We start from the raw sequence: 576,716 nt of genomic DNA, 5'->3' as shown, positions 1-576,716 counted from the left end.
TAGACACTAGGGGGATGTATGCCAGTTAACCTGGCAGCATTCCGGGCAGAGCCCTGCTAAAAATGAATCTGTGGACAGCTTTTGTCTTTCCTCAAGGGCCCTAAGGGCAGAAGTTATTGCAGCTACCCAGCCACAGTGAAGTGTGTTTGTAATGGTAAAAAATAACCATGGCTTGAGGGGAACAGCTTTCCAGGATTGTGGCACAAGGGCAGATGTACAGAGATGCTGAGAAGCAGCAAAGGATACTGCAATATGTATTCTGAAGCATACATAGCAGTAACGGCCACCTTTATGCAAGCTGCCATTGACCCTAACCTTGTGTCTACAGTGACATTTCTGCAGTAAAACTATCATAAATTCACGGGATTATATTATGTTGCAGACATGCTATGATGAGCAGTAATTCCAGATCTCCATGGGGAAGCAGACCTTCATGAGCCTGTATGAAAAACTTACTCCACCCCCAAGCCCTAGATCAAAGGCCTGAGGTAGGTCTTCCTGGCACACAAGTAGGTTTTGTTGCTGACTGAAAGCTAGCTGCCTCCCATTGCCAGAGGTCCCTGGGTAATCAGTGTGATGTTGGCAAATCAACAGTCAAACCAGTGATAAAGACTTTTGATTCTGTTCTAAAAATTTTTCACTCATACCTGAAATAAAAGCTGACCATCAGAGAGCAGGATTTTACATTTTGCAGAGCACCTAGCAATTCAACCCATAAGCATTTCAAATTGGGTATCCAAGTTAGTGTATACTTTTGACCTAAATATCTCTGTGCCTCAGTTTCCCATCTTTTAGATGGAGATCTCATTCCTCCGAGATGAGGAGTACTGTAAAAATAAAATTAATGTTTGTAAACCACTCAGATGCTATAGGGATGTCAAAGAATTATTACATTTCTTCTTGGGCCCTTCTAACTTCATAGCAAGTTTTGAAAGATAACATATTGAATAAGAACAAAGAAGTGCTGTCCGTCCTACACACTGAACATGTTTGCTGCTATGGTACAGATGGATCAGTATTTCCATTTTCAATTGGTCTGCACAGAACAGTATGGGGAAGGGAAACAACGTAAAAATGGTACCTACTGGGCACGCCTATATGTTTATTAATGCACAGTAGTTACTACACATTTAATCTAGTACTTGCTTAATGAAGTACTAACTAAATGCATGGTAATGATGGTTACTGCACAGAACTGGTGCACATTTTTTTCTGTGATGATTACTGTGCAGTAGCATATTAGCATGGGTTTTGCCCAGCACGCTAGTTTGCTGTGTTACTAGGCTACTGCGCATTAAGCATCTTGTGTAGATGCACCCACTGTTACCAAATACATCACACAACGTCGACTCAAACCCAACAAAGCTTTGGTTTCAAACCCTGGTCTGAATAATCCAAGCAATAGGCTTTGTATATTTGCCTTCAAGATGAAAGTCTGAACCAAGTTGGTGTTTCAGGAACAGTAAGTATCTCAAAACTTATCTTTAGACTAGTGGTCCATCCCATACAACAGAGCTTCAAAACTGTGCTACAGTAGTACATTCTCTCACTTGCTTTTTTTAGACCAGTTTCTCTCTCTGGAAAATGTTTAGGTCAAACAGTACCTCACTTCCTTTTATATTTAGCTACTGTAAAAGTCTGTCTCTGTCCCTGGACTTTGGGAGAAAGAGTAAAAGAGAGAGGGAGATCTGTTTGTCTTGTCTTTTCCGTGCCATGCTCTCTGCACTTCCAAGCAGCAGGACAAAAATAGAAATTAATTACTATAATTTTTGGTACTGCTCAAATATGCCTCTTTGCCTTCCGTGAGTTTTAGCAGCCTCCATATCCAAAACTAGGATAATAATTGTTTACCTTAAGGACTGACAGCAAATAAGTGTTAGACTTAAGAGTTAACTAATTTCCTATAAGCTGCAAGTCATAGCCCACTACCTCAATCTAGTCATTCAGCTTCTCTTAGTTTTACTATCTGGTGTAGAAATATGTTGCACTTTTGCAGTATTCATCAGTGCTTTGAGATGTATAAACAATGACAAGCATTTGACAGTGGGAAGTTTGAACTACCCCATTTTGCTATAGATATGGGCACATTGTTGTTTCCTGAGTGAGACATATGCTTAATCACATCAGAAGTTTTGGCTTTGTTCCCAGTTCCCATAAGAATTTGAGCAAAATTATGTAGGTGATGATATACTTAAGGATGGGGGAGGTATGAGGAGAGGAATCAAATGATATCAAAACTCAGACCTAATGAAATGACTGTCTAAATGAATGAGAATACCGGTATAGAATAGGATGGCAATTTAGGTTACATGTGTTATGCATGTAGTGTGTATCATATGATAACCCTTATTTATTGTGGTATCCACCTTCATAGTAAATAGTCCAGTCATGTAAATGTGTTAATTAGAGTACAGTGGTACAAGTAACAGTGCTTGGAATAATGAACTAGAATATTCAATATTCTGTGTTGATTTTAAGCTTCAGATTCCCTGTGCCTCAGTGCCCATATGCAGAATGTCACCCTCACAAACGCCATATTAACGCTGATATTTATGCTATGATTAAAGCAGAAAAATGCCTACAGGTAGGCAAGGATCCTCAAAGGTTTACTGACAACATTGCTGACACTGCCTGCTCTTAAAAAGAAATACATAGGTGTTTTGTTAATGCCTGTTGACAACCTTTTAACAGGACACAGATCACAAGGTCTGCTACAAGCTATATTGATTTAATTCCATTCATTGCCTGAATGTGGCTAAAAGTAAACAGAGTGCTCTCCTGTGATCTTATTCTTTTCTCCCTAAAAACATGTCATGAACAATAAGGGTACAGACAACAGCAAGGATTATAGGAAAAACTCAACTTTGAATCTTTGGGCCTATTCTCTTCAAATTTTCCTGATTTGCATCTGGGCTTAACTTGATTGAAACCAGTGGATTAGCCTCCCAGTGCGAGTTAGATCACAAGCTGGAATCAAATGATATTTGCCACAAAAAGGAGTTTTCATGCTGGAAAACAAGATGTATTTTTGCATCCCTGGGTTATGGAACACTTCACAGGGGCCTCTACACTGCTTTTGTCTGGGGCGATTCTTCTGGAGCATCTGATTGACCGGTTTGGTACCATGTTGCTTGTCTCCTGTGACACATCATCATATAAGATCAAAATTCAGTCAGCCCTAAGCATTTTGTGTCCCTCACACAGGGTTTAAGCAGTCAAGTGAATTTAACCCATAGAGAACACAATGAAAAGAGAGAAATAGCAAAAACCAAAAAAAAAACCCAACCCAACCCACTTAAGATGAAACCAGTGTTCTCACTCTGACATCAGTAAGTGGTCAATAACCCAGAGGTGAAGTCCCCCCATAATAAAGGGCAGGGGAGAAACCCCTTTAGAAGATTTGAAGAAGAAATTCTCTTTATGAACAGGACTGCCATTAGCACTACAGGTGAAAAATCACCCTAGGACACAGTGTCCTATTAGCCAGAGAGGAAATGGTAGCCTCCATTCTGACACATGTCAGCATCAAGGTCGAGCACGAAAGCAGTTATGCGGATACCAGCATGTGTACTAGCAGCATGATTATTCTCGCCACATTTTATAGTTGGAATCAATTGACAATCACCACAAAGGGGATTTACACACTGGGCAAACTGTCATCCTGCTGATGCTGACCTGTAAAAGGAAGGAATTGTTGTTTTAAATGTTACTGTCAAGCTTCTGAGTGGATTATGGGATTCTGCTTCCCTTTAGAAACACTTGTTTGCCTGCACATTGTTACATTAGTGGAGGGAGCATGAAATACCTTATTCCTCCAAGAAATGTTCGGCACCTAGATCAAAGTCATCCAGATAGTTAGACAGGGTTTTTTCACACATACTTCTGCCCCATGATTCTAAAAATTGGCCAAACTGTTTCCCTCCCACCCATTCAGAAATTGTAACCCTTTTTCAAATCTAAGACATTTAAAAACTAAGCTCTTTTTTCCTACCGTATTGGCATTAACAATTAAGAAATTCATTTTTGCTTTCAGTAACATTTCTCTCAACTCTCTCACTCATGTGTATTTTGATGCATGTAAATTGTACATCAAAGTTATTCAGAATTAAAAAAAAAAAATCGTAAGTTTGGCAGAGTAGAAGAATCCCCACATCTACAACCCAAAAGCCTAGAAATTTGCAAGTTTCCCAAAATAATATGTATGTGCATTACATTTACCACCTGTGATGGTGACATATATGTGATTAAATCCATTTATCTTTGCTCCTTTTGCCTATTTTCAGCATCCTTGGCCACTAACCCATCTACCTCCTGGCTTACTCCCAACTTCTGAGCAGCTTCAAATAGATGTTATTTAAAAAAACAACAAAAACATAACAGTAACTGCCAGAAAAAGGATTTACTGGTGCTTTCCTACTGTAGACATGATGCTAGTAGTGAATGTAAATAAGCTATTATGTTAGGCCTTGCTTCTTCAAACCCTTATGCAGAGACAAATTCAGCATTCAGAGCAATCTAACTGAAAATTATTTAAAGGGGGATACTCATAAGAGTGAAATCAAGCATTTGCCCGAGTGTCTGTTGCATCAGGAGCTTAGGGGGTGCATCTACACAAGATGTTTACTGTGGAGCTGCTTAATTAGCTCTGCAGTAAAATCTCAGCATTTACATGTGCAGCCCTATTCAGCAGCAGGAAACTGATTAAGTCCGTCATAGGTTAATCCTACAGCATCATTATTTTGTGTGTAGCAGTGCATGTGTAGATGCTGATTGGGCTGACAGAAGCACAAAGGTACTTCAATGCAAGGGCTGCCTTCCAGCTAGCCCCACACTGGAGCACCCAGTGTCCCAGCCAGCCCCTTCACAGAACGATGAGTCGGTTGGACCAGTCCCAGCCTGACTTCCTGGGCCCCCTCCCAGCCAGGGATGCTGACCTGGCTCGACTTGCTGTGGTCCCCAGTGCATGTGTAAATGTTGTGCCCAAGAGCAATAAACTCTGCACCAGAGTTTATTGGTGTGCTAACAGCACATGTAAGTGCACCCAGTGAGTATGCATGTGTATGTGAAAGAGGAATAAAAGTTGAACTCCAGTTTATTTCTCATATTACCCTTGCTGTCCATTAGCATTGTGCTATGAAACTCTAGAAGCTAACACATTTTGAGATTTCTACAACATCCCATCACGGCAGGAGAAATTAAGGCTAAAATAGAAAACTTCACCTCAAAATGTTCTTGCTTTTGTCAGTTGAGGTTAGTATTTGAACTTTTTTAATGCATTTAACATATCCTGGGCTTGGGCTATCTTATGCCTGACTGACATTCAGAAAACAACGTGTCAGTCGTCTTTGAGAGAGAACATGCTTGCAGCATGCAACGGAGGAAATGTTAGCATACCAAAGAATGCTGTGAGCAACAGAACATGTCAAGATCCTTTTTGAGTCAGTTGAAAATGTTCTCCTGTGAGGAGAGAGATTGGATAATGCTAAGGCAGGGGGAAAACCGGATGAACTGCATGTTGCAACTAATACGAATTATCCATTATTACATTTGCAGATCATTTGCAAAATTAACTGTTAGTTCAGAAATGTTACTTAATATTTATTGGATTTTATTTGATTACAGTTCAGGCTCTAGTTCTGTTTAGACACCAGATTACACGTTCTCTATTATGTGACTGATCGCTCGAGTCATACATTGCTGATTCTGTTCCTGGACTGGGTAGCTGCAGTAGCTTTTTCAACAGGAGAAAAAAAATAGCAACTAATAAAAGCTTTTGATAAATACATTTGAAAATGTTTGATACTGGCCAAAATTTGCTATTAAGGTAATATAAATAATTGTTTCATTTTGTTTTTGTTCAGGTTGAACTGGATCGAAAACATTTTTTCTTTAATCACCCAAAGAAATCCCCAGATATTTCATTTTTCTCTATATAAAACGTGACCCAAAATAAAATGGTTCATTTCAAGCACTTGCAAGTAAAGCGGAGGTTGCAAAGGTCTAGATTTACAAAGCTACCAGCAGCAGGCTCCTTTTTTCATCAGCTCAGCTGCTAGAACACAGAGACACCCAGGTTCTCTTCTGCTTAAGGATCACCAAATCCATTTCTCCCATCTTCCACAAAAGTACCCTAATGATTAAGCTATAAGTCCTGATCTTCTGACCAGAATTTGAACAATTATATAACAATTGAAACAACATTTTTCTGGTGATTTTTTTAAAATATAAAACTGTCCTGCTTTAGCCAATAACCAGCATTTAATGACTGACATAATACTACAAATGACAATTACCATAATTGATAACCAGTTTTAAAAATGCTTACCAACTATTAAGTTAACTAGCCTCAGACTTAAATGCAGTACTAATTTAAGTCTAATATTATTATGAGAGAGATGCAAAATGCAAAGGTCAAGTCTGGATCCAAATTCCACAAAGATGACCAGACAGATGAATCTCCAGATCCAAACATTTTTCAAAGATGAGGGTGTTAAGACATGGGGTTTTGTTTTAGAATTAGCATTATTGTTTATTTTTCTCCCCCCCCAAAATAGCCAGCCTTCCTGCCCCAACTACCTAGTTTATCAGTCATCCCATTATTCTTTTTTGAGGCAAGTTGACATGGATATACAGGTTCTCTTGCATCAGAACTTTTCTCCCTCATGCCTTTTAGAGAAATGGCCATTTGAATAGGAGATATTCCACCTCAGACCTAAAGTTATTGTTCTGCAACTATTTGCCACTTTGTATTATTCCATTTCCTTTTTCTGACCTTCCCATAGCCATTCCCTTCTTCCCTCTGACAAGAGGATACATTCTCAAAGCTTAAGGATGAATTGTAATCTGTTCTGAGGATGGAACTCTGAAAACATTTTCATAGTATTGGAAGTGAATGAGGAAATCTCTTACTCATCATTGCCTTTAAATGCATTTGAAAATAAAGAATATCTTACTTGAGTAGAAACTAATGTTTATCATGCTGCAACATGTTGGCACTTGTAAAAGCTTAATTTACAATCACCTAATTTTTTTCTACTCAATGATTTGTATACAGTGCATCCATTTGAGCCCATATGATGAATTGTTAACAAGCCACAGCTGCATATGTAAAAAAATGGAAAGATTACCAACGATGGAAGTGAAGCCAACTGCTGGTCTCCCTCATCTCAGAATGAGCAGTGGCAAAACACCATGTACACTGTAAATAATCATGCATCATAAGAACTGAGATAAGGAATATGACAGGTACCTGGCTGAGGTCTAGCATCTCGTGTCTGTCTCAAAAGACAAGCAAGGAATTATAATGCAGTGTCCTTGACTCTCTTTTGCTAAGAAGTTGAGCCATTTTAGTTGTTTATGGTAGAGGTCCTTGAAGAGTTGCTAGAAACAATTTCAGATAGCAACTAAATTTTTCCTTAATTCCCAAAACAAAACTAGAAAAATCATTAAAAATCTAGCTAACTTTTCTAAGATAATGGTGTGCTTACAAAACCCAGCTACTTACAACCAAGGTATTGCTTAACAAAACCCTTATTTGAGGCAACACACATCTTATTGCGTTTACATCCTAAATGTTTGCCAGGACCCACAACTGAGGTACACTGGCACAGCTCTACTGTCTCGGTAGAGAAGTATTTATTAATTTCAGTTGAAAACCTAACCTTTTTTTATCTAGTGAACCAGATAAAGGTCTGCTACTACTATCACATATCTGCCATTAATGGTAACTTTTCGAAACCTGTGTTTCTGTTTCTTTGTGATCCCTGCTGGAAATTAGATAAGGAATGGACCAGACAAAAAGGAGAATATTTTTACCAAATCCTGAAATTTCCTTTTACTTTGAAATTGAGATCCATGGGGGTGGATGTCAGTGACAAAAATATCCTGGCACCCTTATTTTTTTTCCTCCCTCATATTCATTATGAGAACCATCTTAAAATAACTGTATCCTTTTTGTTTCATGATTTCTTCCTTTGAATACTGCCTCTTGCATGAACCAAAGTCAACATCACCATGTCTTTCACATTGTGTTGTAGTGCTATTTCGCTGGCAGGAAGAAGGGTACCCACAGACATTTTTCAAGATTTTCAAAAGGAGCTATTTTAAACTCTTAGTTTCAAATACATACTCCATTTAATCAATACTGTCAGCAACATTCTCACTAGCAGTGAAGCTTGGAGCTATATTTTTCTTTTTTAGTTGCAAGGGAGCCAAGTTACATTCAGCCTCTTTAATGAAGCCATAGTTGCAACCTGAATCTCTTTGGAGTTACCACTTTTTCAGAGGATATATTGCAACTGTAAAGCAATGTGTACTTGAAATGGCAGGAAAGAATCACACTGATCTCAGTGAAATCAGGATTGAAACAATTACTCCTGCTGAAAAAATTGGAAACAGGATTCACTCTAAAGCTAGTCTAGAAATCATAGCTATGCCTAGCTGTACTCTATTTTTTTCCATATTACTAGTACATGAGATGCTGGGATATCCTTTACTTTCAAACACATTTAAAGGCAATGACACACATCATGATAAACAATATTCTGCTTTCCAAAGGCAGACCAAGATATATTGAAATTCAAAGAAAGCTGGACGCTTTGGGATATTAGTCAGACCAGATGTAAAAATACCAGAAAACAGCCATTCAGGTGGTGAAGAATAAATTACAGGAAATATTTTCATTAGGAGAATATATTTTATAAAGCACTTGGATTGGTAATAATACTTAGCTTTTATGTAATCCTTCACACATTCAAATCACTCTATAAATATTGAGCTGAATCTTGTTTGTCTTTTTACATTTGTACTGTACTTTCCACTCTAGATAGACATGTATTAAATATATATAAATTATATGAGAAGGCATGTTGAACTTTACTCATGTAGAAAGAACCATGCCTTGGCCTACTATATATTATTTCTCACAACAGTTCTTTGAGCTAAGTACAGTAATTCTTGTCCCCATCTTACAGATGGGGAAAATGAGGCAAAAGGGATAAATAGCTTGCTCAAAGCCACAGTCACGCCATAGCAGAGCCAAGAGTAGAACTTAAGAGGTCTTAATTCCCTGTTTTATACAATTATATGCCATCCTAACCCTTCCTTTCCTTGTGCAACAAGAGATTTGAGAAAGGTTTGCTGAGCAGAACAGCCAAGACAAAAGTAATCAGTTCTAGGATGTTAAGGGATCTCTCTTAAAAGCAAAACTGTTTTACAACATGTCACAGCATGGGGTCCCAAAGGGATGGCTGGGATGACCCTAGGGCTCTGTGACCATGCCTGCTCTGCCCTGCAGGCACCTTCTAATCTCTCCTGCCATATCTTGCTGGTTGAAATAATAAGTTGGGAGGCTATCCACAAGTTTGGGTGGTCCCAGTTCTACTGATCCCCACTAGACTCTGCTGATCTTAGATCCCTTGCTGGCTCTCACTCAAAGTCAGTGCCTCTCAAGATACCCTAAGTCTTATGGGATAGATGCATGGCTCTAAAACCATCCCTTTACCACACCCTATGCTTCACAGATTGTACTTAAACACGGTCCCTTTTGATGAGGCCACAGTCTAGCTCACTTCTGGCATAGGAGGCCCTTCACCCCTTGTAACAGCACCCTCTGGCGCTGGGCTTGCTGCAGCCCCATTGTTGTGCCCTCACTGGTACTGGGCTCACTTCAGCCCGAATGAAGCCACCTCCTCCTCCTCCCCAAATAGCCTCATCCTGATTCACCAGATTCAAATAACAACATAAATACAAGCCCCTTGGCTATAACATAACAACAACAACACTGGAGGTCACATTGCTCCTTAAAGGAGGCAAGCTTCCTCCTCAACAATGTGTTCCTCCTAGCCTCAGATACTTTAGGGGCTCCTAGAGCCCATTAGTTTTACCAGCAGCAGAATAGCAACCAAGCAGCTCGGAGTAGCATTCCTGCAAGAACTCCTTCCCCCTGGCTGCTGACACAGAACTAACACCCTGCCAGCCCCAGCCCTGGGGCTTATGTGCCCAAGACCTTGTCTCCTTCCCATCAGCTGACTGGGTACAGGTGCCAGCTAATACCCTGATTAGCCTGCTGCCAAGGCAACCTGCAGCTATGGAGCCCTGCCAAGCTCTCAGGGCTCCCTAGATAAGCTGCCTCTGCTTTTGAAGGAGTAGGCATACCTTAGTGCCCTGAGACACAACAGTAAGTCTGCATCTAAGAAACAGTACACAGCTTAGGTGTCCATGTGCTAAAAAGATACAGAGGCACAAAAAGTTCAAAGAAACTCAAAAAGGTACTTAAAGAAATGGGAAAAGCTAACTTATGTCCAGTCTGAGGATAAGAAAACTGAATTTATGTAGAATTATAGCAAGATGTTTATGGTGGTAGAGGAGAAACCTGTATAAATAGTTATCAGGAAATCTGTTTTGAGAAAGAAAAATAAGTATTCCCTGCTACTCCTATAAACTTCCCATTCTCACAAACCTTCATTCATTTCTAAAACTGGATCTGATATAAACCTATTTGGACAGTATTTTATTCACTATTATTCCCTATTTTATTTATTCATTATTATCAGGCAGCTCATCACTTTTGGTTTTCATTCAGAACCTGAAAAGGCACTAAAAGGATATTCTGGTTCAAAAGGCCAGACCTGAAGCAGGAAATCCCAGAAAATCAAGTCAGAAAGCTTAAGATTTCATTGTTCCATTCTGTAGATGCACCAAGTTCAGACACTTTGGATAAACCTTAGAGAAGCAACCAAACATCTGAGTTCTCCAGATGGAACTTGCTGAAACTTCCATGTTGCTATTTTAAATAAGTACTTAACACACTGAAACAAAAAGGACTGCTTAGCTGAACATCACTCATATAGGGCCTCCATTCCCCTAGTCTTTAAACTCCCATTGACTTTTGCAGCAATTTCTCACCCAATGATCTTATATGTTTACATCCAAAGTGAAAGCATTGCTTTTAAACCAGTGTTTGTGAAGCACTTAAGTACTATGATGATGGGTGCCAAATAAGTACCCAAAGATAAATTAAATTGAAGAATGAATTGATTTATTTATCTATTAGGAATAACTTTGACCAACTGAAGAAGGAAAAATTGAGACAATTTGTTTAGTGAAGGTAGTAATTATACATGTAGATTGATCTAGCAGCTATAAAATATCTTCAAGGAAAAAGTAGAAAACAGGCTGATACCTCAAGCGTACCATTTTAAGAGCTACAAAACAGCATCAGCACATTATGTACCAGCAGTCACATATGCTCAAATCCAGCTCCTTTTCTGGTGGGTAAATAACATATGCAGCTAAATTTAGCATGTTTAGATGGACCTGCTCTGGTCACTCACAATTTGGTTTGATCATATTCCACTCGGCTAGACATGTAACTTCAGTGCATATCCCAGAAATGTTGCAAAAAAAAACAACCCATGACTAGCAAGTGTGGGACATAGAAATCATCCTCCCCTTTTAGCCCAAAAGGCTAGAGGTCAGAGCTTTTGTCTGGGAAACCCAGGTTCTAGTCTGCCACCACCAAAAGAGATCTTAAACATGCATCTCCCAGTTTTCAATGAAGTACCCTAATCACCAAGCTATGCGCTAGACATTGAGGAAAGTACATTCTACTTATAATGCTGAAAGAGGAATGGGTATGTGGGGCTAGGAAGCAAACTTGCCAGGTAGAGTGAACTGGGCACTTCCACTACAGCAGCCTTACAGATTCAAAATGCTGTACATCTTTCCAGACAGAAATCCCCACTAAATTATAGGAAGGCAGAGTTAACTTGTATTTCCCAGTAATGTATATGTATTTATACATAATTTTCTATATTTTTTTTTTCCTATTTCTATGCAATTTGAAAAAATTACAAAACAGAGACCACAGAATTTGCTATAGTGCTCAGACCACTGGACCACAAATTTGGCATCCTGCTTTGGGCAGTGGCTAATACCAGATATTACAAGATGGTTCTACTAGCAACCTCAAGCCCAGAAACACTTGACCCAAAACTGAAGGCAACAAAGAGCCCATTGTTTCTAATACAAATTGAATTAATATAAGTTAGTATTGAGCCTACTTCCAAACTGTCCACTGGTAACATTCATTAGTGGAATGGAATATTCCCTTTCAGTAATGAACAAACCCTAACCTCAAAGACTGCAATGCATTACAAAGAAGAGCTGGCTAAATGCTCCACAAAAATGCTTCAGGTCATTGTAGTTCTTGGTAAAAATAAATGAAAAACACACAAAATACAGATACTTAACGTAAAATCTACTCTGAAGGAAAGAGTCATTTTAAGAGAAATCCATAACATGAGCATTAAAACTTATGTGGTTATTGTGTGTAACTGTAAGAAGTTTTTCTGTAGGTGCAAAGGACTTAACTACAAAAGTGTCTGAATGTCTGAAGGCAAGGCTAAGAGTATGTATACTGTATAGGTACACATCTGAATAGGTCTGTGTCAGATAAGAAACCCAGAATATTGCCCAGCATTGCAGAATAATTGAATAAGTTTTGCAAAATTGTAGTAGCTTCTGGAAATTCCAGTAGTTTAATTTGTGCCTTATACTTGGTCTGGGGAAGGAAATATATTTTTAAAGTCAAGTTAATGTTTGTGCCAGATGCTTGGATTAGCAGCTTGGAAGAATGAAGTACTCCAGGCAGAACAGCATTGTCTGTCCTATATCTTGTAGTCTCATTCTGGAAGGAATGTTTTTAAGGGAAAGATAGTAATTGAATCTCTGTGGGCCTGAACTATAGGTTACAAGAATGAGAAGGAAAAAATCCCATTGACTGTCTTGGGCTGTGGATCTGGTCTTCAGTCATTTCACCTGATCCTGCAAGTTGTTTCTCCAACAAGTAATTCCGAGTAAAATTTTTCAGGATAGGTGCACTGGCTTCTGTGTTGAGAACAAAGGTGCCAGGGAGTACCATGCAATGATAAAGGTGCTTCTAGTGTAGCCACGTTGCTACTGGGGACTACAGGAAGACTCCCCAAGTCTTTTTCTTACATTCTGAACACATATATGCTTTGGATTCCATCATTTCTTCTTTGTAATTATAATCCCAACTCTTTTAACTTGCTCACCTTTTTTTTCCTCTGTTAGCCAATTACAGTACCTTCATGTTTGGAACAAGTCCAACTAGGTTAATGAAACAAAGCAATCATAGCAGGGGGGTGAAGAACTTTCACTGAAATAGATAATAGTTTTTAATATGGATCAAGAAAAAGAATCAGGCCCAAACCAGGGAGTTTTGCTATTGATATCTAGGTCCCTTCCAGCCTACTTTCCTATCCTGTAAGATTAGACTTTCCCCGGGAGCTTTTAGTTCATTCCATTTCCCCCTATTTAAATCAGCAGCATGAAGGGCAGGATTTCTAACAGAAGTACATCTCTAAGAATTAAAGAAAATCAAGGAATCTGTCCATTTACTAGAGATAATGAACACATTGGTTTATACAACATTTTACATTAGATAAATGGATCCCCCTTCCCTCTCCACCCCCAGCGCCACCAGCAAGTTCCTTAATTATTAGATCAATTTCTTAGAGGTCATAATGGCATTGTTTTTATAAGCACAGCAGAAGAACACCATAGGGTGATGTAATATGAATAACTGTAACTGTTTTCCTACCTTTATTTGCTTTTACACAAACACATAAGGCTCAGTTTAAGATTTTCACAGTATACTTAAATTTCTGATCAAGCTGATTTGAATTAAGGCCTCTGTACTAACTTTTTCAATAGTATTTTACAACACACTGTAAAAAATGTTATTTAAACAATACTCCCCATAATTGCCACTAGTAAATGATAACTTTTTTACTGTAGCTTGAACACTCTATTTACAGGTTTTGAAATTATTAAAGTAATCTGTGTCTGACTTTGTGTTACATTGCTTGTAACTATATGTTCTGGGTATCTTTGGCTTGCTTTTTAGCATTCAGAAACAGAGAGTTTAAGAAAACATTCAAAATGCTGAGAATACACGTAAGTGAAATATTTAATGTCTGTCAGTATTCATAAAAGTTACATCGTTTACATAGGGTTCATCTGTATATAATAAAAATGTCATCTTAATGAAAAGATTTTTCTGGCAAGACTTTTTATGTTAATTTGTTTAACATATGCTTTGGCTACACAGTTAAATAGGAATATAGCTTTTTTTAAAAAAAAAATCTTTCTGCAAATAGTCTTTTTTTTAAGAATTACAAAACCTTGTCACTAAAAAGAATTGATTATTGTTACACTTGCTTGTTGGCTTGTAAAAATCATCTGTGATTTGGACTGGGCAAAGATCTTCCTTAGGACAAAGTTTTCTTACTAGTTAAACGAATTTGCTCCTTGCATAGTGACTATGTAAACATCTCAGGGAACCACAAATTAGATGCTGGTATTCTAAATATCATTGATGGTTTTACATGCTGTACTGTATATGCTTATATGGAGGGAGAAGTGGGTGTTATTTAATTTTTGAGGCTGATAATATTTTTTTTAAACATGTCAACTGTATGCAGTGAATATAAACATGAAAAAATTAAAACTACAAAATAAATGTTATAGAGTGCAACAGTATTGCCACCTCCTTATGATTTCTATTTATAACATTTTGGAATTGTACTGTACTGCTTCTTTTCAAAAAGGTAAGCCTAAATTAATTTAAACAGTTAGATATGTGTTTTCATAAAGTTAACTATATTTGCATCAAATAAAATGTTTATTAATGAAAGCTATTATACAAGAAACATCAAAGAGAAATTCATCATACAGAAATGTACACTATAAGTGACAGATGGAAAAGTGCATGCAGATTTTTTTGTTTCATTAAAAAAAAAAGTCAGAAACAATAATACTAAAATTACTGGGTTTTGATCCCTATGATCTTAAATGAATGAAAAGCTTTCTTAGAATTTACAAAAATCCATTTAACAGATATGACTAATACACATTAGCAAGCAAGTGGAATGAATGCATTCGGATTTTATTTTACAAGTACTTGTGCTTGACAAATGTGACTTTTTTTTAAAGAAAAATTGCCTTCAAATATGGGCCGGGTAGATTGTTGCCAGGTTGCTCTGGTTTTATACACAGTTTCTCTAAATTTGTTTTAATACCATACAATTTTGAAGCCTTCCGTTCTGTTAATTAGACATCATAAAATAACATATGTTTTGTTAACATTCAGGAAATGACATCAAGTCTTTTTTTTGGCTCAATAGATTTTTAAATGTATGATTATCATAACCTAATATTGTCTTTGTCTTCACTGCAGTGGATTTCCGATCAAACTTTTCCCCTTCTTTTAATACTTTAGGGAATTTTCAAACGTCGGGATGTTTGGCTGTAATGCCCCAAGATTTGTTCTCCCTGAAAGAAATCATAGTGACAATTTATTAAACTACAGAGCAACCTGGCTTTTAGGGGTCTGCAATTCTAATTTGTGTTTAATATACCTAGCATTAAATCTTGATTCATTTCATCATAATTATTTAGGTTATATTTTTCATGCAATTACTTTAGCTGCTAGTTTTCTGATTTTTAGAATCCTAAGACAGGGTTGCAATATCAAATCAGTGGGGCATTACTTTTCATGTTCAAAAGCAAAATAAAGGAAAAAAGAATTTTGAAAACTAAAACCTAAGTTGCACCAGCAATCGCATGTATATTTCATATGAAGAAAGCAAAAGCCCAAAAAGAAACTGGACTTTAAAGTATTTATAAGGCTGTGTCACCATGTTTAACACCAATGATTCACACATACTGTAAAAGCAAAGAGACACACTGGTACAGGTAGACTTTAAATTAAAAAAATAATAATAACTGATGGGAAATAAAACTCTTTAGATTCAAAATGGTTTTATTCACACAAATTTAATAGGATATATCACAATTGTTTGGTCCATAAATATTTAGGGGAAATAGTTTCTATACAATGCATTTATCAATAAACAAAGAAACATGGACAATTTTGCTAGACCACTTACTGTACTATAAACACGAAGCTCAATATATAAGATTATTGAATTTATCAACTATATCTGAAAGAGTGCACAACTGCTTTCTATGACATGTTTGTCCCCTCTAACAGGATACACCATAAAAAGAGTTTCAGAAATAAGAGGTAAAACAGTACAAAACTAGTGAGGTGTCAAAAGGGCTTAAAACAGTTAATTTAACAAACAACACATATATCCTGATTTTTCACAAACTTACTCCCAAGTTATATCATAAGGCACATAGTAGAACTGAGTTTTAATTAGTCTACTTAATAAAGTAGATCTATAGTACCATATATTGTTCTGTCAAAGAACAAAATTTATAAGTATTAATATTTTTACCTGTAAAAGTGTATTAATAAAGATCTCAGCCTTACCAAGGTTGTTTGGTCTGGTTAGTGGTAAATGCCCATAAGGTAATAGAAATAGGAAAAGTCAAGATTTAATATCCATAGAAGATGATAACCATACTTGCTAAATATATAATGGCAAACACACCTTTCCTCTATTACAGTGTTAACATCTCTTCCATCATCTTTTTTTAAAAAATAAGCTACTTTTCTGTGCTAATTTTCTAAAAACCCTGAGCAAAAATTACAATAATGCACTTTAATGTGGGCAGTGAACTGTCAATATGTAACCACACATTTATACAGCCAAAAAGGACACCTTTAAAATATATTAAATAGCCACTTCGACCACCAAAAAAGAGACTTGATGGGGTCTAGAAAGTGGGATATATGTGCAAAGTTATTCTTAACAATCCACTAAAAGCAAGACATAGATCTTGACTGTTATTTTTGTTTGTTTGTGTCTGAGACTCTCCACAATCTAATTGATATTGAACTACAATAAAAGGATACAAATGAACATTCACCACTGCCCAGACCATTCAGACTTTTAGCTTAAATAAAATTAAGAAAAAGAAAAATTGCTATTGTAAACTAGGAAATGTATTCAGATCAGCATCCACCTGGCTTCTGAGTTTATCTGCTCCAAACTATCCACTGTCAATTCCCAATTTCATAAGAGTTTTCTCTACCCATTTTCTTTTATACAAAAATTAAAAAAAACCCTAAAATATATTAGAAATATTAAAGATTATTAGTCATATATTGAACAAAATGTCTGATGCAGTCTCATGAAACATCTAAAGTAAAATTCAAAATAGCAATGAAAATGTATTAAAACCAGTTTCCTTAAACATCTTAATAAATTATATTTTGCTTATTTCCATCTTCCCTGAAAAAATATTAATAAAAAATGACCTAAGTATCATTACAGGCTTTTGGAAGTTGATCCTATGCTTATGGAAGTCACTGGCCAACTCTCCCACTGGTTTTATCAGTGCAGAATCAAAGCCATGATATATATATGTAGAGAAAGAGAGAGAGAGACTTAATTGTCTTTATTTCTTTTAAAACCCAAATCAATTTGAGAGACATAAAAATTAAAATGTATGTATGTAATAATGATTATACTGAAGTATTCAGACTTAGGGCTTCATCCTGCAAATAGTCAGGCACCTTCAGTACCTTTACTCATGTTAGCAGTCACACTGATGTCAATGGGGCTCCTCACATGAGTAAAGTTTTTCTGGCTGATACTTCAATAAGGCTCCTCACATAAGTAAGGTCACTCTAGAATCTGTCTGCAGGATCAGGGCATTGGGTATGAACAAATTCACAGGCCAGTGGCCCAGCCTTCTTGTCCTTACTCATACATTATTGCCATTGGTCTAACCATTCAAATACTCCATCCACTTTCCATTGGTGCACTTTCCATTGGTGTCAGAAGACATTCTGTATAGGTGAAGGGCTTGCAGGATTGGGATTATTGACTTCAGTAGGAATGTCTGCTGCTCAAGCAGGGTCAAGCTCATAACTAATGTTTATACTATAAAAAGCATTGGGACTAAAAATGCTTCTTTATTCCAGTTACTAGCTTGATTTGTTCAGGTGTGATGAATAATACAAAATTTTAAAATGTCTTATAAAAATAAAATGGGAACCAGGACTCTGAAACACCATGAGTGCAGATACAATCACAGAGCAGCAATCTGTTAGTTTTAATTAAACTGAGCCTTAATGTAATTATCCAAGTGGGAAAATAATTTTCTGTCCTTTGTGATAAAGCTCATTTTTTTCAAGAATCTGGAAATAAGTAACATACAATTTTAAGAGGCACTTATTAGAATGATTCATAATCTTCCCTTCAATTTTCTGATGAGTTAAAAAAAATCTGAATACAATTTATAGACAAAATATGTTCATTTATAATAGAGACATGTTACTGCAAACTCATTTGCCAAGTGGCTGCAGATGCTACACACCAAGCTGTTTATTTTCCCAAATATTTTGTGGGTTTGTTTAAAAAAAAGTCTTGAAAATAATAATAATAATAATAAAGAAGAAGAGTAAGAATAAAAAAAACTCAAATGTTAGAAAAGGTTCGTTAAGGTAGTTTGTGAGGGGCTTCCGGATTCGTGGCTGTCCAAGTTAGAGGTCACTGATGTCACTACAGTGATAGTGGGATTGGTCAGGTCTGTTAAAGTGGTCGCAGTGCCGGGTGGAGTGAGAGCGCCGCTGTCTGCTGAGGGCGGTGCCGGAAGTGACGTGCCATCAGCTTTATCGACACCCCCATTCTCCTGCCGCAAAAGGTTCCTTCTGAATTTGGCTCTTGCGTTTTGGAACCAAACCTGCAAACCAATCCCAATTGATTTCTTTACCGATGTTTGTTTTTGTGTTTTTTTGTTTTTGCTTTTATGTAATTTTTGATGTTTGTTTTTGTTTGGCAAATCATCTAAGTAAACTCTACAGCTTCATCTGGTACTAGTAGGTATCGTTTCTGTCACACAAAGGCACATGTACATTAGGCCCAGCACCATCGGAGCTGGTTAGTAGAACATTGCAGCATATAATAAGGAACTTAGAGCAGTCTTGCAAAATTCTACTCACTCTTCCAAGGAGAACAAATGTTACAGTGGGTAAATAATACATCCTCAGGACTTTGATTACTTCAGTCATCTTGGTAAAGAGGAGATGAGCAGAGTTTTGCAAAGGATGGTAAATTTTCATAATCATTTTTAAAGACTAAAGATGAAAAGGGGAGAATGACACTATCCCCTGTATTGCTGATTATTATGGGTCACCTAGTCTTACTCTACCCCATAAACTTGTGGGTTCACTGAAAATATTTAAAATGATACACATCATGGACAAGCAATTGTTACTAATAGATTTTCCTTCTTGACCACTTTCCTCCCTTTGCATACTGCACACAGCAATACGTGTATCACTTGGATCTTAGTGAGCCAGCACAGATATAAAGGGATTGCCAGTGTTCTTTTTGTTTGTTGGTTTGATTTTTTAAAATATGTCATTTGCTGGGTTGTCTAAGGCAGGGAAATAATGATATACGTTTCTATGGACGTCCTGACTGATGACCTGTCTGACAGACATGAAGAAAGTAGATAGTCTGGTCTGGAGAATCACATCAGCCAAATGTTGTCATATACCAGGGAACCCAAACTGTATCTAACAAAGGGACACATAAATAACTTACTGGAACCCCCAAGGCTGTACCCAATTTGTGCAAAATGAAGTGGATTGTAGCAACCTTGGTCCTTAATATGGAGGTCACTGCATAGAGACTACAGACCCCAGGACAAACTGCTTTACTTCTGGAGCTTATAAACTCCAGAGAAAATTTCTCTCTACTGAGGATGAGGGTGATCACAAGCCATGTATTCAAATTCTGTGGGCTACTTTTGGGTGGTAAGGTATACATTGGGCACTCCTACCATGCAATACCTTATCCCTTAAGTTTTCTGTGCACCTACTAGGGACACGGCTAACAAGAAGATATATATATATATACACACATATACATATATGCATATATATACACACATAGCATTATAAATAAGGGTAATACTATTGTACTGGCAGGGGTGAGGGGAAGTTTTGTCAATTTTGTCATGGTGGCTTCTTACCTGCAGAACTCTTTTGGTGAGGCCCGTTTTCTGAGCAAGCTGCTTGAGGTCCTTGGCATCCGGGTTGTGGTTGATAGCAAAGTAGGACTTCATGGTGCGAAGCTGGTGGTGTTTAAAGGAGGTGCGCATACGCTTGGTCTTCTGGGATGGGGGATAAGGCTGCTGGTCTCTGTCCAGATGATCTGCCTCATTTTCATTACAACCTGATCAATAAACAAAATACAACATGGGGTTGGTGATCATGTGTCATCATGAAGTAAAGAAAAAAAAAATCGGGCAACTTTCCAGAATCATACTGTGTTTTGGAGAAAAAAAGAGGGGAATTGAGCTAATGTGGTATGTACAATAGCCCTAGGTAGGTACCTTCTTTGGCCTTTTCTACCACTGGATCACAATCCTTGAAACAGCTTCCTTGATTGATTATAGCCAAGACTGTTAAAGTGGTTTTGAAAGAGAAATATGTTGCAGTTTACTGCCTCATGGCCATAAGCTGTACACCAGAATTTCCATTGTTCTGGGTTCCATGGCACCATTGCTCATGGTTAGGATAGAAGTGACACTGTTACCAAGAAAAGCAACAAAACTAACCATGTTTTATAGTTTGGGCTTGAGAAATAATCGGGTTATTTTCAGGGAACTCAGTTACATAGGGGTCAAACCTGATTTTGGTCATACAAAGAATATTAAGAATGTCTCATTTAAGAAAAGGTCTAAGAACATATCATGTAAGCTAGCTCAGGATTTATTTTCATTTGACTGCTTCCCTGCAGTTGCTGGATTTTTTTACTCAGTCTATCTGACCCTGAATCTTCTAAAAAAAAAGTGTGGAAAAGTACACAGTATGCTTCTTGAATCACATCAGTCCATGGACACTGTGATTTACAGTGCTAAGAACAGAGGTAAAAGTACTCGCAATTACCAAAAAAAGAAAAAACTTATTCTCTGTCAGAGCTGTCTTCTTTACTAAATTAAAAGTCTAGTCAACATGAACATATGCTAACTGGACAGTGCATTGACAGAGGCTCACCTAGACTAGAAGAGATTCTAACAATACATAAAGTTACAGCTAGACTTTCGAAGTACATTGACAACTTTGAAACCCCCAGGAAATAGAAGTTGCCTTGGAAGTAATTTGGGACCAGGTTTCTGATGCATTTACTACTGCTAATTAACACTGTACTTTCAGTGGGACTAATCTGAACAACAGCTCCATGTAAATAATAATATCAGAATCTGACCCTAAGAAATTATTTTAGATAGTTGCGAGCTAAATAAAACATTCAAATTATAAAGTATGGAGGACAATTTGTCTTCAAGCTCTTTCAGCATGCCTTTCACTATGGTTTCACAGTGCCTATTCTTTTATTATGGCTTGTCTTCAATGGAGCAAAAGTTAATAAAATAAAATCTCCTTTGGAAAATCCCAATCTCTGGAATTATTATACTAGCCTGTGCTCCAAGTGGTTGAAATGGTATTATATGGCCTCCTAAAATTCTTAAAGTTGTCTGGAAAACTAGAAGATAGCTCAAAGCAAGGCAATATGATGGTGCACCTTTTTTACACCATTTCTTTAATGGCCAGTGCAGCGTACTTCTTATTGCCAGGATTTCTCAAAGTGCATTCAGCATAGTTATTATATATACACATAATAAAATGTCTACTTCTTAAGCAACATCTGTGTAAAACATTGTCCTAAGGAAAGAAAAATTATGTTGACTTGAAAAGTCACTCTCGCTTCTTGCTATACCCATTGGAGAATGGTTCAAAACAATCACTATTAAAATAAATTGTTTCTAACATATAGTAGCTACTACAGAAAAAGCTTTGCCTATTTTAAGTAAAATGTATGCATTGGGTTATGCAATGCATGGCACTCAATGTAGCATCTGAACAACTCACAAACATCAACGGCCTGGAACTCATAACCCTGTAAAATACTGTTGTAACTTCGTTTTAACAATATTTGAAGCTGAGAAATAGAGATTAAGGGACTCGCTTAATGTCAGGTAAGGAACTTTGACAGAGCCAGTTCTCTCATTCTTTCTCCAGTTCCAAAGCACTAAATTGCTGTTGGTCTTTGTTAAGGAAAATTAAAACAAAAATCTAAACTAGAGTAATAGAATATCGGTGGAAAATAAACTTTTTTTTCCGCCACAGCATAGTTGCATATTGTTAGCCGAATCAGAATTGGCACATTTCTTTCTGTTTTAAGCCGTTTTAATTGTTGAATAATGTCTTATCAAATGCCACGGATAAATGCCGGACTAGGACAGCATCCGGCTACATCAAGGAGAGTTTAATTCTGCTCTTTTGTGATCCTCTTAAATTGTTTATGGAGTCACTTTATAGGATAATTGGATTTTTTTCCCCTGCAGCTGTTGAACCTAGTCTTTGAAATTTGATTTGTTTTGGAACTAAATTACACAAGTTTGAGTATTACTCTTATTCTCTTCCTACCCACCCTAAGGTGGGAGAGGTTCTCTCGGGAAATTACAGTGGAGGCACGGGACAGTCTGCTCAACCCAGAAGTAATGGCCATGCTCAGGAACCCCAAAATGACCTTAAACCATTCAAATCAAACGTTTAAAGCTAATCACTAAGCGGGCTCCCGATCTGCCTCGTTCTGTAAACGAGTCACCCTCCAAATGAGCAATCAGCCTCCCTCAAATGCCACTAGGGGTCACTGCCACATTCTTTTAATCGTTCCCATAGGTTGGAGTTTGCAACGTAGGGCTAGGATTTGGACTAGCAATATTTGGAGGTGGAAAAACTTTCTGGATCTCCTTCCAGCGGGATGTCATGATATGCCACCAAGCGAGGGAGATACCGTTTGCTGCCCGGCTGCCACATGCAATAGCGGATAATATGCAGCGAGGTCTTTTTCAACCAATCCTCTGTGCCTGCCCCAAGATTTCCCCCTCGCCCTTGCTGTCCCGTTAGACAACCTATACCCGGGCTTCCAGCTAAGCCGCCAGTTCGTTAGGAAGAAAAAAAAAAAAAGAAGCAAAAAAACCAAAACACAAACCCAGGACATATTATACCTAATACCGCAAAGAGCTGGCCCCTACCCAGAGGTTGTGGGGCTCCTCCTTGCTTTAGCAAGGGGTGTAAATTCAGTGCCCCCCGCTTGGGGTTGATCCCGAGACACTGGGGCTCGTTTGGACTCGCCGGATGGAAGAAGCGGTGTCGATCCCGACTCAAACGGCGAGGGAGGGGGGGAAAAAGGAGGAGCGGGGAGATGGTGGGGGTGGAAAGGCTGGTTGCTACAGGGAGATTTGTTTTCTCCTCCTTTCAGGGAAGAATCCCCTCTATTTAAGCCCGTGACCAACAGTCTCGGGCTGGCACGAGGCAGGGGATCGCAATGACCGGAGCTAGATCTGGCTGAGCTCTCCAATACACCTCTAAGATCACGGTTTAGTGGGGGGGCTTCTAAAAAATCACGTCGGGTCTCGCCCTAGCGGAACCAGGAGGCTCCCATGGGACGGCCTGATCCCGGGGGTCGAGGATCAGAAGGGGCTTTTTGATGGACTTTGGGGCGAGCGCCGGCTTTTACCCGCGGGGATGTTGTCCATCTCCTCCTGCACCCCGCGGCCCAGCTGATGGCCCCCTGGTGCTGCCCACCCCGTCTCCTGCTGAAATCGCTGAGGCCCGGCCCGGAGCCCCGCGGCAAAACTTCCCGATCGGCCCAAAGGGGAGCGGCGCCCGGGAGCTGGGCTGGCTGCACACGGGCTCGCCTCCTCCCGAGGTGCGGGGCCTGACTGGGAACTGCTCGGGTGCCAGGGATGCCGATGTCAGCTTCAATTAGCAAAGAACAATTAATGCCCCGATTGCCCGGGCTCTGAGGCCGCGCATCAGAGGAGCTGAAGCGGCCTCCGCGCTTCCACGCGGCAGCCCCGACCCTGCACACCCCCCCGGGGGGGGGGGGCGGGAGCCCGAGGCAGACGCGGCTGACCCGGGGGGCTGGCAGGCAGGGCTCGGGGCTTTGTTACCGGCCCACCCGACTGCCCCCTGCCCCGCCACGGCCTCCCGCTCCCCTGCGCGCCCAACCCGGCTCGTCCCGCCGGCTCCAGAAACGGGCTCGCTTTCCACGGCAATGGGGCAATCGCTCTGGGCTCTTTCAACTCGTTTCGCGGACTAGCGGGACTGCCGGGGGGGGGCGTCCATGTCCCAGCTCTAGGCTACTCTCTAGGCTTGGCTGCTAAGTCTGGTTGTGGCGGTGCAGGGAGATGCTGCCTGTGGAGTTACCTGGTGTTGAACTTGCCAGCACTGTGGGAAACGGTATAAGTGTGTGTGTACGTGAGCGCGTATCAGCACTGTGGAAAACGATACAAGTGTGTGTGTACGTGTGTGTGTCAACACTGTGGGAAACGATTGAAGTATGTGTGTGTGAGAGAGAGAGAGAGAGAGAACACTGTGGGAAACGATATAAGTGTGTGTGTGTGTTCAAAAGATTTGGGCTTGAGGAATTCATCACAATAATCGCGTGTGTGCGCGCACCTCAGCACTGTGGAAAACGGGGGGGCGCCCGCGCGCACCCGCATTAAGCCAAGAGGGGCAGGAAGCCCTGCAGTGCACTAAGTCCCCGGGCTCCCTCTTTCCTTTTACGAGAGGACCAGGGTGGCTGGGCTTTGGCTGTGGATCTAAGCCAGGCAGCAGCAGCTTTTCCCGCATCCCTGCAGACAAAGGAGGCTGTTTTCCGTGTGGGGCTTGGGCTGCTGGCTGCACCCCAGGATGCTGCTACGTGTGGGCTCCTGATCGGTTTACAGGAGGGCTGCTGTCCCCCTCCCCCCTCCGCTGCTGCCCCGACCCCGCCAGGGCCGCCCGGGTGCGGGGAGGCCCCGCGTGCTGTCCCCACCTGAGTTGTAATTGACGATGTCCACTCCTAGCGCGGGGCTTTTCCGTTTCCTGGGCCTCCCTTTCTGGACCGTGCCAGTACCATTGAAGTAGGGCAGGGCCAGCCCTCCGCTCTTGGCAGCCAGCTCGGTGTAGCTCAGCTGAGGGGGGTATTCTCCTTGCAAAAGGGACTCGAAGTGGGCCCTGCAGTAAACCAGGTTGTCCTTCATGCCAAAGTGATCGCCTGTGGTCAGAGTCTTGTTGCAGGTGGTGCAGGTGAAGCAGCTCAAGTGATAAACCGACTCCCTGGCTCTCATGACCATTTCGGAGGCTGAGATCCCAAGGTGGCAGCGGGCACATCTCTGCACGGAGAACCTTCTGAAGGGGAGAGAAGAGCCGGCATCAGCTGGACGGGCAGGGGAAAGCCCTGCCTGCCCCCTCCCTCCGCATCCCGGCCGGCTGCCAGCCACAGCAGCTCCGGCGCCTTCCTCCCTAGGCCTCTGGCCCAGCTCTGGAGTCTGAATGAACCTGCCGGCTTGGGGGAGAAACGGCCCGGGGACAAGGAGCTTTCTGCCTGGGGCTGTCGCCCTGCCCTTACGGGGGAAGCGAAGACCCGGGGGGGTGGGGAACCCGATTATCCCTTTAAACGCTAGCCCGAATTACTGAGAGCTCGTGGGGGGACACTCAGCTCTGGGGGGTGTGGGACAGAGGTCCAAACAAGTAAAGCAAGCAAGGATTGCAGCTCTGCCTAGCAGGATGGACACTCAGATCTCCGGCAGGGAGGCAGATCCCACTTCGGGCCGGTTCCTTGCAGTCCCTGCTGCTGTCCCGGGCATGAGCCTTCCCTGCTGTGGGCCCCGGGGGGGGAATGAACCAGCTCCAGCCCCCAGGGGGATCCGCTCCGCCACCCCGCAGCGATCCAGCCTGTGGGGGGTTTCTTTCTCCTGCCCGTGCCGGGACCCGCTACAGCCTTGTCCCCCGGGGCCGCGTACCTGTAGTAGTCCTCCTTGCAGTAAATGCTGCCGTCCTTGGCAAAGCAGGTGAGTTCTGACTCCAGAGCCAGTTTACATTCACAGCACTTAAGACACCTGAGGTGCCATTGTTTGTCAACAGCCAGCAGGTAATAGCGGTCGGAGATCTTCCCTCCGCAGCCAGCACACAGCGCGGGCTTCTCGGGGCTCATGGGGGGCATGCTCTGCGAAAACAAGAAGCGCCCCGGCGGCGTGAGACCAGGGCAGGCCTGGGAGTCGGGTAGGGGAGAGCCCATGCTTTCCTCCAGCCCCGAGGAAGTTACGGATCGCGCTGGAAGTTTGCAGCAGTGGAAGAATTTTTTTTTTTTTTTTTTTTTTAAGGGGATGAGGGGAGGATCCCATACATCCACCGTGGACATGTGGTGGGATGCAGGAAAGAACGAGCTCAAGTCCACGCACGTGAACTTGCTCGCGAACATAAGCCAAGAGGGGAGATCGCGGCCCCGGGGCAAGGCGGGGATGGCTACCCCGTGCGCCCAGCAAGGGAATCCGGGCCGGGCCGGCCAGGCCGAACACAGCAGCCCCCGTCTCCGTGCCCCGCTGCTCCGGAGTTTGGAACTGAAGTCAGCGCCCGTCCCGGCCGCGAAGACGGGGTGAGTGGCTCGTGCGGAGCCCGCTTAGCCCGAGCTAACCGCGAGGCCGCCCTGCCTGGCCCGGCCTCCGGGCCGGAGCCAAGCTGTGCCTGGCACCCCCTTCCCCTGCCCGCATCCAGCTCCTCTCTTACCGCTTCCCGGCCGTTCATCTGCCCCGCTTTGGCCAGGCGGGACTCGGTTTTGGATCTCCTCTCCATCTCCTCCATGATCCCTTGGATGTGGCCTCCGGAGATCCCGTGGAAAAGCATGGCTGGGGGGCGGAAAGGACAAGTGTTTTCTTCTGCTCTGCACCCCACTATTTCCATATACAGCCCCCCAAGATCATCCAAAAGGGTCTAGCGAGGTGGCTTCTCTTCGCACACGCACCGGGAGAGGCTTCCTGGAGACGATGTGCAGAAAGCAAACGGAGGAGGAGGAGGGGGGATCTATATATAGATAACGAAAATGAGTATGATTATTGATAATAATTTATATAGATATATATATATATTTTAGAAAAGCCACGCGAGAGAGGCTCTGCGAGTGCTGGAGGGAGCTGCGGATCCTGGCTGCTGGGGCAGCATAAAAAGATGGGGCCGGGCAAGGCAGGAGTTTGGAAAACAAAGCGAGCAAAATTTTTAAAAAGGGAGGGAAAAAAAAGTAAAAAAAAAAAAAGTAGTGCTTTTTGCAGCAGTCCCCGGTTGCTGAAAGTTCCCAGTGCCTGTAGGTTGGAGGGGGGACTGCTGCTTGCCGCAGCTCCGGCCAATTTGTTAAGAGACTAAAGCCAGCCCATTTTTGATAATTTAGTAGGAGGAGTCCTCTCCCTCGAGCCGCCGCTGATTTTTATTCAGACAACAAAGACCTGTCATAGTACGGCCCCCCCGCCCCGTGATGGGCGAGCGGTGACAAACATCCCGGCTGGGGAGGTGGGTGGGGTGGGGTGCGGGGCTCCCCCTTGCTAAGGAAGATGCACTGCAGGAGCTCCGATCCCTCCTCCGCGCCCCAGGCCCGCAGACGGACAGGCGCGGGACACTCGAGGTGGCTGCCGGGGGAAGGGAAAAAGGGGACCCCTGGGTGCGGGGGGCTGAGATTGCGGGGCGGCTTTTCTGCACCCAGCGGGGCGGGCAGAGGCACTGGTGGGACTGGCAGGGCGGCCGGATCCAGGCTGGGGACCGCGGGGCACGCCCCGCCGCCAGCCTCGGGACCTCCTGTGCCCGGCTCCCTGCTTGCTGATCCGTCGGGCCCAGCCCCTGCGATCCCCAGCGCCCCGGGCACGGCTCGGCTCGGCTCCTCTCAGTGCCCCCAGCTCTGCTATTCGCTGCTGCTCTCAGTGCCCGGAGCATCCAACGCGATTTCACACAAAGATGAAGTCAATCAAGTGAAATAAGCCGGGGTTTCTATCCCCCGCTCTCCCCCCAAAGCTGGCACACTACAGCCCGGCCGGCGGGGCTGCTATTTACTGTAAGTAATGTCATTAGCCCTCCTGGATGGAGATCAACTTGGGGGGGGGGGGGGGCGGGGCGGGGAGAGACAAGCCGCTGAACATAAGGGAAAGGGCCCCCCCCCTGGCGAGGGGTAAGGCTGCTCCCGAACCACCCCAGACGGCACCCCCCAGTCCCAGGTGAACCAGTCAGCCCCAACCCGCTCCTGCGGGGGGTCCCGCACATGCCCAGGCCCAAGCCCCGCGGGGAGGGCAGCGCCGCGCTTGGCCCGTGGGCCGGACGCACGTGTGTCTGCGCCCCCCCCCCCCCACCTCGCGGCGCATTAGTCGCAGGCCGGGGATCGCGGCGCTTCCCCCGGCCGGGCGGCAACAAGCCCCCGTTCCAGGGTGTCCGCAGCTGCGTGGCTAGGGCGGGGCAGGAGGAGGGGGCTTTTACAATGGGGGAGACTCTGGAACCCGAGCGGCCGGGATCCCTTTGCTTTGGGTTTCCCCCTGCTCCTGTCTGTGCAGGGGCGCGGTCGGGATCTGCCCCGCTCCCAGGACAGCCCCGGGCCGGACACTGCGCGGGGATCACGCAGGGGCTCCGGCCCCTTCCCCCGCCCCCTCCCGCAGCCGCCTCGGCGGTTCGCGCGTGGCCAGGCCCGATCCCCCGCCGGCGGGCGCGGGCTGCAAGCGGAAGCCCATTGCAGCCTGAACGTCTCGGATTTAGGGCAAGAGTTGCATGCAGATTAGTAATTGACGGATCATAATTAGGAGAAGAGGGAGGGCCCTCGGGGAGGCGGGGGGGCTGGCTCTAAACACTAAGTCTGCCTCGAGTCACACTTGGCTTCCTCCAGGCTCATGGCACAGGGACAATGCGGGGGCGGGCACTGGCACCGGCACGGCCAACCTACCCCGCACCGCCTGCAGGTACCGGGACTTCCCAAATAACTTCCAGCTTAATTATTAGCAGACTATTACAACCCCCCCCCCCCCCCCAAAGCGCAGGAGCAGCAGCAGCACTGGGATCCAGCTGCCTGCAAGCCAGGTTTAGAGGGAGGTCTCATTTCAATCACAAGCCTAGTATTTGAGCTCGTGCTGGAATAAAACGCCTTTAGTAATCCATGCCCCCCCGCCCGAAAATCCACGACTGATACCAGCCCCGTAGGCACAAAGGAGGGAAAGCTGAATTGCATCACGTCTCTCTGCGGCCGCATCCCATGTAGCGGATGTTGTTTCCAGCATGTAAATGAATGGCATCGTTAAGGGGCCGATGCTGTCGTTTCAATGTCCAAGCTGGGGTCAGAAACAACATCGGCCATCACCACTGCCTTTCTCCCGGTCGGAGTCAGCTGGGATCCTTACTGCTGGCAACTTCGGGAGCATCACACCAGAGACATTGCGGAGGGAGCGGATGCATCACAACACCCCGGCCACACAAATCAGTCCCTCTCTTCCCCGGGCTGGCTGCTAGGCTGAGACCCGCCAGGGCAAGCGAGCCTGAATCCGGAGTTGAAAACCTGCGTCTGCTCCCACCTGGAAACGTAGACCTTGGGCTGCGTGTTGGTTTGCGGAAGAAGAGGGGATTTTAATTACAAACAGTGCGGCATTTCGCACGGCGATGCCCAACGCACACTGCCACAGCACAGCGCCGAGTAACCGCAAGCATATATAGTCAAGCAGCCAGGAGAGAGAGAGGCAGGTTATAGTCTGGCACTAAACTGAGTTTAGAGTGGAGCTGCTCAGCATTGTTGGCTTGTTAATTGTCTTATATTAACCCGAATATTAACCTTGTATTTGCACTCTGCTCCTAATTAAAGCGAGGACGCATTCAAGTTTCACGTGGAAGCGGTCACATTTTTTCCTGAATTTGTCAGGGATTCTCCCCAGCCCGGATTCACAAGCAGGTAAAGGACACCAGGGTCCTTAGGAAAAAAACATTAAAATAAATAAATAACCCAGCCTCTCTTTATTAAACAGAATGGCTCAATCAGGCTGCTATTTCTAGAGAGGAACCCGCTCACATGCACCAAATGCTGTCTGCCAATACACCTGGGGAAACCACCATTCTGTGTTTAAAAAAAAAAAAGCTGCAGCAAATGACATCAGTGAGGTCTAAATAGCCGGATTCTTAGCAAAGACTCATGCATGATCTTACCTTGAGACCTTAGCAGCTTCTCCCCAAATTGTGCCTCCTTAATGAGCGAGGGATGGGTTTTGGCTGGAGAAGAAACGCAGCGATCTAGCCAGTAGATGGAGGTTGTTCCTTGTTCCTAGCAGAGGATCCCTATGTTAATTAAAATAAACAAGCTGCTTGGTGGAAAGATTTCCCCCCTTCTCTCTCTCCCACTACACAGCCTCTAATATAGAATTGACGTGAATTTCTAACCTCTGACCTCTTCCTAACACACGCTCCTACCTGCCTTTTATTTTCTTTACGCTTCAAAATATTTAAAAACCCCCAAAACAAATAAATAAAAAAGAAAGGAGGAAAGGGAGGGAAAAAAACAAATCCAGAAACCCCACCTCCCGGCTTTAGCTGGTTTGTTGGGTTTTCCTGATTAGCTGTCTCAGCTCTCAGTAATCAGGTGAGGTGTTAATGGGGAGCTGGTTGTAAATAAAACTAATAAAGCAAAGCACATATTAGGAAATTAACCAAAAAAAAAAAGAAAGAAAAAAGAAAAAAGCGAGGGCTGCTAAAATAGTGTTGAGCTGCGTGTCCCCCCATCGAGTCATTTTTTCGATCTGTGCATATTCACATCTGAGCAGCAATTCCTCTGTGTTGTTGCCTTCAGTGCACATAACCCCCCCCCCCCCCCCAAAATCGTACTGAACCAGCTACGGAATGGATCAACCCTTCCCACTTTCACATAAAGCCTCTCTCCAATGGAGTCTCTAAACAGCAAACTTCAGCCTGATCTGATGTGATATGATATACGGATGTGTGGAGCAACCTCGCTTTGCCAACCCCGATGAAACTGTGAGTTGTCATACAATACTGCGCAGTCAAACCTGGGGTAATTGCAAAAGTGAATCCAATTTAACCCATTAAAATAAAATCAGATGCCAAGAGGGATTGGAATCATTGCTGCTGAGGTGACAGCACCGAGGGCAATTGATCCACTGGCTCACAACAATAAGGAAAATATGGCTTTGCGAGTCATTTTTATACTTGGAGGCATCCTTCTTGCAGGGGCAGGCACGGATCCAGCACACAGGCAGGGATCTGGGGCTTTCAATCAGGCTCTTAAGGAAGAACGGCACCAGCGTCTTTCTCACCAATTTTCCCTGAAGGGTCTCAGGGAGAGGGGGCTGCATCACGGATCTCAATACCGCCTGTTTCTGGAGCAGAAATGCTGGATGGCTTCTCTCGGGTGTGTGTGCTTCTTTCTCCTCTGACACTTTCTCTTCTTAGCGACCGGGCCAGTGACTATAAGTGGCCAGTTTAATTATGTATTCAAAAGGGGCAAGGGATGCTAATCGTCTCGCTTACATTTTGTTAGATTAAAAAAAAAATAACTGAGTCAAGATTTCTATGGTACAATTATTCTATGGCACACTAAGTGACACCAAATCTTTTAAGGGCATGCGAACAAAAAGAAAAAAAAAATCGCTCGACCCCTGTAGGGAAGGTGTCGTGCAGAAATGAACTAGATTTGATCACGCAGCTTTGGGCAGATCAGAAAGTAAGTTCCCTACTTTGCCTAGACTTGGGCAACCGCGGGAGTTGTCAACAACCAGCTGCTAGCGCAGGATGAGTTCATGCTTCAGACCCAACAATAAAATCGTGTCACTGCTGCGCTCTTCTCCACGCCACGATTTTCATCCTGGCTTTAAAAATGAGTTAGTAGCGCGATTGCAGGGCGGGCTCCGCTCAGGGCACACTTAACGCAGATCGCTCCGGTCCCTAAAAAGAGCTAGCAATAAAACGCTCTGCGAAAATCAGAGATTCAGGGGATGCCATTCAGGAAAAGGCATTCAGTTCAGCTCCCATCCTGTTTCAACAGGGATCCACAGAATACAGTAGGATCTCTCACCCAGCAGCTCACCTGAAGAAAATATTTAAGCAGGTGCCAAGGAAGGGAAGTCATGTAAACGCATCGATGCGACAAAGCGCGATGTTGGTTTTTGTTGGAGGGTTTTGGGGGGTTTTTTTGGTTGGGTTTTTTGTTTTTGTTTTTTTGCAAAACGGGGATTTTGGGTGTAGACAGGACGCAATAACTGCGCAAAGTTTGCCTTACTGATACTAATGCGCCGCAAGGCTGCTTGACTCCCAACCCAGACCAGACGATGACTTTATTTTGTAAGGTTTTCATCAAATCCACTTTCAACCGGGAAGTTCAAAGCCGATCCGGCCAATGGCAAAAGTAATCCTTACTAATGACGAATTTTAATTCTGGCATCTGCAAAGCTGAGCTGCAAACAATGTGCGCAAATCATTCAGGTGGCCTGCGCTATTTTGCATCTCTTCGGCACATCAGCCATCACTTGGGTCGCTGTTATTACGTCTGATCGTTATTAATATTACTTACTACCAAGGGCCCCTTTTTGTCCGTGCCCATACCAGCACCAGTTGCCTTTGGGAGAAGCACACAAACAGAAAAGAGGCGAAGAGACACCCACTTCCAAAGTTGGCTCCTGCATTTTAGGCTGTCGGGCGGATCACCCCTCATAAACCAAAAGCACCCACAAGAGCCCGAGATCCCTTTCCCCGCAATCCACTCGTTTCGTTTCTAATCTATGTAAAAATAAGTTAAATATTTTTTTCGCAATTACCGACGCCCTAATAGGGGTAGGAGGCAGAGAATATGCCAGGCTTATAATAAGCCACCTGCTGCGTCGTGCCTAAATAATGTCATGCTTTATTTCATTGTTGTTATTGCTGCGGAGACGACATAACTAGACCTTACACTGGAAATCCTCCAGCTTATCAGATCGCGGAGGAGAGAGGAACCCCCGATGCTGACAGCGAGGAGAACCAGTTGCTAGAGGGTCAGTTCATTACAGTAACAAGCATTTGATTCTCTGAGACACGAAGCTGCTGAGACTGGACCCTCGCCTACCTGGGAGAGCAGCAGAGCCTTATCTGGAGGTCTGGGCTGTGCATTTGCGCCTGTATTTCCCTGCCAGAACAAATCCCCCTTCGTACATGCGTGCATTAGGCTACAGAAGCACCTCTCCTGACCCCACATGGCAATTCACTGTTTGTTAGCAGAGCTAGTCCAAGGAGTTTCAGTGATTTGGACACATTCTGTGCAATGTGGCTTCAGTCTGTGTACTCGCCAGACGCGATGTTCATTTAGATCCAATGACTAAAGCGACGGAAGAGGAATTTAGCTCTAAACTCGGCTACTCTCCCATCTGAATAATATTAATGCACAAACGAAATCCATTTGGATGTTTAATGTTGCCAGAAGGCTGCGCTGACGTTCAAATGATCTAAACCTTAGCATCTGGGAGACTGCAAAAGCATCTTTCTGGGATGGCTTGTGAGCCATTTCGTTCAAACAAAGCAGAAGATGGATAAAAACGGGAACACCAAGCAACTGTTGGTAATAGCTTCCAGCCTCAATAGGGCTGGCTGCTTCGTTTGACAACACATGCACGAAAAAATGCCCTCCTACTTCTTGCAGCCACTGAGGGCATCCCATCCCCATCCTACCCTTCCCCGGGATGGAAGGTCCCTCTTTGGAGTCTGGTGTAGCATTCTGATGGCTGCATGTCCAGTCGATTCCCAGAGTTGGCACAACACGTTTCTGGGGAGATAGGTGGGAAGGAGGGACCTGAACTCAAAAAGATTCACCAGTAGGGTTGCTTGGTAGTTTGCCTGGTACTCAGCCACCCATGGACACCTTAGCCAGGCTGGGGGACATCTCATCGTAATGACACAGGGAGAGGGAAATACTCGAGTCAAGATTTCAAGAACTTTCTCGGGGAATAAAGCAGGACTTTTTTTTCCTCCTATTAATGCAGCAGAGAGAAAGCAGTTCTCGGTAAGGTGTCTTCTACCCGACAACAGAGTTAAGCACCTCCTGGGTGCTCATGAATATTTGTAGCACACTTTACATTTCATTTTATGTTTGCAAACATCATTCTCTCGCCTTTTCAAAGGCGTTTACCAACTTGGACACGAAACAGACTCGTGTTCAATCACATACAAAGAACCTAAATTATTCAGAAACTCGAGCAAATCTGTGGAGTGCTTTTCCCCCCGCCCTCCACCTCAAGTCCCCCGAAGACCTCCCCCACCCACCCACCCAGCCCCTTTTCAATTCCGGGGGCTTAATTTAGTAAGGAGGCTGTCAGGAAACCTCCTTTGATTGTACCTCAAGGTGATGGCATTGTGGGAGAGTGGGGGAAAGTTCATGCCTGTTTTGGTGCCTGCTTTGCCATTCTCAGAGCAGCTCCTGGAATGACATCTGGACCTGATCTCATTTGGGCTGACCGCTTAGTGCAGACTCCCACTTCCAGCAAGACCTCGCTGTCCCCCAGTATAGGTTGGCCAGGCCTATGTTAAAGATCGGATCGGACCCGTTTTGGCATTTGGGGGGCATTCTTTTATGCTGCACGATGCAATGCCAGTAACGCTTGTTTGTGCCCAGAATGTACAGACGTTCATAAAGAAATAAGCAGGGAGGCGTTCCAGTTTACAACCCTCAACATCTCTTGAAAGGACTGGCAGGCGTGTCCAGGAGCAAGGCTCAGGGCAGCAAAGTCAAAAAACCCAACCCCCCCAAACAAGCAAAAAACCAAAAAACTCCGCAATACATCGGATCCTCAATTGTTCAATTGAAGCGAAATTTCCTCCTGCTCCTAGTTTGCAACCTGGGAGCCACGGGACCAAAAAAAAAGGGGGGGAAAGGACAGTCGATAACGATAATGTAGCATATGAAACACGCGCACATGGGATTTAATTAGTTTTTTATTACAATTAAAATGCATTCCCCACAAGGCAGCGTCAGGGGGTCACCACTATTTGAGCAGTCCAAGCCACAAAGAGCTAACTCCGGCTCTGCTTCCTGTGGGCTCTGGAGAAGACAAAGGCATGAATGGTCAAACGTAGAAAAAGGAGTTGAACCGCTTCTTTTTGGACGGGTCTTTTACGTTAGCTTGATCGTATGGACACTGCAGAAGAAATAAAATAAGGCGTTATTGCACTGTACAGCCACCCCGATAAAAAAAAAGCCCGATTCTGCTGACAGCTAAGAATCATTAATGATGGTGTATAAATTATTTGATCTAGTGTGCCCTTCAGACTAAAAAGGAAAATAATGGCAACCCCAAGCAAATGGTCCTAATTAGCGTCCACTTCCTAAACGTGTCCTTCCAACTCCAGCGATTTGACTGTCCAAAGCAATCTTTTATTCTTAGACTTCTTTCTTATTGCAAAATGTTCTGCATAACGGAGCTCCCGAAACAACCCCTCTAAGGGGACAACCCCAGAGTGCAAAGGAGCAGGAGGGACAGTAAGATGCTATATATTTTCACTACTGTCCGGAATAACTGAATATGTCCTGATCCTGGGTTTCAAAGCCCGTTATTTATGCAGGATCTCTTTCCAGAGGACCTGGAGGAGCCCTTCGTGGAAGAATGAGTCCTTGGCATGGCTTCTTCGTCAACTTCACCTCCAAGAAAGATCTCCAGTGAACACATCTCTTCAACCGTGAAGGCAAAGCAGGACTAAGTCCGAACCTGCTTACACTGGGTTCTCCAAAGCCCTCTCTAACCTACTTGTCTAGAACTACTGCGGGGAGACAGGCGTTACCTTTCTGGGCGCTTCGGACACTTCGCCCCAGTAGGAAGGTGATCACTCAGTTTATAATTCTGGGTCTGATGCTGTCACCGTTGAAATCAATGGGACTTTAGCCATTTATTTCACTGGAGGAAGGGTGTCCCCCTTCCCCCCTAACCCTACCCAGCGAAGGGTGTAACTTCGGTTTCGAAAATGTATTCGGAAATGCTCATTTCTTTAAAAAAATCACACCGTACTCCACACCTTCAGCTGCTTCTCAGTCCGGGTGGAAAACCGATCCTTTAACAGAATTCTAGAGAGCTGAACTGCTTTTGTGGCAAGATGATTTATTTATGTTGACTCGTTGCTTTAAAAGGAAAAAGCTGGCTGGAAAGAGATTTTGACATGCTGGTTCTTCTCACAGGCATCTTGGACTTGCCCAAGAGATCATAACTCATACAAAGCGGCAACCCACTGACTCACTCCTGTGCAAGTCTCTTTCCAGCGTTTCCAGGACAATGTCAACGTCGAATGTCGCAACCTCCTATTTTAAGTTTCAGTCATTAGTGACCCTCCCTGGACCGCTGTTCTTGGCTGGTCTAAACTTCACCGTGAAGCATGCAGGAGTCGTTAGCCTCCCCTAACACCAGATAGCAAAAGGATTGAACGGGCACAAAACAGAGTGCAGGGCACGATCTAAGGCTGCGGGGCGAGGAGTGCATACTCACATGTCTGCAGGCAGAGCCGCAGCATTTACCTCTCTGCAAGTGGGCAACTTGAGTGAACACTAAATAGCCAGTGAGTGGATCCACGTAGGTGTGCCGGCCGGCCTTAAAACAGAAACAAACAGCCTCAGCGCTGTGCATTCCTCATCTGCCCGTGGTTTCACGCGGGCCGTGGATTGATCATGATCGCCTTAAAATCCAACTGCTTAAAACTGAAATCAGCTCTATTGGTGATTCGTGATTAAATGCATTCATACTACCATTATGTTCTGGCCCTCGCTGCCCTCACACCCAGCCCTGGCACCAGCCCTAGCTAGCAAGAGAACGGGAGAAGTAAGGGCTGCTTATCTACAGCACAGCCACAGATCCAGCCTTCTCCACCCGATTGCTCAGAGAGAACTTGCCTATTATCGACATTATTCCAAGCTTGTCTAAGAAGAAAAGGGACTTTCACCTCCGGGTTGTAGTTGCCTTAGTAGTTCACACATAGTGAAGTGCAAATGTCTGATGCTGAATGTGTGCTTCCAAAAAAAGGGGAAAAATGCAAATCGAAGCGTCAGCTGCTTGGGGTGGGGGGGGGAACCTCAACACTTTTCACTCTGGATGTTTTTCACTTTTGCACTTTTTACATTTTTCTCTTTCCCAGATATTCTTGATTTATACATAGACATAAATCTATATCTCGAGATAGAAATCTCTCTATATAATCTATCAATAATCTCTCTCCCTCTCACTCTATACATATACAAAGGGAATATATATTTCCAAATGTTCTTGATTCATATAAGTGTGTGTCTACATTAATATCTATAATGAGATCTTGATTCATCTCTCTCTCTCTCTCTCTCTCTCTCTATATATATATAATGTTCTTGATTCATACGAATCAAGAATATTTGGGAATATATTTTCCCTTTATATATGTTCCCTTTAGAATGTTCTTGATTATATATAATATATCTATCTATCTATCTATACATATAGGCAGAGTGATAGATAGATATCTCAAGAACATAGATCGTTTGGGAATATATATTATATACATACATACATACATACATACATACATATTTCCATATATATATATATATATATATATAACCCGTTTCAGTGCAGCAACGGGTATAAAACAGCTTCTGCTGCTTGAAGTGCTACGTGATGATCAAAAGCAACTTTCATCACTCCAGACTTGAAGCTACAAGGAACTATGGAGCGATTTGCAAACACGGCGCGGCTGTTCAACTCCTTTCCCTTAGAGGAAGGCAAACACGGGGCTAGCACCCGCCCGCGGGGCTGGACCGGAGGGGAGCGAGAGCCCCTTCTCGGCCAGCGCGTCCCTCGCGCTGTGCCGGTGCAGCTCCCCCGCCCGTGCTCCTTACACCCCCGCGGTCGGCTGGTGACAGGCGGAGACGCCGGGTGCTGCCTGTCCTCTTCCGGCCGGTCTGTCACCTGCTGGACAGAAACTCCGGAGCTTTCCGAGCGCGGGGGCAATGACCGCGGGCCCTTAGCGCAGTCCCAAGCGAATCCGCCCCTTTGCCAATACAAGCGACACTTTGCAAGAGACCCCCCGCCATGGTGCAACCCCCGGGGCAGCGGGGCGACAAGCACCCCGGGCCCCACATCCCGGGACAGCGGAGAGCCCCCCCGCCCGGCGCCGCGATGTCCCAGCCGGGGCTGCCCTGGGCCCGCCAGCAGCGCCGGGTGCGGGCGGGGCGGGGTGCCGCTGCTCCCTCCCTCTCTCCCCGGGCCGGGCTGGGCCCTCACCTGTTGCGGCGGCGGGCAGGCTGTCACCGCGCGGCCCGGAGCCGGAAGGCGACGGCTGCACCCGGGGAGGCGGGGACGGGACTCACCGCACAGGCCTGGCGGTGCAGCGCCGCGATCCGCCGCTCCAGCGCCGTGAGGCCCGGGCGCGGTCCGGGCTCGTCCTGGGCCTTGCGGCCGCCGCCGCCGCCTCTGGCCCAGCGCAGCGGTGCCGGGCGCCAGGCGAGAGGCCGCGGGGCCCTCCGCCAGCAGGCGGCCGCTGCCATGAGCCCGGGGCCGGCGGCAGCTGCGGGGCGTCTCCGGCGCTCCTCGCCGCGGCGCCACCCACTGCGGCCGGCCCGGCTCGGCCCCGGGGCAGGGCTGCCAAGCCGCCAGGCTCTGTGTGGTGCTTGAGACGGAGCGGGGAAACCCAGCCACGGGCACTGCGCCCTCCTCGTCTCTCCTCAGGCACGTGGGAGTCACAGGCGGGATACCTCAACAGCCCCCTCACCCATGTGGCACCACCACCCGCTCCTGCCTAGGGAAACTATTTCACTGCAGCACGGGCCCGGCAGCTCTTGGCCTGCTGCGCACCCGTGGCTGTCTTGGGGATAAGGGCCTTCAAAGGGAAACAAGACTAAATGCGTCTAGTTTTCCTCCTAGGCTTCTTAGGCCCCAGCTCAAGACCCTTATAGGCTGGGTGTAATCACCAAGTGCCTTGGCTGTCCAGGAAGGGCTGTGAAGGGGCAGGAAGGCAAAGTAAACCACTGCCCAAGGTCTGCAGTGGTTCCCAAACTCTGACAGGTCGCGCACCACACATCAGTGGCGACGCGGAGTGGGGGCACATGCCCCCCTGAGAGCACTGGTGTTCCCCCCACCCCCGTCAGCCAGCGTTCCCGGGCGAGGGGGGCAGCAAGAGCGCTAGTGCCCCCCCTGAGAGCACCAGCCAGGGAGTGTGCCAAGAGAAGCTGTCCCCCCACCGGCTGCCACAGACCCAGAAGTGCCAGCGGCGTGCCTGAAAGTGCCAGCAACACGCCGCTGCCAGTTGCAGGTCAGCAGGATCAGCCACAGGGGAACCCCCCACCCCCAGTCGCTGACTGTCAGGGGGGCAAGTGACTCAGGAGGCACCAGTCGCCCATGCCACCAATTTAAGATGATACAACCTCAAGTACTGCCAGAAATTTTTTCAGATCAACCTTAAGAACCACCAGCAACTTTCTGGCATATGAAGTAATTATACTAAATCGGTCACCGTGTACCACTGATAGGTTGTCTGCATATACCACTGGTGGGACCCATACCACAGTTTGGGAACCGCTGTGTTAGGGGAAAGCACCTGTGTCCCCCACTGGTCTGTCTGCCTCCACCACTATGTGCACAGAACAAAGCATCTCAAATGGTCTTAGCTTTGGTAATGGTTACCTGACTTTTTTTTTCAACCCTACCGGAGACAACATCATTTAGGCCTTTTGGTATGCTTGGTTTTAGCAACGTTGACTTTAATTTTCCTTTTTGCACTTTTATTGACAAGAAGAGGCATTGCACGTGTGTGGCTATATTTACATACCAATGTTCAGATTGCAAACTCAATATGCTCAAAAGCTAGGAAACACCAGAGTTAGGTTTGCCAGCGTGATGTTAGTACGACTGTCATGCGGCTGTGAATTACATTGTAGTCCGTTACTTTACAGATACATACTTTTTTTCCAAAGGAAACCTAGCCCTTAATAAAGGACTCCTTGTCTCAGTCCAGCTTTGTTTGTCTGTCCAATTCCAGTTTTGCCACCTCAGTGGGACCCCACTAGAACCCCAGTTCCAATCTCCTTGCCAAATAGGTCTCAGGCTCATTTCTGGAGTTTTCTCATGAGTGTAAACTCATGCACATTCAGTCCCTTTTCACCCAGTTTCAGTCTCTGTGCTCAGCCATTCCTTGTTTCCCCGCTGCCACCCTGGTTCCCTGTCCTCAGACTTTTTGACTTAACAGTCAAAGTTTTCATCTAAGCCATCTTTCTTCCCCTACCTTAGTCTTCAGTTGTCTTCTGCACTACTAGCCCATGTTCCCTATCCCCATTAACTCCCAATCCCAGACCTCTCTCTGGGATACATCTCTAATCTCTGTCCCCACTCTACTTGGCTCCCAGTGTTTTTACCCAGTCAGATCCACTTCTTCCAGTGTACCCCAGCTTTTCATCAGCTCTCCTTCCCTACTCTTTCTCCCCTGTTCCACAGGTTTCCATGGAATCCCAGTTTCTTTGTCATTTCAGTCCTGGTCTTCCCTTAGTTACAGCTGGAAGAGTACAGCTGGATGGGACCTCAAGAGATTATCTAGTCCATCTGCTCAAGCTAAGATTGTCTCTGTTTAAACCACCCGCAATAGATATCTGTCTAACCTGCACTGAAAGAGTTCCAGTGTCAGAGATTCTGCTTTAGGTAGTTTGCTTCAATATTTGACTCCTCTTCCAGTGACTGAGCTGTCAGCAGGGCCAGACACAGGCATGGGTGAACTGGGCATCCGCCTGGGGCCCAGACAGAAAGGGGACTTGAAAATGGTAGATTTTTTTTCCATTGTCCAATTATTATTATCACTGTCTTTGGCAAAGGCGGGGTCCGATACTAAAAGTTTGCCCGGGGCCACCAGGAGTCTAGGTACATCACTGACTGTCAAACATCTTCCTCCTCCATACTGCCTATTCACAGTGGGGACTGTTGAAAGCATAGAAGAAACAGACTCCATATTTTCATTTCAGGGCCTTAAACCCCATGACCTACTGCAACCAAGAGGTATAACTTCAGGGGAAATGTTGCCCACCCTTGAGCTTGAACATATCCACTGTAAATGGAATTTTTAGGGAATTTAGCTGTGAAGCTCTAGCTAGTCTACAATGAGTATGTACAAAGTCATCTTTCAAGGTATGTAACTTGACTAAATTTCAGAAGATTGTCATAGGTACAGCCAAAAACACATGCCTGGTAGAGGCCACCTTCCTGCCAATTTTTAACTCCGTGCTCTAAAGCAGAGGGTGTGAGAATATTTCAAACATCACCTGATATTTTTTTAACATAGGCAAAATATTTCTATATATTGTTCTCAGAAATGGCTGAACCTTTTGATTGAAATTTTCCAAAAATATTCAGCCTGAAGCAGACTTCCAACATGGAGATAAAAGGCTGAATGAACTGAACTGAAAAAGTTGTTTGGTTGTTGATAATGTTATTACTATTACTACTATTATCATCATCATCATCATCAGTATTATTATTATTATATTTTAATGAGAAGTGTCAGATGAACATAAAAATGGTCAGTGTTACCAAGTTCACAGGTGATAAATATATGTATGCAGTATTGTTTTATTCAGCAGGATAAGAAGTGATTCATCCAAGGTAAGGTCAGGATGTTTCTAAAAGTGCCCTAAACTGTTTAAAAACATTTGTAATAATGCATTATTTGTACAGCAATCTTCATGGTAGCTTCTAATACTAAAATATGCATACAATATTACAGTTACCATAAAAAGTTTAGAATTTACTTTCCTTAATTATATTCATGTAATGAATGCAACAGCCTGAACTGATTACATAATGATTAAAACTCACATAAAATCACAATTAATATTCATGAAGGTTATTTCCTTGCATTTTGCTGATCACATTGATAGGAATTCTCCAGCAAATATAATGATATAAACTGAGTTCATAGGTATGTCCCCCCACACATCTTGATATGCAAATTCACTCATCAGTTTTGATTCTCCTCTCAATAACACCACTTCTACACCTGTGTAATTGCTCTGCTTCAGTGTAGGTGCTCTTGATTAATAACAGTGCCAGTGAGAGCAGATTCAGGCCCTTAGACTTAGTTCCTCAGCAGTCTAACAGCATACAATTCCAATACGCATATCTGGTTCCTCACATTTGCACTGAGATATACAGCCTACATCTCTGGCCCCAGTTAAATTAAGATCTATTCCCTCTATGCAATGGTGAAGTCTACAGTATGTTATTTGTATCTGGAGAAGTATGATGTTTGGCGTTAAGGTAGGGCAGCTGAGTGTGGATGATGGAAAAGCGGTAGTGGAGGCTGGGAAAGTGTATTGATAGATGGAGCATAGATGGAGTGTTGAATGACAACTTCTTATGTGCTTTTTACAGTCTGAGTTGTTGGATTAGGCAGTTCAGCTTTCTTAACTCTAACAGTATATTTTTAGGAAATATCTGCATATCCTAAAATGTCTGTAGACTTCCATGTTTCAAAAACTCATTAGTTGTACATTTCAGCAGTGGACTGCATTAAATTGTGTTCATTTTTGCAGATGTCAGTCCCTATCCTGCAAAGCTGGTAGGATTTAATTTCAGTGGGAGTTTTGGGACTCTGACAGATAAACTGCTCTTGTAAAAACGGCTGCATTCTCAAACTTCTGCCATGAGATTCCTACCACAGGCAGCACAGTTACCTATCTTTATTTAGAGATGGTTTTGCCGACCATATGGTATAATACCTTCTGCAAATTGTCATCACAACATTTTAAAGAGACCCTGTCACGGACACACCTTGTCAGGGAACTCAGGCGTAGCCTTATAATTACTGATTTAAATGGGATCAAACTGGGAGTGTTTTTTGCTGATTAAGGGCATGCTATGTTAGAACTGGGTATACTGAAAGGTGAGTAGTATTGTCACTGCCTTTTGTGGGAACAGAATAAGACCTACTGGGCATCTGTATGAGATGTTTACTGCACAGCAGGCTAATTAGTGGCACAGTAAATGTTGCATGTCTACATGTACACCCCTATTAGGCTGGAGTAAACTAATTTACTCCACAGCAGGGTAGTACTTGTAAATACAAATACTATCCTACTGCAAAGTAAAAAACTCCACAGCAGTGCATGTGTAGATGTTGCCCCAGTTGGCTGGGGTACAAAGGTGCTTCAGTGTAGGGGCTGCCTGCCAGCTGGCTCTGCACTAAAGCATCCTCATGTCCCAGTTAGACCCTCTGCAGTACTGAGCTGGGGGGGAAAGAGCCCCGGGCTAGCAGGCTATCCCCTTGGGTCCCCTGCCATTTGGGGCTGCTCCGCCCAGGGCTCAATGTGCTGCAGTCCCATGCACATGTGATGATGCATGCCCAGGAGCAGTGAACTCTGTAGTGATAAGCTCCAGAGTTTATTTAAGCACATGAATATGCACTGTGCAGAATGTTGCACTGTTATCATTGATAACCATGGCAGTTTTTCCTCTGTTAGCTCTGTAGGGTTGGTCCCATAGAACAACCAATTTTGACATCTAGCCCACCACCAGTTAATGCAGGATTGTCCCTGATGGTACATTCCCCCAACTTTTTCTCAGACCCATTTTAAATTAGGCAGTGGGGCTTCTGTTTTCCATGGAAGGTTTTTCCACAGCCCACTAGAAAGGTTTTCCTTATTTTCACCATTGCATGATGTAGCAAGGTAAAGTGACTGCTGCTGTGGAAGAATCCTGTGTGTTGGAAGCAGTAGTAGCAGCTGAAGGCACAGAACTAATTGTGTGGATTATGAGAACATCAAGACAGTTTCTGAGGGAAGAAACATGAGGAGCTGCAGCAATAGCTGGAACTACTGAGCCTGTGATGAAAGCTAAGGGTCCCACATTGTAGGTGCTTGAGGCTTCAGGTAAGCAGTTGGTACTGACACAAGGGATAAAGAAGAATTTCTTTAAAGAACCAGAGGAGATTAGGTAATACAGGACTTGAATTAGGGTTTGCAGGTTTAATGGAAGAATCTCCTTCTGCCTCTGGGCTGATATTAGGTTCAAGCAGTTTGAATCAGTGCATATCCAAGACAGGGCATCAAAATGAAACACCTGTAAATGGAGCCTGATTTCCCCATTGCCTCTTGTGCAGACCTGTATGCCTGTAGAAGGGGCTTGTGAAATGCTACCATTCTTAATAGGTAGCATTTTGTACCTCCTTTGCATTAGGTGATGTAAGACAGCGGCAAACCAGGACTTTCATCCAGAATGAATCTTGATCATTTGTGTGGTTGGGACAGAGTAGCCACATTTAAATTGCAGCTGTGGAAATCCATTAGGTTTGTTGATGTGTGGAGTTTAAGTCTTGGTAGATACAAATGTGTGGGCTCTACACATTTGTACAGGATGCACTGTGGAGTTCACTAATATCACAGCATCTGATCTTGTGCACATAACCAAATTAAGCAGTGTTCTAAGTATAGTCTTTCTAGTGCCATAAGAAGTCATGCTCACCTTTCTTTTCTGTGAATTGATGCCTCTGCACATCCTCCAGAATAACAGTGGCATTTTTTAACCTTCAGAACCATTCTTGCAAATCAGCAATACTTCTCTGAACTTGTAGCACCAGGTACAATTTTTCAGGGGTCTGATTGCATAGGTCACACAGTCACCAGACGTGTAACTTGAAGTGATTCATATTACTTCTATGCATTCTGTGCTTGCACCTTGTAAGCTGTGGTATACGGTTCAAAACATTCTTGCTTGCTACTGGTCTGATTGCTTTTTTTCTTGTTCAGGGTCCCTTACCAGCAGAGCAGTTCCTAAATATGCTAGTAATCTCCCTGTACTTTTTCAGACTTTTAGAAGCATTTTGGCTATGAGTAACAGAAACTTTCCCTATAGATTTGCAACTCAGCAGTAGCTTGTTCCTTTTAACTGACTGGCACTAATTTTTCCTCATATTTTTTTCCCTGTATTGTATAGTGATCAATATCTTTCAAATTGCACTTCCAGACAGAGAGCCATCTGTGAGGGACATTTGGAAAGTATACTGTGTATCCTACTGAGTGTCTTTTAGCAGACTTTGCTTTCTTGGTACAGACTAACCTTTCTTTGAGTGGGAAGATTTTTTTTTTTCTGAAACACTGTTCAGTGAGGTCTCTCACATTTTCAGCTGTTTAAGCTTCAGAACACAGTCAAGTATGAGCTTAGAAATTACACGTATTTGTAGGTCCAGAAATGAAAATAGCCTTTCAGTTGCTGTTTGCTAGTATGTTACGGTGGCATTTTATGCTGTTAAATGGACAATAGCTATGCCTAGGATTTTCCTAGCCAGGCATGTTTGTTTATACAGCTTCAGCAAGTGATTTGATCCCCATAAGCATGTTTGTTATGTATGTATTAGGTTCTACTATTGAAGCAGTTGCAGAAGTGGAGTCTTTTTCTCAGTTCATTTTGCGTTCAGCAGTTCCTCTTCTTTGGGATAGCAGCTATGTCTGTTTATGCATTTGGGCAGTGTAGAGCAAGGGTTGGCAACCTATGGCCTGCAGAGTGGATGTACCTGTGGAGCCTTTTGATGTGGGCCTCCGAGGTATGGCTTCAGCAGCATTCAGCAGTAGGGAGGTCTGCCCACACCATGCCACAGCTGGGCAGGAGGGAGAAGTAGCAGAGGTGTCTGGGTCCTAGTGCCAGCTCAGCACAGATCTGAGTTGGGTCATTCTAGCCCAGGGGCTGATCTAGAGCAGGGGGCAGTAGTGTGGCTGCACCCTCCTTTCAGGTTGAGCCTTACTGTGGGAGCTTTTGAGGATTTTTTTTAAAGTCCTCAAAGTAGGTGTGAAAGCCCACCCCCTTTCCCCTTCATGCTCAAAGGCACATCTCCTGCCCTCCCATTCCCCGCTACTTTCCTCCTTGCTACTGCTGTTTTCCCTGTTGTCCTGGTCACAGGGATGCTTCCAAGCTATTCCAGCAGAGCTGTGTGGGGGCTGGGCTCAGCTTGGAACAGTGACAGGGGCAGCGGGCATTGGGGAAGGATGTTCCCCCTTCTTGGGGCACTGGGCAGGGTGAGTGAATGCACCCCCCAACTCATCCCTGTTGCTGAGTCCAGTCCCACACAGATTGGCTGGAGCAGGCAGGAATGGCTTTGAAGTTTTCCCTTGCCCCAGGGACAGTGGGGAAAGCAGTAGTTGCAGGCAGAGGAGAGGGGGAAGGGGAGGAGAGGGAATGTTCCTTTGAACATGCAGAGGAAGGGGCAAGATTCTTACCTGCTTTGGAGACTTAAAAAAAAGTTCCCAGAGGCTGCTGTGGCACAGTCTGTCTGCACTGATGATTTGAAGGGGTACAACCACCTCTGCAGCATGGGTGGCTGTTTTTGCACCCCCTTTGCCAAATCCTAGATCCGCCTCTGTTTTAGCATGCTGCTGGAAAAACTGCTGACCCTGGCTGTAAAGCATAGTGGGGAGAACAAGACTTTTGAGCACTATAACAACAATAACAATAAAAAAGCCAAGGCTCTATTATTATGACTACCATTGCCTCAGCTTTATTTAAGTGCTAGGCTTTTTATTATATTTGTTGTTATCTGATCCGGAGTTCTCTCTGCGTGTTTTTCATAATCTCACTGTATATCTATCTAGGGCTTAATTCTCATTTATACTAAGGCTGCTGTGGTCTGTTCTGATGAAACACTATAAAGCAGTGTTAGTATAAATAAAAATCAGACCTTGCATCTCATGTTTGGCATTCTGCCATGTATAGAGGTTTTCTTTTTTTCCCTCCTTAACAGGTAGAATGTACAATGTCTAAAATAAATGTTTTGGATGGGACAAGTTTCCATCTATTTGAGATTTTTCAGCAAGGAGGATTAGGAAATAGGAACATTCTGAAAAACTAATCAGATTCTAGCTGGTCTCTGGGGAGATCCACAAAACTGTCATTGTAGTGCTCAGAATCTCATTAGCAGTAACATCCATTGTGCTCTTTACACAGGGGATCAAGAGAAAGCATGGGCAGGTTGGGATACCATTTTTAAGTATGCTATCACTTCTTGTAGTTGCGTGTGTTTATGTGAGTTTCTCTCTCAGGATATTTAAATTAATATACATAGTTGTGATGGTTGACTATTAATAGGGAAAATTATTTAAAATTGGAGAGTAGCTAAAGAATATGGAACATTAGTTCGTTAGTCAGCAATTGTTGTCTTATGCTATTATGTACTGTATGTGAATCACTTCACTATTACAATGTTGTCATGGACTAAAGTTATGTATGATAGCATTTGGTGCCAATAACCAGACAGTGACCTATGCCTTTTTTCAATGCCTAGCCTTTTCTGCAGCTGTATCTGGAGATTTTTTTATAGAGCTAGTTTTCCTATTCGTTGTTCCTTCTCTAGTGTATGCAGACCTTGTCTATTCCCTCCCTCTTCTTTGCCCTGCCTTTCACTTGTCCTCTGGGCAAAGGCTTCCATACAGGATGGTTTGTGTTGTTCCCTTTCCAATGAAGGATGATATAAATATTGTGTCCCCATGTGGAATAGATTTATTCAAGTGAGATTATAAAAAAGGAAATTATTTGAGAACTGCAATTTAAAACAGTTTTAAAGGTAACTGCAATAGGAATGTGCATAGAAATATTTGTAGACCTTGCTAGAGTTACGTTGTTGCTTTAGTCCCATAAGACAAATAAATAATATTCAATGCACTTATTAATCTTTCTGAGAACTAACATGAGATGAGATCATTACTACTGCAGTTTTATCTACTTCAAATGGGAGTTTGACCTTTTGATTCTCTTGGAACAGATTTCTCTCTGCGCTGTTGTAAACATGTTGCCAATTACATTGAGCCAAAGAAACTAGGTGGGATCTCCTAATCCAGGGGTGGCCAACCTGTGGCATGTGTCCCACAAGTGGCACAGGTAGTCTTTCTGTATGACACATGGCAGTTGAGGGAGGGAACAAACAGTAGATGGGGTAGGAAGCAAAAATCAGAACAACAGATCATTTGGGGCAGACAGGAGAGCATTAAATTGGGTAGAGGAAAAGAATCAGGCCAACATGAGGCCTATAAAAGTGATCATCTAGTTGAGCAACAGTGATCATCACCTGCTGGAATTTACTATCCAGCACAGGGTGGTGAAAGCAAGCAGCAAGGCAGAGGTCCTCGACTTCAGGAGGGCTGACTTTTGTAAGCTAAGAAGGTTAGTAGGAGAGGCATTGGGGTCTCGGAGCTTCAATGAGATGGGATTCCAAGATGGGTGGTTGTTCCTCAAGGAGACGATCCTCCGAGCTCAAAGGGAGTCAGTCCCAATGTGTACCAAGGGGGGCAGAAGTGCTAAGAAGCCACCATGGCTCGGCAAAGGCTTCCAGGGATGCCTGAGGGCAAAAAAGGAGATGTACCAACAGTGGAAGCAAGGGGCTATCACCATGGAGGATTACACTTCCGTTGCTCAGGACTGCAGGGATGCTGTTAGTAAGGCCAAGGCAGAGATGGAGCTAGGGCTAGTGACCAGAATTAAAGATAATAAAAAGTCCTTTTTCAAATGCATAGGAAGTAAGAAGAAGGTACCGGGTAACGTGGGGCCCCTACAGGATAGGCTTGGCAATCTGGTGACTGCAGCAAATGAAAAAGTTGACCTCTTTAATTAATTCTTTGCTTCCATATTCCTGAGCAGGGACCAGGACATCTCCCCAACTAGAATTGTGGACAGACCCAGGGGAGGTATCGCCATGCCTAGGGTCAGGGACGACCTAGTTAGGGAACTTTTGGAGAGGCTGGACATGTTTAAATCAGTAGGTTCAGATGCTCTTCACCTGAGGGTGCTGAGGGAATTGGCGGGGGTCATAGCAGGGCCCCTGGCACAGATCTATGAGTGCTTGTGGGGCAATGGCCAGGTACCAGAGGATTGGAAAAGGGCTAATGTGGTCTCCATTTACAAAAAGGGGAGAATGGAGGACCCCGGCAACTATAAGCCAGTCAGTCTTACCTCAGTCCTTGGGAAGACCTTTGAGAAAATTATCAAGGAGCACATCTGCAAGGGCCCAGCAGGGGAGGTAATGCTCAGGGGCAACCAACATGGGTTCATTGAGGGCAGGTCCTGCCTGACTAACCTGGTTTGTTTTTATGATCAGGTCACAAAGTCCCTGGACAAGGGTGTCACGGTGAATGTCATCTTCCTGGACTCTAAGAAGGCCTTTGACATGGTTTCCCACCACATTCTCTTAAAAAAACTTGGTGACTGTGGCACTGATGCCTACACAGTCAGATGGGTGGCAAATTGGCTAGATGATTGCACCCAGAGAGTGGTGGTGGACGGGTCATTTTTGACCTGGAGGGATGCAGGCAGTGGAGTCCCCCAGGGTTCAGTCCTGGGGCCTGTACCGATCAACGTCTTTATCAGTGATCTGGATGTGGGTATGGAATGCACACTGTCCAAATTCTCTGACGACACCAAGTTGTGGGGCGAGGTGAGCATGCTGGAGGGGAGGGACAAAATCCAGCTAGATCTAGACAAATTACAGAGGTGGGTAGATGAGAATAGGATGGAATTCAACGCAGACAAGTGCAAGGTACTGCATCTAGGGAGAAGGAACCAGCAACATACCTTTAGGCTGGGGAACACCCTTCTTGTCAACACAGTGGCAGAAAGGGATCTTGGAGTTATTGTTGACTCCAGGATGAACATGAGCCGCCAATGTGAGGAAGCAGTCAGTAAGGCTAACTGCACCTTGTTGTGCATCTACAGATGCATCACAAGCAGGTATAGGGAGGTGATCCTTCCCCTCATGTGGCATTGGTCAGGCCTCAGTTAGAGTACTGCATCCAGTTCTGGGTGCTGTACTTCAAGAGGGATGTGGCTAGCATTGAGAGGGTCCAGAGGAGGGCCACTCGCATGCTCAAGGGGCAGTGGGGCAGGCCCTACGAGGACAGGCTGAAGGGCCTGAACCTATTCAGCCTTCACAAGAGAAGGCTGAGAGGGGATCTGGTGGTCATTTACAAACTCACCGGGGGGACCAGCAGGAATTGAGGGAGGCTGTGTTCCCCTGGGCACCACCCAGGGTTACTAGGAATAACGGCCACAAATAGTTAGAGAGAAGGCAGTTAGGGCTGCCAGGCTCTGGAATGGGCTCCCAAGTGAGGTGGTACTCTCTCCTACCTTGGGGGTCTTCAAGAGGAGGCTGGACAGATATTTGGCTGGGGTGATATGATCCTGGCACCCGTTCCTGCCCAGGGCAGGGGGTCAGACCTGATGATCTGTTTGGGTCCCTTCCAACCCTAAGTACTATGATACTATGAAAAGGACGGTATACCGTCTGAACTGGGACTAAAATTAGGTAAGGGCCAAAGGCCCAGAGGTGGCAGATGGCCTTTGCTTTAGCCTCAGCCAAGGATTAACATCATCACTGGTTGGCACAATGTAGGGTGTAGGGGAGGCAGAGCCCCAAGATGACGCCCTAGTCTTCCTACAAGGAGAGACTGAAGGGCCTGAACCTATTCAGCCTCCACAAGAGAAAGCTGAGAAGGGATCTGGTGGTCATTTACAAACTCACCAAGAGGGACCAGTGGGAATTGAGGGAGGCTCTGTTTCCCTGGGCACCACCCGGGGTGTGTACCCTAAAGAGGAAACCAGATGAAGATGGATTAGAGAGCTTCTTCCCAGCAATAATCCAAAATAACAAAAACGTGGCAGGAAAGAAACCCCTTTAGGAAATCTCACTGGAGGGCAAGCTGTCAACCCAAAAGGAGACAGCTGCGTCCGAGTGGCTTGAAAAGGCAAAGCATTCAAGTGAATGTCATGGGCGATTACAAATTGGTGCATTGGCCGGGAAGCACAAAAAGGGTGTGACCCTGGAGGCCAATGTAGAAATGGAAGTGAATATGGCACCCCAAGTCAACCTATAGGCCAAACATTATATGCTGTCACCAAAGTGTTAGAAGTCCAACAGCAGCAGGCCATTCAGTTAAGTACCTTTCTGTCCTTCATTGATTCCCTTTGTATACTTGATTCAGGAATTTAGGTGTGCACGCTTTGGCTTGTAAGGGGCAGTGCAGCAGTCCTGGGCTTTTACTGCTTACAAATTGCAATCTTTTTATATTATTATTATTACATTTACAGAACACATGTGTGTACCCTGAAAAATGTTAATTTGTACCATATACATCTAAAATCAATGTGGGAAGAAAATCTTTTCATTTATGCATTACTGTGCATGTAAGCACACTTTTCAGGGGGTTGCTTTGGGAACTGTGACCCACAGTTCCAATCTCATTGCAACCCGGGGATGGAATGCTCTGTTTATACACACAGAATTAAACCAACAAAGATGGCCACATTGTAACATTATCTGTTAAATGTTTCTTTGAACTATACATTGCAAAAGTGCCATTATTTAGTTTAAACAGGGTTTCAATGCAACAGCTATGGTTCAGAAGATTTTTTCCACTTTATTTCTATAAGCATTAGAAAGTTTTCATGCACCACATCTAATATACAAAGGTGTTTCAGGAAGTAACTTAAATTTGGAAATAAAACCATTTTGTCTGCATCATTTACTGGACCACATCACTTTTCTAAAGTCATAAAGTATGGGTACATTTGACAATGCCACCATCAGTGTTCCCTGCTTCTGTGTAGTTTTCTACCCATTGTACATAAAATGCTTTTATTCCAAAACTGCTGTTACCTTCTGAAACACCACTGTGTAATTAAAAAAGAGATAAAAGGAACAGACATGTGAATTAGTCACATCTGGACTTAATATCAGATGTGGGGTCAATATATTGAAACATTATTTCATGGAAACTTAAATTTAACTTTATTTTGTTACAATACAATACAAATACAATAGGATTCATGATGTAGACAATACATAATACTGTGTCAGGTAGAAAGCAAGAGTAAATTTACCCACTGGATTAGTATCACTATCCACAGAACAGAATGCTGTGGAACATGGAGATCCCTGCTTCCTTGATAACACTATCAACTGCTGTTAGTATTAAATGCATGCATATTGATTTAGAGTTTTATAAATGCCCCTTGACAAAGAGCTGGAGAACTGGAACATCTTATGATTCAAGATTGTATTCCAGTTCCTGTATGTTTAAAATGAAATAAGTGTTAATTGTTTTCTAAATACTTTATTACAGTTTCCCTTCAGCATCTTTCAAGATCAGGCCCATCATGAACTAAATGGCAAACCTGCACTGTTCCAGTACATTGCTGCATTCATATTGCCATAAAAGAACTTATAAAGTTATAAGTTACTTATAAAGGAACTCTGCTTACCATGATTTTTTTCTATATAGAAATTATGAACCATTGTAGGGACCAGTCTTTAGACCCTGATGACAAGACTAAGGAATGCTGGATTGGGAGAAAAGATTTGATTCTATGTGTGTATGTGTGTGCATATGTACAGTTTTGTATACAGTTGGAGCTGTTGAGAGGAAACAAGCCAAAGACAAGTATAAAGTGTTTGTATAAAGTGGGAAGTGGGGAGACGTAGGTATTGCTAAAATTTCTCCTGTTTCTCCATACTGAAAATGTCTCCTGTTTCTCCACAGTGAAAAATTTTAAAGAAAACTGAGCTGGTTAGGCAACTTTAAGGCACCAGAACTGTTCTGTGGGTCAGATTTAAATTTGTGTATGGGCCTGCTTCTGCAGTTCCATGTGGGGAAAAGAATTGTCTTTGGCATCTATAAGAGAACTTGTAGCCAGTAAATCATGGTGATGATGATGTTTTCCTGAGAGAGACATATCCAACTTTCTTCTAGTAAGATCACTGAATGTGGAGGGATCCATACTACATAAAAGAGAGGAGTAAAGTGGCAAATAGTATGTGTTTATGCTGGGGGTAGAGGAATAGGTATTTGTGGTTTCTGGAGGGTCTTAGAGAAACACTGGGAAAAATAAAACAGATTGTTTTTAGGTCATTTTCATAAAATCCAGGAACAAACAAGTGAGTTGAAAGCAGTCTCTGGCTCAGAAAGTACAGTTAAAATGGCAGCCAAATACTACCCAAAGGCTGCTCAGGGGTCTGTGTAAAATGAGCTGCTTGTCCTAGTTCAGTTCTTGCTCAAGAAAAATCTACATTTCAATACTGCCACAATTATCTCTTTTTTGCACAGTCTAAAACTGTCCTCTCATCTCGTAGAGGTGTCTGTTCTAGCTTAGGGTTCAGGTATGTTGCTGGATATTGTGGCATATAACAACTGTCCATGTGACAGTTTTGTGGATAAGTAGGAAGGAAGGATGATCTAATAGATAAAAGTTATGGATTGTGTTCAGTTCTACCTCTGCCATGGACTCCCCAGTGTGGTTTAATATTAGCTACTTAACATACTCTGTCTCAGTTCCCCTCTATACAATGGGGATAATACCTCTTTACTCTAGAAGGCTCTTATAAGAGAAAAAACCCATTCACAAGTCCGAGATACCCCAATAATCTTGTCCATTCTCAGTGGGGGAAGGGAATGCTATTTTTAAAGCTTTAGAAATGATGAAAGTAAATACTGCACTTTATTTTTGTCAATGCACAGTATATGCAGGAGCATTTGACTACTGTTTGATACATAGAGAGTAAAAAGAGACATAGTAAAAAAGTGCAGTATTTTTGGAGTTTTATGGTATGTCTTTGCAATGCTGTCATACTATATTGTGAAAACCATCTCCTCCATGGAATCTGAATGAACTGATTTATTAGTATGAAAACAACCACATGAACAAAATTACTGTTTTGCCTGTCTGCATGGGGAATAGTAGGAAAAGTCTAGAAAAAGGAGAGCTCTCATTGCATACAGATACATTCTTGACCAGCCTGAGAGGAGAATGCCAAAAGTTTGGTGTGTTCTTTTCTTTGGGGATCTAGATCAATTGCTAGAGTTAGCATGAAGAATAACTTAGTCTTAGGAGGTATCCTTTTTTGGGTCATGGTATTCTCTCTGCTTTTATTGGTAGTGCTGTTAATGCCTCTCCGGACCTGTCCTTGCAGACAGTATACTATAGAAACCCATATCTCTGTTCCCTGCTGGAGTTTAGCTTTATTGATCTAGACATTAGTGGGGACATTACTAAGTTCAACCCACGGTTTCTTGGCTGCTCCATAGGCTCTTCCTTCTAAATGACCAACAACTTAGATCCTCCTGTCTCCAAAGAGAAATTCTCACCTTCGTCATTGCCAAGTGGGGCAATAAGTCATCTGGCTCAGTGAATCAGTGGAATGCATTTAACTATTTCTCATCAGGAGCATCGTTTGCTAGCAGTGACCAGAGTTTCAATTATGTACCACCAAACTGATACAGAATATCTTTCTCCCTTTTTTGTCACGGGTAATGTTCTGGTATGGTGTGTAGGGATTTAAACACACATCTCCAATAAATATGAATAGATTTCCATGACTAAATCCCCATCCATCTTAAGATACCACATTGCATAAAATATTACCCGCAACTTATGTATCCGGTATAACAGGGAAATAGATTCTGTAGTAAAATATGGGCTGATCTTTTCTATCTGCTTCTTCAGCTCTGTGCTTATTATTAAATCTGTGTTTTTACCTATTCTAAAAGGTACATAAAGACTATAAGGAAGGATTTAAACTCCTCTGTATTAATGCGATGATCAATATGGAATAGTGTTTGGTTTAGGAGTTAATAATTAGTAATAACCTGAGAATTTTGTATTACTTTAGTTTATAATTATGACATAAGGTACAGGTCACTTACAATCAATTATTCACATTTTTAATCCATTTAATGGTGTAGCAGCAATAAGGTTTAAAAATCAGATGCTTAAACACTTATTTTCTTCTTTCTTCCTTCTTGAATTTTTTACCTGTTGAAAAAATAAACTTTCCATTTCTTCCCTAGCACAAATTTTGTTACCTTCTTATTATGGGCCTGATTCAGAATCTATTACAGTTAGTGACTTTTGATAAGTCATTATGTGAGAAAGAATATATTGTATTTTCTCTCATATAGCACACGTCTTTTTCTCAACTTCTGGAAATTGGAATGGACATTTTATGCAAGAAATATAGTAAGAATATATTCTGCCACTAGCCAGTCCTCAACGAGCAGAACAGTGAATAGGCTGTGCTCCCTAGCTTACTACAAGGAACAATCTTTTCTTCTTCTTTCTGCCTTTCAACATAAAAGTGCATATTATATTCCACGGTATATTGTATGCAAGAAAATACAGTAGTTGAGACCCAAGACTATGTCAGGCCAATGAAGTTTTGTGCTCGTCTTCCCCAAAGATTTTCTTTGTGTTTTTGTGTGAATCCATTAATTCTTGACTCAACTTCCTTATCTGTGGGTGCAGCTACATGTGCAATTGTTATTGGATGGGTAGCAATAAATAACACAGATCATGTTCCCATGCACAGCCATCTACACATGCAAGTGGGAACAAGATCGCACCTGGGCAGGCATCTACACGCATGTATATGTGGCATGGATGTTTGGTTCCCTGGGGACAACTAGCAGGTGTGCATCTTGTGCTGCTGCTACTTGTTCCCGGGGAACACCCATGTCAGGTGTGCTCTGGCACACAGCAAGTTACCCTGGGGGTGGTAAGGGAGGCTGGGGTCAGCACTGGGCTGGCCCCTGCAGCCTTCTTTGGTCCCGGGGGCCTTCTGGGGCTGCAGAAGCAGTGATTCTGCTGCGCGGAGCCTGTCTGGCAGCTGCAGCAGAGACCCAGGTGGCCTGGCTCTGATTTTGTGTAGTGTGTGCTGCCCACGCACGGACTGCTTCGCTTTTATACTCCATGGGTATTTTGACACCTGGATATCCAGGGTCAAAAAAACCCTCTGGAGCACAACTGAACATGCAGTATGTGGCACCACAGATTTCATAGGTTTCATAGACATTAGGGCTGGAAGGGACCTCAGAAGATCATCGTGTTCAGCCTCCTGCCCCAGGGGCAGGAAGTCAGCTGGGGTCATAGGATCCCAGCAAGATAAGCATCCAAATGTGTCTGTGGCACCACATGCCACAGGGCTGTGCTGTCTGGATGCAACCAATGGAAGCTGCTTGGAGAGGGCTCTTCCCACCCTACTCTGGTCCCTTGAAGCTGCTAGAGGGAACTCTAAGCTGGGTGCTAGCCCAGGGGCTGGCAGGGAGCATGGGGCCAGGAGACAGCTGTCTCCTGGCAGGAGCTGGAAGATTGCTCCCTGCCTCTGGGAACTGCTGGCTGGTGGCAGAGCCCTGCTGGGGGCAATGTCCTTCTGACCCAGCAGCAGGGAGCTCCCAGCCCTGGCTCCCTGATCAGGGCAGGAGGCTTGGAAAGAGCTGCAGGGGAGGGGCAGGTCCCAGCCCCATGCCCTGATCCACTGGTGGGGCAGCTAGCAGTGAGACCCCAGCTGGGCAGGGTTTCCAGGGTTTTGCTGCTAGCTGCTCCACTGGTGAATCCCTGGCCAGCAGGTGGCTCATTGCTAGCTGCCCCACCAGTGGATTGAATCAGGGGGCTGGGGCCTGCCCCTCCCCCACAGCTCTTTCCAAGTCCCATGTCTCAATTCCCCAATCAGGGCACAGAGCTGGGAAAAAGCTGCTGGGCTAGGACCTGCTCCAGACTAGGACAGTTCCCAGCCATCTCTGGGCTGCATGGAAAGTCTGGACATGCAGTGTGGAGTTGGCTGGGGAGCTCCCTGCTGCCCGGGCAGAAGGACATTGTCCCCACCCAGGCCCCAGTGGCAGATCCTGCCCCAGCATCAGGCACCTTCTGTGGGCAGGAAGCAATCTTCATCCCCTGCTGCCTAGCTGACCAGGAGCAATTTGTATGTAGCAAATTAACTGCCAAGCAGAGCAAATTACTGCACAGTAAGGGTCTGCATGTGTAAATGGTGACACTTACTACTGCGCAGTAAAGCGTCTCGTGTAGACACATCCAGTGTAATAGAAATAAAACTACTTAAATGCCTCACAGACATATTGTGAAAATATGGTAATAGTTGCATAGTCTATTGAGTTTTTTGGGTGGAGCATGTTTTTACTTGCTAGTATGTGATCACTGGATTGATGGTAGAGGATTGTTCATGAGCTCAAATGATCTTTCATGTCAATGTGTATACAGAATATTAATGAATAAATATAAAGCCTTGGAGGATTTAAAAATGATACAAAAGATTATCCCTTCTTTGCAAATGGATTCAAGAATGAAAGTACACTTATGTTGCTCTGTAATAAACTAGAGTCTGGCTCTCTAGATGTTTATAAATCTGTTGTTGTACTTGTACTGATCAAAATGTTGGCTTATATGAATGTGCATATTTTATAAGCTGTCTCTGTAAAAGGAGGATATTTTTACGGTAGTGTGATACTTTACACATACTGTCTATGCCATAAACTGTTTTTCCCTCTTCAGACAGAGTAGTTTTGATCTGCGCTATAAATACAATTGTAGATGTTAAAGTGATGGTTAAAGTAGATCAGCCTATGAAACTGCTCTGTCTTGCTATTTTCTTTGTTTTTCCATGTATTTAGTTACTTCCTCTCTCTTCCATGGTAAATAGTAACAGGGGATAATAATGCAGATTATAAAACTGTTCCTTTTAAATTGCTTTTTTTTTTTCCTCTGTCAGGAGTAGGGAGTAGAGTAGGACTGAGTAGAGTAGGAGTGCCCAGTCCATGACCCACAAGCCAGATCTGGCTTGGCCTCATAACACCTGGCCCACAAGGCACCCCACAGGTTTGGAAATCTGGGGGTGGGAGAGTGGTGGCACTGCTCCCCTTGCTGCCAAATTTCTGGACTCATGGGGAGCCCAGTACCCTTCATGATAGATCAAGCACCTAATCCTAGCATGCAGGACAGGGCAGGGCTGGCACTGGGCCTCAGAACCCAATCCTGGTGTGGGGAGCCAGGAGCTGGTGGCTCCCAAGGACCAGTCCTGGTGGGAGGGGCTGGTGCTGGGCCCTGACACATAAGACTTGATTTGGCTCGTGGACCGGTCCCTACCCCCCCCCCCCAATTTGGCTCGTGGGGCCAAAAGATTGAGCACCACTGGAGTAGAGGGAATGGGAAGTCTTAAGATTTGGGGATTTTATTCTCATATTCATATCAGAATTAACTAACCCTTTTGTGCCTTGTGGTTAGACACTGAGCCTAATGTGAGATTTCTAGCTCTCCTACATGTAGGCATGGCAGAAACCATGAGGGAGGGTGTTCTTGTGAGATTTTCTGTCACTCAAAAGGTAGTAGGGGCATAACTGATTATTTCAGAACCTTGGAGTATTGGTACGAGAAATGCGTGAACATTTGGGGAAAAGTGTTTTTAATCAGTTCCCTCTTCACTGCATGTTCTCCATGAAGATATGAAGATCATCTTTATTATTCACAGCAGAACTCTGCAGACAGAGTAGGAGGGTCTCATTCAGTGATTTTCAGTGTGTCATGGCACCCTGGGGTGCCTTCAGAGCCTTTCAAGGGTGCCCTGGGGTGCCACACAATGTTAGCACTGTTATGTGTGAAAACACGATTCACCTGTTAAATGCAGATATTTCACTCCATCCGACTTTCTTTAGAATACTCCAGCACCAACATCTCCTTTTTAGACACAATGATCAGTATCCAGAAGGGTAAAATACAGACCACAGTATACAAGAAACCCACAGACCAACATACATATCTGCACAGAACCAGCAATCACCCTAAACACACCAAAAAAGCTGTGATATACAGCCAAGCCCTCAGATACAGCCGCATTTATACTGAAGAGAACACCCGGGATTGCCACCTCACCAATCTTAAAAAGGCTTTCACCCAGCAAGGACACTCGTCCAGAGAGAGAGATTGCACGTTTGAAAGAGCCACGTGGATACCATGTGAAGAACTGCTGCAGTACAGAAGAAAAACCCCCACAAATAGCACACCGCTGGTTATGACGTATCACCCATCCCTTGAACCTGTACGGAAAATCCTCAAAAAATTGCAACCCATACTAGAAAGAGACCCTATTCTTAAAAAGATCTTCCCAGAGCCACCCATCCTAGCCTTCAAACAAGCACCAAACCTTGCCAACCTCATCCGTAGAAGCAAACTTCCTCGAGCCCAGAACACACCAAAAGGATCCAGACCGTGCCATGACAAGAAATGTAAAACCTGCCAACACATCTCCACCACCCCCGCTATTACTACACCCCACAACAGAGCCATAAGCATTCCTGGATCTTACAGCTGCACCTCCAGAAATGTAATATACCTCATCCAATGCACCAAATGCCCTGATGGAAAATATGTAGGAGAGACCAAACAACAACTGCGCACCAGAATGAACGCGCACCAGAAATCTATCAAAGACAGAAATACCCAATTACCGGTGGGGGCACATTTCTCACAGGAGGGCCACTCTCTCTCCAATCTCTCTGTCCTGATCCTCAAGGGAAACTTACACAACACTTCCCAGAGACGAGCCTATGAGCTCCATTTCATCAACCTCCTGGATACTAGAGATCACGGACTAAACGTAGACATTGGATTTTTGATACATTATAATCTGCCTGGCAACTGACTCCCCAGCCCAGCCCAGCCCCTGGCTTGTTTACTTTTCATTCCATCCAGGAAGAGCACACACCAACTGCTGCAGCTTCCTTAGCCTGACGAAGGGTTTTTGAACCTGAAAGCTTGCTTAATAACTATTCTCCAACCATCTGGGTTGGTCTAATAAAAGATATCAAATTCACCCAAGGAACCTTGTCTGCTGATATTTCACATAGGAATCCATAGTGTGGTCTTTCTGAGTTCTTACAGCAGGAAAACTGCTCTATTAATGCTCTCTTAGCTAAGAGCTAGCATTTTCCAAGGCACGCTTCAAATAAAAAATGGTTGAGAATTACTGATCTAGTAATTTGGAAGGAAGAAAAAAGTTCAATCTCGTGTCTGTCCTAGTCTTCTAGGTGTAAAGGAGGCCGTGAATTTGACAAGCTGTGGATGAAATGAGAACATAATAGCATATGTTCGTCATCAGCGTAATGTTTTCAAGGAGCAAATTTTCCATTAGATCAAACACCAGATTTATTTTGAAGAAGGCTTGGTACAAAGGCTTCTTTATAAAAAACAACCATACCAACACGTTCATAAAAGGGACCCAACTCAGGACCACAGACACCAGAATGTGGGCAGCACTTTGACTCTCCCTTCTAGTAATCTCAAATTACGATTGCACCTCTAGTTTTAAAACACTCACAACATGGCAAATTAATATGCATTTTGCAAAGAGATCATTCTATATGAACTTGAACTGTAGCTGTTTTGATTTAAATACTAACAAATACTACACAATAGTTAAGGGGGGAGTGGAAATATTGCTTTATCTAGTTTAAATTTCACAAAGCAAGGTAGGTAGAAACATTGTATCTGACATTCTCACATACATATATACATACATACATGTACATGCTCGCGCACACACATATGCACACATATAAATATATATAATTTAATTGGCCATAATACTACTTCTGTTAACAAATCAGTATTATATATGTGCTCTACAGTTAGGAAAATTGTCAATTGTTTTGCAATAGAAGTTTTTTAGTTGAGCTATATAGTGTCTAAAACTTGGTCTTTCTAGCTAGAAGAGCGTAGGGAATAGAAGACAGATTATCCTCAATGTTTCAAGAATAGGCGAGTCTGTTCAGCTGAAGGAAATGTTGTTAGGTAATCACTTCTTTCTGAAAATCTGTCAGCAGAGGGAACTGTCCAGTAGATGGAGGCTTGCAGACCAAAGGAATAAAATTCCCTCTATACAAAGAGTTTGACTATAGTCAGTCACAGACTCATACTTGCTAGAAACAGCCATAGACACCGGCAAAATATAACAAGTCTGATAACCCAAAAGGAAAAGGAAAAATCCAGCTGAAACCTGGTTGGAGTGAGACAACTTTATTGATTGATTGATTGATTTTCATAATAAAAATTCACAGGAAAAGAGGAATAGGGCCATTTAAAGGTATTGGTATAAACAGTACAGTTCCTTCATGAATTCAGCTGCATATATTGCTCTCAAGAAGCAGCAACAAGATGCAAAAGTTGAGAAAACAGACAGGTCTGCCTTCGTGCCCTAAAGGCTGGCTTCAGGCTGGGGCTGTGGAATACCCCTGTGTAGAGCTGCACTGAAGGAGCACACACAAGGGAATGAGTTACAAAGAAAGTCTTATCTCTATCCCCTGATGAAGTAATTACAAAATTAGGGATGAGTTTTGTTTTTATTAGAGTTAGTGGCAAAATTATTTGATCTCCAATGAGAACAGAATTGGGCCTGTAATACATAATTGCTTGTATAAAAATCTGGGCCTTATTCTATTAAATAGCATCTCTGTACCGAGACTGCTGTGTATAGAAAAAAGGAATGACTGAGACTCTTTCTGCTTTCTATGGTCATGCCTAGAGTTTGAATATTGGTCGTAATTTAAAATGTGTTCACTAACAACATTTTAGACAGATTTTGCACTTAGGGTGATGTTCTGTTCTTTTTTAGCCACCTAAGTGGCCATTTCTTAGTCATCTACTACTCCCTCCTCTGTCACTCCTTTTGAAGCTGGCCCCCTGGGCAGCCATCAGAGGGAGTTGTGTGCAAGATATGTGGGACTAGGATGAAGACAGCAAACTGGAAGGGGTGGCTGTTAGACTGAAAGGAAGGGGTTCCTGGGTTCTAGTCTAGCCTTTGCTCCTAATAGAAAGAAGCTTCTCTCCTGTACTATCCTCCATTCATTTTTCCATTAGTGGCTCAGAATCAAAAGGATCACGGGACAAGGGATTAGAATAACAGTTCTCATCTCCTCAATACCACTGCCACAATATCCTTCCAAGGGTGCAGCAGGGTGCCACCCAGCTTTAGCACTGTTAGTTGTATATACATAGATTTCATAGATGTTAGGGCTGGAAGGGACCTCAAAGATCATCAAGTCCAGCCCCCTGCCCCGGAGCAGGAAGTCAGCTAGGGTCAAAGGATCCTAGCAAGATAAGCATCCAAGCGTTTCTTGAATAAGTCCAGAGTAGGTGCCTACACCACAACTGGAAGGAGTCTATTCCAGGTCTTGGGGGCTCAAACAGTAAAGAAAATTTTCTTATGTCCAGCCTAAAATGGTCTTGTAGGAGTTTATGACCATTGGTCCTTGTTTTTCCTTGGGGCGCTCTGGTGAACAGACATTCTCCCAGATCCTGATGTACACCCCTTATGTACTTATAAGCAGCCACCAGGTCCCTCCTGAGCCTGCTCTTTTCCAGGCTAAAGAGTCTCAGCCTCTCTTCATAAGGCCTGTTCTCTTGCCCTCTGATCATGCGTGTGGCTCTCCTCTGGACTCTCTCAAGCTTCTCAACATCCTTCTTGAATTGTGGAGCCCAGAATTGGATGCAGTACTCCAGCTGCAGCCTCACCAAGGCTGAATAAAGCGGGAGGATGACATCCTGAGATTTACTTGAGAAGCATCTATGGATGCAAGCCAGGGTTTTGTTTGCTTTACCAACTGTGACATTGCGTTGGTGGCTCATGTTCTTCTTGTGGTCAATCATGACTCCTAAGTCTCTTTCAGCCATGGTGCTAACAAGCGTAGCACTGCCAAGCCTATAAGTATGCTGCAGGTTTTTTTCCCCAAAGTGGAGTACCTTACATTTATCAGTATTGAACAGCATCAGGTTTGTGTCTGCCCACTTACTAAGTTTATCCAAGTCAGCCTGGATCACTAGCCTGTCCTCAGGTGTGGACGCTATGCCCCAAAATTTAATGTCATCGGCAAACTTAGCCAGTGCACTTCTGACACCAATATCCATATCGTTGATAAAGATGTTAAAGAGAACCGGTTCAAGGATAGAGTCTTGGGGGATGCCACTGGTCATGGAGCACCATAATGATTCACTACCATCGACCACTACTCTCTGGGTCTGACCTGGGAGCCAATTTCCCAGCCATCGGACTGTGGTGTAGCTGAGGCCACAGTTGGCCAATTTTAGCATGAGGAGGTCATGGGACATCAGATCAAAGGCTTTTTTAAAGTCCAGATATATGACGTCAATCTCTTCTCCCTTGTCCAGGTGATATGGCCTTCTTCCAGTCTTCAGGTGCATGATTCACAAGATAAACCTAGAGATTTCAAACAGGAATTAATAGTGTTAAAAACATTCTGACATTATGTTCTTTTTGAGTTCTTTGTAACAGAGGAATTGTTCTATTATTTTTCTGTAGTCAAAAAAATGAGTGAAAACGAAGAGCTGGCATTTTCTGATGGTTGCCTGGAGTCTAACAAGGAGTGCCTGTATCAGGGGATCCCTACCCCTGCTACTACAAGTGAGTGGGTGGAGTGCTACAGGGAGGTTAGCTACAAAGCAATACATCTGTTGCTAAGAGAGACAGGCTGCAGGACTGAGTGGTAAAGAGGCAGGCCAGAGAAATAAATCTGTTAATTAGGAAAAAGAGAACCCCCTGAGTCTCACCCTGAGACTGGAGGTCAGGTGACCAGAAGGGGAAGGAGAGACTCAGATTGGCCCTGACCTTGAAGGAGTTGCTGAATACTTCCTAGAGAGAAGTACTTTTGGGTTTGAGTTGTTCATGTTCTGAATACCAATAGGCTGCTGGGGAAGCCTCGGGCAAAGTGTCTGAAAGACTCCAATCTAGTGGGCTAAAGCTAAGAGGGAGAGCCCTGCAAGAACCTGAGCCCAGTGAAGGAGTAAAAAGGGTTGGATCACAGAATAGAGTGCTGCAATGGTTGGGTACCTGGTGGGCTGTGTGCAGAAGCTGAGCCAGGCCAGAGGCCCAGCAAATAGGAAGAGACCTGCCAGGACTGGGAGTTGAGTGGGTGGAGTGGGCTAAAGCCAAGAGGGCAGGTAGGTTCCTGGAAGTCTCAGGGAAGTCTACTGAGGAAAATCTTCGAGGCATGGGTATGGCTATGAGGGTGGCTGGAGGCCATGATTACCACCTGTACAGCCATGAGCCCTAGGACTGCAGTTGGTGCAAACAGTATACAAGTGGTATCTAGTAGGCATGCAGAATTAGTGAGAGGCTCTAGGGCCCACAGTACTGAAATGGGGCCAGCAGACCCTGACCAAACAGGGAGAGTAAGACAGGGCCAGAGTGCCTAGAGATAAGAGGAAGGATAAAAGAATAATGCCTTGCTCAGGCAGGGATTGGGGCCAGAATATGGATGCCTAGATATGAGCAAGGAAAAGTAAAGCACCGGAGGCTGACTTTGGTTTGGATCAATGATCGGGGCTGGACTCAATGATCTTCCGAGGTGCCTTCCAGCCCTAATGTCTCCGAGGGCAGCCTCCCTTATTTCTTACTTAGTCATCAAGGTGTGGCAGGAAAACACAGGGCAGGGGCCTGAGAGACTAGCAAGGCAGAACAGCATCAGAGTTGCCGCTAGGGGGTACCATGGTCATCTGGGGGTGGATCCTGTCACAGTGCCTTGAGTCTAAGGGTTGAAAGCCACTTGTTAATTAATGTGTAATGTGGCATAGTAATTACAACACTGTGCTGGGAAGAGTAAGAGGCTCAGGTTCAAACCCTCTCTGAGTGGGGAGAGTGCCCTAATCACTAAGCTATTGTGCGGCGAAAAGATGGGAGGTTTCTCGCCTTGTTTCCAGTGCACATGCCCAGTCTGCCTGTGTACATATTCATCTGTGTGTCTACAGGGTAACATGTCCAGGGATAGGATTTCTACATCCATGTAAGGGCCAAAAATGCTACATAACTGAACAAAAACAATGGCCATTTAGAAGATCAGGAAAGTATAGAGTATCACCCTTGGTGTGGACAGGATTTGTTGTGTTTTAAGGCATGCCAGTTGATTGCAGTCAATCTTATTTGTTTGAAGATGATTTGTCTGTATCAGTAGGTCTTAACATTTTTTACTTTAAGGTACCTCTCATTAGACTCAAAGCATTGCTCAGAAAATGCTAGCTCTTAAATTTTCACTCATTTTTTGACTACAGAAAAATAACAGACCCATTCTTTTGTTGCAAAGAACTCAGGCCACAACAGGTGAGAATATTTTGACACTACAGGTTCCTATCTGGCATCTCTGGGTTTATCTTATGAATCACGTGTAGATGTTACACATACAACAGTGTCAGTATTGTGAAATGCCCTTAAAAGCACCCAAGGGTGCCATAGCACCCTGGTTGAAAGTCATTGGTCTACATTATTTCTAGCTGTATGCAAAGTCCTGATTAAAATTGTGTTAGTTAAAATTCATTAGGTAATGTGACTTATTTTCCTAGTTGTATAAATAGCTTAAATGGAATGGGAGGTACTGTGCTCTTGCTTCTACTGTCATCATAACTGTATCCTGTGACATATAGCAAGGGGAAAAATATGCAAACTATTTTGAAAAAAGCTTTCTACTTTCTTATTGGTAATTCTAGCTGAAGATAGATTTTAAGGGATAACACTCTCTGCAAATAAGGTTCTGCAGTGAAAAAATATTCAGCTTTGTCATCACTAGCTAGCTGATTTCTTGTAGGTCACAGTTGAAGGGGATATTGGATAGGGAAATTAAGGAAGAGAAAGTGCTAGTATAAGAGATTAGTTTAGAGAGGGATTTAGTGAATGAAGGATAGGAGAGGGACCATCTGTGGGAAAACCAGGCAAATGTTCAAGGCTAGTACCTTTTGAGGAGACTAGAAAAAGTAGAATGGGTATTTGGCTTCAAAGTAATAAGTATTGCTTTATTTTTAGCTGGTTAACCATGCGAAGTTAGTTCTTAAGTACAACTGACATAAAACTGTCATAGTAAAATGTAGGATTTCACACTTTTCATGGTACTTTGTTTTACTGTGTTGGAACTGCATTACATTGCATTAGACTGCTGGTTAGGTAACTTTCTTTGTCCAAATTTGTAGAACTTGGATTAATATGCAATACAGAGGCTATACCAACTTGTGTATATTAACCTCTGTCAGTCAAACCCATCCTTTTGATTTTTTCCCCCTAGTAACATAGGATAAATATTCTGATCAGACTCATGCTGGTTTTACATTGGTGTAAACTGGTTGACATCAGGGGAGTTACTTGCTAACTGCTGTGATGTGAGATCAGAATTAGGAACAGGCAGGTGACTAAAATTTGGACTATGCTTCCTCAGCTTGTATCATAATGATTACATTACTTAGGCATAGGCTGTTTCATATTTAATATTGTATCACATATATCCCTTAATGAACAGAGTACTATAATATAATTGGGTTCAACAGGCAGGATAAAGCCTCAAAAGAGCATAGTTCAAGCTATTAATAAATTGCTGCAGAATTGCAACCTAAAACCAAATGTTAGGTATTCCTTCTGTTCTAATACATAGAGAGAATGATTACTGCAGCATTTAAGTTGAATGACTAAAGGGTGTGGTAATGAGGTAGGGCATGATTGTCAGTAAGTTTCTGAGCCATTTTGGATAAACAATGAGTCAAAATGTCAAAAAGATGTTTACAGGGGTGTAGGTTGTAACCGTGTTGGTCTAAGGACATAGGCAGACAAGGTTCTTTGGGTGAATCTGGTATCTTTTATCAGACCAACTCAAATAGTTAGAAAATTTTTTTCTTTGCAAGCTTTTGGGTTTCAAAACCTTTTGTCAGGCTGAGGAAGCATACATACCAACTGCAGATGCTTCCTCAGCATGATGAAGGGTTTTGAAACCTGAAAGCTTGCTAAGAAAAATTTTTCCAACGATTTGAATTGGTCTAATAAAAGATACCAGATTCACCCAAAGAACCTTGTCTGCCTAAAAACATGTTTAGAACATCAAAAACAAGCAAACACTTTAACCCATTTTAAGAAACATTTTTCTTTGTCTGATTTGTTCCAAGCTTCCCAGAAAATTTTACTCTGAGCATGAGGTAGAACAACAACAACAACAAAAAACCCCCAAACAAACAAAAAAAAAACCCAACAAAAAAAAATCAGTGGGATTTCTTTTGAGGTGAAGTTATATTGATGCATTCAGAATCAAATTTATAACAGAATACCACCTGTGACCTTCACTATGGAGTGGGTGCTGGCATAATAATTCAGAACATCTTTGTGCTGACTGCTTTTGATCATGGGATCAGTCAGATAAAACATAATTTTATGACCTGGCCTTGGCATTAGAACAATGGTCCTAGCAATGGAATGAGAAGATACAGCTGGTGGTTATTCATTCTGCAAATATATGCTGGAAAAGTAGTTGGTTTGTGGATGGATGAGGGATAATGAAGGTGTAAGGGGACAGTCAAACAGACATGCTTTCATCCTGAATACTAGCTTTAGAATAAAATAATCAGCAAATAGAAATTAACAAAAAGTGAAGTCTCAGGCAAAACTAATAACTTGTATCTTTTCTGAGAGTCTTTACTAAACTCTGGCCACGTCTACACGAGATGCTGACTGCATAGTAACCTGAGACTACTGTACAGTAGTGTCGCCTGGCAGAAAGTGTGATGTGATGCTGCTGCGCGGTAGTCTCAGGATACTGTGCAGTCAGCATCACGAAAAAGCCATTCGTCAGTGCTACTGCACAGTACTGCAGGTTATTGCACAGTCAGTGTCTCGTGTAGACTCAGCCCCTGAGAACAAATTTGCTGCTGAATTGTACATGTGTAGATGCACAGCCCAGAAAGGACTGACATTTTCATAACACAAGACTACTGATTGAATCATGGGTTAAGTTAACATGCAGAAAGCAGAATGTCCCTCCCTCAGCCATTTTTTTTTTGTCTAAGGGACTGTTGAAATTGAAATGAGCAGAACACATTTTATAAGAGGTGTTTCTAAAAAGGGATATCATTCCTAACGGACCTCCTTGCTATGCTTCTGCAATGTGCCATTGGATTCTATGGGGCCAGGTTCTCAACAAGTCTCTTTACTTTGAATTTTGAGCCTTCGGTGTGGGACTAAGAAACGGCAAAGAAGGTGGTTGACTGTTGAAAAACTGATGGTGGCCATTGGAAGGGAAGAAGATTAAAAAGATACAATCAGCTCACTTATAGAATCATAGAAAGTTAGGGTTGGAAGGGACCTCAGGAGGTCATCTAGTCCAGCCCTCTGCTCAAAAGCAAGACCGTCCCCAACTAGATCCCCCCAGGCAAAGCTTTGTCTAGCTAGGTTTTAAAAACCTCCAAGGATGGAGCTTCTACCATCTCTCTGGGTAACCTGTTCCAGTGTTTTATTACCCTCCTCATGAGAAAATTCCTCCTAATATCTAACCTAAACTAACTTCGCTGCAACTTGAGATGGTTGCTCCTTGTTCTGTTGTCTGCCACTGTTGAAAACTGTCTAGCTCTGACCATCCTTTCTGTAGTGGGGTGACCCAAAACTGAACACAGTACTCCAGATGTGGCCTCACCAGTGCTGAATAGAGGGGAAGAATCACTTCCCTTGACCTACTGGCAATGCACCTACCAATGCAGCCCAGTATGCCATTAGACTTCTTGACAACAAGAACACACTGCTGGTTCATATGTAACTTACTGTCCACTGTAGATCTTTTTCTGCAGAGCTCCTGTGCAGCCAGTCAGTCCCCAGCCTGTACTGGTGCATGGGATTTTTCAATCCGAAGTGCAGGACTTTGTACTTGTCCTTGTTGAGCCTAATGAGATTTCTTTCCAGGGTCTTAGGTGAGTATGACTGGTCTGTACTTCCCTGGATCCTCCTTCTTCACCTTCTTAAATATGGACACTATGTTTACCCTTTTCCAGTCATCCAGGATCTCTTCTGGTCACCATGAGTTTTCAAAGACGATGGCCAATGGCTCTTCAATCTTATCAGCCAACTCCCTTCAACACCCTCGGGTGAATCCCATTCGGCACAAGGACTTGCAGATGACCAGCTTTTCTAAGTAGTCCCTAATCTGTTCTTTCAGCACTGAAGGCTGCTCACCTCCTCCCCAAACTGTGCTACCAGGTGCAGTAGTCTGGGAGCTGACCTTGCCTGTGAAGACTGAGGCAAAAAAGGCACCAAATACTTCAGCCTTTTCTGCATTCTCTCTCATAAATTTGCCTCCCTCATTCAGTAAGGAACCCACACTTTCTCCGATCCTCCTCTTGCTACCAACATACTTGTAAAAACCCTCTATGTCCCTTGCTAGCTGCAGCTCCAATTGCACTTTGGCCTTCTTGACTTCAACCCTGCATGCCCAAGCAATGCTCTCATATTCTTCCCTACTTATTTGTCCAAGTTTCTACTTCTTGTAAGCTTCCTTTTTGTGATTTAGTTCACTGAAAAGTTCCCTGCTAAGCCAAGCTGATCTTCTGTCATACTTGGTAGTCTTCCTGCACTCTCAGTAAGGCTTCTTTGAAGTACAGCCAGCTCTCCTGGACTCCTCTCCCCCTCAGTCTGGCTTCCCAGGGGATCCTGGCCATGAATTCCCTGAGTGATTCAAAGTCTGCTTTCCTGAAGTCCAGGGTCCTTACTCTGCTGCTCTCTATCCTTCCTTTCCTCAGGATCCTGAACTCATTCATCTTATGGTCACTGCTGCCCAAGTTGCCATCCACTAATGCATTCCCCACCAATTCTTCCTTGTTTGTGAGCAGCAGGTCAAGAAAAGCATGGCCTCTAGTTGGCCACTCCAGCACTTGTTCCAGGAAGTTGTCTCCAATACTCTCCAAAAACTTCCTGGATTTCCTGATCAGTGCTGTATTGCCCTCCCAGAAGATGTCAGGGTGATTGAAGTCCCCCATGAGAACCAGGGCCTGTGGTCACGAAACTTTCGCTAGGTGTTTGACAAAAGCCTCATCCACCTCTTCCTCCTAGTCTGTTGGTCTATAACAGAACCCCACCATGACATCACCCGTGTTGCTCTCCCCTCTGACCTTAACTCAGAGACACTTAACAGGCTTATCTCCAGCTTTATACTGGAGCTCTGAGCAATCATATGGCTCTTTGACATAAAGTGCAACTCCTCCTCCTCTTCTCCCCTGCCTATCCTTTCTGAACAGTTTATACCCATCCATGACAGTGCTCCAGTCATGCAAGCTATCCCACCAAGTCCCTGTTATTTCAATCACGTCATAGTGCTGTGATTGTGTAAGGACTTCCAGTTCTTCCTGCTTGCTTCCCAGGCTCCATGCATTCATGTACGGGCACCTGAGGTAACTAGTTGTTTGCCCTGATTTCTCAGGAAGTATGAGAGAACCTCTCCTATTGCATCCAGGGCAAACCTAATTTAAAGCCCTCCTCACTAGGTTAGCGAGCCTGTCTGCAAAGACTCTCTTCCCTCCCTTGGTCAAGTGGATCCCACCTCTTTCCAGCAGTCCTTCTTCTTGGAAGAACATCCCATGGTCAAAGAAGCCAAATCCCTGCTGGTGACACCACCTGTGTAGCCAGGTGTTGATCTGCAGGAGGCACCTGCTCCTGCCAGAAGGATCAACAAGAACACAACCTGAACTCCAGACCCCTTTCCCCTTGCACCCAGAGCCCTGTAGTCACTTTTGATACACTGAGGGTCTCTCCTAGCAGTATCATTGTGCTGTTAACCTCTTTTACTCCCTCTAAGCCAATGATTCTCTACCAGGGTGGTGCAAGATCATTTGAAGGGTACTGCAGGGTTTGAGGAGCTAAGCAGATAAGTGCAGGTTCTAAGGCTCATCGCTGCCTGGCTGATCCCCACCACCTCCACTGCCCAGCCACTTTGCAAGGAAGTAAGCATTGCAATATATAAATTATTTTTTTGAAATTGTGTGCTACCCAGTTCACAGAAGTTATGGAGAGGTGCCTCAAGTCCAAAACAGTTGAGAACCACTTCTCAAATCTATTCCTGTTGGTGATAGCAGCTATTATTCAGCTGTGTGGTCAAAAGACTTGGGGGCTTTTGGTCTGATAAGTGAATGGGGTCTCATTTTTACCCATGCCTAAAATAACTTTGCTCACTGCTGGGTGAAAAATATGCAGCTGATAACCTAAGCATTGAAACAATAGGTAATCCTACCGAATGAAGGAAAATGGATGGAGAGAATATGGTACATACTAGGGCTGTGCGAAATGGCACTGCTCCATTTCACCTTCAGTTTCAACGGTTCAAAGGAACAGTGCTCCGTTTCTAATTTAATTTTGATTTGAACAAGCTGTTCCATTCTTTCAAAACTGAAAGGCTGTTTCAATGCTGTTTCAATGTTTCACTGGGCATGAGAAGTCAGCCCAGCTGGGCTAACTCTCCACCCCTGTGCCTGGTCGCTGTGTTGTGGGGTGGGATTGAGCCCAGCTGGGCTGACTTTCCACCCCTGCGCCTGATCGCAGTGTGCGGGGGTGGAAGTGAGCCCAGCTGGGCTGACTCTCCACTCCCCTCTCCGTTCAGTTCCCTTCCCCTGCACTATCGGCTTCCAGCAGTAGGAGACAGGGAGAGCCAGGACTGCAGCCCTGGTTCTCCCTGTCTCTCACTGCTGGCTTTGAAACTCAAAATGTTTTGAAACTTTCAAAACATTTTGACTAGCCTCATTTTGTTTCAAGGCTGTTTTGAAGCCCTTCATTTAGATTCGATCTTACTGTTTTGAGCCTGAAATTAGTCGAAACAGGGTAGAATCAAAACAACCAGCGAAATTTTGCTCAGCCCTCGTACAAACTCACCATAGAAAAACTATCTACTTCACTAAAAGACAAGCATGAGGATTTTTATGCCACCTGGCTGTCATGGTACAACTATCTAATACAAGATGACTATAAAAGAAAAGCATCAAAGTTATACTGCAATGTGGAGGTATAGGTCTATTTAAAAAAAGAAAAGACAGCATGAGACAGTCCCATCCTCTGTACAAAACCTAATGGACAGTGACTTTGAGGGAAGCCACGAAACATTTGTGTGGAGACTCACAGCTTGTACCCCAAGATGTGTTTTGGTTATATTGTTGTCTGTGTTTGTCTCTGTGTGCATGGGCATAATATACATTACATATATGTGTGTGTATGTATATAACACACACACACACACACACACACACACACACACACATAGTTTTTGATATGGTTATGATGATTAAGAAATAAGGGGAGAAAAATCAAATTAAAAATATCCATGCAGCTGGTAGGGAATGTTGCCCATGAATATTTTGAATGACTGCTTCACTATGAAATAAAAATAAACCTGCTTCTTAGGTGAGATGTTGTCAAGATTTCTTTCAATTAAAATAAAATTCATGTTTCTTTCTGTGCCAAGATGTACTACTCTTTTGCATAACAGAAGGCTTCTTTGTTAAAGTATACTCAGACTTTTAAACAGTGTGGGGTTTAAAAATACATCATGTTGCATTTTTATATTAAAACCACCACATTTTTGTAACTGGGTCATCTATCCATTTATTCATGTTCTTTATTGCTGAATGATATCAATCTAGATATTTTTATATAGTTATAATCCACTGAATAGGATTATTTTTCCTTGGAAAAATAAACCTCATTAGTTGTTTGCTGTTTTATGCAAAAATACAGTATAATCTGTTGTTTAATCTGATAATGGGGCACAGTGGTTGCTATGTACTGTTTATTTTAATATATAGAGAAAATTGTATTATTAAACAACAATTAATTTATCCTCTTGTATCTATCCTTTGACAGACCTCCCACCTCCTTGGCAGTATTTTCAGCAACAGATTAATGAAATCTGGGGGTGATTTGCATATGCAAATCACACATTCAATTAATTTATTTTTTGTAGTCACAGCAGACATAGGTGACAATTTAATGCCTTTAAATTTTTGCCAAAATGTAAATTTGTCCCTTTTGCATTTGGTGACTGGAAGCATGTCTTCAGCTACTTGTACCCTGGGAGGGAACACAGGTGAACTAGCAAAACTGGCAACAAAGAAATGTGGGGCATGGATGGCTCTTTCTGTGACTCTGCATGTTCCACTAATAAATTCACCTCTGCCTTTAACAGTGAAACTGATCCTTTATTCACTTATTGTTGGTAATTCAACTCCCCGATATTTATAGAGTTGGTACTATTACCCAGATTCTACCTGTGGGCCACAAGAGGCACCAAAGACAAGCCAAAAGAATTAAAGCAGAACATGGGAGCACTCCTCTGATTACATGCCCTGTGGATAAGGGGAGGTGAGGGCAAAAGGAGAGAGAAAAAACAGAACAGAGACGATGACTTCAGTTTTAGAGCAGGTTTCAGACCTAGATATATAGAGATGTTTCCTCTCAACTGAAAGCAGAAATAGGCTATCATGTAGGAAAACTTTCGTGTCCCTGAACCAGTCAGTCTCAAAGGTGTCACCCTGGCCTACCGTCTTTCTGATTTCAGATTAACACAGGCAACTGGTTCTCTCAACTGTAAGAGAATGTTTCAAAATTGTTTTCCAGCCAGACGTTGCTATAGGGAATGGAAGATATCTTTAGAGAGGTATGGAAGGATGGAGGATGGTAGAGGGGGCTCCCCAGCTTCCTCCCTGCTGCTAAGAATTCCACCATAATCTCCTCAATCTCTCTGCTCCAGAGAAGAGAAGTACAAAGGACTGGGCTGAAGAGCCCAGCACCAATGGCAACACCCCCTTGGGTGTAGGTGCAGCTAGGACCAGGAGAAGGATCCAGTGGTTGTATAGCCTGAGACATTATCACTCAGCCTGCTGACCATCCATCCTTGTCATTGGGGTGGTGAGCATGGAGAGCAGAGCACTGTGGGATTCTGGAGGACAAAGGCACAAGTAACAGGAACTGAAATGCATCAAAACAGTACCTCATTTGAAGACATGCTAGTTTGAAGTGCTTCAGCTTCTTTTGGAGTGTTTTAGAGGGCATGTGTGTTTATAAAGCTGGCATTTAAAAACAGTTCAGTTGTTACTTCTCTCTACAGTTCTTTCATCCATAGTGATCCATAGTTCTCTCAGAGAATAGCTACTGCCACAGATGAGTAAGTTTGGGAGCCACACTTTGGTTACATACCTTCCTCACCAATCAGAGCTGGTGTTCATCATGCTAATGACCTTGGTGATATTTTTGTCCCTTGCCTTTCTGGAAAAAACGTGAGCAAGTTCATTGCTACCCTTTATGAGATAATTTCTTGAAGGCCCTAAAGACTCAGATCTTTAGAGACTCTGTAATGGGACCAGCTCAAAGCCCTGGGCCCAACTGGTCCCAGTCAGAGGATCAGGATAATTCATCCCCTGAAGCTTCAGGGAAATACTGTATTTATTTGAATACAAGACAAGCTTTCCTCCCCTCCCCTCCCCCACAGTTAGCATGGGGAAAAAGCCCTTCACCTTATAATTGTGTACAAAGAAATCTCACTAAATACACTATCATTAAATTGGTGCAAAAAGCAGCACATGCTCAGCAGTGGAAACCAACTTTGAAGGCAATTAAATAAGGCCAACATTGAACACTATTATAAAACACATAGTTTATACTGGCTAAACAAGCTGATGTGAACCTTTCTTTTTTTACAATTTTTATTAACACACTTATCACACTACAAGTACAAAGCTACACATATTTAGCATCCTTGTTTTACCAGGACTTCATATCACAGAAACAATTACATATCAAAAACATACAACTATATATACCCTTAAACAACATAAATCAACTTCCCACAAAAAACAAACCTTTGCAGAACTCTATTTCTTTATACAGAACTCCATGGAAAAAACTTACTTCAGTAACCACCTGAAACTCTCCATCCCTCCCATCAGTCCTCTCTGTTGGTTTAGTGAAACAAGTGTGCCCAGTCTTTTTTCCTCCACTTCTTCTCCACCTCTTCTGGTCTGATCTTTTTCTTGTCCCAATCAGTGCAGTACATCAGTTTATGCAACCCCAGCTGCAGGCACTCTCTTTCAGTGAAAGCCAGCCCTTAAACACCCAGATGTTTCTTACTTTCCATAATCTAGTTTTAACACATGCTAATAAACTCCTTAAGAATGTTTCCTCTGGTCCCTTTGGCATACGTCTATATAGTACCATGTCCCACACTAATGATAGGTTTATTTTGGTGACACTCAGAAAGTGGTGGACCCTTTTCCACATCCACTTTGCACATGTATGCTCCTAAAACACATCCCACTGTTTTTTCTTCCCTGCAGCTCTCCCTTGGGTAACTTTATGAGCTCATCAAGCCCCATCTGTGTTGCACTTCTCTTACCAGCAACATATTTCTTACAACCATCCATGCTAGGTCAGCATATTCATCTTTTGTTGTTTACTTGCAACCACTCCCCACAACTTCTTCATTTGTCCTCCTGTGAAGTTTCCCACCGGCTCCATTTTGTCTTTCTCCTTTACTGCTTTAATCAATTTCTTATGATCCTTCAGGACTTCCAGCCTTACCTTCCCTATTTTATACCTCTGCATGAATCCTTCCATCCTGATGGAATGAATTGATGGTTGCATGAACGACTCGTGCCCCTGGCGGCTGGGGGCGAGGGGCACGGTGGCGGCAGAAGCACAGCAGAGGCAACAGGAGCAGCGGGAGCATGGTGGCGATAATGTAGGGAGCTCCCGCAGCTGCCGCCAGCAACACAGCAGTGGCCAGCAGGGATTGTGGGCCACCCGCAGGTGCCACCGACAGTGTCAGTGACACCTTTTTGTAGGGGGTATGCTGCCATGCTCAGTGGGTGCATGTGCACCCCCTACACGTTGCCCCTGGATGGTTGCCATGCCCATGAACTGTTCACAGAAGTCTTGTATACTCCCCATTTTCTCAAAATTGCAGCTGCATGAAATCAGGTGATACTCACTGCTTTCCCATCTCCATCCATTACTGCCTTGCATATCTTGCCTACATATTTTGCGTAGACAAACAATCCCAAGTCTGGCAGCCCCCATCTCTCCATCTCTCTTGCTTTGTACAGTTCAACTTTAGCAAACCTTTCTCTTTTGGCATTCCAGAAGAACACAGATATTATCCTCTGTACTTCTGTGATCTGTTGTCACACTGATGGAAATACAATTCCTGCATATAGAATAATTGGCAGTAGCACACCCTTAAAAGCTGCCACTTTTCTGGCAAAGGACAATGTCCTTCCAGACCATAACCAAAGTATCTGCGGTAGCCTTGCTGTCACCTTTCCCAGTGCTGCATTATCTTTCTCTTCAGCGTCCATTGGGATCTCTAGCACTCTGATTTCTCTCTCTCTTATTTGAAGGTCCAAGTCCCTCCAGTTCCCCACTCCCATGATGGTGCTTTTTGCTGTATTTAGTTTAGCCCCTGTCACTTCTCCATACTCTGATGTATGCTTTACCACTCTTTTCATCCAAAGTTTGTCTCTAATTACTATATTTATATCATCCATGTATAGTATGCATTTTACCCTCTCTCCATCTTTACTCCACTTATGACCTTGTCTTTTCTTATCCTTTGTGCTAATGACTCCATACCACACACAAATACTAGTGACAATAGGGGGTACCCTGGTTCCACTCCGGTATAGATTTTAAAGGCCCTGCTTAAGTACCCATTAATCTGGACTTGATTCTCTGCTTTTCTATACAATAAACTTATTCAACATATACATTTCTCTGGGAACCCCATTTTGTTAGCACCTCAAATATGTAATCATAAGCCACTCTGTCATATGCTTTTTCTAAACCTAAGTTTCCTATATCTGTGTTCGTTTTCCTCTCTTGGATGTGGGACAATGTATCGCTGATCACTTTGGAGATCCTTCTACCTGGTACTGCCCATACTTGGTCTTCATGTATATCTTCTGGAGACGTTTCCTCATCCTCAAAGCCTGTGTCTTGGCTGTTAATTTATAGTTCATATTAAGGAGTATAATTGGTCTCCAGTTTTTCAGGAGTTCCTTCTCCAATTTCTTGAAGAGTAAGATCACAACACCTTGTAAAATCTTTCCCTGCCTCTCCTGTTTTCACTATTTCCTTGAAAACTTCTGCTATATCCCTCCCTGCCCCTGTCCATAAACTCTCATAAAATTCCATAGGCAGTCCGTCTGCTCCTGGTGATTTCCCTCTTTTAAAGGTTTTTAAGCACTCCTCCACTTCCTTTAAGCTTATCTTTTTCCCACCTTCTTTGCCTCCTTCTCCTCTACTTTCTCTTCAATCTCTCCCAAGAAATCTTTCATCTTCTTGTCTATTTCCTTCTGGTATAGCTCTTTGTAAAATCTCCTCATTGCCTCCAACACTTCTTCCTGCTTTTCCATCCAAGCACCATCTTCTTCCTGCACTACTTTTAAGTTTTCCTTTTGCCACCTTCACTCTGGCTGAAAAATACTGGGACTACTCTTCATTTTCTCCCAGCCAGGGTGCTTGTGCTAAGACAATTTTCTTTCTCACCTTTCTTTTAAACAAGGTATCTAGCTCTTGCTTTGTTTCTTCCATCTTTTCTCATACCTGTCTTCCTTCTTTGGCTTCCTTTAGCAGCTCCTGCATCTTTGTTTGCAACTCTCTTAGTTCTTTCACTCTTTCCCCCCCCCACATCTTTGGCCTTCCTTCCTGAAGAATTCTCCCATCCTCTTCTTCACCATTATCCACTATTCTCTGGTACTCCTGAAATATTTCTTCAGTGTTCACCACCTCACATACTGTCTTGTGTTTGTTTGATATAGCTCTTCATTTTGTAACAGCCACACATTTAACTTCCAAGGTCCTTTCCCTCTCATGGGGCTCTTACCAAGGTTCATTTCCACCTTCAGCATCCGGTGATCATTAAAAACCACATGTATGGTTTCTTTCTTCCTTATCTCTTTTTTTTATTCAAACATAAAATCAGTTATTGATCATTTCTTTTCAATGGCATCTGTTTTAGCGAAAACTTTCTCCCCTGCCCACACATCTCCTAGCAAATCTTCTTTTATTATATTTGTTAACAGTCTGGATGAGCTATTTAAAGCTCCATTCCCTTCTTCCCTTGTTCTGTCACCCACTTAAATTAAACAATTGAAATCTCCTGTTATTATGTAGTGTCCCTCTGACCACATAAACTGCTGGCTTTCTAAGAAGTGCATTCCTTCCCTCCTTCTCTGATGGTGCATATACCTTGAAAATTTCCAATTCTGTTCCCCCAAATGGTAGTATCATTAGGTGCTGTGCCTGCCTGGCTTTGAACAGTCAGTTGTGCACAGCCTTGGTCCTGACAGCCAGCAGTGGACATCCTGCGGTCTCCTGTAAGCCTGGTGGTAGATGTTTATCACCCGGGTGGCCTCCCCCAGACTCTCCTGCCACGACTTTGAATGTTATTCCAGTGGGGGGGGCAGACCACCCAGGGCTCCTCTGCGGCAGGAAGTCCGCCAGGCGGCGATCCATGGGGCTCCAGCTCCCCTACACCCCCACCTCACGCCAACCTTTCGGCAGGTCACCAGATCTTCTCAGCCATACCCCCGATGATGTTGTGTTTCTTGAGCTCAACGATCTCTATAGCCCTATTACGCCCTCAGCACTTCCTCCTGGGATAACTCACTCACTTAGTCATTTGGTTTCAGAAGGGCCTCTGCCTGCCCCAAAGCAGTCTCAGGCCCGGGATTCTAAATTTAACCAACAGTCAAGAAAAAGGAAAAGAGAGACGATGCAGAGCTGTCTTGCCTGCGTTGCCTCGCCCTATCTCTCAACCCTTCCAAAAGGGGGAAAATGAAAGGAACCAAAACAAACTATAAATTGGGAAGGACCCGTCTGGTTTCCTCCCCAGCCCTACTGCTAGGATAACAGGATCTTATCGCCCCTAAGATCCCACTGGGGGCTGACCTGTCGTCTGGCCAGGGTTGACCACACCCCTCATCCCAAGTCATTTCTCCCCTCACCCCGCTGAGCACAGTATGCAGTGTTGCTCTCCTCAGATGCTGTCAGAGGCCTTCCTCTTCCAACATCCTGGGGTATATTCTCAAGTGGCTGGCTAACTCCTATACTGTATGCCAGCACCCAGCCTCCGGCTGTCCTGCTGTGCAGCCTCTTTTGCTGCTCACGGCTGTTCCTGCCAGGAGGGAGAGCCTCTTCTGGCTCTCTCATCCCCCTGATACTCCAACCTTTGTTGGTGCAGAGAGCCTCCTCTGGCTCTCCTGGTCCTCTGACGCTCCTGCCTTTGTCAGCACAGAGAGCCTCCTCTGGCTCCTCTGCCTCCTCGCCAGGCTGATCTTCGCTGACACAGAGAACCCCTACTGGCCCTCTCTCCCCTGGAGTAGTCTTCACAGTGCCTGGCTTGCGAGTCTTCTCCGCCTCTCCTTCTGTCTCCTCCCTGTCTTCCCTGGTGATCCTTTTTATTGCCGCCGGCCAGTGATTGCCAATGATGTCACCGGCTGGTTTCAGCTGGATAAAGGCGCGGCTTATGAACCTTTCCCCCCTCACTCCAGCTGCGTCATGGACCCTGCTGCAGGTAAGTGTTTTTCTTGGGTTATTCCTGTTTTTTCTTCTTTTATACATGATCCCCGCCCTAGGGAATCTCCCTTTGCCATTTGGGGCTCTTTTAGCCAATCTCCCCCTTGACAATTGCCTATACACATGCTTGGGAGTGACAGGGTGGGGCGCATTACAATTACAGCAGTTCCAGAGAGCCATTCTAATTAAAACACCACAGTGTCATGTGTATTGAGCTGCTGCACATTTTAAAATGGCCTCAAAATGCCTTAACTAAAGCTCATGTAATGAGCTTTAGTTAAAACACCCCAGTGGCCATTTTTAAACCTGCAGGCCTGTATACATGTGATGCTGTGCCAATGCTAGAGTGTTCTAATTCAAACACATTGAAGCACGTGTATAGGCACCCATTCATTGCAATCTGCCACTGATGACTTCTACCTGGCTTGCTTCCAGCTCTGGGTTCTTGAATAATATTGGCACCTGCCAAATTGTTCTCATTTGTCCCTAACCACCAAGATGGTCCCCATCTCTACCTTTTCTCAAAGCATTTATAATTCCTCTCCCCTGGTGTACAACATTCTTGTAGGCAGATTGTATGTGACCTTACTTGGTTCAACACTGGTTCAATCTGTTCCCATCTTTTCCTTGTTAAGATACTCCTAACAATAAGCAAACTTATTGTCAATGTCATTTATGCTTGTTTTAAAATTAGTATGCCTTTCCCTTTAAGGTTAGTTTGTAGTACTACTCAGGGTGGCGGACTCCTCCTCCCTCCCTTCCTCCCTCCCATTCCTGTAGCCTTTGCAAGCTGTTGGATTGCTTTCACATTTTGGAAGTCTTGCATATTCCCACCTCCCCACCACTTCCTGCCTTCTGGTCTCCACTCTGAGCTGGAGCCTAGGGGCATGAATGGCAGGAACCTGCTCTCCACTCCAGCTCTTCTTCTGACTCACCTCCTCATTATCAGGTTTCTTCTTTCTGGTCTTCAGCCCCTGCATTTTCTTTCTTTCCCTGACCTGTCTCTTTGGTTCTTTCTCTTGCTCCATCTCCACTTCAGTTGTCTGTAGGGCGTCTTCTTTCTTCCCCAAACCCACCTCTGTCTCTGAGCTGTTTGCTGTTCCCATCTTCCCTTCCATTCCAACTCCCATCGCCTCTTCCATTGCCTCAATCACAGAAATTTCACTCCTCGCCTGTAGGGCTTAACCCCCCTGTGGGATTTCTTTCACCATTTCTGCCTCAGTGTCCAACCCCTCCTCTCCTTCACTCTCCTCTGGGTTTTATTGTTCATCAAGGGAGTTGACAATACTTGCAAAGGCTTTGGAGCACCTATGATATAAGTGTCCTTCTCCCTTACCCTTATGCATTTTAGGGACTTCTGGCACTCTGTTGCTCTTTACCCCATCCCTTTACATCTGTGGCACATTGTGAGGGGACAGCGTGTGGGCAGGTGTCCCACCTTTTCATATTTGTTGCACCGTTTCGATTGCACATGTGACGGGCTAGCTGGCAGTGACTTAGCCCAGAGGTTTTGAAAGGGCAAAAGATGACTGGAGGACTTGGGATTCCCTTTCCTCACCAATCTGGTAATGATTTGGCCCAGGGGTGTTGAAGGGGTAAAAGATTATTGGAGGACTTTGGATTCCCATTTCTCACCAATCAGGCCCCAGAGACTCACCCTCTGTGTCCCCTGATTGGCCCCTTGGGTCACCTGGAGGGGGATAAAAGGGGCAGCTCAGCTGACTCAAGAGAGACCAGTGAGGGACCACAAGGAAGGAGCTTCAAAGAGCTGGGCCAGCGGGGTGGGAGCAGTTGCCCCAGAAGAGCCTGAAGGAGTGGGACCTGAAGGCAGCAGTTGGACCCTCAGCAGTGCAGCGTGTGCCCGGCAGGAGAGACTCCCCGCTGGGCTCCAGGATGGCCTACAAGAGGCTGTGGCCAGCAGGAGAGGCTCCCCCATTCCAGCACAGATCTAAGCAGTGATCTGAGAGGTTCCCAGCTCTGCTTCCAGCTCCTCCAATAAGAGGCCAGGCAGCTCAATGTGAGGCTGGGGCTCTGGGAAGGTCAAGACCCCTAGCAGCTTGGAGTAGTGCCACCAGTGGTGGCTGTGTGGTAGTGTTCCTGCCTACCATGTGGAAGATATGAGGTCAACTCCCAGCTGGGGTGACTTGGGGTAAGTGAGCTAATAAGGAGCAGATCTTGCAGTGAAAAGGGGCCGTTGTGTTTTCCCCCTTTCTCCCCCTCCAGGCACCTAGGCCCTATATTTCCTTGTCATTTGACATTTTGTATTTTGTGCCTTTTTGTATTTCACCAACCAGTACTGTTTGCTCTGCTGTTTGTGTTTTATATTTTGTTAACCCTGTCTTTTGTCAGTGATTCTAAGTGTCTGACCTTTGTTGAATCCAACACCTAGGGGTGTTGTAGTGTCCCCTATACCCCCTGATTTATGCCTGTTATGTTCCCAGTACTGTTCTTTCATTAAAAGGTATATGGTTAAGTCCCCATTGGTGATCTGGCTCTGCTCTGTAGGGGGAGGAGAGTCCCTACATCTCCCACAGCGCTTGTGCACCTGCTTTGATCCCTTCAATTGGAGAGAGGGCACCTCTTGGAGTACCGCCTGGGTTACACACATATCCCCACCTATTGTTATCTCATTTTTCTTATTATATTAATCACTCCCTTATGGTATTTCAAAGACTCTATTCCAGGGGCATTTGCCAGCAGCCCCTGCCTGTGTGGCTCCTGCCTGGTCTCTATAGAGGCCCCACAGCAGCCGAGCCATAACAGCATATGGCCGCAGAACTGGGGCTCTTCCCTATCCCTGGCCCCATGCCCTCATGGCCCTGCTGCTCCTAGGGTCTCCCTGGAGATCAGCCAGAAGCTATGCAAGCAAGGAGCACAGCTGGGCAGGGAGCTGCTCTGGGTCTGGGATCTTGGGGTGGTGACAGTGTGGGGCCATGGCAGAGCCATGACCTGCTCCCTACTTGCCTCTGCCCATGGAACCTGCACTCATCACAGAGGTGTGTGGGCAGCAGATTGTGGCTCTGCTGTGGCCCCATGCTGTCACTGCCCCAAGATCCTCTGGTCTCTTTGGACCCACTCACCTGTCTCACTCCCAGCTGTAGTCCCATACCAGCCTCCCAATCTTGTTCCTTGCCCATGCAGGTCCTGCCTGCAACAGTAGGTGAGGAAAATGGGCCAGGGTGCCCAGGCAGTGGGACTGAGTCCAGCAGCAGCAGCCAGAAAGAGCTGCCACTGCAGGGGTTCCTGAGAAATGGAGTCTGTTTCAAGCCTGATCTGGCCTGGCAACTGGATTTTGCTTACCCTTGCTCTAATCCTTCAAGTTTATTTACCCTTACGAAATTCTCCTTCTTTGCATAGTAGGCCACTGGCTGCCACAGATATGGTTTTTTCCATTCTTCCTCGTACATGCCTCATCTTGTTAACATTCTTCCTGCCAGGTAATGGCAGAAACATGCAGTCTTCTGCACCCCATTTGTTATCTCGTCACAGAACATACTTATAAAGTATACAAACACAAAGCTTTCCAAATCTGGCATCCCCCAACCTCCTAATTACCTGGCTTTATAGAGCTCCTTTATGGCTACCCTTTCTCTTCTTTTTCCCCTGAAAAAAAATGTGTATCTGCTTCTGTATCCTACTTATTCATTGCCATGATGGTGGATACACCACTCCCATGTAAAGAATGATGAGTAAGAATACTGTTTTCACCACAGCCACTTTACCCTTGAAAGATGCTGTTCTGCCACTCCACAATCCCAATATCTATCTCCCTCTTTATCTATACCTTCTCCCATGTTTGCGCATTTCCCTTCAGTGTCCAATTAGGATTCCCACGTTTTTGGTTGCACCCTCTACCACCCACAGCCCAAACTTCTGTAAATTCTCCCTATTCCCCACGCCCATCAGCATACTTTTCATTTTCTTTAATTTTGCCTCTGACATTTCACTGTAGTCCTCAGTATGCTTCAATACCCTCCTGATTGATATGTTGTCCTGAGCCACTAAGTTCACATCATCCATGTATGATCTCCTCCTCCTAGTATCTACACACCACTTAGCAGCTTATCATCACAAATTCTTTGCACAAATGGCTCCATCCCACACGCAAAAAGATAGGGTGAGAGAGGGCATCCCTATCTTACCTTTATTTATATGGGGAATGCTTTACTCAAGTAACCATTTACCAGTACTTGACTTTCTGCTTTACTGTATAGCACTTTGACCCATCTTATCATCTATGCTGGAAATCCCACTCTTCACAGTACTTCAAACATGAAATCATATTCAACCCTACCATAAGCTTTTTCCAGGTCTAAATTCATTATTATCATGTTTCTTTTCCTCTCTTGCACATCTGATATGACATCTTTCATTAACCATAGGGTCTGGAATATCCTCTCAGGAATGGCACACACTTATTCTTCTATCTACTAAACAGTCACATATTTTTAGGCCAAACTTTTGCCATCAATTTGTAGTCTATGTTTAAAAGGGTCATTGGTCTCCAGTTGCCTAACACATCTTCCTCTCCCTTCTTGACTGTCAAAATTACTACACCTCCTGCAAAATCCTCCCCTATCTCCCTACTCTCCATTATCTCCCAGTATATTTCTATTGCACCTGTTCCCAGCCATTGTCAGCATTTTTCATAGAATTACACTGGAAGTCCATCTCTTACCAGCGCCTTCCCTCTCTTCCAATCTTTTAAGCAGTCCTCCACCTCTCTTATGCCTAGCTTCTCCTCCAATTTTTGTTTCTTTCTTTTATACCTTCCTTTATCTCCTCAAGGAACATCTTTATTTTCCCACCATTCACTCCTATTCTTTTGCACAACTTTTTATAATAGTCTACCACCACATTCAACACCCCTCCACTCTCTTTTATTCAGATTCCTTCTTCAGTTCTCACTGCTTTCAGTTCCTTTCTTCTTTTCCTCAATGTTACCAAAAAATACTTACACCATCCTTCCCCATTCACCCAACGTGGTCTGGTCAGAAAGATTTTCTCATCCAGTTTTGAGCCATTATTCAGTCTGTTGCTTTATGTCTTCCAGTTCTTTTTTCACTCTCACTCCTTTTACTGCTTCCTTTAATAATGTCTGCTTCCTTGCCTGCAATTCTCCTAACCCTTCTGTGACACTGGGTCTCGAACACCCAGTCACGTGCAGCCTTGGTTTGAGCAATGGGTGGTGTACGCCTTGCAGACTCCCGTAAATTCCCAAGTAGATGTTCACTCCTCAAGTAGTCTTCCCCTATCTCGCCTGCCATGACTTTGAATGTTTCCCAGTGGGGGGGCTGACTACCCGGGGTTCTTCTGTGGCACGCGGTCTGCCTGACGGTTACTTGTGGAGCTCTGCTACCCCTACACCCCGACCTTACGCCACCTTGATGGATTGCTCAGTCTTCTTGGCCACGTTCCCCTTCTCATATAGCTGTGGGACTTCTCAATTCCCTTCCCCTCCTGGATATTTGCTCCTGAGGCTGATTCGCTTACCCCGTCCTGGGTTATCTGTGTTTGGAGGTCCCGATTGTGGAACCCGTACTAGCCCTAGAGTGGACTCCTGCCCTATGGACTGAATCCCAGTGCAAAGCCCTACGGGCCCTACACCAATTATTCTATTTGTATAGGTCCCTCCTATCTCTCAACCCCTTCACACAGGGAAACACAAAAGAGAAACACAAAAGAAAAACACAAAACAACACATTTACCATATCACTGGGAATCTGGGTAGCCCCCTTCCCTGGTCCCTTAAATCAGGGTACTGAGTGCCTAGTTCCCTATGGTCTAGCTAGGGGATGACCCTGCTTGGGGCTGTGTACCCATGGCTTCCTGCTCAGGTCATCCTTTCCCCCTTTTTCCGCTCCCTCAGTGAGCCCAGTGCTGCCCCACTTCTCTCCCTTCTGGAGCGTCCCACTCCGTGTGCCTTGTGGTTCCTCTGCGTATGGCTGGCTACTTTCCGTGTTCAGGGTAGATGCCCTGCTTCTCAGCAGCTCTTCCTGCTGCTTCTGCTGGGACTGTCCCAGCAGGGAAAATTCCTCCTCCTCCCAACTCCTTCCAATACTCCCGCCTGCTATGGTCTGGGTCTTCGTGTGCCCTTCTCTGCTTCCTCTGTTGCTGCTGCCCCTGCTGATTGCAGGGGCTGCTTCTGGCTTGTCTCCCGCACTGACAATCCAGTCTGTGCCGCCACTGCCAAGACCAGCATCAGGAGACTCCTTTGGCTCCTCGTCCAGTGCTCTTTCCTCCCTAAGGGATTCCCAGAGTGGGTCCTGTGGCCATACACTCCTCAGGTCCGTTCTCCCTCTCCCTTTTCCTCCGCCATCAGCCATTTTTATCCCCGCCAGCCGGTGATTGTGGGTGACATCATCGGCCGGCCTCAGCTGGATAAAGATGCGGCTAACGAGCCACATGGGCTTCTCTCCCTGTTCCCGCTGCACCGCGGCTCCTGCTGTGGGTGAGTGTTTTTTTTCTTGTTTTAACTTTTATGTTTGTTTCCTCTCCCTCCTGTTTATTCTGTTCCCCATAACTTTCCTTTCTTATTCAGGGTCCTTCCCCCCATTCTCTCCTGGGACACCTTCCACACTCTCCCTTGCTTCTCTTAATCAATATTTCAGAAAAATTGACTTGTTCTTCTCTTTAGCATAGTCCACAACTCCCAGATTCTTTTGTACTATCTCTTCAGAGTCCTGCCTCCTTTATATAGTTCTACATATTCTTGACAGGTCTTCTCATCATGTAAGAATTGAACATTTAACTTCCACATCCCTTTTCCCATACATTTGCTTTTTTCTAAACTCACCTCCATTCTCAGCATCTGGTGATTGCTGAAGGTCACATCTAAACTCTTCTCCTTTCCAATCTCATTTAACTTTAATACAATCCTCAATACATGTCTCCCATTCAGTTCCATCCTGGTAGTCACCTTCTTACTGGCCCAGACATCCTTTAAACTTCCTTCTTTTATTATATTAATCAGTACCTTTGAGGAGCTGTCTAACTGTTCCTTCCCTCCATCCCCTCTCCTATCCCAATGCAATTGAAATCCCCCACTAGCATTTGCTGCCTACCTCTGCCTACATACACCTCTAATTTTTTAAACAGGGTGATTCATCCTTCTCTTTCAGCAGGCACATATATATTAAAGATCTCTAACACTTTCTTTTCAAACTCCACCACCATCCATTGCAGTCTCCCTTCCACAATCACTTGCACTTGTCGCATTTCCTCATCCACTTCAATGAGTTTTTTGTCAACCCATCTCCTTTTCTCCCTCTCTCTTTGTCCACCTTCTTTTATCTAAGCTTCATAGCATGTGATTTCTTTCTTTTCCCAATTTGGTTCTTTTCTTCTTTCTCCTGTTCTATCCTCACTCCTTCTTCCTGTATTGTTCTTTCTTATTCCTTTCTCTCTCCTCTGTCTCAAAGTTCCATTTATCTTTCTTTCTCTTCCCTCCTCTGTTGCCAGCTGTGTCACTTTACCTACTGAAATTTCACTCTCTTCTTCTCCATTTCTTCCTTCTTGTGGTGTCTCCTCCAATGTCATGTATTCTGACTCAACATCTTTTTCTTCCCTGCTTTCCCTTTCCTCTCTCTGCTGCTCCTCTGTAGATCTAGTTTTATTTGAGAAGGACCACAGGCATCAGCCCTGTAAGTGTCCCTCTTCCCTGCAAATAATATACTTCAGTATTTCTTGGCACTCTGCCCTTTCTCTTCACATCTGTAGCATATTGTATACCAGCAGTATGAAGCCAGGTGTCCTTCCTGTCCACACTTGCTACAGAGTTTAGGCTGTCTGAAATGCATTGTAAACGCTTAGTATGGTCCTACTTTGATTACTGGCGTTAAATGCATTATCCTGACAGGGCTTCTCTCATCCTCCCTCATTACCACCAAAGCTCTCCACAATCCTGTCCATATATCATATTTAACATGCATCTTCTCAACATACATAACTTTTTGTACATACTTCTCCAATTGTTTCTATATGGAGAGTAGATTCAGGCTAGATATCAGGAGGCACTACTTCACAGTCAGGGTGGCTAGGATCTGGAACCAACTTCCAAGGGAAGTGGTGCTCACTCCTACTCTGGGGGTCTTTAAAAGGAGGCTAGACATTCACCTTGCTGGGGTTGTTTGACCCCAGCATTCTTTCCTGCCCATAGCAGGGGGTCAAACTTGATGATCTGTTCAGGTCCCTTCTGACCCTACCAAGTATGAAACTATATCTCCATCTCAAGCATACCTGTGTATATTCAAATTATTATTGACCTTTCTCTTATCTTTTCTCTCACAATAAAACTTAGCCCCTTCAGTTCTTCTCTCTCACCAACTGCTGCATACATCTTCCAAAAATCCTCATAACCTTCTCAGCTTCAAAATTCCCCTAGACTTCTGGTTAGGAAAGGTGACCAGGCTATTTGCTATTTAAATATCCCACTGTAACATCCACAATTTAAAAGAATTGTTTTTTATAAATTCATATCTATTCATCATCTAACTTACCTGTTCTCCTTCCCCTGTTACTACTACTCTTATTCTCAGGCATAGATTACCTGCTACTCTGTCTCTTGCTTCCTCCCATCTTCTTTCTCTTTGCAGATCTGGTTTATTCCTTCCACTAGTTTTCCTGTTCCCTTCAATCACGGTTTCATTCCTCATTTCAATCACTGTCTCGTCCCTTCCTCTCTTCTCCTGTTCTTCCTGCTGACTGGACTCTTCCCTCATTGCTTTCTTCAATAAAGCCTTTTACAACAATACCAATCCCACCACACCTTCCTACCTTCTTTCATCCCTTCTTCTCCACCTTTATCCATCCTCCATCTGACTCTGGACCTTTTTTTCCACTCTCCGATTTGCTTCTCATCTCTTGGTTGGCTTTCCCTTCTATAATTGTCACTCTCCTCTCCAAGACTGTCGCTGATGCTGCCCAGCCCAATGATATATGTGGTAAACTATGAATTACATGATAACTATGTGCTTTTGGATTAATATGCATAGTTTATACTAAATAGAAGCAGGTGCTAAAGGCCAGCTTAAAAGTGTGTTTGTATAGTACCTGTGCTGAAACTTACAGCAGCTTCAGAAAAAGGTAACACACATCAATTCTGGATGAACTAAGTGCATGGGTACTATATGCAAGCTGCTACAGCCATGTTTAATTTTAAGATTAATGTTTGCAGATTTGTTTCTCACTTCCATGTCTTTAAGGAAAGCAGGGTCTGACAGTAAGGAGAGGGAGAAGGGCAGCTAAGGAAAGAAGTTGGGGGGAGAAGCAAAAGACAAGAGGGCTACCTGACCTTCCCCCAGATTTATTTTCTCTACTGTGGCAGTGGGAGTGGGACAAATTCAAGGCAAACTTCCAATAATTGGATTCTATACCTGGAAAATTATAACAAATTTATCATGTTTCCATATATAAAATTTCATTATTGGGGGATCATCTTGTAATCAAAGTCATCTTCTGTCCGAGTAAATATGGGTAGGTGCCACCTTCAGTGAGCCTGATCGGTGCCCTGGGCCCTGCTGATCCTAGTGGGGCAATCAGGGCTCCCAGTCCCCTGAGGCCCCAGGCAACAGGCCCCACTCACATCAGCCTTTAAAAACTAGGCCCAGTTTTCAGTACTCAATCAGAGCAGACTCATACACTTGTTCTTGATGCATATGCACACATTTGATCTTTGACCTGACTCTTAGCTTGCTCTGACTTCAGCTTTGATTCTTGGCTCACCCTGACCTTGCCTCTGCCTCCTGGCATACCCTGATTCTTGTTCTGATCCTTGTACCCCAACTCTGGGTCAAGCTTCGGGTCTACCCTAACTTGGATTTGGTTCCTGAGTGTTGGCTGTGACTTCTGGTGTACCCCAACTTTGGCACAGACCCCTGGCTTGTCTTGACCTAGGCACCAGCTTCTGGTTCATCCTTACTTCATCTTAAACTCCCAGCTCCCTGGGAACCTGGTCCCTGGATTTCACCCATGTATTGGGTGACCTTCCCTGACTGCCAGTCCCTCGTCCCTAACACTCTGCTATAATCTCTGTTGATGCAAATTGGTAGAGGAAATGATTCACTTCAGTGGAGCAGATTCAAATTATATTAGGAGAGTTCCCAGATTCAAATTATATTAGCAGAGAGTATGCCCAAATGCAAACAACTGGTTCAGTTGTAATTAGTGTGCAAAGGCATCTAAAGTTAATGTACTGGGGAATTTTGGATCAATTTGTAGCATCAGGGTTGCCCTAAAGCAGAGATGTTACTCTCTTATGTAGACTAGTGCTTGCCTAGTGTTGGGTGCAGCTAGTAGGGATGATCTAGTAGGGATTTCTGAGAGAAAGTTAGTTGTAAAACACGTGCTTTCAAAAACAAACTTTTTTCAAGAGTGCAGATTCATGCTCATCTCATCCTTCAGTCCCCTCACCTACACCCCTATTTCATTTACTGCCGCTGTCTTGTTCTTGAGATGGTTCTTACCAATCTAAAGTACTTTCTCCTTTTTCACGTATTTTGCCACCTGAGTCATTGGTGAAAAAAGAACATTCATGCCAGTGGGAGACCAAGAAAAAAATATTTGAAATTTTCTGGGGACTATCAGTAAATTACTTTGTCTCTTAAATCTGGGTGGACTCTATGGGTCTCACTTGCACTTTATACAAAGGAAAAAGCTAGTACTGACTCGAAAGTCTACTGTACTGGGACCTACACCTGGAGGGTATAGTAGAGTGTATATGAGGGCCTTTTCGCAGGATAAACAAGAGAAGAATTACTATGCAATATAGTAGTAAGACTTAAACCGTAGGGAATTCTTTTGACCAAAACCTAAAAATAATGAATCCCAATTGAGAATTTGTGTAATATTTGGCTTTTTCACATCAAATGGGTTAAGAGCAGAAGGCTGGGTGTATTTTGTTTGCTGTTGTAAAATTTTTGTTTTTCAAAGTTGATGGAAATCCTAGAAAAAATCTGTATATGAGTCTCTTCAGACCTTGGCTTCTGATTGCATTATCATTCATATGCCCCTGGCATGCTTTAAGGGACAGTTGCTTGAATCCCATAAGAATAGGAACATTTAAAATGGCCAAAAGACATGTCAATATATATATATATTTCATTTTATAATGGAATAATTCATCTGTGATTTGGACAAAAATGTAAGAAAAATATTTTTACCAGGATACATTGCTAACTAATGCAAGAAAAACTAGGCCTATACATGGATTTGTATCCTAGCAGTCAAAGAAACATATGGTATTTTATATTAATGGGTAAAGTCTGAGAACTTTACTCATTAATATAAAATTGTCACAGTAAGTATGAGGAATCAAGCAAGCATGGGGTTTTATAGGCACAACCCTATGCCCTGTCACAGTTAGGTTAGTGATTTGAATAGGAAATGAGCTAAGTCATTCCTCGCTATACCAGTGACTGATGGTGTGGCCTTAAGAGTAACTTCCCTTCTCCTTACCTTGATTTGTCTCTTTTTTTACCAATAACTTTATTCTGCAATAGCAGCTTGCGGGGGTTGGGTCAGTATTTGTAAAGTGCTTCAAGATGATATTGAGATACTTTATTGTTACAGTAGATATTATAGAAAATTACCAAATTGAGATAATGATCATTTTTAACTGACAGAAAAAATTAGAGTTAAAGTTGACTCTTCCCAGGAGTTAGTCCTGTGTAGGAGAAACTAAAATGAGTTTACACTCATGGGGTGCAGACGGAAGTGACAGTTTTCGCCTGATCTGGCCACAGGCAGCAGTTTATAGCTGTGACCAAACACAGACAACATCAAAAATGCTGGAGACAACTTCAAAAATGGTGGATCAGGTGAAAATCTGACCACTCATTGCATGGAGGGTATTTCAAAGGACATTTTGAAATGTAGTATCTTCTGTAACTTATGTCTGCCGAGCTCCCAGCCTGTTACTGTTTTTAGAATAGGAGTGGAGAAAGGGAGCAGAGGGAGTTCAGTCTTGGATTTTATCAGTTCCTGTCCCCCCCAGAGGGTGGGACAGAGGTATTGGAGCCCCTCTCCCCTCTCCCAGGAGAGGGGTAATTGCCATGCTCCAGCAGACCTGATTAATTCCTGTGTGTCAGAGCAGCCTCCACACTCATGTATAGGCACACTCTAAATGCTTTGCAAAAAACGTTCTGACTTACAGCTGGGAGCTGTACTTCTGTCTGCACCCATGGTGTTACCACCTTATTCTTGTATTGTGCTTTCATTAGGATTCATTCTCTGCAGAAGTAGAGGTGGATTTGGCCTACAGAGAACCACTGGAGGACAGCATCATGTATGTGGGTACTTGTACCTACATACTAACTCTTGTTTCTCAGTAGGCCCTTGAGGCCATTCTTCTATTTAATCTTTTCTTCACTGACAAAGAGCGTTGTTGCCTCCAAGGCTAGGAGTGTCATAGCCCAGTTTATTGGCCAGAAATAGCTTGCTATAGTTCGCAGATCTGGGGGATGGAGACTGATGGAGTGTGTGAAAAGTGTTTTTTTTACCTAAAAAGTACACAAGTGAGTAATGAATATAAGAAATCAACTGACATTCCCACACAGGCATGATGTGTTTCCATGCATTGCTCTCAGATCTAGAAATTTAAAATATAAACAGTCTCCTCCCTTTGTCATAGGTACCCTCCTCCAGTTAAAAAGGCTCATCCACGATTGTTTGTCTGTTTCCTAGTTAAGAGTCTCACCCCTATTAGCTAAAGATTGGCAATCTCCCATCACCTCCTTTTTAATGTCCCAGTATACAGGAAAAGCAAGCTACCTATTAAAGATAGTCAGAGCTGTGCTGCTAGAGCAACAGGGATTTTCTTCCAAGGACACCTGTCTGACAAGGAAAGATCAGCTATGCAAAAAGTTTGGTTCCTACTTTTGCAACCAAACTATAAAAATAAAAATGTAAAACACTAACCCCAGAATTCTCCCTGGACTATTGTCAAGCCCTTTAAAAGTACAATAACAGTTTTTACTGAAACAAGCAACCCCCAAAGAAAACCCAACATTTTAAGGCAAAACAAGCCCTGGGCAAAACTAAGCACAGCTTCAGCATTTATTATACATTACAGGGTGCTCATTCCTGTAGCTGCAGGAAATCCAAGTACTCCATAGTGACACGCTTGCACAAGAATTTCCATTATATATTGCATCATTAAAAGGCAAATAATTGCAGGAACCTTCAGACAGTCTTACTACCTGTGAAAGTGATGGGAATTAGACTGATTTTTGTACCTTGATCTTCTGGTAAAGGCAGTTTACAGGATTCTTAGCAGAATCAACCACCAGCATAACTTTACTGACCACAAAACATCCAAATGGGAAGAAAATGATGCTTACCTAACAGAGAATTTCTTGTTGGAAAGCTGAATTTAAAAATATACTTATAAAAAGCTCAATCTAATTCGTTGAATAGGACTTTTTGGTAAAATTAACATCTTGATGACATATAACTATTTTTTTAAACTAAAATTTTCCTTAAATTTCCGTAAAGTGGTGGTGATACTACTAAGTTGATGAAATATACTGAACAGGAAGAAAGTGCTACGGTGAATACAAAGAATTTGTCAATGGAGATAAAAACAGCTAATAAGAAAAATGGGTTACACATCTTATCTAGTATTAAACAGTTTAAAAAATGTTAAGACTAATGGGAATTTTTAAAACCCTAGTATATAGAACAGTGTTTCTTAGTAGCCAAATTAAAAATAATTTCTTATACAGTAATATATCAAATATTAAAGTACATGCTAAGAAATTAAACCCACTCAAAAACAATGCTCATGTCACAATGACTAACTGTTCTAAAGCTTTACATTTACCAAAACAATCATAAAGGAAGCTGTCCAGAATCAGAAACAATTGCATTTACAGGGAAAGCCTAGATTACTTTCTGACAAGATTTATACTCTTGGGTTTTTTATTATTATTATTGCCTAGATGGCCATTTCAGACCTTTTTGAAGGGAAACACAGTAGCCATGCACAACAGTTTAAGGTGAGAAGATATTTAGGCTAAATTTCTTGCTGGTGCAGTTCCTCTGATTTCAAGTGTCACCCCAGAAGATTCCTTGACCTAATTGCAGACTGCTGAAACCTCAAATGAAATTGTAGAGAAAGAGCACAATTACCCAAACTGAAATTTGTTTAAATTACTAGAACCGAGGCTATAATCTGGTAAGTGCCACCAGTGTTTATTACCGACTGCAAATGCCAAACACCCTGGATTCATCAAAGATTCAAGACCTTGCAAAGTTTGACAGTGCAGCAACACATTCCTCTGGCATCTCTTGATACCTTCTGGAAGTAAAAAACACATAAAAACTGAATGCAATAATAGTCATTCTGTTCCGAGACCCATTAGTGCTGTGACCTGCAATGCTGAAGACCCATGCTCCAGCCCTCTTCCTATTGTGATGTTTCTGTGCTGGAAAAAATGGTGAAACCTCAACACTTGTCAGGAAATACAATTACTTTTCTTGTGCCCAGCCCTAATACCCACCAAACTTATCATCTTTCAGTTGGTAAAGAGGGTTTTTTTCCAACTTCTGTTAGTCCAGAGGGACTCAGGCTTGGACCACATCATGGCAGTGGAGCCCCTGGTGAAGATGCAGCTCTGGAAGTGTAATGATCATTGAGTTCAATAAACACAGGTGTCCATGAATGAGAAGAACTACACAAGAAGCATTATTCTCAAGGAGTAAACAACTTCTACAGACCCTCTAGCTGAAAATAGACCTCATGGCATAAAGCCCAAGCAAACAAATGTCCAAGCCCCTTATCATATCACAAGTGCCCCAAATTGTGCAAACAAACTGCAATGATAGGAAATATAAATTTGTGCTGCTTTTTTGTGACAGACATCTGTTTGTTTTTTGGTGGGAGAACACAGACAGCCTGGAGCTGCCCATACTCTCCAGATGCCCCAGGCAGGCACTCCTGGGGCTTCAGGGGCCTGATCCTGCATGCCATGGAAACTCCCTTGCAGGAGTATTCTCACGACACGCAGGATCGGACACCTGAAGCCCAGATTCCCTGCTTGCAGGGATGCACCTCAGGAATCCCCTGCCAGGGGATTCCCTGGGTGCACATATTGCACCATCATGCCCCAACTCAGGAGCAAATGGGAGAACCATGTGGTTCCCCCCCTTGTAGAGACACAACCCAATTTGGTTCCCTCATTTGCCTGAAGCAGCAGAGGCCCATTCCTGTGGGGCACTGGGTGATGTTTGTGTCATCCAGTGAAGTGGATCAGCTGTGCTGGGACAGACACATCCTGGCACACCTGATTTTGCTGCAAAGACACCATCTGTTTACAGCCTGTGTCTGTATCTGACTAACTGGCTCCTTAACTGGAGGACCATTTCCTAGTTCCCAACTCCTTTAGTCTCACTTAGGGACTCTCTCTCCGTTTTAACTTCTACAGGGAGAAGTAATTTTTCTGCTAGCAGAAAAATTCCTAAAGTGGCAGGGCTGTGTCTGTGCTGGGAGGTTTTGCCCAGCTATGAGGTGTGATTTATTTTTTTCCTATATCTGTCATTAACATGGCTATGCTGGCTGAACTTTGTAAGGTAGGCCAACCTACTACTTAGTAATAATCCACCATGGGTGACTGTAAATAAGGATGCAGCCTTGGACCTTCATTAACAAAAGCAAAAGGACTTTTCATTTTGAGGTAAGATCACCCTCTGCTTCTGTGGTAGGCATTGCTCTACACACTTCTGTGTGGCCATTCAGTAGAGTACAGGCTAGTCTGCATTATCAGGTTCTGCTAATATGGCCGTGTTGCCTATGGGTATGAAAAGACTGTACCTTACTGTCAATGTAGCTATGCTGGCAAAAAAAATAAATAAAAAATCAGTGTGGATGCAGCTCCAATAGCACAAAAAGGAGCTGGTGTAACCTGGATCAGAAAGTATCCTATTGGAGGAGTTGCTTTTTATGGGGCTGGTGGTCACCATAGCACTGCTCATGTAGTTAAAGCAGCAGCTGTCAGACAGTACAGGAAAATGCCTGGGCACACAACAGATTTGAAATACTAGAGTTTATATTGGTTTTGTAGAGGTTGCAGTTTGGAGATGCTGCCTTATTTAGACTACAGAGATTGGGAGTTGAAAAGGTTTCTCAGTTAAGCTAGAGCCAAAGGATCTTCAGAAGCTTGCCTACACCTCCACAATATAACGTGTTGTTTTAGTTTTTCTCATTCGCATACAACTATGTTTCTTGAACCTGGTGTTCACTACAGGTTTTGTACACCAGCGTAAACTACACCAGGATTCAGACCAGACAGATGGCCATCTCTTCTTGTTCAGCTGCATGCAGTAGGCAGTATTACAGTACCTCACCGCTAGATGGCATGAGAGCAAATGCGTTGTGCCTGACTTGAGACTAAAATGGCTAACTACTCTCTGCTCATGAGAGCAAAGTCAGTTTGCTTTGAGCAAACAACTACTTCAAGGTCAGTACATAGATATATAACACTTACATTGGTGTAATTTAAACTATAGTAGATTATTTACCTCCGATTTCTCCAAGGATAAATCTACACAGGTTGTGACCAATGTACAATGGTGTAGGGTTTTACATAGTACTGCTCCTTCTTTATACCAGTCTAAATACATCACGTGTCCTGACCCTAAGGCTTCACCTGAAACATTGCACACCAATATTCCTGCATGTGCCTAGCTTTCAAGCCACAGTCCACTTATTACATGGTTGTGTGTAATGGACCATTATCCCATGCTAATAGAAGTTAGGTACACAAATAAGCCAGGCTTCTGAAGAATAACAGAGCTACAAAAATGCAATTGTGGCCACATCTGTAGGTGGTGATATTACTCAGATGAGATACTAGCTTTCATTGAGAGGTCAGATGGCCCAAACTGTAATTCCTTCCCAAAGGATGTTGCAGTGCCATTAGCCCAAGCTACAAAGGGAAAACAGCATGTTATTTAAGGAGAGAAGCTAATATGTCACACCCTTGAGAAATTCTGCTGTTGCAATGACTTGGAACTAGTTTGTGTGGATTTGTCTAGTACTATCCATCTTCCTCTTGCAAATTAATATACACCAGATGTTGGTTCTTGAAATTATTGTGGCTGACCAAGGAACTAATGTTTGGAGATGACATCTTACTGGCCTAAGTAGCTTGCATCTGCCAAAAACATGCCAACCTTGTATATGCCTAAAGTGAACCCGTATAACTGTAAAAAGAAGTTATTTGTGCCAATCTGTTGCTGTGCTCATTATTTTTCTTGGATCTTTGATGAATGCAGGATGTTTGGCATTTGTAGTTAGAAATAAACCCTGGTGACACTTACCAAATTATAGCCTCAGGTCTAGTAATTTAAACAAATTCCAGTTTGGGTAATTGTTTGCATGCCGGGGTTCTCTATGTCCAGATATCTTGCTCTGAAAATTGTGTACATGTGTACATACCTCTTTCTTGCTTACAGATCCAGACTGGTGTACATTCAGGCTTTTGAATATTTGGCTTCAAGTCATGTATCTTATACAGAGCTGAAAGTACTTGGAGATTCATAGATTTCATAGATTCATAGATGTTAGGGTCGGAAGGGACCTTAACAGATCATCGAGTCCAACCCCCTGCCTAGGCAGGAAACATTGCTGGGGTCAGATGACCCCAGCCAGATGCCTACCCAGCCCTCCTAGAGGAAAGAGCATAATTTGATGCCATTAGGCACATTGGCCTACTGACCAAGCTTTTACCCGGAGGGCTGTGATGGAGATGATGCTTGGAGTTAGACACGTCCAAGGGAGGGAACAGGCTTCCTTCATGGGAACAGCCCCAGCTCTTTTCTACCGATTCATGAATGAACTGCCATCATCCTGTGGAACTTACCAAAACCATCCCAAGCCCTGACTATTCCCCAAGATGCAACCTGGTTGTCCCAGACAGAATGCTACATATAGATCAGGGCTTAATAGACACTACACTGTGTGTGTGTGTGTGTGTGTGTGTGTGTGTGTGTGTGTGTGTGTGTGTGTGTGTGAGAGAGAAAATCTTTGAAAACATAAAAGATGAAACCCTAAATTGCTAAAACATACAAAAAAGGCTAAAGGCTAAGTTCCAAATATTTAGCTTCAGGGCTATTGAAGACTGTGTAGACTAACTCCAATTTACTAGAGCAATTTTTAAAATGCCCTGTTATTGGTGGCCTGGCTGAACAACAAGATTTTTCTTAATGTTTGCCAAGCAGTGCTCCATATACTAACTGTATGTTTACTCCTACTATTGATGAGGAAGAGGAGTCCAAAATCTTCTCCCTTTTTGCCTGATGGCAAGAACAAATGGTCAATCAGGCAAGGAAACACACTGAATGCATTAAGGTCCAATTTTTTTTTAAAGATAATGGAGTGGTTGAAGTGATATACAGACCTGTTCATCCACTCTCCTTCTGGTTCCCATAAGCCTCTAGACATCTAGAGGTTCATAGGAGATTTACTCATGCTTTTAAAAAGGGCGAGGGTTAAGCCGACAAAGAAGCTGGTTCATGTGGGAGGACCATTTTGTACTTCGGTGCCATTTTATAGATGTGGTCTTAATTTTTCATTTGCAAGCTTTCCTGTCCAGATATTGATCTCTGCTGAATAGGTTGGCTCACCACAGAACCCAAAGTTGAGCCCTAACTGACTGTAAAAATGCTAAAACCTTGTGCAGTATTTAAAAAGTTGGTTATATTGATATTATATAGAACACTGGGGACTTACAAGTAATTTGGCAAATTGGCTTTACATTGGCATATTTATATTCACATTTTTTATTTATGATTATTTAGGAATAGGATTAGGAAATGGATATTAGAGTATTTCTTGCCAGATACAAAGATGACTGAAATGGATGACGTGATTCTTCAGAGCGATTTGAACAATCAGGGATGGAAAAGAGTAAAAAGAAAAAACAGTTTATATGACATTTAAGTGGATATAGCAATAAACTGGCCAGCAAATGCATATGGCATTGATAAATCTAAATTTAAAAGGTCAGTTACATTAGTTTGGTGTGGGAAATAACAATACTCTTGACAAAGAAAAGTCTATACTATTCAGAAATAAATACTATAATGTGAAAGATCATGGTCCAGAACTACCAAGACCACTGGACCTAAATTAGAACAGAGGCTAGATACCAAGAGAATTAGACCCTCAGCAGCAGAAAACTACCCACTAGAGACCTTTTAATCTAATACCATGGCAGTGGTCCCAATACACACACAGAAGATCCTGATTATTTTATTCCCTGAAGACAAACCATATAGTTTGATGAAGCACAAGAAAAGAAACACTTATTCATTATGGTACTTAAAAAGGGTAAAGGAATAAGGGATAAAGACAAGAACCTAGAAGGAACTTTTTGGTCCTGCTGTCTCAGGCAGTCACATCATGTAATCCATTTCCTAAACTGACCCAGTTCTATCTTAAAACTAACTAAGGTTTTTGCCTCTTTTCCCTCTCCCCCGTCCTTGCCCTCCATCAGACCCCCACACAAACACAGTGAACTACTCCTGTTGGTGACTCTTTGTCACAGGATGGAGTCCCCAGGGATGGCTGCAATACCCCTAGGGCTCCTTGACCATGCCAATCCTACCCAATGGACACCCTCTTTCTCATCTGCCATGTCTTGTAATTATAATAAATAGGGAGGCTGCCCTCGAGTGTATTTGGACACTGTCCTGATGGACCCCACTGAACCCTGTGGGTTCTTGGACCCCTTTTGGTTCCACTCCAAAACGGATGCCTCACGGGACACCCTTAGCCTTATGGGCTAGATGCGTGGCTCCAAAACTGCCCCTTTACCATGCCTCAAGCCTCACAGATGGCATTCACACATTGTCCCTCTGAGGCCTTAGTTTAGCTCAGCCTCCAGTCATCCCTGGACTCTCCACAACCCTGTCTCTGCGTCCCCTGGTGCTGGACTCCCCACACTGTCATGGGCCCCACCAATGGGGTGTAGAGAAGGGCTACTCATATGGTAAAGGGCTTGCAGGCCAAGCCCTACGAGGAGAGACTAGAGAACCTGGACCTTTTTAGCCTCCGCAAGAGAAGGTTGAGAGGCGACCATGAGGCTGTCTATAAGTTCATCACGGGGGCACAGAAGGGAATTGGTGAGGTTTTATTCACCAAGGCGCCCCCAGGGGTTACAAGAAATAATGGCCACAAGCTAGCAGAGAGCAGATTTAGAGTAGACATTAGGAAGAACTTCTTCACAGTTAGAGTGGCCAAGGTCTGGAATGGGCTCTCAAGGGAGGTGGTGCTCTCCCCTACCCTGCGGGTCTTCAAGAGGAGGTTAGATAGGCATCTAGCTGGGGTCATCTGAACCCAGCACTCTTCCCTGCCTATGCAGGGGGTTGGACTCGATGACCTATTGAAGTCCCGCCTATTGAGGTCCAGCCTAATTTTATTCATAGCCTTTTTATCCCCACATGGGTTATTTGCAACTTTTGTCCTATAGATCAAACCATTCTTCTTCCACCTGAACATTTCCTCTTCTGATACTCAAGACAGAAACCATCTCCTCTCACCTTTTTGTATTTCAAAGTTAGAGATGGTAAAGGTTTCAGATTCTGTCCTATAATGCTCAATTTTGGTTCCAGATTGTGCTCTGCTGAGACATACAGCACCTGCTTCAAGAACACTACTTCCTGGCAGTTTATTGGCACTTACTCATTCTGTGAAAAGTCTATGGACAAGCTTAACTTTCACCTACTCAAGACTGTGCATCAGCTATTACAATGTATGAGTATTCCAAATGAGGTCTTCCCAGTGCACATCAGTGTAACTAGGGCTAGGCAAGAGGCTAAGTTAGGAGGGGCACCAGAATCAGCTCCCACCCCTGGAGTCCATGTCCCAGCAACATTCTCTGAAACAGTCCCCAGCCTTAAAAGCAACAGCTGGGGCTGGCAGAGCACACACAGCTGCAGCAGCAGCTCATCCAGGGACTGAAGAATTCCTGGCATGGGTAAGAGGGAGGGTGCCCCCACCCTTAGAACTCACACATTCTTTCCCTGCTCTCAAATCCTGTGCTCCCCACCCCCACTTTCAGGTACTGTGCCCCTGCCCCTACTCTCAGATCCCATTTCTAACCCCGTTCCCACCCCCCGCCCACCTTGGAATGCATGCCCCTGAAATCTGTGCTCCTTCCTCTGACTTTCAGCACCTGTGCCACTTCCCTTCCTCACCCCTACTCCCTACTCCCCAACAGGTTTGCCCGAGGCAGCAACTGTTTGTTATACCACTAGTGCACAATTATCATTTCTTATCCCTACAGGAAATAGGTTACCTGATACATCTATGGTGGCATTTGTCTTTTACATGGCCATATCACAGTAGGGCAGGGGTGGGCAATTATTTTGGGTGGAGGGCCACTTACCAAGTTTTAGCAAGCTGTCAAGGGTCGCATGGGTATCCCCGCCCCTTGACAGCTGGCCCACCCCCTGGTTGCCATCTTGTGACCAGAAGTCCCACCCCCTAACCCCTGACCTTTGCCACCAGAAGTCTCTCCCCTTGGCCCTGGTACTATTCCTTTCAGCAAGGGATTTTGCCATTTCAGAACCAGAAAAATACCAAATTATACTCTTAAAAGTGATCATCTACAACATTCATTAATTTGATTTCAAAAAATATTTTTGTCCTGATTTACATGTGTTTGTGTAGTGTACACAGAGGTGACTGCACAATAGCTTAAAATGAAGTCTTATTCTTGTATATTGTGGAGGGTTGGTATAGGTTTGTGGAGGCTGTGAGTGTGTGGGCATGTGGGGTGTGGGTGGGTATTGGGGAAGGGTGGCGGGGGTTTGTGTATGGCAGTGCGAGGGGAGGCATAGGTGCATGTTTATAGAGGGGTGTGTGTGTGGGACTCACCCTATAAACACACACACACACACACACACACACACACACACACACACACACACACACTGCCCCTGTGCCTGCAGACACACATACATTCTGCCCTTGTGCCTTCAGCCTGGAAAAGCGCAGGCTTAGGGGTGCCCTGGTAGCCACCTATAAGTTTATAAGGGGTGCTGACCAGGATCTGGTGGAACATCCATTCACCAGAGTGCCCCAAGGGATGATAGATTGAATGGTCACAAACTTCTCCATGACCATTTCAGGCTGGACATAAGGAAGAACTTCTTTACTGTCTGAGCACCCAAGGTCTGGAATAGACTGCCACCGGAGGTGGTTCAAGCACCTACTTTGAACACCTTCAAAAGACATTTGGATGTTTATCTTGCTGGGATCTTATGACGCCTGCTGACTTCCTGCCCCTGGGGCAGGTGGCTGGACTAGAAGACCTTCCGAGGTCCCTTCCAGCCCTAATGTCTATGTCTACGTCTACATACACACACGCACACATACACACACACATACTCTGCCCCTGTCCCTGCCGACACGTGCGTGCGCATACATACACACCCCTACCAGTGCGGTCCCATGCTCCATAGTCTGGGGATGCAGCCGGGAGCTGCAGTCACATGGTGCTGAAGCAGGGCGGGGGCAGGAAATCAGGGAAATGGCTGGGGGTGGGCAGGGCTGGGCTGCTCAAGCCTGTAAGCCTGCTGAGGGCTCTCTCTGGGTCCTACTGCCCCTGTCTCCAGCCAGCTTTGAGAGGGAGCTGGGGCAAATAAATATTCATTTACTAAATTTTTTAGAGGCTCCATGGGCCAGATAGAATGGCCTGGCAGGCTGGATCTGGCCTGCAGGCCATATTTTACCCGCCCCTGTACTAGGGGCTCATAGTCATGTTCTGGTCAAACAATGCACCAAAGTCTTTCTTCTGGTCTGTTGTTTCCATCTGATAAGTGTTCAGTTTGTAGCTGAAATTCTTATTGGTCCCAAATTGTATGACTGCATGTTTTGTACTGTTAAATTTAATTCTATTTGCCAAATAGTTTTTGGGCCTTTTACTTGAAGAAATTCCAAACCTTCTTCATATTCAAGTCCTTGAGCTCTTTGGTCCAGTGGACTTCATTAATTGATTGCCTTAGTTTGTCTAAGTTTACTTTTTTAAATAAGAAAACCCCAAAAACTTAGCTTCAGACCTAGTTTTGTTTACCCTGGGTGTGTCTACACAAGATGTTTACTGTGGAGCTGATTAATTTGCTCCACAGTAAAATGTCACCATCTACGCATGTAGTACTGTCAGGATGGAGTAAACTAATTAACTCCACCATACAATAGTACTGCCAGGCACAAGTACTACCCCACAACAGAGTTATTTACTCCATCGTAATGCATGTGTAGATGCTGATGGGGCTGGCTGGGGCATGAGGCTATGTCAATGTGGAGGCTGCCTGCTGGCTAGCCCCACACTGAAGCACCTTTGTGCCCCAACCAGTCCCTCTGCAGTACTTTGAGCTGGGACAGAGCAGCTCTTGGCTGGAAGGCTGACCCCTGAGGCCTCCTGGCAACTGGGACTGCTCTACCCAAAGTCACTATGCTGTTGTCTGCAGCACATGTGCAAACATGGTACCCAGGAGCAATAAACTTTGGCATGAACTGCACTGGAGTTTATTCAGCCACATTAATAGCACATGTAGATGTGCCCCCTTTTATGTAGTTTAAACTGAATCAGCTTGTGATCACTTGATAACAGGTTTTTTTTCTATGCCTCAGCTCTTCTATGATGTCTGTATTGCTTACAAAACCCAGGGTTAAAATAGCATCACTTCTTGTTAGTTCAGTGATAATCTGGGGAAGAAATCTGATAGTAACAAGAAGACACTGCTGGTAGTATTCATCCCTCAAATATCATCAGAGAGATCCATAATCATAGGTTAATCTGAAATTGCCACTTTATAGCAGACACCTGGCAATGCCTCATTAAAATCTTCTTTACTATCCTTCCCCAAAATGATTTTGACCCAAAGAGGTTTTGTTTTAACCACGCTATCCTTCCATATAAAAGCTAGTCCAAGTAATAGGATAAGAATCTATTGTCTCTCTTAAGACCATACTTAACACAATCCCATCTGTGGATGATCTCTTGTTCTGCAGTGTTGTGTTCAAGTTGTTTTTTTAAAGTTTTGTTGTTTAAGAACAACTGTTCCACTGAGCAGCTATTCTAAAGTCAGCGATAAGCTGCCCAGGAAGGTTAAAACGTTCTGCTGAAGTCTTTTTGTCTTTCTGGAACTGATATCAGATTGGTGTCCATTCATTCTTTCATGTAAGGATCACCCAGTCTATCCCATGTAAATAGCAGAGAGGCACTATAAACAACTGATCACATATATGACATTGGTAGAGAAGCATGTGAATGAACCCTGTGGTTTGGTCCAGTGATGATGTGGTCAGCTCATGCTGATGAGGGGGCACAGGTGGCATCTGGATCTTGTGCAAAGCTTGGGGATTTGGTGGCTTGATAAGAATTTGAGATAGGTTGTTGAAGAGATGTTGTTGGAGTTTGGGGGGCTGCCTGTAAGTCAGGATAGATTTGTCCACCAAGACTACCTTGAGATGGCTTTCATTTTCCAGGAGGTGTTGTAGGTCATTAAAGATGTGTCTAAGATGTGGGCTGTAGGTGATGACTAGAAGGATTCTGTTGTCCTTATCACAGAGTTAATATTGCAGCAAGTTGGGGTGGGGTCTGAGTCTGGCTCTGTTTATTTACGTGGCAACAGTTTTGGGATTGTATTGTAAGCGCAGGGAAGCCCTGCTCCAGATACCTGAAGTGTGCATTCTGGTTGGTGAGGTCAGAGTAGATATAGCTGTAACAAAGCTGGGCTGTAAGTGACGGATCTAGAGGTGTGGTTAGGGTGAAAACTGGTGCTTTGAAAGTAGATGTCATGGTTGATTGGTTCCCAAGACAAATATCTGTTTTGCTATGATATTTGTCCAGTGGATTTCTCAGGAGATAGCAATCTAGAATACTGAGTGTGGGAATAGCATTTGGGCAGTCCCAAGTTTTAATCAAATCTTTGTCTGTTTCTTACTACCTAGATTTGGTTGTTTTACTTTTCTTATGCTACTCTTCTATCTGTGAATTGTGACATAATATTTACTCACCTCAAAGAGAGCAAATTGGGATTACTCCCTGCTGGGTAAAGAACTCAGTAGCTGGGAGGATCAGCAGGGTCAATGAATTGCAACACCTGAGGGTTTGCAGTTGAGTCCTGGGAGTGGTAACTATATTCCCTTTCTTAGGACTGTGTGGAAGGGGAATCCTAAAGCACTTATTTGCTAAAATGGTTCACAGTACAGAAAAAGGCTGAGAATCACTAAGAATTTAGCTGTTCAGTGCTTTTACAGTATTCCAGACATGTAACCTGCTTTACAAAGAGCTTATTACTATTGACAAAACCAGTCAAACTTAGAGTTCTAAATGCAAATCACTAATCAACAATACACTCCAAGATGATCGTGTGATAGTATGTCCAAAGACTGACTTCAACTTTAAACTTTAAGCCACTACATAGTGGTTTCAGTGTTTCAGAAAACATGTAAAGTAAATATTGAATTTTATCAAACTACCAGGACAATTATTTATGCTATTCCTGGTCTTCATAGTTGCAGCTGTCAGCTTTATATCCTCTCTAGTCGCACTGGGTAACTGTGCAGGGTTTACAGCCTCAGGCATACATATAAAGGAGAAGAGAAAATACTCCAAGGCTGCCTGGTCAAATGGGCTTTTCAGCTTTGTCAATAGTGGAAAAAAAATCCCATTCCCACCCCCCACCCCCCCAAAAAAGACAAAACTTGAGCATAGTTTATGTTCCATTTTGTTCAGGGTATCTGTGTAATCCTATAGACAGGTCATCTTGCCATAAACACAGACAGATCTAGATGTCTCAAAACTTTTGGTCTGGTAGGAAGTTTTTGTTTGTGTAAGACAGGGGTGTCCAACCTTTTTGAATGTGGGGCCGGATCATGAACTTTTTATCACCCAGTGGGCCAGCACGAGCAGGCGCTCACGTGACCTGTCCAGTCCAACCGTGGCCTGGGGGTGCAGAGGTCAAGGGGTGCTGCCTGACCCCGCCGTTTCCTCCCTGCCACCTAGGTGGTCTTGAGGATGCTCCCACACCTGTGTGCCTGTGCTCAGCAGCCAGGGGGACATTTGAGGACTCTACAGGGGGGTGCGGGATGTGCAGGGACACCCCCTGCTCCCTCTCCCCTGAGGCAGCCTGAGCTCGAGCCCAAGCAGCAGGGGTTCCTCCCTCCCTGGGGCCCGTGACTCACGACCCCCAGCACGATGTCTGTGGGCACAGGGCGATGCGGGGAGGTGGGAGTGGTGCTAGCTTCCCACCCTGACAGCCACAGCAGCAGCGGCAGCAGCACCTCCCACAGGCCTGGCTGCAGCATCCCTCTGAGCTGGCATCTGCACCCCCTGCACCTGCCCACCTGCTGCACCACGACCTGCTCCAGCCCACGTGGCGAGCAGGGACTGGTGCAGGGAGGGACCAGCATGCAAATGAGGAAGGGAGGGGCGGGGCTAGGAACAGAAACCCTGCAATGTGGGGGAGGGGAGGAGCTGGCATGCAAATGAGGAAGGGAGGGATGGGGTGAGGAAGGGACACCATGAAATGAGGGGGGAGGGGAGGAGCCGCACTACGTCGGCAACGTCAAGCTGATGTGGTGCATGTGGGAACCTCTTCCCTTCCCCAGCCCTTCAGCAGCCATTAAGAAGCTGCTGAGGGGCTGGGCCAGGGACAAGGGGTAGGAACAAAAGTAAACAGTGTTTACTTTCGTTTCCTGTTGCAGCACCACGGGCCTCAGAAAATGGTTTGGTGGGTTGCATGGCGGCCCGCAGGCCATATGTTAGACAAGCCTGGTGTAAGAGCTGCTGCTGGATTTGCAGCAGGGCTCAGGATCCTTGCAAAGGCAGAGCGGGAAAGTTTGGAAGAAGTTGGTGCTTGCAAGAGCATATGTATATTTTTGATGGGCTCCTGAGGCAGGAGAGGGAAGGGAAGTCAGCCCCGGGGACTCAGCCAGGCTCAGAGAAGGGAAGGTGCCTCTGGGACCACAGAGCTCGGGGAGGACCACCCTGCAGCCTGCTGTGAAGTGAACCTGCCCTTAGTGACAGGGAGAAGACAACCTGATATCCTTTTTTCCCCTCTGTGAGGCAGAGGGACCTGTGTGGAGGAAAAAAACGGTGGTAAAGTAGACTTGTCTAGGAGGGCAGGTGTTGATCAGAGAAGGCTTTGGGGAGAGTTAACTGAGAACCAGCCTGGGTCCGGGCAGGTGATAAACCCGGGGTTGTTTCTGCTATCAGCACAAGGGGCTGTGTCTTTTGGGGAGAGGGAACGGTGTGTGTTTCTTTGCAGATGTGACAGACAGCTGGAGCAGAGGAAAGTTTCTCTTCCCCATGCAGGCTCTAGCAGAAAGCAGGACTTTTTGAAGCAGCAGCACCAGCCATGGTTATTGTGTTGCCAGTGTGAAAGAGAGCTGATGTTTGTGTTAACCCAGTGTGCTCCTGCTGAAATTCACTGGAGTCTCAAGGTTTAAGCTGGGGAGTTGTACTGAGGGTGTCTTTGATTCAATTTGTGCAGAGTGGTTTAGATCATTGATACCTGCCTTCAACAATGAGATTATTGATATCCTGTTCTGCTATTAACCTCATTCATATGTTGATGGTTTTGTAAATAATAAACTGTGTACATAATTAGATTGTATGTACTCCTGTGTGTGGGGAAACAACAAGAAAGCACTCCACTGAGATGTGGCCTTAGCCTTAGGGACTGGGATGTTGACCAAGGCTATTTGACACCCCAAGACCCTGAATCCAGACGTGGCCATAGGTAGCACTGTGTCTAGGGTTACCTTTGACTGTCCTTCCCATGTTTATTACTTAGCAAAAACATTCAGTAAGTGTGTCTGGTCAAGTCCAGTCTCTTGAAAATCTTAGTTGGTGGAATGTTTTAGATTTTGTGTTTTGCTAGTTAGCAGACCTTACCTGCCATCTCAAAAGTCTATGAAACACTTTGTGAAAGAAGCAAATAAAAAACAATTCCTCAAGGCAAGATTTTCTACCTTTTTATATCAACAAAAATCCTGCAGAAAAGCCTACAAATATTTATTAACATGCTTAACTTCAGTAGGACTGACTACACATGTGCTTGCACAGTTAAGCACCTGCATGTTTGCAAAACTCAAGCAAAACAACTTATCTGCATGCTAAAGTGTGTCCCAGGACTAAATGATTTTATGTCATGATGAAATCATATCACAAAGCTTGTCATAAACTTGATACTTTCTAAGACTATATTTGAAGAGATGCATTATAGTCTCCAGGCAGTTATAATAGCCTGTATTTGATTTACACCATGTCATTGAAATAGAACAGTATTTGAAGGAGGATTTATGTAAAGCTCATGAAAACCATGATTTAGGATAGGAATTGTGGCCATCAGTGAAGGCAAAAAGAGAGGAGTTCGTTGCAGAAAATAGCTTGCCGCCACCTGCAGGAAAAAAACAGAAGTAAAAAACCTGAAGATTATCAGCTTGGCTCTGTGTGTGTGTGTAACCTGCTGTGCCTTTCCCCCCCGAGCGTCGCACGTCTGGGTTTCTTTTCAAACCTTGCTGTAGCCTCCCGGGCTACACGGCCAGGCTACTGGGAGCGACCTTGGGTCAGCTCCCCAGGGGTCTCTCCTGCCACATCTTTCATGGTAATTGGTTTTCTAGCAGGAGGATGGTGTCTGGCCCCATCTCCCCTGGTACTCTCCCTTGGTCGTCCTCATGGCTATTGCTTCTCGGGGCTCCACCTCCCCTACACCCTGCCTAACACCAACCGTGATGTTGTCTGTCAGGGCTGGTGTTCTGGCCCTCACTAATGCTCCGCTTCTTAGGGGCTGCAGCTATGGGCTATGGGTAGGACTTGTACCGAGCATCTGCCACCACCCTTCTGTGCTTCCCTGCTTACGTGGTGCCTAACTCTGCCTAGGCCTTGAGCTCCCTTGTTGCGTTGTTCCCTCTCCGGGTTTGGTACCTGTCATCTGGCATCTGTGTCCTGGTTCCAGGTCCATCGGCTCTGCTGGTGTCCCAGTCGCTGCTGTTGCTGGCCTCCGCCCATGCCGGCCTTGTAAGCAGCGACTTGGGCCCTCACTGGTCTGACTTGCCCTCTGTGCTCCCCCCTCTGGGGCACCACCATGCTTCCTCCTTCCAGGATCCTCTGGGCTGTCTGGTCTCTCTAAGCCAGTTGGGGATGCTGCTTCTGGTCCCCCCAGCTTCCTTCCACTCGGCTTTTTATCCTGACACCAGGTGGCTGCCCAGCCAATCGCCCCGGCATGCTTCAATGAGGTTCAATGAGGTGCTTGTCCAGCATCCTCTTGAACACCTTCAAGGATAGCAACTACATCACCTCTGCTGGGTTTTCCATATTCTATATACTCTTACAGAGAAGAAGTTTTTTCTTATGTCCAGCCTAATTTTTTTCTCAATTAGCTTGTGCCCATTGGTTCTTGTCCTCCCAAGGGCTCCCTTTCTGAAGCATTGCTCTCTAGATCTTGGTGTTCACCCCGACATAGTTGTAGGAAGCAATCAAGTCACCTCTGAGTCTTCTCTTGCTCAAACTAAACAAAGCCAGTTCCCAGACTCTCTCCTCATAGGGCCTATCCTCCAGGGCCCTAATAATTTGAGTGGCCTTTCTTTGTATCCTTTTGAGCTTGTCCACATCCTTCCTGAAGTGTGGTTTTAGAACTGGTCACAGTACTCCAGGTGTGGCCTCACCAATGCTGAATAGAGGGAGGAGCACCACTCTGGATCTGTTCGCAACACATAGACTGATGCACACAATCATTCTATTTGCTCTGCTGACGACTTCAGCACGTTGTTGGCTCATATTCATCTTCTAGTTGATTGCCACTGCCAGATCCCTTTCAGATGGAGTGCCAGCCAGTGGACCACCACCCATCATATAGTAAGGGTGAAGGCTCTTCCTACCCAAATGAAGGACCTGACACTTGTCCCTGTTGAACCTCATCTGGTTGTGTTTAGCCTATAGGGTAAGGTCATCCTGGATCCTTACCCTATCCTCAGATGTGCCCACATTTCCCCACAGCTTGGTGTCATCCGCAAACTTAATCATTGTGCTTTCCACCCCCTCAGCCAAGTCATTGATAAAGATGTTAAAGAGCATGGGCCCAAGCACTGATCCCTGGGGGATACAACTGGAGATGACCCTCCAGGATGAGGTCATCCCCTTGATTCCAACTCTGTGAAATCAGCCTCTGAACCAGTTGCCAACCCCCTCACTGTGGACTGGTCTAGGCCAGTACCCTCCACCTTAATTGAAAGAATCTCATGGGAAACGGTATCAAAGGCCTTGCTGAAGCCTAGGTAAATGATGCCAACCTCATGCCCCTTGTCCACCTGGTTAGTTTCCCAGTCATAAAAGGACACCAGGTTTGTTAGGCATGACCTATCCTTGACAAAGCCATGCTAGTTGCTTCTTAATACCCCACCAGTTACAAGCTTGTGGTTGATGGCCTCCAAAGATTTTTCCCAGGACTGAGGTCAGACTGACCTGTCTGTAGTTTGCCGAGTCGGTCCTCTTCCCTTTCTTAAAGATGGGTACCACATTAGCCCTCTTCCAGTCTTTTGGGACTACTGAGTTCCACAACTCTTTGAATAGCTTCACCAGAGGTCTTGCTATGAGCTCAGCCAGTTTTTTCAGGACTCTTGGATACAGGGCATCTGGCCCAGCAGACTTGAACATGTCCAAATTTTCAAGTAGTGCGTACCCATCACCATACTGCAGGGTTGGCCCTGTTTGCACAGCTCCCTAGGTGCTTGTTTGAGTAGGGGACCAGGTGGGTGTAATTACCCCATGTGGCCCTCTCCAGTAGTTCTTGGTGGCCTAGCAGACAGGCTGGAACAGCTGCCTGCAGAGGAATCCCTTGTCTTCCCGGCTTCCTGAGGAGCTGGGGGAGAACCTGGGTCCCCAGATTCCTCCTTGGAAGGGGGCGGGGAGGGCTGATCCCTCATCCCCTTTACTTGAATTCCAGCATTGGAGGTCTATCCCATGGTATGGGGAGCTTCAGCTGCCCAGGGGCACAACAGGCACAGGGTGTGCTGTTCGTCTCCACTGGGGGGCAACTCAGGGCTAAGAATGCCCGTTGATGGCCCCTCCGAACACCCTCCCGCATGAACTCCTGTGCTAACTTGCACACTGGGGTCAGAGCATGCCTGTTTGTGTGCCTGTTCATGTGTTCTGGTTGTGCAGCGCCAGTTATGTGGCTCCCTGGGGCTGGGCTAAATAGGGGCCAGAGGGAGCATGATCCTCCTCGGCCCCACTCAGCTGCCTCCCACCACTCTCTGGCTGCCTGCCACAGTCCCCCACTTACCTCCTGGCTTTGTGCTGAAGGTTGGGTATCTTGGGGGGTCCGCCAGGGGGTCTGAGGCTTTTGGGGGCACAGTGGGCTTCTGCCTGTGTATCTCCACCAGACAGCTGGTCCCAACTGACAGCTAGTCCCTTTAAATTTTGAACCTTGTGGACTCTCGGAGAGTCTCATAAGATCCTGTGGCCAAAGCACATGTGTAGACGGCCATGCCATTCCATTTGCAGGGTCTGGCGTACCAGACCCTGCCCTAACAATGGGGAGAAAGGAGCCAGTGAGTACCCACTCCTCTCCCCAACTCCTGTGCTAACTCATGCCTGTTTGCAGACTCTGTTCACGTGGCTTCGATTGTGTGGATCCCCGGGGGCTGGGCTAAGTAAGGGCCAGGGAGGGGGGCATGACTCTCCTCAGCCCGCTCACCTTGGCCCCACTCAGCTGCCTTCCACCACTCTCTGGGTACCCACTGCAGTCCCCCGCTTACCTCCTGGCTCCACGCTGGGAGTCGGGAGTCTTTGGGGGGTGTGCCTGAGAGTCTGCCGGGGCGTCTGAGGCTCTTGGGGTCATGATGGCTCTTGGGGTCATGACAGCTTTGAATGTAGCTGTTCAAAGTAAAAATGACTTTTTGTGTAACCATCATCAATGAACTGGAACCGTGATTTGGAACAGAAAACCATGAAATCAATAAACCAGCCGGGACAATGAATCCAAAAATTGTAATTTTCTTAGAAGAGAATAGAGCATTCTGTCAGAATTGGGTCTAGCATTTTTGCCAAATTCTTCAGCAAAATGGGCTGATGGTCTCTGCATAGACACATGGCTCTGCCTTATTAGTAAACACTTATGGCCTATAAACATATATGCATGAGATCTCAAAAGGATATCATTTCATGAATCTTGAAATCATTAAGTCAATGGCATTTTAAAATTTCTAATCAAAACAAATATGAAGGCACACATTCTTAGCTCATGCAGATCCACTGACTTCAGAGCTACATTGATACCACTGATGAGACAAAATCTGCTTCCTTCTCATCATTTCCACCCCTTTCTTTCAGCACAGACTGTTCTTTCTAGTGAGCAGTGTTACCTAGAGTTACCAGCTGCGCAACTGGTGTGTATTTAAAAGGACACAGCACCAAATCATTTTTTTTTAAAGTCATCATTATCAATGTGGACTATGTAAATGGATGTAAGCAAGTGTTTTCCTGCAGACAAAATGAAAACTCAGAAGCAACAAATATAAACTCTTGGTGTACAAGAGAAAACACAGTGACTCACTGCCTGATGTTACTCATCTGAAGGGAAAAACAAAATTAGGCTGCCCATTGAGGCAGCAAGGATTCCTCTGTGTTTAAAAATGCAGTATACAGAAAACAGAACAACAGCATATGCAACAAGTTCAACTTGCATGGCTACATCCTGGGGCCTGCCAAACTTGACAGCTTGCCCCTAAGATTTTTCAGTATAGTGTAAGTAACAACACTATAACAACAGTAGGAGTCTCTGACATGCAAGTTCAAGCCATGATACTGCTATGGTCTGATAACTGTACCCATAAGGAGTCTCAAAGACCTACCCTACCCTTCTGTTTCATTTCTGACTACGTCCACTGAAGACTGAAACCAATGAATAGCTTTGCTGATAAAGGTAGTCCCATTTTTCTTTAAAAAATTAACCCTATGAAGGAAAAAGGGAGGAGAGGTCCATGCAGTGAAATGGCTCCTGCAATAAGTGAGAGAGCACTTGGCAAAAGTTCATTGGGAGGCTATAGCAAGCCTACTGGGTTTTAGGAAACAAATAATTACATACGGCTTGAGCAAAGGAAGGGGAAGGTTCACATGGGAGCAAGAGCTGCTAAGACAATTCACAGGCTCTCTGTGATAAGGGGCCCCAGAGCCCACATCATATCCCTTTTCTTGGATTAGCTGTGTCAAGGGACACTTCTCCACCCTGGAAGCAGCAACAGCAGAATTGAGTGCCCCTAACAGCCAGAGCCTAACTATGTGCTTGAATGGGTGGCCAGATCTCCTTCTACACCTGCCGCACACTGAGTTCTCCACTGTCACGGTGATAGCAAGGTCTCTTGGAGCAGTGGTTCTCCCCTCTTGGAGCTATTGTTTAGGTTCCCTGCGCATTTAGCCAGATGTTCCTGCAACAATTACTTTCAGGCATGAGCTACACCAGGGCCAGAGACTTACCTTTCTTTTAAAACCAAATCTGAGATTCCCATGATTTCAGGACCCAGTGTCAAAGACATGTCTATGCCTTCATTCACCTGTGAATGAGAGAGCTGCTTGGTTGCAGAAGTATTGAAGAAAATAAAACTGAGATGTAGGTGGGAGCAGAAACTAAGGACAGGAAGGTTCCTGCAAAACAAGATGAGTCAATGAAAGACTCTGAGAACCGAAAAAAAACATGTGAGGGGAAAATGATCTTAACAGCAACCTGTTGCAAAAATTGGAGGGGACCAAGGAGATGAGGTTGCATAAGTCAAATCAAGAGATCAGCAGGAATTTTACAACAGAGATAGAAAGGAAATGGGAATGATGGGAAATTATGAAGTTGAAATTGTTTTCCTTTTCTCTTTCAAACACCCACACATTTTCCTGCAGGTTCCCATCTCTTTTCTGATGTCTTAATTATGCAACAAGATTTCAGGACATGAGAAAAAACTGGGTAATATACTATTTTCACCCAAAAATGATTTCAGATTTATGCACAGCATCAAAATATCATCCTGTAAAAATTAAAATGCTAATTAACTTTTTCAAGGTAATTTATCAGTGTTGAAGACAGGAGAACCTTTACAGGCTGTAATATCCCATAATTATGAATTAATGGACAGTAAAACCAAAAGAAATTTTAGAGTAAAAAAAACTATTTTTTTTTGAGGGAAATTAATCATAATGCAATGGGATATTGTTTTACCTTTGCATATCTGCTACTGTCCTTTCCTTCCCATATAAATTCACGCTGGTTAATGTTTAGAAAAGTATTATTCTTTTTGTTGGAAGGCTCAGGCAAATTTTCCATCAATAATGCTTTGTGCTTTTGTCTTCTTCAGGGGCCTTTGTGTTTTTCCAGGCACCTATGGATTAAATTATTTTTCTGCATAGAATAAGAGGCACTCTACAGAGGGAGGAGGAAGACAGTGGCAAGGGAACCCAGGTACTGGGCAGGATGATGAGGGCCCTCTCTGGAAGTTCTGTAGTTCACAGATTAGCCATCAAAAGACAGCACAGGAAATATGGCAGCACTATCATCATCATCAACACAACATCAATGACGGAACAAAATGACATCAAAATCTTAACCATCAATATAGACAACATTTCAACAACCTCCATTTATAAGCCTCTAGAGAACTGTTTTGCCTTTGTGAGCCCAGGAAACCTAGACCATAAAAAAGCAGGTGTGATCACTGGTGACTTTAATAGCCACAATGTCACATGGGGTTACAGCAAAAACTATGAGAATGCCAACTTGGTTGAGATGTGGACTGCAGCATAGCACCTAAGCCTGATCTATGACTCATAGCTAACTGGGTGTTTGACTAGCTCCCAATGGAGACGAAGCTATAATCAAGACCTCGCCTTTGTTGACAGCAGTATAGAAGTTATGTGCAAAAAAGGTGTTGAAACCCATTCTCTGCATATAGCACAGACCAATTCCTATCAGTTTCACAGCAGCTATACCTTCACATATAGTACCAACATGTAAACACTTCAATTTTAAGAAAGCAGACTGAAGAGGCTTTTTGGAAGACCTTGACAAAAAAGTGGCACACATCAAACCAGTCTCAGATAACTAGGACCTTTTCGTGAATGCACTCCAAGAGGTATATACCTTGAAGATGAAGAACTAAGCATATACCAGGGTTTACTCCCCTGGTAGCAGCTGAATACAAAAAATACCAACAAATATTTCAAAGTGATCCTTTCTCAGAAGATGCTATTACAGCAAGGGCAATCCTAACTAACAAGCTCTAGGAAGAAAGGTGTTGGAAATGGAAAGGGCTGATCGAAGAAGTAGACCCACACTATCAGGAAAGCAGGGTTAAATATTCACAAGCTGAGTAACAACCTGAAGAAAGTACAGCAATACTGCAACATCACAGCCAGCCAGGTGGCTCACCAGCTTCTACTCAATGGTAAAGCTTCGAACAACCAGCCTAAAATATGGATTAGATGACAGACTGATCTAGAGGAAAATCAATTTAGCAAACCATACACAATGAACTTGATGCTGGAATAAGTCACTTGAAGAATGGCAAAACAGCTGGACTGATGCCATGACATATGCATGGAGCAGATCAAGCACTTTGGTCCCACAACCAAGTTATATGGGTATTACACCTTTTAACAATTGCTCATCAACCCTTAGAATACCTAAATTATGGTGACAAGCCCCTGTAATACCTCTATAAAGCCAGGGAAGGATGCCTCTGGCTCAGAGAACTTTAGGCCAGTGTCACTTCTCTTTATAAGATTTATGAATGCCTTATTTCCAATTGCCTTTCACCTCATATCAAACAAAATCTAATACCAGAACAGGTTGGCTTTAGACCAGGCAAGTCCTGGTCTAACCAAATACTAAACATCACCCAGAATATCAAAGACGGATTTGAGAAAGGGATGCTAATAGGTGCAGTGTTTATGATTTATCAGCAGCATATGACACAGTCAACGACCGAAACCTGCTTGCTAAAGTCTACAATACGATGCACAATTACCACCTAGTGCATCTTGTCTGATCTCTTTTGGGCTAGGGGCAGACATTCAAAAAGCCTGAGCCTGAATTGATTCAATCTTTGCAGGTTAGTCTAACCTGGCTAGACTGCACCGACATCCCAGAAATGCAGGAATATATCTGCAGTGATTCAGGCTAGAAGTTGGGCGGCACTAGAGCAGCCCTCCCTTCCCTTCTGCAGGGAGCTAAGCTGAGGGGGGCATAGGGAGGGGTTCCTCCTGTCCCCCCTTCTCACCAGCCCAGCAGAAAACTGATAACATAGTGTTTATCACCCCTAACTCAGTGTTTATCACCCCATTAAGAAAACAGCAAAGAGACATGACCAGCTACCTGTTGATTCTACCTTTGTCCCATCTGCCACAGCTTGGATCGTAGCCAGCATGTGATATGCTAGCTAATGCTGAGAGGTGTCTGTGTAAGGCAGAGGGGATGGAGAGGGAAGGGGTGGAGCAGGGGGAAGCCAGGCAGATGCCTGCTGTCTCTGTCGAGCTTCAGCCAGGGAGCGGAGGAGAGGGGCCAGCTCTGCTGTGGAGCATAGAGCCCTGCCTAGCCTAGAGCACATGCCAAGATGCTGGGGGAGTCCGGCTTAACTTAAACCAGCAAGGGGTCTGGGATAGATATTGCATAAATTGGTCTGACCCAAATCAGTTAAGTTTGATACTACATTCAACCAGGTTTATCTCAAACCGGTTTCAGGCATTTTCAAACTGGTTTATGTGCCTTGAACATCTGTTCTGTTACAGGTTTAAACCAGTTTCTGATCACTTAAACTAGTTTATGTGTAATGTTTGTCCCTAGCCTTGGAGAATAGACATTTTTACGTAGAACTTTGCAAGAAACAGAACTGCTGGAGACAACAACAAAACAGCCTCCCACAGGGTAGAGTACTAGCACTGAGCCTTTTTAACATATATACCAATGAACAATCCAGACAGAATAATACTAGGAGCTTCACATATGTTGAGGATCTATGCATCATTTTGCAAGAGAAGGACTGTGCTATGGTCAAGAACAGACTAACATGTGTGCGCTGAGCAGCCTCTCAGATTATTACAATAAGAACCAACTTCATACCAACCCAACCAAGACACGGGTCATAGATTTTCATTTATGCCATAGAGAAGCCAGATGGAAATTAAACATCACCGGAGATGGAATCTTACTAATTAATCACATGAACCCTGTGTACTTGGGGGTTATATTCGACCAAACACTTACCTTCAAAGCATATGTAGATAGATGAAAGGGAAAGTCAGTGCTTACAACATACTTTGGAAGTTGGTGACTTCAAAGTGAGGAGAGAACCTAGCTACATTACAAACCACTGCTATTGTCTTGTGTTACTCCACTGCAGAGTATGTATGTCCAGTATGGGAATGATCGGTTCATGCCAAGAAACTAGACCCAATTCTAAACAACAGCTGTTGTGAAATAACAGGATGTCTAAAGTCAACACTAAAGGAGAGCCTGTACTTACTGGCTGGCACTGCACCACATGATACCAAAAGATAGATAGTGAGCCAAAAAGAAAGATGGAAGACCCCAGGCATCCAGTCTATGGTCACACCGAAGTAACTGAACAGCTTAAAGCATGGAAGAGTTTTGGGTGCCTGTATATGTGTGGGACACCTGCTTCAATGCATGCTAATTAAAACACAGTGGAGCAGACTTAATTATTGCTTAATTAGCATGCTCCAGCAGCCTCGGTCTCATGTATTCAGCATCCTCGTGCTTGAAAATGGTGGTGGGGCGCTTTAATTAAAGATCGTTGAATGAGCTTTAGTTAAAGTGCCTCTGCCACCGTTTTGAAGTGTGGGGTGCTGAATACATGAGATGCTGCAGGCATTTTGATTAGAACTCCTCTAATGAAAATGCTCCCCCGCCCCAACCCTGGAGCATGTGTATAGATGCCCTTTGTGACCAGTGTCGTGCTGCTGGAAATGATCACTGACAGGGAGCAACTGAGGTTATGGAAGGAAAGATTATGTGCAATCAGGTGCTCTGAAATGGACCTGGAATCTGAGGAGGACCTTCCCAGAGGGGCTGATCTAGACTGTAGAACATGGCAATGCCTTAATTGCCTGCGCATGAGAACTGGAAGATCAAATAGGGCTACTTTAATGACATGAATATATGTGAGTGTGGTGAAGTGCAGACTATGGAACACCTGCTCATTTACTAACTCCTCGGTGAGATCAGTACGTAGGAGGACCTTGCTGCAGCAACAGAAAGAGCCATGGCTTGTGCAAGATTCTGGAAAAACATCTAGATTATGACAAGGACAAGAGAAGAGGAAGAGCCATTGCTTTCCCACAGTGTTTCTGCATCCAATTTAGGTCCTTTTCAGCATTGCTGCAGTACACCTACCTTCACTCCAGATGCCTCTAAACTCTTTGGAAGGTTGTACTCCTGTCTTTATCCTGTCCAAATAAAGATCTATTATTGGTAGAAAAATCTAGAGCCCCATTTTGTAGTGCCTCACTCTGCTCATGTTTAATTCAAGGCTCTGGATTCTGCTACAAGGATCAACACCCAAAAATTCAATGTTGCAGCACTCAGGCCACATCTGCACAGGCACGGACGTTTGGTTCCTCAGGGACAATTATCAGTGGGACAACTTGTGCTGCTGCTAGTTTTTACTGGATAAGACCTATGCCACACACCCTCTGGTGTGCAGCAAGTAACCCCAGGTAGGGGTAGGAGAGGCTGGGACCAGCATTGGGCTGGCCCCAACAACCTTACTTGGAGCCCTGGGGGACTCCTGTTGCTGCAGCAGTGGCAGTCCTACCATGCAGGACCTGGCTGGCAGCAAGAGTGTGGCTCTGGATTGGCAGGCTCCAGGTTTGAGCAGCATATGCCACCCCAACATGTCGCTCCTCTTTTTTCTTACCCTTGCAGTGCAGAGAACAGCTGAACATGTGGTACATGGTGCCGCAGGTGTGATTACAGTATCATATACTGCACGGCTGGACGTGTTTGGATGTGGTCTTAGTGTTGTGGCACACAAGGCTATTTGTGGGTTTGGGACCTAATATCCTGAAAATACTCATGTTGAATTTTATTTCACTGTGGACACATTTACACAAGACACTAAATGTGCAGTAAACTAATTCTACTAAGCATTAGCGCATCAGGGCAAAAGCTGTGCTAATGCACAGTAGAATTAGTCTCCTGAGCATTAATGTCACTAAAAGACTGTGCACCAGTGCTACTGTGAAGTAGTGCCAGTTACTGTGCATTGAGTTAGTACCTGTAATTACAGATGCTAAACTTAATGTATCATATAACAATACACATGTAGGTGCAGCCTGTGTCCTTCTATAAGAGCTTGTGAGATGCTTCTCTTGAACCATGTGACAAACATATATAAATGCACGAAGGTACACATTTTAAAGTTCAGCTCTTTTGAGCTATGATTTATGGAGTAAGGTATGGGATTTTTGACGATTATTTCTTTACAGGAGAGAAAAATATTTTGTTTTTTTAACTTGCATAACTTAAAACAGCTAAAATGATTTCCCTTAAATTACCAAAGTAAAAGAAAAAAATATTTTTCAAAGATGAAGCCAGGAAAATTGTATTCCAAAAGGACTCAAATCAGTCGCAATAGAAAACATGGTCAATGAAACTTTTCTAAATGTGAGCAGAGTTTGTACCATCTCATAAATATTGAAATGAGAGAACGATTCTCAAGAAACAATTAAACAAAAATAGCAATATCAAATAATATTTTTATTATCTCTGCTTAGCTTGAAGAAAAGAATGACAGAGAATATGCAGTAGAATTTTTCAATGAAAAGATTTAGGGGATATTCTGAGCTACATGTATTTTACATATAAAACAATGCAGCAGTTGGACTGTGGAGACACTGCCTGGTTGCATCAGGTGAGTTGTGTCAATTGTTTTGCTACAGTGAATGAGCCAACATGAATATAATTTTCATGGAAAAAAGTGATGTTGAAGGAACAGGTCTTTAATATATTTATTTCCAATGCTGGTTGAGTGATGCCACTGTGTACATAACTGACTACAAAAGACCTGCTCTGTCAACCTGATGTCTAGACTTTTTAAAAATATTGTTGGGTGACTAATGCAAAAGGCTTGCAACATGAAGTGCTGAGATTGCTAGTCCTTCAGCAATTTATTTCTTTTAGATTCTCTTTGTGTTTCATGAGTATGCAGGGAAAGATATGAGGTTGTTGCTGTTTCAAATTCACAAGACTGCATAAGAAATATAATTTTATTGATAGCATGCTTAGCAGAGGCTTCCTTGTAATGGTACCAGCAAAGGGAACCCCTAAACACTTGGATCAGTTTTTCAGATACAAAGATTAAAATATTTCAAACACATCTAACCGTATGTGGTATAAAAACAACTCCTTCATACTGAGTCAATTAATAGGGGAACACTGAACAATGTGTACAATTTCTACATGCATTATAGATAACAAAGCAGCAAATAAATGAAAACCCATCAGAAGCCAAATAACAACATAATGCCCAGCTAACGCAGGGTATCTTATTAAGGTGGTTTTGGTGAAATCAAGACAGGTTTTATTTCATATTTATTATTGTTGTGAATGGCTGGCAACATTGATTTGTTTTGCTAAAAAAAGATAAAGTAATTACTTTATTCTAAACATATTATTGTTGACTGCTTATATTACGCCCCATTCTCCCCCCAGATGTACACATTAAAGGAAGAATCTTGCAAAGGGAAGTTTTTAAATATATTTTGTAATGAATTTTTAAAGACTCTCATGTGGGTTAGATCTTCTGAATCTTGTAGTGGCAGACATATGTTTTGTGAAAAAGGAAAAAAAGATACATTGTTTTGTAAAACTTTCTCTGGATCTCCCTGGTTGCCATGCCTACTATAAAGTAATAGAAAACAATGTGCAATATGTGTTACAACTTAAAGAAAAGCAGAATGAATGACCATAATGGATCTTGGTGTCATGTTTCAGTCAAAGACTCACTTAAATTAAGCTTAAATATTGGTGCCCGGAATCCCTATTAAAACATCCAAAATATTTTGACATGGCAACCTCTTAACTGAATCAAATTCTTACTCTGGGGCTGGATCCAGATGTGCAGGCATGTATGGCTTGTCTTGCTGCAAACCTCTTTTCAGTGCCATAAACCACATGAATTGCAAAATAATAAGTGCTCAGCACTGCTAATTTGCAGCGCTGGGACAAAATTTTCTACCAGGACTTTCTGGTAGGGAAAAAAAGCCTGGAGAAAGGTGCTACAAACCACGCCAAAGTGGCAAGCACGGGGACAAATGCAGAGACAGGGGAGCAGGCAGCCCAGGGCTGCCTGCTTTCCCATCTCCATATGCTGTGGGGCTCCTGTGCTGAGGCACCCTGCACCCAACCTGTCGCTTCCTGGTTGGCTGGGGCACAGGGTGCCTCAAGATGGGGGAGCAGGTAACCCTGGGCTGGCTGCTCCCCTGTCTCCATGCGCCTCAGCATTGGGGCTCCACTGCAGAGCCCCCGTGCTGAGGCATGTGGAGCCTCCATCTCGGTGCCCTAGCCAGGCAGAAAGCGGCTGGCTGAGTGCAGCGTGTTTCAGTGCACAGGGGCTCCACATGCCTCAGCATGGGTTCTACATGGTGGAGCCCCAATGCTGAGGCATGCAAAGAGAGGGGAGCAGCCAGCTCAAGGCTGTCTGCTCCCCCATCTTGAGGCACACTGCACCACAGCCAAGTAGGGAGCAGCTGGCTGGGACACAGCAGCTTTAGCGTGAGAGCTCCCTAGCACGCAGAGATGGGGGAGCAGGCAACTCTGGGCTGCTTGCTTCCCCATCTCCATGTGCCACTTTTTGGCTGGCCAGGGCAAAGGGTGCCTCAGCACAGCGGATGGCTATCCCTTGCTGAGGTACCCTGCACTTTAGCTAACCCCCCGCAACTGCAGCACATGGAGCAGTGGGATAATGTATCCTGCTGCAAAGCACAAGGGAAGGGTTGTGCACTGCTGCACAAAGTAGCAGCATAAATTTGTGTTGCTGCTCTTCGTGCTGCTGCAAAAGCATGGCCCTGCACCTGTGGACCTGGCCTGTGGGTACACTTTTTTATCATCATCGGCAGTTCCTCACAGTTGAGGATGCTTGTCTTCCATGATTGTCTTATCTGTGCGTCCAAAGATGGTTGATAAGGCCTATCTGGGATCAAGAATCTTGTTGCAGCTTGGGTACATTTCGATGTGGGGTGGTGGCTCTGGATTCTTGGTTCAGTCCATGATATGCTATTTCTGCTACTCCTGTTTTTCTATCTCCTGTTGTCACTGTAAGGTTTCTTCCTCCATTAGGGATGGTCATGAGCAATAGTCTTCCATGAGTTGATATAGATGTTGCATTATTTCAAGTTTGCTTTGAGAGTGTCTTTGAAGTGCTTTCTCTGCCCTCCCCTTGAGTGTACACCTTGCCTGAGTTGGGAAAATAAAACTTGCTTCGGGAGTCTGGAATCAGACATCTGGGTGATGTGGCTGGCCCAGCGAAGTTGATGTTGGATGATCATCACCTCCAGTGAGTATATAGCATCCTCTAATCCACTAACATCTAGGTACATAGCATCCACTAACATTAACATCCTCTCACAAACACCACAACGCACTGAGGTGATGATCATCCAACCTGGGTACACTTTCTATAATGCTTTTAAAACGTGTGTTGGTGCCTCTTTGTCACAGAAACAACAGTGATGCTGGCAATCATCTTAACAGTTGTCACCAAATGGCCATGGGCAATATTAGAGGAGGAACAGCATGTTCCCAAACTATTTAATAAAGAATTATAATCACATTATTATACAGAGAAAGTCCCTGCACACTTGCTTTTCCATGGATTACAACAAAAATAAACACTGATTCTTGGAAATGAAGCAGGTTAAGATATTTGAACCTGTCTCATCAGATTTCACATCGGCTAGTGGCCAGTTGTTCAATTATATTCTAACTCCCTGAATTTCCTATGCAACTGCAGGTGAAGTACAATATAGCTTTCACTTCTGGTTTGGTGCTACTGGATAATGTTGCTATATGCCGTGATGAGTGAACTGATCTTTTTGTATCACATCTCTTATTTTTCAATTTTTCTTTGAGGTGTAGGTCTGAAAGATGTATAAAGTTTAATTATTATTTTCACATATCTAATTTTTCAAGGTGTTGGAGGTATGAGTCTGAAAGATTATGTATAAAGTTTAATTGTTATTTTGCTTTATTAACTTAGGTCTGTGATTCTCAGCAGGGTGCCTTGAGTTCCTTTCCAGGATGTTTCAGGGTACAATGCATGGAAAATATGATTTTCAAGATAAATCCAGGTATTTCAAATAGGAACCCACAGTGTTAAAAATGGTCTGACCTGTTGTGGTCTTTCTGATTTCTTTGCAACAGAAAAAATGCTCTACTATCAGTATTTTTCTATAATGAAAAAACAAATAAAATTAAATGAAACAAATGAAATGAAAATTAAGAGCTGACATTTTCAGAGGGGTGCCTTGAGCCTAAAAAGACTGAGAACTACTGCCTGAGAGTACTTTTCTATGTAGCAGGTAGGAGCCCATGTGGAACATTCAAATAGAAGTTCTGGAAGAGGGCACAATGTCTAGCTAGCACTTAAGAATAGTTATGGCTGTCTCAGGAACACATGTACTATATTCTTTCACTGAAGACACAAGAGAAAATGATGAAAGAAAAAATTCCTTGATGTAATACTGGGAAAAATTAAGGCCTGAGACATCTGTGCAAAATGAATGGTACTCAGTAACACTAACTTTCTTTGCATTTCAGTTTAGGTCATGAAGGATAAAATAGGCCTGATGCTGCTGCAAGGTTTTCAGGAGATCTTAGGTGGTACTGATCACTCTTAATTTCCACTCAATTCAATGGAACCCTGTAAGTGTCATGGTTACAAGGCTAGATGCACATCTTGTCTCTTTCAGTGTATCCTGGCAGCCATCAGGCCTTATGCCTTTGACTTGTCTTTTAGTTCTTATTGACTAAAAGAAGTCATTTATTCTTTTGCTCTGAGATAGGCTTTGTGCAGCGGTGGCCTAGCAGGTCTACCTAGGTTCAGCACCTATGGTTCTTTTCTCCAGAAGTCTGTAACAAAGTGATGTAGATAGTGAACAAATGGTCATCGTAAAGCAGATGTTCATTTTGACAGTAGAAACTGAGTGTAAAAGGGTAACCAAGAATTTCAGAACAAAAATCAGTCTTTACACATCTATCTTACCTGAAACCCTACCATTCTGTGACAATAACCTAACCTTACTCATCTTCTTCAAGCTTGCTACTGGGGTCCTGTGTATCACTATTTCTACTGATCAGTTTTCCCGAAACTGCCTCTCCTGTAGTGATCAGTTCCCTAAAATCCATCATTCATATAATTCCCTACACTTTTGCCCTGCTTGTCAAAACCAATTCTGGAAGATGGCTGGAGTCAAGAATTAATCTCTTCACAGATAATGGTTGGCGCATTATCTTCTAACAATCTGTATGTGTTTCCTTAGAAGTGGCTTATCTTGAATCACTGTTTCTTTCTTGTCTGTTGCCTTACAGAGTGCTATTAAAGTAACAGATTAATAAATGCAACAATACGGGGGCAGATCCAGAGGGGTGCAGTGGTGCAGATGCACCCCCCCTTTCAGATTGTACCACTCTGCAGGACCCTCTGGAGACCTTTTTACAGACCCCAAAGCAAGCAAGAATCCCTCCCCTCTCCTCCATGCTCAAAGTCAAGCTCCCCACCCTTCCTTTTGCTTCCCTGGCTCCCCCGCCTGCCTGCGTACCTGCTGCTGCTGCTGTTATCTTGGGAATGGGGGAAGCTTCAAAATTGCTCCTGCCTGCTCCTGCCAGGTTGTGTGAAAGCCCCTGCAGCTCAGTTGGCTGCTCCCACAGTCCTCTTTGCCAAATACTGGATTCCCCCCACCCCCCAATAACCTAGTCAACATACAGCATTAACAGATTATTAGAGGGCAGCTCTCTGTCCATCACATTTGACATCCCTCAAGAATGGCTCAGCATCTAGCAAGGTCTGACCCAGTAGTAAGTAATGGCAAACATGTGATCTGAGCCAAAATCATGCGATCAAATCCAATGCAGTAATTTCCCACAAAGCAGTAATTTCCCTGTGTAGATTGTCCTACATTAGAAAAAAGAATGTGAGAATCTGTGTGATGTTTTACATTGTCTTGAAAACTTATTGCGTATCCAGCAGTTACTACAAAAAAAAGGTAGAGGGATTCTTCTTGAAAAACTTAGTCCTTATTTGCATTAGGAGTTCAGGCAAAGGCAAAATGGTAAATGTCTGAGTTTATGCAGAAATGGTTAATGGATATTACTGGATAGTGGCTTCGTGTAAAAAGGCAGAAATGCTGGGAATGTTCAGTTAGGTGATGTGGCAGGGGAGCATGAGTGGTCAGCCTGCCTGCCAGTCCACAGCTGCTGTTCCCCAGCTCAATGTCCTGGGAAGGGGCTGGTTTGGGTACAAGGGTACTTCAGTGTGGGGCTAGCCATCAGACAGCTCCTGCACTGAAGCACCCTCATGCCCCAGTTAGCCCCATCACTGTCTACATGTGCATTGCTGTGCAGTAAACTCTGTTGTAGGATAGTACTTGTAGTAGTTTCACAGTACTATCCTACAGTAGAGTTAATTCGTTTACTCCACCTGAATAGCAATATGCTTGTAAAAATTGACATTTTACTAAGGAGCTAATTGGGCAGCTCTGCAGTAAATGTCTCATGTAGATGCAACCAGCTAGGTGCAACCAGAGACTTGGAGAAGCACTCACGGGTATGAAAGCATCAAAATGCTCTGATAAGGGAAACACTTGAGATAATTGTAAACCTTTTGTATGCAAATACACATTATGGAAATAGTAAATCCCTGTATATTTGTAAAATGAAAAATTACTGTGTAAAGCAGAGAAACAGGTTGGTATTGTAAAGCTAATTTCCATATATAACATCTGTCACTAAACATATCCTTTATATACTGACATCTTTATGAAAGACTCTAATCCGCACTGAACAAGCACATGAAAACTATAGCGATAAAGCTTAAAAGTGCTGTTTCTTTGGTATACATGGCAAGACAATTTCCAGAATGGCTTGTAAGCCTTAAACACATCCTCATTCTAATACAGATCCTTTTCTAATTTTATGAGCTTTTAGCTTTACCACAGCATGTCCACCTTCAGGGAGCCATAACCTTACGCACTGTACTCTACTTTTAGCAGAAATTGTTTTTTTACTATTTTGAATAGGTTTTTTTTTTCCCTAACTCCTTGCAAAACTGCCAAAGAAATATTGGCATCATCATAATTTTAATAATAACTAGATCAGCCAAATAAATTAGCTGTGCAGACTAACACAATCCAAATTATACCATAAAGGAATATGAGAGGTCTTTTCCTCAATCTAAATAGAAAAACTGAGTTCATTCAGCACCAGTGGATTTAATCTCCTAAAACTCTTCTTTTTCATATATAACTTAGATGAATGAGTACCCTCCATAGGGATTATGTATATCATGCATAACATGAAGGAAGGTGTCATTATTCGGCCTCAGTCCTATAATGTGATATTAGTACTTGTGAAAAATGTCTGTTAAAGTGAACAGTTCCTCTTAATAATCCTTAAATTGGGCAGCACAATTTTTTTACCCTCTATTGCTGTTAATATATCTCAGACCTTGCTTATGGAGAGACTATTTGTTGTGGAGGGAAGATTCATTTTGTTTCTTTTCTCATTCTTTGATTTTCTTTGGGTCTCCTACTAGTTCAATGTAGACACCTACGTAATAGGACCAGTACACTGAAACCATTTAAAATATATGAATGGTGATGAACATGTAATAAGAAGTAGTCTTTTTTGACATGGGCTGTGCAAAAACCAGTAGTCTAGAACTGAAAGATGCTTTATTCCACTGTTAGTTCCTACAGCTACCATATTTGAGTAAATTAAATTCTTCCAAGTATTTTTCACTGTTCTCCACTTATTTGGTATATGCTGATACCAGTAAATGTTTAAACTGGTAAACATGGAAGATATATAAACATAAAATTTTTTTTGTATGTGACAGAAAATACTTTTTCCTTTCACATACAAATGAATTAAAAAGCAAAACACTAATTAACACTGACAGTTAAAAAAATGTCAGGGCATGCCTCTGGGACACTTATGAAAATATATTTACTCAGGACAATTGCACGTCTACTGTTCACTCTAAACCTGGCATTGCTGTAAGTTAATAAGTAATTAATTTATTTGTAAGTTATTGATATTATAATTTTTGGTTTAAGTATTTCATTAGAAATTCAGATCAGTTTAAGCTATTGATCTCAGAATCAAAAGTATATATATTGTGCTGTATTATGTAGAAAATATTTTGCTTTTCGCTGATATATGTATGTATGCTGAGTTGACATGGGGTTTGTTTGGTATTATAAGTAAGCTTACAATTGTACCTAAATGGTCAAATAACTGATAATGACAAAAATGCCCAGGGAGTCTAGATGTGATGTTCATTGTGTTAACAAATGGTGTGATGAGTTAGTTGTGAACAAACATATCTGCTGGCCTGATTTAGTGCAGCTTTTTTTTTTTTAGCCTCATTGATAGGGTATATTGATTAGAAAGCCTGGAAATCTTCATTCCTATCTTAATGCTTACCTCTTCCTGGGACTACACTCATTAATTAAGATGTATGTTTACCTGCTTATTTAAAGAGGTGTGTGCATGTTTGTGCAGATTCATATGGTCATGTGACAAATGCACAGAGTTCATACATAGCATTATCACATGTGGAGTGGCAGCTACTATATGATTTCATTGTTGAACACTAAAGATAGCACATAAATCATTTTAACAGAAGATTCCTATTGACCCAAACTCTTGCCTTCTCAAGGTGTCCCTTGCACATGAATTTATCTCTGAAACATAATTCCTTTATTGTTGGAAAGTGTATCATTGTTTACCTTTAAAAATAATCAAAAAGTTATATTAGTGGATCACAACATCAGAATATATTTAAAAGGTAGGTGGGAGGGGATAAAATCATGTAAAAAGTCATCGTAAACAGAAAACAGGAATGATCCAGCTAAGTACACACAAGGAACAACTAACAGGGAGTTAAATGTTTAGAAATACTGAAATCTTTGTTTATTGTATTCTGTCTGATGATTTTCATAGTGTACTAAAATGGAATATGTACTGAATACCTGCATATTATGTGTATTGGATCTTTCTCCTCAAAAGACTCAATCTTTAATAGATGAGAGTGGACTAAGGAATGGTTGGAAGTAGGTAGCTGTCATTATCAATACTATTTTTATACTATCATGGGACTGATATCCTAGACTATAAAGCCTAATTAGGAAATTTATGCTTGTATTCTTGTGAGGTTTGAAACTTCAGGACACGAAGCACTGTTACAATTCTACCATGTTCACAGCTTGCAATGAATGACTGTGAGATTGAAATAAATAAATAATAGATAGTCCTATTGATATTAATAGCCAATTTCCTATGAGACTAGTAGTTATCTCTAATAGAGGACTGCCAAGTCTGCAGTGTCTAATAAGGTGCTAATATTAGTTGGAGCAACATGTATTTATAGATGGAATCAGCCATTGGTGAATAAGACAGGTCATAGTAACTAGCTCAACTAACAGTACTCCAAAAAATATCTTTTAATAATATCAGTAGCAAGATCTCCATAAAAGTCTTTTGAAGTCCTGTTGTTAATTGTAATTTACTTGGCCTGGAGGATCTTTGTACAGTGCATTTCCTTGTTTATTGGATAAGTATTTAATTCTCCCTTAACTGCATACAGCCAACACTAGTTCCAATTTTGTGACTGTTGCTTGCATTGTAACAAACAGTGGTTTTCTGAATATCAGTTAAATGCATAAGCCGCTCAAGAGCATTGTAGGGTTAGAGTGTAGAGCATAAGAACTCTTTGGCATTGCCATTGACTTTGTAATGCAAATGTAATGCAATTACTTACCATTGTAATGCAATCCTAACCTGTTGAACTAAAAACTTAGCAATATTGAATAGGAGTCATCAATTTCAAGGCTTTGAAAGCAGCCTTGAATTGACTAGGTTCTGTCGATTTCAGGGTTGCTATTAGAGGAATAACTAAGAAACAAAATAATTTCTTAATGAGATGCAAAAGCCCAGTGCAGGCTGTACCTCTAATTAATGAACATTGTTTATATTGAACTAAAGTAAGTGACTACTTTAAGTACCAAGCCTCTTTTCATTTCCAAGGCACTTAGTAGGAAGACTTGGTACAGTCAGCGAATCTAAGGTTTTGAAAAGTGGGGTTCAGACAGTGTGGTGCCTCTCCCATAAAACATGATATATATTTTTGTCCAGTTAAAAAGAAACTATAAGTTTTACTAATATGCTAGGGGCCTAGGGCTATATCATTCAGTTTAAGATTGAAGCAAAAACAAATGTAACTTTATTGCAATGTCCATTAATGTGCTATTTTATGTATTATATACAAAAACACAGCCAACTAGGCAAAAATAATCAAAATATATTGGTTCATTAGTCCTATAGTTATTAGAATTACATGTAGATCTCTTTTCTCAGGTTCATGAAACAAAATCTAGCCATCCTGAGCATCTTAATGTTGCACTCAATGCTTCACTGGGTGCGTCCATATGTTCATTAATGCGCAGCTTAATGAAGTACTAACTAAATACTCAGTAACTAGAGTTACTGTGCAGTAGCACTGGCACACAGGTTTTCAGTGACACTTACTGTGTAGTAGTCTAATACTACTGTACAGTAGCATATTAGCACAGTTTTTGCCTGACATGCAACTGCACAGTATTATTAAGCTACTGTGCATTAAGCATCTCATGTAGATGCACCCACCGAAAGTTATTTCTAGATCTGCGTTAACATTCCCACACGTGAGTTAACATTTATAGCTAGAGTTAAAAACAGGCTGCAGGGCTGTGAAATAGGACTTATGTCACTAGGAGCCACTAACAGACAGAAGAATTGCAAAAGAAAGGATAGTCTGATTAGTGGAACATCAAAACTCTTAGAAAGGAGAGGGGTTATGGACCAGGAAGCAAAGGTGGGCTGCAAATGCACCACTGCACCACCCGCTAGATCTTCCCCTTCTGTGATACCATATGGGAACCACTAATCCACCCTAGCTATCCTCTGCTTTATGGAGGTAGTGAGAAGCGGCCAGGGGAAGAGGCTTGTTGGGAACAGGCCAGTGGGAAGAGGCTTGTTGCAGGTAGGCTGGTGTGTAAACAGTGGATTTGCTCTGAGGTAGAATCCAGTCTCCTTGTTATTTCATAGGTTTGTACTGTGTCTGAGGGGTAAATTCTATGTATGTACATGGAGTTCCCCACAGAATGCTTGTTTGTTCAGTATTTGTATTGGGAGGATTAAAATTCACCTAATATGTTTTAGAACATGGTTAATAGAACACCTTTTATTTTCAGAAGCTGCTCTAAAAAAACTTGTTGTGGGCATGTGTTTCATCTTCCAAAAATAAATGGATCCTCACATGACTTTCCTTCCTCCCTTTTTCACTTCCAAGTGACATTATGTGTGGCCTTTCTTGTCTGTTTCCCATATCCTTTTTTAGATCCTAACTATGGTTTGAATAATTTTTATAGACCCAAAGCCACATGTTTTCAATTTGGCTGGATACAGCAGCATGCTTCGTATTGGATGGGGTGTGAATGCTTGTTTTCTTTTTTTGTGACATTTTCAAACATTTCAACAATTGTAAGCTGAATTTTGCTGTATTTTGTGTCTTGGTGACACAGCTGAGGGACTTGCCTAGATGATAGTTCAGCCACTTCTCACCCGGAGCAATTGAAGGAGATATTCTTAATATTTTTCATGCTGGTTTTTAGTCAGAGAATTGAAGATGCTTGAAAAGTTCGTCATGAATCTGATTTGAATTGTGAGAAGACAAGGAATGGATTTTAACGTACATTAAGGGTTTTTTATGCTGTTCTGAATGAATAAAAAGGCCTTTTAAGGTGGGTGTAAGGTTATGCCAACCTTAGCTAGCTGCATTGCCAACCTTAGCTAGCTGCCTTGCATTCACAGGGTGGTGTAATGATTCCTTAGCATAAACTACAACCAAGCTCAAATATTTTTGGCTTTAAGAGTGTTTGCCGATAACATGCTGTAGTTAAGACTGAGAAGATATCTTAATTTTAACATCTTTTTCTTCATTTGATCATGAGTTTGCCATCCTATGTTAAATTCCTTTTTTGCCAAAATTTTTCTTTTGGGATACCATTATCACTTTTATTTTTCAAAAAAATCTAAACAGAATTGCATCAGCCAATTTATGTTATGTAAGCATAAAAAATTATTTCCTCATGCATTCTGAATGAAATATAATGTGGTGGAAGCTGAAAACCTCAGACTTAGTTTATTTTATAGTCCATATTTGGGAAGGAAAAACACTTCAAGTGTAAAGGAAATCCATTTGAAAATCTAAAGACATCCTTTTCCTGCACATGCACTAGAATTTTCTCTTGGTCTTATTTTTCCTTTAGAGAAGAAGGGTTCAGATAGGGCCCATGGTGGAATGGCATAACAGTACTTTTCTCAACACTGCCCTCTTTTTATTAAATCTAACTGGAGTTTTAATGTAGGTATTAAGTATCAAGATTGCCAACTCTGTCCCCGCTCTTCCAAGCATGAAAACTGGGACACTTTGTGTCAGTTGTGAGAATCTACTTAGTTTACTCTTAGTGATAAACTGTTATAGAATCATGAATGGGAATAATTTCCCCAATCAAGAATAAAGCCACAAGAGGCCCAGAGGATATGTGAACCACCCATCCTTGAGCCAGATAAACCCAACAGGCTAGGTGGGATTCCTACACTGCATCAATATGTGCTACAGTGAACTTGTGGTCCATCAAGTCCAAAAATAGTAAGCAGCAGATACCTCAGAAAAAGTGTAAGACACCACAGAGGAAAGATGAAGGTTTCATTTAAATCCATCGTTGCGATTGACTCGAACCCTAAACATGAGGTTTTATCTTTTTGGGTACATTTTTTTTATTACTAGCTATAACAATTCTGGACATTCTTTTAATCCTTATAAACATCCAATCCCTTTTGGAGTCCAAGTCATTGGTGTTTAGAATTTGCCATCCTTTGATTTCTTACACAGGCTCTTTTTCTTGCCTTACAAGACAGGAAGAACAGAAGCTCGCAGTCTACATTCTCTATTTTATAATGTCATCTTTTGTTTGTTTCATTTCTAAGGTTGACTCTCTTTAATTTCTCTCCAAATTAAAGTTTTTTCATAGCTTTATTTTTTTCTTGTCTCCCTTTTTTGAATCTCATCTACTAAAATATTTCTTTTATAAGAAATGACCCCTGGACATACAGATCATTTTAGATGATGCCTTGTAAACATAGTGTACTGAAGGGAGCATCAGATTTTGGCATTTCAAGCAGGTACATTTATTTGTTGGCAGATTTTACGGGAGTATTTTTGCTTCACCTCACTTGATACCCTCAGAGAAGTTCATTTGTAAGTAGTTCAGCAATGGATGGATAGCCTCAATGAAAGCAACATTGAATTAGTGTTTTTAATTAAAAAAGATAGTTGGAAAATATTCTACAATAAGATGAACCCCAACATCTTCCATGGACTTCAGTGGGAGTTGCAGGTCCGCTTAAATGTGACAAAAAATTAATGCAGAATTAAGTATGCAGAAAGTTAACACTCAATGTTCATTCTTTTGCTTCAACTTTGAATTGGTCTTGTTGCACATTCTGTATGTTTTATTGCATCTTAATCTATATACAGCGAGACATATAGATATAAGATGTGCAACGTGGCCAAGAAGAGATTGCATCAGAATATTTAATATTTGTAATTTCTTGGCTTTTGCATATTTGAATTTTCAACCTCCATGATGCTATTTTATGTGTTTAATATATAATTGGCTTGCACTTATTCTTCTCTTCAAGTGTTGATATTATGATTGATTTCAGAGGGAGCAGCAAAATCAATGACGTTTGTGCTTTGGCACAGTAATGTAAACTTTCTGTTTTATAAATGTTTCATTGCAGTGAATGAGGGTGAGGGTGAAGGAAACTTGGTGTGGGAGGGAATCTGGCTGTTTAGTTCACTTAAGATGAATGGGTCTTGGAGCTTTCTCAAGGCTAGTGCTTGTTTTTCTTCCATTTCATAGTCAGTAAGACTTCTCTTGTGTGGAAAGCTACTCATGTTGATTGTATTTACTGATATATTTTGTGGATTTAGCGTGCTAATTTCTTCCATTAGATTCCCTGTTAAGCAGTTTGTTAAGGACCTGGGACAAAGGAAAGATGAACAGTAAGCAACAGTAACATTCATCATCTTTTCTAGAATCCTCAAAGCATTACTTTCCCCCCACTGTGATATGAAATATATGCAGTAGTTATAAAATCTCCAGGTAAATAATCTAAACCTGCTCACTTTATACACCTGTCTATTTTGGTCCGTCTGATGATTTATACAGGATATAATATAACGGTTGCCAAAATGACTGTAGTCCTTACAAACTAATCCAAACCTCCTGAGTTTACTGAAGAACAATTGCAAGGCAGCCGTAATGCATTGAGCAGCACTAACTGCCACTATGATGATTAGCCACTGCTGTGATGGTAGCCCCAGAGGCAGCTACTGGCACTGCTGTCCCAGTTGCCACCCCCTCCCCCTTAGTTATGTTACTGGTTTGCAGCCTGTAGAGCTTGTGTGATTATGGTCCATCAGTTTCTATCGCTAACAGCACACCAGGAAGCATCCCATCCTGTTGCCTTTCCAAGCCAAATGACCAGATACCCATTTATAGCTGGATCAACTGGGGCTTGAACTCTCTCACCTCTGGAGCTGTAGTGGACACTTTAACTGTCCTGTCACTGCACTCCTATCTGTAAACTTAATGGACCAAATTTAACCCTGGCATGAGAGCTCCTACTGAAATCAACCTGAGGGGCATCTGTTTGCAGTAGGGCTAAATATAGCCCAGCGAAAGACCTTGACTCAAATTATTCCTTTACACATGTCCAACAAGAATCGGTTTCTTAGCAACTAATATTGAAACTGTCCACACGGACATATATGTACTTTATATGTAAGTAGTTGATTTGACTGCAGCGGAGCTATTCACATGCCTAAATGCTGGCAGGATTAATGCATTTTCTGTTTCCTCACTTGCGCTCTTTCTCATACACTTTCAACCTAGGAGTAGAAATTCTGTTGGTCTGAAGCTAGGCAGAAGGCAGGGTGGTGTGGCACTGTCCACACTGCCCAGCCTTCTGCCTGCTTTCACCCTTCAGGGCTTTTTGTTTATGAAGTCTACGAGGGCCTGGCTGGGCCCTGCAAGTTAAGCCATTCGAATAGACCCAGGTTCTTTGAGTAAATCCGACATCTTTTATTAGACCAACTCAAATAGTTGGAAAACTTCTTAGCAGGCTGTCTGCCTGTGTCCTTAGACCAACATGGCTACAAACTACACACCTCAAATAGACCCATAAACCAACATGATTTGGCTTGCCCAGGACTCATGCAACAATGTGGCTTTTCTGTGGATTTTGGATTCTTATCAACAGCTGTTGGACAAATTACAGTGGGTCAAGCTAAGCCTGTGCCTAAGATTTTTTTTTTTTTTATGCAGCTGGGGCCTAACTGTTGAGTCCTTGCCTTAGCTGCTGGTCTCACAAGCCCCAAAATGCGGCCAACTAAGTGTCACTCTGAAGACAGGGGTATAGGTTGTAGCCATGTTGGCCTAAGGACACAGACAGACAAGGTTCTTTGGGTAAATGATATTTTATTAGACCAGCTCAAATAGTTGGAAAAATTCTTTTTTGGGTATAAATACCCTGTGTCAGGCTGAGGCAGTGGCGATGTATAGGGGGTACATGGGGGTGCATGTATACCCCCTGACAGGCAGCATTCCCCGCTTAGGTGGTGGGCTGGGGGGGATGTGGAAGAGCTGATGCCCCCCCTTAGTGCCAGCTGGGGAGTGGGGGTGCCAGGAGAAGCACTGCTGGGATCAGCCACAGGGGACCTCCTCTCCCTGGTCCATGGGATGAGCTGCGGGGGACCCCCCACAGTCCCTGACTGGCTGCTGAGGGGGCAGGTGCCCCGCCCCGACTCAGGAGCACTAGTCACCCACGGGCTGAGGAAGCATCTGCAGCTGGTAGAGCCCACACCAACTGCAGAGACTTCCTCAGCCTGGCCCAGGGCATTTATACCCGAAAGGGGCAAAGAAGAATTTTTCCAACAATAAAAAATATCGGCCACTCTTGGAAGGTGACTTCGCAGGCGTTTCCCCCAGCGTTTTCTCTCTGATGATGAAGGGTTTGGCTCTGGTGCAGCAAAGGGGTTACTGCAAAGGACCCCTCTGTCTCCGTTTTTGCCCTGGAGGGGGGAGGGAAGAAACCGAAGGGATCTGAAGCAGGTGCGGGCGGCGGGGGAAGGTGGGTCGGTGCCAAGGGGCTGCAGGGGAAGGCCGGGTCCTTGCTGTGCCGGTTCCCGGGTGCGGGTGCCTGGCCGCGGGGGGGAGGTTCCCACGCCGGGCCCCGCCTCGCTCGGGCCAGGCCGGCGACCCCGGCGGGCCCGGCCCGGGCAGCCCCCGCCCCGCGGGCCCAGGTGACGCGGGCCGAGGAGCTCCTGCGGCCGCCGCGCCGCTTCCTGGTTCCCAGGAGGTGCCGGAGCCGCGGCAACAGGAACTGAGCGGCCGGGGCGGGGGGAGGAGGAGGTGCCGCCGCCGTGACGGCCCGAGCCGGCGCCGCGCCGCAGCCGCCAGCCGGCGCCGTGACCCCCCCCAGCTCCCGCCGCCTCCCTCCCCCGCCCGGCGCGGGGCCCCGTCCCCCTCGGCGCGGCGGGAGCGGCCGCCGGGGCCCGCGATGTGAGCATGGACAGCAGGATCAAGTGAGCGCGGGGCCGGCGCGGCGGTGCTACCGGGGGCGGGGGAGGGGGCGCCTAGGCCCCGGCCCGCGGGAGGGGGGTACTGACAGCGCGGGGTTCCCCGGCCCGCGGGAGGATGCTGCCCTCTCCCCGAGGCGCTGCCCCACCCCCGGCATCTTCCCTGCCCCTCGTCACGGAGACGCCCGCCCCGCCTCACACCCTCCTCTGAACATGGCCCCTCCTGGCCAAGCCCTTCATTGCCAGGCCAAGCCACACACGCCCCTGGGCTCACGGGGGTGTCCCCGCCCAGCCGGGGAATCTGCCTGGCAAGAGGGGGGCATCGCCAGGGGGTGGTTTCTGCCCCTCAGCACCCTGCTCCTTGTGGATGCCAGGTCCGAGGTCTCCTGGGGGTGCCCCCCCTCCCCTCACTTTCTGCTTTGTCAGAACCAGAGCAAACTTGGCTTGGCGCTACCCAGACTCTGACCAGCAGCAGGTCCCTCTACCTGGACATAGGTGACTGGTAGGGGGGGCATGTGCGCCCCTTGACAGGGCCATCCCAACCACCACTGCCAGCTTCTGCAGGTGCTCACCCATCCCCGCCACCAACGCCAACCCTAGCTTCTGTGGGTGCTCGCCATCACTGTCTCTGCCACCGCCACCGGCTTCTGTGGGTGCCCCCTGAGATTTAGGAGGCACCAGTCACCCATGTACCTGGATTATGTACCTGCAGGGTTCGAATTATGCCTTGACTCTTGGGGGGGGTGGTCTGCAAAAAAAAAAAAAAAAAAATTGGGCTGCCCATCACCATGCCCTAATGCCTTTGAGTGCCACACTGGCACCCATACCTACTCCTGCATTTTGGTTGGCACATGTGCCTCAGGGTAGTTGGCAGGGAAGGGGCCACGGCTGCACTATCACAACAAGGATCGGGCCCTTTGTGGCTTCCTCACCATTTGCCCCTGGCAAGCGAACATCTTGCAAGTTGAGGTTGCAGGTGTTTCTGGCACTCTGCCCAAAAACATTGCTGATTCCTGCCCTAATGGAATCAGAGACCGCACCGCCCCCTCACTCAGGTTATGATTTTCAAATCTTACAGGGGGCTGTCATCTCTTATGGGGGGGTTCAGGCTCCCCAAGCTCCCCCCGTAATATAGTTAAAAAGAAACTAGAAGTTTTAGTAATGTGCTAGTGGCCTAGGCTCCTAGCATAATTATAATCCCCCAAACCCTGCTAGCCAGTTTAGGAAAGCAGCGACTCTCATAATTTTTCACATGCAGAGTTTTCTGCTTGTCTCTCCGTAGCTTCTGCAAATAAATAGGGCTGGTTTTCAGCAATGGAGTTGTTTGCCCTGGTTGCTGAACTTGTGAAACATACAGGTCAAGTTAGCTCTGGTTCTGAGGAAGTACTGTGCAAATACCACGTAAAATATAGTGAATCAATAGGGTGGCTGTTGATCAACAATCCTCTGAATCTAACAACATTTTTATAATATGCTGTTGAAGAGAATCTTCTTTCAGAGAACTTAAGAGCATATAGCTACACTAGAGAAAATATGAGCGTTATCCTGGTTATGAGTGTTGATAAAATAATTTCAGTGAAGTTAGTTGTTTGTAATGGTTTACAGTTACTTACTAATTGATACACAACTATTTTGAAGTGCCAAGTAAATGGTTATAAACCTAGCTAAAACTAAGTTATAAAATAGTGTGAATACATTTTGTCTCTGATTCTGTAAAAACAGGCCTTTGAAATACTTTTACGGACTTCCTTAATCAGAGTGTCATGATGAGAGGCTAAATCTCTCATATTTACTCTGAATATGTGTGCTGCTGTTTAGGAGTTGTGATAGACAGTCTGACAGTTATGAGAGTAGATAAGTTTGTGAAGGGTAAATTGAGACCTACTTTTGTGCAAATACAGACTTTACGGCAGTATACTGAAGGGAGTGGATATATTTTCAAGAGCTTCCTTTGTGACTAAGTTCAGTTAAAAAGTGGAACTGTAAAGTCCTAATCCTGTATTTTTTATATTGTTTCAGGAGAGATTAATAAATTAAATACAGTATAATGCCTTTCTCTTAGAAACAAGTGGACAGGGAAATTGAGCCAAGAGACTAAACCAACACTGCTGGCTAGAATTTTATTAAGTCCTTTCATGGCAGGGAGGTGGTGACATTCTTCTCACTACAGGGTGGATTCACAGTCCACTCTTTCCTTCAGCGCAAAGAGCTTGACTCTCTTCAGTTTCATTTTGATTTTGCTAGAGCAAATTCTGTATCATTAACACCTGTGTAAATTGTTAGTACCCTGGGTTTATATTGGCATAACTGAGATCAGAATTTGGCTCCCAAGTTTGCATAGGGCCAGCCTTAAAAAGTTCTGCAAAATGATGTGTTGTGGGTGGGATGTGTGATTGTTATACTTTCCTATAAGACCTGAGTCTTGGTATCATTCCATATTTTCGTAATTGATAATGCCTAATAGTCAGTGAAGGCAAAAGAAATTATGAAAAAATAATTAAATAACTGTTGATAGTTGAAAGCTTCCCTTCCAGTTCAGAATCCTTCTAAAATTAAAAAAAATTAAACCACCATCCATGATGTGTTTTATATGCAACAGTCTTGAAATCTGGAATCCAGTCTCTAAGGCTAGGGACTGACGTTACACATAAACCGGTTTAAGTGATCAGAGACTGGTTTAAATCTGTAACAAAACAGTCATTCAGTGCATATAAACCAGTTTGAAAATGGTTGAAATCGGTTTGAGATAAACCTGGTTGAATGTAGTATCAGACTTAACTGATTTGGCTCAAACAGGTTTATGAAATGTCTGGTTTAAGGTAAACCAGACATCCCCAGCATCCCAGCATGTTCTCTGGGCTAGACAGTGCTCTGCTCCACCTGCAGGGCTGACCCTGCCCCTCTGCTTTCTAGCTGAGCAGGGACTGGCTCTAGCAGGGACACTGGCTGGCTTGGCTCCATTAAGGCAAAATGGGCAGGGAGGGGGTTAATTCTACCCTCCTTCTCCTCTTCCCCCCACTGCAGTCAGGGTCAGCCTGTCTGCTGGGGAGCAGAGGGGATGGGGCTGTAGCAGTGGCCCCTGGAGTAGGCAGACCCCGCCTGGAGGGAAGGTATGGAGGGAGTAATTAACCCCTCTCCCTGCCCCTTCACCTTATTGGGGCCATGCTGGGTTAGTTGTCCCACAGGGTTGGGAGGGGGAGGCGGGCTCTTTGTGTGCTGGGGGGACTCTTACCCCTCCTCCACGTCTCAGGGTAGGAAGGGGTACTCTGTGAGGTGCTGGATGGGGAATCTTCCTCCTCCTCCCATTCCCCCCTGCCACAGGGATCATGGAATGGAATGGGAAGGCTCCATGCAATGCTACCTGACCCCAGAGTGGGGGCGGGGGCCAGGGGGAGGCTCTGTTTCATGCTGGGGGGAACTATTCCCCCTCCTCCTCCTCCCAGAGGGGCAGCAGGAGCACGGAGCTCACTGGGCAGGGTGTCAGTGTGTGAGGGAGGGTGGGGGGTGTAGGAACCCCCACACAGTTTTCCCCCCCCCCATGGCATGCAGCCCTTGCTGCCTGGCAGCAGGTGGGGAGGTCAGGGTGCTCATGCCCGGTGCAGATGTGGCTCCAGCCAGTGCTGTGCTAGGGGAGGGAGCAGAGCCTGCCTTATTCCCACAACTCTGCTCCCTGAACCTGAGCCAGTTGCTTCCTCCACTCTCCACCTTGGAAGTCCCAGCATTCTGTTGGGAGTGGAGGGAGCCCCAACCCCTGCTTTCCCCAGAGTCCAGTTCGGGGCTTCCCTGTATGAGTGTGGAACTGTGGGGATAGAGGCAGCTAGTGCTGTGCTGTGCTGGGGGTGAGGCTCACAGCCCCGCACAGCCTGCCCAGCCTCTTCTATCCCTGAGGCTCCAGGTTGTGCCTGAAGCTCTGTGCTCACACAGGGAAGCCCTGCACTGGATTCTGCGGGGAACCAGGGGGCAGGCTCCCTCCACTCCCACCAGAGTGCTGGGATCTGCACAGCGGAGAGTAGGGCAAGCAGCTGGGTCCAGTGCGGGGTTGGAGCTGCAGGCTCAGGGAGCAGAGTCGTGGGGATAAGGCAAGCTCCGCTCCCTTCTCCAGTGCAGTGCTGGCCAGAGTCACGCCTGCACTGGGCACGAGCTCCCTGACCTCCCTGCCTGCTGCTGCTGCCAGGCAGCAGGGGCTGCACACCGGGGGGGGGGAGTGTGTGGGGATCCCTACACCCCCCACCCTCCCTCCCTCACATACCCACACCCTGCCCAGCTGAGCTCCATGCTCCTGCTACCTCTCTGGGGGGAGGAGGAAGAGGGGGAAGAGTTCCCTCCAGCATGGAACAGAGCCTCCCCCTGGCCTGGGACTGGGGAGAGTAGAGGGAAGAGTCCCCTTCTGGTGGTAAGCAGCATCGCATAGATCCCCTCCTCCCCACCCTGCTGCAATGGGGGAGAGGTAAGGGGAAGAGTCCCCCTCTGGGGCCAGGCAGCCTCACAGACCCCCACTCCCACCGCAGGGAGGGGAGGAGGAGGGAGAAGAGCACCCTAGCACCACTCCCAGCCCCATGGGGGAGAGGGAGGAGGGGTAAGAGTTCCCCTCTGGGGCCAGGCTGCTCTGTGTCTGGATTACTCCTGGCTGTTGTAGCTGCTGTGGCGGGCCTGCCCAGGTCTGGTCATATGACTGAAATGTAAATGCTTATTCATGGACAATGGATGTTGTATAGTAATGGAATATATTTGATGGTATTCTTTTCTAAGAAACACTTAATTTTTAGGAGGCAATTAGAAGATGAGTTATTGCATTCATATTTTCCTACTGGTTGAATTGTTGTGTGCTGGATTTAGTTGACTGTAAATGGAATCGCTTCTGAAGGAACAGGCTAAGTGACTCTCAACTCTTAAGTTGATCACCAAACATATTAAGAAGACAGATAGGCTTATGGCTAAATTATGATGAAACTTAGAATATGATGGGACTACTTTCATCACATTCTAAAATTAGAAGCTTTTAAAAAATTTAAAGAGCAAGAGGCCCAAATCAAACCATTAAAACTCAGTTTGAAACCAATATATTAAAAGCCCTTCTTTCAGTACTAAAGGCCAGTTTTGTAAAGCAGACTGTTCTTCATTTTAAAGTTATTCTTCAACATATACATTCTGTAAAGTGTTATAGTGAAGTGATTGAAGGGCTGTCAGACATGGGTCATCATTTTTTGTATATTTCATGTGTGGTGTGATCAGGATTTTTTTTGAGAGAATATAGCTCACTTTCATACAGTCTGTTTAGGAAGATGTAGAAGTCTTGTAAAAATTCAGAAATCGCATAAATGAAATCATTACTTTAAGAGTGATGATCATGTCAAGTGGCATGCAAACTATATTACATTGTAAAGAATGCTTGACAATCTGTATTAGTCCATTTAGTGTGCTTGCTATGACTAATCAGCCAACTTGTGTTTTTACTTCTAGGGAAAATCCAGAACGTACCTTTGATTTAGTAGTAAAGGTAAAATGCCAGACATCTGAGAATGAAGGTAATGTACTCCAACTATTGGTATTTATTTATAGAAACTAGGGATTGAAAAGTTCTATTAGATTACTGAGTTCATACCCTTTCAACTTTGTCATTTCTTATTTTGAACTGTGGAAGTTTGGAATTGTGTTAGAAAATGCTCACAGCTATTATTTCGTTGCATTTTTTCATCCATTCATGTTCTACTGACAGAAGGTCAAGCATTTACAAGACTTCACTGTTTTGGGCACTATGTGGTTTTAGTAAGTGTAAATATAGTGTTTTTGGCTATTGACAGACCTGAAAAACAAAACAATGCTTTACTGGAAGAGGCATCGCATCAGTTTGACCTGGCTTGCCCAACATCTGTATAGATCCCACTGGGCTTTTTGGCACTTTTATCTAATAGCTGATTGAATCAGCTATTAGATAAAAGTGCCCAAAAGCCCCACTGAACCAGGTGATCTATACAGACGTTGGGTGAGCCAGGTCAAATTGATGTGATGCCTCTTTTGGGTGTGCACTGTGCTTGGTGTGGGGGTGCACCGACCTGACAGTAATGCACTGTTTTGTTTTGTTGGGTTTTTTTTCCACGTGTGTAAACAGCCCTTATTCTGAGAGAGTTGCCTGAATATCTTGAATTTTTGTTTGTACTCCTGTAACCTTTTAGTCTGTAAAACTGAGATTGCATAAGTAATTGAATTTATCAGTGTCTCATAGTTGAGTCTAAAGAGGGCTTTGAGTTTTCCTGCCACTCTGGAATTATTTTCTTAATCAGCGCTGTAGCAGAAAAGAAACTGCCTAAGTAACAGAAAGCAACTTCTAACTATTACACAGCAGCAGTTTTGCAGAGGTACAAACGACATTGTTAGCTGTTTTGAATTGATATTAGCAGTCAGTTTCATGTTTCTACAAGCAGTCTGATAAAAGAGCTGACAGAGCAAGAATGAGATCACAGTCCTCGTTGTCCTCACTACTCCTATAGGAAGGCTGCTCTAGAACTTTATTTTGGTGATGGCTATTAACCAGATTTCCAGCTTTTAGATTAATTTGTGGTCAGTTTATGTTGATTTATTGCTTTGCCAGTTTTGTCCTTTAGCTTTAGTACCTCTTCTCTATCCCTTATGGGCTACCCTGATGTGTTTAGGGATGGAGGTTATATTCCTTCTCAGTGTCTACTTCAGTGGGTTAAGCAATTTCTAATCTCTTTTATTATTCTCTCGTAAGATAGATTCTACATTTCTGTGGTCTTTTTATTGTCGTGCACCTGTTTCAGTTTTCAGTAACCTATACGATTTTAATTTGCCTTATATCTAAATGTGCTCTTGACACTATCCCCTATTGATTTCAATAGCTCCCCATAATATTGTCTATTTCCTCTGCTGTTAAGAATGTGGAGCTGCGCTTGCTATCCTGATAATCCTCCTTCAGTCTTTTAGCCTCTTTAATTACTACTGAGTATACTTCTACTTTTTCCCAACCAAACTTCTTGAATATATTATCTGTTACCAATGCTTCAACTTTCTCTCCTCACGGTTCCTCTTGGACCCTCAGCTTGCTCATTTCTAACCTATTCCACTTTCCTGAGATTTCTCTCATCAAAAGACGATGTCTTCATGACAGGATATGCAGTCCAGCATTTATATTGGAGAAAACATTTGAGTTTCTTCATAACTTACTTTTCTTGTCTACATTGTGCTTATTTTTCTCGATGGGTTAGTTTCCGTCAGATGGTTTGCTTTCCTTCCTTGACTTGCATTTGTATTTTTCTGGTTCTCTGTTGGTTTAACTTTCCAGTCTCTGATTGCTTTTTTAAATATTTCTCACAGTGATCCCTGTCTTCCCTTACATCCTTTCCCTTGTAACACTCTCATTACCATTTGAACAATGCAAATACAGTCTTCGTGACCACTCTCTTTACTTCTGATCTGCCCCTATATTTTGCTTTTGTTTTGTGACCATCTCTTTGACATCTCTTTCTGGATATCCAGACACATTTTAACTTGACTCAGGCTTTGGCTTGCAACCTTCATGCCATATTCAGCTCCTCTCTGTCTTCCTTTCTTCCCCGAGATCTAAGCAGTTGATTAATCATTCCAGTTCTTCAGCTGTGCTATCTTTAAAATCTGTCCTTCTTTCCTATTCCCAGCACCTCAGTTCCATACTCTTGTCATCTTTTGCTTTCACTACTAGAGGGTTCTCATTTCTGACTTCCCTGAATCTCACATTATATTCTTAAAATCTGTCCAGCACACTGTCGTAAGAACCCTTTTCTTCACTTGCAGTTTTGTGACCTCTACTTGCTCAAATCCTCTATTGGTTTCAAGGCTGTGCAAGGCTTGGCTTCTACTTATAACCCAGTAGTAGTTTCCTAGAACACTGTATACCATACCATTCATCTGCATATCTGATAAGTGCATATTCACTTAGATGCATAACACAATGCCAGTATCAATTTGTTTCGTACTGCATACATTGTAACAGAGTCTGTCTGTCTGCATATCCATACCTGCATAAAAAAGTAAAATGTATAGGATGTTTCAACCCCACTCTACTTTATAACTTAATTGTACTCAGCTGCTTCAGAAACAGTGAAAGGGAGGCACCTGTCAAAGGGCTGCTATTCGAAGCCTTGAAAAGGACAGGAGCTAGTCATTTTTACAGCTGCTCCTCTCATTTTTAAAGCTTCTAAAGCATCCCTGACAGTGACAATTAGAAGCTTTGAAAATGAAGGATGCTGGTAAATTTGGGGGATGCTAATACTGCAGCAGTACCTACAGTGCTCTAAGTAATGCTGGTTCAGTACAGCACTGTTAGTGCTGTGGTATTAGCAGCCTCAAAACTGACTCGCTTCTCTCATCTTCAAGGTTTCTAGGTATCACTGTGGGGGCTGCTGTTAGAAGCCTTGAAAAATGAGAGCTAGTCAGTTTTTGGGCTGCTAATAAAATAACACTGATACCATTCTATACTCAGTGAACATTGAATGTTTATGTCAAATTTGGGTAAAGGTTTAGTCTGGGTGAGTGCAGAGGTATTGTCTGGTCCTGAGACTTGTGTGTTTACATGGAGTGTGCTGGGCTTCCTCTTACTCTGTATGCTCTGTTTCAGTTCACCTTAAGGTTCACTGGGTTGTCTCCTAACAATGACTCTCTACCTTTTTCATATCTTCCCTTATGTCTTGAACATCCTTCCTCACTCTTTGTCCCCTGTAGCCTTTTCTTTTCCTTTCTCCTATCTTTTGTTTAGCCTTCTGCCCCTACCCTCCATGCTAGCTCTCACACCCAATTCTTAACATATAAAAATATATTGAAAAGAAGGAACCAAGATTTCCACGTCTATATTTTGTTTTCAGTTCTGTATAACAGTTTTTGTGGCCTTCTCCCCATAGTTTCTGGGTACTTAGTAGTGTGTTCAGTGATGTGACTCACATTTATCTTATGGAGCATATTCCAGCCCCCTCCCCCGTCCTTTCCCCAGGAGGAAGAATTGTATGTGCTTTTTTAGGATGTGTGTTGGTAGAGCGATGTTACTTTTCTAAAATGTATGCTTCTGTGCATTTATGCTGGGGAAAGCAAGGTCAAAGGAAGCAACTTCATATTTGGAGCAAGAGGTAGGGGAAATCTGTAATGGCCCTTAGTTTCCATGTGGGTTCATTCAACAGTCTCAGACCAGCCCTGGAGAAAGGTTCATCTCTTGCACAGACAGGCTTTACAGTTATGGCAGAAAGGTCTATTGTACCTGAGTAGACAGTGGTTTTAAACACATCTTCCCCTCTTCAATTTTATGCTGGAGGCCTGCCATGCCCATTCCTTGGGCACTGTCTTAAAGTGGAGGGTAATATTGCTGTGTGAGTGTGGTATGTATCAATAAACTCTAGGGAGTGTGATTCTGAAGAGATGCTTGGCCCAGGTCTTTAGACTTGGAAGACAAGGGCTGAAACCTTGGATTTGTTTCAGCATTTCATCGATAGTGATTCTGGAGTGTGGACGACAGGTTTGATACATTCAAATAAATCTACATTGATGAAATGTACTGCATAGTTATGTACTGGTAAGGTTTTCCTAAAGGGCTGATTGTCTTGTGCCCAGATAAGCTGCATTGCTGTAGTCTAGGCAGATGACAAGTATATGTACTGCCAAGCCCGTGTTGTCATTCTCCAAGGATGGGAGTGTCTCCTTTTCAACTACTGATATTAGAAAACATTACATATGGTTGACGCTAAGTGAGAGCTTAGCAACAGCAAGGAGCAACAAGCAAACTCCTAAACAAAAACCTGAAATGTCAAGTGACACCAACCAAATGAGACTGCTCCATGGCTGCAAACTTTTCAGAGAGCCTTCTTCTGTCCACTATCCTTACCGCTGTTTTGCTTGGGGTCAGATTCAATCAGCTACTTTTTCTTTTTTTTAAATCCATGCATTGACTTCATCCAAGCATCCATCGTTTTATAGTCAAATCTAGTGTAGGAAAAGTGTTGCTGTCTGCTATCTTTATCTTGTTGTCACTTAAGTCTATATCATGTGACCCACGTTCATAGTGGCTATATGTTGAATAGGACTAGACAGAACATTAATCTCTGTTCGACTCCACATATGTGGGATCCAGTGGTGGAGGTGTGGTTTTTTATTAATACTCTCTGGAATGCACATGGGTATTGTCATAATCACCTTTCTATATTCCCTGCAGCACTGTGGATTCATTATCATCTCTTTTATATGATCGATTAATTTAGATAGCAAAGTTTATTGCATTTGTCTGCCACTATGAAAATAATTGTGTCAAATACGTATAGTTGAATATTTAGACTGTTTTTATACAAGATAATAGTGTAAATCACAAAATATCAAAGTGTAATTTCTTCAGCACCACTTTAAAAACTAAGCACAAGCTTATTTGGCTAAACAGGAGGCTTTCAAGGTCAGCTTATTATAAGGCCAGACAAATTTGACAGTTCTCCTGTATTGTAGGTCTTGCCTTTAAATAGATTTTCATGCTAGGATAATCTTTTGAATATATCATACTTCAAAACATGGTCCATTCACCTGTTTCTTTGCTTGTGTTCCTTTCTTTCTTCTGAAAGAGATTTGTGTTTAAATAGGGGCTTTCTCCCTCGCATCCCATCTGCTCCTAGTACTTCATCCTGCAGTGAAGTCAGGGTTGCATTTGTGACATCACTGTCATCAGGGTTGCCGTGGAAATATTGCAGGCACAGAAATATGATCTCCTTGCATGAGTGAGCAGTAGGCAAATCTGATTTGAGAGAGACAGACCTTAATGTGACCCAGGTATCTTCAGGGCTTTCTTAAAAAATAATATAATGTGCCTTTTATTGTAATGTTTTCTGAATTTTTGATCACCTTTTGGTAGCATGTAAGAATTTAAACGAACAAATAACAACTAACACATCCTTGTTGGATGTCTGACTGTAAATAAATTGTTACTTAATAGGATGCAGCTTAACCTGCACTAGGTTTTTCTTAATTATGTGACAGGGTAGTTTGTTGGCAAAATTAGCACTATTCTGAAATTTGTTTTGGTACCCCTTAAAATACAGAATAATTTTCAGAGATGGTTAATTTTCAGGTGTGACAACCCTGAGAGTGGTATTTCAACAAGAAGGCCGCATCCAGATGAGCGTGGCCATGCGGTATATGGCACTGCAGGCACATCTGTAGTGCTACATGCTGCACGTTTAGTTGTTCTCTGTGCTGCAGGGGAGCAGTGTGGAGGGCTGTTTTGACCCCTGGATATCCAGGAGTCAAAAAGACCCGCAGAAAAAAAAAAAAGTGGAGCACTGCACATGGTGGCAGTGTGGGCTGCCTGCAGCTCTACTGCTGGCCAGGCTCCGTGCAGCAGGATTGCCGCTGCTGAAGCCCCCAGGAGCTCTTGGGGCCAGCCCAGCACTGACCCCAGCTGCCCTTACCCCATGTGGGGTAACTTACCATGTGCCAAAGCATGTTTGGTACAGGCATTTCCTGGGGACAACTAGGGAACCTAACGTCTACTCATGTCTGGACACAGCATAATTCAGCAAATAGGCATACCCTGCCATGGGATTTAAATACCTTGTGAACCTGGTTTTCAGGGGTAGTTGAATGACTATTGTTTTCTTGTCAGTAGAGCTCAGAGTGCTCTCTTCATTAGACCTGAGGAAGGTTACCTTGTGCCCAGAAGCTTGTCTAAAATCTCTCCGAAATATGCAGTTGGTCCAGTTAGCTGTCTCCCCAAAATATGCTTTCCAGTTCATTGGAGGAATGTAAAGGAGGAATATTATGATTAGTAATGTTACCACTTATGCTGGTATAGCCACATTAGTATGAGCAAGTAGCTTTTTAAAATGTAAATTCACACTGCATTAATTTGTTGAACACGTAATGATATTAATGCTAGTCCCATAAAAACTAAGAGTATATGATTTAGTTAGAGTCTTTGTATCATTCAATTAATAAAGGCTGAAAGAAAAAAATACTTCTAGTGTGTATTTTTTTTCCTGTTGGTGGAGGAGTACCAGCACGAGAAAAGAGGCCGAGTCATGCTTCAATATGTATAATTCTATGAGCTAATGTCAGAGCTAAAGTTCTTGTTATTGCCCACCAGCAAAGTAAAATGGTAAAAAACTGCTGTAAATAATTGTGTTTGTAACTAAGTGGTAAATTTAGCAGTTGAGGTGATCCTGATGATCATCCATAAGCAAAAATCCTGTAAAATTTAGGCTTAGAGAACCAATGGAAAAAAAGTTTTAGACCTTTGCAATATAGTCAAAATTGTACATACAACAGCTGGCATAAGACAGATAACATGTTATCTGATTAGTGCAGTGCAGAGAGGCATTTTCCTCACCAGAATGTATGCAGTGTTCATAAATTTGTGCTGTAGACTAACTTTTATACAATATGGTTTTCTACGTGAAGAAGTGTATAGAACATAGATGGCCATGGGCTTCTTGCTTGTGTGTTTGAAGTGCCATGTAAACATTGTCCTGAACCAAACACATTACGGGAGTCTTTATCTTTATTTCTTAGGAGCTACATGTTTTCTTATTTCTGTCATTGTGCTTCCTTAATTTTTTTGGCACATTTTAGCAGCAGAAGAAACATTTCACCTTTTAATGTCTTCAGCTGTCATTAAGAATGTTCTTGTACAAAAAAGGCCTAACTTCAATCCAGACATTAAAACGGAATATTAAGTAATTCTTTAGGCTTTATTTCTTTAAAAAATGTATTTCAGGGCTTTTCTATCTTCCATATTAGTGATATTTGGTGGACATGGCAAGTGGAATCAGTAGAATTTGGCATGTGGTTGTTAGTTTCTGCTGTGCTTATATGTTGAAACACTTTACTTTTATTCCCTTGGAACCCCTTCTTTCTTTTCCAGGTTTATGCTGTAGAGGTTCCTTTCCGTGTCATATCTGATCATAGAGGTTTGCCACATGGCTTAACTGAATCTGCCTAGAATCTTTGTGCCCTCATCGCTTCAGCCCAAAAGGCAAATAGAAAGTTTCTGAATGGCTGCTGTCTTAGGTTCTCCTACAGGACCTGTGCAGATATTATTTATGAGTGCCTATTCAGTGAAATGTATGCATCTAATCTTAGATATTAGCTGATGTTTGGACCATTACCTTTTGTAACAGTTTCTTCCAACTTCAGTGTTGGGAAAATTAGTCATCATAGTGCGCATCCCCATGAGTGGGAACATGTGTTTCTCCCGGCACAAGTAGCAGTGGCACACCTTGTGCTGCTGCTACTTGTCCCTGGAGAATGCCCATGCCACGTGTGCTCTGGCATGTGGCACATTGCCCTAGGTGGGGTAGGGGAGGCTGGGACCAGCAACTGTTCTGGCCCCAGCAGCCTTTCCTGGGGTCCTGGGGATCTGTGGGAACTGCATCCATGGCGCTCCTGCAGTGTGGCTTCGGTTGGCCAGGCCCCAGTTTTGGGTGGCACATGCTACCCCGACATGTGCCATACCACTTTTTTTAGGCATGGGGTTTTTTTTTTTGACTCTGGGATCTTCTGGGATCAAAAAAACCTTTCTGTGCTGCAAGGTAGCAGTGTAAGGAATGCCTGCATGTATGGCACTGGCACTGAAGACAGGTTTGCAGTGCCGCATACCACATGTCCACGTTTGTCTGGACACATCCATAGTGTCTTCGTTTGCTCTACTAACTCAATTTAGTTTGGCATTACTTATCCCAAAATACTAACCTTTGGTCAATAACAAGGTATGTTGGAAATTTATATTTTTAAAGAATCTTATTTATTTTTCAGTCATTTAGGGAAACGATTGCTGCTCTTGGGGATCTAATAAACAGGTTTTTAAATGCCATACTGTTAGTAAGCCCAAGAATGTAGACCCTTTACATAACATGGCATTTGGTTGAATAAGACCTATTTTAACAAATTAATGAACTCGTTATGCAGGACAGTACTTAAAATGAATGTTAGTATTAAGTGGGATATTTAGTTCCATTGTGATCCTTAGTCTGCAAGTAGGTCAATGCAATTGGAACCACATGCATGGGGACACTGGGGTGCCCCCAGTTACTTCATTGAGTTTCTGCTCACAAGTTTGTCTATATGGAGCTGCTTGCAGGACTGCAGCTTGTGCATAGGCTGTATGTAATTTTTTTTCTCTTTTCTGTAAAGAGCTGTTTATTAACCACAAGCCCTATGAGTCTGTGGGTGTAACGTGCTGATCAGATAACTGTTTTCCTCTGCTGGTTTCTTCTTAGAACATCTCTTGGGCCTCAGTAAAAAGTTACTTACAGCATTATAATACACCAAGAACTCTTCAGTAATCTTGTTCTTATTCTAAATATTCAACACATTCAGTGGAACAGCCAGAGTTAATAGTATTTTTAGATTTCTTTTGCTGCTGGTTTTTAAATTTTAGGGGACTGACTAAATGACTGCCTTCAAAAGTTTGGATTTCTCTCTCTCTGTTTTTTATGGCAGAAAGGTGAATTTAAAAGTGGCCATGCACTGTGTGTTAATATCAGATAGATTTTGAATAAGTTTAATTGGAAATTTATACCTCTTCTTAACTGAGTAATCACCATCTATAGTGTTTTTCTGAAATTATAACAGGTGCCTCAAGAAAAGATTAAATGCAATTTATATTTTATAAACAAACAAAAATATGTGGGGGGTTTTTTACCCACGCTGTTTTGGAGGACATTTTTTTGCTATATAATGCCTAAAGTAGTATTGTGCCCCTCCCCTTTCTAGACTTGTACTTCCTGCTTCCTGCATGATGAAGATCTTTGGACTTATAATTGATAGCAGTATTTGGCTAGGTGGTTTATTTGTGTTTTCTTTAAACGTATTTTCTTTTTGCATCTTTCTGAGGGCTGTAATTAAAGTCTTAAAAACAATTTAGTAGTCTGTAAGAGTTGAGATTTTTGATAAATCAAAATGTGCAGTGATGCACAAGTTAAAAATTCACTTCAGCTGTAACAATGAAAAGAGTTATTTAATTGCATATCTAGCCATATGGATATTTGTCTCAGTAAGTATACTCTGGGAGATGCACATGACACATCAAAGACTAGTTTAAAGTAATGGCAACTTAACCTTCAATTTACTAACATTGTAATTATAGCCATACCTAGAGTTAATGTCATTATTCTTAAGCCTTTCTTAGAATTTTACATTACTGAACCTTTCAGAGAAGGGATTATAATGTCATTTATAACAAGATATAACAAGAACCTGTAAATGTAACTTAGGTCCTTTACAGCTTTTTTTTTTTTTTTTTTTTTAACTGTTAAGGAATTGAATACCTAACACATCATTTGCATGACCAAATGCTACACCAGTAGGGTTGGCAAGTATGCCACAGACTAGCCCTGTACCAACCCTAAATACTGCTCTAATCCTTTTCCTTTGCTTTCTGCTCCTTGCCTTGTGTTTCCTACCTGATCTGCTGCATTGTTTTCTCTTCCGTGCTCTATTTGTGACCTTGCTGCCTGTCTCCTCCCCGGTCTGCTATGCCATATAGAAGCTGCCTGTGCCACTTGTGGCATACATGCCATGGGTTAGCCAGGCCTGTGCTACACAAACATTTTGAGGGCCAAATAAGGTAGTGTCTGAGATTTATGTAATATTTTTTTTTTAAACCAAAGATTCCTGTTCATTTTGAAAAACCTGAAGAATACGAGACAAAGATTGCCTGAATACCTGAATGTAATCAGCACTTCATATCTTCCAGTGTTAACCTGCTGGGTAGTCTTTTATTTTTAAAACGCTAAAAGCGTAGGTACTTTGCTGTCAAAAGTCGCTGTTGCAAAGAATTTGGAAAGACCATAACAGGTCAGAATGTTTTTGACACAGTGGATTCCTGTTTGAAATTTCTGGGTTATATATTGGGAATGTTGGGAATATTGGGGTGTATTGGGAATATATTGGGAATATTAGGGTGCCACAACAAAAAAATGTTGTGGCACTCTAAGATGCAATGGCACCATAGTTGAGAATCAGTGATGTAGGTCGTAGAGGAATGGTGGGCCCATCTCCAACTCAGAGGCTCCAACCACAGCAAATGTATGGTCAAGCTGTCCAGCATATTGTTAATTGAGATTAATTATTCCCTTGCAAATATTTGCTACTGCTAGGCTGCCTCAGTTTCTATGTAAATGCCATATGCTATTTTAGGTTGTGATCAGTTTGTATAAAATGGAAATATAAAGGAAAAATTTGGGTTAACAACTATAAATATTAATATTTCTTTCAAAGAACTACTTTTTAAGCCTTTAAGATTTCTAGTATGTGCTTAGGTGTGTTACTGTTAAAAGTGGCACTATATGAAAAGCTGTGAGCTCAACTTACTATGGAAGTAGGGTCAACTTTTATAAAACTTGATAGCTCCTGCTTTTTACTTTGAAGCTCAGTACTCTGCTACCCAAGGTGGCCACCTGTGTAATTATGTTCACTTGCTGGCTATTAAACTTTTGCATTCGGAAGTGCTAATAGTTTGCATGTTTTCTTGAGCCTATGTCAGCATACTTCTGCCCTCCCACACACTCTGCACAGTCCACCTTGGGGGTAGGAGTGGATTTGGTTTGACACGGATTTCACAATTCCTAAAGGAGAGTTGTTTTGTTGGTGGTGAAATATTTCTCCTGGTCAAGCATAATTTGAAGGCCTTTTTCTCTTCTGCAATGAACTTAAAATGCAGCATTTTGTAAAATCAGCTTATGAGTTTAAGGTTTTCAAAAGTTGTTTGAGCCATAAGGCATCTCTCTCTAGCACTCTCTCTCTTCACTCATCAAAGTGAGTGGAATGCAGTGTTTCTTCTCTGATTCACAGCATTGTTATTTTGATTTGTTTGTTTTCCAATAATGATGTTGTGCACTGACTTGGTAGGTGTGTCCATCATAAATTTTTGCTGGGCTAGGAGGTCCAATGTATGTATAATGTGAAGGCTATTTTGCCAGTTTGTCAAACTTCAATTTATTTTATTAAAAAAGGAAAACTAAACTTGTTTTCCCACAATAAGGTAATGATACTTAAGAGGAAGTATATTAAGAGCAATTTGCAGGTATTTCCACTTGTAGATCAATGTGTGAAGAAGTCTTTTTCATAAGAGACCCTTGCTTGAGATAATTTGTTGGTTTCCAAGAAGGAGAGTTCCCTGATGTCAAAGTCTGTTATAACGTCCTGTACTTTGCAGACAGAAATTTAGGACTGCAGATACTAAGCTTAAAAAAGTCCTTTTGGACATCGAATTATTGGCTTTTTGTTGCCCTTTGGGATTTCTCTTCATATGGACTTTTGGAACTGATGGAAGATTTGAAAGTTGATTCTACAATTAGAATGTAGTAAACACTGGGACAGGGAGAGTGTGTGTGTACACCATGCCTTGCAAAATGGGGCCATGATCTTTCTCCATTGCGGGCTCTAGGTACTGATGTTTTTATATGTTTTTTATGTAAAAACATAAAACAGTATCAGTAAGTATATCCCTTTGTAGCCTATTGAAGCTTTATGTATGCTTCTTTAACCTTGAAGTCATGAATGTTTTTAGGAAGGCACTGGTAGTGGGAATAGGGCAGTGGGGCCCAGATGTGGTGCATGTTTTGTTTGTGACTGTCACTAGCTTGGGTAAAATACTTGACCTTTTGTGCAACAGTTTACTTCTCTGTGATATTACTAATGTGCTAAGTTTACTGAAGTCATGCCTAGGAACCATGTGAATGGGCTAGGATCCTCTGGTGGCAGGCACTGCATCAACTTTATATAAAAAGGGCCAAAATGTCCCTTTCTGGTATATTTTAGGGTTGTTGGTTGTAGCTGTATTGGTCTAAGGACATAGGCAGACAAGGTTCTTTTGGGTAAATGTCCCATCTTTAATTAGACCAACTCAATAGTTGGAAAAATTGTTCTTTGCAAGCTTTCAGGTACAAACAGCCCTTTTCAGGCACAGGGAGAGGACACAAAACAGCAACAAACTGTCCCTGTGCCTGAGGAAGGGTGTTTATACCTGAAAGCTTGCAAAGAACAATGTTTTCAACTATTTAGTTGGTATAATTAAACATAGCACATTTACCCAAAGAACCTTGTCTCCCTTCTGGTAGGGCATTTTGGCCCTGTGACTGCCCTTTTAAGAGGAACAGTTGCATATTATAGATGGAGCTACACTCTGAAGATGATTAGTTTGATATAGGAAGTGGGATAGCTTTTGAGACAGGAATAGGAGCAGGATAACTTTCAGGCAGTTGGCTGATAGAATGGGAACCTATAAAGAACTCGAAGGCCTTGTGGAAGATCTTAATTTAGGAGAAAAGATGAGATTTGTGTGTGGTGCTTATGTAAAAATTTATCACGGGCTAATTGATGATGAATTAAAAAAAGAAGCAGTGGGAAAGAACTTGAACTAGACTTTGGGTGTAGTGTTAGCTTTTCCTGAGCTGGGAAGGCAGGCTCATGTGGCTTATATTTGTGAAAATGATTTATTCTTTATCCTCTGTTGAAAGGTGTTGTGTAAGTATGTGGTGTTAATAATCATAATGGTTTAGAAAAACATCTTTGTATCTCAGTGTGTTTACTTGAACTCAGGAGTTTGGAATTTGGATCCAAGTCTGATTATTTTTTCTAGACTTTGGGGTGTTTGGAGTCAGCCTGCTATGGAAAGAAATGCACGTTCCCAATTTGTGTCTGAAAATGGCACTTTGGTTTGGGTCCTTCTGTTGTTTGGGTAATCAGTGTAACTACAATATTTTACTGTTGATTGCAGCTGTTAATCAGGAAATAAGCTGAGAGTGATCAGATCATAGTGGCTGAGAGACTGCATTTTCCCCCTAAACTCAAAATAGAAGCAAACCATTCATTGTGGTAGGTGTATTTTGCTGAAAGTAAGAAGTGATAGATATGAGTGAGGATTAACAGTTTAGACCTTGCTTTCTTTCTAAGGACTGTAGCGGTACGTGCATTATGTGATCTGTTTTTATATGACATTCAGCAATACTCGAACCAAGAGCTTTGCTTATTTTGTTTGTTGTTTTATCTGATCCTTATTTTGCAAACCCCCACCACTGAAAGATGTAGCATCACAGCTTTACCCTTGGAAAGGGGGTGATGACTTTAGTAGCTACCATTTTTTTTCTTTACTCTGTTGTGCCATAGGCTGATGGTATAGGCCTTTTTTTATATGTCTAGGCAATTCTAGTTGACACACAGAAAAAACAGTTTGTCACGCACAGGAGCAAATTCTATTAAAAAGAGCAAAGGATTCACCAGTGTTTTAAGCTGTTGTCTCCACTCTATATCCCAATGAGATATTAAATGCTAAGAAATGTGAAATGCAGATTTGGTATGTCCTTTGTCACTGTACTTCAGACTGTATCCTCTTCATGTCCTTCAGGCTGAGTTCATTCCCAGGACCTTATTGATCTGCAAAACAGCCAAAACTGGATTGGGGTGGAAGTCCCTATCCAGTACCTGCTGGCAATTAGGCATGTCTCTGGAACAGACTGACTGCAATGCCAGGGCCAAATTTACGGCAGTTACAGTCCTTTGATGTGCTTCAGGTGGCTTACCCAAGGTTTCCAACCCATGCCATGTTTCTTTTCCTTGTTGGCATTACATGGGGCTGAGAGTTGAGATGGACAGGGTAGTTCTCATCTCATTAAGAAACTGTTTTTAGAACACCTGCCAATTCCAGTAGGCATTAGTTACATAGCTCATATTGTCACATATTTTGTATTCTGAAGGCTAGAACTCAGTATTTTAAAATGAAGGCTAAAATTATATTGTCATGTGACTTTTGAGCTGTGCCTACAGTATCAATGAGCTAATGCAGATGTTACTGTTGCTGTAAGTTAAGAATTTACTAGGTTTTGTATTCTGTATTATCTTTCCTTTGCTTCTTATGTCTGTTTCTCTTTACTCTCTTTTTTTTTTTACTTCTTACTTTTTGTATGCTAGAAAGTAGAGAATGGGTATAATAGGCTACTTTATTTTAGAATGAATGCGGCTTTGCATTGTTATTATTTTGCAAGTTTTTCTTACTGCCTTTTAAAATATGTTTTCCCTCTCCCCACACAATAAAAATAAGCACCCCGCTGCATAAATTTACTTTCCTTTCTGATCAGTAATAACTTATAAACTTCATTTATGCCTAACTTGGTTCTGTACTGACTCTAAAATAGTGGAGTAGAAGACCATGGATCATGTTTTGCCCTTAGATTTAACAGCTCTTAGGGGTGCACTGATACAGATTTTTGGGGCTGATAACTGATAACCGATTTTTAAGGAGGCACATTGCCCAATACCAATCCAATTTCCAGTCCAATTTCTGAACCCCAGCCTGCAGCAGCAGCCCACCCCACCCTGCACAGATCCAGGGGCACCCCCCCCCCACCCCGGGATGCACACAGCAGTGGGAGCCACTGCCCCCCAGATGAGTCACGGCTCCATTCCATGACCTGCCTTGCCCTGACTAGGCAGCACCTGCCCCAGCCTCACTCCCTCTCTCTCACTGCAGGGGCCTTGATCTGCCCCCTACACCCCTTGCCTCCCCCCTCCCCTCCCACCGCAGCAGACTTAGCAGCTGCATGCAGCTCTCCATGCTGCTGGGCTGCACTCCTTGCCGCCTACATGCTGTGCTGCAGCTGTGCGCATGCATGGGCCATTTAACAGCCACATCAGGCCGATTTCTGATACAGTCAATTTTCATTATATCAGTGCCAATTCAATATTGGACCGATGAATTGGTGCACCTCTAACTGATATTTTTCATTTTGTATATACATTAAACAAGGCAACCTTAAGGTGTAAACACTGATGTAAAAAGTGTACTGATATTAGATTATATCAATATAAACTGTTTCTGTAAACCTATTCCCCCTTATGCTCTGTGACTGTAGCAAAAATGTTGCTTTTTCATTCAGTGTTGTTACAATGGCCAGAGAAGCACAATCATGATACTCTGTTTCAGAATGTTAATAGAACTAATATTAGTTAAAGCTATCAGGACACCTGATGGGAAATAAAATATATTTTTAAAATTTCCCTATCACAACTGTTGCTACTGTTGCTTATTCCTCAGCTTCAGTAAATGGACTTTTTTGTCGCATTGCAGTTAACTGCTGTGACAAAACATACTATTTTCATGGATAATGAACCATCTTGTGACTTAATTCTGCAGTTTTCTCAGCACTTTACCCCAACCCCACCAAGTATTTAAGTATGTGCTTAACTTTAAGCAAATGCATAGTCCATGGAAGCCAGTGGGATTGGTTATATACGTTTATGTATTGTTCACGATGGTTCACTATATTCTAGTTGGAATAAGTTGAAATGTATGCACCTGGGTTCTGAACATATTGTAGCTTAGAAATAACTATCCAGAGGCTATAAAGATAAAAAAATTTAAAGCTTAAGGTGATCAAAACATGGGTAAGGATTTCAGTAGCTTGCCTAATTAACCACTAATGAATGTGAGAGGTTCCTTGGATGAGACGAGTAATGGTAAACCAAACTGATTAAAAGCTTTATATGGACCCTACGGAGACCCAAGTATGCTGGGTTATGGTAGTGCTACAAGCATAGAGCCAAATAAGTTACTATTTAGCATTTCTAGATTAAACAGAAAAGCAGTTCTACTTGCTCAGAATAAAAGGAAATTATTCACACTTTCATTTTTCTGGGCTGAAGACAAAAGATAAAGACTTAGCACTGTGAGTAAAGTGTGAAATGTGTTTTGAAAAACAATGCCTGCACTTGCATCTGCCATTTTTCAGATGGACTGGCCATTTTTGAAGCTGTCTGCAGTCATGTACTTGTGTTTGGTCACAGCTATAAACTGCTTTCTGTAGCCAGATAGGGCAAACACTTTTGTCTGCACCGTAAAAGTTAGCAAACTACTTTACCTCTTAAAATATCTGTTACTGGCTTCACAATCCTCAAAGGAAAGTCAGTGTTACATTTTACATTTTAACAATAAAAATAAACAGAAATAAAGTATTTGCATCGAATGACTGATAGAGGCCTTATCAAAAGGGGCACCCATAGATCCTTTGTAAAAGATTAAATTAAAGACTCGATGCAAATTGCACAGTGAAGTAACTCTTCTTTAGTTACCAGATATATGCTAGTTGTAAAACAGTGTGAGAAGTGGTATCAGGTCATATAAAAATGGTAGAAATTAATATTTTATAAACTGATTTCTTTTTTCACAAATGAACATTGCACATTTGTAGTCTTGTCTCTCCAGATTCAAGTGACAGAATACCTTGCCAGCCAATCCCTTCATTGAGCTGCTTAATTTTCGTTGAAGTGAAATATATTGTATAGTGGCTGACTGACAACAAAGCACAGGCTTGTACCAAAAAAAAGCCTTTCTAGCAGTTCAAATTTATTTTTAAACAATTGCTGGCAGTCTGTCTTTTTTTACTGAGACACAAAATTGAAAATCCCTGTAATTTGTTGGATTTAGTCAGATAACCAATGACCAAACAAGCTTGTATTGGGTTTAAAAACAACATTCTAGTTTCTAACATTCTAGGTTTTTTAACTTAAAAGTTGAATCTTGTGTTTAAATTGAGCTTTTAGTATAGTCATGCAAGAAATTCTGATGAGCTCTTTTAGTCTTTTAAACAGATCTTAATTTCAGTTAAATCAGTGTGAAACTGGAGTGACTGCAGTTAACTCGAATTACACTGTTCTGATGCAGAATTTGACTCCCAATAATTGATAAATCTTTATAATTGATAAATCTATTATATCTTTAGTTTAAACTAGTTATCTGGGTGGGTGGAGTTATAATTGAGCTCACTTCTATTAACATTATGTGACTTTTAAATTTATTTAAAATGTAGATACTCTATATGAAAATAAAATGTGTGCTTGATTGAAATTAATTTTAGTTATATAAAGTTCTGATGCACAAGTAAAAAGCCATTGAATATTGAAAGACGTAAGTGAAAAGATGATTCTCCACTTGTTGAATTGTCATTTTGATAAGCTTATTTCACTTCCCTTATCTTCTCCTTTCTCTTACTACCTCATCTTCAGATACTGGGATAAAAATAGAACTGGGTCAAGAGATGACTTTCTGTCACGTAGTACTTTAATTACTTAAAAAAATTCTATCTGTTGCATGACTGTCAGCAATAAGTGGGATGCTACGTATTCTTAGGAACCTGTTGATCTTTACATAACTGCCTTTCTTTCAGGCTCTGCTGGTTTCAGTCATTGTCAAGTTGCATCTTCCTCCCACGAAAATTCTTGTATCTGTCACGTGGTGTGCCTCGCACTAGTCCTGTGTACTACTTAAATCGTGAATTGGTGCTGTGCAGAGAGGCTGGTGAGGAAAACAGAGGCAAGATTTGTACCTGTATTCCTCACATGCTGCAGAAATAGCATCTAGAAATAGCTTTCTCCCATGCTAGCTTTAATACCCCATTGAACTGCTTCTGAGAGGTGGTTGTTACTGTTCCATGTTTTAATTGGAGCTGGTAGATTTTACTTTTCCAATCTTTCCATGTTCCAGCTACATAGATCTCACATACTTGCCATGTATGAGGCTGGAGAATTAGGGATTCCTCTCCTTTCTTGTAATGTGGTTCACTTTCTAGATTAAGAGCAAATGAATGAGAATGTTCTGAACCAGAAGTTGACAACCTTTAAGAATGGTGGCTTGTTCCTTGCAGGCCACCTTTTGGACACTGGAGGGAATCAGCAACACATGGCAGAGGAATACATGGTATAGGGCAGGAAAGGTGCCCTCCCTCCACTGCTTGCTGCCCATTTCCTTATCTTCCACCTGCCCTGCCACATGCTTCTGTGGTCCAGATCCAATCTCTTCAGCCCATAGACTATAGGTTTCCGATCCCTGCTCTATACCTGCAAAGTGCTCTAAAACTAAGCAAAGGATGTAGAGGTGAAGTGATGTGCTGTACATCTCCCCCATCACATACTTCAGAATATCCTCCATGGTATAAACCTTGGTAGACTTTCAGGGTTAGTTTGTCTCTGGAGGAGAGATGCACTTTTGAAAGCTAGGACTCTGGATTTCTGAGTGGAAATTTGTAGGCAGCAGAATTGCCACTCGTAAGCTACCTCTCTGTGTTTTCTGTCTCATAGCTGTAAGGTGGTTATAGGCATACCATAGTTGCATTGGCTCCAGTGGGAATGAGGGTAGGGGGAAGGAGGAAGACATTCAGTGCAATGGCAAAATATCAATTATATGATTATTAATACCATATTTACCTAACTGCAAAATGAATTTGAATTTAAGAAAGCCACCCAAAAATTACATTCTGTACTTGAAAAATTATAATTTTTCCATGTACAGAATCTAATTATTCGAGGGTTGCCTTAAATTTGTACCTTTTGTAGCTGCAGCAGGGTGGGCAGCCTGACCCTGAACCATTGTTCTTCTGCTACTTGCCCCCCACTTCCAACCCCAGTTCCTAGTCTCCCTCCACTTGCCCCCTCCATGCCTGCCCTCCAGCCACTTGCCCCTCCCTGCAGTACCTGCGCGCCTGCTGCCAACCTCCATCACTGTATGTTGTGCTGCTGGGTCCCTCTGTATTGGGTGTATCTATTGTTTCTGCTGGGTCCTGTGCTGCTCAGTGACTCTTTATTGATTTCTTCGCTGCTCTCTGTGCTGACCCAGAGAGCAGCAGCAAGGGAATTAGTGTGGATCCATGGAGCAGCACAGAATTCTTGATACTCTGTTCTAAGATGAGGCCCCTTTCCTCTAAGTTTTTTGGGGGAGGAAATGCCATCTTGGAATCAAGTGAATACTGTTGTTACTTAGAAAGGAGATGGGAGGAGAAAATCTGTGAAAATGGCAATATTATGTTACCAGATTTTTGCCTTCAGCTCAGATATCCAATATTAATCTGGCCAAACATAAAGTCAGAATTAAGTGGCATGCTTATACTTTGCTATCCTAGCTTTCAGCTGCTAGCTAGACAATTTAACAACATGTCGAAGGGAGAACATATCCAGGGTCAAATTATGACTAATATATATATACTATTACCTCAATGAGTTATGATCAGGAATGTTTAAATTATTCTGATATTTAAATATTCTGATATGCCAATTTTAGTGACTTTAGAGAATTTAGAGCTGAAATAAAATTGACTTGTGATTCCTGAATTTTTGGACTTCAAGTTGTTGGTTGTAGCCGTGTTGGTCTAAGGACATAGGCAGGCAAAGTTATTTGGGTAAATGCCATAGCTTTTATTACACCAACTAAATACAGTTGTGTGTAGTTGGAAAAAAATATTCTTTCCAAGCTTTTGGACACAAACACCCTTCTTCAGGCATAGGGAGAGTCTGCTGTTTTGTGTTCTCCTGGGTGGAATAGAAGCCAATATGAAAAATGCAGGTCTCTGAAAATGCAAATGTGTGGCAGTGAGTATCAGAAGTCAGGGGAGACGGTAGGTGTGAGATAGGTAGATGGGGGGTGAGGGGAAGGGGAAAGGAGGAGAATGTTGACCTGGTGATAGAATGTAGCTGGTAAAATGTAGCAAGGTTACCTGGGATTATCAGATGGTAGACAGGTGATAATGTGCCATAAATCCAATATCTATATTTAGTACATGATTTTTTTTGTATCGAGAAGTGACGGTTGTAGGCTCATCTATGAAAGGTGTTTTGTAAATTCCCTTTGAGAACTGAGAGATTGGAGAGTGGTTGTCTTGCGAGAAGTGTGCACCCACAGGTAATTGGGTAGTTTCATCTTTAGTAGATTTGGGGTGAGCTTTTGTTTTGGTATGCAGTTGTTTGTTTGGTTTCCCCTGCATTTTTTCCATCGGAGCATTTAGTGCACTGGATAAGATATATAACATTTCTGGAGGTGCTGGTGCAAGATCCAGGGATGGTGATGGTTCTGTTGTGTAGTTATGGTGGGAGTGGTGGGAAGATATGTTGGCAGGTTTTACATTTTTTGTCCCGGCATGGTCTGGATCCATTCAATGTGTTTTGGGCCATAGGAAGTCTGTTTCTGGTGATGAAATTGGTGAGGTTCAGTGCTTGTTTAAAGGCTAGGATTAGTGGTTCTGGGAAGACCTTTTTAAGAATTGGGTCATCTTCTAGTATGGGTTGCAGTCGTTCTGAGGATTTTCTGTATGGGCTCCAGGAAAGGATGCTGTGTCATAACTATTGGTGTGTGATTTGTGGGGATTTTGTATTGCAGCAATTCTTTAGGTGGTATCAGGGTGGCTCTTTCAAAAGTGCAGTCTATTTCTCTGGAGGAGTGTCCTTGTTGAGTGAAAGCCTTTTTGGGTGCGTCCGCACATGCAAGCATGTGTGCTTGCAGCAGCTCAAATAGAAGTGGTGCAAATTTGAGCTACGGCTTTTTGTCTTAGCACGTGTGCTCGGACATGCACTTCATTGTGGAGCAAATTATGCCACTTGGGGCAAAATAACCCTACCTGGCTCCTCTTGGATCTGCAGCCAGGGGGAGCTAGAGCCCAGGGCCAGCACCTGTGCTGTCCCCAGCAGTAATAAAAAGCTGCCCTGTCCTGGCCCCATCCATACAAAAAGCTGCCCTGGCAAGCAGCTCAGGACTAGTTCTCAGGAGCTTCTGTGGCCTGGCCACTTGGTACCTGGGGACACTACCTCTTGTGCCAGCTGGACTGCTGCAGCAGCATCCCAAATCCATTTTTTAAAAAGACTGCAAAATCCATGTTTTTCTACAATTAAAACAAAAGACCACTCTAGTTGGGCAAGGCTTTATTGGTATATTTACAACGTTAAAGCAATGTGGAAGCCTACCAGTGTCTCTATCATCATGATAAAATAAATTCTAAACACCTATATGTGTTGATGTGTACTTTTGGTTTTCTTTGCACCTGATGGGTGTGTGATGGGGCAATGCGGTGTTTGCAGGAAGGGGGTGGGAAGGCGGGTGTGTGTGTGTGGAGGGATGTGGGTTGGTGTGTGGGGAGATTGCTGGGGGACTGGGGGGGGACTGCTCAGGAGGGGTTGGTCCCCTGGCCCCCACAGGGTGTAGCCCCCCCCCCCACAGCACATGGAATGCCCCCTCCACAGGGCCCCAGCTCCCCCCTGGAGGGCCACAGCGCCTATCCCCCAAAGGGCCACAGCCCCCCTGTTCAGGGTCCCAGCTCCCCCTGCAGGAGCAGCCCCAGGGCTGGTGGCCCCTGCGTGCTGTGCCAGGTCCTGCCACCAAGGGCCTGGCCAAGCTGGGCGGCAGAGGGGCCCCAGGGCTGGCAGGACCTGACTGAGCATGGCACGCAGTCCCCGCATGCTACACCGGGTCCTGCCTCTGCCCCGCTGTGCCTACCCCCTCCTCCCCCCCCCCCACTTATCCTGGACAGTGTTGGGGGTTGAGGCAGCAGGAAAATGAAAGAGATGCTCTGGCTGACACCAGAGCGTCTCTTTTGGAGGACTGACTCCCTGGCACGGTCTGGGACCGTGCCTTGCTCCGCTCTTCTGTGGAGATTTTTTTTTTTAGACCCCTGGATATCCAGGGGTCTAATTTTCTCCCCGTGCTGCAAACTTGGGGAACATGTTTTTGTTCTCGCATGTGGCTCTTGCCCCTCCTCACAGTGGTTTGAGATGGGACAAGAGGCATATGCACGCTTGTCTGGACACGCCCTTTGAGATTTATGAGGTGACAGAGGGTTTGGCTGTATTTGGTGGTACTGGAGGGCTTGACTGTATATTACAGCTTTCTTAGTGTGTTTAGGGTGATTAATGATTCTGTGCAGATATGTGTATGTTGCTCTGTAGGTTTCTTATATGTGGTGGTTTGTATTTTACCATTCTGGATATTGATCATAGTGTCTAAAAAGGAAATGTAGGTGCTGGAGTATTCAAGCTATCATAACCCAATGATTTTAAGTGCCTCGGCACGATGGAATTTTTCCTGCCACATGAGAGTCTCTGTGCACAGCAAAAGTTTTCTGTTGCAATAGAAAACTTTGGTGCAAGAGAGTTCCCGCCATTCGTATGCAAATTTGTGTCCCATCATTGGCTGATTCTAAATTATTCCTACGTGGCGGCTAGCGATTTGGCTGGTTAGCCGTATAAAATTCTGTGCGACTTCCACCCAAGTCAGAGAACTTTGAGCATGCTGCAGAGTGACTTAAGAGAATTCCTGACTCGTGGCAGAGCGAATTAATAGCCTGATCAACTATCGATTTTTCTCCCCGTCGCTGAACGCTATCCCTCGACGTAACCCCTTTTCCTGCATGCCTGGTTCGTTTATGGATTCGCTGGCCCGGGTTTTTGCCAGCTGGAGCAACTCGTGTAATTATTTAAGCTATCGGACCACCTGCGTCGCGGCTACTAGCAGCGTAAGTAAAGCCTTTTTGCAACCCATACGTTTTGTCTGCCTCTCCATTCACCAGCCCGCCCAACGGCCGAGCAATTTGTAGATCACCTCAAGTCGGCTCCGGCCGTCTGAGACACAAGCAAGTCTGATGGAGGGGTGATGATTATTGCATTTGTGATGGAAATCAATCAGAGATTGCAGGTTTTTGGTCCAAATGATGAAGATATCCTATATATACCTTAAGTATAGCATGGATTTGATGGTGCAGTTCTTGAGCAATTCTTCCAGGTGGGCCATAAAAAGATTGGCATATTTTGGGGCCATCTTTGCCCATAGCTGTGCCCATGGACTGGAGAAAGTGTTGGTTATTGAAAGTGAAGTTGTTGTGTGAGAGGATGAAATGTGTAAGTTCAGTAAAATCTTTAGGTCTGTATTCTGAGCTGTAGTCTTGCTCTTGTATATATATGTAAGGTGGGTTTGGATGCCATCCTGGTGTGGGATATTGGTATATAAGCTGGTAACATCCATGGTGACTAGGAGGGTATTGCTGGAAAGGTGGTCTATGGTTTTTACGTTTTTTTTTTTTCAGAAAGTCTGTTGTATCTTGGACAAAGCTCGGTCTTTGGGTGACAAGAAGTTTTTGATGGATTCAATGAAACCTGATATTTCCTCATTTAAGGATCCATGGTTGGATATTTTAGGTCTGCTTGGGTTTCCTTGTCTGTGGATTTTAAGGAGCATGTAAAAAGTCCCTGGGTTGGGTAGTGGGGTGATCAAATTCTGTAGTTTTTCTTGTTCAGATGGAAATGATTTGATGGTGGTTTTTGACTTTTAAGGTGAAAAGTGGAGTTGGATCTTCCTCTAGTTTTTTGTAGTAGGTGGTGTCAGAGTTGTCTTCTGGGTTCTTTTATCTAGTCTTCATGGTTAGGGATAACTATAGCTCCTCCTTTATCTGCTGGTTTTATTACTATTTGGTGATTCTGTGGCTCTTCTCACTGAGAGGGGGAGGCTGTTGTGGTGGCATTTGTTGTTGCTTGTTCATTCTTTCCCGAAACCAGTCAATATAGGTGTCCAGGTTTGAATTTTGTCCACTGTGGGTTGTCCAATGTGATATTTGTTTGTTTTTTTCCTTGATAGTGTCAAAGCATGAAGTGGTGTTGGAAGTGGATTCATTTTGGTTGTGGAAATATACTTTGAGATGGAGACATCTGAAAAATTCTTCTAGTTCTCCGCATTATAGTATATTATTAGGGTATTTTTCCAGACAGAAATTAAGGCCTTTAGAGAGGACAGATTTTTTTCTGTTTTGCTAAGTGTGTGCATGGAGGAAATTGATAATATTTGAGGGTTGATTGTTTTTTTCAGGTTCATCGAGTATGAGGTTGGAATGTTGTAAGGGCTTTACAGCCTGTTGCATGGCAAATTCTATGGTTAATGACAGCAGTTGTCCTAGATGTACATGGAATAACTGAGAGCAGAATTTGGCCCACACCTATGACATAACTAGAACATATGGAATTTGTACAGATCAGGAGAAGGCTTGTTGTTCGCTTCACTTCTTATGACATACCCTCCACTACACTGTAGTTTAAAGAGGAGGCAGCATGGAAGTGTGTGTGTGTGTGTGTACACTACCGAGTTATTTATGTTGAGGTCAAAGCTATATAATGATCATGCTTCTATGAGGCTATCAAAATTTCTAAACTTAAAATAAATAAAGCTACTATGACAAGTGAACATTTTTGTTATTCTGCACAGTATTAATTAGCATCTTTAGTTAATATTTGTTCAGTATTCTGCATACATAGAGTTGTAAGTGTTATTAATATGATATATCTATACTTGCAGACCGGAATGTAGCACAATCAGGGAACAAACAGAGACTACCCACCCTAAGAGAAATGAGGGAACTGTTACCACTCTCACAGGAATACAGGAAGTGTGAGAAGTGCCTTCCCATTGATTAATGACCCACAACTCTACTAATATTTTCCAGTCCTAGCAATGTACATTCTAATTATCTATTGTACATGAATATAAAAAGTCATGTCCCATATATGTGAAACAGGAAAAACATTAAATTTAATCTACTTTTCTAAATCTACCAAATCTATTCTGATCTGAGTTTATACACTAATACAGAACAAAACCCATCCATTACTGGGACTTGTACTAAAATAATACATCTCAAAAACAAAAGAAACCATATTTGGAATAAGTTTTGAAACGTTTGGAAAAAGGAAGACCACACAGACACACACACACGTATGTATATACACACGCAGAAGGATGCATTCACTTTAAGACAGATACATTGTTATGTTCAAAGAATAGTCCACAATGGCCCAGTGCCTAACTGGCAGGTGGTATTGAGTGGGGTACCCAAACATCTGTCCTGGATCTGGTCCTATTCAATATTTTCATTTTCTAATTTGAAAGATGGGATTGAGTGTATACTTGGCATATTTGAAAATAACACCAGTAGGAGCGGAGTTTCATATCCTTGGAGGAGGTATGTCAAACTTTTATGCACCTTGGGATGGATCTGGCCCCCCATGCTTCTGGCCATGGTTGCTTGTCAGGGCCCCTAGGCTATGAAACCCAATCCATGGTGTCTACAGGAAGATGACCAGGCTGTGGCACCACCAGAAGACTATCATGTATCTGCTCCAGCTCAGCCTGTGCCTGCCCATGAGTTTTCTAATATGAGAACAGGTGACCTGAGAGGACCAATGGGACCATAAGGCCCTGATGGGAAGGCACTAAAATGACTTCCCACTGACTCCAACTGACTTCAGGGCCTTGTTTCTGCAACAGTACTCTTAGTACTCCTGCTACGGGCTTCCTTGTCTGGTTCCTGTATTCCTGCTTCTGTCTTGAGCCTTCTGGCTTGGATCCCTGCTACTGTTTTGATGCTGACTCTGCAGTTGAATGCTTGGCTTGTGTCCCTGGCTCTGAACTGTTCCTTGTTCCCATCTCACCTCTGCCTTGGATCCTTATGCCCTGCTTCCAGCTTCCCCCCTTCCTTAGACCCCAGTGCTTTGCTCCTGCTTACCTTCTCTTGCATATTGGATTCCCTGGCTTCTGACCTCTGGCTATGCCTTGACCTTGGGCCTGCTTCAACCCCTGGCTTAATATATTAGACTCAGTCTGACACCCAGTATTGTGACCCTTATCAGTGGCGTCTGCTTCTGAATCTTGATCTCCGCCACCCCCATACATGTCTAGATCATACCTATGACACTGCTAGCAACAAAGAAGTTAACAATACTGCTGCTTAACTCCTGCCAGCAGCCAAGGAGTCAGTGCCACTGCTCAATCCCCCACCAGCAGTCAAGAGGTTAACACCCTGGTTGCTCAACTCCTGTTACTGCAGCTGCCGGAGCTAATGTGGCAGCTCTGCCAGATTCCGGGGGCAAATACCACTGCCAAATAGTGTTTTTGATGGTCGCTGGTGGCTAAAATATTCAGCATTTGATAATGGGGTTTGGGTGGTGGTATTAACTCTGTGGCTGGTACTTATACCAGCACAGTAGCTCTGGTAGATGTAGCGATGGAATTTGAGCAGCTGTGAGGTTAATATCTTTACTGCTGCTGCTGACCCAGTGGCTTTGGGAGCTGCGGTGAGAAGCTCCACAGGATCTGGATTTGGGAGGTCTGGCCTATGAGAAGCCCTGTGGTATGGGTGCAGCCCAGTACATTTCTGCACTTCAGGATGAAACAAGCAACATGCACAAATGCAGACTGGAGAAAGACTAGTTATGCTGCAGTACTGCAGAAGCTGTCTGAAGGGTTTTAGTAGACCAAAAGTTGCATATGAGCCACAAGTGTACTCTTGTCACCCCCCCACCAAAAAAATCCAACAGAATACTGGCCAGTACTAACAGGACTGTAACTTGCAATTCAAGGGAAGTGGTTCTTCTACTCTGTTAAAAACTGGACACAATAGTGTTGGGCACTGGGCTACAAGGAAGCTTTGCAAAAATTGGAAAGAATTTAGTGGAGAGCAATAAAAATTATTTAAAGGCCTAGGGTAATCTGATTTATGAGAAAAGTTTAGAGGAACTGAGTTTATTAGGAAATGTGACTTGCAAGAAAAGGTTAGAGGAACTAGGTTTGCATTGTCTGGAAAAGAGAAGCCTGAGAGGGGATTTGATAACAATCCTCAAATATCTGAGGGTGGTATGAGGAGGAGCTTGGTCCCTTATGGATTTAGAACAGCGCTGCAAGTTGTCAGCAACAAAGAGTGCCTATAGATGTGTCCAGAGGCTGCTCTGATGTGCTGTAATTAGTGTCAGAGCAACAGTCTTGATTTAATAGAGTCTGCTGGAGCATGCAAGCTTAGGTAAAGTGCTCCTGCTGCCATTTTGAAGCACCAGGACACTAATACACGAAATGCTGCAGGTGCTATAATTAAAGGCACTCTCAGAGCTGCTGTAATTTAAAAGCCCCCACCCACCTTTGGAGCACTTGTAAAAATGCCCTAATAGTCTTGGCTGGGAGCCAGCTGAAACTGATACCGGCTAATGAGAGAGGAGCCACAAAGAGTGTTAACTCCAGGAGAGGAGTGCAGAGGAGAGAGGGCAGGTTATGGTGCTGGGGGAGAGGCACAGAGCAAGAGTTGCCTCTCTCTTAATGTTTGAAAGAAGATGACAGGTTTCTGGTTTGCTTGCATGATTAGATTGGTACAGACTCTGGGGTTTTCTGCCTTCCTCTGTAGTGAGGGGTGTCACCTTCTTCCTAGAATCTCTCAAATATATTTTATTATTGGGCCCTTTGCTTAGGTTAGGGTGTTACGCTTTGTGGTTGTGTCAGGGCTGATTGTCTAAACTTACTAATAGGATTTCGTATAGGATGGTTTACATAGGGATGAATCTGCTTCTTGTTGGGTGCTGGACTAGATGACCTCTGGAGGACCTTTCCAGCCCTACTTTTCTATAATTCTAAGTACAAGGCGCACAGTTGAAATGAATGCTATATATTTTGCCTATAGCATAGCTCGATATGTAGTACACACCATGATTTTTGAAGGACAGCCTGAATAAAGAAAAAAGGGCATTGGATGGGACTCACGGACTGACCTGGTCTGGTGGGTTTGGGGCGACACATCAGGTCTGGCACTGCACACTGGCTCTGGAAAACAGGTGTTGGGTCTGACCTAGTAGTCAAGCTTGGAGCCATTGTGTGGTACTAGATTTAGCCTGTGGCTCTGGAGCCAGCATGTGGGGTTGGACCCAGCACCCCAAGTCTGGGGTTGTATGCTGGTTTGGTCACTGTGCACAGATCTGCCTGAGAACCAACCCCTTGTGCTGGACCACTCTGGTGCGTGGATGGAGAGGGAGCTCTCTGTGGGTTCCAGAATTTTGTGGTGTTTTGGGTGGGGAGAGCAGTGGCAGTGTTAATTGCCATGGCTCCCAGAGCTACAGCAATTAATGCTGTTGCTGCTCTAGTCCCATCCCATTGCCCCCTGCTTCCCAATCATATTTGCAGACCCTTGGGAATCCTTTTTCCTCATATATAATGTACACCCCAGTTTTCCCCATCTGGTTTTTGGGGAAAAGATACAGGTTATATGTGAGAGAATGCAGTATATTTTAAGTACTTAAGCTGATTTTCATGAAAGGTCCTGCTGTATATCTCTAAATGAAAACTTTGAAGGATAGAAAAGTACAAAACAGATACATGGGTGCTTGAACGTGAAATAGTGGAGAAAGGACAATGGTAAAATAATAATAGACACCAAAAAAAATAGAAATGCTAAACTGGCAGATGTAACCAAGTTATGTAAAATAAGATCATGAACAGCTGAATGGATAAAATCTTTACAGCAAAGAGTAATCCTCAGCTGTGGGAAAGAGTAATTCCAATGTTCAGAAAAAGGACTATATGTAGTAGAGGTGTGTTGTAGTACAGTATGGTTTTAGTCAGGCTGTAATATAATATAAGAATACCAACAGAAGCCATTTTTGGATTATAGCAAATGAACAAGGGAAGGAGTTTTAAAATCAATAGATGAAATAGTCTCAACTTCGGTAATTGGATCCAAGAACTCATTTTCAAACCTAACACTGATTATTATATCCTGTGATTCTCAACCCAAGAGAGAAGGTATCATTACACCAAAACATATCCTGATTTCTGATTTGTGTTAGTCAGTGGAGATTGTATGCCTCAGAACACTGAAGTTGGGGTGATTCTAGGCAGAATAGGATATAATTAAAATCCCTCAAAACTGTGGTACTGCATACTCTCTTTTTTGGATTGAATACCTGAGCCCCCCCCTCCCTGAGTTACACAGTTGACAGACCAGAGATCACAAGTTTGAGGCCATAGTAAAACTGCTTATGATGCGCGGTCCTGTTAGATTTCAGCAAATCTGCGAATTCTGCTAAATACCCAGTCACAAGGACACAACAAAGGAAGGAAGACATCCCCGAGTGTGGTATAGCAGTTGACAAGTTTGCTCTTAATAAGTATCCACTGTCTTTTTCTGAAATAGGTTATCTTTTTCTGAAAGTTTTATAGTATGTTCCTGGAAACAGATGATTAAGTCTGGAAATGACTGACTAACACCTGAGTGCAGTATATATTTTTTTGTAATGTTTCCAGTACTGTGAGTGGTTTCTTGGACCTGATGTTAAACTATACCGTGCATTTTCTGTTTCTCATTATTAGCTTTCATTGTCACCTCGCTTGGACTAGGGACAGGAATTCAAAAAGCCTGAGTGGATTCAATCTTTGAAGGTTAGTCTAACCTGCCTACGTTGAACCAGTTTGCAACCATACAGACATTCCCTCTGGACTGAAATGCAGGCACATGCCTACAGTGGCTCAGGCTAGAAGCAAAAGGGGCACTAGAGCAGCTCTGCCTTCCCTTCCACAGTAATGAGCTGAGGGGCAGGACACTCTGATTAGGAAGAGGTGTAAACCCCCACCCTGGCCTGCATCATCTCAGGCTTTTCCCTGCTTGCTGCTCAAGGGGCGGGAGTGTTGTTAGACCCCAGCTCCAGGCTAGCACTCTGAGGCAAAGGGTGTGTGTGCAGTGCATGCATCTTTTGATGATACTGAGCTTTTCAATCTCCCTCTCTCTTCCTCTTCATAGTGTCTGCAAACCTGACAGAGGAGGGAGTCAGCAGGGAACTGATAATACAGTGTTTATGAGCTCGTCAACAAAACGAAAACCTCTCTCATTAGTTCAAGCTCTTCTTAAACAGCTTTTTCGAAGGAAGGAACATTTTACCAGCTGACCTGTAAATGTGTTTCAGCCATTTTGAAACTGGTTTACGTGCATTGAACTTATGTTCTTTTACGGGTTTAAACCAGTTTCTGATCACTTAAACCAGTTTATGTGTAATGTCTGTCCCTAGCCTTGAAGTTTAATGAGGAACAAGAATATTAAGTGATTTTAATTCTTGTTTAAATTGTTGTGGCATTAACAATATGGGAAGTAAGTAAATGAATGTTTTGAATACTGCTTTGCTTTCTTTTGTTTTCACTTCATCTTACACCACTGTGTGTTATATATTCATGAATGCTGCATATAAATGTCTGTCTGTCTAGGCTGGGGATATATATACATAACGCAGTACACAGATTGCTGTGCTATTGTGAAATTAACCTGAAAATGGTCATACCTTACTTTAGCATTAAATTTAACTGGGCCCATGGTTTTCCAACTAGGGTATGTGTCTGTATTTTAATAATATAATTGGTGGGTCAGAACCAATCAGAAAACAGTGTTGTGCATTGGTGATGTCTGTGTTGACCTTCTTCTGAAGGAATGAACATGCAGAGATGCATTGGATGTAGGGGATATGAGCAGCAGTATTTTGTAGGGGAAGGGGCATGGAATCAAAAAAGTTTGAAAACCACTGAATTAGGCCATATATGTACGAACTAGGAGCACAGTACCTGTACAGGGATTTTGGTCTATACTTTACTGGGAAAATGCAGCTAGGGTGGACACAGTTTATATTTTCAAAATTATGCTTTCACTGGTCTCTTACCATCTTTCACATCTCTTATCCCCTACACATTCATCCTAGCAAAATAAAGTATAATAGTAAAAGGCCAGTTTTGCTGATTAGAACTGCATCTGTATTAGGGGCTTCTGTCAGCTAGCTGTGTCTAGCAGAGATCACACCTTGTTACTCTTGACAGACAGAGAACTATGTTGACAGAAGTCTTCACTATAGATATAAACTTTAGCTATCAGAAGAGCACTTGTAGAGATTTACTAAGTATCAGCGCTATTTGTAGTTCTGCAGAAGCATTTGTGAAGTTTCACTTGCTTTAAAATGGGAGAAACACCTTTAAAATCAACTCTTGTATTTAATCTGCAAGGATATCTATTTCATAAAACTGTATAGTTAATCTGGGAGATTAAATTGTTTTAAGGGCATCTACTTCACAAAACACTTGTTAGACATGATTAATTCTTAAGTGCATATTTCCCAAAGTACGTGCTTTTTGCCAGCTTTGTAATATGTTCCTGTTTAACTTACATTTTTAGTGTAATGTTTGTAAATATGGATTGAAGTATAGCTCATTGAGAAGTCTTCTGACAAAGGATTTGGAGATCAAATGAATGCTAATCCTAATAAATATTATTCAAATGAATGTGGATGTCTGATTCTTTGGATCCTTTAAAATTTTTTTTTTTAACTAAACCATCAGGCAGGACAGTGAGGGTAGAAATAGATGTTGCCTTTCATTGCTTTTGTGCTGCCTTAAAATTTTTATGGTGGCACAGAGCGAGAGCAAATTAGATGTCCTTACCTTTGACATGAAAAAAGGTAGTAATACATTGTGCTGCTTTATTGTGGCAGATGTCTATTTGCTTCATGGTGGGAGAGCACAGGCAGCCCTGAGCTGCCTGTACTCTCCTGTTGTCCCAGGCAGGTGCTCTCTGGGCTTGAGGGACCTGGTCCAGTGCACCTGTAGAATTCCTATGCAGAAGCCTGTCCAGCTTTCCCCCACTTCCAGAGATGCAGCTCTGGGTTCTCTGCTTCTAGAGGTTCACTCCAGAGATTGCCAGAGGCATGTCGCTGCAAGCAGGGAACCCCAACTTTCCCTGTTTCCAGAGAAGCATCCTGGAGATCCTGGGGAGCACATCTCTGGAAGCAGGGAAAGCCAGGACTCTCCAGTGTGGTTTCAAGGCTGAGACTGACAGTCAGCTGATTGATGTCCCCAGCCCTGTGACTATATATCACACTGGAGTGTCCCATCCCAACCTTCCCCGCTTTTAGACACTTGCCCCTGGCTATCTCTGGGAACCCTGGAGATTGCTGGGGTGGCTCTCTGGAAATGGGAACATATCGCCCATTGTCCCACAAGATCAAGGACATATCCCAGTACCGCTGATATGTTTGATTTGGTGACATCTGTTTCTAGCCTAAATGGGAAGTCACTGAACACATAGGAATGGTGAATATGCATTTTGCTAATTGTGTGATAGTCAAAGGCATTCTTTACATTGCTGAGGAATGTGTTTCGCAGTGGACTTCAATAGGAGGAGGAACAGTTTAATTCTCATCTTAACTGTCAGTCTGACGTTTCTGTTTAGCTTAGCTCCTAAGCTTGTAGTGCTCCCAAAGTAAATGTTTTTGTAAAATCATTCATAAAAAGATGTCATGTTATTACCTATGTGTGCATTTAGTGATTAGTGATTAAACTTTAATTTGCATGATATTTATTTGTAGTTAAACAGCTTTGTAAAAACTCCCTCTGAGACAGTAACTAATGAAACGTGAGGTTAAAGCAGAGTTTCATCTCCAGAGATCTGAGTTGATCTGTAGAAGAAATGAGGATTATAATTTTTTTTTATCTCATCAAAAGGGTTGGCAGACATGTTTTCCTAAGACTGTACTGAAATGTGCTCCTTATAGTTATTCCTAATCTACTGCTTTTCTGTTGCATCATGAAAAGTATACCTAAAGATCTAATTTTAGAGAGAAACTTTGAATTTGCTAAAATATTTCTTTTCCTGAAGCTGATTGTGCTCTATAAGACTTTCTGTGTAGCATTAGTAGGTCTGATGTATTATTCCTGACCTGAATGTCTCTTTCAGGATATTGTCAGTTGTAGCAAATTATGGTGGTTCCTGATGTACGCAAATGGAGGTTTTGAGGACACCATGAAACTAATGATTACATGCAACTTGAACAGGAATTCTAAAACACATTTTCTCAGTGTAAACAGCTCACAGTATGAGGCAGTAGTGCTCAGCCTTCTGGCCCTGTAGCCAGATGAGTGGCATGGGGTTGGACTGTGGCCCTGATCCATAATGGGGTTGGTGCAGGGCTGAACTGGATGCCTGATCTAGTGTGGGGGGGTCAGTCTGTGGGTGCAGTCTGGCACACCAGCCTGGCCTGTGTGCCAAGTGTGACCTCACCTGTTGAGTTGGCCCCATGTGCTGGATCTGGCCACAGCCTGACTCCGTGTTCTGTCCAACTTCATTTACCGGCACTGTCTAACCCACAGTCATGTCACCCAATTGCTGGGCTCCCCATGGGTCCAGAAATTTGACAGTGGGGGAATGATGGCAGCATTCAGTCTTGCAGCTCTGCAAGCTGTGGCAAGTAATGCTGACACCGTGCCCCTGCTACCATATTTCTGGACCCTGGGCTGAAAGTTGAGTACCACTGGTATACGGGAATGCCCACTTCCCCTAATTTAGGTTGAGAGGCCATTACTGTTTAAAAATGACTCTCTTGAATGCTCTGAAGTCCACATGCTTACCTGGATTGTCTTGAAACTTGATGTGCTTTGTACTTGAAATTCAGGAATATATGTATAGTGTTACTGATCCAAATATGGGGTGTTTGAGCAAAAGCTTTTTTAAGATAATCCCCTGAGGAAAAAAACAGCATTTCATAAACAGACAGATTCTTGAGACTCTTTTGTTTGCAGAAGCATGGATCAAGATATTCCTATGACCATTGTCCGCGATGATCTTTACATGTATCCCAGCTCTTGTATCGTGCCCATTGCCCCTTTGGGAAGAAATATTGAAAACATAACAGGAGTTCAACTCTCTGAACACTTATATAGACTACAGTACTTACTAGGAGGAACTGGGGATTTATATGAGAGTTTTAGGGACACGGTGATTTTGGGAAAAGAGATTAATAGGTAGTAAGGGAGAGGAGAAAGGTGTTTGGTCAGCGAGGTGTTGAGGATGTGAGGTGTAGAATAGGAGGTATGAAGTGAGATATTGGAAGGTGGGACATTAGGTTGTAGGTAGGGTGCATCGATAAAGATTTTCTTGGCTGATACCAATACTTGATGATTAACCAACCATATCAACTGATCCCAATCCTATAACTGATATTTAGTAATAGTGCAAGGCATTTTAAACTATTGACATAAAAAACAAATTTTTTGTTTTATTTTATCACACCCCCCTCCCCCCCCCCCCCTCCAGCCCTCGATGAGGAAGTCAGTGACCACCTTATTCCCATGCATGCTACCCCCTTCCTCACCACGTTGCCCTACTTCCTGTGCAGCCCCTATTACCATCCCGGGTAAGTGGGGCAGACCTTTGTGCGGACAGTGGTGCTGGGCACATTTGGAGCCCCAGAGCATGCCACTGCGTCAGCACCAGTGGGTCCCATGCAGCCATGTTCCTGTGGCTGTTGGGGAGGAGCCGCTTTTGCAAAGATGCCCAGTGCCTGGTGGAGTGGAATGTCCCTTGTGTGGCACTTTACCCCACCTACGTGCAGCCCAGTGTCTCTGCAGCAGCTCTGGTGCTCAGGCCCCTGCTGCATGCATGGCATTGCCATGGCGGCAGCAGCAGCAGCAGCAGGAGTCAGTAACATCCCTTTGCTGCTGAGTATGGCGCCCTGTGACCACTTCTCGGCACCCGCTCCCACTACTCGCTGGGACCTGTAGTCTGCCATGGGTTTGGGCTATGCGTGTTCTAGGCCTGTAGCCATAATTATCAGCTACAGTGACCAAAAAAACACGGATAGCCAATAATGTAATTTCCCACTTTATCAGTGCCCTGGGCCCTGCTTCTCTAGGTGACTGTGTTCACTTCTCTGCCCACATTTTAACTGGAACCCTGAAGGTAATGCATTTAATCAGCATAAAGCTAAGAAATATAAAATTAAGATACCCACCTCCTCTATGTAGATGAAAGGTGGGGGGTGGCTTTAATGAGGGGATAGTAGTGGGGGTGGTTCAGACTACTTTGGCCAGGGTCCTGTTTGCAGGAGTTTGAATAAAAAAGGGGTAGGATTCTGACCGGAGGAGTCATCTTGGGAGCATGGGCTTTAGCTCAGTGTGCAGTCTGAGCTGTGATCAAGGAAGTGTGTTGCCTTCCAGCAGGCAGATGCTAGTGGTATGTGTTAGCAGAAGCAGCAGAGGGCACCCAGGCAGAAGCACTTTTTATGTGCTAATAGCTTAATAAGATAAGGGGATAGTGAACTGGGAATATGGCAGAGAATGGTGGGAGTGGGAAGAAGCACTTGAGAATCATTTTGTAACCACATAGCCAAGTGCAGAAGTACTGGGTCTCAGAAGTCTTTGCCTAGCTCCAGTAGTGTAAAAAGGGTTGGGTGACTTGGGCACCAGACTCAGGCGCCTACTTAGAGGGGTTGCAAGACCAACAGTTGCACCTGGCCTGCCCCTGCCACCACCCAGGGCACAGACTCTTGTAGGTATGCTCTAGCTCTGCCACTGGTCTGTGGATCTATGCCTTCATTTCCTAATCTCTAAAATGGAGATAATTGCATGGATCACTTTTTGTTAAGTTCTGTTATCATCTGATACAAAATGTTAAGTAAGATCTAGGTACTATTATTACCTAGCCACTGTAGTGTCCCATTCAAACCTTTGTGATAAAAACAGTTATCTTAATGGCTGCTAACTCTTACAAAGGCAGATACGGTTCTTTGGGTAAATCTGATCTCTCTTAATAGACCAACTCAAATAGTTGGAAAGATTCTTCTCTGCAAGCTTTCGGGTATGAGTGAGACCCACTGTACCTGCCGCCGCTCGACCAGGAGATCACGCGCTGCTTTCTCCCGGGCCCCAGATCTCTCACACCCGGGCTTTGCTGATGTGCCCCGAAGTTTACCCCGACTGGTATCAAGGGGGACCCCGAAACTCGCCTGCCACGACTTTGATGACGTCTTCAGTGGAGGGGTCTTCCCTTGGGGTATCCCCCGGTGCTGACGCGTTCCTCCGTGGGCAATCTCGGGGCTCCGTCCTTCCCTACACCCCGGCCATTCGCCACCTTAGGGTCTTCCTATTCTGGCCTCTACTCCGTCTTCATCTTGCCTCCCTCTTGCCTCAAACCTCTGGCCGTCAACAGCGGTCCTCGGGCCAGGCGTACCTCCAGCAGAGCCGCCGACTTGGCCCCTCCCCCTCCGGGGTGCCACTGGCCTCTTCACTGCTCCTACCGGTGACGCTGTGGTTACCCTTACCGTCGGCTCCGCGGTATGGGGTCCAGCTGGCCCCTTCCTGGGTACAGCTGCCGGCCATGCCGCTGGCTCCGCTGCCGGCTTCCCCACCGGCTGCGTCCCACCTCTCGGAGCTGGCTCTTCCCCTCCACGTGCTGCTCCCAGCTGCGCCGCTGCACCACTCGCAGTTGTCCTTGTCAGTTTCCTCCTCCGCCCCGCCCTCAGCGGGTGGCGGCTGCTTCCCTGATTGCTGGGGCTCTGCGCTCCAGCTCTCTCCTCTCAGCCGCCCCGTTGCCTCGGCGGGGCTGCCTTTTGTTTCTCCCAGCCGGCGTGCCCCATCCCTGCCGCTCAGCTGCAGCTGGATAAATGGCTGGCTGACAACCTGTGCCGGCTGCGCCGGTGCGTAGACTTCTTTTGGCTCCTCCGGCCCTGCGGGAGGTAAGCGGGACCCTTTGCCGCCACGGGGATCTCCCGGCGTCCCTGCTCTCCTGGGACACAACCCCCCCCTCAAGATGCCTTGGGGCGCTCCTATTTCACCTTTCCGGGGTACATCAGGGGAGTTGTCCGCCTTGTCCGTCTGCGGTCCCCTTGCTTCGCCCAAGTTGCTGCTGTTGCACCTAGGCAGGAAGTCTGCCACAGTGTTTGATTTCCCCGGCCTGAACATGATTTGGAACTTATAAGGCTGTAGGGCCAATGCCCATCGGGTGATCTGGGCATTATCCGTCCTGGCAGTGCTTAGCCACCGGAGCGGGGCATGGTCCGTTACTAGCTTGAATTCTCGGCCCATTAAATAATATCGGAAATGGTCCATGGCCCACCGAATGGCTAAACATTCCCTCTCTATTGTGGCGTACCTCTTTTCTGCTGGTGTCAACTTGCGGCTGGCATATGCTATTGGTCTCTCAATTCCTGCCTCCTCCTGCGTGAGGACGGCCCCCACTGCCGTTTTGGACGCGTCCGTCTGTAAAACGAAAGTTTTTCTAAAGTTAGGAGTGTGCATTATCACGTCCTCGCAGAGGGCTTGCTTTAATTTCCTAAAGCATTGTTCCATCTGCTCCGTCCACGTTACCGCCCCGTTCTTCCTCCCCTTCAATGCCTCTGTCAAGGGAGCTGTCAGTTCTGAAAAGTGGGGCACGAACCTCCGGTAATAGTTGGTCAGCCCCAGAAATGATCGGAGCTGACGGCAATTTTGAGGGGCTGGGAAATTCCGTACCGTCTCTACCTCATCGGCCAGGGGTCTGATAGTGCCCCTACCCACCAGGAATCCTAGGTATTTGGTCTCCCTTTTCGCTAAGGCGCATTTCTGCGGGTTTGCTGTAAGCCCGGCCCGCCGTAGCTCTGACTACACGGCCCGGAGGGCCCGCTTATGGTGCATCCAGGTTGGCGAGTATATAATAATGTCGTCGATGTAGGCCGCCGCGTACCCTGCGTGGGGGGCCAGCAGTTGGTCCGTCAACCGCTGGAAAGTTGCGGCCGCCCCATGTAACCCGAAGGGCATTCTTACGAATTCATATAGGCCCCAGGGCGTGCCGAAGGCTGTCTTTGGCCGGTCAGCCGGGGCCACTGGGATTTGTCAGTATTCCTTGGCCAGGTCCAGCTTTGGTATATATTGGGCTCCTCCAATTCTCTCTATTAACTCATCTACCTGGGGCATGGGGAATGCGTCGAAGGCTGCCAGTGCGTTTAACCTTCTGTAATCAACGCATAATCGCAGCGACCCATCTGGCTTTCATACGGGGACCAATGAGCTCCTCCATGGGCTTCAGGAAGGTCTCACCACTCCCAGTTGCAGCATGGAGTCCACCTCCTCCCGCACGATGTCTAGCAAGTGGTGCGGAATGGGCCTCCGCTTCTCCCTTACTATAGCCCCGGGAGGTGTCTTAATGGTATGCATTGCGCCGCGGGCCACCCCGGCTCTTTGCAGAACACATCCCAGAATTCCCGAATTACCTTCTGTGTTTCATGCTTCTGTGGTTCAGACAAGTCTTCCCCTATCTCGATCAGCTGCTCTACCCTGCCGGGCAGTGTCATGTCTTGCTGTGGCCGTTGGGGCCCTAAATCCTCCCCTTCTATCTCCCCGAACGCTACCCAGCCCGTCGGTTCTTTCCATTCCCACAGCAAATTTACGTGGAAGATTTGTTTCTCTCGACCATGTCCTGGCCGGTGTACTTCGTAGTCCACTGGCCTGACTCGCCGGAGGATCTTGAAGGGGCCTTGCCATTGTGTTTGGAACCGGCTTGTGGACGTGGGTAATAACACTAGTACTCGCTCCCCAGGTTCGAAGGCCTGCTCCTTGGTGTTGTCGTCGTATCTCTCCTTCTGCCGCGCCTGGGCGTTTCTCAAATTCTCGCGAGCTATGTTCTGGGCCGTTTGTATCCTCCGTTGGAAAGCCTGGCGATACCCTACTGGGTCCTGCAGCCCCCCGGCGTCCCTCTCCCACTCTTCTTGGAGGACCTGCAGCCATCCCCTCGGGCGATGCCCAAGGACTAGCTCAAACGGGGAAAACTTCATGGAGTCCTGGGGGGTATCTCTGAGCGAGAATAGGACTAACGGCAACAGTAAATCCCACTTCCAAGGGTCCTCTTGGATACACCGTTTCAATACCCTCTTTAGGGTGCCATTAAGGCGTTCCACCAGCCCGTTGGTTTGGGGGTGGTACACCAAGGTCCGTATCTGCCGTATTTGCAGGGTCTGGCACACAACCTTCATGATGCCGGACACGAAATTCCTGCCCTGGTCGGTCAAGATTTCTTTAGGGACCCCCATTCTTGCGACCCACTTTATCAATTCTTCCGCCACCCAGGGGGCCGTTGCGGTTCGCAACGGGACGGCCTCGGGGTACCGTGTCGCATAGTCCACCATGACTAGAATATACTGGTGGCCGGAACTGCTATGGGATAAGGGACCCACAATGTCCAGGGCTACCCTCGCAAAGGGGGTGTCTATGACCTGCGTTGGCTGTAAAGGGGCCTTAGCAGGGCGCTCAGTCCGGGTCTTCTGGCACTCTGGGCAAGCTGCACATTGGCGGGCCACCTCCTCTCCCATCCCGGGCCAAAAGAACTATCGCCCTACCTTGGCCAGGGTTTTATCTCGCCCCAAATGGCCTCCCGCCAGGCTCGCATAGGCGAGTTGCCAGACTGCCTGGCAGAGCTGTCTCGGGACCACTAACTGTGCTTCTGCGGGGCCCTCCCGCCTGGGCCCTGGCACGTGATAGAGGGGGTGGTTCCTCACCTCGAACTGGGGTTACTCTCTTCTGGGTGATGCAGCCTCATCCCGGTCCTCGCGGGCTCATCTTCAGAGGGTCTCTAGCTCCGGGTCCTCACTCTGCGCCTCCCAGAACTGTTGGCTACTGGTGATATGGCTTGGGTCGAAGTTCATGTGTCCCTCAACATCGGTTGGGTCCGCTTCTTCCTCTCCCAGCCACCCTTCGCTGGCTCCCATTTTTTTACAGGCGAGTTCTACATCTCTCACTCGTTCCAGCACATCGTAGAGGGGTGTCCAATCCCGGCCTAGTAGCATCTCACATGCCATCTTCGGTACCACTCCTACGAGTAGTTCCTCTTGGTGCTTCATGACGCGCAGCTGTATCCATTGTCACTGTACGCGTTTGGCCTCGCCATGAAGGCAGGTCACCGTCACTGGTGGGGCCTCCCTTCCGTCTCACCGACGGACTATGTCGGCTCTTACCATAGACTGGGCGCACCCGGAATCAAGAGTGGCCCGTACCAGCCGGCCGTCCACCCAGGCTTTGACGGTTGGGCGGCTCCACGTTGCGTTTCCCTCACAACTGGCATAGCTGCAGTCCATAGGTTCCCCCAACTCTGCACTGTGGTGCCGGTCAGGGAAGCCTCTGGATTGGGTAGCTGGGACCCACTGTGCAGCGGGTTGCGTGGGGCATTCTCGCGAGAGGTGTCCCCTCTGCCCGCAGCGGAAACACACTATGTCCCTACCGACCCCCTGGATAGGGGCCCTCCGCCGTTCAGCTTCTTTTGGTGGTGGTGATGCTGGCCCCGGGTTTCTTCTTTCCTTCAGATAACTCGCCTCGGCTGCCGTGTAGGCTTCTGCCAGTTTTAATGCTTCCTCACAATTCCGAGGGGCATGTTGTCGCACCTAGCATTGCGTCCTCTTGTCCAGGTCAATCTGGAACTGCTCCAGAATGACCTGATCCGCCAGGTCCTCTTGGTCGGACCCCACCGGGCTCACCCATTTGTTGACCAGGTCCCGCAGCAGCTGTAGTAGCACCCGGGGACGCCTCTCGTCGGGCCCTTTCTTAGCCCGGAACAGGTGTCGGTAATAGTCTGGGCTAATCTCCAGCTGATAGAGTATTGCTTGTTTCACCCGCTCGTAGTCCCAGGCCTCCTCTCGCGAGATGGCTCGGTAGGCTGCCTGTGCCACCCCGACTACCAGGGCTCCCAATTGGCTGGCCCAATGCTCCTGGGGAAGGCTGGTCATCAAGGCGTGACGCTCAAAGGCCTCTATGTATGCCTCAGGGTCACCCTCCTTCGTCATTTTCGGCATCTTAAAGGATACCTGGCCTCGCCTGAACCATTCCTGCTGTTGGTCAAACATCCGCTGCTGGGAGCCGACAATTTGTGTGAGGGCCTGTAGGTTTTGTCCCAAAACCTCAATTGCTGTCATTGGCACGGGTTGGGCCCCGGCATAGGCCGCCATGTCTGGGTCTTCCATGTTCCCGGCCAATGCACCACTTTGTACCCGCCGCCGCTCGACCAGGAGATCATGCGCCGCTTTCGCCCGGGCCCCAGATCTCGCACACCCAGGCTTTGCTGATGTGCCCCGAAGTTTACCCCGACTGGTATCAAGAGGGACCCCGAAACTCGCCTGCCACGACTTTGATGACGTCTTCAGTCGGGGGTCTTCCCTTGGGGTATCCCCCGGTGCTGACGTGTTCCTCCGCGGGCAATCTCGGGGCTCCGTCGTCCCCTACACCCCGGCCATTCGCCACCTTAGGGTCTTCCTATTCTGGCCTCTACTCCGTCTTCGCCTTGCCTCCCTCTTGCCTCAAACCTCTGGCCGTCAACAGTGGTCCTTGGGCCGGGCGTACCCCCAGCAGAGCTGCTGACTTGGCCCCTCCCCCTCCGGGGTGCCGCTGGCCTCTTCACTGCTCCTACCGGTGACACCGCGGTTACCCTCACCGTCAGCTCCGCGGTATGGGGCCCAGCCAGCCCCTTCCTGGGTACTGCTGCTGGCCCTGCCGCCGGCTCCGCTGCCGGTTTCCCCACCGGCTGCGTCCCACCTCTCGGAGCTGGCTCTTCCCCTCCACGTGCTGCTCCCAGCTGCGCCGCTGCACCACTCACAGCCGTCCTTGTCAGTTTCCTCCTCCGTCCCGCCCTCAGCGGGTGGTCGCTGCTTCCCTGCTTGCTGGGGCTCCGCGCTCCAGCTCTCTCCTCTCAGCCGCCTCGTTGGCTCGGCGGGGCTGCTTTTTGTTTCTCCCGGCCGGCGTGCCCCGCCCCCGCCGCTCAGCCACAGCCGGATAAATGGCCGGCTGACGACCTGTGCCGGCTGCGCCGGCGCGTGGACTTCTTTTGGCTCCTCCGGCCCTGCGGGAGGTAAGCGGGGCCCTTTGCCGCCACGGGGATCTCCCGGCGTCCCCGCTCTCCTGGGACACCCACATCGCCTCATATTATAATTAGAATTGTGTCAAGCTACTCTAGTCAGTTTCCCATCATATAATATAGGTACACTTAACACAGTGAATATGGTAGGAGATCATATGGTTAATTCCCAATGGCTATCGCAAGCTCCAGTGGGCTAAAATTAAAGTTACAATGGTGTGTACCTTTTCCTCTTCATTATCTGGTCTTCAGAGACTCTGTTCTAACAGAAAGTGATGTTCTGGAAGGGCATGAGACACCACAAAGCAACCTTGACTCTGCATTAACAGTTTGTGTTTTGTTTAGTCATTTTGTCAATGCAAATTAAATGTGCCACACAGCCCTTCCTTTGAAGAGGTTTAGTTAGCTCAGGGGCGTCCAACTGGTAGCCTGCAAACTACACGTGACTGCAAGGGGTTAACACTCAGTCCTCAGGCTTCTGCCTGGATGATGCTCCTCTCACAATTGCTGCTGTTGCTGTTGGAGTTTCTGACATTCCTCTCGCTCCTCCAGCTTCTGCTGCCTGCCCATGTCTTGGGGGTGAGCCAGCATAGTATATGGGGGTCCAGGGGGCCCACACAAAGGAGGGGAAGGGAGGAATCCTGTGCTGCCTGTGCATGGGGCAGAGGGAGCCTATGCATCCCACGCAACGTATGGCCTAAGGACATGCTGCGACCCCTGACTCCCAGCTGCTCAGAAGTTGGACAGCCCTGAATTAGTTCAAGCTGAAATTCTGTCATATTGAGTGGTTGTATGTCTTCACATGGGGTATTTGGTTGTGTCTGGTATTTAAAACAAATAATGAAACAAATTAGTTTGTTTTATTGTAATGTAAAACCCTGGGTTTTAAAATACATACATAAATTAGTGAACTATAAAGGGTAGTAAGCTTCCCTTTCAATTATAAAGGGTAGTAAGCTTTCCTTTCCTTATCAAAATCCTTCTCTAAATTTATGGAATGGCATAATGGAATAAACAATGAAGCCGAAGCTCTTTAAAATGTCTAAGTTACTATTGCTTTTTGGGTGCAATTTCAGACCATCTGTTCACTTATTTTTCACCAGAACTTCTGTACAGAACATGGTTTCTCACAAAATTTTGTATACAGAGTTTTGTTAAATAGATTTCACTAAATACTAATCATTATTTACCACAAAGTAATTGTTATTAGTTCAAAGCCCACTGAAGTCATTTTAAAACTACTTTTGAAAAGGTTTTATGATGTCTGAAATTTATTTAAAAAATAGTAAATTGAATGATTCATGCAAGACATGGTTAACATTTTTATAAGCATTTCCATGTTTTGGAGCCCTAGGTCCTATTTTTCAAAGTTGAGTTAAACATTGAAGAGCCCATGTCTCATTGACACATACATTCTGTTGTAATTCAAAGTTCCCAACAGTTGTTAGGAAGGGACTTTAGCTCTTAAGTCACTCAAAGTAAAATTTAATAGCATACCTGGTGTGATCATGTGCATTATATAGCATACTTGAAGATCAACTATGAAAAATGAAATTAAAACATTTTTCTCCAAGCATAAGAGTAAGATTATGAAATTTAGCAAGTATAAGAAGACATAATACTATGGCGTATAATACAAGGTGTGTGTGACACGCCTTGACCACAGATGTGGCTTGGCTGTACCTGAGACACACTTCTGGTGCATCATGCTTTTGGGGTGCTCCTCTGCCCCAGGTTCCTGCCTGCCGCCTGTTGCTTGGCCACTGAGAAACAGCTGACATATATTGGGGCCAGCTCCCTGGCTTCTGGTGCATCAGCCTTACTGGTCTCTCCAAGGTCAGTTCAACTCTTAGCAGAAGGCTTAGTGCCAGCTAAAAGAATTGCATCCTTGCTGGACCTGCAGTCAGAAAAGATGGATCTCCCTTTCCATAGAATGGGCAAGCCTGTATCATCAGGTGCTCTGCAATCACAGTTAACACTAACAATAAATAAGTGGGTAAAAAGATAACAAAAAGCAAGAACCAGCATAAGAAATCAGAAACTGCATTTGAAGATATACAGACAGAGGAAAAGAATAAACAGACAGCAGAAAAATATCAGAATAATAACCTGTTCTTACCCAGCACCTTAAATTCAAGGATTCAGGCCCAGGTTAAAAAACAACTTCCATCTCTAACACCTCTGGTAGAACCTCCTGCACGTTCCCCTGTCTTTATTCATCCTCCTGGCTGGGGGACTCCAACGTCCTCTGTATCCAGGGAAACAAAAACAGTGCTCTCAAGGCAGGTTTAAGTCCTGTTGCTTATCTGGCTACTCATGTATGTCTCCTCTTAGATTCTTGTGGGGGGCCAACACAATGTATTTTTGCCCCCTGAAAGGTGTGTGTTGGCCAGAACAGAAATCTTTTTTGATTTAAATCATGCAAGATGCCCCATGAGCCTTTTAGGTCTGTGACAATGTAGTAATTGGATGGAAATTATCTAGTAAGTCAACCAAAGTAGCTTTTAGCCCAGTGATTCTCAACTAGGGTGTCATGGCATGAGATCCTTTTAAGGGCACAACAGTGTGCCATAAAGTATTAGCACTATTAGATATACAAATGCCTACCTGTGATTCACAAGATAAACCCAACGATTTTCAGTAAGAAATCTTCCATAGTTTTAAAAACATTGTGACCTGTTATGGTTTTTCTGAGCTCTTTGCAATAAAAGAATTCTTGTATTATTTTTCCATAGTCAAAAAATAAGTGCAAGCTAGGAGCTGGCATTTTTTTGAGGCATGTCTAGAGTCAAGTTGATAACCACTGTTTTAACCAGTATATGATTGTTTTTTATTGCATCTTTTTCTAGTATTTTGTTGTTCTGTTTTTACTGAAGAAATTTTTGTTAAAACACAAAGCATGAGGTGTTCTTATTTTATTATGTACCTCAATAAAATATCTTTGTAATAGTGCAGTCAGCTGTACATGCTGCTGTCTTGGTGTTTTGTTGTAACTTTGGCGTGGGAGTATGTGGGAGGAAATTATGACTGAGGCTTTTTGTTTTTGAGATGCTATGTTGTCTGAGGAGAAACAAAACTCTCTTCTTAAATTTTTATCCCAACAATTCTCTCTAATTGTACATTTGTTTCCAAGAGGAGGATGCCATTTAAATTTTAGTTTTCTTCAGAATTCAGAAATATTGTAGTTTGCCATTATCTTAATTTTATCTGCCTTCTTTGTTCATGCATATCTTTTTGAGGCTGCTGACCAAATGTCTCTCAATACTGTTAACTGATTTTTTACTAAAAGATATCTTCCCTGGCTATGTTCCAAAATATTACATTTGTATTTTTTGACAAAAATCGCCTGTATGGTCCAAATCTGAGTGAAATAGCTAGAAAATTCCGTGTGAGAAATACTCCCTCCAGGTAAGGAGAGACATTAATGGGTACTTCTAAACCTTTGAATACAAGATTTTAGATCTTCCAAACAAAACACCATAATCCCTAATTGAAAAAAATCTCTTTCCCTCCTCTGCATGCAATGTCTTGTTTCCTGTTTTACTCTCCCAATCTTGCTGCTCTTGGGACTGGTAGGGAAGTGAAATCGAACTGATTTATAAATTTAGAAGAGTTGCCTTTTTGCTTAAATGGGGAAGTTCTTGCATTTTGCAGACCCATTGGTAAAACAGAACCCGCTTCTCCATGTACTCTTGCATAACAACATATAGCATTAACATTGAGGCTTACACAATTCATATTGATCTTGTTTCTTCCCCTGGGAGGAACAAGGGCAGCTTGTAATCTTACATTTACTTCAGTTTGAATCCTGAGAACTGCAGTAAGAGCTAGATTTGGAAAGGGCTGTACATTTCATGTTGGCATGAAATGTTGATTGATGACAACAGTTGAAACAGATCCCACAAGTTAACAGAAGCTCTGTTCCTCATTCTTTCTCCCCATACAACCTTATTCCTAGTCGTAAAGCTTCCTCCTTCAGATAGGTTACTACAAAAACAAAACGGTTTGCCTACCTTTTTTTCTGGTGTTGTCTCCACGTAAGTCCTGATTCAATCACCTTTCTGCTCTGTTAAGAGCATGTTTTGTTTTACAGGCATCCTTTTAGCCTTTGGCATTGTGTTGGACAAAATCAGGATTCTGAATGAAGGTTCAGAAGTATTTTTCAAAGCACTTTTAGTATTAAGTTTGGAGATAACTTCATGTATTGGGAAAAGCTACTAAATATTTTACTTTTAAGTTTTATACCATGTTATTGTAAGTTTTATATCATATTAGTGATAGGTAATAAAGTATTGAAAAACTAATCCCCAATCTGGATTTTGCTTGTTTGTTTCTTTTCCTCTTGCATGCGCACATGCATGCATGTTAGCACATGCACACATATTTTATACCTATGTAAAACCAATCTGGATACATCCACCCAGGCTAGGCAAATATTTCTGAAAACAATGCAAGTATGAATTCCTCTCACACAGTAAGAGTCCAAAAATTTCCAGTCTTCATACTGGTACTTCATGCTTTATATTGCATGGAATTGTCTGTTTTCCCCTCCCTAAAAAGTGTCACCTCTATGCCTGGTGTTCATAGTTACATTGCTCTAAAGATCAAGGTACATGACATTATTCTGTCTTATTCCTTAGCTTGAAAGTACAGTATACTGTGGTTATGCTACAAGTTTGGGTTTGCTGATCTAAGTTCTTATTTGAGAAGTCTGCCTTCTTCTTAGTGACTTGGCCAGTCTGTGCCAGTGGTTCTCAACCTTTTTTCATTTTCATGGACCCCTAAAAAATGTTGAATGGAAGTGCAGACCCTTTTAGAAATTTGGAAAGGATCTGCAGACCCCTTTGAATTGTAAGTGTGGGTATTCACGTACTTGTGAATACCGTAATCATAATCATCTTTTGCGGACCCCTTAAACATAGTCTGCAGACCTCTATGCATTGAAAACCACTGGTCTATGGAGAAGTGCTCTTTATATTATGTTGCATTGCATCAGAGTTAAGTCTGAAAGAAATTACCTATTGTAAAGTGTAAACAGATATAATTATAACCTTTCTGCTAGGCACTGATTGGCAGCAGCAAGGGCTGGGTTCAGATTTGGGGTATTAAATACATTTTTCCTTGCTGAAGACCTTACCCAGACCACCTGGAAAACACTAAGTGATTTACTAGGGTGTCCCACATAAACAAAAACTCCCTCTTTGCAAAAGACAGATTTATTACAGAAAACCGAGAAAAACATCGACTGTAGTTTAAAACACTACTAACTACAAGACATAGTCTATAGGTTGTGCTGTGCCAGGGGAAACTGCTAGACGGTGTGGGTTCTTCTGCGGTGCAAGGGACCGCTCATTGCTTTTGAAGGAATGGTTGGTAGCATGCCAATCTTTGCTCCCCTGGAGAGGCTGTATGTGGGAGTGGGGAGTGACTGTGGCTCCAGACGCACCCCAAAACTTCTGGGCTGGATTATATGGCCTGTTAAAATGAAACTGCAGGAAATACTCCAAAAGGAGACAGGTTGATTAATTGGTATAGCTGGTCCAACCACACAGCTTGACTAGAGCAAAGGACCATCAAGAGAAACAAGGTGAGAGACCAGGCCTACCCTCTAGGTCTGGGCTGCAGTTAGTTTGGGGTCATGACTCCACTGGAAGAAGAAAGTTGCAACCCTCAACCCCAGCCCAAAACTGACAGGATTAGAAACTCCCAGGTTTCAACTGTGTTTAAACTGCCAGGCATAACTCCTGGCCAGGAAACCCAAGGAACTGATACTCTTTTTCCCAGTATTAATCCCTTAAAACCTCAAAAACAAAAAAGGGAAAGAAAAAGGAGGAGAGAGGAGTTCCCAGGCACTGGGACAGTTCTCCCTCTCATAGTTTGATAGTAGCTAGGGTCAGGAGGGACCTGAACAGATCATCTAGCCTGACCCCCTGCCACAGGCAGGAATGAATGCTGGGTTCACAAGACCCCAGACAGGTGATCATCCAACCTCCTCTTGAATTTGCCCAAGGTAGGGGCGAGGACCACTTCCTTGGGAAGTTGGTTCCAGATTTTGGCCACCCTAACTGTAAAATATTGCCTTCTGATCTCTAACCTAAACCTATTCTCCATCAGCTTATTACCATTGTTCCTTATTACCCCAGGTGGTGAGGGCCCTACCTATTTGCTGTTGATCTCCCCTGATGAGTTTGTAGGCAGCCACCAAGTCCCCCTGTTACCAAATTTGCCCATTACTTTGGGGTGTGCTCATTTATTAGGGATAGTTTCTAGGGTCTTGGTGATTCTGTCAGTGTGCTGCTTGTGTTACTATACGGAACTGTATTTCTCCCTTTTGCAAGCCCTCACCCCCCAGTGGAGCTATCTTGCAGGACTCAATCTCAATGGGACTGGGTTCCTCCAGTCACTAAATCAGTCATACACACAAACACACACAAATTAACGTGACACGCCTGACCTGGCTGGGCTGATCAGCATGGACAGGCTGACACCCTCATATGCCAAGAATCAGTTCATAAGAGCAACAATAAAATGCAGTCAGACACAAGCACACAGGTGAACAGAATCCCTCTGAATCCGGCTGGGTGTCCAGCTGACACCCTCATGGGCCAGCATTCAGTTCATAAGGGCACGTCTGAGTCAAACTGGGTCAATCAGCCTGTACAAGCTGATCCCCTTATGTGTTTCAAACTCAGCATGTCCCAATCTTTGGCCTCTTGATGAGCAGACCCCACAATAATTTAGGCTTCATAGGGATCTTTAGCATAGGTAAAAGAAGCATTGCTGCAGAGCACGGGAAGAAAAAGAAGCAGAGAAGGAAAAATATACCCAGTTACTACCAGTTTGACTATAAAAGTTATTTATTGCTAAGCATATGAAATATATAATAGTACTAGGAGTAATAGACATGCAAAAGAAAAACAAACACAAACAATGACAATACTACCCTGGTTTCACTAAGTATTTGGGGAAACTTAGCTCAAGCTTAACTGATACAGTTCAGGTTCAAAAGTTTATGCCTAGAAAGAAGAGAGAACGCTGGGATCTCACCTAGTCCACGATACTCAGGCTGCAAAGCTGACAGGCACAGTCCGTAGCACAATCCTTGAAGAGAGAGATGATCTGTTCTTCCAGTGTCCCAAGAATGACAGGGGATGGTGTCAGCACAGGAGTTTTCTTCTTCTTTCCTTTTCCTCTCCTCCTCCTTTCCTCCTGCTTCTTCTTTTTTCTTTTTCTGCAGCACACACACTTACAGATTTTTATACCCTCAGTTCAGCTGCTTTGAAGCACCCTCAGTAGTGTAAATCATTGTCTTTTCTATTGACAAGGGGTTATCTGGTTTGGACCATCTCAGGAAACTGATTGATAATCAGGAAACACTTAAGATTAGGGAGTAACCCAAATACTTGGGAGCCAGCTTGAAATTCCTATGGATGGCAGATATACTGATGGGATATCTCATGGTTTCTTCAGGAACAATAGATAGCTTGCAGCATCAGGATTTTGGATTTTTACTTGTTGTGCACAAGCCTCAGCTTAGCATGACTTTTCCAGATCTTGCTATAGTCTTTTAACAGACTTAAAGCAATTATTGGGGTGCTCATAACCTTTTGTGGAGAGGACTTCCACCAGTTGTCTTGGGAAAGATATGACAACACCTGGGATTAGGGCTCCAGCAGGCTGGATGCTGTGATGAACCCTTAACCATCGTTCAAATGTTGCCCATACCCCATCTGACTCGGTCTCTTGTCTCAGCATTCCCTAACCCAGCAACCGAGTTTTAGTCAATTAAGTTTAAATAGGCCTCCCATAGTGGGACCGGGGAATGTACGGCCCGAGATGCCTATTAAACTTAGAGGTGTATGTGTGTGTCTGGGGGGGAAAAGTCCTTAGTAAATCCAGATTAGAACTGGTCTGATAAATGCTGAGCTGGGTGTGTGTGAACATGGGTTGATTAACATTGGAAGCACAGATTCCCTATCATGCAGTGCTCTCCTGCTTCTCTGGTCCCAGAATTCACTGCAGTCTCTGCTTCAGGCTTTCTGTTCTCCATCTCTCATGTAAATGAATGGTCATCTGGTTCCATCTCGGATGTAAATGAGACCTAGGGCAGTTGTTTCACTCTTATCACCCTTATCTGGTGAGGGTCTTAGGTGTGTCTCTCACTGCATCTTAATCAGTTTCATTTAGGTAGAGGAGGGGAGGGAGGGGGGGTGAGTCCTTTGTGAGTCAGACAGACTGCATCCTGTGCCAGGGTTGCCCAAGAATACAGAGCTGAGGCGTAACACCCCCTCAGCCTCCTCTTGCTGTGGCTGAACAGGTTCAGGTCCCTCAGTCTCTCCTTATAGGGCCTGTCCTGCTGCCCTCTCACTAAGCGGGTGGCCCTCCTCTGAACCCTCTCCAGGCTGGCCACATCCCTTTTGAAGTACGGCACCCGGTACTGGACACAGTACTCCAACTGTGGCCTGACCAAAGTCACTTAGAGGGGGAGTATCACCTCTCTGGACCGGCTTGAGATGCACCTTTGGATGCATGACAAGGTATGGCTGGCCTTGCTGGCTGCGGTCTGGCATTGGCGACTCATGTTCATCTTGGAGTCAATAATGACTCCAAGATCCCTTTCTGCCTCTGTGCTTTCAAGAGGGGAGCTCCCCAGCCTGTATGTATGCTATGGATTCCTTCTCCCAAGGTGCAGCACCCTGCATTTGTTTATGTTGAACACCATCCTATTCTCACCTGCCCACTTTTGTAGCCTGTCTAAATCTATTTGCAGCCTATCTCTCCCTTCAAGTGTGTCCACCTTGCCCCACATCTTAGTGTTGTCAGCAAACTTGGGCAGTGTGCTTTCCACCCCCTCGTCCAAGTCGCTGATGACGATGTCTCTCTCCCTTCTACCTGAGCTTTCATTTTTGTTCTCTGAAAACTTTCTCCCTTGGAGGACTTCACTCTTCAGCAGCCTCTAGCAACTCCCACCCCCAACCAGCTTAGCTCACCTTGTATCCCTTTGCATGACATCACTCTAGCCTTGTACCATTAGGGAGCACCATACTCCAGTTCCTCCCGCAAACAATTGGCCTGAAGAATCCCATTTCCCCTGGCCAGTGAGGCCAGAAGGTTTTATATTTTTCCCAGATACAGGCCCCAGCTTTCCATGTGCTGAGCATATGGCCAAAACACAGGGGCCATCTTGCCCACATAAAAAACATACACACAAAAAACCACATTATACAACTCAAGTGTGTCTGTGGATGTTGCATAATAAGTGTGTCAATATCAAGTGATGCCAATATAAAGTGTTTAATGTTACTATCATGTAGCACTGCAAGAGCATGCAGGCAAGTGTAGCAAAACTGTTGCAACTTTAACTTTGTCTCATTTGAAATTCCAGTGTCTTGGCTAATTTATCTTGCTGTAGGGGAATGTAGACATTCCATGTTTACCTGAATCCAAGATGGCTTCTCCCTGTCTTTATACACACACAGACATATGTGTGTGTGTGTGTGTGTGTGTGTGTGTGTGTGTATATATATATATATATATATATATATATATATGTATGTATGTATAAACTTTACCATGTATAGAATCAAATTATTGGAAGATCATCTTAAATTTGTCCCCCCAAGCTGTTACAGTGGGGGAAGCAGTGGTAGTGGGGCAGGCATCTGGGGGAGGTAAGGTAGTTGGGAGCAGCAGGTGTCCCCCTTAATCTCTGCCCCCACCTTCTTCTACTTGTAGCCTGCCAGTCCCCTCCCCCCATCAACTGCACCCCCTGTTGCTTGTCTGTCCTGCAGCCTCTGCCCTTTCCCCACTCCCACAGCCTCTGTCCCTTCTGCACCCCCAATTCCCCACAGCCTCTGCCACCTCCTCCTCTTCTTGCCCCCCCTCCCTCACTCCCTGTTAAATGCAGCTGTGCTTCATGGAGCACAAGAAGTGCAGCCCCTGCCCAGCCACACAGCAACATCCTGGAGCTGGAGCGGTGCTGCTGCTGATTGGCCAGGGGTTTCTTGGGGCTTCATACCCCAGGAAGGAATCCACTAGATCTGGAGCAATGCCTGACAGTAAGTTGTTATGGAGTGAGGTGGGGAAGAGGCTGCAGAGGGCCAGCAGGGGTGGAGCAGGTGGCTGCTGTGGGTCTGACTGGCTCAGGGATGGAGTCAGCTGCAGCATCCACCTGCTTTCCTCTCCCTCCAGTACTCAAATCCAAGATGAGGGCCTTTTTTCCATGATGAGCGGGAGAAAAAAAACCTTATCTTAGATTCGAGTAAATATAGTAACCATCATATATTAACAGCTCAGTCACTCTTGAGTGGCACCTCCCATCCCTTTTTAAAGTAGTTAACATATATGTTTATCTATCCATAATCTCAGAGCTATAACTCTTATTGGCTTAGTTCAAGACTGCTACCTCTATTCATACATACTTGGTAGCGGTGCAGTGATACATTAATCTGATATTAGATCGTCACCAATATAAACCAATTGTCTGTATTGGAAATTGGCTTTTTTTGCCTGATATGGCCAATAATGTGCCTGATAAATGCCCTGTGTATGTGCACAGCTGCAGTGTAGCACGTAGGCAGCAAGGAGCACAGCCCAGCAGCTTGGAGAGCTGCGTTCGACTGGTAAGTCTGTTGTGGTGGAAGGGGTGTAGGGGGAGGAGATCAAGGCCCCTGCTGTGAAAGAGAGAGTGGGGTTGGCGCAGGTGCTGCCCAGCTGGCAGCTGCAGTTTGGCGGGTCTGGGGACATATTTGCAATACCTAGTCTCCTGTAAGTTATGTAAATCTTTGAAATCTTCTTCTTCTCATGTCCTTGTCATAACTAGATGTTTTTTCAGAATCATGCTCAAGTGATGGCTCTTTCCATTGCTGCAGCAAGGTCCACCTTCATACAGGTCTTACCAAGGAGTCAGCAAATGAGCAGGTGCTCCATGGTTTGTACTTCACCACATTTGCATGTTTTCATATCATTAGAATAACCCCATTTGACCACTTTTGTTTTTGATCTTCCAGTTTGCATGCATAGGTGGTTAAGGCATTGCCATGTTGACCAGTGTGTATTAGCCACTCTGAGAAGGTCCTCCTTGGGTTCTAGGTCCATTTCAGGGTATCTGGTTGTGCGTATTCTTTCCTTCTGTCACCTCAGTTGTGTCCTATCAGCCATCGTTTCCAAACAAAAACTCTTTTGCGCTTTAAGCCATTTGATTATTTCTTTGTGACCATAAAGTGGATGCTTGGGGTCTTCCATCTGCCATGATCTTTCTTTTGGGCTTGCCACCTTTCTTCTGATATCAGGTGGTGCAATGCCAGCCAGTATGTACTGTCTATCCTTTTGCATTAGACATCCTGTTATTTCACAACAGCTGTTGTTTACAGCTAGGTCTAATTTCTTGGCATGAACTGATTGTTCCTATACTGGACATACATACTCTGCAGTGGAGTAACACAAGACAGTAGCAGTGGTTCATAATGTAGTTGGGTTCACTCTCCACTTTGAGGTGACCAACTTTTTAAGCGTGTTGTTGCAGGTGCTGACATCCCCTTTCATGTCTTCTACGTATGCAGTGAAGGTAAGTGTTCAGTCCAATGTAACCCCCAAGCGCGTTGGTTTTGGGTGGTTAGGCAGTGAGATTCCATCCTAGGTGATGTTTAATTTCTGCTTGGTTTCTCTATGGTGTAGATGAAAGGCTGTGACCTGCATCACCAACAATCTCAGACGTGTAGTCTTTGGAGTGAACGAACCAAACTCTCTTTCTCAAATAGCAAATTCAGAATTTCAGTACTTCCGTGTGCAATACATTTAAATGTATTAATACAAATACAATACATTTACATGTATTAATGTATTTTTATTGGATGCTGACTCATGTAAAATGTCAATAATTTCAGAAAATATCAAGGTAGTTTGTTCTTATGCTTCCCTACTCTCACTTTCTTAAAAAGAATGCTGGCAACAGTGTCAGCTGTCACCCAATATGAGCCTACCAGTCTTTTGTTGAATAGAGAAACAGTGTTGTGTATGTGGTGCTTGCTTCATTTTTATTGAGTATGTGCGTGTTTTCGGTCCTTCACCTCCCTAGTGACCACCCATGCTGGCTGCACGGTTGGAAGCTTATGTTTCACCTAACAGTATTTGCTTCTTGGCTTTCCATAGTAGTTGCAGGACTTCATCATGCAACTTTCCTCCTGCAGCTGCCATGAAGGAGTCTTAGGGATAGTAGCTGACAGAGGGCAGATAAGGAACTTATTCCTGGTATGAGGAGGAGACCTCTCTAGCATTTCCAGTTCATGCTAATATTTTAAAATTAAGAAATAAAACCACAGAAATTTTAGGTATGCTGCAAAGGACCCTACCCTTTCCTTTCAGATATGTAGACTCTTTCAAGGAAACTTCGTATTTGTCCTTCGGCTGTGGCTCATTCACATAGCACAGTGTTTCCCAATCTTTTCCTGCCCAAGGCACACTTCCATTAATAAAAATTTTCTTTGGCACACCTGTTAAAGCATTCCCTATCCCTATATTTATGAGCTAATTGTAGCTCATTGCTGAGGCAAGATTCCACGGCACAGCTATTCAGAGGCTTGCGAACTGTGCATCCCCCACAGCCAGCACAGTAGATGAGTTGAGTTCTGCTCTGCTTCTTCTCTTTCCCCCCACAGCCAACACAACGTGAGTCTTCTGTGAATGTCTCATTGATGCAGCTGATTTGTAAGTGCTAGGAGGCTGGGAAACATTCTTCTTGTTATTCCAAAATTTTCACAGTACACCAGGGAGCTCTTCACAGCACACTGGTGTGCTACGGCACACCGGTTGAGAAGCACTGACCTAGCATATCCTGGAAAGACCTTTGAACACCAGATTGGCAGATATAGCTGACTTTGAATAGATCTAATACTCAAATTCAGTTGACAAAACTGTCAAATTAATTACCTTTTTCAATGTCTAACGATAGTGGACATATTGTTACGTTATTGTTCTTCTTGAACATGAAACAGAAACAGGTTTTGAGTTTTGCAGTTCCACAGAGTTCAAACTGAATATATAGTGTACTACATCAATCTTTATAATCAGTCATTCCAAATATAGCTTTTTTTTCCACTTCCAATTTAACTCCGTTTTTTTTTCTCTTTTTCTTTTAACTTCAGATGTCCTCTCAAACACCAAGAGCAACTTGGGATTTCAAACTTTTTATACTGCAGAATGTATACAGCCTTTGTTCCAGCTCCAACAGTTCTTGAGATATTGGGCATTATGGAGTGGGAGGCCAAATGGTACTTACTGTAACACTTTTATTTCTGAGAAATATTAGTTTCAGAAAAAATAGTAAACTTTTAGCAAACATTTTGTAAAATTAGTTTAAATTGTGATCTCTTGTGAACTTTCAAAACTTAAAACATAAGTTATAAAGCATTATAAAAAAGAGCTTCAAGAGGTGTGCCCAATCTCAATTCAGTCTTTCTTGAAATACCTGCATCCCTTCCATCTTTTGTATCACATGTCCACAATAATTTCTCTTTTAGGGGTTTGCAGGATTCTCTTGAAATGGTCACTGATCGCATGGACCATGCAGAAATGCAGTTTGTCAGCTTATGATATGGAGTATATGTTTCTATAGAATGAATATTTTTCTTAATTATTCAAATATTTAAAATTATTCAGGATCTCTTTTTTTTTTTTACAGCCTGCTCTTGAGAAGTGTCATAAAAAAGAATATATTTGTGTTGCTAGTGATCAGATATTACTATATTATGGAAACTGTAATGGTATTACAAAGAAGCAGTGTTAAAAATAAAAAATAAAAAATTATGTCCAGATAGCACGATTTGTTATTAGATAATACAGTAGTATAAGAGTAATGTTGTAGTTGTGATGGTCCAGAAATGATGTGAAGCTTAATGAAGAATGTTTTCCATTCAAAAGCTTGTCTAATTTTATTCTGGTTACATAGCTGGTTCAATAAAAGATATCACCCTAACAAATCCTTGCTTCCTGCATTATTCGATTGTCTACAGCTGGCATCTGTTTACTTCTAGATATTTGTAGCTGAAAGCTATAAAAATCTTTTGTTGTCATATTTCTATTTTTTTCTCTTATACAAATTGTGTTACTTTCTAAAATCATGTTTTACAGATATGCAAGTATAATAGTGATGTAATACTCTTTGTTTGAATCTGTAAGAAATTCAGTGTTTTCAGCATGTATTTTGATTTAGTTTAATGTACTCCTAGATTAGATTATATAAAAATTAGGCTGAATACATTTCCAAATACTATGGTATAGAATTTCATTTAATAATCAGTCTATTATTTTGAAGGCGTGCATAGGGCAGTAGTTGCATGCTAATAAAATGCATTTACTGACCCATGAGTGAATCATTCCCAATGACTGTTTAAAGCTTGGGGTTCTAAAAGTTTTTCTCTTACCTTTATGTTAAACAATGGAAAGTTTTACCGTATGTTCAAATAACATCTTCATCAGGTTCACAACAGGATACCATAGTTAATTTTCAGTTGAATGCTTTACAGGATTTTCTCTCTGCTGGCTGGTTGGGTGAAAGTCTAGACACTGAGAGGCTAGGTTTTAGTGGGGCCTCACAATATAGTTATTGTGAATGTTAAGTAGGAGCAGCTTCGTCTGATGTATGGACTCCATGCCCAAACCAGCAGTACAAAGACATAGCTTTTGTTCAAGAGGAGAGGGGCTAATCCAAATGCTACACACTGTGAAAACTTCTTATAAAAGAGGAGTGGAGGAGAACTTGCCTTGAAGGTGAGAGGTCAGCAGTTTAACCTCTGACCATAAAATAAGAGATCAAGGAAGAATAGGATGAACAAGGAGGAAAAATACTTCAAGTAGTCTATGCTTTGTTTATCAAAAATGGGTCAAGCAGACAACTGTCAGGAATGGTTACACAGGTTCTAATAGGATGTCTTATTCTTAAAGTATCCACTACTAATTAAGCACCTAAATGAAGTGTTTTAGTGATTATTACACAGTTATTAGTGTTTAATTTGTAGCTTTCACAGATCCTTTTTATCTGAAACTGGTAAACATAGGGAAAGCAAAATACAGAACTGTCATCTTTTGTGCCCTCTTTTAAGTCTTCAGTGTAAGGTATTTCTAAGATCAGATTATTCTTTCTGGTTTTGTATACATTAACTTTCTAGTTCCTTTGGTTGTCCCCCACTTTTCTCTTCTTCAATAGGAAATCTCATTCTTGCTGAGGGTGGTAACGTAGTACAACAGCATGCATCTTGTGCATGTTATAATCTCCTCACTTTTTCAGCAGACATAGGGATGGGTCTCTACTTACTGCCATAGATCTTTGGGTGGTCACTGGTATTGTATGCCACTGGGGGAAAGCTATTCTCTATGTTCCCTTTGCACTTTGATTTGCAACTTTTTCCTCTGATTTCCTTCTTGGTAGTATCAGTGCCAAGAATTTCATTACAATCCAATTAGAAATGTTAGAAGTTATATGATTAGTTAATAGCTAAGCCTTCCACACTCTCCAGATATACTGATCTGGACTAATTGGTTACTTTCCTTCTCAGTCAGTCAGACAGCAGGTATCTATATACTTGGTGCCTTTGGGTTCCTAGCCTAGAACATTAGAATGCCATGTGCTTCACCATAGTCAAGTGATATGAAGGGCAATTGTGTTTTGTCATTATTTTCCCTCAGTATTGAAAAGCGCAGAGAAGATGGCTTTGCCAGTGTGTCACTGAAAGATTTTTGCACCAGATGTTATTTGAAGTGCTTGTATCTCTTGTTTTATTTTGTCAGGAATGAACATGCTGTATTTTCTTACAATTAGGACACCCTCTTACCCAGGGGCAGGCAATTATTTCAGGCGGAGGGCCGCTTACTGAGTTTTGGAAAGCTGTCGAGAGCTGCCTTGGTAGCCCTTCCCCCTGACAGGTGCCCTGCCTCCTGTTCACCATCTTGTGACTGGAAGTCCTGCCCCCGACACACCTGACCTTTGCCCCCAGAAGTACTCCTTTCAGCAAGGGGTTGTGCCATCTTAAAACCAGAAAAATACCAAATTATATTTTAAAAATCGAACAACTAGAACATTAATTAATTTGATTTAAAAAATATTTTTGTCCTGATTTATGTGTGTTTTTGTAGTGTACATAGAGGTGATTGCACAATAGCTTAAAATGAAGCCTTACTCCTGTATATTGTGGGGGGAATGGGGGGTGGATATAGGTTTGTGGAGGGCTGTGGGTGTATGGGTAGGTGGGATGTGGGGGACAGGGTGTGAGTGTGGGGTGAGGGAGCATGTGGGTATGTGTGTGGATATGTGAGGCGTGGGTGAGTATGGGGTTGGTGGGGGGCGGTGTGGGGGAAAGGTGTCTGGGGTGTGAGAGAGGGTGTGGGGGTCTGCGTGTATAGCAGTGCATGGTGGTGTGGGTGCATGTGTATGGTTGGCTGTGTGTGGGACTCGCCTTATGAATACACACACAGTCTCTCCATCCCTCATTGCTCTCTGTCTCTCTCCACGCCCTCCCTCCCCCCCCCCAATTGCAGGGACACACATGAACCCCCCCGGCCCCGCTCCCGGCCCCAGGGTACTAGCGTGGGCCCTGTGCTCCCACGGGAGTCATGTGGTGCTGGAGTGGCTGGTGGATGTGCAAGGAAGCAGTGAAAACTGTGGCAGGCAGAGACTTCTGGTTGCAGGGGAGCAGGATGGGAGGAGGCTGGGGGTGGGGTAGGGTGGTCCAGGCTGGCTTTGCTTCTGAATTGTGCTGGCTTCTCCTGGGTTCTACTGCCCCTGACTCCCGTCATCTTTGACAGGCAGCCAGGAGCAGATAAATATACTTTTTCTAAAATTTTTAGGGGCCCCGCAGGCCTGGTGGACCAGATGCGGCCTGTGGGCCATATATTGCCCACCGTTGCTCTCACCTCTCTCATTAAGCAAAGGTATTGGTAAGCACCATCATTCTTCAGTTGGCCAGGTATAGGACTTAATAATTTGTTTGGTAGATACTTGATTTTAGTTTGTGTTCAGATCTGTATGCATGGTTCATGGCTTCCCACTTTCTCTGTCCCTCACCAAGCTTAATCCTCTTGCTTCTCAGTTGAATTGGGTTTTTGCTTCTCATAAAGACTAGTTTCTCACAAGGGCAATGCTACTCCTAACTCCATGATCTACTATTTCCTCCAGTGAAAATAGTAGCTGGAGCGCTGAGGGTTTGCTGACAAGTTGCGGTTGGGGGGGGGGGGGGGCAAGCCTGGCTGGGGATGAAGCCCAGTCTACAGGGGGGCAGGACTTGCCCCCATGCCCAGGCAAACGCCAGCTGGGGTCTGAGGCCAGGGTGGGAGGTTAAACACCCTCTCCCTTGCTCAAACTTACTGCTGGCTGCAGCTGTGGACTAGAAATCCCAGAGGTACCTGGAAGTAGGTAGAGGAAGTGATGAGCAACCCTGCATAGTCTGCTGCTGTAATTCTGGACTGCAAATCCCAGAGACCTTAGGGGCAGCAGGAAGAGGAAGTGAACACACAGCTGGAGAACTGTGCTCTAGGTCCCCCCCGGCGTTTGGCCTGAGCCACTGCAGGCATGTGGCTGCATTTTCTGAATCAAAGGCAAATGTCTGTTCACTTCTGTTTCAATTTAATCTGTGTAGTTTAGACTAACTTGCAAAGACTGACTCGATTCAGCCTCGGGCTTTTTGACTGTCTGTACCTAGCCTTTATGACTAAGATGAATTCCTGTGGTAGAAGAGATGAATGTAGGGATTGCAAGTAATCGAAGGGAGCTAGGTAGAACGAACATGTTATCTGTTTCCATTTGAATAATCTGTTGCCATCCATAATTCGTCATCTTTATTTGTGGTCCTTTCACCGTTTCGTAAATTAACGCATTTCTTTTAGACATGGCCTATAGTAATGCTTTGGCTTGTATGTTTATTTATCTATCAGGATGATGGAAATGATGGGGTGAGAGAGGAAACAATGCAGGTAATATTAGCATTCAGTTACTTTAACTATCTGGAGCAAACTCAACTTGATCGACTGTGCCCTGGCAGTCAGTTCTGGCCTTTTGGCTTCTCACCTTTGTACCGAAGGGCACCTATACACGTAACAGGTCTCTGCTTGTCAAACAAGCTTTAAAGTGCCCCTACTGCCATTTTCAAGTGTGGGATGCTGAATACAGATGATGCTGCAGGCACTTTAATCAGAGCAACCCTGAGAGATGATGTAATTAAAGTACCCCTCCATCTCACCCTGGAGCACGTGTGTAGACACCCAGAGTGCCTCTCACCTGCCATGACTTGATTTTATTGAAAATGCCAGTTAGGCCTTAAGTCGCATCAAAGAGGATCAAGTTTGGGTGCTCTTCTCTGGGCCACCCTAGCTCTATCCCCTATAGTTTTGTGAGTTCTATGGCTCTGGTCAACTGTCTAGTGGCCTCTTTGGCAGCAACCAGCAGTCCATCATAATGAAATCCCTCAATTTGGGTTCCTCATACTGCAGTGTGGAACAATGCAGCTTGGATTAGTTTGGGATGAATGCTCAGCCTTGCAGTCGTGTTATTGCCTCTTCCTTTTGGACTACTCCTAGAATTTCTGTCACCTTCTTCTCCTGCAGAACACTCCAGGTGGTCTCAGTGCCCTGCATTCAATCTAGCCAGGGCACCTTTTCCCATTGGCTCTTCTCTGGATTCAACCCCAACCTGTTGTGGCTCTCCTTGCTCCAGCCCTTCTGGGCTTGCTAAAGTTTCCAGCTCCCAGCATTGTTTCCCTTACCTCTGAACAGAAAGCTCCTGCTTGGGTCCGAATGATGCCCTCTGCCTCTACCGCAGATCCACCTCTTCTAGCCTCTTAGCAGATTGCATTAAAGACGCAGTCCCTATTTTTACTCTTTCTAATTCTCCAGTAACAGGAGAAGGTTCTCTGTTACACTTATCTATCTCTTAAGTAAACTTTTCTTCTCCAAGAAGAGTACAAAAGAGTCTTAACTGATATGCACATTTTGAAGTTAAAAGCAAAAATGTATTTCTTCACTATGTTTCAAAAAGGAATGAAATAGCAGGGCAACATTACGAGGCCTCTAGTTACTGAGAGTTCACCAATTTAAAAAAAATTACCACATTTGCTAGCATATCATGGAGTTATTAGTTTAACAATTAAAGTTAAGTTATATGTCAAAAATAAATGAGAGAAATGAACCTTGATGCTTTGCTCTTTCTTCATTGTTCATTTACTCAGAGATTTGTTTTTCTGCTAGGTGTGAATAAGTAATGTTCTAAGGTATTTGAATAAGAAGGAAAGCAACACAACTTCAGAAGCATGAAAGCATCCCTTTTATCTGACATAATATACTCTTACATCATTTACATATGCTGTACAACATCTCAGCAAAAAACCTTGTCTAAACACACAGAGATTAAAATTCTGTATTGAAAATGAGTTTCCTGTCTGATGCCCAAGTCGGGGGTATTTGTGGTTAAGTCTCATTTTCTCCAGTTAGAAAAGACTTTTCATCTGCCTAGATAATTAGCAGCTAGACAGCAGTTGTGTATTGCTCAGTTTCATGTGGTTGTAACTAAATTTGAAACCCCTAAAACATGATTAAGCAAGAAATTGTAATTATTTTCCCTCAACAGTTATTTTAAAGTACAAATTAAGAAAAATGGATATCTTTCTTTTTTTGGAATACTGTATTTTCTTATTATGGGACGGGTGGAATGTATAATTTCCTATCCCCCTCCCCCCCCTCCTCTGCCAGGCCATTTATGACCTAGCCATAGAGCAGGGACAGAGCCAAATCTTCACCTCACTTACTCTCCCTTTCCTGAGAAAACCTACAGTTGAAACCTGTTCACAGCTGAATTGTCAGCGAGTCTTGGCTGCTCAGCCAAAAGTCTGAAACTGTATCTCTTGCTGAAGACTGCACTCCATGGGCAGATCTGAGTCTGAAAGAGCTAAACACATTCTGCAGGCCAGTGAAACGTAAGGAGAAAGGTTTGGAGTAGCTAACCAATTGCTAAATTGCTAAAGAAAGGATAGCTTGATTAATGGAACATCACGATTATTAAAAAAGGAGAAAGGGCTTGTTAGCACCTGTGGAGTGAAGAATAATTATTAGACATCTTGTAGATTCTAATGAGTCATGTTGTCAGTTGTTTCCCTTAGTGCTGCCTCAATAGAACTACCACTGCCACTGCTGGCAGTGACCTGAAGAAGAGTGCATTCCATTCTAAAGCTTCTTTAAGTCTATCCTAATGCAGTTGGTCCAAGAGATCACCCACAGAAATCCTTGCCTGTCATAAGTATGCTAACTTCTGTTTTATGTGGGAGAAAAATGGGGTTCAGATGGTGGAGTCACACAGTGGGTCACACAGTGGGTTCTTGGCAGAGGTAGAAATAAGAACATGTATCTTCTAATTCTCTATCCAGTGTGTTTGTGACTGGGCCATGTTATCTGTCCTCTCCATATTTGGATATTCTTTTTCTTGTTGAATAAAAGAGGACCACCTATGATTTGAAAAGCACTGAATGTAGAATGCATGGCATCAAATTACTGCTTAGCTTGTGGCAATCTCTTTTTGGTGTCTCTTCGTTATGGCTCTTCAGAGATCTGAAAGTGTTTCCTGCTGGAGAGAAGCATGCCCTGGGCACAGCTATCCTAGGTTATATGTTCTTTTAGCAAATCTGTATATTATGCAGTAGGGAAACTGAAGAAATGAGCTATATTGAACTTTTACCCAGGTAGTTTGACCCTTTTTTAACATGTACTTTAGGATCAGAACCTTGGGACATATCCTTCTGATTCCATGTTTATTGTGGAACTCTTCATGATTTCAGTGCCAAGGCCAGGAATTACTGGCCTCCTGCTGCTGTGCTGTCCTAAGCCTCTCACCCCTTATAGGAACATATGATTCCTTTTTGTGTAGTACCTGGCTTGGAACTTTTGGGGGGGACTTTTCCTTATTCCATGTTTCTCTTTCTGCCGAAGGACAGGATTTGGCCCTTAGTCTCAGAAATTTGGTCATTTTAAATCCAGAGAGGGGGTAACTCATGGAATAATGTTAGCAATAAGATGAACTTGATAATATCTAAACTAGGCTAACAGTCTCTTATTTACACCAGTGGCAACCTTTGTTGTAGAGACTACTATAATTTTTTTGTATCGTATGGTTTGTGTATGATAGAGTAGTAAAAAAAAAAAAAAAAAAAAGTGCTTCATGATCGAATGTGGATCTCAGCTGATTAAAAAGTTTATTAGCTGTTGGAGTAACACTCATCTTTCTGTAAGCAACCTATTAACCTGTTGCTTTTGCTTTGTTCTTACCAAAACTTTTGTGTTGACTTTTAAAGATTGGTATGTGAAGAACGTCAAAACATTGATTTTCAGCTACATGCTGCCTGTCATAGATGAATCAAGGCTGAATGTATATGGTCCAGCATTTTAAATTTTTTCTGTTGTTGATTCTTGCTTTCATGGAGGGCCCTTGGGACAGATGGCCCCCTCGCTGTTGATGGTTCGATTATAGTGATCACCCACAGCTTCAGAGGAGTGCGAAGAAAAGAAATTGCTTTCTTTGTCAAGGTGTTTTCAATTCAATTCTCACCCATTAGCCCTGTTTGGTTAAGTTTTGAATTACTCCATCAGGTGACTGATGAGTTGTTGGGGTTTTTTTCCATGGTATTAAAATAGGTCTGCTATAAAATGGAAATGGAAAGCAAAAATAGATTTATACTTATTGATTTGTACAGTGCCCTTTATCTTTATATTGGTTTGATATACTGTGAGCACCCAGGACAAAATGGATGCTGAATCAAGAGTAGCTAGAAAATATTTTTTAAAAGCTAAATTAAGGATTTTAATGTTATAACAAGATGCTCCCAATGTCATCTTATCAGTAAATTTCATGCATTGACTGTAACTAAACATCATTGGTGTTGTTATGCCTAAGCTGTAAATAAAACTTTTTATTTTTTGTTATGATTTTTATTTTTGCTTATTTTATGTAGATATTTGTTGTTATGATTTTAGACCTCTGTATAACTAAGGACCCCACTCCCACAGCCCTCTAGTACTCTCCAGTTAAATTCCTAGTGGACTATTATTCATGTCACAAAACTCTGAAATACAATCTGATGTACCTGGCACACTCACAATCAGAGAGGTTTCAGATTATGTTATTTTAGAGAGTCCCCAGAGTGGGAATTGGCCCGTCAGATCAGGTTTGGGTTGTTAGTATTAAACTAGCTTCCCACATGCTTCCCTGCCATGACCTGTGGGGAAAAAAACAGACGACTTAAGTTTCATATGTACAGAATATAAATCTTGACTGTAAAATTGAGAGCAAGCTAGAGGGGGAGAGAATTTCAAACTGAGTGTTTTTATAATAAAAACCAGTTCCATTGAACTCTCAGTTTCAAGCAGAAACGTAATAATAATCATAATAGCTTGTTTTGCGTTGTCAGCCTAAGACTGAATCGCAGTTACAATTACATATGAGTAGGGACAGTTTCAATCACTGGGAAATAATCCATTGGCTATGATTTCCCACAAAATCACCCGCCCCCCCCCAATCCCCCCTCCAATATTAAGTTGTTCTACAATTTTCCAGTTCTTACTGTGATACTGAAGACAATGTGGCAAACCCTGAAGCTATCCTCATGTGCTTGAGACTTACTGATTGTGGCAATCCACCAATCAGTGATGAAGGGCAGGGCCATTGGGAAATGCCCATGAAATTGACCCTTCATCTCACCAGCAAACTACTAAAATGGCTTTGTCTCATCATAGTTTAAGCAGGTCCCTACATATGAGTCTGCTTCTCAACTAATTTTTAATAGAAGTAGCCCAGAACCAGGTAGTTTGATTACAAATGTACAGTGATCCCATTCTTCCCACTAGAGCTTCTGTACTTTGTTTCAGCATCAGCGTTGGTGTCAGTGGGTTTTGATCTGCAAAGCTGATGGAAGCTTAGATACCAGAGATCATAACAAATTAAGCTGGTTTGATTTGAGGATTGTTCAAAAGCTTGTTTTGTTAGAACATGGATTCTCCTGAAGGTATTATGTCTTGGAGCAGATTTATAGTAGATTAATATCCTTAAGGATGGCGAGTAGTAGTAACCATGGCAAGTTTTCACTGCCTCTTGTATTCACAAGAAGTTAGTTTATGTTTGCCTACTATATCTTGGTACAATATTCATGAATAGTCTAGAAGAGATGTGGAGGATATTTACACTCTCGATAGAGCTTTCCAAAATATTGTAGGCTGCACATGACAAGATTGATAGCTAGGCCTCTGGGTTTGCTGCCACAGATGAGAGATATTCAAATGTGAACCTTAGGTAACTCTAAGACGTGGCTAGGGATTCTGATTTGGTGGGTGATAATCAAATAACCTCAACGAATTTTTTTTTTGCTTACTGATTTATGGTACATATGGAATGCAGTTATTTTTATTTCCTGGGATAGGAGTACAAGCACTACCTTGTGTATTTCAGCTCTGTGAAAGGAAAGTTGTTGTCTAAATGGATTCATCTCATTTTGGACATTCCAGAAATGTGAGGCATGGGTCCCAATTTAGAGGAAGGCTTTTTATGCAGCTGTTCAACAAAGCCAGGTCACCAAAGAGCTGGGTGATATTCTGCTATATCAGATTTAAGGAGAGTTACTACAATGATCTGGTGAGATTCATTGTAAATAGGACCTGGGAAATGTAGCAATATTTAGAAATGCAACTTTTCTAGCAACATTTAGAAACATCTCTCTGGATATTGTGTTAGTTTAGTTTTTTTCCTTCAAAGTAGCAAAAACATTGTATTTTGAATGTGGTTTAGCTTTCTTTCTATACAGAAGCATCAATGTGTTGATTTACTTTTGCTTATTTTATGTAGATATTTTTTATAACATGTGAAGACATGTTTATGCTTTCCAACAGTAGTCTACAGAAGATGGTGAACATTTCTCTCTTGTGCATTCCTCTCTCCCTTTCATTCTAAGACAGTTTAATTTAGAGGACAGTGAATCCATGTAGGAATGATTTTTGAATTCTATATCTGGCTTTCCATCATTTCATGTGACAGCCTATAGATAAATTTGTATTTCTTGAAGGGTAGTAGTGTTGTGAATACTTCCAAGGTGTAACCTTTATTAGATGCCAAAAACTTTTTTCTCATCTTTGCATATGATGGATATATTTTTCACAAAGCAAACATAGCCTAGTCAATACCCATTGGCAGCAAGGGTAGTTAAAACAACAGACCATATCTAATACATTTAGCAGCACAGAAGATATGTTTCTTTCAAAGTAATTTAGTAGGTATCATTCAATAATAATGGAAATAAAGTGAACTTTTGGATCTTTCAGTCTTGCATTAGCAAACCAACAAAATATGGTTTTATCCCAGGAAATGATGTCCCATGTGATATCTTTAAGGGCCTTGAATGTAGCACGTTAATTTTGAAAGATAACTACATGCTGTGCCTTTCAAGAGAAGGGTAGGTGGCACAAAGAGTTAGCTTTTCACCTTCAAAGAGCTGGATGTAAAACTTGTATTTGGTTATAAGTGTAAATTACTTCAGTAGCCTCATTCTGTTCAACCATTATTCACTTCACAAAACCACCTTACAACTTGGCTTATTTAGGAGTCCTTGAACAAGAGAGGTTCAGGACTAGACTAGCCAATCTATTTACTTGAATAAGACTTTGCTTAGTGGCCTTAGGTGATGGGCATTAGTAGAAATGGGTAGGGAAACTTGAACAGTGTCTGTCTGCCTTCCTGTCCTATGCTTGTCTTTCAGTTCTTGTTTTAGGCCCTTGTTTTCATGAATAGTAAATTCACTAACAAGTGTCAAATGAAAAAGAATAATAAGTAATATTGCACCTCCATAAGACTGCAGGGTTGTTGCCACAGTTTGTAAGCGCATTCTAATGGTGGAAAAAATAAAGGCACTTCAGCTAATGTTGCAGAAAAACCAAGCAGAAGCTGAACTTACTCATTTTATCTGTGTACTTTCTGTGCAATGAACCTTCACCCTGATTAAGTTTTTATCCTAGAGCATGGCTAATAGCACTGTAGGCAAAAAGCCCTTTCTTTATGTCTCTAGTTAGCTGAAATGGACTTACTGCCTTGTCCTTCACTAGTAACAAATTCTTGGGCAAGGGGATTGGCCTGTAGTTGTGATTAGAAGACTTGACTCTCTACTCTCTAGCAAAAAGGTTATATTTCTTGTTTTCACTTAGTTTCTTATGTATACACAGAACCTTGACAGAATACTCAAATCCCAGTAGTGCTGGGAGACAAGTTGTATCCCAATAGTGCCATGTGTTGACTGATGTGAGGGATTGGATGGAATATTTGCAGGTGATTTCCATATCTTGGATTTACTAAACTGCTTGAGGTGCCATTATATTTCAATGAAATAAATTAATAGTTACTTGAGAAGGAATCTACTGTAAACAAGCTGCCAGTGATTCCAGTCAGGGCCTTTAGTGGGCCATGTACACACACATGCACTGTGTCAAATTCAGATCTGGACTGAGTAAGCATAACTCCTATTTAAAGGCAGTGGCATTACTGAGGGTTTATTACAGTGGCATAAGTGAGAGTAGATCTTGGCTCAGTGACTTCAGCTATGAGTTGAATTGAGTTTGTTTACACCAGAGCTAATTTTGGTCTGTAGTTCTTAAGGTATTTTTAAGGTGAATGACTTAAATTGGCAATTTGCTACTTTGTTTTTCCATCCTTTAAAAGCATACAGTTTTGAGCCATCACATGCATATTGGAGTCCTGATATAAAGTTGAATTGTACATATCTGAAAAAGAAAAAAACCCCAATCCCCCCACCAAGTTGCCTTAGTATCCTGAATCTAAGACTACAATTGAGGGAATAGAAACATTCTAACTCAGACACTAAAATACCCTTTAAACGATCTAGAATAGTTTTTGTGCAACTCAAATTATGTCTACACAGCCTCCATGCTACTCCTGAGACTCCTCCTGTGAAGCACACCCTGCTTACTTCCTTTTGTGTGGCATGCACCAATTCCCAGAAATGAGGCAGTGTAGCTAGCAAGGAGAGAGGCCCTGAGTACATGCCAAAAAAGTACATCTGAGCTTGAGTGATGCTGGGCATGTATTTAAGGGCCACTTTTGGGTGTCAGTCCTGGAATTTGGCAGAAGCTGAGCAGGCATGAGTGGGTGGGTGTTCTGGTCAGCAGCAGTCCCTGATGTATCATGGAAATAAATGGCCTGTAATGTTATAATTTTAAACTTTAGTAACTTCATGACTTGCTGTGACTAGAAACAATTTCCTTTCGCTGTTGAGGAAGAAGGGATTTCCAGTGGTAAGTCCCTTTGTTTTAGTCCTAATTTTTTCTGGACCTGAAACAAGACTCATTTGTGTAAGAAGTGCATGCATCTTGAAGCTTATTACCTATCTCTATTAGAAGAGGAAATATCTAAGTGAGCTATAATGGCAGAATATTACTAGAATCAATTTTCCTTTTTATGTTCACTTTGTAGATTTGACAGTATTTAGCATAATCAGTTCCAATAATTATACTGTCAATTTTACCTTTTAGTTTAGTCTTTCATAAAGCAGAAAATAAGTAAAGAGGGTAGATGTTTCAAAGGTATAAGTCCTGTTTTAAAAAATGCCATTAACTTTTAGTAAAACTTGGTACAGAAGAAACATTTATATAATAGATCGATTTTTTTTTTTTATTGCTGTTGTTGGTTTTTTTTAAATATATTATTATTTTTAAAGCAGCTGTTTGAAACCAGTGCACTGATCTAGACAGACATTAGTGCATGGAGGACAAGTGAGGAATCCAAATTTGAAAGATAAATGCAATTTATCATATGACATGTGACTATGTACACTTTGGTATATATATACAGATTTTACAGACAAACTATATACACATCTACATAAGAGAGAGAATCTTAAATCTTCCTTCCATCCTTATTTGCACCATATCAACTAAACCATCTCCTCTGGGATTACTTTTAATGTACCAGCCTCTTTCAAACGTGTATACTAGGTAGCAAGCTTACAGTATATCACTGTTTATAATAAAGTGTTCTGAATAATTACACTCTGCTTTCTTAACTTTCCCATGGTTATTAAAATTAGATTTAATTTGTACATATGTTTTTATCATTTTTACAAAAGAACTCTCTCTAAAAATGTGTCTACTTCTTCTATTAAGTTTTCTGTAAAATTTGTGTAGTAAGAACAGACTTTTAGCATTCCTGTAAAAGGTTTCTTTTTTAATATTCCTTTGATGAGCCAAAAATGCTCGAGTGCATGATTTGCATAAAAGTATGCTTTCATGTATTTCCTAAAGTGGCACCCTCATTTGCATGTTGTCTTTAATCTGACATATTTTTAAGTGCCAGAAAAGTTAACAAATGTTGCTTAGTTTTCCTTTTTTTATGAAGTTTTTCTACTCTATTTTTTCCTTGTTCTTTCTTTTGATTACTGATACCTGGAATGTTCTGTAAGTCCCTTCCCCCTTCTTTCACTCTGCTCTCCTCTTTATCCAAGTACTAGAATATGCTCCTCTTTGATCCTCCAGAACCTAGGAGCCTGAGACCACTCCTAAAGTCAGATCTTCCTGACGGCAATGTATCGCATTCCTTAATGCACCCGTAGCACTTAATGTGTGACACTAACAAGGAAATTTAAATCTGCTATGCAGGAGTTTTCTTTCCAACAGTAATTCTGTAATTAAAAAAAAAGTGAATACAGTTTTATTTTCATATTATTTTATCTATGAAAATATTTATGTTATGGTTGTTCTTATTTTTTATTTTGTTTTTAAGTAACTGTCACAACAGGAAAATATTACAGAGGAGTGCAACCCTTCCAAAACTTGACTTAAGTAACTCTGCACTAAGATAAACATTTGTACTAACAAAACCAAGATTATTGTTAAGATTTAAGTAGGTGAATTATTGAGAGAGTGGGTTTCAGTTTAGCATTATGTTCTTCAATTTATTTATTTATTCTTTTAAAAAGGTGGGACTCTCTGGAATAAACTTTCACCCTCCAGCCAGGGATCATATTCTCAGTTGGTTCTCTCCAACGTAGAAATCTGCCCAAAGCAGAGAGCATTGCCTTGAAATAGTCTTTGAAGGTGAATTTATAGTTTGTATTGACCTTCCAGTTTAAGAATATATGCTAATTGGATTATCTGATTTTTTTTTTGACAGTGAGCCAATGGTTTTTGCATAATATTTATCTCCTACTGAAGTTTCTGAAAAATTGTGTCCAATATGTTGTACCCAAACTTTTCAGTTGTTTTTTGTTTGTTTGTTTGGGGTGAGAGGGGAAATATATTCCTTAACATAAACTATTTTTAAGATATGCTGTGGCATAAAGTATCATATATTTTCTATTTGTCTTTTTTGTTATATATATGTGTATATATATATATATCCATAGAAGAAGTTAAAATTCTGTAAAGGATTTTTTTTCTCAACAAGTACTACAAGCGTGTGCTTCTGAGCTTCTACTATAAAAAAATATATATTTGTGAGAAACTAAGGGCATTTTTACCCGTGCGTCTTGTACATCAGTGTCCCTGCACTTCAAAATGGAGGTGGGGCAATTTATCTAAAGCACGTCGAGTGGCCCCTGCTGCCATTCTGAAGCACAGGGATGCTGATACACAAGATGTGGAGGCTGCTTGGAGCGTGGCAATTATCACGCTCCAGCAGACTTGATTAATCAAGTCTGCTCTGACGTGCTGTATTTACAGTGTGTTGGAGCAGCCTCCCAGCATGTCTACAGGCACTTTAAGATTTTTCTCCCTTCCTCTCTTTTAATCTATGTTAGTTCTTAAGTGGGATGCTGCATCACCCTGGGGTATCACGATATCCTTTTAAGGTTGCTGTGGGGTGCCGCAGAATATTAGCATGTTAGGTGGACAAACACCTGTACATGATTCACAAGATGAACCCAGAGATTTCCAATAGGAATTCATAGCGTCAAAAACATTCTGATCTGTTGTGGTCTTTCTGTGTTCTTTTCAACAGAGGAATTGTTCTATTATTTTTCTGTAGTTGAAAAATGAGTAACATTAAGTTTTGAAATTAGGTGATGCAAAATTCAGAAATGTTATTGGGGGTGCTTTGAGTATAAAGAAGTTGAGATGCACTGGTCTGTATCATATATTTTCATCTTTGTGCTCAGTGTAGCAAAGATACAAACTGGGAACAGGGGCTTGAATTAAAAATGTTGTACCAGTTACCAAGTGTTGCATGAAGGTTCAGCTCGATACATTTGTATTCAGTATATAGTGTGACTGAGGGAAAAGTACAGCAACTGGTGAAGTTCTACCTCTCTTGATTTGTATTCCTGTTACTCTCTTAATTTCCTGTTGTTTTAAGATGAAACTAACACATCATTCTTTCTGCAGCTCAAACCATAAGTTTTCACATGTTAAACTATCCTTTTAACTACTGGTACACATCCCTGTGCAACTTCTCTTTAAGCCTATAGGCCATAATACTACATGCTACTTCCTGTGTGGTTGTCTTCCATATCCAAGTAAATGTGAATTCTGTGTGCCTTGCTCTCCCTCAAGGGGCCTCTCCATGGTAGCCATTTTGTGACATATTACGAGGCTCTTTTGTCATGGTTCCTAACTTTTATTGACTTAAGGCACCCCACAATAGGCTTGAGGCATACTTTGAAAAAATGCTAGCCCTTGGCTTTCACTTATTTTTTGAGTCTGGACAAATAATAGAGCAATTCTTCAGTTGCAAAGAGTCCGAAAGACCATAACAGGTCAGAATGTTTTTGACCCTATGATTTCGTGTTGGAACTCTCTGGATTTATCATGTGAATCATGTAGGTATTTGCATACCTAACAGTGCTAATATTGTGCAGCTGGCTGCAGCATCCTTAAAGGACTGTACTGCTCTTAAGGTTAGTGCAGTACCTTGGTTGGGAATCCCTGCTCTAAAGCATTGAGGAGTGCATGTTCTCTTGTCTTTAGGAACCCTTTTCTCCTCCCTGTCCTCTCTTATAGCCCTGTAACAGTAACCATTGTGGAGAGGGCCTTGTGTGAGCCCGCTTCTCTTGGTCAGATTTTATCATTTGTGGATAAAGTTATAGACAAAAGTGTATAGAAAAATTGTTAAGAAGTTTCAACATGTATGTTAGGTATAAAACTGTAGACGAGTGATGCTGAACCTTCTGGCCCCATGGGCTTAGTGAGTGGTGTGGAATCAGTCTGTGGGCCAGATCCCATGCATGGGGCTGGATCTTCTGTGCAGGGTTGGTTCCTGGACCTAATCTAGCATGGGCTTTGTGTGCAGGTTGGTCCATAGGTGCCATCTGGCATGCATCTGTGTGCATCAGCCCAGTGCCATACATTCCACAGAGGCGAGCCCAGTCTGGCCCTGTGTGCTGGATCCAGCCAGCATGATCTGGCCGGATCCAGGCATATCTAATGCATAGGGTCACATTATTCAGCCAGCAGAGTTCCCTGTGGGTCCGAAAATCTGGCAGCAGGGGAGCAGCAATTGATGCTGCAAATGCTCTCCATTGGACAGATTTCTGGACCTGTAGGGGAGACCCCACTGCTGTAGGCCAAAGATGCTCAATTTCAACTACGTGAAAGTTGATTCCAAAGAGGATGGAGCTAGACTGCTCTCTGTGGTGGCAGATGACAGAACAAGGAACAATGGTTTCAAGTTGCAGCAAGGGAAGTTTAGGTTAGATATTAGGAAAAAACTTTCTCATTAGGAAGGTAGTAAAGCACTGGAACAGGTTACCCAGAAAGGTTGTGCGATTCCTATCCTTGGAGGTTTTTAAGACCAGGCTAGACAAAGCCTTGACTGGAATTATGTAGTTGGGAATGGTCCTTCGTTGAGCAGGGGGTTAGACTAGATGATCTCCTGAGGTCCCTTCCAACCCTAATTATCTATGATTCTCTCTTTTTCTGCAAGCTGGATGGGCAGTGCCTGGTCTGTCTGCAGGCTAGATCTGGCCTGTGGACCTGATCTGGTACATGGGGCAGGTGTAGTGGGGCCCAGTTTGGCTTTGTGGAGGGGATTGGGCAGCTTACCAACACTGATCCAGCTGCACAAGGGGAGGGGGCATAAGTGAGCCCTGATCCAGGGAGAGAGCATGGCCTTGTTGCTATCCAGCCTTATGGGGGTGGGGGGGAGCGAAGCATGGCCCCAGCCTGGCCCCACTGGGGAGGGGGCATAGCACCAATACATCTTTGCAGAGGGAAGGGGGCATGGCTTGACTCCAGTCTGGCTTTGTGGGGGGTGAAGGGGTATGGCCCACCCCTAATCCAGCTGCTCAGTGAGGATGGAGTGTGGGTCATCCCAAGCCGTGCCATGTGGGGCTCATGAATTTGGTAGCAGGGGCCAGGGGTGGCAATTCCTTCTGCTCCCCCACTGCCAACTTTTGCAACCTGTATGGAGCTCCACAGGCTGGATTTGGCCTGTGGGCTGGTGGTTCAGCATTGCTGCTTTAGACATTATAAACGTTATAGCTCACTTATGACAAGTTGATGGACCTTTTTAATATACACAGTACATTTACTGAAATACAAGATGGGGTCTTCTCCCTCAATCAACATGAGCAAAAAGCCCCTTGTCGCAGGACACCTCGGTGCCCCTGCTCCTAGAGTGGAGAAACTGCCAGGGAGCAAGTGAGCGCGCCCTGGCCTGACATAACGAGCCCAGCTGAGGCTTGCTCAGGTAATGAGCGCAGCTGCGGGTTGCCAGAGCAACCAAGGGGAACCAGCTGCCTGTAGGAGGCAGGGCCTGGCCCTTATAAAGCCCAGGGCCGCAGCCAGGCTGGGAGTTCTCTGCCAGCAGCCGGAGAGGCAGGAGCTCCCTCAGCTGAGATATGGAAAGGAGCCTAAGTCGCAAGTACCGCTCATGATAGCCCTGGAGGCTTGAGCTATGATAATGAGTTATGGCCATGTGGCTTGTGGTTATGTTACAGCCTAGGGGCTTGTGGTTTTGCGTTGTGTTATTACACCCGGAGGCTTGGGTGAGGCTGTAGGGGTTGGAGGAGGCCTCAATCACAGGGACTCCAGAGAGCGTGGGGTGCCCTAGCGCCAGGAGGGCGCATTATTGTTCATAGCGCCAGGGAAGGCGCAGCTCGCACGCCAGTGTATGAGCAGCTGGCGGCGAGGAGCGCGGCCAGTGGGTCGTGGGCGCAACCCATAGGTTGCAGACGGGGACCTAGACCCCGGATTGCGTGTGGGGGAACATAGACCCCGAAGGCGCAGCTCGCACGCCACTGCGCGAGCAGCTGGCGGCGAGGAGCGCGGCCAGTGGGTCGCGGGCGCAACCCGTAGGTTGCGGACGGGGACCGAGACCCCGGATTGCGTGCGGGGGAACATAGCCCCCCGGCCCCAGGAAAGGGGCGGTATTACTGAGTAGCCCTGTGTGGGCGCGGCGAGCCCCGGAGAGGGGGAACGCCATTGTGTATTATTGAGTAGCCCAGTGTGGGCGCGGCGAGCCCCAGAGAGGGGGGAACACCATTGTGTTTTATTGAGTAGCCCAGTGTGGGCGCACGGGCATAGCGAGCCCGGCCGCAGGCTAGTGTGGCAATACCCTTCAGACCAAGGCAGGGCGCTGCGGTTGCCCCTGAGAAGACAGGGAGTAGCAGCGCGGGGAGCCAGAGTCAGGGAGGGTATCCGTGCGGTTGGCCCATAGGACCGGAGGCCCGCTAGAGAGTCCCGGAGCGGAACCACACTGGCAGGGGAGGCCCAGAGTGGGCCAGACGAGAGTCCCAGCAAGGGGCTGGGCATGAGAGAGGGAGCCCAGGGTGGGCCACAGTAGAGAGACAGACCGGACAACGTCCTTTACATCTGCGAGGCTTGGGGCGTGGTATCAGGGGAGGTAGGAGCCACGCATAGCCCATAAGGCTAGGGCGCTTGGGCAGCGCCCATTGTACGGGGAGACCCATGAGGGGTCCAGGAGCTGACAGGCCCAAGGAAACACAAGGCAGCCTCCCTATTACATATTCCATCAAGACGTGGCGGGTGAAAATGGAGGGTGCCCTCGGGCTGAAGTAGCGCGGTGAGAGGACCTCAAGGAGATCACGGCCCTCCGTGAGGACCCCGCCGTGACACCCCTCATCTTATATTTGCATACAAGGAAACCTCATTAAATACACTCCCTATCGTCAAATTGTTGCCAAAAAAGCATGTACTCAGTAATGGAAACCAACTGTGAAGATGATTAAATGCAGCCAATGCTGAGCATGACTGTAAAGAACATGGCTCATATTGGGTAAACATACTCATGGGAACTTACCACACGAATAGGTTAGTGTAGCTCATCTGGATAAAATATATGGTAGTGCCCATTAAGCACAGTCGTCCTCAATGGTGGCTCTTTTTCAAGTTGTTGTGAGCCGTTACGTGGAATAATGTTGACTGACTCTCACAGCTGAGCTGTGCCTCTCTTTCCCATTTCCAGTGATTCCTATTCCTTTAGGCAAACCACGACCTGGAAAAGTTATAATTAATTTATAAAATTTTTGCAAATAAAGAATCTGATTATTGGGGCGAGGGTGGGGGAGGGGGGGAGGTTAGATGGGGCGATATATTCTGGGTCATTTTACAGTCAAGTAAATATCATTTTTCCAACCTCCTGAACTTGCTGAATCCGATCCAAGCATTAAGGACAGTATTTTTGTTCATTTCTTTTTGGAAGATTTGCTATGAAAGATATAGATTTAAAAGACTAATGAATAAACTGTATACAATGCTGAATGGTAATGAAACGGTTGTGTCATAACAGGAAAGAACTGTGAAAAGCAGATTTCCTGGTGCCAGAGAAAATGATGCCTAGACAAGCATTATGTGCTGTGCCCATGCAGTCATACCTACTTATCTGTGGAGTGATTTCTTGTGGAAGTGATAGCAGACTGTTTCTTTAAACCAATATTAATCATGAAAATGAATTGAAGCAGTCCCATCCTCAGCTGGAAAGGATGTGGGCAAGTTAGTCACAGTAAACTTTCCCTTTGGAGATTGCTTTGCCCTCCTCCCTGTATAGATCAGGAACTGATTTTCTGTGGCTTTAAAACAAGAAGGGGACATTCAGCGAAATCAAGGGGTGACCAATCCAAACAAATAAAGCAAAGCCCTCTCTATATTCTGATTAAAAAAAAACCTGTGAATCCATGGCAACAAGAAGTTATTAAGTTAAAAAATATTATCCACCCCCAAAAAGGGATCTGACCTTTCCATTAAGGCTTTCTAAGTAGCTATAATTATGCAAAAATTAAACCTCATGTGTCAGGATTTAAGACTGTTTTTCATGTTTAGATACTCTTTGTGGCTAGGGACAGACATTCAAAAAGCCTAAGCCTGAATTAATTCAATCTTTGCAGGTTAGTTGAATCTGGCTTGGCCGAACTGGTTTGTAACTGAACAGACATTCTCTCTGGACTGAGGAACTTCAGGCACATGCCTAGAGTGGCCCAGGTTGGAAGCTTGGGGGCACTAGAACAGTCCTCCCTTCCCTTACACACTGCTGAGATGAAGGGGGATGTGGCCAGGCCCCAGCAGGACCTCTGATTAGGGAGGTCTGCGTGTATCATCCCAGGCTTTTCCCCGCTGGCTGCTCAAGGGGTGAGAGTAGTCCAGCCTTCTGAGGCAAGAGCGGACATGCAGTGTACGCATTTGTTGATGATATGGAGCTTTTCAATCTCCCTCCCTGCTTTGTCATACTGTCTGCAGCAAACTGGCAGGCAAGCAAGCCATCAGGGAGCTGATAAGTGTTTATCACCTCGTTAGTAGAACAATAGCCTCTCTCCATCAGTTCAAACTCTTCATAAACAGTTTACCAGCTGACCTATTGATTAGCTCCAAAAAGCCCTAAGCAGTGACTGTTCTGTCTGCCTGTCCCAGTGAAATTGGAGACGCACACACAGACACCTCTTGGTATTAGCTAGAATACCACATGCCCAGGGTCCATGGGACTGGGGTTTGTGCTGTGGGAGATTTGAAGGAGGGAGGAGGTGGATCCCTGCTTGAGCAGCGACAGTGGAGGGATAGGGCAGGGGGAAGCCAGGCAGACCCTGCTGTACCTGTAGTTTCTACTGGAACTCCAGCCAGGGAGTGGAGGGGTAGGGCCAGTCCTGCTGAGGAGCAGAAAACCCTGCCCAGCACAGAGAACATGCTGGGATGCTGAAGGAGTCTGGTTATCTTAATCTAGGAAGGGGTCTGGGACAGACATTGCATAATCCATGAGCCAGATCTATTAAGTCTGATATTACATTCAACCAGGTTTATCTCAAACCAGTTTCAGCCATTTTCAATGATTTATGTGCACTGGTTTATGTGCACTGAACATCTGTTCTTTTACAGGTTTAAACCAGTTTCTGATCACTTAAACCAGTTTATGTGTAATGTCAGTCCCTAGCCTGTATGCCCAGTAGTGAAGTGGAATCCAAGATTTCAAGTGGAATTAGTTCATTGTTAATGGTATACAGGATATTACATGGTAAAATAACAGATTATTAACAGACTATTAATTCATTCAACTTTTCCATAACACATCACTTTATATTACTTTGCTTAGTTAACAACAAATAAATGAAGAAAAACTTGACATTTTACTCCAGTTTTGTATCTCGTATCTTCTGAAAAAGCCATGCTAGTTTTGTGTTTTCCTTTAGCCATGACAAGCAGCCCCTGATTACAGTGTTTGGAGTATTCTTTGCAAGCCCCATCTCAGCCTGCTAAGCTTTCTTGGAATCCTTTATGGTTCTGTCATGCAGTGAGCATAACGGGACCTTTGGTATTCTTCCCTTAGAGCTGGTCCCTGGACTGGTGTTTAGTGCTAAAGTTGTCAGTTGCTTAACTGACTTTACATTTACTTTAAAATTAAAGTCACATCCCACTGTGAGGACAATACTAAAAATAATAAGAGAAGAATCCTCTGCAAGTCAAGTGGCCAAATCTGTTACTTTCTGGAGTACTGTGAAATAAAGAGAACAGAGGGGTTCTCTAATGTCTGTGGGGGGCCCTTGCTGTGCCTGTATCAGAGGTTTTCATGGTTATTTATATGGATCGCTTATAATACTTTCCTTGTGCACTGCGTTAGCTGTGGATTAGTATGTTGTACTTCAGAATTATGAAAAGGATGGTATGGCATCCTTCAAACCTCACTGCAGGGCTGCATTTTTCCCATCTGACAGTATTGTATAACTCCCATCTGCATTTTTCCCATCTGACAGTGTTCACAGTATTCTCAGAATCTGCATTACCTTATCTATCACTCAGTGAACACATCACTATCTTTAATCTGCCAGATTGTGTAAAAAATCTGTAGGTACAGTATCTTCATAACTTAGTTCAAAAACAAACAAAGAAAAAAATCCTTAAGATCTCTAAACCTAATCCATTTTGGAACATTGAAAAACTTTATCTAATAATCCTGAAAACTAGCTTGCTCTCGAGACAAATTAGTAGATTTATGTAGTATGTCAATTTTATGCCTTTCACTTAAAGAATTAAAAAAGAAAACTGGCAACCTCAAGCTCTAAGTCACAGTCTAGAGCTCCGCTATTCCCTTTCTTCTTGTTCTCAGTTTTTATTATACCTCAAAAAAATACCCACATTTTTCTGAAGAAGCATTACACAGTGCTCTATCAAATGTCTCCCTTGTCCTTCAGCGACTTCCTGTATTACGTTACCTAGAGGAAGATTCTCTCCCTATTCACTTCTGTCACCTATTGTACATGCAAGCAGCTGTAAAATACTGCCAAGCAAGGTTTTAAGCCTCAACCATCCTTACCATATTATGTTCTGAAAAAACGAGGGTTGCTTGTTAGTGAGGTTATAAAAGCTGGTTCCTTGTATTATGTTCTCCACAAATCTTTTAAATCAGGGGTGCTCAACTCCAGCCTGTGGGCCAGATCCAGCTCACAGCAAACCATTGTCTGGACTGCAGGGCTCCCCATAGCTAGGGACAAACATCACTCATAAACCAGTTTACATGATCAGCAACTTGTTTAAACCTTTAACAGAACAGATGTTTAGTGCACATAAACCAGTTTGAAAATGGCTGAAACCAGTTTGAGATAAACCTGGTTGAATGTAGTATCAGACTTAACTGATTTGGGTCAAACCAGTTTATGCAATGTCTGTCCTAGACCCTTTGCTGGTTTAAGACTCCCCCAGCATCCCAGCATGTTTTCTGGGTTGGGCGGGACTGTCTTCTCCACAGCAGGGCTGGCTCCTCCCCTCTGTTCCCTGGCTGGAGCTTTGGCAGAGACTTGCAGGCACAGAATGTCTGCCTGGCTTCTCCTTGCTAAGCAGAGATTATTCCACCCCGCCCCTCTGCCTTACTCAGACATGTCAGCATTAACTAGCAGACCACACTCTGGCTACAGTCTGTACTGTGGGACACAATGAAGGCAGACAAGCTATTTGGAGCTAATCAACAGGTAGCTTAATGTCCTTCCTTGGAAAAGCTGTTTAAGAAGAGCTTGGAGAGAGGCTTTGTTTTCTTAATGGACTGATAAACACTGAGTTAGAGGTGATAAACATTCCCTTCTGGGCTGCTCAGGAGCTTGGAAGGGGGGGATAATCGTAGCATCTTGCTGGGGCCTGACTATGATCTCCTTAGCTCAGCTCTGTGAAGTAGCGGGAGGGCTTCTCTAGTGCCCCCCAGCTTCTAGCTTGAGCCACTGCAGGCATGTGCTTGCATTTCTAGAATGAAAAGGGAATGTCTATCCACTGCCAAATCAGTTCAAGCTTTGCAGGTTAAACTAATCTGCAAAGATTGAATCAATTGAGGCTCAGGCTTTTTAAATGTCTGTCCCTAGCCCATGAGTCCAGAAATTTGAGGTGGGGAAGCAATAGCATTACTTCTGTCTGCCAGGTTCCCAGATAAATGGAGGGCCCTGGGCCCTGTGCGTTGCATTGGACAGCTGATCCCAGTGTGCAGGGCCCTCATCTAGCTGAAAGAACCAAAAATTTGAGCACCACTGTTCTAAAAAAGTGGTTGAAATGAGTCTTTACATTACTCAAGGAGAGTGTGTTCTGAGCAATTACCAACCATTCTTGCCCTTTCTTCCATTCTTGCTCTTTTCCCAATAGCATTTATATTTTGTGCTTCACTGGTAAAGAGCAGATTGAAAACTAACATGGAACATTGGTCTCCCAAGTGATCATGTACAAAAAATACTGATTCCATTTCTTAAAACACATCTTTTAAAGCTGTTTGATGCCTGTTGCATAGCCTCCAACCTGTGTTTAGTTACATAAGGACCCTGACCATTTTCCCAGTATTCTCTGAAAATTTGTGCTTCTGTGGTCAACGAAGGAGTGCCACTTATGGCACTGAAAAAACATTGCTCTTTTTTGGGTTTGGACAGGTATCACGTGATGTGTTCCAGAAGCTTAGAAGCGTTTCAGAAGGTGAACCATATAAGGTGTCCAGCCATACATGCTCTTTGAAGTGCTCTGAAAATGGAGGAAGTACTCCAAAATAGTACATGCTAGAATATGACTGTAAATAGATGTCTCTTTTGTTGTGGCCCTGATTGCTTTGGGGTTTGACCCAGATCAAAAGAGGTGCAGCCCTTTCATTTATGCAAATTACCCTTCCAAACTGTACTATTGCTTTTCTGCTAGCCAGGAGTATACAGCCTGGCCAGCTTGTCCAGTGTAAATTTATCATTTAAACTACTTTATATGGCCCACCAATGTTAATCACCTCCAGTAAAATGGTGACCTTTCAACTTCTCATTAACACCTCTCTCACATCATCAGTTTGTGGGAGGCAGTAATCTGATGTAATATCATGCTGTGGGGTATGTAACGCCCTCACCTTTTGTCTCTATAGATCGTATACTTCTTGAAACAGTATAATTTGTGTTCTAGTATTGACAGCCCCCACATTTCAAAGATTTTGCATTAGACTTCCCCCAAATCATGGCCGTAGTTCAAAAGTAAAAGTTAATTTCAAATCAAGTCATTGTGGTTATGTCTTCTGATTGTTGGACCTCCCACACCCACTCCATAACTTGCATAATATGATCAATGTTGCCAACATGTTCGCATTTACCACGAGTGACAGAAGTTTGCCTTGGTACTCTTACACCTAGTAATTAGGCATCTGAACCCTGCATCCACCTTGTGCCTTTTTTAGTTCTGAGAAACAATCTCTTTGCCTCTACCTTGTTCAATGCATATTTTTGCTCCCTGTATTGTCGTTTTACAGGAAAGGGGTAAGAGGAGGAAATATGAAGAGGAGCAGAGAGAAGGAGACCTGTTTTTCTCAAGAGGGCAGAAGGCAGGAGGCAGTAGGGTTCTGAGTTACTTAACTCTTTCTGTAGTGTCAGAGTGATGTAGCCGTGATGGTCCAGGAACTATGTAAGAGGCAAGGATTTTTGTGGATATCTTATTAGGCCAAATAAAACCATGCTCTTTCTGCCCATAATACCCATTCCCGCTATTACTCCCTCCTCCCCACCCATCCCCACATTCTCTCAGCTTTTGAAAGGGGAGAGACTCCTCATCCTGTTTTATGCAGCAGCAGGTCTGGTTGACTTTTCTAAATCCAGAAGACAGGTAAACGAAGAGGGCAGCCAATCAGAGGATTGTCTGTTTAGCACTTCTCTGCTTATTTAATTGACAGTGGGCAAATTCCTGTTACTTACGAATGCTTAAAATTGACAATACTCATGTCTCGTGTAGCTGAAAGTATTGTCACTTGGACAACAAAAATTACTGCCTTAAGAGAGCTCTGCTTGAAGCTACTGAATGACACATCTACCACAGTACATAGATAGTTACTTTAATTATTTGCGTTTCAGCTAAGCAACTTACAAGACATAAAATAGCTGACTCTGTTAACATAAACCTTAACATTTGTTTAAGGTCTTTAAACATTTGTAAAGATGTGGAATTTACTTTTGTGATATACAGACATATAGAAGTTTGAATGACTAGGGCTTAATTGAGTGGGCTTCTATTGTCTGAATTGCTGTTCTTTTTTCTTTACTTTGCATGAATGCAGCATTTCTCCCCCTTATTATTCTTGAGGTCTCCATGTCACTTCATACGATATTTATTTCTGAAGCATAAGGAAGAAATCAGCTCTTTTTAAAAATGTGCCTTCGGTATAGTTCAGCCTACTGCTACAAGTGAGATTTTTTTCAACGTGAGCAGCCAACAATTTTCAGAATGTAGTTCAATGCTGTAAACATTTTCATGGTGGATGTGATAGTTAACGGGAATATTTTAAAATATAATTTTGTAATGACTTTACAGTGTCCAACCTAAAACAAATACATTGTTTCTCATCAATTACTTGTTAAAATCAAGTTTGGAACTCATTTAAAAAAAAACAAAACACAGTGTCTAGTAAGGTTTAAAATGAAACATTTTTCTACTAGCTAGAGTATTATCATAGCAGATTTTTCTTGTCAAAATTTTCTGTACATAATCGGATTATGACAATCAGCTAAATGCGTTTTTCCCCAGCCTACACTATTGCTCAAGTTACACTGAACTAAAAGTGTCACTCCAGGAAAATGTTCATATAAATTAATAACATTCTATTCAGTGTAAAGAATGATTACTCATCCTTAAACTGGAGTTTTTATCTTGTAACTTACTGCAAGCTCTTATGAACTGTTTTCTCATAGTATGTATATGAAGCATGTTTTCAAATCTTAAGTCTTTCCCCTCCTAATCGGATGTTTAACATTTTGAATTGTAAAATATTGTTGACATGTCACTGAGCATGTACTTTCATAAGAAGTATCTACCCCATTCAGTAAACATGAAAGGAAGCCACACGTATATACATACATATATGTATGTATGGAAGAGAGAGAGTGTGTGTTCACAATTTAGGGATTTTTGTCATCAGTACACGCACTGAAAATTGAGACAGGATATGTTCTAAGATGTCTGTTGGAAGTAGAAAACTAAGAAAAACTCAGTGTTTCAGCCAACTATGGCAACAGCTATTTCTGTGAGTGATTCTCATCCTCTCACCCATAAAATCAGCATAAAATTGACCTAACATTGCCAGATCAGATGGGGTATCTGGAAAGTAATCCTCAGGGAAAAGAAAATTGGGTCTTTGTGAATCTGAAGATAAAGTGCATGAAGTTGGAGAATCGGATTATACTTTCTCTTTTTATTTCAAAATTCAGTGCTCTTTTGTTTCTTCCTCTGCAGCACTTGTGAGAAGTTGCCACAAAGATGTGTCAAATGCAGTGTAATTCCAAAAGCAGAAACATACATAATCTTTTTTTGAAAACAGTGATTCAGATGATTATCATAAAATGCAGATAGAGAAGTTTTTTGGCTGTTGCTGTTTAGTTTCAGCGAAGCAAGTAAAACAGAGGAAAAACTAGTAAAGTTTCTACCAAGGAACAAGTAATATAGGGTTTCTGTTAAGAAATAACTACTGCAAATGTCTATAAAAACAGTGAGCTGAAGAGTAGTAGTTATAATCTTGGAAAGCCCAGTTTGGAACAGTGGAGAAGGCTGAGAGATGTAGGGTTTTTTCTTGTTTCGGAAGGTGGAGTGCTGGGTGTTTTGGTTTAAAGTGAGATGGAAATGTTTTCTTATTCATCTGTTTTTTGTTTTCAGGAGGCCAATGATATACTGTTGCTGGTTTGGACTATATCATTTTAATTACGTCACTACACTTAAAGCTCATGGATAAGCATACTTATTTCATTTTGTGTTTTTTAAATTGAAATAAATAAAAACAGAAAAAAATCAAGCTGCAGTATGCCTGTAGTTCACTAAATTATAATCCAGTGATTGTGGTTCACTTAGTTGTTGGAACTTGTTGATGAAAATAAAATAGACAGGACAGTGGTATAAAATTAATTTAAAGTAACAACAGAGAGAGACAAATATTCTAATCTGTAGTTGTAAGATTAATTAGGTGGAAGCTTGAAAAATTTCATGGATTTGTAGCTTGCTAGATGTGGGATATTGTGCCATAGTGCCATTTAAATCCATTGTTACATTATTTTCTAGAGGTGAATGGGTCATCCTTTAGTGACTAAAGGAAAAAAGCAGTTAATAAATAATAAAGATCTACTTTTTGCTTTATTCCTAGTAGAATGGTTTCTGACGAATAATTTAAGAACTGTAAATACAGTTTGGCAGGATGAAATATGATTTTTCAATAGGTACAGATTTTACTATTATGACAAAACTTCTATTCAGAGAGAGACTGTTTATTTCTTTGAAAGTGTAAAGATGTGCATACGGTTGAGGGTTGTACTTACTAATAGCAAAAATAAATCCAATTTTAATTTGAATTTAGAAAGTTATTAACCAGCTTTATTTTTAAAATGGAAAGTGCTGGGAAATAAACTTGAATCGGGCTGCTTAAGCGTTACTGTAATGCAAAGGGTAAAACAAAGAAAACCCAATAGCTTTTTCTTATGTTATTGAGGATGCTATAAAATATTCAGTATGCCAAACATTACCAAGATAGCTTATTCCTGTTCAGTGACGTTAAGACTTCTGGAAGGCACTTGGATACTCCCGTGATGAGAGCAGTGTGAAAGCCTGTATAGATTAGAACTATGGGCTTCTGGGTGGAATTGAAGTTTTTTTCTGACCTTTAAGCCCCAGATGGCTTGAGAATGAAACTGCCTTGGGTGTGAATGGGATTGAGCTCATTGAATAGGTGGAAGTCTCAGAGTATGAGATTCCTTCATTTTTTAAACTTTGCTTTCTCGTCAACTCCCTTGGTTTGCTGGAGCACAGGTTCATAGCAGTGGCCATCATTTTCCCAGGAGCGGGTTGATAGGCAAGACTCTTTATTATAGTTTAAATATTAAAGTGGATAACTGCAACATTATTGATAAAGGCAAAATGCAAGGTGTTTTTTTTTGGTGGTGTGTTTTATTGGACGAATTGATTTGGAGGAACAAGGTTGTCATCTCAAAGTTTTATATAGTTGGCCCAATAAATGATATCACTAAAAAAAACCCTTACTTCTCGCATCTTTCCTGCACTACCACAACACGCCAACCCTACTATTTCCCTTTGACCACTCCAGTTACGTATAGGTGACTTTTTTTATTACTTTATATAAATATGTGGCCTGGTGCAGTATGGGTCTTGAACCCTCTAGCCTTAACTTGAATCCTATAGCCTTAACTAGCCATCAACATCTTCCTGTATGTTCCAAGGTTGTCAATTATTTACAGATCTGGTGGTATTATGGAAGTTTTTGTAGGATTTTGGAGACCAGGTTAGAAACATGAGATTGAATTTATTTTTTTATGTTAGAATAATAATAATAGGCAGAATATGTCATAAACCATAGGCTGGTGCCTTCCATTGCTCTACCCTCATTGTTGCTTGTGGTCAAGAAAAAAATATTTTCTCTTTCCTTTTGTTTGTTTAGCCAACTCACTCGCAAAAGCTCAGTAATAAATATTGGATGAGTGTCCAATATAAATATTCTGTGTTGCATGTGAATAGCTGTATTCACAGCTCTTCAAAATCAAAAAGTGGGCATCTGAATATTCTTGGAAAAGTGGGCCTGTCTATTATTGGATTTAAGAGTGGATTTTTTTTGTGAACATATCTACAAATTCTTTTTTTCCATAGTTTTCCATAGTGATTTATGTAGATTGGAATGGTGTGTATTTCATTCTGATTCTGCTTTGGAGACCTCAGGGCAGTGGCAGAGACACGGCTTGGAACTATTTATAGGGAAAATTAACTGAGAAGATTCAAAGAGCTCTAAAAAGGGAAAAGAGCACAGGACTAGAAGGAGTCTCTGGGGTCATGGAATCCAGTCCTCTGCATTACCAGGCATGTAGTTACCCAAGGAGTCCCCAATATCATTATTTCAAACAGTCACGTCTATAAATCACAGTATTAGAAACACCAAGAACACCCTAAAGCAAGAGTCAGCAAACCTGGCATGTATGCCAGAGCATGGCACATGAGACCATTTTGTTCAGCATGCCACATCTGGCCTGGGCTGTGGGCAGCTGCCTCTGGCCACAGAGCCTGGGATGCTTGCAGCAGGTGGCAGGGAGGCTACAAGCCCTGCTGCAAGCAGCCTGGGCTCTGTGGCAGGCAGCAGCTGTCCAGAGCCTGGACTGGCTGTGGCAGGCAGCCAGGAGGCTGCAACTGGTGTATCAGGGTCTGGAGACCCAGCCTAGCTCCGTGACGGTGGTGGCTGCACATGCGCCTTGGGACAGACAACAGAGAAGGGGCCTGGGGCAATGCAGCTGGCGCTCTTCACTCTTCTCTTTTGCCTGTGTGGGAGGCGCCAGCTGCAGCAGCAGCAGCAGCAATTCTGGCTCTGGCTCCCAGGACTGCAGCCAGTGATGGAGTGTGGTGGGGGTTGAGGCTTTTAGCAGGGTAAATGCCTAACTCTCACCCCTGCCCTCTTCTCTCTGCCCTAGGTCCTGCTGCAGGTGCTGCTCTGTGCTGGGCTTCTGGCACCTACCAGGAGGGTAGGGAGGCATGTGCTTATATGTGCCTCTGTCCATGTGTGTGCCTGCATGCATTCTTGCAGGGGTGGGCAGGTGGGAGACAGGTATCATTGGGTTCTGCCCCGGTACAGTCCTTGCCCCTGGGGGCTAGGAGCGAGTTGTATGCCCCATTCACAACTGTCCCTGATCACATGCACATGTACGCACACACGCACACCCTCCCCACCCCCAGCAGGGCTGAGGGGCACAGACTCCACACCTGGAGGTACAGGGCAGCAGGAGCCTTCCCCTGCCCTGCTTGGTGGCCCCACTCCTGAGTGGAGGGGTGGCTGTTTCCCTTGCACACAACTCTGGGTCTTGCTGCCATGCCCTGCTCCCTTCCTGGCTCCCTTGCAATTCCCCCCTGCAGCCCAAGTTCCAGAACAAAAGGGATGGGAGAAGCCTGGAGCTTTTTTGGCAAGACAGACCTGAGAGCAACAGCATCAGAGAGGAAAAGGAGGGAAGAAACAGCTTGTATCGCTCCAGAACAGGAGTCCCTCCAACTGCCCTGGCTTGTTGCTAGTGGAAGCTGCATGCGCGCCTGTGGGAACACAGCAGAGAAGGGTCTGGGGGCAATGCATCCCTGACCCCTTCCCCACCATGCTCTCCAAGGCACACATGTGTGCCTTTGGGAGCATGGTGGGGAAGGGGCCTGGGTTACATTGCCACAACGAGGATCGGCCACCTTGTGTCTCCCCTGCCACCTGCTGCTGGCATGCCAACATCTTCCAAGTCGAGGTTACGGGGTATTTTGGCACTTAGCCCAAAAAATGTTGCTGAACCCTGCCCTAAAGCATGACATACATAAAAGTAGAAGAAATACAATCACTGCTAATATCCTGAAACGACAGGATGGTAGTTGGCTAACTTAAGTAGTGAAGAAAGCGATGGTTGGGAGCCTTTGGAGTGGTCAGACATTGCCAGCCAGGCACTGATGCAAGAAGTGGAGCTCTGAGCATGTTCCAGTAATCTTAACTATGGAGAAGGTCAGGATCTCAGCAGTTGTGAGGGGTTTCTTGGATCTTACTTGTGAGATTTCCAATCTGTCATGTTGCCCTCTGGTATTTAGGCTTTTGGTTCAGTCTCATAGTTGGTTCAAATATTTTGTTCCAGCCCAGTCTTAGAGCATACTGGTAGGGCAGAGAGAATTTTGGTCCTAATCCTAGAACTGGTGTTGATTCACTTGCTGACTTTGGCAAAACATTTGTGCTTCTATTTCCTCATCTCTAAAAACATGGTAGTATTTGCCATGTCTGCCTCATGTGGGTATCATATAGCTTAATTAATGTTTGTGACTAAACTTTGGTATCATAGATTATCAACTGTATCTCATTGCGAGGTTTAACGACTTAAAGGGGTAAGGAGTTGTTTGACCCTGTTTTGATATGAAAGTTAGGAGTTTTATAATGTTTGTTGTAGACAAGTATGTGAAATACTTAGTTTTCTATTTTGTAGTTTAAGTAGTTGTGATAACTAAAATAATCTATTTATTTTATTTAATTAGCAATGTAGAAAAGATTAAAGTTGTAAGAAAAAAGAAATTGCTGATTTTTGAAAGAGCCAGAAAGGAAAAATATGAAAAATATTAAAATAGAAAATCAGGAGTTACTGAAAATTCTGTTTGCTGTAGGTAGATTTTAACTTTTCATTTTATCAGCAGTAGTCACATTGCCTGTGTTGCATGGATTGTAAAATGGCTTTTGTCACTCAATGCCTTAACTGAACTGAAAATTTGAATATTAGATTGATTCCTTAACAATGCAAACAAACAAAAAATGGAAGTATGCAAAGGTTAAAAAGAAAATTTAAATGTGAAAATATTCGAGTATGTTGTAACTTACTGTTTTTATGTAAAAACACATATGTGGTTTCATAAATATGAAATAAGAGACTTTTTAATAATCCAGCATCTTCCTTAGTTTTGAGAAACATTTTTATACTTGCCTGAAAGCTTGAAGCTAAGCTGACCCTCTCTTTAATATTAATGTACTCTGACTGTAATACTGTGTTCCTTTGCCTCTGATTAATGCTGTCTGTCAATTATTTACAGATCCAGTGGTACTATGGAAGTTCCCGGAGGACTTTGGAGACCAGGTTGGAAACATGAGATTGAACTTTTTTTATGTTAGAATAATAATAAAAACGCCCTCCTATTCAACTGTAGAAAGGCAGATGCTAATGATATCAGTGAGGAAGTCTTCACCAATTGATGGATTGGTAATTAGAATGTATTTTGTGACAGGAATATGCAATAGTAGTTTTGAAGAAATATTCAGCATACAGCATTATTCTTCATTGATTTCATATTTGTAATTTTTTTTTAAATAATGCATTTTATGAGGTTTTCTTAAAAATGTAATTATTTTTTATGATGGTTAAGCTTTAAAACAAGATGCATTTTTAAACACAGCTTTATAATTAATCTTAGTTAAGAATTTTTGTAGTAAATCCAAACCTTAAACAGCGTGTTGTCTACTTTTAGAACCAGAACCTTTATGAATTATGTTGCCAACATAGTTGGCTTAAATGTTATATTGCTTTAGAAATGTATTACAGTAGTTCTTTGCTTTGTAAAACAGATGTTTTGCACATAACAGATGATGGGATAAACCTGCTGACTATGCAGACATCGAAGCACTAGTTTTTTTTACTATAATTTATTCTCATAGGTAAGCTTAGTCCACTATATTTAAAGGAATATGTCAGTACTTAATACATGAATAATACGTTTATTTAATTAGTTATTCTGTTTTAGATAGAATATTTTATTTTTAAGTGTCCTGGTATATTTTGCTTTTGTTTAGGTCTGTTATTCTTCCAAAACCATTTTATAGGTATAAAGGGAATTTAAATAATCACATTTCATAGAAAAAATGAGAATGAACACCTTGTTTTGCTCTCTTATATATCCACATTGAGTCAAGTTAGTTCTTCATCCATAGTGTCACCCCAGTAGATACTTGGAAATATTCTTGTAAATCTTGTTAAATTAGAGAAATGGGTTGAAATCAATAATGCAAGGTTCTATAAAGATAGGTGTACGGTGTCTTATGATTAAGGGCATATGTATACACATACAAAATGTGGGATATCTGGCTAGGGAGTAGTAATAGTGAAAAAGATCTGCAGCTTCTAAGGTCATAATAAATGGAATATGAACAAAGTGTTCCACGATTTCTTCGTAACCATACATCCTGCAAGTTTTGATAATATTTTTCTTAGGTAAGAATAGTTGTCTCCATTCTAATTTAAATTCTGATGTTTTAAGGAGAGGTCACTCAAAGTGGGTCAAAAATGATGTGTGAAAGGGCTCTTAATTAGTATGTTAAAGGTTACTCAGTGAGCAGCTGCTGGTAAAATATGATTAGCGGAGGAGGCCCACTGAAGAGTAGGTGGTAACACGCAGAGATGCAATGGCTATAGCTAATCTACAAAGCAAAAGCAAAAGTAACTTCCAGTGTTCATTTTGGCTCATTTTCCCCGAAATGTGGGGAAATGAGTATTTTGTGTAAAAGACCTGAAATGGAAAAATGTCAGTTTTCATATGAAAAAGCCAAGTTTTAGTCTTCTTTCATGCAAAGTCTGAAACTGTAAGTGGAACACTGGGACAATAAAGAATAAATAATATTAAAAAATCATTGGAAACATATTATTAAACTCAGTGAAGTGGATCAAGCCCCAGGGACTTGGGGCATGTGTATATTGTCTCCTGCTGCTCAGCACCACCCTTGAAAATGAAGCTTTCACCAGTCTCTCCTTCTATATGCTGGCCCAAGTCCAGCAATTAAGCATAATAGACCATTTAGAGTGGACCTGAGCACATACTGCAATGACCAGAAACAGCCTGTGGATACTTGAACTGAGTGGGGCCATCTCAGTTTGTCTGATTACCTCTACAAACTCATATTGATGTAAATACAGCAAATAATCAGAAAATACTATATTGTGGATTTGTAGTTTGAACATATATACCAGCACTTTTAATGTATAAAATGAGTATTAAATTGAATGGACAAAGGATTACAGATTTTGTCCTGTTTTTGCCAACAGAATCTTAATCACTATAATTTTGTTCTGCATTAAATTTTAAATGTTATATATGTAAAATATTTACAAGGTAATTTATAGCTAGGGTAGAACTTAATTTCAGTTTTGCTTTTATCCGAAGCTCATTTTTAAATAAAAAAAACCTATAGAAAATACATTAAAAATTACTACTTTAAATAAAACATACTTTTCAGAAAAAGTGCCCCCCCCCACTAATTCTTGAAAAATGCAATAGCTTAGAAAAATGAAAACCAACAAGTGAAAAAATGTGCCTGTCACAGGAAAAAAATAGGATATTTTTTTAATGTTGTGGTATAGTTAGCCTTGAGCCCTAGTAATTTTGCAGGTACTGGCTACTGTCTGGTTCTGTTGAAATCAGTGGTAAATCTCCTGCTGACTTCTATGTGACCAGGTTTTCACACCTAACTTCTCCCAAAGCAGCTTTAGTCCTGGATGTCTCTTAAACTCTAAGAATTACTGTAAGTTCTTCATCCATAGCCTCAGAACATTACAGTTCCTCCTGGCGAAGGAAGAGCTTCCTGCAGGCCACTCTGGGACTTACAGTTCTGTTTCCTGTAGGAGTATTAGAAACAACAGCATTGCTTTATTTTTTTTTGTGAGACAAATAATGGTAGTGTTTACATTGCTTATGTCACGGATGCAGTAATTAAAGAGTTGACAAGTGTTTATTGTTGCTATTCTGCCAAATACCAAGAGGATGATGTAGAATGTGGTTTTTTAAAAACATTTCAGATATTGATATTACTCACAACTTTGAATATTTGTATTTTTACATATATAGGAGAAATTAATAAAATAAGAAAATCCATCTCAGGAAAAAATCCTTTTGCTGTTTATTCAAATGGCTTCTAAAATTAACTGGATGGGAAGTATTAAAAGAAAGCTAGATTCTTCACTCCTGCCCATTTTCAGACCTTGGGGTTTTCATAATGAATAAGACTTTAGGCCCATCTAGTCTGTGAGTGCTCTGTCTCCTGCAGTGGCTGATACCAGAAGCATAAAAGGGAGTTGTTAAAAACCCAGCAGTAGGCCAAAGTAGGGTAATTTGTCCCTCACACTAGGTCTCTTCCTAGTATGTCTCTTAGGGTTGGATTTTAATATTGCTTCCCCATGATTATAATGACTCTGGATACTTTTGTTATTCATATATATGTCTAATCCCTGTTTGAATCTTCACTGAGTTCTTGGCCTGATTCACTTCATTTAGAAATAAATTCCACAGTCTAATTATGCATTGTATGCAAAATTATTTCAGTTTATTTTTCAGTCTGTCCTCCTTTAATTATTTTGATCATCATCTGATTCCACTGTTCAGAGAGTGAGAAAAGGAGTTCTTGATCTGTCCTCTGTAGATGATTCATTACATTTTTTTCATCATGTCCTCCTTTATTTATTTTCAAGTGGGTAATTGTCTTTTCAGGCTCTTTTTATGTGAGAGTATTCAGTGGGATAACTAGTAATACACATAGTATTTCAGAGGAGGTATCAGCATTGATTCTGTGACTGATTTATACAAAGGAATTATAATATTCCTTCTAGTATTGGCCATCCTGTTTCTTACAACAACTTTTTCATTTTATACTGCAGTCGCTCTTTGAGCCGCAGTCTTCGATGAATTGATAGCATTGAGCCCAAATCACTTTTCTATTTTGACCCAATTGAGTAAAGCCTGATTTCAGTGGTATAAGACAGTAGTGCCCAACCTTTTTTGTCTTGTGGGCCAAGTGGGTGGTGCCATGTCCATCTGTGGCCTAGATCTGGCCCAATCTGGCCCACAGACTGTGTGGGTTTGGCATGCAAGCGCAGCATAGTGGGGGCCCAGCCCAGGCTGGCTACTTGGCAATGGCCATATAGCAATAGTTTAGGGTCAGCCCAGCTGAATGACAACAGCCTGTGCCTGGCCTGGCCACCCGGAAACAGCTCATGACAGGAACAAGGCACAGATAAGTTGCCTGGCCATGGCCCAGCTCAGCACAGCTGCTTGGCAGGAGCTCAGTCCCACTTTCCAGAAATGGTCGCAAGGGGCTGGGAAATTTAGCAGTTGGGGAGGGTAGGCCACTGCTCCCTTACCCCCAAATTTTCCAACCTGTGGGGAGCCCAGTGGGCAGGATGTTATGTCTCCATGTGCCAATTTGGCCTGCAAGCCAGGGGTTGAGCACCCTTGGTATAAGATGTTTTCTGTAAGGGCTATATCCTGTAAAATATGAAGAGTTCTGGCTTGGTTTACCTTGGAATACTCAAGTTTCATTGCAGTTAATGGGATGCCTTGTACTGAAAGGTTAAGCACATGCTTAAATGCATTACTGGATCAACGATGACAAATGTAAAGTATTTTGTTAACTAGTATAAATGAAGGATTTTTGATATTGTTGCCACTATTATGAGGTGCACCTTTATAGTGTTGTTACTTGAGGGAATATCTGTCATTACAGATTTGAGAGAGAATGTCTTATGCAGGTATGCTTGACCTCAAAAGTATTTTGATCTAAGTGTTTTATCTAGCCTACCCTGCAAGGTTCTGCTGAGAAGACTGAGTGTTTCACATTCAAAGCTGTTCTGCAGTAGCAGAACTGTGCTTTCATCTAGCAGAGTTACTCCAAGTCTGCCAAGTAGAGGGAAGCTTCTGACCCCAGCTGCTGACAGAAAATGCACGTAGACACTCCTGTGCTTTCAGCTGGCTACTGTGGTCCATTCAGCAGCTGGTGCCTTCCCAAGGAGCACTTCGCATTTTGGTAGCACAGTGGATGAGTGAAGCTACATAGAGACATATTGGTACACACGTACCCTTTAAGAGTTTTTCTTTTCTGCATAGTTAGGGATCTTTAGGAGTTTCAAGTCTTCTGCAACTTCCAGGGAGATGGATGGTCCAATTCAGACTATAGCTTCCTAGTAAGCCCTGTTCAGGTTAATGTAGATCATGATTTGTGATTTGGCTGATACTCCAACTTCTTTTATGGCTGAAAAGCATATACTTTTTGTTAAGCAAAGCGGAACTCTAGAATAATTAAGAACTCCAGTGCGTGTAACATATGCTGTTCCTTCATGCACAAATTGCAGCTAACGGAATAGCAACATATTAATGAGCATTCTAAAACATTCAACAAATGTGAGCAAGTTGATACGTCGGGTTATATATGGTAAAGATTTGCTTTGTATTTTAGAAAATTTGTTATAGAGCAGTTAGTTGCTCTAAACATTTTAAATGAATAAGAGGCCACTGAGACCTCTTTAACATTCAGGATTTAAAATGCTCTAAGATACAATCTAAGCCATTTTTATTCTTTCCTTTACTCATTCCAAAACACACAATAAACCATTTATATTAGAGCAGCTTTTCCCCATAATACAAAGATTTCTGATGTTTTAAAATAAGGATTTTTTTTCTTGCTGTTTTTTGAGACAGGTGGCGACATGAAACATACTTATTGTCAGGATTGTGCTGGTTTTGTTTTATAGAGCTTTTCTATGAGTTAAAATTTTTGAACTTGATCAGCATATGGTACCAGCTAGTCTCATCTCTACAAGCTCCTTTGTTATCTTGTTATTGTTATAGGTCTTAATGACAGTTGTAAGCCATAGTTCTGGATGTAGGGGTTAGTCCACCCTGGGGAGAAGAGGGAGAAACAGCAGTGTGGATTATGGAAATATGAATTGATCTAAAAAGCAGCTCTCTTGTAATAGAATGGGGCTCAAAGAAAGACTGAGGAGAAGCTGGTGAAAAGACGATGGAATATGATGTGAAAATGATCATTTGAATGCTTTTCTTTTCATTCCCAGCTGCTGTGCTCTGGTGAAAAGGCATGCATTTGTATATCTTAAGGCTGGGTGAAAAAGGGGCAGATGAATGGAATTACTTGGTAGATATGTTTTCATTTTGAGTCAAATAAATTATGTGCATTTTAATAGACTGTACGCATATATTAACCATTTTTATCATACAGATATAATATCGGAGACATTTTATAGAAATGTTTTTTTCTTATTTGTTCAAGCAAGTACAGTATTAACTTAGATATCTGACTGTCTTACAGATACAGCATGAGTCATTTCAGTCTAAAAAAACTGTTGGTGGTTTGGCCTTTTTCTACAGCTGTCAGTAATGTTCCAAACCAAAGGGAAATGTATGAAAATATTTAGTTCATTGTTGTGTGTCAGATCAGTTGTGGGAAAGCGTTCCATTATTATTTTGGCAAGAGGACCAACAACAGTTATCCAGTATTTTTTTAAACTTGTTTCCCCACATCACTGCATCATCTGCTGTTTTCTTCTTAGTATTTTATTTTTCCACTATATTTTTCTTGTTTAGTTCATCCTCTCCTTTTAGTCTTCATTATATAACTTTTATTTTCATCATTTGTTGTGTCTGTCCCAGCTTTAGGCTATCCTGCATGAGTATCCTAATTAGATATGTCTCCCGTGATATTCGACAGTGGATGAAGTCCTCTCCATCTCTTGCTTGCTTATTGGCAATCTAGCTCTGAGTCAGCCTTTCCTGAGGTCCCATGCCCTATGGACCTATAGGACATGGTCGCATGCCCTATGGCTATAGCCTACCATTTTGAGCAAACATGCCATTGGTTCAGCATTACTATTCTGAATGTTGCTAAAGTGAGAAGTTGTTTAATTTTTTCTTAGAGGGAATAATTTCCTTTTACACATCAATCAATGAGATAATTATACTTACCACTTATGCTGCACTTTACAGAATCTGATTGATTAATCCTCACAACACATCTAAGAGATAGGATACACTAAGATAACATGCCTGTGAGGCAGGTGTTACTTTTTTTTTTACAGACACTAGCACAGAGACATTCCATGATTTCCTGCAGCAAGTTGGCAGCAAAGCAGGAATCAGAATGAAAGGAGTTCCGATCCCCAATACAGTGCTTAATGTAACAGAATATAATTATTCATAGTGAATTTCAATATCTTCTATGTTTGGTGTAATTTTTTAACAGTATATCTCAACACTGGTATTATTTCCTCTGGCAAAGAAATGGTACATATTATATGTTTTGAAAAAAAAGTGTGTGTGTGTGTATGTGTACACACACAAACATAAACCTCTCTTTTCGATGTAAGAATGAAGTTGTGCTATCAATTTTAATCCATAAAAAAGTGTGCCCCAGGTATCCAAAGTTTGGGAAATGCTGCTTCAATTGGATCAACTATATGATTGGGAAAGCTGTTGCACAGTCCAGGTGTCAAGTACCCTTCCTTGGGTCTACTGACAACTTCCAAATTATTTCCAAGGTACTGTGAAAGGCTGTGTATCCTGGATGCTTGATTCCTTCCTTCCCCCATGAAAAAGTATTATATTTTTTATCTAAGATAAGTCATTAATTGTCTATGACAGGTGGGGGCCAAACTGTCTGGCAAGCATGCCCCAAATTAGCCTTGTGCTTTCGCCAAGGACTGCTTGGATCCCCTTCCCTTGCCCAATCTGTTGTTCTGATTTCTGCTTTTTACCTTGTGCTCCCTGCCAAATCTACTGCTCTGCTTTCTGCTTCCTGTCCTATCTGCCAGTGTGTTATCTGCTTTCTCCCTGACCTGCCATATGCCACACAGGGGCTGTGTGCGCCACTTACGATACGTCGCACGTTGGCGACATCCTTGGTCTAAAATAAGTAATCTAAGAATTCAAATAATAGAATTAAATCAAGAAAGAATTGAAGCACTGTTCAACTTATAGAAAATTATATTTTTGTTTGGCTAAATGTTTGGTGTCCTGGATTGGTGGATGTCTGCCCTCCTTTGAGCAGCAGACACATGAGCTCTCCCAGGCAAGCTGCCTGTAGAAGGTACTGCCCAGTGCTTGGCCACTAGGTGGCAGAAGATCCAGTTTACATTGAGCAAATAACTGTCTCAGAATGAAATCAACTAGGGGAGGGGACATACAAGATCATAGGAAAGTAGGGCTGGAAGAGGTCTCACCAAATCATGTAGTCCAGACCAGTCACCTGCCCAAGGCAGGATCATCTTTGACCAAAGTGTCCCAGCCAAGTGTCTGTCTAACTTGCTCTTGAAAATTTCCAGGATGGAGATATTCCATACCTTGTTTAGGTAGCTTATTCCAATGCTTGACTTCCCTCATAGTGAAATGGTTCTTACTAATCTCCAGCCAGACAGGCTTTCCTATTCACCAGCACTCACAGTCATCCATGGCTTTTTGCTCAAGTCAGGTCCTATTCAAACTCCCCTGTTTGCTGTCAAGTTTGCTGTCTCTGGTGTCACTGTGTGCTGGCAAGTCCTGCTTCCTTCACACTGCAGTCAGCTACAGTTTGCAGTCCAGCTGCTGAGATCTCTTCTCTGCTTACTCCTCCAAGCAACATGATGTGTTCCACAAAGTAACTGCTCTACATGAGAAAGTTGCAGCATATTTTTCAAGGGGTAACTTTACCCTGGATTCAAGTAATTTACTGTAGTAGAGTTGAATGCCGTGTGTCTGTTTCACTTATACTGTATGATAAATGCCTGTGTCTGTCCCCATTGATAGAAACGCTTTGTCTACCATTGTTTTTTATGAGGGTCATCAACCCATTTCTGTTTCAGTCAGAGGAAAGTGTTACAGGTTTTAAATTACACTCATGAAATGTCTTCCTTTCTGTTCTTACTTGGTGATCTTCTTACCTTTGCTTCATGTCATTTTCCAACATCAGATATGATAGCTGTATTTTGTGTTGGAGAACATGGGTTTCCAGTTGCCATGGTATAATTTAATGATTTTAATTAAGTCGTTTGATTCTAGATAAGTTGTGCTATAATATTTTACATAACGTGCACTGTCTGCAAGAGGTAATTAGAAATAGCTTATTTTACAACCAAGTGCATTTTACTGCATTTTACTGTCCAACCAAGTATGTTTCACCTATTTGTGTGTAACGTCATACATTTTATGATAAAAATGATGACCTTTGTTCTGGTGATGCTTCAAAGCAGCCTTGAATTGGTTTGTTAATTGTCAAAAATCTATTATCTCAGTGGCTGCATAACTAGAACTCTTTTAGCTGTTGACCTTCTCCACTGGAGAAATATTACTTATCCCATTCCTACATCCCAAACACTTGCTTTCCCTTTTGAGTTCTCTTGATTTCTTTTTTCTTTTGGATTTAATCCTGTTTCAGTTGTGTGCTATCCATTCTCTTTGGCTTAATTTTGAACCATATGGATGCGTCAAGATGAGTGTGGTCATGAGGTATGTGGCACTGCAGACGCGTTTGCAGTGCTACATACCGCACAGTTTGGTGTTCTCAGCACTGTAGGGCGTGCTGCCCAAGTGTGCGTTGCTCTGTTTGTTTGTTTTTTTCCATGGTTATCCAGGGATAAAAAAAAAAAATGGCAGGAAAAAGAAAATGGAGCCGTGCATGCTTGGGCAGCATGAGCTGCAGAAAAGCAGAGCCGGGCCACCGAGAGCCACACTGCAGCTGCTGCCCAGGCTCTGCCAGGCAGGATCACTGCAGCAGCAGCAGCCCTGGGAGGCCCCCAGGATCCCAAGTGTACGCAGGTGGTTCTAGAGCAAAATCAGACTTTATATGGGTATTGTGAAATTTTTACTTCATCTACTAAATACTTTTAAAAATCTCAGATGGAATGATGAGCATGGCTCATTAAGAGCAAATTAGTTCTAGTTTGTCATTTTGATGCAAAGAGAAAAATAAACATGTTTGTACTTATTTCAAATAGTTTTAATATGTATGAAGTGCTAGGGATGATGAAAGCAGCATTTTAAAATTTAGATTCTAGTTTAGTTATAAAAATGAACTTTCTACTTTAGATTATTAAAATGTTTCATGACTAATTACTACTAAAATGATGCTACAAGATCTAAAACATGTCTTTTCAAGGTATGTAATTCTGGCTGTTCCCTAAATTGTTTTTCTTAGTGTTAAACCAAGAGCACCACTGTGTAACAGTCACTTTTGCAGAATATTGCTACTGTTAAACATAGCATACTTACCTGTGAAACCAGCATATTTTAATTACCTGTTTCTCAGAATATTAAAAGTAATCACCTTTATGGAATTAAAAAGAAAAAGAAGTATTGTTCCTGCCCTTTGCAGAATAAGTACAGGTAGGAGGAACTCGACTGGATTTTGTTGTAGGTTATCAAGAGAATAGTTAAGTACAGGCAGTCCTCAACTTACATTTTGAATTACAATGTTTCACACTAACAACATTTAAAAATTGATACCCTGTTTCAACTTTGATATCAGTTTTGACTTTACAACGTTTGATCCAATGCCACGCCACACCAGCAATTAAGTTCGCTGCGTCGCCTATCTCCCTGGAGAACATCTGTCCAAACTTCCTTGGACACTTTCTTTAAGAAAGCAGACGAGACTCCAGAAAACCTGCAGCCAAGATCCTGAGACGATTCCAGCGAAGCACCCTTCAGAAAGTCCAACCAAGAGCCCTTCAAAAAGTACAGCAAAGTCACCTCAAAGAAGTCCTTCCAAATCAATATGATGCTATTTAAAATATAAATACATTAATGTAGCTATATTAGACATCTATAATTGACTGAGTACAACATTCTGAGTTATTTTTGGTGAAAATAGGGTATCAGGCCTTGGTTCAGGATCTAGTTTCCCATTTATAATATTGTTTCCTATGGGAAAATTAGATCCGAGTTGCAACATTTCAACTTAAGACATGGTTTTCAGGAACCAATTGTGTTGCAAGTCCGAGGACTGCCTGCAAGGTTCTTTATTGCTGATAACATATGAGAAAAGAAAGAGTCCAGCTTGAGTTTCAGATTCCAGGAAAATGAGGAAAAAGCATTTCTAAACCGAAGCAGTTTTGGTTTGAAAATCAAGGAGCCTGCAAAAACATGGACTTGTTTGATGCCACTTTTAGTCAGTCTTTAGACTGAAATAATTGCTTCTAGGTACAGTTTTGAATATTTAGAAAATTAAATTCATTAATATGTCCTCAAAGACATTCATTATTATGTCCTCAAAGACAAGTTGTAATGAGTTCATCAGAGAGTGTCAATAATGATTAAAAACCTAGGATGTAGGATTTTCCATTGTAAGAAAAGGCTGGAAGATTTGGAATTATTTAGTCTACCTGAAGGTAGTTATAAAGAGATTGTGGTGGAATATTCTCAGTAGTTACAGGGAATAGAATAAGAAATAGGGATCTTAAATTGCAAGAGGGGAAATATAGGTTGGATATTAGTAAAAAAATCCTCACTACAGGAGTGATTAAACATTGTAACAGGTTGCCTAAAAATGTTGTGGAATCTCAATCCTTGGAAGCTTTTAGAAGTAGATCAGACAAACATTTTACTAGAATGGATTAGTCGGGGACAATTCTGCCATGAACCAGGGGGTTGGACTAGATCAGGAATCAGTAACCTATGATTCATAGCCTTGATCTGGCCTGCCAAGCAATTACATCCGGTCTGCAAACCCAGGACATTGACAGCAATTTGGTGCCAAGGGAGGTTGGCAATTTGGCAGCAGGTCAAGAGTGGGGTGGGAACAACAACAGCAGCTGTGTTGCAGGTGGTATCTCCCTTTAAGGGACTGAGCTCTGTTAATTGCTAAAAGTGAGGAGGACTTTAAATTAGGTTTGCTGGGGGATGGAGACTAAAGCCCTGAGGTAAGTGGGGAAGTGGGAGACCTGGAGGAAGAGCAAGCAGGAGTGGGCAACAGAGGAGGTGCTCTCATACTTCCTGAGAAATCAGGACAGTTACCTCAGGTGCCTGTACACAAATGCATGGAGCCTGGGAAACAAGCAAGAAGAATTGGAAGTCCTTGCACAGTCATGGAACTATGATGTGATTGAAAGAGACTTGGTGGGATAGCTTGCATGGCTGGAGCACTGTCATGGATGAGTACAAACTGTTCAGGAAGGACAGGCAAAGGAGAAGAGGAGGAGTTGCACCTTATGTAAAAGAGCCATATGATTGCTCAGAGCTCCAGTTTGAAACTGGAGATAGGTCTGTTGAGAGTCTGGGGGTTAGGGTTAGAGGGGAGAGCAACAAAGGTGCTGTTGTGGTGGGGGTCTGCTATAGACTACCAGACCAGGTGGAAGTGGTAGATAAGGCTTTCTTCAAACAGCTAGCAGAAGTTTCCTGATCACAGGCCCTGGTTCCATCACCCTGACATCTTCTGGGAGGGCAATACAGCAGTGTGCAGGCAATGCAGGAAGTTTTTGGAGAGTGTTGGGGACAACTTTCTGGTACAAGTGCTGGAGTGGCCAACTGGGAGCCATGCTCTTCTTGACCTGCTGCTCAAAAACAGGGAAGAATAGGTGGGGAATGCAGTAGTAGATGGCAACTTGGGCAGCAGTGACCACAAGATGATAGAGTTCAGGATCCTGAGGAAAGGAAGGATGGAGAGCAGCAGAGTAAGGACCCTGGACTTCAGAAAAGCAGACTTTGACTTACTCAGGAAACTCATAGGCAGGATCCCCTGGGAAGCCAGACTGAGAGGGAGAGGAGTCCAGGAGAGCTGGCTGTACTTCAAAGAAGCCTTACTGAGAATGCAGGAACAAACTATCCCAATGTGCAGGAAGGCTAGCAAGTATGGCAGAAGACCAACTTGACTTAGCAGGGAACTGTTAAGTAAACTAAATCACAAAAAGGAAGCTTATAAGAAGTGGAAACTTGGACAGATAAGTAGGGAAGAATATAAGACCATTTCTTGGGGATTCAGGGATGAAGTCAGGAAGGCCAAAGTGCAATTGGAGTTGCAGCTAGCAAGGGACATAAAGGCTAACAAGAAGGGTTTCTACAAGTATGTCAGTGGCAAGGGGAGAATCAGGGAAAGTGTGGGTTCCTTACTGAATGGGGGAGGCAACCCAGTGACAGAGGATGCAGAAAAGACTGAAGTGCTCAATGCCTTTTTTGCCTCAGTCTTCACAGGCAAGGTCAGCTCCCAAACTACTGCACCAGGCAGCATAGTCTGAGGAGGAGGTGAGCAGCCCTCAGTGCTGAAATAACAGGTTAGGGACTATTTAGAAAAGCTGGACATGTACCAATCCATGTGGCCTGATGGGATGCACCCAAAGATGCTGAGGGAGTTGGCTGAGGTGATTGCAGAGCCATTGGCTATCGTCTTTGAAAACTCATGGCAATCAGGAGAGGTCCTGGATGATTGGAAAAGGGCAATCATACTGTCCATGTTTAAGAATGGGAAGGAGGAGGATCCAGGGAATTATAGACCAGTCAGCCTCACCTCAGCCCCTGGAAAAATCATGGAGCATATTCTCAAGGAATCCATTTCTCAGCATGTGGAGGAGAAAAAGGTGATTAGGAACAGTCAGCATGGATTCACCAGGGCAAGTCATGCCTGACTAACTTGATTGCCTTTTAGGATAAGGTGACTGGCTGTGGATGCAGGGAGACCAGAGGATTCGGTGTACCTTGTTTTTAGCAAGGCTTTTGATACTGTCTTCCACAGCATTCTCGTAGGCAAGCTAAGGAAGTATGGGCTGGATGAATGGACTGTAAGGTGGGTAGAAAACTGGTTGAAGCATTGGGCCCAAAGAGCAGTAATCAATGGCTTGGTGTCTAGTTGGTAGCTGGTATCAAGTGGAGTGCCCCAGGGGTCGGTCCTGGGGTTGGTTTTGTTCAATGTCTTCATCAACGACCTGGAAGATGGCATAGAGTGTACCCTCAGCAAGTTTGCAGATGACACCAAGCTGGGGGGAGTAGTATATATGCTGGAGGGTAAGGCTATGATTTAGAGTGACTGAGACAAACTGGAGGTTGAGCCAAAAGAAATCTCATGAGGCTCAAGAAGGACAAGTGCAAAGTCCTGCACTTAGGATGGAGCAATCTCATGTACCAGTACAGGCTAGGGGCTGATTGGCTGGGCAGCAGCTCTGCAGCAAAAGACCTGGGGATTACAGTGGACAATAAGTTGAATATGTGCCAGCAGTGTGCCCTTGTTGCCAAGAAGGCTGATGGCATACTGGGCTGCATTGGTAGGTGTGTTGCCAGCAGGTCAAGGGAAGTGATTATTCCCTTCTATTCAGCACTGGTGAGGCCAAATCTGGAGTACTGTGTTAGGATTTGGGCACTCCACCACATTGAGAGAGACAAATTGGAGATTCTAGCAGAGGGTGACAAGTAAGGGGGCTGAGGGACTTGACTTATGAGGAAAGATGATAGAGCTGGACAGTTCTCAGTGGTGGCAGAGGACAGAACAAGGAGCAGCAGCCTCAAGTTGCAGCAAAGGAAGTTTAGGTTAGATATTAGGAAGAATTTACCCTCACTAGGTGGGTAATAAAACACTGGAACGGGTTACCCAGAGAGGTGGTGGAAGCTCCATCCTTGGAGGTTTTCAAAACTGGGCTAGACAAAGCCTTGGGTGGAATGATCTAGTTGGGGATGGTCCTGCTTTGAGCAGGGGGTTGGACAAGATGACCTCCTGAGGTCCCTTCCAAACCTAACTTTCTATGATTCTGTGATTCTAATTTGGTCTATCACTTCTAAAAGTTGCCAACACCTGACCTAGATGATGTCTCGGGGTCTTTTCCAGTCCTGTTTTTCTATGATTGTACCTCAAACCTTTAATCTAAAAGCTCCTTAAATTAGTTTAGAAACATTACAAACTCAACTACTAGACCAGGGGTTTTCAAACTTCTTTAAGGAGTGTACCCCTTCTGGGTTCAGTTCTGGTGGATTTGGGGGGAGGGGGTGGCAACAGCGGCCAGATGCAGAGCAGGGGGTGGTGGTGGCTGGACACAGAGTGGGGTCAGAGCTTGCATGTGACGGTGGCACGGGGTGGTGGATGACAGCAGCAGCTGCTGCATGCGAGTCCCCCCCAACCGCCCCACATCCAGCTGTCTGGGCAGCACCTTTGTGGCCTGCAGAGGGGAGCCACTGCCCTTGCCCTCCTCTGGCCCTGCTCCTGGAAGGTGGCGGCATGGGGTGGTGGGTGGCGGCGCTCCGTCCCCACCCACCTGCGTGTACCCCTTAGCCCCTTTCCAAGTACCCGCCCCCCCATGTATACCACGTAGCCCCTTTCCAAGTACCTGTGGGGATACATGTACCCCCAGTTGACAACCCCTATACTAGACAAACAAGAACGAATTAATTTAGTCAAGTGTTTTCCTATATGTATTCAGTCACTACTGAGGAGACAAAGGAAAGTTTTGTTTACACTAGGGAAAACATTGTTTCTTTGCTAGCACGGGTGGTCTGTGGGAATTTTACTCTAGACTGTCTGCTACCAGTGCTTTGGGCACCATATCAGATGCATCTGTGGATTAGGTGACACAGTGCAAGGGCCCTTATTTCCTGTTACTCCAGTAAGGGAGAGGTGTCATGCTTCAGAGAGGGTAGGACTCCCTTTTAAAATCCTTTTTATTGTTCAGAAAATTTTCACCTGGGTCATATTTGTTCATAATGAGTATTGCTTTTTTCACGTATTCCTTGCTTTTTACTGTTACCACAACCATTGGACTTCCCTCCAGCCTATTAAACACTGACTTTCTTTCTCAGTAGGCCCTTAGCTTCTGGTTGTTGCAAGTCATATGGGAGATTATTAATAAACTCTTTTTTACAGTTCATAGTCTTCTCCCTCCCGAGTCCTCACCCTTTGAATTGAAAAGGCATTTCTTCCTCTCTTTATCTGAAATCTCCCTTTTTTTCCTCCTCAGGTGGTCCAGTATCATCCTTTTTACCTTTCTTGTTGTTACCATCATCTCCTGATCCTGCTTCTGCTCTTGCTGTAGCAGAAGTTGAGGCTGGCTCTTTGTGTGCCTTCTTCCCCTTCTAGTAAAGTTTGATATCCTCCCATGGGGGCATGCCCAAAATCTTGGGAAACACTGGTCTAAGTAATAGCAGTCTAACAGGCATGATTCAAGAAAAAAAGAATCAGTAGACATTATTTTTTGATGCCTCCTATGAAAAAAAAACCCTATTACAGACATTAGCCCTACCTCAGCGGTTCCCAAACTCTGACAGATTGCACACCACCAATTTAAAATAATATGACCTTAAGTACCATCAGCAAATTTTTGTCATATAAAGTAATTATAATAAGTCTGTTAATGCGTACCATTGATAGGATGTCTGCGTACTACTGGTGGGACACATACCACAGATTTGGAACTGCTGCCCTACATTGATCAGTAGTCTTTCTCTTGCTCTTGTTTGTCTTAGAAATACTTATAGTGGTTATTTAACTCTCCCTATATGTTCTCTAGTTTCAGGCCCTGGACAAGGGCAGGGTTCAAATTTAAGGGTTTAACACCAACAATAGTTTATTAAAAAAAGAAAAAGTCAGTTGTTAGTAAAAGGTTTGTAGATTGCTATTAAAAATAAAATTCTTAGGTTGGCAACCCTGCGTGTCTGCATCAGTGGTTTTACACTGTGCTGCCCCCCCCTACCAGAAGTCTCCTACATACCCCAGTCCTCTGGTACCCCCAGCTGTACTCTGCACTGTGTTGCTCCCCTCAGCCCACTTCCCACCATGGACCCTCAAAGAAGGACTACTCTCTGCTTACCTGAAACCCAGTGGTGTTACATGCAGGTGACCAGCAGCAGCACATGGCTGGGAGTAGGAGGGGGGCTACAGGCTACAAAGGCTTGGGAGAAGACTCTGTACAGGGTGCTTATACCAGGTGGTATTTCAGAAATACCACCTGCTCATACCAGGTGGTATTTCTGTGCTCTGTCTGTGCATCAAGGTTTGTTTCCAGTCTCGATCATACTAGCTTGAATCAAGCTCAAGATTTCTTAGTTTTTATGGATGGCTCTGCTTTTCATTAATTTTATGGACAGACATTCTTAGACATTTTTTACAGACTGTGCATAATTTTACGGACAGTTGGAAATCCTGGAATTAGTTCACATGTCTCACCATCTTGCCATTACTAGACTGCAGCTGACACCCTAGTGACTCTGGTATAGACCTTTTAAAGTGAGTTTCTAGCCTATTGATTTTAGTGAAAGTTTGAGACTCCAATCCAGGTATAACAGTGGTTTGAAACAATAAAGCAAATAAAAGACCACAATTTGTCATTTGGTTTAAAAATCTTGAGATGTTAAATGTAGACATAAGTTTCTTAGGGGTCTTAGTCATCATCCTTTTGTGAACTCCAATTCTGAGATGGTTTTATTTTATGCTTTTTAGGGATGTATATTTTTAAATAAATTGAAGGAACATTTAGGTTGTGTCTAGAATGCTGTTTAAGATCAGCCTTAAGGTTATCTTTAATACTCACCAGCCATCTATAGTGAAAACCCCTAAGCAGAACCCCTGAGGCAGTGCAGTCTGATACTGGAAGCAATCCTTAACTTCAGGGCTTGAGGTTAACCCCTCCTATATCCTTTTCCTAACAATTTTGTGTTAGAACTCACTTGGATACTGAAGGTCTGAAGTATCAGAGATCCACCAGCAACAATCCCATAATAATCCTGTTCCTGAATTCTGGCCCTGCACTCTACTTTCTTTTTCTGTGACCCATACTTAGAGCCAAGAACTAAAGGAGAGACGAGTAGTCCTTGTATTGATTTCTAGAACTGCTTGAGAAGCAGAAGTGCCATGTGCAGTAAGTCTCAAGGTGATAAGTAGAAACGGAGGGGCATCTTATGTGGCTTGGATTAATTGAAGTTAGTTTAAATACAAATTTGGTCTTAAGGCTGTGAAATCAGTTGATCAATACTCAATGAGCAACTATTCAGTATTCTGTTTTATCCTAGCTGCCTCCATGTGATCCCTTGTGGGGTTTTCTGCACACTGAAACCCTTCCCTTTCTTCAGTCTCCTGACTCAATCACTATACAACTTCTTACTTCTTCACCAAATGAGTCAGACCCTCCAGGCAACACTCTTGTTAGTTGTTTCATTCCCAGAGCACTGCCCTTCTTGGGTATTGAATGGGGTCGTGTACTCTGGAAAAAATAGTAATCTTGTAATAAAATCTTTTCCAAAGGGACTTGGGCAACCTTAATTCTGGCATTTCCTAACTTTAAACTGCTTGATTTTGCAGGCATAACATTTTGTTTATTGTGGTTGTTTTGTTTGTTTGCTTTTAATGTAATTATTTAGGTTTTTCAAAAAAGCAGAGAGGAAAATTTTGTCCTCCCCTCTCCCATTTAGATTCCATTAGGTGGAATTATTTTGAATCTCAGATAGTTCATCAGCACAGTTGGAGTCTTTACATGCATCATATAAGTCATAAAGTAAGTCAGGGCTGTCCAGCATCTAAGGAAGGGATCCCCAAGCTGCCATGAATGGGGATAGTCCCATGGAGATGGAGCCTGACTGGGCTGCAGGGCGAGCATGCCTCCCTCCACTGTCCAACTTCTAAGGCTTTGGGGCAGGTTGGGGGCTTCTAAGGGGCTGCATGCTGTGTGGGCTTCGCCAGAGGGGACTGCACCAGTGTGAGCCCCAGGCTCTCTGGACCTAATGTTATGTGGGAATCCTCGCCCTGCACTGTGGGCATGGGTGCCCTGTCCTCACCCTCAGCTCCCTTGACACAGGCTCCACTGGCACCATGGGCTTCATTGCACTGTGCTACCCTACCTCCTGGGCTGGAGGCAGGAAGTAGAGCTGGGGAAGAAGAACTTGGAGGTCCTGGAGGCTGCTGCAACCAGAAAAATGGAGGGAGCGGTGGCTGAATAGGATCCCAGTGGCTCCAAATTAAACCCTTATGCTGCAAATTGGTGGGTTTATTAACCTCTGCATGTGGCCTACAGGCCACCAGTTGTACTGCCCTGGAATAAGTCATAGAAGATGACCTCTTGTTCCAGTGTTGGACCTAGATATGGGAGAAAGAAGAAACACTGGAAAAATTGGCCATTTCCTGAGAGTAGGGGAATGTTAAAGCTTAGGAGGCCAGGTTCTGAAGGAAGTAGATGCTAATAATGGCATGCCTTTCTGCCTCTGGCTTCTTAAGTCTGTCCCTGCCTTAGTCCTTTCTTTTTTTTCTTTTTTTAACCATACCGTACTGTCTTTCCTAGTCATGATACCCATTCCTCTGTGTTCTAGCCAGCATATTCTTGTGTTTCCTTGATACTTGGTCAGTGCTTCAGGGTGTAATGAAAGTGCAAAAGAAACTCTTATTTTTCATAGCTGGTCCTGTGCCAGAGTGGCCAGCCTTTTGGAAGAAACAATTTCTGGGGAAGTTATTCTTGTCACTTGCAGTCCCTGGTTGGAATATATTTAGTGCCAAATTGGACAAGTTTGGTGTTTGAGCTGTAGCAACCTCTCTTCAACATGTGGTACCATAGAATTTTCAGAGGCCAGAACTTGACAGTAAGACAGGTATGATTAGGGTTTTGGTTTTTGTTTTTAAATTCAGTGGCATGTTTTTGATAGTTTAATTTGTTTATAAATAAATGACTGCTCCAAGAAAGCATTTTCTTAAGACATGAACTAATCCCTTTCTAGGATGAATGAATTGTGCATTTTTCATCTTTTCATTTCCTAAGGACTGGGTTTTTTGAAAAAGGACATGCTTAATTTTGTTATGCATCTGTGCTTAAATTCATTAATTCATATTTTTATGAATATAAAACACTGAAAAAATAAATATCCATTTAGGGACCTCACATTTGAAAATATGAGTGTATTTTTGTTTCACTTTTTCTCTTACGATTATATATCAAACAATGCAATTGCAGAATTATTTTTTATCATAAAAGTAATCCATCTGTTTCAATTCAAATTAATACACTTTTAGTTCAGGGAAGTGGTGCCACTGCGGTTTGGATATGCAGTAGTAATTAGGCTAGAGTTCTGGCTTCCCAGTTCTTTCTCTAAGCTGGCTGCTGCTTTAGGTGGCCTCGCCTCTGTCACCTGAGACTGTTTTCTTTGTGTTGGCTATGCAACTGCAACTCCTCCCTCCCTTCTGGCTCAGCAGAGCTTCTTAACTTGGCTGTACCCTACTGCTCTGCAGAGCAATGAGAACAGTTAGTCTTATCTGACAAAAAGAAGATTCAGTGGCTTGCCCAGCAGGAAAGGCTGAGTCCAATTCCTCCTCCTCCTCCTCCTTCTCCAAAGTCAGCCAACTATAATGTGGAGGTGGATGGGCGGAGAAGAGATTTGGAAAGGAGAGGACATTGGAGAAAATCCTTTATTCTCCAATTTGACATCTAAATGTGGCTTTTCCTTTCCTAGATTTGCCAATGTTCAGAAATTAAAATATATTAAATACGAAATGTTTAGATGACAGATCGGGCCTAGGAAGCTCAAAGAAGGTGAGCATTTGATTTAGGTTTCCAGAACAGTAAGCCTTATGCTTTTAAAGTCTACCATGAGTGTTTCTGTGGGACTGGCTGCTTTTGGGGAATTGCTAATGAGCTGTAGCCTTTCACCTGTAGTCCACATTGTGAGTCCTGCCAAGATGAGCAACAATTTAAGTCATTTCTGTCTAATGGATGTTTGGTAGCCTGTCTATTAGGCTAAATACAGACACTCTGAAAGCCTGAGGCAGAATCGATCTAAATTACGTGGTTTACTCTAAACGGCTTGGGTTAGATCAGGAGCAAACAGAACACACATTTGCCCTTTTCTGGGGGGCAGGGCAAGGGGTAGGCATGCAGGCTTCCTGCACTGGCTGAGTCCAGCAGGTTGGGGGCACTTCTGCATGCCTCCCAGCAGTCTTCCCAGGCTGCTGGACACTGCAGAGGGCAGCCAAGCAGCTGGGCCACCCTTGATTGCTTGCCCAGCGAGTACTCCTGCTCCTGCTGCCACGTTCTCAGCCACAAGCATCTATCAGCTGCAGGCAGTCATTGGAGGGAGGCATGCTTGCCCTGCAGCCCAGTCAGGCTTCATCTCCATAGGACTATCCCTGTTCATGGCAGCTTAGGGATTCCTGGGCTTTGTCCGGCTTTGTGTGGGGGCCCACTCCAGACAGGTAGGGATCAGAGTTTATGAGCTGCTGGGGACAGGTGGTGCCAGTGGGGCACCTCACATTCCTGGCCCAGGTTGGCAGGCCACAGCGTTCCCTTCCCCTGTCCCGGTTCTGTCTGAGGCCTGGGACTCATGCACTTGAGCAGCTCTGGGAAGGGCTCAGGGATTCCTCCCTTCCTTTCTCCCCACTTCCAAGCCAGCGATGAGTTTGTGGCAGAGCTCCGGTCCCAGGGGGTGGGGTGGAGTGCGTGGGATTCTAGCACTGAGATTGGTGAGGGCAGTGGGTCCCTCAATAGGCCAGGCTAAGCTGGCAGCCACCCGTCCTCTGCCTCTCCAGAGAGCATTGTCAAAGACAGCATGAAGGGGATTCATTGGGCAGGGTTTGGCAGAGACAAAGGCAGATGTGCCCAGCCAGGTGAGTTTGGGTAGGGCAGAGCCTGGCTACAGTGCCAGGGGCTGGTGAAAGATCCCAGGAAAGGCTCTGGTACACACTCATTGTATGCTTTCCAGATCAGGATGTTGGTTCAGGACTCTCCAGGCAACTGCCATGTACCACAGGTTGCTGGGGACCTCTAAGATGTACCATGGTGGCTCTAGGAGCAGGGCAGGAGGGGGAGAGAAGCTGTGCAGAGCCCATGGCTGGTGCAGAGTGGTGCTCACCTGGCCCTATCTGGGGTTTTGTCCTTTGTTCCATTGATTCACTCTGTTCCCAGGCACTGCCACTGTCAAGGTCAGGGGAAGGGAGCTGGTGAGGCTGCTGATGTGATTGTGCTGTAAACGAGTCCACCTGAGCCAAACCAGTCCAGTTGGCAGCAGGCAGGTTCGGATAGGGACTTGCCCAGCTCCCTGTGCTGTGGCTCCTGTTTCTGCACTGAAATTGTCTCTGTCTGCCTCCCTCCTCCCCACTAACCTGCCTTCCTCAGGGATCGGCTCCCTGTGCCTCTACGGGAAGGGCTTTTGCTGGAAACTCAGAGCTGCCTCTGGTTGGGTGGAAGAGTTGGCAGGAGGGAGAAATCATCTGAGCCCTTCCCAGAGCTGCTCCAGTTCACGGGTCCCAGGACTTGGAAGGAACTGGGACAGGGGATGGACACAGTTCTCTGCTGAACCAAGCTGGGAATGCAGGGTGTGCAGCTGGCACTGCCTTCCTCCTGGCAGCTTATGAGCCCCACACTTTCTTTCCACCTCTCTCTTACCCGGGGCTGATAGCTGGCAGGAGATGGGGCTGGGGACAGAGGCTTTGCTGACTTCGCTCTGTAACAGCCTGGGGGCATGACTTGCTGGGTGCTCAGCCAGAGCTTCTGAGTGCAGACTGAATTCCAGTGTGTCTCCTTGCAAAGCGGGGGCTGGTGGGGGTCCGCAAAGGAGCCTGGGATGTCAGTGGACAGCCACCTAACTTGATTCAATAGGGGATATGGTACAGAAGTTTGATGCACCACACTAATCAAATTCACATAAGTCTGTGTGCATGTTGATCCAGGACTATCTTGTATCAGGTTCTGCCATATTTAGTAATCTGTGTGCCGTGAGCTTCTGTGCAGTTACAGGTTTGGTTCCATTTCTGAGCATTTGGAATTATGTGTAATGTCCGTACCTAGCCCTAGATGAGTTCATAGATTCATAGATGTTAGGGTCAGAAGGGACCTCAATAGATCATCGAGTCCGACCCCCTGCATAAGCAGGAAAGAGTGCTGGGTCTAGATGACCCCAGCTAGATACTCACCTAGCCTCCTCTTGAAGACCCCCAGGGTAGGGGAGAGCACCACCTCCCTTGGGAGCCCGTTCCAGACCTTGGCCACTCGAACTGTGAAGAAGTTCTTCCTAATGTCCAATCTAAATCTGCTCTCTGCTAGCTTGTGGCCATTATTTCTTGTAACCCCCGGGGGCGCCTTGGTGAATAAATACTCACCAATTCCCTTCTGTGCCCCCGTGATGAACTTAAAGGCAGCCACAAGGTCGCCTCTCAACCTTCTCTTGCGGAGGCTGAAGAGGTCCAGTTTCTCTAGTCTCTCCTCATAGGGCTTGGTCTGCAGGCCCTTGACCATACGAGTTGCCCTTCTCTGGATCCTCTCCAGGTTATCCGCATCCTTCTTGAAGTGTGGCGCCCAGAATTGCACGCAGTACTCCAACTGCGGTCTGACCAGCGCCCGATAGAGGGGAAGTATCACCTCCTTGGACCTATTCGTCATGCATCTGCTGATGCACGATAAAGTGCCACTAGCTTTTCTGATGGCTTCATCACACTGCCGGCTCATGTTCGTCTTGGAGTCCACTAGGACTCCAAGATCCCTTTCCACCTTTGTGCCACCCAGCAGGTCATTTCCTAGGCTGTAGGTGTGCTGGACATTTTTCCTCCCTAGGTGCAGCACTTTGCATTTCTCCTTGTTGAACTGCATCCTGTTGTTTTCTGCCCACTTGTCCAACCTATCCAGGTCTGCCTGCAGCTGTTCCCTGCCCTCCCGTGCCCACTTCTCCCCATAGCTTTGTGTCATCTGCAAACTTAGACAGAGTACATTTGACTCCCTCGTCCAAGTCACTGATGAAGACATTAAAGAGTATTGGTCCAAGGACCGAGCCCTGCGGGACCCCACTGCCCACACCCTTCCAGGTCGAGACCGACCCATCCACCACGACTCTTTGGGTGTGATGAGAGACCCAGTTCTAGTTCTTCTGTAACGTGTTCACCTTCATGCTTGACACTAGATTCTAAGCTTTTTGGGACAAGGGCAGTCTCTCACAATGTGTTTGTAGAATGTTTAAGCATGAAGGAGCCTCAGTCTTATGCGGATCATATTGTAGGGTTCAGAGTCCTCTCCCTCTCTATAAATTTGCAAGTAGCAGCCGTGCTGTAATGTACTGAAGCTTTCAAAAGAAGTTAAGAAACACGAAGAGGGGGAAAAGCACACAATTTTGTCCAAAATCATGAAATAAAAAGTATTAAATTCATGACTTTGATATTGTACTCATGATTTTCAGCTTTTGAGATTGACAGCACTATAGTATTAATGCTAGAAGTGTTTGAGCTCTGTAAGCCCTTGACTTCAATGGGACTGTACATTTAAAGACAGATTAGAAAAACATTTGTCTGGAATGATTCTGACAGGATTGATCCTACCTTGAGAGGTAGGTTAAACTTGATGGCTCCTTGTGATCTCTTTCAGATTTATTCAATCATGGGCAAGCACCGTAAAAAAGTTGTGTGCGCCAGAATTTTGTGGGTGAAAGCTAGTGTACTGCGCACAATTAACTAATATAATCATTCATCATTGACCACAAGATGAACATGAGCCTGCAGTGCGATGCTGCGGCTAGTAAAGCGACCAAAACGCTGGCTTGCATCCATAGATGCTTCTCAGGCAAATCCCGGGACATCATTCTCCCCTTGTACTCGGCCTTAGTGAGGCCGCAGCTGGAGTACTGCGTCCAGTTTTGGGCTCCACAATTCAAAAAGGATGTGGAGAAGCTTGAGAGAGTCCAGAGAAGAGCCATGCGCATGATCAGAGGTCAGGGAAGCAGACCCTGCGATGACAGGCTGAGAGCTCTGGGGCTCTTTAGCCTGGAAAAGCGCAGGCTCAGGGGTGATCTGATGGCCACCTATAAGTTTATCAGGGGTGACCACCAGTATCTGGGGGAACGTTTGTTCACCAGAGTGCCCCAAGGGATGACGACTAGGTCAAATGGTCATAAACTACTACAAGACTGTTTCAGGCTGGACATAAGGAAGAATGTCTTTACTGTCTGAGCCCCCAAGGTCTGGAACAGCCTGCCACCGGAGGTGGTTCAAGCGCCTACATTGAACACCTTCAAGAGCAAACTGGATGCTTATCTTGCTGGGATCCTATGACCCCAGCTGACTTCCTGCCCTTTGGGCAGGGGGCTGGACTCGATGATCTTCCGAGGTCCCTTCCAGCCCTAATGTCTATGAAATAATAATAGTGAAAATGGATTATTTATAGAGATGGTAATGTTGGAGTGAGGTTGTAGTGATGGTGGTCCAGGAAATATGTGAGGCAAGGATTTTTGTGAATGAAATCTTTTATTGGACCAACTGTATGCTTGGAATGGACTTAGATAAGCTTTCAAATGCAGTGCATTTTCGTTCAGACTTCTTGCACCACATTTGAAAGCTTGTCTTTTGGACCATCCTAACCAGGCAGTTGGTTCAGTGAAAGATATCATCAACAAAAATCCTTGCTGCTCATCTATTTCTAGAGAAATGTTTGAAATCTACCTATAGAGCTAAGGAAAATTCTCAGAACTAAATTACCTGACATAGTCTCTGGACAGGAAAGAGTTTAAGTTCATTGGGTTTAGTGAATTAAATTAATTACTGATTGCAAGCAGCTTATTAAAGGTTTCAGAGGTGTATCAAATACTTCTGCTGTGAAAACCTTGGTAGAACTTAGAGTTCTACTTCCCTTATTCTATACCTGCTCTTCCTAAAACAATCTAAAAAACCTGGGTACAGTAAATGATGGGTTTTTTAAAAAAAAGAAAGAATGCCCAAATATTTAAATAGGAATTTCATAGATAAGATTCCAGTAAAATCCAAACCTTAACTCTTATTTGTATTATACCTGTAACCCTGTGGCAAGCTTACATTTGTACCTTTTCATTTGTTTCATCATGCCTGTTCAGTTGTTTCTAGAACAAGTATGTCTTGACCATGACACGTATTAATGTAAAACCTATTTGCTAATTTTATAAGGCAGAAGAAAGTAAAAACATGTTTAGAAAGCCCTTGGAAATATTTAATCCGCCATAGAATTACCCAATCTATTCAGAGAGAATGAAGTATAGAGAGATACATAACAATTGAAACAGTTTGAGGCATTTTAACTCTGAATTTCAAGTTTTCGAACCTTTCTATTTCTGATAAATAGAACCTTAATGTACCAGCCCCTGGGAGCCTGGCTGGTAGTGGCTTGAGGTGAGCTGTAGTTGGTTGGCCTCCTAGCTGGCCAGCTGCTGCCTGAGCTCTTGGGGGCCCGATCATTTTTCTTCTTCAGAGCCTGCCTCCTGTGCTGACGATGGCAGGAGTAGAGCTGGTCCAGGCGATGATGGTTGGCACCAGGGCTGCCGGGTACTCTGTGGCTGCCTCTGCCCCATGTTTCCGGGGGGGGTGAGGTGCTATGTTGGGTCTTGCTGCACCTCGTAGAATGCTGGAGGACTTCAACTTGGTCATAATAGCTCAAGTAGATTTAAAATTAAGAATTGGAATGAAATATGAAGGATTTGTAAGAACAGAGATAAGAACATGAGAGATCCAAAGCAGAGAGACCAAGGACATATCCCCACTAAGACAGGGCACTTTCCAGTGGAAGAGTTGAGAAAGGATTAGATAAGATACTGGAATATAGAAGAGAAAAAAGGCCAGCCTGTAAACAACGGCAACATCCAGTAACATGGGAGGGAGCATGGAGGTGTAACATAGAAAGAAGGAGAGAGAGAAGATTGAGAGAAGAAGAGATGCTTCCTTTCAAGAAGAGGAGGAAAAAATGAGGAAGAGTAATAAAACAAAGGTAGAGCCCTAGACAAATGGGGAAAGCAAAAGGGGAATGGTAAGAGGGAAGGAAATGAGAAAAGGATGAATGAGGGAGAAACAATAAAAAAGAAATAATATACAAAATATTCTACATCTAAGTTTGTGAATATTATTTATCTGTGCTCTTCTACACAGGGATATTTTCCTGGATGATGTTCTTTTTCTCTGAAAGCTTGTGGGGATGGGAATAGATGGTTAGCTATTTTGAGCACATGTTGTAAGAATACTGTTGACTATCCAGTTTGAATTCTGTAACTAAATTATTGAAGTGGTTTTGGTTGCTACTTTTTTTAAAATTCTGCTTTCTCCCTGGACAATTTGGAAATGTCTCTGGAATGGACATTGTGTGACTTTGGTTTAGGATTGCTCCCGTCCTCCTTACACTTTCTCTTTTCTTTTCCTCTGTCTGTAATTAAGACGTATTTGAGGATCTGCTCACTTCCTTGAGGCACAGTCTTGTTCTCTAGAGCAGGGGTGGCCAACCTGCGGAATGGAAGCTGGTCACCGTGTGCTTGTGCAAAGATTCAAGGAGACGTATATTAACTTCTGAAGAGCTGCATGTGGCTTCAGAGCCAGAGGTTGGCCACCCCTGCTCTAGAGTATATGCTGTTGGAAAGGCACGGAGCCCTTTCTTAAGAAGCAAACAAAAAAAACAATGCTGGAGCTTGCCAGGAGGATCGTATTTTCCTGCCGCAGATGAAATAGTTCTTTTTCATATAATCTGTCCGTGCAAGTGGGGATTTTCATTCTTTTCATATAACTCATAAAAACGTATTCCTCCATTACCCCATTAAAACTTAGACTATGCAAAAGTCAGCATATATCATAAAAAGAAATATATACATTTCCCTGATGACTGTATATACCTGCAAATCCCCTACCCAGTTACTTAGTTCACGCTGCATAACATATTAAGTATCCTGCTTGAATAATTTTATATAATCAAGTCTCAAGAAATCCAGTTCATTGCCTACAAATTTGTTTTCAGGAGGCCTTATTGTTGTGGGAAGTGTTACCTTCTTTAACCATATAGTGAACTCCCTCCAAAATGACATAAACTAATATTAAAAAAAGTAAAGACACTGTAGCATCATAGTATCCACATGTGGGTTATACCAATATAAGCACCGTGATTTTATATTTACACCAAAGCTATGTCTGTATAACTTCCCTGTGCAGACAATCCCAAATACCCTTTAATTTACAGTTAGGTGTTAGAGAGCTTTATTGAAAACAAAATATGTTACCAAATTGCCTTTCCAGTCCGTATGCGTGCCATTCTGGTACGTAAGTTTAATTACTGAGTGTACCTCATTTCAAACTGACTGACTATCAAAATGCCATGGGTTACAGACTCCATGTTTCTGAAGCTGACATAATTTCAACTTGTGTATTCAAATTCTACTTTTAGGATGAAAGTAAGGTGGATGAAAAATCCCTTTTACAGAATATACTGGATAGGTATTATGGCTGAAACTTTGGTTCCCTTGAAGTCAGTGTAAGACTTGCCATTGATTTAAATTGACCCAAGATTTTGTTCTGCGTTTTTCTTCCTCATACTCTTCTAGGTGAGAAAGGAATGTTGAGCACAATGTTAGTGCATTTACAGTTCTTTGACCAGTGGAAAATCTAATTCATCTACTTAGTTGGTTAATCCAATCACAGCGTGGAGATTAATTAAATTAGGCTTTTGCATTTCTGAATATTGATTTATATAAAATAGTGAAGTTCCCCCACTCTCATTATGCCCATGACTGCCTTTTTTTTTAAGAAAGTCAGTCAGTCTTGCCCTGTCTGTGATAACTAACCTCTAAACAAAAGGGCAGGCCATAAGTTTTTCCCAAGGCTGCATTGTCAATTGGCAGGAGGTGGACTTCTGACAGCAAATGGTCGATATCAATGAGTTAAAAATCATCATTGTTCTGTAGATGAAGAATATGTAGGTGATGGGTACCATATAAAAAGTTACATAGATATAAGTATAGTTAAATAAACAAAACAATACAAAAACACCCACCGCTTTTGGATTTCAGGCTGCTGCAGTGGTTATCTCACCACAGGAGCACAGAGAGTGGTAGTTGTGAGCAGACTGGTGGCATGGAAGGGTGTGATGGGTGTAATTGTGAATTACATAGAAGCACTGGATGACAACCCTGTGAGATTTACAGTGTCTACTACTACATTATAGAAAAACGGACTTTATATGGACTATGTTAGATGCTTTGTTCTGGCCATGGGCAGAGGGAGAACACTCCTTTCTCTCCTTTATAGGGGTTCTGTCCAGGGGAACAGATTTTTATCAACAGAGCATGCTATTATGAGTAAATGAATTCATCTATTTTGTAGTGTGGGGATTTTTGAAGCTTACATGACTATAGATATGCTTATGTAGAAACCTTTCTAAATATTGAAGAAGTAGCTAGTTGATTTAATTTCAATTTAATTAATTTTTTTTGAAGGTCTGTAAGATTTCTCATTTGTTTTCAAGAGAATAGTGCAGTATGTAATGAGTTGCACATCAAACTTCTTTCCTTACTTGAACAATGTATGCTGTTTCGAAAATACCAAAATCTGGAATTATAAGTGATGATGATGATTCACTGGTAACATGAATCATTGATAATTCTTGTGCCTGAAAAACTATGCAACCTTTTTCCTTCCAAGAAGAACACCTATTTTTGTTAAGCCCTATTGTTAATCAAATGGAAGAGATTGTCACCATACTCTTCTTGTTTCCTGATGAACACACTTCTTTCTACACAAGAAGAAGGTATAGCTTATGTACTTCCCTTGGAAATGAAGATCTATTAGATACCAGAATTCAAGTTTTATTTGGGGGGAAAAAGTAACAAGTACTGTGTGTCAACTTAAAATCTATACTTATTATGTGATTTTGTATGTAATACCGAGATTATTCTTTTCAATTAATTACACACTAGTAATATTTTAAAGACATCTAGAAAGCATCACATATACATGTTATTTTCCTCCATTTGAAAATCTGAATAGCACCTGTAATTAAGGGAGAAAACTGAGCCCTGGAAGCTAGGTAGGACTTCCATCTATTGATCTGTGTAAACCCAGCTTACACTGTCAGGGGAGAAGCAGTCAACTGCTGAGCTGCTTTGTCACTGACATAAGCTGAGAGAGGATTTTTTTGTCTATACTGTTTATACACCAGTCTATAGACCTGCTGGCTGGTTGAATTTTAAAGAGTGCGGAGGTTTAAAGACTTGTCCCCTGAGGGATGCTCCTGCCAGTTGGGAAGCGAGCTGAGGCTGTTTTGCAGAAGTTTGTGCGTGTGTATTGGTTGGGGCTGGGGGAGGGGTGGGAGGCAGAGCAACCAGAAAGTAGTGTAGTTCATTTGAGTCTTGAAAATGTTGCAAAATGCACTGATAATTTTCACATTGTTCAGTCAAAACACTGAATTAATGTTTCTGTTTTGTTTTCTTACTTGTACGGTAATTTATTCAGAAAAGATCCAGTTGGGAGATTGAGATGAATATTGCAACTGCTTTTACATAATGTGAAAGCAGTCCTACACTCACCAAGCAGCAATTAATATAGTCAATATTAAGTTAAAAATGCTGTGTGTAAACTAAGATATGTTAAAATCTGTGAATTGCCGAAGATGACAGAGTACTGAAAACCTGGGCTCCTAATTAGCATCTGTGGAATTACAGTTTAAAAATAAATTTGTTTCCCTGAAGAAGGAAATTCAAAGTTTGGGAGCCTGAAAGAATAAACTATTTGAAAATATTAAATAAATATTTCAATGATACGTTTACATTTTTTCTCCTTTGGTTTGACTTCATTGTTTTCAGCTTTGGTTCAATTTTTATGATTTTATTTTATTCCTAGCTCTTCCCACAGTGGCCTCTCATGCCAGCCATAACAGGGGCTGAACAATCATCTCTTCTAAGAAGAATAATATATGATGCTGTGTAGAAAGACATTTTTCATAATCAAGTCAGTTAGCATTACTTTCCAAAACATAGCATGTTACTTTCAAATTATTTTTATTTTTGCTCTCACAGTACATAGGAGTTTCTAAAACTGGTCCAGAACAATGGGCTTTCTTTTTCTTAAAATAAATCCCAATATAGTCCTCTATTGGCATGCACTATATACCTTTGAAAGAGTTGTAAATAATAATGCATGTAATACAGTATTTTAAAATACGCATACCTTAATGTTTAGCGTATGATTATTTTTCATGCATCTATGTATTGAATCTGGAAAATATTGAAAGGAAGTGTGGAGTGTGGTTTACAGGAATTTATCTGCATGATTTTCACTCATGGAAATGGTACCCCATCCTGTGAAGTGCTGAGTGCTCATTGACTTCAATGGGATTGGTGGGTGCTGTCAGTCAGAATCTTTTATCCCCACCTGTGTCACTGGAAATTTTCCGCTCGAAATCCTCAATCCTGCAAGCAGACAATCAGTGACTTGACTCTCATGTATCTATATGCTTCTGTATGTCCTGCATAATTTTATATTTTTATGTTTGCAAGATTGGTACAATAAGAAAATATAAATTCTCTGAACTAGCTACATTTTTATCATAAATTGTCTTCCTAAGTTGAAACATTTCACACAAGGGGGTGTTTTCCCAATTGGTTTGCTAGAAACAAGGCATTAATTACTAGGGTTTTCTTTTCTTTTTTTTTTGGTTGGAATGGGGGTAGGAGCAAGAGGGAGGATTTTGTCCAGTCAGTGATATACTTTACTACTGATTTGTTGACAACTGATACAGTTGTTCTCTTCTAGAGAGATGCCTTGTAGTTTAAAAGAAAAGTATATTTTAATATTCAGTTAAGACATTTTTTTGTCACTAAACAGCTTTTAAATATCCTTTTACATTAGCATCTGAACACTGCGGCACTGGTTATATTTTTCCTCTGTTAATAGTAAGGTTTGCTTGTGTATAACTTACAACTCTACCAAAGGGTTAACCATATAGATTTCTGCTTTGTACCAACAGAAGATTTTCATCCTTTTCAGCAATTGACTATGAAACATGTATAGAGTTGTTATACCTCTCAGTAATTCATTCTGCTGCCAACTTCATTCCCTTTTCTCTGCCTGCATTTTAATTGAAACAACATTTGTATTTTTGAGCCAGGATCTGTCAGAAGTCCCTGTGGCTAGTCTGTGGTACAAGTAGCAGCAGACGTGGCTTACCCATATGGTGCGGTGCTTGTAAAATCCATATGGCCTTGTTGAAGGGAATCCCAGCGGGGATGTGAAGGGTGTTAATACCCTTCAGGCCAGGCCTTTCCCTCCTGGGGCTTCTATGGCATTGTCTTTGCAATCTGCCAAAGCACAAACTTAATTCCTTTTTAATAATCAATTATTTCAGTCAAGGAACGTGTGCTATATTTCTTGCAGCCAAATATTTTCTTGAATTTGATTTTCTGGCAAATAGAATACCAATTTCTCCTAAGATAAAAATGATATCAGAATCCTAACTTTCTTTCTTCTGTTTTTATAGGAAGTGCTGAACAGTGTGCCAAAGTTCTGCTTTCCCTTTGACATTGAAAGGTATGTGATACAATGGTCATGTATTTTAAAATAATTAACTTGCTGTATTTGTAATGTTTAGGGAAAACACTTTTTGCATGGTAAAATGTAAAAAATAGGAGCAAAAGTAAATGCACTGTGTCCCATATTCTTGCACCTGTGGATGAATAGAATAATGACTAATACAGTCAGTATGACCTATTTTTCCTTTGTTCTCCAAGTAGGTAGTTAGACACTGGTAGAAAAATATCAAAGCACAGTACATCCTTCATAGGATTTTAAGAATACTGTTTTGATATAGAACTACATCCTGCTTCCAACTTCCTCCAACCCAATTGTAAACACCATCTGTGTAATGTAAAGATACGAGATAGTTGCCTCCTGACAAGAGTTCTACAGAAATGGTGCAACATACTAAGATAGATGCTCCCATTGTGCAGTTTAAATATGTATTGTTTGGGTTTCATCTTATAGGAAAAATCAAAAGAAATTTAATTTCATACCAGTAATTAAATGGGCATGAGTAACATTTTTTTTCCCTGAGAGTAGAATGAAGACATTTATATGTCAGCATTTTAATGTCAATTTTAGTGTGCCTTTGGCATTGTAGTTGCAAGTCATTTGAAAAGTTCATGCAAAATATTTTTATTAACTAAAATGTTTTTATTTACTTTGTCCACATGGTAAATGATGATTTAACCAGTTTTGAAGATGTATAGCTCAGAAAACTTGTGGTGTAATGTCTGTTTGAGGAAGCTGATATTGCTACTGGTATGGATTTGGATAGTTAATGTATGATGCATCCAGGTGTCATCCAGATCTAGAGGATCTCAGTATGGTATTAGCATTCATTATATGGAGAGGTTTGAGGATAAAAAGTCACTAAGAAACAGAAGATAAAATGGAAACTTGTAGGTGAACTTGTTTTTTTTTGTAGGGGAGTAGACAGGCTGGAGAGAGATACAGAAACCTTACAGATACATATTTTATGAAGTAATTTGGCCATCTACCTTTTTATATCTTAAATTCCACTTAAATTATTTGACTTTTGAACTGATTGAACACATAATCCCTTATACAATTTTTATGAGTTAAACAACCATATTAGTGCTGTTTGCATTCCAGCATTTGAAATCTTTAAATTGTTGTACTTAAAATAGGCACCCATATCCGTTTCAAAATTATAGTGAAGGTGTAGCATAGAAAGCAAATTTGGGATGACAAAAACAGGTGAGGTTCTGTTGCTGCCATCCAGTGGCAAAAACTTAATCCGTAACCATTGTCTTTCAAAAAAGGACAGTTATAGTGGTGTGTATGAAGCTGTAGTAACCCAACTTTTTTTTGTGGAAACAAACCACCAAACAAATTGATTAATGAATTAGTTTTAGAGCCTCTCCAGAAGAGGCTCCAGGCCACTTGCAACGAATCCAGGTAAGTATAAAGACAGATAAAATATTAAAATAAAATAATATGTAGAACAAGCTCCCAAAACAGCATCCGAAATTTAACTCTGCCTGCTGAAAGCCTTTTTTAAAAATTAAAAGGCTGTATAACCATTCCAGATATCTATAGAAACATGGACATAGTATGTTTTTGTTTTGTTTGCTTGTTTGTTTTGATAGTATCTGCTGTTTGACTTCATATAGGTAGCAGGTAAAGCATTGTCTGTATTTTTGGTATAGCTTTTCTGCATGTTTCCATTTCACTGGTTTATTTTCAGTAGTTTAACTGTTTTCACAAAGTATTACCTATTTGTTTAAGGTTTGATTTCAGGTATTATATCCAAAAGTAAGGAAATTAATATTTTTTTTTTTAGTTTAGAACAATTGTCTTTAACCCTTTTATTAATAGCTCTTGTGACCAAGATCAGGTCATGGAAACTTGAAATTTGGCAGGGATATTTTCAGTAGCACATAGCTATGTCTTTAGTATATTGGCTGGAAATTGGACTTGATTTGGATGGGGTATAAATGCTTATATTGCTGGGGTGATCTGACCCCAGCTTACTTCCTGACCCTTGGTCAGGGGGCTGGACTGATGATCTCGTGAGGTCCCTTCCAGCCCTAATGTCTATGAAATCTATGAAAGGTTTAAATTTGTACTTTGTTTATGTACAAGCAGTAATATTACACTGAAGATAAAAAGTTACATTTGCTGCATGCTGTGGTCATCTCTATGATGCTTTATGGCTTTGAGGCATGGACGCTTAAGAAGTTAGGGAACAGAATTGAGCCACATGAAATGTGCTGCTTTAGGAGATTGCTGCATGTTTCATACACTGAGAACTGGACCAATGAGTCTGTCAAGCAGCAAATTAGTCAAGAAATTGGAACCCATGAACTATTGTTGGAGGTTGTGCGGTGAAGGAAGCTGCAATAGTTTGAACACATCATGAGAAGGCTGGACACCCCTTCCAGCACCATGATGTGGGGCACAGTGGAGGGAAAGAGAAAAAAGATGTAGACCCAAGAAGAGCTGGGAAACTGGTTTTAGGGACTGGGTGGGGCTAGTGGAGGAGGGTTGTTACAGCATCCAACAGTTGCAGCAGCCTTGGGACTGACTTGACTTGGCTATGTACATGGGATTCTGTTAAACCAGTTATTTTCAACCAGGCTGCCATGACACCCTGGAGTGCTGCAAGATTTTTGAAGGGTACCGCAAGATGTAAAGAGATAAGCAAGTAAGTTCAAGCTCAGGCTTGTCCCTGCCTGGCTGATCCTTCATCCCCACTGCCTGGTCCCTCTACAAGGAAATAAGCAATGTAATATATAAATTAGTTTTTGAAATGGGGTACTATGTAATTCATGAGAGTTTTGGAGGGGTGCCACGAGTCCAATGAAGATTGAGAACCAGTGTTAAACCATAAAACAAATTATCTCCCAACATTCCACTAGCAATTCACAAGCATGGTTATGAAACTGAGTGGAAATTTCGATTGGAAGAAGACATCTCAGGAATATCTCTGGATATGCATTTGTGGATTTAAAATAGAATGGAATTTTAGGTTTCATAAGGGAGGGATTGAATAATATAATTTTAAAAGGTGCATTCAGATGTGTCAGAAGGAGCCTTATTTCCATATAATAAAGAAAAGCATTAAATAAAATGAGGTACAAGCTCTTGCCTTATAGATCGTACATGTTTTACATTATGGAGTAATCTTGAGACTGGTAGAATACAGTAGGCATTTTTTGCTTGCTTACTTAAATAGAAATTAAAAAAGAAACGTTTAAATCACAAAGGTAAGCCTTCCAATTCTGAAAAGCACAGTTAAGAGGCCCTGCACAGCACTGATTACATGATCACATGCTACTTCATTTTCTCCGAGGACCCCTGCCTAACTGAGTGCACAAAGTGGACAGAGAGGGGAAAAAAGAATGTACTGTGACTGAGTCTTGCCTTATTCTCTGTACATGTTTTGTGGGTTTTCACAATGAAGCAAGAGTCAGACAGAAGGAGAAAAATGGTTCTGTAATTAAGGTGGTAGAAAGAAATCTGAGACTTGGATTCTATTTCTGCCTCTGTTGCAGATTTGCTGTGTGATCTTCTACTGACTCTGCATCTCACTTTTGCAGCTGGAACATATATTTTTCAACCTGTCCAGAATGTTGTGAACAAATATTAATCCAAGTTTTTGTGGCAGTCTGATTTTGTCATGAGGACAGCTCAAGGAAAGTCTGTAAAGGTTGAAGTCCTGCAGTCTAATTTTTCTTTTATTGCAATGTTTTATACAGAAAATTCATTACTAATGTTGTTTGTTTGTTTATGCATGCATGCATTCAATGTATTTACCAAGCTTCCCAGCAAAGGCTCACGGGGGTTCACAGTGGGTGCATCTACATGAGATGCTTTACTGCACAGTAGTATAGCTTACTGAGTAGTAAACATGTGCATCTACACGTGCACGTGCTTACTGTGCAGTAAACCTCGCTAATCGAGTACATATACTACCTGCAAATGGAAGTAGCAAATTTACTTTAGATTAGTAACTGCACAGTAGTGCTTGTGTAGACACCTGACTGGGAGAAAATTTGCTCCTAGTCAACTTGGCCACCAGGGGCAGGAGATTTGTTCTCTGCCCCTGGGAGCTGCCTGCTGCCGGTTTGGGCTCTGCCACCAGAGCCCAGGCAGGGACTATGTCTCCCTGCCCCAGCAGCAGGGAGCTCCAAGTCCCCTGCTCTGAGATCACAACTGGGGAGCAGCCAGAGCTCCATGGTCATGGGATTTGGGCTGGGAGACCCTTATTTCCCAGCACCAGCTCCATGGTTGTGGGGCTGGCATTGGGAGATCCTTATCTCTCAGGCCAAGCCCTGCAACTGTAGAGCTGGCACTGGGAGATCCTTGAGCCCTCCCTGGTGGCGACAGGGGCCCATCACAGTGCCCCAGGAAGTGGGTATGGTTTGGTGCCATTAGCAGCTAATCTTCTCCTGCTTCCCTGCATGTTTACTTGCATTTTATCTGGGATCAGTTTACTTGCATGTATAGACACTCCCCGTATCTGCTTAAACTAGTGCACTTCAAAGGGCCTTTTGTGGTCGTTGTTAGTGTTTTGGGAGCAGCTTGTAGACCAGTGGTCACCAACCAGTGGATCTTGATCCACCGGTAGATTTCAGAACCTCTTGCAGTAGATCTCGGAGCCTCTTGGAGTCTATCTGAGGCTGGGGTGGGGGCTGAGTGCACACGTGCACCCCAGCCTAGCAGGTCAGTCCATGGAGGATGGAAGGGGAGGGGGCTAGATCGAGAACCCCACTGAGGGACAGTGCCACAGAGGCAGAAGCAGGGGTAAGTTGAGTTGGGCCCCAGTCAGGTGGGACTTACCTGCTGGGGAGGTGTGCCCCCAAATATTTTTTTCTCCCTCTGCCTCGGTCTGCCATCCCCCCCTTCCAACCCCACAGACTTACCTGCTTGGCAGGGGTGAGGGGGGAGCAGCGGTGACACATGGTAGATCTTGGGTTCCTTTTAAATGCCAAAGGTGATCTCCTACTTAAAAAGGTTGGAAACCACTGTTGTAGACTACGGCTCCCCAGACAAGTGCATTTGTGTGTCTTGGATATGAGAGTCTTGAAGAAGGAAGGCAATAGGATAACACTTGAAATTTCCAAAAGAGAGGTCTTAATTCTTCATGAGCCCAGGAAGAAGACAACCGAAGAGGCTGTTCTTCACAATACCCACTCGTATGAGTAAACAGAACAGGGCAATACCACTTTGATTCAGGGCTTGCAGTAGATTCAGTTAGGGACTTTTCAGTGCTGTGTGCACATGCATCATTTTGTCAGCTCACTTACAACATGGATCAAATGGATTAGATTCCAAGTAACAAAAATAGATTTAGTATGTGTATAATCAGATAACTTTAGCCTCAACCCTAGATGGGTGTAGAGTGGGTGGCCTGTTACTCTGCAATGTATGTATGTATATATTAGTTTGTTATTTTATAATTGCTCAAAAATTCTAGATTGTTCCTATGTGCTATTCTTGGTATAAAACCTCTGCTACCAGACTGTTTTGTAGTGCACCTCTGAAATGTAAAGGTTATGGAGCCTTTGCTAGGCCACTGAGAGTCACTAAAGCTGCTTTTCTAGACCTGGAAGCTTCAGTAATCCCAGCCTCCTAGCTATCTCTTGGAGTGTCAGATCACTAGTTGTCCATGTCCCAGTCTCAGCTACTCCATAAACTCACTTCCATAAACTTATTGTATATTCAGTGAAGAGAACAGAACATGTTTCATGTAGAATATAATCCATTTCCCTCCACAGTTCAGCTTTATTGTTGTTGTTGTTATTGTTATTATTATTATATGAAAGCATATTGGACTTCTCAGAGAAATATTAAGGATAGGGAAAGTGAAGCCAGTATATTTCAAAAGTAAATAAAATAATGAGGTTAAATATCATTGATCAAAACTTAATTTATACTGTTTGCATAAAACCTCAAAGTCAAAGTAAACAAGGACATAATGGCATGATGTGCAGACCCATTTTAGTCTTTATTTTGAGTTTTAATATTGTTCATGTAAGTCAGACCCTTAATTTCATTAGAGATGGCTATGCCTTTAATATTTTATTTTTTGAAAGGTTTTAAAAATGCGCCATATGCCTGTAAGCTCTCAGGAGTTTACTCATTTGACCCTAGGAGTTCCAGGTCTTTTGTAAAGGGACAGAAATTACACATAAACTGGTATAAGTGATCAGAAACCAGTTCAGATCTGTGAAACAACAGCAGTTCAGTGCACATAAACCACTTTCAAAATGGCCAAAAACTGGTTTAAGATAAACCTAGATGGATGTAGTATCAGACTAAACTGATTTAGGTTAAATTGGTTCATTGAGCTTCTGTCTCAGATCCCCTCCAGACTCAAGTTGACTCTCAGTCTCCCAGCATCCCAGGATGCTTTGCACCTCCCTCTGCAAACCTCTTCTTGCAGGGTGGGCAGTCTAGCCTTTGCCCAAGCTGTCTCCTCCAGCCGAGCAGGGAGGTGTACTCTAGTGCCCCTTGGCTTCTGGCTTGGACCACTGCAGGCACATGGCTGCATTTCAGAATCAAAAGTGAATGCCTGTTCACTTGCTTATCGGTTCACTCTACACAGCTTAGACTAGCCTGCAAAGATTGAATTGATTCAGCCTTGGGCTTTTTTGACTGTCTGTACTTAGCCCTGAGTAAGCCATGTGGACTCTCCGATCAGTGTGCGCGCCTGGGTAGATTGTAGCATGGGGACTGGGGAGGTGTCCCATTACACTCTTCTGTAGAACACTTCCCAAAAGAAGAATGCACAGTAGATGTGCTCTTCTAGGTAGCATTTTCCCAGAAGTATCACTAGGAGTAGTGAAGCAACAGTGAAATGTACCTCATTAATTTCAGCTGCTGCTCTTGCTTTATCACTTGGGAAGTGTTGTGTGCTGGAGACCAGGCACTCAAAATATTCCTGTCAGTACACAATAAGAAAGAAGAATTCCCCAGTAACAGTAGACTATCAGGGTTCCTGTGCGGAACATTTTTCCCAGTGACCTAGCAGGTTCAACAAATGAAAAGGTAAAAGATGATGTCACTTTCATTCTGCTGGTGGAGGTTAATGCTCTTTTCCTTTGCATACGCTGTAGGAATTGGTGAATGCAGAAGCACAGGTGTCTTCCAGAAGCATGACAGGTAGTGGCTATGGGAGATCATTGGATTTAGAGTCTTTGTTAAATGTACCTGTTCAATTTATCCCATGTTGACAAACTTATATTAGAAGTAAGTTGTAAAATCACATTTCAGTTACTACTAAAATAAATAGTAAAAGGAAATACAGAGTTAAAATGATTTCACTATATGCAGCATTCCACCCGTACTGAAACTCATTCCAGAAAAATTTACATCCTTGAGTCCATCCTTAGTAACAAGCTAGGGCATTTTTACACTGCGGGATGTGGAGCTGGGTGCTTTAATTAGTGAGCTATGCTAATTAAAAGCGCCTGCATGTCACATGCATCAGCGATGCAGTGCATCCTCGCACTGAAAAAAATGGCGGTGGGGTGCTCTGAGCTAAAGCTCATCGAACATGTTTCAAATAAAACACATTCAATGAGCTTTAGTTCAAAGCGCCCTGCCACCACGTTTTCAGTGCAGGGGTGCATTGCACTGCTGATACACGTGACATGGAAGGCTACAATTTCTGTGCTCAAGCAGACTTGATTAGACTCGATGAGTTTCCAGCACATTGGAGCATTCTCTGCGCACGTGTATAGGAGCAAATAGTATGTACCTGCATGCCTTGTGAATGAAGGCCATGTGTTATTTGCTTATATATAGAGGATCTTTGTTAGGACAGAAGATCATATAAGTTTTTTGTACTGTGGAGTTTGGAATGTTAAACCTCCAAACTAATTGAGACCAACACCTGTACAGTCGTGAAAATAGATGGTTTATCCATAACTGCATGATGCAACTGTTATGTCAGCATGCTCCTTTAGTAATAGAAGTTTAGAAAACCATTGCACCTCTAACACTGTTTCACTGACAGAAATGTTTCCAGTGATTTATCTCATGTGTAATTGCTATGGGAGGATACAGAGGTAACAGTTATAGCATAACAACTGATGCCTGTTCCTGAGATGCAGCTTCCCCTTCTACCTCTGTCCGTAGCCAGAGATTTTGTTATAATGTACTTTGTTAACATACAGGGGACTTTAGAAAAGTATTTTGTCAAGGTCACACAAATAGCAAATGAGTTCTATTATTGAAGTTTAAAAGAAGGAAAGAAACTACATGGCAGAAGCAATGTGCAGTTGGTTGGACATAAGATTGGAATGTGGCTGTTCAGTGTTCAGGGCTACAAATAGATGTTACATTTGTCTTGGGATAAATCATTTTAGGCAAAACCTAAAAAAAGGTTCCTGGGATAAAACGTTATCAGTTTGTCCTGGGACATCGCAAAATGCACCTGAATCAATTCCATCATTAAATCAATGATAAAAAAGGAGCACTGCCTTCAGCTGCTCACTGAACTCTGATTGGACCAGCAATATGTGTACATGCCAATCTTGGGACATTTCTGTTCGGGGGCAAACATAAGCACACAGTTTGTCCAGGGATAAACACAACATTTGTTTCTAACCTAAGTGTAATAGTTTGTTTTGAATACTTCAGTCATACCAAGTTATGTATTCTTTTACATATACAGAAAATGTTAGTGTGAAATTTGAATGTTATATTTTGTGTAAGTTCCATTTGGTCAACAAATGTAAGAAAAATCAAAGTGAAAGTTGTGATCCAAGTTAGTTATTTTATGTTACCGGAACATATACTGAGATGGATTAAGAAGCAAAGGGTCACAATAAATGACAGAATTACCTTTCCTTATTCATAGAGATCTACTTAAATTGTGTTTGTTTTTTTTTTGGGTGGGGGGGGAGCAGGAAATCCCCCACTTTCCCTGAAGAACATGAAAATGTCCTTCCCATCTGAAATTTGCACGAAATCACCTGGAGGAGGGTGGAAAAAGGGAAAAAAATACTTACTGGAGATGAGGAGTAGCAAGCAGTGAGCAAAGGAAAGTGCGGGAAACCTTCCTCTGCAGCCCCTGGGAAAATACAGGGTCTCCCAGCCAAGCTCAGTGATTGAGCCAATCAGCATGCTGATGAGCCCAATCACTGGGCAGCATGGAAAACCAGGAGAATTTAAAGAGACAGTGCATTAAGTACAGGGAGGCTGGCTGCTGTTCTTAAGATCAGGATGAGTGAAAAGACAGTCCACAAAGCACAGCACAGTTCTGCCATGGATTGTGTGAAGCATCACTTTAATGAGGTGTGAATGTGCTTTTATTTAGGCTGATGGGGAGGGGAAGAGAAATTGGCTGGTCAGGCAAGGCTGCAGTGATAAGCCAGCCTGGGGCCCTGGAGAATGTGGCTATGTTTGGTGGGAGTGGGGACATGGAAGCAGGCTGTACAGACCTGGGCAGGTTAAACTGAAGTAGTGGGAGCTGTGGCGGGAGGGGAGTGGAAATTGAGAGCCCAGTGCTCCATTCTATACTGGTTGCCTATTCCATAGTCGTCCCCCCTTCCATTTGCAATCCACCCCTTCACTCGCTAGCTCCTGCTGCTTCAGATTAGCCCCCTGCCCCTAACAGTGGTGGGGGCCATTTTTTCAGTGGCTGTTTTGGGGCGTTAAACGTGCCAATGTCTGCCAGAAGAAAAAAAAAAAAATTAGTAAGGGCTGGAGAGGCCACCAGGCTCTCAGTGAGTGGCATAAGGGGACCAAAATAAAAATGGCACCCACTGCAAGAACATCTGAGATCAGCAGCTATAAGTGTGATGACCACCTGAAAATAACTGGCAGCCAGCATGGTTTAAGTAGATGCCTACTTGTGGTTGCTTTCAGTATTTGTGTAATTGAAAATACACCTTTTTAATCTGAACTCTAATTAACTGTTTTTTATGTGGGTATTTCCTAGTTTGAGGCATTTGCATATTCTGAGATTGTTAAAAAAATTTTCTACATTTAGGCTCCTCTTTCCGGGGAGGAAACTGTGAAAAAAAACTACTCAGAAAAGGCTGAAACAGATTTGAGTCATGGAGGGGAGTACATAGAAGTTTAACTAGCCAGTATCACATCCTGGGCAGTAGAGCAGCCCCCTGCACCCTGCAATTCACTTTTCTGTCTCTAGCAGCAGGGAGGGCACAGAAAATAGTGGTGGCCTGTGATAGAGGAGGAGCTGGAGGTATCACCCCCTTCTTTTGTTGCCAGTGTGTTTTGAATGGCCAAAAAACACTGGTTTTCTGTGGAAAAGGGGCGGGGTGGGCATCTCCCCCATGCAAAAGTGAACCTCTGCCCTGTCTTTTACCATATGCTGCTGCCACCTTTCTACCTTCCGCTCTGCTGGAGCCAGAGCAGGGAAGGTGAAAGTCAGTTGCAGGGGTGGGTGGAGATAGGGGGGATGAGGAAGCAAGGTGCCATACTCAGCTCCATTGTGCTTGTCCACACATTGTTATACCACTGCAGCACATGGGTCTAGACTTATAGCATAGATTGGAGCTGCAGGACAAAGGACTTTTGGGACTGAGGCTGCAGTTAGGGAAAGGAATTACTTAGGAATCGAGGACCCAAATGTGAATGTTGGCTGAAGACCTGGTCTCTACCTCATTGACCAGTTTCAAGCCTTAGCTCTAGCTCCTACATCTCTTTATTTAGAACAGCTCCCTAGGAGTTTGGGGAAACTGAAATCCTTAATGTTCTAAACACATTTCAGCACCTTTCTGGATGAAGTACAAGCAAGGTCAATGTGCAGATGGCCAAGCTGCTATCTGATTATTCATAGAAGTTAGGGGCTGGAAGGGACCTCATGAGATCATCAGGTCCAAGCCCCTGCTCTTAGGCAGGAAGGAAGAGGTACTGCTGGGGTCAGCTGACCCCAGCAAGGTGCGTGTCCAGTCGTCTTTTGAAGATCTCCAGGGTAGGTGACTGTACCACCTCTGGGGGGAGTTTGCTCCATTTTCTGGACACATGAACCGTGAAGAAGTTTTTCCTTATGTCTAATCTGAAGCAATCTTCTAGCAGTTTCTGTTCATTATTTTGAACAGATGCTCTCCTAATGCCTGATGTTCGCCTCTTATATATTTATAGGCTGCCATCAAGTCCCCACTAAGTCTTCTCTTCTCTAGGCTGAACAGTCACATGTCCTTCATCCTCGTCTCATATGGCCTGTCCTCCAGACCTCTAATCATATGTGTGGCCTTCCTTTGGATTCTTTTATTGCTTTAGTTATTGGCATCTTTGGCATTAATAGACAGAGATAGAATAAAATATGTTAATAAGTTTCTTTTATATTCTCTTTAAAAAAAAATTCCCAGATCCTAGCCCATTCATGGAAGTTTAACTAATCTGTCTGCTTAAAACACAAGCCAGTTGAGAAGCTAAAGAAGTTGTTAACATTAATAACTTCCCTTCCTTAAACTGTTAAATGGATTGGCATGTAACTAGAGAATTAATTCTGATTATTATATAAAACAGTGCAAGTTTGGTGATGATACACACTAATTCTCATATGTGAAGAAGGGATTTAATTCCCACCATAACCACAGATCTCAAGGCAGCCTTAAAATTATATCTCTATAATGACTATAGTATGAATAAAGATCTTTAAAAGTATAGTCCAAAGAGCCTTTTCAGTATTATGTAAATATGTATTTAGAAATTTTTTAAAACTTGATTTATTTATGCGATAGACTGTAGTGACCCTGAAAGAGCCCTTTGTATTCTGTAGAGCTAATAGGTGTTTATACACATTCTCCACTATTTAATGATTTATTGCTGTTAAACTAAGATTAAATATAAGTAGGCATTGCAGGAGTTGCATATGGAAAGGAAGGCAGAAAAAAGGAATGTGAGAGTGAATAAAAGGTCAATGACAGAATATGTAACAATTTGCATCTGTTCTTTTAGGTCAAGAATTGTGAACCTTATTCAGCTGGAATTAGCTACTTTCAGCCAACACTGCACATTTTTTTTTCAAACACAAGTATACTAGTTAACTCTGTTCTCCAATATGAAGTGTAGAACTATAGGTAGGGCCTACTTTAAATCACGGGCTCAGCTTGCTAATATCATGGCACAATTGTGGCAGGAGCCGCCATTTTCATGCCCAGATTGTGGTGCCCCCTGATTGCTCCTGTTTGCTGATGGCTGCTGCAGGATTTGGAAAGCATCCTGAGCTTTGGGATGGATTGGGGGTGGGTTTGGGGGGGCGCTGTTTGCTCTTTCTGGCAGGAAAACTTGGGGCATAGGATGTTGGTGGCAGCTAGGGGCTACCTTGGCAGATGACCCTGGCACCTGGTAGGGGAGGGACTGTTTGCTCCTCTTCACATATGTTCTTTCCCTCTGCCTCCAATCCCTGGTACCCCAGTTTTTCTGCCCAGAGGAGCAAACAGCCCTTCCCCTACCCGGTGCCAGGGCCATCTGCCAAGGCAGCCCCCAGGTGCCTCCAACCCCTGTGCCCCAGTTTTCCACCTAGACAATGAAACAGGCCCTCCCCTACTCATTCCCAAGTTCTCTCCTCCCACTGTCCCTTTACCAACCCCTTCCCCCTTCCCTGAGCTGCTAGGCTTTTGCTGCTGGCTGGGGAATGCTTTACTCCTGCAGCAGCCATCTTGTTGCAGTGAAAAGCTATGATATGGCCACTTGCTAGGGAACTCCTATATCATGGCATTTTGTTTTAAATCACTTTTTTTTGTGAAAATCACTTATTTTCATGATTTCTATGAAAAATGTGAAATTGCAATTTTAAACCCAGCCCTAACTATAGGTAATAGCTTATATTTTACATGAGGAGATTTATCACCTTGAAGAGAGCTTGCAGCAGCCATCTTTCATTAGGCTCTGGTAGTAGCATAGAGAATGGATAAGAGCTTCAAAAGTAGAGATCAAGTTACCAAAGAAGACAAACATATCAGACTAATTGGAGTCAGCTGACCTCATCCCCAAATCAGAGCAGCCTGAGAATTTCCCATAGCATAAGGTATACAGTAGATACACAAATTCAAGTTGAAATACCAGTACTTTTTGTGTTAGTAATGTATGCTGACACTAAGTAATCTCTAAGTATGTAGTTAGTTTGAATTATTGACATTTAGAAAAGCCAAAAAAACAAGGTTGCCAACCTAAGACAAGTTTTTTTACTGACAAGCTGCAAACTTTTTACTGACAACTAAACTTTTTTTACTGGTATATATTTTACATAATATAAATGTAATCTTTCTGCTAGGCCCTGGATGAAGATGGGTTCAACTTTAGGGTTCAACACCAATAATAGTAAAAAAGTTTGGTTGTCAATAAAAAAGCTTGCAGATTATCAGTTAAAAAAAATCTTGCGTTTTGCAACCCTGCTTGACTGCAGCAATTATTTTATACTATGATGCTCCCACACCAGGGGTCCTCTATACACCCCCACACCATGATGCTCCCAATTGCACTCTGCTTTGCGCTGCCTCCACCAGCCTACCCCTCCTACCCCCATCCTGTCCCCGCATGAACCCTTAGAGGAGGCTACTGTGTGCCTGCTTGCAGGAGTGTTGCAGGACGGGACAGAGCAGCAGCACATTGCTGTCAGGGAGGGGCTACAGTCTACAGAGCCCTGAGGAAATGCTTCCTGCAGGGTGCCACACTTCCACTCATTCACCATGTATCACTGCTCGGATCTGTTTGTTCTTCAGTGCTGTCCTATGGTGAGGGCTCTTCAGTCAAGCTCTGGTTACTTCATTTTTTTTTTATGGACAGCTCAGTGTTTCTTTACAGATTTTATAGTTAGGTATATTTAGGCTTGTTTTTATGGTCTGTCTATATATTTATAGACAGTTGGCAACCTTGCCAATTGCTGTATTATTGGACTATTTTCTATAAAGCTGAAATTTGGCCCATTTTGTTTCTAAGAAAAGGAAAACCTCCTATGGATTTTCCTCTAAATAGTTGGTTAGGATCCCAAAATTAATGCAAAAATTTAAACTCTGATTCTGCAGTCTGGTTCGGAAAGGTGGATCCTTCTGCTTGTTTGCAATCTGATGGAAGCAAGTGATTCACAGGAAAGGCAAATGGGCCTTGAAGTCTTAATTATTTGGGAAAACGTGGATGAAAAGGTGTATTTTTTTTTGCACAGCTCCTTTTGAAGACTGCTAGATTTGAGATTAAGCATTTTTCTTTAGGAAGCATTTTTAAAGGTATTGTTCCACTATTATCTTCAGTTTTGTTAATGGGGAATAGAGTTTTAGTGATTCAGGCAAGCATGGATTATATGATGGTTGCAGATAGTGAGAATGCTCCTTAAGGTAATCTCTTACAGGCTATCTAGGGCTTTGGGTATACACAGGATAGATGCACTAATTATGCTTAAAATAACATGTTAAAATGAGTTTTCTATTTGCTTTTGTGAGTTGTGATACATTATATATGTTTTAAAATTGTACTGCATATTGTCCAGCATCCTTTGGGAAAAGAATGGCAAATGTCTGTGAAAATGAAGTCGTACTAGTTGATTTTTGTGATTTTCCCTTTGTGCAAAGGGAAGAAGACACCCCCTCCTTTCCCTGTGCACAGCTCTGGATCACCCAGAGCTGTGCATGGGATGGAAGGCAGGGGCAGCTTGGGACAGGTTCAGCTGGAAGGAAATGTCCCACTATACCCATGCACAGACTAGTGTCCTGCTCTGTTTAAGAAAAGGGAAACAGAAGCAGCACAGCTGGACCTAAGTTAGCGCTGGGACAGATGCAGCTGTGGGAAAATGCTCCTTCACCCTGTTCAGAGACCAGGTTGACCCTGAACCTGTGCATTGGCTAGGAGGCAGATGTGCCTCAGCTTGAACCTTCCTAGAGCCTGGGGAGGGTTCCAGCCATGGAGGAATGCCCCCACCTCCCATCCTGCCAGTCAGCTAATCTGTGGGATTCAGGGGTGAGGGGCATTTCCCCATGTCTTGACCCCTGCAGGGAAGCCTAGAATGGGAGAATGACCTCCCTACCCTTCACCTGCACAAACTGCGGGGTGGGATCTGGGTCTGGTCAGCGGTGGGGCCATTGACACTGCCAGCAGGGACATCACATGGCTCGCTGACAGGTTGCCCCTAGGTAGGCTGTCAGGGAACCAGTACTTTTCCTCCCTCCTCAGAGGTGGAGAGAAGGAACCAGAACACTGTGGGATACTGGAGGCCCTCATCATCTGAGAGAAGTATACAACTATTCAGTTTGGCGCAGGAGGAGAGAGAGCTTCCTGGTTGGTAGTGCTCTCTTTCTCTCTTTTGCATAAGAGCCAGTTTGCTTCTGTGAAAAACCCTTTGAACAGATATATGGTCTCTTTTTGTGCTGGGAGAAAGGCTTGTCCATAACGTAACTGCTTCAGAGGCTTAAGCTTTCATAGGGAAAAACCTACTGTGTCAGATGTTGTGAATACTTCAGTTGGTCAGTTACAGTATAGCAAAGCTAAAAAAAAAAATGAAAATGAGGTCTTGTAATAGGAAGAAAATACACCTTTAAGTATAGGCAGTCTTACCAGCTCAGCATACAGTTCTCTTCTACACATTCTTATATCATGTTCTATCTAAGCATCTGCCAGTGTTACATTAAATGCCGTGATAAACATTCTTTGTGTATGGGTTGTTCAGAGAAGTCCATCTGAAAATGAACTTCAACAGAACATAAGCATCATTGTGTATCTCTCATTTTCTATTGAAACTGCTTTTGTGTTGAACTTTCAAGCTGATTGCTTACCTAAGACTTTTTTAAAATGATAGAAACATTGTTCTTCCATATTAATGGAATTGAGACATTAAATAATTATAACAGCTCCAAGCTGGGGAGTAGGAAGTACAAATTTTGCAAGGGAGCACTAGGTGTATCTGTACTTGGAGTATCTTTGCAATATCTTTTATCATTTGTTTAGAAGAACAGCAGAGTTAAAATCTTGGTTCACACCTGCTTGCACCTTAATAGAATTTCAGCTAACTTTACTAAAGAGTCCATTTGCACTTGGTTTACTCCAGCCTGGGACTGGAGGGCTGAGAGAGACAGTCTGGTTGTTCTTACTTCTGGTGCCTAGACCCTGACCAGCTAAGAGCACGCTGTCCTGGGAATTGCTTTCTCATGTACTCATTAGTCCCTGTGCTAAAGTCCAGAAAATGCACAGGCGAAAGGAGTTTGATTTAAATAAAGGGGAGGCAAGAGTCAGATCTTGGGAAATGGGGCATTTGAGAAAAGAACCTTTCAAACCTTGGGAGGGAGAGAGAGGGCAGATTGGCTATGGTAGCCTGGGTGAAGACTGGGATGGAAAGTAGGGGGAGGGTAAGAAGTTCTACAGCTTTTGGAGGAAACAGAGTTTCTGTAAGGAATCAAGAGGGGAAAACTGAGATAAAGTCAGCAAGAAGACTAGGGGGATGAAGAGCTTGAGGGTGAGAGCATCATTGTGCCCCAGCCAGGCGGGTCAGCATCTGCACATGCACTCCTGCACATGAAAAACCTCTGAAGCAGGTATTTACAAGTATTACCCTGTTGCAGAGTTTATTAGTTTCCTGAACCCTAATAGTAGGGTTACCATGTGTCCAGGTTTTCTTGGACATGTCCTCTTTTTTGGATCCTCCTATCTCTGTCTGCACAGTTTTTTAAAATATGATCAAATGTCTGAGATTTTCCTCTGCTCAGCATCAATGTTTTTACTGGCACTTCCTGGCTTGCCCCAGCAAGTAGGTGCTTGGGGCTGGGGGGCGTGGGGGAATGGCAATTGGAGGCAGGGAGTGTCACATGCATGTGCATACTCACATGCCTGGCATGCAGGTAAATCTATGGGGTGTGGGGGTTGGAGGGCCGGGGGTTGGAGGGCCAGGGCTTGTGGACTGTCTGGGAGGCTGTGTGGGGGGGCATGTAAGTCTGTGTTTGTGTGTGTATGGCAGGGTGTGTGTGGGGGGGGTGCCTGGTGGTGCTGGGGGACACTGTCCAGGCACCTGGCAGGCCTGTTGCGGGGTTGGGGGAGCTGTCCAGGCACCCAGCAGGCCTACTTGGGGGGAAGGTGCCTGCCTTTGTAGTGGTGGAGGGGGTGGGGGAGCCCTTTGGTTGCAGCGGGCAGTGAACCAGTGCCATTGCTTGCACGGGCGGGGTGGTTGGGGGTGCTGCAGGGCGGGGGAAGCCAGGGAACTGCAGGTCAGGAGTGAGGGGTACCATTGGGGGTGGGGCGGGGATGCTGTGGCTTGGGAGTGAGGGACAATGGTAGGGTGGAAGACTGTGGGTTGGGAGTGCAGGGCACTGGCAGTGCCAGGGGGCTGCAGGTTGAGAATGAGGGGTACCAGCATGGATGGGGGGGCAGGTCAGGAGTGAGTGGCACCAGCAGGCATGGGAGGGCTGCAGATTGGGGGTGAGGGGAATCAGCATGGCCTAGTGGGGTGGGGTACTGTGGGTTGGGAGTGAGGGGTCACTGGTGGAGCCAGGGGTAAGCAGCAGGGCTGTGGGGGGCTGTGGCTTGGAAGTCAGGGGCAACAGAATGGGCAGGGCATCTGCATATCACTGTCCCTGCCACAACCATATAATCTCCCCTCCACCTCCCTGACAGGTGTCCTGATTTTTGGAACTGGAAATATGGTTCCTTGGGGCACATGTGTAGACACTGAAATGTCTACACATTTCAGAGCTAAGTAGCCATCTCCACAGTAATAACTTGTGTAGATGCACCCATTGCGAGTATTGTTAGACATTACAGTTTGAATATGCTAACTCTGCGGTATTTAGTTAGCACATGTTGTGAGCAGTTGCATACTACCCGCTCTGACATGCACTGCTCTGAGTTGCTGCTAGAGGGCTGGGGAGAAGGGGCGTGGCTAGGAGCTGCCAGGCTCCCCCACTTTCCAGCCTCTTCCCTTCATCTTCCCCCCAGTCTCTAGGGTACAGCCTCTGGCCCCTACGACTCACCTCCCCTCCTCCCCCATCCCCATGGTTCACCAGCTCACTTCCAGGTCTCCCTAGTTATCTGCCAGTCAGGGACATTAATCATAGAATCATAGAAGTTAGGGTTGGAAGGGACCTGAGGAAGTCATCTAGTCCGGGAGTTTTCAACCTTTTTTAACAAGTTTACCCCTTCTGTCTCAAAGTGTCAGCTCATGTACCCCTTTATAGTTTTTTCTTGCTTTTAAGGAGTGGGGAGGGGAAGCAAATCAAAGCCCCCACAGTGAGGATGGTAGTGGGGCTGGGGCTTGGGCAGGGACAGGCACTGCACAGCTGGGGCAGAGCTTGGAACGGAGCCATGAGCAGCTCATTGGGGGTAATGAGGGGAGCAGCTCCTGCTACTGCATGCACTCTGAGAGGGCATGGGGGAGGGGTGCGTGTGCCCCCAGTTTTGCGTGCTGGGTGCGGCGGGCGAAGCTGTAGCTGCAGACTGTGGCCAGGGCTGCGCCGAACTCTTCCCAACTTGGACTGCTCTCTGGGTGGGTGGTGGCGACACTGGGAGCGGGGCTACAGGAGGGGCTGCAGCCACTCCAGAATTTGTCGCAGTCACAAGCCCCCCCTGCCCCCCTTCCCCCCCCCCCCCAGCGCCACCACCGTCCACCCTGAGCACAGCCCAGCTCAACACCCCCACCGGGATCAGCCCAGCACTGACCCAGCCCCAGTTCACAACAGCAGCCTTCCCTTGCCCCGCATGCAGGTCTCGGGCACACGCCCCCCATGCTCTCCCAAGGGTGCGCGTAACAGTGGGAGTTGCCCTTCCCCCACATGGATCAGTCCTGCGCACTGCCCCGGCTGGGCAAACCCTGCCCCAGACTCACTCCCTCCCCCACCACTGGGGCCTCGATCAGCCCCCCCCACTCCCCTTCTCTCACAACAGACTTACCAGCCAGATCTAGCTACTCTCCATGCTGCCAGGCTGCAGTCTTGGCTGCCTGCATGCACGCGGCATTTATCAGCCACATTATCGGCCACATCAGTTCTGCGTACCCTCTATGACCTTTTAAGTATCTCTTAGGGTATGCATACCCCTGGTTGATGACTACTCATCTAGTCCAACCCCGTGCTCAAAGCAGGATCATCCCCAACTAGATCATTCTAGCCAAAGCTTTGTCTAGCCGGGTTCTGAAAACCTCCAAGGATGGAGCTTCCACCACCTCTCTGGGTAACCTGTTCTAGTATTTTACTACCCTTCTTGTGAGAAAACTCCTCCTAATATCTCACCTAAACTAACTTTGCTGCAACTTGAGACCATTGCTCCTTGTTCTGCCACCTTTGAAACAGTCTAGCTTCGTCTTCTTTCGAACCCAACTTCAGGTAGTTGAAGGCTGATATTAAGTCTCCTCTCAGTCTCCTCTTCTCTGGACTAAATAAGCCCAGTTCCCTCAGTCTTTCTTCATAAGTAATGTCCCCTGGTCCCCTCACCATAGTCCATGTAGGGGTGCCAGAAGTGCTATATCCTGGGATGCTGGAGGACTGCTTCCAGTTTGTTTTCATCCCACCAAATAGGCTAATGCTATTGGAATATGAGCTGCCTAACATGAGCTGGAGATTATCCTTGGCCAGAAAGGCATAACTCTGAGATGCTCAAAGCCCACTTAACTCGTCTTTTCCTGTCTTAAAACGCAGGAACTTCTGTCTTAGGAACCTTTCACATGTTGGAAAGGTAACAGCAGCTGATGTTTCATAGCATTTCCTGACTTTTGAATGCTTGATTTTGTAACTTCACTGGTATTCTAACTAATGTGTGTGTATGTATGTGTGTGTGTGTGTGCACGCGCACATGCGTGTACATGCCTCCTACACAGGTGAACACTACCCTTGTAGTAAAAAGTTCCATTATGCCTTAGAAACAGTGTCTTTTTTACCCTTCGGTAAACTGATAGGTGTTAAATTAGTTATCTATTACAGTGGAGATGAAGCTCTTACCAGCAAAAGAGTTCTTTTATTGGTGCAATTTAAAACAATTTCCCAAATGAAAAATAGCCCTCTTGATCAAAGGTCTTTTTTGCAGGTGAACACCATCTGTACTGGGGCTTTGTACATTTGGGGGGCCAAAAGTAGAAAAAAAAATCACACCCCAACAAACAGCAGAACCTTTAAACATACTCCAGGTCTTTGTCATGGAGCTTTAGACAGATTTCTAGATAACCGGGGCCAGGTCACTGAGTACCTTGAAGATAAGGACCAACAGTGAACTTCCTTCCAGGATGTATGAAAATATATCACTGTATTACCATTTTTCAAAGTTGATGCCGCTGCTCTGTTCTTTCCCAAGAAAAGTATAGTTATCACTGCTACAGGTTAAAGTATATGTATCATTGAGACTTTTGCATCTCACTTCAGAATATTTAATTTTGCCTTTTTCATTTTTTGTTTAATTTCTTTAGGGTGTCCCAAAACCAAGTAGGACAGCACTTTACCTTTGTGCTTACAGACATTGAAAGTAAACAAAGGTTTGGATTTTGCCGGTTGACATCAGGAGGGAAGGCCTGCCTCTGTATTTTGAGGTGAGTGAGTATAAGAAAAAACTGGGATTTCTTACTCTGTGCAATTGTATGTTTTAGATTTATATTTGTTGTGCTTTAAAATGATTTGGGGCTTTTAAATTACTTGAAATTCTTCTAATACATAGTTATACTTGTCTACAGTTTTGGTTCCCTTTTCAGTAATAAAATTATTAAGTTTTGGCAAAATAATAAACTACTTTTATGAAATTTATTTTAGCACTAAATAAATATTTCTGCTTAAAGAACAAGAAATTTAAGAAATACAGTAATATCATGTAGCTTTTCTGGGTTGGTGTGTAATGTGGGTTCTTATAACAGCAGATGAGAAGTTGCAAAAAAAGTAGTAATACTGATTAGATACGGCTTACTGGGTGGGTTTAAGACTCCTAAGGCAGCGCTAAGAATCCTAATTGCATCCTGAGACAATTGCACACCCATATATGTGCATATGCGGGTCACTACCAGTGGCTACAGCCATCACTGGGGGTTGGGTATCCTGAAGCATAAGGAGGGAACCAGGCAACCTATGAAGAGGAACTGAGAAACAGGGTATCTGGAAGTTGGGCAACGTATCTAGAAAACTATTTGACCTACCAACATGTATAGGGGAGAAAGTGCAGCAAGCAGTAGAGAAGTTTACATAGAGAACATATTTTAACTGAAAATATTTCGCCTGGTCTTTACTGGGGTATTCAGAAGACTGTAATGTATTGCAATGATGTTTTTTGGAGACTTCAAAAATAATAAGCAAAAATGGGTGTGTGTGTCTGTGCTTGCATGCACGCATGTGTGTGGGGAAGCATGAGATGATTGCTGCCTGTTTTACTTTCTGCTTTGTCCAAACAAGTAATGTGAACAAGTCGACATTTTATCATAGATATTAACTGACTTTCTCATGGAAATTATTATAATTCTTTTGTAAAATCACTTAAAAAATACACCTCTTTGGTTTTTGGGAGCATGAGGTTGGAATATACTGAGTAGTGTTCTTTCCTATACTTTTCTGTTACGTTTTGCTGAGGCTCAGTGAAAACATATGCACATGTTCCAATTCCCTCCTTTAAAAAAAAACAAAACATTTTCTGTACGTGCTCCTCCCTTTGTCTGAGTTCTCTCTAATCTGTCATCAGCTATTGACACCCAAATGTTCATGCTAAAATACATAAGTGGCATTATTTTTGTCTCCTTTTCAAAAAAAGCCTCAGCTTGTATAAATTGAGTACCTTCCACTGAGTTCAGTGGAAGTACATTGATATACATCAGTTGAGGATCTGGCCAATGGTCTGCTACTTTGCAGAAATAACTAAGAAAATGAAAAGTGGCAAGCTATAATTTTTCACTAAGCCATAATAAAAACATTGCCTTTCTTACTTCTATTGTGACAATCTCAAATTTACAATGTAGTGTTAAAGATATAGCAGTGCCCATTTTTATAGAACTGTACTTCTGGACTGGTAACTCATTCATTTAAAGCTCTTGGGGGTGGGGGAAAAATACTACTTGAGTGCAAGGAAAACTTTTCCTGCTATTTCCTGGTTTCTAGAAGATAGTGCTGTGAAAGATTTGGTATGGTATGAAATGGCTTCATCAGAATGAGTATTGCTTTTCTGTTGTTTCCTTTATACAAATGAAATGTGATGTGAAAGCAGCAGGCTGTGTAAGACAATTGTATTAAGTATTCCTTAATACTTAAAATGTATGCTTCATAAATTTGAGATTTCATTTACTTTAACAGTAGGTTGAGATTAAGCTGAAAGTCTAACAAAATGAATGTGTTGGTGTTTCTGATAGATGCAGGGTAGACACCAGATTGGATACTAATATGCATCCACGATTTATTAGCAGTGACCAAACTCATTGGGATTCAGAAGCAGATTTCTACTGGGATTGCATCTGGCTGTCCCAATAATACATGTTTGTTTAACTTAAAAAATTATATTAATGCTGTTCTTCTAAAAGGTAATAATTTTGTTTGTAAAAGTATTAAATGTTCTATTAAAGATTTCTGCCAGTGGCTTTAATAAGGATAAATTTGAGAAGGTCATGGGCAGAAGGAGCTGGGGACTACTGACTGAACTGAAAGGGTAATATCTAACTAAACACAGGAGAGCTCATGAGGGTTTAGGCCAGAAAAAAAGAAAAGAAACTTTAGATACTGGGCAGATCAGTGAATGGAAAATAGAACAAAGAATATGCAATAGCCTTGTATAGATGGCATCATGTCATATTCTAGCCAGTCCTAATCTGCTATAGTAACCAAATTTAATCTGGTTGGTGAAGCAGTGTTATTGGGGTGCAGTTGCTAGGTGCCTGGATGATGGTGCCTGTCCTGAGGCCTTGTTTTAGCAAGGACTGACGTTCTCTGTGGGTGACTGTCTCTTCTGGTTCATGGGTCCCTCCTTCCCATAATTCATTTTTTTCTCTGAAATTTTAATCAGGGCTGTCCTGCATTTCAGCCACAAGATCATGATGTAAATTGGAGAATAAATAGTAGAAGAGGTACTCTCCTTGCACATATGAATGCTCATTATATAAGTGGGGGGATCTTTCTTGGTGCATGCATAATAGTATAGGCAGAGTTGTCTCTAATTAGAATATTTTATCAGCGTTTATAAGATATTTACACCTCTAAGTGTATTTTCCTTATGCTGGTACAATGAAAGATATTCCAATGTGTACATGTATGGGCACATGTATGTAATTGTAAAATTCAACATCTTTCCATTATACAAAAATGTACATTAACACAATCTGCAATAAAAGATTGTACAGGTTCTGCTTACAATTGTCAAACCCCTGAGAACATTACAAGTAGGTAAGTAACCATCCACATAGTACAGCCAGAAAAAAAAAATGGTTGGGTTTCCCCCCAGGAGTTCTGTGAGATTCCTTGCAGGGCTCTTTAAAACAACACGGCTGCTTTGTAGGGCTCACAGTGTGGATTCCTGCTGTGTGCATAGTTTCCTCGAACTTTTCAGTTAATGTACCCTCTAATACACAAGAACAATGGGGTATCCTCTTATGAGTATGTTTTAAATAAATCTGATTGTGTCCATCTACTAGATTATTTTTCCGAATTCACTTTTCTGTATGAAGGCTCAGTTTGCAAATTCACAGCTGAATTAGCCTAATAAGTTTAATGTTATTTTTAATTGGTACAGAAGGTGTGATTCTTCTAAATTTTGGACACCTAAATTGTTAAACTTTCAGATATTCTGAAAATATTGTCAAAAAATCTTCCTGCTGCTGACTGGATATAAGGTTGACCTTATTCACACTGAGACATGCAAAGGGTACAATTAAAATGTTCAGCCTTAGACTTGATTAATGAAATTTTATGAGTGTAAAATTGTCACCTACATTTCCAAATGAAATACTCTAATAAGGAAGACAGGTTTATATGGTAAGTCTTTGTAGTTCTTCAAATCAAACCATGCTTGAAGCATTCTCACTCTTCCTTTAGGCAAATCCCTTAGAAGCAGAATGTTTCAATTTTACACATTTTGTGTCAATTTTCCAGACAGAAAAGTAGCCCCTAGACATTAGACATTTAGCTACGGAAAGGCGGTTTCCTTAGTTTTATTTGATTACTAGAAGTTAGATTCCTGCTGATAGTTCAGGACTGTTAGTGGTTACCTGACTCTTTGACAGAAAACATTTCCTTTCCTTTATTTAACCTTTGACTCATGAATATAAAAGTTTTATCAGACTTATACTAGAAGCACAAGTGAGATAGAAGTCTAATTACTACAACAAAGCTGATGCATGATTTTTAATAAAAGTTTGAGCTTCTGCCTTGTGGCTCATTTGAATTAAAAGAAAATGTTTACATACACTTTTAATTAACTCTGAAAAATCTTGTGCTGTTGTTTTCTTGATAGGTGATGGCCACATTTGTAGATAGAAGCCACTGTAGTTCAAAATGTAAAACATTCATTTCCTCAAACCATATTGTAGGCTTTTTTTATAGATTTATACATTTTATTACAGCAACATTTATTGTAGTACCTTTTTACAGGTGAAGTTATTAGGTTGTCAGATTTTCCCACATTTGTTTTTCAGAAGTTTGTAAAGTTTTTTTTGGGTAAAGAGCACATGTAAAATTTTTAAAGCACTTAAATAAGGTATCTAAGTTCAATTTGAGAGATGTCTTAATCCTTTAGTATTCTGAAGCCCGATGATTTTGATTGACAAATAGGGTTCAGAGTGTTTTCTTAAGTCACTTAGTGTTTTATGAAATTTTACCTTATGGTTCCTGTAAGTTAATACAATGTGTAGTACAAAGAGGCTTCAATATTAATTGGATCCTTTTGACATGATTACAAAGTAATTAAATGACAAAATGTGTTTAAAATAAATATATGAATGTAAAGAAGGTGTGAAACTCCTTTCTTATCTATCAACTTTTTATTTTATTCTGTTCAAAATAAAGATCTGCCTGAAAATGTTGAGTAGTTGCTAATGCTGCTGTCATTATCACTACTATTATTTCTGGGTTGCAAGCCTTTTACTATCACAGTTATAGTGAAACCATTTTTAATTTTTTTTTGTTGCTGATGATAGCCTCTCTGCATTACTGTTTTTACAAAAAAAAAAAAAAAAAAACTGTCATTCAAGTAAACACATAGACACAGGCATACATTTAACTGGAGTCCATCTTTTTTACTTATCAAGATAGTTGTATTGAAAACAGTGAAACTACCATATGTAACGGTTGTTTTCAAAGGATTACAAGATTTGTCTAAGAAGAATAGCTGAGTAGTTGCCCTTGCTCATAATACTTTTTTTTTAGATACAGTACATCAGTACAATAGTGCTGTGTTAAAATGTATTTAGTATTACAGTATTTAGTATTAGTATTTACAAAAAAAAATGTAGAGCCCAAATCCTGCAAACATTTACATATGTGTAACTTTGCCCACATAAGTAGTCATATTCAAAACAATGGGATTATCAATGTGAATTAAATGTTTGCAGGCTCAGGCCCTTCTGCTAGCCCTGTAATTTCTATACAAGAGTTTTTGTTGTCCAGTGTCTAAAAAAACCCCACATCTCAATTTACAAATAATTGTAAACACTTACTGTAAGATTGGAAGTAAAATACTTCCTCATGGCTGTTCCCTCTTCCTCCTCCCTCACCCCCCAACATACACAAATGCAGGCTTATTTTTGCAAGTTATATAGTGATATAAAGATAGAGCTAGAAGAGGTGTGTGTGTAACATAATTAGCATGTGTATAAATTCACTTGTCTGTATGGAAGACAGGTTTATATCCATACATATTTGTTTATTACTCATTATATAAGGAAAAAGTGATATTACATATTAAATTTAGCATTAAAACTTATAAATAAATATTGGCAGGGGAGATTACAAAGATACAAAGAAAAAATTCACCTGTATGTCCAGTTGGCATCATATCAGTGCTGACAGTGCCCTGCTCTCCAGTAAATGAAGTACAGAAATGGGCAGAAACTATGTTTAATTAATACCGTTGGAAAATGGGAAAGATTTGCTTGAAAAAAATAAAGATGCTTTTGGTGCCTTATCTTTATTTTCATTCTCTGGGTATTACTTTTATTTATTTATTTATTTATTCAACAACGATATACCTTAAGATACACTTTACTGTTTTGGGTTTAAATGGCATGCTTAAAACTATTTAAACATTGTTTTCCTTAGGTTTAACAGTTTTTAAAATATAGTAATTATTTTTCGAACTTCTTTCTGGAAGGGAATGTTTTTATAATATGGCATTTTAAAGCATTATACCTGACTCCTAAAACTTTTATTTCCTTTATATGATTTTGATTTAATAATCTGATGTTTTGGTAGATGTGGGAGTATAAAATCAGTGGGTTTTTTTCTTGCATGAAAAAACCTTGTTGAACTGGCAGTTCTGTTTGTATGCCTTCCTATAAGGAAGGAAAGCCTCCCTTAGCTCACTGTTAAGGATCACTAGTTTCAAAACATTGATTTAACCTTTCTGTACATAATTTTAAATTGCATTCAAATGTTGTTTGTACAATAAGTGTAGAGCTAAGTTCCTAGACTTTGAGAGATAAATACTGATATTTTGAGTGATTGAAACATGATTACTTGTGTTTTATAATATGCTATTGATAATGAAAAATAGAAGATCAGTAGTTAAAGGACATATTTTAGAGCTTTCTACTGCAAAGTGAAGGATTACCATGCTACTCCTGAAATGTTGCTGGATGGCACAACACAGGGACATTGATATGTGTAGTCTGAGCTAATCACAGTCAACTGGTATGAAAAATAATTTTCTCTAAATTGCATGCTAGTTTGAAGATGTTTGAAATGATCCTCTAGTCTGTATCACTATACTAGACTAACAAAGTCATTTTTAATTTGTTCTACAGTGTTAGAAATTATTGCTTGGGGATTTGCTGTTAAGCTCCCTCCACTTCTCTCATTCCTTTTTTTCTTCCCTCCCTCCACATATCTATGTTACATCTCTGTCACCCATTAAACTGTGCTAACATGTTCCCAGAAGGTAACAGAGCAGGAAATCTAACAGAGAGAAACTTCTAGCAGGGTCAGTCACTTCGTGGGATTTCTTATTTAGTCCTATTCCCCACAACATGTAGCAATCATACCTGTAGCATGGAGTGCCTTTCCTGAAGTAGACTATAAAATTATTTTTCGTAGTAATGAAAAGCAAAGGTTGCAATTGAGGTAGGTTATGAAATATTATTTTAAACTCTAAATAATACCTGATGGCACAGAGTTGTGTTAGATCACTAAAAGATGAGCTTCAATGTAATTAACGGATGGTACAATATCCAGAAAACTCTTTTAAAAAAGGCTAATGGTCAAGAATATCTCTCTATTAGCTTTCAAGAAACAGGCTAATTCAGCCTAATATTTGTTGACTTGAGGATTCCCTGCAGAAGTATAAAGCCTCTAGCAACATTTTTTTTTTTAAAGCTGCTTCAGTCTGAGCTTCAGTCACTTGTTTGCTAAGATCTTCTGAAGCCATCTAGGTTTGTGGAGATCACTTTCTTTTTAGAAAAAAGCAATATTTTTATCCTTCTTGTATTGTTTTGGAACAATTTTTTCAATATTTTGCAACATACTCTACATCTCTGAAAAGCATCATTTAAAATGTTTTGACCCATTTGGAAAGAAAATCAGTCTCTCTGTTAGCTGGGTACATGACTTCATCTGGAGTATATGCAGATGATTTCCTCAAAACTGTTTTAGAATAAAATTTCCTGAAGACTCTTTGACTGCAATGAGCTGTTTTGACTACAGTGAAATAACAAAAGATTTTAACATTGTGCCTTCTCTTTTCATAAGCATACTGTCATACAACAAATAGTATGGTCAAATAGTTCCAAAGTTTGACTTTTTAAAGATGCAGTGTATATATATACCCATCAGAGATTGAATTACTGTTTAAAAAAAAACACCTGACTATACAGTCTATTCTATTTTTTTTTTAAATCATGTAAATTTTAAAGCCTTGACTTTGCTGACTTTGGCATGTGTCACGGAGTTGAAGTTTGGCACTCACACTTTAAAGTTCTTTGAATGAGAGAGTTTACAAAATAATGTTTACTTTTGCATCCTGTGGCTGTGAACAGGTGTTTGCAGGACCTGGCTCAGGTTTAGGTGGCTTACTTTATGTCCAGGGGCTGGTCGATCTGGAAGGAGATGGATCTGCAGGGGAGGCTACCCGGTTGCGGGGTGGGGGGGAGGCTAGTCAGGGACTGCCGAAATATCCTGGTTCGGTGGGGATAGGGAGGAACAGCTAAGCCTCGAGGCTGTGGAGAGTGACTAGGCTTTCCCAACCCTAGAGCTGTGCTGGGAAGATGTGTATGAGTTTATTAGAACTGGTTAACCCATGCTGATCAGGGCTAGGGACAGACATTACACATAAACTGGTTTAAGTGATCAGAAACTGGTTTAAACCTGTAACAGAGCAGATGTTCAGTGCACATAAACCAGCCTGAAAATAGCTGAAAACGGTTTGAGATAAACCTGGTTGAATGTAGTATCAGACTTAAGTGATCTGGGTCAAAGCAGTTTATGCAGTGTTTGTCCTAGACCCCTGGTTTAAGTTAAGTCAGAGTCCTCCATCATCCCTGATGCTTTGCAACTCTGAGTGGGGCTCTGCTCTCTGCTCCAGCCCAGGAGGGCTGGCCCATCCCCCCTGCTCCCTGGCTGCAGCTCTGGCAGAGACTGCAGGGCATCTGCCTGGCTTCCTCCCGCTCCTGCCCCCTCCCCCCCGCCACTCCCTGCTCAAGCAAGGATTTCCCCCTCTCCTCTGCCTTACACAGACACCTCTCAGCATTAGGTAACATACTGGTGGCCTGGGATCTGGTGGCCATCTAGAAACTCACCGGGGGGACCAGCGGAAAATAGGCGAGGCTATGTTCCCCTGGGCACCACCTAGGATAACAAGGAATAATGGCTACAAACTGACTGAGAGTAGGTTCAGGCTTTATATCAGGAGGCACTACTTTATGGTTAGGGCTGCCAGGCTCTGGAATGGGCTCCCAAGGGAGGTGGTGTTCTCCCCTACTTTGGGGGTCTTCAAGAGGAGGTTGGATAGATATCTGGCTGGGGTATTATGATCTCAGCACTTGTTCCTGCCCAGGGCAGGCGGTCGGACTTGATGATCTGTTCAGGTCCCTTCCGAACCTAGAAAATATGAAACTATGCCACGTGCTGGCTACAGTCTGTGCTGCGGGAGACTGGTTAAAGGGAGACAGGGCAGTGTTGGCTATGGGCTTTTTGTAGCTAATCATGAGGTAACTGTTAATGTCCCTCTGTTCCTTCCTTGGAAAAAGTTGTTTAAGAAGAGCTTGAGCTAATGAGAGAAGCTGTCGTTAGCATTTGTCAGCTCATCAAACAAAACAACTCCCTGTGTAACTCCCTGCTGTGTAACTTAGTGCTCTGTTATCAAGAGCAAGGGAGGAAGTGGGACCCCTCCTTAATCAGAACATCTTGTCAGGGACTGGCCATGCCCCCCTCAGGTCAGCACTCTGGAAGGGAAGGGAGGGCTGCTCTAGCGCCCCCCGGCTTCTAGCCTGAGCCACTGCAGGCATGTGCCTACATTTCTTCAGTCCAGAGGAGATGTCTGTTTGGTTACAAACCTGTTTAGCCTAGCCAGGTTAGACTAACCTGCAAAGATTGAATCAATTCAGGCTCAGGCTTTTTGAGTGTCTGTCCTTAGCCCTAAAGTTAGTTTTTGTCTAAGAAGAACAAGAACTTAGTTGATCTAAAGTTAGTTCTTGTCTAGTTCAGGGTGACCTAAGCCCTGTGAACACTTGTGAACACAGCCATTTAGCTCTCCCTAAGCTTAGTTAGGGAAATCTAAACATAATGCTTGTACACACTCTAAGCTTAGGAAACTTTTCCAATTAATGAACCACTTTTTGAAAATCGTTTCATAAATGTTAAATTTGCAAAATAAAACAATTAAAATTAGATGATATGTATGTAGTATTTCTCGTGTATTGTGCAGTGATATATGCAAAATGAAGTGTGCTTTTTTGCACAAGTAAATTTTGGTGTGACGATCAGAATTGGAATATTACATGAAATGGAAAATATTAGTTCTTTCCCCTCTTCTGAAAGCAAGTCAACATACCACAACTGTCTCTGTTAACTTAAATATATGCCAGTTTATACATGGACTTCTGCATTCTGGGAAAAGGTTTCCTGAGGTAACAGCTTAGAGGTGTTGGAATTATATTGTAAATAATAAAGCTCCCTGGCAGCACTGAATAAATTTGGATACATTTTAAAATCCAGAATCAATACAGTTGTTCTGGGATAGATAAATTGAACACCACACTTCTTTTACACATAATTTTATTTTGCAGTAAGTATTGAATTGGTTGTTCTTTTCCCCCTCCTTGGAGCCTAAAGATCAATGGCATTCTTTTTCCAGTATCATTGGCAAAAAATGTTTCCTCAACTTGTTGCAGTCTTCTCATCCCCTCCGTGGCCACTTTTTTCCACCCAAAGATGGCTGTAAAATATTATTACTTGCCTTTTATAAAGAAAAAAAGGGCTATATATTACCTGGGCTATAAATTATGGCTGATCATCTTGTATAAGTTTAGGTATGGGTGCTCTGTTTGTTCCTTTCTTTCCCTCCTCTGATTTGGTTCATTTCTCCATTCAACTCATTTAATATAGAATGACTTTCTCTTTCTAATTCTCCAAGCAAATGTCTTTAATTTACTCCTTCAAAAGTGTTTCATCTCTTAAGCCCTTCTAAGGAAGTAAATATAAAGTTATATTTAAATAAATAAAAAATTCTATATGTTTTTCCTCCTTTCTTTGGCATCGAGCATGTCCTTTCTTCTCTGCATCTGCTACAGTCAAAAGTCCACCAAGCGGAAGTTTTTTAGACTTACTTTATAGAGCTGCAAATGCGTCAGAGCAACATAATATTATTTATTCAGCAGGATAATAACCTATTTCTTGGAATTCTCTTACTATCTAACAGTATGCTGTGTAGGCAGTAACATCAGATGCCATTTCATTTCTTTCACACGCTGCTATTATTATTTTTAATGAAGTGTTCTATAAGGTAGTAGAAAATAGATCAGAAGACAAAGTTTGATATTTTAACGTTTGCATTAGGCCATACCTGAGTGAACTAAGACTGTTTTTTATGAACTAAAAATGTTTCAGTTAGGCTTGAAAGAACAGCAGCAAGAGGAAGAATTTCTTTTAAGAGCCAACAGTGAAGCTGCTATAAGAATAGCAAACTGAAAGTAATTTGTTATGTAAATAATCACTGTGTTCCTCGCTAAAATAATAAATTAAATTTCTCTTAGAGAAAAGAGCAGGAGTTAGAACTGGTGACTCTTCCTGCAGCTTGTCTAGCTGTCTCTTCCTTGGCTTTAGCAACTAAGCTGTTATCCAAAAAGATATAACCATTCCACAAATTGGACAAGACTGAGACTTAGTTTCTATACCATGGAAGGTCTCCCTTAATAAGATTCCCTCTCCCATCAGAAAAAAAACATTTAGGAAAAAACTCTGCATTTGGAAGTTTCGCAATTGAGAAGCAGCTATAACAATCTCTGACACTTATACTTAAGTTATAAATCACAACTGGAAATAAAATGTGCTTTGAATCATTAAAAATATGCTATGAAATATTACATTAATAGCATTCTGTACAATGTAGATTGTGGTCTTAGATGTGATAAAAACACATACAGTTATTTCATTAGTAAAATTTTAATGCAAACTAAAAATAATTCCTTCCAAAATATTTTAAACTGCTATGTAATTTATGGTATGGTAGAATTCATTTCTGTGTACTGTTATATTTGTGATAAAACACTGGCAGAAGAAAAATGGCAAATGGCAGTTGGTAAGTATGTCATTTATTACCTTGGTATTGTTTAATAACTCTTTTAAGATTTATTAAATATAAGACATGCTTGAAACATGATGTATTCTTTCATTTTAAAAGTAGCAGTGTCCATCATTAGGAGTATTGGAGACACTGCAAAAGTAGGAGTAAAATGCAGCAGCAATGGGGGAGGAGGGAGGAGAACAGAGACAGCAAGGCAGTGGGCCAAGTGGCTGCAGGGTGAACAGAGTTTTATCAGCACAGTCCTCACTTGCCCTCTTGCTGCTGAGGGCCATGTCCAGCAGGGCCTCAAATTCTCTGTTAGGCCATGCTCCCAACTTCCTGTAATCCGATGAGCCAGATGGAATGGCTCCATGGGCCAGATCCATCCTGTGAGCTGCATGTTTGACATGCCTCCCCTATAAAGTATACGTCTGATGCAAATCTTTTTGTTTTTTACAACAAAAAAAAATAAGTTAATGGATATCAAATGCACAAACTCATAAATGCATATTAAATGCAATTTAAGTCCATTTAGCACTGCTTAAATGCTTCACAGCACTATATTATTTATTGCAGGGATAACCTTTTTTCTTGGACTTCTACCATTTAGCACTATGCTGTGTAGGCAGTAACATCAGATGCTATTTCATTCCTGTTGTACAATGCTATTATTGTTTTTAATAAAGTGTTCCATAAATTGGTGGAAGATAGATTAGAAGATAAAATTTGATATTTTATCATAAATATTAGGTGATTAATGCTCTCAGTTTAAAATGTTTTAAAAATCTCGTTGTTTTATGAGTTTATTCTTCACTTACATGGAACTTTCTGTGGCTGTCTTGCATGACATTTTTTACATGACATACCTATTAAATTTTTCCTATGAAGTGCTAAAACAACCATTTTATAATGAATATAGCTGAATTAAACATTTTGCAAATATAGGGATATTTAATAGTTACAATTTTAAGAAATGCAATTATGTCAGTCTGGCAATTATATACTATAGAGCTTAATATTCTTGATATGTATTTAAATGCAGGCATAAATAAAATATATCAGTAAGCATTTTCTCGGAATGGGTATGCTGGAAGTGTGAGCAGTTAATCTGTGGTAAGCACTGTATGTGCAGTGGAAAAAAGGCACTCATTTACTTATTATATTTAATCAATAAATATATTATATTTTATTTTATTTTATTTTAGTTACCTGCCATGGTTTGAGGTATACTACAAGCTGTTAAATACTCTCGCAGATTATTTGGATAAAGAACAGGTAATTGTAGATGCTTGCTTGCTTTGACTAAGAAAAATATTTTTAATTCTTGCGAAACTGTCTTTTTATTGCCTTCATGTTTAAATAATATATGTAATTTGCAGAAAAATAAAAAATCTTTGTAATTTTATAATTTTGTCAAGTGGTCAGCAAGCTTTACATTTATCCCAGTGGAATTAAAAAAGGAATGGGGGAGGGGAGGATTGGGTTATATTTCCTCCACTATCTCTTGAATGTCATGTATTTTCAGAAGCTGCTGAGAATACACTGCTGCAAAGTGACATAGTCCTTGTATAAACAAATCCTCAGTTAAATATGAACAGTGTCGCATCACTGGAGAACTATATGACATCTTATTTGTTAACCAGATAGTTCCAGAGATTTAGGGTTATCTGATCCATGCACTTTTTTCTGAACTGCATCAGATTTTATGTACTATTTAGGCCTTCATACTAACTAAAAACTGCTTCTCATAACACTGTCATCTTGACTAGAAGGGGAAAATTGCTTGCAGTGTTCAGGGAAGACCATGGTAGTTTAGTTTGCATATTCATGAGCAATTAGATATATCCCAGGATTATGCAGGAGAAGCAATATTGGCATCTGTCTTTATTAAGCGCATTAAAGCTATACCTTCTTGTTTGAAGTATGTTGGTGTTCTAGATATTTATTTTAAAAGAGGAAAAAAGGATCAATAGTTAACCATATGCTGTAGGCTTCTGAAACTTGGCATTTCAAGAAGTTATGAACTACTGTAATAGGAAAAACATATAACCATAAATAAGCTGAGGAAAGTAATTCACAATCTTTTATAAGTGTTATAAAGTTACAATAATAAATAAAATACAGTAGTGGCGTTGGGCAACTTAAAACAATATAAAGTACATTCAAGTCTTATTTCAAGATGGAACAGTCAAACATTTTAAACTTTGTTTTATTTTAGTCCAATGCAGTTCACTGTAAATAGCAAGGCTTTTTTGGGGCTTACACAGGGCACTGGCTGTTTTTACCTTTTTCTCTTTCTTAGTGCTCCTTCACACTAACAAATAAATTCCTTTTTTTTTTAAATAGCCAACAAAGCTGCAACTTTATAGTAGTATAAATCAAGAAGTCTACATCTTAATGAGGCTGAAGTTCTAGCATTATAAGAAAGGGAAATATTTTGTTTAGTCTACTATCTAGTCTTCTGTCTCTGGAGTAGAACTGTGCTTGTATAAGTTACACCAGTTTAGCTTTATCTGTCCACTTCCACCCTAGGGTTGTAATTTCCTAAATTCTAACAGTCATTTCCTAAATTCTACCAGGCTGTTACTTGCTCCCTGCTTCTGTATTGACAAGGTGCTGTAATATAGCCCTTACCATCACAGCACAGCTATGTGTCTGTCCATTCTGTAATCCTATTGTATTATATATCAGTGTATAAATCCAACATTAACTGCATTGAGATATGTGAATGTCTTCACATACCATTACCCGGATATAATTATCAGGGAGTTTGTGATTCACTTACCCAGTCAAAGATAGTGCCATATTTACTCAAATCTAAGATGAGGTTTCCCATCCTCCCAGTCAGCTTGGAAGGTTGGGGGGAGTGGGAACTGCCTCATCTTGGATTCAAGTACTGACCCAGGGTAGATTGTGGCTCAGTTCCAGCTTTGGCCCTGGGCTTAGAGCTTGAAGCCTGAGTTGAGCCACCAGCTTCCCCAGGCCGGAGCAACTTGTTTGGTGAGGGAGGAGCACACAGCCAGGAGAAGCGTGCAGGAGACCACAGCTTGGTCCCCCACCCCTTGCCCCCTGTGCCTATGCCAGCTTCCCCCTCCCTACTTACATTTTTCTCCAACTCTGGTCCCTCCAGCCCCAACCCAGCCCAGTCTGGCTGGGAGCTTCTGCTGCTTCTCCCTGGCTAGGCCACGACTCTACTGCTGTTGAGTGCTCTGGAGCATAGAGCTGCAGCAGAAGCGGAGGGGGTGTTTGCCAGAAGTGAGGTAAGCAGGGGGTAGAAGGCAGGCTGCAGAAGGGCAAGGGGCAGAGGATAGACTGCAGGAGAGAACAGGCATATGAGAGGCAGGGAATTGCAGGGCCCAGCACAGGCATGGAGGGTAAGGGTCAGAGTGCAGGCAGAAACACGAAGGCCAGGAGGTATGTGGTGGGGGGCACATGGCAGGTAGCAGGCACAGGGGGGGAAAGGGGTAGGGGCAGAAGGGATGGGGTGGGTGGAGGTGGGGGGTGAATTTAAGACAACCTTCCACTTTGTAGATTCTGTACATGGAAAATTAGAACTAATTTTAATAATTTAATTCTAATTTTCCATGCGTAGAATCTTACTGTTGGGGGGATAGTCTCTGGAGACATCTTGGATTTGGGTAACTGTGATATCTGAATTAGGACCTAAACCAAAATCTATGTTGACTAATTCAAGATCCCAGTAAGTCTACCCAACCTTTCACAGCAAGGTGGCAGCTAGTTTGTAGGAATACTGAATATATGGAGCTACTGACATTTTAACCCTTTCTCCATGCAAAACTGATCATCTTTGGTCAAATTACTTAAAAAATATTTCAAAATATTGTGCTTTTCCCAGTCAAATAAGACCATTTTTAAATTTCAGAACATCCTTGTAGGTACAGTTCTGTTTCTGAAACCAGGTCATGGCACCACAATCAGATCCTGTAACAACAGAGACATTTGAGTTGGATGTACAGGTTTATTCACCAGGCATTCATATGGCATTCACATCTATCACCCTATTTGGTCATGGTAGTATCAAAGCATTCTGGGGAATTAGGAGGAGCCATAGCCTAGCAGTTCAGTGAGGTGTATAATCCCCAAAGAATATGTACATACTGTGCCACCCATCAACATTTGTGGAAATGCATTTTGTGTAAGCCCTGCTGCACATAGAGACGAGATGAAGGAATATCCAGCCAACTCAAGAACACAAGTATGAATAGGGAATCTTGTCTGTGAGAGACAGAATAGCCCCATTTCAGAGACAATATTATGCCAGCTTAGGTCCGTAGCTTTGTCCTATGATCTACTAAACTACTATTAATATGGCTCAGCAGCCTTATTAATGCCATTTTACAGAGTTTTGAGTAATGTTGTTAAACTACAAGTATAACCTGGGGAATGTAGACAAAAAATGTGAATGTGAAACAACTGATTTTGGAACTTACAAAATTTGTGTGTTCTGTAGGCATAAAGATAGAGTGGGCCTATGCCTTAACATTTAGCTGCTGTATTATAAAATACAGTTATCTGTGTGATTAAGTGTAAAATCATTTTTAAAATTAATTTATTTTATTTTTACATGATTAAGTACTCTTTTTTAATATTTCCCATAGGAAAATGATTTAAATGATTTGTTAAAATCATTATATAACCACCCTGTGCCAAATGCAAATACTCCTGTCAGTTTAAATGTGGTAAGTACTATGTGTAACATTTCCCTACCATAAACCAGTTTAGCACTTGTTGTGTTCAGTAAACCCAGGCAGAACCTAGGCTTTTGTACTTAGTTATAAATGTCTGGTTCTTTTGCTGCTGCTTTTTAAATGGCTTGCAATAACTTATTCACTAATAACTATGTAGAAATTGTGTGTGTGTGTGGATATTGCAATGTTGCTAGCTTAGAACCCTGATTCTAAACTAGCAGAAATTGAGATTTGTTGTCTGGATAAGAGGTAAAGTACCATAGTATCTGGCAATATTGCTTTCTCTCTATTGCAATGCTAGCTGCTTAAGTTGAGTAACGCAAGTTGCTCCTAGTGTTGATCAGGAGTGCCTGTTCATGCCCTGAGTATGGAGAGGTACAGAATTTTACATGAACAAGTCTATGCTTAGTCTTTCTTGTCTGCTAGTGCTCTTTCGCCTCTTGTGCAAGAAAGAAGTACAGGAGTAGCTTTGCTGCTTTGTTTCAGGATTTCATCAGGTGCTAACCAATGAACAAGTCCATAACCACATTACTTTTGTGCATGCTGGATTTTCTTTCCATGATGCAGGCTTGAGTTCTGAACATGTGGCAAAATATGGCTTGCACAAGAAAATCAAAATGTTAAATATATCCCTTATTGTTAGCAGTTGATTTGTTTATCAGATGCAACAAACACCCCAAGTTTACCTTTCATGGTTAATATACTTTCTGAATGAATATGAGTTTTTCAACAAAAAGCTAAAATATATACATGTTAGCTAGGAAGGCCAAGCATTATATCAAATATGAAAAGGTTAATATATGAATACATTTCTCAATTCTTTTGGTAAAATTATTGCAAGATAATAATATTTCAACATATAATGCACGGTATTTCAGGTGTCTATTACTACTGTAATGTGGAGTAATATTTTCAAGTAGTCTGATTCAAGTCATGAACGACCCTTAAAATGATTAGAATCTAGTGGTTTGGCTTCATCTAGATTCTCAATCTTGTGTGTGCGGCGGTGTTTTTCTCCTTCTTTTCTTATTATACCACTCCATACTTGAGAAGTTAAACAAATTCTGGTTTGCTATAGCCTGCATAAACATGTATTCTTTGCTTGCTTTTCTGGCTTTGCAGCAGCTAACTCAGTGTTGTTGGAGCTGAGGACCTTTCTGCTCACATGTGTGGTACTGGCACGTGAAACAAAGTGATCACAAATCCATGGTGGTTTGGCTGCTTGCAAATAATTGTTTCCCTAGTGAAATATCATAATTAGTAGGACAGAAACAGTAAAAAGTGGGTATGCGCAAGTTACATAGGCTCATAGTGTTTAAACCACAAGGGACTGTTAGATTATACAGGCTGACTTTTCTCTATATCACTGGCCATTAATTTTAACCCATTTACCCTGTTTTGAGCCCCATTACTTAATGTGGTTTAACCTTTTAAGGCATATCTTCCAGAAAGGCATCTAGTGTTGATTTGGAGACATAAGATGAAGATTCCACTATTTCCCTTGGTAGTTTGTTCCAGTGATTAATCACTGCTAAAAAGTTGTGCCTGGTTTCTAATTTGAATTTGAATAATTTCAGCTTCTAACCATTGGTCCTGGTTATGCCTTTTCCACTAGGTAAAGAGTACTGGTACATTCTTTCTTTGAAGATACTAATACACTGTATTCAAGTCACTTCTCCAATCTTTTTTTGATAAGCTAAACAGATGGAGTTCTTTAGGTCTCTCATTGTAAAGCACTTTTTACAATTCATGAATATTTTTTGTGGCCACGGTATTTCTTCCCCCCCTTGACACTCCCATTTTTTTTAGCATCTTCAAAATAGCAATTTTTTTTATTTTTCAGCAATCACCTGTAAGTGGAACATTTCTGAAATAAAATATTAGTTAACACTTTTGCAGGAGTAGTATTACAGGAGTATTCTTAACTAAAAAGTCCTAGCCAAAATCGGTATGGGACAGTTGTATTAAGTGGCAAGAGTATTCCTTAATACTTCTACCACTAGACCCCTGCCTTCACTCTAGCTTCTTGGGGTATCTTTTCTTTCTACCTTGCCTGTCATGCTTTGGTGTTATTTATAAGGTTTTAGGAGGCTGCCCCGGGGGCCCCAGAGCAAGCCGAGTCTAGCTCTGCCTTGTCCTTCGGACACTATGCTAGGGTTCTCCTGACCCTGTTCATGCCTCAAGGCACCAGGTGCCCAATGGACTATTCATGGCTTCCATCTGCCCCTGTAGCTATGTCCATACCTTGCAGGTTCATAGATTCATAGATGTTAGGGTCGGAAGGGACCTCAATAGATCATTGAGTCCGACCCCCTGCATAGGCAGGAAAGAGTGCTGGGTTTAGATGACCCCAGCTAGATGCCTATCTAACCTCCTTTTGAAGACCCGCAGCGTAGGGGAAAGCACCACCTCCGTTGGGAGCCCATTCCAGACCTTGGCCACTCTAACTGTGAAGAAGTTCTTCCTAATGTCCAGTCTAAATCTGCTCTCTGCTAGTTTACAGCCATTATTTCTTGAAACCCCCAGGGGCGCCTTGGTGAGTAAAGCCTCACCAATTCCCTTCTGTGCCCCCGTGATGAACTTATAGGCAGCCACAAGGTCACCTCTCAGCCTTCTCTTGCAGAGGCTGAAGAGGTTCAGGTGCCCTAGTCTTTCCTCATAGGACTTGGCCTGCAAGCCCTTAACCATATGTGTGGCCCTTCTCTGGACCCTCTCCAGGTTATCCACATCCCTCTTGAAGTGCGGTGCCCAAAATTGCACACAGTATTCCAACTGTGGTCTGACCAGCACCTGATAGAGGGGAAGTATCACCTCCTTGGTTCTGTTCATCATGCATCTGCTGATGCACGATAAAGTGCCATTAGCTTTTCTGATAACTTCGTCAAATTGACGACTCATGTTCATTTTGGAGTCCACTAGGACTCCAAGATCCCTTTCCGCTTCCGTGCCTCCAAGCAGGTCATTTCCTAGGCAGTTCTAAAGGTGTTCCTTTAAGTTGTCCATTGAGCCCTCTGTCCCACCCATCAGACACTCCAGTCAGCCTGCTATGCCCCTGGTCCTGGCAAGGCTCTTTCCTTTCTCTGGGCCCACCCCAGGTTAGCTTGCATCCCTTTCAGCTCATGCAGCTGAAACCTGGTATGGTTTCCATCCCACTGCTATGGTCTTAATCCTCTAGGCTTTGGCCTGGTTCCCCACAGTTGGTGCCAGGCCAGGTCCCTGACTCCAGGGTCATTGACTCCAGGCCAGGCTGCTTAGGCTAACTCCCAGCCCTCCTCTAGGTCCCGGACCCTGGGCCAGATTGCTTTCAGTGCCTCAGCCCTCAACCGACTAGGTCCCTGATCCCAGGATAGGCTGCCTGGCACTGGCTTTAGCTCTCCCAGCTTCAGGGTAACTCATTACACTAGCCTCCACCGGACCCCTTGGCTAGGCCACTTCTGCTGGCCTTGACTCTCCCAGCCTTGGTCTGTACCAGCCCACAGCCCTCTGGGTTCCTGACCCCAGGCTGGCTAACAGTGAATGTCCCACCAATCACCCCTCTGTGGCCTCCACACCTTCCCTGTAGCCACAGCCCAATCCTCCAGTTAGCTTAATCAGAATATAAACACAAGCAAAACGGTTGTACAACAGAAATCCTCCCAACATTGGGTCATTACTTTCCTGAAAGCTATGAGTCCCCCTTAGTTCTTTCCTTGCAGCCTTCTGAGACAGCTCGGGTATCAGCCAGTCAATTCTTGCAGCCATCTCCTTCAGGAGCTCCTCTACCTGCTGCCTGCAGGGCCAGACTGACTGTCGGGTCTCAGGCACTGGTTTATGTGCCTCCAGACTGCACCCCTACCTGTCGGATGGTTCTCCAGCCACGCACATGAGGTTCCATTTTGGCCTGGTGACCAGGCTTCCCTTCTCTGCTGGTTTAGCTTAACTGCTTGTAGTTCTTTGCTTCTGGGCTGCCAACATTTCTGCCCCCTTAGCTGCTTAGTGTAGGGCAGCTAGCTCCTGGATGATAACGCTCCGGGGCAGCTCCTATCCCTACTTTATCTGGCCTGCTTTCCCTCTAGCAGCTTGCCTTTGCCTAGCTGATGGACCCTTGCAGCAAGCTTGGTCTGCCAATGTCTCTCCTTGAAGTAACAGGAGTAATAGAAAGTAAGGGTGTGTGAAGTGGGCCCTATTCGATTCAGATTCGGATTCGACCTGAATCGGGGACACTGATTTGATTTGTTGATTCGGCTCACTGTCCTTGATTCAATTCGGCCGAATCCAGGTCTAAAGATTTGATGCTGATTCGGAGAATCAGCGTTTCAGACATTAGACACAGCTTTAATTGTCTATTCTACATACCTCGAGGTACTAACACAGCTTGTGAAGACTGTGATGCTGGGGCGCATGGAGCGTCCCCCAGGAATGCAGGGGAGCCCTCCATGTGCTCGGCGGCAACCCCAGAAGTGGACTGGAAGAACTTGCGGTCCACTTCTGGGTCTGCCAGGGAGCACGGGGGGAGGGGGGAGGACGCTTCTGTGGGACTCTCAATGCGCCCCAGCATTGCAGTGGTCATGAGCCGCCTGCTACCTAGAGGTATGTAGACAAAACACTTAAAGCTGTGTCTATGTCTGAATCATCAAATCTTTCCAAATCTCTCCAAATTGATTTGGAGGGTTCCGTTTCGATTTGGAGAGATTAAAGGGTCCTCTGATTCAATTCGGCCTCAGAGATTCGGCCACCGGATTGGGCCAAATCTCCGCCGCATCGAATCAGGGACTGAAGCTTTGCACAGCCCTAATAGAAAGCTTCTTCATTTCCTATCTTAACCACTTGTGAAGTGCTGCACACACAGTTGCTCATTTCACTTGAGAGGGCTTGCCTACATTAGGCTATTTGCTCTGTTGGACGACAGCTAAGAACACTCAAATGACACAGTGCTGACTATGAAGTTAACCTTCTGTCATCCAACTCGAGTCTCCCTAGCTTTGCCTTGACAATGTAAGATTTTCAAATGTTGATGTTTCCAAATGTGTCTGCATCACTGCAGTTTGCTAAATAATTCAAAGGATTTTGGAAACCATTTAAATGAAAACTGCTTATAAAAATGCAGGCCCGTTGCCAAACAAAGCAAGTGGCGTGGGACCAGATTGGTAGGAGCTAGTAAATAAACAAATGGACATATTCAACTAAGCTGGGTAAAAAGTTGTTACTGAACTTGATAGAGGTGTGTAGACATTGATAAAGGTCATGGCTGCAGGAATTTGGGAACTGTTTTTGTCACATTCTGATCTAACTTTGTACATAGATGTTACATCCTTTTCTAGTCTCTCATATATCATAAATTTTGTAAGTCTTAAACTTTGGATGCTGATAAATTTTAAATTAAATTATATTGTGATAAGCAACTCTAAAAATGACAGTATGGAATTTCCTGTTTAATGTCCTCAAGTGGATCCAGATCAAATTAGTTGCTGCCTGTCTTTTAGTAAATTAGTAAAAGCCTGTCTTTTCTGTCAGCTTCAGGCCTCTGAACACCAAACTATGTTCTTTCAGTCTTGTACATCAATGGTAAAGATTCTACAAATGATACTTTACTATAGTTAACTATTTTTTCATGATAATAGAGCTAGAATGTAGTTCAGATCACTCACTCTAAAATGTTTTGCCGTGAAAGACTAACAAGACTAAAATGTAGTAACAGTTCCCTTTTATCAGGAGTCAGCCATTTGTGGTTTGATTATGCACTATGAACAGGTATATGGATGACTGTACCCACACTTAAACCTGACCTTCCCCTTTAACATACTTCTGAGTGTTTGTACCATTTAATACAGCTACCGTCTTAAACTGAGCTATATTGGGGTGACTGACACCTGTGACCCCATTTTGATACCCGAGTTTCAAACACAACCTTGTGCTTTTATGTCATAGTGTGACTAACTTGATGCTAAAAAGTTGGAATCAGAGCAGCCATCCAAAATAACTGATGTAAATCATTCTGTCGTGAGTGGGGTATAGTCATCAATTATTCAAAAATTGAATTCTAACTCCTGTGCAAACTTTTTTCTATAGTATACAATGTATACATTTTCTATAACTCTGTCAACAAACAAAACGTATATTTCACTTTGGCTGGGTACAGACATTACACTTTTACCAGTAAAAGTGATCAGAAATTGGTCTGTACCCATAACAAAACAGAGGTTCGACACACAAAACCATTTTATACCTGTAAAAGAACTGAAGTTAACACATGTAAACTGGTTAAAAAATGGCAGAACCCAGTCTAACTTAGCCCCTCTCCCCTCCCTCCCCCAGGCAAATGCATGCTCTGTTGGCTACTGAGCTAAACTATGCTGCTTAAAGAAAACCGCGTAACTTAGATCAATTCTGCCTCAGGCTTTTTGAATGTCTGTACCTAGCCTTTGTTTTCTCATCCTTTTGCACTTACAATAGCACATTCCTTTGCCCATTTCATTCATGAAATTGTGCATTCTCTATTGAAATATTTTTATCCAACTAATAAAAGTTATGTTGTTGTTTAAAATATCAGATGCTGGAATTGTACTGATTAAGACAGGATTTCTGTTGTTCTAAAAATATTACATGTCAAAAGGAATTCAGACAAGGATTTCAGAGATTAAATTTTGTTGGTGAGATTAGTATTTTGGTTTAAAAATGAACTCTTAAATCTTTCTCTCATGTTGCATAAGAACCAAGAGATGTTTTTTGCAAGTGAACAAGTTCTGAAAAAACAGCCTTACCTAGTATCGGTGAGTTTGAAAGGCACTGGTTACTTAAAACCTGCTCTGCTCTGATGAAAGAAATAATTACTTGCCATCTGATATCTTTGTTGATTTCAGGCTATTTATATCTGTCCTTTGGGAAATGATTATGCTGTGGCTTTTTAGTCTAAAACATGCAATGTTATATTAATGTACTTTCTGTTTACTAAACTTAATTTCAGAATTACAGTATGTGTGAATTACAATCCAATAGAAAATAATGGTTAAAATTGGAACGAGCAAAAATCACATACATTTATTATTGTTGCCATTTTTTAAGTAGCAGTTACATTATAATAGGCAGCATTTGTTCATTTCTTATCTCTTAGAAGATCTTGTGCATCTTTTTAAGAGATCTCATAATAAATAACAGTACTCCAAGACACTTTATTTCTCCTGGAAATAGTCATCCAAGCCATGATCTGCTAACAGTAAAGCATGATGGCTTCTCATAGTATATACCTGATGTTCTGTTAGTAGAACTGAATATTATTTCTGTTACAGAATATGAGAACATTTGCAATATTTATTAAATTACCATCTCACAGATTCTATTTTGAATTATGTTCTGTGGACAAATGAACTGTATTTTTACTGGAATAATACTGTAAACAGAAAATTAAGGCTTTCGCATTGATCTGGATGTGTTTCTCATCTTGACAACTGTAAAAAAAAATTTTTTTTGTCCTTCATTGCTGTGTTAATGCAAATTGGTATCTTGGATTATTTATTATGCAAATGGTGCAATGTTTATGTAATGTATTTTTTATAGCTAATCTTTGAGATTTTTAACTTGTGCCAGATTAATTAATTATTGTTGTGGAGAAAATGTTCTTTTAAGTGCATCAAGATGGTCAGAAAGAGCTTCTCACATAACGTAACACGAATTGATAATATTGATTAAAAATGGGCTACATTTAAAAGTTTACATACTTCATCATATACTTATCTCTTCCAAGTGTGATTAGAAATCCATTCTAAATTTGTTAAAACATAAAAAGTACAATATGTGCATAATACATTTAAAATAATTTTTTTATCATAATTAAAAGGCCATTTGTGTAAAATTTAATTTAAAATAAATAAATATAAAATAAATACATGGAAAACTAGGTAATCAGTGACTGTTTAGTATGTAAGCACTAAGAAAAAGTGACAAATGCTTTACTCCTACAAGATTTAGTCTAAATTGGTAAGAATATGGTGGTCAACCTAAGCTGTATAAAGTCCTTCAAATCTGTCATGAATTGTGCAAACACATGTAGTCTTAGTTTGAATCCTACATTACAAATATTTCCAGTTAAAGATGATTTTGAAAGTGAGTGAAGGTCTACACACACCAGTCTTCTTTCCTAATAAACTTATTTTCTTGTGTGTAATGTTTTTCCATTTTCAGCCTGTTTGTTTTCTTCATTATACATACGTGTGTGTGTGTGTGTGTGTGTGTGTGTGTGTATAAATAATAGTAAGTATAATGAAAAAATATAAACTATTTTAAATAAAACTATATAAAAATGTAATAGGAGGAAATTATTTGTCACAAATGCTTAATAACCAATCCTAAAACTAATCTATATCTCACTTTTAATCTTGGGATAATCTTGAAATTCAAGTAACTTCAGTAGCATTGCAGTACTACCAAACAATCTTTTAAAAATGATCTGTTGCACCACAGATTCTTATTTCAGGTCCTGCTCTGTTAATTCTTTGTCCCATAATAACATGGGAAACTATTGGAAATATTTGGCTATTTTTTTAAATGACCTTGTCACTTCTCATCTCTTCCATCTCTTTCTTTAGAAAAATATTAATTATTTTTCTCTATTTACCAGCATTTATACTTCATTACTCCTGATGTAACTGGATTGCCAACTATCCCTGAAAGTGTAAGTAGTATAATTGCTTTTCTAAATGTTAATGCATGGATTTCAGCCTCATTTTGCTAGAATGGCTGATTTAAATTTGTAATTTTGGTTGATGGGCTATACCTACAAAGTTAGAGCCATATACTGCCTTTTTGCTTTTGCAGATCTTGCACTATTGTTAATAGGAGTTTTACTGAAATTTTCAAAGGAGGAAAACTATAGTTGGTATACTGTATTTTCTCACATTCCATCTCCTCACATGCTTTGTTTGGGGAAGGTAGAATGAAAAAAAAATTGTCAAAGTTATGGCTGAAGACTGGACTCCATAGTCATATCTAAAATTTTGAAAACAGCTAAAAACAGTTTTCAGAGCTGTGAAATAGGAGAAGAGAGACCAGAACAGACAGCATATTTGCTGAAGAAAGGATAGCTTGATTATAGTTTCATAGTTTCTAGGGTCAGAAGGGACCTGAACAGATCATCAAGTCCGACCGCCTGCCCTTTTCAGGAACGAGTGCTGGGATCATAATACCCCAGCCAAATATCTATCCAACTTCCTCTTGAAGACCCCCAAGGTAGGGGAGAATACCACCTCCCTTGGGAGCCCATTCCAGTGCCTGGCAGCCCTAACCATAAAGTAGTGCCTCCTGATATCAAGCCTGAACCTGCTCTCAATCAATTTGTGGCCGTTATTCCTTGTTATCTCAGGTGGTGCCTGGGGAACAGAACCTCATCTATTCTCTGCTGGTCCCCCCTGGTGAGTTTATAGACAGCCACCAGATCCCCTCAGTCTTCTCTTGTGGAGGCTGAATATATTCAAGCCCTTTAGTCTATCTGTAGGGCCTGGCCTGCGGCCCCCTGACCATGCAAGTGGCCCTCCTCTGAACCCTCTCAAGGTTAGCCACATCCCTCTTGAAGTGTGGCACCCAGAACTGGATGCAGTACTCCAGCTGTGGCCTGACCAGTGCCGCATACAAGGGAAGGATCACCTACCTGGACCTGCTTGTGATGCATCTGTAGATGCACGACAAAGTGTGGTTAGCCTTACTGACTGCTTCCTCGCTTTGGCGGCTTATGTCCATCCTGGAGTCAGCAATGACTCCAAGATCCCTTTCATCCACTGTGTTGTTGAGAAGGGTGTTCTCCAGCCTATAGGTATGTTACAGGTTCCTTCTCCGTAGATGCAGCACCTTGCACTTGTCTGCATTGAATTATATTCTATTCTCATCTGCCCACCTTGGTAACCTGTCTAGATTTAGTTAAACTCTGTCCCTCCCCTCCAGTGTGCCCACTTCTCCCCACATTTTTGTGCCATCAGTGAATTTGGACAGTGTGCTTTCCATGCCCACCTCCAAGTCGCTGATAAAGATGTTGAATAGCACAGGCCCGAGGACTGAACCCTGGGGAACTCCACTGGCCATATCCCTCTAGGTTGAAAATGACCTATCCACCACCATTCTCTGGGTGCGACTGTCAAGCCAATTTGCCACCCATCTGACTGTGTAGACATCAGTGCCACAGTTGCAGACTAGTGGAACATCAAGACCATTTAAAGGGGGGGGGGCATTAACAACTGTGGAGTGAAGAGCATTAGCAGGAATCGGGTAGCTTGTAATGAGCTTGTCACTTGACTCCCTCAGTGTTGCCTGAGTAGAAATACTGTTTATTCAGTTTGTTTTAAAATTTTTAGAGAATAGGAATCAAAGTGGAATGCAACTACAATACTGTAGCCCCTCCCTAGGTCTGGATGTGTGTCTGCTGGAATTCTGCCCCATGCAGCTGCTGGAGGGAAGAGAGGGAAGAGCAGCAAAGCCATCTTATAGCATCTCCATGCTTCTTATTCTGGACAGAAAAATCAGCTTTTCCCACTTAAGATATACACTCCAGTTTAGCAAGGCTAATTTTTGGAGAAAAGATGAATGTGGTATGTGAGTACCTAATGATACGTACCATGTTTACTCAAATCTAAGAAAAGGGGTTTTTGCCCTACTAAGCAGGGGGGAGAAAAGCCCCTCATCTTAGATTTGCATACGAAGTGGAGGTGGGGCAGGTGTCTGCTGCAGCTCTGACATTGTCCCTGAGCCCAGGTTGGGGTCAGAGTCAGACCCACAGCTGCTGCCAGCTCCCCACTCCCCTTGCTTGCCTTCTGCAGTTTCTATCCTGCCAACCCCACCTTTACTGTCAAGTGCAGCTTAGCTCCAGCTCAGGCCAAATTCCCTCCTGGGCACAGGGCACGTAGAACTCCATCCTGTGACCAGGCAGTCAGCAGCGCCATCACTGATGCATGGCCTAGCAAGAGAAGAACTTCTGCGTGCTGTGCTCTGAGGAGGGTATACAGCCCAAGCACCATGTGACTATAAGGGCTGAGGGAAAGAGGTAGAGACTGGAGGGAAGTGGCAGGGGGAAGAGCCAGAGACTGTGGGAGTAGGAGAAAGGGATGACATTTGAGGGAAGTGGAGGGGAGGGCAGAGACTGAGGGAGTTCAGGGGAGGGCAGAGACTGGAGAGAGTTGGGGTTAGGGATGTGTGTGTCAGGGGACAGGAAGGCTAAGGCTACAGGGCAAGGGGCCACTGCTTTCCCTCCCTGGTATAGCAGGGCAGGGACACATTCAAGACAGCCCATTGATACTTAGATTCTATACCTGGAAAATGTTAACATATTTTTTAAAATTCTGAATATAGAATCTAATTATATGGGGGGGTCATCTTAAAAACAGGGTTGTCTTAGATTTGAACAGATATGGTATATTGGATTCAGCATTGTCCAGTAGTTAAAAAATTACACAAGGCAATTTTTATCTGATCACCAGTATTTCTTCCCTTTGGTCTCTTGAATATGTAAATTTCCAATTTATGTATGCATTTATGAGGATTACGTTTAGAGAATATATGCTATTCTTTTGCCTGAAGTTATTAGAATATTTAGTTCTCTCCTTACCCCTTTATTTAAACCATTATTAAGCTCCAGATTTAATATTCTTTTGATATGAATGAAAGCATTTGTTTCCCCTTCAAGCTGTTGTTTCAAGCTATATAAAGCACTGCTATTTTTAGTCATATTTGGAATCTTATCTTACTAGTAGGCCTGTGCGAAGTGCGTAGTATTCACTTTGGATTCAGATTAGGCCAATTTCGGGGACAGTGATTCAATTTGGTGTTTCGAATCAGTGTCCTGAATTGATTCAGCTGTATCTGATTTGGATATTTGGCTGCTGCTAAATTGGCTGAATCTCGGAATGAGACAGGCCCCATCCCCTGCCTGCTCTCCCAGCCCCGTCAACGGCTGCCCTGCCTGGCCCCAGCTCCCGGCTCTTTGGAAAGAAAAAAAAAAAGCCCCGCACTTATCAGCTGCTGCCCGGTGTGTGTGGGGGGCGATCCCCTCTGCCCCCCACTCCCACATGCTGCGTGGCAGGCTCTGTCATGAGCCCCCACCCCCCAACTACTCTCCCAGCTCTGAGCTCGTTAAAAACAAATAAATAAAAAAAGCCCCCACTCACCGGCTTCTGCCAGGCAGGGGGGCAATCCCCGCTACCCCACACTGTCCCTCGCTGCATGGGGGGCTCTGCCATGAGCTCCCAGATGCCCTGAGGCTGCTGCAGCAGCCAGTGAATACAGGCTTCTGTGTGTGCGGAGCTGGGGCAGACGAGGCATCCATTGAGGGCATGGGGGAGCAGGTAGGGGATGGGGCCTGACAGGGGCCCCCCCCTAGTGCCTTCCCCTCTCCTCCAGCCACCCCCCTGCCCCCTACTTACCAGCACAGAGTCTGGGTCCAGCTCCCTGTGGCAGCGAGTGGGGACTACCCAAATCTCCGAAGCTCTCCAAATCTTTGCTGAATCGATTCGGAGAGCTTTGAATCAATTCAGACCTTTTAAATGGTCTCCTGATTCAATTCGGAGATTTGGCTGCCGAATCTCCTCCGAATCAAATCAGCGCCCGAAGCTTTGCACAGCCCTACTTACTAGTACCCGGTACTATACTAGTATTAATAACTTTCTTTACTTAAATGAATGTTTACATTCTGAAGAATCCAAATCTATGGTGGTGACCAGATCATTGTTATGACCTGCAAATGGAACATTCAATCTCTAGTATATTCTCTTCTGCATGTTTATTACCAAACACCTAACAGCACAATTTTAGATGTATACCTAGGATAGCATTGTTGGCCATTTGTTACAGTTTGGAGTACAGTAAAAGCTCTGTTATCTGGCATCCCCCGGGAATATACTTAGAAGCTAGAGTAGAAGTCGTCCTGCCTGGCAACATGAGTCTCATTGTGGATCCTTTGCCAGTCATACCATTCTCTAGACCCCATGATGCTAGCCATTATAGTGGAAAAGTTTTTTGGGGTAAATGTGATATCTTTTACTTGGTCTAGTAAAAGATACCACATTTACCCAAAGAACCTTGTCTATGTCCTTAGACCAACACAGCTACCACCAAAACCCCTAAACCATTATGGTACGTATGTGTGCCCTGAATAGGCACTGCCAATGGGCAGCGGCCAGTGAAATTTAGGTACCTGCCCCATTGTATCCAATGTACAATTTAATGAAGGAAAGTATGAGATATTTTGGGCTGCACAAGACTGAAGAAAAAGTTACCAGTTTAGGATCTATTTTAATGCTTCTGCTGCTTTTCTGTGCATCTTTGACACTGTAGATTCATTTTTAGTATATATTCACCTGGGGATTAGGATGAATTTGTACCAAAAAAATTAAAATACATATATTTAAATGTAATGCCTCTTTTTAACAGAACTAGCATATATTTGTATATTTTCAGGCTTCCAAATTTATGGAAAATACTAAGTTCCACATGATCCAGAAGGGTAATAAAATCACAAAATTAATGAACTGCTCAAACAAATGTAATAATTGTACTTGAGGTTTTAAATGGCAGTGAATTCTTTGTTGAAGAATACAGATATTTAATACACAGACGTAGTTTGGACAGGATTGATTTTTTTCCATTGAATTGTGAAAAAATTCTGTAAATAATACCTAAAACGTTCCACTAAGTTACCCTGTTAATATATTGTTAACATTTACTTTATTTATTTAAACAGAGAAATCTTACTGAATATTTTGTTGCTGTGGATGTAAACAACATGCTGCAACTTTATGCCAGTATGCTGCACGAGAGACGGATCATTATTACCTCTAGCAAACTAAGCACTGTAAGTACTTCACAGGTCTCCTTTTAAGTAGAATACATTGAGCATTTCACAAAAAGACCTACAGACCTTTGCAGATTTAGATATGTTCCATGTGTACTTATGAGACAATATCTACATACTTTTTTGATATATGGTTTTAATCTGGCTCTTGAAGTACAAAAGTCTGATTTATATAAGGCCTACTTAGATACATTAAGTCAGGTTAATTATTTTTCTTATCAGGAGATGAGAGTTCTTTAACTCTCCAGAGTTCATTTCTGTGCCTTCTGCACAATAAAAAAAATTCTTAAGGGCTATTATAAGATCTTTAGTATTCACTTGTGGTTTATTCCATTGGAGCTACTTGAAAGAAATCAAGGGGCCATGATAATAGCTGCTATCCTAACCTGGTAATAGGTAGATTCATCTTTGTTACAGAGTTGTTTGGGAGTGTATACTGTAATAGCTCTGATTTGAAGCAGCTCGTTATGTGAATAATAACTCACAACCCAAAATAGCATTTATGTTACAGATTAAGGCTACTGCCCATACTGTAATTTTCTCCTGGTGTCTGTATAGTCTGCCAAAATGAACAAATGTTGTGTTTGGTTACAGAAATGAATGTAATGAATGAATGGATGTAAATATCCAGATGTTCTTTTATTTTAAATTTCTGAGATTTCAAAAATCTCTTTAAAAGTTGACAGATAGACCAGTGGTAAAGTCAGGTTGCAAGCGATTATCACTTTAAACCATCCTGCATCCTAGTTTATATTTGCCTTTCAAAAGTTTGAACCTTTTATTAAAACTCACTTACTGAGAATCTTTTTATTTCTTTTAAGCAGTGCTATATAAAGCCTTTTGTCTGACAGATTTTCCACATTGGTAACTCAGCCTTACTAATTGTACTGTAGAATGAATGAACCATTACTTTAGTTTGCATGGGAACAGGATTTGGTTGTAGTTCTAGAAACTAAATTCAGGTCAGCTTTTCAAAGATCTGCAGGCACATGATTACAAAGTTTTAAAAAGTGAATTTTCTCATTGTGTAATCCTTCAGATGTCAGAGAACATATACTGTATAAAGACTAGTTTAAATTCCATTGAGCCAAAATGGAAATTGGAGGGTAGATGGGAAATGCAGAGTTCTCAGAAAATGCTAGTAGTAGTAGCACTTTCTACAATTATATTTAATTGCCACAATCTAACCCCGAAATCTGCAACTTGAATGAATAGTGTGGTTGGGCTGCTATCCTGTACTGAGTTTCACATAGCTGTATTGGTATATCATACAGGCACTGCAGTGCACCTAAGCCCAGCAGGTCTCAGGATGATCAGGGCCTAATTAAGCAAGCCACAAACAATTTGAGAATGAATGAAATCAAATCTCAGTTCAGTTTATGTAAAATTCATCTGCTTAGAGCAGGGGGTACACGTACAAAACTAATTAATGAGAGATAAATAATAAGCATGTTGAACCTAAAAATAAGTACAAATACCCTTCCAATTGCTCTATCCCAAAGCCAGACTCTGTTCTGTCATCATCCTAGTCCCATCACTTCAGCTCACCTCCCTCTGTGAAAAGCTCTTGGACAACAGATGGCTATTACTCTATAGCCATAAGATCAACAAAAAATTAGGCTTTATCGAACCAGAAAGGGAAGAGAATTTTCAAGTAAAAGATCTTCACAGAAAACACTTTGGCATCCAGGTTAGCAAAGTTCTGCTTGATGAAGGTCCAGAGGGAGCAGGCAAAAAGTGGAATTAATCCATCTTTGCATTTTGTGAATCCAGGTGCCATCTTGGTGTTCCGCTCTCCCCTTTCCTGCCCCCAAAGACAGAACAGGGGTGCTCAACCCCCAGCTTACAGGCCAGATGCAGCTCATGGAGCCCTGTCATGAAGCCCACAGGGCTCCCTGCCTGCCCTAAAATTTGACAGCAGTGCCAGCAATTGCTGCTTTCCTTCTGTCAAATGTCTGGACCTGTGGGGAGCTTTGCAGGTCAAGTAACATGCTAGATTGATGTACAGAGGTGGCCGGGCCCAATATGGGCACAACGGCAGCCAGCTAGCAGCTGTGTGGGACCCAATCCTGCAGTACAGGGCTGAGGGAAGTGGCACATGGCTATGATCTGGTGTCATGGGACCATGATCCAGCCGTGCAGTACTGAGGGAGATGGCATGGGGCCGAGGGAGGTGGTGGGGAGACCCCTAATCTGGTGGCATGGTGCTGAGGGAGGCAGCATGGGACCCCAATCTAGCTGGCAGCACAGGGCCAAGGAACGAAGGGCAGAGCCCATGCCACTCAACTGGCCCATGGCACCAAAAGATTGAGCCACCATTGAGAGAGAACAACCATAAATGGTCCTCCGGCTAGACCCTGTATGCTATTCCAGAAGAGAGATTGTACAGGAGACACTATAACAGTCTTTTTTTTTTTCCATAGAAGAATCCTTCACTGGCCAGTTAAGGCAATTTTCAGCCTCTTTTTTGCTGGAAAACAAGACTGAATATAGAATTTGACCCTTTGCCTTTGGCTCCTTCCCATGTAAAAAAGGTCTGTTAGTGTTGACATGTTGGATTATCTGAACTACTGTAGTAGAAAAATGTCCAGCACATTTACTGCCTAGGGAATGACCTGCTGGGTGGCACGGAAGTGGAAAGGGATCTTGGAGTCCTAGTGGACTCCAAGATGAACGTGAGTCAGCAGTGTGATGAAGCCATCAGAAAAGCTAATGGCACTTTATTGTGCATCAGCAGATGCATGACGAACAGATCAAAGGAGGTGATACTTCCCCTCTATCGGGCGCTGGTCAGACCGCAGTGGAGTGTACTGCGTGCAATTCTGGGCGCCACACTTCAAGAGGGATGCGGATAACCTGGAGAGGGTCCAGAGAAGGGCCACTCGTATGGTTAAGGGCTTGCAGACCAAGCCCTACGAGGAAAGACTAGAGAACCTAGACTTTTTCAGCCTCCGCAAGAGAAGGTTGAGAGGCGACCTTGTGGCTGCCTATAAGTTCATCACAGGGGCACAGAAGGGAATTGGTGAGGTTTTATTCACCAAGGTGCCCCCAGGGGTTACAAGAAATAATGGCCACAAGCTAGCAGAGAGCAGATTTAGATTGGACATTAGGAAGAACTTCTTCACAGTTAGAGTGGCCGAGGTCTGGAATGGACTCCCAAGGGAGGTGGTGCTCTCCCCTAACCTGGGGGTCTTCAAGAGGAGGTTAGATAGGCATCTAGCTGGGGTCATCTAGACCCAGCACTCTTTCCTGCCTATGCAGGGGGTCGGACTCAATGATCTATTGAGGTCCCTTCCGACCCTAACATCTATGAATCTATAACATAAGAAGAGCAGCAGTTTGAACTAGTCGGTACTCATTATTTGTTACACCCTTTATTTTCTTGCATGCCAGAAAAGATTACCACCAGTTTGGCAGGGACAGGGTTAAAGCTGACCACTGCCCCTCCTGTTTGTGGGGTGGGAAAGAAGTGGCAGACATCACATCACATCACAATGAACTCCATGCTTCTATTCCTCCATCCTATTCCAGGGGTGGAAATCAGCTTCCCTTTTTAAAACACTCCCCCAGTTTTGGAGGGCTGATTTCTGTAGAAGAGATTTGTGTGTGTGATATGCGAGTAAATACAGTTGATTAAGATCAGATCATAGGTACATATAATGCATTTGTAATGAGAGAGTGCTTAGTTCAGAATGCAACTGTGTTGTTATTCTGAAGCTTCAGATCAGTTTTAAAGTACAATCCCACATTAAAGTGCTTTGCAATAATCCATTTGGTAATACAGGCACCATGATGAGATCTTCATCAAAGAGAAATTGTCGTGCTCCCCTGGCCAAACCTAGGTAATAAAAGATACTTTTCCAAGGGGTCACCAACAATGACCATCTTGAAATAGCCTGAAATGTAATACGATCCTTAAATTGGAAAGCTAAATAACAGAAGGCAACCAAACTTCGCAAAAAAGAGAGTTGATATCATTTCCCTTATTCCTTATGGTTGTTGTCTTGCCTACCAACGTAGTGGTGCTTAGCTGGATTAAATAACAGTCCCCATCGAGGACCAGGTGCTGTCACAAGATTTCCTAAATTGGTTAACCACATACATGAGATTTCATGAAGCAGAAACATAGAGCTGATGTACCGGATTCTTCAGTCTAAACTTTCTTCTCATGTCCTGGGACACGCTGTAATGCAGGGGTGGGCAAAATGCGGCCCATGGGCCAGATGCAGCCCTCCAGGTCATTCTATCCGACCTGCAGGGCCTCTAAAAATTTAGAAAATTAATATTTATCTGCCTCTGGCTGCCTGTCATGCGGCCCTCAGTGGCTTGCCAAAATTCAGTAAGCAGCCCTCCACCCAAAATAATTAATTGCCTGCCCCTGCTGTAATGGCATAATGACTTCAGAAATATGCTGCTTGTTTGTTTTAATAAATCCTTTTAGCAACAATAAAAACTAAACATCCATTAAAAATGATTCAGTTTGCTTTTTTTAGTCTTTTGGGTTGATTAATATATTTATGCATTAAAATGGTGGACTGTTGGGCTTAAAATCTGTATCTGACTTAATGGCTGATGTTCCAAATACTGTAAGCAGTTTATAGCTGAGTGAAGTGTTTGTTAGCTTTAGTTCTCTTGACCCATTGTTGGTATAAAATGAAGAAGGACTTTGAATGAATTGAAAAGGTAGCCTTTTGGTATTCCCAAATTACAATTTGATTCTTAAACAGATTTTTCTTTTTTTTTAAAGTACGTTTTATTGTTAAGAGAGTTGTTCTTTATCTGTAGGGTTAAGTTAATACCAAGTGTTCATGACAGTTCATCAAGTCTGGGTTATGATGTCACCCCCAAGTTATCAGCTCTGTTTTGGTTCACTATCTCAGGGCAGTAGGACAGATAAAAGGCATAATTCAAGGCCTCACTCAGTTTCTCCTTACTCTTCTTTTGAGGGGGATGTAGAATGACTTGAGTCTATCTGTAAAAATATTCTTTTAAGTCCAGCACATCTCTGCTATAAATTTCATGCAGTACATTTTATGCATTGGTTATATTCAAGATAAAGGATTTGTCCTGGTTATGAAAAAACGAGATAAACATTCAGTACTGTATTTAAAAAGACAGTTAACTTGGAGGAAGAGAGGATACAGGAGAAGCAGTTAAATAATTACTTTTTAAATTAGTAATTAGGCTATATTAACATTTTTAACTAATACATGTGAACATATTTGCCTCAACAAGAAACTTCTGTTTCATTGAGCCTAATCAAGCAGGCTTGCGATTTATAGGCATTTTTTCATATGCAGTTCTGTTTACTTTCAATAAATTATTCTATAATGTGGATGGTTGTTTTTACTCTCCTTTAAAAAAAAAATACATCCTCTGTGTGAATAATAATCATAATTTGCATGGTAAATACAACAAGGTAGGTGTAGGTGAAACTTCCCTGCATTCCTTCCTGATATAGCTCCAGGAGCAGTATTTACCTTAGCTGTTGACTCTTTTACTAGCACAGCATTCCAACTACCTTAATAATATGATTGTCATCAACCTTGCAGCTTGCTTGGGGCTTAGTGTTAGAGCAGGATAGATTCCCTTAACCCAAGGATTGTGTTCTGTAAGATCTGTTTGTAGCGAAAATTACAAATTGTACCTTTTGAACTGGTAACTATGAAAGAGAAACAAGTTGTAAGAGTTTTCCAATGAGTGAGTGAAACAAAGCAGTGGGTTTATTGACAATAAATATTTTTATTTGTCTTTCTTTAACTGTGTATGAAGAACTAAATGTCCTGTTATAATATGGAATATTTTCATGTGCTGGTGTTTTATCATGCACTACTATACGTGTATATTATTTTTTATTAATTACATGGAGATATAATAGTTTTAATGCAGTTTATTTTTTATTCAGTGTAAATATAAATTATTAAGCTACTGAGGAAGGCTTCTCCAGCAATGCTGAACTAGAACATTGATTTTATGCATGCTGTAGGCAAGCCCTAGATGTTTAGGCCCCAAGTGAACCTGCTGTGGTAGTCTACCAGAACATCATACCGTAGTCTCATGTATTCAAAGCAAAGGAATAAATCATGATTTTACAACAGTGCATCAGTTGACTTATTGCTGTTTTGTGACCGGAGGTAGGAAGGATTGCTGTTTAAAGCCATGTCATCGGTTCTCAAGTCAGTCAAGCATGAAGGCTTGTCATATGCCTCTATAATTGTACCTCACCAGACTTTCTCTAACTAGTCAGCTGGGGCTGTGCATTTTGTCTCAAACGCCCGGCTGGCCAACGTCTGACAGGAGCTTTCTCATCATCCTGTCAGTAGTATGTTAACTAGAGTACATCTTTTGTGGCCTATAGTGGCAGATGGAAAGGATGCTTCACTTTAAAGCAGATGTCTAAATGTTATCTCCATTTTGACCAGTATTTGTTTTAGCTAATGCCAACCTGATAAGTCTGTAAGCATTTCAGCTACAAAGCTCTGATTGCATTCTCAATAAGTCCTTCCTGGAGAACTCTGTACAAAGCAATGTGGTAGGAGTTTTTTAAAATAGATTATTTTTTTTAATGGAGGGGTCCTGGGTATTTGATTGTGGGATTTTTTCTTTACATACATACAAAGAGAACCTTTGCCAATCTTTCTGAGTGAATGACTAAACTCAGGTGATTGGACTGAATGGGTCTTTAGGCTCCATATGAATTGCTTATTCAGCTACTTTACCATGACAATCACAGTATCAGTAGTTAACAGGAGGGTTTGGAAGACAAGGAGGTGTCCTTTGAGCCTGTGATGAAACTGTCCAGCTGCTAGGGAATGCAAAATACAGTATTCTTTCCCTGAATGCATCAGCTTTGTTCATCACTTTCTTCCTTCCACAGCTGATGCTAAAAGTGAGATTCATGAGTTAATTGCTAAATGTATGTGTCTCTTGGTGGTGGTGGTGGTGTCCACCAAGTCATAAAGCAAGTCCAGGGTTATCTGTCTGTTTTCTCCTCTTTAAACATTTCTGCAGTTTGTAGGCTGTAGATTCATCCTTGGCAATCTTCTAAAAAAATATTGACCTATACTTTGGCATTGGGGCAGATCTCTGGGCTGTGGCTACAGACTACAATGCATATCAGTAGGACCCTGAGTGGGACCATATACAATGGGTAGAGCTGTATGAATGACTTTATTTGCAGTTTTTAGTCCTCAGCTAGCTGTTTGCAGAAAGGTTCTACCAGCAAAGCTAAAGCAGTCTGCCTGAGGGAGCCAAAACCATACCAGAGTTGGCTCTAGTTGTGCCCTATATGCTGGGGAAGGTAGTGACTTCAGGAATTGTTATGAAGCCATATGCCATCAGATCTGTGTCCTCTATTGGGGTCACTCTCTCATATCTACGTTTTACCAGTCATTTCATCTGATACTGCTGCAAAATTACCATGTTTCATCTGAACACCTGATTGTAAATTTCATAACAGTGCTCATGTTAACTTGTGTTAACCTAACTTGCCTATAAAAACATAGAGTAAAACTTTGCTCTCAGATATATGCATGCAATATATGTATGCAAGTCAGTGAGTGGTGTGTAATGGTGTCTAAGGACTGAATTTAGCTCTGCAAAATTGGGAAATAGCTATTTAATTTATTATCCTATTTCATAAAGAACTACAGATATTTAGGTGATAGTAAATGAACTTCCACAAGTCTCATTAGGACACAGAGGATTCTGGAATTATTGGTGTCTACAGACAGACAGCAAGCACTAGAATTACAAAAGTAAATGTCATGTTGTATATGGGAACACTGAGGCATAGAAAGGCTGAGCGATTTCACCAAGGTCACACAGGAAGTCTTAAATAGAATAATGAATTCATCTTCCCAGTACCACCCTAGCATCAGTTCCCCAGTACTATTTCTTTTCTCTGCAATATGACAGTAAATGAATGACAGGAGATTAATTGATTTAAAGCATTGAAATCTGTGATCAGGGGGTTTTACTGTTGAAAACACTGGTTTTACCTAAGTAGGTGGGTGTAACACTTGCAGAATTGACTTAACTGCCATCAGTGTAGAAATGTGAAGAACAGTATCATTACCCTCTATAGAATAAGAGTTAGGTTTTCTCTGAAAGAAAAGTCCAGGATACAAAGACAGATCAGCAGATTTATTTAAAGGATTTTGTGGTTTAACCCTAAGTTGTTCTTTTTTTTTCCAAAAAGAAAGAATTTCAGGCATGCAGCCTTTTTAAAGTTTGCTTTCTTTGTCCATTTAATCATTAGTAACCCAGTAAGTATTGCAGCACAGTGTACCAGATAGTGCCAATAATGGGAGATTTTGTGATATGGACACCTGACTACTAATAACTGGATTTAAAGTGACTAAGAAACCTTCAGATGCTGAATCACCATGTCAAAAGGTTAAAGGCTCTCTAAAACCTAGCAGCCCACAGGGTTAGCATTGTTAAGACACACTAGCTACTGTAGTCAGTGGTACATGAGAGTTTTATGATGGCTTAAACTGCCAAGTCTGAATTTACAGCAGAGTCAGCTGGGAGCAGCCTTTGGCAAACCTCTAGAGCAGGCGTGTCAAACATATAGCCTGCAGGCTAGATATGGCCTGTGGAGCTTCTGGCTGCAGCTGCCAGCAGCAGAGTTAATGCAAGTAATATTACGGCCACTAAGTCCCATCACCGTGGCTGCCAGAGTGGCTTTGTCTGTGTGGCTAGGACCCAGGGGGCGAATGCCGCCACTGACAACTAAAATCAGCCGCAGTTAGTGATGGGGATTGAGTAGCTGTGGTGTTAACTTCCTGGCTGGTAGTGGCACCAACTGTGGCTCCGGCAGCCAAAGCAGTGGGGGTAGCATTAAGTCCTTGGCTGCTGATGCCAAAACAGATGCTCTGGCAGCTGTGATAAGAAGCCCTGCAGGACAGACCTGGAGGTGCTATGTCCAGCCTGCAAGAAGCCTCATGCTCCACATCCAGCCCACCAACTCTTTTGAGTTTGCTAACCCTTGTGTAGATCAAGGCTGAAACTCATGCAAAGTCAGGTTATGGACAAACATACATTTTAGCCACCTTAAAAAACTATGTGAGTACATGCAGCAGCTGTTATCGTCTGACTGTTAGGTCTGCTTGAGCCTATACAGGTGAGCTAAACTGCCCTCACTCTGGTCTTGAGTGCAGTTTTGCTATGCTTGTATAGTATTCTTTATCTGTTGATAGTGATACAGTTGTTATAACCTACTTCAAGTTGCCCATGCTACTGCTGACATTATTGGCTTACCACATAGTTGGGTTGTGATTAAACTAAAACTGAAATATTTCATATTTATTTCTGAATTATCAGAGCTGTTGTTTCCCTGAATTCACCAATTGGTGGCGGAGTAAAAATCTGAAGCATAATAGTGCTTGCACAGAATTGCTCTACCAGCAGCATTTAGCTTTCTGCTTTTTCCTGTTTAGTACACCTCATCTCAACCCTGTTATTCCTTTTTCCCAGAGTCACAGTTCAAAAGATGAATTACAGCATAGTCAATGATGCTCCCTAGTCTTACTTGCAATAAATAAGTCATCTGTCAACTTTTCACAAAGAATGCTATTCCCTGCTGCTCTTTAATTAGTGGACATCAGGAGAGCATACCATGAAGTAACTCTCAAGGAGGCAAAGGTAGGGGAGGAGGAAAAATGCATCCTTGGGAACTCCCCTTTCAGAAGGGAGAAATATATGCAGAGCCATCTTGTTTTGTAGGAGACCAAATCTCCCTCCAGTCAGTGGGGGGCTAGTAAGATAGGAGAGAAGGAAAGGATTAAGAGGTCAAGAAGAGATAAAAAGGAAAAGGGATGAAGAAAGGTGTGTATGTGCATGACAGGGCGGCAGGGTGGAGAAAGGGAGTGAAGTTGGGGGGTTGGGAAACTGGTGAAATATTAGTAAGGCAGAGATTTAGAATGCAGGAAATAAGCGAAAACTAGAAAAAAAAATTGATCAAGAATGAATGATAAACACATGGAGGTGGATAGAGAATAGAAGGAGACTAACAAAGAGCCTTAGAAAAGGTAAAAAAGTAAAAAGAAGGCAGGGGTAAATTAATTTATGAAAGGATAAAGAAATAGAAGATAGAAGAAATTTACTTTATATAATATAAAATGATAGGGGTATTGTCATCCTCAACTGTTTAAATTTCATTATTTAAAAAAAACTCAATTCCCCGAATATACATCTTTTAAAACAAGTTATGAATTTGCAGGGGGAGGGGAGGAAGGGCAGTGAATTACAAGGACATTTCTCTGCTATCCCCACCCCAGCCACTAGTGATGCTTAGAAGGGGATGTGTTTGAGGCTGTAGTGCAATCATAGTGAAGAGGCACAGGCTTCCCCCTCCTCGTCTTCCTTTCTGGCCACTTGTCTTTCTGATATGTATTCAGTGTCATTTTCAACCTTTCTCCTGTTAATATGAAACACTCCTTTCCCTAAGAAAGAAAGACTTTTTTAAAAGCTTTGTTATAAAAAAAAAAGTTAAAACTAAAAGGTGAAAGTGCAAAAATGTGTGCCTCCCCCAGGGTCTGAGCATGAAACATTTCTCAGTAACAGAATACCATATCATAAGAGATTGAGCCCTTACCTCAGTGCCCTTCATGGGGTTACACATTTCAGACTAGCCATCGTGTCTTCCACCTTGCAGAGTGCCCCTGTGATGGCCCAGTGTGACACAAAGGGATTTACAAATTGTTGCAAGGTGAAGTGTTCAAACAGAAATTAGTCATGTATCCTGACTAGGCAACAAAAGAGTTGGAGAGTGCAATTGGAGCCAGTCCCTGTGAACCATTTTCTGTGGATGTTCAGGGTCACTGCCTTGGCTTGGCCCAACAGGAAGTTGGCCAGACAGAGCATTCTCCCTTGGCTGCTCTGTATGGATCGAGAAAATGTACACAGTCTTGGAGAAGCCTAAGTTCAGTGTGCCAAGGATGGCACTGAGGGCAGGAAAGAGTACCTGTTGTCAGGAGCAGTCCAGGAAGGTGCTAAAGAACATCTCCTTTCCCTCCTTATCACAGAAAGGACAAGCCACTCATGCCATCATATTTAAGTGGTGAGCAAAAGGGGTGGTGGCCAAGGCATCTTGGGGATTTCCAGTTACCTTGATGATGGGCAACTTGTACAAGGTGCACCAGGTCAAGCAGGTTTGCCTTGGTGTTGCTGCTCCATGTTGTATTGGGACTGGGTGTCCAGGACATGGGTGTGGGCACTGGAGGACATGAGACTAAATTGATTGTCCACGTGTACAGTGACTTGGCTGGCAGGATCTCAAAGCAGATTCCACCACTATTCTTGTTGGGTCTTCACTTCAGATAAGAGGTAGGATGCGAAGTGTACAGAGTTCAGACCAACCAGGCAGCCAGGGCTTTTGCTGGGAGCCACTCGGAGCAGGCTGAGTTGAGGAAATAAATCAGCTTGGTGGTGTGCTATTGGTGGTGAGGTGGCTTCTGGAGATGAAGTTTGGTACCCCTTTCTGCAAGGTCAGGTTGTGGACCCAGGGGCTCTTGCAGTAGCTCTGGAAATTACAAGTTAGAATTGGGTGAAACTAATGTTCTGCTATGGGTATTGTTCTGGTTGTCTTCCTTTCTTTGGGGTTAGAATTTTCCTATTCCTGCCAGAGTGGCTGAAGAAAGGGTGGTTCTTTTCATCTTCCCACAGTAGGTCATGGACCTAGTTAGATAAGAGGGTTTAGGTTCAAATGTCATAACTCACCCAGTGCCTGGTATTCAGCACACCTGCTTGTTCACTAGTGGCATCCAGGGTGTCCAAATACTTAGTAAATTAGAGTTGGATGTGTGCAACCCCTTAGGAAAGTCACTAAGGAGGTAAAAAAAGATGGTTGGGGATCTTAATATATGATAGAGTTGGGAGACAATCCTCTTTGATCTATACCTATATTATATGAAGGGGAGGCTGTACCTTATATGAAAGGAAGTCAGTTTGCTCAGACCACAGCAATGGTAGCCCCATCAAATAGGTGGGAGAAATCAAGGGAAGAAGGAGAGACTACACTGCATGATTTATTGCACAAAGTGTTCCCAAATGAGTTAGTGGCCAGGTCAATGGGAGGAAAAGTAACCTTTCAGCCTGTAGGATCTTAAGTGTAGAAGCAAAGAGGATGACAGTACTCATTTGTAGATGTGACATTTCAAGCAACTGACAGAGTTAGAGGATATTTTTGAGAAAATGGTTTTATGCACAGTAGAATCATAGAAAAATGGAGTAGAAAGGACCTCAGGAGGTTGTCTAGTCCAAACCTCTGCCCAAGGCAGGATCAGCCGTGCCTCAACCCTACCAGCCTAGTGTATGTAAAACTCTGCCCTTAAAAACTTTCAATGATGGAGATTCCACAACCTATTTATGTAATCAGTTCCAATGCTCATTAGAGATCGGATTGTACAAGGAGACTGCATAGCACCACAGGTTAATTTTTCTAAGACATTTTGTCTTCTTGGAGTTGCTATTCTTGACTTTCATAGAACATGCTACTAATCAATTTATACATTCCTGTTTTTCGTATTATCTTGATTGTAGATATTGTCATCTGTATTCTCTCTCATTTTTACCTTTAGTTGCAGAAATTGCTTTGAACATAGTAACTGGCATAATGCCAAGTGCCAGATAAGAAAAAATGGTTTTGTCTGCTACATAGGATAATTGTTTTCACATTATTTATTTGAATTAGATGAATTTGCAAACAGCTATCAAATAAATATAAAGTAGAAGTCTGTTTACTGAAAATGTTCAAACTAAGTACTATTGTTTCAAACAGATTGCAGAGTTTCTACAGAATTTTTTTAAAAAAATGCAGAATTTTAACAACCAAAACAAAATTGCTTCTCTTGTTGACAGATTCCAGACTATAAGGAGAAAGCATCTTAAGACAGCAACTTTGCCTCATTTTAAAATCAGTGTTCTAGATGGGTGTATTTCCATAGGGGAAATCCATTGGGACTGAAATCATGTTTATTATTCAGCCTTGAACCATAGGTATTTGTTATTTTTAACCTACGCTCAGATACTGTGGTAATGAGTGATATGGAACCTTAATTAATAGAAATACTATAAAATCAGATTATTGAAAAAGTAGACTATTTTAGCTGATGCTTAACTGGTTAGTTTTTTCAGAGAAAAATCTTAAATGTTTCAGTATTACAGCAGCTGGAAAAACACACAATACTAAATGCAACTCCCCTTTATGCTAGGTTAAATAATTAGGTTACATTTTCCTCACAGTTCCTGATTCATATTGAGTCTACTATAGATAGGTCATGTACATTTCTGAAAGTACAATAAGTATGATTTTTTGGAGAAACTGTTCCTGTGGGCCTGTATGAAGACTCCTGCAATTCTGTGGGGAATTCAGGTTACATTCTTAAACTGGATTATTTACTGCATTATTCCAAAAAGTCATATACAAGGGGTGCACATCTACATGAGATGCTGACTGCTCAGTAGTCAAAAAATACTGCATAGGAGCATGTCACAGCACAGACAGTGCTAAGATGCTAATGCACAGTATTATTAGACTACTGCGAAGTAGCGTCGCCTAAAAGATGTTTGCCAGCACTACTGTGCAGTAGCTGTTGTTACTGTGAATGTATTTAGTACTTGCTAAAAAAGTATGAATGTTATTCAGGGGAGCCCCAGGGCAAAAAAGAAGGCATATAGACAGTGGAAGTAGGGTGAAGCTACCAAGACAGAGTATACCCACTTGACCCACACTTGCAGGGAGGCAGTTAGAAAAGCCAAAGCAACTACAGAGCTGAGGCTGGCAACACAAATTAAAGACAACAAAAAGTCTTTTTTTAGGTATGTAGGGAGTAAAAGAAAAATGCAGGGCAGCATAAGACCCCTACTGAACAAGAAGGGGCAATTAATGACAGAGGGGGGACAAGGCTGACCTATTCAATGAGTTTTTTGCCTCAGTGTTCTTGAACAGGGATCAAGATAAGTCTCCTAATGGGTTCTTAGATGGGCATCAGAGGGACACTAGCCCACCAGCTGTCGACACTGACTGGGTGCAGTCACATGGATGGACTGGATGTGTTTAAGTCAGCAGGCCTGGATGAGCTACATCTGAGAGTACTGAAGGAATTAGCTGGTGTCATAGCAGAACCATTGGCACGGCTGTTTGACTGCTTATGGTGCTTGGGTCAGGTCCCAGCGGACTGGAAACGGGCCATTGTGGTCCCTATTTTCAAGAAGGGGAGGAAGGAGGATCCGAGTAATTATAGACCAGTTAGTCTCACTTCCACCCTTGGAAAGGTCTTTGAAAAAATTACGAAGGATCATACCTGTAGGAGTCCAGTGGGAAAAATAATGCAGCAGGGCAGCCAGCATGGATTTGTAGCAGGCAGATCATACCTGACTAATCTGGTTTCGTTCTATGACAGGGTCACAAAACACTTCGACGTGGGAGTAGAGGTGATTATCAGTTTTTTGGATTTTAGCAAGGCCTTTGATACAGTATCTCATCCCATTCTCATAAATAAATTAAGAGGCTGTGGCTTAGATGATTACACAGACCAGTGGGTGGCAAATTGGCTTAGCAGTTGCACCCAGAGAGTAGTAGTAGACGGATCGGTATCGACCTGGAAGGATGTGGGTAGTGGGGCCCCCCAGGGTTCGGTCCTTGGACCTGTACTCTTCAGTATCTTCATCAGTGACTTGGATGTGGATGTGAAGTGTACTCTGTCCAAATTTGTGGATGATACTAAATTGTGGACACTCTGGAGGGTAGGGAACGATTGCAGGCAGACCTGGACAGGTTGGAAAAGTGGGCAGTACACAGTGGGATGCAGTACAACAAGAACAAGTGCAGAGTGCTGCACCTAGGGTGCAAAAATCTCCAGCACACCTACTGGCTGGGTAGTGATCCCCTCAGCAACACAGAAGCAGAAAGGATCTCCGAGTCATTGTGAACTCCATGATGAACATGAGTCGTCAGTGTGACAAAATCATCAGCAAAGCTAACTGCACTTTATCATGCATCAGCAGGTGCATGACAAATAGAACCAAGGAGGTGATACTTCCCCTCTATGCAATACTGGTCAGACCTCAGTTGGAGTACTGCGTCCAGTTTTGGGCAGTGTACTTCAAGAAGGATGTTGATAGACTCGAGAAGGTCCAGAGGAGGGCCACCCGTATGGTAATTGCTTACTGGACAAGCCCTATGAGGAGAGACTGAGGGACCTGGACCTCTTCAGCCTCCACAAGAGAAGGCTGAGAGGTGATCTCGTGGCCGCCTACAAATTCATTAGGGGGACGCAGCAAGGGATTGGAGATGCTCTGTTCACCAGGGCGCCTCTTGGGGTAACAAGGAACAATGGTCACAAACTGACAGAGAGTAGATTTAGGCTAGATATCAAGAAAAACTTCTTCACGGTAAGGGTGGCCAAAATTTGGAATGGGCTTCCAAGGGAGGTGGTGCTCTCCCCTACCTTGGGGGTCTTTGAAAAAGGCTGGATAGGCATCTGGCTGGGGTCATCTGACCCCAGCACTCTTTCCTGCCTAGGCAGGGGTCATACTTGATGATCTGTTGAGGTCCCTTCCAACCCTACCATCTGTGAATCTATGTTAGACTGATTTTATACACAATTCCATATTTGGTTCCCAGGAGGTGAGAAAGTGTATATAATACTAGAATTTTAGTAGTTTTGTTGTATTCCACAGTGGACTTTAAATCATAAAACAAAAATCCAAACCCAATCCATCAACGAAAACATATTCACAGAATCCCCTCTGACGCTCCTAGACAATTGTTACCTCAGGCTGCACTAGTGACAGGACCAGTCTTTTTGAAAAACCACAGTAAAGATGCATTGATACAATTGAACATTGGAGTCCCAGAGACAAATATCAGAATTGTCACATCCACATGTGAATGAAGGGACAGCTGTAGTCTTTTAACATTACTAGGAAAGAACAAACCTGTCCTGCCCTGATCTAGTATTTTACGATCTGGTGTTTTCTAATATTCAAACATTTTGTTTCGGTATGGCAAAACATTTTGTTTTGAATCAAAGCATGTTGATATTTTATCTTACTGTATTAAATTCTGGAATGAAAACTTGTTTTGAAGTATAAACAACAAAACCACTGCTCTGAAAATGTTGAAATAAAATGTTTAGCCATCTTCAAAATATTTTTTCAATGATTTTTGAGTAAAAGATTTTGAGAACTGTACTGATCTTGCAAAAACTTTCCTTTCTGACAATTTTTTGACCAGCCCTACCAACAGTATCAAAACAAAGATGAGAATATAGAGATGATAGTAACTAACAAACCCAGGCTGTCTCATTAGTAGGCAGAAAATTTGGTACTGATGAGGATTTCTCAGCACTATGTTCTTGCCTGAAAATAAGAGAGACGTTATCAAATAAAACTTACTGTGCATTGTTTGACAGCAGTTTTGCCACTGTTGTTAACAGCGTAGCCAAACTCAGTAAGGTAAGCAGAGACACAGAACTTCTAAATCTTTGCACAATATCCAGAATCCTAGAAATGTATTGAAATATTGGGAGGGGCTTGGGGAGGAGTAGAGGGCAAGGAGGAGAGAGCTGGTATAAAGCAGTTTTGCCAAACAGAGAGAGACATTTTTGCAGCAGAGTGAAATTCCAGTTTCTGCATCTTTCACTGAACAGTTCTGACTTTGAAATTGCTATGTAATTCCCTTAACAATCCAGGGCATTTTCTGTGGAGTTTACTTGTGTGATGATTCACAGTTATTTCATGTGATTTACAATTTTGCATCTCTAAATTCATATCTATAGTAATTTAATAGATAAATTGATTACACTTCTCAGTTAATATAGCAACACAACTCAAAGACTTGAGGAAGCATTCAAGATAGCTTTTTCAGTAAACTATCTCCACAATAAAAATATTTTATGCTTTAGCTAGTTTTTCTCTTAGCTAGAGATTTGCTCTTTTGTAATTCTCAGCAGTCCTCCTTGAAACAGAGTTGAGTCTGGAGCTAGTCTCCAATTAACTCTTCTCTTCTTCCTAAACAAGAAATTCTGCAACAAACTCTCATAAGCTACACTCTTTGCAACTTATTTCGACCACAGGCATTGATTTCTATGCCCTCTTTCTCCGCTCTGTGAAACCCAGGCTTTACTTTCTGCCCCATGCCCTCTTTGCTCAGATCTCCACAAAATGCCAAATACTGCACTCTTGTGGTCATATATAGCTGTCTTGTGCAGATCTGGGAACCACCATTCTTCCGTATCATGCTTTGTAGTTCTCTTACCAATGACATGGTAGCCTGGTGTCAAGTATCTACTTCCTTTCCAAGATTATTAGAGATCCCTCCAGTACCCCACTGCATACTGTGAAGAATCTTATAAACTACTGAACTCAGGGAGTCAAATGGTCAGGTACAACTGTGACCCTTAAATGCTTTACTTTGTAATTTTGCATTAGTTTTAAATAACCATAAATATAACAGCAACTTAATCCCAGTATTTGCAAAAGTCCCTGTACTTGCCTTTGTCTAGCAGAGGGGGTTGCTACAGATACAGAAATAGGAATGGCTAATGCATTTGAGTAAAAACATTATAACCAAGTCAAAAATATAGTCAGAAAGAAAGCTATACACCAAAGGTAAAATAAAATACGAATACAAAAGCACAAAACACTTTCACCTAGCGAGTGTTTTTAGATAAAATTGAGACAGCATTTAAAATGTCATACAGTTGAGAAGTATTATACCTGTTTGTATCTCAGAATTTCATAGGAAGCTAGAACGCATACTAAATATTTATATTCCTCCCAAGGGTACATTTTTAAAGCTATTGCAGGAGAGCCTACTTAGTCTTGTTGAAGTAACAGGCAGCAATATTTCAACAATACATTTTTCATGTAGCTAGTATAAAATTTAGGGACAAATATAATGAAACATTGCTACATGAATAAACCAGTTAATCCCATACTTTGATTGCCAGGTAAAATATGGTCCATTAATTTTATTAAAAACATTGAATGAACCCACATCTTCTGAATGACAAGCCAACATATGAATTAGAAAAAAATCGGAGATCAATTAATAATGCCTTAAATAGTTTTGCAGTTAAGTTATCCATTTTCTAGATGGCTTCTGGTAATCAACATGAACTAGAACATAATATAGACTTTGGTTTTTAACATAACTATTGGTAAAAATGCTGGTATATGTAAATATGTTTGTCTCCTTATAACCATCTGTCTCCTTACGTACATTACAAACTCCTTACATAGGTAATAAAGTAAAATTCAGAATTCTAAAATGGTCTACCAAGAAAGAGCTTGGTATCAAAATTATGGGACTCTCATGATTAGTTGTTTGGTTTGCTTTATATCAGTCTGCAATTGGAATATCTGAAACCATAATCTTTATATGGGTAGTCTGGCTTGAAATATGAAGTAGAATATAAATATTGGAATTTACAAGTCCATATCCAATTTGTATAAAATACTTGAAAATATAGTACTAAATTTGTGTATAGCATCAAAAATATTATTTACACTGTAAAGGAAAGCAATACAAAATCCAGGAAATGGCAATGTATAGAAGGAGGAAAGGAATTATATTTATCTGCCAAGAAAGCATTTAATTAATTCTCTGCAATAAAACAATAATTATTAAACGTCCATTATCTTAAATCTAAAAACAATTTAATTGCAGATGTTTGACGTGAAGATAGGAGGCAAAATGTTAATATAAAATGAACAGTTTAAATATGGAATTATGATATACTTGGCTTCCCATAGTATAGCTGTCAAGCTTGGGCAGTTCGCTGGTCAATAGTGACATTCTATGTGTCAGTGAACAGAGTCTCTTGATACCGTAACCTGCAGTTCACACATTACCGAAGCTCCAACTGTCGAACATTCAAGTCCCTTGGTATTATTGCAGCTTCCAGAATCTCCTGACTGGCTCATGTTTCATTCTTTGGCAATTTGCCCTAATGATATCCCTCAGGAGCTTTCAGAGCCTCTTCTTTTCCATATTTAATCGTGTTATATTAATCTGAGTGATGAGCAAACTGTGCTGCACAAATTGTAATTGTCTGTGATTTCTGCTGAGATGCTCTTATAATTATTTTTCCATTTTTAGTTTAAAATGTATACACAAAATTGCAGTCTAATTTTTATATGCCAGTGTAACTGTCCAGGATGCCCAGGCTGTTAAGCTTCAACTGCTGATTTGTTCCATGAAGGTGTTTTCCTCTATTAAAAAGCATACCATTTCAGTGCTAACTTTATGGATGGGACCTAAGTTATTTTTTTTGTAGTGCTTAAATTCACCACAACAAAGAACATGCCTAATAAGCATCAGTACTATTTACCTGAACCTTGGATAGCCATTTGATTGGTTATAACATTTTTGGCTTTCTTTTGTAAACATGGTAGCACTTAAACTTTCCTTGTTTCTGTTCAGTAGGTGTTATGTGACAAATGAAGCAGGAGGAGAGGAGACTTAAGCACCAGTAGTAGAAATTGGTCTCAGATTATGACCAATTGTGTCCCGATGAGATGTTTAAGTCCTGTTCTGTGGCTGTGTTTCTGGCACCAGGGCCAGTTGCACCACATACTATTCTCTTCACCTGAATAGAGATGCAGAATAGTAATGGAAAGTTTCTTTTGCCCTCTACTCTGTTCAGGTTAACCAAATGCAGTTTAACACATCTGATTCCCAAGTGTTCATGATCATAATGCCTGAGTTTTTTTGACCATGGAGGCATAATGCAAAGACCATCTTTTTTTCTTTTCTTCTTTTTTTTTTGGAGGGACGGTGCTAGTTAAGCAGGGTTAACTTTTCAATCTGTTTGTGTCCCATTGTCATTTTGTAAATGTTTCAACATGTAACCATGTTTCATTGTAGATGAATCTTAACTTTTAAAAATATCTTTAACTATGCTATATTAATATTTTATTTTTACCTGCAATTAAGTATTTAAAGATATAAACATTTTATTTTACATTCTTTGCTTCCTTTGTACTATTATTTTTTAATTCTTTATATGTATATTTTTATTTTTAGTTAACTGCTTGTGTTCATGGTTCAGCTGCATTGATATATCCAATGTACTGGCAACACATATACATCCCAGTCCTTCCTCCACACCTGCTGGACTACTGTTGGTAAGATACTTTATATATTATGCTTAGTTCATAATAATGGCCACTTGTGTAATCCTATGTTAGTCATGAAAACTTATGTGAATAAATACAATAATGATGTTTTGAGCCCTTGTATCATTTTAAATGTTCACTTGAATCAGAACCTAAACATGTTATACCTCTTATTATTAATATAGTATTTAGAAACAAGCTTATGACAGGTACTGATATTTTACTAATAGAGAATGCATACAATAATCTGAAGATCAGTTTCTTGTGGTTTTCATTTAAGTTTATTTAAAAAAAAATTTAAAAGAGTGAAACTACACACCCAATTTATGGTTTGGATTTAAGTTTAGAGAGCACAAATTGATAGACATCAAAATTATTACTAATTATATAGAATGATTTAATATTTGTATTTCAGCACCACCTACAGATCCAGTCAGTCTCAGGATCTCAAACAGTATTTTACCCCAAGGAGCATAAATAATCCCTAAATTACTGACTGGGAAAGAATATTTTTTGTCAACAATGCTCTTGTTAAAGGAACAGTGTGCTAGTTCTGTGAGAGACTTTGTACTCTTGGCAAGTTAAAATTGAAATCCATATTCTTGGTTACTACCTGGTCAATTCTCCCAATCATTTAAGAGAAAATATATGTGGTGTTCATGATTAACCAGAGATATCCAGATAGTGTTAGAGATAATTTACTTTTCAGAGAGATTAGGTTTTAAGTTTTAGTAATTATTTTTTATATACTTGTATTTTGATAGTGCCTGGGGATACCAAATGACGTAGGGGTCCATTGGGCCTGGCAATGTGCTTAGGCAGAAGAGGAGATATTCTTTGTTTCAATGAGCTTTCTATTTAAATGAATAATGAAGACCTGGGGTTGTCAATCCAGGGTACATGTACCCCCGGGAATACTTGGGAAGGCCCTAGGAGGTATGCGCAGTAGGGATGGAGTGCTGCCACCCACCATCCCGTGCCACTGTCTCCCAGGATCAGGGCCAGGAAGGGAGGTAGTGGGGTGGTGAGTGCAGCAGAGCCCCACTATGGGTCGCACAGGCGCTGCCCGGCTGGCGGGAAACAGTGTGGGGAGTTTGCATATGCCCACCAATGCCACCCACTACCCAACACTGCTGCTGCTCCATGTGTAGCCACCGCCACCCTCCATCCCTGGCCGCATGCCACATCCCCACGTCCTCCCGCATCTGGCCGCTGGGGTACACTTATTAAAAAAGTTGAAAACCACTGACCTAAACAATGGATGGATAAAAGAAAATACTATGCTCATTGCAGAAATTGGGAATTGCTCACAGAGGCTGAATGACTTGCACAAGATCAAACAATTGTATACAGAGCCAGGAATTAAAACCAGATTTAGTGGAATCCAATCCAGTACTTCAGTCATAAGACCAAGCTTCTTCTTTCCTTGACTAGTGTTTTCTTTAACTTCCTCTACAGCTAAGGGAATGCATAACAGTTTGGTAGGCTGCAGGATTCTTATGAAAAATATAGGAATGGACACTATAACCCATGTGTACCTTTTTAATTTACCAAAAAGAGTTTTAGAATGTATTTCCTTGAGTCTTCTGATGGGGGACTTCTCAGATGGCAGGCCTTCATGTTTTGTTTGTTTCTTTCCACGATACTTTCATTCATGTATCTGTAAATTACCTGCTTTTTCTTTAAATAAATCTATTTTTTTTTATTTTTCTCCTTTTTTTTCCCCTTCAGAGCAAGGCTTTCATTTTAGATGACACTTTTCTCTTGGAGAAACTCATTCCTATCTGGTTTTCCTCTAGGTCTTGAGAAAATGCATTGAGACAGGGGTATAGCTTGGACAGAGTTGTTTAGTTTTCATGTCACTTGAATTTAACATCAGAACCCCTATCTCTTCTCAGTATCATTCCTCTCTGTTCCACTCAGAAAGAAGGCAGATTTCTGATATGTGCTTTTCTTTACCTAGCACTGTAGGGTGTATATCCTGAATATTGGAGAGATTTTTTTTTTTTATCTCTTCCTTTTAAGGTCTTGGCAACATGTTCAGTTCAGGGCATGATACAAATGAGACCCAAAGCTGTTCCACATTATATGTTATATGTGGAATAACTTTGTGGCTCATTTTCTGTATTATCATGCCTTAAATTGAGCTGTATGTATGACCGGCTACTATTTAAGACACAGCTAACTTGTTAATCACATCTTAAATGTAATGTGTATTAGGGGTGTAAGCAATTGATAGTGTCCCTAAATACAGAAGTGTTGGGTGCTGTCACAAACCATTTTCAGGGAACCCCTGAAGCCTCAATTTTCTCCCTATTGTCCCACTGCTTGTCCCAAGGAACAGACCCTGGGATAACTCCTTATCCATGCAAGACTCAGCTCTGCTGCCCTTGGTATCAGATCTAACAGCTGTAGCAAGGGAATCTCCCAATGCTAGGTGGCCTCCCCTTGGGTTGAGAGAGAATTATTAGGTCCTCCATTCTATAGAATGGGATAGCCTCAATATTACTTACCCAGAGATCACTCTTTACTGCAGGCAGTCAGTAAGGAGGCAAACCAACAAGGGAATTATTATATAGGAGAAAAGAATTACACAAGAAAAACTGACCCTAAGTTTGAAGACAGAACAAAAGGATAGGTGTAAAGTTTCTTACCCTCTCATCTGACTACCACCTTCTCCTTCAGAGAGAGACCTGCCAGTATTTTCAGAGACTAGCCTTCCTGCTGATCCTGCCAGCCCTGACTGCTTTGAGTCGAGGAACACTGATAGCTGTAGGACCAGCCTCTCTGTGCCTTAAACACAATTAGAACAATCTAAGGGTATTCCAGCCATTCAGAAAGAATAATAACACCATCATAGACTTTCCTGAGCATTGTCATTATTTTGCAACTGTCTTGACAAAATAAGGTTATTTTTATAGCATTCTCGCTGTTTCCTTTTGGCTTGGCATGGAAGTGTCATAACTATAGATTGGATTAACATTCTTTTACTTGGATTTCTTTGTTCAGTGTCACAACATTCATTCAGTTCAGTAAACTTAATTTTAGTGACTTACCACAAAATGTATTTGTGCCAGTAAATTAATAGTTCTAAAATTCTCTCCCTCTCTCTTTCTAATATACATATAGTGGAGATTTGACCTGATTCAGTGGTTGAATCTCCGAATCCAAGTCGAATCAGGAATCTCTCTGAATCGAACTGGAACTCTCCAACTCGATTTGGAGAGATTCAGAAAGCTTCGATGATTCGGACACAGACACAGCTTTAAATGTTTTTTCTACATACCTCAAGGTACCAGGTGGCTCATGAACCCTGTGAAGGTGTGGCGGATGGAGCATCCCACAGGAGCTCAGGGGGATCCCCAGTGTGCTTGGCAGCAGGCCCGGAAATAGACCAGAAACACTTTCGGTCCACTTCTGCGCTCTTCTAGGACACTCCATCCACCCCACCATCTCAGTGTTCACGAGCCATGCCTGGTACCTCGAGGTATGTAGAAAGAACATTTAAAGCTGTGTCTATGGCCGAATCCCTGATTCTCTCTGTAACAGTGGGGTCCTGCAGGAGGGCCGTGAGCTCCTTAAGGCCCCCTCTCCGTGTCAAGTTGGCCCAAGGGCACCCTCTATTTCTCACCCACCACGACTTTGATGGTCTAAATTGGTTGGGAGGCTGCCTCACGTCTTCTTGGACATGGTCTGATGTACGCTCTAGTCCTGTAGACTCCTGGACCCCTCGTGGGTCTTGTCCTGCCAACGGGTGCTTCGGAGCACCCTAGCCTTATGGGCTATGCGTGGCTCCAACCACCCCTGATACCACGCCCCAAGCCTCACAGATGGAATTGACGTTGGATTGTCCCTATCTTTCTTTCTACATACGCTGCCGCCCCCTCCTGGGGCTCTCCTCGACCTCTCGGGGTCTTCCGTGTACCATCACCCTCTCTCGGGTCCTTCTCTGCACTGCCGCCCCCTGTCTGGAGCCTTCTCAATAGTACCCCCTCCTGGGGCTCACCACACCCGCACTGGGCTTCTCGATAACGCCCCCTTTCTGGGGCTCACCGCACCCACGCTTGGGCTTCTCAAAAGTTCCCCTCTCTAGGGCTTGCTACACCCGCACTGGGGCGTCTCCAAAGTGCCTCTCTCTGGGGCTGGGGTCTAAGCACCCCGTAAGCTGTGCCTTCACTGGCGCTGGGGTCCTCACACTCTGCTGTGAGGCCCCTTTAAGGATACTGCGCCCTCACTGGCGCTGGGGTCCCCACGCCGCTGTGGGTTCCCCCCTCAGAACACTGCGCCTGCTCTGGCGCTGGGGCCCCCACACCACTGTGGGTCCCTATGAGGCCTCCTTCAACCCCTTATAGCCTCACCCGAACCACCGGTGTAATAACAAAACAAAACACAAGCCCCTAGGCTACAACATAACTATAAGCTGCCTGGCTGTAACCACATTGCTCCGGCATCTTAGAGCTGCCTTCTGTTATCTGGCTTAGGCAGTACCTGCGGTTCCCACTGCTTCTCATATCATGGCTGAGGGAGCTCCTGCCCCTCTGGCTACTGGCAGGGACCTGCTAGCCTGGCCTCAGCCTCTAGGCTTTATAGGAGCCAGGCCCTGCCTCCTACAGGCAGCTGACCACTGGCAGGTGTGGGTCATTTGCTCCCTCCAGTTGCCCTGGCAACCCACAGGTGGACTGCTATTCCCTGCTAGGGCTCTTTTCCCCAGCAGTTTCCCCTCTCTAGGAGCAGGGCACCTCAGTGCTCTGCGACACTCTGAATCAGCATCGAATATTTAGATTCGGATTCAGCCAAATCAAATTGGGACAGTGATCCAAATCAACAAACTGAATTACTGTTCCCGATTTATGCTGAATCTGAATCAAATAAGGCCCGTTTCGTACATCCCTAAGTATCCAGATCCATCAGGTAGATTATTTCTCTCTCTCTCTCTCTCTCTCTATATATATATGTGTGTGTGTGTGTGTGTGTGTGTGTGTGTGTATATATATATTACTGAATGTCACAGTGTGTATATATATACGGACTGTTGAGAGAGTGAGAGAGAGAAATAATCTGCCTGATGGATCTGGATACTGACTCATACACATTCTCCATGTAAGGGTTGTATCACACATGTAAGAAATATTCAAACATTAAGTACTGGAAAGATTTGGACCATAAGTCTGAAGAGTTTAATTTCTAAAAGATAAACAAAACAAAACAAAACAAAAACACTTCAATGGGTGCATGTATACAAGAGGCTACTGTTCAGTCATTGCTGTGCATTTATTTAGGGCTTATATTGGCAAGCGCTAAATAAATGTGCAGTAACCGGAATTACTGTCCAGTAGTGCTGGTGGACATCTTTTAAGTGACGCTACTACACAGTAGCCTAATAATACTGCGTAACAGCGTATTAGCACTGTCCATGCTGTGACACACTACTGTGCAGTATTATTCAGCTACTGCACATTCAGTATCTTGTGTAGATGTGCCCTGTGGAGGGTAGAACTTGATAAATTATCTAAACTATTCAACAGGAAATTTTTGAGGGTTTAAAAAGAAAAATACATTGATTAATAATGATTTTATTAACATTCTTTCAAGGCAATGTTTAGTGAACAAACCTTTTATAGTCCCATTGTACAATTATATCTGTAATGTATTGCAGATTAAATTGAACAAGTATATTTAGAACAGTTCAGAAATAAAATTTTTCTTGCATGAATGATGATGCCTCCAGGGTGGCCCAAGAAATGCATATTTTTCAGGCCTTACATACTTACTTCTAAGTCCCTATAGTCCATGTACTGTTGTACCACTGATACTTATAGAGGTTTCCTTAAATGGTGTAGCTTGACCCTGAGTTACTATAAACATGGAACTTGGAACAGCTGTGAAAGAAGGTAAAATATAATTTCTTTTTTTCTAAGGACAGTAAAGCATCAGACAGAATATTTATTCAGTTCAAATCTGGAAGGAGAAAACACACATGAATTATATATTATTCAATTAGGAATGCATGTTGTTGAAGACCATACAGAAAGACTTCTGAATTTTTTTAAATGAATGAATAGTTTCTCTCCTACTTTTCAGCAACCAACAGAATATTCTTGCGTTCAAACCAGTGGGTGGTCTGCTTTCAGGGTTCTTTTTATATAAATTAAATTTGGGCATTAATGTTGTAATTGCATTTGAAATAAAATCAGTTCTTATGCAGGAAGAAAACGTTGAATTTGCTGTATAACTTCTTGGCAAAATAACTTTATTGGAATAAGAATGTATGACAGTTCTGTATGTGGATGATAAAGCATCTGTTTTACTGAACCTCTATTAAGAATGTAATATAATTAGAAAATTCCAGTTAGAGTTGCAAAATGTCTTTTTATGAGATTTAGTCCATTCTGTATTAGGACATACAGAAGCCTGTTTTCGTGAGAGTGGAACAATTATTTTCCAATTAACTTATACGTTCTGAATAACATAGTAATTATTTTAGGAAATGATGCTCTAGATTAATAACATTTTTGGTAACAAGATGTATAAGCCTTGAACTGTATCAGAGGTTAGTAAGTAGGAAGGCTTATAGCAGCTCCCAATAGCATCATAGTAAGTATATTCATATTTTTATTATAATGTAATTCAGTAGCATTACAGTTCCATTTTACTGAAATTGATCAAACTGGGTTTCCATCTAGCTGCAATTTTGATTTCATAAATATTAAGGGAGTGTTTGTTTATTTGATTCTGTACTATTAGGCCCCTGCCACATGTTTTGCTTAAGACCTGATTAACCAGTTAATCATATCTTATGTTGTTAGCCAGCCACATACAAATGCAATTAATGGTGTGATAAAACAAGGAATAAGCCACAAAATCATTATACAAAAAATTTGTAATAACTTTGTGGCTGGTTCCTATCATGCCATTAATTGAGTATGTGGCCAGGCTGGGAGCCATCAGCTGATGGGGTTCCCAACCACGGGGTACATCGTGTGTTCCCATGACTGGGAGCTTTGATTGGCTGGGAGCTCCTACCCTTAGGATCACATGGTGACCCCCACAGCTGCGAACTCTATCAGCTGACAGGGTTCTTAGCCACAAGAGCTTGCAGGGTGCAGGGGGAGCCTGGGATTATGATCCTGGTCTCCCCCTGCACCAGCAATAAGGCATGCTGGGATCTGATGCTGGATCCCACAGTCATGCCTCCTGCCATGCACATGTAGCAAAGTGGGAAATGCAGTTGTGGGGCTCCCACATCAGATCCCACTGCACCTTTACTTGCACATCTGCCAGGGGCCTTTTTCTTTAAAATTTGATTTTAGTACTATCAGTTAAATTTTGCCAGTGGGATTCAGACTTTTAAAAGAGAACAGGAAAAAAATAGAAAAAAGTCGTATGCTACATTATTATTATTATTATTATTATTTTTTTTTTTTTTTTTTTTTAATGGTAGGGTTAATAGATCAGCTCCATAGCTGTTGTAAATCAGGATAGTTCTATTGAAGGTGAAAAAGTCATCCCACTTTTTACCAGCAGAATATTAGCGTGTATAAATTAACTACTTGACGTATAAAATTTTTCCATTGTAGAAGGCTGGGCAAGGTGGCACCTTCTAGACTAATTCAGAGAAACTTTGGTAGGCTACATCCTACTTCGTTAGCGTATGACAAAATAAGCTGTTGGATATGAAAGTTCATACTTCTTGAAATAAGTTAGTCTATAAGGGCAGACTCCAGGGGTGGGGCACTTTAATTAGATCAGCTTCAAAAGCTGTTCTAATTGAAATGTCCTCAGTGGGGGCACTTTAACTAAAGATCATCAAACAAGCTTTAGTTAAAGTGCCCTTGCCGCCATTTTGAAGCACGGGGATGCTGATGCATGAGATGTGGAAGTTGCTGGAGCGGGCTAATTAGCAAACTTGATTAATCAAGTCTGCTCCAATGCACTGTAATTACAGCACATTGGAGCAGCCTCCCTGCACATCTACAGGCATCCTACGGTGCCAGCCTGCCTTGCCATTCTGCCTAACTTTAGACTAACATGGGTAACTACCTCTCTTTTTTCATCACAGGTTTTTTTATAATCTATGTCACTATTACCATGAAAGTAGCCTTCAGAGAGTTAGACTGAAGAGTTGTTAGTCTATACGCCCCTTTTTTGGTTATTACCATGCTCCAGCAGACACAGTTAATCAAGTCTGCTCTAATGTGCTGTAATTACAACACATTGGAGCAGCCTCCCTGTACATGTATAGGAGCCCAGAAATTTTAGTTCGCAAAAATAAATACAATATACACTATAAGACAGTTTTAAAAAATGTTCACTATATGGAGTTTTAAAGATGTAAGTTTGTATTGTTATATTAAGGTTAACTTTTTTTAAGGTATATGTGGGAAAAAAGGCTAAGTGATGTGGGTTTACCTGAAGAGCATTAGTTACAGTAATTAATATTTTTTTAGAAAATAGTTCTTTGAAGCTGAACTTGGGGATCACCGTACCATTTTGCTGCTGATGGCAGTGTCATTATGAGATTTTTGTTCAACACCAATACCGTATATTCTGGTTCAACACCAATTGAACACTTAAGGTGCACTTCCGAGTGCTAAGGAATTCTTGGCAGGAGTTATTATACATTGTATGGGTTCTGGAAACGCCTACTGTATTTCAGTCTAGCCCTGTTCATCTTAACCAATATTTCCATATCAGGTTATCTGTGCTAGCACTATATAATCTTTAAAATGCCCAGATTACTTCTGTAAATGCCTGTATTTTTCAAAATAAAATTCAGGGCATGCCTAGAGTTGTACCACTGCACATGCTCAGAACTTCTACCTTCTTTGCAGAGGGGGTGGGTTTTAGCAATTCTTTCATGCATAAGCACAGTTAGGATCCTCAAACAGCAAATGAAATAAACAGTCTTCAGAATATCATGGCTGCCACTTATAATCTGGCAATTTGGGGAAGCTGCTCAGAAGACAACTGAAATGTCATTCTCTTGCTCACACCTTGACCTTTGGGCTTCTTTCTTCTTTTGTGGTTACACACCTGGAAAACCAAGCTGTATGGAAGGGCCCAATTGAATTAGGAAAAACAGATGCACCTGGCCTATGAAATGTAAAATTAAGGGTCTGACTTCAATCATTAGAAAATAAGTAATATAATATGATATAATATATCCATAACTTTAAATCATGTGGTCTTAGAAAATACAGGGAATTGCAAATAGTGAGAAAAGTGGGGTCAAGCCGTAAATATGGCTTTTGCTTTTATTGGCTTACGCTAGGCTTTAGTATCACATCCCCTTCTTTTTTGTGAATGGACATGCTGCAATCACTTGTTTAATCACCACTGAATATTTGTGTTCAAAAGTAGTGTCTGCTCATCTTTTTCAAGATAAAATATGGGATGTTTTTCTTCAGGCTATCATCTATACCAGTGTCTTTCAGCCTGTGGTCTGCAGACCCCTGCAGATCTGCAGACTGTGTCTAAGGGGTCTGCAAAAGATTACTATGATTAATCAAAAGTATGTGAATACATACACTTACAATTAAAAGGTGTCCGCACCTCCATTTGAAATATTTTAGGCATCCGCAAATGAACAAAGGTTGAAAACCACTGATCTATACTATACAACATTTGCTTTGTATACAAACTCTGTAGTGCCAATTAGGGAGAATTTTATTGTGTCCAACACTTCTAATTTTTATCAGAATTTATTGTAGTCTGCTGTTATTTTGTTATATGCTAAAGCAGGCTCCAATAATGCCATGGGTGGGAGAGCCTTCCCCATGGTAGGGAATATTTTTAATTATCCCAGCATATAAATGAAAAATAATGCCAGAAAGCAAATGTGAAATCAATTAAAAAATATATGATCTGTATAAAAAAATCCATAATCTTAAACTTTGTTAAATAATTACATGAACAGTATAATTCTTTCATATTCATCCAAAGCTTTATCTATGTTTTCTGATGGCCACCAGAGACCAGTTTCATTCATCTAAATTCATGTTCTATTATGCGCTACAACTTCTGTAGTTTTCTTTGTCTTCTTTTGTGTGATAAGATGAGCCTTGGAACTATTTCTCCATTTCTGGCTGTGGCTGCTACTAGTTTACGCTTTTTTCTGTAGGTATTTTCTGTGAAATATCAGCTTTGTCAGTTTTTTTCTGATGATGTCATACATTGGATATAGTCTTATCAATTAAATGCAAGAAAAAATGTAGTCTTAATTAGTACAGTAGGTCACATGTATTATAAATCTATTCCTTTCTATTTTTGTATGTACTCCTATACCACATACACCTTTTTGCTAAAAATTAGCCTTCTAAAATGTGGGTACATACCTTAAACTGGGAAGCTGGTTTTCTGCCCAGACCCTGGGGATACTGAAAGGTGGCTGCTGCTTCATTTTCTTCTCTTCCTTCCAGGAGCTGCCTGGAGAGAGGTGCACAGTCTTCAGGGGCAGATCAAGGAATTGTGCACTGGTGCATTCACACACAGCTTTGATTCCTGTTCCACCCAAAGTTTAAAACCAACTGTCTAGAAACATTAGTGGCATTTCTATTCAGGCAGTGCTGAGGGAGCCAAATGACTTAATGGCTTGTTATAATATACCTAATTCCTGCTAATTGCTCTTCACTCCATAAGTGTTAATTGCCCTTTCCCTTTTTAATTATCTTGATGTTCTGCGAATCAAGCTATTTTGTCAAGCCAGTTTTGCTTTCTGTTAGGTACTCCTTCTCTCTTCTATTTCACCATCCTGCAGACTCTTTTACTGCTTTTCAAAATCCTAGATCTGCACATGGAGTCCCGTTTTCAGCAGCAGCTAGTTTCAGCTTTTTGCTTGCGCAATCAAAAGCTGTAAAACTGTTAAAACTGTAGCTTTTGCCTGAGCAGGAAAGGGAGAAGAGGAGGCTGAAGATTGGGCTCTGTCCCTGCTCTGTGCAGCTATAACTCTGAAAAAACCTGGGTTTTTTTTCCACTCTACCTTCCCCAAAACAAAATCTACCAAGGTGTGACCATGTGATGCATGAAACATATGGTAATTAAGATAATATTGCCTTAACAAGAATCTGAAGTCGTAACACGCATCTAATCTTTACATATGTAATATTGGCAGATTTAGTTAACTACTGGATTGAAAGTGATGTGATTACTCACTCCAACTGCTGATTCATAAGCAGTGGTTCACACTCATGCAAACTTTATGAATTCATAACAAGGGGCCAAATGTTGTTGATCCATGAAGCACTGGAGAGTGAAAGTTCATGGATTACTAGGGGAAAAAAGGACCTTATGACAGGCCATCAGTGTTTTTTCAATGCACTTTCATCTAAGATTCCCATGTCTCTTATTCTTGTTCCTGTTTTTTAACTTAGTTCTCCATGTATACAATACCTTATAGTTTGGTATTAAATCTGTTTGAAACATGGTGTCACCCCATCCCTCTCTGTCTATACTGCTTCTAACAAGTTATTGAAGTGTACTGGATAAGTACCTTGTAAATTCAACAGATCAACTATAGTAAATTAATAGGACTGGTGGTCTCAGTCCACTGGCTTTGCAGAATGCAGAAACTTAGATTCAGCTTTAGGATATTGTTTGTGAGCCTTTTGCACCTAGTTTTATTCACAAGTGAAAATAAGAAACTTGCGAGTTATATTTTAGTAACATACTATGCAAATTTTAAATTAGCAGAGGTTGGGGCTAATTGCTAGGCTATGAAAGGGCTTTGGACCCAGATTGTTAATCACATAGTACAGAGAATTGAGCTAGACTAGGTTTTTACAAATTTTGTGTTACCATGTGATGATGCAGTAATCTGAATTTAGTCGGTAAAGAACACACACTCCAGAATGTTATGTAAGTGTCAAATTAAAATGAATTGAGAGCCAATTAATGACTTCTCTGGGGCAGCATTTATAATATGTTATCCATGTTATTTAAACCCGAACTTTCAGCAAAGGTGGAAAAAGCTAATTCAACATGTCTTGTAGGCTTCTTAAGACAAACTTGTCAACTAGTTTTAACCATCTTACTATATACCCATTGTCAGGAACCATGTCTAGTATTTTTGGAGAATTTGTTTCTATTGGATATTAAATCTAGATATGCTTGATCTAGATTAAATATATGCAAGCATGTCATACTGTTTGAAACAGTGTAAGCCACCTGGAGACTGCTCTGTGGAGAGGGTTTTTTAATTTATTTCATATTTAGAAGATTAACATACCATTCTTATTTCCAAAGAATTTGATTTTTTTTTTGTTCCTTTTTTTATTGTAGTGCACCAATGCCGTATCTTATTGGAGTTCACTTAAGCTTAATAGAGGTTAGTAATTTTCAACCTATCCTTTACATGTAGTATATGTTTAAAACGGTAAATATTTAATTTCTGTCCTCGGCATAATAATTGGTTAGTTCATTTGATAGAATTATATGTATTATAGAGAATAATTTGACTGAAGTTGCCTAAGAATCCTAATGTAACATTATATCATAATGGAATGATTAACTTCAAACATTCAGAAGCACTGTGAAGGTAACATTTTTGGAAGAAAGGTAGGTTTTGAAATATGATTCAGATTTTTCAGCATGATTTTGTTTATATTTAATCATCTTGTATGCATTCCCTTGTACATTGTATTTAAAATTTTTGGATCCCAACATAATATATGGGTGTAACTGCTTCACTGATCTTCAGTGTAAAATCAACTTAATTTCATCACAGCAGTTTGAGAAGGAAGCTGCTGATTTTCATGACTCTGTATATGGTTGTCATTCCATATACTATTACATAATCTAATCTTAAAAATGTAACCTTACTTGGTTCAGTAAGGTTGTCGGTGGTAATAATGTGTTGAAATAGTTGAGCCACAACTCTAATTTTTCCTGATTAATGATAGTAAATAAGATTCTTTTGGGATAAGTCTGTGCTGATAATTAGGATTCCCCTGAGAGTCATCTTCAACCAAGCCAAGACATAGGAGCCATCCTTCTCCTCTCTGTATCTAATCTTAGGGCCCGCACAAATAGCTTGTGCTTACCTTTCTTCAGTCTGTGAACTACTTGTTGTTCCTTCTGTATTTGGCCATTATTATGGGTGGTAGTAGAATACATAAGGGCTGGAAACCAAGAAGAATCTGTGGGGTTGCTGCTGGTTATGCTTATGGTTTACAGCAGCCATGTGAGTCTCAAGTATGCTGCTGGGGAAGGTAGGTGAGGAGGCAGCCTTGACGTCAGGCCCTAAGAGCCCCTTTGGATATTCAGGTAAAGGTGTCATAGGATCTAATGCATGATCACAAAGTCATGCCTCCTGCCATGCCATATGTGCATAGCAGGGGGTGTGATTGTGGGATTGAGCATCAAGATCCTGTTGTGCCTTATTGCTGGTGCTGGGGGAGCCCAGGATTGCGATTCTGGCACCTGCTGCTGTGAGCCCCACAGTTGATGAGGCTTGCACATGGAACCCTGGCTCTGCTGTGATCCCTCTCAGTTGACGAGGTTCACAGTGGGGCCAATATGTGGACCATTGCCCCCACGGCGAGCCTTGTCAGCTGACAGTGGGTGGTACACTCTGTGACTGGGAGCTCCGTCACCTGATGGGCCTTCCAGCCACAGGGGAGCACCTGGCCACATGTTCAACAAATAGCATGATAAGAATGAGCCACAAAGTTATTAATGCTCATTTTTTGTCGGATAACATAGTTGCTTATTGCTTGTTTTATCACACCATTGATTAATTGAATGTGTAGCTGGATCACAGTGTAAGGTGTGATTAGCCAGTTATTAACTGGTTAATCACGCCTTAAGTGTAACCTGTGGAGGTGACCTAACACTCATCAGTTCTCAGCATGGGGTGGGTCTGACTCCAGGGATCATACTTAGGGCTTTTCACTATAGATGTTTGGTAGACATGGACTTGTGAGAATTCAAAAAGTGAACCCTAAATGGAAGTTTTAGTCTTGGAGTCTTAGTAATACCCAAGGACCTGTGTGTTAGGATTCTTTATTCAAAAGAAGGATTGAATATAATTATTCATCTTACTCTAATATAATGTTTGTACCAGAATAATCTCATGTTATTAGGATGCCTTTAAGAATAAAGCAGTTTTCTTTTATGCAAAAATAAGTACCTTTTTTTAGAATTTTAGAAGCATGACAGGGGTTTGTAGATATCCTGGAGAAATCTGTAACACACTAGAGACAGAAGCTCACTTAAGTATCATTTTGTAATCATTTGGGTCAGGTACAAACATTACACTTATACCGGTATAAGTGATCTTAATCTGATTTATACCTGTAACAGAACAGAAGTTTGGCGCACGCAGACTGGTTTAAAAATGGCAGAACCTGGTCTAAACTGCATGTGTGTGCATGCGTGCATATGTGTCCTCCCTCTCCCATCAAAGGGTGAATGTATGGTTTGTTCACTACCAACCTAAATTGCTGCTTACACAAAACAGTGTGACTTGGATTCCACCTTGGACTTTTTGAATGTCTGTACCTAGCCTTGAAGAAATTGCTGGCCCTGTGCAAGTAATCTGGCTACTGATTTTCATAGAAGAAATAATGTCAATTTTCTGTTTAAGGACTTTCATTAAGTTCTTTTCTATACAAGAGTAAATTCACATTAGCTAAATCAAGGAAGGGATTTTTCCCCCATGTTCAGCCTACCAAGTGAAGATACCTTACTGTCTCTGCAAATGACAGAGGTTCCCAGGTAAAATGGTACACTCAGATATGCTATTGTGTTGATATTAGGGCTCCTGAAACATGAGAATATTTATTTTCTCTTAGCCCTCAAGACAATAAAAAATCTTCAAAGATGTACTTCCTCTGAAAATGAGTTCCTTACGAAATCTGTATTATTTTCAGGGACCAATTTTTCATCTTTTCTCCAAAGAACCAGTGTCTGAATTTTTACCTTGTGATCTTTAATGAAAGAGTATTTCACCTTTACTTCCATAAAACAAGTAGACTTTCTGGATTTAACTTAGTTAAGAACATTAGTTGATGTTCCTTTTAATTCTAGCATGATTACATGATAAGCTTCACCATCTGTTTTCCATAAATATAAGGTGCTAGACTATTATTATAATTAATTTTACTCAGATTATATTTTGTTTGCATTTTTATTAATAATTTTTAAATGCTCATTGCTTTCTAATCTTAGCTATTGGACTTCCTCAGATGTCTCTCTTTTTCTGCATCATGTCAGGGAAATAGCATCACATGCTTAGGGGGTGTACATTTAGTAAAATGAGTGTGCAGCATGCACTATCAATTAATCTACAGTTAATGTGGCAATCCTCATCAAACCATGGACCACATAACAGCACTTTATACAAATTTGACAGTGACATTGCAGAGATACATTCCTTTTCCTCAAAAGCATTAGACTGGTTAACTAACCTTAAACTGGACTTATAATTGTTGCTCCAAGACAGCCATATGAAAGAAGATCAGTACCACAGGTACTGAAGAATTTTAATGGTCTAATTTTTTCTGACAAGATCAGATATTCTAAGGGAGAAATGTTAGAAACAGCCATAAGTTCACTTTGTTTGCTTACTGTCACTTACAGATTCAAATAGTGTTCATCTCTAAAGCTACTGATTTCAGTTTAAAGAGAACAATATGAGTTTACTCTGAAATTTATCTTGCACCAAACCTGTTTGACTAATCCTTTTACAATAAGATTTTTTTTTAGTCCATTTGCTCCCTTTTTGCTGATCTTGTTATGCCAGGCCCTTCTCAACCATAGTTCAGCTGTTATGCAGCACCTTTCTTTGTTTCAGTGATAACTGAATTGTGGATGCAGCTGTCTCACCAATCGTCATGCTCTTTGGCTGGCAGACAGTGTTATTCTGACATGTTGATGTAAAAGACATCAAATTATTATAGCATTATGGTCACCCAAATCATTTGTTAGCCTTCTCCCATAGAGCTTATTAGTCAAATCTTTAGATTTTGTTAGAGTGAACTCAGTATTTTTAATAGAATTATTTTTCTAAAAAGGTATTTTAATAATGTATTATAGATTACAGTATGTTCATTTTACCATTATAATTTCCCCAAAGGTAAATAGTAATTTTATATTCAAAAAAACAAACAATTATGTCACATAATGTACGTGTGACTATAGAAATTTAGAAACACAAAGATAGACACTAGGCTGATATATTTTCCAGGAGTTGCTAAATTATAATGTTCTGTCTTCCATGTAGGTGGTCATAATTATACTGAAAGCATACATCATTTTAGTATTTTAGATTACTAAAAAATAAATAAAAAAATAAATTCTGTGAACTATTTTATTAGTGGTCAGAACAGAAGGATCAAATTTCATCTTCAGTTAGATTGGTGAAACTCCATTGCCAACAATGGAATTGCCTGGGTTTAAATTGAGAACATATATTGGCCTGAGAAATATCCAAATAAAATGATTAATTTTGATATTGATGTTCCTTAGTAAATGTGTGACTATTGCAGAGTGTTTATATTTATACATCTTTGCTTTTCTGTGATGAGGAAGGTACTTTTTAAAACTTCCTAAAATGATATCTGTGATCTGAAACATGATGATGTTACCTTTAAATTATTTGTAAATGATTATAATTATAATTTTCATAGTTCTTTGCAACAGAAAAAATGTGTTATTTATGAAGTCGTTGTATTTGAGTCCTCATACACAGTTGTATTTTTTTTTCCTTAACAGAAAGTAAAAAATAGATCACTGGACGATGTGGTTTTGTTAAATGTTGACACAAACACTTTAGAAACCCCATTTAATGACCTGAACAACCTGCCTAGTGAAGTGGTAAGTCTAATGGGTATTTCATAGTTTTTTTTTTTCTCTCCCCATTGCTTGAATTACTTATACCTATTTTTGTCTGCTTTTGCTAGCTGAAATAAAAGGAATAAGGGGAAAAAACACTAGCTGCAGACCCATATTTAAGATTTTTACCTTTTTGACAGTTGAGGAGATGTTGAATGGAACATCATATTCCTTATTGTAAAAGTAGGATCATAATTATAAAGCTAGCTGCATTCATTAGGCATAGCTGCTTTAAACGCAAGAGTCTCTTCATCTTATCTTAATCATTATATTACAAAGTAGGCATTCCTGTCTGCCTAGTGGCATGTCTTGCAAAAGAGCGAGAGAGTTTTTGAAGGCAAAAAGAAGAAGGGGGCCAATTATCGGCTTCTGCTTCCCTGCCACCTGCCAGCGCTTTTCCTTTTAATTAATGATCTGATGGCACTGGTCAATATAATAAGAAATGCTTGTACAGTTGGGGTCAGAAAATTCAGGCTTTGATCTTCTCCAACTTTCTGAAACATTTATTTGTTTTCTCTAAATTATTTCAGTTTTATTTTAATCTCTTCTATCCTGCTGATGGCCGCATGAATGAAAACCTATACTGTTTGTCATTTGCTTTGGCAGAGCAAAGACTGCTTACTTAGAATTCTATTTGTAAATTAAACTGCAAACCCAGTTTGTCATAAAAGACATCTGATCCTTTTGAAATGACGAAAACTGTCTTTTGTCTGTAAAGGATGATAAATTAAGTGCCAGTTCTTTCTGGACTTTGATCTTACAGTGGGGTGTGGTTTTTTTTTGGTTTTTTTTTTTACTCCTGCTTATAATGTAACATATCCTGTGTATCATTTTAAATAGTCGCAAAAAATGCATTACACTTACCTTGCTTTTCTCCAGTACACTGCTGAAAGAGTAACTTTGTGATACCAACCACAATGTGTTTTTGAATTCTAGATATTCAAGAGACAGTACTAGTATGATATTTTAAGTTGATGTAAACACAGAGTGCTGTAAAGAAAGAAGCAAAATCAAATAGTAGCCTTTATTGAAATTTCAGGTTTTTTAAACCCAAAGTCTTAAACTAAGGCAGTGTGATGACTAACAGGCTATGTCTTTAAATCGGTGGTAATTTGAATAGTTGCATAACAGAAGGCAAAACCCTGATGACTGCATTAATGGTTAGCTCCAGTTTATACTCATATTGTTTAATTGTAGATGGTTTTGAGATAATCAAGGGAGAATTTAGCTAGATTAAGTGTCAGATGTAGCTATCTCCAAGGTCAAATAGAGAAAATAGACTTTGGGCATATTTCATCTGATTGTAATGTATTTCTCAGAACCATTAAAAATGTACTGTATTTTATACAAGTGTTACAAACCGGGTAAAAAAACCTAGTCATTTAATGCTCTGTCAATAATGTTAAACTCGTATTAAGTGCAAAAGCCTATCTTGTTGAGGTTAGAATGTTTGTCATGAAAATACATATGCTCTTGGCCAAGTGATAGCTGGTAGATAAATTAAAAATTATGTATTGTCTTACATAATACAGGGCTATTACCAAAAATTATTTCAAATTGTAAAAAAAAAAATGTATGTGCATGCAATGAGAGGGAGGCTTTCAGTAAGTTGAAACATGCTTATCAAAATACCCCTCTAAGCAGATAGCCTGGGCTAAAAAAATAGTGAATACAAACCTCCTTACTTTTAGAAGTGTGTTTTCCCCCAGGATCTGTGCATGTAAGTCCCATTAATGTTAATGAAGGCTGCCTATGCAGAGTACACAGTGGATTTTCTATAAGAATACATTGCCTCGTACATGCTGTAGAACACGGGAGGAAAACTGTGCTTTTGTGGATGGCTTACTTACAGGATTTTATTTAAACAGAGTTTCCTTGATATAACAAGCTTTAATACATTATTTTATATTTAGTTTAACTGATCCCATCTCTTGCTTTCTTTGTTGAGCAAGGAAATTATTTTCCTTGTGGAATTAATTTGTTAATTAAAAACACATACCAGCATAGGTGAAAACCTCTAAGCAAAGGGCAAAGACAATATACAGGTTTTGGCATATGAAATGACAAGGGAGAGCACATTGTCTTCCATTTGTAAGAGCAATTTCAAGTACAACTGTTAACATATGTGTATAAATGTCTAAAATATGTAATAAAAGATTATAATACCGTAATCATTGGTGAGACTGAAAAGATCACAGCAGATGTACTTGCAGATGTAAAACATTTAAATTCATATAAATAAGACTCACAAGTATAGAGACAAGGGTGGTAAACCTTTTGATAACATGGATAAACAGGAATAGCAATTAAAAGTGTTAAAGCAGAGCAAACTGCTGAAAGTATCAAGGAAGCTTTAAATTTACCATCCCCCTCCAAAAACTGATTTCAGACAAATTAACAACCAATATAATACATTTAGTTTTTTCCAAGGATATTGTAAATCTGACTTTTGTGTCCAGAAGGAAATGAGATAATAGCTTTCATAATTGATAAGTCTGAAGATGATATTTTTTCAATAGGTGTGTAACAGTTTAAGAATATGTAGTAATATGACTTTGTAAATGTTAATGCATTTCTTATTATGAATAAACATTTTAAAAATTATAATTTAAAATCTGAAATGCATTACTGTTTGGTATTGTGTCTAATATACTGTATAATAAATTCACTGGGATTTTAAGGACCTTTTTAAATCATTCACTTAAGCATTTAAATTATACTTACAGGCTAGATGACTTTCTATGCATGTGAACTTTATTATTTTGTCAGATTGACCAGTGGTCTTGACTGTTCAAAGGTCAGTGGTCACAGTTGTCCTGAATTACCAGTCCTTTTTTCATGTGGACCCTCTGCTGCGTTGCATGCTGTAATCTTCTTAATGGCTTCGTTCCAATATTCACACATAATATTTTAGATTTATTGACTGTTAGAAATACTACCATGCCAGTAGCAGTTCCGCTACTCCTAAGGTATTTAAAATTGGAAAAATAAATCAATGCAAGACTTTCAGGAATCCTTTGTTTTCCTTAAGGGGAGAGAATAAACCCTTCTTCCTCTCTTCTGACAAGAACACTTGTTTTTAGATTTTATCATTTCACTCTGGATTTGTCTAATATCTTTAAAGAAAAAATAGGTAGCTACTTCAGTAAGAATAAATTTCCTATAACAATAGTCCTTAGAACGCACTTCTTCCTCTTGGAAGGTTTCATGCAGTGAAGTTTTTAGCATATGTTAATTTCTCAAAAATCACAGAAAACTCCAGAAAATGACAAACATTGAGCCTGATTCTGCAGTGACTTATACATGTGCTTAACTCTGACCATGGGACTGCTCATGCTTAAAGTCAGGCACATTTATAATGATCTGCAAGATTTGAGGCCATTCTAGTTAGTGCAAGATACAGTTCCATTGATGTCAGTGTTGAACCTTTAGTCTGTACATCAGTGCTTTGAGAAATTTCATTTTCTACAACTTATATTTCTGCAAAACATGCATCAGTATTTTCGGTATTTTGTTAAATATTTCCAAGTACTTTTTAAAAAACCTTTGCCGCAACTGAAAGAGTGATGATCTATGTAGCGTCCAGACAATAGGAATGCCGTTTTGTAGCTATACGTGGTCTTCTTAGAAAGGCTTCCATTTTAGATACAGAAGTAAACTCAGTTCAGTGTCACAAATCAGACTTATTTGATAAGTGGGCTCTAATTTATTAAGAAAACCAAACATTTACTGTAATAGTTCAAGTGAGCAAAAGTTATTTCTCAAAGTACTGTACAACTATTAGTGTTCTTGTAAAATAAGTTGTGAGTAATGTTTAACTGTGCAACTGGAAGGATTAATCATATTTTTAAAATATTTTATAATGTTTAACAATTAGAAAAAAATCCAATACACAACAGAAAAGAAATGATGAGAAATCCAGAATTGTCAGAAAAAAAAAATATTTGAGAGAGAGCTGTTTATGTGCAGAATATTTATTTTTTTTTAGCCATTTGGCATGACAAAGAACATTTGGCATCATTTTAGAGCTTGAAATATAAAAGTACTGCATTCTTATGTTGAGCCCTTTTTGTTTTGGAGGGATCTACATTTACTCAGATATGTACCTAAAGTTTCAAAACAAATGGAAATTGTCTGTTAAATGCTGATGGGCATTTCAAAATTGAGATGTCCATATTGGAAGCATGTTTAATCTCCAGTGCATTGAAAAACTCTCTTCATTGAAATAATGATCTACAGATTTTGAGGTTACTTTTTTCATCGTAAATTTCTCTTTTTTTTTTTATTCCTCTGAGTGGCCTCCATTTCCATACCTTAATCCATTTTCTTAGTGCTTTAGACTTGACTTATTTGTACAGTGACCTGTTTGAAGGAGAAGATCTTAAAAGACTGGTTTAAAATGCATCAACACTGACTGATCCTGTAAGAGTATCTGCAATATCTATTTCTCTGAGACCTGATTTTTGCATGGTTTTGAACATGGTCAAATGTGTGATTTGTTTCAGGAAGCCTGATACAGACAATGGTTTGTTTTGAGCGCATATAACCAATCTAAAAAGGAATACTGGGCTCAGTCTTGCCGCCCATAAGATTTCAGTCTTACAAATATTTAGGCACGTGTTTAAGTCCACTACACAGGTACCTGAGAGTCTACAGGATTGAGAGCTTGAAGGGGAAGATGAGATTAGAGACACTTTTCATGAATTTGAACTCCATGACTAGGTCCACTATCTGGTAAAAATAATTTGGTATTTTTTTGGTCCACTATCTGGTAAAAAAATAATTTGGTTTTTTCTTTTATTAGGATAACAATGAAAACTGAAACCATTTAATATTTTTTCAGCATTCATTCCATCTATTGACTTGTATATTGGACAAGCTAATAGTACTAGGATGTTTTTAATGTCTTTGAACTAATACACTATTTAGAATGCTCCCAGTATTGTATTGGTGGGCTTGTTCTCTGTTTTCAGCTGCTTTTATTTATAACATATATATACTACTAGAAGGAGAATTTTCCTCACTAGCATGGCCTGTTAGCTTATTTGAAGCACACAGGACCTCTTTCATTTTGATTGCTTACCCCTAACTTCTTCTATGGATTTCTCTTGTGACTGAACATACTAGCTGGCTCCTAACACCCCCCCCCCCCAGCTTTGTCTGTTCCACTTTTATTTTTTCTTGAGTAATCCTTTCCACTCTTAACACCCCTTCTCTTTTCACAGTGTACCTTACCCCACTAATTCCTTTTCTTTTTCCATGCTCACTATAACATTCTCTTACCTTAACAAAAAAAATGTATTGCCCACCTCTCAGTCTCCTACTGCTCACTAGATGTGTTTTGGTTTTGCTGATAAACAACATCATTGAAAGTAAGAAAAAAACATCATTGACCATTGATAAGGTACCCCACTCTCCATGATGGAAAAAAAATAAAATAGGCTATCAAGATCCACATACAACTAGCCAAAAGAACATAATCTTCTTTGTAATTCATATCCTTTCTTTTATGTTTCTCTAAGTAACAGTCCATTGGAAGATATTTTACAACAAAATTGAGGGCTGTACTCTAGTTTTTAAAGGAAAAGCCCACACTGAGATGAAAGGATTTGCCTAGTGGCATTCCACAAGGAGATATGAAATTGCAAAAAGTAAAAAATATAGAACACAAAGTGTTTCTGTCCCAAAATGCATTTGAATGATATTATAAAACCTTTCACATTAATGAAGAAAAATATGTTGTGCCTTTATTTTATATATTTGTGCTCTAATTTACAATTTGCATAGATTTTTTTTTTAAATAAAAAGGCAGATTTCTCTTTTTTTAGGAAAAGCTGTATTTTATAAGAAAAATGGAAATCTGGTTTTTATTTTTGACTAACCAGAATTTTTTGTATCCACCTTCCTCTCTTATTTGCACATCAATCATACAAAACTAAAATTGCTGACACATCTGTCTCTTGTAAAGGACATGTGAATTTATTTCTCCTTGAATTTAAATAAACTTCAATTTTTATAACTTTCAAAATAATTATAAACTGTAAGACAAAGGAAGTAAAATGACAAGCATTTATTTTTGCAACCTTGAATTATGTAACCATTTTTTGTACTCTGAATTTTACTTTTCTTTTTCTTTTGAGGTACAAGTGAAAAAAGCTTAAATGAGCATTGGTGTATGCTCTCCATGGGCTAAACGAATCAGGCTCTAAACTTTTATCTGGATCTATGGAGCTTGGATATAAATTGAAAAGATCACAGCTATGGGGAGAAGACCTATACTGTAAAGGCCTTTCTGCATAGATTATGAACATCATAACTCAATAATTTTTTTCAAAACTGTAGTTATAATTGGACCCAATGGGGGTCTCCCTCTTTGATCAGATCACAGTAACTGTGACTTTACACTGGAAAATGTCACTACTGTGAAGGTTTATCACCTGTAGAGCTGGTCTTTTCTCTGATGCCATGTTCAGTTCTCATTAGCATTATTCAAAGTTTAGTTGTTAATTAGGTTGACACTTCAATTACAATCATCATCTACAAGAACAGTCATGACTGCTTGCATAAAGAAACAAAAAGATATTCATTCTTGCATACATTTATAAAAGAATGAAGCCTGTTTTAGTGATTCCTTATGCTTTTAGGGGTAACATAATATTTTGTTTAAAGAATATCTCAAAAAAAATTGCTTTGAATAGTATCTGATAACTTGAATATTATTTCATTAGACATTTTGCGACAAAAAAATACAGATTTATCAATTGGTCCTTTAAAAAAATACTGGCCTTTTTAACATAATGTTACTCTTGTGCTTCAGATATCTACAAACAGTGCTTGTTATTTACCATACGAATCAGGATTGCTTGCCTTTAGAAAACTCAGATATTAAAAGGCTTCCACCCAGGTCCGGGTTTGGCATTGTGGGGACTGCGACTTACAGGTTCCTTCGAGTTACAGCCAGGTAGGGGAGTGCCTGCAGGTTGAACGGTGCCTCCTGGCGGTCTCTCTCAGGGAGCTGGCAAGAGAGATACAGGAGGAGGTGGCAAGGCTCCAGGGCATCCTCCGCTGTGAGGAGTTCATCAGTTTGATGCTGGAGGAGACCTCCGGGACACTGGAGGAATTAGTGCCAGAGGCGGCACTAGAGAAGGGAGAGGACAGGGACTCCCAGGAACTTGGAAGCTGGAGGCTTGTGACCTCTGGCTGCAAGCAGAAGTCTTCATCTCCACGTGCAGCAGTTCATCTGGAGAACACTTATGGAGCCCTAGCAACAGGGAAGGGAAAGGACCCAGGCAGGAGCAGGTGCATCCTGCAGATCAATGCCTAGCTGTGCGAGTGGTGTCGTCATCAGGTCTTTGGCTTCTTGGACCATGGGATGGTGTCCCAAGAAGAAGGATTGCTGGGAAGAGATGGGATCCATCTGACAAAGAGAGGGAACAGCATCTTTGCAGACAGGCTCGCTAAGGTAGTGTTCTAAACAAGGCTGTCTAGGGGATGGAGACCAAATCCCTGAGGTAAGTGGGGAAGTCAGTGACTTGCAGGTAGAGCAAGCAGGAGGGGACCCCAGGGGAGGTGTTGTCATTCTTCCTTGAGAAGATGTCAAGAAATTAGGGCAATCAACTAGTTACCTCAGGTGCCTGTACACAAATGCATGGAGCCTGGGAAACAAGCTGGAAGAATTGGAAGTCCTTGCACAGCCATAGAATTATGGCATGATTTCTGGATTACAGTCAAAGGACAGAGCAACAAGGGAGATGGTGGATGTCTGCTGTAGACCAGCAGAACAGGAGGAAGGGGTGGATGATTCTCTTTTCAGACAGCTGGTGGAAGTTGCCTAATCACAGGCCATGGTTCTCATGGGGGACTTCAATCACCCTGACATCTGCTGGGAGGGCAATATATCAGTGAGCAAAAAATCCAGGAAGTTTTGGAGAGTATTGGGGACAAGTTCCTCATGCAAGTGCTGGAGCAGCCAATTAGAGGTTGTGCTCTTCTTGACCTGCTGCTCACAACTGGAAGAATTGGTGGGGAAAGTAGTAGTGGATGGCACCTTGGGTAGCAGTGACCACAAGATGATTAAGTTCAGGATCCTGAGGAAAGGAAGGATGAAGAACAGCAAATTAAGGACCCTAGACTTCAGAAAAAGAGACATTGACTCACTCAGGGAATTCATGGGCAGGATCCCCTTGGGAAGCCATTCTGCTGGAGAGCGGAGTCCAGGAGAGCTAGCTCTACTTTGAAGAAGCCTTACAGGAGAAATCAGGAACAAACCATCCTGATGTGCAAGAAGACTATCAAGTATGGCCAAAGACCAACTTGGCTTAGCAGGGCACTCTTCAGTAAACTAAATCAAAAAAGGAAGCTTATAAGAAGTGGAAACCCGGACAAACAACTAGGGAGGAGTATAAAAGTATTGCTCAGGAATGCAGGGATGATGTCGGGAAGGTCAAAGCACAATTGGAGTTGCAGCTAGCAAGGAATGTAAAGGGTAACATGAAGGATTTCTGCAAGAGTCAGTACCAAGAGAAAGATCAGGGAAAGCTCAGGCCCTTTACTGAATGGGGGAGGCAGCCTAGTGACAGAGGATGCAGAAACAGCTGACGTACTCAGTGCCTTTTTCACCTCAGTCTTCACAGGCAAGGTCAGCTCCCAAACTACTACACCTGGCTTCACAGTTTGGGAAGGAGGTGAGCTGCCAACAGTGGTGAAAGAACAGGTTAGGGACTATTTAGATATTCCGGACATATGCAAGTCCATGAGGCCGGCTGGGATGCACTCTAGGGCTGCATTCAGATGAGCAAGCACGTGCTTGTTGCAGCATCTCAGAACAGTTTGAGACTCCACAAGAGGCACACTGGGAATGAAAAAATGTTCCCTGTGCTGCATGTTTGCAGTGCAGACTCTAATTTTGATACTGGGAAGTCCTGGTATTTAAAAAAAAAAAAAAAAAAGCTGAAAAAAAGAAAAAAGTGGCACAGGACAAGCTCCTAGAGTGTGCCCTAAGGTAACCAGAGGCTAGGTCCTCCAGAGAGATCCTCTGGCACCCAGCCCAAAGCATTTCTATGCCTGTTGCCTTCCCCTGCTACTTCAGCATGCTGTGGAAAATAGCAGGGCAAGGCTGAAGCAGTGCCTCAGACCCAGGTTCTGTCCCTGGCAAGTGGGGACATGGAGGTGAGAGGCACTCTGTGTGGTGGGACTGTGTGGGTGGAGGGAACTGCTCAGGAGGGGTAGGTCTTCTGCCCATCCCCCGGCACAGTGCACAGCCCCCCCACTCCCCCAGCAGAGGCAAGGGCTGTCAGGGTTCTCAGGGATCACTACTGGCAGAGCCCCCCTGCACGGTGTACAGGCCATCCCCCCTCCCCCCCAGCCCCAGGGATGGGATGGGACCTGCTGGCAGGGGCTGCAGTCCTGGTCCCAGAAACCACTTGGATGTGTGGTGTAATGGGCTGGAGGGCAGTGTGGAGGCAGCAGCAGGGATGTGTGTGAGAGAGAAAGAGATAGGGTTTGGGGGTGGGGGAGTGCTCTGGGTAGGAGAGGCTGCTAGAACCAGACTTAGAGCTCCCCCCCACCCACCCCCCTAGAGCAGCTTATGCAGGGGGAGGCCAGCCTGGAAGGGGAGGGGCTTGCCCAGCCCAGTCCCTAAGCCCTAGTCAAGAGCTTCCTAGGAAGTGCATGGGGATCGCTGGGGCCTGGGCACAAGCACAGGGAGGAGAACAGCAAGGGCTGGCACTGCTGAGAGCCACAAAGCAGGTGGAACAGCTGCAGCTATACTCGTATCCTGATGCTGGGACGGAGGTCCTTCCAGGAGGGAGCTAGCTGGGGAGCAGGCAAGGGCTGTGGGTTAGGAGTGAGGAGCACTGGTGAGGTTGTGTGTTGAAAGTGAGGGGCAAGGGCAGGGGCAGGGAACTGGCATATCAGTGCTGCTCAGTGCCCCACATTCTGGTGAGTGAAGGAGGTAGGGTCAGCTCTGATTTTTCTATGATAAAAAAACTAAAAGTAAATGTTGAAGTGTATAGAGATTTAGAATTCATTTATTCTGATGATAGAATCACTGGTAGGCTTCCACACTGCTTTAAAATTGTAAATATATCAATAAAACATTGCCCAACAGATCTCTCTATAGTGGCATTTCACTTCTATTTGCAGAAGAACATGGATTTGAGGTTTTTTAATGAGAGAATTTGGGGGTTTTAATCAGAAAATTTGCAGGTTTTAAACAGGGAACACCAGGATCTCTGCTATTGAGGCAAGTGATGAGACACGAGCGGAGGAGCCTGACCAGGGCCAGCACCAAGAACCCAGCTGGAGGACAGATGAGGTGGATGACCTGGCCATTTGGGGTCAAGAGGACATGCTTTGGCAGTTCAAAACAGGCCACTGCAACAAGCAAATCTTCTGGGTGATAGCTGCCCAGATGATAGAGCAGGAGCACCAGAAAATGTGAGAGTAGTGCACGAAGGCCAGCTGTGCAACCATGGCCCACTGGCAGCTGGCCCAGAGGTGCAGGCAGCTCTGCTGCACTGCCCATACCAGAGCCCAGGCAGCCGTGCTGTCCCCGTCTCAGTCTGGCAGCCATGAAACCGTAAAGACACAGGTCCAAGAGGGTGTATGCTGTCACAGGCGGCAGCAGATCACTGCCAAACTGCTGCAGTGGGTATAGGATACAGGGGCCACTCTAGGTTAGGGCTGCTTCAACAGTCCAGCTGGCATAAGGGGCCAGATACCAACTGACTGGGCCTCAGAAGCTCCTGAGGGTAAGTAGCCCTGAGCTGCCCTCCAGGGCAGCTTTTTATACTGCAGTCTGTAGCTCCCCCTGGCTGAAAATCTAGGAGGAGCTGGGCAGGGTCAGTTTGCCCCAAGTGGCACAAATTGCCCCAAACCAAAGTGGATGTTCAGGCACGTGTGCTGAGGTGGAAATCTCTGGCACAAATTTGTGCTGCTCCTATTTGAGCTGCCGCAAGCACACCTGCCTGCACGTGTGGACACACCTTAGAGTGCTGAGGGAGTTGGATGATGTGATAGTAGAGCTTCTCGCCATCATCTTTGAAAACTCATGGCGATAGGGAGAAGTCCTGGATGACTGGAAAAGTGCCCATCTTTAAGAAAGGTGAAAAGGAGGATCCAGGGAACTACAGACCGGTCAGCCTCACCTCAGTCCCTGGAAAAATCATGGAGCAGATCCTCAAGGAATCCATTTCTACACACTTGGAGGACAAGATAATTAGGAACAGTGAGCCTGGATTTACCAGGGGCAAGTCATGCCTGACCAACCTGATTGTCTTTTATGATGGGATGAGTGGCTCTGTGGTTGCGAGGAGACCAGTAGATGTGGTGTACCTTGATTTTAGCAAGGCTTTTGATATGGTCTCCCACAACATCGTCACAGGCAACCTAAGGATATACAGACTAGATGAATGGTCTGTAAGGTGGATGGAAAACTGGCACAAGTATCTGGCTAAGGGGGAAGTAATCAATGGCTCAATGTCTAGTTGGCAGCTGGTATCAAGTGGAATGCCCCAGGGGTCAGTCTTGGGGCTGGTTTTGTTCAATATTTAGATCTATAACCTGGAAGATGGCATAGAGTGCACCCTCAGCAAGTTTACAGATGACACCAAACTGGGGGTGAGGGAGTAGTAGATATGCTGGAGGATAGGGCTAGGATTTAGAGTGACCTAGACATGGAGTTTTCAACCATTTTTAATAACTGTACCTCCGGTGGCTGGATGCAGGGGGCTAGGGGGCAAGCAGCACTAGTATGGGGTGGTGGGTGGCAGCGGCAGCTGCTGTGTGCAGGCTTCCTCCTCCACATCCAGGCGTCCCCCACAGCCCTGCACCTGGGAGGTGGTGGCGCGAGGTGGCCCATTCCTGCCCGCGTGTACCCCATAGGGCCTTCCCAAATGACATCCCCTGATCTAGACAAATTGGAGGGTTGAGCCAAAAGATATCTCATGTGGTTCAACAAGGACAAGTGCAAAGCTCTGCATTTAGGGCGAAACAATCCCATACACCAGTACAGACTAGGGGCTGGCTGGCTGGGCAGCAGCTCTGTAGAAAAGGACTTGGGGATTACAGTGGACAATAAGCAGAATATGAACCAACAGTGTGCCCTTGTTGCCAAAAAGGCTAATGGCATACTGGGCTGCATTTGTAGGAGTGTTGCTGGCAGGTCAAGGGAAGTGACTCTTCCCCTCTATTCAGCACTGGTGAAGCCACATGTGGAGTACTGTGTTCAGTTTTGGGCCCCCCACTACAGAAAGGATGCAAACAAATTGGAGAGAGTCCAGTGGAGGGCAGCGACAATGGTGAGGGGACTGGGGTACATTACTTAGGAGGACAGCCTGAGGAAACTGGGCTTATTTAGTCTACAGAAGAGAAGAATGAGAGAGGATTTAATAACAGCCATAAAACTACCTGAAGAGGGGTTCAAAGGAGGATATAGCTAAACTGTTCTCAGTGGAGCAATGGTTTCAAGTTGCAGTAAGGGAAGTTTAGGTTAAATATAAGGGAAAACTTTCTCACTAGGCGGGTAGTAAAACATTGAAAGAGGTTACCCAGAGAGGCTGTAGACTCTACATCCTTTGAGGTTTTTCAAAGCCGTGGCTTGGATGTTCCAGTTGGGGCTGGTCCTGCTTTGAAAAGGATTGGACTAGGTCCTTTCAAACCCTAATTTTCTACAATTCTATGGTTCTAAAATAAAGATGGTGTCTTCCTTACCGTAGGTGCCTCATTCTTTCCTATAAGGGTGGGTTTTTCTATTTGTATGTCTTATTGCTTGGGACAATTCTGAAGATTGTGTTAATATAAAATTTACACAGGCCTTCTTCAGCTGGTAAACAGTGGTGGCAACTGCTCACAGGATGTATAAAAATGATGTACACTAATAACCTGACATAAAAAAAACCCTTAAAATTGAGTGGTAAGTGAGCATTAAATGCCCTTTAAAATAACCCTTTACAGTATAAATGGAAAATGCCTAACTGGCTTCATCATAGACAAGTAGACACATGTTAGCATCACAAAAATGTGCAGAAAAGTTGCTCACAAGCAGTTTACTGTAAAATAATTAAAGCTTATTTATGTCAAGAGGCCTTGGGAAAAAAGAGAGCATAAACCAATTTGCATTAGCACTTTACCATCATCCCCTGTTTTCATTTCAATTAACAGACCAGCAGGTGCTTTTTGCAGTTAGAAAGATAAGCTATCAAGGAAGAGGATGAATTTTTGGCTGACCTGTAGACACTGTGGTTTGCCTGCTGATTGGGTTCATGCCTCGCTGTACCAATTTCTAAGGTGTTAATTTAACTGTTCCTTTCTGTCGTACAGGTCTCGGCCTTGAAAAATAAACTGAAGAAGCAGTCTACAGCAACGGGTGATGGAGTAGCTAGGGCCTTTCTTAGGGCGCAGGCAGTGCTGTTTGGATCCTACAGAGATGCACTAAGATACAAACCTGTAAGCTTCTTATTTTATCTTTTTTCTTTGATTCATCACAGCAAAAAATTATAGTCTCTAAAAATAAGCTTAAATGTGTAGTCTTAAGGGTTTTCAACAAACCCACAAACTTTATAAGATGGGTATATAGGTGCCTTTGCCTTTCATACCTTGAAGGCTTGAATAATCAGTTTTATGTAACCACAGGTATTTGTTCATGGGCAAACTGCTTTTGTATTTCCATCGCTCTTTACAACTAAAATTTGACTGATGGTTAAACTCCCTCCTCCCCCCCTAGTACTTTTATGCTTCATTTCTGCCTAATGGACTAGAGGAGTTAATGTTAGGGAAGAGGCTGGTACACCTCTGAAGGCTAGTATCCACCTAGTGGAACTATTTAGGTTTAACAGGTAAATGTATCCAGTGCATCTGTGACCTGTGATACATCCTCCTTTTGTTTGATTAACGGGGCTGAAAGTCTGTCCTGGCAGAGTTCAAAATGAACGTTTCTGAGTGGAGGTTAATATTTATCAAAAGCCACTGCTTTTATACCTGCACTTAGATGTATGGAGTAGATTTGTAAAATAATTTGCTCCAGAATATTTATCTTGAGACACCATTAGTGATTTGTTGTTGCCTGGGTTTCTCTGGCATTATCCAAATCCAATCTTTTTGCAGTTTTTGTCTATGTTCAGATTTCCTGATCATCTGAATTCTGCTCTGGTTAACACAGTTGTCAGTTATTTTACATTGGATCTTATGGTGATAATAAATCAATAAATCTTAGATTTTCTTTTTTATTTCTAGATGACAGTCTGAGAGGAAGATAAAATAGACTTTCTCGTTGATTTGTGAGGCTTGTTCTTGGAAAAAAATATTTGTGAAATGCAGTGATGAGTGCCTCCGTGCAGTTCAAACATCTTTTATATAGGCTGCCTTTTGGCTGTTGATATTTCATGTACTTGCCTGTAACTGTCTCTGAATGGTGGGAGTTTTTATTTAGATGAAGGACAACCGATTCAATTCAGTCCATATAAGACTAAAATAATGTTAATAGAAGGAGATAGGAAGTGACATATGGCATATTTTCAGTAGGTGACATAGGGCAGTTATGTAATTGAGGAATCATAATGGAGTTACAGTTTGCATGAGAATCTAGTTACATTAGCTTTCCACAATGGTTATGGCCAGTTTCAAGATGTGTAGAGTCCATGGCAGGAATTGTGGCAGCATTTCAAAACTTAATCACCTTCATTTTCCTGAAAAGCTTTCCCCATTGCAGCCACCTCCAAATAGATTGTTGTAATTTGTTCCAAATGATTTCACAGAGTCTGTTTGGAAGCTACAATAATCGCAGAATTGAATTTTCTTGATATAAGGGTGAGGGGCTCTTCAGAGCCAACTCTTTGCAATCTGCCTTGGCTGCTGGTAAGCCAACAAGTTCAATTAAGTGTCTTAGACCCTTGATATACATTACATTGTATACACTTGATATACATATCAAGTGTCTTAGGCCCTTAATACAAACAACGAAACATACAGGCTGTTTTAGCATGACAAACAGTAAGCATCCACAGTGGATGCATCCACAGTTTAGCAGTGGATCACGCTAAAAAAAGGGGCTGATGTCAAAAATGGTGGATCTACTACAATAAACAACAGTAAAGTTTTGTTGCAGGAAGCTTTTCCACCATAAATTTAATGCATATACTGGTCTCTCCAACCCTCAGCATCCAACAATGCTCCACTCTCCCTTCTTCCTTCCAAGGGTGCAAGACAGAAGGAGAATGACTGTCACCCTGATAGCATGCCCAGCTGGTGAGCTGGTAGGAAGCCTTGTTGGCAGCTCTATCATCCATTGCTGCTGGGCATGCAGTGATAGCAGAGTCTGATCAATCAGCCCTTGCCAGCTGATGCTCTAGCAGAGGTAGCAACATTGCTGCCCTAGAGCACCAGCAGTTGTCAGTATTGTAGTGGCAGTGCGGGTAGTGGGAGTACACTTACAGTACTGGGACTAAAATAGTTTAAAGCTCCTGGTGCTTCAAAGAGCAGTAGAAGTGGCAGTTGTTGCTAGAGCACAGTGGTGCTTTGGTAGCAGTGGTGGCTGTAGCTACAGTAAGGTTTAATTGAATGGCAGAGACCATGATTGTTACTACTGTCAGCTAGGGTGAACCGGCTACAATGATGGCAGGGGCTCATAGGGTGGTGTGTGCTGACCAATCAGCTGTTTCCCATATGAGTGGCTTGTAGGCAACCCCATCAGTTGTTACAGCAGCAACAGCTGACTGGGCAAATCCACCATTGAGCTTGTCCGTTGACTGATGGGCTTCCCTGGAGTGTGGTGGGGCACAGGGGCTAAAGAACAGCTCTCTAACCCACTGAATGGAGACCGTACCTTTGTGGTGACTCTGTTGCACTCCGATCAGTGAGTTGTGCATGTGTGCACTTCCCTTGCAAAGAAAGATATTTTTTTCTGTATTTTCTTAGTTGGTGTAATAAAAAGCATCATCTCTGAATCAAGAATTCTAGAGTTTTGCACTTCCATTTATCAGGTTTTTGTAATGCTACAATCATTGTAGCACTACAAAAATGTGCCTCTGGTGCCTTAATCTACACCTGGTACATATGAGCAGGACAATATTGCTGAGGCTGCATGGGCAGAAATGTCCTCATCTTCTAACCTGAATTTCAATCTGGGGCTGAGCAGACAGGTCCTTTTTGGTTCAAATGTCAATGGCATCTTTAGGATTCCTAATGGGCCTCTCCCTGTTCAGATCAGTTCCTCTTTAAAAAAAAAATGCATGCACACATTCACGCACTCTTCTTTCACTGGATCAGTAATAAAAATCACCATTTGTCAGCAGTTGTTACATTCATTTCTGAGATATCAAAATTTTTCATTTTGCTGAGAATAGCATGTAACAGTGTGGAATTTCTGTTAGCAAATATTTCCATAGTGACCTCTGGATTAGCTTGTCTTTTCTGGATTATTTTCTTTTACATTTTGTCTACTCTTTTGTCTGTTTTAACTGCTTTGGTCATATATAAAAGAAAATATTTGTGATTCACTATGGGCAGCTGGTATATTTAGGGTGTATCATTTTAGAATTTCTCTGGAGATAGCAACCTGCTGGTGAATGTCATCCTGCCTCAGATTGTCATAGGCCAGTCAAAAAATAAGAAATAAAATTCAGAAAAGATTATTGTATCTAAAATGTAATAACGATCTCAAATATCATATCCTGTTCATACTAACTAATTTGGTGTACTTGTACATCCAGAAGCTAGTGTTTCTCCACATTTTTATAGATATATCTGACCTGTATATGTTATAAAATAAAATGCTGTCCACAGCATCTTTTGTCAAATTACTATGTTATATTTTCAAAGATTCTAATTTACATACCATATTTACCCAAATCCAAGACAACTCCAAATTTAAGACAGCTCCCCAATAATTAGATTCTACACAAGGAAAATGTATACGCTTGTTATAATTTGCCATGTATAGACTCTAATTACTGGAGGGTTGTCTTAAATTCATCCCACACCATTGCTGCAAGAGGGCAAGCAGAAGCAGGAAGGAAGATGTGTGGTGTCAGGCATGAAAGCAGTCAAGCAGCCTCTTGGCCTCCCCTGCTGCATACTCCCTCTCTTCAGGTGCTTGTGCCTCCCAGCTCCTGTGCCCTCTGGTGCCTGCCCCCTTCTGCCATTTGCCCCTCTACCCTCCATGGCTGCTTACACTGAGTTATGGCTGCAGCTCCAGCTCTGGCCCAGGGCATGAAGCATGTGCTGGCTCCCCAGCCTGGCCTAGGGCTAGTGATGGGGCTTGAGCTACCACCACTGCAGCCACTGTTGCTGGGCTGGGCAGAGGCTGGAGCTGGAGCTTCCATGCCCACCTTGTACTCAAATCCAAGATGAGAGGGAAAAAACCTTGTCTTGTATTTGAGTAAATACAGTTATTTGTATCATGATGGCAAAGTCTTTTATCTCAGTGTTACCAGGTTGGATTTGACCCACATTAATAGTGGTAAAGTAGGGTTGTATGACCCAACAGTTTTTCAAAGACCATGAAGTGACTTGGTCTCAGTTCTCCCTTTTGTGAACATATATTACATTACACAAAATCAAAATTCAGGTGGCACTAATTGGCATTCTCAGAAGAGAATTGTCCCAAACTGAATGGGTACAGAACCTCTTCCTTCAGATTTTACAGTAATGGGTTATAAAGCAATCATGAAGTATAATCTCTCTTCATTTTGACTTCACATAATATTTCATCTTGGAAATATAAAAAGATAACTTTAAAAAAATTCACTGCATAATTTTGAAATAATTATGTTATAAATAAAATAATCACATTTTTAGACCCTGTGTTGGTTATGTGGAATCTTTTTTTTTTTTTTTTTTTTTTTTTAAGAATTACAAAATAGTTGTGTTAAAGTACACTTTTAAATTGGGGGTGCTATTGCTTGCTTCTCAGTCAATAGCATTATTTAGAGTGGTAAAGTTTTCCCAATAACATTGTGTTTTGAATGAGTTCAGTCTGAAACATGGAACAAGTGTTATTAACATTAACATTGAATGAAAGGACATCGTTGGTAGTGTCTGCACACATCCAACACTTCTTTTCACACCACACATTGTTTATCACACTAAATTCTTGTTCCATGGTACTAGTTGCTTCCGGTAAGCATTTGCTCCAAGTTGGAGAAAATTCTCCTTGGTACAGTAATATGTTGTGACCAAAAGCTTGTAGTCATTACAGAAAATTGGAAAATTTAAAAAATAATTGGGTAGAAAATTTGGACTGTTGCATAATAGACAGGATATGTATTTACTTGAGAAGCAAAGGAAGAATAAGTGGGTTCTTTATTTGAAGAATAATCATAAGAAATACAGAAAGGGAGCAGAAAGAATTCACTGCTCTTCTTTTGCAGCAAAGAAATAATATAAAACACTTAGGTAGTTCCCAGTGCAGAAGGGTTATTTTAGTAATGTTCATCAGACTGATATATTCTCACTCCCTTAAATGGTACAACTGTGACATTTAAGATTATTTTCTACCCTTTACAAATATTTTACTTTTTTGTTGTGTTTCCAGAATTCTGATAGTGCGGAGGAGAAGAAAATAATAAAACAGATTAAATTTCCTTTATTTCTTTGCAATTTCATAAATGACTATGAAAATAGTTAATGTAATGAAAACTAAGCTTCTTCAATAGGTCACTGGACTATGTTCGCTTTGTACGTAACTCCTGTACAAACTGAAATAAAATTAATTTTGACATTTTGGGCCAGACTCCGTGCTATAAAACTGATTTAACTAGCTCAGAGAGGATCTCTTGAAAAGGTAATTTTCCAGCAGTCTAAAGCTGTATAAAGGCAATTTGGGTGTTTCCCCTTTCAGTTGCCAAGAAAAGAGCCATGGCAGCTATAAAGGAAGGTGGCTATAATGTCACTGTGCCACACCAATCCTCAACTGCTGTTTGGCCCGCTGGGCTGTTTGCAGTTGTTGGGAACTAGAATAGCCCTTAGTTTGCTTTAACTCAGCCTAGGTTTCCATCCCTGCTGAGACATCAGGGAATTTCAAGGGTGAGTTTTAAGCCACCTGTGCTGGCATACAAACCCATTTCAGAACAGCTGCAACCCAGGATTAGCCCTCTTCTCAGTCTTCCTTTTCAGATTTTAGGCATTGTAACATCTGAGCATTTACCAATGAGTAATGTTACACAGCGATCCCAATTTTGCAACCATATAAAGAGAATGCATAATGTAAATTAAAATGTAATTTACACATCAGTTGCAAAAATTATATTAGTATAATAAGTATCATTTTTTAGACCGTTCAATTATATTGGTACAATAAGTATCATTTTTTTTTTATACTGTTACATTCATTTTGTACATCACCCAGATCTTACCTAAAACAATTTTGTAGTACCCATTCATTTGCATTTGCATTTGCTGTGCATTTCAAGTTATTGTTGCACCAGCACCAAGTTTGGCTTATGAGATTTCTATAAAAATAACATCCATTCATTAGGCCAAAAGCAAAGATACATTGCCTTAGACCTTCAAGTTATCTTCTCAGCAGTACTAGCTTCTTGGTATAGGCTGAGAGCATCTACTCCTAGGACTAGTTTTTGTTCTAAATGTCCTAAGTTTTCACGAGTGATGTCACAAGCTTATCATAGCGTAAAGCTTCGCTTGGGTTAATTCCCTTGCTGTTTTAATGGTAAGTATTTCTTCCCCTAACAGGGAGGTAACTTCAATATCTTTTTCTTTTGCACAACTTAATCTTTGTTGGCTAACTTTTTTGAAGAAAAGCCAAAACTTTTAGGGTAGAAAATAAATCACAGCTGTTGTTTATATTCTTTAAACTTCTAATGAGATATGTTTTTGAGGAAGATGATTTATTTTTTCATTGTATGTAAAATAGATTTTTTTTCTCCCCACTTTATCGTGATGAATTACATTTTTATCACACCAGTGTACTTTTCGCCAACATTTTTCACAAATTAGCAAACAGTTTTTCTTCTTTACTTATTTTCTTGATGATGTCAAATTTTGTCCTTAACGTACACATAACTCTACCCCCATTCATTTCAAGCATTCACCCTTTTCTTTGCAAGAATCAGTCTGTTTTCTTATCCACTTTTCCTGTTCTGGACACAGTTTAGAGTAAGCATGCCAGATTGGGCAAGAAGTTTCTATTCCATGAGGTAGCTTATTTAGCTGACTGGTGTTAGGGTCTGTTTAATAATAAAGATTGGTGGTCTTTAATTTTATGTGCAGGATTTCACCAGTGGAATGTGTAGCCCTCCTTTCTTCTAAGGCAGGGGTTCTCAACCCTTGGGCCATATCTGTCCACCGGCACTGAGTCATCCAGCCCATGGAACTTCTCATGGGCCCGTGGGAAACCCTACAAGCCAGGACCATGCATGCTAAATTGGGCATGCAGCGTGGTACAGGACCTGATCCTGATGTGTGGGGCCAGGCAGGTGTGGCACAGGGCCCCAGAGTCTGATCCCAGTATGTGGGACTAGAAGGGGGCAACACGGGTTCCTAGAGCCCATTCCCAGCAGGCGGAGGTGGCATGGGGCCCTAGAGCCTGATCCTGGTACATAGAGTTCAATCCAGCCTGCAGACCAGCCCCAGGCCACTCATCTAGTCCAGGGGCCAAACGGTTGAGTGCTGCTGTTTTGGGCACTCCGTAGGTGTCAGCAGTCAGGCTTTTTGGTTAGACCTGGTATGGTATACACATTCACTTTTTTGGTGCAGCAGAAGTATGTGTTTATTGTTTGTTTTAATTAATGTTTCCAGAATTACCTATTATACTTTTGAGGGCAGGCATCCTTTGCAGTGGAAGGTGATTTACCTTTTCTGTCAAAATTTAAGCATGAGATTAATAAAGGACACAGTTTAAGGCCCTCGTGGAGAAAAATAAATTAGATTCAGGAATAGCTCGTAAGATGGTACTGCTATGCATGGTGCCACCCTACCATCCAAGTAGGAATTGTAGCTTGAGCATTATACTAAGGGTTATCACTGGCTACAGATCTTGGTCTGGTAGGGTCTTCAGTAGAGTTGATCTGTGACTAGTGTGGCTAGCAGGCCTTTTAGATTTTGCATTAGGTCAGTACAGTAGCTAGAGACCATTAAACTCAACCATTTGTTTGTAAATTTTATTAAGACCTGTCCAAGTAGGGACAGCAATAAAGCTGTCTTTTCTTCTTAGTTGTTATCTATTTCTATAACTGCTACGATGTTATTTTAATGTCAGAAACTAGTATTTTCTTCTGGTAATATTAATTATCTTACCATCTTTAAACACTTGGTGTTTGTTTAATGATACAGAGTTGAGCTGACCCCATGCTCTCATAATGTAACCAAGATAGAGGTACTATACATCAAACCTGAATTAAATATGTTAGAGAGGCCTTATATTAACAATACATAATGTCTGTTACAAATGTAACTTCTTGTTAGATAAAGGAAATCGAGTGCAATACATCTAAAGTAAGGAATTGAAATGTGTATTTATTGTTCTGAATACATATTTTCAGATTTAGAAGGCAAAATATTACTGCTAATCTAGATTGATTTTACTTTTAATAAGTCACAGTTTTAGTTTAATGTTTCATGTTTAACTCAGGTATTCTGAGTGTGTAGAAATAAATTACTTAAAATGTGAATGCAGCTTAGAGAACAGATTCCTGCTGTGTGCAGCAACCCATGAAAGGGGAAAAAAATTCTATAGCAACTGTTGTTAAAAGGATATCTTGTTTGGGCATAGATCGTTTGGTCTGGGTATTAGCTGTCTACTTTTCAGTATGGGATCCCTACTGGGTTTAGATCGAACTTGCTTTGAAAGTACATTGTAGATCAATACTAAAGGGCTATTAGATTGTGCAGTGGTTAAATATCAGTGGAGCATCCCTCCAAAATTCAGGGACTGAATTTATTCAATTGTAGCTAAAACCAAATCTACATTACAAATATGTTTCAGAAAACCTACTGAGCTATTTTTATTTATATTTAGTAAGTCACTCCAGTATTTTCAATAAAAATCTTCTGAGTCCTTTATGTTTGCAATGATGAAACCATTTGTAAAGAATGTCAGGGTTACCCCTAAAACAATTTGGTATTAATCAGAATAGCTGAACAGATAAAATATGAGACATTTGGGCTTGAAAAACTCTGCAGTACAAGTTAAATTTTTAGATGGAGATGCAGTGGGGCAATAGATGCTGGTTTTGGCAGAATTCCTAAATTAAATCTCTTGAGTTGGGTAGAGGTTTTCAAACTACTGAACCTTTTAAAGCAAGGCTGCTTAAATAGATGGGAATAATATCACCATAATATATTCTTAAAGACCTGCTTTTTAATGTAATCTGATTCCATTTTAAATAAAATTACAGTTATAGAATAGGAAGGTGGTTAACAGTGTTAGTCTGAAGTCAGGCAGAAGGTAAAGAAGGGTAGTACCTTGGGCCGCTGACAGACATGAAAAAACAACAACAGCGCTTTACTGGAAGAGGAAGTGCATTAGTTTAGCCTGGCTCCTCAGCATCGGTAAGATCACATGCTTCAGCGGGGCTTTTTGGCACTTTTATCTAAAAGCTGATTCGATCAGCTATTAGATCAAAGTGCCAAAAAGCCCCCCTGAAGCATGTGATCTATATAGACATTGGGTGATTCAGGTCAAACTAACGCAATGCGCCGTGCTCAGCACAGGGGCATGCCAAACTTAAAGTAAAGCACTGTTTTAGTTTTTTTCACTTCTGCAAGCAGCGTTAAAGTCTAAATCTTATGGCACCGTTATGCTGCTTATAAATCAAAATTGGGCAGTTAAGGGGGGATGTAGATTCATTACTAAGTAGTGCTAACTAGAAATATTGTGTGTTCATGGGTGCTGGAGAGAACAACACCCAAAGTTTCTGTAAAACTTTGTAATACTCCTAATTCCTCCTATGCCATATGCATTCCCTTATGCTGGGAGCTAGACTCTTATAAAGGAATGTATTGGAAAGGGGAAGTTTCTTTGCACCATTTTCCCATTCCTGTTACTTTCCATCGTAGGAGACATGGCTTAGTCATATTTTCAAAACCCAGTATTTGAAAATCATTATTTTCTTTATTTCAGATTCTGTGGTGTTTTCCCTAATGCATGGGTTACATCATAGGAGGTGTTCTGTTTTCATATAAGTTGCTTATTCATTTACAAAATATGTCTCTCTGAAAATTTCTAGGCGCAATTATTTTAAAAAGAAGAAAGAAGCACTTACTAAAAGCTGACTCAATGTCAACACCTCTACCAGGAAAAAAAAGCATAAAACTGTTATAGGCCATTTCCTCAAAGAAAAATAATTCTAAATAGGTAGATCTCGAAGCATGCAACTTGAAATCTGTTGCACTAACAGAGGAACTAATTAAAAGACTTTTAAAAAAAATATATTAGTCATTTACATCTTAATATGAGCCCTTCAGCTATCTTAGTAATTGTGATGACTTCTCTGAGAAGCCCTCAGCCATCAGAAGGGTATATGGCAATTGGAAGGTGTTCAGTAACAAGTGGAACAAAGAGACTGAAGGATTTGAGGTACAATAGTTTTTTTAAGGTATTTGGTATGTTGTTCATTCAGAGTCAACACTTGCTACAGCCTGTACAGATTAGCTGAAGTAACTTTAATATTAGTCTCTGTGTCTTGAAAGCTGATGCCAACAAAATAACAATGACCATGAAAAGCATTTTACCTTCCCCATAAAGGAGGGGAGGCTTATGCTGTCTAAGGCCATGTACAAATGCTCATTCCTTGCAATGTAAAATTTCCACTGCTAAGAATTATTTTGGGAGAGGGAATAATACAGACTTTCAGTCTATAACCATATGCCTCTCCCTTGCTCCTTGTGTCTCCCTGAGAAGGGATGATCTTGTCCAGGGAAAAAATGGGCTGTGCCAAGCCTCCCAGACCAGGGGTGGGGGCTGGAGTAGTCAGGCAAAGTCCCTTGGCCACTTCTCACACTGGGGACTCCAAAATGAGAAGCATGCAGGGGGGATGCTGCTCCCTGCGCGTGGCTCTCGGTGCCTGGTAGAAACTGAACATCTGCACGTGCCTAGGTAAGGTTAATGAGCTTTTTAGGCGTGTTGTGTTCTCTACGTTCTAAGATACAGCAGAGAATTTAAGCACCAGGGATTTTAGCGAGACTTAACAATAAGCATGCACTTTACTGATTTAGGGTTGGGCTTACACATATTTGCACATACTTCATTGACCTGGGACTCGAGAGATGAGTTTCTAGTCTTTTGAAAAGTCAAGATGCAAGTGAAAAATTGAGGAGGAAGTTCTTGGTAATATCAAAACAAGGTATTAAAATGACATGACAGTGGCTTCAGTGTACTATTTCTTAGGTAACATTTTAACCATGTAAAATAAATATAACACATAAAGATCATTTGAAGCTAAGGTCTTGTTACACAGTAATTTGGGGGGCTCTTAATACCAGGATTGTCCACACATTAACGCCTGAAACTAGTTTTAAGCGCTCATTATGCAGTTCAGAGTTATGCCACTCCAGGGCAGGATTATCTTTGATCCACATTACCCAGCTTGTGTTGCACTAAGATGTAGCCACTCTAGGCTGTGCCCTTGTGTAAACACCACACCTGCCGTCCTTCCCCACTGAACCCTATCAGATCCACTGCCCTCCCCAGCACCCAAAATCCTTGCTTATTGCCCCCCCCCCCCACTTACTTGTGCCTGCCTGCATTGTCTATCCAAGGGAGCAGGCAGGGAAAGGTTAACCCGCCTGCGCCGCTACTGCCACGCTGAAGGGTTATAACCTGAATGGGAAAGGATGTGGGGGTGGGGGGAGGAATCCCAGGGCAGGGTGGAAGCCAGGAATTGAGGCGGGGGCAATTCTTACCCTTCAGTCCTCCAGGCTTCTGATGGCATGAATGTGTGACTGCTCCAAACTCCAGCTAGCACTAACACAGATCAACATATGTGGGGCTCACTATGTAAGGGATAACAACTCCCTGAGTTAGGGCTACTTTTGGACAAAATAATATGTTGACATAAATCAACCTGGGGAAACACGTTCTGATTATCCTGAGGCATTAAACTGCACCATAAACTAGAATTATGGGAGAACGTATGTAAAGTAGCACCTGAGGTTGCTGGAGGTAATAGGGTTAGAAACAGGAGGAGGGAGTCATCATGGGCATAAATTTGTCTTAAAGTGGCTAGTAGTTTGTCTGAAAGGTTTCTCTCTTTCATTATTGTAAGGATCCAAAAGCTGGTTGACTTTGATCCTTTTTCTTCTCAGTGCCTGAGGCGTCTTTTACCCAATCCTGACACTTCACAATGTGTAAAATACTGTGGTAATAAAATGTTCTACTAGTTAGCTCAGATGTGGCTTCTTATATTACATATTGGACCCGATATTCTGCTTACATCGCGACACCTGCCACTTTTCTCAACAGAGGGAGGTTCTGGCACATATGTGTGTTGAGTGTGGCAAGTTGCAGCCCCTTTTCTGCCTCCTCCAGGACCATCTTCTGAGGTTCTCAGTGCACCTCTCCCCATACGTCTTCTGTTATGCACTCCCCATCCGTGGCCCCACCAATTCCTGGGACATCCTGGTCAACTTCCTCCTGGCTCTGCCCAAAGTAGCCATCTACCAGACCAGGAAGAAGGCAGAGTTTCACAGGTCATCATCCACAGACTCCTTCAACTCATTCTGGGGGGCAGTGGGGACTGGCTGATGTGGTCTGCATAGTGCCCCCCTCTGGATCCCTTGTTTTTAACCTGTGGTCTTATTCCCTTCCATGTTTTCTCTTTATTTGTCCCCTGTACTCAGTAGTTATATCCCCAGTGGCCTCCCTTATTAAAGGAGGCTTACAGTTTTCTGTGATGGGCCTAAGCCCATGATCTTTTGGCACATCAAACAGGCCTGTGTCACATACTGGCAAAGAGAGGATGCTGAAAGGGACAGTGAATTGGGTAGGACCAGGCGCTTTTTCCATTGTTCCTCTCTCACTTGCAGTCACCAGCATTTAAGGTATAGAACATTCTAATTCAGAGGATATATCCCTAACTCCCATGCTCAATAGCTACTGATTTTCTTTTCCTCCAAAAATGTGTCTGATCCCTCTCTGAATCTGGTTAAACTGTCAGCTGCGACTAGTTTCCAGTAAATACTGTATGCATTTATCTGGTTATTTCCCTAAATGCTTTTGCCGTAGTTTCTCAGTTCCATACACAGATCTTTAAGATTTTCCTCATAAGCCAAACATTTTGCTGCATTAAAATTTTCTCTGGCCTCCTACTTCTGTTTTTTCTGAGCTTTATTATAACATAGTTTTTAGGTGAAACAGATAATGAAATTATTGAAAGAAAATAGTAATTCTTTCACTTCTCTGTTTAAGCAGATTAACTGTGTACATATCAGTGTTGTTATAGTAAGCACAACAAATATAAAAATATTTTGGTGATTATTCATGACATTTTGCAATATGCTCACAATGTCTGGTTACTGCTACTCTAGATTTGTCTGCCACTAAATCAGAGCAATATTGTATTGTATTTGAGATGCATAAAGTAAGCAAATTCAGAATCAAAATGTATGAAGATAGTCTCATTTTTGTCTTTACAGTATCTTTTCTTCTTGTCTCTCCCTACTTTTATTTGAGATTCCAGAAGTACAAATGTGTTTTAAAGGGAAGTAACTGTATATACTAGCTTTTAAGGAGAAAAAATGATAGTGGGAAATTCTAAATGAACCAATACATAAGAGTTACCCTCTAACTCACTTTGTTTAAATTTAGGGAGAGCCTATCACTTTCTGCGAGGACAGTTTTGTGAAGCATCGTTCCAGTGCTGTTAAGCAGTTCCTGGAAACTGCAGTGAATCTTCAACTTTTTAAACAGGTAGGATATGATAAGATGGCATATGTGCTCTCCTCTCTGCATCTATCAGGCCCCTTCTACATGTTACAGGTATCATACGATTAACTGATTAATTGCGCAGTTACATTAAGACCACTACACGTGCGAAGTAGCAATGACGCAATAAAAAGCTCCAATCAGCCATACAGTTAGACCTAAAAAAATGTGTACTAACTTTTATAGCTGGTTGCTATTAAGCTTTAATTTTTATGTGTAGCAGGGTCTCTTCTGTGCCTGGGAGCCCAATCAACTGACAGGGCTCCCAGCCGCAGGAATTCATTCTGCCCAGTTGCAAACCCCTGGATCTTAGAGAGCAATACTCAGGGATGTATGAAACCCCTGGACCCACACGGTGCTTGGTGCCAGCTGTACTGCACACCTAGCTGAACTGAGAGTCCTGCACCTGATGGTCTCTCAATTTCGGCTGTGCCTGGTCCCTATAGCTGGGAACTTGCTTCTTGCCAGTGCAGAGGGAGCACAGGATTGGGTTATCCCTATGCTGGCAAGAAGGCGTGATTTGGATCTAATGCATGATCCCACAATCATGCCTCCTGCCATGTGCCATATGTGGCATGGCAGAAGGTGCAATTGTATGGATCACACATTAAATCCAATAACGCCTTTACCTGTACATGTTGAGGGGGCATCAGTATTTGAAAGCACTCAAGAAGATCAGTTGGAAATGTAAAAAAGAATGGGAATAACAAATGTTTAACTCCACTGAGTGTACAAAGGGGTATATGTTGCAGCCATGTCTGTATAAGAAATATAGAGACATTTGGTATATCCCTGAAACATGGAAGATACCATGTTTTAGTCATTTGGAAATGTAAACTTCACTGCTAACCAAGAAAGAGGAATTTTTTTACCTCCCTGACTAAAACTGGACACCTCCAGGGATGAAGCATGCCCACTCAGCTTATCAGAGATCAACTCTTTCACAAAGGGACTCTAAATAACCATGGGGAAAAAACTCCCACCCTCTATATCCCCTGTGCAAAATGAAGTTTCTTTTCTACCTGGGAGAACTCTTACAATCTTTGCATTCTCCTCAGCCTGAAGAAGGGTGTTTGGATCAAAAAAGTTGCTAAGAAAGGAATTTTTTTGCTACTATTTTGTTGGTCTAATAAAAGATATCACCTCTAACCCAAGAGTATTGTTTGAGTGAACCAAGAACTGTGCCAGTGCTGTTGTGTCTCCATCACAATCAGATGCATCTCTCTCCAGAACAAGTTAACAACTCTTCTGAAGAGAAAAAAGCAAGGAGCTCTCAGCTTCAGGGATCTCTTCAGTACTGATTTATTGGCAAAAGACCTAAGCATCTAACACTCTATCAGATGGAGATTTCATTTGATTTATAGATTGGATTTTAACTGTATTTATAGCTTTGACAGAATTCACAGAATAGAGAATTTTATAAAGAGAAATTTATAAAGTCAAGGCTTCATCCAGCTAAGTACCTTCCTGGCTTCAAGAGTTATCAAATAGAAACCGGAGAATCTATATATTTAGGTTGACCATAAGGAAACTGAGGACATCTGGGACACTGCCTCTCCATCTTATGCTCTCACAAGTCCCTGGAGGCAAGGCAGGGTGGCGTGGTGCCTGCCTGCCTACTTGCAAAGCACTCCTAGCCAGACTGTGCCTTTGCACCCCTATATTTTCGGGGTGCCCATTATAAATCTCAGCAGTCAGCTGAGACCAACCTCAAATCCAGGACTGTCTCAGCTAAACCTGGAGATATGGTCACCTTATATATATATACATGTGATGACTGTAGGTGTTGTAGGGCTTGCTGCTACTGCCCTGAGCTTGTTTTCCTACAGGCGGTGACAGGGTGAACCTTGGCTTCAGATCACCTGGTCTGCCAGGAAGTTGGTCTTATGTTTCTCACCTGCCATGACTTTGGTGATGTTATATTGCTAGGAGGTAATGCCCAAGGTGATCCTACCCAGTCTCAATCCCTGTTTTCTTCTGTGGGGCTCCAAACCTCCCTTTTACCCCACCCTAGCCCCTCCAGATGGCACTCATAGTTCTCTGCAGCCAGATCTTAATGCTGCCTGTTGGTCAATTGTTCCACCCTCAGCCACCAGGGTGACCGTCAGCTTTAGTTAGGCATGCACCTTTCCAGGGCTGGCCCTGGCCTGTACTCAAATATCTAAAAAAAAGAGAAAAGCAAAACCCAACTGCTCTCAGTCTCTCTGTCAGACTCAGTCCATATCCCCTTCACTTGGGGTCAGGCTGTCATGTCCAAATCACAACAAAAAAGCGCAGTTAATCCAGTCACTGATTTTCACAATCCTGCCCTGGCTTACTTGTGAGCATTCACAGTCCCAATCTCTCCTATGTGCAACGAGGCTCTAACCTCAAAACAGCAATTCTTGTGGCCTCTCCCCCGGATCCTCAGCTGTCACTCCGCTCCAGGGATTATCAGAAGCCTTGAGTGTGCAGGCCTCCACCTGCCTCCTTCTCAAGATCCATACCCAATGTTTCTCGGCAGGTTTCGCAACACTTGCCTGCCGGGTTGCTCAGCCGCTCCTCTCTCTGCGGCTTGCAGGGAATCGACCCCGCTCTGCCCTTCTCTGGGGCCAGAAATACCTCTGAGCAGCCTCCCTTCTCCAATCCAGAGTGAGATGTTGCTCTGGAAGTGTGGTGATTGCTTTTCTTCCCTTCCGGTCTCCAGCTGCAGCCCCACCGGCCCTCCATGCTGTTAAGTGTTGCTTGCTTTCACTTTCCCTGTCTGTTGCTGCCGGCTGCTTTTCTTCTCCTGACTTCCCCTGCCCAACGTGTAAGGCACCTCGGAGCTTTTGTTTACTCTCTTTCACTCCTTCTCAATACAGTATAACCTCATAAATCTAGCATGCTCAGTACCAAGCACCTGCTGAAATTTGAAAATTCTGGATTTTTGAAACCAGAGCAGCAGCCCAACGGGGGGGAGGGGGAGGGGGAGGTGGAAGGAAGCAGCAGCTGGTCCCGGAGCGGTGGCTGCACGTGGAGTGGAATGGAATGGTGGTTGGAGGCAGCAGCCGCCACGTGCAAGCTTCCCCGTCTGTGGCCAGTCCCGGAACAGCAGCCAGACGTGGAGCAGCAATGCAGGGTGGTGGAGGTAGTGGCCACTGCCACGTGCAATTTTCCACTTCCATATCCTGCTGTAGCATATTTTTTTTAAGTGCCGTATTTTCAAGAATTCCAGATTTTTGATATCCATATTCGTTAGGTTATACTTTATTGAGCCTGGATGAGCCTAAATTGCTGTTTTAAGGAGGAGCTGCACAGAGCAATAATAACTTTAATTGTAGTCTTCCCACAATGTGACTAGCTTCAACTAAATTTGTTAAATGCTTCTTTCCATGACACGATCTCCTGCTCTTTTTCTTCACCCTCCTTTCCATTTCCTTATATAGTTGTGGTGTTCGACAAAACACTGAGAAAAAAAATAGGAAAACTTCCTAAGGGCAGGGTGAGAGAACTTCTAAAAAAAATCCTGGTGTGCTTAAGGCTGACTCCAGTGGGTTCAGATATGGCAGTTCATGCTTAACTAATATGTTGGCTTCTTTGCGGTTGTATTGCCATAATAAATAAGGAAAAATTACTGGATGTAGGATTTTTTAATTCTGTATTAAAAATGGGTACATTTATATCCAGCATTACAGAGATATTTTACACATTATTAAATGTCTAGAACAAGACCAGTCAGAGAACAAGTTATACAACATTTGAACATTGTTATTCGGCTTTTAAAACTAGCATTAAAAACCTTCAGCCCCCAGAGGCATTAATAGATATCTTACATATGCTGAAATATTTGAATTATGATTGGACTGTATCCTCAGGTTAGTATATTGGTGCTGTTTTTAATAATAAACACAGGGCCTTTCCTTTAACTTTGATATTTTGTGGTTCCTCGTACTTCTCTAATCCACAACCCAAGCTGCCTCTTCTTCATCAGTTCCCCCATGACAACTGGGCTGCTATCAAGGTTGTTTGTGTTTTAAAAGCTAAGTTGAGCGTGTTTGTTTCCTGATAATGAGCATCTTTAATAGCAAAAAATAATATGTAAATGCAGCCTAGACAACCAGGTTGGGGTGCCTGGTTTTTTAATGCATTTCTTTACGTAAATTACATGCAGGCTCTATATCTGCTACCATCATTGGCAGATTCTAGAACATTCTGGAAGTGGGCATACATGAAGGTGATCATGCCACCAGGGAATTGAACCAGTTGTGGAATGTGATCTTTACTTAATCAGTTGGAAAAGACAAGGCGGCTTTTGTCCAACAGAAATCCATGCCCTGCCACCAAAGTCAATGGTACTTCTTAGTGGCTCCATTGCTTCAGTGTAGTGTATTGTCCCTGGAGAGAAGCTAAATCAAGCACCATTAAATGGCTCTTTCAACTCCCACTACAGTGCAGGCCCTATTAACAACCTTAACTTTGCCCTGAAGTGATTCTGTACTGTGAACGCACAGTTATGATTCATTGGTTTCAGTGTTTCTGGTCCCAGATCAAATTGAACTGACGTTTAAAGATGCTTTAATTTTTTTCATGTTGTTTCTTCATAGTATCTCTAGAAGACCAATGCCTGTATAATGGAAATCAATGGGACCTCAGTGTAGCCATTTTATAGAATCTTTTTGCAGTGCAGAATGTGGCCATTATTTCTCCATTGACTTGGCATTATTTTTAAACTGAAAGAACTCTCTATATAATAAACTTCATAGCCCTAAAAGCGCTTGATGCTCTTCTTTATAGTACGTTTGCTGACTGGACTTTTAGCTTTTCCCTAGACCCATTAAAGACTTTTCAATTTTTAAACCAAGCTAGCTTTATTGTTCAATTCTTAAAAGGGATTTTATTTCATTAAATGAGGCTTTGTACCTGGGAACAGGTCCTTATTTTTAATAAATAATTCAGGTATGACAATTTTACCTTCAGGCTGAAGAGCATGTATTATCTTAGATTTAATAGTTGTGTTATTCCTTTTGTCTCTACTGCTTTTTTCAGCCTGGGGACTGGCATTTTAATGTTTGATAGCTAGATGCTGATTTTTTCCAGTCCTAAGCAACCTGTTTTTTTAATTCAGAGGACATTGCAATACTTTTGTTAAACCTGATGTTAGAAGACTGAAAATTAGCTATTTGTTTAGCACATTAAACATTATTTATTGAATTTTATTTTGGATAAAAATATCAACATCCATTCTTAGGAAATATCTGTACAAGCCTGAAGATTCACAAAGGTATATACAGTTTACCAAACATAATTTCTACTATATCCTATATTATGATATTTTCCCTAGCATTGAGACCAAACAGTTGACTAGAAAATGAGAATAGATGTGGCATTAAAAGGAAAAGTATATAAAAAAGATATTAAAAAATATTGCAAATTATTTAAATTTAAATAATTTGAGGTTTAATAGGTAAGTGGCATGTTGCACTTTCTCCAAAAGTCAAGGGATTTAATGCAGATGAGAGCCAAGTCATTGTGTTTACTGTTCTATACTTATTTCATGTGCATAATTGTTACTATAATTTTATTCATACATTTTCTTGCTTCTGTCATACAGCCCATTTGTAACTGAATAGCTAATGCTTCCCTGTATTTTGAATTAGTTTTATTGCAGTGTATGCTTTTCATTTCTGTAACTTGCATTCTCTAAAAGTGTAGTCCACCAGCTTTCTCCATCTTGGATGTTAGCTCGGTTATGTGAGACTCCCTCAGCTTTTTCAGAATTTTGACTCTAGGAAGACAGCAGTAGCAGGGAAGAGGACAGACAGATCAGGTGTCTCTGAGGTTTAAATGCTGTAGTCCAAATACTTCTGTCGGTTGCTTCTTGACTCTCATCTGGGATGTGACTGGGATTTAATGCCCTCTGTCTAGCCACTGATTATGTCCTTTTCATTCTTTCCCCTGACATTAGCCGTTTCGGTAAATTGCCTATGCTATGGACCTTTTCTTCATCATTCTGATGCATTTTTTTGCATGCCTGTTTATTATTTCAGTACTTTGGTGTGTATTTTCCTTTCTTGGTGCAACAAAACCCCATCAGGATTACAACAGTTTTTTCTATCGGTGAATTGTTCAGAAGAAGAAAGCACACTGCTCAGCAGCTTTAACCCATGCAGAAGAGCCGTGCAACAGAAAACAGTGCATGTTGCTGTGTCTACCTAGAAATCAATCTGAGTGCACAAGGGGTAGTACACATATATCTACTTGTCATGCCAGGGGAAACATCTCCCAAATCTCCCTGGAGCATCCAAGGGAGCTACCTGTAAGTCTGGCAAAGAAAGAGGAGACCAGAGTGTACAACATATGCATATGTCAAAAGAGTCTGGTGCTCCAGACCAGTGCATAAGAGTAACTGCATGCTTCACCCATCCCAGAAGCTCCAGTCACTGTTTTATAAAGCTGTATTGATGCACCTAGCTCCCTACTTTACAGCTGTGGCCTGCTTCTGCTGCTTTAATGACATAATTGCATGAGAGTTTCACTCATCAAACCAACTCATTGTGTGAACTTATTATGTTCCCTCTGTCCTACTCGCACACTCCCCGCTCACCAGAAATTTACTTTTAATTGACTTTTAGGATTTTTGTCTCCTGCACAACCAACAGAATTGGTTGGATCATTCAGAGGTCATTGGCCATTTCCTGCAAGGGGTGCCACACAATACTCTGCAGGGAACTTCATCTATATTCTCGTATGACAAAATTATTTAACTGTGCAAGTTTTATATGTCTTCTACTGAAAAACTAAGAACCAACTATAGGAGTGGTCTTGGAATGATTTTTTTTTTTCTAGCAGTGAGCACCAAAAATAGACTCTCTGGGTGCATCTCCACAAGCAGGAATGTGCATTCCCCAGGGACAACTAGCAATGGCACATATTTGTGCCACTGCTAGTTGTCCCTGGGGAACGTGCCTGCACACATGCTCTGGTGCACATGTATGTGGGTTTGTCTGGATGTACCCTCTGCATCCAAAAGTAGGAGCTTCTGCTACCTAAATAAAAAGACCAGATTTTTTATCTTTGAAGACTATGGACAAAAAGGATCACCATATGTAAATGTGTGATGTTAACATTACCTACCATTTCTACTATGTAGTACTTTTAAAAGAACTACCTTACTCTCCCTTTTTAGTACTCAGAAATAAGTAACTATCTTCTTTCAAGTAGATTCTCCATTTTTTTTCTTAACAGTTATATCTGGCAGTATTTATATTAAATGTCTTATTAGACTAATCCTTGCACTGACGGTTCGAAGTCAACCTCTCAGTTTTCTGTTGATACAATTTACCAAATGATGAGTATGTCTATAAATCATATGTTGGTTTGTGGCATGGAATGAATTCATAACTTTCCCCAAAAAGATAATGTCTTACAGTTCAAAGGCTGTTTCTCCACTGTGGTAGCTAAAAATGCACTTATCTCTCTTTCTTACTGTGAAATAATCCAGCGATCCAATAGCGGTCTGACCATGAACCAAACCTATTTGGAAAAGAGCCGAATTGGAGTCAAAATGAAAAAGTAAAACAGAATGTAGCCAAGAAACAACAGGGAATGATTATCTTCGACAGCATGTTCTCTTTTATTATTGCTGCTGGAATTTTTTGTTCTCTAAGACTGGAGTTTGTTTCATGTCATCAGTCTATTCATTGACAAGCATCAGATTGTCACTCACAGTACTGTTTGGATAATCTGTGATAATGTATGACATTTAGCCAAATAATTAATTCTATTAGCTCCTAGGTACTATTATAGTAAAAGTGAATAACTAGTAACTTGCTTGAAATTGAAATGTATAATCACTGAAATGCTTTCTCAGTTTATCTTTGCAGAGCCTGGATGTAGCCCACTCAAACTAGAATAGATGGATTACTTCTTGAAAGCATTCTAGAAATGTCAGATTTATAAAAATGTGCTAGTCTTAATCCTTTAAAGCAAATTCAATCTTTAGAAGAATGTTATCATTTCTGGGAGGTGATATTCTATTATTGTTTATTTTACTTTCATTTTTCTTTCTATTTTGATATATTTGGTCTCATTTTCAGCCTTCTTATGCACAATGTATTTATACAAATCATGTAATTCTAACATCTGTATTAGGACAAGTGCTTGAAGGGGGATCTGTAAACCCATTAACTGAAACTATCTTTGTGCGTGAAAATGTTAACCCTTGGGCCTTCTCCAGACCTTACATTTGTTGTGGGATATATGCAGATTCCTTGCAACAAATGATAACATACCAGATGCTAAAAGAATTTGTCCCAGGATAAAAATTGCTGATCTGCTACAAAAATGGCAGATCTGTGACAGATCACTTTAAACAGCAAGTTGTTTGTAATGCCAGGACAAATTTAACTTCTGGCCAGGTAAAGAGACCCCGACAATCCCACTGTGCTCTGGTCTGCCCAGGGGTGAGCTGTTAGGGAGGCTTGGAGACCACTGTGTCCTGAGTTCCCAGGATAGGCTCCAGCCAACTTTCAGGCTGCCCAGGAGCTAGGCTCACGAGCCTGTCAGTGGACCTGTCCAGCTCAATGACAGGGTTCCCCTGTAGGTCAGGGGAGCTATAGAGCAGCCCCCTATTGTCCTCTGGTTGGAGAATATGTCTTTGCTGGGGTCCAGCCAGGGGGTGTTGAATATGTGGCTGGCCACATAACTTTATTTTTTTATAGTTCTACAAACTTTAGAGGCAAAGTCAAGAGGGGGTGTGTGTGTGTGTGTGTGTGTGTGTGTGTGTGTGTGTGTGTGTGTGTGTGTGTGTACACACACATTTACGTGCAGGTATCTGTTTGGACCTGAAAAACATGGCTGCATTGGCAAGCATGTTCACACAAACAGATGGAGGCTAATAGAGACCCAGCTTACAATATGGACCTGTATCACACATTGGTTTTATTTGAGCACTCAGAGCATGAAGTTCCTGTACCTTTAAACAAAACATTCTTCCAGCCCAAATATTGCTGTTCCCACAAATCTGTGTAGCCAGCAGCCACAAATTTCTGCTCTCTCAATTGCAATAGCTTTGTTCCAAGGTCTCTTCTGTTTAGTCTTGTTTTATAGAGCTTCTATCCTGGTAGTCTCAGTTCTCAGCCAGAACATATGCATCAGACACTTGCATGAGTATTAGGTAACCAAGTTATGCCTTTATTTGACTAGAACTGATTGGAAATTCTCCAAATTTTGACAAAATATTGAGTCAATAATGCTTACCCAGAAGACATCAAGGACATGAGATGGGACAAGTTCATCACACCACAAATGCAACTTGAAATGACTTACCAGTGACAATCATTTTAAACCTGCAATGAAGGGTTTTTAATGGAATAAACTAGCATGCTTTCCTAGCATCAACAATAAAAAAAGAATGTGTTTGAAAGTAATTTAAAGATCCTTTCAAAATAAGATTATGAGATTCAGAATTTCATTCAGGAAATAATCTTGGGTATCACATACATACCACAGGCTTAAATTTTCTCTCTTTCATGTACACAGTAGAAAATCAGAAGAAAAATACTAGTGGCATTGAACTGGTTGTGTCAGCGATACTATTTCTGCTACTACTATCATATCCACTATTTCACAAACCCCCTAAAAGTATTATAGTGTTCTTTGGATACATTATATTCTCTCTAACTTATGTACGATGAATATACTTTCACTTAGCATTCTGAACCTTAAAGAAGGATCAACTTAGTTTTGACTCACTTTTTTTTTTTAACATTCCAGTTTATTGATGGCCGACTATCAAAATTAAATGGAGGAAGGGGATTCTCTGATGCTTTTGAGGACGAGATCACTTCAGGAGGCTTTTCTGGAGGTACAGAATTATTTAAAACATGTTTTTATGTATCTTTGTATCATCCATTGGAACAATTGAAGATGACATCCTCTTGACATGGATGAATGTAACTTTTGCCTAATGGCTTAACTATTATAACTGATTAAATGGGTTTTTTCATTTTTAGTACAGCTTCAGTCCCTTTATATCACTAATCAGATGGGTAACTAGTTGTTTAGCTAAACAGTGTATTTAAGGAAGGTAAATAGATTAATAAACAATTCTTACAAAGTCATGATAAAACATATTAGTAATTATTAATAATTACAATATTTTGCTTTCTATTGTCTTATCTTTTAAGAATTATTAATTATTTTGAAACTTTATCTAATTTTATTCCATGCGCCTCATTTTACGTCTGTCCTATACCTAAGTAATAGCAAGAAATCTTGGAAGAAATATGGCTGTTACATGCAAAATACGCTGAAATGTGACAATGTAAAATTTACCTTACTCCTAAACAAATGTTCAGTTCCCTGTGTGTATATGTTCAGTTATATTAGATGACTTCATGATTAAATAAACTTTTATGTCTTTTTGCTTCTACTAGCCATGCAGAGTCAACACTTTTAAGAATGTGTAAGGTATATCCAAAACGTGTCCAACATAATTGTTTTATAATTTGTAGTTATATGACACCAATTTCTTATTGTCAGTTGTATTGGTTACAAAAATAATTTTACAGAGTGGAATCACTGCTTTCTGTATAAATGTGAAATGTGTCGCTCAAATCAAATTCACCAAGTCACTTAAGCAGCTGTTTCAGTGTTCTATTATAAAGCTACATTAAAGCTCATAGATCTGGCCCATGAAGAACTTTTTCTGGATGACAACATTTTCCAGAGTTGTAAGCTTTCCATAACTGATACTGTATTGTGCATTGTTATCTTTTTGCTCTCGACTCTTGTTTGTGTTAATACCTAGCTACAAAATTACTTTTTCTCCCTTCATTCCACCCCCATCCTCCTCCACTCTTGCATTTAAATCTGGCCCGTAGTTAATTTTACTGTGATGTGAATGAGAAGATGGAAGTTCAGCCATGGAGGATGGAGTCATACCAAAGTTTAGACATTTTCCTCCTTCCTTTAGGGTAGCCTACTCAGACTGTTTTATAAATAGTTATATAGCAGACATGTCCATTCAGATGGGTAATGTCAATACCTACAGTTACATTGTCTCCTGCAGTTAAGAGGTCAAGAGACTGCAGTGAAACTGCATTAGAATTTGGATGAAGTTAGTTTCCTGGCTCTACACTGATATGCTTTGTCAACCACATGTCTTACCTGGCTATGCTCATGAGGGAATGATCAGCTTCAATAGCAGTTTTGTGTTAGATTGTATTGTGTCCTTACTTTTCAAGTCAGACAAGCTGTATATTGCCAGGTTGTGGACAAATTGCTTAGGGCATATATTCAATATTTACATAACTGCTGTCTCATTATCATTATGAGGTGCAGGGCTAGCAGGAAGTATATAATTGAGGGTGACATTTTATGACACTAATGGGGTAGAACTATGATCCTTTTCATAGTTAAGTCCCATCAACTTTACCATTGGCTCAAGGTTTTACAAAATTGGGTGGAGTCCATGTTTCTGAAAAGTCACAAAAAGTCAGACTGAGCTATGCAGTGTTGAAAGGACAAGTGAGCACATCATGAAGAATAGTGAAAAGAATTTCATGCTATTGATTCAAAAGAAAGGCTCTTTAAGGATCTTTTTCCATATCATTTGTGTTGTTTGTATATGTTAAATCATATGTTGGCAAACATAATTAAATTATGCAAATAATTTACTGCAAATTTTAGAGCAAAACTTTCATTTAGCCAACCTTTATTCAAATAATATGTTTTTTTAAAATAAAGCTCATAAAAATGTATATTTTTATGGTGAAAAAAGTGGTGCCTACTGCATCAAAATAGCATTTAATAAGTTTTCACCTTTTTTACATGGGTTCTTCTGTTTGCATTATCTTTAAAAATTATCAATATAACATTAAGTTCTCAGATTATTGTGGCTCAGTCTTTAGCTCTTTTCTTGCACAGTTGGGTAGGTCTGCAGGAAGGGCAGAATCAATTAGTATCTTTGTCTATGCTTTTCTAGGTATGCTATGTGAGCGAAAAACAGCACTAATTGTTATGTAAGGTGATGGGGCAATTTGATTCCCCACCTGCTCTAAAACTTTTAAAATCAATTTTTGAGAGTAAATATCAAGTGAAAGTAAGCAGGGGAGAAGGTAGAGTGCTAGCAGGCTTGGAGCAATGTTAAGATCACTTTTTCAATACTCCCCTTCCAAGGGTAGTGCTAAATTTTAGGATACTAAGATTGGTAATAATTTGTCCCATTTGCTTCTTCCTTTAGCCCTCTCTTTTTATTTTCCCTTTTGGCCTAAGGCCAGAACATATGAAATGAGTTATACCACCAAAAATCTTTGCTTTAATTTGGTCAATATTGAAAAGTTGTTAGAAACTAGTAGCAACCTTTCTTGTGGTGCTAGTGTACAATTCACACTTCTTGCGCTGCTTCAGTTAAACTTCTTGGCTCCATGTCATGTCTGGCTGCTGAGAACTGCAAAACTAAATTCGTGGAATTCCCAGCAAATTACTCTTCTATATCAATGGGTAAAAAGAAAAAGAGAAAAAAAATGGCTTTGGTTAGAAATTGAACTCAGAATTGCCTCTCCTTCTGTAACAACACACAGTTGTGCCTTGGCACTTATTATCTCATTTTGTTTGTTTTTTATTGGCATGTGATTTGGTAATAACTGTTGCAAATATATTTTTTCACCCATAGAGTATTTTTTCATCACATGGACTTATTGCAGAATTTAATAATGAAAGCTATCTATAAATATTTGCATTTTTCAGGTATTTTTAAAAATATAGGTTGACAATTTTGGTGTTACTGATAGTGAAGAAATAAGATGCTTTGAATCTTTGTTGGGAATGTTAGCTTTATTATCAGGATTCAGCATTTTCCAGTATAAATTTCTGTAGTTCAAATATGGCACAAGTAAAATTGGTGTTTGCTTTTCTATCTTCTTGGTTGAATATGTATCTGATTGTTTCTTGGGTCTTTTGATTCACTCATTGAGTAGAAAATGACAAAACTTTGGAAGGATCTCTCATATTTAAGCCTTTCCAGCAGAATATTGGACTGAAAAATTGAAATAATTTATTAGCCTTATCTTCTCTAGTTTCTGGGAAACCACTATTAGTAGGGACCCTGAAAAATACAGTACAAGTATCTGAATTCCTCCAGGAACAGGAGCAAATGTTGTTTTTTTTGTTTCAGTGGGCTTTACATCGGACCTTAAATGATTGTATAGGTATGACTACTACAAGTCTGAACAATAAAATGCTATATTAACAAAATGCATTTATTTAAAGTGTGTCTAGTTTGTTACATTAGTGTATTAGCTGTGGTAACATTTTAACATATTGTGAGGAAATAATTTGTTTGTATATACTATATCTGTGAGTAAATCAGGTGTGATGAGTCAAACTTGAGGGAGAAATATTCTGTCATTGCTGTGTAGGTTATTGGTTATGGCACTTCTGCTCAAGATATATGATCATAGCTAAATCCATTAAAATCTCTTTCCCAACTTGGCATCCCTTTCACTCATAGCACCATTCCTGGGAACTTGGCTATCTCAAAAGTGCTTGCAAGGAATTTAGTGAAGTGGCATGCGGGTTTTAAATCAAAGCTTTCTGCTGCCTGGTACAAGTCCAAACAGCTAAATCCCATCACTTGTCTCACTCAGATATTGTTGGATTACATTTTACAATTGTCTAATTAGTCCTCAGACGACTTCTATGAATGAGGGTTGTTGGTGTTTTGGCTTTTCACTAGCCAATCTAACATACCAGAATTCCATCCTGGCTCTAGTTATTAGATTGATTACGCAGAGCCTAAGAGGCATTTTTTAAAAAGCCTGTATTGTCAAGTTATATCAGTATGTTCCCTGCAAAATTGATAAGTTCCTTGCTTGAACTTCATTCTTGTGAGCTCAGATACCTTGGGTGGAAGCTTTCATTCATGGTAACTAACACTGTGACCCCCTCTACACATTACATTTATGCCACAATGGCATAAATAACAAGAATTCTACACATACACTCACTTTAAAGTGCCATAAAATGGCAAACCAGCCTTAAAAATATTCTACAAATAGTGTTCTACATAGGACATTTTTATGGCTGTTGTGTATGATGCCTTAAATTGAATTTGTGGCATTTCTGGGACTGACAATCCCAGACACACTGACCAAGTGTCCAGGACTGACAGTCAGCTGACTTGCAAGCCCTGAGCTTTCAACTTGGTGATTCAGAAGGAGATCAGGATCATGAGCATGGTATGTAGAAAGGGTGCAGTTGGGATCTGACCCCTGATACCAGACTTGTGCCTCCTGCCATATATGCATGGTATGATTGTTGGGATCAGGGATTGGATCCCACAGCACTCTTAAACAAACATGTGCCAGGAGACTATAATTCACAAGTGTCAGTAAACTCAAGTGGTCATTCTGCTCTTAAACTCAAACCAAACAACCATCAGTCTTGCATATTCAGGTGAAATATCTTCTAAATTTGATGTCTCAGTAGCAAAAACCTGTCCTTTTTGGGCAGCGCCATATTTACTTGATTCTAAGACAAGGGTGTCCCCCCCACCCCCATTTAATATAGCGGGGAGGAATGCCTCTTGTCTTAGAATTGCATTTGAGGGTGCTTCAGGAGGACAGGTGGCTGCTGTAACTCAGGCTCCCTCCACTACCTGGGGTCAGGGCCATACTTTCAGCTGCTGCCTGCATGCCCCTCCAACACCTCTGCACCCTGCTTTCTCTTCCCTGCAGCCTCTTCTCCCCATCTCCCCACCCCCATGCAGCCTCTGCTACCCCACCTGCCCTCTCCCACCCCCCTTTACCTTTGCTCCATGCTGGCAGGCTCTGTGCATGCTGCAGCTTGGGTCACTGAGTACAGCCCCAGTCTGGCCCCACAGCACTGGCAGGCAGCCCACGCAGCTGCTATAGGGGCTGGGCTGGGTACATGCTCCATGCCTCAGGCTAGAACAGGGATGGAGCCTGCCGGCACTGAGCAAAGCCTGGAAGGGAGGCAAGAGCAGAGACTGGGGGAGGGGGGAGAGTAGAGGCATGGAGGAGGAGATGGAGAGCAGTTGCTGGGAGAGAATTGGGGGAATAGAGACTGAGGTGGAGGAGGGAAGCAGAGGCTTAGAGGGAAGCAAGAAACAGAGGCAGGGAAGAAGGAGGAACACAAGGCTGTGGAGGGACAGACAGAGAGCAAAAGTGACAAGGAGGCAGGCACAAGCAGGGAGCAAGCTGCTTGACCTCCCCATACCACCTGTCCCCCACCCCTACTTCCTCCTTCCCCCTCCAGAGGCTGAAGGGATGAATTAACCCTCCAATAACTAGGTTCTATACATGGAAAATGATAACAAATTTATAATTTTTCCATTTATATGGAAAATGAACGTAAGGAAAAACTTCACAGTCCTAGTGTCCACGGTCTGGAACAGACTTCCCCCAGAGGTGGTGAAAGCACCTACTTTGGACGCATTCAAAAGGCGTTTGGATGTTTATCTTGCTTGGATCATTTGATCCCCACAGACTTCCTACCTATGGCAGGAGGGCTGGACTTGATGATCTCATGAGGTCCCTTCCAGCCCCTTATGTCTATGTCTGTGTCATTTATACAATTTAATAATTGCAGGGGCTCGTCTTAAATTTAGGGTGGTCTTTGATTCAATAGATATGGCAGTAGCACCCAGTGATTCTGTCTGTGTTGGTCATTACTCCTTTCCTGGCCTTTTACAATTATTGCAACTCTTCATATATGAAAGAAAGATTCTGCCATTTACACTTTTATTTTCAGTGAGTTTCCATGCATCAGATATAGGAAATGATGCAATAGTCTTTATTCATACCTCCAATCTTCTTTTCATTCGCATGATAGTATCATCAGCCAAATTATTTTTTCCCTTACAAATTTTCCCAGAAGGATAAGGAAGCAAATCCATTTCTGGGAAAAAAGACAGCAATCATTATATTCAGTGCAAAAAGTATTCTAGGTACCATACCTATTCCTTCTTTCAGACATGTATGATTTTCTTTCCTTTTCGTTTTAGACCTTTGATCAGTCTGAATTGCTGAGAGTTATATGATTATGGTTTTAATATTTCTTTATACATAAGTCAGAGTTAGCAGCTGTCTTTGGAGAAAAGTATGAAGTACAATGAAAAGGAAGCACTGTTTGAGGCAAATGGACAGTTTGTAATAAAAGAAGTCCCATTTTTATTTTTTTATGTATATAAACTTACATTCTTTACCAGCGGGATAGAAACAAATAAACATGTCATCCTCTAAAAATGATGTTATGCATTGTGTGTTGTGGGGAGGCTAGTGATACCCTAACTATTTTAAATGCTTCTCACCTTATTTTATTTTCCATTTTCATTGCAGGAAATTCAAGATCCTATCAGCAGTGGGTGTATACAGTAAAGGTATAAAAAGCTTTATCCTTATTTGTCTAGTTTCTTTTTGGAAAAATTCAATGTTTTGAATGTAAGACTTCTAAAGGATCAGACTTTATATGATCAATTACTCCTTTCCTCTCATTTTTTTCTCTCCCTTTTGTTCATGCAGTGGAAATAAAGAAGCTATTTTATCCATATATAGTTTGTCATAAATTACTGTCTTTGGGTATAGCAAAATTTTACTGAGTTAAAAAATAGGAAAAAAAAATCCAAAAAATAAATGTCAAGATTTCAGAAGCACAGAATGTTTTTTCTTTTGTGTCTAGTCAAGGACATTACTGTAGTCTATTGTTGCATTCCATAACTGTGAGTTAGGTGTGTCAGTAGGTTTTGAAAGGAATTTTATCACTTCTAGAGAACAGCAGTTTGGTTAATATGAGTGGACGGTTTTTTTTGGGGGGGGGGGGGGTACATAGTTTAAAAGAAGACCTTTTGTTGCACAAAATTGTCACTATTCAGGGTCAGTATAATATAGTATTTAAATGATCAAAACTTTGGTTTGATTAAATTAGGCATAGTTACTTTGATCTGATAAAAATAATTTTTAAAAACCTGCACAAAATGCATATTTAGATGCATTAGAAACTGGGAATAGTTTCTTTACTACATGTAAAATGATTACAGTGCATGCAGGCTATGAGAATACATCATTCTATTAGAATGCATTGATAAATATGTGTCAGCCATGATAATGACATACTATAACCCTTGTGTAGATGCAGACGGTAAGTTGTAGAGGAAATGCAGCTGTGGACGTTTTTCTAATTTGAAAACAAAGACTATTATTTTACTACTTTACTTCATGTCAGGCCCTCATGCATTTTGCTTGCTATTATCTAACTTTTGACCTTTGTTGAAAGGATTATTAAAGTAATTTTTTGTATATTTCAGAAAGGAGGTGCACTAATCAACACAGCAATGACCAAAGCCAGTCCTGCCATGAAAACAGCGTACAACTTTGTAAGATCATTTTTCCCAAACTGTTTATGTTTAAAAATTGCAGTAATTATCTATAGAATCTAGCTTAAATACTGAAAGGGCTGTATACTTTATCTATGTGCTATAGAGGAAACATTACAGGTTCAGGAACTATTTTTAGTTTGCATTCGTGTTTCCATTCAGTCTTGGAAACGGAGGAGTTCATTTAGAAAAATAACCGTTCCTGGTTTTCAGAGATTCAATATATTATATTGGTTTTAATTACAATACAAAGAGAAGCTTACCTGTTACATGTGTGACATGCAGCTGAAGACCTCCACTACAGTGGGGAAAAAAAACCAACAACTTTAAAATGGGGACCTTGAAAACACTCATTCATTCTAAAGTCCATTTACATCAGCGTGACACTATAAACTGAAAGTAGATGGAAATGTAACATGTAACTACACATTTAAGAATCCTTTTTGGCATTAGTGTGCTAAAAAAGTTTCTAATTCTGACAAGAATCAGTCTCCAAGGAGCAAACAGCGCTGGCATGAGCAGATACCATTGCACCTTGGCGACAGTATCTAAAGTGCTTATAGAAGCATTTTTACCATTGGCAGGGAAGGTCTGCCATCCAAACATACTGTTGCATACAAGATACTAATACAATCATTTTTTTATTTGCGAGCATATTTTATACTAATTAGTTTGAGGTTAATAAAATAGCAGTAATTAAAAAAGATGTGGACTTTGGATTCCTTTGTTATATTTTCCTTACCCAATTCAAGTTATTTTATTTTCAGATTGAGTCCAGTTTTAAAATTATTTTAAAATAAAGCCCAACCCACAAAGTGAACAAATTACTTGATATGACTCAGTGTAAAAAATATATAAGTAAGAAATAGCACATTTGGTTGAAATCACATGGGAAAAAATACTTTTGTGCTCCTTTTGACTTTTCCAAAGGCTCTATAGATTGATGCATAGTGGTCCTGAATAAATATGTATTTTAGTTGGGTACTAGAATAGTTTATCTCAACTTAAAAGAGAATCTTGAATTCTACATATATTCAAAATAAAACAAGTCATGAGGCTAGAAAGTAAATACAAGTTCTTTGTTTTCATGAACTTATTTATTTAAAAATAGTTAATTAACAAGTTAGCTAGAAATTATTCTCCTTTAGTTTGTACTAGCTTAGATGACGTTACCCTATTTTCTCCCAGCCCACTAATAACCATGACCAGACATTTTTTCTTCAAGTGAACTCTTTGACTTAGAAGGAAGTCCCACTAACTACTGTGAAGGTCTGTGCACATGTCCTCTCACACACAGCAAATTACAAGACCAGACCTAGATGTCTTCTGTTACATTATTTTATTGCATACGTACAGCAGCCCATATAATTACTGCTGGGAATGTGGAATACCACTCATACTAGAAGGAGAATTATCTGGTGGGTGGCATTGTAACAATAATAGGATTGGTACCTTCTCCTAGAATCTTTACAGAACACCCCAAGCGTGTCCAAATGCTGTGAGTCTGAGTTGGGAGATAACAGTTGTTTTCACAGTAGTATCTTCTACCTGACACCTCCTTGCTTTGTGAAACTGCTGCTGGGTACATGATTTAATAGTCAAATTTTCAGAACACCTCAGTATGGCTTCTTAAAGTAGTGTTTTTCATTCTCAAAAATGTATATGCGCAGAAAAATATATAATGGTCTTCACTAATGACATATCTGCACGCAAAGTAAGAGCAAGTTTATGTAGGTAATTTGCATATACAAACTGAGGTTTTTTATATGATCTTGAATGTGAAAAAATTGTAGAAAGCACAACTTTTTTCATATCTTTTATTAAACCAACTTTATAGTTGGGAGAGATGCTAGACAAGCTTTTAACCACAGAATGCCTTTCCATATCAATACAACACTACTAAAAATATAAGCTGGAATTCTCAAGAAAATGTTTAAAAGTTGGTTCTAAAGTTACTTTTAATCTAATTGGACTCATGTAGGAAAGTTTTCCTGCTTCTCTCAAACCAAATTAATATTTTTTCCTAAGAAAATACAAAATGCAGAAAATTTTGGGGCCAACTGCTTGTCATCTAGAATGATATTTCATCCCTCTGTATTGAGGGATGCTCGTGGGTCCATTCTCTGTGCAAATTACTGTCATGAACAATAGTAAGATGGCTGTCTAATGCACACAAAATTTCCTCCTAAATAGCAGCAATATGCTGTTCAGCAACACTGGGCAAAAATCTCCATCTGCATATGAAATCACATCATTTCGCTTAAGATTGATGTTGCTTTGCAGGTTGCCAGTCTGGAACAAGATAGCAGTCATCTTGAAAAACTTAATATTTTTTTTAACAATAATTGCTGATAAGTATTTCTTCAAATCTAAAAGACCATTTTAAATAAAACTTGTGTGCTAGAGAATAGGTTGATTAATTTTTAACCTGTTTTTAGTAATATGTTGGCTAAAATATCGTATTTCATAATATTGATGTGCATGTACAGAGAAACAACCTTTACTATGATAACACTTATTAACATAGTATGACTAGTTGATATAGCACATGCAAGACTAGTGACAGATCATTATCCTTCCTTTATCATATAATGTAAAAAAGCTTAATTTTTCATTAAGAATAGCTTCATAAAGCATATTCTTTGAACACAACTGGTACCTTGCATTGCTACTTATGCCCTTTCGTTTTAATTTTCTAGGCTAAAAATCATGCAAAGCAGGGAATAAGAGAAGTGAGGAGTAAGTTAAAACATAAGGTATGTAAGATTAGTTTTACTTTCTTACCTTACTGCTTGCATCAGTTTGAAGCTTATACTTTACAAATCACATGAGATTTGTGTTTTTAATGACTTTTGAAATATGCTTAGCCCTTTGTTCAACAATACATTTTTCATAACGAGCCCTCTGGCAACTATCTGTCATTCTATGCATCCACTGAATAATTTCTTTATTGTTTGCATATTTTATCATAGAACAACAGAGGTCTTCAAAGATACATTAACAGGATGTATGTTTTCATAAAGTTGATTGCTTTGATATCACAATTGAAGCCTTTGCTTCGAGCTGTGACTTTAAGATGGGAGAGTCTTGCAGTACAATGAAATTCAGAAGGTGTAGTTGTCTTTTTTGGTTTCGTAAGATCAGTGTACAATGCCAGTGTTTAAACTGAATAAAAAAATGACGTTCAGAAGTAACATTATAGAAATATCAGAGTGAATTTCGATTAAAGGCATTTCACCACCAAGTTTTCCTGTTGAGTTGTATGGCTTATGATTTGCTTTGTGGGTAGAGGGAACTATTTTTAATGTTGTTTTTGTATTTATCTCAATATTCTAAAAATATTTTATACGCATTTGAAACTTCACATCTTAATGATTCATTGAGTAACTTAGCTTCCTGAAAAGTTGACTTTTATTTTGTTTCTAAGTGATATTTTATGATAGACTTTTAGTAATAGTCTTATTTGTTGAAGTAACATTTACTGCTTTATGTATGTATATTTCAATTGGACAGACTGAAGTAATTGCTATAAATAAGGATTTTAAATCTACTTTATTCTGTAGGAAAGTGATGAAGAACATGGAACTCGCAGTTCAAGTGCAGCACAGTATACTCCAGTCTACACAGTACACAATCAGAAGAGAGGAAGTTTAGAGAAACGAAGACTTGCCCAAGTAAGGCACAAGAATTTTATGCTTTCATTGTCTTGAAATATGAGGGAAATGTTTTTGAGTCACACTGATGTGCTGGTGAAGACATTTACTGATAATTTCTATTATCTATATTCAGGAATATGATGTAAACTTAATGATATTCCTTGCAGAATGTACTGCTTCAGAAGAGAGAATGTGGCTATTCATATGTTGCCCTCCTTGAAGGGAAGACAACAGACATTTTGAGACATTGATTTGATCTCTTAAATCCCATCAAATCAATGAAAACTGAGATTTAAACTTCTAGTCCCATGACTGTTTCCAAAAACTATGCAATTAAAGCTGTATTTTGTTACTTCTTCAAAAGTACTGATAAGAAAATGTAGAGGGCAGTTACATAAGAACTGGGGACATCTAAGGAATGCTTTGTTTGACAGCTAATTCAGCAGCGTGCATCTTTTATGGACTTCCACTAGATAAATAATTTTATTGGCATAAGGCACATTTCCAATAAAAAACAAGCATCACTTTTTAAGAAATGTTCCCCAGGATAAGACGTGACAAAGAATATCTTGCATTTGAAAGTCCATCTAACTCTATCACAAGTACATAGTTGGTCCAATAAAAGATACCACCCTAAGAAATCCTTGCCCTCCAAAAATTAAGGAGTTCTGATATGCACAACTTGATCCCTATCTTTAACTATCATTTTTATTATGTATGATACAGTGTTGCTCATTAATATATTGTTTAAAAGTCAATTGAATCTTTTAATTCAGATATTGCTTAAGTTGATTATCATGTTGTGATTTGCTAGTAAGTCAGCATATCAGGTGGACTTGATTAATCAAGTCTGCTGGAGCATGGTAATTACAGTGCTCCAGCAGCCTCTCGCATCTTGTGTATCAGTGTCCCCATGCTTTACAATGGTGGCAGGGGCACTTTAACTAAAGCTCATTGAGCAAGCTTTAGTTTGAACATTCTTGCCACCATTTTGAAACGTGGAGATGCTGATAGATGAGATGCTGAGGCGCTTTAATTAGAGTGGCTCTCGGATCCTCCTCCCCCATCCCTGGAGCATGTGTAAAAGTGCCTGGAGGTACTAGATTTAATGCACATTAACTAAAGCGCTTTAATGCACATGTGCCCACTATGTCATCTCCTTTACTTTCTGTTCTTAATTTCTTTAATGGTTCTCATTTTCTGTTGCAGCTCAGCTTAACTCTTTAATTCCTTAATGTTTGAATTCCATTTATTATTGAGCCTTATGCTCTGTAATGTGATGCATAGTTGTTTTCTGATTGCTCTTTAGTAGGATTGTACATTTTTTTTAATATATACACATTTCTACTTTCTTTACCACAAATGTTTCCTTCTCAGGTAAGAGATGAGTGCCAAAGATCAAAAGACTGTTGTTTTATTTTCAGTATCATGATGTTATAACAGAATTCCAATTTTCTAAACAATTTCCTGTTTTTCAAACAATAATCAAAGGAAAAGTGTTTTGACTCCACTATAAAATAAGTGTTAATTAGTGATATGCTGAATTGAAGGTTGAAAATAAATGTTAATATTGAGCCCATTGGATCCAGTAGTGTAAGAAACTCTGTGGGCACTTCCTTTTTTATGTAGGTCCTACACCATTCCTTGTTTTTAGCTTTCTTTTAAAGATGGAGAGGAAATCTGAAAGTCTGAAGTGTGTGCCTTCGGTGTATTTTCATTGCTAGATCAGCAAACACAATTGATCATGCAATATAAATGTCTTGCTGTGATTATGAAGAAAGAATACTTCCAGATATACTTATAATTTTAAAAATGTAATACTACAATTAATATTGGTACCAAACGTATGCAGTTTTTGGCAACCATAACATATATCCTAATAAAAGGTCACATCTCAATTTAATATAAATTCACATACATACATCTATTTGTATATTCAGTTAATTTATCATGTATCTATGCTATTATGTAAGTGCAGCCTAAAGATATATCTGCACATTCAGATGTATTCTTGTGTATTCAAATACTGAACATATGCAGACTTACAGTTTACTGATTTGTTTTATGCTTATTTCTGTCTGCTCTGCCCCTTTGCTTCATCTTATTACTTGACTCAATACCAGTAAATTATACAAAGATAGCATTAGCCCGTAGTAATGCTGCTGTGTGTATGTGCTAGCAGGATTTTTCAGCAGTTACACCTTTTTTTGTTCAAGCAGCCATATACAACTAAGGTTTAGTCTGATACTGTTTACTAAACAACTTCTTTATTTCTGAAAGCAACACATGCTGCTTCCGGAGTGATGCAGTGTATCAGAGCAGAACAACTTGAGACTTTTTTTTTTGTCCTGTATAATGCACTGGAAAACTAACTGTACTGTAGAAAGCAGGGGTTTGTTTATCAGACAAGTTCTGTCACTAATGGCCCCATATCTTTGGCCTGCTGAGAGAGCAGCATGTCCTGTGTCCCCCTCCCCCACCCTCCCTTGAATGTCACAAGCACTCAGTGGACAAGGAGCAACAAACTGTAATCGCTTGCCAAGAACTTTGGTGTGGCATAGTTCAAACAATCTAGACTATATGTTCCCAAAACATTGTTATCTCTGTAGTGTCACAACCAGTCCTAACTCTTATGGTTTGCTGCTGCTGTTTTTAAATTTGGCGGTTATTTGAGTCAGCTTGCAAATAACTTACTGATCTAATTGCTGTCTTTGAAAGCATGTGTACGCCCACATGCATGCACACGCACCCGCGTGCATGCGAAATCATTACTAAAAGCAAATGAATTGTACTCATTGCTTCACAATAGTTGCTGGACTTCCTCTTCTCTCTCTGCCTCTCTTGATTAATCTTTCTGTCTACAAAAATGCTGCCCATTGCTGTCATGTCTGGGTAGTAATTGAATAATTAGAATAATGCTAATGGTTATCTAGTAGCTTATGGGTTTTTTTTAAATATATTCAAAATAGAGGCACCAGCTTGATTAAGTGGAAAATTGACTTACCCGAAGACCTTCAAAAAACCCAGTGTGAGAAAATTTTAAATGTTGTTCTTACCTCAGAAAAACGAAGTCTTTCCCTCCCTCCCAATATAACCAAACCTTTCGCAATAAATCATTTCATAGCAGGGCAACATTAAATTCTTTATGTTACACTTTCTGTTTCATTATTGGCCTATGGATGGAGCTTTCCATTTCCCACTGCTGCTTTCCAAAGAGTAAATTAGAAATATCAAATTACTTATTGATTACTTCAGATAAGTATCTTATGTTTTTTTTTTAAATAATATTATAAGGTAGTCTATAACACTAAAGTGTTCTTTATTTCAGAGCTAATTTTACAATTATTTCATTACTAGGATATTTTCTAGAGTAGAATGTAAATCTGCTTTCTACCCCAACAAATAATAGCTTGTATGCTGGTCTGCTAATTAGTATGGTTATTTCCTGTTTTGTTGATGAGGCTTAAATAAATGTCAAGGGTACAACCATGAAGATCTCCCAATTAGGCTTTACGTTTGTAAAACCCAGCCCCTTTGCTTTTGTGTGAAGATGACAGTTCCAACTGCAGCCTCAGCCTAACAGGGCTCAAGGGAAAGGATACTTCTCTGGTTTTATTGAAAACAAGGCCAGTTTGGCCCGGTGAGAATACTGGCACTGGTCACAGTGCAAAGCAGTTTTTAACAATGAATATTTACTAATCTTTACCACTGCTGTCGTGGTTGTTTTAATTTTTTTCAGATCTGCAATAGACGTTTAAAAATTAACAGTAAGTCAGAATGAATTATGATATGTAAAAAGGCTGCTGAAGCTTAATCAGAAGATAAATAATTAAATCTGTTATAATAAATGATAGTGGCTATATTGGCTTCTTGTAATTTGTGTTTGGAAAATCTTTCCCAAAGAAAAGAAAAGAACACACGTAATTCATCTTCGCCTAAAAGAATTGTTCTCTTTCTATAATATACATTTGAGCCCACTCTTGCTTAGGTTAGCTATTCTGGGCTTTTTGTATGTGCGCAAGCTTAACTGTATTGCAAGTCAACATTAACAGATGGATTGCCCTAAGCAAGGGAAAACCACAACAACAAAATCTAGTGAAAGTGGAGGATTGAAGCTTTTTTATTGTTAAGCCTTATTAAAACCTTGGCATATACACTGCTGTTAACTCGTTCATGCCTTGAAGTAATAACATATCTCTAATATTATTTACTTTCTAAGTAAATTAGGTGTCTGACATGCTATGTGAATTTTCAGGTAAAACATTTTGAAAGGAACTAATTTAGAACAGGAGACTGCTTCAGCCCCCATTGGCTTTATTCTGTCACATATTGGAGAACTTTATTCTTGAATTCCTTTAACTGAGGACAGATTTTTTTTGTAATACTTATATAAGATACTGAGGAGTCAGTGTTATTGAATCCATTTTAACTTCTGTTCCTTACCTACATCCATGTAATACAGATTTCTGGGTGTGCAAGTGCATAAATGCAACCATGTTAAGATTGCGCCCCTCCCCCCCACCCGAAAAAGCTGTTTCAAAGATCAAAGGAAGATCAGTTAGTTTTTACAAATATGATCTATGTAGTTTTACCATATGTAACCATTATCCTGGGTTATGTTATAGTGTATTTAAAATGGAGTATTTCAGGATTTAAACAGTCCTTATGTATTCAGTGGCTTATAAAACACTCTAGCAGATTTGCAGAGTACTGTTTAACAACTATGAGCTCATTTTATAATTAATAAGCTAGCAATGCACCCTTGTCTCTAAGGAAATAGACGTAATACTTTTACCTTTAGGCATGCAGTAACTTGTAGCCATAATAAAAAATAGGGCACTTGGATTGTAAGTGTGGATTTACCAGGAATCCCAGTATGTCAACACTACTTTAAGTACACATATATCGAAGCAACCACATGAACTCCTTTTCATGTCTATGCAGGGTCTTAAATATAGTGTTTTAAAGTATTTTATGTGTATACTTCATTATTGAAACGTGTTTACATAACAAGTATAACACAAGACAGTTTAGATGATCCTGTTACCCTGATGTCTCCAAATATGAGAATTAACCACATCAATTCTTTTTTTCTTTTTTTTCTTTTTAAGTATAACATGCATGTAATGCTCACCTACATAGTGCAGTATGTTAAAATGAATTAGAACGCACACAATTCAAGTTACAGTATGCACACTTTGGTTCCTGCTTAACAAATACAGCAAGTCCCAGGCAGGAGAGGTGTTCAGCATCTTCAGGAGAATACTGATTGCCCCATACATCAGTACCCCCCAATGGCCAGTAAAAAAAACAACATAATCATTTTCCGCAAAGAGTTCCTGGTAGCTCACTGCCCTTCCAACCTGGGAAGATAAGGTGACAGTGGGTCATGGAGAAGGAAAAAAAATCTAGTAACAGAAAGGAAAAGCGGAGAAAGGGAATTGCAGAATAATTGAGACATGGGAATGCTGAATATAAAGCCAGTCAAAGAAGGAAATGCACAAATTCTGCAATGAAATGCCAGTAGAACATCATAATAGGGTATACAGCATCATAAATCAAATACAAATTAATTAATCACTTCAGTAACATAAAAACTCTGGTTCTGTGTTCTGTTGTGTTTGGCTTCAGATAAAGTGTTTGAAACAGAATAACCACTGTCAACATGCCTAATGCCCAGTGAAAATCCAGTATGAAGTTTGAGTAACTCTAGTCCCTTTTGAATAAAGTAATGTAGATAAAATACTACAATTGACAGCTGTCATGCACAATAACGATGACTAGATTTTAATATGTAAATTAACAGCGTGCTTAATTACTAAGCAAATATCTTATAAAATAACTTATTTAGAAGTAAACCTCAGTAAATTGGTAAATTCTATATTTTGGACAAAAGTGGGTATAATTTGTATACACTGTAGGTAATATTAGTTTCTTTTAATTTGGAGGAAAATATTTTGCTATTGTATGCCAAGCAAGAGATCTTCGTTCTGCAAAATGTTCAGCTTTTCTTTTAATTAAAAGTGAAAAACCTAGACAGCAAAAAATTCAAATTATAGATTACAAGAGTGCCCTCTGGTGGTCCTGATATCTTTCTTGAATGCACTAATAAAATAACGGCCAAAGCTGTATGGAGAATCCTGGTTCCTCACATGGAAAGATTTTTTTAGAGACAAAAGAGTACCTATTATCTTAAGAGAATTGTATTAACTAAAAGAGTTTTAGTTTCAGGTTGTGACTCTTACTATTCTGAAGTGTTGTTCTGTCACATAAGTGTTGTTCCTCTGGAGCACACTGCTATCAAATACAGCTTAATTACATTATTCAAACAAAGCAATGCTTTTTGTAGATCTGATTTCTGAACAGTGACAATCTACTGATTTCCTTATTTTATTGAACAAACCCTTTGATAAGTGTACTCCTGGCATTCATTATGAAATATAATTAAAGGGGAAATGGCTTGTTTCAAGTATTGATTGAGCAGATTCATGATTTAAAAAAATAAAGTAGCTTTGAAAAATTTTGAAAATACCTTCTCTTTTTTCCCATCTGTTTTTCCTTTAAGATGTTATGTCCACAAAATACAAAAAAAAAAATACTTAGAACTAGTTACAGGACTGGTGCAAGTTTCTCTGTGGTAGAAACTTGCTTTTTTTACATGCACATGTGCTATTTTTTTAATATAAGACACCTTCCCCTCATGCTGTTTTGTTTCCCCATTTATAAACCACATTTAAGAACCATCTCTGCCAGCCATCACATTTCCAAAACAAACATGGAAGGGCCAGAAGCTGATCCCCTAACTCTGATGGGCCTTTGTGGCATTTAAATGAGTGTTTGGCCTTTTCAGGGAAAGTTGCCAATATACACTGCCTCACATTTATCCAAATGAGAAACCTAAAAAACAAAAGTGTGGCAGGTGCATTCTTTTGGCATATGCAGTCTATTTTAGTTCTGGAATTAATGAATCGAAAAGCCATTCTGCTATGAAATAAATAAATAAGTAGAACCGAACTGAAAAAAAATCTACACCCTAGTGTTGCATGCACGAAGGACTCTCCTTTTTAAAATGGTTTAAAGAGAAATGTGCTGTATTGAGTATGGTATTAGAGAATCGGGAGAAGCTCTTTTCTTTGTTAAGTTAATTGAAATAAAAAGGGGTAGACAATATATTTGCAATTTAGTGCTGGCATATATCTCCCGCTTTTATTTGTTGTGTGTTCTTCTTTTATCATCCTACCCAAGAACAGCAAATACAGACAGTATTATGGCTCCACCTAGCAGAAGCAAGGGCATCCATTCACCTGTTTCTTTTCTAGCTGGCTATCCTTCCTGACCTAAAAGCACTGATAGCAGCCTGTTGTCTCCAGCTTTAGCTCTCATTGTCTTATTATTCCAACCTTTCTCTCTCACTCCCACTCTGTCTCTTGCCATTCTTGTAACTAAGAGTTAGAGAAAGAAAAGATTCAGTTGAAGTAGAGCAAATTATGGTTGTCAGAAAAAAAAAGAGGGAAGAAAGAGCAAAAGGAAATATACCTTCCTGCAGAGGACTCATGACAAATACAATCTACACCTTCAAGAGGAATATTCCTACATGTATGGAACAAATAAGTGGATTTTATTCTCTTAAATCTTTTTGTCATGAGCTCAGAGTTGATATGTTTGGGGATCAAGTTTGCTGTTTCCAAGGTGTAAACCCCTTGCAGTAACTTTAATTTTTGTGTGTGTGTGCGCATACCCAGCTTGAGAGCTCCACCCTCAGGTTGGCTTTTCCAGAATCTATAAATCTGAAAGGGACAGAGTTGAAAATGATATAGCCTCACCAACTCCTAATTTTTATCATGAGTCTTGTGGCCTTCAGTGCTTCCTTTAAAATCTCAGCTCTGCGTTGACGTGATTAATTTGGGAATATCAATCTTAACTGTTTTAAAAAAGTTTTCTGTCTCAGGGCTATGGAATAAAGCACAAAAACATGAACTCTACAGAGCAAAAAATGAGAAGGCAGATAGAAAACGCCAGCATATATTACTTTGGTTAAACTTATCATGATTTTCATGTCAAATACATCTCAGGTCCCAAGAAATTGTGAATTCTGAACATTTGGGTTTGACTCTCAGTGCCAAAACTGTGAACCTTTCAGATCTATCTTAGAAGCCTCTTGGTTTTTAGAGCCTTCATGCTTTCCACCTTCCTCACAAATAGGGTTTTATCCTGCATTTACAAAAGAATGTGGCTTCCATAACCGTTATTGCCATTACTAATAGGTATTTTTTTCTGTTCCCTCTGAGAGGAACTTGCATCTAATAACCTTTGTTTCTTACCACAATATCCTAGCCTGCTAAAGCAACAGAGTCTTTCTGCTATGGGGCTTTAGATTCAGACTGCTTGTTTAGAAGATAATTTTCCCATTCTCCTAATATATTTTAGCCCAAATTACAGAGCTATCCCCAACCATAACTCCATTGTAACACTGTTTTTTCTGGAGATATATTAATCATTTAATACATGGCCAGTAAATGAGAATCTGGAAATATATCTCGCTTGCTTATGATGTAATTTCCTAGTTGGGCATACAGTGGTGGGCATTTCTACTCTTGCAAGGCTCTTTGATATCAAAGGAAACACCACTTCTTTCCAAGCAGGGAACCTGCTCTGTCAATTGTGGGTCTGTGATCTTCCATCATCACTATCAATAGGATTTTGACTTTACTGACTGGCACTTCTGGCCCTATATCTGATCTTTTACAGTCCTGAAAGCTTCCAGCAGCTCCAGGTTCTCATACCATGTGACAACCAGATTATTTGAGCCTTTGTGAACAGTAAAGATGTTACCAGAATCCCTCTGTTCCTTTGTATAGCCATACTTCTCATTGCAGAATACAATCTTGATTTTTCTCCTTCAGGTATTTTACCTATAAGGTAAGGCCATCACAGAGAACAGGCATAGGATGAGTCAGGTAATAACTGTAACAGTAACCATCACTGTCAAATGGAGCTCACACCCTCCAATGTTTTTAGGAATTTGATACTATCTGGGCTGTCCTCCAGCCTACTCTTATTTTAGTTCTTGCTAATTTCTAGAAAAAATCTCCAGGTTCATCCTTCAGCTTTGCAAACTATTTACGATCCCAAGGAAGGTAGAGAAATTGATTCTAATTTCAATGCTTCTTTTGTCTCCTTGCACATGGACATAGGTGCTAGCAAGTGGCTCTAGGGTTTCTAACTGCTAATAGAGCCTGTAACCGGGTTGGTGTGCCTGCTGTCTTGAATGCTGGCTTTGCTCCCAGCCAGTCATCTTAACACAGACAGTTCACCAAACAAACACATAAATGAGCAAAGAAAAACCTTTAGCCCTTCTCCAGGCCGTAGGAGAATCCCTTTCACTCTGGCACCTTCCTAGTAGCGAGTTTATCTAGGTTCCAGTCTGCCTTCTTGGCCACAGACTGCTGCACAGTTTTTTCTCTCATCTCTTTATCCATTATTTTAGTCTGAAAATTTTGACCTGGAAAGGAAATGGCTGGGTTGCCACTTAGATAGTACCCTTAACTGATAGATGGTCCTTGTTTCTGGCAGGCACAGCAATAATTCTGTCTTCAGTTGCACTTGGAGGGTAGGGTGAGAAAAGTAGAAGTAGATTGATACCAAGTAGAAATGCTGGTGACTTCTTTTCTTAGTTAGGTTTTTTATTGTGCATTAACCAGATGTAAACTGTACTTCATATATTTTCTATGAAACACAGTAGCTATCTTTCTTATCTTGAAATGGTATGCTTGTTGATATATTGGGTAGTCAGAAAAAGTGAAACTTTATGTGTGCTGCCGTTTATCAAAGGACTATTTGTTTCTCACTCAGGACAATTAACGGCCATAGCCTTATTAAAGTGCCTGTGTTTGTATTGATCAATAAAAACCTTATTCCCAAAAACTTACATTTCTGAAAGCTGCAGTATTAAATAAAAGCTGACATTTCAAAGATTGACTTTCATGCTCTGTCAAAAATGTAACAATCTAACATTTAAATCCTTACCATTTAGCTCCTTCATTTATCACATTATTGCCACAACAAGTTTATTTAACCACCAAGTTTATTATTAAATGTGTAAGAGAACTTTTTTTCCTTTTGTAGCTTTTCTTATTTTAGTTGGTTGTGTCCATATTTATAGTTATTGTCATAACCTACTCTTTATGGCTTCCCAAATCCCAGCATTTGTTTCAAGCCTGTAGACTGCAAACCTCTTGCAGGTGGAGGCTTGCAAGAGGGTATAGTTAAGAAAATTATGACTAATCTTCCATAGTCTTGTTAAAACTATGTAAACATCTTAATCTGCGTTAGAAGAAGTGGAAAAGTGAAGAAACAACAGTATCAGATATTAGTCACCAGGCCACCAATTGCAATATTCCATTGATCTTCCAGGGGTGATTAATGTCATAAGCTATCCAGAGATTGATACTACTGAAGGCTTGGTGCTGGGTTAGTATGGCTCATCCCAAATCAAGATGACAGAACAAGGAGCAATGGGCTCAAACTGCAGCAAGGGAACTTGAGGTTGGATATTAGGAAGAGTTTTCTCATGAGGAAGGTAGTTAAGCAGTGGAACAGGCTACCCAGAGAGGTGGTGGAGTCTCCATCTTTGGAGGTTTTGAAGACCTGGCTAGACCAAGCCTTAGCTGGGATGATCTAGTTGGGGCTAGTCCTGCTTTGAGCAGGGTAATTTAATGGTGATAAACTCCTAAAAGAAGGTTTCAGACTAAATATAAGGAAAAACTTCTGCATGGTTCATGTGACCAGACTCTGGAATAGACTTCCAGCAGGGGTGGTATGGGCACCTGCCCTGGAGATCTTCAGAAGGAGACTGGATGCACACCTTGCTGGGGTTATTTGACCCCAGCAGTCTTTCCTGCCCAGACCAGGGGGGCTGGACCCGATAATCTCATGAGCCCTAAACTTCTGTGAATCTGTGAATTGCAATTGTTTCTCCTTCATACCTTGCATACAAGCCCATTGGACAATTCAGGGAAATGCTTTATGAAGACTGCCACCTATTCACATCTAACCATCCTGAACTCTGTGTTATCTTTTATATTTCACAGAGAAAGGAGAATGAAATGGAAGGAAAAAAGTCATTAATCTAAGAGAGCCAAAGATATGTGGGGACATCTAGAGCTTCTTTTTTACTCTACTAAGATGAGAAAAATGCAGAATGCCCAAAATTTACGCATGTACAGATTTTAAACATGGAGAACTTAATATGTAAACCAGATCAGTTAGTAGAAGCTAAATAATATGGTAATTGTAAGAAGTTTGTTGATTCCCATATAGAAACAGAGATTATATGAAAGCAGTCTATTAAGACTTTATAAAGTTTTTGTGCAGCAAGAAAGGAGTGTTACAATACGGTTTCTTGTGGTAATAAATTTAAATGGTCTGGTTGTTATTAAAGCACTAATCAGGAAGGAAACAGAAGTCTGTCCTTTTTTTCATAAAACGGCATGAAAAAACTGTGCACACTTCAAAATGCAGAAAAGACAGAAATTAAAAGCTTAAATAACTGCAAACAGCAGGGTACGTCAGTAATGGAAGGTTTTCTTAAACGACTTTGACAGTTTTTGCAGGTGCACGTACTATGTCACTTCATCTGGTAGAGCTTTGAAAAAGATTTACAGTTCTCCGTTTGGAATTTATTAAGAGTTTCTATTTTTCTTTTTCCTTCTTTGCAATGTAGTCTGGACATACCTCTCCCTCCTAGTCATTTTTATTACAACTACTAGAGGAGAGTTGCATCTATTTAAAAACATATGTTGCTTTAGGTCTCAATGGCTAGCTGATGAAGCTGTAAACTCCAGTGAATGTGGCTGTTTACCTCAGGATATACTCCTATTTTAGGTTTCTTTCTTTTAAGATCTTTTATCAAGATCTAGAATCAAAAGATTTCTATGTAAACCTGTAATGGGCAACAAAAAAGGAAATATGTAGACAGCAAGAAATTTCTTATTATTTTTCTTGGCTTCATGCTGGTATGCTCAATCATACTCTGCTGCCCTATATTATGCTATTTCTACTGGTGTCCACTGACATACAAACATAATACTTTCAATAGACTGCTCAAAGGAGCCGAGACATGGGTAACTATTAAGCTCGATGACATTTGCCAATTCTAACTAGTTTATATAGTTCCTGTTTCCCAAAGACATACTTCTTTGCTGCTATATTTGCTCTTTAAAACTTTTTTATTGTTTCCAGAAGACAGTTATTGCAATCTCATGGAACTTTATTCTGGCAGGAAAGTACTTTAATTGTCCCAACTCTGAAAAGCGCTTGGACAGGTGGTAGCCACAGAAAAAGATATGTTCCAAAAGACATTGTCAACGGATCACTGACTATTACAATTAGTCTGAGAAGTCAGCAGTTCATTGTTACATTTGATATTGACTCTGTATTGCAGTCTGTCCCTCACTTTGATATTAGTTACACTCTAAGGTTTAGTATGGATTCGTTGCCTGATTTCAACTTAGCTGACCATACTGTCTCTCTCATTCTTATCAGTGGACATTTGCTTTTAATCATTAAGTATCATATGTTTCCTTTCTGTAGCAGGACAATGCAGAAAAGACTAAGAACTTTGGGAAAGGATTGCAACAATTATTGGCATAAGTTAAATACCTGTTGATAGTAATTTTTGAAGGGGAAACTAGCACAAACCTGCAGTGGGTATACCCAGAGATACTCATGGAGGAATAAAAAACAGAAGCTTTTTGTTGGGGTATAGGAAGAGCATACTTTGTATGTGACATCACCTGTAGGAGGCACACTGACATCTTCAATGAGCTTTCCAGGAACCTTGTAGTGTCAATATTAAGGCCATATTTTCCCACCATTAAGCCCTTCTGGAAGGCTTAGACATTCAGGGACTTTGGTTTTGTTTTTGTTTTTTGCCATAAGGAGGTATAGATGTTTGGGCAGAAGTACTTTATAGTAGTGTATAAAGTTTTTAAAAAAATAAGCTGACATCATGCATTTTAGATTTGCGCCTATTTCATCTGCATGATGTCCTTAGACCATAGTCAAGTTTCTGAAGTTTAAAGAACTTTTGTTTTCTTTTGTGTGGAATGGTGTTCTTCATAGATTATACAGTTTCTAATGTTATGTCCTTATAACAGGAAGCAGAAATGCATAGAGTTTTGAGGTGGATTTAATAGCAGGCTACTACAATTTGCTGTGTACATGTCACCAAAACGTTTGGCTTAAAGCTTTGGTTAAGGTAATTGTGACATGTGTTCAAGTGCAGTAAAACATTTCAGTGACAGTCTGCACATGCTAAATAAGGGCTTACCTATACAGGAAATGTAGTGTGCATTAAGCTAAAGTGTGAATTTACAGAGCGCTAGCTACTTCACACTAACTCTCCATAGGGATACTTAAAGTGCACTAAAATGCAAGGTTGCTTTAAAAATGGAATGAACTGCATTGCACAAAGGCACTCTCAGTGTACGTGAAATGTTCCCCGTTAGGTAATTAACACAGGGAGTTAGCAAGGAGCACCTAATTCACTGAAATTTCACCCTCGGTGTACTACATATTAACTTCCCCATGTAGACCAGTTTTTAGGTGCATTCAGAAATTCTTGGTTTGTTTAATATTCCAGACTTTTCTCCATCTGTCTTTACCTGGTGTTAATCAGTGTTTTGGGTGAATGTTAAGTTCTTGGGCCATAAAGAAAAACAATTTGCCTTGTTCTTTCTTTGATTGGTGGTTGTTGAATTCTTCACGTTATCCCATCAGAATCTCTACAATGACTATTCAGTATATCACATTCCTCACCAAAAGTTTAATCCTGGTGAGTGGTCAGAGTCTTTATTGAAATCATTGAGTGAGACTGAAAATGAGCAGCAATGGAAAAAGCAAAAAACAAAGACACAAATATTATTTTTTTACTCTCCAGACCCGTTTCAACTCGCGCTTTGGTAATCATGACTTCACCTTGGATGAAGATGATGATGAAATAGACCGAAGAAGCAAGTGAGCTCCCTATCTACCTATTTTTGTTTGTTTGTGCGTGTCATGGCATGGAGTCCCCAGGGATGGCTGTGATGACACTTGGGCTCCATGACCATGCCTGTTCACCCTGTGGATGCCTTCTAAGCTCGCCTGCCATGTCTCATTGGTTGATATAATAATAAATTGGGAGGTTGCCCATGAGTTTGCGTGGTCACGGTCCTGCTGAACCCCACTAGATCCTGTTGATCTTGGATCCCTTGCCAGGTCTCACTCAAAGTCAGCGATTCTTGAGATACCCTAAGCCTTATGGGCTAGACGCATGGCTCCAAAACCGACACTTTACCATGCCCCATGCCTCATAGATTGAACTTGAATGTTGTTCTTTTCTGATGAGGCCACAGTCTAGCTTGGACTCCTGTCATCACTGGGCCCTTGGCCCCAGTTGCCATGCCCTCTTGGGGTCCCTTCACCCCCTGTATCTGCGGTGCCCTCACTGGGGTCTCTCAACCCCCTGTAGTGGCATCCTCTGACGCTGGGCTTGCTGCGGCCCTGTTGTTGTGCCCTCACTGGCACTGGGCTCGCTTCAGCCCTAATGAGACCTCCTCCTTCCCAAATAACCTCATCCCGGTCCACTGGATTCAAATAACAATGTAAATACAAGCCCCTGGGCTATAACATAACAACAACAATAACATTGGAGGTCACACCTTGCCCCTTTAAGGAGGCAAGCTTCTCCCTCAACAGTGTGTGCCTCCTAGCCCCAGATACTTTAGGAGCACTTATAGCCTATTAGTCTTACCAGCAGCAGAATAGGCAATCAAGCATCTTGGAGTAGTGTTTCTGCAAAAACTCAGTTTACATCCTCACTGACTACCTATTTTGTATGCATACCAGCCCAGCCTCTGGCTTGTTTACTTTTTATTCCATCCAGGAAGAGCGCACATAGACTGCAGAAACTTCCTCAGCCTGACAAAGGGTTTTTAAACCCGAAAGCTTGCTTAAATTTTTTTTTCCTCCCACTATTTAAATTGGTCTAATAAAAGAGATCAGATTCACCCAAAGAACATTGTCCACTTTGATGGGGAATCTAATGGCAGCCTTCAACTACCTGAAGGGTAGCTCCAAAGAGGATGGAGCTAGACTGTTCTCAGTGGTGGCAGAAAGAGGAGCAGTGGTATCAAGTAGTAGCAAGGGAAGTTTAGATTAGATCAGGAATCAGCAAAGTATAGCCCATCGGCTGATTGGATCTGGCCCACAGGGGGGCGCCTGCCAGTTGATTTAATACATCCCACGGCTGCCCCCGTGGCGCTTCACATGGGGACAAGCCCAGCCTGGGGCAGCCCACGCCCACTGGCCCAGCTGCAGCCACCTGGGTGCTGCTTCTCTCCATGTGTGACTGAGTGGGTGGAATGCAGGTGGGAACTGGAGCCAGAGCCCCACACGCTGGGACAGGAGCTGCCCAGCTGAAGCTCCCAGCTGCCTTCCACCCACCTGGCCACCTGTACTGGGAAAGCAGAGTAAATGGAAGGTAGCTGGGAGCTGGAGCCAGAGCCCTTTGTGCTGGGGCAGAAGCCACTTGGCTGAAGCTTCCTCCCAGCAGGGAGCAGCAGAGCAAGAGAAGCCACTGCTGGAGGCAAGGGGAACAAATCAGTGCCCAGGCAGCTGCAACCACACCAGAAGCAGCCCCACCAGAAACTGTACATGCTGGCCAGGGCTGGAGCATGATGGGAGCAGCCAGGGCTTAGCCCCATGCAGAGTGCCGTGGAGGCAGCCATGGACCACACCATGTAGGTGAGCTCTGCTGCATGTGTCCCCTATCCCCTCCTCCATCCCCTCGGCCCTGGCTGGGAAGAGGGTGGATAATCACCTATCTGAGAAAATTTAAGAATAGCAAAGCCTCCATCTGTGCCAGGGGGGTTGGACTGTATATGACCCTTGAGGCTCCTTCCCAACCGTATGATTCTCTGAGACATATCTAAAAGCGAATTGTGTGTCTGTGAGTCATCAGTGATTGCAGATGAAATTATCCAGACACAAAGTGTACCAGAACAAGTGGAGGGGACCACAGTTGGAGTCCTGTGAAACTTCACAAAAGGTGGAAGTGGAATGAATCACTCTAAAGGGAGCACTAAAGGAATGATTAAAAGGAGGGATCAGAACCAGGAGTAGAAAGCCCAGGGAGGACAAGATTTCAAAAAGAAAAGAGCTTTGTTGATTGTGTCAAAAATAGCTGATTGATCAAAGAGGATGAAGATGGACTACTGGTCCTAGGTTTGTCTGTGAAGAGGTTACTTGAAATGTTGGCGATAGTAACTTCTGGTGATAGTAGTTTGAGTAGAATGGAAAGGGAAGAAGAGGACAGATGGAACTAGAAGAAAAAACTCCAGACAGTGATTTTAGATGGTTGAGCTTGTAGGTGATAAGGAAAAGGGCAATGACATAGTAGCTAGGTGTCAACAGTGGTCATTTTTAAGATGGGATATGATTAAAGCATATTTCTGTTGTGAGGAGAAAAAGCCAGAGGATAGCGAAACATTAAAAAGCGTAAGGAAGGAGCTGAGAATGGATGTGAGGGAGTTCAGAAGATGGGTTGTGGGGGCTCACTGAGGAAAATGACATGAGAAGAGGAGCACAGAGAAGACATTTTTGCATTTGTGATGTGAGAGGGAGAAGAGGCTGAAGGGAAGGGGAGGCTGACTTAGGGGAGACAAAAGGTCATGCTCTTTTCTGTTTTTATTTTCTCTTGAAAGAAATCAGCAACATTCTATATAGAAAAAGCAGTAAAGGCAGAGGAAAAAAAAAGTTTGAGGAAGAGTCAAATGTAGTAAAATTATGACCAGGCTGACTTTTGCCGTTACACTTCTATTCTCTCCATACGTTCTGCCATCTTCTTGGGTAAATAAATCTACTTTTCCAACTAAACTGAATCCCATACTCATGATCAGGGATCTTGGTTTTTTCAAAAATTCCAAACTTTCTAATTTAAAAAAGTAACCCAAATTCCACGTTTTTCCGTGATTAAAATGAAATACCACTATATCTATCTATCTATCTATCTATCTATCTATCTATCTATCTATCTATCTATCTATCTAAAAAATGAAACGCCACTATTATAATTCTGTGTGTGTGTGTATAGATAGATCTTTATATTTATCTATATAGATAGATAGATCTATCTATCTATCTGTCTATCTATCTATAGATATATAATAGTGGTGTTTCATTTTAATCATGAAAAATGTGGATTTTAGGTTACTTTTTAAATCCTGGTTTTCTCTGATAAAAATACCAAATTTTCTGACTAATATCTGTCTATCTATCTATCGAATCATGGGAAAATGTGGATTTTTGAATTACTTTTTTAATTCCTGGTTTTCTCTGATTAAAAAAAATCCCAAATTCTCTGATTTAAAAAATAACCCAAAATCCACATTGTTCCATGATTAAAATGAAATGCCATATAGATAAAAATAGATGCCTCTATAGACGTATATATCTATCTATACATATATGGTGTTTCGTTTTAATCATGGAAAAATGTGGATTTTGGGTTATTTTTTAAATCAGAAAATTTGGGATTTTTAATATATCTAAATGGATAGATAGATAGGTTTAAGCAAATCTATCACACCTCTTAGCAGCATATTTCTTATGTATAGTGGTGTTTCATTTTAACTGAGAATTTTTTTAACAGAAAAAACCAGGATCCCTGATCATGAGTATGGGATTCAGTTTAGTTGGAAAAATAGATTTGTTTACCCAAGAAGATGACAGAATGTAGGGAGAGAATGAGGTATAATGGCAAAAGTCAGCCTGGTCGTAAGATTTCTGGCATGCCACAGCGTAAGTCAAGGACTTAAAGAAGCATGTGTTAAGAGAGGGACCAGTCTGGTAATTGACAAGATAAAGTTAGCATGGCAGGGAGTGGCAAAAGGACTGAAAGTTGAAAAGAGGGTCAATATTATCATATCAATGGAAGAGAGGGGTAGAGAGCAAATGAGAACTCATCAAAGCTGAGGATTTGCAAGACATGGAAAGACTGATAGGGCATATGGGAGAGCTGATGGTCAATTCCAAAAAAGACCAGACAGTGGTCACAGAATGAGAACTCAGCAAAGAAGGGGGAAAAAAAGAAAGGAAAGAGAGTATACTCAGTGAAAATTAAACTCAATCAATTACCCTTTCGGTGAGCAGGAGAATTGAACCAAGGCTGCAAATCAACTGAAGAGATAAAGTCAAGGAAATATGCTAAGAGGTGAAATAATTCATCATCATGGACACTGAAATACCCAGGATAAGAGTGGGATTGTGAAGAAAAAAGAAGAGAGACAAAATCAGAAAGGAAAGCTTAACTGGGAGGAATTGCTTTTTTATCAGTGCTGATAATATATGAACCAATGTATTGGTTCACCTGTACCTGCCACCCTTTACTGTGCCAGGGAATAACTGGGACATATAGATGTCTAACTGCATGCTCTTCTTTACAACTGTATGTTCTTCTTTATAAGTGAAATTGTGGATGCAAAAGTCCAAGTGAAATCTTCTTTAATTTCAGATGGCCTGTGAATGTGTAGTCCTTATTTATTTTCAGAAGCGTCTATAATAAAACATTTTAACTGATGGAAACGTTTATATCTTCAGGTTGTCATCTGAAGATAGCGAGGAAACGTCCACTTGTTTATATGATAGTGATGATTCTGATGAAACGAGAGGAACCTCTCATCACCCGGGAGAAATGGACTTGCTCGGAGAGATTCTGGACACTCTGAGCACACACAGTTCAGATCGAGGAAAGCTCTCAGGAGCAAAGAGCCTGGATTTCTTTAGATCAATGGATGATATTGATTACAAGACTACGGTTAGTCTTCCACCTTTATGCAAAGAACAACTTGGTTATATCCAAAGTACTGCACTTGTGAAAGATACATTTACAACCAATATCTAGCAGAGTAGTTTACGTGATTGCAAATGTGCCTTACTGCTGCCCTCACTCCTATCAAGCTTATGTTAGTAGCCGTGGTGTGGATTTCCACCATCTGAGGACTTACTTAAAGCTATACCTGGCTTTTGAACAAATGGTTTGTTATTATCAGGGATCCAGGTTTTCCATTTGCTGTGGAAAAACACGAATTTTCTCCCTTAAAGGAGAAAATCATGGGAAACCGTGTGTTTCCCCTTGCAGGCTTACAGAGTTTCAGCCTGTAAGGGGCTGCTTGGGGCTGTGGGGAACAGGACACAGGGGCCACCGTGTGCATGTGCAGCCAGGCAGTGTGGTGGGGAGTTGCTGCTACAGCTCCTTCCAGATAAGTCTGTGGAGGCAGTGGGGTCAAGGAGCATAGGCAATGCATCAGAGGGGTGGGGAATCACAGGTGACAGCATAGGTGATGCATCAAGGTGTGGAGAAGCACCAGGTGATGCATCAGGGGGTGAAGGAGAGACATTCCCCGCTAGATTTCTGCACCCCCAGCAGAGCATGAGCCTGCAGCCGGACTGGACCAGGTCCAGGCAGGAGCTACCTCTGTGGCCCAGCAGGTGGGACCCAGTGCAAGAGGGAGCACTGCACTGCCATGGCCACCAAAGTGAGGCTCCCCCTGCTCATCCAGTAGCAGCAGGGTGCATGCCACCACCAGTGCCCTGCTGCTGCACCTTACCTTGATAGCCATGGCAGCGCAGTGCTCTGTCCTGTGCTGGGTCCTGTCTATTGGCCCATGGAGGTGGCTCCTGCCCAGAGCTGATCTGGCCATGCTGCAGTCCTGTGCACCGCTGTGGGCACAGAAATCTGGGGGGACCAAGTGCCCCCCATCCCCCCATGCTTCACCTGTGCTCACACACCCCCTTCCCCACACACCCACCTGTTCCCCACACACTGGGAGGCTGGGAACAGGGGGCAATGGGTCAGGAATGAGGGGCACCAACCGGACTGTTGGGGCTGTGGCTTGGGAGTGAGGGGCCATGGCATGGGCAGGGGGAGGGCACCAGCAAATTAAGGCTGCTCAATGCCACAAAGAGCAAGAGATACAGCTGCAGCCTGACACGTCCTGGTGAGGGAAGGAAGCAGGGGGAGCACTGATTTTCCATGATAAAAAACCCCCAATCAAACACCAAAATATATAGGTCTTTAGAATTTATTTTATTATAATGATCAAAGCACTGGTAGGCTTCCAAATTGCTTTAAAATTGTAAATAAAATGTTGTGTTCAACTGATACGTGTGTGTGTGTGTGTGTGTGTGTGTGTGTGTGTGTGTGTGTGTGAGTAGTGGCATTTCATTTTAATCATGGGAAAAGGTTGTGTGTGTGTGTGTGTGTGTGTGCGCGTGCGCGCGCATGCATGTGTGCACCCCAGGGCACCCCAGGTGTCAAGAGTTTGGGAAATATATATATGTATACACATCTCTTTAGGTATCTAGGAATACAAACACACACACACACACACTCATAATACCTTTTGGCCCTGCAGGTTGGATCCAATCCATAGCCTTGGTCCTACTGCACGGGCAGGCACAGCCAGGGCCCAATCCTATCAGGCAGGGCCAGGGCCCAGTCCCGCTACACCAGGGGTGAGCAATTATTTCAGCTGGAGGGCCACTTAATGAGTTTTGGTGAGGTATTGAGGGCTACAGGGATTGCCCTGCTCCCTGGTTGCCATTATGGGACTAGAAGTCCCGCCCCTGACCTTTGCCACTGGAAGTGCCTCCTCTTGTCCCAGAAGTACTTCTTTTGGGATGGGCGAAGGGCCATCTTGAAACCGGAAAAAAAAATCTAAACTAAAAAAAAAATCTAACATCTATTATAACTTTTTTTAATTTAATTTTTAAAAATATTTTTGTCCTGATTTTATGTATGTTTGTGTAGAGTATTGAGTGACAATTGCATAATAGCTCAAAATACAGTCTCACTCTTGTATATTGCATGGGGGGTAAGAAGGTGTATGGGGAGGTGTAGTTGGGGAATGGGCATGTGTGGCGTGTGGGTGGGGTGTGTGGTGGAGGGGTGTGGGTGTGGGGTATGTGGTTGGGTGGGAGTGTGTGGGAGGGTATGGTGGGGTGGGGGTGGGAGTGTGTATGGGGGCTGTGGGAGAGTGTGGGTGTGTTTGGGGTTATGGTGGCGGGTGGGATGGTATAGTGTGTGTAGGAGGGTGTTGGGAAGTGGGGGGTGGGAAGGTCCCTGGAGTGAGGGAGTGTCTGGATTTGCATGTGGTGGCAGCGAATGGGGCCAGCCTTGCCCAGCCCCATAGCGTATAGCTCCCATACTCCTACCCCAGTCCCTGGCCACATATGGTGGCAGCAAGCGGTGCCAGCCCCACCCGTCCCCATAGGATGCAGCTCCTGCAGCATGCGGGCCCAGCCTGGTCCCATAGCATGCGGTTCCCCATGCTCCCAGCCCCCTTTTCCCCCAGTGGGAGTACTTGGTCCCAGCCCAGTGGGGCCCTTGCCTGAATTCCCATTCATGCAGGCAGGGAGGACAGGAAACAGCCACAGGGTGACCAGGCAAAAGCCTCTGCCAGGCAGAGGCTTCTTATCTCTAACGCCCCCTGGCTTTTAGCTGGGGGGGGGGGTTGCTTAGCAACCAGAGCCTCATTTTAATTAAGTCAGGGAATCAATGTACTCATTGCTATAGAAACCATTTGAGTTTTAGAGTAGTTATCTAAGGCTTCCATCCTGCAAATTTGACTGCTTCACCAACACCTCTACTTGAAGGCAGAGTCCCACTGGATCCTGGCACAGGTCGGTTGCCTCGCTTACATCTTTAAAATCTTCACTACATCAGCACCTTGGTGTTGGTGGTTGTTTTCAGAAGACTCTTGTACCCATTACAGTCCAACTCGGGTGTCAGTTGCTCTAGATTTACAGCTAGCATAATTCCCATACTAGATATCCTTTGTGGAAGCAGTTAATTGATTTGTAATCCATTGGCACTATAAGCACAAGATTGTATTAATAAAATGTCTGTTTTATTAGTTGACTAAAAGATTAACTATGAAAACCAATATAATTAATTATTGAAAAGTAGAATGAAAATGCCAGTAAGTTTTGGTCTCAGTCCAGTTCCTTCTTGTATTGTAGTAGGATAGCCCATCATACATTGCAAAAGCACTATTGCCCCTGGCAAATCTTTACATTTGTTCCTAGTTACAACCATAGTGTCAAAGACTGAATGAACAAGGGAGATAAGAACTCTCTTATCCTTCCTAGAAGTTATTTTCACTTGATGGGGGTGGGGTACCTCAGTGAGGATGTGTCAGAGAGTTTGCATTGAAGTTGACCCTGCCAAAGGTGTTGGTGTTGTACATGTACAAAACTGAATGTAAATTTCATCTTTCAAAGATGCCCATGCATAGATACTTCTTTTGACATAAACTGTATTAACCTGTGCTCTTCATTTCAGAACAAATCCAATGCACCTAGTGAAAGCAACCTCACGCTGCTCTGTGGCAGTACTAATGATCAAGCACGTTGGAACCTTGTTCAGGATGACAGTGTCCTCCACTGGAAACAACTCCCTCCATCACCACGGAAGCGAGCTCCTTCCAGTTGCCCTACAGAATCTCTCTCAATGCCAGAAGAAGAAAATAGTGACAAAACCCTAACCCTTAGTGCTGACAGCATGGCCTTTGCTTTTCTGGAATATTCCCAAGTAGATGACTCTTCCTACAAGAAGACCAAACAGAATGAAACACTAAGCAATACCTCAAAGGCTCAACGCCCAGCGAGTGTGGGTCAGCAGCCATCCATTATGGTCCCTTGGGAAAAAGAAGAAAATGAAGGAAATGAAACCTCGGAAGAGGGTGGACTACTTCATGAAGTTGTATCACTGTGTCAGATGACTTCTGCTTTTCACCATAGCTTAAACATTTCAGAGGATAATATATCCAGAAATAGCAGTGGAAATAAAGCATAAGAAAACTGCAAGAGGAGAAGCCTGATTCCTATCAGAGGCTAAAACGAGGCTGCTCAGGACTCCATGTAATACAAGATAACCAAAAGATCAAACAGGAATAACAGCTCTTCCTTAGGAAAAAAAATCTGTTTATTACACGCAATTTCTCCCCTTGAGACATCTCCTTCTTTGTTTGCCAGGTTTTTTGGGCAGCATTGAAGTTCATACAATGGAATTAAAATGTATTAATGCACTCTTAAATCGGGTTCTAGTTAGTCTGTATGTTGAAAATACACCTGGTGTATGTATGGTGCTTACCAGTGTCTAGTTCCTTTATGCAGCTGGAAGTGTATCACCACAGCAGACGTCCAGATTCTGAAGGTACTATATTAATCCTGTTGGCATGATGAAATGACAAAAAAAAGAAAAGAAAAAACAGTTTAGATTTGTTTGAAACTCACAAATGTTGTTTGTAATGAACTAATTGCCTTAATCTTTTAGGTAAAGGTTTAAATATAAGGTGAATTACACAGCAATAACAGTTTTCCATATCAGGTGTTTGCTTGAACAAAGGGGAAAAGGACCTTTTCTAACCTAAAGCATCTCTTGTGAATAACTTGGAACTTATTATTAAGTTAAACTGTAGGTCATGTCTTCCAGACTTTGAAAAGGTAGTGCATATTCTTCTCTTACATAAAGTATGCAAAGTGCTGAATTATAATGTGAAGTCAATTAACTTCTGTTTACAATTAAGATACCATATGCAGACATTTTCCGTTAGGAATTTTCAGAAAGGAAAGTATAAGTGGATTTGATAGCTTATATTACTTTATGAATGTCTGTAGTGTATATATATATAAAATCCTGTCTGAAAATTAATTTGTGCCATTTGAATACGTATGTTTCACTTTTACAAGCCACTCTTAAAAGGTACTTTGAATCCCTGTTTGTAGGAGTCTTGTTTCATACAGAATTATAAAGCAGACTGAATTAAGATGACATACAGCTCTAGACAACTAAAATAATGAGTTCAGCAAGTTAAGAATTCACATACCTGACTCTCAGTTTAGCCATGGATGTAAACCAGAGAATCTTTCTCCAAATATAGGGAAGGAAATTTAACAGACACTGTGCTTACTGAACTTAGACATAAATGTTTATCCTCCTTCACACCAGAGGCTGCTTATGCATTTAAAAAAAAGTAGGTCCCTGTCTTTGTATGGAGTACCTCTCTCCATTCACCTGTTCTCTTGGTTGTTCCTGTCTGTACCCGGAATGGCTCAAAAGCAGGGGAGATGTACAGCGGAGACTGTAATTGGCAATTTTGAAGTATATCCATTACTGACCAGAGGATGTATTGCTGTGGCTAAAAGGAATGCTTTCTACTCTTCCTTTATTGATATGAGGAATTTTTCCATCTACCCTACCTTTTTTTGGCAAGAATGGCTTATAAGTTATTGTTATCCTCAACAAAGACCAGAGGAAGCAGGTTACTGGTGTTTGATGTGCTGCAGTGCCTTGCTGATAGATTGCTGCAGTTTTAACATACCATACCAGTTGCCCCAACGGTCTAAGGTGCCCCAATGGTCACAACAGCTTCCAGACTGACTTGACTTGATACCGGTTGCCACATTTGAGTTTATGAAGGAATTTTCCTTTTCATTAAAGCAATTTGAAGAGCTTTTCCTTTGGATTTCCTTAGCACCTTGAATGGTAGACAGTCAGTTATACCAGTTTCCCCACGTCATGAATAATATTTAGATTAGGAAGCTCCAAGGAAAACCAAAGCTGCTGAGAGATGTGACTCAATAGATGGTATCCCTCGACTTTGTTGATACCGATCCAACACACAAGTGGATTATGTTGTGATAAAAGGGAGAAAAATAAAATCTCTTAACGATATTGCAGCACTTATTAATGAGACCAAGATTGTTACTCCTATATCACAAGAAGAATTTTAAAAGATTAATTAAATTTTCACTTGTGTAGCTACATGTGGCTAACTTTAATTTAAAGATTCACCTGAATACACTATTATTTTCCATTTTTTCCTCCCTTAACTGTTGTGGAATGTTGTTATGCATAATACAAGCTGAGTAATGGTTGTTTTTCTGTTGTAGGTAAAGTAATCACTGAGACAGGCTGAGGAAAAACCAGAATGAGGGAATTATAAAAAAACAATTAAGAATATATATGGATGAGAGGTATGATATACTTACACAAGAGATTATTTGTAACAGATGTACCTATGTAAGAGAAAATTCCTTTTTATCTTAGAGACTGTTGAAGGGGGAAAAAAAACTGTATTAGAAATTCTAGCCATATTAACTTGTAAATTTGTTCAAGGCCTCTTCCAAGAATGCTGCATGAGATTTGTGGGTGATGTATTCAACAGCGCCCATCTGTTGGACCAGCTTTTACCGACTTCTGATGAGTTGGACACCCCTCCCCTCTTACCCCAAGCCTTAACACTTTTTAAAAACCTTACCTGAAAGGAGGAAAATCAGGATGCTATAGCAGGCGTGTAATGTTCCTTTAATTATTATTAGAATTATAGCAATGAAGAAAGGATTTGGGAATCAGACAAAACTGATGCATCCTTGGATCATTGTTTTGTAAGTAGTAATGATTTCAATACTAAGTGAAACTACAAATTGGAGAGGCACACCTTTAGGGTGGGTGGTAAAATTGAACTTTTTGAAAGTATTTTTGATTGCTTTCGCCATAACTGTGTTATCATTACCACATTTAGGACAGGCCCTTTCCATATTGCTGATACAATTCATAGAGTGTTTACAATAATGTAAGTATTTTGTCTCCTTCGGTTTTTTGAACCATATGTACCTTAGAAGAGTAACTTAGTTTTACATGTTTGGTGAAGTTAAATTTAGGTTACATTTAAGACTGAATAATTACAGAATCTTTTTCACCTCTTATAAATGATCTTTTTAAAAGGCTAATATTTGTGCCTTATTTAAACATTCAGAATTGCAAATAGTTTTTCTTAGGAAAAAAAACCTGTTAAAATTGCCAAATGTGTCATATAGAGTATCTTCAGGCACATTGCTGTGTTCTGCTCTTGTTCCCATTTAAATCTGTCCATGGGGCACATCTGTAGTATTTAGATTATCCAGTTAAGTCCCATAGGAAGAGAAGTTGTCCAAGTAAAGGATATTAAGTTTTAGTGCTTTCCATTCTTCTATGTGGGAATTCTTTTAGTGTCTTCTAAAATCATCAATATTAGTCTCCACCCACAGGTGAGAGCCAAACTTGATTCAGCCAGAAAGCTCCTCAAGACTCCCATAGAGGAATCTGGGGTGTTTTTTAAGTCAAATCAGGATCTTGGGAGCTTCTCATTTGTCCCTATCTGGGAAGTCTCAGGTTCTTTATGCAAGAGAGACATTTTTTAATTAGACTGTCACATTGGGACTTGAATTCAAGGTCTTCCAGGTCCTCTTTCTCAATTGGCTCCCTAAAGTGAGTTATATCTGCTATTTGATTTGGGAACCAACAAAAAAACCAAACAAACATGATGGCACTGGAAAAGTAGAGACATTCTGCAGGGTTCCCATCTCTAAATTTCCCCATATTGTTCCTTTGGAGTAATGAAGCTAGGCCCCTGAGCCTATGGGATGATGAGAGGTTACTTTGTTCCTGGCGGATCTAAGAATTAACTAGAGCCTGAGGGCCTGTTTTTCATTCCAGTGGGACATAATGGAACCAGCAAGCCAGGCCTACCTGTACTGGCTTCTGTCCTCATAAACCTCTGCAGAAGTAGGTTTCTAGCACAGACCTTTCTGGCGAAAGAAATAGTCTTTTCATCAGATTTCATACAGGGTTGGTGAGAGAATTATATGCTGACCCTGCTGTCTCAGTCACAGCCTTTCCATTTCTTCATTTGTAAATCCGCAATACTGTGAAAATCCTTTGCAGATATTCAGGGATGGACAGTACCATGGATGCAGAGCCAATCCCTGCCCTTTCCTCTTTGCATGCAGAGGGCATCTATACAAGGGGCAGTGGTTTGGTCAGATTCCCTAGGTGTGTTGGATTAGCAAAAATATCCTTGTTCTGAAGGAAGAAATGTAGTTTTAGAAGTTGTGAAATAACTTTCTTGACTGAAACTGTCACAGTCACTTAGAATTTCAGAGTGATGTTGCTGCTTTTTGATAGCTAAGGTGTGGGATTTTCAAAAACTCAGTATTGTCTAGTGTCCACTCTTGGATGTTTTAATGTGGACTTTGGTAGAAGCAAAGTTAATCCAACACTGAGCACTTCTTAAATCTCATTTACATTTTTAATTTTTTTAAGATATCAAAATTCTGGTTTATGTTTTTCAAGGAATTAACTCTTCCTAAGCCTGTGTTCTAGTTAATTATGTATTTCTAAAAAAAAAATGGCTTCTAATTTTTCATCCACAATTAATCATGGATTGTGTTCTGTAGAACAATCAAACATGATGCAACCAGATTATCTTCTGTACCTGTAATCAATTGAAGGTATAAAACATCATGAAATAAACTAGCAGCAAGATCGGGGCCCTTCAGAAAATGTGACCAGAAGTGTAATACCTTAGTACACCACAGTGGCTCACCCACGAGTGCCTTGCTAACCAGCATCCCTGGCTGTATAGCTGTGAAGGAATAATCTCTGCTCAAAAGGGAGGTAGCAGCTCCTCTCTTGGTAGCAAATACTTAATGATACTTTGGCCCCTGATATGTCCACCTAAGTCACCTTCTTTCCCAAGAATTTAAGTTACAGACTAAACAAAACTGGTTTAAATGAGAATGGTACCTAGTAGAAGTTGCTCCTTTTCTGCTTAACCTCCACTGCTTAACCTCCTTTTCTGCTTAACCTCCACTGTGGAGCCCATAGTGGTGAGCCGACCAGTGCCCTTCTGAGAAATACTGATCAGGGTGAACTTCAAAGTTGGAATTACATCAGCATGGGTGTAAGGTGGCACCTGAACTATCTTCGTACACCTTCCCAGACATTAGGTGCAAGACCCCTTCATTTTTTTATCCCCACCACGCATGAATATCTGATAACATGGTTCAGACCAATAGACTGATTAAGATTGTCCCTATCCTAACCTTAGTGTCACTGAGACTAGTGTAGGCAGAATGTAGGGCAGGTAGCACTTTGCAGACTGACTGGTTCAGAGAGGCATGAGCTCTTGTAGGCAACAGACCACTTCATCAGCATTATCAATGAACTTAGTCTAGACTTTGCAGCCCGCCAGATGTGAGGATGAGAAGCCAGTTTAAAATTTGAAGCAGAGGAAATATGGTGAAGATCTCATATACAGAATTTCCCCAAAATTTCTTTGCTACTTCCTTCTTCACAACATTTTTAATGGCCGGTAAAAGGGTCTCTACAGGAGGCTGCTAACCTTTTTTCTAAAAAGTTAACTGCCTGCAGATGCAAGAACTATGTCAGGAGGATATTCTGCTGGATTAGAATATGTTGTAGAAATACAGGAGTTGGGATTAAGAAGTGCAGAGTGTAAAAAGGGTTATTAATCAAACCATAAACTGGTTTATATGTTACTTAGGTCAGTTCTAACAGTGTTCCTATTCAGAGTCCAGTAACAGTATTAACATTTGAAAAACAAAGTTGGAATTCAAATAAATGGACATTTTGATTCTGCTTGTTTGTAAATTGAATTTCTGTTTTGGTTAAATAAGGGAGCTACTAGGATGTGGAGGGAAACCTGTTACTTTCAAAAAATGCATTGGATTTTGTGCAATATTTTTCTTTGTTTTAGAATAATTTAGTTGTGACAAATATGCACATCTGCTTTTCACGCAGATCCTTTAGATCATATTTTTCAGAAATGTGTAAAATTACATGTAGTATTTAATGTGGTTGTATGATAAAAACCATAAACCATGCTTTGTCACAAGGAAAATGTATATATGCAATGACTGAAAATGATTATGGATGTCACATTATTGCGCTATAATAAACATATCACCTCAGCAAATATTACACATTTAATCACAATTCATAATAATGACTATATTTCACTCAGTACTTTATACATTCATAACACAACTTCTTTTTATTCAGTATCAACTTCTGAACATCTCAATACAATCAATGCTAGATAATTATATGGTAGCATACATACATATATAATCAAAATCGAATTTATGACATCCATAATTGTGATAAACCGTTGCTCAAAATCAAGGTTGTCAGTACCTTTTTGGTTTGTGTAAATTAAATTAATTTCTATCTTTATGTATTGATGTAAATTTTGTTTTAACTTTCAAGTTTCTATTGAGAGCTACTTTAAATTAATATACTTGAATAAGACAGTAAAGCACTGTGGAACATCCGGATTTGATGCAACACACAAGCATATACTGAGCTAATTCACTGTTTTGTGCATGAAAGGATGTGCTCTTTTTCATTTTAAATCTTTGTCTTAAAAAGAAAGGAAAAAAGCCTAAACATTGAACAAATGATGTATCCTAACATGTTTCTAAACCTTTTCAGAGCCTTTCAGCTGGTTTTGGAAAAAAATCTTTATAAAGTCCTTTGTTATGGGTCAACAGGGACATCTTTAATATGTATAGGAAAGTTATGGAGTGCAAGATGTTTTGAGCCTTTACTGTTCCTTTTAATAATCATGGAGGTATTTGAATAAATTAACATCATGTTTAACATATTTATAAATATTAGTCACTGACTCGTAATAAAATTCCTACCGAACGTGGGACTTTACTCTGTATTTTAGACTACAGTGTATGAAGTCATGTCCAGAATGACAGGACCAGAGTTTAGACTACTATCACTAATACACTGTATATATCAGAAAATGAACTGGTTTTTTTCCCCCAATTTATAATATCAGTGCAAAGGTTTTGGTAAGCTTCATATTACCATAAAGTGCCCCTCACTGTATTATAAAATAAAATTTACCAACATGAAACTATTGTTGTGGTGCAGGTTTTTGTCTAAGTTGATCTAATTTATATCTTTCATGTCAGATTATCTTTATCCATTAGCAATGCAAAAACGATGAAGCAAATCATGTCATATTTTGAGCTTTCAAACCATTAAATAATCATTTCAGTTTCTTATTTGCAGAAACTCTAATAAATTTTTATTATTCATTATCACATATGTTTGCAGGAGATAGGTACCCACATCTCTCATAGTTTCAATGATATTTCAGTGATTAACTCCTTTAGGCTCCTTTGAAAAATCCCAGCCAATAATATCTAGCTTTTAAATACTACTTTTCACCCGTATATCTCCAAGCACTTTACAAAAGAAACCAGTACTACCATTTTTTGGAAATGGGGGTTTCCAATACTAATGAGGAAATTCTTTGTCCAGGGTCACATAGCCAGCCATTGGCACAGCCAGTAGAACTCAAGGCTCCTAATTCCCTCCCTCCCTCTCGTGCAAGTCCACTGCCCCTTACAGCTTCATAAGCTCAGTCTTTCTTTATATCATTAGAAACAACACATTGAGAAAAATAGTTCATTGTCCCTAAAACCTCAGACTGAGGTGTGTTCACAGCTGTGACAGCCTCAGGTGAGTTTAATTTCCTAAGCTAGTTCATTTATCTTGACAATTAGAATTCAAAGATAACATTGCATCCACGCAGAGGAAGAGCCCCAGAAGGACACTGGGGCATGTGCTGAGGACTGCACTGTCTTCCCTCATAACTGTATATCCTCTGTATATCCTCCCTCATAACTGAGCTGTGACACATGGAGTGAGAGCAAATAGCTGGGACTTGTTGCCTGGTGGGAAGTCGGTACATACCTGGTCTAACTGGCAATAGAGGAGAATTTGGTCCAGAATTAAAAGAGTTATTCACTTGTCCAAACTGGAAGAGAATAACAAGAAGCACTTTGAGGTCTTATACTGCTTAAACAACCCAGTTAGACTGCCAGCTGTTGTAGTGATCATTAGTTGATTTTAAAAAAGAGGAGCATGTCTGTGTAGCACAACTCTGATATAATTGTAGTGCACATGTAAACATGTATATAAAGAAGCACAGACTTTCACATAAGCAGCAGCCAGAGAACAAGCCTTGATATATACTTTGATTACTAGGACATGAAGAGTATGCATCACCATATCTTACCTGATGCTGTTACTGTGCATGTTAAGAGTCGCTAGAATAGATTTCTAAGTACATGATACAATTGCATATTCTTGCTAGGTAAACACATCGTTGCTGTTACTCGGCACAACAGTGTGCTCTCGTGTATTTAAATTATGAGATGTGAGAAGACCCTATGAAGATATAAACATTTGGAATGAGTTTTAATAGAATTGCAGTGACGTTATCATCACAATAGTCACTTCTTAGATTCTTGTTTCGTGGATGCAGCGTGAGTGAACAAAATAGTCAGCCTGGTATGAAAATACCTTTGTATCATTATAAATTGAATGGATGGGTTTTCTTTCCTTGAATAATTGTATAACTGTAATGTAGGTGCAGTTAGATACATTACAGTACTCACAGAATACTGTGAGTGCTGAGTTTATGGCATATAGTAACTATAAGGAAGAACAATACAATTGAGAAGATAATGAGGTAACTTGTCTGGTTACCTTAAGTTCAATAAACATATTTCAAAGGGGCAGCATTGCAGAGCTCCTCGGTTCCTATCAGAAAAACTATGTCAAGTGTCTGTGAAAAATTGGATTTTTAGAGGGCTCTGGTATGCAAATCATTTGGGACTTGCCACATGATATCAAGACTGGCATATAATATTAGTAAGAATTGTGGCACACCGAGAAAACGTAATATCAAGAACTATCATGTTAGGGCCTTACTTAGGAATGGATTCCCTACTCGTTAGTGATTACTGTATTGTTTGTCTTGCAAAACCAGCTGACAAAATTGCTTTTGCAATGTACTCTTTACACAACACTGCTTCAGTCATACCTGAATGATGGGTAAAGCATTTCATTTTTGTTCCGTAAGTACTAGTGCATTTTAACCCTCACGGTCACAAAAGAAAAAGTAATTTTATCAAATTCATGGATTTCGATTTTTATTTGATGTGACAAGTCATAACAACAACAAAAACCAAAGTAATGCCTCAAGTTATGATGTGGGTTTGCTGGTATCCAGTTAAAGCAAAGCAGAGTCAGTTTGTGGTTTTTCATCAGTCAGGAAAAATGCTTGCAGCTTCTTTCTAAAGCTTTAAAACCCTAGAGGTTGTCAGCCCTCTTACACATTCTGGATGAAATATAAACATGAGTTTGTTCTAGAAATAAAGTTTAGGCACTACTTTTGAAATATGCTATAGATCATGTATCTTTTACTTAGCACATTCTCCAAGTTTTAAGTTTCCCCTTAAACTGTCAGGCCCAGAGTCTTGTCTTGTGTATATTACATTGTTCTTTTATCTGTTACGATTCCAATAAATCATACTCTTCCAGTCAAAGAACTGTCATTAGATGATAAAGGAAATAGAGTAAAAAACTTGGACTACAGAAAAATGTTTAAGTTCCATTGTGAATAGTTTTCTTTCAGCTGTATTTGTTTTTATTTGTTAAGTACTGCCCATGGACTCAGTGTCATGCAGGACATAAAGATGAGTCCAGTGGTGTAGAGCTTACAGTATTAAGAGAAAAAAGACCGAACAAATAAGTCATGTCTGCAAAAGGGGATCTTAACAGTTATAGGGCTAAAGTTCTAGTTTTTCTTAAGCTAGGAGAACCCCTCATGTGGGATCCTCCAGGCACACTGGTACATAAGAGTACATCTCAGGATTTAGCTTAGTGCCCTTCTGAGCAACATCAGATCAATAGGAAAAAAGACATTTTCTGGAATGACAGTATCTACAGGAGAAGGAAGTTATACTAGTATAGCTATACTGGTTTATACTCGCACCAAATCACTTTCCCCTGCAGACAAGGCCATAGATAATACAAAATAGGATGAAAAGCGAAACGTGTTGATGCTTTTTGTTCCCTCCAGTTGCTCAAACTGTTGGGGTAAAGAGATGATCTATGTTCTGAAGCCTCTCCGAGGTAACTTCCAAAAAGATATGGGCTTCTATTTTGAGGGAGGGAGGTGAAGGAAGGACATCTGGGTAGACTGCATGGCCCACAGAGCTAGGAGTGCCCCACCATTTGTGTAACAGCTTGCATAAAAATAGAAACAACTTGAGAGCAAATAATCACTATGCTGGAAGGTGGATTATGTAGGAAGCTCTTTCCACCAGCTGTTCCAGTATTACATGTAGAATTACAGTTCCATAGCTGGCATTCCCTGTTCCCAAAGAGGGCTTTTGTAGTGCTGCTAGCAACACCGAACAGCTCAAAGGCATAAGTTAAAATGTTCAAAAAAGGCTTCTGACTTTTTAGATTTCCATCTTGAGAATCTGTGGACATGGTTTTCATAGATGTGAGCTCTCAGGCCCCAGATATCTTGTGATAGCTACAGATAATCAGAGATCACTGCAGAAAATGTTATCCAACTGTTTTCTGATTCCTCCCCTTTACACTTTCTTCAGCTCCAGAAAGCAGAACATAATTCTAAACATCTGTGATTATGTATTTTTTTAGCACCAGCAATTTCTTTTATTCAAGGCTAACCTGTTCCATTTTACATTATAAACCTGATAATATAATACAACCTGTGTAGCAATGAGGATGATTATGTATTTTAAATGTTCATTTATCTGAGTAATATATACAACATAATACATACAAACAGCTGACATTTGGTCTGCTCTGAGAATAGGCGACATGCTTATTTAACAATTTTGAAAACGGTAAAATGGTGAGTTGGAAATTAAAATGTCATTTTAAAATATTTGTATTTAACTTCTCTGATTCAGCCCTTTGCTACATTTCCCTTTGGCATATTCGAACTACGGGGCATGGTAGCAGCCTGACACTGTGGATACTTTGAACGATATACTGAACAATGTTGGCATTTCAGTCTAATTAGTTGCATCCTATTTTGTGATTTGTCTTTGGTCCTTTGGGTTGCCGGCCAAGGATTTTTTATCTCCTTTATGCTCATCATTGTCTTGTTTTAAATGTCAACAGACCAGTACTTGTGTAATTGTGTATTTTTTTCCCTTTTTTCTTTTCTCCCCACTCTGTCAGGAAGTTTGACACACCATTTCTACATCTCAGCCAAGCTGCATAAGGAAAATACATTTCAGGATTGAGTGACATGCAAAGCATTGAATAGTAAATCCATGTCTTGATTACTGGGCCATCTGTTGCATCACACAGCGAGCTCAAAGCGTGGATCTGGATAGTATTTGTTTGGCCCACCTCTAATTTAAGACTCCAGCTTTATGTCTAATGGGAGGGATAGATTAAATATATTGAACTATAGCCCTTGTGTTAGTGATATTCAACCAGGGTGCTGCAAGATCCTTTTAGGCCAGGTACAGACATTACACTTCTACCAGTATAAGTGTTCAGAAACTGGTTTATACCTGTAACAGAACAGAAGTTCAGTGCGCGTAGACTAGTTTAAAAATGACATAACCCGATCTAAGATTTGCCACCCCCTCTCCCCCTCCCAACCAAAGGGCACATGTGTAGTTTGTTCTCTGTTGATCTAAACTCTGCCACTTACAGAAAACCACGTAACTTAGATGGTTTCAACCTCGGGCTCTTTGAATGTCTGTACCTAGCCTTAAGAATGCAATGGGTGCTATGCAACATAGCACTGTTAGGTGTGCAGACACCTACACATAATTAAAGAAATAAACCCAGTGATTTCAAATAAAAATCCATAATAGCAAAAATATTCTGACCTGTTTTGGTCTTTCTGAATTCTTTACAAGAGTAGAAGAAGAGGCGGCATATTCCGAAGGAGACCTTAAGTCTAATGACATCGAGAACCACTAGCATAGGTGTTCAACAGAGACAATATTCTAAGGCATTTGGCTAGTTCATCTCTTTGCAGAGGCTTATGAAAATAACAAGGTAAACACCAGCTCAGATTTATTTTTAATGTGCTTAACTTGTATACCTGGGTGCAATGACACTTTGTCATGCAAAATTCAGAAAAAAGAGGCACACATACATAATGTTCAGTTTATTTGTCATATTTCTAATCCTCTTACTCAATGACATCACTTGGACATTTGTGTCAATTTTTTTAAATGCTCTTTGTTCACTAGGTTTGCCAGTAATGAGAGCAACCTAGCAGAAGCTACAGTAAAGTCTTGTGTTTTTCTGAGATGGAGTATATCAGAGCTCAGCCATTTTAGTCTTGGCTTAGGGGAACAGCCGGGATGGCTCGGCATTGTTGGGTGCGTGCAGACTCGCATCTCTTCACATTTTTTTCTGCTTGGTAAGGAGAAACGTGCAGGTGGCTTGTAGCAATATTTAATTGTGAAGTTGCTTTTCACTATGCCAACATTTTGTGGAAATGGCTCCATACTACTTTTCCCATTAGCTCACACTTGGCCAGTATGCCCGTGATTGTGAAATTATCTATGCACTGTGTGTAGCACATGATATTCTATTACTGTACTATAACGATTACTATACAATGACGCAGTGCGTGGAAAAGACATACTATTTATGTAAGGGGATAGAAAAGCGATATTCTATTACCCAGGATGCCTACCATTGCATGTGTGCTACAACCATGCAGATGTTGTGTGATTATGCATGTGAAAATATCTTTGTAGAAGGATTAGAAAGCACTGCAGTCAAAACAACTGAACACCCAAAATTGCCTTGCAAAGCTTCTGTCTTTAGGTTTGTCCTCACTCTTCAAAACCCATTTTGCTGACAGTATTTGAATTTTTGGAGCAATGTAAGATTCAGCACAGGTGCCAAATGAAATTAAGTAGATTTAAATTGGAAACACACATTTTTGTCATCACTATTTATTACAATACATGCCAATGAAAATTGCACTCTTGGTGAAAATACAGGTGAAATTTGAAAGGTCATACACAATATTAAGCCAAAAAAGTCACACTTTGAACAGTACCAAGAAGAGTATATAACCAGATGAAGGCCAGTGTAGTTTGTTATGATCAAAAGGATGATTTAATGTCAAGATTTGGACATGCCAGTCTTACTGTTGTTCGACAATGTTAGATGAATTATTGGTAAATCTGATTGGCTTCCAAACAATTTTATGGGAAAAAAAATTATTCCTAATAAAAACAGGAATGAAAAGCACCTTCTATGAAACCAAGTCGGTGTAACCCACAATCACTTAAATTGATTGTAGTAGCAAAAAAAACCAGAAAAAAAAATACATTTTTATTCCATAATAACATTTACAGGGAACTGAACTCTAGAAATCTCACCACTGAAATGAGAACATTTCTTTCTGGTCTTTAGGATTCCCACCTGTGCCTTGATTCATAATTTATACTTTGACTTTTCAGTGTGCAAGAGGCCTTGGCACATCGTGGCAAGCATCATAGATGGAGTTTGGGTTAAAACATGTTTTATTGGGAAGCACAGGGTATATCCTAGTTTTCACTTCATATGCTTGTGCACAATTTAAACAAGACCTTCCTCTGCTCCCAATAAATACACACCAGATGTATCTTTTATAAACGTTACATTTTGCAGTGTCTTGACACATGCCAGTAGTTTGAAGGCTGTGCATGCTTCATTGGGGCATGAAAGCCCCTTCCATTCATTCAACTGTGACGTTTTGTAATAGGCAAAAATTTTAGTGTTGTCAACCACTCGGTGTTCAACTTTATTGACTTCCACTGTCCAATCTGATGCTTTTATTAGAATCGTATACAGAAGTGTCAGATTTCTTTAATTGTAGGCGATGAAGGAAAATGGGAAAAAAAGTTTCCCTTACTGTTCTGATCCCTAAAGTTGTGCATTTTCTTCTGCAGGGTGTATCTTGAAATCAGGGACATATCCAAAAGGGGTGCAGTGGCACAGTTGCACTCCCCCCCCCCTTTTAGACCATGTCACAGAAGCAGCAGCAGGGGACTTTTTTTTATGTCCCCAAAGCAAGCAAGGATTCCTCCCATTTCCTTCTCCCCCACTTCTGTCCCCCTCCAGCTGGGCTGTGCAGGAACCTGGGCTCAGTCCATGAAAGCAGCAGGTAGGAACCTCCTCCCTGCCTGGTCCCCGTGGGCATTTCTTGCCAGCCTGCCACTGCTACTGTCACTGTCCTGGGCTGCTCGAGCAGGGCAGGAACAGCTCTGGAACTCCCTCTGCCCCCTGGTCAGCTGGGGGTAGAAGCAGCAACAGGCAGGAGAGGAGGGAAGAAGAGAAGGCAGGTGACATGCTGCTAATAACAGAAGGGAGAGGAAGGGGTGCTAAGAGAGAGGGCAAGGGAAATGTTACCTGCTTTGGGGCTTAAAATTAGTTCCCAGTTGCTGCTCCTGAAGCATGGTCTGCCTGCCCTTGGGGCAGGTGAAAGGGAGCTGGGACCAGAGATGCAGCCACCCCTGCAGTGCTGCTTGCTGCTCCCACACCCCCATCCTTTACAAAATCCTGGATCCTCCAATGCCTGGAGTAAGAGTTTAAATGAGTCCTAAGCTCAAGATACAGGTGAAGTAAAATGCAATGAAGAATATTTCAGTTCTACCTAGAAGTTGGAAATAGGACAGAAGTTTTCTGTTGAGGGCTCTTTCACTTTTCACACTTATTTCCTTAATGTGCTTTGACTTTTACCATCTTCCTTGTTTAACACTAATAATTAGTGTGCCAATCATCTGGATTTTATAAAAAGGAATAGCAAACACTTAAAAACTATTGTCCACATTGGGTCTAAACAGACTTTGCATGCACCCACGCAGATACAGACACCAACAGAAATTATAGCTTAGCTCTTGAACAAGAATCCAGATGAGCCTAAAAGCATACCTGGCCTGGGGTTCTGTCAGGTATCAAAGAGGAGTGAATTCCAGATCCAAGAGCTCTCTAGTAAGAATGACCTGGTAGAGCTGAAAAACTGAAGTGAAATTCCTTGAGAAGGGCAGAGGACCCCTTTTAACATACATCACATAACAGAGATTTCAAATCACTCAGGCACACAAAACATAGGAGATAGCAGTTCTTTATAGAGAGGTAAAAGATCCTTGAGAAGTGCTCTGTGAGAGCTTCTTGGCAACAAAGACATACATGTCCTTTCTGTTCTTAGCATTCACTTTCCATAACATAACTTTAAGGCAGGGAAATAGTATTTCCCGTTTAAAGAAAGGCAAATCATTATCATCTCTGTTAAATTTTTAGGAGATCAAATTCCCATTGTGTTCAGTTACTACTACAATGGCATACTTTAGTTTGAAATAATTTGGTCTGGAACTTGTCATAAGGTTCAGAAGGCACTGCATTAAAGTTGAAGTTGTTCCCTTCCCAAAAATTAATTAATGTAAAGTTTTACTGGAAGTGACTTGTACCTTTCCAAAATATCAAAAGCACCTACTTAAATCTTGAGGGACTTAAATCTTGGACCCACTCATGTCTCTTTCAGTCTTGCGTTCTTCTCAAAACCAGGAAATAGCAAATTAAGGCACACCTGCTTTATCTTTGGCGCTGGAGTTAGCCAGTACCATTGGAGATATACTTGCACACCATATGCCCCAAATAACATACACACCTTGTTTTGGGAAGGCACAAGAAAGAAAAAAATGATTTTTTTTCATAGTCATGGCTGAATGCAAGGACAAAGTCAACTACTCAAGTGTCACTCGCTTTCTCCTTTCAACTAAAGCTTTAACCCTGTCACAGCTGCTGCCAAATTGGTAGCGACTTTTGCAGTCCCTGCTGAATTGGCACCAGCTTTTGTCTGAGCAGCTGTGACAGGGTTAAAGCTCTAACTGAAAGGTGTGAGTGACACTGAGGCTTTACCTTTTCTGCATGTCCAGCATACAGACCATCCCTGGCAGCCACAACCATGTCCCCATGCCTTCATTCCAGCATGGAAATTATCTTCACCTAAAACATGCACCTCAATTTTGGAGAGCTATTTTTGGGGAAAGGGTGTGTGTGGTATGCGAGTAAATACTATAAGAATATATAAGCAAGTCACTCTACAGTAGGCAGGCATGGGCCATGACTAAAAAAACTCACTGTTTTCTCTGGTGGGAATTGTATTCTTGTATTGGTCTCCAAGGAGTCCAACTGCCCTTTACCATGTTATGGACAGTTGAATTGACTGGTGCAGTGATTATTTGCAACAGGTTGCCAGGATCTGAGACATGCAGACACCCTCCACTTCCATCAGTTAGGAGAAGTATAGTTGTACAATAGTCTGTGCTTGCTCTTGGGAGTTGCCTGACACTCTGGAAGCATATATGACAGTGCACTGCAGATGTTGTTCTACAGGGGATCCTTAGGGCAAAGATCAAGGAGTAGTAACCTTTGGCAACTTGTGCAGGTGAGGGTTGGCACAGCTGGTGACATGTTTGTAGGTAGGCAAGAGGAATCTGACCCTAAATGTAGCTTTTGAGAGCATGGTTTTTTTCACCTGTGTTGATATGCTGCATCCTGCAGTTGTCCCACCGCATCATTGGGAGCAACAAAGTGCTGTGAAAAGCTAATAGGCAAGGTAAGCCATCACTCAAAGAAAACACAAGGTTGTGAGGCAAAGCTTAGGGCCACTTTAAATTCTGTTAAAATTGGAGCATGCAAGGGACTACAGCTGTTGCAAGGAGTTTTGAAAGAGTTACTTGCACTTCCCAGAAGGGGAAGCCATCCAAAACCTCCCCCTTGAAAGAGGCTAGTGCTACCCCAAACATTAAAATAACCTAAAAATATTGAGGAAGTTCCTAATTGTGCTAGTTGGTTTGGGGGTGGCCTTGTCCTGAAGCTACTGCCTCTCCAGGGAAAAAATCAACTGAGACCAACAGACGGCAGCTGAAGGACTGAAACGCCCAGTAGAGCATGCCATACAGTCAGTCAGCAGGAACATGAGTAAAGGAATGTATACATCAGGATATTAATGATAACAGCCCCAGATCCCAATTACAAAGCACTTGTATGTGATTTCTGTATATATGGAAAATGTTTATGGATCACTTGATTCCGAATGATATATTTCTTCATTTGTTACACTGCAAATATAGCTCAGGCCTGGAGTTAATTTTCTTTTAAAATGTCTGATCACATAATCTCTCGTAACAAAACAAATGGTGGGCAATTCTTGCACATGGTATGGTGTAATCCCCTATTTGTTGGCCATTTCTGTATTCTAATGCTGTGGGTAGAAAATAATAACATGATTTGTTATAGCATAACAATGTATACTATAAATTACATACTATACACACAGACATAGAGAAGAAATTGAATTAATAATCATAAAGCGCAGAAGACACATACTGTAATAATGTATGGTTCTTTAACTCTTGTATCCTGGCCAAATTTACATTGGAATAATTATATTCTGTCTAGTTTAAATCTTCCTTGAATTTTATTTGGACATGGTTTTCATCATCTCTTCCTATTCTAAACTACTGAAAAGTCTTCTGTGTCTCTGCTCTTCTCCCTTCTGTGGCACCAGTTTGTCTCCTTTTTTGGTCTTCCTGGTTTTCATATCACTGCCCTCAGTCTTATCAACAAGGAGCAGCTAGCATGATCTGCCATGTCTTCTGCTTTCATGCCACAGCTGTGTATCCCCAACCCCCACACTTAAATTCTTTCATTGGCTTCTGATATCTTTCTCAACTACCCTTTCAAGACATTGTCTTCCCAACTCCTCTCTGACTTATGCCTTGCCATCTCTTCTTACCTTGACATATCCTAGCCCTCTCTTCCTTGAGTTGCTCTGCAGCTTTTCTTGCGCTTTTTGCTATGCCAATAAAACCTCTTTGACGTTGTATACCCTGCAGCCTTCTTCAGACCTGTCCTCCAGATTCCCATCTAGGGAGCCTTTCAGCCCTGATCAATAGCAATTCATAATCATTACTTTAAATCATTACTTGCATAATCATCACAGACTAATGTACCTAAAAACTGCAAAAGCCTCTGAAAAATATCATTAGGCTACACTAATCAATAATGTTTGGCTCATGATAATGTCCCATCCTTCATCCCATCCACCATACTCAGATTGCTGCTTTGTCCTTGTTTTCCAGCAGCAAATGTAAGGGCGTTGGGGAAGTATCTTGTCTTTGCTTTTAAATATATACCCAAGTTGCTTTAGAAATGATCATTCAAAACAAACTTCATTGCGTTTCTTATTAGTCCAAGTCATAACCAGTCTCATTCAACAAGGGCTAAGATAAGCTAAGCTAAAGGTGTGAGCTAGAATTATGATCCTCAGTGTCAGTCCTTATCTGAATGCAGTAGCAAAGAATTCAAACCCCACAAAGTCTCTGCTAAATTTCTGCTGTCTTTGCTTCCCCCCCTCCCCCCCTTTCTCTTAGTAGCTGTCATTTGGGTTTATTGGAATCAAGTTGCAGCTAACTTCTAATGAGCAAAACCGTAACCTGACTTATAGTCTGTGCAACTCCACTGAGGTCAAGATGTTCACCTCCAGTGGAGATAGAAATATTGTAACTCAAAACAGAATTAGGCCTGATGTTTATTCTTTCTCAGATGGAAATTCTGCTCTTACAGCTCAGTCTGAAATCCATCATCATCTTCTGGTTTTTACAGCACCTGCTTTCTTTCTTGTTTGAAATTAGGTTTTTGACCGCAAGACAGGAGCAGGATTTACTGATACATTTAGGCCCTGTTCTCAGTAATCAGTTGATAAGAAGAATCCAAGCTTCAGTTGGATTTGGTTCTCAATAGTCCATTAAGAAATGGGCTTTGACCAGTTGAATGCTGAGATATTTAGCAGAGGGTTTATGTAGTACATTATGTTACTTCTGATTTCCGTTGGAGTACTGGCATAACCATTTGAGGCATGATTTATGTATGCAATCTAGTGCAGAACTGAGGGGATATGGAAAATGTTACAAGTTTTGTATGCCAGAAGAAACAAGTTGAGGTAAGACTTTTCGATGGTTTCATCTCTTTTCCATAAGTACAACTTGTGAAATCAAAAAGCTTAAATTCACTTTTAATTATTTGTGCTAATTGTGATTTTGTCCCAGGGCAGAAAAGTCCTGGAATTGGCATGTACACATATCGCCCTTTCATTAGGGTTTAGTGAGTGGCTAAATTTGCTGATGCTTTTCTGTCATTGATTCAATCCTAGGGCAACCATTCAGATGTACCCCACAGTGTCCTGTGACAAACCGTTAGCAATTCATAACCGGTGAACCTTTTCAGGGTTTGTCCTGGGACAACAGACATATATGTCAGAATGGTCATGCTTTGTCCTGAGAGAAAATGATGACTTCTGGGACAAACACAACATCTCGAGCCCTGATTGTTTGTGGAAATGAGTTAGTTAAATGTGTTAAAATTCATTTGTAGGTACAAAAACAATATGTGTTTTTATTTGGCTGATACCAGTTTTCCACCATGTCAGGGTAGCTTGTCATTCCATGGGGTCTGTATTGTTAGAAATGTTTTTTAACCTTCCCATTGCTCTCTTAATTGTAGTTTGTATTGTTATAGCTGTTTCCAACAAAGCATCTCAAAGTTTTTAACAACTATTAAGGAATATTAGTAGGTAGACAAATACTATTTACTTCAATTTTACAAAGAAGCAAATGGTGGCATAGAAAGTGGGAACACCTATTTCATGATTTTCAAGGCCTACCCTTTATCCACAAGGCAATCCCCCTTTTCCTTTCCTGATATTTTTTAAAAACACTGAACAAGCTTATTGTTTTGCAATGAATGCATGTTTGTGACCATAGCTACAAACAATTTATACAATGAACAGTAATACCAAAGACAGCGATACAGATTGTAGGGCTTAAACTTTGCTTAGAGTCCATACTTTCAAAGAGAAGTCACTTTGAGTAATCAAATCAACTTGCTTTTTTGGCATATAAGATCTTGCACTCGGAGAAGGATATGTCTTAGTAAAAGTGGTTAATGGAATTCTCTCTAGAAAAAGGTGGTGGAAAAGCAGGTGAAATGACATCATTTAAGGAAGAAAAGTACATCACTTTTGAAATGTGTATTTTGTTTCAAGGAAACCTTCCCTATAGCTTCTTTTTAATCCCTGAATTAAAGAATGAAATAGATAAGTTCAGATACAATTCTACTGCTAAAACCTCTGCTGACATCATTGGCATGTCCTTGTTGTACAGGTGTATTTGATTTGTCCACATTGTCTTCTGCAGCAATGATTCACAGGTATTCAAAGAGGGAAAAAACCAAAACTGAAGCTGTGGTTTAAACTGCATCTGAGAGACAGGCACTTACACATAACCTAGAAGCCACTACAGTCTGTAAGGCCTATTGCTGATTACAAAGGCTGAAATTTCCAGTGCAAACAAAATTGTCCTTGGACCAAAACAGTGGCAAATGGCACCAATTTACTCAAATATTTAAAAACTCTAAAGTTATTTGATTAAATGAAAAAAAAATCACAGGCCTAAAAGTCATCGCAGCTTTCAGATGAATGTTCCTTGGTTTCAAAAACAAAATGAATAATGATTTCCAATATATTTACAATATTCCAGTTTAACCAGAAGCTGTTCCAGTATGTAGCACAGAGGACTGTTTCCTTCTAAATCAGTCTTTCCATCGGTGGCGGCTGCACCATGTTCCACATTTCCACCCGAGATCCCTCCTTCTCCTGCCGGCTGGGGCTGTAGGTCCCTTGAGTTGCCCGTTTGTTGGCAGCTATGACAGAAACCACAGCTGCCAAGAAGAGGATCAGTAACAAAGCCAGCGTAACTGAGCCAATAGAGGTGAATATATTCGAGATCAAGTCAGCTGTCAACTAGAAGGATTGAAATAATTATAAATATAGTTGAGATTAAGAAAACGGAGGCACACACACACTGGAGCTACCATGGTGGGAAAACATTCTAGAGTATGAATCTCAAAGATGACAAAAGATTTAGGATTTAAAAAGCATTGGGCTAGGAGAAAAAAATAATCAGCCTTCCAAATTTTGAACATTAGCTTTATGAAAAGTCAATCTATTACTAATGACTAATTTATTTGGCAATTTTCCTTCTATATTCAAGTCATTTATGAGCATATCAGAGTTTATTTCTAACATATCAATTATTTAGTCGTTATCCACTTAATCAATTTTACTAATAATTCTTTCTCCCTAGCTCATTGACAATCAGTTAATTGCAAATCTTTAATACTTCAGGTTTGAATTGTATTATCTGGATGCCTATGAATATTTCTGTTTCCTTCACTGGGCAAATCAAGTTTCTAATGTGAACATTTGCAATTATAAATTCAAACTTTGCCTTCTGTAAATAGTTTTGTAGAATATACCATTTTAGCAAGTGTTACTTCCAGTATTTTTTTTTTTACTAGAATATTTGAAGGAGGTGAACTTATAAAAGGCAATGGCCATAACTGAAAAATAAATAGCCATACAGCATGTTTTGTGATATTCACTTGACTATCCTATCAAATATAAATGTTACTTCTTTACCAATGGAGATTTGACCTGTGTCCTTAAAACACTTTTCCAGAGAGCAATACATTGCAGAATGGATGTATGGAGTGAATTATTTTATGCATTATTTACAGAGGGCAACGGGAAATGTAATGTCATCAGACACAATCAAACACATCTGTCAGACACAAGGTTTAGTTCAATGAAATTGTGTGTTAGTAGATGCAAATATTGTTTTTATCAAATAGACTCTACAGAAAGGAAAGCCATTGAAATGATACGGACACATAGAAAAGTGGACACTATGGACAATATGACCCTAGAAGGTATTGGTCTTCCAGGCAGATTTCACATCATCTTTTGACTGATATTAAAAGTGACAGTTGAACTGTTATAGATGAATGTGTGCTTGAGGCTGAACTTTCATATCCAAAATGTTTAAAAACAGAAAACAACAGGTCAGAACTCATTTCTGCAGTTAGATATAGTTTTATACAGAATATTTACTGCCCTCATTAAGTGAACTGCATAACATTCCTGCCCATGGGGATACCGCACTCAAATTTGGAGTACCTTAAAAGGTCTCTGACTCCATAGAAGTGCCCAATACATGTAGCATGAACCTATACTCTTCAACATTTCTGCAATAGAACAGCAGCACCACAGGAAAATCATTAAGACAATCCTCTTTTTCTGATTAAAAAATCCCCAGTTATAATAATAAAGGCAAGTTTGGCTTAGGGTCGCCCCTCAGGGGGCTCTTGACCAGCTGAGTTTGCTTTCTTCCTTTGTCCTTGATCATTAAAATGTGACTCCCATGATTAAAAAAGTATTAATTTTTCTATACATAAATAACTTACTCCAGGTGATAAATCACCCTGTACTCAAGAACCTGACAAAGTGATGTTGGATATGGCGGGGCTATCGCATTGTGTCAGAATGCAAATGTCATTTCATTAGCTGTTCAACCATAATTTTAAGAATATAGTTTTCTGTTTCTACTTGAGATTTTTTAATTGAATCTATCAGCCAATTTTGAATAGAATCATCAAAATAGAAGGGACTTTAAGTCTCATCTAATCTAACCCTCTGCACAGATATATAATTTCCTCTTTTTAAATTATCCCATATACATGTCCATCAAAGCTTTTCTTGAAACACTCCAAGGGAGGATTAAAAAAACCCAAAACCTCCATAATGTTGTCTTTCCCCCTTGTCATTGTGGAATCTGAAAATCTCTCAATCATTAATGGATTGTTATCCTTACAATACCATTGTGAGGTAAGGATTAATTTGTCCATTTTGGAGTCTGGGAAACTGAGGATCAACATAGATTAAGTTGTTTGCTGAAAGTCAGACAGAAAATCTGTGGCTGAACTTAGCCCCTTGGGTGGTAGTCCATGCCACTAACCAATCTGTTACTGTATTTTTGAGAGAGGTAGTTAGCCATGTTACTCTGAAGTCAGGGAGAAGACAGGCCAGGATGATTCCTTAAGGGCATAGACAAAACAAGGGGCATGTGTGACGACACTTTAAAGTGGGTTAAATGCTTTTGCACTGCTTTAATTGTGTTGATGTTTGTAAGCGTTGGTGATGTATTATGCATTAATTCCAGCTGCTATGGCACATTCGGCGGCATAACATGACTTAAATGACTTAGGGGAGCAGCAAATTAAAACACCTCCAAGGAGTTTGTTTGCTTCCCTACAGCTGCGGAGCGAAGCACCAAGCTCCGTTCATTTCAGGGATTGTGGAGGTAGCCCATGCAGGCAGCCTGGCAGAAGCCCAGGAAGGCAGGCTCCACCAAAGGAAAAAATTGTCTTTTTTTTTTTTCCCTTGGAGCCTGCCTGCCTGCATGAGCTGCATGGGGACCTGGTTCTTCCCTGCTCCCCGGGACCAATGGAGCCGGGTGCCTGTGGGTGGGTGCCACTTGGGGGGGGCACCACTGCCACGGAGGTAAACACCAGCCCCCCTGCTCCCCTGCCCCTTGTAGCTGAGGGACCACTCTGCCCAGCAGCAGCTCACCCTCCTATCCCTGCCACTGGAGAAGCAGGTAAGACATGGGTGTACATGACATGGGGGTTTACTTTGCCCTAAATTGAAGCAGTGTTTTTAAAAATCCACCACTTCAATTTAGGGCCCTCGTTTTGTCTACACATGCCTTAAGAGACTAACTGGTCTGAACAGACCATCTGTAAAACAGGCATAATACAGGAATCACTGGATAAATTTTTTGGGCTGCAATATACAGAAGGTCAGACTAGATCAGGGGCAAGCTAAATACAGCCCATGGGCCGGATTCAACCCATCAGGCCATTCTATCCAGCCTGCGCGGCCCTAAAAAATTTAGAAAATTAATATTTATGTGCTCCTGGCTGCCTGTCAAAGATGACTGGAGCCTGGGGCAGTAGGACCCAGGGGGAGCTGCCACCAGGATCCAGCAGCCCAGCCCTGCCCCACCTTCAGCCATTTCCCTGCTTTCCTGCTGGTGCACTGCTCCAGCACCACATGACTCCTGGCTGCATTGCCGGACCACAGGAACGCAGGGCCCATGCTGGTACCCCAGGGCCAGGAGCAGGAGGTGTGTGTGTGTGTGTGTGCGCGCGCGCATGCACACACATGCTGAGAGGGAGGAACAAAGTGTGTGTATGTGTGTGTGTGTGTTCATAGGGTGAGTCCCGCATCCACACCCCCCTCACGCTGCCATACACACAGACCACCACACCCACACCCCCTCACACACCCCAACCAACCTTCCCATACCCACCCACACCCCACATATCTACACACACACCCCCACATGCTCCCTCACCCCACACCCATAACCCCCACACCTGTCCACCCAAATACACACACCCTCCCCCACACCCCACATACTCACACACCCACAGCCCCCCACAAACCTATACCCACCCCCATTTCCCCCACAATATACAAGAGTTAGACTTTATTTTAAGCTATTGTGCAATCACTTCTATGTACACTACATAAAAATGTGTAAATTGCGACAAAAATATTTTTTGAGATCAAATAAATGAATGTTGTAGATATTTGCTTTTTAGAATACAATTTGGTCTTTTTCTGGTTTCAAGATGGCAAAACCTCTTGCTGAAAGGAGTACTTCCAGGGGCAAGAGGAGGGACTTCTGGTAGCAGTGGTTAGGGGCAGGACATTTGGTCACAAGATAGTGACCAGGGGTTGGAGGCACCTTTCAAGGGACAGGGCTACCCATGCTTACCCAAAATTCGGTAAGCAGCCCTCCACCCGAAATAGTTGCCTGCCCCTAAACTAGATGATTCAATGGTCTGTTCTTTCCATAAACTCCACGGCCATGGCCACGTGAGCACGGACATTTGTTTCCCCAGGGACAGTTAGCAGCGGCACACCTTTTGCTACCAGTAGTTGTCCCTGTGGAACTCCTGTGCCACGTGCCCTCTAGTGCACAGTAGGTTACCCCGGGTGGTGTAGGGGAGGTGAGGACCAGCACTGGGTTGGCCCTGGCAGCCTTACCTGAAGGCCTGGGGGCCTTCTGGGGCTGCAGCAGTGGCAGTCCCGCTGCTTGGAGTCTGGCTGGCAGCCAGACTGTGGCTCTAGCCAGTCAGGCTCCAGTTTTGAGTGGCGCACACTGTCCTCATGTGCACTGCTCTGCTTTTTGTTTGTGTGGGTTTTTTTGATCCCTGAATGTCCAAGGGTCAACCCCCCTCCCCCCACGCTGCTCCCTTGCAGTGCAGAGAACAGCTGAATGTGCCGTACATGGCACTCAGTCCATGAGCTGGACTGAACACAGCCCATGAATCTACTCAGTAGTGCAACTAGGATGGTATAAATGGGGCAACTGCCTTGGGCACCAACATGGGCAGGAAGGAGCAAAACAGAAAGCAGCTGCTGCCAGCAGCCATGTGATCGCAATTATGATTGTGGAGGCAGTAGAAAGTCACCCCTGCCCCTGTGCCCCAGCCTCCTAACTGTGTCTTTACATTGATTAATCTATTAATCCATCTGGTGTTTTCCTGTTCAGATAGACCATGTCATATATATCCCAGAGAAAACAGTTGAACCAACAGCACATTTGAAGGTTATGCTCTATCACAGTAATTTTTTTTTTCTATTTTACACAAAATAAATTTTGGGTGGTAAGAAAAAATGCAAATATGTTGGATTAAAAGTCAGAATGATCTAAACTGCATTCATATTCCATAGATCGATATAGAATGTACAGAATCCATTCCCCTTAATCTGCACTAGCTATTCATTTTTAACTTTCAGTATCTGGCCAGCCTACTGTAACAGGAACTACTATATAATAACTCTTGTAGAGGAAGCTGCTGGAACTGCACTAGTTTCTGGAATTGGTCAAACCGTCTCTCACAATTCTAGTCTGTCAAATTGTTAAATCTCAGATTAGGATCTAGGGAACCATTTTCTGCCATAAAGATACTTCTACACCAAATGTATTTTTCTGTTCACTCCAATTTTCTAATATTAAAGAAATTTGCCCTTCCTTTATCCACTTGGCTGGGCCCTACTGAGCTATAAAAACTATCAGACATGGGCTATCCTGCTCTGTCAGCTCATATCAATACTAAGGTTTACAGTGCGAGTAGCCCTATTAGCAGTAGCAGTGAACTAATACAGAGTTGCCAGGAGGTTCTGCAATCTGGTCCCATCAAAATCAACTGTTTTTTTCACTAATTGATTGCTCAAAAGTTAATTTAATATGGAAGATGGAAAATGAATTGGCTTCAATCCAAAAGAAAAAAAAAATGAAATCCAAAAAGAATTTTAAAAAACTCTGTCATAGGCATCAGGATCTGCTTGTCATAATATTTGATACTGATGACAGAACTGGGAAATATGTGAAAAAATAATCTGTGGTCCCAGGAAAGATGAGGCACTGAGAAGTATCAGAAACACAGTAGACCTGATAATAAACTTGTGAAAAGGTGGCGCAAGTTAATAACCGCACAATAAATGAATATTTGAATAATAGCAGGGATTGGGTATAACAGCATGAAATTCAGATGAAGGCAACGCCTTTGTCTTACTGATCCTGGTCTGTCTGTGGCTACAACCTTTTGCAAATTTTGGAGCCAGATAATGAATGCCTCCCTTGTAGTGTCACTCGCCCACCTGACTCCACTGATACTTACTTATGTAAGTAAATGCTTACATAATGGATGTAAGTTGTGATCAGTATGAGCTATGATACTTATAACAGCATCCATGTTGCCAAGATTCCTGAAGTCTCAAGGCACAGGGTGTAATGTACAGTAATATACAGTTAACGTCTCGTGTATTTTACTACCTAAACGTCAATTGCACGGATCAACACTAGTAACCCTTTTTCAGTTTTGCAATGCTTTCAGTATGCAATAGGCTTTATTAGTTTACCACAAGACTGCAGGGGAATCCAACATGAGCAGTATTGCTTTCCCTAGAGCTCTAAAAGCAGAGGGGAAATCATCCTAAAAACTACAGGAGGATGCATGGTAGAGTTTACTGTGTTTCAACACAAACAAATAACTACAGGAGCATGTTGTAGAAATTATTCTTAGAGACACCTTGTCATCACAGCAGCACATCACATTATACACAGCGACTGATTTTCAGAATCCAGTATTTGCTAAAATATGTCGTGCAGTTACTAAATTTCTTCCCTAATCTAAGCACAGTGCTTTTCATAAGTACATTACTGTATGTGCAGATTACAGAGATGATTTAACTCATGTAAATTAATACTATAATGACTCATGTCAATTAGTACTATAAAGGTGTACATGATAACACTTTGTAGGAGTGAAACGTGGCATCCAAGCTCCTAATGTCTGGTATAATTGGGAAATCTTGGCTTCTGCAGTGACCATTACTAACACAAGGATGACGCTGAGAGATATTCAGATGCCATACTGAAGCACTGAAGATCAGCTTCTTTTACAGAGAAGGATGGAATCAAGTCCTTTAACTTTTAACTTCTGTTTGTTACACGCCCCAAGAAAATGTCTCTGTTGGGGTCTGCAGTTCTTCTGGAATCAGAGGTACTTTCAAAGCAAAAGTGTTTTGGAGGCCTTCTGCATCAGGCATTGGAGATGAGTTTCTTTTCACTCCAACACCCAAGAGGAAACAGCCATACTTTGGGGGCTATCTAGGAGGAAAGAAAGAGCAATAGGAATTTTAAATTACGGAGACTGCAAAACTTAGGAACATGCCCTCATCTACCATTTGCAGTACTTCCTTAAGAGTATAGAGCTGCTTACGTGCACCAGAACTGTAGCTGTTTAAATTCCCTGCTCTGAGCAACCTTGATTCCTGACACTATTGGTCAGGTTATCACTTCATTCCTAGTGAGCAAATCCGGTTCATGCCATCAGATTTACTGCCTAAAAATCAAAACCATTTGCTAAAGTAATGAGGGACTATTGGCTTGAGTAGTTTAATCCATGTCAAAATGACTTTATATGGTGGGGGGGAGATAGGGATAATTTGACCAGCAAAAGAAAAAACCATAAAATTGATCAAAAAGCTCATAGACATACTGAGTTTATTTCACTGAGGATTTATGACCGTCTTATCAGAAAGTTATTCTGTCTGAGGCTGGATTCAAATCAGAATCCCACTAGTTCAGTAAGAAATCCAAAGGTTTGTACACAAATGCAGTAGAGAGATAACCCTTGGTTAGTGGCATATGAGACTACAGTTTATTTTCAACAGCACTAAAATAGCAATAAATCCATATCTTTACTTTCTCCCAATACAGCTATATTAAATTAGCAACATACAAAGGCCTATTTCTATTTTCTATTTTTTTTTTTTGGTGTGTGAGACTTCTTTACATTCACAAATTATCACTGTTTGCTCTGTCTAGAATAAACTAGTAAAAACATTGGTACAACTAGCTGCTCTGTCAATGCTAAGTTCTAGTCAGCAAATCCTGAGAGTTATGTAGTCTTGAATGCTGGATTCCCAATCAAGAAAAAACACTACGGACTCAACTGAATCTAAGAGGTTCATGTCTGCCCGAGGCAAATTTTGCACCAACCTCTAGAGGTGACAAACTTTCTTTAATTCACAGATGTAGTAAGCATTTGTCTAATTCCTTCAGGCTGTCACTTAAGCCCTGATTTTTTTTTAATCTGGTGTTTCATATTTTTCTCTCCATCAGAGTTGTCTTAATGGATATTCTCTACAGCTTTTCTTAAAGCATTTCAGATACAAGCCACAGTCCCTAAAATTTTGGTTCCAGTGGAATTCAGTTCAGCTAACATTGTTTCATTAACCCGTTAAGATCTAAATTTTCTGAACTCAGTGGTGGACTTTGAATGGACAAAGATTTTTTATAAGGTAGAATCAATCTAAATTACATTTTCGGTAATATGAATATCTGGTTTGTGTTCTGTTAATTGTAAGATATCAGTTGCTTAAATGGATGTGGTCTAGTAATAGCGTCAAATTGCATTCAGTACATTTGGGGTGGATTTTTTAGGAAGTAACACTGAAAGAGTGATCTATTTTTTAAGATCATTGCATTTCACTGCAGACCCAGTCCCATAAAGTGCTCAGCACTCAGGTCAGATGCAACAAAAACCTCAGGGATGTGCTTAACTCTAAGCAAATGAGTAGTTCATTAAGAACATGGTTAAATGCTTCACAGGTGCATGTGATAAGGACTGAGTCTTAGGTGCCTCTTTTCTTCAACCACCACTTAATCTTGTTCTCAGTGGAGGCCTGGCTCAGTTGGCCACTGCAGGAGGAAAAAACATTGTTATATGGTGGGCTTTTAAAATACTCCCTGATAATATTTCTGCAGCAACTGCCAGGGCTAATGTAAATGCGCTCAAGTTTTTTTGGGGATCATTCTGTTGGTGCAGCTCCAATTAAATTTACAGCTTCACCACGTTGTTAGGAGATGCCTTTTAAAATTCTACTGACAGCCTCTGGTGTAAAACTTAACCATCTGCTGAAGTTTAAAAACACGAGAAGAGAAATACATCCCTGGTATAAACTCACTGCAGTAAATGAAATTGCACTTAGGACGAATTTGGCCCATCACTGCTAAAATCTCAGACCAGGCAAACAATAAGAAACAGCGTGTTAGTGAATGTGCCAGCCTCTGAGGATTGGTGTTCCATTCCAGTCTGGAAAAAGTTTTGGCATGTTATGGTAGCATCCGCGATACAAAATATTAAGTAGACTCTCAGCCCCAAAGGTAAAATCCACATGAACATATCCCATGGAGGGCAGAAATCCTTAAAAGGCAACTTGAAAAAGGGGGCTAGATAATGCATTCTGTATTATTCTTGCTGATGATACCTCTCTCAAGTTGCCCTACCCTACCATTAGTTGGTTAATTTCAGTTAACATAGAGGTACTGTAGTAGAAATAGATCTTGAGCAAGGGGCTGCATTTGCATGCATAAAGGCAATGTACAAGGTTGTTCCAATGGAAATGAATGAATGTGGAGCTGATGCTGGCATTGCTGGTGGAGTGGTGAGTGCAGGAGGCAGGATCAGGAGGATAAAATCCCAGTGCAGAGAAGTAGGGAGCGACAGATGCAAAAGCACAAGGTGCTTGAACTAGGTACTCTGAAAGAGCAGAAGCAAGAGTTGAGTGAAGGGAGTGATCTTCAAAGCTGCTTTTTGTAGAGCAGTAACATGACTGTGGGCCAGCCACAGAGTGAGGAAAAAAGAGGCTTTAGATTTAAGATGAAGGGCCATCAAAATCTGATTGAAATGTTACATAGGAAGAAATGGTGAGATTTAAACATAGGTAAGTGGGGTAAGAGAAAAAAAAAACAGTGGTTGGGAATGAGATTACCAGTTTGGGTGACAGGAGGGCGGCTGAATTATTCCAAACCTTGCATGCATTTCCTTCATCTGGAATAAACAGCAGTGTTAATCTCCCTTGTATCTGTATAAATCAGGAGCAATTTCACTGCAAGCACCAAACCAGCCCATATGAAACTTGAATCAGGTGCCCAATACTTAGTACTTCATCCTCTCCTACTGGGTGTCCATTAATTCTTGTGGACCTAAGAAACCTGCATGAGTTTCCCAGAGGGCATTATTAAATGGTTTTCATGGTTGGTCCTTATATAGACCACATAGAACGGGGTAGTCATCTTCACATCTTTTTCCCCCTGAGTCCCTGCACAAGGAGCAGTTACAATCTGCCAAACAAGCTGGTTCAAAGCCACTGCACTTCATTATTCTCTACGTGATCAGAACGTGCCAGTTATACATAATAATATTATACACCAGATATGTGTACTATAATTATGTATAATATTATTTATGCAATGACAGCAATTAATACTTGGCAGGTACAGAGTACATTTTTGTGACTCTGTTCTTTGCAATTAATTAAGCATCCCAACAATTGTGGAAAGATCTGGAAATGATACTGAAAGGGTAAGTCATTTGTACAATACATGACAGGTAGTAGCAGCCTGGACAAAAAACAGAGGGGGTGTCCATATGATGCAATGCCATCGAGTTAGTTCTGGAAGCAGAAGCAGTATTATATGCATAAGCAATACTGCTTCAGGACCCAAGCATGTATTTCAGTGTGGTGCTGCACTGTGCTGTGTATGCAGAGCCATGGCAAGGAAGTTTGGTGCCTGGGGCAAAGCCCGCAGTGGCAGCCTGCCCTCACCCTGCACACAAATCCAGGAGGCACATGCCCCTCCATACTTGCCCAGGAGTGCATGCAGCGGCAGGAGCTGCCCTCCCCCCGTCCCTGTGTGTGCCCCCCACCCCATGAGTTGCTTCTTGCAGCTCTGTCCTGCATCCCATTCGCTTTGGCGCCTGGGGCGGTCACCCTGCTCACCACCCTGCCCCCTCCCCTCCTTGCTACAGCACTGTGCTGTATACAGATACCAGCTCATTTGCTGCTAGCATGGCCATCTCTACGTAGTACTGCACGTACACCTACCCAGAGTCATGATTCTTAGTTGTGTGTTATACCATCCTATTTGCCTACTATGCAAACAGTATTCAAGGGAACTCTTCTCCCTCATTTGTTGCTAAGCTTCTGCAAAACAGCCATGTGCTACTACCTACCATTAAGCTGATGCAGTCAAGTAGCAAGAAAATAGCTATTTGACTGTTTCACGCTTTCATACAGCAAGGTATCAAGTCAACAGCTATCCTTGATTGGTGCAGCACTTAAATTGCAGCCATCTATTGCTTCCAAATATAAATAGTAATTGGATAATATAGACCTTTACTAGCTGTGTATTCCTTGCCTTAGCATGCTACATACAAATATAGTAGGTTTTCTTAGCTCAGGAATTCAGCTAATTATAGTTCTTGTTTGACAAATTTGTGTCTATTGTTATCCTGTTAGGCATTTCTCAATGCAGTTTTGATCAGGGAGAATTAACATTATTAAAATAAGCTTTGATGGAAACTTCAATATAAATATTTCAAATTATTAGTCAAGTTCAACATTAGAATGCATATTCCTGCTCTGTCTTGATAAAATGGAAGCCCTCATATACAGTGTGCATCTTCATTCAAATGCTTGACTTACCAGTGCTGGGGTTTTGGGAGACATCTTTGGGGCTAATGGTAAGATGTGATGTTTCTCTTTAACACAAAACCTTAACTCTGATCTCATATTTCTTTTGAACATGTTCAGCTGTCACATGCTGCATCCATGTGCAACATCATTATGCCCTCAAATGGCAGCGTTTGATGTCTTTCTATTCAAATGTGAGCTGTAGATGAGTTTTCTTTGGTTTGTAGCTGTTGGAGATAAAGGCAAATGCCTTTTGGGGTATTCCTAATGTGTTCTAATGTGAGGCAAGCAAAGAATTCTGCAGACTTTTTCCTTAACCACAAATTACAAGTGACTGTAGTTGCCCACATGTTGTACTCTAATACACTTGCTCTGAGTCACTGGGATGTAATAGAAACCTTCTCAATAGTTTCCTTTGTGACTTAGGCTTCAATACAAATATCAGGACCTCCCCAAAATCATTGTGGTTAAAGTAACTGAGACCATTTTTGTAAGAGGAGAAAATAGTCTGGTCCCTCAATAGAGGGTGTGCTAAGTATAAGTGTGATCCTAAATTTGATCTTAACTAAATGGTTTCACTGGAAATGGAGGCTCCTTGAAGCAGAAAGAGCTTTGTTCTGTTCTGAGTCAAACTAATATATATCTTTACTTACTGGTGGAAACTGGTTCTGAAACGCCATTATTTGTTAATGTTGGTTGTTTTTAGATATTGATATTACCAGTGTTCTCTGAAAAAAAGTAGTGTATCCTTTCCCTGTTGTCAGTAGTAGTAGCAAACTTGCTCTAATGTAGTTCTTTTCATCAATAGGTCTCAGTGTGTGTCTTACAAAGGTCATTATCATTAATCTCCTTTGTATAGGAGGGAAAACTGAGGCACAGCAAAGGGAAGTGAGCTCCCCAAGGTTGCCCAATTATCTCCTGAATCTGTGTAGTGCACTGCCTCCCTAAATGACTTACAGTTCCTGGCAATCACATCTTAGCATCCAGTGTTTGGCTACAAGGGAAAAGCAATCAGAAATCTTGTGGTAGAGGCGATATCTTTTATTAGAACAAATAGATGAGTTGCAAAAAAAAAAAAATGTATTTGCAAGCTTTCTAATAAAAGATATTGCCTCTACCATAAGATTTTTGCCTTTAGATTAACATGGCTAAAACCTATATCCCTGGCTACAAGGGAGGAACATGAAAATGCTCTTGTGAAATATTTATTTCATTGATAAAAAGAATTAAGAACAATTAATCCGGTATGTCTTGAGTACATCTTGTCTTTTAAACAGGAAGTTCTCTGGGATAGGATCTGTAATTTCCCCTATGTGTGTACATCTGCAACTATGATGGGGCAGGACCTGCTTGAGGTCTGTTGTTGCTGCCATAGTATAAATGTTAAATGAAGATAAAAACAGATCTAGTTATTATTTGTAATAGAGCGGGAACCACGTGCAGTTCGTCATCCTTGCCAAGGCAAGAGTGCTCAAAGGGTATCACAGTAATACTGTTTGTAGTAATTGGATACCTGAACTATATATGAGGTCTTTTGCTGGAGAGAAAGGGCAAGCTTCTACGCTGTTTAATTGTAAGGACACTGCACTCACAGGAGCAAGAAGTTAGCTGCACATGGGTATTGGTTACAGCCTGAACTCAGACAAAGCTTCCGCTGCACACATGGATCAGACTCTCATTTATTTTTTACTAATAGGACGTGCTCTGTTGTGCACTGGCCAGCCAATGATTTTTCCACACACAAATACAGTTTAGGATACTTTGCACAGTCTTGACAGGCACCAGTCAATAATCAGTGGGAATATTGCCTGAGTATAGAGTGCTAAATACAACCCCAAGGGCCTTGTTTTGTGCTAAAATATTCTAAGTTATTGAAATGACCTGTTGTCCTCCATCTCATTATCACTAATTACCCCAAACCAATACAGACTTAATTCTTTTAAGTCTAAATGTGGGTGCTTTCAATCTCCCTCTCAGTAGGAGTATGGCAGGTGCCAGTTCCTATAGTATCTACATATCCTGGAGATTTGAAGTCTCTTAGTGTTTTTGTTTCATGGGAAGATAATTTGCTGTGTACAAATATAAACAAAAGACTTCTTCCTGCTACTGCTGACCATCTGAAATCATTGTGGAATTAAATAAAAAATAAAGGCTTCACAGCCTTTTAATTCAAGTTTCATATATCTAGATAGACATATCTGACTGTCTAGAGCATTCAGATAACTAGGGCCTTCATATAAGTGGGAGACTGAGAATTCACTGCTGTACTATGATGCCTGTCAGTAAATTCCACAGTAAGCACTCCAGAGCTTGACTTAATGAATGCATTCCTCTCTGCACTAAAGTTAAAATTTAATGTGTTAAAAAGTTGTATGAATAAAATTAATTGTAATTTAAAATCTGCTGAATTAAAATGTGAGTCAAATTCATGCTCAAAATTTAATGATGTAAAATCAGTTACCAAGGTTACTGAAAATAATTACAGTAAAATTTCAGGGTCTGGAGTTGGACTTAATTTAGCATCAGCTAACAGCTGTGAAAAGATGCAAGCTGTTGAGATAATGCAGAGATTTTGATCAAAAAGATTCACCTGTATTAACTGTGAATTAGGCCAAAGGTACCTGTAATCAAGTGCTCAATGGTTTACGTCTTTAATTCAAAGAGAAATTATTTTCAAGTCAATGAGAACTGATTTTACAGCACCTTTATGACTCACTTCTTCAGTCCCTACTTTCCCTTACTATTGCAGTATTTTAATATTTAAAATATTTCATATTCTGATCTATTGTTGTGGACAGCAAATCAAGCAGGTTTGGGGACAAAAATACAACATCATTGTGTGCCAGTGGTTCTCAGCCCTTTTAGATTGAAGGCACCCCTTGATATACTCAAGGCATCTCATGGAAATTGCCAGCTCTTAGTTGTACTTCTTTTTTCATGTGTGTGGAAACTAATAGAGCTGTTATGTTGCTGCAAAGAACTTGTAAAGACCACAACAGGTCAGAAAGTTTCTAATACTATGTATTTCTAGCTGAAAGCTCTGAGTTTATCTCGTGAATCATATTTGCACATCTAACAGGTGTTAACATTAAGTGGCACTGGTGACACCCTTGAAAAGATCTCCAGGCACCCCAGGGTGCTGTGGCACCCTGGTTGAGAACCACTGATACATGCTTTAAGAGAGTTCAAGTAATTATTGAAGCTCTCTTTGTGATCCGCAAAGATGGACTGACTCTTGAGTTAAGTGAGTTAACTTAGAATTAAAGACTGCCACATCTCAGTCTGTCTGCAGCAACGTGCCAAGATAGCTTTCCTAGCTTGCAGTTCAAGAGGTAACCTAGGCAGAGCAGTTCAATATTCCTGAGGGTGTCTTACATGATTATTTTGTATTATATGCATGATCAAAGACTCTTCACCCTCCCTATACAATTACAACTCACCAAACTCAGAGACTGACTAAATTTGAAGGATTTTCTGTAAGATAATTGGTCATTTTTGCCATTACACCAGAATGTAATGTATCTTACAATAAATTAAACAATAAATGTAATATATTTTAACAAAAATTAAACAATAAATCTGTAATGTATTTTACCAATACATTTCTCATATTCTCAAACTTAATGCCACTATAATCTTAGAATATGCTTTAGATCAGTGGAAGCCAAACCTTTTGGAGTGTGCCACAAAAGGGAGTGCCCTGAGTTCCACCCCTGAATCCCCTTCTTTTATCTGGTCTCCCGCTCTGCTTTCTGCTCCCTTCTCTATCTGCTGCTCTGCTGCCTGTCCCCTCCCTGATCTGCTGTGTGCCACACACACATGCTGTTTGTGCTCCTTGTGGCGCACATGCCATAGGTTGTCCACCCTTGAATTCTGCATGTCTGTTCCCCTTTGCTATGTTGACCACAGGTTGACATGTGAAGGTGAACCCACTTGTTCAGACTTCCTGGGTTTGGGGCATGGAGGAAATATTTGGGAAAAGCTGAATTTACCTGAAAGTGAATCCTTCTGCCACTTTGGGAACAAGTAAGGTTCCACCACGCTTTGTATCCTGGCTATCACTTTTTGTGTTGGCTACCTTAAGTTCCAGAGGTTTTCCCTCTCTATGTACTATTTGATGGTGGGATCGTTCTTGGAGAGTTTGAGTACTTTTGCAAATATCTGGATTCTTAAGCAGATGCATCTTCTATTAATACTGTTGTGAAAAAGAAAGGAGTGGAAGTTGGGAGACCCACCAGTGACCCAAGCAGATAGTCAAAGGAGGACATCTGAATGAACTGAAAGAGCATATTGCTGGTGTGCATCTGTAATGGAGATAACTACAGTGCTATTCCTCTTGCTGTACATACTTAAAACCAAGTAATGGTACGTGTAGCATGTGAGGGGCTAGGTGGATCTGTGAGGAGCACCAGATTAACTGCCGCTTACTAGGTCAAACCATAGATCCACCTTGCCCAGTATCCTGTGGCAGAGAACAGATGCTGAAAGGGAGAGTGAACTGGGTATGACCAGGGTTATATCCATTGTTCCTCTCTCACTTTCAGCTTCCAGCATTTAAGGTCCAAGGTGCCTCTATGTGGCTGAAGCAGCCCACTTGTATGCCGCATGTTAGTGGGTGGGTGCCTTAGCTTGTAGTCTGTGTTAGGAATCAGTAGCCATCTTTCCCTCACTGTGTTACTTTTGTTAGGAATAGTACGGGGGGGGGGGGGGATAAAAGGAACCTTACCATTGACTGATTTGAGCAACTCCTTACAAGCTTGTAACTGAGGTGTTTATGTATTTTGGCAGTGTGTAACTGGGAACCCTAGCCCTGTCACCAGAAGGCAGGTCGGCCCCTTTAAGGCCAGAACTTTCTGGGCACAGAGTGCTGGTAAGGAGGGGGTTAAATGCTGAGCCTGCCCAGCTAGTCAGCTGACTGGAAGGGCCAGGCCAGGACTATAACATTCCTGGGCAGAGTGGCAGTAGAGGCCAGTCACCAAAGGAGAAGGAGTGCGTCCCAGAGCTCCACGAAAGACCTTGGGGAGGGGAGCTACAAAGGACCCTGGATGGCAGCAACCCCAGAAGAAAGACCGTAGCTGATGGTGGGGAGCCGAAGCACGAACCCTGTGTAAATGTAAGCTGGTATGCTGCCTTCTTTCATCACATTTTTGGGTAGCGGTTATTGCCCATGGACAGGACTGTTTGAATTCCTTTTTTTTATTGAATAACACCAGTAGTTTGGCTGAGGCTATCAGGGGAAGGAGGAGGCCTCATTTGGGGGCTCACTACAGAGTGGGGACCCCAGCGCCAGTGAGGGTGCAGCTTTTGGGGCACATAGACCCTGGCGCCAGCAAGGGCATGGCTTTTTGGGGTGCACTGACCCTGGTGCCAGAAGGTGTGATCTTAAAAGGCCAGGGTGGTCTGGTGCACCTGATGTGCAATTTTATTTTGGGGGTTTTGGGGGGTTTTTTTACTAAGATGGTGTGAGTTTGAGGCTGTTCCCCAGCTTTGAACTCAGCCCCCTGGCTGTGGGCCGGGCCTCTGGGCCAGGGAGGCCGGGTTCCAGATTGAAGCAGGAAAGAGGGCCATGAGCCCCAAGAGGCCGAAAGGCTAGAGCCTCAGCATCAAGCCCTGTTTGATGGGTTTAGACGGGGAGGCCTAGCAAGAGAGAGACCGGGGTCAAGGCCCGTGGATGTGACAGGCCCCAACATATGAAATACAGAAGGCAGTCTCCCGCTTACAAGAACTTCAGCATAATAATTTCCATCAAGATGTGACAGGCAAGTAAAGAGCAGGAACCTTAAAGAAGATTCCAAGAACGCCCCACATAAGGCACAGATTAACAGGGAAGATGGCGCTGGGGAGGGCGACCTGTTACACAGTGACTCCCTGGTCCTATAGATCTTGGAGGCAAGACCCTGTTCCATCCTGCTCTAGTCCCTGAAATACACTTGACGGCTCTGGTTCAACGTTGAATGAGCCCTTCTCCTGCTTACTTTGCTCTCATTGTTATAGAGCAGTTAATGTAATATTTTTGTTGACAGGGTATACAGATTAATATTTACCTTTTGAAGAACAAGAAGAACAAGTTCCTTGTTATGGTTCTTGGTGAGGAGTAAAGATGGACATAAAATATGAAATTCACATCTAAAACTTCCCCAAGGTCAAAAATAGGTTGCATTAAAGCACTGGGTCAGACTAATTAAGAGAAACTCAGATCACAAAATTCACATCGGGATTTGACCATTCTTAAAATGTGCTGATTCAAATGGGGGTGGGGGCTGTCTCAGTTCAAGACCGTCTATTTATGGAGGTGGCTGTGAGGCTATAACCAATATCTCAAGCCAATTATAGACAGACAGGTATCATTAGGTTAGAGATTGAGAAGAACTTTTTCACTGTGGGGGTGGTTAAGCATTGGAACAAGAGAGATTGGAAAAATGTCAAGAGCAGGTTAGACTGACATTTGGCTGAGATGGTTTAGACAAGGGTGATCCTGCATTGAGCAGGGAGCTGGACTAGATGAACTCCTGAGGTCCCTTCCAGCCCTTCTCTTCTCTGCTATCAGGTTAAGAAGCCTTGTTCAGAGGAATTTGGAGGTGTTAACCTCAAGCAAATTGTATTCAGGAAAAGCCTTTAAAAGAAAAAATGCATGCTGTTAGACGAAGGAGGAAGAAGGAAATGTCATGCAGAGATTGATATTTTTCATCTTATTGAATAAAATGGAACAATAGCTGAAGAAACATGATTGGAAATGTACCTGAAATCATATTCAAGGATATGTATATACTGCCTTCCTTGAATATAATATTGAATTGAATGAACACCCAGCTCATCAAGCAGATCTCTAGAAAGGAAATCCTATGCAAAGGATACAAATATTTCTGTCCTTGAATAGAATTGGAAAGATGAGGAAGGTTTGAGAGCTGTGCATTTTAAGTAGGAGGCTCTGTGAGGATATTATGTTCAGAATATAGAGTCAGACAAGACTCCTCAAGTCTGGAGGAAGAGGAGGGGCACCAGTTAGACAAGTTGGGGGGGATAACCTTTAAATAGCAGCAAGTGTGTTTGAGCATGAACTGGGCTACTGAGAATACCAAGAAAGAGGTCCAGGTCAGAAGAAAGCTGTAGGCAATTTCTGATTTTATTTCTTAGTAACTCTCTCTCAAAACCTAACAGACCAAACTCCCAAGACCACTTCTCCAAAGCAATTCCTTTTTTCTTGCATTTTATTCTATTTTATGTCACGAGCCCATTTTGGTTTATAACTTACTGTCTTGTGGTAAGATCAATTTCAGAGTTGCTGGCAGCCACAGTTATACCATTTCTACCCAGATGTTGGGTCCCTGATATTTTTCAAATTGTAAGTCAACACCCTGTTAGTTTCCAGGGCATCCTCTACTGGAACTCTGGAAGCTGTCTGGTTAGGGGTTGAAGAGACTGTGATTTGCTGGGTGTAAGCAGTTACCAAAATCTAGTTTACTCCCTGAAGGCTCATAGCAAAACAGCGGGGAGAGGCTTGGGGCTCTGGGGTCACTCTGACATTTTTGTCACTCCAAATTAAAGCTATTTCTGGGTGATGAGGCCACCCTTAATGAGATCAGATACACTGCACATGTTCAATATTGTTATGACATGTTTGATTTCTACAGTTCTAGTTAACCTTCAGTATCCTTGACTGCATCTATGGAGTCCCTTTACTTCTCTTATCTCATCTGGGTACCCCAGGAATTCCTGCAGATGCCTACTTACTCATACTGTCAAGCAATGTCATATGTAATCTTCTGGCTCTATCACAGATCACCTCTGGGAACTGAGTCTGTTCTGAATTCTTCAAAGATTTTCTCCCATGTTGCCCAGGCTTTCCAGGGACATCATGCATAGGAGACAAAATTGTCAAACTAATATAAGGGGTTTAACTCCCAACTGTTGTGAAACAGGCCAACATATATTGGTAAGTTTGAACCCAGTGTGGGAACATGTTATATTTTTGGATATACAAAGAGTAATCATACAATTTTTGTCTGAGAAATCTTTTATTTTGGATGTAGGGAAGCTATAAAATGAGAAAGAAAGTGTCCATGATAGAGTACAGAGTCTCTGTTCTAACAGGCAGCATCAGCTCTGCCTGACAATAGCAGCTGCCTTTGCTGAAAGATGCTTTAGAAATGAAGACATGCAGACCTTTAGAAAGCAAAATTGTAATAGCTGAGTTGCTACATATGGTACAGGGAGAAGAGGAGACCTGTGCTTTCTCTACATGTAAGTGTGGGAGAGCAGATCAGGTCAAAGACCACCAAGCACTTTTAGCTGCAATTTCTTTTCTTTTTTTTAATGCAAATCAAATTGACCATTGTAGAGGATATAATGCTGCTAGAGTCCTGTCACTGTCTATTCTTTCCCCACCACCATTCACCAGACTTGGAAGACCTATAGGTCCATCTCCTCTCCATAGCTGACAGCTCTGGTTGATGACCACCAACCAGTTTTATATTTTTTCAAATCAAGCTGTTTTGTTACTTTCTCTCTGAGTGACTATTTGTTAACTGGCGAAGAAAATTACAATCACAAGGGTTTTTTTAGAAGACCCTTGCGTATCATTTCAAAAGGTTCCACATACCTCTTTAGTAGCTCAGTTGGAAAGAATAAAGGACTATGCCCTTAGTAGGGTTCAGAAGTGGGCAGCTGTGTAAATGCAGTCAGTTTTCATTGCTGGTTTCCTACCTTGAAGATCCTCAATCAAGCATGCAGTTCACGTGAGCTGATGTGTCTGAGACTTGGCTCAGTAGCTGCAATTCTAATAGCTAGGGTTTCAGCCTAGTGTCTGTTAGAGGCAATAGGAGTTTGTTCATTTACTTCAGTAGAAACTGGATTGGAGCCTATACTACCAATGCATGTGTACTCACCCCATATACATACTTTATCTACCCGTGTCTAGGATTTTGTCTCCCAAGAGCTGAATGCATGTGCATATAATGCACATTATGTTCAGATTAAATAATCATGTCAATATTTTAGAGGACATACATGCTGATTCTCCTCCTGCTTCCAGCAGATTTACATTAATTTGTCATACTTCATCTTCCAGGCAGGTACTGCTAATTTACCTCAGTATATGTGAAAGAAGAACTACTGTTTGCTTAGAAAACATACAAAAAGTGCAACTCAAAGAACCAGGTATTTATGTAAACACCTCTATATCTCTTTTATTAAGTGCTGCTATATATGAGAGCATAATTACTCCTGATCAACTGAAACCCAAACATCTTTCATATCAGCAACAAAAGATTTTTTTTTTCATTGCTTCTGTTAGTGGAAAATTTATGCTGTAGGCGCAATAAAGCCTGCACAATTTTTTCAGAAGTTATTAGGAGTGAAATTTCATAACAAAAACTGAAACTATTCTATGAATGCACAGACTGGAAGTGCACAATACAAGCACAGTTCAGCAAATGATGCATAGACCAATTTTAACCTGAGCAGTTGTGATTTCATGGACCTTGGAGATAGTGGATATAAGTCTGCATTTCTTTATTCATTTCTTAAGGTACTAATATTATTTTACCTGAGTTAGTCATTACATTTCAAGTAATATCTGATGGGCTACAGTACGCAGATATGCTTTTTAGTGAAAGAGTATGGAAGTCTGCATTAGGAAACCAATTTAGGAAACCACTGAAACGTGCTAAAATTTTACTGACTCAAATGAGATTCAGGCAAGTACTTAAATATTTTGCTGATTCAGGGCCCAAGAGTTTATAAGCCAGATTTTAAAAATAGCTATGCAACACTCCCAGTTCCAAATCTGAATAAGGGATTGGATCACAAGAGCTCAGCTTTCAAATAAAAAGTTCTTATGCTCCAGCAGTTACACAATCAGTCTGTCCTTTGACTTCTATCTGACCTTCACTATAAATATATAATACATGGAAAGCTATTTGAATTTCTGGCAATGAAGGGAAAGAGTGTTGCTTAGGACAGGGAAACCTTAGGCTTCAAACCTTCATTTAGCCCAGTATGTGCTTCCATTGAATCCCATTAGCTTCATCTGTGTTCCACCCACACACAGCTCATTGCAGAATCAGGTCCTTAGTTTTAATGAATGAGACAGTCATGCTATCCTTGAAACTACAACCATCATGACCTATTTGTGAGTTAAGTTTTCCATTATAAACTAGGCCTACTTAACAAGTTTTCAGCTTGAAGGTGAAGGTTTTCTCCCCCTTTCATTTTGAAACTTTTAGTCAATTAAGCCATTTGTGATTTATGGAATTCGAACAGATTTATGGGCTGGTTATAGTCCATTTTTTGCCAAGTTTTCCAGCAAATAAAAAGCATCTTAATATTTTAAAGCAACCCCCCCCCCCCCCCCCCTTCAGATGATTAATGTATGTTGGGGAAGGAACACTGTGTGGTTTAATTTTGTAAATTTCCATGGTTATAAAAAAGAAAAGTTTTGGAAATTAACCTCTATGCAAAGATACTATAGCACACAGAGAACACATTAAACCCTTATGAATTAGAAGAGAAAACAACCTAAAATTTAGCATATAAACAATGCAAGCCTGTTATAAGGTAAGCGATGAGTAAATGCCCTTGTGATGTAAATGTGAGTCGTCAGGGAAAACGTTCGAAGGTGAGGAAAGGGAAAACAATGCCAGTGCAGTGTAAAGGTTGCTGTACAGACAGAATGTATTAGTCTGAATATTAAATCTGGTATGTGAATATTGTACTTGAAGTGATTCCTATATTACAGAGTGTTATGCTGTCATATGTCATCCTGACTCCCTTTTTTGCTTGTTTACCACGCACATTAAATATTCAACTTCTGCTTCTCACTGATGCATGCAGTAATGCTGCCTTGTGTGGTGCTTCTTGTCTTTTCCTGCTATGACACATTAGCTAACCTTGCTGTCTTTACATCATAACATTTTTGCAGGTTAACTTATGACACATATTAAAGATTGTTTCTTGCAATGTCCTTTTTATATTTCTGGTTAAGAGTATAGACGACAACTAGTAAAAAATAGTGAAGGATATTAAAAGGCTGTTCTGCTTTGAAAAGGGACTGTAAAAATGGCATTGTGACATTTCCAATGACTTCCAGAGCAGGACTGCTCCGTTAGCAAATCTAAAGATGTTTTATCTTACTAAACACTCAACCTGGAACAGGAACAAAGCTGAGTTCTTTCTGGCTCACACATCATCAACAATAAAGGTTCTGCAATCTTATGTGGTTTACAGTTCTATGGATGATGTGAAAATGAGGAGAATCCAGCCCCCCCCACCTCTACTTTGTCTTTTCTGGGCTAACAAAAATAGTAAAACTTACTTCAGTCAATGGAATAAGAAAATAAGACTTTCTCAGCCAGACTGCAATAATTTTACACATGTCTGATAGTACTTTACTCTGCAAATAATTACAGTCATCAGTAGGACTTCTAATAGAGTAAGGGATTATTTAACACAGGTGTGGTAGAGTCACGTTGTATCCGTGACCTGAAGAAGAATGTCTTGCATCCAAAACCTTGTCTAACTTTATTTTGATCATGCAATTGGTCCAATAAAAGATATTACTCTCAAAAAAATCCTTGCTTAAAATCAGTCTTTGGCATTTGGCTTTCAGCACACTAACTACATTTATCTCGCTGCACCCAATGAGGTTGGGAGGTAAATAGTGTTATCCTAGTATTCCAACCCCAAAACATTCAAGTATCATGAGTCAGGCTACCAAAATCCTGAGACTGGCTTCAAAAGCATATTTGAAATGAATAATAATCAAGGGCTTTATGTATGTATGTATGTATGTATTTATTTATTATTTCTTTTTACTTCTGGGACTTTTTTTGGTGGGGGGGAGAAGGTGGGTTGGTCTTTAGGTTTAAAGTTTTCATGTTTTCTTTATAATGAGGAAAGCAAGAAAAATACTACTTTTAAAGCAAAAGCTTGTGCTGGAGTTGAATAAAAGCCAACAAAGATCAGAAGACTCATGAGAAACTGGCTGGTGTTGGCAACACCATTATCCTCATTTTTATAGATTAAGAAATTCAGGTAAAGTGGTTAAGATCAACAGGATTCAGTGTTATAATGCAGGAGTAGAAGTCAAGGAAATTCTTGGCACCTCTTTCAGTTCTATCCTACTTCCTTGAGGTGCGTGCACTTATATCACATAAATCAAAGCAATTTCCTAGAGAACTAAATCTGTAAAGCAAGCTCAGCTTTCCAGTGCTGCATCTCTTACTACTCAGAATAATTTCTTTGCTGTTCTGAAGACTAGAACATTTCCTTTTTCTTTCTAAATGAAAGCTGAAAAGCTGTAAAATTTTACTAGGGCCCTGGGACAAGAACAGGTACAAGATACTGCTTTACAGCTGGCTGAATTTGAAAACATCCCTAATTTGAACAGGCCTATATTTATTGAAATAGTGCATTATATCTCTTGTTAGGACAGAAAATTTCACCACCTGGTCTCTCAACAACATGCTATATTTGGCAAGACAGGACCGAAGGGCAGAGGAGCAGAAGGCAAAATGAACACAGGAAAGATGATGTAGTTGTTATATTCCTAATGTCCATGTCTTTCAGTTGGTACAATAATTACCCATGAATAACAGCATAAGTATGAATATGCAAAGAGAGAAATAATAAATTATTCATGAGACACCCAGCATTAATTATTGTAATTAAGTATCATTAGATACATTCATATTACTAACTCTTGCAGTTAATGAATATGTTAACTAATCACTGAGGGGCAGATTCAATCAAAATTCCAAGCTTCCACACTATGGAAGCCTGACAGAGTTTTTATTGAATTTGAATTCAATATTGAATGTATTTTACATGTTTATTAGTGTATTTTTAATGACACTTAATGTGAGGTGTAACCTTGCAGCATGTGCCACTTGTCCATTTGCCCAAGAGGGAGCAGTGGTACCAGATGGAAGAAGATAAGAAAGCAGGAATGGCGCGGGCAGATGAGGGGAGCTATAGTTAAATTAAAGCAGAATTTTAAGTCTGTATTGTGAGTCGAACCACCACTTCGGTATTATAGGTAAAACAAGGGAAAGTACACATTAGGGTGTGTCTATATGTCGTCATACGGCATGCTACGGTGATGTAGTGGTCCTGTGATCAGCAGCTACTTCGCTGTGGTGGCATGCTCCATGGCACAATAACCTCCCATACTGAGCTGTGCCTTAGCATGGCACCATAGCAACGTCACCATACAGTGACATGCAGGTGCACCCTTGGGGAGTAAGTACTATCTGAAAGTATAGTCCACCTTAATGCCCAGGGAACCTTTTTGGAGTACGATCTAATCCAGTAATTCTTAGTGAGGATGTGGGGACACCCTGGGGTGTCATAAGATCCTTTAAAGAGTGCAGAAGGAAGTGTGAGCAGATAAGCAGATAAGAGCAGGCTTAGGCTCCAGGTGTGAGGAGATAAATGAATAAAGACAGGCTTGGGCTTTTCCTGTCTGGCTGCTCCTGCCTACCTACCTGGCCTACCTGACTGGTATGGGTGTGCAAAATGGGCCCTATTTGATTCAGATTCAGATTTGGCCAAAATCAGGAACAGTGATTCAATTAATTGATTTGGATCACTGTCCCTGATTTGATTTGGTCGAATCTGACTCTAAAGATTCGATGCTGATTCAGAGAATCAGCGATTTGGCCGTAAACACAGCTTTAAATGTTTTCTCTATATAACTCAAGGTACCAGGTGCAGCTTCTGAACACTGTGATGCTGGGGTGGATGGAGTGTCTCACAGGAGTGTGAGCCCCCCTGCATGCTCGGTGCTGAACCTGGAAGTGGACCTGGAAGTACTTCTGGTCCACTTCTGGGTCCACCGGGGAGTGTGCTGGGGAGCCCCACCACACCAGAGTCAGGCTGGGTGATCAGCCATGGGGGAACCCCAGGTGCCCCCAGACCCAGGAGGCACCAGTTGCTGAGCCGGGGGCGGGGAGATGCAGAGGGAGGGGATGTGGCGGGGTGGGGGGGGGCGGGCTGTGCACTCCTTGGCAGACCCAGAAGTGGACTGGAAGTACTTTTGGTCCACTTCTGGGTCTGCTGCCAAAAGTGCTGGGGAACCGTGCCCCCCCCCCCCCCCAACACTCCTGTGGGACGCTCCATCCACCCCAGCATCACAGGATTCACCTAGTACTTTGAGGTATGTAGAAAAGACATTTAAAGCTGTGTCTATGTCCAAATCACTGAATCTTTCCAAATCGATTCAGAGGGTTCTGATTTAATTCAGAGAGATTAAAGGGTCTCCTCATTCAATTCAGATTCAGAGATTCGACCACTGAATCAGGCAAAATCTCCACTGGATTGAATCAGCAACTGAAGCTGCACACAGCCCTACTGACTGGCCCCTCTGCAAGAAGATAAGCATTGTAATAAATAAACTATTTAAAATGGGGTGCACTCATTTCACCAACATTATAGAGGGTATCTTGAATCCAATGAAGGGTGCCATGAATCTAAAAGATTGAGAGCTACTGATCTATACTTTAAGCCAGTCAGAACAAGAACCATGTTTAAACTTTAAGTATATAGGGCACCTAAAACCATGTGCTTCTGATCTTAATGGAACCTTTGGGCACTGGAGCCATATCAGGTACCAGTTTACTCCTGCTTTATTCAAAGTGTTTGGTAGTCTATTTCCGATAATTTGTTGCTGAATACTCTACTGCCACTGTAATAAGCCCTGCATTTTAGGCTATGGCTGTTCTATCAAACCTGATGCTTTTGTAATGTGTTCTTGACTTAGAAATCTTAAACAATTTTTCAGTGCAGAGAGCAAGACTGTACATATTTTTATGACAGGGCATGGAATCTACACGTGAAATGCCAAGTGCACGTGCTAAAAATTGAAAGGGTAGAATTAAGCAACCTCAGGCATAAAACCTTCACCTGGAGTTCAAGACTGTAGGAAAAACACCTACAGTCAAAGGGTTTTGTATCAAGCTTATGAGACTTGGAGCAAGATAATTTTTTCTTTTACATGTCCTGCTGCATTATCCTCCTATTGTTGATATACAGAGGATTTGATGCAGGCTATTTTTTTTAAGCTAAAGAGTGTTGGGGTAAGGATTTATGAGGGCATTCAAAGTTCACCCAAGATATTTTTAAAATGTGCAAAACCACATGGTCCTTAGTAATTAAAATCATGAGAGATGATGCTATCAGAATTGGAGACTGCATACTGGCATATCAGGGATCTACTTCCCCACTCTGTAAGAGGTGGCTGTTCCCCTTGGGGCAGTCCCAGGCATGCCTCATGAACTTAATACATGGAGAGGAAATGCTGAAACTTTAAGAAAGAATTCCAGTGGTCTGTCAGGAACTGAAAGTAAATAGGGGTTAACAAAGTAATTAAACAGGTTTTAAAATATCTGGCTAAAAATTACTTCCTTTACTCAGGTTTTAGTGTCTGATGATATCATAATTTCAATAACTCTCAGTCACCATCCACTGTTCCAGGGTAAATGAAATCTGTATTTCTAAAAACAAATGAAAGAAAAGGGGGGAGGGAATCTTATTCTTTCTTCCTTTTTTTCTGCAAAACCTTTCAGAAAAAGCAGAAGCCTAATTATTTTCAAAAATCATTTGCAAGCCACCTTAAGTTGTCTGAATTCAGTGCGGTCTCCACAGACTTCTTATGCCATTCTTTCTCAGCTTAAAATATCTTCATTTGAATCCCTGCTTTTTAATAAAACAATCATTTCAAAGTAAAGTGAGTCCATACATTAGTAAAGAATGTGGATATATTTAGTGTTTACATACAACCTGCAGTTGCTGTAAAGAATAGCGATTATTTGATACTATTCTATTAAGTGGCATAAGCTGTTTTCTATTTTTCTTCTGCTTTTTCAGAACCCATGCCTATTTTGCTTACAGCTATTACACTAAAACCTAGCGAACTTCTGTATTCTCCTTCTAGCATTGGAAACTGGGGGAAGAGCATGGTTCAGGTTTTAACAGAGAAGTCCCAAGTGAGTCCATTTACTGATGACATTTGCTGAAATCAAAATAGCAGGCACCTAATATATTCCAGAATAAGAAATAAAGGACTCTTGTCCGGGGGAGGGGAGACTAATGCTCCTCTCATGAGAAGGCATCTGTCTGCTGAGATACTTAAGGGGCCATGTATATTATCAGAATATCACCCATGGCAGGAAAGCTGGGCTAAGTACAGACATTCAAAAAGCCTGAGTGTGGATCAATTCAATCTTTGCAGGTTAGTCTAATCTACATAGATTGAACCAAGAGCCAAGTGAACAGACATTCACTTTTGATTCCAGAAATGCAGCCACATTCCTGCAGTGGCTCAGGCTGGAAGCTGGGGGACACTAGAGCAAGACTTCCCTTCCGTTCAGCAGTAGCCAGAAGGCTGGAGGAAAGCTGAGCTGAAGTGGAGCATGGCCAGGCCCCAGAAGGCTGATTGGGACAGGGTTTAAACCCCCACCTTGGCCTGCATGGTCCCTTGTTGGGGTTTACCTAGAGGGGGAAGGGGAAGCAGTCCCTGCCAAGTATTCCCCCCACCTCACCACTCAAGTGGTGGGAAGCATGGCCAGATGCTGGCCCCAGCTGCAGCCTAAGGTGAAGTGGGGAGGAAGGGGGGTTAAAATTCCCCACTCCCTCCCCTCTCCTACCTGCATGGGCTGGGATCCTGTGCCAGTGGGAGATGGGAGGGAGGATGGGACTAAGGCCTCAGGCTGCTGCTCGGGCTGGTCACAGCCCCTGCTACTCAAGTAGCAGGTTGGGGAAAAGGCCTGACAGGGGTTGCTATGCCCTTGCCTAGCAGACCCTGGCTGGAGTCTCATGCCAGTGGGAGAGGGGAGGAGGCAGGGGTATTAACCCCGCTCCCTCCCCCCTTCACCACAGGCTGCCACCGGGCCCAGCATCTGGCAATGAACCCTGCCGCTTGAGCAGCAAGCCGGGGGAAATGCCTGACAGGGGCTGCTCTACCCCCTCCAGGCAGACCAAGCTGTGTCACCAGCCATGTTTCCTACCCTTGCCCCCTTGTCAGCCAGCCCTCACTGCTCCGGCTAGAGAGCAGAGAGGTGGGGTCAACCTGCTGTGCTCAAGCAGGCAGTGCAGCCCAGCCCAGGGCTGCAAAGCATCCTGGGATGCTGGGGGACTGTGACTTAACTTGAACCAGGATAGGGTCTGGGACAGAAGTTCTATAAATTGGTTTGACCTAAATCGGTTAAGTCTGATACTACATTCAACCAGGTTTATCTTAAACCATTTTTGGCCATTTTGAAACTGGTTTATGTGCACTGAACTTCTGTTTTGTTACAGGTTTAAACCAGCTTCTAATCACCTAAACCAGTTTATGTGCAACTTCTGTTCCTAAACCTGCAGTCTAAGTTTTTGGATAATATACTTGTCATGTGTAAATATTCAAAAGTCATGGTATACTTAAAGCAACTGAAAACAGGTATTAGCAGAAAAATGAGAAATAGTAAACATAAAGAGACATAGACAAGAGATTTATTTTGTACATAAAGATAGGAAAGCGATGTACACACACAAGGTAGTCAAGAATACAGAAGTACAAAGAGGAAAAGAGCAGCATTTCTGAAATCAGGAGATGTTTCATGATGACAAGGCATTAGATGAAGGAAATAAATCATTTACAATCACAGTGGGTAAAGTGGTATTTGTGATATGTATACAGATGAAAAGAGCCTGAATTGCTGCTCTACTCTTAGAATATTTTAAATGAGTAACTTTTTATATAACATGATATATATAAAATATATACCTGATACTATATATACATATGAAATTAAATATCAAGCTTCTAGATTTGATGAAATAGTTTGAGATCTCTATGCATATATATATTCTTCGGTTTTCACTTCTTTTTAATTTCATGCATGTACATACAGTATACCAGGAACCCTGATTTTAAACACATTGCTGTCCACATTCCCAGCCACACTAATGACAATCTGAAATGAATTATCTGAGAGAGTTTTGCAACATACTGTTCCTGGGCCAGATTCTGCAGTCCACCTTTATTCAAAAAACCATAATCATGCATCAACTCCCATTGACTTAAATGGGCTTTGAGTAGAGCTAGTGCATAAATCAAAATAGTCCCACATGAAATTTTGAATAAAAATATTTGTTCTTTTTTTTTCATTGACATTTTTCAGCTTTCCCACTGGGAATTTCAAGCTTCAAGTTGTTTTCAAAGCAATACTTTGAAATTCTATGAAAAAAAAATTTTTCAACTCTAAATCTCAGGGTGGATTGTTTTTCTTGGTTTTTTTAATGTGAAAAAAGCAACATTTTACATTCAAATGAAATGAAGACTAATTTTGTTTTGAAATTCAAAATAAAATATTTCATTTTTGCTTTTTCAATTTCCAATTGCTCAATGAAGTATTTTGTATTTAAATGTGACCAAGTAAAATTTTTCATTTTACCTTTTTTTGCAGAAAAATCAAATATTTTCCAATGAAAAAAATTGATTTAATTTAAATGAGACTTTTCAGTAGGTTCCACACAAAAACATGGACTAGTTTGAATTAATGCACATGCCTAAATATTTTCCTGAATTGGTGTTACATTGTTGAGATGGGGTTAAAGCATAAACATACCATTTTTTTAATATTTGCTAGCTTTCATAGTTGAAACTGGCTGAAAGTTTGTAATCACAGTCACGTTCTACAGCCAGTCTTTGATTATCCAAAGTATTCGATTTTCATGTAAAATAATATTCCTAGGAGGACATATAATATATTTACATTAATAAATTAATCCCTAATAATAGAACATACATTGATACATTGTTTTCACAGACATATGACTTATTTAAAAAAGCAGAGGAAGGGAATGTAACTTCTAGTTGGGCATTCTATTTTTATTTTGATCAACAACAAAATATGTCAAGCCTTCTCCAGGAAAATAAAGATAAAGATAACAAATCAATTTTCTTGGTGTAATGCAGTTATTATAAAGCAATGTATTACACTTATGTTTTCAGACCAAGGCAGCTCCTTGAGACATTAACTTGTTACACATCACAGGGACACAACAGCATATTGCATGCACATATATAAAAAAGGACTTTTGTTTCTGCATTTATGCAAAAATATGAATAAACTATTTTCAGTGACCCTATTATTGCTTCAAATATACCCTGAATGGCATTCATATAAAGAGTTGATTTGGTGGGAGAATATGATAAAATATTTGTGTCACATCAGTGAGAAATAAAACCAAAAAGGCCAAATTCTCATTTAATGAAGGTTGCTTTATACAACCATGGCATAAGGCCTTTTATACACAGTCATAGCTTTGTAAAGTGAACTTGGTGTAAATAAGAATCACATCTCAGTAAATCTAGTCTGTAGCTTAATGAGTTGAGCTGGAGAAGAGGACTCAGGTTCGGGAAAGGGAAAATTGTTGGATGATATACCACTGGGACTGCAAATAGAAGTAAAGGCCAGTTGGTAATTACACTCACAAACCATAACTCAAGGACACTAGACTGGACTAGACCTCCACTAACATAACATGAATAATAATGAGCAGAGAGAGGTAGTTAGCTGTGTTGGTCTGAAGTCAGGCAGAAGTCAGGGTAGAGATGCACCTTATGTTCCTGTTACAGTAATGACAAAAGAATCCCTCTGTTTGTCACCTACAGCCCCCAGCTTGACCATCTTGGACACATCATTAATGACCTCCTCCCCTCCTAGAAAATGGTGACTATCTCAAGGACAAACCTCTCCTGACTTACAGATCACCTTCTAAACTCAAGCAGTCTCTCTCAAACAACAGGCTACCTCACTAAGGAACCAGGCCTTACAATGGACCCAGATGTAAGCTGTGCCCCCACATCAATACAGAGAGTATCAAATACCATGAAGTAGAACATCCACGGCTCATTCACCTGCACCTCTACCAATACTATAAATGCAATCACCTGCTTATATCACCTGTTTACATGCATCACCTCTCTGCTACATTGGACAGGCAGGTCAACCCTTACATGAAAGAATGAGGAGATACCAATCTGACAAAAACACAAAAAGCCTGTGGAAGAAAACTTGAACCGTCCTCGACTTTCCATTTCTCACTTCAGAGAGGCTGTTCTTGAACAACAGAACTTCATAAGCTGACTCAAATGCAAAACTTTGGAACAAAAATTCATCCGTAGAAGGATTAGGTTAAATATGGTTTAAACGGGGACAATGAATTCTTATCTCATTACCTGGATTAACTTTTATGACCCCCTTACTCCTATGGATTTATTACTTGTTTGCCTTTCCCAGGTCTGTCCCCCACTCCTCTCCCTCCCTTCCCTGTCTTTTGTATTGAAATTGTTCTCTGTAGTTGATAGGCTGCTCTGTGCATGTCCTTTCACAGCATCTGATGAAATGAGCTTTGGTTCATGAAAATGTATGCATCTCTGGTTTGGTTAGTCTTTTTGGGTCATCTCTACCCTGCCTCTGCCTGAATTACAATGCTTCAATAGAATATTACACAAATCCTGAGTAACCTTGACATATGTAAAAAACTTGTTTTAAATGAGAAAAAATCATAAATATATAGTAATAGATTGTTCTGGATTCAACAGTGCATTTAAGTATACAGGAAAACCCTCGCTATTCGTAGGTTTGGCATTCACAGTTTCAAATATTCGCGAATGCCAAACCTGCATTTTAAATACACTTTATACACTTACAAAAGCTTCTTGGGAGTTCTGTGCATGTTGCCGCCGGGCTCCTGCCACTGCTGCTGGGCTCCCCGCAGCCGCCAGGGGCACTGCATTCATGAATGCAGTGCCTTATTTGCAGATTTCACCATTCACGGGGATCATGAAAATGTATCCCCCGTGAATGGCGAGGGTTGCCTGTATACCTAAATTTTAACATATACTTAAGTGCAGTTGATTTCCATTTGCTCATGCTCTCAGACAAATATACATGTCTAACTGCTTTGCTAAACCCATCCCATTATGTGATGTTGAGAAATGTTGTGTACTTTGTTGTCTTGATGAATGAAAATTAAGTTCAGTTTATTAGGGATTCATCCATTAAGTGAAAAATACCTGTAAGTATGTCTCTCTTCCCTGTGTTATTTGTTGCAATATTAGCACCACATTCATGGATAACATAAATTTACTTAAAATGCCAACAATTTTGTAATGAACAAAAATTGAAATCTGATGTCTTGAATATTCATTAAAACTAATACTTTGAAGTCATTTTGTATATTAATTTTCAGCACAACTGCATTTTATTTCAATCTATTTAATTATATTGGAGATGGATAGTTGTATCAGCTGATCCGACTACCAGTGAAGTCAACAAAAATATTCAGAGTTGGCCTTAGGGGTGGGCAACGTGGGCGACCCCTCAGTGTGCCATGGTCAGGGGAGTGGGAAACACACACGCGCACACACACAAACGCATGCACCCATGTGAGCAGCCTGCACTCACAGCAGTGCTTTCCCCCAACCCACCTCACCCCAGCTGATCCCTGCCCCAGGCAGAAGGAGCAGTGTCTAGTCCAACCCACCCCCCGCCTCCAGCTGCTGCTCAGCAGAAGCCAGGCTGGGCACAGCACATGTGGGCAGGGTGGCACCTGCTCCAGCTTTCCTTGCTCCCGCACAGCAGCAATGGTGCCAGCCTGCTCACCTGCCTGGTGCACCATGCTGCTCTACCTCCCTGCCAGACTGTGCCCTGCACACCTGCCTCTGCCTGCAGAAGCACTGCTGACCTGGTGGGGTCAAAATACACCAAAATACAAGTTTGCCCAGGGTGTCATTTCCTTTAAGGCCACCTCTGAGAATTTTGTTTCTGATTCTAACAGGAGCAAGATTGGGCTTAGTATTTCCAGTGATGGCTAATTCAAGGTAATATCTTATTACCTACTGAGTCTACCTTCAATGAACCAAATTTCTGAATTGTTATTGGTTGATAATATGGTGCATTATATGAGAATAATAAAATACTTATATTTTAAGTGTAAAATTCTGGCCTTCCTAAAGCCATTAGAATCAATGGATTTTACCACAGGTTCTTATCTTTTCTTGTCACGAGCTACTGATCCGTTATAGTGAAGGACTCTGGGAGAACATACAAAATAGAATACCAGATGAAAATAAGGTGAGACATTGTTTCAGGTCTGCTAGCATCTGTCCAAAATAGAGCAGAGACCAAAGCAGAATGAAAGTGCTTCATGAACAAGGTCTGCATGTTTATGCTGCGGCCTTGTTATCTCTCATGTTTACAATGAATAATATAAATTAATATGATGCTAGTTGGAAAATTAACTCTGCATTTGAAGCCAGAATTGAAGAATGATTTAAATACAACAAAATATTTTGCTTAAATTCAAAAAAATAGAAAATAATGTTTCAAGCTGTATTTTTATTGCTTCTCTGAGTCCTAAATTAGTTTACTGTTCAAACAAGGCATCTTCTGTTATGTTTCAGTGACTTTAAGGTTCTTGTTATACAGTAATTGTGTGTGGCTCCTGGAGCTCTTAACACCAGCCGCTCTAGGCTACCCCTCAGTATAAAATCCCTACCTTCCCCCTCCTCCCCGGCCCCAGCTGATCCAGATCCCTGCTCACTGCCCTCCCTGCCCCCTGCCTACTTGTGGCTGCCCCTGCTATCTGTCCTGGGGGAGCTGGCAGGTAATGGGTAACCTGCCTGTCTGGCCACTGCTACTCTCTGGTCCAGGCTCAATGCAGAGAAGAGCACCCAGGCTGTAGTGGTGGTGGCAACTGGGCAGCCAGGTTAACCTTCCCTGCCTTCTCCCTTGAGACAGACAGCATGAGCAATCATAAGTAAGCGGGGCGGGGGGAGACCCAGGGGTGGGTGTGAACCAGGGGAGCCCTGGGGAACGGGGGGGGGGGGGGCGGGGGGCAGAAGGGGAGCCTGGAATGGGAGCAGAGTGGGATTCTTACCTTCCAAACCTCCAGACCCCTGCTGGCCTGAAGTGTGACTGCTCCAAACTTGAACTAGCCCTAACACTGCTCAACATCTGTGCGTCTCCCAGTGTAACATGTAACAAGGCCCTAAGATGCTAATATAGAGATTGCTAATAATCATCCTGTTCACCCCACTCAACTGCTGGCTCATCATCCATTCGCAGGATTAGATAGGAGAGAAGTTGAAAGAGATTCTGCCACAATAATAAAGAGACATAAATGGAGAGGTCGCTTACATCTACCTCACAGCGGGGACCAGCAAAGCTCAAGTCACAGATGCAGTAGAACTTGTTGAGTAAGTTCTGGCAGAGGCCTCCATTCAGGCACGGATCAGAGCTGCACTCATCAATGTCCATTTCACATCTAGGAGAAAAAAAAAGCCCAGCAGACAGTAAGCTTTGGTAATATAGAAAAAGTAACCTTAGAAAGAGGAATGATTCACTCAGGCCACTGTTTAGTCCAAACTTTAGCTGCCTAACTGCACTTAAATCTTTTGGCTCCTTGTACTGTTTAGGAATGCAGGTATTCCATGGTAGATGTCACAGACGTGCCATTTAAATGCTTGACTTAGATGACAGGCATGCAAAATGAGCTTTTATGCAACTTAGAATCTGATCTGGGATAATTTCTGCAGAGATGCATGCCCATTCTGTTTTCCTGATGTCACTGTGAGTTGGGTGCACTTGGCATATTGAAGTGTTCAGCCCCAAGTCAAACAAACTTTCATTTTACATGTTTAAGTGCCAGTGTGAATGTTCACATGCCATATTACCTGCTAGGTATCTAGGTTCTAGCCATATTGGTTTAGAGGAAAGGCAATCAGGACTTGTAGTAGATAGGATACCTTTTATTAGACCATTTATTATTTCCAGCTTGAACTGAAATTCCATGGGACTCAAGTTCCCACAAAGACTACGTGTGCTTCTATGCCTGAATGTTTTTATATTGAAAAGCTTTTGCCAAATTGCGTCACTTTGAGCTATATAATTGATCCACTACAGTCCATGTTGTTATTGTTGTTCAATGACTGGACAATTGAAACATTTTAATTAATAAAGTATGAGTGTTTTATGTGAATAACAGCCCTTCTCTGAACATTTATACAAGCAAAGTTCATAAGAACTGACTGCCCAAAGGAGTTTTCCATCTACTGACTCCTCTGTGAAATCCTATGAAATAATGAACTTTCATTTCTACCCAGGAGAACATTTACAATCTTTTCTCTAATGCCTGATGAAGAGTGTTTGTGCCCAAAGGCTTGCAATTAAAGACTTTTTTTTGCAAAAATCTTGTTGGTCTAATAAAATATATCATCTATATTACCTGCTAGAAATGCCAGTAGAGGCCCAGTAGAATCCCTACTGATCTAGCTGAGGATCAGAAGCCCCAGGACATGTAGATATGTTCAGTGTAGCATAGTCTCAGATTTTAAATGTTTACTGAAATATAAAAAGGCCTTACACAATTTTCATTATAAAATACAATTAATTATATGTGAGTTCTTATAGCTTTTCATGACAATCTAACATGCATTAAAAAGTGTACTGTGACTGATTTGTTAATCTAAATGTTTTTCGTTGCTGTGACAAAACTTTTCCCAATATTTTACCATGACCCACAAACCAGTCTTAATATCGTCTAATGAGTAGACCCAATCTGTTTCTGCAAAAGAAATATGTTTATGAAATTTTCTCTGAATTGCAATAAGCCACTAAGTTTGACCATAGTCATGGTCAAATTCAAGCAGTCCTGCTAATAAGTTTTGCTTGTATAGATGGTCAGAGAAGGGCTGTTATTTGCATAAAACACTCGTACTTCATTAATTAATTAAAATGTTTCAATTGTCCAGTCACTGAACAATGATGATAAGATGATAACATGGACTGTAGTGGATCAATTTTATAGCTCAATTGCAATTGAGCAATAAAATTGCAATTTGGCAAAAGCTTTTCAATATAAAAACATTCAGGCATAGAAGCACACGTAGTCTTTGTGGGAACTTAAGTCCCATGGAATTTCAGTTCAAGCTGGAAATTTAACTCCCTTGGTTTATGTTGAAATTCCCAGCTATAAGTCCATGAGTCATTTTGCAATAAATAGTTTGAATTTCTCTTCTAAAAATGAGCTTTCCATGTCCATAAGTGATGCTGAATCGGAGAATCAGCGATTCGGCCATAGACACAGCTTTACATGTTTTTTCTACCACCCCCTTTCTTTTGTGCTTGACCCAAAGTCCGTCAAATTGTATGGAATGTACTTCAGTAATTTTCATAAGGCATGGCTTGAACATTTTCTGAGGGACTGGCAATGCTCTTAAAAGAATACTCTACATCAATTTTATCAATCCAATTAATAAGTGAAAAAGTGGTTTTTAATTTCCCTCTGTTCACATGTTACCATACTATATGCTGGTAAAATAAGTCCCGTGTATTTTATACATGGTAACAATCCGATTTAGTTTACTGACTGCTGTTTACCTATTGGCAATTTGGAGGAAAGGTATGAAGTATTTTTGCAATTTAGGGACCAAAAAGTAGGTCTCAATGAAGTGCTCTATTGCGGTGCCGCAGTCTATAAGCAGCATCATCATTTCAATTAAGATCATGGAATCTATAAAATAAAAGTTGTTGCCAGCCAGTGGTGAAGGACGTAAGAAAGGATTTATTGCCAAAGCTCTAGTTAGCGAGATGCCTAGGGGTTAGGAGGGAGAACCGCCGCCCCCCACACACTTTTCTCCTACCTTGAAGACCCAAGCAAAATACACACCAAGCACTGAGGGAGAAGGTGATTTATTTTTCTTTTTCTCCTATTCCAAATCTTCTGGGATTGGCAGGAGGCCTTTCTGGCTGTCTGAGCTAAATATTATAGCACAGCAATGATTGCCAAGTGCAGTCTGTACTGGGTGGACAGGAATTTTTCATTTCATCTATCATTTACAACTTACTGCAGTGATTCCACAAAGTCAGTGGGCATTAAAAAGTTATTTAAGAGAGTCAGAAACCTTGAGTTGAAAGTTCTGTACTTGCTGAGTTGCACAGCTTGAGCCGGTGGGGGCTTTGGACACTGCACACTACTGATTTAATTTTCTTTGTATTAAGAGCAAAATCATTTGTTTTATGTTTTCTATCTTTTTATAGTCACATTTGTGTCACTGCTATTGGGCAAAGTGCTGAATGCCTCTGAACAAAACTTGAGTTAATTTGTTAGGATGGGGACTACATCTTCCTCTGCTTGTACAGCATCTTGGACAATGAAGCCCTGATCCTGACTGGGAATTTGCGTACTGCTGCAATGTATAGAATTAATACAAATAATAAACTGCCTTGGTACAATGCAATACAAATTTAGGCATGTGTGCAGGTAGCCAGTCCTTCTTGCTAGCTAAGAGCTGTGCTAAAGTTATGCTTAAGTATAAATCTATACTTAATAATTTATAATAATTACGTATAATAATTTCACATGTAATAAACAGCAAGTTACAATGCTAGTTTGTGTTTAGTGTAATGCCCTCCCCTGTCAGAGAACGTCTCTTATATCCAGACTGGATGACAGCTCAGTGAAACCAGTTGACACGAGGTATATTTGGCTTTGGACACACATTACTTTTGTACCACTACATACACCCTTATGGCCCTATATAAAATGAGTGTCCTCATATCCAAGTTGTTTGTAGCACTACAAAAATGGTGGACCCACCACAAAGACATTGTGACTTTAAATAGAAATTTCTTTGTAGTGGTATGTGTACACTGTGGACTGTTAGATGTAGTGCTACAAAGGTCTTTCAGACCACAGCATCCCAAAAGCGCTCTGTTTTTCCTTCTGCCTCTCTAAGAGAGAGGAAAAGAGAGCAGTTGACATCCTAACAGTCCACAGTAAGCAGAATTGTAGCCTTGTTGCTCTGTTTCTCTTCAGTGGAAATAGCCAATTGGGCACTGGACACTGCCTGATCAGCTGCTGTTGTCACGGTTTTCAGATAGCTTGATCAGCTGTTGTCACCCAGCATCAACAACTGATTGGGCTGTGTTGATTCTAACAGGGTACCTCTGCTCCTGCTACTAGAAAGGCCTGAGAGGGTGAGGGACTCAGGGCCAGGAAGGGCGATAAGGAGTAACAGCCCAGGTGGACAGGGCTTGGGACTCATAAGGCCAGGTCGCTAATGAAGCAATTAGCTGCACCTGGTCACTGGGTACAGAAGACCTGGTCAGATGACCAGAAGAAGCTTGGGCTTGGGGATATAAGCCTTGTCTCTAACCATGCAAGGTGCAGCCCCTACCTGAAGCATGGAGAGAAGTTTTTGGGAGTGGGGGGTTGCTGGAGATGGACAGTAAAGGCACCCCAGCCGCCCAGATGAGCTGGGGAAGAAGGCTCCTACGGGTAGGATTTACAAGTAACATTTACCTTGAGGAGGGGAAAGTATTTGTGTTATGAGCAGCTGGCTTGTGCTTTTGTTCTGTTTGTACTGGAGCACCGGATAGTGGCTACAGGGGTGGAGGAAGCCATGAACAGGGGTGCTTGTGTGGCACCCCTTGCTACTTGTTCCAGGAGCTAGCCCTGAGCTAAAGGGGCTAAAGCTGGCAGTGAGACTGAAACCCTAGGAGGGATTTCAACCCTAAGATTGAAACCCAAGGTAGGGCTGATACCTGGGAGTTCAGGTCTTAAACAGTAGACCAAATCTGAGGGTGCAGCTAGAGAAAAAGGGGGCCATGGCTATGACAGCTGAGGCTTGACAGTCCTGAGAAGCCTATGGGAGTGCTCCCTTAAAACAGAAGCACTCAAAAGGGAGTACAGGCCCCTAGATGAAGCAACCAGCGAAGCTACCCCAGGGACTGCCTCCCTCAACAACAAACAAAATCATGTTAAAGGCGTGGCAGTTGAGAGACTGGAGGTGAGGTGGGGCCAGGGGCAGGGGAGACCCTGGTGTCAGGGTAGCAGCCCCTGTCACTTTAAGATGAAAGGCTGAGGAAGAAACAGCCTGCAAGTGTGGCCAATTAGAAAGTCATCTGACCAGAAGGGGACTGGGCTTGAGGTATATAAGCCCAGGGCCAGGGATCCCAGAAGTCAGCAGCCTAGGAAAGGCAGCTGTCAGCAGGGCTGGGGAACCTAAGAGTGGGACCAGGGTCTAGGGAGCCTGAAGGTCAGGGACCAGTGCTGGCAATTGCCATGGCCAGGGAGTCCAGAGATGTCAATTGGCCAGGAGTGGGGTCAGGGCCTAGAGAGGGGCCAAAGACTGGGGATTACTGCCAGAAACTGAATGGTCTACAGAGCTTGTAGCCCAGGAGGGTCAAGGAATTGGGACTGGGAGCCCATAGATCAGGAAGGGCACATGTTAGCATGCCATCTCAGAGACATGGGAGTGGGTATTGGGGAGGATGGAACCCATGTAATTAGCCCTTAAGGCTAATTACAAATTTTTGACCATGGGCACCTGTGGTCCTAAGAGTAAGACCAGGCTTGGGAAGACCTGGGGAACCCTCCCTTTCTCTAAAAGTTAATAACATCAAGGCCTGGCAGGGGAGTGAACGGGAGATTGCCCAAGGAGAGTCACAAGTGGGCAAGGGCCAAGTGGCCACCAGGGGGCATCATCCACCCCTGGGACAAGCACTTGTTACACTACCACAGTGGCAGAAACAGCTGACTGGCTACCAAAACCACCCCAGCTGTTCCCACTGCAGATGGGTTTTGGACAGTCTGATCAGCTGTCTGTTTCCCTGACTGGCTCACCTGGCAGGAAGGGAACTACAGAGCAATCCTTTATTACCATATGGCTGGAAAACATGTCTTTTAGAGGACTCTAGCCAGGGGATTATGCACGTGTGCACAACCTCATAGAACGCTCTTTTTGTAGCACTAAAAATGAATGCGTGTCCAAAGGCATGTATCTGAACCATCAAAATGTTCTATTTTGTCATATTTGGAACTAACATGGACCCAGGAACATGTGCATGTAGAAAGAGGTATGTAAAATATAATGGCATTCAGGCAAAAAAAAATCTTAAAATAAATTAATTCCTCGTTGAAGTCACTGGAGCTGTTGAAATGAAACTGCCATGCTCTTGAAGTCTTGAATTCATGTTGATCTCAGAAAGAACTACTCTATTTAACCTCTCTCTCTTTTATTACAGGGGTAGGATTGAAGCAGTGATACCATTTCAATCACTCCTCCAGAAAGAGGATGCTTTCTGGAAGTGATGTTCCATGAAGCCTGTGCAATACTCCTGACATCCTGCAGTGGGGAAAGTATGTGATAAATTCTGAAGTGTCTCACCGTTCTCCAGTAAAGCCAGGTAGGCACATGCATCTCAGCTTGCCATCATGCTCAGTACAGTTGCCATAGTTGTAACAAGTGATATTTTTCTTCCCATTCCCACAGACTGTAGAAGGTAACCTTTTGTATCTGGATAAATAAGAAAGTCAACTTAACACTGCACAGGCCTCAGGATGCAGAGGACCCACCTGGGATGCCCCCCTCCCCTCCAAATGTATGGGTGATGCTGGAGCCATGCAGACCCTACCCTCTGCTGCTTGGGCTGTGATGGTGATATGCTGTAGGGGTGTGCGAAGCGGGCCCTATTCGATTCAGATTTGGCCCGAATTTGGGACAGATTCAATTTGTTGATTCAGATCGCTGTCCCTGATTTGATTCGGCCGAATCAGAATCTGAAGATTTGATGCTGAATCGGAGAATCAGTGATTCGGCCATAGCCACAGCTTTAAATGTTTTTTCTACATACCTCAAGGTACCAGCATGGCTTGTGAATGCTGCAATGCTGGGATGCAGGGAGCATCCCAAAGGAGCACAGGGGGGCTTCCCACATGCTTGGCAGCGAACCCGGAAGTGGACCAGAAGTACTTCCAGTCCACTTCCGGGTCTGACAAGGAGTGCACGCCCCGCCCCCCCCTCACCCCCCAGCTCAGCAATCAGCCTTGGGGGGACTCCAGGTGCTCCCCCAGGTCCAGGAGGCACCAGTCACCGAGCTGTGGGAGTGCGGGGGAGCCCCCCAATATGCTCCCTAGCAGACCCGGAAGTGGACCAGAAGTGCTTCTGGTCAACTTCCAGATCTGCTGCCGAGCACACTGGGGAGCCCCCCATGCTTCTGTGGGACACTCTATGTGCCCCAGCATCGCAGCATTCATGAGCCACCTGCTACCTAGAGATATGTAGAAAAAACATTTAAAGCTGTGTCTATGGCTAAATCGCCGACTCCTTCCAAATCTCTCTGAATTGATTTGCAGGGTTCCAATTCAATTCAGAGAGATTAAAGGGTCCTCTGATTCGATTCAGAGATTCAGCCACCAAATCGGGCTGCATCTCTGCCAAATCAAATCAGTGTTCAAAGCTTCACACAGCCCTAATATGTGGACTGCTGGGTTCCCTCGTGCCATGTTGCAGTGGGAGAAGTGGCTGTACGGGCCCCTGAGCCCAACGTTAACCACTGCCAGCCTGGTGCCTGCCAGCCACCAGTTGGACAAAGTGTAAATTTTTCTTGTTAATTTATTTAGCACAGCTCCATGTGTGCTTCATCAGAGTTTAAGGCATCTCCTGAAAGCACTGTAAGACTCTCTTATTTGGGCAGACCTTCAACAGACAATTATGTTATCTGTGGAGTTTGTTCTTCACCTGCTTTCATCTGTTTTTATAATTTTTCTGTTGTCTATTGTAAACTACCCTTAGCCTGTCTTGCAGAGGGCTGGGATAGACATCTAATAAATAAATTAATTTAAGCATGCCAGTCTGGTTAAGTTATAAATTGTTAGGCTTTCTGTATTGTAAATGAATTGTGAGTAAGGGCCAGATTCGAATACTGTTAGACTTTAAGCAAGCAGTACTTCACACCACAGATACTCCCCATTGCTTCAGCAGTTCTGCTTATGATGATGGATTCGTTTAATACATACAAGGGCAACATGTTCTAACTGAAAATAGGTATGCTGTTTGAGAAGCTGCATGAGGATGCACCACATATAGACAGACTTTTTTTTTAAGTTTCTTCAGAGATACTGAGTATTGGCTGTGGATTTTGACTGAGGCATGCTCTTATGGGACTTAAACATGAAGGTTCCTTGCTAGGGCTCCATTTGGGATCAGGTTGATTGCCATATTTGGGGACAGGAAGGAATTTTACCCCATTGTCGGATTGATGTGGACTGTGGGAGTTTTTGCTTTCCCCTAGGTGAGGGCATGGCCAGCCCTCTTCCTAGGATCTCTTGAGAATATATTAACAACCTTTATAGCAGTAGGAGATAGGTCACTGTGGTCGCCCTTCTTTAGCTATGGTAGGTTAGGGTGTTTTGTCTTGTATTGTCTCAGGGTTATCTGTGTAATTTTATTAAAAGGTTAGACCAGCAGTTCCCAAGCTGTGGGTTACAACTCCAAATGGGGTCACAACATGGATGGATGGGGTTACAATAATTACAGGGATCCAGGTTTTCCGTTCACTGTGTAAAAATGCAGATTTTCTCCTTTTTAAAGGAGAAAAACACATGTTTTCCCTTGCAGACTGGTAGAATGCCAGCCTGCAAGGGGCTGGTTGGGACTCAGGAAGTGGGGTAGGGTGATTGGAGGCAGGAGTGCCACATGCATGTGCACACGTACATACATGTGAGTGGTGGAACTCTTGCAGCTCCCTCCAGGGGCAGAGAGGTGAGGGGGGCAGAAGAAATGTATTGGGGGGTGAGGGAGCACTGGAAATGTGGTGGAATGGGTCAGGAGGGCCAAAGTAATGTAGCAAGGGCACATGTGCCCCCCAAGATTTTTGTGCCCACCGCAGGGTGCAGGGCTGCAGCCAGGCCAGACCAGCTCCAGGCAGAAGCCACCTCTGCAGCCTGGCAGGCGGAACCTGGCATGGGAATGAGAGTTGTGCCACCAAGGTGACGCATGGCAGCAGTGTGGAGTTGTGCCTCTGCTGCTGCTGGGCAGGCAGGGGGCACCTTAGCTTGGCAGCCATGGTGGTGCAGTCTTCCCTCCTGTGCTGGGTCCTGCCCACTGGGCTGCAGAGCCCTTGTGGGGGAGGGCAGCAGGGCAGGGACCCCCAAGCCTGCAGCAGGGAGCCATCATCCTCCACTCCTTCACAGGCTGCACTCTGGCTGTGCCACCCTTGGGAGAGGGGACAGAAAGGGGAGCCAGGCTCTGCACTCCATGCTGGCTGCAGCAGCTACCACCTTCCGTGAGTGGCAGCTGAGGCCTGGGTGCTGCTGCAGGGTAGAGGGCTGCAGGCCCCTGGCCCTGGTGCACCTGGTAGAGGGCTAGGAGTTGGCAGTGAGCAGCACTGGCAGGGCTAAAGGGCTGTGGGGTCAGGAGTCAGGGACACTGGCAGGACCAGGGGACTGTGGGTGGGGAGTGAGGAGCACCTGGGGGTGGTGGGCTGCAGTTTGGGTGTGAGGGGCTATGCTGAGGGAAAGTTTGGGAAGCATTGCATTAGACAGTGGATTTGTAAAGGATGATTTGGATAGTGTGATCTTGCATCAGGAAGGGGTTGGACTAGATGAGCTGTGGATGTCCCTTGAACCTCTACTTTTCTATGGTTCTATGATTTTCTAATGGCTGCAGACTTTTATTTCAGGGAGAAAAACTCTATGCCTGCCTGAATCTATCCATTCAGTATCTGCTATAGTTAGTGTGTTGGTAGCTGCCTGGCTTATTAAATCAGGCTATAGTACAGAGCAAATTTCAGTTATTCATCAAAGAAAGGAAAGTAAGCGGTGAAGTGTGATATCCAGCTGATTATGATGAATCTCAAAAACAGACATTTATAGCTGTATTTAAAGTGCTTTCCAAACCTCCACTATAATAACTCATTATCAAGTAGAAAATAGACCCTGCCATTAGGTAAGTGTTGTGGCTTTATTTGATAGTAATACAATTTAGCAGAGAATGTAAATGATGGGATTTGTGTGCAAGACTTAGTACTAAACCAGAGCAACAAAACTTGGTAATGGCTTAAAATAAAATATAAAGCTTCCAAAGCTGTTTGTGTATTTTAAAATGAAACTAAAGGGTGGGTTCTTCAGCTAGCATAAATCAGTATGACTCCTTTGAAATAAGGGGACTGTAACTCCTTATGTCTCTGGATAATTTTAAAAATAAAAAGCTTAAGCACATTGAAGCCTTGCATGTGTTTCAACTTCTGCAGTAGCATTTATGATTAGAAGAATGTATAGTATTTGTACTAATCGTGCAGCCCTCACTCAAGGACAACTTCCATTGAAGCCTGTCTCTGATGTCTCAAGGAAACATTTATTAGATCAAACTAAAGAAAAATCCAGGGCACTGACAGAAATGTTATATGTCACATGACTGGCCCCTTGAAAGCGTTGTACAGCCATACCCTGACAGATGTGCACAGCTGCAGAGTGCTTTAAAAGTGGCTGATTGCACAACAAATAACCCTTATTTAATGAGGGTTCAGATGAAGGTGCTCCAAAGTTGAACACCTTCATTAACTTATGTTTGTTCCTGCATGCACGTCCCAGCCCTGCCCCCCTGCTACCTGCAGGGTGGGAGAGGAGATGGAGGGGGGAAGGGAACTCCGGACTGGGGTTTGCCTGGCCTGTGCTGGGGAGGGGTGTGGATTGGAGCCTCTTTGGGAGGGTGGCTTCAATCAAACCCCCTCTCCAGCGCAGGCTGGGCAAACCCCAGACTGGAGTTCCGCCCCCACCCCATCCTGCAAATAGCACCACAGCTGGGGGAAGAGCAGGGCTAAAGGAAAAGCTGCAGACATGCAGTCACTCTCCACTGGATCAGCTTTAAAGTGGAGATCTATTCTCCTCCCCGTAACCTCCCCAAACAGAGAACGTCGCGTTGGGGCATCATTGTAACTCATGACACTTTCTGTGAAGCGCCATGAGTTACAGTGGGGAGCTGCATGTCTGTCAGTGCCCCCCAGTCTCCACCAAAGTATTTCAGCTCTGGATCATGGAAATTCTGTGAGAAACTTATTTTGAATTACTTAAGCCTCATAAATGGCTTCTCAAAATACTAAGAAAACCCCTTTTTTCAAAAACCTTATTTTTTTTCTAAATCACCTAAGTGTTTTAAGAGCTAAATCTCATTGACTTTCACTGGGATTGAAGTTCCTAAGTCACCAGGAATTTACTTGAAAATTTTCCCCAGACCCAGTACAAATTCTATGTTGTGTTGTTTGGATTTACCTGCACAAAACCACTATCTGCAATTGCTAGCTTTCCCCATTAGAATCAAAATGGTAGTCCTGACTTCAGAGGTGCACAATTAACTTAAATTCCCTTGAAATATGAAAGTCATTTGTGTAGTAAGTTGTGTACAAAGCCTAAGCATTAAACTAGGCTTGGCTTAAGGATTCATCCTTTCTCAATTCAATTTATACAACCTTGAAAACGCCTCATGGTTGAGCTCTAAAGACAGGAAGTTCTTCTATAGCTGCCTTATTTACATACCTGCAGAATTTTCCAGTGAAGTTAGCTGCACACCAGCAGGAATAGCTGTTAATCCCATCTATGCAGGTGGCTCCATTTGCACACTGGTGACCATAGCAGTTGTCTATATCTTCTTCACAGTTTACCCCTGTGTACCCAGGTTTACAGCTGCACTCATAAGATGCGATTCTGTCAGAGCAGTTTCCATGAATACAGGGATTTGAAGAACATTCATCAATGTTAATTTCACAGTGTGTGCCGGTCCATCCCTTTGGGCACGTACAATGGTAGTAACTGTATAAGTCTTCACATATCCCATCATGCATGCAGGGATTTGAGCTGCAAGCATCCACTTGCAAACAGCCAGTAACCACAGAATTTGCAGATATTTTAAGGAATTGCTCTTCTTGAGGTTTTGTAGTATAGCCATCAGAATTTCCAAAGTAGGAGAGGTAAATGCCATTGATTTCTATAGTACTCATGCAGCCTCTTAAGCCATCCAGATTGTCGAAAGCTTTGTCAGCTATGTAAATGTCTATTTCTTCTCTTAAAAAGTTGAGGCTTCCTGTGGCAACTGTACTAGTTACAGTGTCTTTTTTATCATCTATATCAATGAGCCACCTAGAGGACTGAGATAGGGGTTCTAGCATTGAAACAGTTACTTGGTGCCATTTTCCATCATTGACTGGTTGGGAACTAACCAGTCTCAGCATATAAAAGCTATTGCTGCTCTGAAGCTGAAACACTAGTTTAGAATTCTCAATGCTTATGATAATGAACTCTGGCTCCTTTTCAGCATACAGAAGTATCACGTCAGCATCCCTGGTCCGAAAACCAAATGCAATGTTGGTGAGGTCTCTCCTTATCTTCCCATTGCTTCTGTAAAATATTGCACTGCTTCTGCCACTAAACACTGCATTAGCAACACCTATGCAATAATAATAACATCCAGTGAGAAATCACAGCAATTTTAGACTGTGTCTTTCCAGAACAATTTTTCTTATGCGCCAAAATAGAATTCCCTTCCTGCTGCCTTTTCAATTCCTACATTTCTGCTGTGGCACACACAAATTTGAACCCATTTCATTCTAAATTATACCATTCCAATGCCAATCCATAACTTCAGTTAAATACATGGAGCTTTACTACTCCATGCTGGGCATGTCTACACATGTGCTTTAATGAGTATTAAAGCATCATGAAAAAACTGGCTATTAATGTTCATTAAAACAGGCTAATAAGCATTAAGCATCACTTTAAAAAACTGTGCTCTTTAGTTAATGCACACTAAGACAGGCTAATGTGCATTTTCTTAGTACCTCATAATGGAGGTACTAGATTTAATGTACATTAACTAAAGTGCATTAATGCATGTGTAGATGTGGATGTGCCCTGTAAGCCTAATTCTTATCTCATTTATACCTGTGGAAATCTGGTATAAGTTAATGGAGTTATACAAGTGCAAAAGAAATATGAGATAAAAATCAGGTCCTGTTCCTTCATGTCTTGTACACCTCTGAAACCATTGTCAGTATGTAAGAAATGCATAGTGGGAAAGGTCAAATTCTCATGTGGTGAAGATCAGCAGACTTCTACTGAAGTCACTGGGACATTGTGATTTATGCATGGTGCCTTACAAAATGTGAATCTTCTTCCCTTCTTTTGTCAGATGGGAAATAAACATGATTATGTTTTTAGAAAACATAAAGTGAGGTCATAAGTAATGCTTAGTGGTGCAAATCAGGGATAATTTCCATTAGTCTGTGGAATGACAATCAGTGTAAAGATAAAGACAGACAGGAAAGGTCCATTCTGTTTTGAGCTAAGTTCTCCTGGCATATTTCTACCGATGTAAATTATACTATACTGGTGTAACTTGGAAGGAATAGCACACTCATTTGTCATTGCAATAAGTCAGGATTGATGGACAACACTGTATCAAAGATTTTTTTTTATATTAGAATCCAATATTTTCACAAATATATTTGGTGTTTCTTCATTACCCTGGTTTCTATTAAAATATATTAAACCATCCAATTATAAATATGCATTCCTTGTGATGCTGGTCACAGTTTTCTCACTGTTACTTTGCATTCCCTATTTGCTTGTTATGACTTCCTGTTGTTTCTCATAATATATTTAGGACTTCTCCATACTTTTATGGAGAGCCTGTATGGTTTAGTAGTAGAGGTGAGCTGGCTCTCCCTTCTGTCCCCAGTGGCACTCCTGGTATATTCAAAACTAGTTCTCCAAAGAGAAGCAGTTATAGTGCCAGAAGGACATGTTTTGCTAGCATAACTGCATCTAGATTAGTAGGCTTTTGCTGAAATAGTTAAGCCAGCTAAGAGTGTGATTTTTGTGGGGGAAAGAGGGTTGCAGGGCAGGGCTGTCTTGCTTAAGGGTGTGTGTAGATGAAATGGGGGTTTACTTCACCCTAAATTGAAGCAGTGGGTTTTTAAAAACACCGCTTCAATTTACAGTGAAGTAAACCCCTGTGTCATGTACACCCATGTCTTACCTGCCTCTCTGGCAGTGGGGAGGGAAGGGCAAGCTGCCGGTGGGTGGAGCAGTCCCTAAGCTGCGCAGGGCGGGGGGTGGTGCTTCCCTCTGCAGCAGCGGCATGCCCCCCAGGTGACACCCGCCCACAGGCACCCAGCTCAGGAGGTCTCAAGGGGCAACAGAGCTACAGAGGAAAGGACTGGGTCCCCATACAGCTCAGGCAGGCAGACAGGCTTCAGGGGACAAAAAAAAGAAAAAAAGATCAGGCTCGCCATTTTTAAAAATTTTTTTTTTAATCCTTTGAAGGAGCCTGCCTTCCCAGGCTGCTGGCAGGATGCCTGCATGGGCTGCCTGGAGAGGCCCTGAGTCACATGGAGCCCAGTGCCTCACTCCGCAGCTGTAGGGCAGCAAACTAAAACTTCTTGGAGGTGTTTCAGTTTGCTACAGCAGCTGAAATTAATGTGCAATACACCACCAACACATGCAAACGCCAACACCATTGAAGTGGTACAAAAGCATTTAACCCACTTTAAAGTGTCATGCATACATGCCCCTCGTTTCATCTACACACGCCCTTAAGTTGCCAAAGTCTTTATGTTAAACTTAGTAATTTTATTATACTGTATTTACCTGAATCCAAGACGAATTCAAGTTTTATATGATTCACCAATATTTCGATTCTAAACATGGAACATGTAAAACTTTAAATTTCTTATAATTTTCCATGTATAGAACTAATTATTGAGGATTTTCTTAAATTCACAGCCCCTCCCGCACTGCTGTGGCAGAGATAGCAGCAGCAGAGGGGGACAGATGGTGGGGGGGGGGCAGGTGGCCTGACTCCTACTTCTTGTCCCCACCCCCAGCTCCCCTCTATACCTGTATCCCCCAGTACCTTTCCCCTACTCACCATTTACCCCCACTTGGCAGGTAGGGAGCAGGGGCTAGAAGGAAGAGCCTGCTCACTGATGCCACTCTCCCCAGCCAAGTCAGGCTCCCTGCACAGGTGCTCCCTGCAGTGTGGGATGGGAGCAGGTCAAGAGTGGCTCTGGAGCTCTCTGCACCTGGATTACAAGGACACTGCTACTTCCCAGAGATGTCAAAGAGCAATCCATAATGCCAAAAGCATTTGGACATTCTGTTGTGGTCTAAGTTCTTTGCAACAGAAGAATTGGTTTATTGTTTTTCTGTAGTCAAGAAATGAGTGAAATCTAAAAGCTGACATTTTCTGAGCCTTGAGTCTGACAAAGACTGACTTGAGAACCTCTGGCCTAGGACAACTGAACAACAGTCACTGACTGAGGCCTTTAGGTGTTACTCACTACAAATAATAAATGATCATTCAAAATTATACTGAATATCTAATTTAGTATTATTAGTTGTCAGCTTGAAGGCATAATATTATGTCTGTCTACACTGAAGTTCACATACTGATGCAAATAGTTAAAGATACAGCTTTGTAGCCCAGGAATTTATGAATGTCCATTAAGTAAACCCCCTACTATTACCACATAAAACAGAAAAGAAATTCAAAGGTAAGGACAGCTAATGACGTACATTGCCTCGATTTTAACAGAAGGAAAGAGGTCGATTACTTCCCCCTGCGTGTATGTTTATATCCTGCTGTAATATGACATTTTAATGTTTTCATCAAAGCAAGGGTAGTTAAAAATGTGCAATATTTTAATTTTGATTTTAAATACGTTTTGATGATCACTCTAGCAAGTCTCCTTTCCTGTCTCAACCAAAAACGAGTCACATATTGACCTGTTTGTTGGTTGTTCCATTTCCTCTATGCTGGAAGTCTTTTGCCGACCAACTTTTTCATTCATGCAAGTCAGCTGTTCTAACTGCTCCCATTGCACTTTATAGTTATTATCCTTGCTTTGAAACATCATGGAGGTTTTCACTGTGTAGAAGTGGAAATTCTGAAGAAGGTTTGTTTTTTAAATTTCACTTCTATGTGAAGGATAATTTGTGGGGAGGGAGAGAAAGGGGTAGGAATGGAAAAGAGGATTGTGAAATGGCTAATGCCACTGCTTGAGATGACAAGTGGTCATTAATTTTCAAACCAACCATATCCTTGGAACTCTTGTGGTTTGTTGGGTTTTTTTAAGGTGCCATTACACAACTATCCTTCAAATGTATACTTAAGATTTTTTAACGAATGTTTCACCTCTAAGAGAATGGACTTAGGCAGTGTGCAAATGACTGTCATGAGGCTTGCCTTTCCAGGAAGAAGCAAAGCATCTTAAGGTTAATCCAGGATAGCATCCTCTTATCTGTCTGCAGTAAAAAATGTGGGGCACAGTGGCACTCTGACAATGTGAGAGATCTATTTTATGTCTACACGAAGTAGATGCATTGAATAACTGGAAAGAAGGCAGGCAGTATAATCGCCATGCCTTTCAAAAGTGGAGGCTGCTTAAAAAAATGGGATACAAGTTGAAATAGATTGCAATCTAGAACCAGGCACAAGTGATGGCTGTAAATTCCATTATGTCCTTTCATTAAAATTACCTTTTGTGACAATAACCAGGGTTCTGCTGAAATGATGATCAACAAAAATAAATAGAAATAGAAAATCTGGCAAGTCATAAGATGACTGGAATGCTTGATTTAAAGGAAATGTTTACAGAAATCAACATAGTCCAAGGTTGTATCAATACCCCAATCCCTGTATGAATGACTAAAAGATACCTACATTCAAATCCTTGATACACAAGCTGGCACTGTGCTTCATGAGGGCAAGGACTGTGCTCACACCACTTTACTTGTTCACATGATTTCCCTGCTGTGTTTGGGGGACATGTGCAAGTGAAGTCATCCCAGAGAGAATAGCAAATGCCACCATTGTGGCAAGGGTTGGACTAAATGGGGGGAAAAAAGAAAAAAACAGTCAAAACATAAGCAAGTTTCAGTGCATTCCCCACTGAGGAAAGGCAGAGAGGAAATCATCAGTACCTCCTTTTTACATAGACTTATTACACTCCAGAAAAATATTTGGCACTGATGCCAGCACTTCTTAGCAAAATCTGCTCTGATTAGCATCTGTTTAGATACACACACACACACACACATACACACACACACAATCTAAACATTGTGTGTGTGTGGTGTATAATATATATAAACATGTTTATACATATATATGTGTGTGTGTATATTAAGATAGCAATACCACATATGATGTTGAAAGATTAGTGGGTCACAAGAAGAGTCTCAGCTGTAATCATTAAAACATACTTTGAAAAATGGCATCCTACCTTGCAAGTGTTGTCACTGGCACAGCCCTGGGTCACATTGATCAGTGTTTGGTTGATAATAGAATTCAGAGAAGCAGTGATGGGGAAGAATTCCAGTTGCTGATTATTCAGTCTTAAATCTTGGATGCAACCTTTGAAATATCCACCATTCATGTTGGTTTCTTGTTTATCTGGTAGTCCTCCAATATAAAGGATATCCCTACCTTGGACTGTTAGTCTTGGAGTAGATATAGATCCTAAGTACTGAGATGACTGAAACAACTCAGTCTTATTTGGCTCTATTTTTAGTGATAATAAGTAAAAAGTTCCATCGTTCATCTTGTTTGGTCCTAATAATTGGATGGAATTTGGAACTCGCATTACTACCTTCCCATCCTCCAAGTAGATTTTTATATACAGAGATGTATTGTTCCTCAAAGCCAGCAGCAATCCAGAAGACTTGCGTGTTCGGACAAACATTGATATAATCACATTTTTATTCTGAATACCAGCGACAGAAAACATAGCATACCCTGAGGAATCCTCAAGTCCAAATCGGCCTGGCATATACTCTTGAGATTGGGGTGGGGGGGGGGAGAGAGAGAGAGAGAGAGAGAGAAATAAATAGTTTAATTGTTATGGAGGTAGCACAATGATCAAATATCAGCTGCTTATAAAACAATCAGTATATTCCCTAGTATTTAGAGATGCAATGAGTATTTGACTCTGCCCTAGTGACTTTAATGTCAAAATCTCCATTGGCTTCCGTGGGACCAGGTGGGTCAGGATTGAGTTTGATATAATAGGTTGTATCATTACATTGTATTTGTCCCTGATAGCAGCCTCTGTACATATTGTGAGAATGTGTAGCCAGAGGGCTTTGCAAAGGTAGATTCAAACATGGTTATCGGTACTGGTCATTAGAAAGCTGTATTTTGAGTGCAACTTGGCTGAGTTGCTACCACACCCTGAAGACCAAAGGTAAATTCTTGACCATACTGAAGTTGAAGGAAATGTTATAATTGGTTTCAGAGGGCTTAAGATTTCATCCCAATGCTATATTCACTAATGCTGGTATAAGGCATTTTAACTTGCATTTTCCTATCCCAAGGCCCTTGAGAACCAAGAGTTCACTCTCAGGGATAGCAGGCAGTGTTTCTTCTCCCTAACCTCCCCTTGTCAGTGAGAATGGGTGGCATTGGTTCAGAGATGAGTCTCCAAAGAAAGACACTAATAAGAAAATGTGCAAATATAGTGACTTTTGTCTAAATTCTGCACATAGTGACTCTTGGACTAAGTTGGCTCTACAATCTTGTGCAGATTTTCACCTTCTGGGGCTCAGCACAAAATATATGCTGACTTTCATCAGTCTATATCCATCAGTAGCTATAAATGCTGTCATGTCTATTCATGATCAGTCAGTGCCAACATATGACACCAGGGCATCATTGAGGCATGCAAATGATCAAGAACACTAGAAGCCTTTTTCTTTTGTGTTTACCCACTAAATTATTAACTTAAACCAAAAACACCTTTTTCTCTTCCTTTCTTTTTATTATCCATAATGAGGTTCAGACTTTTAATTAGGAGCATAAAGTATGTAGTCCAAATTGCTGTAATAAATTATGTTTGTTCTGTTGCACCAGCAAAATCTTAATCTCTGTATTATAGATTTGCAGCTGAAATGCTTTGAGGAACTTATCTTTTCTATATGTCAAAGACACAAAACAAGTGTCAACTAAGTTTTAAAAAATGGGCTTGTAACTAAACAGTCAGACTCCTCTTTTGGGCAATAAAACTCCTGGACTGAGACCTCATATACCAAGTTTCTGCCTGCAGCACTGCCTTTTTTATGACTAAATTATAAAACGGATGAAAATAGGGGGCTGATTGTGGAAACCCTAACAGTCCTTAAAAACTATGGTGCTAGTATGAAGCACAGTAAGGGAAATAAATCCCTTATTTGCCCCCAAATAGACAATTCCATAAAAACTAAGCCTGAAATATTTTAATTTCATGAATGAGATTATCTACATTTCTTTCTTTATCTGCTATTAAAAACACAACAAGTACAAATAAATCTTCTTGGCTGAAAAGAGTACTTGAAAGCCTTTTAGACAGCATACTCTTTAAAGTGCTGCACTTGAGTAAAACATTTTTCCTTAAAAAAGAACACTTCTAGTGGATATAGTGGTTGAAGCATAGTAGCCTTGAAACATTAAGGGAAGGATTAGCCCTCAAAAAAGGTAATGCTGTACTTGGAGTTTCAATTATTCTGCCTCAAAAAAAATTAAATTTGGTCTTGTGTTTGATGGGACAGTCAGTACCACCTTAGTCAATATTAACCTCTTGGGTCACTACATCTGGATGCTGATCAAAATAAGTCAACATCTGTTTGTTATTTTGTATATGTAGTGAAAATATTGCCTTGTGTCAATTAAATATTTGGCAGCAACTTTTCTTCAAAAAGACACTAACATTTCTTATTTTATCCCTTACCACAAGGCCCCCCATTCTTCCCCATTCCCCCACCCTTAAAGAAACCTGCCATGGTTTTTTAAATACAGCATAAATCTAGAAGCCATGTATCAAAATGGCATGGTGCCATGATTTGCAAGGAATATTGTGGTCAGCAGGAAAAAATATTGAATGCTTTCTAATAATTTTCAACAGTTTGAATGCAAGAATAAGCCTCTCTTGGCCCTGAATGTTTTTAATTTCATTCCTTATAAGGAGGCAAGCATATTTACCAGATGCTGTCCTATACTCCAAAGTAACTTTTCAAACCTTTGGATAAATTACAGCTGGACTTCAAAGCAGTCTGTTTCAGTTACCTATCAGGCTTTGTCATTTTTGCAATAAAAAAAGAAATAAGGTATATATCGATAGCTATGAAGTACAACATATGAAATAATATAGTATTGAAACACTTTGAAATCTATTTCAAGCTACAGCTTTCTGCAGAAAATCATCCAATAAGCCCCAGGGGACCAGATCTTCAGGCAATATAAGTATAGTTTCATTGATTGCAGTGTAGCCGTGCTGATTTACACCAGCGGAGGATCCAGCCCTGTGGATCTGACTCAAGTGCTCCTGTTGCTCTTCATTTCTGTCATCCTACTAGGCAAAAATGTGTTGTCAGTTCCTCATCCTAAAATGTTGTTGCACATTAACATGTGTGGATGATGAACAACTTGTAGGTGACAAATCCTGCATGATTCTCTCATGCACAGTTCTTGATAGGAGTTCAAGAGGAGTTTTCCTGACAAAGGTTTGCAGAATCCAGTTCAAAGGTGGTATATTTACAACTCCAAACTGAAGCTATTTATTTCTATGACAGGTATAGCATAACCAGGAGCCAGTACAGAGACCTCATATGTCCTTTCAGTGGTTCCTCCAGCTTATACTGGAGGAACCACTGGGGGGAAGACGGGAGTTCAATTTCCAGAACCCTTCTGTTTTTGGCTTTCTTGCTGACACAGCCGATTGGGCTGGTAGTTGGTTGATTTTTCATATGTGGTCACACATCTACTAGGAAACAGACACCTTTAATATTGGTCACCAGTTCTTGACAGCTTTTGACAACTTCAACCCTGAGCAGGACTTGAATTAGTTAAGAAAGAGGCGAAAAGATTTTGATACCAGGACTTCAAACCATCCATTCTCCCTAGTATAGTAAGAACAATCAAACAATCAAAATGATTTTAACTTCATGTACTGGTGAAAATTCATGTAGATGTCAATTAAAAAAACAAGATTTTTTGTTTTTAATTTTTTTTTTAGTAAGTTTGATTTTGCTTTATTCACCCTCAATCACACAGGCTGTTCTTTACAAGGGCAGATTGGCACTGGAGATAAAATTTACAGAAACACCTGAGTGACTTTTGAAAAGGAGATGTAATTTCTTTAAGTCAGTTATATGTTTCTGTAAATTTTACCCCAAGAGCATAACTGCCGGAAGGGTAGAGTTTTCCAAAATTTATAGAGTACTGAAAGTCAAAAGATTAAAAACATTGTTGAGCAGAAGCCATAACTTTACTTTGACTTTTCTGTTTCACTGAAATTCAGGCTTCTGAGAGAGAGAGAACTAGACAATAATGAGCTCCTGCTACTACTGACCTCCTGCATTTTCTTGTCAGTTGATAATAAGCTCCAGAGGTCTTAAGGGTCATGGTGTTTCAGCACTGGTATAAGCAGATTTGTTGCTTACGATTAAGTGCCAGTGCTTTTGGCTAGCATTTAATACACTAATGCTGAGAGCACCATCTTACCTGTTGAACAGTTTGGCCCAGTGTAAGGCCTGTAGCAGTCACACTGATAACTCAGCCACAAATTGATGCAGCGCCCCCTATTTTGACAAGGGTGGTTTTCACACCAATCCTTTTTAGCACAGCCTGCCTTGACATTTAAAGTCGATTCAGATGACATGTTGTCTGGTGTAATAATGTTCAAGTCTATTTCAATGTCCTGAAGACAGCCTATAAATGAAGGTGCAGAATGCATATTATAGGTGTTTAATAGAGAGTCACCGCTCGTGATTCCCACTGGTAAACCACCCAAAAATGTGCTCTGAAATGCAGGCATCAGTTGGTTACTATTTATTGTAGCAGCAGTTTTATTGACACATGATTCTATACACGAGCTGTCGAGTAAATTAAGAGTAACAGCTTTTGTTAAGGTTACCTCTACTGAATGCCATTTCCCATCACTGACATTATGTGAAATAAGGAAAAGATCCTGTGGCTGACTATTGACTTGCATGGCTAAGTGTAAGTGGCCATTTAGTAACTCCAACTTCACAAATGTATCTTTTCCCCCCCGGTAAAATATAAAGGCTGTAGGTTGCACAGTGTGAAATCTCAGATTTATGTTGTAGGAGTCTTTTGCAGGGCTCTTGATGCTCCTCACCCAAAGGAAACCATTTCCCTCAAAAGAAAATGTAGTTAATTTTTCACAGTGTATTCCAGTATACCCAGGTGGGCACATGCAGCTGGATCCATGCTGGCCATTTTTTAAATGGGGAATACATATTCCATTATTTTGGCATTGGTGATCAGTGCAGCCCTGAAGAACCTCACTACAGTTCCAGCCACCATAAAACATCCCCTCCTTATCTCCAGGTGGGCAATGGCAAGTATAATTTCCAGGAAAATTCTCACAGGTTCCACCATTTTGGCAAGGGTTCATGTAACACTCATTGATGTCTTCTGCACAGTGAATGCCTACAAAAAAAAAAAAACAAGAGAAAAATCTAGCATAGATAAGTATAGGAGAGAATCTTATGTCTCATTCTTTATAGTTATAATAAATTTACTTTAATTCAAAGTGAGTGACAACTGGTTATAAAAGGATGGTAGATCCACAGCACACTGGAGACCAAGGTCTTGAGATTGGCTGCACTGTCATATTTAGAGCATGTGAGAGGAAGTGTGTAGGCATGCTCAGAGACATCCCTGCTGGCACACATTGGTGTCATGGTGTAAGTATACCCTGGGAGAATCCCACTCCCAAATAGCCTAAAGCCTCATGGAGCCTTACAGCACTTCTCTGGAAGATTTGTTTTAAAGAAGTTCAGAGATGGTGTCTCTTACTGTGGATAAGGGCTCTAATCAATGGGCTATTAGGTAAAAGGTAGACTCCCGCTCTCTCCTACTTGAGTTTTGTTGGGGTTAGACAAGCTCAGAGCAATACCTATGTAAGTGAAAGAAATGCAAAGGAATGCTTATTTTTGTGAATCTCGGTAGAGTTTGAGTTTAGCCTGAGTGTGCAGCAGCAGAAACTTAGGCACCTCACTGAATTAAGCATCTACATGATTTGGGGGAAGGGGACACTTGTTGTAGCCTATATGTTTGAATTAGATGTCTAAGAAAGCACCTAGTTATATGAGGATTTGTCTACCCTGCCTTCTTGCTGGGCCTGAGAATGCTATCATGAAGTACACCCCACTTTCTTGCTCCTACCCCATGGCAAAACCCAGAAGAGAGATACTATATCTCTCTTGCAGTAGTCCTTAGAACAGATTTGGTGCATGAAGCATCAGTGGACAGAGTGTGTTTTTGAGCTTGGCACTGAAATGCTCTGTGTGTCTGTTTCTTTTACTCCGTTTCCCAGCTGTAAAATGAAGTTAGCAGGATTGCCCCTGCTTCATAAGGCTGCTGTAAGGTTAAATACATGAAAGTCTGTGAAATGCTCAGATCCACTGGTGATGTTGAGCATGTGACCTACTCAAGATAGATAAACCAATTCTTCCACAATCAAACTCCCATTTCTATTTTTATAAATCCAGCTTGGTTTGGGAGTTTCCTTTTATTCTTACAAACAGATGAGCCTTTGAACATAGCTATTTGAAGGAAGTGGTGGTATTCAGTGACCACGTCACCACGTTTCTAGAATGACTTTCCCCTTCCTTCAATAGATTCATTCTGCAGCATAATTGATATAATCATGCTTATTTCACAGAGGTGATTTGACATTTTAAAAAGTGCCCGAGTACCACACCAGTACCAGATTAAGAGACATGAGAGCATATGAAATGGAGCAGGGAATTCCATTTTCTCACCTCTCTTGGAATTCTGGGGATTATTGGTGGAAAACTCGGGTAAGGTGAAACTTGCGGAAATTCCACTTCCCTCCCCACTTGTTTTTTTTTTCCAGACAAGGAAACAGAAGTCTTGAGATGCTCAATTGAAATACAGTAAAAGCTGTGTTACCTGGCATGAGTTGGGTAAAGTGGGTGCCAGGTATCTAAACATTCTGGTTATTTGAGGCAGAGATTTTCAACCTTTTTGAAAACTGCATGGGTGGCTGGGGGGGAGAATGGTGGCCACACATGGAGCAGTGGCAGCACAGGGTGGTGGGTGGCGGCAGCGGCTGTCATGTGAGAGTTCCCCCCTCCTCCCCCCCCCCCACACACACACACACATCCGGCCAACCGGCTGGAAATTCTGGTTAATAGAGTATTCCAGATAGTAGAATGCCGGTTAACACAGCGTTTAGTGAAAATTTGCAAATTATTGTCCTTAAGAAGTAATTAACAAAAAGAAAGTTTCAATCTCCTGTTTCTCTCCCTGAAACAAGATTGGTTTATTTGGCCTTGTGTTGGCCCTTCGTAAATTATATATAGCTTCTGTTGCATAACTAACAACATACATGAGACACAACTGACTTCTTATAAGGTGACAGCTTTATTTAACGTACTTTAGCTATCTTTGTATATTAACCTATAAGGATCTGGACTTTCTGCAGCAAAACACAAGCAACATAGGAAATTGAGAAAAGAATTAAGTAATTTTGCTTAGTTTGGAATAGCAACACATAGACTTAGTTAATACACTTGCACCGATTCAGTGCCTGTCTACTTTACTTAATGATAGTAATAACTAGACACATATAAAAGCTCATCATATTAAGCAATAAGTTATAGTGAAGATTTGTTTTAGGGAGTTGTCCTAGATTATTTTTTGATCACACCTTTGGTATAAAAGGCGCTTTTAGCAATGAACCTTGCCACTTCGCATTCTCCAGTTAGGGCATGCAGTTTGTAGGTGAAACTTCAGATTATCAAATGCAGCCAGTACTCCCTCTGTCAACTTTTGGCAGTGGAATACTACTGCAATAGGCTCTTTGTTTTCCAGCTAGGTTTATATTTATTCTAGCATGAGATGTCTGTTTGTACATTAATGTGTAGTGGCACCTGGCAAAAATATGAAACATTAGGACTGACTTTCTTAAAATAAAGTTCACTTCCCTAATCTTCATTGACTAGGGGCCAGAATGGTATCTGCTTTACCCAGTTTATAGTAATCTATATTTTGTATTCTTGCCCTGCCTTTTGCTATTTTAGAAATCATTAGAATATATGAAAAGTGAGCTGTTGCCTGCTTCAGCCAATGTTTTAGTACACCTTCTACCTGATGTAGCCCATTTTTCTGCCTTTAAAAGAGAGAATGATGTGTCCACAGGTTTCATATACAACTAGATCTTATGCAGCTGCTGAAGAAATGTGGGTGTCATTGGGTTTTTGTGTCAAAGCTAAAATACATTCAATACTGAAGCAGTAGATTGAGCTGTGTGCTCAACTATGTCAAAAGCTATCTGATCACTATCTTGAAGTGATCATAATTTATTTAGAAACATATGGTTTGGAATTTCTTATTAGACCTTTTGCAGAATGAATCAGCAAATGGGTGGGCATAAAATATGGTCTAACTAGGAATTCACAAAAGCCTATCTCAGCTGTATCTGAGTATGAAACATTCATTAATGAAAGTATCTTCCCATAACACTTGTGAAGCAGGTCAGTACTACTATCCACATTTTACACATAGGGAACTGAGGCATAGCAGCATTAAGTGACTTGTCCAGATTCACTAGGAAGGTGATGTCAGAAGCAGAAAAGAAAACCAGGTCTCTAGTGGTTAAGTTTAGTGCCTGGATTACAAGGCTGTCCTCCTCACTTTCTGTTTCCTATACAAAGTAAGTTATCTCTATGGGGCTAAGACTGTAACTCCTGGAATCAGGAACTATGATCCCCCTACATGTTTCTACAGCATTTAGCACAGTGGAGCCTGATCTATGATTACAGGTCCCTTAGCATTACCACAACACATATAACAACCAGAGAGGCCAGATCTTTCTTGTTCCCTGATCCTGAGTAGGATTCCCATAGAAATTGATGGGCATTCTGCATGAGATATTTACAGAATTGGGACCTTGATGGGTCCTACTGAGGGTGAGTACTCTTAGAGATTAACAAATAAATAAAATGGAATAAATTGACCATTATTTGGAAAGCTACGTGTGCTTGAAAAATTAACTCTGCCATTAGCTGGCATTTTGTTGGTATCATATCTAGTCTGCTTTTCCTCTTTTTGCATTTTGGTAGTCATTTACCTCTCTGGAAACTGGATGCACCCACTTTGTTCTTATTTTGGACAGGTCTAAACAACTAAAGGAAGTGCAAGGCAGTAGTGAATCGGGACCTAAAGGTGCCTATATATGTGCTCCGATGCGTTCTAGTTAGAACGATCTAGCATTGCCACAGTATCACGTGGGTAAAATAGGGATAGTAATACTGGCCTGCTTCACAAGTTTTATGGGATGATACCTTCACTGACCAGCTTCATGAGTGTTATGGGAGGATACCTTTATACCCTCTGGATTTAAAAATGGCCTCTAGGGCTCTTTAACTAAAACTCGTCAAAAGAGCTTTAGTTAAATTGTCCTGCAGCCATTTTTAAAGGCACGGGGGCTTAATACTTGTGATGCTGTAGCGTTTTAATTAAGAGTGGCTCTCTGGGAACCACTTTAACTAAAATGCCCTTACCCCACCCTGCAGCATGTGTATAGACGCTCTAAATGCCTGATGAGTTGAAAGTAACACTAATGACTATAACTCCATGAACAAAGCCCATTTGTTTCTAAATCATACATGTTTCCACCCATTACATTCTGTCATGCATTTACAGATGATGGCAACTAAAAAAGAAGAAAAGCACAGCACAATGACAAAACTTACTCCTTTCTGTTAGTGTGTTCTTTTGCCTATAGAGGAAGCAAACCCTGGATCACAATTACTAAATATAAAGAATCTTAATTTTAAGTTCAATTTTAATAAGTGTCATTTAGTAAGAATTTTAGTGTCTAAATCTGAATCACTTTTAAATAATGTAAATGATATTACAAACATATCAACAAATAGGCTATATATTTTCTAGTTTGCATTAAGATAAATACAAGTACAAGCTCCACCAAAAAAAATAAGTTCTCTTTAAGTTTGGAAGACTGATTAAAGCAGCTATCCTTATGAGCGGTGCCTGATAATGCTTTTTATTTGCCAATTGCTGTGCAAGCTAGGACCACTGTAGCTCAATATTAAAGCACTCGAGATAAAAGGTAGTCAATGTTTATAGGACCATATATACAGCTTAGATAGCTCAGGTAGGTGTGTAGAAATCAGCAGACAAAATGGTTTATATTGTGATAGGATGCGAGACAGACTAACAGTTCGTGTGGGAGTAGGAAGAAATACTAATTGTTACTTCAGTGTTAATTGTTTTCACTGGTTTGATGCATCTGCTCAAATAAATACATTGTGTGTTATTTTGAAAGTAAAATTCTCCAGCTTTCTTTCATACTCGGCTCTTTCACACTGATCTTGAAAGAATCAGATAAAATAATGTACACCTTTCAAGTATTTCTCTTTTCATGTACTGTACATCAGTTTTTTTTCCCCACCTGCAATGTTATTGTAAACCTGAAATGGAAATGCGAATTTGACTTGACATTTGAAAACTGTGCACATTTCTTTCATAATATGTTAATATGCTAAAATTATTCTTCTCAACAAATTTTTAAAAACTTAAGTTGATTCAAATATAATAGCAAATGATTTTCAGAGGCATCGAATGACAAAAAATGCTGTTCAAGTTTAATTCTGTGAAGTGGTATTAGTGTTCAGCTGCATTAAATAATTGAACTATTACCTGAATGACAGTGTTGTATATATCTTTTTATATACAATTTTTTTACAACCCCCCTCCCATCTTGATTTCTAAATTCATTCTAGATATACAAGTAGCAAATAGATATTCAGACATTATTCATATTCAGTAAAGTCTAACTATCATTTAACAAGAAAGTAATTACCTGTAAGCACTGTTATTAAAACAATGTAAGTCTGTATCCCAGCTGGAACCATTTTTCCTGTTAAAGTATTTATGTGGTCCACAGTAAGTTCTGTAAATTTTGAAGCAATTCTAGATATGAGGGCTTCTTTTCCTAGATTAGCTTCCTCTGCTATATCGGCTGATGTAGCCAGACAGTGTATTTTACACAAGTCAAATCTGTGGGGCTTAACATAAGACTCATTATACTGCTTACGTACTAGATATGTATTATACTTAGATTCTTTTTCAACCTATAACTTCTCGCACTCCATCCAAAGGTACTTGCAAAAAATTTTGATTATATAGTTACAGAAAAATAGGCTGCTGAGAGTCTCTTGGCACTTCCTGTGGCTCTATTGCCTTCTGTTTGAGAGATTCTTTTTTCCTTAAAATTGTTTACCCTACATTTTCAAAATAGTTAAAAAGCCAGATAAACTTCTCCATAGCCGTTGTTATTTGAGGATAATAATGATAGAAAAGATGTTATTTTGGTTTCTTTTATTTATGGAAGCAAAGAAATTCTTTGTGTTGTAGTGGAATTTGCATATACCACCTATCAAGATTTTTACTCTCATAATTTTTTTCAGAATTAAATGAAAAAATAAATGCAGTTGTTGAAACAGATTCCCAGACTGTAAGACTAAGATACTTCCATTGTTACCAAAGACTATGTGCAAAATTACGTTACCAAATGTGAATAGTCTTCACATCAAAGCTTGGCAGATTAATTTTATTTTAGCATTCATCCATGCCATATTGTAAACTTTCAGTGATCTGATTCCATCTTTTTATCAGTTCCAGGAGAAAAAACTTTTGACCTGCGTTTCCTTTTGTGAAAAGAAGGCAATTCAAGAATATGTGGGTTGTGAATTAATGCAGGGTATGGATTCCAGACACTTATTTTAGCTTGCTAGAGTTCTGCCATCAGCACTCAAAGTTTATCAATGATACTTTTATATAAATCAGTGCAACATGGCAACAGAGCAATGGGCATAATAGAAAAAAACCCACAGTTTTCTATTGACACTAACACTGTAATGAACCAAATTCAGTATAGATTTGTAATAGTCTGAAATTTGGGAAAGTCCAACTGTGGAGTTTGAACTACAAACTCAACAGTGTTCAAATCTGAGGATTTTGGTAAAGTACATTGCATAGAAAATATATTTTGATTCTCATAATAAACTGAGATGTATTATAAGCTGGTTTGGACCTCTGTCCCACAAAACTGAGTTTTTTCTATGTCTAAACTCTAGCTGTAATACAAATAAGAATACGTTTTTGGCTAACTGAAATGATTATGTACCCTTTAAAATATATATTCTAGCTGTTGGACAAGGAGAAATCTGTAATTATCTTTTCCCTACCCTTCATTAGCAGTTTTATTGGAAGAGCTTTGTTGTTAAAGCTGTTTCATTTTTTCATACAGCTTTTGTTTAAGAGGCAATGTTAATCCTGAAGACAACTGAATGTTCTGCATTGGTATCATTTCTTCAGTGTTCCAGGTCTTACTAAGTAATCATGAAAATTCAAATTTTGCTGCATTTGTGCTAATAACTGCACAGGGATAATTACTCTTTGCTAGAAGGAGGAAAGGTACCTTCATGAGTCAGTTTGCTCAGAGAAGTGAACTCAACCGTCCTCAAATAGTGGTAATTAAATCTCATGCTTGTGGGCATAAATCAGTTGCCACAGGAGTCAAGAAGGAAGTTTCATTCTTATAAACATAATTGTACAGCTGATGAGATGCAAAAGAAATGCAAAAGAATGGGCCGCTACCAGATACTGAACTTAATGCAGCCAGTGACCTGATCTGGGATAGAAAATGCCTGTTACTGTCTTAGCAGGAAAAAAAAAATCATATAATACAAAAGACAAAACACAGGGCAGAGCTAGAGCACACTGAGGGCTGGAAGCTCTGTTTAAGTACTACATTATAATAAGACTTTACTGACATTTAAATATCTACATGTGATAGCTTTCACATGAAGCACACATTTTTGTAAAGTTTAAACCTGCTAGTTATTGCTGTGTTGCAGATTCATTATTCTGCTATTTTTCCTCCTGCCATTTGCAAAGTAAAATTTTGGGTGATATAATTTGGGAAAAAAAATTAAAATAGAAACAGAGCTGAGTGACTTAGCTTAATCATTAAAGATGTCATTCTTGCTGAGGGATATGGAATTCATAACGTGCTATGATCGGTATAATAAGCTGTAACTCAACCTTTCTTAAATTGCACTGGGCTGAAACTTCGTAGGCTAGTTTGAACTTTTCAGTCTGCATGGGTTTTTTTCCCCTAAGCAGTAAAAAAAAAAAAAAAAAAAAAAAAAAAAAAAAAATCCACTTAATCTCTTACATCATTAAACCTCTTTTTAGGGCAAAGGCTCTTGGAAATGTTTTTCCATTTGTGTAAGATGTTTTATCAGACCCTAAATAGTTTTCATTTGAAAAAATAACTTAAATGCTATAGGTGATTAGTTGTTTAGTGAGGACTGGTGTGTTTATTTTATTTTACAAATATTGGAAACAGCTGACCTAGTTAATGGATGGCATCAGCTTCTGAGTAGTTCAGCTGGCCTTGGTCATGAAGTTGCTTTGCTAAGCACTGCTATCCCCTGCTCAGTTCTATGTACAACATGGCCAGAGGTAAGGATCCCACAGGTTGTGGAAGACATGGGGCTATGTTTTAGAAGAACAGCATGACATAGTTGCAGCTAGACTCTCATATTAAATTTGTTTTCCCTTGGACATTGCTCTGCTGCGTGTCCATGTCAATATGATTGTAGAGGTGGGCCCCTAATCAGGAGAAACATGGTAGACGTACATTTTGACAGCACCCATTTCTCTCCCATATCCCTGCTTCTCTTGAACTGCTTTACTTGCATCTGAGACAGAATATCTGCATGACTGGTATGTTTGTTTATTTTTCCTTTACTTGCTGAGATTTGTTTGAAGGTTTGCTTGGCATGTTTTGTTCTCATTTCCAGATGTTTCTGTATTTGCAGGTAAACTTAAACTAGTTCAGCCACGAGTGTGGTGTTCATATTCCCTCTACTATACTACTCTTGTGCTAAGACCTTAGATCTCGGGAAAGAATGTGTCTCATTTTGTAAACAGCTGCATTGGCACCAGACGGGGATACTCATGCACTAATACTTATTGCAAGGTAAATTTGTGCAGAAGATATTCAGCAGTTCCATTCTTACAGCAGAGCTAGCCTAACCCTCAGGCCTACAATTCCCTTATGTGCTAATCCACAGCTCAGTTGGGTTTCCAAGTCATTGCTCTCTTCTGTGGGGCCTGCTGAGCTGTTCCTTGTCTCCTGTTGGATTTGAATCAGGAAGCAGGGGAATGACCTAACACTGGCCTCAGCACTCCAAACTTCCTAGTCAGTGCCCCACATCCTAATGGAATAGGGAACACTTTCTTCTAGACTTCTAGTATGTCTCCACACTACTTCCAATGTGGGTAAGGGCCTATAGTCCTCAGATTGCCCCAGACTGAAGAGTGGGGGAATCATTTTGAGGTTTAGTGGAGCATGGAGTGCAGGAAGAAATAAGGTTGTTAGCTATCTTAAATAGAAGATCAAGTAGGGTGACCATCAAGGTACCTCAAGAATAGAGGATAGTTACATTTAGTGCAATTCTTCCCACCACCATGAACGTTGCACGTGTCCCAAGGCTGGAGGGGCACGGTGAGCTCCTGCAGGTGGTGGCAGCGGTGTTGGTGGTGGGGGCATGGTGGCAGCAAGCAGGGAGCTCCTGCAGGCAGCTGCGGTTGTGTCGGCAGTGGGGGCGGAGCGAGTGAGGAGCTCCTGCAGGCAGCTGTGGCAGTGTTGGTGGTGGGGGCGGACTGAGTGGGGAGTTCCCACAGGTAGCCGCAATGATGTCAACGGTGGAGGTGGGGGGATGCCAAGTGGTGAAAAATAGAGGACATAAAGGTGTCTGGTTCATATCAATAGAGGACAGAGAACCAGAAAACCAGACTGTCCTCTATAAAACCGGACAAATGGCCGCCCTAACATCAAGCGATATTTGAGTAATCCAGAAGAGACAACTGAAAGGGAGGGAAGCATGGTCAGAATAAAGTCATTAAGAGATGGTAGCATGGTTGGATGGGTTAGAAGGAAAAAGATGCATTTTGAGTGGGGCAGTGAGGAGAAGGATGTGATTAGTAGGTAAGATTTTGGAAATATAATAGTAGAAAAAAGGAGTAGGCTTTAAAAGGAGCCTCAATGTATAAGGAAAATGAGCTGGATGCACCAAAGATTACCCCAAAAGGCACGTCCAAATGAGTGCACATGTGCAGTTTGCGATGCTGCAAAGATGTTTGAGGCACTGCAGACTGCATGTGGAGCACATGCAACTGCTCACTGTGTTGCAAATTTGACACTGGAAGAGGCTGGTGTAAAAAAAACAGCTGCAATAAAAGCAGCACGGTGCACATGGTGGTAGCATGCACTACCAGAAACAGATCTTGGCCATCCAGAGCCAGACTTTGGCTTCTAGCCAGGTCAGATGGGTGGTGCTGCTACCCCAGGAGGCTCCCAGCACCCCAGAAAGACTTTACAGAGGGGTCAGAGGCATGATAGTAGAGACCACTTGACACTCCTGAGGAGGGGGTGATAAACAGGGAGCAGTATGTCAACTCGCCAGAAGTGGGGAGAAACAGGGTAACAAAAAGGAGCAGGAATTAGAATGGCAAGTAGGGTTGGGAGATTTTAAGAGTTTTATACATGACCGAACACAGCTGTAGACTAGATATGTGAAAGCCAAAGGAAGATGTTCTGTTCATCACTGTGTATCTAATTTTAAATACCATGCCAGGTTTGAAAGAGACTGTATAAAATTCATTCTACTTTTCACATTTCACTTTTCAGGGTATCCTAACTACACTGTCAAATTTAAAACATTAATGATTTGAGTTGCATTCACTATAGATTATACACTGATACATACAGAAACTATGTGCATGTATGAAACGTATCCTCAAAGACTTTAAAGAACCAACCCCTTCTAGCTTTTAATAGGAGCATACACTATCGTGTTTCATTGACTTGAAACCCTGCTTTGACCATGCAATTAATAAATAAATAAAAACTCACCCTGGAATTAAAAAAAAAAAAATCATTCTTAAAACTATTGGTATTTAAGGGTTTTTAAAGAAGATTTACTGTTTGATAAATATATCTATTAAGAAGGTTTGGGCTGAATCCAGGAATTGTAACAGGAATTTTGTTTCTTGTTGGCTGTTTTCTACTTGTTCTAATTGAGATAGGCATGTATAGCCATTGTGCTGTCTAGTGTGAAACTGCTCCTGCCCTAAATTCTTGCCCCGGGAGATAGTAGCTTGGAAAAGTATTTCAATGATTTGCCAGAATTTTGTTGTTGTTTTTTTAAAAAGAAACAATGTGCATTTGTACAATATATAAAAGTGACTGTATTTGCATAACCTTATTGTCAGTCCATATTACAATAAGTTCAAAAAGCCAGTAGGCTAGAAAATTATAGTTTTAATAGGGCATATCCAGCTGAAAGAAGAACAGAGCTCTCTAAGAATAGAAAAACATGATGTGTGCATAGTATGTGCATACTGTATCTATATATTAAGCTGTGTATATACAATATTGTTATATCTTTATATGCTATCACAATATAAATATAATGTGATATATTTATTATCAAGTTTACCTCACCATGGTAATTAACTGTGCATTGCTGTGGATATTGCATATGCAGATTGCTGGGTGCAGCAGATAACAAGGTTATGGACTTAATTACATTATAGATGTTTCTGTATTATATTTCTTTGCTACTTTATATTATTTTACCTTATATTTGTATTATTCTACATATATATGGGGGTGGGGGGCCTAGTCCGTCTGTCTGTGTGTCTGTCCATAATGCTCTTGGAGGATGTGGCTCCTAGTGGGGTGTGGCTCTAGCCATTGCTGCATGCAGGGCAACTTGCCTGTCAAGAATGACGGCGGTGACAGTGTGCCACCATGACAGTGGGGATAGAGCAGCCTCGCCCTCCCCGTCCCCCTGGCCCTGCTCCTTGGAGGCAGCAGCAGCACAGGGTGGTGACAGCATGGAGCTGGCCTCGCACCCCCACTCCATCCCCTCTACCCCAACTGTCATTCTTGACAGATGATTTGCTAGTATTACTATATATGTATAATATATACTGTATAACATACAGAAAGGCACACAGGCATTACAGGCGATATTTCTGTTTTTGACCAGGGTTAGACTTGTAAATGACAGTGGCTTATGATTATGACAACTTCAGATGAGTTAAAACATCAAGGATCAGAGGGACAGTGGACTGGAAGGGAACAGCTAGGCCACAGAGTCCTGCCTTTCACATTCACAGTCCTATCCTTTGCATTTTGTATAAAAGGGTCCATGAGATTACCCACTCTGATCCCTCACACACACCAGAATCACAAAGTACTCTAAAAAGAAACCCTACAATATTTCTCAAATATTGAGTAAAGAGCAGAAGCAAAAATCAGGGGAGACAAGACCCTGCCAGTGCCTATGCGACAAGGCTGTTCAATGGATTGCTAATTAGAACTCACCATAAATATAGGGGAATCTTATACTTCAATTCAGCACAGGTTGTATAGGACCACTGTAGATCTTGGGAACATAGCTGGCAGATAACTCAGGTTAAAAACCATGAGGCCATGCTTTTGCTGCCATTGATTCTTGAGCTATCTACATTAAATCTAGCGTGGCTATTCCCATATGTGCACAGTCTACATTGGCAGGAGATATGACATTCACATCTTGTAATACTCAGACAATATTGCTTCTAACCAACTTGTACCTGCTTGGTAGTGCTCTAATAATCAGCTAATCTTTGAACCTCAAGGCCAAAGCAAGTGTTAGCTCATGATCTAACTATTCCCATAGCTCCTTCCCCCTCTCCCACTTAGGCACACCACCTAAGATTGTTAGGAAGAAAAGACAGTGCCCAAATTGCAGTGTATTAATAGTAATCATTATGACAAACTAATGACATGTTGTGAACACAGCTAGAGTAACTAGTGTGGGGATCAATTTGAATCAGTCCCAACTGATTATCAGCACGTTAGCTACCAATGTTGGATTTTCTTTGAATTTTTTTAGAATCTGTTTGTGATCTAAATTGCAAAGTTCAGCATAGATAAAATGAGAGTGAGAACACATTTTCCTTAACACATTTCTTCCTAAAATATGGCAATGTCCCTGCTTCTAAGGTAATTAAAGTATTTACATTTGAAAAGGTGAGCAGCATCCATACAGGAAGTAAAAGGTTAGTTTAATGACTTTGTATTTCTCCATGCACTTGAGAGAGTTGCTAAGGGCATCTTAACAAAAAACAGTCAGACCTGATTATAATCACTTCAGTATTTATTCCAAACAGTGTAAATGAGCAGATTATAAATATGCAAAACAGTATTGCTCATGCTTTTACTACTAGCAAATGTTGAACAATTAAGGGCTAGATGCTACAGGGAACAATTTGGGTAAAAGCACGTTTGTGTGATGCCATAGGGATATAAAATAAGTTTTTGGTACTCTTTTCTCCAGCTTATTTTCACTGCTTAGTTCCCAACAAACTTTTTATGTGCTTGAGAAGATCTTAGTGTGTTTGGGACTTGCCAGTGATAATTAATTGTCACCAGAACGTAAACCTCCTGAGTTCAGTCAGGGAGAAATATGCAACACAATCATTTTTTTTTGTTGTCACTTGGTAACAATGGGAACCCTGTAACTTTAGGTTTATAAGAAAGTAGAATATTTTTGGTCTTTGCCTTACCTTTAATTAGGCTGAAATGGAAGTAATTTTCTAGAGCCACGGAACTATAGTTTCAAGGAAAACATACAATAAAAAAATTGAATCTATTTCCAAAACATGAAACTCAGTATTTAGGGCCTCCCATTGCAAACATAATTTAGCTTCATGCTACTACTGTATTTAAGGCCTCCTCACATAACTATGGGCCTCATTATACTAGGTCGGGGGCATTATATAATGTTGTACATTATTAACTAACTCTTTATAGCACCTCTGTGAGGCAGATAAATATTATCCTAGTTTACAGATGGGAAATCTGAGTCAGTTTGATTGTGCTTGTTTATAGTTAAGGGTATCTGGGTGTTTTATGTGGATTTATGCTTGACAGGTTTTGTCCAAGAAGCTTTAGTAGATGATGATTTCTGCCTAAATACTAAGAGGATTTCATCCCCTCATGATTTTCTCTTCCTTTACCACTCCTTGTTTCAAGACCCAGGATGGCCTATGAAAATAAATTTGTATTTCTTGTGGAGTCTGTAATAGGGGATCCTTGGCCCTATTACAAAGAAAGGAGTGAAAGGATATTTGCACCTTTAAGGCAGCAGGCACAGTAGGAACCTGCCTCTCCCTCACTATATAAGCACAGCAGCAGGAAGACCTGCGTAGTTGGCTTTGGGAGAGCTTGAATGAGAAGACTAAGTTGGAGTGATGAGCCTATATCCCAGCCTGGAGACAGGCTGGCGGGATGATGCCAGGTACAAAAGGTAAAATAAAGCATACGGTGGCTGTAAGTGGAGCAGGAACGCTGCACATAGACAACCCTGCAGGACTGGAAGGCCTACCTGGGAGTTGACTAGGATCCATAAAAAAAGACTGGACATTAGGCTTGTGCGAAGTGGCTAGTATTCGCTTTGGATTTGGATTTGGATTTGGCCGATTCGGGAAACGGTGATTTGATTTGGTGATTTGAATCACTGTCCCGAAACAATTCAGCCGAATCCAGTTCAGAGATTCGGCTGCTGCTGAATCAGCTGAATTTCTGAATCACCCAGGCCCAGCCCCGCCTACTCTCCCAGCCCTGGCAATGGCTGCCCCACCCGCCCCAGCTTTCGGCACTTTGAGAAAAAAGCCCTGACTCACCAGGCACTGCTGGGTTGGGGGGTGATCCCCACTGCCCTCCACTGCCTCACCCTGCATGGGGGGCTCTGCACAAGCCCCCCAAACTCACCTCGCTGTCCCAGCCCCTCCCATGGCTGCCCTGCCCACCCCAGCTCTGGCCCTTCAAGAAAAAAAAAATGAGAAAAACCCCTGGACTCACTGTTCCTGCCCAGCTGTCCCCACTGTCCCCCGCTGCCCTGCTCTGCGTGGGGGCCGTGCACAAGCCCCCTGAAGCCCTGAGGCAGGTGCAGGAGTGGTGAGTCCCAGGGTTTTTCTCGGGGTTTGTTTTTTTTTGTTAAAGCGCCAGAGCTGGGTTGGGCGGGGCAGCTGGGGGGGGTCAGGGGGCTCATTGCAGAGCCCCCCCCCACAGCATGGGGCAGTGGGGATTTCCCCCTCCACCCAGCAGCACCCAGTGAGTGGGGCTTTTTTTTTTAAAGCACCGGGAGCAGGGGCGGGCAGGGCAACCAAGGGGGGGGGTGCTGGGGGTCCTGAGGGTTCAGGCAGGGGTAGGGGCCCAGCAGGGGTCCCCCCATGGTCCTCTCCCTCCTCCTCTAGTGCCCTCCCTGCCCCGGTCCCCTACTTACCAACTCCTAGTCCAGCTGCAGCTCCCTGCTGCAGCCACCAGGGACTGTCCAAATCATCAAAGCTCTCTGAATCTTTCCCAAAGATTCAGAGAGCTCGAATTGATTTAGACATTTTAATTGGTTCCCTGATTTGATTTGGATTTGGAGATTTGGCCACCAAATTGGGCCAAATCTCCTCCGAATTGAATCGGCACCCAAAGCTTCACACAGCCCTACTGGACATAGGGAGAGAAGGGGAGGCACTCAGAGATTGTCCTCTAACCTGGACTGAGGGTTTACGTTAATTTATTCTATAAAGGCATAGCAAGTGAGGAAATGGGTATCTGGGTGGTCAGAGACAACCAGACAGCTCTGGGTGGTCAGAAACGACAAGAGGCAATTCTGCCTCTAGGGGTGGCCCCTAGAGGCAGAATTAAACATAAGGGTCCCCACCTATGGACTGTCACGAGTCTGACGTTTAATGAACTGGACAGCTTATGAATTGTCCATGCAAGAACTTCCTACCTCTCATGTCTAACGTGTCCCACCTGAGCTGTCCTGTGACCTGACAGGTCATGCCCCAGAATCAAATGCACATCCCTTACTTGGAAACACTGAGTTCTATCACAAGCCAGCCTATTAAATCAGTCCACTTACTTCATATTGCACTGGAATGTTGTACGTTGTTTCTTAGTCTAGATACAATTATTTTTAAAAGGAAAGTGCCAATGCTTAGCTGACCAATATGAAAGTTCAAAAAGGTTAAAAGCATTTCACACCACAAATAAACCATTAAATATATTATTAAATGGAAAGGTTTATATTTACGACTGGTATTTCTGAGTCTGCATGGATATGCCTTTTATGCTTTAGAAAGTACCACTGGTAGTATTGGAATCTGATATGAGGAACTGAAAACTGGTGTGTAACCTGTTGCCGGTTTAAAAATCAGAAGCAAAATGTGAATGTATCCAATACTTAAGTAAAATACACATTTTGTTGAGAATACAGGTGCTCAGCACCTTCAGGATTAGGTTAACCATACCATCCATCTCCATAGGAATTACCATAGGAATTAAAATATGGTGTTATTTTCATAGGAAAGCCTAACCTCAGAGGTGTAAAAACTGACAGATTTTAGACCTCATTCAGGTATCATCTTACTTCTCTGTGCCTTCACAAAATCACCACTCCTGATTTTTCTATAGTTTCTATAGCTCTGTGTTGATTTACACAACACAAAAGTAAACATTTATAATCTGAATCTGAAAACCCCAGTATTTATGTTATGCAGCCTTAAGAAAATACTGATGCTAAGGCCCTGTATATGCAGACCTAGTTCAACCCTTTTTACTGTAATGCATGAATACATTTTGTGGAATTAGTTTCTAATCACTCATCTGGTGTGCAACAGGCTAAATCTAGAATCAAAATGATTGCCAAAGTTTAGCAGGCTTTACATACATTTAAGTATTTTTTTGCTTCCTCTATGCTAGCTAAGAACTACAGAAAGAATATGAAGAATTTTCCTAGAATGTGGTGATGTTGATTAATGAACAAAAAATAAAGCATAATGCCAATTTTAGGTTGGAATTTTATAATGAAAGCCCAAAATAATAATTTTTGACAGTGCAACAGAGCAAAACAAAGAAAAAGAAAAATTGTTCTTAAGAGAATATCACAGACTGTAGAGCAAAAAAAATACCATATTTCCTTGCATACCACATGCCCCAAATAAGACAAGCATTTTGTTTGGGAAAGCAGAATGAAGAAAAAAGATGCATTTTCTCTATGCCACAGTATGGATTTACCATGGCTGAATGCTCCCCGCCGCATGCAAAATGGGCATTCAGTTCCCAGCATCACTCACCCTCTCCTTGCAACTCCAGCGTTAAAAATTTTACTCTGTTACAGCCACAGGCAAATGTGTTAAAACTTCAGCTTTGGAGTGGGTGAGTGATGGTGGGTAGGGCAGTGGTGGTGGGTAAGCTCTGTTCTCTATATACATTATTAAGGAATAATAATGATTTTACAGCTGAATGGGTCCAATATTTCTGACATAACTATGTATAACATTATCTAAAGCCTTAATATGACTTTCATTCATTTGTAAAGAAGACCAAAGGAAATGCCAGATCGTGAACACAAAAATCTGTGTGCTGTAGATCAAAACAAAATTATGACATGCTTTTTTCTTAAGAGAAAATTCAATTCATTTAGCCCAGAGATCATGCAGATTAATACAGATAATGTAGAACACATGGGCGACTGGTGCCTCTCGAGTCTGGGGGCGTGGGGGGCACGAAATCGCTGACTGGGGGTGCAGGGCCAATCTCAGGGGGTGCACATGCACCTGCATGCATCTCCTACACATTGCCAATGGTAGAACAGTAGGTAAAATAGTAAACATATCCATTTAATAAATGCTTTCTAGAAGCAAAGCAATACAGTGACTCCAGACAGCTACTTTGTATGCAGCGCTATACACCTGCGTGTATCATTTCTGACCAACTTTACACTGGCGTGATTCTTTTGACCAAACTAATGCTACTCCTGAGTTATAATGATAGGAAGGAAAGCAGCAGGGTTATGTGCCTTGAAAAACATTTATCTATTAAAGTCAATTGACTATGTTCCCAGTACACTGTATCTTTGGTTTTATAATGGTGAGCATATAGGGATGTTTTCACAGACATCTGTTGAGCAAAACAGTAAATCTACTAGAGGGAGTTAAAAACATCAACTGTGGGCATGTCTACATGTGACTGCTTTTGTCACTGTAGCAATACACTATGGCGACGTAGCATTTGCGGGCAAAAACTGTGACACCGCAATGTCATGCTCCTTCAGTATAGTGTGTCACTATTGTGACATAGCAGCTAAAAAATAACCATGCACCATGTGCACGGTGCAGTATGGGCTGTTACTACACCATCATTTAGTACGGCCAAAAGGAAGTAGTAAATGATGGCCTGGTAACAACGGTACCATAGGGGCATGTGTAGATGCACCCTGTATAAATTAAAGTTCCTCATGAGCTGGAGAATCCAGTTCTTAAGAAGAGAAACTGAGCAAAGTTCTATCAATTGACCATGTGCAGCATCACTGACTGCTTTCACAGAGGTTGCTGCATGATTATAACCACAAATCAAATTTTCCCCTTCATGTCCACTGGTAGACGTGCCTTTGTCTTTGGTGTACTTGGCACAATTTAATACAGCTAACAACTAGTTTTCCTTTAAGCAGAAAACTCAGTCAGCTATGTGGAAGAAGGAGAACATTTATCTATTTACTAAAACATGTTTTATTAACTGTACTGATGAGATGCCAAGGGGCATGCAAGAAAGGACTAAGATCAGCATGGTCATGGGGAAATAATCTTATCAATCTCTGCTTGTGTTGCAGGGTGTGATAATTACCCTTTATTCAGTCATGGGAAAGGAACAATCTAAGGCTTGTATTCAGTCCTGAGTTGCAGCATACAGGAAGGATAATTAAACTGCAGACAATGCAAGGGCCATGAAATGATGAAAGAGTGAGAGCAAGCCATATAGAGGGAGACTGAAGGAACTGAATGCATATGACTAAGCTGAGTGTTGGCAATACAAGGACATAAAAGTCTATAAATATCTGAGTTTCAGTAGCAAAAAGGCTGGGGAAGAATTATCTATAGTAGTTGAAAGAGGAAAGGTGAGAAGTAAGGAGCTGGGGAGGTGGGGCTAGAAAGGAAATTTTTGCTAGGCATTTAGAATATTTTTAATATGAGACCAATAAGTTAATGAATAATTAGGAATTGGTACAAGGACAGAAAAACCATGCATGCAGATATACAGAAACACTCCCCTGCTGCCAGTAATATAGAATTCTCTTTCTGTTGGAACACATTCAACTCAGTATTGGACTTGGGGATTCTGCATGTAGACTCCTGGTGGCCCCAGGCAAACTTTTAGTATTGGGCCCCGCTTCGCCAGACATAATGATGATAATAATCAGACAACAGGGGATTAGATACATGTATATGAGCAATATTACAACTTTGTTTTTGCAATTGTAATTTTTTTTCATGTTTGGGCCCTCTCTCTGTCTGGGCCCTGAGGGGCCACCCGGTTCGCCCATGCCTGTGTCTGGGTCTGAATCTAAGCATATTGTCTGTGTGTACCAGGGTCTGGGAGCTCATGATTGAGAAGCTATTCATATTTCTCCCGTCTTCCTTTCAAGGATGCTAAAAAGTGTTTATGTGCAGCAATGTTTAACGCAGGGAGATGTCCCAGATTTAAAATATCCACTGCTTGCAGGCTCTGTCAATCACATCAGACTGTATTATATAACTCAGTGCAACAATGTAACCAGACAAGATGAATCACAGTAATGAAGGGTCATCTGTGAAATTCTAAAGCCAGAGTTCTGCACATGTATGGAAAGAAACTTCCTGGAGTTTTAATTTGCTATATATTTTCAATTCGAATGGGTTTATTTTCTGATTACTATTACAGAAGAGCGATCCATGAGCACTTTCAGAATCCTATTGAATTTATAAGAAGCTGGACATCAGAGGTCGTCCATTGGTCATGTAATTTCACGTTTTGCTTGAGAAATGCAGATATAGGTATATTAGCAATCCCAAAAAGCATAATCTTTGTTCATTATTGCAGATCAGTTGTTAGATTAACTGGGTCTTATTTTTATTTCATGTCATCATGAAAAGCTCCCAAGCTTCTTTCTGAATTACCATTGTTCAGTCTTGGTAGGACCCAACCACCAATCTTCACATATGCCCATATTTACTTATGTTTGCTTTTATGCGATACACTTTCTTGCTAGTTCTTGCTAACTTTCTTGGTCTGAATCTATTGACAAAGTCCATTTCCATTTCAATAAAATGATTCTTCATATTAAAAAATACTTTATATGAACTAACGAACTGACGAAGGGTTTTTGAACCCGAAAGCTTGCTTAATAATTATTCTCCAACTATTTGGGTTGGTCTAATAAAAGATATCAAATTCACCCAAGGAACCTTGTCTGCCTTATATGAACTATAGCACCTGGCTGGTTTCATATATTGTTTGCATGATAAAGATTCTTATACATTTTGGACCCCAAAAAACTTAGTTAGCTCCAGTGAAATTTATGTTTAGCACCTCAGTGGGATGGTATAAGACTCTATTAAAATATACAAGATATTGTGGTATCCTCAAGTGCAAGGCAGAGGCATAAGGATAAATTTGTGGCTAAAGTCGTAGGTTTAGAAGTCAAGAGATTTGGGTTGTTCAGAACCAATTTATGAGACCTTGAATAGGGCATTTAATCTCACTGTTCCTTTTTCTGTTTCTGTGAAATGGAAATAATAGTACTTTTTTACTTCACAGTAGAAGTGCGTGGATATGTTCACATCTATTTATGAGGTGGTTCTAATCCTAGTAAGCAGCTAGATAATTATAGTGCTGGAAATTAGTGGTAGAACAACAATGATTAGAGAGCCATGCAGTGCCAAGGAACTGTCAAAATACACAAAACTGCATCCGTTTAAACTATAATGACACCCTTATAATAATGGGTTGTACATGATACATTGCTAATCTGCCCTGCCTTCTCCCTGACCAGATTAGCATGACTGGCCTTCTCTAATTATGCCCACAAGTAGAAGCTGTTGAAGGAAGAGGCTCATTGACTTCATTTCCCAGCTGCACCCAAGTCCTCACAAGGGTCACCCCACACCTTTTGGGCAGTACAACTTCCTTGAGGAGGGGTGCAATGACAGCAGCAGCTGTGGGGAACAGCAGCAGAATGGTGATCCCCAGCTGCAACCCCCCACAGTGGTAAGTGGTGGCAATGATCCTGGTGGCAGTGAAGAGTGGAGACAATGCCCCTGCAGTGGTGGAGAAGCTGCAATCTCTGAAGTAGGCTGCTCTATCTAGAACATGCCATTTTGTTGGTAGAGTCCTTGGACAGCAGCAGTGTCACCCCATGCCTGGGTTCAGTAGTAGAGCTCCTATGGATTTGCTTTAAACCATTATAGTTTACTATCGCTTGTGAGAGGGAAAGTTTGGAACACCCAACATTTATTTTTCTAGGTGCCTGGATGAAGGTTCAAACCAAGATACAAAATTTGTGTAGAACCCCAAAATCTGAACCCAGCCCTAGCTACTGCCATCCAGTGTCTGGCAGAAAGGTTACAACTGACTGAACATAGTCATATTGTTTCTAGTTCCTGGGGTATCCTGAGATTACCATTCAAACCGGAAAGGCATGGCCATGTTTCTTATGGTCCCAGGCAGCATTGTACTTCATCCTCTCAGCAAACTGCTGCCTGATGCTGATTCAGATCCAATGTTTCCTCGGTTGGTGGGGAGGTGATGCTGGCCACATTGCTACTTCGTGCACTACTACTTATGGAAATTAGCTTGTCTCAATCATACTACTCTGAGTGGATGTTAGACTTAGGTGGAACTTTAACCTCCTGGTGGCCATACAGGCACAAGAAGTTTGCAGCTACCAGTGTACTCTCTGTTCTAGCAGACTTATTAGAGAAGGATGTAATATAAGTTCAGTTATCAATCTGACTTTTAGAATCTATCAGCTATCAATTTGGCACGTGAGAAATGATTATTGCTCCCCACACAGAAAACGGACTGAGTGGAGAGTGAACAAAAAAGCAGTTAGAAATTAGAGGAGGCTCCCCAAATCATGCAAAGCTTTCACTAAGTCTCACTGGCACTCTGCAGGGCTTCAGGTTAACTGAAATTTGCATGCAATTCAAAGAGTGCTCTGTCATATTCCAGGAATTAAAAAAAAATCAGCAAAGAAAAGGATGACTCAAAAGGAATCAGTTCATGCTAAGCACAGCTGATGAGAGAGTGAACAATTCTTACTAGCATGCTAAGTATTGAAGAAAGGTTAAAAATACTGGAGATAAGAAGCATTATAAGATCTATTTAAAGTCTGTCCAAATGCTCTTTCAAGATCAGAGGCTTTAGGAGAGAGGAGAAAGTACTTTAAAGTGCTAATTGTCTTTTTTTTTGTTGGGCTTTCACAGGCAGTGAGTGCCTTCTAGGCCCCGAGGGCATCATGTGTTGAGGTACAGTACTTGCATACACCAGTCCTGTAAAGCTGGCTGGTGCTGGAAACTAACTGGTCACATAATGCAATTTCTTTTTCGCCCCACATTTTTGAGTGGAGTAGTGCATGTGACATACATGCACTACCAAGGGACCTCAGTTCATAGACTCCTGAAACTCAGATAGACATGACAGCACTGTTTAAATGCCTTCAGAAAAAAAGAAGGGGCTATATCATAGAGACTGAAAAAAACAAAACTTCTTTTTGTTCAACTTTCCAGTGTAGACAAGGCCTTTAAGAGCCTGATCTTCTCATCACTGAAGCTGTTTTATACCATTCTGACAGAGCAAAAGAATGTTAAAGTGGGTTTAATTACATTAGGTTGGAACAAATGTAAGTTTGCACCTATTTTAAAGCCCTTTTATAATGTCAGACTGGTATAAAGTGATTTCACTATAAATGAGAATCAGTTCCAAACTATGGCTGCTATCTCTTGGATACATTAGGCTTGATTTTGATGTTGTTTCTTTTCCACGAAGTGAAATGGATATATACTGATATAAATCTGAGAAGAATAAGGCCCAGTATTAAAAAAGCTAAGCCATTCCAGACAATGGAGCAAACACTAAACTTCAGGGCTCTCGTTTTATTTTGGGTTTTTTTGTTTTTTTAGAGTTAGGAGTCTCAGGTATTAAAATTTGGAATTTCTCCTATTTCCTACCTAGGTGCATGCCTGAAAGGAGCATCTTCATCACATTGAAACATAGTTGGTCAGAGCAAGAATCACATGGGATCTTTTTTGGTAAGTCTCCCATGTACACTTAATGTATGCCAGGCTACTGTTTGCTGCCTGAACCTCACAAAGGAAGAGAAGAGACTCTCTGAGACACTTGATCCCATTAAGGCTGCCTATACATGTACTCAGGGGCATGGGGGAGGGGGCATTTTAATTAGAGCAGTTCCCAGACAGCCACTCTAATTAAAATGCCTCCTCATCATCTGTATTAAGCCCCTGTGTATTTAAAAATGGCTGCCGGATGCTTTATCTAAACCTCATTTGATATGGTTTAGATAAAGCATCCCTATGGCTATTTTAAAACACATGGGGGTTTATACACATGACAATGAGTCCATGCTGGAGTGTTCTAATTAGAACGCAGGGCAGACTTGACTAAATGAGTCTGCTCCGATGCTTTCTAATTAGAAGGTAAACCAGGATGTGTATAGGCAGCCTAAGTGCTGGGAGGGATTATGAATATATTACACATAATTTACTGGCCCCGCTATAAATGGCAATTACCATTGCACACACATTAATAACATGTATAACATTGTGTAAGGTGTATGGTTGTAGGTTCATTGTCACAGGATAGTAGGGTCCTTGCCTTGCCTTCCTGCCCTGGACCTCATCTTGGGTAAACCCTGCCTCCATTTCAGTGCCTGCCACACAGTTTTGGTTCAGATGAGATGATGATTTGAGAAGGGAGGCCACTCACCGCTCACACGGGTGTTACCTTTGGGTTTGGCAGTCTCTCTTGCTACAAACCATGACTTGTGAGCTCTGTGATACCCTGTCTTCAATGTTCTTGTCTCTATCACCAGGACCCTGCCTCTCTAGATGAACCCTGTCCCAGTTGCCTATTGGGCTTCTGCCCTCCTGTTCTGTTTCTTTAACTTTCAGTCATTTTCCTACCTGAATGCTGAGCCCGCCCAGACTCCTGTAGGGACCTCTTCTTCATCCCTTTTTAGTCCTCCTTGACCCTCTGGGAAGTAAATAAAAATCAGGCCCTTTCAGCTCTCTAAAGAAAAGATACTTCCCTATTTCCTGGGACAGTTAAGGCATACTGTGCCTCTAAGGCTGGGATCTTCCTAGGCCTTTTCCTGTTTTCCCAGCTCGGGCTCTCTTAAGCCTTTCTCAGCTGTCCTTTAGCAGCTTCCTTCCTGCAGAAGGGACTCGCCTAACCTGGCCATGCTTCCCTCTTTCTCTTCCTTCCAATATTTGTTTTGTCAGTCCTGTGGAGGCTTCTAATTGGTCTGCCCAGGTGTCCCTCCTTAACCAGGCGAGCTCTGGGGCTGTTTCCTACCCCCCTGCTTGTTAATCCCCAAGGTTTACCTGCTGTGCAGATTTATTTACCCTGTCACTTTTCAGGGTTCCCCTCCTCGTACCCTGCTCCCTGCCTCATTCATCACGTCGTTGTGATGATAAGGACTAAGGATGATAAGTTGTTCTGCCAATCAGCAACACATCTCTGACCATTCTCTTGTATCTGCCTGAATATTTAGACAGGTTGTGGCTATCCAGACCCTTCTTGGTCTGACAGGAAGTCAGTGAGCCTACAAACCACAATGTGCATCTGTCCATCTAATCTCTCTATTCTGTCAATTTACAGTGTTACCAAGGTTTATAAATGACTTCAGGGGATTTTTTCCATCATTAGAATGGGAGAGTGTGTAGTCCTCAAGCAATTTGCAGACCTGCCCAGGGGGGAAAGGGCTCTCTGATTGGCTCTTTTCCTTATTTTCCCACCTCCTGAGGAAGAGAAGCCAATCAGAGCTTCTGAAGGATGCAGCAAGTGCTCTTTCTTCTTCCATTTGGTGCCAGAGGAATTTTAGAATAGAGGATAAAGAAGAAAGCAACTGATACCATATTCACAAAAGGGAATGGGGGAGGAAGAGCTGAGAGAATTCAGCAGCTCAGTGCTGCCCTGTTTCTTCCTTTGAAAAATGAGTTGACTCCCCTCTGTTTCTCCTTCCTTCCCTGTAGCACTAGAATAAGACCTGGAAGTGACCTTTTCCTGGATCTGGAATCAGGGAAAGGAACCCTGAAACTACAGGGTGAAGTGCAAGGGGTGTATTGAGGTGTGGGAAGTCAAAACTAATATGAGAGATTGGGGGTGCTAAATTAATGGCTTGGATGTGGAGAACGTAGCAGGGGAGGGAGAGGGTGAGAGAGAACGAATGTATGAATTAGAATTTTAGGGTTTGGGGAATTCTATAAATCTGGCATGTAGACTTCGACAGCTGACTGGAAAACTTTAAGAATTAAGTTTTTTATGTGTAAGCACCACAGCACTAGGCGCTTTGTAAAGGGCCCAGTGCTGCGACACGTGCAATTGTATAAATGGTGAAATGTGCGTCAGTGTGGAGAAAATTACAGCAGTCTGCTTTTGAACTAAAACACCTCGGAGGTGCTTTATTTCAAAAGCACATGGCCACCATTTCCTGTGTGCTGATGCACATTTCGCCACGTACAACTGCACGTGGCACAGCATAGTGCGCATCACCTTGTGTGTGGAGCAGACTTGATTAATCGAAACTGGTCCAAAGCGGCAGATCTCCGGTGTGACGCGGGACCAAAACGGTATGTGTATAAATGTCAAAGGGACCAAAGCCACAATAAAATACTGGGGTTTTTGTTTTTTTAATATAAAGATCCTGTGTTTGGAGGGCCTGCTTTCTGATTTGTAAGCATTTGGGGTTGGCATTGCTCTGTCTATCACCTTATTCATGTCTATGCATCAGCAGCAACAGGTATAATAAATGTATAATATTCTTGACCCAATTCAGGGACACAGGGTGGGAATTAACAGGCATCTTCCACAAGACTCTCTCAGCAGCCCCATTTGCAGTCCACAACAGCCCCAACATGAGTGACGTGTGCCCCCGGCAGCTGGCGGGGCACGGTGGTGGCGGGAGCGCAGTGGTGGTAAGTTGGGGAGCTCCTGCAGATGCTGCCAGCACTGTTGGCGGTGGAGGTGGGGCAGGGGGCGAGTGCTGACCAAGGGTTGGCAACCACCTACAGACCGGCAGTGGCCAGTGGGGATCGCAGACCACCGGCAGACGCTGCTGGCGGTGTCACCGGAAGGGTGGCAAGTGGCGGCTGCCCACAGACATCACTGACAGTGTCGGCGGTGCATTTTTGTAGGGGGTGCACCACCACGCTCAGGGGGTGCACGTTCACCCATGTGCACCCCCTACACATCGCCCCTGAGCCCCATCTTCCCCAAATATATCTGCAGTCCACAACAGCCCCATTTTCTACAAGACTAGCTGCCTTAAAATGTATTAAAATGAGGATCTGCTTCCAAGAAAAGGCAGAAATGATTACTTTTGTCCCTGCCTTTGCTGGACTCCAGACGAGCCTTGTCTTGAGAGAGAGCCTGGCAATGATGCACTGGATCCAGCCTACCCCTGCTCATTTAGAAGGACTGTAGGCTCTGGACCCCCTGGTAGAGAGCAAGCAGTAGGAAGGTTGTGTTGCTGAGTTGTGCAGTTGCAGAATAGGTATAGAGTACCTATGGACAGCAATCTCCTTTATACTATTGGATGGAGCAGAATGTGTGCACATGTTCCTCCTCTTTCCCGCCTCCCCCACATGCATGAGGAATGTGGCTTCTTGAGCAACAGACTCCTCAGAGTTTCTGCCTTGGTGCTGCAGCCCATTCTGGCTCTAAAGGAATGTCAGGAAATGTGATAAAACAGTGATGCCTCTTGTGCACCTGTGCACTGGTTTGAATTTAGAATGAGAGCTCCAGTGAACTGAACATTTTAAGCTTTGGTGCACACTATCCCCACCTCAGCATGAAGTCGTTTTTTATTTGTTCACGGAGGGAGACAGTGCTCAGCATTCCTCAGCACTGGCTCCCCTCTGTCTCATCCTGCTGATTTTAGTGGGGAATTTCTTTACTCATTCCTTACTTGTGCCAAGAAACGAATGTGCATATGACACCAGTCTGATCGCATCATTTTCTCATGCATTGCCCCAACATATTGGGAAAAGGGCCAGGGAGACTGAAAAGGGAAAAAAAATAGTAAACGAAAAAGATTCCTATGCCAAAAAACGTCTTCAGGATACCGAAGAAACAACAGTGCTGGTGGCACAACTGGCAAATGACTGTGAAAAGGTTGCTATGAATGATAAAATTCTTAGTACTCAATGTTAATTCAAGTGGCAGCAGGCAGCAGGCACGCCATACACACGCAGCTTAGTGAGCTTATTGTTATGCTCATTGCAGCTTCCAGAAGTTTATTAGTGCAAAACTCCTGGTGTTTGGTCTCCAGTACTGTCAGTCCTGCCCATCTTGGGATCAGTAGCAAAATTTCTATTCATTCAAATGGTGGAGTATCAGATTTCAACTCCTGCACATGAACCTACCACTGGGTTCAGGCCAGTTCTAGGATGTATCTGCTCAGATGGCTCTAGCAAATTCATTTAAGTCATTAAATTTGTCTAACGTTTAATGAAGGCACTAGGAATGTGGCTTTATTTTTTGTTCCAACCTGGCAGAAATGAGTCATTGGTAACTCGGTAGTAGTGGAAGTAAAAATGTTAAACAGCACACTTCAAATTATACTAAGCAATGTGTAGCACTAAGGAATATAGAACATAAATGGCTCATCACCAGTACATTGGCAGCTACAGGGCTGAAATCAGAATTTAAATGTCTATGCATAACAGTCCTGATTCAGCAAGGTACTTAGGAATGTGCCTAACTTGAAATCAATGGAACTATTTACATACTTAAAGTTACACATTTCCTTAAGTATCTTTCTGAATCTTAGCTAGAAAGACTAATTTTAGTATACTAACTGCTTTTAGATAAAAGTAAAAAATTACAGACATATTTTATGTTAGGAAAAAGGTAAATGCTGTCTGTCAGGCTCTATAATCTGGACACAATAATCAGATGCAGTATCAGCATTCTGTGACCTACTAATGTAAAGTTTAGCATAGCTCTGGAAATTCAGGTACAAGGCAGGGAATATTCTAATTGAATCACAGATGTTGTGACAGTGTCTGAAATGAGCTTTCTCAAAAAAGCTTATGCATTTGTGATCAGTTAATCTACAAGGTGCATCTCTATCCTGCCTTCTGCCTGACTGCAGACTAACCCAGCTAACTACTTCTCTCCTGAAACTCAATCGTCCTCAAAGCTTATTGGCTTAAAAAGCAGGTGAAGGAGCTCAACACTTGCAAGAGATCTCAACAACTTCCTGGAATGTGCCTGGGGTTCAACCATTTGTAAGTCCCTCAAAGAGCCCTTCCAACTGGGATGAAATTCTCCACTGTTATAGTTTTGAAGAAAAACAACTATTTTTGGAGTTTTTTCAATATGGGTTGGAATTACCCAGATACTAAGGATATTTTCTCTTCTACTTCCTTGGGAACAATTGTTCATCATACAGCAAAACAACCTCCATGAAAAAAATGCTGCCAAAAATGTTTGTTTCTTTACTTATCAGAAATCAATGGGCAGTATTTCGCTCCAGCATAGACATGTTTAAATTATATTATCTCCTGATTCTTAGGGCTAAAAAAAGATACTTTCATATGCTTGGAGATTCTTGGTCTTCTGTTGCGTTCCAGTACTTGCTTTTAACGTTATCCATTTATCTATTGTATTTTGTAACACCTGAACTGTTACAAAATCAGCACCTGATTCAAGGGTCAGCAAAGTCAGTGGGAATCTTTCTTCTGATTTCAATTCACTTTGACTAAGTTGATGAGTGTGTACATGGTGAATTACTAGATGCCTTAAACCAATGAATGTCCAAAGTCCCCCACTTGTTGGAATTGCCCTACCAGACATCAGGAAAGCAGTAGCAACAACTCACCAAGCAAGTTGAAGATAAGAGGTACCCACTACATGGCCACATTGTGACCTCCAGTAGACTAAAATCACAGATAAGTTTCTTCTCTACAACTCAGCCACTGGATAAAACACCAACAGTCATACAAATAAAAATACTTTGATGTGGGGTGGTATGAACTCACAAGTTCACTTTACATTTCTGTTTGGGTATATTAAAACATTTAAAGCTAACATTAAAAGGGGCAAGCTTTATCCTATTGATCTTTTATTTCAACAGTATTCTGTGCTTGCATATTGTGTACTTAAGCATATGCAAATCTTTAGGTATTAAGGCTAGAAGAACTGATGACCTTCAACTCCAAAAATACATACCCTTATTTGACAAACCAAAACAACTTAGCTTACCCAGTGTGTTGAGACAATAAAACATGACGGGGGGTTTATTTACAACAATAGAAGGCAGTTCATACCATCCCAGAAGGGACAAAATAAACCAGGACTCTTCAGTTCAGAATAAAGAAGGCAGATTGGGGATATGATAGAGGTCTATACAATTATGAAGGGTGTAGACAAAGTGAATAGGGAACTGTTTTATTCACCAAATCCCAGGGTGAACTAGAACTAGGGTGCACCTGGCGAACTTAGCAGGAGACAGGTTTAAAACTAACTTTTTTTACACTTAAATGTCATTGACTTGTGGAATCATTTCCAAAGGAGGTTGTAGAGGCAGTATGACCAGGTACAAAAATGGACTAGATAAGTTCACAAAGGATAAATCCATTAATAACTATTATGCAGAAGAATCAGAGATGTATCCTTGGTATCTGTAAACCAATGATGGTGGACACCAGGGAGGGTATAACAGGGGATAGATGACTCTGGATATACCCTGTTCATATACTCACCCACTAAAGCATCCACTTCTGCCACTGTCAGACACAGGATACTGAGCTAGATGGACCACTGGTCTTCCTGCTGGTCTCATGCTCTTATGTTCAGCTATACTGTACACACTATATCTAAACCAACATCCAGTATGATGAAGCATGTGACCCTGATCACAGATTTAGCTATGGATTGAACAATGCTGCTGCTACAGACTGTAATAATAAGTCTTCCTTAATTCTATTTAAACCATGTGATTTATTTATTTTGAGTCTGTGTCTCTGGCTACAATTATTGAAATGACTTACCATCAGAAGCAAATATTTCTACTCTGTCCTCATGCAGGCTTTTGGTGTCAACATTTCTGACATATAAAGAGGTTGAGGCAAATTTTCAGTACATTTGGTTTCAAGAATGAAAAGACTAGGAGCTACTGAGAGGAATTTGGAGAGGTTAGTAGCACTGCACCTTAGGGAACCACATTCATAAACACTAGCTCAGATATTATTCCTATGCAAATCAGTCTTGCAACATTAGCTCTAATTCCAACAGACAATTTTCTTTAGTTGTCTGAGCAAAGCCTGAGAGCCCAGGGGACTCTAGGTTCCCGTTCCAACAGAATAGCTGTCTTACTGTATGACCTTGAGCAAGTCACTTAACTGTCCTGTAGCTCAGAAAGGCCAGTGAGGAAAGTGATTTTAAAACTGGTCCACACTGAAAACCAGAGGCTTCAGCTGAGCTGTCCTGAATAACAGAAGTAAACCATTGCTATGCAAAATGCAAAATGTAGGGTTGTGAGAGCTGACGATTAAACACTCTTTCTTGTATCTCTATCTGCTAGGGGTGTGCAAAATGGACCGTATTCAATTTGGATCCCAATTCAGCCCAAACCAGGGACAGTGATTCGATTAGTTGATTTGTATCACTGTCTCCAATTCGATTTGGCCGAATCCAAATCTGAAGATCCTATGCTGATTTGGAGAATTAGCGATTCAGCCATAGACACAGTTTTAAATGTTTTTTCTACATACCTTGAGGTACCAGGTACATGAATGATGCGATGCTGGGGGCAGATGGAGCATCCCACAGGAGCACGGCCCCCCGTGTGTGCTCGGTATGTAGACAAAACATTTAAAGCTGTGTATCAAATTGAATATGATTATATCCAAATCACTGAATCTTTCCGAATCGATTTAGAGGGTTCTGATTCAATTTGAACAGATTAAAGGGTCTCCTGATTCTCTTCGGATTTGGAGGTACAGCCACCAAATCAGGCTGAATCTCTGCTGAATCAAATCATGGATTGAAGCTTCGCACAGCCCTACTATCTGCCCGTCCCACTGAGTGTGAAATGCAGTTCTGTTTGTTCTGACTTATATTTTTTTAATGAGACATCCACCAGGCATTTGGATGAAAATAAGGCATAAGCACTTTAGAATGTTGAAAAATAGGCCTAAAGCAATACTCCTAATTCACATGAAATCAGTAGAAGTTTCTAGGGGCTCAACACTTTTGAAAATCAAGCCACACATTTAAGTGTCCAAACCTATGACGATGTTTATGATAGTGGCTCACTATCAAAAATGTGCTATATTCTAGAAGCCCATATTGCATGTATTGGCACACTAATAATTAAATAGCTGTGCAATAGACCTAGATTTTGCTTGTGTCATTTATAGGTATGAGGGTATGGGCAAGTATGTAGTGCTGCCTAGATCATAGAACGGAGAACAGCATTTATTATTATATGATGTTAATTCTAATATTATAAAAGCCTTAATCTGTCTGTCTGTCTCTCCATTATACTTATTCACACACTGATTGGCTAACTGAAACAACCAATCAGAGTGCGAATACAATGTTGGGACAGGAGGTGGCGGCATGGCGGAGTGCCACCATGATGGTGGGTACACAAGAAATGGGGAGGTGGGGCCGGAGCAGCTGGCCTTGCCTCCCCCACCCCGCCCTGCTCCCTGGAGGCGGCAGCAATGGAGTGGACAGAACGGGGGTGGAGAGTGAAACCACTGGAGCTGGCCTCGCCCCCTGCCCCTTGCTCCTTGGAGGTGGCAGCACTGGTGCAGAGGGGAGCAGGCTTGGGCTGCTGTGGGGGAGGGCAAGCCCACCCCTCCCCCTTCCGTCATTGCCACCTGCAGGGCCGATGTGGGCCAATGCAGCAGCGGTGGGGGAAGGAGTGGGTCTGACATGGCAGGGAGGAGCAGGCGCACCGCAGTGGGGGGAAGAGTGGTCCTGGGCTGATGCAGCAGCAGCTGGGGGGGAGGGGAGGAGTGGGCCTCCTCCCCCCCTTCATCCCAGGCACACTCCTCCCCAACCCCCATCCCCCACATCAGCCCCATGCCCACTCCTTCCCCCCCACACTGCTGTGGCAGGCCAGCTTCTCCCCACCCTCAGGCCCAGTCCTCCCCCACACCCCCCACGTCAGGCTGGGACCCACTCTTCCCCTCCCTCTACTGCCACAGTGGGGAAGGAGGGAGAAGGCCTGGACCCCAAGCAGCAGGAGGGAAGCGGGGAGTGGCCCTAGATGGGGGCAGTGGCATGGGGCTCCATCCCTGCCCGCTCCCCCTCCACCCCATCATTCTTGATGGGCAAATGGCTAGTTAATGCATAATGTCATACCTGTACATTGGTAGTGCTGAAGTCATGTTGTTGCTGTGATGGAGTAGGGAATATGATAGCGGCAAGAATTCTTGTGGGTGATATCTTTTACTGGACCAACTGCATGGTTGTGATAGACATAGACAAGTTTTTGGGTACCACAGTACCTTTCCTCAGGTCTCCTTGGCCTCTGAGTTGATCTGCAACTGTGACTGCAAGGTCAAATGGATCTGAGTCAGGGTATTGAGATACCCAAAAACTTGTCTATGTCTATCACAACCATGCAGTTGGTCCAAAAATAGGAAATAAACTTCATTTTTGCAGAGGGAGCTGGAGATGGAAATCTGTTCTTAGGTCTGTGAGAGTGTCTTTGTGAATTGTTCTGAGTTGCTCTTAGATGTGTGGATCAGGTAGGATTCCTTCCCTGGAGGTTTCAGATGACAAGCAGGGAGGTTAGAAAATTTCCTTGCTGCTCTGCAATGAAGTTCATAATCCAAAAAAATTATCTTTTTCTGCAGGAATCCTACCTGATCCACACATCAAAGAGCAGCTCAGAACAACTCACAAAGACATTCTCATGGACCCAGAGGGACAGATTTCTATCTCCAGCTCCCTCTGTGCAAAGGTGAAGTTTATTTCCTACCTATGGGGACTTCAATTTTCCCAGAGCCTGCTGAATGGCTTTTGTGCCCAAAAGCTTGCAGAAAAAAGATAATTTTTGTGATTTCCTAGTTGGTCTAATAAAAGGTATAATTTCTGAACCAAGAGTTCTAGATTTTTGCATTTCTTTTTGTCTCAGACCAACACAGCTATGAAGGAAAAATCATGAGACAAACTTAAAAATCAAGAGATTTGGTATGTAAATCATGACAGGCTATTTTTTAACTGTGTGTGTGTGTGTGTGTGTGTGTGTGTGTGTGTGTGTGTGTGTGTGTGTGTGTGTGTGTGTGTGTGATGGTAGTTATTTATAAAGTTGTGGGGGGCTGTGGGTGTGTGTGTGGATTTTGGAGACTTGGGAGGTTGGGGGATCCCTGCATACCCTGGCAGGATGTGGGGTAAAATGTATATTTAAAAAAAAAGTCAAACAAAGTCTACATGACCACCAAACTAAAACATCATTCCTTTTGTGTTATATGTTTATGGTGATCCCATGCATCTGAGTAATTTTTTTAAGGCAGTTGTTTTATTTGGTGTTGTGTGTGGCAAAAACGAGTGGTTAATTTTGACATCGTGTGTTGTGCTTGATTTATTAATGCACCGTATAAAAATTTAACAGGTCTATTTATTTTTTGATACACTCATGTTTAAAATGGGTGTGGGAGGCCTTCAATTTTCTGTTTTCCCAGGACCCATTGAATCTTAATCTCCTCTGGCTGCTGCTAGTTGTCCCCGGGGAATGCCTGTGTCACGCACTGTTTGGCGAGCAGCAGGTTATCCTAAGTGGGGTAGGGGAGGCTGCCGCAGCCTTACCTGGGGGGTTGGAGGCCTCCTGAGGCTACAGCAGTGGCATTCCTGCCACTCAGAGCCTGGCTGGCAGCCGGATTGTGGCTCTGGCTGGCCAGGCTCTGGTTTTGAACGGTGCATGCTGCCCCCTGGATATCCAGGGGTCAAAAAAACCCCTGTGCTGCTCCCCTGCAATGCAGAGAACAGCTGAATGTGCAGTACATTTTTGGCACCAGATACTACATGGCTGCACTCGTCTAGATGCGGCCAATGAGTACTATCTATCTCACCTGTAAATATATTTCTTAGTGCGAGTAAAGATAATGTATTCTGAGTCAAAGTACAAGGCCTGGACACATAACAAGTTATTTCTGATGTCACTTACATCAGTTTTGTACAAATAAATCACATCATGATTTGGGGTGGGCAGACAATCAATTATCTTGGGAAGCTGCAATATTTCATAGATTTCATAGATTTCATAGACATTAGGGCTGGAAGGGACCTCGGAAGATCATCGAGTCCAGCCCCCCACCCAAAGGGCAGGACTTCAGCTGGGGTCATAGGATCCCAGCAAGATAAGCATCCAGTTTCATCTTGAAGGTGTTCAATGAAGGCGCTTGAACAACCTCCGGCGGCAGGCTGTTCCAGACCTTGGGGGCTCGGACAGTAAAGAAATTCTTCCTTATGTCCAGCCTGAAACGATCTTATAGTAGTTTGTGACCATTCGTCCTCGTCATCCCTTGGGGCGCTCTGGTGAGCAAACGTTCCCCCAGATACTGGTGATCACCCCTGATAAACTTGTAGGTGGCCATCAGATCACCCCTGAGACTGCGCTTTTCCAGGCTAAAGAACCCCAGGGCTCTCAGCCTGTCATCGTAGGGTCTGCTTCCCTGACCCCTGATCATGCGCGTGGCTCTTCTCTGGACTCTCTCAAGCTTCTCCACATCCTTTTTGAATTGTGGAGCCCAAAACTGGACGCAGTACTCCAGCTGCGGCCTCACTAAGGCCGAGTACAGGGGGAGAATGACGTCCCGGGATTTGCTTGAGAAGCATCTATGGATGCAAGCCAGCGTTTTGGTCGCTTTACTAGCCGCAGCATCGAATTGCAGGCTCATGTTCATCTTGTGGTCAATGATGACCCCCAAGTCTCTTTCTTCCATAGTGCTAACCAACATAGCACTGCCGAGCCTATAAGGATGCTGCGGGTTTTTCTTCCCAAGGTGGAGAACCTTGCATTTATCGGCATTGAACACCATCAGATTCTCATCCGCCCACTTGCTGAGCCTGTCCAGGTCAGCCTGGATCACCCGCCTGTCTTCTGGCGTGGATGCTTTGCCCCAAAGTTTGGTGTCATCGGCGAACTTGGCCAGTCCGCTTCTGACTCCAGTGTCCACATCGTTAATGAAGATGTTGAACAGTATGGGTCCAAGGACAGAGCCCTGGGGGACCCCACTGGTCACAGGACACCACGATGAGTGACTTCCATCAATTACTACCCTCTGGGTCCGACCCCGGAGCCAATTTTCCAGCCAGTGGATCGTGGGGGACCCAAGGCGACAATTGGCCAGTTTCTCCAAGAGACGATCATGGGACACCAGATCGAAGGCTTTTTTGAAGTCAAGATATATGATATCAATCTCATCTCCCTTGTCCAGGTGATAGGTCACCTGGTCGTAGAAGGAAATGAGATTGGTCAAGCAAGACCTACCCGCAACAAACCCGTGCTGGCTATCCCTTAAGATGTTGGCGTCGGCCAGTCCATTAAGGATGGCCTCCTTAATAAACTTTTCTAAGATCTTCCCCGGGATAGAAGTCAGGCTGATGGGCCTATAGTTAGCCGGATCCACTTTCCTCCCTTTCTTGAAGATAGGCACCACGTTGGCCTTCTTCCAGTCTTCGGGCACTACACCAGAGCGCCAAGAGTTTTCAAAGATCCGCGCTAGAGGCTGGGCTATGATGCTCGCCAGCTCCTTGAGTACCCTGGGGTGAAGATTGTCAGGGCCGGCTGACTTGAAGGTATCCAGCTTCTCAAGATGTTCCTTCACAAAGTCAGCATTAATGGAGGGCAGGGGATCACCCTCACCCGGACTTCCCGGCCCCGTAGCAGGCACGGGCGTCCCATGGGGCTGATGAAAGACCGACGCAAAGTACCTATTTAATAGGTTGGCTTTTTCTTGGGCGTCAGTTGTCAGTTGCCCCATCTGGTTCAGCAGGGGTCCAACGTTGCCCCTGCTTTTCCTCCGGCTCCCCACATATCTGAAAAAGGACTTTTTATTGTCCTTGATGCTCAAAGCTAGCTGGAGTTCAGTTGCAGCCTTGGCTTTCCTGGTCTGCTCCCTACAGGACCGGACCAGTGCAGAATAATCCTCCTTGGAGGTGACTCCCATCCTCCATCCTTTGTAGGCCTTTCTTTTTAGCCTCAGGATGTCTGCTAGGTCCCTGGAGAGCCAGGGGGGCTGCTGTGCCCTCTTGCTGCCTTTCCTCCGAGATGGAATAGACTTAGTTTGTGCATTGAGGATCGCTCCCTTGAGGAGGAACCACTCTTCTTGAACTCCCCTCTCCCTGTGGTCACAGTCCCTTAGGGCCTCACTGACAAGCCTCCTGAGCTTGTCAAAGTCGGCTTTCCTGAAGTCAAGGACTTGCGTGTTGCTGACCGACTTGCCAGCTTTTCGGCAGATGGTGAAGGTGATCAGCTCGTGGTCACTGTCACCCAGCTTCCCATCGATCACTAGGTCGCCGACTAGGTCCTCCCCAGTAGCCAGCACCAGGTCGAGCAGCGCTTTGCCTCTCGTTGGCCCATAGACTTCTTGAGTCAGGTAGAGGTCATCCACGCATGAGAGGAAGCTCTGCGACCGCTCAGATTTTGCTGAGCGATCCTCCCACGAGATGTCTGGGTAATTGAAGTCACCCATGACAACCATGGTCCTGGAGCAAGCTGCCTTAGCCAGTTCCTGGGCAAACTCCTGGTCTAGCTCAGGACTTTGGGTGGGAGGTCTGTAATAGACTCCCACCATTGTGTCCCCTGTGCCGTGTTCCCCATGGATTTTAACCCAGAGGGTCTCCAGCCATCCACCCTGGTCGCCAATATTGGCTTGCAGGGACACGTAGCTTTCCTTAACATAGAGAGCTACACCCCCGCCCCTTTTCTCTACACGATCCCTCCTGTACAGGGTATAGCCATCTATCCCCGTGGTCCTATTAATATTAAGTCCTATTTCAGTGTCTTGTCACTAAGGTGTGGGAAATAGCCTATTTGCTTTGAGCAAAAAGCTACTCTAGAATAACTGTGGACACATCATAAACTCTGGTATCATTTGCATTCATACAGTTTTACTGCTGTTTTTTATTTCTTGGGGTAACTACAATGGTGGCACAGGCAGAAGTGTAGCTCCCTGCTGTAACTCAAAATGCTTTGCAGGAAGTGTTCTCAGTTATAACGATCCCCCAGACCAAACAGAAGTTCACTGTTGGTTCCAGGGGGTAAGGAAATCTAGCTGCTGGCTGCCAGCCTGCAGCCTGATTTCCCCCATCAATGACCCTCCTCCCTTCTATCCTATCCCTGTTTTCAGAATGGGAATGGGGAAAGGGAGCAGAGGGAGCTCATTCTAGAGGTTCCCCAGCCAGTGCTGGTGGGTGGGGTGGCTCCAGTATACCTGTCTGACCTTCTAGTGGGGGCTGAAAAACCCCCAGACCAAATTCCCTATGCTCCTTTCCCCCTCTCTCATTCTGAAAACTGACAGGCTTGGAGGCAGTGCAGACACATGTTACAGAAGACGTTCTGTTTTGAAGCATCTTCATCTGGACCCTCAGTTTTTCACTTGATTGGCCATTTTTGAAGTGGTCTGCAGGCATGCACTTCTGTTTGGTCACAGCTATAGACTGCTTTCTGTGGCCAGATTGGGCAAAAATTATCACTTCTGTCTGTGCCCTGGGGCAATTTATAACTGATTCTAGTTAATAGTTCTAATAGTTAAACTGGTTTAGGGCTCGACATTGTGTGTTTACTCCTTGTATATACCACTATAAAGCCATTAAGAAATGTGTATCCAGGCTCTAAATAAAGAAAACAAAACACATGAAGTTAATGGCTGAGGAAGGAGAGGAAGAGGAGGAATGTGAGTTAAAACAAGGAAACACAAGATAAGTCATATGATAGAGCATAGGACTTTTAAAAAGTAGTCCAGTAGGGGAAGAATAGGGAGCAAGGATTGCAAGTCAGTTATGAAAAGCAAGGGAAAGAATTGAAATGTTAAGAGACTTGGGATAATAGTGTGGGTGCTTGATGCACAGGGAGAGGAATACCATTAGCATACAGGGAAGCCTCATGTCCAGGGATCCTGGTTTTCTCTGATTTAAAAAAAAACCCCATTTTCGGTTAAAAAAAAAAGTAACTTCAAATCCACATTTTTCCATGATTTAAATGAAACACCAGTAACATATAGATGTATATATAGTGGTGTTTCATTCTAATTATGGAAAAATGTGGATTTAGAGTTACTTTTTTTTACCACAAATTGGGGGTTTTTGTTAATAAGAGAAAACCAGGATCCCTGCTCATGTCACACCCTCTGAGAGAGAACAAAGTGCAAGGACATTGTTTGGTAACTGGATAGGGTGGAACAGTTAAAGAGAAATGATGGAAAAGAAACATACAGAATCTCATGATTGCCCTGTGGAAACTTTCATCCAGAAGCCCAAGATAGAAAGAAAGGTAGTAGAAAAAATATTTTCTGTACCTGCTAAGTCATAGAGGTTACTACCATTGGGGTATGGAAAATGTTATAAACCTCAGGAGGTGAATGGAAGGAGAAATTAACAACTAGTAAAATTCATCCCTTTTATTTAAAAAAAAAAAACCCTCAGTTTTTTCTCAGGGGAAATAGAAGAATAGAGTTAACAGGGTCAGACTGTAGAACAGATCCATAGCTTTATAATGCTGGGCTGGCTTTTTAAAAGACTAACATGCTAATTTAACACAAATCTCAAGACACTTAACTTTCTTTTATTGGATTATGATTATTACTAACACTGATAGATTTTTATGCTACTGACTTATGGTTTCCTTTGGTACTACTTTTCATTTAAAAACCTGAGTATAACCAGTGCATAGCCTGTCATATTTATTAACAGAGCTGCATTTGTCCTGCTGTTAAGGGGTGTTTCCCTTGGTGCCTAGGTATCACTATATTGACTACATTAGAAGCCTTGAGACAGAGACTGAAAACTTGGAATGTAGATTTTTACTTTGTCTGATTTACAAAAAGGCATCATAATTGCTCTCGTTATTTATGGACTATCAGAAGTATGCATAGTGAAACTGGAACACAGGAGAGAAGACCCTGCTTGAAAAGTGTTTGCAGTGGCCTCCAAGTAAATGTGACATGAATAACAGTGTGTGAAAGGACATGACATGACATGACATGACACTTTTCTCTCTCTTTCTTGCAACATGGATTAGTTTCTTTTCACACAGTGGGTGTGTCTACACAAGATGCTTCGAGCACAGTAGACTAATTGTACGGCGCATTAGCACAGTGGGCAAAACCTGTGCTAAGGCACTAATGTGCAGTAGAATTAGTCTACTGTGCATTAGCATCACCAAAAAAAGCATGCACCAGCGCTAATGCACAGTAGCACCAATTACAGCACATTAAGGTAGTATCTGTAATTACAGGTACTAAACTTAATGTGACATAATATGTTGCATTAATGAATGTGTAGATGTGCCCAGTGTATAATTAACTTGTGAAACTCATGGCCATCAGATTTTTGGAGGGTGACAATTTCAGCAAGTTCAAAAGGGGATTGGACAGATTCATGCAGGATAAAACTATCAGTGAATTAATTAGTGAATATTAAATATGATTGTTAGAGGGAAACAAATGGGAAAGGGCCAATAGAGTCTGGACAGGCCCTGCATACATACTCTTCTTCTTAGCATCCTCTGCCACTGAGAGCTATAGGATACTGGACACTGATGTGGCCTGATGCAGGATGGCATCTCATCTGTTCCTGTGGTTTAGATAGCATGCTTAGAGATTGCTGGTAACATGCTAACCTTGCAATTTGTGAAGCAGTGCTCTTTCGTTTTTATCAGTATTCCATAAGTGTTTTTGTTAAAATATATTTACTGTGACCAGCAGGGGGACCCTTTGCACTATGACATATATTCAACATGTAAGTATGTTCAAATGATTCGTTTACATTGGATCCAGTGGACCCTGTCATATATTATGTCTTTAGTTTTTACAAAGAGAGCTTACCTGTAAAACCTGCTTTACAGCTGCACACGTAGCCTGATGCTCTGTGGTAGCTGAACTCTGGTGGCAGCTCTGGAATAGCTCCATACCAGGTTACCCAGGACCGCTCCACACATTCACTTTCATAGAGGCAAGGATTACTGCTGCATTCATTTATATCAGTTTCACAGTGGGAACCTGTATATCCTGCAGAACAGCAATCAAAAGGAAGTGTTTAACTCAATCTTGTAAAACTTATGAGTTTCCCGGGATATGGAAACTGCTGTAAGGCAAGAATGGAAGTTTTGATTTGCATAACATAACCCATGCCTAAGATTTGAAAATATTTAACTCTTCAGAACTATGAATATACTTGGATCCAAACATTATAATGTGCAACACTGGAGCCTGGAACTTGAACTCTTAACTTTTTGGGGGTTCAAAATATTAAGTAAAAATTCTATTGTTTGCTTTTTTGACAATTTTTCTTATTAACTACATCTTCGGGTCCAAAATTCTACAGAAAATGGAGGGATAGCATTAGAGCACTCTATTCCCCATTACTATTCCAACCTTTTCCCAGTTTTTAATGTTTCTTTATATGTATGCTTGCTCATTTAGAAGTTGTTGTACAGAAGGGTCTTTTGGGGAAATAGCTGATCTTTTGCAATCACTGTTATTTTATTGTTGATAATAATGTTATTGTTGGTCCAGTTTTTCAAGTACATCATTTACACCTTAGTAAGAAGCATGTAGTATATGCAGCTCCCCCCCCCAAAAACAAACAAACAAACAAACAAACAAACAAAAAACCAACCCTTGGAGCTGCCAAGCTGAAAAGGAAAGAGAAAAAAGAAAGACCCCTCACCTTTATACCTGAGTTACAGTTCAATTATTCAGAAAACAAGTGGGCATACAAAAGAAGAAAGATGGTGATTAAGGCACAGGCCTGGGAATCAGGATGCATAGATTCTCTTCATGGCTTAGCTGCAGGCTTCCTGTGTGACCTCAAACAAGTCACTTAAATTCTAACTGCAAGTCTCTTTGTGTGAAAGATGATGATAAAAACACTTCTTATTCACAGTCTCAGTTAAATACTTTACTACTCATGAAGTGTTTTTAGGTCCTTGAGTAGAAAGGAGTTCAGAAGTGTAGACTTCGTATTTCCAAAACTTCTGAATACCAATAATTCTGTATTATGATTAGCTTAATATCTGTGCTCCAACTAGGCTGTAACAAGCAGGATAAGAATCTACTAATGTGTGGAGTAACTGCAATGAGGAACAGTGCCAGCGTCCTGGTTAGAGATGCAGCTGAATATGAAGTCATTCTTCAGTTTAGCAGGACATGATCCTTTGAATAAGTACAGGAATCTGAAACTGTAACCTGTCTCTGTCTCAGCTTAGAAGATCCGACCCTCAGGGGTCTCAAGGGAGTTTGGTTTCCAAAATTCACTTCTTGCTCAATTTTATTTTTAGTTTAAGCATTCAACATTTCACATGGAAGCCCCAGGGTTTTCATTTCAATCAATAAGTCACATTTATGAAGACTAAGGAACTGACAGCAGCAGCAGCAAGAGCAGTCCCCATGTCACATGGACTGAGGGATTAAGCACACAACCAGGAAGCAGACCCTGAACTGTAGTTCCCACTTGCCAATGACTTAATAACACTGAAACTTGCACATAAGGAAAAGGCCATTATACCTGTTCATTTCTTCTACACATAGGAACAGACTCCCAGCAGGTGGTAAGTAATTAAGTGTGGACCTGGCTAATAATGGGAAGTGAAGCCTTTCCAACACTGCTTGCAGAAAATATTTTAAGATTAGGTAGGTAGATGTTGTCTTCATATTCGTGGAAGGGTGGGAAAATTTCTGCTCTAAAGGAAAAGAGCATACTTGTAAGAGAATACAAGGCTTACCTGGCCAACAGTGGCATGTGTAATTGTCAGCGTCATCTTCACAGGTGGCATTGTTATGACATGGTTGTGACCAGCATAATGGAATTAAGGTCTCGCAGTGTAGGCCCATGAATCCTGTACTGGTACAATTACAGCTGTACCTACAACAGAGTACCAAAGTTTACTCTAACTAGCAGTTAGATGACTAATAGCAATCTTTTCTTCAAAATGGAAATGGTTTCTGTAGCACTTGAGCTGAGACTATACATTCACAGTGTTCATGCAGGGTTGTGTTTCCTATTGTGTTGTTTCTGACACTGCTGGAAATGAAAAAAAGCTGTTATTTAAAAGCATAGTCCTTGTAAGTCTAACTGATTAATGTTTTATGCTGTCAGTCGAGATTTTTTCCCCAGCTCTTAGGTGAATGATTTTCTGGTTAAAACATTGGACGCACTACTCAGGAGCCCTAGGTTCAATTGCTGGACCAACCATGGACTTTCTGTGTAACCTTGGAGGATCACTTAATCTCCTGTGTATCAGTTTCCCAATTGTAAAATGGAAATAATGATACTTCCTTTCTAATATCCTGTACTTACCTGCTATAGCGAAGCTGCAAGTCTTCAGGGCAAAGACTATTTCTTACAATGTGCATATATAATGGCTTCCACAAGCTCTAATTTGAGATGGGAGCTTCTACATGCTATTGTAATGGAAATAATAATTGGCTTTGGAGAAAGATTCAGTTGTTGAAAAGTGTTTTGGCTGATCCCAAACTATTTGTGAACTTGAACTGAATTTGCTATAAGTATTTTGGACCAAACCAATGCAAGGAATACATTTTAGAAATGTCAAAAATCTTGTTTTGTCATTTCTAGAATAAATTTGACCTGAAATATATATATTACACGTGGTTTAGTTGCCAAATGGAAAAATTAAATTATTTTCATAGCCTTAATACTATCAACAACAACAAGAAAACAACTCTTTATTTTGAAAGTGATGGTACTATTTTAAATTTAAAAATAAAGTAGCTTGTATAAGAACGTGTAGCAATAAACTATGTGCAGGTAGCTGATAGTTTCTGATTTTTAATACACTGTGATGATTCTAGAAATGCTGAATGCGTCACAGTACACATTGCAGGGGTTTAGGTTGTAGCCGTGTTGGTCTAAGGATATAGGCAGAAAAGGTTCCTTGCATGAATTTGATATCTTTTATTAGACCAACCCAAATGGTTGGAGAATAGTTATTAAGCAAGCTTTCGGGTTCAAAAACCCTTCGTCAGGCAGTTGCTGTGTGCTCTTCCTGGATGGAATGAAAAGTAAAGAAGCCAGGGGCTGGGCTGGGCTGGGGAGTCAGTTGCCAGGCAGACTGTAATGTATCAACAATCCAATGTCTGTGTTTAGTCCCTGATCTCTAGTATCCAGCAGGTTGATGAAATGGAGCTCATAGGCTCGTCTCTGGGATGTGTTGTGTAAATTTCCCTTGAGGATCAGGACTGAGAGATTGGAGAGAGAGTGGCCCTCCTGTGAGAAATGTGCCCCCACCGGTAATTGGGTGTTTCTGTCTTTGATGGATTTCCGGTGTGCGTTCATTCTGGTGCGCAGTTGTTGTCTGGTCTCTCCTACATATCTTCCATCAGGGCATTTGGTGCATTGGATGAGGTATACTACATTCCTGGAGGTGCAGCTGTAAGATCCTGGGATGCTGATGGCTCTGTTGTGGGGCGTAGTAATAGTGGAGGTGGTGGAGATGTGGGGGCAGGTTTTGCATTTCTTGTCATGGCACGGTCTGGATCCTTTTGGTGTGTTCTGGGGCTGAGGAAGTTTGCTTCTTGCGATGAGGTTGGCGAGGTCCGGTGCTTGTCTGAAGGCTAGGATGGGTGGCTCTGGGAAGATCTTTTTAAGAATAGGGTCTTTTTCTAATATGGGTTGCAATTTTTTGAGGATTTTCCGTACAGGTTCAAGGGATGGGTGATACGTCATAACCAGCGGTGTGCGATTTGTGGGTGTTTTTCTTTTGTACTGCAGCAGTTCTTCACGTGGTATCCAGGTGGCTCTTTCAAACGTGCGATCTACCTCTCTGGAGGAGCGTCCTTGCTGGGTGAAAGCCTTTTTAAGATTGGTGAGGTGGCGATCCCGGGTGTTCTCTTCAGTACAGATGCGGTGGTATCTGAGGGCTTGGCTGTATATCACAGCTTTTTTGGTGTGTTTCGGGTGATTGCTGGTTTTGTGCAGATATGTGTGTTGTTTTGTGGGTTTCTTGTATGCTGTGGTCTGTATTTTACCCTTCTGGATACTGATCATTGTGTCTAAAAAGGGGATGTTGGTGTTGGAGTATTCTAAAGAAAGTCGGATGGAGGGATGGTGACTGTTGAATTTCTGGTGGAACTCAATTAGAGATTCCTGGTTCTCACTCCAAATGATGAAGATGTCATCGATATATCGTAAGTACGGCAAGGGTTTGATGGTGCAGTTCTTGAGGAAGTCTTCTTCCAGGTGGCTCATAAAAAGGTTGGCATACTGTGGGGCCATTTTAGTGCCCATAGCTGTTCCCATCGTCTGGAGGATGTGTTGATTATTAAAAGTGAAATTGTTGTGTGTGAGGGTGAAGTGTATAAGCTCAGTGATATCTTTGGGTCTGTATTCTGGGTTGTAATCTTGTTCCTGTAGATATGTAAGGCAGGCATGGATGCCATCCTGGTGTGGGATGTTGGTATATAGGCTGGTAACGTCCATGGTGGCTAGGAGTGTGTTGCTGGGAAGGTGGTCTATGTTTTTAAGTTTCCGTAGCAAGTCTGTGGTGTCTTGGACAAAACTTGCTCTGTGGGTGACAAGCGGTTTTAGGATGGATTCAACAAAACCTGATATTTCTTCAGTTAGGGTCCCATGGTTGGATATGATAGGTCTGCCAGGGTTCCCTTGTTTGTGGATTTTAGGGAGCATGTAAAAAGTCCCTGGGTTAGGTAGTGGGGGGATCAAGGTCTGTAGTTTTTCTTGTAATCTCGGTGGAAATGATTTGATGGTATTGTTGAGTTTTTTGGTGAAAAGGGGAGTAGGATCTTCTTGTAGTTCTTTGTAGTAGGTGGTGTCAGAGAGCTGTCTGTTGGCTTCCTTTATGTAATCCTCACGGTTTAGGATGACTATGGCTCCTCCTTTATCTGCTGGTTTTATTACTATTTGGTGGTTAGATCTTAGAGATTGTATGGCCTTTTTCTCTGGTAGAGAGAGGTTGTTGTGGTGGCGCGTGTTGCTGATTATTTCATTGTTCATTCTTTCCCTGAAGTAGTCAATGTAGCGGTCAGACTCAACAGCGACATATATTTTCTAAGCCTTTGCAAGAAACACAACTTCATTCCCCGAGGACTAAACATCTAGCGGTCATGGTCATGTAGCGGTCAAGGTTAGGGTTTCGTCCACTGCGAGGTGTCCAATCTGATGTTTTTTTGGGTTTTTTGGCATTGATCTTTTCTTGCATGTTGTCAGAGGATGAGTTGTCATTGGGAGTGGGTTCAGTGTGGTCGTGGAAATATTCTTTGAGGCGCAGGCGTCAGAAGAATTCTTCTAGTTCTCCACATTGAAGTATTTTATTAGGGTATTTTTCTGGACAGAAATTTAGGCCTTTATAAAGGACAGATTTTTCAGTTTTGGCAAGCGTGTGTGTGGAGAGATTGATAATATTTGTGGGTTGGTTGCTGCTTGCAGTTTCATCAAGTCTGAGGTTGGAAGGTCGTAAGGTGTTGGTGTTGTGCTCACATATGTTCTTCTGCATAGCTGTGCAGCATATTTGGAGTTGTGTGTAGTAGTCAGGGGATTGTAGATGTTTAGTCCTCGGGGAATGAAGTTGTGTTTCTTGCAAAGGCTTAGAAAATATATGTCGCTGTTGAGTCTGACCGCTACATTGACTACTTCAGGGAAAGAATGAACAATGAAATAATCAGCAACACGCGCCACCACAACAACCTCTCTCTACCAGAGAAAAAGGCCATACAATCTCTAAGATCTAACCACCAAATAGTAATAAAACCAGCAGATAAAGGAGGAGCCATAGTCATCCTAAACCGTGAGGATTACATAAAGGAAGCCAACAGACAGCTCTCTGACACCACCTACTACAAAGAACTACAAGAAGATCCTACTCCCCTTTTCACCAAAAAACTCAACAATACCATCAAATCATTTCCACCGAGATTACAAGAAAAACTACAGACCTTGATCCCCCCACTACCTAACCCAGGGACTTTTTACATGCTCCCTAAAATCCACAAACAAGGGAACCCTGGCAGACCTATCATATCCAACCATGGGACCCTAACTGAAGAAATATCAGGTTTTGTTGAATCCATCCTAAAACCGCTTGTCACCCACAGAGCAAGTTTTGTCCAAGACACCACAGACTTGCTACGGAAACTTAAAAACATAGACCACCTTCCCAGCAACACACTCCTAGCCACCATGGACGTTACCAGCCTATATACCAACATCCCACACCAGGATGGCATCCATGCCTGCCTTACATATCTACAGGAACAAGATTACAACCCAGAATACAGACCCAAAGATATCACTGAGCTTATACACTTCACCCTCACACACAACAATTTCACTTTTAATAATCAACACATCCTCCAGACGATGGGAACAGCTATGGGCACTAAAATGGCCCCACAGTATGCCAACCTTTTTATGAGCCACCTGGAAGAAGACTTCCTCAAGAACTGCACCATCAAACCCTTGCCGTACTTACGATATATCGATGACATCTTCATCATTTGGAGTGAGAACCAGGAATCTCTAATTGAGTTCCACCAGAAATTCAACAGTCACCATCCCTCCATCCGACTTTCTTTAGAATACTCCAACACCAACATCCCCTTTTTAGACACAATGATCAGTATCCAGAAGGGTAAAATACAGACCACAGCATACAAGAAACCCACAAAACAACACACATATCTGCACAAAACCAGCAATCACCCGAAACACACCAAAAAAGCTGTGATATACAGCCAAGCCCTCAGATACCACCGCATCTGTACTGAAGAGAACACCCGGGATCGCCACCTCACCAATCTTAAAAAGGCTTTCACCCAGCAAGGACGCTCCTCCAGAGAGGTAGATCGCACGTTTGAAAGAGCCACCTGGATACCACGTGAAGAACTGCTGCAGTACAAAAGAAAAACACCCACAAATCGCACACCGCTGGTTATGACGTATCACCCATCCCTTGAACCTGTACGGAAAATCCTCAAAAAATTGCAACCCATATTAGAAAAAGACCCTATTCTTAAAAAGATCTTCCCAGAGCCACCCATCCTAGCCTTCAGACAAGCACCGGACCTCGCCAACCTCATCGCAAGAAGCAAACTTCCTCAGCCCCAGAACACACCAAAAGGATCCAGACCGTGCCATGACAAGAAATGCAAAACCTGCCCCCACATCTCCACCACCTCCACTATTACTACGCCCCACAACAGAGCCATCAGCATCCCAGGATCTTACAGCTGCACCTCCAGGAATGTAGTATACCTCATCCAATGCACCAAATGCCCTGATGGAAGATATGTAGGAGAGACCAGACAACAACTGCGCACCAGAATGAACGCACACCGGAAATCCATCAAAGACAGAAACACCCAATTACCGGTGGGGGCACATTTCTCACAGGAGGGCCACTCTCTCTCCAATCTCTCAGTCCTGATCCTCAAGGGAAATTTACACAACACATCCCAGAGACGAGCCTATGAGCTCCATTTCATCAACCTGCTGGATACTAGAGATCAGGGACTAAACACAGACATTGGATTGTTGATACATTACAGTCTGCCTGGCAACTGACTCCCCAGCCCAGCCCAGCCCCTGGCTTCTTTACTTTTCATTCCATCCAGGAAGAGCACACAGCAACTGCCTGACGAAGGGTTTTTGAACCCGAAAGCTTGCTTAATAACTATTCTCCAACCATTTGGGTTGGTCTAATAAAAGATATCAAATTCACCCAAGGAACCTTGTCTCACAGTACACATACCACCTTGTAATCACATTGTGATACGTCATGTCTCCTATGCTCATGGCATGATGTAATTAAATATCTAATACCAGACATGTCATACAACGAGACAAGCCTTTTCAAGGTTGCTGAATTATCAGATACTTGTTGGGATGAACTTTTTTCCTAATAAGAAACACAATGCAGTTTTTGAAAATGAAGGAAATCTACTATAATAGATTACTGAATGTCATCAGCAAGGTTAATTAATTCTATTATGCTGTTAAAAGCATAGCATTCTTCCTGAGCATAATCCTAGATGAAGGAGATCAATTTGTTTTGTGATTTCATGGTTTTAATGGTATAAGCTTCTTATTGGTGTAAACAGATGGAAAATAAGAACAAGAAACGCCATAGAACAAGAAAACAACAGAGCAGAATGGATTGTTCTGCCGTATTGTTTGTAATCATAACTAAAAAAAAAATTCACTGGGGCAAATGTTATTACAGTGCGTGCAATATCACTACAATCAACTGATTCAATTACCCGTTGGAGTTAGACCAAGGATGAATTTGGTTTAATCATTTTAAATCTGGAAAGTAAAATGGGGTGAGGGGAACTTCTTAGATAAACTAAATAATTTTTACTCTAAGAAGATCAATTAAATAATTTTAATACTGGCAAAAACTCTGAGAAAGTCCCAAATTAGAAAATATATTTTTAATTAGTTTTTCAGGTGTTTCCTTGGTATGATTTCTATGGGTGAAGATTAACAGGTGGAGACAGGGATTGTGTTCCTTTTGATCCAGAAATGGAGGCAGAGCGATGAATTTCTATTTTCATTGCTTCAGTTATAAAATCTGCATGTGTCTCCATTTCTCATGTACATTCAGGTGTTGCATGTTGCAATAATCCCCTGAGGGTCATCAAGAGTTACTGCAAGACAAGCTGTGAAAAAGGATTTAGTTTGCATAAGTAATCATGGGTGATTAGGGCATGTAGAGACCTAGTGATCTAACTACCCATACTTGCTAGTGTGGAGGACTGGGTTTTCTCAATGTACAGTTCCAAGTGGTCCAGAAAATATATGAGAAGCTAGGGGTTTTTTTTGGCAAAATCTTTAACTGGACAAGCTATATACTTGGGAAAGATGATAGATATGCTTTCAGGCACAACAGCTGCATCCAGATATAACAGCTGCGTCCAAATGAGCATAGACGTTTGGTTCCCTGGGGACACGTAGCAGTGGCACACCTTGTGCTGCTGCTGCTTGTCCCTGGGGAATGACTGTGCCATGTGCACTTTGGCACATGGCAGGTTACCTTGGTGGGGTAGGGGAGGCTGGAGCCAGTAACTGTGCTGGCCCCAACAGCCTTACCTGGGGCAGAGGAAGCAGCAGCCATGGTACTCCTGCAGCTGGGAGTCTGGCCAACAGCTGGAATTACAGGTTTCCCTCAATTTATGCTGTATATGTGTTCCCGAAGAATGGTGCATAAATTGAATTTGCGTAAAACCAACCCACTTCATAATGTAACAAATAGAGATAGGTTTCCATGGTGGTGAGGGAGGGAGGAAGTGAAGCTGGGACTAGGGAAGGGACAGTGGGGAGGGGTGCAGCTCCTGGGGCTGCACAAGGGAGCAAAGCAGAGAGAATAGAGCGGCACTCACCCCAGCCCCTGCTACAGTGGCCGGCCCCAAGTTCTGGGAAGAGCCCAGTGCCACTGTTGGCCCCAGCCTGTAGCAGCAGCCTGCTGTTGTCCCACATGCAGATCCAGGGGCATGTGCTCCCCAGGAAGAGCCTGGCACAACCCCACAGCTCACAGCCCTCCCAGGGAGCACAGAGCAGCACAAGGCATGCCCACCCACACTCACTGACAGTTCCCTCCACAGCTGGCAGCGACCACTCCTGGGGCGGCTGCAGCAGGGGCTACGGTGAGTGAGGACAAGCTGCACCGTGTCCCGTGCCACCCAGGGCTCTGCTTGTTCCCACTCACCCCAGCCCCTGCTGCAGTGGACCCAGGAACAGCTGACACCAGCTGCCTGCATGGCACAGCCCAGGAGCTGGGGTGAGTGGGGACAGGCGGAGCCCAGGCACAAGGGGACAGGTGGCGCATGGTGCAGCCCAGCGGCTGCAGGCAGCTGGCACCAGCCACTCCTGGGGCTGCTGCAGCAGGGACTGGGTTGAGTGGGGCCTTGGCCCCACGGCCCTTTGCCCTGCCTCCACAGACTTACCTGCCTGGGCAGGGGTGCCTATGCCAATCACATAAAGGTGAATTTACCTCACATATAACAAATTATGGGTCTAAAAATGCTCATTGCATAAGAGCAAATTCACATATACAAAATCTGCAACAATCAAGGGAAACCTGTAATTAACAGAACAGAAGTTCAGTTCAAAATGGCTGAAACTGGTTTAAGTTAAACCTGGTTGAATTTAGTATCAGACTTTGATTCAGGTCAAACTGGTTTATGAAACTTCTGTCCCAGACCCCTTCCTGGTTCAAGTTAAATCACATCCCCACAGCATGCTTTGTGGCCCTGAGCTGTGCTGTGCTGTCTGCTTCAGCAAGGAAGGGTTGGGGGGCGGGGGAAGGCAGGGACAGGTCCTGCAAGCAAACCCCAGCTAGGGTCTGGGGCTAGGGAGGGGTGTTAAACCCCCCCCTTCCCCAGTTAAACCCCACTTTCCCTGAGTACACAGCTGCCCTGCCCTGCCAAACTTACTGCTGGCTGTGACTGTGGACTACAAATCCCAGAGGCTCCTGGAAGCAAGAAAAGGAAGTGTTAAGCAAACATATAGAGTCCCACTGCTGTGCTTCTGGCCTGAGCCACTGCAGGCAAGTGGCTGCATTTCCTGAATCAAAAGTAAATGTCTGTTCAGTTTTTTCTCAGTTTAATCTCTGCAGTTTAGACTAATATACAAAGACTGAATTGATTCAGCCTTGGGCTTTTTGACTGTCTGTACTTAGCCCAGTAGGTAAATGAGTGTGATCTGGTCTGACTTGAAGAAGCATTGTTGTTGCTTACCACACGCATGCATTTTCAAAGGATTTGGGTTTCTAAATAACTCTACTTCTAAATAACTGACTTCCTTCCTTTTGGGCAGGGGGCTGGACTCGATGATCTTCCAAGGTCCCTTCCAGCCCTAATGTCTATGAAATCTACTGAGTAAGTGTCAGTACAAGGTGACCTCTTCTCTCCAGTCATACTTCAGTTGCATTGGAAAATCACAGACTGCTTTATATTGCTCATGTGGTACTACAGAAATGGAATTCTATAAGGTTAGTTGAATGTTGCAGTATGAGCAAAAGCTCACTGCTAGAACATGCTCTTTGTCCCTTTATGAATTCAAGTCAAGCCCAGGTGCTTGCTGACATGGCTTTTCAGACTGATTTTTGAAAGCTGGTACCTTCATAATAGCTCTTTAAGAAGTGGAAGATTCATAGTAGAAAACAACCTTGAACTGACAGATAAATTGCCTCGATTAACTAGCTGCTCTTTCCCCAGCATTAACTGCTGTATGATACAATTTACTTCTATATATTTTTTCCTATTTTTTCCTGTCATGTATGTAGTGTAAAGGAAAGTCAGAGACATTCAGCCATTGTGTGGGCTGTAATCTGTCTCCCCTGAGGGTATGTTTGACCTTTATTATTGTCCTTTAGTCCCCTCTAGTGGGTGTGGAGGACCAGCTCTAAAATGTATTCATTTTGTAATGCAGCAATCAAAGATCAGGGACCAGGATTCTGGCCTGTCTGTACTCTGTTTGTCTTTTTGTAGGGTTACTTACTTTAGGCAAAAGGGACTTTCACTTTCACTTCCTTTTCTTTGTATATGTGGATAGGGACCTGTAGTCCTATATGCCTGAACACTAGCTAGCAAAATCCAGTACTAAGATTACTGTTACAGTAAAATCCCTGTTATCCAGCATTCTACTAGCTGGAATACTGGCAAGTCCTCCTGGATCAATAGAGACATTGTGGTCCTCTTGAAAAAGAAAAAAAGAGGCGTACACACAGTGGAAGCTAAGGACAGTCTTCAAGGAGGACTATACAACAGTAGTTCCACACTTGTAGGGAAATGATTAGGAAAGCTAAGGTGGTAACAGAGTTTAAGTTAGCCAAGGGAGTCAAGGACAATAAGAAGTCCTTTTTTAGGTATGTTGGGAGCAGAAGGAAAAAAAATGGAAGTGTGGGACACCTGCTTAGCACCTTGCCACAGCTGGAATGGACACTCAGGAAAAACATGCACTCCTGAATGCTCACTTCGCTTTGATATTTCACTGGACCAAGGGGAAAGACAAGCAAGATAAGGATCATGGAGGTCATGATGGGAATGATAGCCTTCCCGCTGTGGATGCTGAGCTGGTGCAAAACCAGCTAGAAAAGCTAGACATTTATAAGACCAGATGGACTTCACCCGAGAGTGCTGATGGAGCTGGCTGAGGTCATTGCAGAACCCCTGGAAAAACTCTATCAGAAATCGTGGCACACGGGAGATCCCTGAGGATTGGAAGAGGGCCAACATTGTGCCCATCTTCAACAAGGGGAAGAGGGAGGATCCAGGGAACTATAGGCCAATCAGCCTAACCTCCATCCCAGGGAAAATCCTGGAAAAAAAACTCATTAAAAAATCTATGTGTGATATGCTCACGATAGCCAGCATGGCTTTGTCGTGGGTAGGTCTTGCCTTACCAATCTCATCTCCTTCTACAAACAGGTCTCTTGCCACCTGGACATGGGAAAGAAGGTTGACATTATATACCTAGACCTCCAAAAGGCTTTTGATCTAGTATCCCATGATATCCTTGTGGAAAAATTGGAAGATTGTGGGCTTAACTGCTCAACAGTTCAGTGGGTGGAAAACTGGCTGCATGGTAGGACCCAGAGAGTTCTCATGAACGAATTTGTGTTGTCATGGTGACAAGTGACCACTGGCCAGTGGTGTCCTGTATGGGTTCATGCTAGGCCTGGTGCTTTTCAACATCTTTATCAATGATTTGGATGTGGGGGTGAAAAGCTCTCTGGTCAAGTTTGCAGATGACACCAAGTTATGGGGGAGTGTGGTCATGCCAGAAGATAGGTTGCAGATACAGGAGGACCTGGACAGGCTGGAGAGTTGGGTGTGCCAGAACCAGATGAAGTTCAACACTCAGAAGTGTAAGGTGCTCCATCTGGTGGCAAACAATCCCCAACATACCTACAGGCTCAGTGGCAACAATCTGACTTGCACCACGGCTGAAAGGTGATCGACCATCGCATGAACAGTGCGATGCTGTGGCCAGCAGGGCAAACAACATGCTGGCATACATTAACTGTTGCATCTCATCCAAAACTAAGGAAGTGATACTCCCACTGTACCCCGCACTGGTGAGAGTGCAGCTGGAGTACTGCATCCAGTTCTGGGCACCTCACTTCAACAAAGATGTGGAAAAACTTGAGAGGGTACAGAGAAGAGCCACCCATAAGATCAAGGACATGCAAGATAAGCCATATAAGGAGAGGCTGAGGGACTTGGGCCTCTTCAGCCTACAGAAGAGAAGGCTGAGAGGGGACTTGGTAGCAGTTTACCGCTACATCGGGGAGTACATCAAGAACTTGGTGAACAGATGCTCACCAGGGCACTCGTGGGGAAGACCAGGAGCAATGGATACAAACTCGTGTAAGGCTGCTTCAGGCTCAATTCCAGGAAAAACTCTTTCACAGTCAGGGTGTCCAGACTGTGGAATAAACTCCTTCCAGTGGTAGTGCAGTCACCTACCCTAGAAATCTTCAAAAGGAGACAGGACAGTCACCTTGCTGGGATCACTTGACCCCAGTTGTCTTTTCCTTCCTAGTACAGGGGGACTGGACTTGATGATCTACAAGGTCCCTTCCAGCCCCTAATGATCTATGAAATCTATGAATACTTTATTAATTGGCACCATGTAGCTGCCACCACCATCCACCACCCTACACCATTGTTACTGCGTACAAGCTCCATTTTCCCCCTCCCCCCCCCAGCTCCAGCATTTTTAGATATCTGGAATTTTTACATAACCAGCACCTGGCATTCCTCACTCATGCCAGATAACAAAAATTTTACTGAACCTCTTTTGCCACTTTTTTTTATGGTTCTATTGAGCAAAGTAGACAGCTGAGGGAAGCTGTGATCATATATCTTATACAATTCCCCAGCTTGATTAATAAACTAAAGTGTTGGCAGACTTCAGCAGAACAGTGTTGAATTTACCTTAAATAATCATTGTGCAGAGCTGGATTTTTTTAAGTAGTAGATTTTTTAAAAGTACAAATCAATATATACAATAAGCATTCACTATCTTGTCAGATCTGGGACCAATCCTGCATTCATTAATGCCTCCCAAATTTGCACTGAAATCTGTCGGTATCAGAGATATGTATTATTTCAGCTATTAACAGAGAAGATAAAAGACATTTGTCACTTCTTGCATATTAATTACTCTAGAATACATACCTATTGACATCATCTATACACTGCCCTCCATTGAGGCATGGCTGACTGGCACATTCATCAATGTTGATTTCACAGAGATCACCTAGGAATCCGAGTGCACAGGTACAGAAATAGTTACCCAAAGAATCATGACAGGTTGCACCATTTGAACAAGGCTGTGACAAACACTCATCAGTTTCCAGCTCACAGTTTATTCCTTAAAACAAACAAAACAAAACACAAAAGTAAAGTGTTAATTCTACAGCTTTTTTTTATTCAGGGGACATGTTAAATATCGTATTTACATAAGCTGTCTTCAAGCAATTGCATCTTTTTAGAAAAAGCATTTTCCTCTTTAGTGAGGCTTATAAAAGATTATGGTGTTTTAGGTTGTTTTGTTTTTTGCATGTTTAGGAGAAGAACAAAACAACTGCCATTCACAAGAAATAATTACACTAACATCTTGTTAGTTAACTATTTAACATGGAAACCAAATCCTTTAATTTTCTATTAACACCATGTTATGGCTACATTAGTTTCTAGTAGCAAATGTGAAGAACTAGTAATGTAAACTAACTCTGTTGAGATTTGTAAGCCTTACGGTTAGTAGAATTAATTAAAAAATGTTCTAACTGAGTTGGTCTTTAAGGATTTAACTGTATATGTATATGTAAATGTATATGTATATTAGGGCTGTGTGAAATTTCTCCAAGTGTTACATTTTGGTGCTGTTTCGGTTAGTTTTGAGCTTCAAACAGCAACACTGAAAAGAAATGAAAGGCTTCAAAACAGCCTTGAAGTGAAACGAGGGCAGTCACAATGTTTCAAAAGTTTCAAAACGTTTCAAGTTTCAAAGATCAAGCTGGGCTTGCCTGCAGGGAAACAGAAAGTAAGGAGAGGGAGGGGGAAGAGGGGGAAAGGACTGCTCTCATATTGACTGTGTAGCTGGCCAGTGACTGTGATCCTTTCCTGAGGTCCCTTCCAATTCCAGTGCTCTGGGGGAGGGATGGAAAAACAGCATAAAAGGTAGCATTGTTTGAACCAGCCTGCTTTCTGCCTTAGGGTCTGACAGTTACTGAGCTGTGTCTTCCAGCAGCTCAGGAGTGTTAGACAACGAAGGCTACTACTAGCATTGGTTTGAATGATTTACTATTTGCTAGCCTAGCCTAGCAAGTGGGATTCCACAATACCTTTTTCTTTCTTTTAGACACCTTTATTTTATTATTATATTCATTGATTTATTCTTTTCAATGTTATAATTATATTGGATATTACACTATAGAATTTATATAGGAAGGGAGATGCATTTATATTTTATTTCAATACATTTATATCTTGAGGCATATACTACATACCTCATAGAATTTATATAGGAATGCAGATACATTTAAATATTCGTATAAAAACAAGAAACTATGAAACACACCATGAAGTGTGGTGGAAAAGCAGCTGACAATCCTTCAGAGAGGGGAGGAAAAGGGGGTAGAGGGAGACCTGTAAGTTCCCCCCATCAAACTGAGACACAGACTCTTTCTTACAACCAGCAGGGATGAGGCTTCCAGAAGCAGCAAGGAGAAACCTGTGCCTGAGCCTGAGAGAGTGAAGAGACAGCTGGGCCTATGAACTTCAATTCATCAGCCACCTACATAGTAGGTACAGGAACTCATGGACTCAATATAAACATTGGATTTATGGCACACTACCTGCCGGACATCTGACTCCCCAGGTACCTTTGCACTTTTACTTGTGCTGCTATATCCCCCTCCCTCCCCTCCCACCCCAGCCTGTCCCTTACCCCCTGATGCCTCCATTTCCATTTTCACTGACTGGCTTTCTTTCCCGCACTGCATACCAGCCTCTGGCTGCTTTACTATTCCTTCCATCTAGGAAGAGCACACACACAGACCAACTGCAGGTGCTTCCTCAGCCTGACAAAGGGTTTTTCAACCCGAAAGCTTGCTAAGATAAATTTCTGTAACTAACTATTCAGTTGGTTTGGTAAAATATACCAGATTAGATTGATCCAAAGGAAAGGACCTTGTCTGCCAGTACCATGTCCTTAGACCAACACCCCTAGCACCTGACTGGAAGGAGGCAGGGCAGGGCACATCTAAGCCCCAGGGCTGGTGCTGGCATGGAGAGTTCTCTGGCAGCTGCTGGAGAAGAAGCTCCTGCACGAAGGGAAAGAAAGGCTCTAGCCTGTGATAGTTTGGCTGCCTGAGATGCTGCTGGTGCTACTGTGCTGTTTACTTAATAATTACCTGTTGTCTTTTAAAGTGATGGACTGGAATGAGGCTGTAGGGGAGGAGGAGACCTCAGTGGGGCATACTACTGTGTCGTGTAGAGGCCCCAGCACCAGTGAGGGTGTACCTTAACACACACACAGCCGCACAGTGAGGGTGTGCCTTAACACACACGCTGGAGAAGAAGCTCCTCCAGGAGAGGAAAGAAAGGCTCTGTGACAGTTTGGCTGCCTGGGATGATGCTGGTGCTATTGTGTGCTCACTAAGTTATTTTATTACTTGTTGTCATTTACAGTGGTGGACTGAGCTTAGGCTGTAGGGGAGGAGGAGACCTCATTGAGGCACACTACTGTGTCATCTAGAGGCCCAGCGCCAGTGAGGGCATGCCTTAACACACAGTGTCACCCATGTCACAAGTTTTGCTTGTCATCAGCCTGAGGTGCAGTTTCCCAGAAACCTCTATACCTATCTCCTTGAAAGCTGGCAGGCTCCAGGGCCTCAGCAGGGCCTAACATGCCTGCAGTTTTCACCCAGCTGTGCCTTAATACACACATGACATGAGTTTTTCTTGTCAGCAGCCTGAAGTGCAGTTTCCCAGAAACCGCTGCACCTGTATCCTTGAAACTTGGCAGGCTTCATGGCCTCAGAAGGGGCTACCTTTAAGTAGAGTATAGACTTTTAAAAGTATATACCGCCAGTTTAATCTAAATCAGGCAAGAAATGCCCAAGTTATAGGCAGTTTCATACTTCCCCATTATACCCTATGGGTGAAACATCAAAACAGTTTCGATGAAACGAAAAAGAACAGTGGTTTCAAAACTAAACAAAACTTGAAATGAAACACTGTCCTGTTGAAACGGAAGTCAAAATGGAATGGTGCTGTTTCACACAGCCTATATGTATACACACACACAGATATATACACATATTTATATATGCACATACAATCTTTGAAAATCCGAGCCTGATTTCTTGTTGTTTCATGGTACCCACAAAATGTCCATAGGAATAGTTCACTATATATCACAAGGAGAATCAGGAAAAGAAGCAGGAGCCAAGTTCCATCCTCTCTGACCTCTAGATGTGTGTTTCTTTCTTAGAAAAATTGCTTATGTTTTGATTTTCTGCTACTGGCCTCTCTCTAATTTGTAAGACCTAGACTTTTCCTCTGGTGTCTTGGAAGGTGGGGCAAGGGTGTGCATGTAAAATTACTCTTGGTGATTCCCACACAGTGCACACCAGGGTAGTAGTTACATCAACATTTTGGAAAGGGGGCAGCATACAGCTTCTTTGACATTGGCTTTTTCCTCACCTGCTTCCCTTTCAGGCAGTCTGGGAAGAACATGGCCTGTACTTCTCAGCCAGTGAGTCAGTGCTTTGCGTATGGTGCAGCCTTCACCCCTCCCCACCACTTCACACCCACACAAAGGCTAGTCATACCATGGCTTGAGTTAAAAATGGAGAAGTCTCTGATAACAAAAAACATTTTGCTCTGCTGCAACTTGTGTCCTTTTGTCTGTCATTCACTCAGTCCTGTTGTGTAGTAATGACAAGATCTAGAAAGCAGACACTTGGATTGTGGCTATTGCTCACCCTCAATAAATTGTTGTGGTTCTGCATGTGGCTTGCCTGTGGTGAGTTCATCCTTCTTGGTTGTGTTGCATGGGGCATAGTTCTGTGACCTTCTGTGGACATCAGGGAAGCCTCTCTTTCTTGCTCAAGTACTGCAATGGCTCTGCTGGTGCTAATAGTGGGCGCTGTCAGGGTTCAAATTACACTTTGACTCTTGGGGTGGGGGAGGGGTGTGCGGCGGTAGGAGCTGCTGCTGCCTGATCTGCTTAGAAAGGTGTGGGATGTGCTAGGGGCTCTTGTGTCTTATGGTGAGACTTATGGAGGTCTCATTGTTTGGGGGGGGGGGGGTCAGCACCCCCGAGCCTCCCTGTATTTTGAACTTTGGGTACTGGATTTAGATAACAAGATGAAGATGATGTTTGCAGCCTTTCTAATTCTAGTGCTCCAAGTCTTGCTAGGATCAGGACAAAAACATTCATATGAGATTTCCATAAAGCTCACAGTGTGATTGCAGAACTTTGGATTCTGACTAAATTTTACTCAAAAAGAAATCCTAAATTTAAAATTAGGTTAGTTTTGCAAAACAGTAATAGATAATTTTTATCAAGGTCCATCTAAAAGTTGCATACAATTCAGTATCTGATAGTAATAATAAACAGGTTTTTTAGCACATACCACACACACAGATCTCAGATTGCATTGTGGGTCTGCTCCTCCACCATTAATGTCAATAAGAGCAGAACTGAAACCCATCAGTGTTAACAAGGTAAGTTGTATCCAAAGTCATGCAGCAAGTTCATTTCACAGTCTACTACAGTAGCCAGGTCTGTGCTGCTTCAACAAGACAGTGATTTATTTCTTCATATATATCCCCTGTAAACACAGCAGTGATACTGCTCACATAAAGCCACCTGCTAATATTTTCTTTATTTCCAGAAGGGCTGTATGTTTCACTTTAGCTACTTTAGCTTGCATATATCTTGCTGGAAGCTGTAATGAGAATAGTGCAGTGCTTTGACCTCAAGTTGCTTGTTTTTTGCCATGTGCTCAGAAAATACTAATGTCTTCATATATGAATCTGTGTCACTGGAGAGCTCCACAGATAGAAATAGTCAAAAGCAGTATGAATGGAGTAGAATCAAATCAGCTTTAGCAGGTATGCTGATTGTAATTAACAATCCTAACTCTGCACATCATGTCCTGTCCTCAGATCTCATTAATATTTCTTATACTATGGAAAACTCCCTGTAGAAGAAGAGGCTGTTGACTCTGAAAGGGACCAGTTTGTTATAGTGGTGCCAGGCAGAGAAAATTTAAAAAATGTAGGGTTAGGACATAGTAACATTTGCAACATATAGACAGGCCAGCTTAGAATGTTCTTTTTGTGTATGCTAAGCTTCATTTCCTAATTAGTGGAATAAAAATATGCAGTTTAAAAGTATATAGCTCTATATTTATAGACAGTGCAATGTGACATATACTGGGCAATATGTGCATTTTAATTTAGTGCAGTTTTGCAAACCTTAAGGCCACCAGAATTGAACACCGAGGGCCTTGTTACAAATTGCACTTTGAACTGCTCACATGTTGTTCGGTGTTAGTGCTAGCTCAGATTTGGAGCAGCTGCACCCTAGGGCTAAAAACCTTCTCCGACTGTCCCCCGCTTTCACAGCTGTGACTTACCATTAGGGCTATCTATAGACAGTCAAAAAGCCTGAAGCTGAATTGATTCAAGTCTTTGCAGGTTAATCTAAGATGCAAAGATTGAATTTATAAGCAAATAAACAGGCAGGAAATGCAGCCACATGCCTACAGTGGTTCAAGCCAGAAGCCAGGGGGCTCTAGAACATGGCTCTCTGGCATGTAGCCAGCATAGGCTGTGTGTTCACTTCTTCTTCCTGCTGCCCCTAAGGTCTTTGGGATTTGTAGTCCAAACTCACAGGAGCAGGATTCTATAGAGTTTCTTATCACTTCCTCTTCCTGTTTCCAGGTGCCTCTGGGACTTGTAATCCACAGTTGTAGCCAGCACAAAGTAAGCAGGGCAGAGCAACTCTGTACTCGGGGGAAGGGAAGTCTAACCCTTCTCCCTGGCCCCAGACTCTAGCAAGGGTTTACCTGGCGGGGCGGAGTGGGGAAGTGAGCCAGCCAGGGATCCAGCTCTCGCTGCTTCAGCTAGGGAGCAGAGGTGGGGTGGGACCAGCCCTGCTCTCTGAAGCAGACAGCCCAGCCCAGCTCATCCCAAGGCTGAAAAATACTGGGATGCTGGAGGACTCTGAATTAACTTGAACCAGGAAGGGGACTGAAGTGTCATAAACCAGCGAGACCCAAATCAGTTAAGTCTGATACTAAATTAAACCAGGTTTATCTTCAACCAGTTTCAGCCATTTTGAAACTGATTTATGTGCACTGAACTTCTATTCTGTTACAGGTTTAAACCAGTTTCTGATCACTTAAACTGGCTTATGTTTAATTTCTGTCCCTAGTCTAGAGGGTTGGTGAGCAGGGGTCAGACTAGAAGCAACAGCTGTGAGTTGCACCTATAGGGCTGGTGCACCTATATGGCTGCTACCTAGGGTGACCACCTGTCCCTGATTGGGCAGGGCAGTCCCAGAATGGGATCATCAAGTCCCGGTTCCAGGCTGCATGACTCTGGGACAGCATTTGTCCCAGATTCACAAAGTCATGCAGGGATTGGGGAATGGTGGTTTTCCTCTTGCAGACTGGCAGCATTCTGGGAGTGAGACGCAGGGAGTGCCACGTGCGTGTGTGCACACCTGCACATATGCATATGGTCAGCAAGACAGCCAGGCCACATGGAGAGCAGCTCCCTGCAGGTAAGTTTATGGGAAGGAGGGGAAATAAAGGAGCAGGTTCAGGGGCAAATTGAGGCCCTCATGGTAAGGGAGGGAGTGGATCAGGGGCTGGGGGAGCTGCCCAGCTGAAGCAGTGCATGGGGCCAGGATGGGGAGTAGGATGGAGTCATGGGTGGATTGTCCAGGGACCGCAGGGGGCCATGGCTCCCTGCTGCTGTGCTCACCCTCCGGGGGGGCACGTGTAGCATGTGCCCCACCAAATTTGTTTAAAGGGTGGGGACAGATGTGGGCTGCCTGTTGTGGGCTCAGGGCTACATGCCCTGCTGCCTTTACTCTGGGAGCCCCATGCTGGTTGAGCATCCGCTGCCTACCCAGCAATAGCGGGAGTTGTAGCAGTGTGGAATTGGGCATGTATCCTGCCTTTTCATTTTGAAAAGATGGGCACTTTACTTCTACCCCTGCTCTAGGTGGAGGTCTATAAGAGATGAATTGGGGGAGGGGGTGGGAACATGAAGCTGGGAGGCAGAGAATTAACAGGATGGGAGTGGGTAACAAAATGAGCAGTGGAAAGGAAATGGGGGGTGGAAGAAAGGTGATGAAATGAAGTCAGCCAGCCAACCACTGGAGGATAAAATAAAATAAAGTAAAAACATTAAAAAGAAACAAAGAGGAAATAAAGAAGGTCTCATGTTTTAATAAATTGGGATTGGGGTGTGGGGGCTGCTGATCGTGCTTCCCAGGGTAGCTGGGAGGTAGGAGCAGTGAGGGAAGTTGCTTTTGAGGGAGCTACTGCCCTTGCCTTGGGAAGGAAACCCCAACTTGTGGGGACCTGATCCAGCCTCCAATCTTGTTTCTAACCAGCTAGACCTCACTCCTACACCTGTCCATGCCTTGTGACCTGGTTAGCTGGCATGTGCTCTGCAGCCTGTTTGCATGGCGATGCATCCCTGCATACTCCCAGAGGTGGGTGGGGGTGTTGGCTTGGGGCAAGAACCATCCGCTGGGCAATAGAGTTCAGGGCATGGAAAGTTTGTCCACACAGAGCAGGAGGATCAGGGAAGGGACACTGCATCCTGGGATGCTGGGGGACTGCAACTTGGGAGACTCATCTGTAGGGAGTGGCCACACATTAACAGAATGTGAGCTAGGTAATATGGATCAGATAAACCTGCCCTGGAGTGGCATAACTTTAAGCCACCTAAACTGTACTTAAAATTAGTTTCAGGTGCTAATGTGTGGACAATCCAGGGGTTAAGAGCTCCAGGAGCCACCTAAAATTAATGGGTAATAAGGCCCTTACTTGGTTGCTGACTGAATTTAAACAATAATAAGTATGGCAAAATCCTATTTTGCTGATGAATAGTTGAAAAGATCTTAATATATCAAAATAAAATGTGAAAGTGATCTAACTTTATACTATTTTAAGTGCTAATTGTTGTTTTTAATTTTCTTTACAAACATACTAATGCATAAAATATGGTTTTAACTTTTTATCCTGCCTTATAAGAAGCTCTTTAAAACTATTTGAAAAATATAGTAACTAATATCTTAAAATGTATCTAACATAACAGAACACTACATTTGGGTGAAGTTACCAATCCTGTGTTGCTGAATGAGGTTTCATTGATATAACCAGCCATTGCTTTCAGCAGTAGTTCTACTTATTTGAAGAGTGCAGTGTTGTAGTAAAAAGATGTTAGCCCCCATAATTTTGCAGTAATGCTTGAGCAACAACCATATGATAGAAGTGTCTTATGACCATCTTATGACCCTTTTGTGTAAAGATCAGGAGGTCTAATGTCCAAGCTGTGGTTCTTACTGCTTGCCTTGCATTTTGAAATCATCTCTGTCCAGTGCCTTAAGGTTACGTTAAGATAAGAAATTACTAAAGTTTAACTAACTTTGTTGAAATTGCTCTTTTCTTCTGAGCATGCTGCAATTCTACCTTTGAGTGCGCACGTACTAACCCTGATAAGTCACATTAACCAATAACTAGTTAAGTACAGCCTACAAGATAAGACATCACAGTTAGGAACTGGTACTGCAGCCAATAAACTTCTAGTACGTCAAGACTCTGTTGAATGTAAGCTATAAAAATGTGATTCCAGGCCGGACTTATCGTCGGCCCTGATTTGAGCTCTCTGCTCCTCGGTCGAACTGTTTGCAAACAATAAACCTAGATGGACCCAGCCTGTATGTGTGACTCTTTCCTTGAGGGTAATTGAACAAGCCTCCAGGGGAACGAAACTAGCCGTTTTGGCAACAGTGTTATGCATTAAAATTGGGATGATCCCCTAAAGTTTGGTGGTAACATACATTGCATCCACATCTAGCAAGCAATCCCTCTGTGGTCACTGCCCTGTGAATGTATTGTAATTGCAAAAAATGTGTTTGCAGAACTCTTGTCTAGTGACTGTAAATTTGCCAGAGCTTGTTAACAGCTCACTATGAACACTGAAAACCATGTGACAAAAATAAGTTCTGTGCAACAGAGTCTCAGAGTCTCAACTCAAACAGATATAAAATTACAGATCAGAGAACAGCCTGGTAATTAACATAAAACCATAGGATTTGCTGTTTTGACTGTATCACATCCAGTAACCTGCCTTTGGCACCAGTGTTTTAGAAAAACAGCCCCATGCTCTCTGCTGTCTCTAGCCACCATGTGAAGGTATGCCTTCCTGTCCTCTGTCGAATTGGCTGACATTCAAAAGCATTTCATTTTTTAGAAGCACATGAAAAAGAACGGTTTCTAAAGGTTTAAAATGCTGCCATAAGTAAAAAGACTGTAAAAGAGGCAATTGAAATACAGTAATAATAAGCTGGAGTTTGTTGTAAAAAGACAGTGGAAATATAGCAACATACAGATCTATATCCATACAGGCATGGACATTTAGACCCTGATCCAGCAAAGACCATGAGTAGTTTGGATTAAAATCACTGGGAGAGTTCACATCCTTCAACTGAATCATGTGTTTTTAATATTTTGAACGATTAGGGCTACTATGTCTATATGTTTATATAATTTAAAAAAATGAAATCAAGTGTTCATCTTTAGACATAGTCCCAATCAGCCAAAAGGAAAAACAGGATAGCCAGCAAATACTTAGCTGGGCTTTACTGAGGTATCATAGCCAAGATTTTCAAATTGTCTTACATACAGGTACTAAAGTCCCTATTTAAGCTCCTAAGTATGTGACTTGATTTTCAGAGAGGCGGAATGCTCACACATCTCATTGCGATTCCTGTAAGAGTTGTGGATGCACAGAATACCTGGAAAGCTAGCCAGTTGATCAAATGACTGACCATAAATACCCATTTTGAAAACTTTGGCCTGTGTATCACATTTTGCCTGAAAAAGGAATTTCAAAATATCATATTCTGGCTTGTATGTATGAGTACAACTCCTGTCATCTATCTGAAATGTCACATATCTACCCAGTGGTTCTCAACCGTTTTAGACTAAAAATGTCCTTTGATAGACTCAATACACCCTCAGTAGATTCAAGATACCATTCAGAAATGTCAGCTCACTCAATTTTTTTATTAAAACAAATAATAGAGCAATATTAATCTACTGAAAAGAACTCAGAAAGACCACAATAGTTCAGAATGTTTTTAACCCAATGGATTCCTATTTGAAATTTCTGGTTTTATCTTGTGAATCATGTTTTCACTAGTTGAGAATCATGAATCTAACCTGTAGCAACTGACTTGATGAAGAGGATCCAGCCTCCCCACTCCGGAAAATTAATACAGAAACCCTTAGCTCAAATGGAGGAGTTATTTGTTTTAGGGGCACTAGCTAATTATAAGTAAGTGCTGCTTATGTATCTGTATTAATAATAATCAATAGTACTGATCCATATTTGCAGCCGAAGATTATTACAAGTAGAGAATGTCTCATGCATCAAAATGTTGCAGCATTTTTAAACAACATGGTGGGGGGGGGTATGGGATGTTACAAACTTACACTAAATATCCACATAATGTGTCCACTACTTCTTGGAAAACTACCTCAATACCAAAAGACAGGATCAAGAAGCTGAAGATGTAGTTCAGGGAGGCTACAATATTCTGGTATTGTGCTTAATGTATCCTAGCTGTAATTGGAATTGCACCTAGGATGACTGTCTTCTTATGTCCATTATCTGTCACTGAAACCCATCGGAACAGCTCTCTCTGTTTAAAAGGCAGGTATTGCCTCTGAATGGGATTTGTTTTTGGAATTGTGGGTACCCCTTTGATAATTTACACTTAAATGTTCACCAGCTGGCAATGGGAAATTGGCTTCAGTTGTGTCCAGCAAGATAATAAATGTGAGGAGATATCAGTAAGTAGCAAGCACCAGGTTCTCTATTCTGTTTGCTTAAGTGAAATGAAAGTGAAATGAAAGTACAATTAATACAATAGATAAATAGTGCGTTTGGCCTGCATAGCTAGTGAAGCTTTCACAAACTAAACAAGCTTCATTATTTAACAGCTGCATGACACATGTCCTATAAATAATTTCATATATGTGGTGCATTATCACAGTAAACTATGGATTTCATGCTAAATTTTCGATTCTTCAGTTCTTCATGCAGTCTAACTTCTTCCACTTGTGTAAGAATTATGTTAGATATTTCTCAGCTATTTTAGGAATTGCATGCAGCATACCAATCATGCAAAACAGCAGTGATAGCCCATGAAACAAGTAGCAACTGAAGTCAGTAACTCAAGCATTTGGTTAACATTACTGCTGTAGATTTACTGTTCATTCTCTACCTACATATCAAAAGTTATAACCTTTTTAACATCCTAGGGAAATGAGATGAAGCTGAATGACTTCCCACAGTGATTCATGGTGTCAGGCCAGGATAATAACAGTTGGCAAGATCCCATGACAGGGTAAATGAGGATTTTTATTACCAGTGGGGACACCTCAGGGCTTTCATCCAATAATCCCTCTGGCTTGTGCATTTAACACAACTCACAGCAAGGTGCAGAAAACAACAAAAACAGCTCCTGATAAATCATTTGGTTAAGCAGCCTTTAAAAGCTGAGATTTTACCGCTGAAGGAACAGTCAGCTACTCCTTTATAGAATTATTATTATTAGCCTCTTTACTGCTGGAAGCCGTGCCAAAGCTGTATGTCAAAACACTGCAGTCTCTTCTCCTTTATATTTTAGACTTCTTTCCCTTCCTTGGCTAGCCCCTATTTCCTCCATTCCTTAGCACTCAGGGTGACATTCCATGAATTTGGCAAGGCCAGGGAGAATCTGTTTGGAAAATAGGCTTTTGTGATAAAGAGAGGGTGACTCCAGTCCTCCAGGAGTCTGCATTGTTCTAATTCTTCATTTCTCTCTCCCCCACCCCAACACACACACTTTTTTATTTTCTTTATTATTTTATCAAGTTTTCTCCTAAGGAGTCTCTCTTTCTTTCAAGCAGACTCCTGTGTGATGAATCTAGCCCTAGACCTAGCTAACAGTGCAGGTTAAACAAATACAGCTTCCTGAGTACAACAGGAGGTCTGGGTCTAGTCTGATCATTTTGAGTAACCATGCTGATTGTTAATAGGTTTTTCCTTCTTTTTCCTCTTTGGCTTTCCTTCAGTTCTGTAGCTTTCTCATCACTTGGCCTGGGCTGAGACACCCACTGGTAGCAGCAGGGTGGCAGGAAGGCAACAAGCTTCCTTCAAATAAGAGTCTGTGTGCACATGAGGGATATTAACTGTGGGCTGGCTTCCAAATGATTTCTGTGTCAGACAGTGGAAATCTGCTTTTGCCTTCTGACTTTCCATCCCTTGTGGGACTTTAGGATGGCTAGTTAAACCACATCTTGCATTTCTTACTCATTTGAATCACTAAAAACAACTTTTTTGAAGTTTTTCCATTGTCTAGTGCCTTTTTTTTCTTACTTCACTGAAAATAAGCGACTAAATCTCCTTTCCTATTGCTACCCCTCCCTATCCCACTCAGAAACAGAGAATTGCAATGTATGTGCAAGTACTGATTAAATTAAATACGGTTGCCACCTAAAACAATGACTTGGAACCATACAAATACTTTCCTACAGAGCAAATTATCTAGTAAGCAAGAATCACTTGGTTATTTATTAACACATGCACCTTAAATGTATCTGTGTGTAGTATGATTATCAGGAAAATGTGATATTTTTGCCTTTTGTCTAATTAAGTGCACTGTTCAAGATGCCAAATGAAATCCAATTGTGATAATGAATGAGTTCATTGATTATAGTTTTTTCAACGAAATTAACCATAAAAGCATTTTAAGCACCTGGGCTAAACTGCAAGAACAAAAATATCTTTGTATCTATTGCATGTTCAAAAGACATGCATTTTGCAGACATAATGGATGCGTTTTTGTTTGTTTTTCCAGATGTGTTTGGAAAAATAAAAGTTTAGTCTATAAATACCTATTTTTTGTTGGTAAAGATCACTTTCCCTAGTCTATGGCAAAGGACTCCACCTAACCTGATACACAATGGTCTTCTTTAGAAATCTGTCCAAGCTGTCCATCAACTTTCTAGATTATTATGCTACAGTCACTGCCCTAATACGTCCGACCAAAGAGCCTCTCCAATACATCATACATCAAGCTGCTTGAAAAATGAGAAAGTGGGCATATTATGTGAACACGAGTGTCCTGCCTGGTTGTGTGAAATGCTAACAATTATTCTGCAGAAAGGCCCATTCTTTGAGAAGAACTCTCAAAATGTAAAATGTCAGAATCTTTTCAAGAGCCAACCTGAATACTAACTAGAGGAAATTGCATTTTATTGTTCCTAATTTTGACACTAGAGGAAATCTTCTGAGCTTTGGGTTTCATTCATGGAAGGAAGTTTAAATGGGGAGTCAGTCATATAATAAAATGGAGGTGTTTGGTTAAGAGGTGATAGAAGAAAATGAGCGGAAGGGGTTATAGACACAATATGTCACACCAGTAGGTTGCATACATTAGCAGAATGCAACAGAAAGAAACTAGTAGATAATAATAATATATGAGGCAATTCCATTTATATTACTGTATGTTAGAAAGGTCTATAGACAGGCAAAGTTAGCCTGGAGGTCAAGCAAACGGAGGAGGAGAAAAAGGACTTGGGGGGGGGGGGGGAGTTAAAAATGAGTACAGGGAGACAGAGAGATGGAGTAAGGCATTTTAAAAGAACTGAGTAAGCAATTCTTAGCAGGGAAAAAAATTACAATAAAAGGGCTATGGAAGAAGCAGAAAATGATCTTGAGGGGCAAGTGCCAAGGCCAAAGAGTGCTGCTTGTTGTAATTAGCAGATCCACCCAGTGGAGAGGTATCTACATCTGAACTTTTTAAATACTCTGTGTAAGAACATATAACAGGCAGATTTTATCTGAATACCAAAACATACCACATAGCACCCCAAGTGTGTTCAATTTAAGAAAATTGTCTTAGGGGAAAGTCAGTCACAGTCTGTAAAGAGGTTATTTAACCTTTGTCAAAACAATCTTTAGATTTTACAAAATACAAAACTTTCCTGATCCTCCCATGTCTAGCACCACTGGCTTACAGTAAAGTGATAACCCAGAAAAAGCAACACTCGGTAGACAGCTTGACCTAATTTTGTAATGTCAATGAGTAAATAAATAGTGAGAAATATGTGTTAGTGCATAAAACACAATAGCTGTACAGCCCCAAATGAGAAAGATGATTTTAATAGTGCTTACCCATGTACTCAGGTGTGCAGATGCAGTCATACTTGCCTATCTGGTTCAGGCATGTAGCTCCATTCAAGCAAGGATCTGAAGCACATTCATTCACTTCTAGGTCACAATGCTTGCCTTGGTAGCCTGGGACACAGAAGCAGGAGTATCCATTGATTCCATCCCTGCACACTGCTCCATTGTGACAAGGATCAGAAATGCACTCATCAAAATCAGTTTCACAGAATGTACCTGTGTACCCTGCACTGCAAAGACAGGTAAGACCATCCATCCCATTCTGGCAAGTGCCTCTGTGTTGACAAAAGTTTGTGTCACACATACTGATGGCCATTTCACAGGTAGCTCCACTGTAGCCAGCAGGGCATTCACAAGTAAAGTTGAGGTTTCCTGAAGTGCTTAAACAAGTAGCATTTTGAAGACAAGGGCTTGAGGAGCAAGGATCATAGGTTTTATTGCAGTTTTCCCCCAAAATGTCAACTGATATGTCTGCACAATGGCAACTATCATCCTTAGCAGCAGCATCACATGTAGAGTTCTTTTGGCAAGAGTTTGACAGGCACCTGGAACCATTTCTTACACAAAGTGACTCTAGAAAAGAAACACAGAGATTACTGACCAGTAACTTCCAAAGCTACTACAGTAAACAAGATAAAAAGGAATTACAGATCTTACTGTAATCATGTTTCAAAATTTGCCACTCCTTCATAGGGGGAGGAAAATACAGGTGGCACCTTAGTGATGAATAATTCAGTACAAATTTTAAAAAACTTTACCACAGAATGAACAGAGTATAATTTCCTATTTATCTTCTCTTCATGGAATCATTTTCAGAGATCCCTTCATTCACCTTTGAATGCAGCCACTGTGGGAGGGCATGAGGACATGATATCTCTTTGAGTACAGTGAGTATTCAAGTACAATGATACCTTGTAAATCATGTTTGCACACCTAACAGTGCTACCATTTGTGTAGCACCCTGGTTGAGAATCACTGGTCTATACAATGATTATAGCGTGAGTGAGCAAAATTTCTCGTGCTTTAAGTTAGCTATATGGAAGACCAATAACAATGAAGCCTCAGGGTACAGGGTTCAGCTGCCAAATTCAGGGTCTCACTCAGGCGAATCTAAGAAAGTCTACACATGCTCAATTACACATCCCAAGTGCCATAGGATCCTGACTGATCAGTGAAAACAGAACATAGGTTCTGCCTCTTACCCAAAAGTCAGGACCACTACTACCATGTTGTCCCTATCATTACCTGACGTGCCAATTCCACAGAAATAGTACCACCATTAGCACCACCTCCTGCAGCACTTCAGAATTCTTTCTTCCAAGTCTGATTCCACCCTGACACACACACAGGCACACAGACGTAGTGTGTGTGTGTGTGTGTGTGTGTGTGTGTGTGTATGACATATATAAGGATACATTGTCCAGTGCATGCCTAAGGAAAACATTTAAGTGGGTGTTAATGTCCATCTATAGTCAAGGACTATGAATGGGGATGACCTACTACAGTGTTACGTCTTGTTCTTTTATATGGCTGACTTGGAGCAACAATTATGGGCCTTTGTACACGCAACAAAATTGGCCTGTAAAGTGGCTTAATTGCCCTTTTGCACCACTTTAATGGCATTGCTATTTACTTGCTCAGCGGCATATTCCACTGTAATGGCGTTGCTATTTACATGCTCGGTGGCATATTCTGCTTTAAATGACTTTGTTACATAGCAAGGTAAAACCCATCCGAGGTATTTTAGTTTGTTACATAAAGTGCAATGGTGCATGGGGTGCTGGAAGTCGACGTGCTTGGCTAAGCTCAGGTGTGGCGGGCTTCCAGAACCTTGTGCACCATCCCCACTGCCTTTTCCTGCTGCTAGCACACCAAGGAGTTGCCCAGGGGATGCCTCAGCCACAGAGGGAAGCACTGAGCCCTGCACAGCTCAGGCAGGCAGGCAGGCTCCAGGAGAAAAAAAAAAAAGATCAAGCTCCTTGCCACTTTTTTTTTTTAAGTCTAGCCTGTCTGCAGGAGCTGCCACTGGGTCACACAGCCCCTGAGCTGTGGGGGGACCCTGGTGCTTCCCTCTATCATGGTAGTGCCCTCTGGGACTGCCCAGGCTGGGTACCATCTGGGGGGGGGGGGGTGCTGCCACCATGGAGGGAAGTGCTGGGGTCCCCCACAGCTCAGGGATTGCTTGGCCCACTGGCAGCTCCCACCCCCACTGTAGGAGAGGTAGGTAGGCTTTAAGGATCAGGCCCCCTAACCATTGTGTACATACCAAGGGGGTGTAGTTTGGTTTAGTTCTCCCTAAATTGAAATGGTGGGAACAGTGACTTTTAAAAAAAAAAACACCATTTCAATTTAGGGAGAACTAAACCAAACTAAACACCCGTTGCGTGTACAAACACCCTATAAGTCCAGTTTAAAGTTAGTTAACCAGTCTAATGCTCTTGAGGAAAGGGAATGTATCTCTGCAATGCCACCATCAAACTTGTATAGAGGGCAGAATGTTGTTATGTGGTCCATAGTTTGATCACGTTGCCACAGTCACATTCTGCAGAACTCCTAATATACCACTTGCGCATTAAGTGACCATAGTGGCCGTGCCAGTGTTAGGTAATTTTAACATAGGCTTCAGACAATAACAGATTAAATGATACAGTTAGTGATGGCCAACAAGAAAGAAGGCGCACAGAAAAGGTGACATCATATGACAGTATTAACTTAAATCCTTGTATATATTATTTAAACTTAATGGTAGTATTGAAAAAATCAGATTTAAAATGCTATGATTACCATAATATTGAATACACCTTCTTTTTCACAACCAGCTTTCATCATACTGTGAAGAAATACTTTTATATCCAGTGAACATTTGAGTGTCACTGTATTTTTTCAGTTATGACAATAACATCCCTGGAAATGTACAGTATTCTGGAATCAAAATAAAAGCAGTAAAACTGTAAGCAAATTTTCTGCATACTGGAGGGAAAAAATATCCATTTGTACAACAGAAAAAAATAAATGCTGTCATATCTTAGCTGAGAAACTATGAAATAAATCTGAACAGCCCCTTCAGAAAAAGGCTAGTAATTCAAAAGAGAAAAGATGCATGTGTGTTGGATGATACAAATTGTATTAAACAATCTGCGTTCAAGTCCTGGTCTGATATATATTATTTTGGTCTTTTTTCCTTTCATTTTCTGCTCTGTTCTGGAGCCTTCTTTAGAATTATGCTTTATTTCTTGTATTGTAGTTATTTGAAGATGAATAGTAAAATATTATGTATAATAATGTACTGTTTATAATATGTGTGTGTGGTGTCTTTTTAAGGAAAATTCAGGCATAGATACAACCAGTCTCTAGTTTCTGCCTGGATCATGGGACTGGGAGGTCCAGCAAGCAGGTAACTTGCAGATAGGCATGCTTGGAGATGCATAGAAGGCAGGCTGGCCTCAATTGGGGGGCAGAGGGGTGGATGATAGGAGGGTATTAACAAGGTAATTACTGTGCTGAAAGGCTCATCATCATCAATAACTGGGATGAAAAAATAGATCAACAGTGATTCCCTGCTGAAAAAAAAAGTGCTACAGTAGAGCAATGGCAGGCTAGAAAAATTCATCAAGACCTAAGGTATTTCCCTGTGAAAAAGAAGCCAAGAACATAGCTTGGAGGAACTTGACTAAAGAGGTCTAAGAAAAGTCTAAGGGAAAGTCTGGTCAAGGGGAATATGATTTAGGCAGAGGGTTTAATCAGGTGTTTTACAGGTTAGGGTCCCTGGCATAGGTCTTAGATACAGGAAGCCAGAATATCCTAACATTTCAACTGTGCTATCTGAAATATGTATGCTGATACTCTGATAAATGGCTTATCAGTCCATTTTGCCATCTGGTGCTGTGGGAAGATGGACTTCGCAAAATCTTTGAATTCAGGGATAAATAACATTTTATCTTGTAAAGAACAAAGGAGTATCTGATAAATGGGACAGGAATTAGCCTCTGATATAAAGGAGAAGGGAATTTCTACACTAAGGTCACTAGCAAGGATTAATCAGCCGTGGAGAACAGAAGACTTTTGAGGCTAGTTATTAAGAACAAAAGCAGTGATACTGGGTAATATATGCCCGAGGGGGGGGGGGAGGTTCTTTCTTTCTTTAGACTTTCTGTTTTTGCCTTGGAAGGAGAGGACTTTTGCCTTCTCAAGAGTGAAAAAAACCTAAGATAGCCTTACTCGCTCAGAAAAGACTGCCTACAGTACTGTAGATATGGTAGTGTTTCTGGACATTGGAGAGGTAAGTCGTGTCCCATCATGTGGTATCCTATTCATAAGATGTGCATAGCCATAGCATAATACGCCGCTTAGGGAAATTTGGGGAATCTGTCAGGACTATCAATAGATAAAACTGTTGACCTGAAGACCAATTTATTGCCTGCTAAAACAAGTCATCAGCACTGGGATTATACTGCTCTGCTATATTAATTGTGACTATGGTTTGACCCCAAACAACACAGACCTTAAAAGCTGCCTGCAAATGGAAAAAAGTGGTTTTTGTCTTTTGTTTCTTTATGATGCATAAAGAAGGTCTGAAAGGTTTTTGGTTTTGTTTTTTAACTAATTTCTGTGTGTATATATTTATGCATCTTTAAGAGGTGCTGGAAAGTGTGGGGGAGTGGGTATTTCAGAAAAACTACATTTTTTATTACCTGACTTGGAGGAGTAGGAGGAAAAAAATGAGAGCTTTTCTCCCAGTTTTTGTCAGGAATGTGAATTAAATATTTATGAATAAAAACAGTAACCTCCCCCCCTAGAGTTCTAATCAGCCCGTTAAAAAAAAGTCTCTGGTCATATCGGTTGCTCAGTCTGTTATGGAGTTACTGGTTGCAATGCCATTCTTAAGGTTAGGATTTACACTAAGATCAGGAATTCAACCTTCCTGTTATACACAAAAATGATAGTATATTCTCCCAAACATAGATTTACTGAGTAGTGTTCATTATTTTACAAATTACAAGGAAATCTGCTAATTATAGTTAAAATTAATTAAACTGGGTTTCTAAAGAAATCTAGCATCTGTCACTTTTCTTTTGACCAAATGATCTTTATAACAAATTAATATGTTTAGCAAACTGTATATATTTAAAATTCATCGAAATAGTATTATTGGATACACTTGAAGAATTTGGCTGTGATTAAATTATTAGGATTTGTATCTGATTACTTGACTATACGTGCTATAAGAGGGTCAGGTCAATTGACTCAGTTAATCAGAACCATTCTTATAAAGTAGTATTGCCCAACTTATCTGGCTCTGTGGGCCCAATCTGGCCCATGTGGCTCCCCAGGTGTCTGGGTATTTGATAACAGGATGAGTGACAGCAGTATTAATTCATATAATCATAAAATCTTAGAGAAGTAGGGCTGGAAGAGACCTCCAGAGGTCATCTAGTCTAAGTTCCTGCCTGAGGCAGGATCATCTCTATCCAAACCATCCTATCCACTCCATATTCTAAACTTAACGTAAGAGTACCGTCAATCCTGACACAACACAGACATAATATCCTAATTTGCCACAGGTAAACCAGGGGAACCATGGCAGCCAATGCTCTGCTTCTATAAAAGGTTGTCAATATATGTTGAAGAGGTCCCAAGTAGAAAGCCGTGCTCCCCACTGCAGAGGAAAGCAAAAAAAAACCCCGCAGTCCATACCAAACTGACCATTGATAACATTTCTTCTTGACCTCCAAATATGGTAATCAGTCTGAATGTGAGCTGAGGGGCAAGACTCTTCAGCCAGGACCCTCCAGCTTTGTTCCCAGCAGCAGCATTGGCACACCCCAGTCTAAATCCCCATCCTTGGCTATGGCCAACACTCAGTGCCTCTGAGGCTAAAAGACACCCTGATGCATGTAGCAGAAAGGTGGGGTGAGCACAGACAGCAGGAGTGGGGGCTAATAGAGCTTAGCACCCCCAAACATGGGGCAGCAGTAGGGCTGCAAAGCAGCCCAGCAGAGGGCTTCTGGTGGCTGCAGCAGGGCAGGGGAGGGAGTGGGGATGGGGCTTAGGGCTGGGGGGGGGCAGCAGCCCCAGTGAGGTGCAGGACTGAGCTGTGAGCGGCTTGTCTGGGTGGTGCAGCTCCTGTTGCTACACACACCCCAGGAGTCATGGGGGCATATGTCCCTGGATCTGCATGGGGCAGGGCAGGCTGCTGCTGCAGGCTGGGACTGCGGCTGAGACCAGGATTGTATCAGGCTCTTCCTGGGGATGACTTGGAGCAGGGCAGGGCAGGGCAGGGCAGGGCAGGGCAAGTGCAGCGGTCCCAGGGCCTCTGTCCCCTCCAACCCAGAGGCGCAGATGAGGCTGGCCCCGCTCCGGCTCTGGACCCCCCCAGGTGGTGTGGGGCCAGGGCTGGGGCTGAGGCCAGGGCCAGTGTAGGGAGGCAGCTGAGGCCAGTATGGGGTTGGGGGATGGCAGATTTGTTGGGGCAGGAGGTGCCAGCACTGGGCAATGACCCCGGGTGCAGGGGAAGGGATGGCATGGGTGCAGCGGGCTCCAGCCCCAATCCCAATTCTGGGCCTGGCTCTGCTCTGCTCCCTCCCAATCCCTGCCCGGTCACAGCCCCAGCCCCACTCCCACTCCCTCCCCCCCCAGCCCTTTCCCCTCCCCTCGCAGACTTTCCTGCCTGGGGGTGTTGGGCCATGCACACACTCAGCCCCCCCTCCCCCCATATTTTTCTTCCTCCACCTATGCGGGGGTGGGAGGGGAGAGGCAACCAGCAAAACGCAGAAGTATGAGAAATACCCATAGTAGAACATAGGCATAGCTATGCCTAAATCATTCTCAGCCAGTGGTTGTCCAACCTCTTCTTGAAAACCTCCAGTGATAGAGAGTCCACAAACTTCCCTAGGCAGTCTATTCCACTGCCTCACTGTTCTAACTGAAGAAGTTTTTCCTGATATTCAAGGTAAACTTACTTTGCTGCAACTTCAAGCCATTGGTCTGTGTCCCCTTCTCTGCAGCGAGAGAAAAGGTGCTTTTCCTCTTCTTTATGGCAGCCCTTCAAGTATTTGAAGACTGCTATCATGTCCCCTCTTAAATGCCTTCTCCACAAGGTGAAGCTGCCTAGCTCCTTCAGTCTCTCCTTTGTATGACTTACTTTCAAGCCCTTGATCATCTTTGCTGCCTGCCTCTGGACCCTAACTTCTCCATGTTCATTTTAAAATGTTGACCTCAGAACTGCTCACAGTAATCCAGATGAGGCCTCTGGGAGCCATGGCAATTAATGCTGCCACCACTCCCCCCACTGCCAAATTTCTGGACCCACTGAGAGCCCCACGGGCCAAGGTGAACAGGGCTCCATGTGCTGTTTCTTGGTCACTCCTATTCTAGAGCTTATCAGAATGCAACAATTCTGTTGGTTGTAATGACTTTCTGTCACTGCTCTTTATTAGTTTGGCGATGACGTGCTAGTTTTGGCATCAGTATTTGTAAAGTGCTGAGGCAGCATTGCTGGGGGAGAAAATGGAAGAGGACTAAGGGACCCTTTAAGCATTGATGACATGATACTGTAAATGAAAACAAACAAGTACAACTCCTTCCTGGGATGACACTATGATGGTGGGGATCATGGAATATAAAACAATGAAATGCGTCTTTAAAGATCAGTTCCATCTAGTCTGAGACACAAACACTAAAATACTTTAATCATAATGGTATTGTTGCTTAATGTCGTAACTACTTTCCGAGTTACAGTGTGTGCCCTGATTTCCTCCATCTTCCCCATGGGGAAAGTAAGCTGTGCACCTTTTTTTTTTTGGTGCAGATTACTTCCCCCTCTGTAATAGATCTGTGCAGTAGGAACAATAGAGCTCAAGCTCAGTGCTTACCCTCCCTGGGGAGTGTCCCCTGGAACCTGATCTCCCCTCAAGCTGAGACCCATGGCAGAGGGTAAGAAGGCACAAGTGCAAAGACTGCCTCAGGTTGAGCACTAAACAGCTGCTGCTAAGAGATTTCTGGCACAATTAACATGGAAAGGAGTAGAGGAGGAAAAATGTTAATGTTGGGAGCTAGATTTTATTGTTGCATAGAGGATAACCCCATGAGTCCTCATATGCTTTGAGCTATGTTCTGTAGAGAATGAGCCTTTTTTCCATGGCTGACCAATTAAGAACATTTAAGCAGTGACCCTCTCTGGCAGAGATTCTTAGAATTAATGTTTAACATTAGAAAAAATAAAATGAAATGCTGATCACAGTAAATCTACTCTGACTGACACATAAAGTAATTATCAGTCCTTTTAAAGCATCATGTTACTAGAAAAATTACTGCCAAATATTTTACTCTGTGGTTAAAGTCTTTGAATGTGAGACACTTGGCACTACACTTAGAAGATGAAAGGTTCTCTCAGGGTTTTGCCTACTAAATTCTTTGTCTGCAGTAAAGCTTGCCACCTACTGGCTAATCTCCAGTACTACTAGCAAAAATGTAAATAATCCATAACTTGATTGGAATGGAATTGGAACAAATTATCAATTTATCACATTCAGCGGTCAGAATAATCTCTACTTATGCCACAAGTTAATGTTGCTTCTAAGACTGTGAGTTGCAGCCACATGCACCTGAGGGTAAAGTTAAATTAATAGGAAAATCAGTGGAACTGGAGATTTTAAGGTGAGATTTCAAAGGATGATTTCAAAGTAATTTAGCACAATTCTACTGATATTCAAATGGAATTTAGCTTTTGTTATATGCACCCCTGAATATTATGCTTCAAGAAAATCAGCTTCTTTTAAATTTTGTCCTGTTCGGAGAACTACAGAGTTTTATATTCTCTTGGCAACATAGAAAACTCTTCTGGTTCATTAAAAGCACAATTAAAGAGGAATAAAATAAGTATTTGAATTTAAAAATATTATCTTTGTTTATAATAGTATAATGTAAATGTAATGAAAATACGTAAATAAATTATTCCCTCTGCATGAATTGTCCTCAGGCCTTATTTTAGCAAGAAAACAATCTAATAGCTTCCCACATTGAATTATTTTAGGTCATTGTTATCTTCTCCCTCTATCCTCCCACTCTTTACCCCTTAGTTACTACTATCTTACCACTGTGTACGTTGAATTATACAGCCACCTACAGGGATGCTGACTTCTTCTATACCCTTTGCCCCATACCACTCCGAATATTCATGGCAAAGACTCCTATAAATCCACATCTCTATTGTCCCTTAATTCATTGGGCACCAATCCCAACACTGAGTCACTCACCCAGCTGTGCTCTACACCAGTGATTTCCAACCATTTTTCATTTGTGGACCCCTAAAACATGTTGAATGGAGGTGCAGACCTTTTGAGAAATTGTGAATGGAAGTGCAGACCCCTTTGAATTGTAAGTGTGGGTATTCACATACTTTTGATTGAATATAGTCATCTTTTTCAGATCCCCTAGACAGTCTGTGGACCCCCAAGGGACCACATGTTGAAAACCAGTGCTCTACACACACCCTTCTCCCAACAGACTCTCAGCTGTTGAAGGGACAGATTCCAGGTGTAACATGGCTAGTGGTTTGGAAGAGGCCAGAAAATAAGTCAATGGGAATGACCTCTGCCTGTAGGAAAGGGTGATGCAATCTGTCTCTACTACATTTAGTCTCAAAATGTTTGCAAGGACCAGGTCTTTTGGAAGTCTTTTGTATACTGGAAAAATACTATGTTTGGCTATTGGTATAGGTTGGAGACTTGCCAGTTGCCAAAAGTTAAGGGCTTAAGCACTGGGATCTTAAGCATGGAGCTGGACAATTTAAAGATATAGGGCAAAAGTTTCAGCTCTGAGCTTTCCATCTTTCCCATATCATTTTGGCCTACTATCTACCTGGTTCCACCATAAATTTAGCAGTTCTGGGATTTTATAAAACCGCCTAGAGATGAACAATTGAGATTAGGCTAGTTGCTTTTAAAATCTAATAACAATATTTAAAAAATATACAGTTGTCTTCTATCCCAAACTCACAGTGCCTTAGAAACACAGTAAATATCATTAACCACAAGATGAACATGAGCCTGCAGTGCGATGCTGCGGCTAGTAAAGCTACCAAAACGCTGGCTTGCATCCATAGGTGCTTCTCAAGCAAATCCTGGGACGTCATTCTCCCCTTGTACTTGGCCTTAGTGAGGCTGCAGCTGGAATACTGCGTCCAGTTTTGGGCTCCACAATTCAAAAAGGATGTGGAGAAGTTTGAGAGAGTCCAGAGAAGAGCCACACACATGATCAGAGGTCAGGGAAGCAGACCCTACGATGACAGGCTGAGAGCCCTGGGGCTCTTTAGCCTGGAAAAGCGCAGGCTCAGGGGTGATCTGATGGCCACCTATAAGTTTATCAGGGGTGACCACCAGTATCTGGGGGAACGTTTGTTCACCAGAGCACCCCAAGGGATGACAACTAGGTCGAATGGTCATAAACTACTACAAGACCGTTTCAGGCTGGATATAAGGAAGAATGTCTTTACTGTCTGAGCCCCCAAGGTCTGGAACAGCCTGCCACCGGAGGTGGTTCAAGCGCCTACATTGAACACCTTCAAGAGCAAACTGGATGCTCATCTTGCTGGGATCCTATGACCTCAGCTGACTTCCTGCCTTTTGGGCAGGGGGCTGGACTCGATGATCTTCCGAGGTCCCTTCCAGCCCTAATATCTATGAAATCTATGAACCTTTGTTTATTGAAATGTACAAAGCTATAGAGTGAGTCAGCTGCAGAGTGAGGTTGGGAATCCAGATCTCCTGACCTTCATCTGTGCTCAGATCATTAGACTACAACAGCACTACATCATATTTTGCATTTCCATAGCATCTGCCACTGAGTATCTCACTGCTCTTTATTAATCATTTATTAGCAAGATAATTAGGAAAATGTTTTTATTCAAGTTAAACAAAACCAAGTCAAGCCAAATAAAACCAAGCCCTATGAATTTAGTTAGTAATCGGAAAGAAAATTAGAGCCATTGTTCTGGAGAAGTCTGTTGGATTGTTTTTAACATATTCATTCATGCAGTCACTCATACACATGTGTATACACTCACTTTTGTATCACTTTTAGCCAAGTCTACTTCTTTCTAGATGTATCTTTCTCTAGACTGTGGTTAAATAGTATAATAAATGCTGGAATTTTGTACTAAATGTCAGTCACTAAAGAGCCTGTTAATTACATTAACATGACCTGGAACTCACTTGAATACATTTGTTTGACATTAAGATCATAGGCATGTAGTGCTGGTAGGGACCTCAGCAGGTTGTTTAGTCCAGCCCCCTGCTCAAGGTAGGATCATCCATGACTAAACTACCCAGGCAAGTGTCTGTCCAACGTGCTCATCATAATTTCTGGGGAATCGAGAGTCCACAACTTCTTTAGGTAGCCTGTTCCAATGCTTGACCATTCTCATAGTAAAAAAGTTTTTCCTAAACTCCAAGCTAAATTTCTTCTGCTGCAGCTTAAGGCCATTGCTCCTAGTCCTGTCCTCTACAGCCACAGAGGAAAGGCAATCTCCATCCTCTTTATAATCCCTTCAGGTGTTTGAAGACTGTTATCAAATCCCTCATCAGTCTTCTCTTCTCCAGACTAAATAACCCTAGCCCTTTCAGCTTTTCCTCATAAGTCATGCTTCTCAGGGCTCTTATAATTTTTGCTTCTCTCTGCCTTACTCTTTCCAATCTGTTCACATCTTTCTTGCGGTGTAGGGCTCAAAACTGGACATAGTACTACACATGAAGCCCCACTAATGCTGAATAGAGTGGAAAAATCACTTCCCTTGATTTGCAAGTGACACTCCTATTATTATGCTGGGGTTTTTTGCGACAAGAACACACTGTTGGCGCACATTCAGTTTATAGGCCACAGTAACCCCTGGGTCCTTCTCTGTAGTACTGAAGCCTAGCCAATTATTCCCTAGTTTGTAAATGTACATGGAATTATTTTACCCAAGTGCAGGACTTGGCACTTGTCCCTGTTGAATTTGATCTGATCGATTTTCGACCATTTCTCCAGTTTATCCAGGTCATTCTGGATCTTGGTCTTGCCATCCAGAGAGGCTGCAATTTCACCCAATTTGGTGTCAAGTGTGCACTCGATCCCATCATTCATTCTTAAAAGAGTTTGTAAACCTCGCAGAAGATAACTACTGCTTGGATATGTTGATGCGTCTATGCTGCTATTGAGGGTCAGTCTAAGGCTATACTTAAACACCCATGCCACATCTTTGTGTGCTTCCCAACTCTTGAGTAGAGCTGTCTAGAAAGTAGTTTATTCAATACTTTTCTTTCTTGCTGTGCTTGGCTCTAGTTATGACCAATAGAGAGAGGAAGTGGGGTTCAGAAGGAATAGGGAGCTATGGGTTTCCTATTAGTGGACTT

General features: G+C 41.9%; 4 protein-coding genes and 1 long non-coding RNA gene across 12 annotated transcripts; 2 read left to right on the top strand and 3 right to left on the bottom strand.

Moving 5' to 3' along the window:
- Positions 1 to 13,975: 13,975 nt before the first annotated feature.
- LHX9 (LIM homeobox 9) lies at positions 13,976 to 30,517 on the bottom strand. 6 transcript variants are annotated; one of them, XM_019491211.2, is made up of 7 exons: positions 29,996 to 30,516; positions 26,805 to 26,863; positions 26,570 to 26,688; positions 25,807 to 26,009; positions 24,837 to 25,192; positions 19,981 to 20,183; positions 15,830 to 18,684 (listed from the first exon to the last, which is right to left on the bottom strand). In XM_019491211.2, exons 3-7 carry the CDS (start codon positions 26,684 to 26,686, stop codon positions 18,427 to 18,429), a joined length of 1,137 nt encoding a protein of 378 aa, XP_019346756.1. In that variant the 5' UTR covers positions 26,687 to 26,688; positions 26,805 to 26,863; positions 29,996 to 30,516; the 3' UTR covers positions 15,830 to 18,426. The 6 variants fall into 6 exon arrangements, with proteins under 6 accessions (XP_006266829.1, XP_019346756.1, XP_019346754.1 ...); XM_019491209.2 differs by having other exon boundaries at positions 26,570 to 26,863; positions 29,996 to 30,517; XM_019491212.2 differs by lacking the exon at positions 26,805 to 26,863.
- Positions 30,518 to 34,741: 4,224 nt separating this feature from the next.
- C5H1orf53 (chromosome 5 C1orf53 homolog) lies at positions 34,742 to 38,496 on the bottom strand. The gene is made up of 3 exons (XM_019491188.2): positions 38,145 to 38,496; positions 36,298 to 36,399; positions 34,742 to 34,962 (listed from the first exon to the last, which is right to left on the bottom strand). Exons 1-3 carry the CDS (start codon positions 38,319 to 38,321, stop codon positions 34,891 to 34,893), a joined length of 351 nt encoding a protein of 116 aa, XP_019346733.2. The 5' UTR covers positions 38,322 to 38,496; the 3' UTR covers positions 34,742 to 34,890.
- Positions 38,497 to 134,687: 96,191 nt separating this feature from the next.
- On the top strand, positions 134,688 to 425,582 carry DENND1B (DENN domain containing 1B). Of its 3 annotated transcripts, XM_019491193.2 has the most exons (23): positions 134,688 to 134,960; positions 140,415 to 140,479; positions 228,695 to 228,738; positions 260,575 to 260,624; positions 280,930 to 281,049; positions 293,612 to 293,681; positions 297,026 to 297,106; positions 303,805 to 303,864; positions 305,709 to 305,762; positions 310,809 to 310,919; positions 330,958 to 331,058; positions 343,326 to 343,371; positions 347,760 to 347,861; positions 361,200 to 361,325; positions 374,638 to 374,739; positions 384,490 to 384,580; positions 391,077 to 391,117; positions 392,042 to 392,110; positions 394,810 to 394,866; positions 395,674 to 395,784; positions 409,706 to 409,782; positions 414,406 to 414,622; positions 418,151 to 425,582. In XM_019491193.2, the coding sequence occupies exons 1-23, from the start codon at positions 134,944 to 134,946 to the stop codon at positions 418,661 to 418,663; spliced, it is 2,325 nt and encodes a 774-aa protein (XP_019346738.1). In that variant the 5' UTR covers positions 134,688 to 134,943; the 3' UTR covers positions 418,664 to 425,582. The 3 variants fall into 3 exon arrangements, with proteins under 3 accessions (XP_019346738.1, XP_014458420.1, XP_059584415.1); XM_014602934.3 differs by lacking the exon at positions 303,805 to 303,864 and having other exon boundaries at positions 134,689 to 134,960; XM_059728432.1 differs by lacking the exons at positions 297,026 to 297,106; positions 303,805 to 303,864 and having other exon boundaries at positions 134,690 to 134,960.
- Positions 425,583 to 438,161: 12,579 nt separating this feature from the next.
- CRB1 (crumbs cell polarity complex component 1) lies at positions 438,162 to 576,447 on the bottom strand. The gene is made up of 12 exons (XM_059729340.1): positions 576,285 to 576,447; positions 564,316 to 564,900; positions 550,006 to 550,201; positions 537,570 to 537,709; positions 535,672 to 535,854; positions 494,905 to 495,855; positions 490,655 to 491,205; positions 490,093 to 490,258; positions 484,911 to 485,817; positions 479,764 to 479,892; positions 473,732 to 473,858; positions 438,162 to 439,391 (listed from the first exon to the last, which is right to left on the bottom strand). Exons 1-12 carry the CDS (start codon positions 576,445 to 576,447, stop codon positions 439,176 to 439,178), a joined length of 4,314 nt encoding a protein of 1,437 aa, XP_059585323.1. The 3' UTR covers positions 438,162 to 439,175.
- Positions 551,048 to 553,830, top strand: LOC109284069 (uncharacterized). Its single transcript, XR_009462461.1, has 3 exons — positions 551,048 to 551,119; positions 551,529 to 551,710; positions 553,555 to 553,830. It is a non-coding gene; the product is annotated as an uncharacterized LOC109284069 (long non-coding RNA).
- Positions 576,448 to 576,716: the final 269 nt, after the last annotated feature.

Source organism: Alligator mississippiensis, chromosome 5, assembly GCF_030867095.1.
Source record: "Alligator mississippiensis isolate rAllMis1 chromosome 5, rAllMis1, whole genome shotgun sequence".
NCBI classification, from domain to species: Eukaryota; Metazoa; Chordata; order Crocodylia; family Alligatoridae; genus Alligator; species Alligator mississippiensis.
Note: the sequence above shows the minus strand (reverse complement) of the source record. Positions and strands in the feature narration are given on the sequence as shown.

Excerpts from the sequence above, each read along its gene's own strand:
- DENND1B (XM_019491193.2), top strand. Across the intron at positions 347,862-361,199 it reads ACAACCTGCCTAGTGAAGTG|GTCTCGGCCTTGAAAAATAA; the intron begins GTAAGTCTAATG and ends TCTGTCGTACAG. Across the intron at positions 384,581-391,076 it reads TTCAGGAGGCTTTTCTGGAG|GAAATTCAAGATCCTATCAG; the intron begins GTACAGAATTAT and ends TTTTCATTGCAG.
- C5H1orf53 (XM_019491188.2), bottom strand. The coding sequence starts at position 38,321 with ATGGCAGCGGCCGCCTGCTGGCGGAGGGCCCCGCGGCCTCTCGCCTGG. Across the intron at positions 36,400-38,144 it reads TGCACCGCCAGGCCTGTGCG|GCCGGCCGGCACACCTACGT; the intron begins GTGAGTCCCGTC and ends TTCTGTTTTAAG. Across the intron at positions 34,963-36,297 it reads GCGGCTCTGCCTGCAGACAT|TGTCCATACGATCAAGCTAA; the intron begins GTGAGTATGCAC and ends TTTCTTCTGCAG.
- CRB1 (XM_059729340.1), bottom strand. The coding sequence starts at position 576,447 with ATGAATGATGGGATCGAGTGCACACTTGACACCAAATTGGGTGAAATT. Across the intron at positions 537,710-550,005 it reads TGTATAGATGATGTCAATAG|GTACAGCTGTAATTGTACCA; the intron begins GTATGTATTCTA and ends ACTCTGTTGTAG. Across the intron at positions 535,855-537,569 it reads CACATGCCACTGTTGGCCAG|GATATACAGGTTCCCACTGT; the intron begins GTAAGCCTTGTA and ends GCTGTTCTGCAG.
- LHX9 (XM_019491209.2), bottom strand. The coding sequence starts at position 26,743 with ATGGAAATAGTGGGGTGCAGAGCAGAAGAAAACACTTGTCCTTTCCGC. Across the intron at positions 20,184-24,836 it reads CATCGTCAATTACAACTCAG|GTTGTAATGAAAATGAGGCA; the intron begins GTGGGGACAGCA and ends TTTATTGATCAG. Across the intron at positions 18,685-19,980 it reads TCACCAAAAGAGTTCTGCAG|GTTTGGTTCCAAAACGCAAG; the intron begins GTAAGAAGCCAC and ends ATTGGTTTGCAG.